The 576716-nt window shown below is 40.6% G+C and overlaps 6 protein-coding genes and 3 long non-coding RNA genes across 33 annotated transcripts in view; 6 read left to right on the top strand and 3 right to left on the bottom strand.

The window, feature by feature from the left end:
- TEX35 (testis expressed 35) overlaps nt 1-3980 on the bottom strand; it is a 10067-nt gene extending 6087 nt beyond the window's left edge. For 3 of the 10 annotated variants that reach the window (XR_009347592.1, XR_009347593.1, XM_059146804.1), the window contains exons 1-5: nt 3208-3377; nt 2297-2455; nt 1813-1881; nt 875-931; nt 102-161 (exon numbers count right to left, since the gene is read on the bottom strand). Coding sequence is in view for 8 of the 10 variants with exons in the window: in XM_059146804.1 (XP_059002787.1) it covers nt 102-161; nt 875-931; nt 1813-1881; nt 2297-2455; nt 3208-3246 (384 nt within the window). In the remaining 2 variants the exon portion in view is untranslated. Of the gene's footprint in view, nt 1-101; nt 162-874; nt 932-1812; nt 1882-2296; nt 2456-3207; nt 3378-3856 lie in introns of those variants that run through there. The other 7 variants (XM_059146806.1, XM_059146807.1, XM_059146801.1 and 4 more) reach the window with 5 other exon arrangements.
- Nucleotides 3981-18383: 14403 nt separating this feature from the next.
- CLEC20A (C-type lectin domain containing 20A) lies at nt 18384-33793 on the top strand. The gene is made up of 10 exons (XM_059145388.1): nt 18384-18426; nt 19682-19754; nt 20845-21341; nt 22720-22785; nt 24795-25160; nt 26296-26652; nt 30886-31078; nt 31257-31375; nt 31818-31903; nt 33671-33793. The coding sequence occupies exons 1-10, from the start codon at nt 18384-18386 to the stop codon at nt 33749-33751; spliced, it is 1881 nt and encodes a 626-aa protein (XP_059001371.1). The 3' UTR covers nt 33752-33793.
- Nucleotides 33794-34511: 718 nt separating this feature from the next.
- Nucleotides 34512-408056, bottom strand: RASAL2 (RAS protein activator like 2). 7 transcript variants are annotated; one of them, XM_059145573.1, is made up of 19 exons: nt 407541-408056; nt 239160-239287; nt 222616-222742; nt 138320-138426; nt 104920-105029; nt 75342-75495; nt 73147-73245; nt 72052-72606; nt 69554-69698; nt 64646-64790; nt 63778-64014; nt 61820-62021; nt 59448-59647; nt 57575-58436; nt 49239-49373; nt 47128-47330; nt 45812-45899; nt 42826-42856; nt 34512-40109 (listed from the first exon to the last, which is right to left on the bottom strand). In XM_059145573.1, exons 1-19 carry the CDS (start codon nt 407740-407742, stop codon nt 39967-39969), a joined length of 3873 nt encoding a protein of 1290 aa, XP_059001556.1. In that variant the 5' UTR covers nt 407743-408056; the 3' UTR covers nt 34512-39966. The 7 variants fall into 7 exon arrangements, with proteins under 7 accessions (XP_059001556.1, XP_059001555.1, XP_059001553.1 ...); XM_059145572.1 differs by lacking the exon at nt 407541-408056 and adding an exon at nt 288421-289335 and having other exon boundaries at nt 59448-59626; XM_059145570.1 differs by lacking the exon at nt 407541-408056 and adding an exon at nt 288421-289335.
- LOC131814557 (uncharacterized) lies at nt 389453-399324 on the bottom strand. Its single transcript, XR_009347332.1, has 2 exons — nt 394506-399324; nt 389453-394287 (listed from the first exon to the last, which is right to left on the bottom strand). It is a non-coding gene; the product is annotated as an uncharacterized LOC131814557 (long non-coding RNA).
- Nucleotides 408057-418552: 10496 nt separating the features above from the next.
- LOC131814649 (large ribosomal subunit protein eL34-like) lies at nt 418553-418961 on the top strand. Its single transcript, XM_059145799.1, has one exon. It carries the CDS (start codon nt 418585-418587, stop codon nt 418936-418938), a length of 354 nt encoding a protein of 117 aa, XP_059001782.1. The 5' UTR covers nt 418553-418584; the 3' UTR covers nt 418939-418961.
- A 32865-nt stretch (nt 418962-451826) lies between these two features.
- Nucleotides 451827-478497, top strand: LOC131814728 (quinone oxidoreductase-like protein 2). 9 transcript variants are annotated; one of them, XM_059145964.1, is made up of 10 exons: nt 451827-451951; nt 452030-452138; nt 454405-454501; nt 455814-455872; nt 456414-456479; nt 457150-457259; nt 458604-458691; nt 462326-462507; nt 465198-465426; nt 477235-478497. In XM_059145964.1, exons 1-10 carry the CDS (start codon nt 451902-451904, stop codon nt 477301-477303), a joined length of 1059 nt encoding a protein of 352 aa, XP_059001947.1. In that variant the 5' UTR covers nt 451827-451901; the 3' UTR covers nt 477304-478497. The 9 variants fall into 9 exon arrangements, with proteins under 9 accessions (XP_059001947.1, XP_059001948.1, XP_059001950.1 ...); XM_059145965.1 differs by having other exon boundaries at nt 458604-458685; XM_059145962.1 differs by having other exon boundaries at nt 451856-452138; nt 456414-456447; nt 458604-458687.
- A 6874-nt stretch (nt 478498-485371) lies between these two features.
- LOC131815020 (uncharacterized) lies at nt 485372-495757 on the top strand. Of its 2 annotated transcripts, none has more exons than XR_009347535.1 (3): nt 485372-485512; nt 486125-486305; nt 495242-495757. It is a non-coding gene; the product is annotated as an uncharacterized LOC131815020 (long non-coding RNA). The 2 variants fall into 2 exon arrangements; XR_009347534.1 differs by lacking the exon at nt 495242-495757 and adding an exon at nt 489347-490249.
- Nucleotides 495758-513448: 17691 nt separating this feature from the next.
- On the top strand, nt 513449-554867 carry SEC16B (SEC16 homolog B, endoplasmic reticulum export factor). Its single transcript, XM_059146200.1, is given in 27 exon segments — nt 513449-513597; nt 515771-516124; nt 517836-517948; nt 519543-519633; nt 520377-520485; nt 521812-521956; nt 522476-522627; nt 522993-523054; nt 524558-524693; nt 525147-525381; nt 530826-530919; nt 532749-532830; nt 537888-538005; nt 539204-539315; nt 540837-540942; nt 542591-542731; nt 543882-543995; nt 544950-545022; nt 546332-546619; nt 547423-547490; nt 550702-550854; nt 551033-551128; nt 551449-551551; nt 551678-551757; nt 553048-553146; nt 553799-553832; nt 553835-554867. Coding segments are annotated over 26 exon segments (3294 nt in total). The 5' UTR covers nt 513449-513597; nt 515771-515828; the 3' UTR covers nt 554029-554867.
- A 2761-nt stretch (nt 554868-557628) lies between these two features.
- Nucleotides 557629-563877, top strand: LOC131814742 (uncharacterized). Its single transcript, XR_009347431.1, has 5 exons — nt 557629-557851; nt 558274-558383; nt 558942-559048; nt 562322-562478; nt 563341-563877. It is a non-coding gene; the product is annotated as an uncharacterized LOC131814742 (long non-coding RNA).
- The last annotated feature ends 12839 nt before the right edge of the window (nt 563878-576716 follow it).

Below are 576716 nucleotides of genomic sequence, written 5' to 3' on the forward strand. Positions count from 1 at the left end.
AGAGTTTGGGTCTTCCTACCAGACTCTCAAGTGGCTGCAGGGCAGGCTCGGGCCTCTCCTTCCATCATTTCTAGTATGGACCCAGATCAGTAAATGCTCACCTTCATAATCTCCACGAATTCCTGGAGTTTATCAAAATCCTTGTCCATTACGCCCTTTATCTAACGAAGAAGAAAGGCAAGCACATATTACTCAATGCGGAGTCATCTCTGGGGCATTTAAAAAAAAGCAGGGCAGCAGCTGCTCCTCTCTCTGGAATGAGCTGGATAAAGTTCAGGGAATGGACGTGTCGTGGCCTGTCAAAACCCCTTTCTTCCCAAGGAGTCTACGAAGGGACGAGGGTGCATGTAGCGTGAAGCCGCCGCCGCCCCCCCCCCCCCAAACTCCACCAGCGTGGGCGGGGCTCGGATCTAGCTATTGCAAGGCTTCCCCTGGGGAGCTCAGCCCACAGTTTCCAGTACTCCTCCTTGCTTAAGCACCACCTCTCATCACAAGCGTGCCATAGGTGGTTCCATCCAAGAAGCAACAGGAGAGTTTTGTTGCTTTTTGGAGCAGGCTCAAGGGAGGAGAATGGGACTGGTCCCTGACGGCCCCCGCATTCCAATCAGTCCCTCTCACTCTCACAAAAGTTCTAGCTCCTCAACAATCAATGTGACACCTTAGAGAGTTCTTGGCGTTCACAGCCTGGGTTTAAGCATCAAACAAAAAGAACTAGATCTCCTGAGCTGCACCAAAACACCGGAGGAGATCAGGCTGAGGTAGGCTAGGGCTTTTTCCACGACATTCTGGATTCCCCTCGCTATTCAGAGGTCGGCACGCATTTTCTGGGGTCCTACCCTTTCCCTCTGCGTCCTAGAAAGTCTCATCCTGTTACCTGTTTGATCTCGTCCATTTTTTCCTTGAGCTCTTCCCTCACCTCCCTGAGTTCATTCTGAGGAAATAAAGCAGAGAAGAGAGGAAGGAGTTAAGGCCATGTCCTGGGTGGAAGGAAGATCCTGGGGCGATGCTCATGAGGAGGGACAGAGAGATGCGTCCCGCTACGGGGGAAGGAAAGGATGCTGTTAAGAACATGGGAGAGTGGGACATGGAGACACCATGTGCTTTGGAATAAGATGCCCAGAAGGGTACACCTTCACTTCCATGACCCCCCAAAATGCGCAGCCACCATCTAACCAGTGGGGAGCATCAGGCCACCCAAGTGAAGGGTCAGTCTGCAAAACAAATGACCTATAATCCTCATAAATGACAATGTCCCAAAAAAACAAAGGTTCAAGAGTTGTTCCAGATGGAAGGAAGCTAAAGGAACACATCAAAACAGTTGTTTTTTCTTCTGTTAGGAAAGACCTTAGTGGAACCATTGGTAAAAACAGACTAAGCACTGAATCAATGTTCATGTCCTTTGATATTTTGATCACTGTACTGTGGTTATGTAAGAGATTGTTCTTGTTTTTGTTTTTTGACAGTATACACTAGAATTTGAGAGAAACATGCTTTCGGATGATTCAGGAAGCCTATATTATACGTGTGTGTGTATATATATATATATATATGGGGGGTCATGATCAAATGTCAACATTTGGGAAATCTGAGCAAAGGGTAGACTAGAATTCATGGCACAATTTTTAAAAAATTTTCTGTAAGTCTGAAATTACTTCAAAATACAGCGCTAAAACAAAAAGCAGCAGAGGGAGTGAAGTCACAGGCGCTGGGGTAGAGCCACAGACGCCAGCCGGAGACCCGTCCCGGCCAGAGTCAGCGGGCCCAGGTCTCCACAGCGCCCCGCCAACCCCACCCCTGGGCCGGCACACCTACCCTTAGCTCATGAGTTCCTCCTGCTTTGGTAAACGGCCCTTCTTGTTTCACTCCTTTGTAGTCGTATGTCTGTTGGTGGAAAGCGGAAACACAGAATGTCGGAAATTGCAGGTGTGGGGTGGGCGAGGGAGGAGAGATCTCCTGAGTCTTGGTTCCTCCTTTCGGGCCTGGGCAGGTGGAGGTGAGAGCTGGCTGCCCCCCCACACAAGAGTTCCCGCCACCTTCTCCTCTCACACAAGCTCGTCATGCTCTGCTCTCCTGGCCCCACTCCTGCCTCAGACACTTCTAACGTGCTCCTGCCTCCGCCCACAGCACCCTTCCTCAGTCTTCTTGCTGCACTCAGGGCCCGACCTCCCTATTTTAATTCTCTGTCTAGCAGGTGACAATACTGAGTTTTCCTTATTTATTCCGTATCAGATTGGTCACTAGTGCTAAATTCTGTGAGAGCAGAGAGCTTGTCTCTCTCTCGTGTATTCCCCAGCACCTGGGACAGGTCTTGGCCACCAGGAACAGCGAATGACCCCTGACTCCAAGTCACCTCCCCACGGGTCTCAGGCCTGGCTGCCGGCATGGCCTCAAAAAAGCTTCTTACTTTGGTCGGCTCGGGCTTCAATTCCAGGCACACTGCCTTGTAGCTCTTGCTCTGTGGAGGGAGGAGGTGGGCAGTCTGCCTGTCAGGCATCAGGACTGAGGGGGATCACACCAGCCCTCTCGAGGGGCCCCCTGCCCAGGCCTGCCTGTCCTCCTGCCCCTGATCTCAGGCCCACAGACTACCTCCCACCCAAGGACCCGATTCAAGACAACCGGACCTGGTTACCTTATCTTCCTTTTCTGAGCTCAAACCTACCCAGGCAGCGGGCTGCCCTCTCCCTGCAGAAGCCTGAGCAGGGAAAGCACCTGGAGCTAACTTTATGAAACCGAGTGGGTATCATTTCGGGAGTGTGGGCTTTGGGAGAGACGGACCCCTGGTCTAACCTCAGCTGCTTCCTGACTGGTTGTGCCACCCGGGAGGTCATCTAGTCCCTCTGAGCCCCCATTTCCTCGCCTGCAAATTGGGGGCGCAAATCCCACCATCTAACATGGTGCTTGTGTGCCAAGGACGTGCCCTTCGCTGGGGCCTGGCATGGCCTCGGCTGGGGGAGGGGGATTGGGGGTGACAGGACCATTACTTTGGTCTTTGTTCCAGAAGGAGTCAGCAAAGGCGTCTTTCCTTCCCACCCCCAGGCAGGGATTAGTCCCACCCTCCTTCCCGGCTGAGAGGCCACCTGGAGCTCAGAGCAGAGAAAGAAAAGTGGGGGAATTATCAGAGAGCTCTGTGGACCACCCCCACCATGCCACAGCTCCGTCCCGCGGGAACTCGAGAGGCCCCCATGTCCAGCAGTGTTCCTCCCTTACCAGGCTTGTTTTCTTCAGTTCTGCCTTCTTGGCCGACATGATGGAGGAGGCCAGAGTGTTCTTTAACTTCCCGACCTCCCCACAATGGGCCCCTGTGACCAGGCCACTGTCCTATGCAGATTACAGGCCAAGGCAAGGGCAGGATGACCACCTGTTTGTGTGCGGAACAGCTGAGGTCACAATGCCCAGCTGCCCATGCTAGTGGGCAGTGTCACCACATCTTCGAGCTGATGATGAGGGACAGCGCAGGTTCTGAAGCCACGAGATTGCCCTCCTGCAGCAGGGAGAGGGGCTCTCCTGCAGAGTCCCCCTGCTGAGGGCCTGGCCTCATGTGGCCTCAGCCACAGGCACAGCTCCCCAGGAGCGAGAGATGCTGTCTCCTCCCCCAGCAGGATTTACCCACCAGGAGGTGTCCCCAGACAGCTGGTTCTCCCCTGAGTCTGCACGGAGTTCTGCCGCGACGTCCCCATATGGACAGACCCTTCCTTGGCTCCAGAGCTGTCTTGGGTTCAGACGCGGCCAAGTCCCTCTGGTTCAAGGTCCATGAACCGCGCTAACCTATTGAGCCCACTGGCTTGTGTATCGGGAAATTGGGTCTAAAAGAAATCAGGGTCTCCCTGAAAAACTGCTTTATAAATGACACACATACACTTCTCATCATTTGAGCCGGTGATGACAACCGACCCGCGGCTCCTGGCTTGAGCCTCCTCGCAGCCTGTACCAGTCACGCATCCAAATCCATCAGCAGCGTCGTCAGTGTGTTCTGGAAGGGCCAAGGAATCCACCATCTCGTGTTACTTTGTTCTCCTGTGAGATTTTGCCACGGCACCACCAAACAGCATGGGACACCGGACACTGCTCTGACAGAACGTGGTTACAGGCAAGCCACAGGCTGCTCTGACTAGAAGAATGCCGGCTTTGTCTTTCCCAACCCCCCTTCCTGGCAAAAAAAACCCAGCGGGACAAGGGCAGGGGGCACGAAGCCCACAGACGTCGCGATGGCGTTTGGTGGAAAAGGGGGGTTCCCAACAGAGAGAAAACAGAAGCCGCATGTCTCTTTTCTCTAAACCGGTGTCATTTCAACTTTCTTCTCTTCACAAAGGTCTTGGTTTTTCAGTTTCATGAAGACAATGTTGTCTGGGAGGCTGATGGGGGAGGGGAATTTAATTTTTTTTTTTTTTTTAAAGATTTTATTTATTTATTTGACACAGATCACAAGTAGGCAGAGAGGCAGGCAGAGAGAGAGAGGGGAGAAAGCAGGCTCCCTGCTGAGCAGAGAGCCCGATGCGGGACTCGATCCCAGGACCCTGAGATCATGACCTGAGCCAAATGCAGCGGCTTAACCCACTGAGCCACCCAGGCGCCCGGGGGAGGGGAATTTAAAAATAGCTTTGGGGCCTCTGAGTTTGGCCTCTTGTGATTCCAGAGGTGACCCAGTGTTCCACAGCCCTCGGATGAGGACACTCTTCATAAAGGTGCCCGGGGGGCCTGACAGCCATGGTCTCCAGTCAACCTTGCACTGACACGGTTTAACACAGATGACCTGGATAGTTCGCTCTACAACACCCCGTGACGCACTGGGTGTCTGTGCTCTCGGCTTCCTAGCCCCAGGGAAGCCTCTTGCACACTTTTTAGAGCTTTACCGTGACTGGTTTCTGCACTGTCCTACTTGACTGATTTATAGACACCTCCGAAAGCTCTCCCCTGTGCGGGGGAGATCTCTTTTCTCATCGACACATTGGTTACTGTGCAATTTCTGATCATTTCTATAAATATCATGTCAGACCTTGGCGAGAATCAAAATCCTATTCTATTGTTTCTATGAAAAAATGACATCTATTTTCTATCATGAACTTCTAGTACCTCTATTTCAGGAAAAAAAAATATATTCTGAGGTCACCTGGGAGGCTCAGTCAGTTAAGCATCTGCCTTCGGCTCAGGTCACAATCTCAGGGTCTTGGGATCAAGCCCTGTGTCCAGCTCCCCACTCAGTAGGGAGTCTGCCTGTCCCTCTCTCTCTGCCCCTCCCCTGACTCATGCCCACTTTGTGTCTCGTAAATAAATAAAATCCTTTATATATGTGTGTGTGTGTACACATATATATAAATAATATTCTGAACAGATTGTTGCAAATCTCCAGATAATTCAACACAGCTAATGGTAAGTAAGAAGTCAGAGCACAGTTATTAGGATTGTAGGCTTTTTTTAACCTATGCATTCCCCCCACATGGGGACATGTCTGTCAGGGCCTTCCAGAACCCAGCCTGCTCTGGGAGATAAAGAGCCACCAAGAGTCAGAGGCTCTCCTGCTCCTGCTATGCATGGCTCCTGGGACCTCCTTACATGGCTGGTGTCCCTTTACTCTCTTTGGAGGGAGTCCAGATAGAGGACGGCAATTATACCCCCGCCTATTTTGGCATCCCTTTTAAGAGATTCCCCACGGCTGCTACCCTAGACCCTAAAAGCCTCCCCCAACCTCTGACAGCTCCAAATTCCATCACTGAAGCCATACACCTGAGTGGCCTCTCTGGGTTGGCCTTTTGGGGACTAGGGTTCGCATGGTGTCCATGGAGGATGGCAAAGGGCAGGGTCCTGTGGGCTGGGCCTGGGGGCAGCCTGCACAACGCTGCCTCCCACGTTTTTGGCTAGAATGCAACCCCAAGGCCACACCTAACTGCAAAGGAGGCCAGGGCACGTGGCTGAGCTTCTCCTGGGAACACGAGGAAATAGGTGTAAGCAGCAGGTAGCCAGGCTCTGCGACAGCCCATCTTTCCTGTTTCATTCTAACAAGTCTCCTTGCACCAAAACTTGAGTTAGGGTTCTTCTGGGGTTTTTTTGTGCAAAGGGAGGAAGCTGACAAGATCAAAAGAGAAGGCTACACAGGACACTGGAGCTGGGATTAGCCCTCCCTCCTCTCGTCATCTGAACCGCCAACAGGCTATCTTATCGACACAGAGATTGTAATAATGATCTCGCTCGTCCAAGGTATCATAACCCCAGTCTATTCAGGACCCCCCTGCAGATCTCCCTCCCTCCTGCAGGTGCTGGAATGTGGGTCTGCTCTGAAGCTTCTCTTGCTGTTCTGAGCTCTGTGAGTATCACTGGGGTCCCAGATGACTGCCAGCACCTTCCCTGGGGGATGGGCCCTGCTACTGTCCCCTTGGCTGAGGGTCCATAGCCTGCTACTGATGACTCTCTGTGTCTAATCCCAGGAAGCCACCTGAAAGTGACCCCTGCCTGAAGACACCTATAGCTGGGCTCTACCAACAAACACTGACAACAACTTAGATGGATCTGAAGTTTTCCATCACTTAGAGACACTGGATGCTGGTTAGTCTCCTATGGGGTCAGGCTGGCCATTGCTGTTTTCACACCTGGTTTACTTTCTGTGCTTGCCCATTTTGCCCCCAGGGTCATTAGTACCTCAGAGTTGGGTCCATGTGAAGAATGGTCCAGAAGGTGTGAATCTTCTTCCGTAGGTAGAAGTTTCCGGGCTTGCACCGAGAAAAGGGAATCTCTGACCTCAAGCTGTGGGTAGTGATCAAAGCAAGGAAGCGTGTAGAGCCAAGAGTCACATGGAGAGATCAATGAGTTAGAGAAGGTCAATGAGCTAGGGAGACACTGCGGAGACAGGGAGAAACAGGGAGAGAACCACTCCTGGCACAGGCGGGGCCAGCCTGGAGGGTTCTCCTGGATGGCCAAGTTGCAAGAGAAACCTTAGTTCATTTAAAGACTAAGAACTGGGGCACCTGGGCGGCTCAGTGGGTTAAGCCTCTGCCTTCGGCTCAGGTCATGATCCCAGGGTCCTGGGATCGAGTCCCCCATTGGGCTCTCTGCTCAGCAGGGAGCCTGCTTCCTCCTCTCTCTCTGCCTGCCTGTCTGCCTACTTGTGATCTCTCTCTGTCTCTGTCCAATAAATAAAACCTTAAAAAAAATAAATAAATAAAGACTAAGAACTGGGCAGTTTCCCAGAGTTCTATGCAAGACTGTGGATTTTTTTTTCTTTATTGGCAAGAAGGCACTGGTGGGAAGCTAACCTCTATCCAGCTCCCAGTCCAAGCGTGAGGAAATGCCCGTGCCGAGGCATCTCGTCTGTGGAGCAGGAGGAGCCCGTTCTCTGCTGTGGGCCTGAACACCCCTCCTACAGGCTGAGTGTTTGCCCTTTCACTCAGCCTCCCCATAATCAAAGCAGATAATGTGGGTTCTCTCTGCAACTAACCCCGACTGACAGAGTTGGTCATGCCTTCCTGCTAAGTGCAGGTCGTTGGGAACTCAAACACATGTGGCAGTAACTCCTGGCTGGTGACCCATGGGGACATTACCTGTGAAATGTCGAGTACTTCTATTTGATGACATCCTGTAGATCCTCGAGGTTGGTAATTTTCCTTAGTGACCATGAGAAAAGGGGGTGTGGAAGCAAGTCCTTCATGGTTTTTTATATTGAGGACTTTCCCTTGACTTTTTTTTTTGGCCAAACATCAGATAGTTTTACAGCATCAAGACACCTTGGCTGGCCTTTTCGTCCCAAAAGGCTGACAGCATGTCAAGCTGTATATTGGTTCTGCAGGGAGTGCTTTCTCCAGAAATCTTGTTCAGCTGCTTGGAAAAATTCTGCAGGCAGGCCCATGTCTTCCTACAGAAGAGCCGTCTGTAGCCCCAGCTCCTCTCACTATGGGGTTCTCATGGGCCACGTGACAGATGAACACTCTGGGGCTCTGGGCTCCTACTTGAAGCTGAAGGAGGGAGGCCTTAAGTGACATCATTCCTCTGGGTGGCAAAACTCGTGTGAAAATCATGGCACAGAGGAAGACAATTTGGAAGGAATCAAACACTGAAGCAAGCCATATTCATTTCCCAAGCCCCCTAAAACACAAGTGTTCCTTTATTTTTATCTAATTACTGCTTGAAACAAAGTGGCCCCCTTCCTTCTCCCACCTCCAGAAACCATGACCACAACATCCCATCCAGAGGACCGTGAAGCCTGGGGCGCTCCTGGGTCTGAGCCCCACACGTCACCCACACACTCTGCTCACCCAGGCTCCAGGCCAGGCTGGTTCTGAGCACGCAGTTCTGGCTCACTGCGCAGGGGGCTCCACACTGAGTCCCTGGGCTTTTCAGCTCACGCTCACTGAGCTCTAGCTCCGTGCCAAGCACTCTGCGGGACCCTAGGGGCACATAGATAGCTAAGACATGGTGCTGGCTCCGAGGAACCCTTCAGTGGTGGGGCTGACAGAAGCTTCCGTAGAATTGCACTTACAACATGGTTAGTAGGCCGAGGGGCTGAGGGAGCCCAGAGGAGAGGCCCCGGCCCATTCTTGGAGCTGGTTCTCTGCCACGCTCTTCTGGACCCCATTCCTGGCCTTGTGAGCTTCCCAGCACTCTGGTTCCTCTAGAGCCAGGTTCTTTTCTAAAACCGAGCACAGGACCCACCATGTTACGCACCACACGCCTGGCTTTCCTAACATCAACACCTGCCTGGACCTCTGGAGATGATGGGCTCCCTCTAACCGTGGGGGCACCACCCCGCTGGGGAAGGTCATCAAATAGACATGACACCCATGGACCCGTGAGCTGGGCCCCAGCACTTGCAGGCCCCTAGCCCCTCCCCTGCCCTTGGTACATGGTTTCCACTTGCCTTTCTTGCTCCGAGAAGCCGCTCCAAAGATAGAGCCTTGACATAGTGATGTGGTGTTGAAGACACCTGCAGGCCTATGGAACTAGACCCTGTAAAGGCCTCTTATAAACTCTTCAGATGCAGTGGGCAGGTGCAGGGTCGCTTTCTTCTTGCTGCTGCCCAGGACAGGGCTGGCATGTCCCCTTCGCTTACTGCACCTGCCACCGCCAGCCCCCATGTCTGCCTCCTCTTTCCATCTCTCCCTGCCCCAAGGACAGGGGTTGTTTCGAATCATACCCGAGAAGCTCCCAGGAGGGCCAGAAACCAACACACACCTCCCATGCTGGGCCCTAGATGGTGTTCACTGGTCTCTGGCACATCTCCTTCCAGGCTAGAGAGGGCCTAGCCTGTCCCGGCAGGTGCATCGCATACCAAATCAGCTTTCTCCGCTCCATCTGGCCCAAGTTCACCTCTACCTGGCCTTGTCACTATATCTAGCGGTTTGGACAGGACTTACATCTGCACCGCCCAAACAGGGTAGAAAAAGGTGTCCTCTGAGCTGTGTGGGTCAAGCTCATATTTCACCATGTCAGACCGTGTGCAGGAAACACATTCTCTGGGGTGCTATGGGCTCCTGCCACAGGAAAGAATGGGATATTCATAAGCGGAGCGGCCCTGAGGTTTTTATACATGCGTCTCCCTCAGCTCTCAGGACACAGAGGATTAGAGACTGGAAACCCCGAAGTCCACACGAAGGAGACTTCTCTGTGCTGGTCTGGTGTCCATGAGGTTCCTCTTGCTGATTCTACTTGGTAACCTGACCTGACCTCCTTCCTGCTAGGGCCTGCCAGAAGCAACCCCCCACCCCTCCCGCCACACCACCGCCCCGGACATTCTCTGGACCTTCTATTTTGTCTTCCACCTGGTTACCTGTATTAGAGTGCTCCAGAGAGATAGAATCAATAGGAGACCTGCCTATGGTAGACCCATGCATCTAGCTACCTAGAGATTTTGAGGAACCGGCTCACGTGATCATGGAGGCAGAGAAGTCACACATTGCACTGTCTTCAGGCTGGAGGCCCCGGAGAGCCCACAGCGAAAGTTCCATTCCAAGCACAGGAGACTGACACCCCAGCTGGAAGACAGGCAGGCAGAGAGGAAGATTTCTTTCTTCTTGCCTTTCTTGCTCCCAGAGGCTGCTCTGAGGATAGAGGCTTGAAACAATGATGTGGTGTTGAAAACACCTGCATTGTATATGGGACTAGACCTCAGCCTTCAACAGGGTGGGCTGGGTCGCTCCCTCATTAGGGTGACAATCACGTTTATTCAGTCCAGCAATTCAAATACTAATCTCTTCTGGAAACATCCTCACACATTTCCCCCGCCCCCCAGTAATGTTAAACCAAATATCTGGGGACCCCTGGCCCAATCAAGGTGACCCATAAAATTAACCATCACATGACCTGTCTCTCCTGCCTTCCTGACCCGAATCTTCACCTGGAGAACAGCTCATTATCTGCCTTCACTGGCCTCTGGCTTGGCCTCTGGCTGTTCTGATACCAGAGCCTGCCTTCCTCCCCTTCTCCTTGTTGGAGAGCTTTCTCCCGGGCCACTAGCATGCCCGGTGATATCAAGGCAAAGTCTTCAGGGAGGGCATTGCTCTCTGTCTGCTGAGCTTTGTGGGAAGACCCATTCTATCCAAGCCACACGTCCTCTGCTCACTCACAGTGCTTTGTCCCCTGGAAACCATCTAGGAGGACTTTTGTCCATACCTTCCAATCCCCGATCCTTTCAACACAGAATGCTCTGCTTTTCAGATCCCCCAGCAGCCCTCGGCCACTTCTGCACGGCGACGCTCAGTCTTGGTCCCCTTCTGAGCCTCTTCTTGGACCTGCTCTCAAGAGAGCAAACCCAGCTCCGAACCCCTGCCCAGCCCCTGCGTCCCCTAGGCCTGTGGCACAGCTCGGTCAATGGCAACAGTACAGACCCCCACCACGCACCACTGCGGAAGCCCCCCCCCCCCCCGCCAGGAGCACTGGGCGGTCCCATTGGGGAGGAGGGACTTAGGGCTTAGGGTTCCCCTGAAGAGGTGCCCTGATTTCCCGGCACCCCTGCCAGGGTGCCCCCTCGCATGGTGAACTACAGCCAAGGATTCAGCTACAGAGACCGGGCATCGCTATAGTAAGATAACTCGTGTCTTAACCAAGCACTTGGGAGGGTGGTGTATTTCATCCACGGAACTATCTCAAGAAGTAGGCCTTCGCGTGGTTTCACAGATGAGCAAGCTGTTAGGTTCAGCATAAATCATTTTCTGAAGTCGCAGAGCTGGGTGGGAGAGCCCTGAGCCCAGGCCGCCACTAACCTGCTCCCCAGAGCACCTGGGCCGAGGCGCGGGACCGCTGCAGCCCACCTCGACGTTTGTAAAATTGGGGTTAGAGAGAGAGAGAGAGGAGGATACGTGAGGCCGGCCTGCCTGCAGGAGAGGAGCGCGCACACGGCAGACCTGGGGACTCCGTCCCTTCGGATTCAGTAGCCCCGAGGGGAGGCCTCCATAGCAGCCTGGGGTGGGGAAAGGTCCGCAGGATCACGCAGACCTGGCTGCAAACCCCATGGGCTCTCCATACCAGCTATCAGACCTTGGCTACTTTCTTACACACCCTGAACTTGTTTTCTCTCCAGAGCATGGGGTAATAATAGAGTACCTACCTCCTGGCATTTTAAAATTTTATCTCTTAGAATTAAAGAAGGCAAAGACATGGAGGGTATGGCACCTGCTTCCTGTGACCTGTGGCTGCTCCCCCGTCCTCTCGTTCATGAGGACAACGCCTTTGCCTTCCATCCCTCACACGGTTGCCAGGACCTCTCAGGGCAGGCAGCAGCGCTTTAGCAGGGATATTAGTGGCGCCTCGTTTTTATTTGTAATCGTACCCCTGTCCCCTGTGGCTCTGGACCCAGCCCAGGAGTGGACTGGGGTGAGGGTGGGGGAGATTCAGCAGACAAAGCCATATCCTGGTGCATGGGCTGTGTGCCCCCCAAACTCCTGGAACCCCTCACTGCATAGTTAAAATGAAATAAAACATTGGAAGGAAATCAATAATGAATCTAGGAAGTTAGGGCACCTACTAAGAAGATGAGGTAATTGTTGAAGAAAATGATGTGAAACAGAACAGCCTAAACCAAAAGGCTGACATGCTTACACACGGCGAGATGAAACCAAAAGAATTTAGTAACCCGAGAGATAGCGTGAGCAAAATTGGAGATAATACACATAATAGGTTAAAGAAAAGAAAAAGAGTCAAATTATATAAATATTAACTCAGGAGACATTTATTTTTTTCTAATTATTTTTTATTGTAGTAAAGTACACAAAATCTACCATCTCAACCATTTTTAAATGTACTGTTCAGGGATGTTAGATACACTTAGAACTCTTTTTTCTTATAAAACTGAAGCCCCGTATTCATTAAACAGTAGCACTTCCTTCTCCAGCCCTTGGTAACCCCCATTCTACTTTCCGTATCTATGAATTTGACTGAGTACCTCATTTAAGTGGAATCATACAGTATCTGTCTTCATCTGGCTGACTTATTTCATTTTGCATAATGTCCTCAAAGTTCATCCATGTTGTAGCCTGAATCAGAATGTCCTTCCTTTTATTTTATATTTTATTTTGTTATTTTATTTTATTTTTAAAAGATCTTATTTTTAAGTAATCTCTACACCCAAGAGGGGGTTTGAACTCATGGCCCCAAGATCAGGTGTTACATGCTCTACCCACAGAACCAGCCAGGTGCCCCAGAATGTCCTTCCGTTTAAAGGCTGAAGGGTATTCCAGTGTATGTATATACCACACCCTGCTGTATCCATTCTTCCTTCCATGGACACTGAGTTGCTTCCATGTCTTAGTTACTGCGAATAAACGCTGCTATAAACATAGATGCACAGCTCTCTGAGTCTCTGCTTTTAATGCTTTTTAAAAATAGATTTATATATTTGAGAGAGAGAGACAGCAAGGGAGAGGAGCAGAGGGAGAGAGAAACTCAAGCAGTCTCCCTGCTGAGCGTGCAACATGAGGCTGGGCTCCATCCCAAGACCCCAAGATCATGACCTGAGCTGCAATCAGGAGTCAGAGGGGCAGACGCTCAGCTGACTGAGCCACCCATGTGCCCCACTGCTTTCAATTCTTTGGGTGTTTGCTGACAGTGGGCTTGCTGGATCATATAGTACTTATGTTTTTAATTTCTTGAGGGGCCTCCATACTATTTTCTATGGTAGTGGCACCAATTTGCGTTTCTACCAACAGAGTTCAAGGATTCCCTTTTCTCCAAATCCTCTCCAACACTTGCTATTTTCTGATTTTTTGATAGTAGCCATCCTAATGGATGTATATTGGTATCTCACTACAGTTTTGATTTACATTGCCCTAATGATTAGTGATGTTGAACAGGTTTTTTCATATATTTATTGACTGAAATGTTTACTTTTAAAGGAATAAAGTAGAATTTTTTTTAAAAAGATGATATACTAAAATAGCACTTAAGCAGGGGGCAAATAAATGAAAAATACACTTAGCAGTAGTTTAGAGTCTAAGGATTCCTCTTCCTTGAGGCACAAGGAAAAATATTTCTTCAGGAGGAAACAGGACTATAAGTCCATTACTGCGTGCCGGCCATAGGGGGCGCCCAAGAGCAAAGGATCCTGGTGGTTCTCTCCAAGAGCTCAATGTGTCCAAGGAAGGCTCCTGGGGACTTCCTCAGGTGCCCCACCACTTTCCCCAGGTATGCAGTGATTAGACAGGCTAGGCCCAGCACAACGTTTCTCTTGAGCAGAAATGGCCCCACAGAGCACGATTAACTTCAACATGTCGTGTCCCCATCCATAAAATCACCAACAGTCAATGATTCATTCATTCATTTCTTCAATCCATATGTGTACCAGCTGCCTGTTGCCAGGCCCTGAGACTCAGGTTTGCATCAGAAGATGGTTGGCGTGGATTTGGGTTACAACCGGAATAAATGGTTCATAACAATGAGCTGGAATAAAGCTCAAGAACCTCTCACCCTAGAGCCCCAATTTGTGGTGGAGAATGTGGTCGGTGGTGAGCACGTCCACTTAAGAGATGTCTGTCCCTTTATTAACTGGAATATTGCTTGTGGCTTTACAGGATCAAACAACACAAACCAGGTGCAGCTGGAACTTGGAGCCAAGCAGCCACTGTAGACCACGCTCAGATCAGGCAGCTGAGCGAGCCTTCTCAGAGGACAAACGTGCTGTCTCTGTAACGCTCTCAGCATCAGTCCTAGCCGTCAGCTCAAAACGTATCTCCGTGGGGGAGAGAACAATTTTCCCCTCCACTAAGGAGGAGGAAGCATTGACTAAGCATCATCTATGAGTCTGGGGTTATGCTAAGTGCTTTACATATATGGCAGAATAACATTTTTAGCTATTAACTGTGCTTTTCTTCTAGCCCCCAGGGAAGAAGGACCTCACAGAGGAACAGCTCTGTGGGGCTCAGTGGTGGCCGGGTTGGCAGATGTCAAGTAATCCAGGAAAATGGAGATCTCAGTGGTAAGTGGTGTAGACAGTATAAGACCCAAGCTTTGTTCTTCTCCCACTCTGTGTGTGTGTGTGTGTGGTATGTGTGTGTGCGTGTGTGTCTGTGTTGTGGGAACAGCCCTGAAAATAGACGAGGCTGAATTTCTTCCTTACTTGGTAGGGTGAGAGCTCAGAGTCATAATTAATGTTGCCACGGTAGCAAAGTAACTGGAAGTCTCCTGTGTTTCGGGAGGGGTGGGAATGACACAGCCACTCTGGAAGAGAGTTAGCTGTTTCTTCAGAGCACCCACTTATGGATCTTACCCTGCTACCCAGCAGTCCCACCTCTAGGCACCTACCCCAAAGAAATAAGAACATGATATCCAGACTTTCTCTTTCTCTTCCAGTCCGAGGCTCTTCGGGAGCCAAGTCCAAGAATCACACCACGCACAACCAGTCATGAAAACGGCACAGAAATGGCATCAGAAGACCCTAGTCACAAAGATATGAATCTCTTAAGAGGTAGAACCCAAGTTCCTGGGGAACGTGCGTGTTGCCAAGGTACACAGGAAGAGTTTGAAGAAGACGCAGGCCAACAATACCAAGGCCACGAGTGCATGTGCCGAGGCTACCAAGGCTCTTGTCAAGGCCAAGGGGGTCAAGCCCACGATCCCAAAGAACAGCAGCCACGAGCTCAGTTGATTTGCCTGTATTGCTCACTCCAAGCTGGGGAAGCATGCTCAGGCCGCATTGCCAAGGGTCTCGGGCTCTGCCGGCCAAAGGCCAAGGCCGAGACACAAACCAAGGTGCAGGCTACAGCACCTCCCACAGTGGCCCAGGCCCCCACAAAAGCTCTGGCAGAGAGGGTTCTGCCTGCCAGTGTGATGACAAGGGGACCCACATGACCCCAGGCTTCTGTCGGTGCTATTTGTACCAAGAAACCTGCGGCAGCCCCTGTTGAGAAAGAGAGAGAGACAAACAGACAGACAGACACTACACATATATCCAGACAAGACTTGCTCATGAATGTTCAGAGGCTCTGTGCACAATGACCCCTAACCAGACTGCACACTGCCAACAGGAGATAGAACAGAGACTGCGGTGTGTTCCTACAATGGAACAGCACTGAGCCTGTAAGGAGTGCTGAAGTCTGGGTATGTGTGACCAATGGTCGAGTCTTACCCACACTGTCCTGAGGGCAATTCCAAACAAACGGAGAGCTCAGAGTGCATCTGTAGTAACAGGAAGCAGATGGGGGTGGCCAGAAGCTGGGGTGGGGCAGGGACTGCAGCAAAGGGCTGGGGGCAACATTCTGGGGTGTTGGTAATCAAGAAGTACAGTTTTGTGGCACACTAGAATTTGTGGAATGAGTCAAATCCGCTGCAAAGATCATTTCGTTTAGTCCTCCTAACACCCTGGTAAGCTAGCCGTCATGACCCTCCTGGCCAAGGAATTGACAGCCCTGCCTGGGAACTGTTCAGGAAAAGCGTCCCCAGTCTTCCTGTGTGTCTCTCTCACTCGGATGCCACCGCCACACTCACAACCCTTCTGATACCAGATGTTGGGGGGACGTCCCCCCCAACAGCAATTGTGTGACACCAGCTGCGGGCCCGGCAATCTTAGCTCTGACGCTGTGCACCTGGAGATAGTGTGTGGTCCGTCCCACAGGGTAGGGGCTCTGTCCTGGAAGCCTGCCAACCCCAAACCCCCAACCCCCGCTCCGGATGCCAGCCACAAAGCCAGGTGGTGGTCTGTAGTTCAGAACAACTGGCTATAGGTTGGAGATTCCCATGACCCCTCCTCAGGTTCAGCTAATTTGCGAGGGCCCCTCAGAAAGAGAAACATTGGACTTACTAGATCGCTGGTTTATCACAAAAGGAAGTAACTTGGGAAGAGTCAGATGGAAGAGAGGCGTAGGGCAAGGGCTGGGGAACGGCGGAGCTTCTGTGCCCCTTCTGTGGCCCACCACTCTCCCCAGTCCCCATGGGTTCATCCACCCACCTGGACACTCTCTGTACTCTGGGGATTTTAATGGAGCTGTCACTGCGTAGGCATGACCAGTCATGAACTCTGGCGAGGGGACGGGGCACTCCTGGTGAGCAGCTCCCCATACCATGCAGGAGCCTACCTAGAGTCACCTCAGCAGAACAAAAGCCACTCCTGTCACCCAGGAAGTGACAAGTGTTCTAGAAGCTGTGTGCCAAGAAATGCTAGAGACCAATATACATATTTTTTCCATTATCTGGAATCAAGGCTTAGAGAAACCCACTCGCATTGTTCTTGGCTGGGGCCTTGTGGCCACAAAGCGCACCTCTAACAAGGGCCCTAGACAGTCATTAGCAGCTCGAGATGCAGGAGAACACCTGCCTGCTCTCTAGGGGGCGAAGATCCTGTCCCAGGAATAAAGCAAGTGTGGGCAATGAGGTTCCCACTTTGGGAATGCAGATCTAGTTGGTTTGGGAGAAAAGGTATATACCAACTGTGAAAAAGTGAAGGTTACATAGACTTACACTTAAGGGTTTATCATGTCTGGGCAGAAATGCATTCTTACTTTGGGGAATGGGGTACAAAACTCTGGGGATTTTCATGAACCCCTTTGCTTCCGGTCGCTTGTCCAATCCAACGGTCCATCCCTAGGTCACTTAGGAAGCCTGCTGCTTCCTTGTTTCTCTCTTCCGTTTGCCCTAACCCAAGTCCCGTGAAACCTGGGTCCTGGGAGCAGGGCTGTCATCCTCCCCTCCTCACCAGCACTCCAGGCCTCCTTGGGGGTTGAAGTCTCCTGATTCCTTCCAGCTTCAGGGTCTCTGTCTGTGTACCAGACAGTCCAGGGTAGGAGGGGGAATCCAAAGAGAAAAGCAACAGCACATTCTCCTGAGACAAACCGGAACAGCGGATCTCTACTGAGAGATTCTGCTCTGCTTCCCCAGGGGGTGCCATCTGCGTTCCCCCCGGCAGCCAGGGCTGCCTTGCTGGGCCCTTAAATCACGAGACCTGACGACTCCTGGATGAGTGGCCGAGCTGCCCTGGAGGAGGGTCCCGGCAGGCCTGGCATCATCTAGGCCAGCATCGTCGGGCTTTCCTCTGTCCCCGGAGAGGCCCTGGCACAAAGGCGTCCTGCCACGTGGAGGACACCATCTGAGGCCATCACGGCACAAGAGAATATTGTGACAGAGCACTGGCTCGAAGCATTCATAATTGTTTTCTCTTCCCCTTTGCCCTTTCAGTCAGAGGGGCTGTTTGCGCTTCCCTCTGGGGAGGGTGTGAGGGGCTGGAGAGCAGCAAAGAATCTTCCAGACTCTGGTTTCCAAAGGCTTAGCCCTTAAGGGGATGGAGAGAGCTGGGGCATAAACAGGATGCTGAGAGGGAGGGAGGAAGGGGGAGAGAGAGAGCTCTTCTTGGCTCCCCAGAAAAAATGCCTTGGTCTCTGGTCTGTGCTTAATCGCGGAGGCAGAACCAGACCAGGGTGTGTGTGGGGGCGTGCTCCGATGTCCCTGAAGTAGGGCTTGCTGGGGGCCCGCCGCCTCCACCTTCTGCTTTCCTGTGACCTTGGGCTGCTGTCCTGCCACTGCCCATATACCAGGTAGTCATAAGTGAGTTAGCTCACTTCTCCCAGCCACAAGCTTCCCACGTGTACGCTGGGGATCCGATGGCCACTCCCTGGTGGTGTGGGCACATGGATGAGCAGGAAGGAGGGTCCAGCAAAGCAAGGGCCCTCACGAGGGCTCCTTCTCCCCCCTCCCCTCCCCTCTCTCTGCTCATTGACTACCAGGTCCTGCTGCTGTCCCTATAACCTGCAGGACAGGGATGTTTCCTTCTGGGTGTCCCCCACCCCCACCACAACTGCCCCCAGCACCTCACATAGCAGCTGGCCGGCAGGAGGCACTGAGTAAGTATTTGCTCAGTAAAATCTGTCAGTTTTTGTAGGAAGAGGAGGGGAGTGGAGGGTGAGGTATAAAACCCCAGAAGACCAGGTGTTGCCTCTGCTGGGGAGGAGTCTTCTCCCTTCTGTCTTCCAGGTGCTGCCGCCATGCGGATCCAGGGGAGGTCACTGTCCCTCTGCTGCGCAGCAGGTAAGGCTGCCCTTACCTGTCACGGGGTCCCCAGGGTGAAGGCAGGAGGGCACCCGACTCCGTGCACGCCCACGGCTCTGGTCCCATGAAAGGTAGGGCACCTGTCCTTGGAGGTTCACAGTTAGAGGTTGAAGGGGAGACAAAGTGGAAAGAAAGGCATGTTCTTCAGCTGTCAGCCTCGGCCACCTCCCCCCTGCTTGCCAGCTTGCTCCCCCACACCCTGCCAGCTGGGTTCCTCTCACCCCTTCCAACCCCGCAGACCTGGGCCCAGAACCTAGCACTTACTGTTCTCGTTTGTGTCTTCACGCGGGCAGCTGCTTTCAAAGTGCCTTGTACCTGCTGGTCAGAAATGGACCCTGACCTCCCCGAGCATACCCTGTCATGGGGGAAAGACATTTGACTGGGGGACAGCAAACTGAATATTAGAGAATGTGCCCCATGCAGTGCCGGAGATAAGCAGGGTGACAAGTAGGGAGAGTCCCCGGGAGTGACTGTGCCGATCCGGTGGGTGGGAAGGTTTATTGAACGGGGTGTTTTGGGCTGGGCCTGAGGGGTGAATGAAGGACTGCAGAGAGTAAAGACAGGAAAAGGAGCAGCCTGGGCCCCTCCACGTGGAGCCTGGTGCGTGTGAGGAGAAGATGCCTGAGGTCCACCATGGCCTCCTAGAAAAGCATCCTTGGGACTGAGGGCTTGAGCGGTGCGGTGAACTACTGTACTGGGTGGGGACCATGAGGACTTATTGAGGTGGCCAGGGGTTCAAGCAGAGGGACCTGCTGGCTGTCTGTCACAGAGAGGATGGTGGCTGGGGCAAGGATGGCAGCAGGCGTGGAAGGATGTGGAAAGTTCAAGAAGTTTCCAGATCCAAGGAATGACAGGATTTGCGGTATGACTGGATGCCAGGAATGAGAGATAGGGGAGGGACCCGCGATGACTCCTGGGTGGGAGCTGGGGGTGCTGGTGTGAGCTGGGAAGCCCAGCACAGACCACATCAGAGGGTGGATCTATGTGTGACAGATGGAGAGTGGGACGCAGACCCAGAGCTCAGCGCTAGAGGCTGGAGTCTGAGAGGTAGTGGGACACAGTGTTGACCTCCAGTTTCTCAGACTGAGAGCTGTGACCCACTGGGTCCTAAATCGACTATGGGCCACGGTCAGTGACTTTAAAAAATTAAACAGAATAGGATAAAAAGCATCAAAGTGAATCACACATCATAAGAAAGACTGACATTTTTTCATGTTCCCTTTCTCTGATGCAGGGATCCTCCGACTCTTCTCAGCCACAGGCAGCATCTTGGATTCTGGTGGGTGTCTGGAGATTCACCCAGGGCGGCAAGTGTCCCGTCACCCCTTTCCCTCTCCTTCTGATTGTGCACATGTTGCCCACTGTGTATGCCCAGTTTTTTAGTCTTATTTTCCTCTCTTAGGGCATCTGGTTTGAGGCCGATCCTTTAAGGTCTAGCCACACCCCCCCTACCACCTGGCCCCTCCATCTTTCCACACAGGCAGGGCTTGGCAGGGCAGGGTTGCCCTTGAGCAGCCTTTTCTGGGGGGACCCCACAAGGGCATGGAGTTAGGAAGGAAGGAAGCCAACATGGAGATCTTGGGGCTTGGGGTTGGCTCCCAGGAGAGGTTTGACTTGCCCCTTAGTTCATTCATTCATTCATTCATTCATTTTCAACACAATGGGTCCTTCTGACATGCTGGACACTGTGAATACAATGATGAATAAGGCTCATTCTTTGCACCCAAGTTGCTTGCACCTGGTGATGAAGACAGACAAGCAAAAAGGTCCTTTCCTGAGAGGCTTTTACCAAATTCTGATGCAATCCCAGCAAATTCAGATCCTTGCTGTAGGGTGCGCTGGGACATCAGTGTATTTGGAAAGCTCCTCAGGGGGCTCTAATGTGCAGCCTTAGGGATGAGCCCTGCCTACCACAGGGCCATGCCAGGCTATGATCAAGGGCCAGGACCTGGGAACTCCACCCACAGGCCCTGCATCCCAGCTCCATTCCTTCCCCAGAGGTGGCCTTGCCAAGTCACTTACCTCTCTGTGACTAGGTTTCCTCATTTGTAAAACAGACATAGTGATGCCCATCCTAGGGACTTGGTGGAAGGATTCAATGACATACAGGTGCGCGCCAGGAGTGCTCAGTTAAACGCGGGCTTTGTTATTAAGCACTAACAAAGGTTATTAAGTTATTAAGTTTATTAAAAGTTATTAAACACTGCAGCCAATGAAAGGGGCGCCTCCCCAGGAAGACGCAAGAGCAGAGAGCGGTTAGTTGGGCAAAGGGAAAGAGGAGACCAGAGCATGGGAGACTGAGGGGTTCGGGGAGCAGGGGGTCGGGAATGACCAGTCCTTCCAGGCAAGAGGGCAGCCTGTGCAAAGGCCCAGGGGCAGAGCGGTGTGTGGGTGCAGGGCCCACCGTAAGGGGTGGAGTGGGAAAGAAGAGACTGGGGAGGCTGCCTGCGTGGAGGCTGAAAGCTCTTCGGGGAATCAGGGCTGGGAGGGGGCAGCCGGCTGGGCGTTGACAGCCTCTCCCACCCCAGCCCGGCAGCCTACGAGCAGTGGCAAGAACTTCTCGAGGGTGGAGGTGGAGCTGAGCTGGTCCGAGGCGCTGCGCTATTGCCGGCGGCACCACACGGACCTGGCCGACCTGCAGAGCATGAACAGCGCGCGCAGCGTGGGCTCGCTCTACGCCCTCACCAGCAGCGCGCATGCGTGGATCGGCCTCTTCTTCGACGTGCGCATTCAGGGCCTGAGCTGGTCCAGTGGCTCCGCCTTCACCGCGCCGGTGTGGAGCTCGCTGCCTGTCTTCAAGGAGGGCGTCTGCGCCACCCTGTACTCCATCTCCATCTTCCCCAGCCTGGGGGCCGCCTCGTGCACGGCGCAGAAGCCCTTCATCTGCTACTACGGTGTGTCCCACTCCGAGTCCCATTCTCAGAGCAAGTGGTGGTGGTGGGGGGGGGACAGTCTCGAGTCTTTCACGGGACAACTGACCAGTAGCCTAATCTACCTTTGTAGAGAGTCCTCTCTGCAGCCTGAGTTTCTGTCTCCTCTGTCCCTCATTTCCGAGACTCTGACATCAGAGAAACAGGTGTAAATCAGGGTAGAGAGAAAATAAAATCTGGAATGTTCCCCAAGTCTCCTCCTGCCAATTAGGGACTTGGGAGAAGAGGAAAAAGAAAGGGAGGAAGAAAGGAAAAGCGGGGGGGGGGGGGGGGGTGTCCACTTGCATCTCTGCAGCAGCGAGAGTCGGATTCCATCTCTTCCTCCTCCTCCTCACGGAGCAGGGGGCCCGCTTTCTGTCTCCTGCCGGCAGGGAGAGTGGAGCAGCCACTTTGCTCCTGGGCGGGAGTGGGTGGGAGCCCACACCTTCAGGCCTCCTAGCAGGATATCCAGGGTACTCAACACGCCTCCATCCTGCCTCCTGCTGGCCCCTGATGCTGACCTGTTAGGAAGGTGCTGGGACCCCACAGCAGGGGGATGCTTGGACACCAGAGGGCATTTTTCTGGTCTAAAGTGCCAGTTTTTGCTTTCTCCCCACAAGGGTGAGGTTTGACCTTGGGTTCCCCAAGCTGGCAGAGAGATGTTCAGGGGTGCTGAGTGTGCAGGGGTGGGAGTCCTCTGGAAGAAAGGACTGTGGATGTAGGCTCTCCTCTCCTCTCCCTGTTTTGGGCTCCAGTGAGTCGCATCCTGACTCCACCCACTTCTCCCCTTCTCCCCAAGCCCACCGCCTGGGCCTCTGTTGGGGAGGTAGGGGTGGTCTGCCTTACCCCATAGTCAGTTCTCAACACAGTGTGAGCTCCAAAAAATGCAAATCATGTCACTCTGCATGAACATATTTAGTAGGTTCCCTTAAGCCCTTAGAATCCTATCCATTTTGAGGCCAACCAGGCCCTCTTGACCCTTCTGGCTTCTTCCCCTATCCCTGGCCTTGCCCCCACTGACTGCTTTCTGCTCCTTGGATACTCGCTGGTCCTTCCCACTTAGGGTCTTGGCCTTGGCTCTCCTGGGGGTATTCCTTCCCCCTGCTTTGCAAGGCTGCCTGCTTCTCATATTCTCTTCAAGAGCGAGGATCCTGTTTCCCTTATTTCTGCTCTTTTCCCAGAGCCTAGAATGTAGCTGCCACAAAGTAGGGGCACCCCCTCTCTCTGTGTATGTAGTTCTTGAATACATGTAATAGAAACGGGTGAGCCTGTCTACCCCCCTGCCTTCAGCTTGGTGGCTGTGGAGGGGATCCCCGGCAGCCCTCTCCCTCCCCATAATGTGTGGTCTCTTTCTCTTTTGCAGACCCTGCTGTGGGGCACCGCCTCTTCACAGAGCCTGCTCTTAGCCCAACCACCTCTCCAAAGCCAGGTACACACTGGGGAGCTCTGCCTTCCTCCTGAGTCATCCACATGGAGGTCATGCCGCCTGTGTCCCTTTTGCTTCCCTTGCCTGGCTGAGGGACCCCGGGCTCTGCTGTCCCTGGGCTGAACCCCATAGAGAGAATCAACCCAGGGTTATTATTCAGATTATTATTATTTTTAAAGATTTTATTTATTGATTTGTGGGAGAGAGAGAGCGCGTGCACACGTGCACGAGCTGGGGGAGGGGGTGGGGAGAGGGCAGAGCAGACGACCTTGAGATCATGGATCATGACCTGAGCCGAAGTCAGAGGCTTGATTGATTGAGCCACCCAGGGACACCACATCCCACCCCACCCCAAGTTTTATTTATTTATTTATTTATTTGAGAGAAAGAGTATGCAGATTATTTATTATTGTTTTATAATTCAGACAAGGAGGTGACTTGCTGAAAGGTCTCCGACCAGACAGTGACATCAGTGGCCAAGGCTGTATCCCAGCTCTTGTGATTACCAGCCCCCCTCACCACCACCCTTGCTTCACTGGCTTGGAGGTGGGGGAGAGGGAGCACCTATTCACAGCCCAGGCCCACCCAGCTGGTGAGGGGGACTTCCCTTCTGATTATTACTATCCTAAATTTTTTTTTTTTTTTTTTTTTTTTTTTACTTTCTTCACATCTGGTGTCAAGAATCCATGACAAAGGAAATCTAAACCCTTCCCTCCACCGGCTTTATAGAGGTGGTTTTCTGCATGCTAGGGAATGTGTAGTTGCAGCGTGAAGATGGCCGGGGCTTCCAAGGCTGAATCTCGTCTTGCGTTTAATATGACATGAGTTTGGGCAAATCATCACCCACCCGAGCCCCCCTTTTCCCACCTGTAAGATGAGGTTCACAACATCGACCTCTCAGGATTATAGTGAGGATTTGAGCAGATGACGGACGCCGCAGCACAGCTCAGGGCTGGGGAGCATTGGTTACTTAATAGACAGTAGCTTTAAAAAAATCAGCTTAGATAGGGAAAGTTAGGGAAACCTCAGGCAAATCTTGACGGGCTTAGATGAACAGGTGTGTGTCCGAGGTTTTGGGAGGCCCGATTTGAATCTGAGCATGTGGCTTTGTGTTCTGCAAATAGAGGCGTTTCTTCCAGCGGGGCTCCAGAATCCTTCCCTCAGGATCCCACGCCACATCATTTCCTACCTTCCATTGTTTGGAATCGGATGTTTGGCTGGTGTGCAACAGATGAGACAGGACTGGCAAGCGGCAGGGCAGGTGGGGTTCGTGAGGGGTAGCCCAGGCCAGTGTCAGGCAGAGACCGAGGGTAGAGGCTGTGGGAGGTCGGCAGCCTGCATGCCTGAGCCCCACGGGAAGTCAGGGGCGAGGGGGACGGGCCCACTCTGCCTCCTGTCGTCCCGCGGGTCTTCCCTCACCAGGCTCGTCTTTCTCCCTGACTCTCCTGGCAGGAAGAGTACTCCACACTTTCTCTGTTCTGCCTCAGCCCAGAGCCTCCTGAGAGCCAGCACCAGAGGCTCCTGGGACTCACACATGAGGCTGCCTCTTAGCCAGGATTATCCCCTCTTCCTCATCACGCCCCCACAGAGTTTAACCACCCTTTAATTAAGTGCTAATTATTTGCATGTCCTGTGTGAACCCACTCGTTTCCATGGTTCTCATGTGAGCCTTTAAATCTGTTCAGGTGACATTACTCGCCCCATTGCACAGGTGACAAAACTGAGACTTTGACTTCACTTACAGGGCCTTTCGCTACGAGGAGAGCTCTGCTTCACCCATGCTTTTCCTAATGTCCTTGCTCCCAGCTGCTGCCACGATAACTCCTCCATTCTCCTAACCTGGTGTTTAGTCCTGGAAAATCAGGGGTTTCATCCAACCTCACACCCAGGTGGGGGGTAGTGGGGACGAAGGGCCTGAATTAGACCAGAGTTCTGTCCTGGGGGAGGAGCGAGGCCTGGGCTATCAGAGGTCCAGGTCTCAGGCCTCGGGTGTCCCTGTTCTTCGCCCGCAGCCGTGGTCCAGATTGGCCGACAGACGTTCCTACGGTTTTCCCGGGAGCTGACCTGGCAGGCAGCCCTGCTCTATTGCCGCGGCCACCACACGGACCTGGCCGACCTGCAGCAGGTGACCGACGAGGCTGGCAGGGAGGACTTGAGGTCCATCACTGAGGAGACTGAGGCCTGGATCGGCCTCTACTTCAACCCAGCCTCTGGGGCCCTGAGCTGGTCGAGCGGCCTGGGCGCCAGCGTCCCCACCTGGCTCCAGGTGCCTAAGTTCGGGGCAGGACTGTGTGCGGGGCTCCGCACCTACGCGCGCTACCCCCCCAGAGTGTATGCACTGGCCTGCTCTGCCCTGAAGCCCTTCATCTGCTTCTACGGTGCGTGGCCACCCCTCCCCTGCTGACCCAGGGCTCCCCCGGGGCTGGAATGGGGACGGCGCGTGGGTTTATGGCAGCCGAAGACATTGAGGGTAGACCCAAGGAAGAGCTTCTAGGCCCCGAGAGTAACAGGCACAGGCTTTATTCTAATTTTGAGGGAGTTTTCAAGAATGACATGGACCCTACGGAGTCTCAGGGCTTTCGCCATTAGCAATGGCAATGAGTTTTAGGGCGATGCAGAGGTTAAAACATGGACTTTGGAATCAGGGTCTACCTAGAGTAGACTGGCTCTACCAGAGCTAGACATTTTTCCTCTTTGGGAAATCCATTTAACCAAATGGTGTTGTTGATACGCACCTCTGAGGAGGGCTTCAGAGACTGAATGAGGAGGAGTATAAAGGAAGCTGGTAGAGATGCGGACCCGGAGTGAGCGCCCGCACACGCTCGCCCGCGTCAGTGTTGCACCGGAGGTCACGGGAGCCAGAGGCCCGCCTGCTTATTCTGGATCCCTGTATCGTGTGTCCTCAGCAGCAGGTCGCATTCTGTCTGGCCGTTCCCTTCTCTTTTCGCTCCTCCTCCCTTGCCTTCCTTCCTCTCCTTCCTCCCCCTTTCCCTCCCTTCCTCCCTCCTGTCCAGCCTTCTTAATTTTTGCAATAGCTTTACTGACATACAGTCCACATACCTTAAAAATCACCCCTTTGAAGTGTCTGACTCAGTGGGTTTTAGTAGTTATGGGGGTGCACAAGCTTCACTGCTACCTAATTGTAGGACGTTTGATCACCGCAGCAGGAACTCCTCACCCTCGAGCAATCGCTCCCCTTTCTCCCACACCCCAGCCCCAGCAGCCGCTAATGCACTTCCTGTCTCTGTGGATTTGCCTGTTCTTGGCGGTTTCTTTTCATGTTTCGGATTTAATGAGAACGGCAGTCTTTATGTGTAAAGGAGGAACGATGGTTCCTCTCTGCAGGGCTCCTGTGAGGATTAAAGACCCCAAAAGCCCCTTCTGTGATCAGCCCTCGCAGGTGCACCGAGGTGGCTGAGATGTGGGCTGCTGAGCGACGCCCAGGTGAGGCAGACCTGGGGTGCTGTGTCCCGCGGCAGGCCTGCCCTCACGGCTCTCCCTCCTTCCTTGCAGACCCCTCCATTGGGCACCGGAAGTCCGCCCCTCTCTCTTCAGCCTTTCACGCTTCCTCCTCAGAAGCGACCGTGGAGCCAACACTCAGGCCAAGTACATCCCTGTTTTCTGTTCTCTGCGGGCTCTTTGGACCTGTTCTTGGGTTCCGGGTCACCTGCATGCAGCAGCACGGGGTCGGCCCCATGGGAGCCTCCCAGAAGAGGATTTTCCAGCCCACCTTCCAGCCCTCTGCAGGGCCAGCTGGGTTTGGAGAAGGGGGACTCGGTCTCCTTCAACCTCCCTCCTTGAACTGGGCCACTAACTTGCAGCTCCAGAACGGGGAGGCCCCAGAGAGGCTGTGTGGCCCCGTGCATGGTGGTGAGGGCCAGCCTGGGAGACTGAGGGTCTGATGCTGGGCCGTGCTCCCGAGTCATCAGAGGGGACTTTGAGGTTGGCAACTAGAGAGGGGGCGCAGGAGAGGCGGCTGAGGAATCCCTTGTGATTTCAGGCTCCTCTGGGTGGAGGGAAGATGGGACTCTGTGGGGCGACATGTTCGGAACGACAGTGATTGCACTCCTATGGCCCTTTTAAATTCCGGAAACATCTTCACAGCTATTACCTCATTTTGCTTCCCAAGAGCTCTGAAGCTAAGTAGGGTAATTGAGGGTAAAACAGTTCTCCTGGCTTTGTTCCAGATCCCTCCATCTGAAAAACACTTTATTGTCTTTGCTGAGGACACAGAGAAGATAGGGGACTTGCTCATGGTTGCCCAGAGCTTCATTTATGTTCTGGGGACACAGTAAAATCAGGGACCCCTCTGAAGGACCCCAAGGCCGTGATAGTTAGTGTCGCATGTACAGTCACAGGCATGGTGGGGACATGGGAGGCGAGTGGCCAGTCCCTGTGATGATCTGGCTTTCCTGGAACAGGTGATTCTATACTTGTTTAGGACCACAGGAGGAGTTAGCTCACAAAGGGGAGTGGGTGACTGATTGCAGGTGGGCTAGGTGCTTAAGGCTGAGCGGGGACACCCTGGTCCTGCAGAGGAAACCCCTGAGAGGGTCAAAGGAAATGGTCTTATCCTGAAGGCAACAGCGCCAGGGCTGGGCCAGTGGGCAGATGTGGCTCAGAAACTGGGTGAGATCCTCTCATCTGGTTCCCATCCAAGGTCTAGCCTGGCCCCTGCCTGTCGGCCCCAGACCAAACTGAATGGGCAAGGCCAGGCGTGCAAGAAGCAGAGGGCCGCAGCGGGGCCTGGGGGAGTGGAGGCCGGTGCCGGCTTCCCTACTCTGTGCCGTGTCCGGCTTTGGTCGCTGGATGCCATCTGTCCTTGTCCGTGGCCTGACGAGACCCACCCACCCCCCGCCGCGTCCCCAGCCTTCCCTCCTGCTAAAGGGATGAGCGCCAGGCCCAGCTTCCACAGCATGGCTCCAAGCTCACCCCTGGCCAGCCCCCTGTCACCCCACCAACGGCTCTCCAGCCCCCGGGGAACCACGCCGCCCCGCGCCCTCTCTCCTAGCCCACGCGCCCCGGGAACTCCTAGCCCTGCAAGGAAGGGCCCCGGCCCCTGCAGGTCCTGTTCTCGCCGTTGAGCTGGGCTGGCTGTCGGGTGACCCTCTCTGTCCCAGAGGTGGGGCCCGGGGCGCTCTGGCCTCCGCTTTGAGCCCCACCCCAGTCCACGTGTCCCTGGGGGGAGGGCCCTGTCGCCCAAGGAGGCCCGCGAGTCGTGGCCCGCGCACCGCTCCCCCCTTCATGCCTCAGTTGCCTGCAGAAGGGCACCGCTCTAGCTCAGCCCAGGCATTTGGCCTCACGCCCCCAGCCTCTCCCCCAGGGAGCTCCCTGGGACCAAAGAGAGTGCCTCGAAGCCTTCGGGCTCCTTGAGCACGGGATGCATGCCTCAGAGACAGGTGGAAGCTAGTCAGGGCCTGACACAGGTGTCCGCCCACGTCACTGTGAATTGGGGACCCCACACTGGCCTGGCCCCAGCGCCTGGCTCCTCCTCGGCGGGTGATGGAGCCATAGGCTCTGTACCCAGGCTACAGGCCAGGGGGCTGAGGGCGGGGGCTGTGGCTCCCCTGGCTGCATTCCAGTCCAGTCTCTGGGGGACCCTGTGCTGCCAGAGCCCCTTCTCCAGCTCCTCCTGGCTGGGTAATCATTTAGGGTGCGGGATCTAGGGGAGAAGTCCTCTCTTTTGGCTGTTGGAGTCTGATGGCCGTGGGTTGGAATGTTGACTCTCCTACTTACTCTGTGGCCCGAGGCAAGTTCCCTAACTTTTCAGAAACTCCCTTTTCCTCATTTTTAAAGTCGAGTTAAGAGACCAGGGTCAGGAAGTGTCTTTCAGTACCGGGCATCTGGCAGACCTACAGTTAATGGCAGTTACTACGATCCGGGTCTCAACTCGCTAGTGAAATGTGTAGGGATTCCTGCCATCTCCTGCCCGTGTCCTTACTCAATAGACAGGGCTGGCCTCCTTCTCATTTTATTAATTATAAATGATTGTGAATGATCAGATTATGAATTATTGAGATGGCAGAATCTCACAGGGCGAGAGCTGTTTTATGCCTCTTTGTATCTTTCCCAGGCCTTGAATAGTGATTTACACGCTGGTGGATGATTTACTTCCACAATCACTTCCCAAGGACTGGGTTTGAACAAGACATTGAACTGTAGGTATCAAGATGAGCAGGGCCTGTTCCCTGTTTTTAAGAGAGTTTAGTCTAATCGGGACTAAGAGCGACAACAGTTCACTAAGTGCTGAGCCCAGAGTGTGACCCGAAGGCCCTTGTTCACTCTGCCTGGAAAGGTGGTGGCCGTTGGACCGAAAGTTAACGGAGGATTTCAGGCAGCAAACACTGGCACATTCTTCCTGGCAGAGGGAACAGCACAGGCAAAGGCATGTAGATGTGACAGACAGTGTGTGGTTTGGGGACGACGAGGAGTCTGATGTGACCAGAGTAGAGGCCACGTATTTGGGAAAGGAGAAGCAGAAGAGGGAGAGAGGGGCAGAGTCTGAAGGACATGCCCCCGCAGTCCGTAGAGGCGTCCGAGGCATCTAGCAAGTGAGCGGGAGGCTCAGCGCTGTCGTCCGTAGGAGCCGAGCGGGCGTAATGACGCAGGGCAACGCGTGTGTCAGGGCACACAAGGAAAGAGGCGCGGTTCAGCGTCCTACATGGAGCACACTCATGACCACACTGAGAGGACAACCACCCATGCTTGGGAGAAAAGGCTGGAAGGAAATGTGTGAAAACCTTAATAAATAGTGGTTACAGTGTTTCTTCCGTTCTGTTTCTGGATTTTATACATTTATTCATTTCACTAAAGAAACGGATAGGGCTTTGGGTGGGGAAAGGAGGGGGCATTTGGAGAGGAGAGGCAGGAGTGGCACGTGTGGGTAGGGCTATTGCCCCCTGTGGGACGTGGGACTGAGGCTAGCGGGGTAGACCAGCAGCATGAGGAGGGCTGCGAGGGGATTGGTTTTATCATTTACAAGTGATAGTAATTGAAGAAATACAATCGCAAACACATTTTTTAAAACGGTCAGCTTTGTTCATTGAATCACAGAAATAGAAACTAAAAACAAGATGCATTTTTAAAATAATTTTTTGAGGGGGAGGGGCCACAGGAGAGGGAAAGAAACTCTTAAGCAGGTCCCACGCCCAGCACGGAGCCTGACCTGGGGCTCGATCTCAAGACTGAGATCATGACCTGAGCCAAAATCAAGTCGGGTACTTAAGTGACAGAGCCACACAGGGTGCCCCTTAAAATAATATTTTTACTTACGGGTTTGGCAAAGATTTAAAGGGGTGATAATATGCTGGTGCAAATGCAGGGAAAATCAGTGATCCCAGACCCTGGATGGGAAAGTTGGGTGGTGCTGGCCTTCTGGCAGCGTGTCAGTTCTGGGATGTGCATACCTTTCCACACAGACATCCTGTTTTGGGGACTTTATGAAGAAACAAGATTACAAGTTGCACACATACTCCTCTCAGGGGAGACGAGGTTGCTGAGAGGCCACCGCACTTGGTTTTGGAATATGTTGAGTTTGAAGTGCTACCTCTTTTTTTTTTTTTTTTTAAAGACTTTATTTATTTGAGAGAGAGAGAGAGAGAGAGGGACAGAGGAAGAAGCAGACTTCCTACAGAGCAGGGAGCCTGACGTGGGGCTCGATCCCAGAACCACCTGAGCAGAAGGCAGACGCTTAACAGACTGAGCCACCCAGGTGCCCCACAGTGCTACCTCTTGATGGAAATGTCGGGGGTTCCTGGCTGCCATGGTGGGGTCTCTGTGAAGCTGGCAGCAACATAAGGGCATCAGGCTCTGTGGAGTAGGGCCTACTGAAAGAAAATGTTCGCTACTGGGAAGAAGTCTCATCATATTGCCCAAGCGCCACACACCCTGTGGCAGGGACACCGTGTGGGAACGGTGGGGAAGGGGCTCAAGGGCTGGGCGCACGAGCCTGTGGGAGTGAGTCAGGGTTTGGCCAGGACAGAGCTCCCGCTGACTGGCTGGTTTCTGCAGCAATGGTGTGCGGAGCAGTGGCGGCCCAAGCCTGGCTTGTGGCTCGGGGGCTTTCGCCAGTCTCAGCTCCCCTGCTCCTGGCTGTATTTGCAGTGGCTCTTTTATGTTCCCCTCCTGTAGCTGTGGCCACTGGGGGAACCAGCAGCGATCAGAGAGAGACAGCCATGGCCGCTCAGGCCCAAAGTCTGAGCTCATCTAAGCACCCAGCGTCTGCAGAAACCACCCCGGCACCCGCCCCAGGTAACTGCCTCTGGTTCTCCAGGTCCCACTCTTCACAGGGGAGCCTGTAAATCTGGACAGCCATGCCCTAGCACAGGGCACTTGAGAGCTTTTTATGACAGATGGCATGAAACATTGGGAACAGGAACAAGGCAGAGGGGCTTGGAGTTAGCTCCCTGACTCCTGCCAAAGCCTGGGGAGCAGACTCCCTCACCCCACCTTCTCCTCTTTCTCATCTGCAACAGCGGGACGGTAAGGACTGCCCTGCCCACAGCCCAGGGGTGTCACAAGGCCCCACTGCGATGGTTACGCAAGGGCACTGTGGACTACAGAATGCGGCACGAGGAGGCAGTGGTCCCCGCAGGCGGCTGTCATCCCCATGATGAGTGCAGAGGCGCCCGGCCCAGGGTTGAGCAGCTTGAGAGACTTGGAGAACCTACTTAGAGTTTTCTGGGGTACATCGGGCCTTTAAAATGTGGGTCCGGGGAGAGGGGAGTATTTCCAGTACAGTGTGGAGCATCTACATAAGAGATTTTTTAAAAAAAGAGGGAAAATACAGAAGAGACAGAAGATAACGTCTTGTGGGTGGCCAGGTGGTGGGCCAGGAGGTGGCTCTTTCCTGCCAGCCTCGGGCTGAGCTTTCTGCCCGCAGCTTCTTCTTGCTTCCTTTTTGAAACCTAGAATCACTACTTCGCACCCATGCCATCCACTGGGGGCAGCCCTGGCTGCTAAGAACTTAGTTTCCAAATGGCGACAGGATAATTCTCCGTGAGCCAGAGAGCACTTTTTTTTTTTTTTTTTTTCAGGGAAACTCTTTGGAATCCTGAAAGCAGATTTTACCATCCCAGCTCTGACAGACCCAGAAGATCTGAAAGACCAATTTTTGAGGGAGGTGAGACTTCAGACCACTTCTGATTTTGACCAGTCAGGTGACTTGATGCAAGGCAATACTGTGGGACCCAATATACCTAGAGCAAAAGCTTTGGAAAATTAGCTCATCTGTTCCCACTGCCGTCACTCTGGCTCATGGTGACAGGTTGGTGCATGTGCTGAGATGTTCAGATCTTCTTTACTCTTTTTTCCTAAGCTTTTCTCCTCCCCCCGCCCCCGCCTGCCCCTTGTCAGGAAGCCCTGAATTGAGGTCTTGGCTTTCTACCTATTAGTTGACCTTGGGCAAATAACTTAATCTTTCTGTATTTCAGTGTCCCCATGAATTAGAGCCAGTAAAACCGAACTCCATACCAACCACACCAATATGGTTGGTATTATAAGTGGAATATTCCATACAAAATGCTTAACAAATTGGGACGTAGTAAGTGCTCAATAAACACAAACATTAGCTGTTACTATCAACATTATTAGTTTTCTGAATATACGTTTGTTCAAGGCTCCTCCTATTGCCCTCTGTTCTTTTCAAGGATTATAAGATAGGACATTGTGAAGAGGAAAATTGTTCCCAAATATTGCAACCGAAACCTTAAACTCACGTTTGAATATGGCCGAAGGGCACGTTTTTCAGTTATACCAGATAATGGCCATAGATGACAGAGCTAGAGAGTTCCTTATAGGTTGCCTAACCACGTCATGATGTCACCGACAAGAAAACAGACTGGCTTTGATCTGGTAGCTAACGGCAGTTTATTCACAGGCCAAAGGAATAAATAGCACCAGGCAACTCATTCTAAAACCTCGTGAACTCAAGTGTCTGGAAAGAACAGTAGTGTGTGTGTGCACATGTGCACCAGCCTGCTGGGGACTGGGCAGAAGAACTAGAAAGTTTCCAGTGGATTTTGCTATTGAAAGAAGAACAGATGCGAATGAGGCAATTCAACACCTGATAATTTTTTCAGTAGAAGTTCAAGTAGTAAGACTGCAGTGCTCAAAAGTAGGTTTTCAAAAGTCAAGGACCATTTCTTGGGGGGGTGGGTGGTAGGACCCAAACCAGAAATCATCTTCCTTCTGTTTTAGAGTAAAGCCAATAACGGGAAACTTGGGAGTCAAACAGGGGATTCCATCTTTGTTAGGACGTATCTATTCCCTATTAATGGAGAGAATTTCTACCTCACAGATTTAAAGGATGGAAAGGTGAGGGACAATGTATGTCTGTGTAGGAAGCTAGAGTGTATATTATTAGTTTTAGCAGCATTTTCAATTCTGAACAGAAGGTGAGGAAACACCTGGAGCCAACTTACCCAGTTCTAGCAACAGGGACAGAGAAATATGGGGACAGACACACATAGTGCTCAGGGCTCACTATGGACTAGTGGTTGTTAGCCCCAACTCGTTAGAATCCTCAGGGGACGTGGAAAAAAGAGCTCCATAGGCACCTCCCCCTTCTTTTCTGATTTCAAAGTTCTGTAGTGTTTCTGATAAACAGGATTGAGATGCACTGGTTAAGTCATTTGTTTTAGTCCCCTTTGTCCCCGGGCGTGTGGGGGTATGTGTGGGTGTGTGTGGTGGCGGGGGTCATAGTGTCCCAACCAAACAGATTTATATGCTTTCCCATCAGAGGAGGTGCTGAGGACAAAAAGCGGGCAGCTGGAGGGGGCTAGGAAAAGAAAGGGCAGGCACGGCAGGACATAAAGGGTAGCAGTGGGCCATTTAGGCTGGGAGGTCACAAGATAGCAACTTGACAGTTTCTCTTGTTTTGATGTTTCAGATCCAAGAAGTCTTAAAGCTTACATTAGGCCATGAGCAATTCAGACTGAAATGGGTTGACTGTGAAGTAAACAAAGACTAGCCCATGTCGACTGACCTGGAGTCTGTTCTCGCATAATCTTCTCTGGATTCTGAGGGCAAAATTTTAATTTCATTCCTAGTAGGTCAGACAATACATCTGTCCCAGGCTTTTAGAAATAACTCCAGCTATATGGGGAGGCTAACTGGTAGAATTTAGAACCATATCTCACACACAAGAAGACTACCTAGGAGGAAACAAAAAAACAAAACAAAACAAAAAACCAAAAAACTGGTCTCCCTGGATTTTATAGGATGAAATAGGGAAGCATTTGGGGACAGTAACCTGGAGAATGACAAGCAAACAAGAACAAAAAACTCCAACGAAGCGACAAAAATCCTGAAACAAAGCCCATTAATCTACCTGGGGAATTGGGAGGGGACAGTAGTGGGCCAGGAAGTGAAGTGAGGCCACGCTAGCAAAGGACATGGAGGACACTTTCCTTCCGAGCCACGAGCTACTGAAGAGATGTTAAGTTCTCCAGAATGAGGAGCTCTCTGTGGACCTCATCACAATACATTATTAATGCAAGCTATTTGTCCTACTACGTGTAAATATTTTTTACTTGTCAATTGGGAAATTCTGTGACACATTGTTCTTAATGTTAAACTATAACTTAAGAAAAAAAAATACATGACCTCAGAAGAATGTTCCCTGCATACATTTCCTTTCTGGTTTTTCTCCAAGTGTTCTACTCACCCAGAATACAGGCTAGAAGTAAGGTGGTAATCATGTGAAATACAGTAGCAACTTTAGTCTGAAATGTTTAAAGTTAAAGTTTATTTGTATTCTTTGTAGGAATATCAATAAAAGACCTCAAATGTATCTATATCTGTACATGTACAAGAACCATCAAAAATTATTCACAGAACAAAAATAAATCTTCTTTAGAACAAACCCAGGTAATGAAATGTAGATATGGATCTCATGTATGGAACAATCTAAGTGCTACCAGCACAAAAATATGGCTTTAAAAATAAAATAAAATCTTGGGTTTTGTTTTTCTAAGGTGTATTTCTCTTTCTTGAAATAAAAAATAAATTATTTAGAATTATCATTGTAAAATAGTCGTGTGCATTAACACATTCTTATTAAGGCCCTGGAGATGACAAACAGAATCAAATTTAGAAGGTAAATTCCTCACAAGTGTGACTCGGGTTAGTGTGCTGCTGTCTGCTTGGGTTAATTCTAATGTTACTAGGAAATATCTAAGCACCAGTCAAGATTTAACCTTTACTATTTATTTCCACTTTTCTGCAGGATAGTGGTCATTGAGTCAATAATATTTTAACCTTTTGGCGAACTGGGAACTGAGTTTAGAAATGACATAAATACGATATTTATACATGAACATTTGAAACCCTCCCACGGATGTTGGAAGCCCCTAAAACATCTCTTCGGTGGAAATCTTTCTACAAATACAGATAAATCTGGTTTTAGGTCCCAAATGAAAACATTTCCTAGTAGAACATGAGGGCATTCGAATGAGAAAGAAAGCAGTAGGAAATGCGAATGCAGGCTGAGACAGGGGCAGAACAACCCCTTTGCTCTCCTGTCTTGGCCACATCCTGCGGGCTTGGTTTCTCAAACACCTGAGGATCAACTGACCAGGAACCAAAGCTCCTTCTTTCTGGAAACTGCTCTCAGATCAGTGATATTCAGCTTTCTTTCTATGACCCGCATGGTATCAATGACAATAGTTAGGATTCTTGAGACAATGTCAGACCAAATCAATTTCAAGTCACTTTAACCTATATACATATAACACATATGGTACATTTTAAAGAGGAATGAACCACAGTCGTAACATCTAACAAATGAGAGCACAAAACCTTAAAAGCTCAAGAAAGTCTGGGAATTGCTGTTCTGTAAGACGGATTAACTAACGTTCAGAAAAAGGAAGCCCTAGGAATCGTGTTTTGTGTGGCTGTGCATGTTGCCTTTCCACTTCTCTATTTTAAGATCAGGCAAAGGATATATAAATCCTGTTTCCTTGAACCTTTGGGCTACTGAGAAGGCTGCCGTCCATCAGTCCCCTTTTGGATCATGGAACTTCCTCACGTTCTTTCACTCCTCGTAAGATCTTTATTCCATCTCATGCAAATTTCATCAATTTTGTCCTTTCTTAACTCAAGAGAATTCGTAACTGGGTCATGACAACAAGAGAATGCTTTTAGAACTAATAATAATCACTTGAACATGGAAAGAGATTCTATTTAAAAATTCAACACCCCAACATATCTTGCCTTTAATAGACTAGTAAAATAGGTCTTCCAGTTGACACACTGATAAAAACAAAGTATCCCAAATTCTTGGCCCTCAGGTAATGGGTGGGAAGGCAACAATTGACTGCTGGGCCAAGCAGGTGATTTCACACGTGACTTTTCACACGTGACTTGAGAAGGGGAAGGGGAATGGAGAAGGTCTTTTTGGTTCCACAATCTGTAGGAGAAGGTGGCCCCTGTGGGTACAGCTGACGATAAACTAAGGCTGTGGCCCAGCGATAAGTCTAGTCTGGTGACCAGCCTCGGCTCAAGGTCACATGGGACTTAGGTAATCCGGAAGGAGGTTCCTTCCTCAAGTTCAGCTTTCTTAGGAACTCCGAACTGGAGCTAACCAGAACTCAATCCAGGTGCAAGGCAAAGCAAATATGAATGCAAACTCACTCCATGGTCATAGTCTTGCCCTGGAACATCCCATAAGAACCTGCTCCACACCTGGGACACCTCTGAGGACAGTGTGAGAGTCAGGGGCCGAAAAGAACCACAGCTCCGTGAATAAAGGCTGAGGTCGGCCAAGATCTGGAAAACTTTAAGACCAGCAAATTCTCAAGGTCATACAGCAGTCAAAGACAGAAACTCCTGCTCTTTCACTGTCCAACACCATCACAGGGACAGGTGGCAGCAGACCAGAGAGAGCAACTTGTGACCAACTCGATACCCAGTAAAGACATGGAACAGATACAACAGCACGATGAGCTTATTTTACTACATTCTCCTCATGAATGGGCTGCCCTGGACTCCCGACGGCACCTCCGTGAGTGTGCCTGGGGCATGGTGGGCGCTTGGGTGTCTGTTCTAGTTACCTAGATGTCAACCCCTGTGTTTGGGCTTATGTTGCAGAGGCTTGGAGAACATCAGGACCTGGTGGAAATGTCACTCTTTCTGCTCCTCCGGCTCAGAAAGCCTGTTGCTCCAGTGATATAAAAAAGGAGTACAAAAAGGGCTTTCCTGAACTCCTAAATCCTACCCACACTGTCCTTGTCAACAGCCAAGTCTGGCAGTCAGCTTAGACAAGCACTTCTCAAACACTTCACCTGAACCCCGGATGCCACGGAACTGCGGTCCAGGCTGCAGCCCGCATGGTGATGTGTGCCTGGAGGAGGAGTGTGGCCACAGCGATCTCAGCCCGCCCGCCTCTCCTGGACCATACCCTCCCTCCCCGCAGAACATCCGGATATATTCTTTGGGCTGAAGAAAAGCCAAATTTAGCGATAACTCCATAAAAACTGTCAGCTGTTTGCTCCAGTCTTCCAGACTTAAAAATCTTTCAGAGTAAGTTCTACAGATGGCAGCTTCTCTCAAGAAATTCTCAGAAAAATGTTTGGACAGGAACAGGCTCAAAGGATAATCTAAAACGTAACATCTGGCAACAGATCTGAACTTGTAGCTGACTTCTAATTTGATTTTTTTTTTTAAACTCTTTTCATTCAAGATAGCCTGGTAAGAGAGGGCTGCATCTGAGAGGCTCTCACAATGCCAGCAAGATCTAGGCAGCCATCCAGCCATCACAAGCACATTTATTTTTTTGTGTCTCCCCCAACCCCCACTACACGTAAGCTTATCTGCCTTCTGTAATCCATAACCAACACTTCGAGCTTCCAAACTTCAATGCAAGACATCACCCAAGTTACAGACTTAAGGCCAACCGAGATTGATACCTCTTTTATCAGGCTTTCTGCGACTAGATGAAGGATTTACAGAGCAGATTAAACGTGACTGGAGCGGAGAATAGCTTTAAATGAGGACACCTGTGTTCATACCCCCCAGCCAACACAGGGCACACCTTCAGAATTAGTAAGGTGGGTTTCCTATTAAAGAAGGGGTTTTGACCACAGTGCACCCTAAACTTTGAGGGAGGACTCAAGAATTTGTAAAACAACTACCAGGGGGTCAAGAAATTAACCAAGTGCCAAAATCCGAGGGCAGGAAAACTGTAGATCAGATAAGCTGGATGAGCAGCCCGATTTCCAGCTCTGACTGGCAGAAACGAGATTCGGAAGGGAAATGTTTTAAAAGGTTGTGGGGCGGGGGCCTTTGGGAGGTTGCTGAGATGCAAGGTCCAACACAGAGATCCACCGGGGAGAGGCCAGGGCTCAGGAGATCCGAGCACCAGCCCGGGGCACCGTGAGAAATGTCTTATGTAGAAACACTCACTCTCTGCATAGGGCTCCCTTGGGTCTTTTGTCCCCCCCCCCCTTTTTTTTTTTAAATTTCCTTAAAAGTTTATAATTTAAAATAAACATCCTTAACTTATTTGAGATACGTTGTTGCTTTTTCAGGATAAAGAACTGCTTAGATCTTGCTTAAAGAGATTCAAAACCCTTTTAACATTATATCTGACAGCAGAGAAGGCATGAACTTGTCCTATCTGTGCAGTTATATGTACATATGTGTGAGTATATATGTATATATATTTGTATATATAATGTCTGTTTTAACATGTAACATTCCATACTTCTGATAATCAGGTTTGCATTCAAGATGATACTTCACACCTCTGGAAAAAAGGTAGTAAACTAGCTTCCGTGACTGTTTCTGTCCTACAATAAAGCCAAGGATGACAGTTGGTGAAACAAAGTCATTATTGCCAAATCTACGAAGAGCATGGGAGTAACAACTGAAACGCATGGTCCTTGCACTTTTAGTTTTCTTTGTTTATACACGGAGTCATGACTTTTAAGAGAGCCATACTTTGAATCCGGATTTCCTTTCCAAATTTTAGTGAGGGAATTAGAAGAAGCCATTTCAAAGCTAAAGATTCAGTTAAAATTACCCTGCCCAGAGATTTGCTAGTACAATGGATAAAATCTTTATCCCAAACAAAAATTGTAAGTTACAAATAGAAAAGTTTTTTTTTTTTTTAGTTTTTTTTTTTTAAATAGGAAATATTCAGAGATTCCTGCTATGGTAGGGTTAGCCCTTTTCTGTGTGGAAGAAAGGGTGTTTATTCTGGATGGCTTATGGACAGCATATCTGAACAACCTCTCCAGGGGAGAGTGAACCCTGTTGGTGAAGACTGCTCCCGCTGTGGGGGAGGAAAGGGCAGTGGGTGTGTGAAGATGAAGATGGTATGCAGAGACACAAATATTTATAGTTCTGTAAACTCTAAAGAGGAAAAAGAACACCCTTTATTACAACTGGGGTTAAAAAAAGCCCCCTATCTAAAATGGAAAATTCCCATCTGCTGTAGACAGAAGGAAATAGACATCAACAGGAGTTCGATGGAAACCACTCCTAAAGTCCAGTTTTGATGCAACAGCTCTTATCTGTGTCTTCTGAAACAGTGTATCCCCAAATCGGATTAGCTGTCCATCCAGAACCAGTCTTGGTTGATCAGTGGGATCAATTGTTTTGGTTGGCTCTTGGTATTTGTATGTTCTCCTAAAGGACAAGGGGGCCAGAGTGGGGTTTTAGACTGGCAGATGAATCCCTGAAAAATTCATTCTGACGATGTCCTATTGCACTCCACGTGCTTCTATCCAATAGACACTTGGTCTCTACCTACTGAGCCCGCGGGCTCATCGCTCACTCACCCCTCGTTCCTACTTTTTCCTCCTCTAACAACCGCAGTGCTTTCAACAAGAGGAAAACAATAATAAAAATAGTAATAATTAAAAAGGTATTCTACATTATTCACTTCCTTTTGGTATATTACAGTGGTATTTTCTGTACATGGCCCAGAACTAAGTTCCCTATGTACATAGAGACATGGGGGGAAAGCATCGACCTTGGAAGTCTCAGCCTTATGCCCTGAAAGACAAGGTTTCTTTCTTCATTCGAGAATGTCTCGCCACTCTACTGTTCAGAAGTAGCAACATTCTGTAAACCTGGGGGGTCGGGGAGAGGGCTGGGGCCAGGAGAGCGGGGACATTTCCTTCTGTCTCCTCCCACAGTCTGTGTGTTCACCAAGGCCGTCAGCAGCTGCTGTTTTTGAATTCACCATTCTCCGTGATGGAAAGCTTGGTGGGGTTGGTGGGGGAGAGGCCATTGCGGACCTGCATGCTGTAGCGCTCCTTCACCTGCGTCAGCGCGCTCATCAGTCGGGTGTTGGCCGAATCCAGCGACACGATCCGCTTTTCCTGCAACACACCAATCGGGGCTTTATTGGGGCCACATGCAGGAAACCCCATGGTAATGCTCTGCTGAAGGACTGTTCTAGTGCTTTCTACCAAACAGCAGTACACATGATGCTTCCCAGACAAATGGAACGTCTCTGCCTCTTTCTGCACCCTACTCAGGTTCGGCTTCCCTGAGCTCAGTGGGTCTGTGTTTCTTTTCTCTCTCTTTTTTCCTTGCAGCACAGCAGGACTGGTTATTGATAACCCCCTTGGGACGCGAGGATGATGTGAACGAGACACCAGGTATTACTTCTGACTGTGCAACAGGGGTGTCAAGCTGCCTTATGGGATTAAGTGCTTTGGGTCAAAATTAAAACATAGACATTAGGTGGCAAAGAAAGAAGCACCAGAGGTTTCATTTCACAGAGGAGAAATGCATGTGCTCTATGGGTTCTTGGCCCCTCAAGAGGGCCCATCAGTCATGTTTGAAGAGAAATCACACTGTGCTCAAAATTACAACAATACATTGTGGCAGTTTCTAGTCACCAACAAAGTGAGGATGCAACAGCAAGAGGGGAAAAGCAGCCAGAAGCTCAGACCAAGGGGTCATTTGAATATGGGAAGGGAGATGTGGCCGAAGGGGGGCGCCATGAACATAACACATGGAAACAAACAGAGAACACAAGCTCCTGGACTCATTCCAGCTCAGAGTTACTCCAGGAAAGCTGCCCAATAAGGAGATTGCTTTCATTTTACTTTTGAGTCTCTGGGGGGAAAAATGCTTTAGGACCAATTTTTGGAACCAAACATTGTTGAATATACATGCATGGAAAAAAAAAAAAAACCAAAAACCCAAGAGGAAAAAGGGCCACCCCCCCCCCAACCAAAATATGGCAATCTAAAGGAAAGTAGGCTCATCTAAGTATAAGAAGAAAAAAAATAAATAAGATATTATCAGTATCCCAAAGATTAGGAGAGAAACCCTAATCTTAGTTTCAGCAGGTAGGGAGATCATTCCAGAACCTTTCCAAGATAAAGTTGTCACTTTTCAGAAAAGAGGCTTCTGCTGAGAAGGGTCCATGAAATTAACGAGAAAAAACTTGAGGAACAACCCCCAAAGCCAAAAGGAGCTTTCCTCCCCGGGAGTGTCTGACTTTACCCCAGAAGTGTGGTAAGGTGGGTCACGGCAAGGTGCAGAGAGGACAGGAAGGGCCAAGGGTTGGATGTTGCTCCTTGCTAGCGGGCAGCAGCTCCCCAGGGCCATGTCGGGGTGCTCCCAGCACTGAGCTGCCAGGAGGGAGGACCGCTGCCCTCCACTGCCCTGGGGAATGCTGGAGGCAAAAGCATATGGACAATAGCATCAAGTAATGCTCCCCTTTAATCTCCTACTCTGGGGGTGGGGCAGGGCAGCCGGGCTAGGGGTTTCAAAAGTATGAAAAAAAACCCCATTCCTAGCATTAAAAAAATGTCCTCCTTTTCTCTGATGGAGGTCTTGAGTAGTAAGACACATAAAGTCAGCATTATTAGGTAAGCATTCATCTAGTATAAGATGCTTTTTATTTTGGGAGGGTAGCTCATGTTAGGGGTATGCAAAACTCAATGAAAGATCTGTGAGGCTTAAAAAATATAATTCAAAAAAATCATAGCTAATGGAGTTTATTGGGATAACAAGTCTAGATCTTTAAAAAGCAAGTAGGGGGGCGCCTGGGTGGCTCAGTGGGTTAAGCCTCTGCTTTCAGCTCAGGTCATGATCTCAGGGTCCTGGGATCAAGCCCCGCACCAGGCTCTCTGCTCAGCAGGGAGCCTGCTTCCCCCTCTCTGTCTGCCTGCCTCTCTGCCTACCTGTGATCTTTCTGTCAAATGAATGAATGAAAAAAAAAAATAAAATCTTAAAAAGCAAGTAGGTAAGGACTGGCCAGTGGTCACCAGGAAACAAGAAGTCGGGGGCCAAATACAACATTTCCCCTTCTGGTTAAAAATGGCCTCTGGGGGCACCTGGGTAGCTCAATGGGTTAAGCCTCTGCCTTTGGCTCAGGTCATGATCTCAGGGTTCTGGGATGGAGTCCTGCATCGGGCTCTCTGCTTAGCAGGGGGCCTGCCTCCCCCTCCTCTTCTGCCTGCCTCCCTGTCTACTTGTGATCTCTCTCTCTGTCAAATAAATAAAATCTTAAAAAGAAAAGAAAAAAAAAAAAAAGAATGGTTTCTGAACAGAATAACTGGTAATACCCTGAAATGATTTAAAAAGAAATTTCAGGATTAGGATAAATTAGAAGGCCCCAAATATGAAGGAAAGTAGGACTCTTTAGGTTTACACCCCCAAAGTTTTTTAAGGCATTAGTAAAAAATTATTTGATTCTTAAAGGGTCAAAAAAAGAGGCAAAGAATGATTGCAATTATTTATTTCCTATAAGAGTTCCAGCTGAAGCCAAATAACCCCCGGGCTGAACAGCCAGAAGTTTCAAGTGGACAAATCCCCTTTTGTAATTCCCCCCACTGCCAACGTCTCAAAATAAAATAAAAAGTGAAAGAAAAATAATCAAACAGGGACTTTTGATAGTCAAGTTAGTTGGCAGAAGATGCTCTGACATTTTGATTCCGCCTGGGTTGGAAGGCAAAGCAATCCCCATCCAAAGGGATTTCCAGTGAGGGGAGTGCAGGAGCTGGAATGTGTAGGAGGCCAGTGTCCTGGGCCAGGGCTGGGAACTGCTCAGCTAGAGAACGGACTGGGTTTACTTGCCTGTTTGAATAATCTCATCTCCATTTATGACCTGTAATTTAACACAGTGGAGATGTCACTTGCAACAGTAACTAGGCAGCTGCTTGCTTCTCAGAGGAGGAAGCCCTTCTCTGTTCTCCATCTGAGTCACATGGAGGGATCCTGGGGGGTGAAAGTGGCACAGTCCCTGGTCTGATGCTTCAGAAATGATCCCCTTAGTTCCATCACCAGGATCCCCGTGGTCTACAAGGTCTAAGACAGCTGGTTTTGTCCTGGCCAGTGGAACGCTCACCTCCCTGCAGGGCCAGTTAGAAAGCGGCTGGCCCAGGCCAGGCCTCATGGCATAAACTCCAGGAGAAGGATGGGCTGGCCTCAGCGACAAGCCTTGCCCAGAGGGGAGCAGGGCTGCTGATGCAGATGAAAATCAGTTCACTGGGTGCCAGGCCTTTAGTGCTTTGGGAAATGCTGGGCTCAGCTCGAATATAAGGAAAGCAACCGTATTCACTTCAGAAATATTTTCCACTACCAGTGGCACCAAGGAAGATGGCGGGGACCTAAAAGTATGGGTTACCTCCCTGGGAAGGCTTCACCCCAAACTTGGTGCGTTCTAGTAAATGATGCTGAAGGGCTGCTCTGCTCCATCAGAGACTCATGATGTAAGATTTATCCCGACAGAGGAGAGGGTCTGATATAGAAGGTCATTCATTATAAAAGTTGCCCAAAGATGTTCGAAGTCTTCTGCTATAATAAGACTTTAATGTATCAGTAAGACAACAGCTAGAATTGGAGGTTATTATTATTTTTTAATTTGTTTTAGTGCTTATGATCTGTGCTATATACAGGACCCTGTTTTTCAAAATGTGGTCCAGTGAATTCTCCAAGTATTCTTCAGGGATCCATGGGTGGGCTTACTGCACAGTAATGCCTGTGTTTGACAAAGTGATTTACTATATTTAGCCAACCTCGGTGGGCTTTCATCCATGAGCTGAAAGTGGTCTTTGCTGGTGGTATGCAGTCCGAGCAGTTGGAATGTCATCTATGGAAGGTACCATTGGTTTGACCAAAACAGTCCATGTAATCAAAGCATTTGAAAACCACTGCCTTGAGGTATGGACCCAAAATATCTTGTTTAGCCAGACCACACGTGGACGCTGACTGATGCTCTGAGGATCACAGTTCACCCATCCCTGAACAACAACGCCCTCCTGGTTTGCTGAGAGAAAGTCCTTACTTTCCAGAGCTTTTGAGGCCTGATAGATCCTACTCCCTTCTTGTGTTCACTGTCCACGCCCGAATCCTGTTTCACACCCAGTCATCTTGGCCCCCGATATCAAGACAGGGGACGGGAGTGGGTAGAAATTGTCAGAAGCTCATGAGGATGTGCTGACATGACAGGCAGCCGGAAGAGGGAAATGCTCTGTGCACAGAGCCACGACTGTGACACACCCAAGCTTCCTCTGCTTAAGACTGGCATAGTTTTCGACCAGCTGGAATTATGAAAATGGTCTGTTTTATCTCATCAGAACCAAAATCTCTCCTGGTGTGATTATCAATAGGACTCTCTGTGTATTATTTTGTCACACTGAAAATCCGTAAGTGAAAACTTACTAACATTGGTTTTTCTGACTTAATTGCTTTCTGTATCCAGGTTGTGTCTCTGAAGACTCTGGGATGAATTTTTATAGTATGTGTGGCAGGATGGCCTTGTCTCCACCAACTCTCCCTCACCCACCTTGGGGACACCAGAAAGGTTTAAAAAAAGGAGCAAGTCAGATAATTACAGCAAACCTTTCTTCTGATTCTTATGAGGTCCAAATATCCAGAAACTACGGAGTCCCAAGTATTCTAGGAGCTACGGTGATGAGAGCATCACAGCTCACACTGGCCTACAGGTTGGAGGTGTCTGTGGAATATGGAACCCAGGAAGCCTCCTTCCATGGTTCTGCCTTCAGCTTCCCTCCCAACTCCTTTGAAAGATAAATCCCATTCCCCATTAAACCCTGTCAGGAAACCAGACCGCAGGTGTTAAGTGCATGCTTAATAGTCCCGGGGGCTCTGACATGGATGGTCCCCTATGCAGAGAAGAGGGTAGAACATAAAGTCCCATTTTTATTCCATAGTTTGGGGATATGATAAGGTCTTGAGGGTGACACATGCAAACCCATGTGGGTTGGCTGTTTCCAGAAAGGGGATATATTCGGAGGCTAGAGCAGCCACTATGAAAACCGCACCTGCCTTTTGTTCTTTGTTTCACTCTAAGCAATACAACCATATTTAGCAATGATAAAATGAAACCAAATCAGCAATGTTTCCTGCCTCCTGGATTTGGCTCGCATCACTGATGTGCCCTGTGAGGTGTTCTTGGCAGTCATTGCGCCATTAGTGCTGTGGGTATAAGCTAGAGTGAGCAGAGGCCCAGGTTCTGATTTCATCAAGACTAAGAGGCTCTCTAAGCACAGCGCCGACAAAGGAGGGCAGCCAAGCAAGTCCCAAGCATCACTGCCAAACCCTGCACCAGAAGAATGGCAAGGAAAGGTATCTGCCACAGCCCTGTCTTTCCCCTCCAGTTCCACTCGTATGTGGGGCTCGAGGTCGATGGCACAGTGGACGTGACTAACAAGACCGTGAACATCACAGCCAAGCGATGGTCAGTGGAGGTCACAAGCCAGACACATGCGGTGTGCTTCTCACAGTCACCCCCTTAGAGAACGCCCTCCTTTCCATGAGGAACGAAGGAAACCCCATCATGCAGTAGGTTAAGATTTGTCAAGCAACTGCCCTAAGCACGCTAATACTTTGCTGGGTTAACAGACTTGTCACCAGTCAAAGAAAGGAAAAGTAATGCAGGTCACATAGAAACTCTTTTAATCTTCAAAAGGTAATGCTGAGAACTTTCCAATGACCCATTTTTGCAGTACATGCCTTGGCATTTCCAAAGGGCTGGAAGTCGGGAAATTTAACAGTCATTACAAACAAGTGCTTCCTACTAGATTCAAGGCCTGCTCACCTGTGCGTCAATTATTTTTTGCTTTGCATCAATAACTGCTTGCATCTCAGCGTGATCCTTCTTCAGTTCCTCTTCCACAGCCATCAGCCTAGAACGTGGCAGCAAGGAGACATCGAGAACGTCAAAGAGAGCCAGATGACATAGGGGACAAGACACCCAAACTCAGCAGAGTTCAGATTGCCACTCCTCTCCAACGAGAGGTCCGTAATCATGCTTACTTTCTTCTCTCCCACCTTGAAAGGAGACATCCAAGGCTGACCTCTTGGCCAGTGACCGGATCCCACGCATTTTCATCTCCTCTGGGACAAGGTCCCCAAAATCATTTCCTCCCTCTCCTCTGTCAGATCCACCCCCCTGCCCTGGCAGAGCTTATTTCATCGCAAACTATCAAACCAACCAGAGGCAAACAAACAACCCCTTCTTACTTTCAGGTTCCCTGGTGACAACCTATCTCTTCTCTCCTTGCACAGCTAAGTTTCTCAGAGTGTGCTACACTTAGTCGGCCTACTTTCTCTCTCAGGCACCACCTGCATCTTAACCCATGGACTTTCGACTCCACGAAACAGCTCAAAGACTGCTAATTCCCTCCATGTTTCTGAATCAACAAACCTTTTCTGTCTTCATTTTGTTTGACCCCTCGGTAGCATTTGACAAGAGGGAAGCACAGTGGTTATGCGCCTGGGCTCTGGAGTCTGACTTTCTGGCTTCAAGTCCTGGCTGCCCCACTCAGTGACCTTGGGCAGGTGACTTTATGGATTTAGAGCCCGTTTCTTTATTTGTAAAATGAGATCAATGCCTGCCTCCGAGGTTGGCATTAAACACATCTTCATTAACAGATCAAACCAATTACTATTTGTGAAGTGCTTCACAAAATACTTGGCCCATGGTGGGTGCTGTTTGAGTGTCTGGAACAACTGAGCCCTCCAGTAGACTCTGGACATCTTGGCACTCTCTGTCTCTTAGTTCTCTGGCCCTAAAGATATCCAGTGATGCTGCCCTTCTACGTCTCTAGACTCACGAAGACCTAAGTGACCCCTGGACGTTAAATACTAAGACCTTGCAAGTGAGTCGCTATGTTTCCATTTTTTCTAATTATTATGATGGAAGACTACTTGGGTCTTCAAAAGAAGGCTGGGAAATCTCATATCTAGAAACGTTAAGCGATACGGTCCTGCATCACATCTGTAGGGAGTCCCACAGAGCATATGCAGAACTGAATCGGCTTCGGCTGTTGCGACTTCAGGATTCTCCGGCTCATCCTCCGATCTCCCAGTGCCCCCAGCTGGCCCACACCCCCCACCGGCGGGCGGTCTGACCTGCTGATGATGCTCTTCATCTGGCTGTCCTTCTCCTCCTGCTGCCTGCGCAGGCGCTCCTCGCTGTCCTCCAGCCTGGCCTTGTACTCCAGCAGCAGCTTCTGCATCTGCTGCTCCTGCACCAGCAAGCGGCGTTCATACTCCTCCAGCCGCCGGCTGGACACTCGCAGGCGCTCCTTCAGCTTCGTAATTTCCTGCTCGTACTAGAGCAGAAGAAAGGTATCAAAAACAAGGAGTGGGGGCGGGGGACTCGAGTTACGGTGGTTTTTGAAATCGAGGTGGTTGGATGCTGTCTGAGCTGCCATTCCATGTGCTGCTAATATTCTTAAAAATGACCAGAAAGGGACGCCTGGGTGGGCTCAGTGGGTTAAGCAGCTGCCTTCGGCTCAGGTCATGATCCCAGCGTCCTGGGATCGAGTCCCACATCGGGCTCCTTGCTCAGCGGGGAGCCTGCTTCTCCCTCTGCCTCTGCCTGCCATTCTGTCTGCCTGCGCTCGCTCTCCCCCTCTCTCTCTGATAAATAAATAAAATCTTAAAAAAAAAAAAATAATGACCAGAAACCATACATGGTAAAGGAGCTCTGTCCTCCCTCCCCCTAAAATCACATTTTTAATCTGAACTTGGCATTTTCAATCTATATATTTATGTATCTCTTTCCAAATTAACTACCAGTTGCTACAAACTACATCCAATGTGTATCAAATGTGGGCAGGGGAAAAAAAGATCAAGTACTCAGAAGCCTGTCAAATCATTTAAAGTAAGCCAAAAACCAGTCGTCTACCAGGGAAAAGATTACTGTGTCATCACCTGTACTGGAGGACCTCTGACTCATCCTGGCTCATCAGAATCTCATTCCTTCATTCTATTAGAATCAGCCTTTAGAGAACAAGCAATACTTCTATAATGTTACACTACTAAATTAATAGATAAAATCTGATGGCAAAGTAAGCTATTGCTGCGTTCTCCCCAACTATACAAGTGTAAAATATTCAGGTCACAGGCACTAAGCAAAAGGCCTACATATTCTCCAGGGCTCATGATTACTGCCCTTTTGGCCCCTTTTCATGATGTGGTTCATTGGTTCAATTTGGTACTGTTGGCTGGAACACGTATGTCTGTTTTCTCACTAAAGCTTTATATACATATATATATATAAACTAAAGCTTTATATAATAAATCCTCACTAAAGCTTTCTAGAGTCCCCATTCTTTTTGTACTGACAATGCAGTAGCTGGGGTGTGAGTACATCGGAATGTCACATTTCTAGGTGAGGTGAGAAGCATAAGCTTTCTTGTATATGGTCTATTTAAATTAATGAGTAATTCATGATAAATCTATATGGTGCTTTCCAAAATGCAAACTATTTTCACAGAATATCCCATTTAATTGACAATCAGGCAGTTAGCTTCTGCTTACCCAACATTACGATCCTAAACTACATTCTCTATCCAGAAGGTCAAAGATGACGATTTTCATGACCACTGAAAAAGGCAGACCGCATCAGTAAGCATATTTTAGGATCATGCTGATAAGTAAGCAGGACCAGTTGTGTGGTTGTTAATTAAATGAGAAAATGCCATACATGATGTCAAGCCTCTTATTTGATAATCCTTTTTCTCCATGTCAACTTTTCTTTAAAACAAAACAGAAATATATAATATCTGATTAAAAGTCAACATAGAGCTAGAAGTTCTTTATCCAGTGAAGGGAAAAAGGACAAACAAAACAAAACAAAATAAAATCATTAAACAAGATCTGGAAAGGAAGTCTAGTCCAAGGATAATTCTTGCCTTGGCCCTAAGACTAACCACCAGTCTATAGAAACACTAAATACTCCCCACTCAATAGAAATGAATAGCAGAATGTCTCCAACTCAAGGTAACCTACACGAAAAGAAAATTGATCCTCCCATCCCAGCCGGACAGGCATTTTCTGCGTATTTTCACCCAGAGACACTACTGACTTGTTATCTACAGATGTGTATGTGCTGGATAACATAAGAGATGGAGTTGAAACTGGGGAGGGAAAAAGATCACACTGTTGGCTACGCAACCCTTCTGGTGGCCTATCATTGTGGGGGCAGGAAGCTAACAAAGGCAGGCTAGTTCTACCTTCTCGGCATGCTTGGATTCGTCTTGATTTTGCTCAGTCTCTTCCACATCCTCTTCATACTGCCCATTATTCAGCACCCAGGCTGCTGTCCTCTCTACTGGGGACATTGTGGCAGAGTCCACAGGTGACTGTACCTGCATCAGAAACACGTATTAGCATCTCTCCAAACAGCTCACTAGTTTGGTTTCGCAAATGGAGATATTCTTGGAGGACAAAACTGTGATCTAATAAATTTTCTCAGTTCTAAGCAATATTTTATTAAAGACAGGGCTGGGGGGTGAGGAATGAGAATATCTCCTTGTATAAGAACACACTATTCTGAAGAGAAATGCCTATGCACTACTTCCAGAAAAAGAAAGCCAAGGCCTTAAAATCATTCATTAGTCCAATGGTCCAATTACCAATGAAATTTCAATGATGGTAAGAATGAGAGAAAAGGCCTGACTTGATGGCTGACTGCTCAGCTGAGGAAATGCCTATGTAACCCAGAGATGATCTGGAACCAACAAACTGATTAATGCTAAACAAACCCACAAGATACCCATTTATTCATCAGAAAGCCAAGTCTGCAATCTTCACATTAATCATTTAGACAAAGAGAAAAACAAGTGGTATTGCTAATTTTTACAGAGTGCTGACTTCTTGATGGATGAAGACCACTCAGAAGTCTATATCTTAGACCACACAGTTTCTTGATGAATACAGGAACAAAACAATAGATATTGGATTAGTTTAAGGGATATTTCCATCCAGTTAGGATAGCCAGATAAATTGTCCTTTTCCAATACTGACATACAGAGGGATAAACATTCTGGCCTCAGGTAGCAGCCCTGGGTGCCTGGGTGGCTCAGTCGGTTGAGCGTCTGACTTTAGCTCAGGTCATGATTTCTGAGTCCTGGGATCGAGCCCCACATCAGGCTCTCTGCTCAGTGGGGAGTCTCTTCTCCCTCTGCTCCTCCCCCCACTCGTGCTCTCTCTCTCAAATAAATAAAATCTTTAAAAAAAAAAAAGGCCTGCCACTTAAACTGTCCCTTAATTTCTTCAATACTCTTTTCTTAATCTACTGATTAGGAATATCACCCCCAAAATGACATGACCTATCCCGGTATCTCACAGAGAGTTGTAGTACTGAGTAAGATAATGTACGTGACAGGCCTTTGGAAACTACAGAGCTTGCATGTTACCATATTTATGTTTAGAAAACTTGCATTGGATATTACAATTTATATTAAGCTACTGAACAAGCTTTCAGTAGCAAGAACAAGAACAAGCTTTCTCTACAAATAATGCTAGAGATATAAAACAAATTGTTTTCCTCCAGTGTGCTTGTGAGAGTGAGAGAGAGAGAATGAGGAAGGCTGGGAGGGTGAGAAAGAAGGACAGAATACAGCACTGTATGTGGGTTAGCCTATTTATTTATTTAAAAAGATATTTATTTATTAGACAGAGAGAGAGAGAGAGAGCCCCAGTGCATGCGAGAGTGTGCAAGCAGGGGGAGGGGCACGCAGAGGGAGAGGGAGAAGCTGACTCCCTGCTGAGCAGAGAGCCTGAGGGACAAGGGAAGTGGGGCTTGGTCCCAGGACCCTGGGATCATGACCTGAGCTGAAGGCAGATGCTTCACTAACTGAGCCTCCCAGATGCCCCTGCGTTAGCCTTTTTAGAATTAAAGTAGATTTCTATTTTGAGGACCAACACTGTGTAATCTCATAATTGGAGGGGATTTTCTCTCCCATGCAGAGCTATCTACTTTAAGATTATCTTTATGTCATTCTGAAATAGAATCCAGTTAAACTTTCTATAGATAGCTATTTTAAAAGAAGGTTTTTTTTTTTTTTTGATGACTTTGCAATTTAGGACCAAATAAAAAATACCGGTTGGGAGAAACTCTACAAGATACACATACACAAGTCACAGAAGTATGTGAAGCAGAACCTGTTTTGGCTGATTTGCAGATTACAAATATGTATCAATAAAAAGTGGCATCATGCCGGAGGCACATATAAGCAATTGTTAATGGACTTCTAGAAGTTCCTCCTTTTTTTCCACTGTGTCAAGAAACATGTAGACATGGCTTAAATGTCAAAATCTTCAGTTCTTAAAAGTCTACCTCCATTTCCACTCTGGTATCTAGGTATGTTGTATACTTCACTCATTTGTGTATTGCTTTATTATTTTTGTCATAACCACATCATCACTGATATATTATTTATTATCTCTTTAAAACAACTTTTTCCTGTTACCTGAGTCCTTATGCTAAGTAATAACATCAGTACAATCATAAGTTTGAGGTTATATATATTATATATTTATAAATATATTTTAATATTAATAGTTATAAATTTTCTAATACATGTTAAAATAATTACATGATTAATTAATAAGCATCTTGTATATACTTTATTATTTATTTATTATTTATTTTTGTATATAATTCTGAGTATCAAACTTTAGAAACACTGGTCTATAGGATAGAGTATCATCTACAAAGGAAGGTAATAATTATCCACATCAAAAGTTATTATGAGAAACAAATGAGTCAGCATGTAAAAGCATTTTATAAATGGCAGGATACTTTACGCATCCCCCCCCCATGCCACACACACACACACACACACACACACACACACACACACACACACTTCTTCCCTTACTGGGTTCTAAAAGCAGAGCACAATAAACTGATTCAGCATTGGCAGAGAAAAATAGTTCTATGACAGTTTTAGGTTCTTATTTGATATATGTACACCTGAAAGATAAAAGAATGTGGTTCTGAGTTTTAAAAAATTAATAGAAAGCCAATATTTAAAGGAGACAACCCTTTTAAAATTTTTTTTTTAAAGATTTTATTTATTTATTTGACAGAGAGAGATCACAAGTAGGCAGAGAGGCAGGCAGAGAGAGAGGAGGAAGCAGGCTCCCTGATGAGCAGAGAGCCCAATGCGGGACTCGATCCCAGGACCCTGAGATCATGACCTGAGCGGAAGGCATCGGCTTAACCCACTGAGCCACCCAGGCGCCCCAACCCTTTTTAAATTTTATAATCTTATCATCTTAGCACCTGGGCACAGAAAAGCTGCTTTTTTGTGAAACCAGGATTTTGTATTATTCAGTAGTGGTTTGAGATAAAGCAGATACTAAAACTAATAACTTTACTGTTTGGAATTTATTACTTCAAGTCGGCTAATTCAATAGCTTTTTGCTTTATGTAGTTAACAAGATGCTGTGTGAATTGACTTTCTTTCCCGGTGATTTGTCAGGGGGTAGTTATTTACTGAGTGTCTAAATATGCACTGCACACTAAAGATATTCCTAAGAACACACTGAGGAGAGATCTCAGCCCCTAAAAGCATATTAAAACAGCAATGACGACTCCTTAGCACAATCTAGGCTTTGACTGTTAAGTGAGAAGCTGTAAAAACAAGAGTTGGTTCATTCCACTGGTGATGGTGTTGGCTACCCTATCTTCAGAAGGGCTTACAATGTCCAATGAATTTTAAGAGATTGTGTGATGGAATTGGGCATTTGGGTCTATTCCTATTTTATTGGTTGAATCTGATTTTCCATCACTTCCTAATTTAACAAAGCACTCTGCATGGCATATCGTAGGTGGCCAGTAACTGCTGAAAAAATATTAAGTATTCCTGGTATTCATGGTAAAACCTTTACAACATCATAAAGAACAGAAAAGTAATACTGAACAAATAAAAAATAGAGGTGAGTTTGTTGTTGTTGTTGTTTCTTTATTTAGAAAACTATATACTGCCTCTTCCATACTTTTAAAAATTGGTTTTGTATGTGCTGATCTTATTTCCCACTTAGATCATCAATCCTTGATGCATGGCACCATACTATACAGGTTATTTTTGAATGGTAGCAATGTAATTGCACATTAGATGCTCAATAAAATATTATTCACTTATTAATACTCTGGTTCTTGGGGCGCCTGGGTGGCTCAGTGGGTTAAGCCACAGCCTTCGTCTCGGGTCATGATCTCAGGGTCCTGGGATCGAGTCCCACATCGGGCTCTCTGCTCGGCGGGGAGCCTGCTTCCTCCTCTCTCTCTCTGCTTGCCTCTCTGTCTGCTTGTGATCTCTCTCTCTGTCAAATAAATAAATAAATAAAATCTTAAAAAAAAAATACTCTGGTTCTCTTTAGAATTTATTACTAAAGTATAATATATTACTAAGAGAAAGTGTGTTTTTCCTCTAGTTCTTTGGAAGTACATCTGAGGCTTTTCTTTAATGATTGTTCCACCTCCTTACAAGCTGGAGAAGAGCGCAAAGACCTGTACTCCTGGGGCAACTAATACATTATATGTTAATAATAATAATCAATAAATAAAAAATAAAAAATCATTATCTCAAGTTTTTATCGTTAGTAGTTAATTAGTTATTATTTAGGCATTATTATAGATAGCAAAATTTATTATCTCCAGTTTATAGTCAAAGAGATTGGGAAAAGAAGTTGTTGGCAAGTGTTTCAAATCCCATTTTGCTTAGCTATAGCCTTAGGAAGAGTATTTATACCCATTGGCTTTCAACAGTGGATCATTAAAGAAAAGGAAGGATAAAAAAGACAGAAGGAAAAGCAGTAGGAATTCCTACGAGGGATATTTCTGCTTTGAGTTAAAGCTGTATGGGTTTCTCTGGAAAAAATACTAATGCTTTAGGGCAAAAGGGCTGAGACAGCAGCTTCTCCGATCCTGTCATCAGTCATAGCCTGGCTATGCTGAGGACAATAAAGAACAGGCCAGTTCCCCTTCCTTGCTAGTATTTCCTAGATATACATAAGGCTTGTTGGTCGCAGCTTCTCCCAAGTCTGAAACAGTCCAATTCTCATAATGAAGAGCCCTTCTGCTGTCAACACCAAAGAAAGGGCTGGCTAAAAAGGCAAATCTGGGGTTCCTGAAGAGGCTGGTTAGGAGAGGGCTCGACCCACGCACACGTGAAAGCTGCACCCTTCTAATAGGACTGTCAAATTTGAATTTTTAAGATTATATAACACGCTATATCTGAACACATACACTGTAAATACAGTCTATTGTACACAGATAGTACGTGATGCTTGAAAAAACAAAATGGAGAGGAAAATGAGCGGGGAAAATCCAAATAAAGGCTGAAAAGGGTAAAAAAATTCGAAGGCAGTTTCCTGAAAACAACAACAACAACAAACCAAAAAATAAACAAAAAACAAAAAACCCCCAAACCTCTCTTCTCTGTAGATTGTTTCAACTAGGATTTTATTTCCTTCCTACTCAGTACGTATATGAAGACTGAAGCCAGTAATGCCGCCAACAATGGGCACTCCTTTGTGCTAAGATACAGAAGGAATTTGCATGGGACAAAGCCATCAATAATTACAGACGCCTACAGAACAATCCCCACAAAGAAAACCTCTAGTTTTGGGGAGAGACGAATTCCCCAACACAATTTGCAATTACAATATGTAAAGGAATTTGCCAAAAATGTGCTGATTATATAGAAATTCAAGAGGCTTCATGGGAGTGAGAAAAGCAAGAAACCAGAAGATAAGGAATAAAAAATAACAACATAAGTTTGAAAGAATAAACCATCTGCATAGAAAAAGCCAATGTAGAAAAACCAGAAACTTGAGCAATAAAAATAGTGATTTATGCTGGAACTGATATGAGGTGCCACTACCAGCAAAGGCATAAACAGAGATGAATATTTCAAGCTGTGCTAGGCCATCTCACCGTGTCTGTGCCTCACTTCATGCCAGTGTAATACAGAAATACCCCAATTCATCGATGGCTTGTGGCACAAAACATTTTTAAATTGGTTGTTTGGAGACTGTGTGCATTTCTTGCCTCTAGTCTATCCAGACGGCCTTCTATTCACCCACAGAAACATGTACTGACTGCTTGTGTGATGGGTGCTACATTTTCCTACACCTAAATATTATAAATGACAATCGGTTCCAGATGGTCACACAGAAGGCTATGTAATTTGTAGTATTTATAAACCATGAGTCTGAGTCATGGGCCCTGGGAACTGAGGACTGCGTGGTACAGAAGAACGGGTTAGCATTCCTCTTTTCTGTCCAGGGCTGGGCCCGAGTCAGCTTTTGGAAAAGCAGGTTGGAGGGCCCTTTCCACTGTCCTGTCCCTCTCTGGCAATCTGATATTTTCTCTATTCCTTATCTTTATCCTCAGGGACCCCATGCCAACTTAGCCACCTGCCACCCCCGACCACGCCCCCCCCATGGATGTCTGTCTCCATGTCGTACTCCATCTCGAAAACTTCCTTTCTCCTCTCAATAAACACTTTCTCTGAAAATAGCTGATCTCAACTAGAAGCTAGCATAAACATGTGGAAATGATCATGATAAGGTGTAAATGACTGCCATCTGACAAATTAAGCTTATATGACATAATATGACATACATATGAAAGATATAGATATGCCTAAGCATTTTCTTTCCTTTTTTTTAATTAAAGATTTTATTTATTTGAGAGAGAGAGAGAGAGAGAAAGAGAGAGTATGACAGGGGAAGAAGCAAACTCCCCCATGGAGCTGGGAGCCCAATGCGGGACTCGATCCCGAGGACTCTGGAATCATGACCTGAGCTGAAGGCACTCACTTAACCAACTGAGGCACCCAGGCACTCTGCATAAGCATTTTCATTGTATACAATCTTTTTCCTTTTCTTTAAATGAAAATGTTCATTAAATCGAATGAATTCGGGGAGGGCCAGAGTGGCTCAATGGGTTAAGTGGCCAGCTCTTGGTTTCGGCTCAGGTCATGGTCTCAGGGCCTTCGGACTGAGCCCTGTGTTGCACTCCGGGCTCAGCAGGGAGTTTGCTCAAGAATTCTCCCTTTCCCTCTGCCCCTCCCCCAGGTCATGCTTGCTCTCTCTAAAATAAATTAATAAATCTTAAAAAAAAAATCGAATGAATTGGAGAAATATAAACAAAATAAAAAAGAGAAATTTAAGACTGAAGGGATTTCTCCAGAAAGTTCTCCAGAAAGAATGACTGACTGGAAGATTCTGCCCAGGAAATCGGCTTCGGGAATCAGCTTAAGTTAGTAATGCTTTTCATCTCTCCCTCTACTTCTGCACCCCAGGATTCTGTCAGTGCGCTAATTTTTTTTTTTTTTAAACATTAACTATCAAACTAGGGGCAAGGCCTCTGATCAGAGCAGAATGGAGGCAGAAGCAGCCAAATCATTAAATGCCTACCTATAAAAAACCAAATATATGAAAAAGATACACTGCGGTTTTATTGCAGTCTCCTCTGACCAGTGGTTTTGCTGACAAAAGGACATACCATAGAACTCATTCAATTACAAAGCTTCCTAGTACTTATAAAGTATGATTGGGTTTCAAAAAAAGGTCAGCAAATACAAAGGAGAAAAGTCTTTTTTAGATGAAAGATATTAAATGTATACATATACATGTATTCCTCAGGTTATTAATTTGTTTCCAAAAGCAAAATACATATTGGTGCCTCAGAATGTAATATTGTAGGGAAGCCATGAATAATCAAATTCTTGGCAAGATTTCCTTTGTGTCAAGAAGAAAAGTCTGGAAATCTTAAGACTGGGTGTGACATTTCCAAAAGCAAAACAAGTATTGGTGCCTCAGAATGTAGTAAGTATGGAAGCCATGAATAATCAAATTCTTGGGGAAATTTTTTATGTATCAAGAAGAAAAGTCTGGAAATCTTAAGACGGGGTGTGACTGGGCTTACCCATGCAAATAGAAGGGGTGTGTAAATGGTTAGCATATATATCAATCAGCTATGTTTCTATCTTGCTATCCCTCTCCTTTACCTTGCCTTTGTAGGCGGCGTTCAGTTGTTTATTTTTCTAACCATTTCCAGGAAAAGGCACATGAGACTTGTCATGTCCAGAGGGAGGTGGGGGATGGAGTAGAGAGTGGTTACATTAACTGCTCGGCACAGAAAGCAGAAGTTTGTTCTGGAAACTTAAGGGGGAAAAAAATTAAGGAGGATTAATGTCCGGATTCCCCAAATATATTCTAGTTGATCTGGCCTCTAGGTTTTGTAGTGCATGTGTTCTAATTATTCATTCAACACTGATCTGTTCTCAGTGCAAACCCAGGTAGCAGCTCAGCTACCTGCAGAGAAGGAAAAGCCCTCTGTGTGGTCTCCTGACGGGAATGAGTCAAGCCACGTTCTGCTGCCTCACCTCGCCAGAAGCCTCCCAGACTTTTCATTTCCTCTTTTCATTTCATTTTAAAGTTGCAGAAAATATTTTTTAGTGGAAATCAGATTTCCTAATGATTCATATACAAAGAACCAGGGAGACAGCTGGGCCGGTGGAAGCCAGACCCCTCCAGCCCTCGCCCCTACCTGCTGCGTCTGCTGTCTCTGGATGGCTCTCACTTTGGGAACGGGGCTCTCCCTGGAGGAGGAGGACTGTTGCCGGGACCGGCTCCCGTTCTGCACAGGTTCGGCCACCAGCGCTGCGGACGCCACCGACATGCTCCCCGTGCTCCGTAAGGAAGCGCTGTGTGGCAGGGATGGCGGGGCTTTGGCTCGGGCACCTAACCCAGCCTGGTCCATCTTCCGGATGTGGGCCTGCCCGGTGCTGTTCTGCCGCGGCAGAGCAAGAGGGACGTGCCTGTCTGGCACAGTGTGCCGCCTGGAGAAGTCCTCGCTCTGGGTGCTGCGTTTGGTGAAATCTTCCATGCTGCTATTGCTGGGCCCGCTGAGTTTGAAGTCCTCGCTGTTACTTTGGCTTCTGGAACTGGCAGTGCTTAGATTCTCCAAACTGGAATCCACAGAGGCCTTTGGCATTGCTGGAATTGGGTTATTGAGGTGATAGACAGGGTTCTGGAAGGACAAGGGCTGGAGGCTGCCTGGCTGGTTCAGGGCTGGGTGCAGGGGCCTTCTCACTTGGGGGGCGCTCTGGGGAGTGCTCTGGGCCTCCCGCAGTTGTTTGATGCTGGCCACCTGCGTGATGGAAAGCTGGCTTCCCGTCAGGCGCACAGGCACATCAAGCATGACAGACGCGTGCTCCATCTGAGCAGCGTGAGGGTCCTGGAGGTCCATGAGGGAGATGCTCCGGCCATTAGGAAGGCTGCTTTCCTTTTCATCCTTTTCAGAGTAAGTCATGCTCTGGGAGGACGCCTGCTGAACCAGCAATAATGTCTTCCCTCTGAAATAGCTATCTGTGTTGTCCTGGCTTGGAGATTTGAGTTTATGCAAATCACTGTGGAAAAAGAGGGCCCTTAATTACTCTTGAGGCAAATTCAAAACAGTTTTAAGATTTCTCAACCCAAGGCATAAGAACATTCCTGAAGGCTCACAGGCCTAATGTGGAGACTTATGTTGGTTTCTAAACTCAGATTTCATTGTTATAATTCTTAAAAAATCCAATATTTCAGGGCACCTGGGTGGCTCAGTGGGTTAAAGCCTCTGCCTTCAGCTCAGGTCATGATCTCAGGGTCCTGGGATGAAGCCCTGCATCAGGCTCTCTGCTCAACAGGAAGCTGCTTCCCCCTCTCTCTCTGCCTGCCTCTCTGCCTGCTGGTGATCTCTGTCTGTCAAATAAATGAATAAAATCTTAAAAAAAAAAATGTCCAACATTTGTAGTTTCTCTCCAAAGAAAATAACACTGAATAACACTGTGTACACCACTCCATCATTGTTTTCGATTTGTACCAGAATTCCAGTCATTTCCTACTTAGGGTTTACACCCTCCCGAGCTATTCCTATTAAGAGTTAATTGGTTCTGTCTAAACCTTGAAGAGGAGGGAAGAATGCTGTGTGTACAATCAAAAGGGTCCCTGCTAAAGGTCCGAGTCTCCCCAGTCCAGAAAAGAGAGTCAGTCTAAGCATCAACATTGTATCTACCTATCCAGCTGACACAGTCAAAATGATATTAACAGAGGTTCTCTAGATTTTTGAGTGCTATAATACATGAAAATATAAATGTCATAGAGCCCTTAATCTTCCATTAAGCTGGACCTAGGTTTTTTTTTTTTTTTAATGTTGTTGATTATATTATAACTCTACAATATCATCGTAGAGTCATTCTAGAAAATAAGTATTCTAAATCTTGTGTATTATTATGAAAAACAACTGGATTTATCTCAGGTCACATGATTCTTTCCAATTAATCATGGCTTTCAGGTTTTAAATTCAACAGGTAAGTCAAACAGATTTCTGCCAAATCTTGAAGTATTATCTCTCTCTGAGACAACAGTTTCAAGTCTCATACCTGTCAGTGGGGTCTTCAAATATTTTCTGCAGCCCAGAGGAGAGGCTTCCACTGACATTCGGACTGGAGTTATGCTCAGTGAAGCGCCTCAGTTGCTGTTGTATTGGTGTAGGATTAGTCAGAGACTTAGTAATATCAGCAAGAACTCGAGGGAGAGGTCCCAACTTTGCCACGGTCGCCTGTAGGAAGGAATTTTCACCCTAATTGGATAATAAGCATTGCGACATCCAACAAGGATTGTTTTTGGGACAGCGATGCCCATTGATGGAGGGGTGTAGGTTGGAGGGAAGGGTAGGTGTTTGCATATGGGAGTGGCAGGTTCATAATGCATTGTTATGGAGCAGCAGAACCATGGCGTCGAGATGAATGGAGGCGAAACAAGGTGCAGCAGACATCGAGGAAAGAAAGGAAATAGAAATTAGGATTACGCAAATAAAAATTAAAAGACATGCTCAAAACAACCAAACTATTGCCATTCCAACTAAAATAGGCATGCAAAGCAAACTAAATCTTTGGGAGGCTAGTAGGTCAAGGTCGGGGGTGGGTAGGGGAAGAACCAAACACCTTCTGACCAAAGGACTTCAAGACCAGAGGATTGTCTAGTGTGATGAAACTTCCAAAGAAAAGGCTTCATGTGAGAAAAGAAATGCATGCCAACATACAAGAAGGTGTTGCATTCAGGGGTCCATAGCACTGTAGGGCACGCAGCTGATACTGCCATCCACTATACCATTTACTTTTGGGAACTCAGACCTATTGTCAACTGGGTTTGCGGCCGCATGACAATATATTTTTAAGCAGCAAAATCAGGTAAACTCTCTCTATGGGATATGTCTAAGATTTACTCCTGGTCCCCAGGACCAAACACAGATTAAAAAGGAAAAGGCATGTTGAAATAGCAAAGCCTGTTAAAAAAAGGCCATGACCCTACATCAGCCAGGCCTATTTCACGAGATTACTATTTCCGCATCCCACTGATGCGGTTATTTGACAAAGATTCGCTTTTTAGTATTGGCTTGATCCATCTCAATCATTTTTTTCTTTGGGGAATTCTTATTCTCATGGAGTCTTACGGGACTCAACTCTCAGGCAGCTTTACACGGCTGCCTCTTGGTCTCCTGTGTCTTCTCCACAACTGAGACTCTGACTCTGCTCAGATGGGTAGAGTCGCTGCTCAAACACCACTCAAAGACTAGCCTTTACTTGCTCAACTTTCTTGAGCCATGATTCATATTCAAGGAATTGCCCTCAGCACAGCTGCAACTCAAAGTCTAGCTAGCATTTCTACAAGTGAAGAAGGGGTCCTCAAGAATACAAAACAGTTTACTATTTACAAATGGTAGAACACCGTACCATTTACATTGCCTCAGGAAATTGCTTTTTACTAATAGGTCTTACTCCCCCAATTTTTTTTTTTTTGGTTTCTCCCCCCACTTTACTGGGGGGAGTAACCAAATTAGCAACGTTTAACAACACTGTTAAGGATAATAGGAAAATGGAGGGAAACAAATACATTCTTATCACAAAAAAATAACTTTGTCTTCTGAAGTTATTCTAACATACCACCACACCTATTTATGAAGTACCTGTAGCAAATAAAACATCAATAAATAATTATTGTGATAAACCTAGCTCAAGTCTAAGACTACTTTCCATTACAAACTCTATTTTTTTTTTGAAAAATTCCAGAAGGAAGAAAATGATTGGCATGGTGTATATTTAGTTATTAATATAATATATAATAAAATTCTTATATACTCAGAAAATAAACGATTAATAGTATTTTCTCTTTTTAAAATTCATATCTGTAGAGAAAGAAAACATTTTCAGATCCCATGTAACCCAGTAGTACTAATAGTTATATCGAACCCTCTAACTTGCATAATAAAAAAAAAAGTCTCATGAGTGAAACAAATTAAACATGGGTGAAACAAATTAAACATGATAATCTCAGTATTTTTCTAAGTCCACACTTCTGTTAGAACTATTATACAAGGTTTCATCATCTTATCCTGCTATACATGAATAAATATGCATTTAGCAATGTTTATGTTGGTTTCTAGGCAAGTTTCTAGACATGTTATATATAATGTTCTATACATTATTTATTTATAGAAATATACACCCCATTAATTCAAATAATTACTTAAAATATATGTTAATAATTTCATGGCCTTCTAGAATTTCTTGGTTTGTAGGATACATTATTTACTCAGAATTGGTAACTACTTATTCCCAGACTTCTAGCACAAAAAGGTTGCTTTCAACTAGCAGAAAGCACGAATGCTGTCACTCTGTAGATACCCTTTAGAATTGAGGTACGTTAAAGTTCTCTAACTCCCAGCTCCCATTATGCTTCCAACCTACTTTACCTTATCAAGTTGGGAAACTACTTCCCACAGTAAGGAATGCAAAACTGAAAGCTCTCGGCCCAGATCAATGTAACCATCAAAGCCTGGGGTGTTTGAGATGGTGTCTGGATTAGAGATCTCCAAAAGAAAGCGCTTCATTCCACCCCATTCATGCTCTAAAAAATCATTCATGAACGCCATGTATTCTTCTTTGTTACCAAATCTGAGGTAGAGGGAGAGAAAATGGGAAAGGACATGTTTGAGATGTTTGAGTTGACTTTACACTGAAATTTAAATTATTTTTTTAATTTAATTTTTTAAATTTAAGTTCAATTAGCCAACATAGAGTACCTCATTAGTTTCAGATGTAGTATTCACGATTCATCAGTTGCATATAACACCCAGTGCTCATCTCATCATGTGCCCAGTTTTTTATCTTTATGTTGGGGAGGTATGTGACTAATTTATAATCTTTAAGCGCTAAATGTTAAAATATACTTTCTTAATACTGATGTAAAACTCAAACACTTTGCATAGCTTTCTATTCTCTGTTGGCTAAAGCTAAATCTCTCTTTTTTTGGTTATTTAAAGCTCTCTGTAAATAACCTTCATTTGCCTACCAAATGCTCATTAGTATAAACCTTCAATATTGCTAGCTTCTTCAGAGTCTCCCAAATATATATATACCACTTCTCCAAGACTTTGCTCATGCTATTTATTTTCGCTACAGAAGAACTTCTCTTCTTTGTCTATCTAAAGTCCAGGTATTTTCAGGGCCTTGCTTAAGCCCAGAAAATTTCTTCCAAAATAAACTAGAAATAATTTTTATCAGATTTAACACAAATATGGGTAAATAGGTCTATTTCTGTGTTGGCTCTTAAATAGGGTACACAAAGTTCAAATAGTGCACTTCTAGAAGTCATTACTTATACTAAAAAGTCACTATTTATGCTAGAAAACAATCTGTCTCACTGAAGTTCTAATTTTTTTCTTCAATACACTGCAAATACAGAATCTTGTCCTTTTAGAAACAATGAAAAGCGGCAAGAAAAAGGTGTGAGTGGACACACTCTGTCACCTAAACGTTTCCGCTGTTTATAATTTGAGTGCATTTCCTCCCCAATGGTTTCCTAACTTCCTTTAAAAAAATTTTAAATCTATAGAAAAGCTGAAAGACTATATAACAAACAACCATATGCATTCGTCTATATTAACCAACTGATAACATTGTGCCAAGTTTGCTTTCACTTTCTCTCTCTACACACACTTTTTTTTTTTTGGCTGAACCATTTTAAACTAAGTTGCAGACATAAACTCTAAATACATTAGTGCCCATTTCTCCAGAATAAGGAATAGCTCTTACATAAACCAATGCCATTATCACACTAAAACTTTTAAAAACCATTATCCATAAATCATCTTATATATAGTCCACATTTAATTGTCCCCAAAATGACTTTTATAGATTTTTTTCTAATTCAGATCCACGTAAGATTCGAGCATCCAGTGTTTTTAAATATAGAACAGTCCCTCTCCATCTTTTCAATTTTTCATGACATTGACTTTTTCTGAAGGGCCCAGGTCAATTGTCTTAGATAATGTAAACACTTAGTTTGTCAGATGTTTTATGTACTTGGGTTTTTATTTTAACATATTTCTGGAATAACAGCATATATATTTTCTATTATCCTTTTTCATTTCTGCTCAAGTTAATAGCACTTTTGATTGAGTACAATTATATCTTCATCATTTACCATATTACTGGATATATCTACTGAATGTACATACCACGGGCTATTTAAGCACTCCTTTAAAATGAATTATTAAGCCGTTCCTTCTTTTTTCCTTATTTTTAATACCACCACAATGAAAATCTTGTACAATGAGTAATGAAGCTCCCCACTCCCATCCAAATTTTAGGTGTCATGTATTTTTTAAAACAATGTTTTTAAAAAAGTGCTTCTGGTAGTGACACCTACTTGGCAAAGTTAGCCAGGTTCTGAATGACCTTGGCAATCAGAGTCAGGGTGCGAGATGTGCGGTCATCAGGATACTCCTGCATAAGGTTGAAGAGACTGGGGGACATGATGGCAGGGCACAGGAAACGGAGAAACAATGAGGCACTGATGAGCCGCTCACTGATGTCCTGCTTGCCGCGGGTCAGGCACTGCTGCTTCCATGATGCAAACACTTCTTTCAACTCACGAGGGAAAACACTGGGGAAGGAAAAAGATCAAACCTCTAAATATGAAAGTAGCGTAATGCAAGAAAACACAAGTGATCCCATTCTGGCCCAGCACGCCTCTGCTCTAGAGACAGGCTAAGACGAGAGCTTAGTAGAGAGAATTCTGCCTGATTCATAGCTTACAGTTGGTGGAAAATTGACCAAAGTCCAGATGGAGCCTGTAAACCCAAAGCTACAAAACTCAGGGATTAGTGTAAATTTAGTTTTGCAAAGTGGGAAAATGGCATGAGGCTCCTGACTAAACCATCTGGTTTAACAGAGCATACCATAATCTCTCTAAAGAGTGTTCAGCAAAACTCTTCCAAAATCTCACCAATCGCTGGAGCAATGCAAAGATCATTAACACAACTGTTTAACACTAATAAATATTTTAGAAAGCCACTCAAATACTTTTGGTATTAGGGGAAATACTGTATTTACGCAGGTACTGCTGCTTACAGTAGGGATTTGGATTTTAGAGAGGGGACTCCATCAGGGAAACCTTCCATCTTCCCCCAAGCCCTTCCTTTGGCTGGGAAAGGCTACCGTTAGCACTGCGATGACTTCCGCATGGAGGGCGCTGAGCTCCACGAGCAGGGGCTAACTCGAGGACACCTGCTCACCAGTAGGAGTTGATGATCTTGCAGAAAGCCAGCTCACAGCACATCTTCAGGTTGCTCTGATGGTCTATCAGTTCGCTCGAGGAACACTTGCTGGGATCTACTTCACAGTTCTCATCAGACTCGTACAAAGCTTTGATGAACTCCCCTGTTTGAAGAGAGAAGATGACAAGTAGTACAACTATGAAGAGTTATTCTGTCCTCTTGAACAGAATAAAAGGATTCTGGATTTCTGTTCTTAACGTAGAATGGGAATTTCTTTCCGAGACCTCACATGGAGGGTTCTACCGCTTTAGAACCCAAGGATTACTGCCTCCCATTTGCCATGTTTATTTTCCTCATCCTGGAAGTGGAAAAACTGCAGTAAGTAACATCACCATCATGGTATTTATAAATATAAGAATGATACTACTTTAAACAATGATATGACTTTAAATCTATTCTCTAAAACCATGAATATATTTTATTAGCAGGAACTCATTATTTGTTACAAGGCCCTTCTACCAGGGTGAATAATGTTATTTTAGAAGAAAAAAGAACCCAAGCTTGATTGAACAGCCAACCTAAGTGTTTAGTGCTAAAGCTGGTGCCAAACACAGATTCGAGTAATGGTCTCTAGACTTACTTCTTGTGAAGGGGACAGACCTTCATCAGAGCACAAAATTGTAGCAGAACATTTCTTCATATAATGTTTGTCCAGAGAAATTTAGTTTAGAAGCACTGTTCATATACTCCCTCCTCTGGAGAGATATGCCCATATTCCCTAAAAGAACAAATCCTTACCTTCCCTGTTCATCCTCCACTATTCACTATACCTTAAGTATGTTCTAGTGTTCCATGTCTCACGCTGCAGGGGATTATCTGTTCACATGTCTGTCCCATGGTCACGTCTCTGGGATAAATACCCTTGGGGGTCAGAGGTCAGCTTCAACTCATGCTTGAATTTCCAGCCTATCAAATAGCTCCCGAAGCACTGAAGATGCTCAATATTTACCAAAGATGATTGTATGTATTCTTAGGTTTTTAGAGGTCTTAATGACAGAGGAGTGGATTTTGCAACGATCCCTTCAAATCTGCTTATCTCTCTCAAGGTTCAGCCTAGTTCTTCTCTTTCTTTTTTTAAGATTTTATTTATTGAATTGACAGAGAGATAGCACAAGAAGGAAGAGCAACAGGCAGAGGGAGGGAGAAGCAGGCTCTCCGTGAGCAGGGGGCCCAATGTGGGGCTCGATTCTTGGACTCTGGGATCATGACCTGAGCCAAAGGCAGATGCTTAACTGACTGAGCCACCCCGGTGGCCAAAATGGCAACTTTGAACTAAATTTTCTCTGGAATTCTTCAAGCAGCCTGGAAACAGTATCTATTTTTTTTTTCCCAAAGTGTATGTATATTTCACTAAACTTTAATTATACTGAGTGTTCAGCTGTCCTTATTAATTTTTTGGTTTACTGAGACTTCACTGTGAAGCCTCTTTATAGAATAATTATTATAAAACCTTTCTCAATTGTAGTATTAGAGGCTCCTGCCACAGTAAGTACAGTTTCATATGAAAATAATTGAATTCTTCTCAGGCAACTGAAAATTGTGCAGTTCTTCAGGGTTACTACTTGAAAAATCACATTACTATCTCAAACCATATAAAATCAGTCTGAATTTACACTGGCTCCAAGACACTGTTGGTTGTTTTCAAAATAGCGTTTCTCTCAGAAAAGTAAAATATGGGAGAAGAGACAGCTATTGAGCATCTAGGATATTAAGGCTAACTAGAAATTGGGAAGTTAAGCAGGAAGAAGACAGTAGAATCTCCATCCTGAAGCATCTTACACTTAATTTTGTTTATGCTTTTGGAAGCAGCAGCCATTTTCACTACCCCGGTCTCTGCTCTTGGGTTATAAATATGATAATAGAGATCTATGTGGGGTTATTTGAGTTTCTTCTCATGGTCACTGAATTTTCATGTCTCATTTAGCCCATCAGCTATTTAGTTATTCTCTCTCATATCATAGCACTTGCATCCACTTTTCACTTTGGAAATTATTTATTTGGAAATCTTATGTATTAGTACACTGAATGGCAGAACATAGATTTTGATTTTTAAGAAGTAGTAGTTAGTAAACACATATTTACCCCTACGTCCACAGAATGGAGACTACGATTTGAGATGTTTCATCATTGCCTTTTATAAGGCAATGCAAATCATTAAAGCAAGCCATGAGATAATACTTTATATGACTGTAATAAGCTCTTCAGGTGAGACTATGAACCTCTCTGTAACTTTCCCAATATCAGTGAAAATCCACTTTCACTATTCTTACAAATTCCCATTATATCTTAAACTAAAGCACATGACTTAGAGAAGAGGATATGAAGCTAGGAAGAAGGAAGAGAAAAAATTTACTTCTGCAGAGTAGGGATTAATCACTGCTACAGTGAGTCCACTTCATGTAAACACAGTGGGCCCATTTCTTTGGCAGTCATTCACACCATAGCCCGAACAGCCTGGTTCCTGTCCTCCTGATAGCAGTCCCAGCCGCCACCAGTGCTCTTTACGTTGCCAAATGCAGTAGTTTTTTTCTTTTTAATCTCTGCCTTCCTCAATCTCTGACTTTACCGATGTTTTCGTGTCTTTTGGTGTCTAGGACTATTTTCTTGGTTTCCTTGTTTTCCATGTGTGCATGTGTGCTTTCTCTTTGTGATCACTTCCTGTTCCCCCTCTTCCTTCTGTCTGTATCATAAACCTAGGTGGACTGGAAGATCTGTAGCGTCACTTATCCCTCCACATAGGTAACTAGGTCCAAAATTTCCAAGAGACACCTAGACAGATGTCTTGGAATTTCTCACCTAGAACCCCTGGGATTTCCTATTAGAACTTCAAATTGAATACCTACAAAATGGAAATACTCACTTTTCATCTCTCAAGCCTACTACTTCTGTGTTCTTTATTTCTGCCAAGAATCGCATCATCCTTCTAGTAACTCAAGGTCCAACATCCATTGTGGTATCTGGTCTCCACCGCCTGCTCTGGCCCATTCTCACAAATTGACAAGCTGCCATGTCCCATCAGCTCCACTTCTTTAATATTTCTCAGACCCCCTTTCCTCTTACTCTTGGTGATTCCCATCATTCAGAGGCTCCTGATTTTTGGCCTTCCTTCTTACAATGGCTTCTTAACTGGTCTCTGTTTTCAGTCGCTTTCTTCACCAACACATGTTAATCATTTTGGTAAACTAATTCTGTTGAAAATACCCTGCTCAGGACTTGCAGTGGCTCAGCAGTGATTACTGTAAAATCTGAACTCTTCAGCCTGGCATTCAAGGCTCTCAACAAATTGGTTCTCATTGTTCTTCTAATCTTTGTTGTTGCTATTGACTTGTCTGTTTCATTTCATTTTTCAGCTAATTAATTTTATTTCATACATGTCTGGTTCTCTCATACCTTTATATCTTTTTGTCCCTGTGGTTCTTTCCTTATGCTAATTCCTACTACTTTCCTTGTCCAATATCTGTTTTTATATAACCCTTCTAATTCTTCAAGCCACACACACACAGTTTATACATCTTACACGTGAAATTCCATCAGCTAGAATTAATTCTTTGGAAAAACACAGAATCTCCCTCTCTCCCTTTTTATAGGGATACCCTTACCTTATCTCCCCATTTTATAAACTCCTTGAGAGCAAAAATCGGTCTATTCATTCAACATAACTTACTGTCTACTCTTGACCATCACATGTGACTACTGAGCACTTGAAATGGGGCTAGTGCAAACTGGAATATGTAACAAAAGTGAAACACAAACCAAATTTTAAAGAGTTTGCATGAAAAAAAGTAATGTGCCTCACTAATAATTTTTATACTGATAACCGGCTAAATAATATTTGGATGTACTGGGTTAAGTATAATGTTATTAAAATTAATTTTACCTGTTTCTCTTTACCCTTTTTATACTGTGACCACCCGGGAATTTAAATTACTCACATGTGACTCATATTATGTTTGTGTATGATGGTGCTGCTCTACATTCTGTGGGAAATACTAGGGATATAAAGATAAAAGGAATGACTATGTTCTTCAAGAAACTCAATGTCATGATGTATGTCACCCAGCACAGTGCATTACTCTAGTGGTTTTAATGCCTGAATTTCATGACCAGATCTGGAATTCCAGGTTAGTGCCTAGTCAGCAAGAACTACTGAATGGGGAGCCCCTGGGTGGCTCAGTGGGTGTAAAGCCTCTGCCTTTGGCTCAGGTCATGATGCCAGGGTCCTGGAATCGAGCCCCATATCAGGCTCTCTGCTCAGCGGGGAGCCTGCTTCCCTTCCTCTCTCTCTGCCTGCCTCTCTGCCTACTTGTGATCTCTGTCAAGTAAATAAACAAAAAAAATCTAAAAAAAAACCCCACACCAAACCAACAAACAAACAAACAAAAAACCAAACTACTGACTGGGCAAAATTCTAGCAATCCTGCAGGCAGAAATTGGGAGTTAAGGGAACTCGCAAAAGTTTTTAACTTTTGATACATGATAACAAATGTTAACACTTTCAAGGTTTAGGTAATATATTTATATAGTAACGTAAATCATCAATACTTCGGGGGAAACAGGTACCCTCAGATCTAGTAGTGACATCCACTTACATTGTGTGTCTTAGTGTCAGGAACTTAGGGCCCTGGGGGTAGCTGCATATGTTGATGAGCTTTCTCCTTCTGTACATATTGTAATAAATCAACGTGTAATAAAGCAGTACCACTTGTGAGTACTACTACAGAGAAACTTACAGCTGGAACTCAAACTTTAACACTCTAGTCAGCTAGAATTAAGCAATATGCTGAATTTGAGTTCAATTTGTTTGTCCTATGAGGGTGAAATAACAAAACTGAAAAGCAAAGAAAACAATGTGCTTCTTCTCCATACCCAGTGCGTCGTGAAGATACTGTTGTCCCACCAACTTGAGGTACTCCTCAATAGATTTGGTGGCAATGGTGTTCTCTCTGAAAATCAAGACGTCGTGCTCTCCACAGCGATCCACCTCAGACATCACTAAGTCGGTGAGAAAATCCTGGTGGCAAATGTTCAATCAGGCACAAAGCAAATGAATAAATAATATGCGCTACAAGAAATCGATGAAATATCAGACATCCTGAGAATGCTGCTTTAAGACTAAAGCTGCATGATTCATTTGGAAAAAAAAAACAAAAGTCAATTGGAATAAAAGCTATCACCGGCCCTAGGTTTAAAATTCTGCCAAAGGTTTTCCATCATACTTTTGATAAAGACCATACGTCTATATGCGGCCCACAAGTTCCTCTATTTTCTGGTTTTCGTCCACCTTCCCAGCATCCTTGTATACCCATTGTCTCTATACTCCATTCCAGCCACAAGGCCCTCAAACACCACCAAGCCCCTTCTAACATAGGATGCTGTCTATTAGCCACAAAGTTTCGCAAATGCTGTTCCCAGTTCTGCCTCACTCCTACCGTCGCTCCTGCCCTCACTCTCATGGAGTTAATTCCTCAAATCCTTTGATTCTAGTTTGTACCTCATTTCCTCAGTGAGGCCTTCTCTGAACCAGCATCAGTCAGGTCTCCTATTCCCCACTCTCACAGTCGCATATTTATTTTTTTCTCTGCATTTCTCACTGTAATCACACATTTGTTTCTGTAAGAATTTGACCCCACGAGGCCAAAGACAGTGTCTATTTTTAGTCATTTCTAGATCTTCACTATTAGTTTCTGGTACATATAAGGTGCTCAATATATCAGAGTTATAAACTGGTCCATGCTGTCAACATGGAATTTCTTAAACTTAACACTTGAACTCATCATCTTCTAGGCTAATTATCTATCTATCTATTCATCTATCAATCCCCATCCATCTATATACACATTCACCCAGAAAAAAGGCATAAAGAGAAATAAAGTCCTTAAGAATAGCTTGTTCGTTCCTCAATCATCTTAAAGATTAACTTGATGTAAAAGTCAATGTTTATTGTTATTTAGTTTAAATGTAGTAACATCATATTTGGAGTGTTATATATTTCAGTCTCCAAAACCAAAAACAAAGGAAATATGCTGACTTACTTTTACTTTAAAATTAAGCATTTTGAACAGTAATGGGATTTACTCTGGGGCAGCTCAACAAAGTAAGAGTTACAAATGTAGGAATCACTACTACAACTCATGTACTAAGGAACAGGAGGAAACTTATGGGGGTGATGAATAACATTTTGTGTCTTGACTGTGTGGTTTTCGTGGGTGCATAATATGTCAAAATTCACTGCACTTTCCACTTAAAATGGGTGTATTGTATATAAACTGTTTATTGTATATAAACAATAAAATTGTTTAAAAATATCCTATATATATACATGATATGGATATATATATATATATATATATATATATAATACATATATATCTTGAGCCTTAAGCAATGGAAGAGCAGAATGACCATATCCATACATATTCAAAGATGAAATTCAAACTTCAATGGCACTTCACCCCAAACTCATATGCATTTGTAATACTAAAAAACTCAAAATTATTATCAAAACACTCAACTACAAAAATGATAATCATAGGAAGGCAGTTAGATAAGGGACTATATATTGAGTATACTCATATATTATTATGATTTGTATCAAGAAATCTTAAAAGCACTTGCTTTTATTATTTGGTTCTAAATAAATTATTCTAGCTGTGAACTCTAGATCTAAAATACGATTTTACCATGATCCATTTCATTGACTCTAATGAAGACTCAGCCTAGCGAATACACCGCATAGAGATGGTAATTATCATAGTTTGGGCTGATCAAAGACTATCAGCTGGTTGGTTTTCTTCATATAATTAGCATATTTCTCTTTTTTCCATCTTCCTGAATTTTTACTTCTATCCAGGATGAAATGAGGTTAAGACTATCATGAAACAGCTGCTAATCAAAACCCTTTACATGAAGACTCTTGTTGATGCCTACCATGCTTCTGGAATGCCTCCTTCTGTGACTAGGGAATGGAGTCATCAGATAATCTTAACTTAAAATATAGTGAGGAATATAACCATCATACAGCACACTCTGGAATTAAAGATAATCTTGAATACACTATGGGATTAGCACACCAATTGTACCATTTCTTTGGTCAGAAAATAAAGAGCTAGCCCTGATATCTATGTTTCATGCAAATGGACTTTAAAATAAATATCTGCTGGTTTCTCCATGTTACTTCTTTGTTTTGTAATCCCCAATTCCTGGATATACTACTACTACTAATAGGCTTCCTTCCTAAAAATTTTTTTTTAATCATTAGCAAAGCATTCTTCTCCAATTTAGATCTCTGCATGAACACAGTATATATATACTTCTTCATAAAAGGGAAGAGATGTTGGGTAATGCAGCCCTCCTTTTTCACTTACCTTGGCTCTGCCAGTACTTTGAAGAATGTGCACTAAGGCACAGGCCAACTCCTCTTTATTTCTCACACTGATTACTGGTTCAAGGACAGAACACAGCATGGTGTAGTTGCTGGTGACAAATTCTGCGAATTCCTTGTATTGCTCCATAGGCAGAATGGTGATAGTTTGGAAACGTGATTTAATTCGAATAGAAGGTCCTCCTGTCTTTCCTTTGTTGGGTGTAGGGGTACTCACTGGGTACCATTTTTCTACAAATTGGCGACCAGTCACACTGGCAGTGGGAATGTTGACTAGCCCTACATAATTATTCTTGTCTTTTTTTTTCTTTTTTTCCACATCTTTATAAATGTGAACTGTGATGCTATGAAGAGGTGGAAGGCTGTAGAATTCAAAATGTTCACCCCAGAAAATATTATCTGCTTTGGTCTTGCTGGTTGTACGAGCAAAGAGGGTATCATCAAGGCACAGTTCACAGAAATATTTCTTTTTAGGGGCAAGGTCCTTGGCTTCAATGATCCACAAACGAAGAACATTTTCAGCTCGTCTGCAATTGTCCTATAAGAAAGCAACAAAGTTGAGTTGGAAAGTTGAAGTCCTAGAAAAACAACATTTTAATTTTAAAGTAGGTGATATTGACCATGCACTTTATCAAGGGCAGTCATTAAATAATGAAAGGGATTCTTTCTCTTTGTTCAGGAAAATAGCAAGCTCTAAATAAGAAGATAACAGAATCTTAGCCTCATACAGTCAATTTACTTGGGTTAAAAAAAATATCCTGTAATGTAAGTCCTAAAAGGCCAGCCTAGTGGCAACTGGCCCAGTTTCTGCAAATAAAAGAAGAGATAAGTAGTTAAGAAACTAGTGTTCTAGTCCCACTTCTGTCATGCACCAGCTTCTCACCTGGGCTCGTCATGTAACTTGTGAGTCTTCTTACCCACACGGGTAAAATCACAATAATATCTGCAATAAGATTATTTTGAGTGTAAAATGGCATAACATGTAAGTAAAAATTAAGGTGTGATTGCCGCATTTACCTTCTATCAACTTATTGCTTACAGAGGTGTACATTTTTTAGACACTCAAAGCCACTATTACCTTATTTGGTTGAACTGTCCTACGAAGGTTTTCCATCCACTTATCTCTCTCTGAAGCGGAGTTACAGCTGAAGCATTTACTTCCACTTAAATATGTAACCTTCAACATAAAGATTAGAGATAAGGCAAAGGAAACGGATTTGGGGGCTCTATCTTTGTCATTCTAACCTTGTGAGTTACAAATGTGCTATGAACCCAAATTGTAACGTACAAAACCAAAATGATACCTGGTGGTTCCATGACGTCTCTATTCTACATCTACATCTGCTTTTTTTTTCTCTCATGGAGGGAGCATTCACACTCATTTCCAGGTAGGAGAACAAAAGCCACTGAGAATTCAGGTCAGAACCTAAAACTGGCCTTCAGTTCAGAAAGATCAATATTAAGAACCTTCCAGGCCACATATTCAAATACTTGCGAACAAATATGCTCGATATAACTGAAAATGCAAGGGAACCTCTAAATAGCTTATCAAATTTCTTGGAACTGCCTTCACTATAATATTACAGAAAGGGTATTCTATGAAAGTGAGAAGAGTTAGCAGTACTGAATTAATGTCTTTGGAACCCATTTCTTCTCCACTAGGCAACAAGCTTGTCCATTTCCAGTTATCGATCACTATTATCACTGTCCTTTAAAAATGAACATGCTCTCTATATACTCAGAACCTAACACTGGGCCTGGTATGCAGTCTGTTGAACTGAGGTCCACAAATAGGGGAAAATTCACATGACTTTGGTAAAAAAAAGAACACCAATAAATGGCCTGTCCAAATAGTTTGAATGTGCTCACATATGAATTCAATCCACACTTACAAACTAGTGAATGAGATCAGATTATGCATGCTGTTCAATATGGTAGCTACTAGCCACGTGTGGCTACGTGAACCCCTGAAATGCAGCTAGTCCAAAACGAGATGTATTGTAAATATAAAATACACATCACGTACACATTTTGAATACTTAGCTTAAAAAACAAAAAGGATATAAAAAAATCTCACTGATAATTTTATATTAGTTACATGTTAAAATGATACTTGGGTTTAATAAAATTTTAGATTTTAGATTTCATATTTGGTTAGTTTATATTTCTGTTGGATAGGGTAGATCCATAAGAACAGGAATCAAACACCTTTCAACTTCTACACCATCTATCACAGCATTCATATTAGTCAGTCATTCATATTAGTCACTAAATTCACGCTAGTTAACCAAATCTTAATCTGAACAATTATACATACATACATATATAATTATGTAATATAATATATATGGATCTGTTTACATATGTGTAGTTTTTTTTTATTAAAGATTTTATTTATTTGACAGACAGAGATCACAAGTAGGCAGAGAGGCAGGAAGAGAGAGAGAACGGGAAGCAGGCTCCCTGCTGAGCAGAGAGCCAGACACAGGGCTCAATCCCAGGACCCCGGGATCATGACCTGAGCCGAAGGTAGAGGCTTTAGCCCACTGAGCCACCCAGGCACCCCTATATATGTAGTTTTAAACTTTAAATTACAAAATTGGTCAATTGTGTACATTTAGTTTTAGAGGGAGAAATTACCTCAGAAAAAGTGATGGTCATAATTTATTGGTGAAGAGCAATTTATTCATTAAAGAAATCAGGCACCTGCAATGTGCCAGGGACTGGACTGTGTGCAAGGGATTATAAAAATAAATAAGACAAGGTCTCAGATCTTGAACTGCCGAGGTTGTACTTAGAAAAATTATGGTTTTGGTCAATCTTCTCAAAGAATCATTAAAATTGGGGGCTTAGGTCTTCAGGAGAAAGATAAACAGTGGGTGTTATTTTTATCAAAACTAAAAAATTACTGAACCTAGGAAAAAATAAATGAAAGAATAAAAAATTTAAAAAGGGAAAAGAGCCTATAAAATGAAAATACTAACTTAGTAAATTATTGTTAGACTTGTGACCTCTGCCGAGAATAGAATAAGAACCCATTATTTTGAAAGCAGACTAGGCCAAAAGGAATGAAAAACTATCAATAACTGTAGTGACCAATATAATTAGATTAATAAATTACCAACTTTCTTCCTAAAAGTAGGCAATTTTCAGCAAGTGAAAGTCACTTAAGATGATCAAATCATTGATACCACCCACAGTAAAGAAATCATAAAATTACTGGCTAGAAAATCTGTTTGGTCAACCTCTCTTCCTTCTTTCTATGCTTTTTACCTCAAAGCAGAAGTCTTGCCCAAGGATGCTACTATGGAGTGGTTTCACTGACACAGGCTCTCCTCTGCCAAGATCCAGACATTCCACCGCACTGCAAGGGCTCAGCAAGGACTCATGGGAACGTGACTCTTTTAGTTTAGGCAGACCTCGAGCCCTAAAAGTAGAAGAATATATTTTAGACCGTGTAACTCCTTGGCCAACAAGAAAATGAAGTACTGATGCACTGGAGGTTAACAACAAATGTATAAATTCCCAAGGGAAATGTAAATAAGGGGCAAATTAATAGTTAATCCATGATAATCACAGTAGCCATATTCACATGGCACATATAAACCACATACATATTTGTGTGTGTACACATACACACACTTTTTCAGTACAATATAAAAACACAACTTTACCAGTCTCGAGGGAGTTCAAAAAAACTCTACTACAAACATTGTTTTTATCTTCATTCCCATCTTGAAGATGAAGAAATACATACTATTCAAGGTAGCTTACATATTCTTTTTTCAGGCAAAAGTATTATCAAAAGTTGTTTTCTTTCTTTCTTTTTTTATTGTCATAGCTTGAACCTCTTCTCTCCTTGATGAAATAGTGCTGGGTGAACCCTCATTCTGTTTCTTTCTGTTTTGGCAGAATAAACACATTCACACAAACAGTCAAAGCCAAACTTTTCAGCACAAGACCCTGCCTTTCAAAAGATCTGATTTCCATCTCAATGTGGAATTCTTTTCTGGCGAGCATTTGGTCATATCCATGCTTTACTGTATAAACATGAATAAAGAATAAAATGCCTTGAAGAAACCTCCCACTCTCAAAAAAAATGTTCAAACTCTCATCTAGAAGAACAAATCTTTGTCAACACCATTCAGGCACCCTGACTGATTCTGTTTCTCAGTTGTTTAAAAAAGAATGTTGGGCATGACTCCGGTCATGACAGGAGCTAGTTCCTCGCTGCCCTTCAAGATTGGGAAGTATTAATGAAGTCAAGCGATAAAAAGTAAAATATTCTTGGATCCAGAACTAGATAGCCAACTGGTTTTACTCAATAATTATAGAATTTATTGACTAAAACACCCAGAGTTAAATATATGTGTTTTGAGTAGAAGTACCCACTAGTACAGATAAAAAGAAATGTCTTGTGTAAAGACATTCATTTTTGTAAAACACATTGAATAAAGAGCTTCATTTATTTCCTTGAAACGACTACGTTAACATTAATATCAGAGTGGCTTTCGATTAAATTATAAAGCAGTAAGTTAGAGGAAGCTCGCGCTAAAGGCTGCTCTTTCCCTTTTGTTCCCGTTCTCACATTATTTCATCAAGCTCCAGATAGGAAGAAACATGTTGAGCAGTAAGAATTTGCATCCATTCTTCTTTCCACACACATGAAAAACAACTACCATTTCATGTTTACACTGAAAAACATGTGTTCTGACACTCAGCAGCATTTCTAAGGTCAAAAAGCTACTATGTCTATTTCCTATGGATAATACAAAGCATGTATGAAAGGGACAAATGCCACTGAATGTTCTGTACATAAGAATATAACAAGGTGACATTTCTTTCCTCCTGCTCTCTCGGGTAAGACAATGACATGTTATAAACTGCAAACACAGCCCCGCCAATATCAATAACTAAAGGCTACAAAAAATTTTTACTTCCACATAATTACCATCTAACCTTTCCCAGTATGTTTCATAGGGAGCCAGTGGAGTTAACGGGATACTGTAATGTTTTTGCAAACACGTATCCAACAGTCATTCCAGCCCATTTTTCCCAGGATTTGTCTGGAAAGGAAAAGCCGCTCATGCTTGGGGGATGAGCCTCCCAGTAGGAAAGAAGGAGGCCTATTTGAAATCGAAGCAGGTATGGCAGAGGGCTTGCTTTTATTTGGAAAATTCGCAAGGCAAATATCCTCAAACAGAAATTAATTTGATTTTCAACAAAATAAACGCCTACCTACATGAAGCAATGGTACAGCCACGTGGCGGTGCAGCCCCAAACCATAGCGGAGCCGCATGTCCTGCGTCGGGAGGCACTCTGTGTGCCTCCTCAGAAAGCAACCCTCTGCTTAGCAGCCAAGAGCCAACAGAACAGACTTTCCCTGCTGCCTTTGGGGACTGAGAACATCTTTGGGTAAACGTTTTCCAGGTGTAATTTCAAGTCTCCAACAGAAGTTGAACAGAAACCCAAAAAGGGAACATGAAGTCACCTTCCAAAGAGGCTGCAGAATAGGTAATATTCCTCCCTCTCCTCCTCAGGCTGCAGCCGACCAGCCCCTCAGGTAACACAAACAAGGTGCTGGGCTCTAGGCTGGGCCTGTTGCCATGGCGCTCCGCCTAGAAGGAGAGCAGGGCTGGGAGGCAGCAGGAAGAAGCTGCGGTCTTAAGGACTCGGGAGCGTGCTCTGTGAACGTGACCATTTTAAGACAGGAAGGAAGGAATGGCAACGTCTACTACTCATTTTTAGTAACAGTTTCTCAAAGTCAGAGGCCGTTGGGAAAAAACAGGCAACTCTGTGGGTGGCAGAGCATCTCTTAAATAGAGGAACAAACCTGAGCTTTGGCTCATCTCCTCCATGATTCCCTGCCCCCCACTAGAAGGCATTCACTACATCCTACTTGTGAGAACAATCTTTCTCTCACATCTGTTCTATTTCCTTTGCAGTATTTACCCTAGTTTAATGTTCCCAGGTATTATTTTTTTATTAACTTATCTGGACTACACATTTTTTTTAAAAGAAAGAGATGGATAAAAATCCTTATTTACTGTTTTTACAATGCTGAACAAATTTCATTTTGATGCTTATGTCTAACTTCCAAACGCAGCCATCAACAGATATTACAACCAAGACATCTGGAAATAGAATCCAAAACTTCTCCTAGTTATTGAAATTGCAATGATTAATTTGTAGTTCACAATCTCCTATTGTTCAGCATGTAGGTATGTGTGTGTACACACACTTATACCCTCATACCCATGAACTGAACACCAAAGTCACTAATGTGTCACTTATTTATTACTACTGAATAAATAAGCAAGCCCTTCCTGTATTGGAAAAAATGTCTCTAGGAAGACAGAAGTAATTCTCAGAGAAGCAGGATTACAGTAAACAGGAAGATCAAGCAGCCTGGGAATGGTTTGAGGTGGTGGTGGGGGGAGGTATTATCAGGCAAATGGTTTTATGTAATAGCATTAGTAACTCACATCCCCTCTAAATCATGTTTATCTCCTCCTGTACCTTCATGGGAATTGATTTTTCTTAGCTCTGCTAACTAGAGAGTTTTAAGAACCCTGTATGGCACAACAGCTTACTTCTATAATGTAAAGTAGAAGGTGGATTTACAGAGAGAATAATTGGAGTTTAAGGTCATTTTTCCTAGTCCAGTCTGACGATGGCCTTCATCAAGGAACCTAGCCTTGAAAGTGGACCTTGTGAATCTCTTGACTACTAGCCAGAGTTCTCTTCCCAACTCCTGCATGTCTGCCTCCAAACCCCATCATCCCAAACACTAAGTAAGAATCATTCAGGGCTCCAGTATAATTATTTCTTGGTTTAATTGGGAAACTGCTTTCCAGAAGCAATTTTACTTTCAATTAAGGAACACCGTATTCTTTACATTTTTGTTTTAAGGTCAGCAAACAACCTTGATTGCTATGTAAACTCCAAGGCCTCCAGCAAGGTGATGGGTAAGGGTTAAAAATTTAATTGCTTTGGTGATGAAGATTTACCTGCTGCTTCTGACCTATTTAAGAGATAAACTACAAGAGAAGCCTTCAATTACTCACTACAGTGAATAAGTATTTCATTGCTTTAACCCACATCCCTATCTTAAATCAGTCTTAGAAGACAAAAGTGAAGGGTTGGGGGATGGGGAGCCAATGCACACACCACTGGATACACTGATAGAAAAAAAAAAGAAGCCAAAGAACTCTGATTAGTGTGATGTTAAGTAAAACACAGCTGGATTTTTCTCAGCTTCACCATTCAATTTTTTAAAAAGCCGTATTTCCCCCAAAGTGCTAGTGGTGCTTGGATGTGCTAGCTCAATCTGCCATGTGTTTATCGATTCAGTCCCAAATCATCCAGGAAATTTTTAATTAAAAATGCTTATTGCCACACAAAATCCTGCACTCCAGAGCAGGTGAATTTCTGCTGGGCTTGGCAGTTATGATTCCAGATCGCTTCACTGAATTCTTGAAGAAACAGCTCAGCCGTAAGGTGGGTGCAGAAATGTATGTTCATATACACTAGTATGTATTCCTAAGGCACTTTACCTTGTTTGAGAATTTCCCAGGTAGTAACTAACAAGATTCAGAATCCTAATACTCTACCAGTAAATACGCATAGGGTCCAATAAGTTTTTAAAACTTGCATCTGAGATCTCACTCTGGGAAAAATGTGGCTTTACCTGAACCTTACATTTTATTGTTTATCGACCTGATACATCTTTTGAAAAAGGAGATCTTTCCCTGTGCTATAATTTTAAAGGTTTCCTTCCTTGGATTAAACAACAACAACAACAAAATAAATTAGAACTCATTCACCAGAATTCTACTTGTGGGCTCAGAAGAATGTCCTCCCTGAGGATCCTAGCTGCACTGGTTTATTTGCTGTAGTTAAAGCCAGTCCCTACTGCTTAAATTACTCACTGATTTTTATGTTAGCTTTAAAAAATATACCACACAACCACTGACACAAAAAGCTATTTATAGAAACATGACATATATTGCTGATCTTCCCTCTCCCTACTCTCAGCCTCTAGACAGGATGGTCTAATGAGCCCAACTGCTAACTCAACCCAGCCTGAGTTGTCACTTAAAATGAACAAACTCATGGTAAGGAAATATATCATCATAGACAAAAATGACATTCAACCTATTTTGGTACACATTCATATTTGGTACACATACAGGTATATATGAAGTGAAGGAAGACAAAAAAAAACCAAGATTATAAATATTAAAACATGTTTAGGTGCGCAGAAATCTCAACTAACCTCCAATATGACAGACACTAGGAACAATCTCTTTATAGAAACTGTGCCATACTGTAATATACCTATTGCTTTTTGTCTTTAAGTTGCAAATGGAACTGCCTACTGAATTAAACACAACTATATTGAATTTTTAAAACCCTATAAAACAATGTAAAGAAAAGGGAACCTTCTTATACTGTTAGTAGGAATGCAAACTGGTACAGTCACTCTGGAAAACAGTATGGAGATGCCTCAGAAAGTTAAAAATAGAGCTATCCTATGATCCAGCAATAGCACTATTAGGTATTTGCCCAAAGGACACAAAAATACTGATTTGAAGGGATACAAAGGACACAAAAATACTGATTTGAACATGCACCCCCATTTATAGCATTATCAACAATAGCCAAAATATGGAAAGAGCCCAAATGTCCACCAACTGATAAATGGATAAAGAAGTTGTAGTGTATATACACAATGGGATATTACTCGGCCATAAAAAGAATCTTGCCATTTAACAACAAAGTGGATAGAGCTAGAGAGCATTATGCTAAGTGAAATAGGTCAGAGAAAGACAAATACCATATGATTTCACTCATATATGGAATTTAAGAAATGAAACAGATGAATGTGTGGGGGCAAAAAAAGAGGGAGGCTAACCAAAAAACAGTCTCTTAACTACAGAGAACAAACTGAGGGTTGCTGGAGAGGACATGGGTGGAGGGGGATGGGTGAAACAGGTGAAGGGCATTATGGAGGGCACTTGCTGTGATGAGCAATCCATTACTAAATTCTACACCTGAAACTAATATTTGACTCTGTTAAACTAGTTGGACTTTAAATAAAATGTGAAACAAACAAGCAAAACCAACTAAACCAAACCATACTCACAAACAACTCAACTAACATACTTACTAGTTAAAGAGTGATTGAAAAGACTAACAACTTTACTCTTTCTTCAATTTAGGTTAGACTTTTGGTCTCATAATTGCTATACAATAAGTATCGGTGAGAGAAGTATAAATAAGGAAAAACTGGTGGAATTCAATGACATTTACTTCTTACTCATTTTTTTTTTAAAGATTTTATTTATTTGACAGAGAGAGATCACAAGTGGATAGAGAGGCAAGCAGAGAGAGAGGAGGAAGCAGGCTCCCTGCAGAGCAGAGAGCCCGATGTAGGTGGGACTTGATCCCAGAACCCTGAGATCATGACCTGAGCTGAAGGCAGAGGCTTAACCCACTGAGCCACCCAGGTGCCCCAACTCATTCTTAAACTCTTGACTATTTGCTTTCCCATTACTTTCTCCTTCAGTTGAATATATATGTATGAACTAATGTATCCATCCAACAATTACTTGGTGTACATTATATGTCAGGCACTATACTAGAGGTAGATGCAAGAAATACAATGGTGAAGAAAGGCATAGTCCTTGTACTCACCGCAGTATATCATCTGGTTAGCCATTAAAATAAAATGTGGTAAGATCTATGAAAAAGGATGCAAAAGAGGCTCTATGAGCATTTACCAAGGGCCTTGGATCTTAACTGGGATTCAGAGAAACTTTCTTGGAGGAAAAAATAATGTGAACTTGTGACCTCAACTTAGCTCCATGCAGACCTGGAGGTGTAGTTCTAGAGGGAACTGCTAGCCTGTTGAGAAGGCCTGTAGTGAAAGTATTCAAGTCTGAGGTGTTTAAGGAACTGAAGAGAATTCAGCACTGTGGCTCTGGTGCAGTGTGGGTGAGTACAGGGAAAGAGAGAAGAGGGGTGGGGATCACTGAGGCTTAAGAAACACCATGATGGGACTTGTAGTAATGTGGGTGTTTCAATTTGGAACAAACAAACAAAACAAACAAAACAACAGTGGATGGACATGGAAAGGTTTTGTGTGGTTGAGGGGGAACGACCTGATCAGAAGTGTACCTCAGTAAGAGTACTCTGGCTAAGGTGCGGAGAAAAGAGAGGCACAAAGAGAGGGCAGACAAGAAATGGAACACTTAGAGACTAAGTTCACAGATTATGGCAGTAATGTGAATCAAGATCATGAACAATAGATTAGCAGAAGTGGATGGATTTGAGAGATAATTAGGAGGTAAATAGGTCTTAGGCTTAGCAGCCGGTTAAGCATCGGTCTTCGGCTCAGGTCATGATCCCAGGATCCTGGGATAGAGTCCCGTATCAGGCTCCTTGCTCAGCAGGGAGCCTGCTTCTCCCTCTGCCTCTGCCTCTCTCTCTCTCTTTCTGTCTCTCATGAACAAATAAATAAAATCTTTTTTTTTTTTTTTAAAAAAGGTTAAAAAAAAGAAGAAGAAAGGGACCCCTGGGTGGCTCAGTTGGTTAAGCAGCTGCCTTCGGCTCAGGTCATGATCCCAGCTGGGATCGAGTCCCACATTGGACTCCTTGCTCGGCAGGGAGCCTGCTTCTCCCTCTGCCTCTGCCTGCCATTCTGTCTGCCTGTGCTTGCTCTCTCTCCCTCTCTCTGACAAATAAATAAAATATTAAAAAAAAAAAAAAAAAGAAGAAGAAGGTAAATAGGTCTTAATGATGGAATGTTGGAGGAATCAGGGAGAGAGTAGAGCCGAGGATGAGCTCCTGGGCAGAAAGATGGTGATATCCTTTACAGAGATGGGGAATGAAAGGCAACACGTGTTGAAGTGAGGGTGGAAATGAAATCAAGTTATGTAAAAGATAAGTTCAAGGTTTCTCTGAGTAGATATTTGCTGTAGACTGAATGTTTGTGTCCCCCCTCCCCCCAAATTTATGTTGAAATGTTAAACTCTAAGGTGATGGTTATTTGGAGGTGTGACCTATGGGAAGTGATTACATAATGAGAGTGGAGCCCTCATGAATAAGATTTATACCCTTATAAAATACACCCAGGAGAGATCCACTGCTCATTCTCCCATGTGAGAACACAGTGAAAAGATGGAACTTTTGAATCAAGAAGGTCCAGGCCAGATAACGAATCTGCCTGAGATTTGTTCTTGAACTTCTCTGCCTCTGGAACTATGAGAAATAAATTTCTTTTTATTATAAGCTACCTAGTAGTCTACAGCGTTCTGTTATAGCCCCCCTGACTAGACTAAGACTCTATGACTACTGCAAGACAACATGCAGGTCAAGAAAAAGTCTTAAGAAAATAACCCAAGGAATGCTAGTATCTAAACCTATAGATCTGACAAAAAAAGAAACTGAAGAATTTAAAAGACTGAAGGAAACTTAAAAGATTGGAGTATAAAAGCCCGGAAAGAGAGCCCTCAAGAAGCATGGACTGTCCATTACTGCAGATCAGTATGTTAAAATATTAATAGTAGCCGCTGGATATGTGGACTGAGAGATAATTGAGACTGTGGTAAGAGTAATTTCAGTGAAGCAATGAGGACAAAGATAAGACTGCAGTAGGCAGAGATAATGAATGGGATGTGAGAAACTAGAGACTAACTCATGGAGTCTGACAGTGAAGAGGTGGGAAATAACTAGAGGGAAACATGAGGTGGAAATGGGCTTAAAGGTGCTTTTCCCCCACCAATGAATCACTTTCTTCCCCTTAAACAATGAAGAAATAAACACTCATGGGTAATAAATTCCAAGAGCCTAGAAGGTTGGAAGGTGAAGAATATAAATAAATATAGGTACCTTCCTCAATCTCCTGGAGAAAATACTATTAACAATGCTTGTGACCCTTCTTTTTATTCGCAGATAACCAAATATATACATATACATTGCACACACACACACACACATACAGATTTCTACCATACTTTTTTTCCTTAAGAGTGTATTTTGGACTTCTGTTCATATTGGAACAGATAGAGATGATTCGCCTCTTCTTAATAACCATACAGAATTCCCTTATATGGGCCTAAAGTGGTTTAACCAGTCCCTAAGGACCATCTCAGTCTTTTTTTCTTTTCTTTCTCTTCTGTGATCACCACCCAGTTTCAAAAAGTATCTTAGTATACATATCTTAATGCACATGTGCATGATTTATGGTTTAGATGTGAAACTGCTAGATTGAAGAGATCATATATTTAAAATTTTGATATTGCTAAATTATCCTACATAAAATATGGCATTATAAAAAGAAATATGGCATCAATTTAAACTCCTACAAATGATGCGTGTTTCTATATAGGCTATCACCAAAACTGGATATGGCTGAACTTGAAAAACTTTTGCCAGGATAATTGGTAAAAAACTGTATTTCATTATTGCTTTCTTATGCATTTCTTTATGGGTTTGAGACATTTTAATATAATCATTGCAATCTCAGTTACCTTTTCTGTGAGTTACAAGCTGCTATTTCATGTTCTTAAAACTTTTTTCTAATTGCTGAACTTAACTGATACGTAAATGTTCTTTGCATGTTAATTAGTACTTTTCCTGTCACAGTCATAATTACTTCCCCCAGTTGATGCTTAGAAAGAATTCTTCCATTCCAAGATCATAAGAAATCCAGCTACTGTATTTTCTTTTAGTGCTTTTGTTTTATTTTTTCACCAAATACATTTGGATTTATTAGGGGAGGAGAGACAAAAAGGAGTACAAAAGGGAGTCAGCTTTTTATTTCAGCAAATTATGGAAACATAATGACCACAAACTGACACTTTCATTATCACTGCATTCTAGACTACTCTTGTTAAGAGTTGCTATTTTGAGTATGTTTACATGTATGTCTATATATGTGATTTTTACCTTCCATTTTCCTTTCTTTCTCAATCATTTCCTCAGCAAGCGAGGATCCATATCAACACATGCAACAGAGTATAATGGAAAAGACACTCAACTCGGAGCCAAAAGCAAGTATTTCTGTCACCTCAAACCACTCACTAGCTATATGTGATGTAGGACAAATTCTTTCTGAATCTTAGTTACCTCATTTGTAAAATGTGGATAATGATTTCTCTTCTATCCTTCACACAGTTACTGTGAGAACCAAATGTTATAATGTATGATTTCACAAACATTTCATAAACAACAGCACCATAAAAATGGGGCTAACATTGCAAACATGGGACTTTTTCACAGTGATATGACATGAATTTATTTTATGTAAAGTATTCATTTGGTTGAGATCAAGATAGTTATTCCTCAAAATATTCTTTGTTGTGAGAATATGAAGATAGATGGAATAAATGTACATGAATAACTTTTTCTATTAAGATAAAGCATTCTAATGAATGATTAAATGCTCTCATGACACAACTGGATTGGATTTTAGTTCATAAAACTAGGGGACCCTTAATTGGCCTACAGCAGTAAACACTGATAAGAGAAACTATAATCTATAGCCAGACTGTATTAATTAATAACCTGAAATCCAATAATTTCTGCGATACTGTCATTCTATGCACGTATACCATATTGAAAAATATTCTTCTCCTTTATTATATAGAATTCATTTGCAGTCTTCTGTTTCAGGCCAACAAACATTAAGTTCCTTGATAGGACAGGCATTGTGCGAAAGAATGAGGATACAAAAGCTGTTTGTACTCTTGACAAGCTTCCAATCTGCTGCAGTAAGCAGAAACATGAAAAGATAAATTCAGTAGAAAGTAATAAAGCCTATAAGAGTCCTGTAAGTTTGGCCATTAGTGGGTACATGGGATAGGTGCCTGCTTTAGGATGATGGGTGGGAAGAACAAGGCAAAGAAGTCCAAAGGCATACAATTCCTTATTTGGGTATTGTTGCATGAGTATGAATTAGAATGTTATAAATTATGACAAAGGACGGGGGTATGAATAGGTAGTGGTATCTGGGATAGAGAGGGCAGCAAGATCAAAAGCAAAGAAATACAGAACTCCTATGACAGACTTGTCATAGGAGTGGTAGGAGATAATGCTGAGAGTTAGGTATAGACAGGGCCATGTTGCACTTTGTATGTTTTGCTAAAGACCACAGATTAATAAAGGTATTATATACACATCTGATGATAGTAAAATCGCAGTTTCAATCGAGACATAAGAGAAAACAGATTTGTATACTGAATTCAAGTACCAGACAAACTACAGAACTTACAAAGGAAATGTTCCAGAGCCAGTTCTATTACCTTGAACCTCTTAGAACAAGACTATAAAAAGTGGTCAAAGGGACACCTGGGTGGCTCAGTCAGTTAAGCATCTGCCTTCCGCTCAGGTCCTGCTCGAGCCCCTCACTGGGCTCCCTGCTCAAAGGGAGTCTCCTTTCCATCTCCCTTTGCCCCTCCCCCCAGCGTGTGCGCGCACTCTCTCTCTCTAAAATGAACAAATAAAATCTTAAAAAAAGAAGTGGTCAGAGTATGAAGAAGGGAAAGCATTTTGTGAGAGAGAATTTTTGGAGAAAGCTGTGAGGCTCATCCCCCTGACTCCCACCAGGGAAATGGCTAGATGATGCATACAGGGTGAAGTTCGATTCCATCTGGAAAATCTAGATGATGAGAAATGACTAGATGTTGGTGGCAGAACCTAGGAGGGTTGATGCTTTTAGATTAGCCTACACTCCGAGAGGTTTGTCAGGGCAAAGGATGTGTGGGTATTTCCTGTGGAACAAGAGTACTAGAAGGGCAAAGAGAGCAGAACAACAAGGATTCTTTCCTAGAAATTGTGAAAGGAGTTGCTAGTGAACATCTGAGATAGACATATACCCACTAACCTCAATGAAACCATAGATGAGAGCTCCTTAGAGATGAGACATTTGTGAAGTATTCCCCAACATATCCCATGAGGAAACAGTAAGCTTTAAACATTGGGCAGGCTCAGATAGCATTATGGAGGGCTACGATAGTACTAGAACTTTATCGACTTTTTTCTCCTTTCTGTCTTCTCTTGCCCAGAACCTTCTGGCAACTTCTAAAACCATGATTAGTAAGCTGGAAGGGAAGAGCAGATCTGGAGAGAAATAAGTAGTTTATAATGTTTCCTTCACCAAAGGAAGGCAGGCTCCCTATAAACTGGCTTGGCTGGGCCAAGTTCTTAGTTTTGATATCTTGGACCGAACACCCATACATTCTGAGTCAAGACCTTTTTATTTCAAACAACAAAATATTAAATACATGGATTGGTGACCTAAATATAAAAGCTAAAAATCATAAAAATTCTGGAAGAAAAGATAGGTGAAAATCTCTTGGGACATTAAAAAAAAACAACAACAACAAAAAACACAACACTGTAAACACAGCTGGTGGGGATGTAAAATGGCTACAGATATTCTGGAAAAGAGTTTGGCAGTTTCTTGTATACCTATACCTGTGCCTACCATCCAACAAAGCAACTGCACTCAGTGTGCATTTACACCAGAGAAGTGAAAACTTAAGCATAGGCAACTTTTCTTCATGTGTATTCAAATCTTCTTCAGTGGGTGAGTGATTCACAAACTTTGGTACATCCATACAGTGGAACACTACTCAGTAGTAACAAGGAGCAAACTACTGATAGACGCAACAACTTCGGTGGATTTCAAGGGCATTCTATGCACTGAACTAAGGGCAATCTTAATTGGTTATATGCTATATGATTCCACTTAAATAACAGTCTTGAAATAGGATAACTATAGAGATGGAAAACAAATTAGTGGTTGCTAGAGGACAACGTTGGTTGTGGGGAGGAGGGTAAGACTGAAGGGGCAGAGGGAATTCTTTTCTGGTAATGGAACAATGCTACATCTTGATTGTGGCGGTGATTACAGAAATCTGTATATATAGGATTACATTGCATAGAACTATGCAAAACATGAAAATTGGCGAAAACTGAGTAAAGTCTATAGTCCAATTAATAGTACTGTGCCAAGATCAATGATCTGATTTTGATATTATAGTATAGTTATAAGATATAGCTCTTGGAGGAAGCTGAGGAAGAGGTTTATAAGACTCTACATACTATTTCTATAATTTCTTGTGAAGTTGTACTTTGTACTTTACAATTTCTTGTGAAATTGTACTTTGAATATAAATTAAAAAATTAGTTTTAATTAGGAGAAACTCAAGAAGCTCAGTATATTGTCCCAAAATTCTCCCTACAAATGGAGCACCACACTTTTAGGGATCTCCTGACAATGAACAAGCGGACTGCTTTAAAACCATGCTTTGTCAGTAGGCCTCAGAATTGAGGACATCACTGTGAGGGTTTTTATTTGAGGGATGTGTGAAGGGGTTAAGAAAATTCTATCCCATGTGTTTTTACCTTTACCTCAAGATCGGTAAATTTAAGTAGCATTTCCAGAGCAAGGATGACCACCTGACAGGTAGTCGGAACCTTGGAATGTCTGATAATGTAGTATGACCACTGTTCTTCAGCATTTCCTCATTTTTTCAACTTTTTAAAAATGTATTTGAATGAAAGGTATAAATATCAGTCTTTTCCAGTCCCAACATCCTTCCACATGACATGGCTTTAATTTGAAAATGTTGCCAATATTGATTCTAGGAAATCACTTTACTGGCTTTTATCCGATTAGATGGCTTTGGAACTATGATGACTTTGTGACATCCTATTGATTTTGCCTCTAAAATGTTCCTCCTATCTTGCTTGTCTCTGCCTCTTCATTCCCAGTGTCACTATCCTCCTTACAGCCCTCATTATTTCCGACAATAGCTCTTTGCTAACTGTTTTCCCAAACTTAGTCTCTGCATACCAAATCATTTAAAATTCCATTCCTGGATTAATCTATACATGGCACAATTCTGATTAGGTCATTTCCTTGCTTTAAAGTGTTTAAAGGCTCCCCAATGCCTATTACAATAAAATCCAAACTCCTCAGTGTGACGTTCAAGGACTTCCCTGTATATGGGGTATTAGGTTGAAAATAATTTTCACTCACAATTTTAAAGACATTTCTCCAACGACTTCCAATTTTTAATATTTCTATTGAGAATTACAATGTGATCATTCCACTCATCCTCTGTATGTAACCTATTTTTTCTTTCCAGAAGCTTTTAAGATTTTTTTTTTTTTAAGTTTCAGTGATCTGTTATTTCTTGATGATGTGAATTGGGGTGTGTGTGTGTGTGTGTGTCTATCTGTCTGTCTTGGAGTGGCAGGTCTTTTGTCTTTTTTCATTCACTGTGCTGGGAATTTAATTGTCACTGCAACCTGAACATTTATATTTTCTTGTTTTGAGACATTTTCTTGTATTGTTTCTTTGACAATTTCCTCTCTGAAGTTTTCCTATGTTCTCTTGTCCTAGAATCTTCTGGGTTAATTTTCTCAATTTCTGTTCCACTTTCTGGAAGAGTGACTGGACTTGAGCTTTTATCTTTTTAATTTCTAAGCTCTCTTTCTTAATTCTTTGATGTTCCTTTTCTTGTATCATCTCATTGCTCTTTCATAGATGTACAATCTTATCTTTCAAAAATATTATGCTTTAAAGTTGTCTTTGGCTCTGTGTAGTGTTTCTGTTTCTTCTGTTTTTTTTTTTTTTTTCTCTCTCCCTCTTATTTATTTGTTTTGCTCTCTTTCATGTCAAAGACTTTCCTCCAATATCTGGAGATTCTTGGTTATTTGTTTATATTTAATAGTAAAGCACTAAAAAACACAATGGAAGCTTTGTGCATTGGAATGGGGCTTATAGACTAAGTTTCATTTTAGAGTATTTCCTGGCCAGCTGTTTTGTTTTGTTTTTAATAATTTTAACATTTATATTGAGGTTGAGGTATGATTCACACACCATAAAATCTATCCACTTAAACAGTTTTCAGCATATTCAGATTTGTGCAATTGTCACCACAATCTAATCTTAAAACATTTTCATTGCTCCAAAAAGAAGCCTCATACCAATTAAGTCATTTCTCATATCCCTACCATATATCCCCAGCCTCTGGAAATCATTAATCTACTGTCTCTATAGATTTGCTTATTCTGGACATTTCATAAAGATGGAATCATATAAAATATGGTCTTTTGTGATGGTCTTTTTCACTCAGCATAAAGCTTTCAAGATTTATCCATGTTGTAGCATGTTCTAGTACTTCCTTCCTTTTTATGGCTGAATAATACATCTGGCCTTGAACAACCCAGGTTTGAACTGTGTAGGTCCACGTACTTATAAGTGGATTCTTTTTCAGAAATGCAGTACAGTATTGTAAATATATTTTCTCTTCCTTAGGATTTTCTTAATAACATTTTCTTTTCTCTAGTTAACTGTATAACAAGAACACAGCATATAATACACACACACACACACACACATAAAACATATAAAATATGTGTTGAGTGTTTATGTTACCCATAAGGATGCTGGTCAACAGTGGGCTATTAGCAGTTAGGTTTCTGGGGAGTTAAAAATTATATGTATTTTCGACTGTTGCAGGGATGGGAAGGGTATGGTCAGCACACCTAACCCCAGTGTTGAGAGTTCAAGGGTCAACTGTAAGGCATTGTATGGAAATATCATGTTTTGTATATCCATTCATCACCTGATGGATATATGGGTCATTACCACTTTTTGGCTCTTATGAATAATGTTGCTATGTACATTCATGTACAAGTTTTTGTAGTGACCAACGTTTTCATTTCTCCTGGATATACTTAGGAGTGGAATTACCACAGGGGATTTTAAGAGGCAAACATAAATGTTGTTATCTGTAGGTCTTTCTGTCTGTGTTGCTCAGTTTCTTAAATTTGCTATGTGATAAATGTAAGCCTGACTACTGGCCTTCTAAAGCTGGGTGGAAGCTGACTCACTGCAGAGTTTTGGAGGTGGATGGGTAAATCAACCTCATTTTTTTGCTAGGGACTGCTAATTATCTTTCAAATGTCCATCCCTCTCTCCTTCCTTAAAAATAGATTTTTGCAGGGGCGCCTGGGTGGCTCAGTGGGTTGGGCCTCTACCTTCAGCTCAGGTCGTGATCTCAGGGTCCTGGGATCGAGCCCCACATCAGGCTCTCTGCTCAGCAGGGAGCCTGCTTCCTCCTCTCTGCCTTCCTCTCTCTGCCTGCCTCTCAGCCCACTTGTGATCTCTCTCTGTCAAATAAATAAATAAAACTAAAAAAAAAAAAAAAAAGACTCTTGCATTATTGGAGAAAATGATGAACCCAGGTATAACATTTCCTAGCCTCACTCTGCAGAAAGAGATGGTAATGAAACACAAGAGAAGTCGCTGGATGGAGTTTAAGGGAAATGGCTTTAAAGGGAAAAACATTTAAGTGGAAGACAGGAATCCTTTTATGATGCCTGAAACATGGGTGCTATTGGCTGAAGCTTTAGTAGCTAGACTATGTCCATAAAGATCCTTGAAGACCCTAAGGATGGGAGAGGAAAAAGCCTGCAAAGAGTCCTGGTCCCTTAGCTCTGGACTGCCCATCTTCAGATTTCTTTTAGGTGAGGAAGAAATAATTTTACTTGTTTAAGCCATTACTACTTGGAGTACCAGTTAACTACCAGTCTATCTGAATCCTAAGTGATAGATTTCAGAATTTCATTCTGTAGGCAACTACATCTGATCACCCCCTAATTGTAAGTAATCTGTCATTCAGCTTTCTCCTCCTTTCATCAAAGATGGAGTTCATATTTCTATTTCCTATACTGAGAAATTTTTAAGACAAAAAAAGCAGAAGCTTTTTACCTACCAACTTCAAAACTGGAACTTTACCTTTCCAATCTTATTTCCTACCTTCTGCTTTATACACCATGAACTATTCAGAATTTCTCTTTAAGCTCCATAATTTCCCACAATCTGCTTTTGCTCATTATTTTCATTCTGAGAAAAGCTCTCTCCCTGTATCTGTTTCTAAGTTCAAATGATACCTGTTCTACTCACGGGTCACTGCTTAAAAGGTTGTTTCCTGAATATCCAGCCAGAAGTCATCTCAGCCCACCTGTACCATTCTCTCCTGAACACTGACTTCTTTTGTTGGACTCTCCTGAGCTTGGGGGCCATGTCTTTAGTTCTCTACATTCGTCTGTAGTGCATAGCTTTCTGGTGTGTACCTAACCATCACACATGTATTACTGTATATCAAGAAATTCGGTTTCTAGAAATATTAATTGGCAAAAGCTTGCCTGTACATCACAATTGCATAAAGGAAACTCCAAGTATTACTATAAACTGACCCAAAAAGCAACGACTCATGGAACACTACATCAAAAGTTAATGATGTACTGTATGGTGAATAATTAAAAAAAAAAAAAAAAGAACAAGAAGAAGAAACCACACTGGTAACCTAATTCCACCACAGCATTATAACAGAGTTTACAACCAGTAGATCATTGGTTATATAAACCTGGAGCTGCAAGGGTCTTTCTGATTAGTCAAATCTGTACATTAAAATATCCTATGGTATTCTGCACAGAAAAGCTTACTGATCATATGTAGTAAAACTCACTTAAGCCTGTGTATTTGGGGGCACCTGGGTGGCTCAGTGGTTAAACCTCTGCCTTCGGCTCAGGTCATGATCTCAGGGTCCTGGGATCGAGCCCCACATTAGGCTCTCTGCTCAGCAGGGAGCCTGCTTCCCTTCCTCTCTCTCTGCCTGCCTCTCTGCCTACTTGTGATCTCTGTCAAGTAAATAAATAAAATCTTAAAAACAACAACAACAACAACGATGTGTTTCTGTCATTTTAAAGTAGTAACTCAGACCTCATGAGAAAATTTTACCTTTTTAAAATGCTATGAGTGCAGATAAGTTTTGTGGTTATCAAAATCCTTAAAGAATTCAGCACATCATGACCACTACTGCATTACCCTCTGATACCTCAAGATAGACTCTCTCTTCATCTCGAAGGGGGGAGAGATGAAGTGATTTGCATAGCATCATCATAATGAGAAATTTAATGAAAAACAGTTCTCTAACTTCTTTTGTATTCTGGTCAAATTTGGTGAGGTAAACCACAAAGGAAAAGATTGGCATGTTAGAACTAAATGAAAATCTAACACTTCTATATTTAGTGTTGTACATTCAGTGACATGATTTTAACTTTTTATTATTTATTTATTTATTTATGAGAGTGAGAGTGTGTGTTTATCATGTGTGCAAGTAAAAGGAGGAGCAGAGGCAGAGGGACAAGCAGACTCCTCGATGTACATGTAGCTTAATCTCATGACCTGGAGATCATGACCTGAGCCTAAATCAAGAGTCAGATGCTTAAGTGACTGAGCCACCCAGGTGCCCAGGTACCCCTAGAGACATGATATTTATTTATTTATTTATTTTAAAAGATTTTATTTATTCATTTGACAGAAAGAGACACAGCGAGAGAGGGAACATAAGCAGGGGAAGTGGGCGAGGGAGAAGCAGGCTTTCCGCTGAGCTAGGAGCCTGATGTGGGGCTCGATCCCAGGACCCTGGGATCATGACCTGAGCCGAAGGCAGATGCTTAACTGGTTGAGCAATGTAGGGGTCCAAAAACAAGAGTGAAAAGTGAAAATATGGTCAACTTATTATACATTAGGGAACCACAAATTAAAACAAAAAGTCCATCCCCCTGCATCTTTTTTTTGAGAGGCAATATAGCGTAAAGTTTAAAAATGTAGACTCCACGGGCGCCTGGGTGGCTCAGTGGGTTAAGCCGCTGCCTTCGGCTCAGGTCAGGATCTCAGGGTCCTGGGATTGAGTCCCACATCGGGCTCTCTGCTCAGCGGGGAGCCTGCTTCCCTCTCTCTCTGCCTGCCTCTCCGACTACTTGTGATTTCTCTCTGTCAAATAAATAAAAATAAAAATCTTTAAAAATGTAGACTCCTGACTCACACTTCCTGGATTTGAACCACAGGTCTGCCATTTTCTAACCTTGAACATAATAACAGTTATATGTTCAGAAATGTCCACTACATACCCCAAAGGGGGAAACAATTTACTAATTTCTCTGTGTCTCTGTTTCCTCATCCTCAAAATGAGGTCATTACAGTAACTAACTCATAGGATTTGTTATAATGATTAAAGAGACAGTTTATGTAAAATGCTTAGAACAGTGTCTGGCACACAGTAAATACTACCTAGGTGTTTATTATTACTACTTATTCCATCATATGGATACAATGTAAAATGCTGTTTAAAAGATAAAAGTAATCCATGGGGCACCTGGGTGGCTCAGTCAGTTAAGTCTCCAACTTTTGATCTTAGCTTAGGTCTTGATTACAGGATTGTGGGTTCAAGCCCTGCATCAGACTCCAAGCTCCCCCCCCCCCCATTTAAAAAAAAAAACTAACATAAAGAAATAAATAAATAAAAGTAATCCTACTCTGTTGGTGGAAATAGTAATTACTACAGCTTTTTTGAAGGATAATTTGATAATCCGCATACGCTATATGTAGTAGTTTTACTTCAGAAATCTGACTCAATCACATAAGGACAAAACAGTTATATGTTCAGAAATGTCCACTACATGCCCCAAAGGGGGAAACAATTAAAATATCCATCAACACATAGATGGCAGAGAAGTAGCAGGCTGAGACTGCTTCAGCTAGCCGGAGATCAGCTAGATAGCTTATCTAAAGATTGCAAACACCTGAAAATCCATCGGCAGATAGAAGAGAAGAAGAACAGCAATTCTGGAAACAGAAAAACAACCACTTTCTGAAAGGTAGGACCGGCGGAGAAGTGAATCCAAAGCAACGGGAAGATAGACCCCGGGGGGAGGGGCCGGCTCCCGGCAAGCAGCGGAGCAACCGTGCACAAAATCAGGACTTTTAAAAGTCTGTTCCGCTGAGGGACATCGCTCCAGAGGCTAAACCGGGGCGAAGCCCACGCGGGGTCAGCGTGGCCTCAGGTCCCGCAGGGTCACAGAAGGATCGGGGGTGTCTGAGTGTCGCAGAGCTTGCGGGTATTGGAACGGGAAAGCCGGCTACAGAGACAGAGCCGACAGTAAGCTCGCAGCTCCGTGTTACCTTGAACCGGTCGCAGGCTCGGTGAGCTCGGAGCGCGGCCGGAGGTCAGGCAGACGGGAGTAACTGGGCGCTGTTCTCTGAGGGCGCACTGAGGAGTGCGGCCCTGGGCTCTCGGCTCCTCCGGGCCGGAGACCAGGAGGCCGCCATTTGTATTCCCGTCCTCCGGAACTCTACGGAAAGCGCTCAGGTAACAAAAGCTCCTGAAAGCAAACCCGAGCGGATTACTCACCCCGGCCCCGGGTAAGGGCGGTGTAATTCCGCCTGGGGCAAAGACACTTGAGAATCACTACACCAGGCCCCTCCCCCAGAAGATCAACAAGAAATCCAGCCGAGACCAAGTTCACCTACCAAGGAGTGCGGTTTCAATACCAAGGAGAGCAGCAGAATTAAAGAGGAGGAGAAAGCCAAACACGGAACTCATGGCTTTTTTCCTGTGATTTTTTTTAGTCTTGCAGTTAATTTAATTTTTTCTTTTTCATTTTTTTTTTTTTCTCGCCTTCGGGTAAAATTTTTTTTTTAACTGTTACCTTTTTCTTTTTTAACGATTTTTTACTAGTTTATCTAATATATATATTTTTCTTTTTTACATTTTTCTTAGGTGTTTTCTTTTTTTAAAAATTCTTTTCTTTTCTTTTCTTTTTGTTTTTTTTTTTCTTTCTTCCTTTTTGAACCTCTTTTTATCCCCTTTCTCCCCCCTCACGATTTGGGATCTCTTCTAATTTGGTTAAAGCATATTTTCCTGGGGTTGTTGCCACCCTTTTAGTATTTTACTTGCCCCTTCATTTACTCTTATCTGGACAAAATGACAAGACATAAAAATTCAACACAAAAAAAAGAACAAGAGGCAGTACCGAAGGCTAGGGACCTAATCAATACAGACATCGGTAATATGTCAGATCTAGAGTTCAGAATGACAATTCTCAAGGTTCTAGCCGGGCTCGAAAAAGGCATGGAAGATATTAGAGAAACCCTCTCGAGAGATATAAAAGCCCTTTCTGGAGAAATAAAAGAACTAAAATCTAACCAAGGTGAAATCAAAAAAGCTATTAATGAGGTGCAATCAAAAATGGAGGCTCTAACTGCTAGGATAAATGAGGCAGAAGAAAGAATTAGTGATATAGAAGACCAAATGACAGAGAATAAAGAAGCTGAGCAAAAGAGGGACAAACAGCTACTGGACCACGAGGGGAGAATTCGAGAGATAAGTGACACCATAAGACGAAACAACATTAGAATAATTGGGATTCCAGAAGAAGAAGAAAGAGAGAGGGGAGCAGAAGGTATACTGGAGAGAATTATTGGGGAGAATTTCCCCAATATGGCAAAGGGAACGAGCATCAAAATTCAGGAGGTTCAGAGAACGCCCCTCAAAATCAATAAGAATAGGCCCACACCCCGTCACCTAATAGTAAAATTTACAAGTCTCAATGACAAAGAGAAAATCCTGAAAGCAGCCCGGGAAAAGAAGTCTGTAACATACAATGGAAAAAATATTAGATTGGCAGCTGACTTATCCACAGAGACCTGGCAGGCCAGAAAGAGCTGGCATGATATTTTCAGAGCACTAAACGAGAAAAACATGCAGCCAAGAATACTATATCCAGCTAGGCTATCATTGAAAATAGAAGGAGAGATTAAAAGCTTCCAGGACAAACAACAACTGAAAGAATTTGCAAATACCAAACCAGCTCTACAGGAAATATTGAAAGGGGTCCTCTAAGCAAAGAGAGAGCCTACAAGTGGTAGATCAGAAAGGAACAGAGACCATATACAGTAACAGTCACCTTACAGGCAATACAATGGCACTAAATTCATATCTCTCAATACTTACCCTGAATGTGAATGGGCTAAATGCCCCTGTCAAAAGACACAGGGTATCAGAATGGATTAAAAAACAAAACCCATCTATATGTTGCCTCCAAGAAACACATTTTAAGCCTGAAGACACCTCCAGATTTAAAGTGAGGGGGTGGAAAAGAATTTACCATGCTAATGGACATCAGAAGAAAGCAGGAGTGGCAATCCTTATATCAGATCAATTAGATTTTAAGCCAAAGACTATAATAAGAGATGAGGAAGGACACTATATCATACTCAAAGGGTCTGTCCAACAAGAAGATTTAACAATTTTAAATATCTATGCCCCCAATGTGGGAGCAGCCAACTATATAAACCAATTAATAACAAAATCAAAGAAACACATCAACAATAATACAATAATAGTAGGGGACTTTAACACTCCCCTCACTGAAAGGGACAGGTCATCCAAGCAAAAGATCAGCAAGGAAATAAAGGCCTTAAACGACACACTGGACCAGATGGACATCACAGATATATTCAGAGCATTTCATCCCAAAGCAACAGAATACACATTCTTCTCTAGTGCACATGGAACATTCTCCAGAATAGATCACATCCTCGGTCCTAAATCAGGACTCAACCGGTATCAAAAGATTGGGATCATTCCCTGCATATTTTCAGACCACAATGCTCTAAAGCTAGAACTCAACCACAAAAGGAAGTTTGGAAAGAACCCAAATACATGGAAACTAAACAGTATCCTTCTAAAGAATGAATGGGTCAACCGGGAAATTAAAGAAGAATTGAAAAAAATCATGGAAACAAATGATAATGAAAATACAACGGTTCAAAATCTGTGGGACACAACAAAGGCAGTCCTGAGAGGAAAATATATAGCGGTACAAGCCTTTCTCAAGAAGCAAGAAAGGTCTCAGGTACACAACCTAACCCTACACCTAAAGGAGCTGGAGAAAGAACAAGAAAGAAACCCTAAGCCCAGCAGGAGAAGAGAAATCATAAAGATCAGAGCAGAAATCAATGAAATAGAAACCAAAAAAACAATAGAACAAATCAACGAAACTAGGAGCTGGTTCTTTGAAAGAATTAATAAAATTGATAAACCCCTGGCCCGACTTATCAAAAAGAAAAGAGAAAGGACCCAAATAAATAAAATCATGAATGAAAGAGGAGAGATCACAACTAACACCAAAGAAATACAAACTATTATAAGAACATACTATGAGCAACTCTATGGCAATAAATTTGACAATCTGGAAGAAATGGATGCATTCCTAGAAACATATAAACTACCACAACTGAACCAGGAAGAAATAGAAAGCCTGAACAGACCCACAACCAGTAAGGAGATTGAAACAGTCATTAAAAATCTCCAAACAAACAAAAGCCCAGGGCCAGACGGCTTCCCGGGGGAATTCTACCAAACATTTAAAGAAGAACTAATTCCTATTCTCCTGAAACTGTTCCAAAAAATAGAAATGGAAGGAAAACTTCCAAACTCATTTTATGAAGCCAGCATCACCTTGATCCCCAAACCAGACAAGGATCCCACCAAAAAAGAGAGCTATAGACCGATATCCTTGATGAACACAGATGCGAAAATACTCAACAAAATACTAGCCAATAGGATTCAACAGTACATTAAAAAGATTATTCACCACGACCAAGTGGGATTTATTCCAGGGCTGCAAGGTTGGTTCAACATCCGCAAATCAGTCAATGTGATACAACACATCAATAAAAGAAAGAACAAGAACCATATGATACTCTCAATAGATGCTGAAAAAGCATTTGACAAAGTACAGCATCCCTTCCTGATCAAAACTCTTCAAAGTGTAGGGATAGAGGGCACATACCTCAATATCATCAAAGCCATCTATGAAAAACCCACCGCAAATATCATTCTCAATGGAGAAAAACTGAAAGCTTTTCCGCTAAGGTCAGGAACACGGCAGGGATGTCCATTATCACCACTGCTATTCAACATCGTACTAGAGGTCCTAGCCTCAGCAATCAGACAACAAAAGGAAATTAAAGGCATCCAAATCGGCAAAGAAGAAGTCAAGTTATCACTCTTCGCAGATGATATGATACTATATGTGGAAAACCCAAAAGACTCCACTCCAAAACTGCTAGAACTTATACAGGAATTCAGTAAAGTGTCAGGATATAAAATCAATGCACAGAAATCAGTTGCATTTCTCTACACCAACAGCAAGACAGAAGAAAGAGATATTAAGGAGTCAATCCCATTTACAATTGCATCCAAAACCATAAGATACCTAGGAATAAACCTAACCAAAGAGACACAGAATCTATACTCAGAAAACTATAAAGTACTCATGAAAGAAATTGAGGAAGACACAAAGAAATGGAAAAATGTGCCATGCTCCTGGATTGGAAGAATAAATATTGTGAAAATGTCTATGCTACCTAAAGCAATTTACACATTTAATGCAATTCCTATCAAAGTACCATCCATCTTTTTCAAAGAAATGGAACAAATAATGCTAAAATTTATATGGAACCAGAAAAGACCTCGAATAGCCAAAGGGATATTGAAAAAGAAAGCCAACGTTGGTGGCATCACAATTCCGGACTTCAGGCTCTATTACAAAGCTGTCATCATCAAGACAGCATGGTACTGGCACAAAAACAGACACATAGATCAATGGAACAGAATAGAGAGCCCAGAAATAGACCCTCAAATCTATGGTCAACTAATCTTCGACAAAGCAGGAAAGAATGTCCAATGGAAAAAAGACAGCCTTTTCAATAAATGGTGCTGGGAAAATTGGACAGCCACATGCAGAAAAATGAAATTGGACCATTCCCTTACACCACACACAAAAATAGACTCAAAATGGATGAAGGACCTCAATGTACGAAAGGAATCCATCAAAATCCTTGAGGAGAACACGGGCAGCAACCTCTTCGACCTCTGCCGCAGCAACATCTTCCTAGGAACAACGCAAAAGGCAAGGGAAGCAAGGGAAAAAATGAACTACTGGGATTTCATCAAGATCAAAAGCTTTTGCACAGCAAAGGAAACAGTTAACAAAATCAAAAGACAACTGACAGAATGGGAGAAGATATTTGCAAACGACATATCAGATAAAGGACTAGTGTCCAGAATCTATAAAGAACTTAGCAAACTCAACACCCAAAGAACAAATAATCCAATCAAGAAATGGGCAGAGGACATGAACAGACATTTCTGCAAAGAAGACATCCAGATGGCGAACAGACACATGAAAAAGTGCTCCATATCACTCGGCATCAGGGAAATACAAATCAAAACCACAATGCGATATCACCTCACACCAGTCAGAATGGCTAAAATCAACAAGTCAGGAAATGACAGATGCTGGCGAGGATGCGGAGAAAGGGGAACCCTCCTACACTGTTGGTGGGAATGCAAGCTGGTGCAGCCACTCTGGAAAACCGCATGGAGGTTCCTCAAAATGTTGAAAATAGAACTGCCCTATGACCCAGCAATTGCACTATTGGGTATTTACCCTAAAGATACAAATGTAGTGATCCAAAGGGGCACATGCACCCGAATGTTTATAGCAGCAATGTCCACAATAGCCAAACTATGGAAAGAACCTAGATGTCCATCAACAGATGAATGGATCAAGAAGATGTGGTATATATACACAATGGAATACTATGCAGCCATCAAAAGAAATGAAATCTTGCCATTTGCAACAACATGGATGGAACTAGAGCGTATCATGCTTAGCGAAATAAGTCAAGCAGAGAAAGACAACTATCATATGATCTCCCTGATATGAGGAAGTGGTGATGCAACATGGAGGCTTAAGTGGGTAGAAGAAGAATAAATGAAACAAGATGGGATTGGGAGGGAGACAAACCATAAGTGACTCTTAATCTCACAAAACAAACTGAGGGTTGCCGGGGGGAGGGGTTTTGGGAGAAGGGGTTGGGATTATGGACATTGGGGAGGGCATGTGATTTGGTGAGTGCTGTGAAGTGTGTAAACCTGGTGATTCACAGACCTGTACCCCTGGGGATAAAAATATATGTTTATAAAAAATAAAAAAATTAAAAAAAAAAATATCCATCAACACAGAAGTGAAATATGTTACAAAAAACTATAGCATACTAAGAAGGCAGCTGTTAAAATAATGTGGATTTAGATGTACTGACATAAAAGTTGTCCAAAATATTTATATTAAAAAGTAAATCATAAAGTAGTATGTGTAATATGATCCCATTTAAATGAAAATAAGCAAAACATATATATATATATGTGTGTGTGTGTGTGTGTGTGTGTGCATTTATGTATGGATTTTTAAAAGAGTTGTGAAAATATACAAACTGCTAATAAGGTTATTTATATGGGGAGTCAGGTAGAGTGAAAGAGCACTTCAACTTTTTGATCTGTACTTAGATACTAAAACTTATTTTTTTTAAAGATCTTATTTATTTATTTATTTTTGGGGAGAGAGCGAGAGTGCACATATGCATGTGCATACACACAAGCAAGGAAGTGGCAGAGGGACAGAGAGAGAGAGAGAGAGAAAGAGAGAGAGAGAATCTTGAGCAGATTCCTTGCTGAGTGCAGAGACCAACATGGGGCTCGATCTCATGACCCTGAAATCATGACCTGACCAAAATCAAGAGTTAGATAGTTAACCCACTGAGCTACCAGGCTCAGTACAGGCGCCCCTGTACTGAAACTTTTTAAAACAAAGACACATGTATTTTACTATACAATTTAAAAACTGAAAAAAGGGGTTGCTTACTAGGTTTGCCTATCCTACTAAGAAAATCCTGGTTTCTATGGATTTGATATAAGAATATAAATATTCTGGGATGCCTGGGTGGCTCAGTTGGTTGGACGACTGCCTTCGGCTCAGGTCATGATCCTGGAGTCCCGAGATCGAGTCCCGCATCGGGCTCCCAGCTCCATGGGGTGTCTGCTTCACTCTCTGACCTTCTCTTTGCTTATGCTCTCTCTCACTGTCTCTCTCTCAAATAAATAAATAAAATCTTTTTTTTAAAAAAAAAAGAATATAAATGTTCTGCTACTGAGATTTAGACACTATATACCATTTTGGAAGAAATGGCCTGACTTGGGCAATCAACACATATAACCCAAGAAAACCAGTTTTTGAAAAAGCCTTTGGTCTCACCTACAATGGTACTGATTCAAAGAACTCACTAGATTAACATTTTGTACCTTAGTTCTATTTATCTCCATCTTCAGTTGATCTGAAGGTAAGAGAGCCTATTTTTAAAAAACATAATATATTCAAACTCTAGTGAGTATATCCCTTTACGGAAGAACAAAGTTTTTGAAAAATTTCTGTATAGGAAACTTCTACAATTCAAATGGATTTAAAAAATATAAATACTTGAGATTTACTGGCACCTTTCTATTATGCTGTATTTGAGACACAAAGATACTACCATTGATTGAAGCAGAACTGCATGAAGGCACACACAATGAATTTAGGTCACTGGAAAGGCCAAAAGAGCACTAGCCATATAACAGCAATATAGGAGACTCTGGGAGAACACAATCTCATGGTTAATTCAATCTAAGCATTCCTTTAGGCTACCTAAAGCAAAATGGAAGAGGACGGAGCACACTGAAGTTATGAAAGGGATATTTAGTGCAAGGTTAAAAAAAAAAAAGTACACCTATAAAAAATATTTCCTTGCCCACCCAAACGTACATCTGCTGCAGATTTTAAGAAAGTGGCTACTGAACTGGGAGTGTTTCTGTGGTTGTACAATATCATTGTTCTTAAAAACCATTATTCTGAAAAAGATTTCTCATTCCATTTTATTGAGACCTTTATAAAATGGTGTTAATTCTTAGAATAATGAAAACTGTGGAATAATAGGAATCTAAGGAAGAGATATGAAAAGGAAAAAAAATCAGTTTTTATGATTACCTTAAAACAAAGAGCTATAAAAGAGGTAATTAACAACACAACTACACAGCAAATTGGACAGACTTGCAAATATCACAGAGCACCTCTAAAGTGGTTCAGGGATAAAAATCGCTGATAAAGCAGTATACTGCCTCATCAGGTAAGTATGGGGGGCAAGTTACTTCATCCATTAAAAAAGGAGAGGAATTCTCTGCCTGGCAAATCTACAATCTGCCATTACAGAGACTGTAGTCTGTATTTGTTTGTTTTGTAGATAACTGAAAATAACAGACTTACTGAAAGAAAAAAAAAATCCAGTATAAATAAGAGTATCAAATATGGAAGGCAGACAGAAGTTCCAATCCAAGCTCTACTTCCTACTAGCTCCACAAATAAGTTAAACCATATGATAACTGACTCTCTCTGCTTGACTTATTTCACTCAGCAAAATCTCTTCCAGTCCCGTCCATGTTGCTACAAAAAGTTGGGTATTCATCCTTTCTGATGCAGGCATAATACTCCATAGTGTATATGGACCACATCTTCCTTATCCATTCGTCCGTTGAAGGGCACGTTTCCATAGTTTGGCGACCGTGGCCATTGCTGCTATAAACATTGGGCTACAGATGGCCCTTCTTTTCACGACATCTGTATCTTTGGGGTAAATACCCAGGAGTGCAATTGCAGGGTCATAGGGAAGTTCTATTTTTAATTTCTTGAGGAATCTCCACACTGTTCTCCAAAGAGGCTGCACCAACTTGCATTCCCACCAACAGTGTAAGAGGGTTCCCCTTTCTCCACATCCTCTCCAACACATGTTTTTTCCTGTTTTGTTAATTTTGGCCATTCTAACTGGTGTAAGGTGATATCTCAATGTGGTTTTAATTTGAATCTCCCTGAGGGCTAATGATGATGAACATTTTTTCATGTGTCTGATAGCCATTTGTATGTCTTGATTGGAGAAGTGTCTGTTCATATCTTCTTCCCATTTTTTGATATGTTTGCCTGTTTCGTGTGCATTGAGTTTGAGGAGTTCATTATAGATCCTGGATATCAACCTTTTGTCTGTACTGTCATTTGCAAATATCTTCTCCCATTCCGTGGGTTGCCTCTTTGTTTTTTCGACTGAGCTGTTGTGACCCTGGGGAAGTTTTTCAATTTCTTTTGTCTTAGGTCCTCATCTCTAAAATAAGGGCAATAACTGTATCTAGGGACGTATTATATGAGAGGCAATGTTAAAAATGCTTTATAAATAGTAAGCACTCAGTAAATGTTGGTGATGGTGGTGATGTGTGATAATTTGGCAAGTTTAATTTCCTAAATTTTGAACAATGTGGAGACACCAAGTTCTAGCACACATTCAAAGATTTTAGAAGGTTGTTATCCTTATTAAGCTATGCCTATGAGGGTTACTCAAGCTGATAGTCCTAATAATCAAAATCTTTACATGTCTTCTAGACGGGACTGCAAACCAATACAACTGATTGCATATGCTGTACACAAAAAACAATGGAGCAGTGAACAGCTTGGACTTGAGCCAAACCGCTCAAGACCAAACACCATTTTTGCTATTTACTAAGCCATATGACCTTGGGCAAGATTATTTAATTCTCCCTGTGTCTCATGTTCTTCATCTAGGAAGTGGTGATAATAATATTTATCTTATACGGTTACTATAAAGATTTAATGAGATAATGTACAGAAAGCATCTAGTGCAGTCCTCAAAACACATTTGCTATTGTCATCATCTACAAAAGAAAGACATCTCTGACTACTAAGATTTGATTCTATAGAAACAGCATTTAAATTAGTTCTTACTTTTCAATATTTTAAGATTCTTAAACTGCCTGGGCATTTGAGCCTACACTTTGTACCTTGCCTCAATATAAGTAAGACAAAAAAAAAAAAAAAGTGAATTTAGCATTGGATCTTTCCAATTGTCATTGATGTAAAGTTAGAGATGACCAAAAGTACCTTATCAAAACCCACTGTAGAACTGCTTTCCCTGCTTAAAACAAAAACAAAAAAGAAAAACAAAACTGATTTCCTTTTAAGCAAGTTTACTTCTTACCTGTCATCTGCATTACGAAGGGATGGAAGCCGAAAGCTAGTGTTTCTGTCAAGCTTTGACTGGCTTTTGGTCCTCTTGATGGAGCCTTTCAGGCGCTTGCTGAAGAACCCCTAGAATGAAAAGGCAGAAGGTGATGGGAGAGAAAACCAAAAGAGCAACTTTGCTGTCTCCTTACTCCTCTGCACCACCTCTGAAAAAGGTATTAAGATTTTTATAATGAAGACCAGAACAAGAATCCAGCTTTTCATTTTTTAATTTATAAGTAAAAGTTGCTTGGAATCACTTGGTAATGGGATGAAAAATATTTTTCTTCTAGGATAACTGGGATAATTAAACTTTTGATAATACTTACCTTCTTATTTCTTAAACATTTTCTATAGCAGCTATGGTAGAGAAACCTCTAACATTGTTAATAGATTTTTAAAAAACACAACAGTGTAACAGAAAAACATATTCCTTTCTCTGAAGAAGTTTCAATTGAAAAGGGCATCTAGTAGGTAGTTTTCTGAATTAAATTAAGGGAAGAAAGGAAATGAGAACAGCATGTGCATGAGTGCACTAGAGGAATTTTAAAGGATATACTGATAGTGAAGAGAGAAGCTTTATTCTAAGAGCTGCCCCCCCCCAAAAAAAAACAAAAAACAAACGAAAAACAAACCCAAAAGTAAAAGCAGAAAAAATAAAACTCCACAACCCTCCCCCAAACCTCTCAAAGAACACAAAAAAGAATTATGTAATTAGTATAAGGTAATGTGTTGGCAGTCTCAAAAGTGTGAAAATTTGGTCTACAAATCACCTTGGATATATTACTTGAAACTTAAGTTTTAAATGTAGCTAAATTATCTTGAAATACGTATCACTTATGAAACAACTGAAACATCTAGACTTCAGAACAAAGTAGTTTACAGTTTTTGGCCCCTGCTAGCCTCTTACTACTTCCACTAAACTATCTAGAGCTCCTTCAACATTTCCTAGTCTTAGCACCTGGTAACAATGAGCATCCAATGAAAGTGTGCTGATTAATGAATACAATGCATGCATGAATGATGACAGTCACTGCTTTCAAGTAGCAATCATATTGTTGGCAGATGAAAGGACATCTTACAGAAGTATACCAAACCGTTTTGAGAAAAAGTTCTAATTCAAAGAAAAGTATTTTGATGTTGGGAAAATGACTCTTTCTAATCACCTTGCAAGAAATATTGTTTTATATATATATATAAAAGCTACGTACAATAAACATTTCCATAAGGAAGACAAAGAAATATGTCAAATCTTTTATATTCTTTTAGTTATCACCAAAGCCCACTTGTTTTGGGTGAAGACTGTATTATTCAAGATACACTGGGTTACATTTATCTAGTCATCTCCCCATATTAATAGCACGAAACATGTTCCGCATCTATCTATGAGCCAATCGACTAAGGGAGATGGATGCTTGGCTCTGTGCTACTCTCACACGGGGACTTGGGCTAAGGGAGGCTCCTCCTCTGCTCATCTATAGTTGGTTCAGCAGGAGAAAGGAAATGTGACAAGTTATATCCTAGTTCTTAAACCTTCATGTCACTTCCAGTCTCATTTCATCAGACAAAGTCATGTGACTTTCTGTCACCTGATTTCCACGAGGAAAGGATATACAATGGTATTCTGTATCCAGAAAGAAAACCAGGACTATCTGGTCAACAGTAATGTGGACCACCACAGTGCTTACCCACGCCAAGTATTCTGCCAACACATAGGCATTGCTCCTTTCATTTGAGAATAATGTAAATGAACTTATTTGGACCAGAAGTAAACTATTTAGCTCACTGGAAAAAAATACTTATGTTATTTCTTGTTATTCCTGTAGCCCAAAGAATAAGCATAGAGACTCTTGGAATATACCACATAGACGTAGTTCCCTAGGCTATTTTTATTATAGGTGCATAGAGATTGACTGGAGGGAATAAAACAAGAAAACAAAACTGTTTTTTACAGTACTACATTTCTTTTTTTATTTTGTTTTTTAAATTTATTTTTAAAAGATTTTATTTATTTATTTGACAGACAGAAATCACAAGTAGGCAGAGAGACAGGCAGAGAGAGAGGGAGGAAGCAGGCTCCCGCTGAGCAGAGAGCCTGACTTGGGGCTCGATCCCAGGACCCTGAGATCATGACCTGAGCTGAGGTCAGAGGCTTTAACCCACTGAGCCACCGCCACCCAGTTGCCCCTGTTTTTTAAATTTTTTATTTAAATTCAATTTAGTTAACATATATTGTATTATTAGTTTCAGGAATAGAATTCAGTGATTCATCAGTTGCATACAATAGCCACTGCTAATTACATCACCTGTACTCCTTAATGGCCATCACCCAGTTAGCCCATCCCACTCCCACCTTACCCCACCGCCCCTGCAACCCTCAGTTTGTTCCCTATAGTTAAGAGTTTCTTCTGGTCTCATCAAATACTAGCCAATAGGATTCAACAGTACATTAAAAGTATTATTCACCATGACCAAGTGGGATTTATTCCTGGGCTGTAAGGTTGGTTCAACAACTGCAAATCAATCAGTGAGATACAATACATTAATAAAAGAAAGAACAAGAACCATATGATACTCTCAATAGATGCTGAAAAAACATATGACAAAGTACAGCATCCTTTCTTGATCAAAATGCTTCATAGTGTAGGGATAGAAGGCACATACCTCAATATCATGAAAAGCTGTCTATGAAAAACCCAAAGTGAATACCATTCTTAATGGGGGAAAAACTGAGAGCTTTTCCCCTAAGGTCAGGAACATGGCACTATCACCACTGCTATTCAACATAGTACTAAAAGTCCTAGCCTCAGCAATTAGACAACAAAAAGAAATAAAAGGCATCAGAATAGGCAAAGAAGTCATCAAACTCTCACTCTTTGCAGATAATATGACACTTTATGTGGAAGACCCAAAAGACTCCACTCCAAAACTGCTAGAACTCATACAGGAATTCAGTAAAGTGTTAGGATATAAAATCAATGCAGAGAAATCAATTGCATTTCCATACACTAACAACAAGACAGAAGAAAGAGAAATTAAGGACTGGATCCCATTTACAATTGCACCCAAAACCCTAAGATATCTAGGAATAAATCTAATCAAAGAGGCAAAGAATCTGTACTCAGAAAACTATAGAATACTCATGAAGGAAATTGAGGAAGACCCAAAGAAATGGAAAAATCTTCCTTGCTCATGGATTTCAAGAACAAACATTGTGAAAATGTCTATGCTACCTAGAGCAATCTACACATTTAATGTAATCCTTATCAAAATACCACCAACTTTTTTCAAGGAAATGGAATAAATAATCCTAAAATGTATATGGAACTAGAAAAGACCCCAAATAGCTAGAGGAATGTTGAAAAAGAAAACCAAAGCTGGTGGCATCACAATTCCAAACTTCAAGCTCTATTACAAAGCTGTAATCATCAACACAGTGTGGTACTGGGAGAAAAAAACAGACATACAGATCAATGGAACAGAATAGAGAGCCCAGAAATGGAACCTCAACTCTATGGTCAACTGATCTTCAACAAAGCAAGAAAGAATGTCCAATGGAAAAAAGTCTCTTCAACAAATGGTGTTGGAAAAATTGGACAGTCACATGCAGAAGAATGAAACTGGACCATTTCCTTATACCACTCACAAAAATAGACTCCAAATGGATGAAAGACTCAATGTAAGATAGGCATTCATCAAAATCCTTGAGGACAACATAGGCAACAACCTCTTCAACCTCAGCTGCAGCAATTTCCTCACAGAAACATCACCAAAGGCAAGGGAAGCAAAGGCAAAAATGAACTATATGGACTTCATCGAGATAACAAGCTTTTGTACAGCAAAGGACAGTCAACCAAACCAAAAGACAACGAACAGAATGGGAGAAGATATTTGCAAGTGACATATCAGATGAAGGGCTAGTATCTAAAATCTAGAAAGAATTTACCAAACTCAACACCCAAAGAACAGATAATCCAATCGAGAAATGGGCAGAAGACATGAACAGACATTTCTGCGAAGAAGACATCCAGATGGCCAATAGACACAGGAAAAAGTGCTCAACATCACTCAGCATCAGGGAAATACAAATAAAAAAAAACCACAGTGAGATACCACCTCACACCAGTCAGAATGGCTAAAATAAACAAGTCAGGAAACGGTAGATGTTGGTGAGGATGTGGACAAAGGGGAACCCTCTTAGACTGTTAGACTGTTGGTGGGAATGCAAGCTAGTGTAGCCACTCTGGAAAATAGTATGGAGATGGCTCAAAAAGTTGAAAATAGAGCTACCCTATGACCCAGCAATTGCACTACTGGGTATTTACCCTAAAGATACAAATGTAGTGATCCGAAGGGGCACATGCACCCAAATGTTTATAGCAGCAGTGTCCACAATAGCCAAACTATGGAAAGAACCTAGAAGTCCATCAACAGATGAATGGATAAAGAATGCAGTATGTCTATATATACATACATACGTATATAAAGGCACGCACACACACACACACAAACACAGAGGAATATTATACAACCATAAAAAACCCGAAATCTTGCTGTTTCCAATGATGTGGATGGAACTAGAGGCTATGATGCTAAGCAAAATAAGTCAATCAGAGAAAGACAATTATCATATGATCTCATTAATATGATGAATTTGAGAAACAAGACAAGACACAAGATCATAGGGGAAGGGAGGGAAAATGAAATAGGATGAAACCAGAGAGAGGGACAAACCATAAGAGACTCTTAATCTCAGGAAACAAACTGAGGGTTGCTGGAGGGCAGGGTGGGGAAGGGATGGGGTGGCTGGGTAATAGACATTGCAAAGGGTATGTGTTGTGAATTGTGTAAGACTGATGAATTACAGACCTGTACTCCTGAAGCAAGTAATACATTATATGAAGTAAAAAAAATAAATAAAATTATAAATCTTAAAAAAGAGAGAGTCTCTTCTGGTTTGCTTGCCTCTCTGCTTTTATCTTATTTTTCCTTCCTTTCTTAAATTATGCATGTCAGTGAAATCATATGGTATTTGTCATTCTATGACTTATTTTGCTTAGCATAATACCCTCTAATTCCATCCACATTGTAGTACATTTTTCTTTTTTTAAAGATTTTGTTTGGTAGTAATCTCTATACCCAAAGTAGGGCTACAACTCTGAGATCAAGAGTTGCATGCTCTACCTGAGTCAACCGGGCTCCCCTAAAGTATCCTATTTCTCAGAGACAGGCATTTTTCTGGTCTCCTCTACAATCTTAGTGTTGCTAGGGAAAGTCACTGTCATTTGTTCTCCAAGGCAAAGGCTTTATTTACTACTTATTTTGATTCAATCAGGATGAGTCACCACGTTTGCTCATAAATGTAGTCAGCAAACCAGATCTGTGTTTATGGAATTCTATTTGGACTGTTTATGGTTGGTTCCAAAACCACTGGCCTAAGTATAGATTTGGCCCAAGGATCTGCTCTAATATCATATATAAATATATTTCTAACAAAAATACAGTTAAGCAGTTACCTGGTAATGTACTAGTAGATGTTCACTCCTACAGTACTGTACTTTTTGTGGCACTTACTATATAGTACTTTCTTGTTTTAATCCATTTATTTAATAAATATTTGTTTTATATCTATTTGTTGTAAAGCATTATACCAGATATTGTAAGGGAATCAAAGATAAAACAAACACAAATTCTGCCCCCATGGAGCTTATAGTTTAATATGGGATTTGGAAACTAAATTTAATATATATAACACAATTAGGGAGGTAAGTGTTCCTAATGTCTGGCATATTTAATCACAAAATATGTTTCTTTGAATCTAGCACACCAATGATTTTAAGTCATGCTATGATTTTATGTACACTAAGAAAAAAGCTACCAATTCAACTATAACACAATGCTTCATCACTTAAAATTTTTATTTTGGGGCGCCTGGGTGGCTCAGTGGGTTAAGCCTCTGCCTTCAGCTCAGGTCATGATCTCAGGGTCCTCGGATCGAGTCCCGCCTCGGGCTCTCTGCTCAGTGGAGAGCCTGCTTCCCCCTCTCTCTCTGCCTGCCTCTCTGCCTACTTGTGATTTCTCTCTGTGTGTCAAATAAATAAATAAAATATTTTTAAAAAATAAAATAAAATAAATAAAATTTTTATTTTGTACTAAGAAAGGTTTTAAAAGACTTAGACAGGTTTTGTCATATGTACACATAAATTGTCAAGGTATTCCTAATGCTTCTTTTTTCTGAACAACTTTTTGACTTGGGGTGGTTGTTCATGTATTTCTACAGAATATCATCCTGTATCCTTTCAAGAATGTTGTTGACAGAGTATCTGAAAAGAGTAACTTACAGGGATGTTAAAATATGAAAAATGTGCATCTTAGAATTGATAATATAATATTATTTTAGAGAGGTATATAGGAACTAATATTAGGATTTCAGAAAAAACAAGGCTACATCATCCAGAGAAACAAGGGGAAGTTATACAGAAGTAGAATATGCTAGGTCCCAGTGGGTAGACAAGATTTGGGTTTGAGGTGCTGAGAAGCAAGGGTATTGTATGGAGCACAGCTTGAGAAATGCCATGGAGATGAGAACACAATGAGTATCCATAGAGTAGACTTAGTCTGGCTGGTATATGATTAGAAATAGTGAAAAACAAGGTTGGGAAGGTAGTTTGTCCACCTACTAAAGCAGACTTATTGCTCCTATTGGCCCTTAAACTTTTAAGGGAAGATGTAATGCTTAACATCAACCATAGTATCTAAACTTTAGTGAGCACTCAATGTGTATGTGAAATTATGGTTGTTCTGGGAATACAGATAAGGGAAAATCCAAGACAGCCAAGACTGGTCAGTAATATTTCACAGAGGTAGTAGAATTTAAAACAAAATTGTTCTTATGGTCCTTGATAAAACTGAAACATGGTTTTCACCTGAGAATATTGTTTAGCCTAGGCTATAAAGGTTGGTCTGGCATTATGTCTATTCAGCCAAGTGGTCTCTCATATGTTCACGAAGACCACATAACTGAACAGATAATGCCACTAAAAACTCCCTATCTCCACGCTAGTCTCAGCTTCTGCTATGCCTCTGTCCTGGACCGACTATGCAATGAACCAGCCTTCCAGTGACATTAACCCTGCCAGGAAACCTCAGAATATCAAATATGCCCACTTTCTCACTGCCCCTTCTGAGAAATTCCTTGTGAACAGATCACTACCCTTTGCACCAAGCACTTCTTCTCTGACTATAGCTTATTGGACCAACAGTGGGTAACTGACCTAATAGTCCCTAAAAGACGGGGCCTGGTAAGAGTCCTGCCTGTAGGATATGGTATCACCTGGTAGATACCAAAAATTCTAGGCTGACTCCTGGCCATTCTCTGCTTCATGCTTTACCCTCCGCAGCTCTGAAAGCTTGAAATTCTCTACCTTCTCCATGCATCTCTGCTACTGCTCATATTCCCTCCCTTCTCCCTGGCTAAGTCATCCTTTCAGACTCAGCATGATCTCTTCTGGAGTGTTTTCTGACATGTCCTACAGCTTGCTCTAGATGAGGGGCTTCTATGCTTCTGGGTATTCCAAGTCAACAGAGTTAATCTTACATTTAGCACACTGCATGCCTGCTTAAGCGCCAACAACCTTCCCTCTAAACTCTGAACTCAGGGCAGGGATTAAACAATCTTTGCCTCCCCAGAGTCGGTCTGATATCAGGCAATTTTTAGGGGTTCAAGAAGTGTCTGCAGAATGGAAATAACACGGGCAGTGAAATGAAAAGCCATTGCAGTGTTTTTGATGCAAGTACCAACGTAGAAAGAGCAGGCAACTCTGAATCAGAAAGTGTGTCTTCAAATCCTGGCTCCCAATGTCTCCTATTGAATGACCTTGGACAAGTCACAACTTCCAAGTTTCAGATTTCTTACCTGTAAAATGGTGAATAAAAAATCATCTTCCTAGGGCCATTCCAAAAAATAAGATAACTGAATGGAAAAGTATTTTTAGAATAATGGAAAATGGGTCCCTGTAAGTATGAACTGACTGTGAATTTAGGGGGAGAGACTCCTGAATAGGTGAGGTAGAATCATGATTTTTTTTCCACCTTAGAAACTACAAGATCAGAGGAAGGGAAGGAAACTAGGTATCAGTTCCACGAGTAGCAAAGATTTTGGCTCTTTTGTTCAGTGGTGTATGCCAGTGCCTACAGGGATATTTGGTACATTGTAAGTGCTCAATTAACATTTGCTGACTGAACGAATTTACTGAAGGTTTCCTGGATATGAAGCACTGGCTAGGTGCTTTCCAATATGTAATACTGTGCAACTGATGCAACAACTCCACAAAATAGCTACTCAGCAACTTGTCTTAGGTCACACAGTTAATGGATGAGGAGTCAGGATTTAAACCCAGTATATTGAAAATACTTAAAGTTTCATGTATTTATTGAGCACCTTTTATTGGCCACATACTTGAGGTACTTGAGATGCTGTTAGTGAACAAAACAAACACAAATCTTTGCCTTCATTAGGCTTCATATACTAGTGGAAAGAGACAGACAATAAGAACATAAATTAGTAACAGACAAGTGCTGTAGAAAAACAGAGCCATGTAAAGAGCTAAGAATAGAAAGTGGTCACTATAGATCTTTTGAAGAAAAATGACACGGACTAAAGACTTGAAGGAGGTGAGTTAGCCTGCAGGTGTAAGAAGGGAAAAGCATTCCAGGCAAAGACTTTAAGACAGAAGAAATGCTGATATGTTTCAGAAACAGCCAAGAAGTCAGTGTGGCTGGAGTGAAGAAAGCAATGGGAAGGGTTGTGCTGGTGCCAGTAGTGGGTTGAGTGGGCAGATCCTGCAGGCCATTGCGAGGCCATCTTGCAGGCCTTACCTTTTACTCTGGTTTCTAAGGAAAGCAACAATAAGAGACAAGACCATCCAAAATGGTCACAAGTAAGTATTTGCTTTTTTGAGAGAAGTAACTTCAGCTATGAAAATTAGAAACATATACTGATTTAATATGGTTCGGAGTAAGAATGTGTGTTATGGGAACCATTCATTTTCTTTATCAAGAGTAGATCACTTATCAACAGCTGGGATACACAGACGATGTCTGACTTCCCAGGTCACATGGGCTGCCAAGTGGCAGAGTTCAACTTCAAGCCCAGGCAGCCTGACTCTGGAGCCCTGGTTTTTTTAACCACTACACTATACTGATTCTCCACATTCTCATTCCTCTTCAAAATACTGAGGGAGGAGCGGAGATGTCCTTCAGCAGGTGAATGGATAAAGAAGATGTGGTTCATATATACGATGGAATATTACTCAGCCATCCAAAAGGATGAGTATCTACCATTTACACCAACATGGATGAACTGGAGAGTATTATGCTAAGTGAAATAAGTCAATCAGAGAAAGACAACTATCATGTGGTTCCACTCATGTGGAACATATGGATCACGGGACAGGAGGGGAAACTGAATGGGAAGAAATCAAAAAGGGAGCCAAACCATGATAGAATTTTAACTCTGGGAAATAAACTGAGGGTTGCTGGAGGGGAGGTGGGTTGAGGGATGGGGTAACTGAGTGATGGACATTAAGGAGGGCACATGATGTGAGGAGCACTGAGTGTTATACGCCAAGTAATGAAGCATCAAACACCACATCAAAAATTAATGATGTACTATATGTTGACTAACTGGATTTAAATAAATACAAAATAAAGATATATTCCTGGGGCGCCTGGGTGGCTCAGTGGGTTAAGCCGCTGCCTTCAGCTCAGGTCAGGATCTCAGGGTCCTGGGATCGAGTCCCGCATCTGGCTCTCTGCTCAGCGGGGAGCCTGCTTCCCTCTCTCTCTCTCTGCCTGCCTCTCCGACTACTTGTGATTTCTCTCTGTCAAATAAATAAATAAAAATCTTAAAAAAAAAAAGATATATTCCTACAAAAGGTAAAAAAACAAACAAACAAAATATTCTAGGCACTATGATATAATGCATTTTCTCCAAGTGTGCTGTACTTAATTTCTATATAGCTCTTATTACAGAATTATATACCACAGAAAGAAAGAAATGTACTATGACAATTTGAAAATACGAGGGGGGAAAAAGAAGACAAAATGCCCACCAGTATGACATCTGACTTAGAAAATTTGCCAGTAGGGCTCCTATCTATATAATTAAACTGAAGCAAAATCAAAACCCTACTGAAATTACTTTTATATGTAACTGATTCCATGGTCATTGTGAGAAAAAAATCCAAATACAAAATTTAGAAAGAGATGGATATCAAGAGGAAAATGCTTCTTTCACATCAAGGTATGACATCTATGTCTTATGTGGCTGTGAGGAGTAGAAGATGCTCCTACAAGCTGACTTTAAAATCCAACAGCATCAACGGAAACAAAGGAAAAGACTGCAAATAAACTGATCTCACCCTTCTGACACCAACCTAATCTGAAAACATAGTAAAACCCTCAAAACAAATCCTACCTCATCCAGTCCTCCTTGGAAATACTGTTGCTACAAGCTACAATTCTGAAAAATAGTAGAAAGCTTATCATTTAAACAACTCCATAGTTATAAAGCAAAAATGACTTACTTTAATTAGTTGGTACTCCCTCTTTTCTGCCAAAATAAGGCTTAAATTTAGCAACTGCCAGTGAAAAGAAAAGCCTAATGTTGCCTTTCTCTGGAGCTTGGCAAATGTTAAGAGAATGATAAAAGTTGCTCACCACCTACAAAGTAGAGTAACCCCCGAAGACTGAACTTGGCTATCAGGGCATGATTGGTAACTGAAATAAAACGGCTGCTATGCAACCGCTCTCAGAAGCCTCCAGGATGGTAATGAGCGCCACTGACTTGCTCGCATCCTTGGGTTGCCGCCGGTCCCTTAAGACATGGAGAAGTGGAGACAGAGAAACATATCACCTTTCGCAAAAAAAAACAAGGAAGGTGTGCAACACAAGCCCGTTTCCATCCTGTATGAGACTTGTCTTATAGTGGCCACACCAGGGATTAGGGAGATCTGCATGATTTAACCAATTTTAAGAGCATTTCCTTAAAATAGTACACGACTGACAGTACAAAAAGCTACCTTGTCAACTAGAAAGGACCCAGGTGAGAACTGTTCTCATTCTGGCTTTTAAAAGTTTTTGTTTAATTAGTAAACTAATTTCTGTGTATTTGTGTATTTTAGCAATTCATAGAATTTCGGATTGCAATTACCCAAGAAGGGTGATGTCCTACATAAATTATTCCCTTCCTTACTCATTTAATAGATCTTAGGAGCTCACAGATGTTCTAAAAAATGTTCACTAGAATCCAGCTGTAGACAATTAACAAGGACGAAGGAAAAGGAAGAGTAACTGAAAATGTTAAACTCTACTTTCCAGTCACCATATTTTACTTCCTTAGTTTATTTTCCAGTTATCAAAAGTCCAAATACAAGGGAAACACTAGGTAGCAAGGATAACAACAAAACAAATCATTGCAAAGTGCTTTTAGTTAACAAGCAGTTTCAGTGTGAGTAATTTCCCCCCTAGTGGGGATTTGTGTTTGTTTTTGTTTTTTGCAAATTAAAGCATCAAAGGAGATGGGGGAAAGGTCCTATAATAAATTACAATTGTTTTTCTAGCCCAGAACTGATGAATCAGAATCTCTGGGTGTGGAGCATAGTGATCTGCATTTTTGACAATCATCCAATGACTCTCTTTTATTAAACAAAGTAAAACATGTATTATGAAACTTCAAAACATACAAAAGCACATACATTAATACATTAACCACATATCCATTAATCAGATCTAATCCACATCAACATTTTGATACACTATTAGATATTAAAATACAAAAGTAAAATATGTATATATTACAATATACAGAGACATGTTAATAAATTTATTTTAATATGGTATAAAATATTGATATATTAAGATTTGTTGTGGGGTGCAAACATCTTTTCTATCCCTAAGAATCTTCTTTGTCGGGGAGGAGTCAAGATGGCGGAGAAGTAGCAAGCTGAGACTGCTTCAGCTAGCCGGAGATCAGCTAGATAGCTTATCTAAAGATTGCAAACATCTGAAAATCCATCGGCAGATCGAAGAGAAGAAGAACAGCAATTCTGGAAACAGAAAAACAACCACTTTCTGAAAGGTAGGACCGGCGGAGAAGTGAATCCAAAGCGACGGGAAGATAGACCCCGGGGGGAGGGGCCGGCTCGCGGCAAGCAGCGGAGCAACCGTGCACAAAATCAGGACTTTTAAAAGTCTGTTCCGCTGAGGGACATCGCTCCAGAGGCTAAACCGGGGCGAAGCCCACGCGGGGTCAGCGTGGCCTCAGGTCCCGCAGGGTCACAGAAGGATCGGGGGTGTCTGAGTGTCGCAGAGCTTGCGGGTATTGGAACGGGAAAGCCGGCTACAGAGACAGAGCCGACAGTAAGCTCGCAGCTCCGTGTTACCTTGAACCGGTCGCAGGCTCGGTGAGCTCGGAGCGCGGCCGGAGGTCAGGCAGACGGGAGTAACTGGGCGCTGTTCTCTGAGGGCGCACTGAGGAGTGGGGCCCTGGGCTCTCGGCTCCTCCGGGCCGGAGACCAGGAGGCCGCCATTTGTATTCCCGTCCTCCGGAACTCTACGGAAAGCGCTCAGGTAACAAAAGCTCCTGAAAGCAAACCGGAGCGGATTACTCACCCCGGCCCCGGGTAAGGGCGGTATAATTCCGCCTGGGGCAAAGACACTTGAGAATCACTACACCAGGCCCCTCCCCCAGAAGATCAACAAGAAATCCAGCCGAGACCAAGTTCACCTACCAAGGAGTGCGGTTTCAATACCAAGGAGAGCAGCAGAATTCCAGAGGAGGAGAAAGCCAAACACGGAACTCATGGCTTTTTTCCTGGGATTTTTTTTAGTCTTGCAGTTAATTTGATTTTTTCTTTTTCATTTTTTTTTTTTTTTCTCGCCTTCGGGTAAAATTTTTTTTTTTTTTAACTGTTACCTTTTTCTTTTTTAACGATTTTTTACTAGTTTATCTAATATATATATTTTTCTTTTTTACATTTTTCTTAGGTGTTTTCTTTTTTTTAAAATTCTTTTCTTTTCTTTTCTTTTTTTTTTTCTTTTCTTTTTGTTTTTTTTTTTCTTTTCTTTCTTCCTTTTTGAACCTCTTTTTATCCCCTTTCTCCCCACTCACGATTTTGGATCTCTTCTAATTTGGTTAAAGCATATTTTCCTGGGGTTGTTGCCACCCTTTTAGTATTTTACTTGCCCCTTCATTTACTCTTATCTGGACAAAATGACAAGACATAAAAATTCAACACAAAAAAAAGAACAAGAGGCAGTACCGAAGGCTAGGGACCTAATCAATACAGACATCGGTAATATGTCAGATCTAGAGTTCAGAATGACAATTCTCAAGGTTCTAGCCGGGCTCGAAAAAGGCATGGAAGATATTAGAGAAACCCTCTCGAGAGATATAAAAGCCCTTTCTGGAGAAATAAAAGAACTAAAATCTAACCAAGGTGAAATCAAAAAAGCTATTAATGAGGTGCAATCAAAAATGGAGGCTCTAACTGCTAGGATAAATGAGGCAGAAGAAAGAATTAGTGATATAGAAGACCAAATGACAGAGAATAAAGAAGCTGAGCAAAAGAGGGACAAACAGCTACTGGACCACGAGGGGAGAATTCGAGAGATAAGTGACACCATAAGACGAAACAACATTAGAATAATTGGGATTCCAGAAGAAGAAGAAAGAGAGAGGGGAGCAGAAGGTATACTGGAGAGAATTATTGGGGAGAATTTCCCCAATATGGCAAAGGGAACGAGCATCAAAATTCAGGAGGTTCAGAGAACGCCCCTCAAAATCAATAAGAATAGGCCCACACCCCGTCACCTAATAGTAAAATTTACAAGTCTCAATGACAAAGAGAAAATCCTGAAAGCAGCCCGGGAAAAGAAGTCTGTAACATACAATGGAAAAAATATTAGATTGGCAGCTGACTTATCCACAGAGACCTGGCAGGCCAGAAAGAGCTGGCATGATATTTTCAGAGCACTAAACGAGAAAAACATGCAGCCAAGAATACTATATCCAGCTAGGCTATCATTGAAAATAGAAGGAGAGATTAAAAGCTTCCAGGACAAACAACAACTGAAAGAATTTGCAAATACCAAACCAGCTCTACAGGAAATATTGAAAGGGGTCCTCTAAGCAAAGAGAGAGCCTACAAGTGGTAGATCAGAAAGGAACAGAGACCATATACAGTAACAGTCACCTTACAGGCAATACAATGGCACTAAATTCATATCTCTCAATACTTACCCTGAATGTGAATGGGCTAAATGCCCCTGTCAAAAGACACAGGGTATCAGAATGGATTAAAAAACAAAACCCATCTATATGTTGCCTCCAAGAAACACATTTTAAGCCCGAAGACACCTCCAGATTTAAAGTGAGGGGGTGGAAAAGAATTTACCATGCTAATGGACATCAGAAGAAAGCAGGAGTGGCAATCCTTATATCAGATCAATTAGATTTTAAGCCAAAGACTATAATAAGAGATGAGGAAGGACACTATATCATACTCAAAGGGTCTGTCCAACAAGAAGATTTAACAATTTTAAATATCTATGCCCCCAATGTGGGAGCAGCCAACTATATAAACCAATTAATAACAAAATCAAAGAAACACATCAACAATAATACAATAATAGTAGGGGACTTTAACACTCCCCTCACTGAAAGGGACAGGTCATCCAAGCAAAAGATCAGCAAGGAAATAAAGGCCTTAAACGACACACTGGACCAGATGGACATCACAGATATATTCAGAGCATTTCATCCCAAAGCAACAGAATACACATTCTTCTCTAGTGCACATGGAACATTCTCCAGAATAGATCACATCCTCGGTCCTAAATCAGGACTCAACCGGTATCAAAAGATTGGGATCATTCCCTGCATATTTTCAGACCACAATGCTCTAAAGCTAGAACTCAACCACAAAAGGAAGTTTGGAAAGAACCCAAATACATGGAAACTAAACAGTATCCTTCTAAAGAATGAATGGGTCAACCGGGAAATTAAAGAAGAATTGAAAAAAATCATGGAAACAAATGATAATGAAAATACAACGGTTCAAAATCTGTGGGACACAACAAAGGCAGTCCTGAGAGGAAAATATATAGCGGTACAAGCCTTTCTCAAGAAGCAAGAAAGGTCTCAGGTACACAACCTAACCCTACACCTAAAGGAGCTGGAGAAAGAACAAGAAAGAAACCCTAAGCCCAGCAGGAGAAGAGAAATCATAAAGATCAGAGCAGAAATCAATGAAATAGAAACCAAAAAAACAATAGAACAAATCAACGAAACTAGGAGCTGGTTCTTTGAAAGAATTAATAAAATTGATAAACCCCTGGCCCGACTTATCAAAAAGAAAAGAGAAAGGACCCAAATAAATAAAATCATGAATGAAAGAGGAGAGATCACAACTAACACCAAAGAAATACAAACTATTATAAGAACATACTATGAGCAACTCTATGGCAATAAATTTGACAATCTGGAAGAAATGGATGCATTCCTAGAAACATATAAACTACCACAACTGAACCAGGAAGAAATAGAAAGCCTGAACAGACCCACAACCAGTAAGGAGATTGAAACAGTCATTAAAAATCTCCAAACAAACAAAAGCCCAGGGCCAGACGGCTTCCCGGGGGAATTCTACCAAACATTTAAAGAAGAACTAATTCCTATTCTCCTGAAACTGTTCCAAAAAATAGAAATGGAAGGAAAACTTCCAAACTCATTTTATGAAGCCAGCATCACCTTGATCCCCAAACCAGACAAGGATCCCACCAAAAAAGAGAGCTATAGACCGATATCCTTGATGAACACAGATGCGAAAATACTCAACAAAATACTAGCCAATAGGATTCAACAGTACATTAAAAAGATTATTCACCACGACCAAGTGGGATTTATTCCAGGGCTGCAAGGTTGGTTCAACATCCGCAAATCAGTCAATGTGATACAACACATCAATAAAAGAAAGAACAAGAACCATATGATACTCTCAATAGATGCTGAAAAAGCATTTGACAAAGTACAGCATCCCTTCCTGATCAAAACTCTTCAAAGTGTAGGGATAGAGGGCACATACCTCAATATCATCAAAGCCATCTATGAAAAACCCACCGCAAATATCATTCTCAATGGAGAAAAACTGAAAGCTTTTCCGCTAAGGTCAGGAACACGGCAGGGATGTCCATTATCACCACTGCTATTCAACATCGTACTAGAGGTCCTAGCCTCAGCAATCAGACAACAAAAGGAAATTAAAGGCATCCAAATCGGCAAAGAAGAAGTCAAATTATCACTCTTCGCAGATGATATGATACTATATGTGGAAAACCCAAAAGACTCCACTCCAAAACTGCTAGAACTTATACAGGAATTCAGTAAAGTGTCAGGATATAAAATCAATGCACAGAAATCAGTTGCATTTCTCTACACCAACAGCAAGACAGAAGAAAGAGATATTAAGGAGTCAATCCCATTTACAATTGCATCCAAAACCATAAGATACCTAGGAATAAACCTAACCAAAGAGACACAGAATCTATACTCAGAAAACTATAAAGTACTCATGAAAGAAATTGAGGAAGACACAAAGAAATGGAAAAATGTGCCATGCTCCTGGATTGGAAGAATAAATATTGTGAAAATGTCTATGCTACCTAAAGCAATTTACACATTTAATGCAATTCCTATCAAAGTACCATCCATCTTTTTCAAAGAAATGGAACAAATAATGCTAAAATTTATATGGAACCAGAAAAGACCTCGAATAGCCAAAGGGATATTGAAAAAGAAAGCCAACGTTGGTGGCATCACAATTCCGGACTTCAGGCTCTATTACAAAGCTGTCATCATCAAGACAGCATGGTACTGGCACAAAAACAGACACATAGATCAATGGAACAGAATAGAGAGCCCAGAAATAGACCCTCAAATCTATGGTCAACTAATCTTCGACAAAGCAGGAAAGAATGTCCAATGGAAAAAAGACAGCCTTTTCAATAAATGGTGCTGGGAAAATTGGACAGCCACATGCAGAAAAATGAAATTGGACCATTCCCTTACACCACACACAAAAATAGACTCAAAATGGATGAAGGACCTCAATGTACGAAAGGAATCCATCAAAATCCTTGAGGAGAACACGGGCAGCAACCTCTTCGACCTCTGCCGCAGCAACATCTTCCTAGGAACAACGCAAAAGGCAAGGGAAGCAAGGGAAAAAATGAACTACTGGGATTTCATCAAGATCAAAAGCTTTTGCACAGCAAAGGAAACAGTTAACAAAATCAAAAGACAACTGACAGAATGGGAGAAGATATTTGCAAACGACATATCAGATAAAGGACTAGTGTCCAGAATCTATAAAGAACTTAGCAAACTCAACACCCAAAGAACAAATAATCCAATCAAGAAATGGGCAGAGGACATGAACAGACATTTCTGCAAAGAAGACATCCAGATGGCGAACAGACACATGAAAAAGTGCTCCATACCACTCGGCATCAGGGAAATACAAATCAAAACCACAATGCGATATCACCTCACACCAGTCAGAATGGCTAAAATCAACAAGTCAGGAAATGACAGATGCTGGCGAGGATGCGGAGAAAGGGGAACCCTCCTACACTGTTGGTGGGAATGCAAGCTGGTGCAGCCACTCTGGAAAACCGCATGGAGGTTCCTCAAAATGTTGAAAATAGAACTGCCCTATGACCCAGCAATTGCACTATTGGGTATTTACCCTAAAGATACAAATGTAGTGATCCAAAGGAGCACATGCACCCGAATGTTTATAGCAGCAATGTCCACAATAGCCAAACTATGGAAAGAACCTAGATGTCCATCAACAGATGAATGGATCAAGAAGATGTGGTATATATACACAATGGAATACTATGCAGCCATCAAAAGAAATGAAATCTTGCCATTTGCAACAACATGGATGGAACTAGAGCGTATCATGCTTAGCGAAATAAGTCAAGCAGAGAAAGACAACTATCATATGATCTCCCTGATATGAGGAAGTGGTGATGCAACATGGAGGCTTAAGTGGGTAGGAGAAGAATCATTGAAACAAGATGGGATTGGGAGGGAGACAAACCATAAGTGACTCTTAATCTCACAAAACAAACTGAGGGTTGCCGAGGGGAGGGGGTTTGGGAGAAGGGGTTGGGATTATGGACATTGGGGAGGGTATGTGATTTGGTGAGTGCTGTGAAGTGTGTAAACCTGGTGATTCACAGACCTGTACCCCTGGGGATAAAAATATATGTTTATAAAAAATTAAAAAAGTATTAAAAAAAAAAAAAAAAAGAATCTTCTTTGTTTTAAGAGATTCATTTTCATTTGACAGAACACTGTTACATCAGATTTCTCTGGATTATTACCTTCCTGTTAAATTTTCTCAAACCTTTTACTTCCAACTTTATATGTTTTAAATGTACCTTTTTGGAAAAAAAAAAAACCATTAGGTCTATTGAGGTATAATTTACAAAAGGAAACTTCACTATATTTAGGTGTATAGTTTGTTGAGTTTTAACAAATCTATATACAAGTGCAACTTGAGAAGGGAAGGAATCCTGATGTTTTTTCCTTTCTATGTAAAATAGTTTTAGATTTACAGAAAACGTGGAAAAACAAGAGAGTTTTCTCTTACCCAACTTCCCGAAATGTTAACATTTTACATAACCATAGTAAAATTATGAAAATGAAAAAATGAACATAGGGTAGCATACCAACAAATTATAGACCCAATTCTAACCGTCACCAGTTTTCCCGCCGTATTCATTTTCTATTGTCACTGTAATAAACTGTCACAACATGGTGGCTTAAACAGTACAAATCTATTATCTTACAGTTCTATATGTCAGAAGTCCAACACAGGTCTCACCTGGCTAACATCATTGTGTCTGCAGGGCTATATTCTTTTCTGAAGGCCCTAGGAGATAATCTGTTTCCTGGCCTCCAGAGGCCACCCAGGCTCTTTGGTTTATGGTCCCCTTCCTCCCATCTTCAAGGCCAGTAATGTTGTATCTTTCTGAAAGGTTCTGTTTTTAAGGCTGCAATTAAAATGAACCCATCTAGACAATCTAGGGTACTCTTTTCACTTCAAGGTCTTTAGCCTTAATCCCATCTGTAAAAATTTCTCTTGCTATGTAAAATAACATATTCACTGATTCTGTGTATTAGGATGTGGACATCGTGGGGGCCATTATTCTACCTTCCTTCCACATATAGTCTATGTAAGTACTTTCTAACAAGTGGGCCATTTAGGTTCCCATCATTCTGTAATCATAAACAATGTTGCAAAGAATACCTTGCACATCTGTATTTTCATACTGATGGATGTGTACCTTCAGGGTAGACTGCTAGAAGTGAGATTGCTGGGTAAAAGGGTAGGCACATTGGTAGCTTTGTCAAAATCCCCTCCAGAAGGGTTGCACTAGTTTGTATTCCCATCAGCAATGTGTGAGAGTGTTTCCCATGATCTCACCAACTAATTTACTGTCATACTGCATAGTTTTTGCTAGCCTAAAAGATAAAATAGTATCAAAATATTGTTCTAATTTGCATTTCTCTGATTATAAGTGAGTTTGAATATTCTTTTTATATGTGCAGGACTGGGAATTACTGTTCATACTTTTTTCTCCCAGTTTTTCTATCGGGTTCTGGTCATTTGTCCCTCAATTTTTTTTTTTTAAGATTTTTATTTATTTGACAGAGAGAGGGAGAGAGAGATCACCAGTAGGCAGAGAGGCAGGCAGAGAGGGTGGGGAAGCAGCCTCCCCGCTGAGCAGAGAGCTCGATGCGGGGCTCGATCGAGCTCGATGCGGGGCTCGATCTCAACACCCTGGGATCATAACCTGAGCCAAAGGCAGAGGCTTAAGCTACTGAGCTACCCAGGCACCCCTGTCTCTCAATTTTTAATAGTTCTTTATATGTTGTGAATGTTTTCTCTCAGCTGGTTATCTTTTAACTTTGTTTTATGATGTCTTTTTGCTAAAAAATCTTTTTTAAAAAAAGATTTATTTTAGAGAGAGAGAGAGCGTGCATGCTCATACTGGGGCAGTGGTAGGGGGAGAGAGAATCCCAAGCTGACTACGCCCCGAGCATGAGCCCAGCGTGGGGCTGATCCCACAACCCCAAAGCAAACTGAGTCAGATGTGCAACTGACCGAGTCACCCAGCCACCCTATCACACAATTTTTAAAACCGTTTTTGCCTTTGGCTTTTCCATAACCACTACCAAAAGTTTTTTCCTACATTAAGGTTATCAATCTTTCCTACTGCACTTGCATGGTTTATTCATTTCATTTTATTTTCCATTTAGATCCTTAATCCATTTGGAGTTTATGCTTATGTGAGGCGTGACATACATCTCTAATTTTACCTTTTTTCCCAAATGACCACTCATTTGTCCCTACACTATTTCTTTCAAATGCCAACTCCTCAGGAAGCCATTCCTGATTTCTCTAATAGGAGTTATAGTCTCTTGCCTCTGATTATCTAAGCTCTTTTGTTTATATTACTGGTTTCCTCTGTCTTGACCAATAATTAGTTCTGTTCCCATGCTATATCCCCTACTAAGCCTTAACTCCTATTTTATATCTCCTATGAGTCTTAACTCCTGAAGTCAAACATTATTGAGCTCATATTTGTTATTTCTTCAATGCTTAGCATATAGTGGGTTACTTAATACATACTTGCAGAATGCTAATGATTAATCTGAATTATTAAGAAAAGCCCAATACACTCAAGAAAGTAGTGAAAATATCTAATACATTTAAAGAAAAAAAAACTCCTTGAAATTACTAAAATTAAGCTTAGTCTGTGTTTAAAGAGGAAAAGTTTAGTAACTAGAATATTCACTTCTGTAGACCACTTCAGTTCCTGCTAATGAGATGTTATGTTGATTTTCTTATGACTGGCAGAGACTGCTGATCTTAAGTTCACAGAGTGTGAATATAAGAAAAAATGGCTTTAAGGAATAAAATAATGAGAAATGATGGGTCAAAACTAAGAAAGAGAACATTGTCCCAAAGTGAGGTCTATTAGTCTATTGGACAGTCTCCCAGAGGTTATCATGGAAGCCTGAAAAAGCATCAGATAATAGAATGTGAGAGATACTTTCTCATTGTCAGGGGAGATGGACTAGATGAATTTAATTGAAGTTTTCCATCTCTCATTTCTAGGACTCTAAGAATAAAACCATCACAGATGGAGGGGAGCTTTGGAGCCTAGTAGTTATTTAAAAAAAATAAAATTCTTACTGCCTCTGATGAAACAAAATGCACTTGCACTTGAAACTCATATTATGGAAGTGGCAGTAAACAAAAGATACACATAAAACAATAAAATTATTCTTTACTAATGTCCATCAGGATGGCTTTTTAAAAATATATAGAATAAAATGGGGAAGGGAAGGAGAAACGCATCATGGACAGAATTTTATTAGGCATATTTATATAACTTCTAGAGGCTATTTCCTAACTGTATTGTTTCTAATGCTGCAAATATTTTTTTCATTATAAATTCATTATAAATTAACATATTGATCCTAAGTATATAGTACTTTTTTTTTCCCCTGCAAACTTCCAAGGATCTTCAAATACTGTGTAGTATTTCATTAGCATAAGAAAGGCATCATAGGCCTTAGAGTAGGTCAAACAACTTGCTCTTGGTCACACATGTGAGACACTAACTGAACACACATTAAACAAATATATCTTACCACTCCTTCGCCTGTTTTTGGTACAAGTTCCTAAGCACTAATAATATAACATCCAATACTCTGGCAGAATTCAAAGGTCGGTAACACAGGCCCTAGATCATATGGTCAGAAGAGTGTAGAGACTTTCAACTGATGAAAAAGATACGAGTCCAGGTAGCTAAGGACAGACCATCAGGTTTGGATCTTCACTTCTGCTGGTGCTATTATCTTTTCTTCATTTAACTTTTAAAAAAAGTTGAGAGCAGACCATATTTCTAAGCATCCAATTATTTCTTGAGTAAGAAGACAACTAAGATAGTCTCTATGAGTTACTCTATCATTAATCTCACAGGACTTCCATAGAAAGAAAATTATTCCTTCTATTCACTACATTCCTCCCTTAATCCTTCACCAAACAGATTAATATACACCCTTAAAAAAATTTCACAACGTTGATTAATTTTAAACCATCAACTAATGATGGCGATGTTATGGCTTAAGAGGTTAATGTCTTTGCAATGGGTGTACCTTAGAAATCACGAGTTACCTATACATTAAGTGAGTTTTCAAAAACAGTTTAGAAAAAAGAAAAAGTCAGTCTTGGAATTCTGAGATCAACAAGATATAGTCCTGATCTTCTAGAAGAGTGTTTCTGAGTTGTCTTGACTATGTCTCAAATGAGTAAAATACTGTTGGTATGCATTCCTAAAGTTGTTTACTTACAAAATACAAGAATGTTCTAATGTGTGATTATAAAACATTCAATAACATAAAAATTTAAAGAGTGAAATTTTAAAAATCAAATATTTATTATTTTCTTTCTGCAACTCAGATGGATGCTATAGAGTACCCTCTGAGATATATACATCCTATGCTGGAGACTATCACCATGCAACCAGGCAAATAATGACTCTACAATAAGTACTATCACCAACAAATGTATATTCTTGTGGAAGGACAGGGAAGGTCAAGGCTAATGTCACCTAAACACTGGAGCTGAATTTTAAAGGATGGAGAATACTTTTAGGAAGCATAGAAGGTAGTCTTTTTAGGCAGAAACTACAAAGAAAGCTGAGGAAACTTGTTTAGGGAACTTTTAAATTTGGGGAAAATGGAGCACTGAGATGGAGAACCCTCTAAGTTTGGTGGTTGAGAGATCTGGGGGTGGGGATGGAGATATTGGGTATTAGGAAATGAAACTGGAAGGCCAGCCAAAAACTTGACAATGAAAAGTTCTCTGTGCCAAATGAACTTTGGTTTTTATCATCCTATAAAACACAAGTCCAATTCAAAAGCTTTCAGCAGGTGACTGATGCTTTTTGATGGAAAAGCTAGGTCTGTCTGGAAATATTTAAATGTGGGGAAGCAGGAAAGGAAAGAGGAAATTTGGTCATGTCCATGGGCATGGGAACATAGAGAACTACTAAGCAAGGGAGAGTTAAGTAATGATCAGATGATCAAGGTTAGAGCAGCAGTGAGATGGCTAGAGTGGGGACAGAGATGCTGGAGGTCAGGAGATGAGTTAAAGTCTCTACTATACGAGATGGAACTGGCTACATATTTTGAGGAGCTCAGTGCAAAACACAAGGGTCCTTGTTTGAAAAGCAGGAACTCAGGGCCATTAAAAGTACTAAAACCAAAACCTTTCCTTTCTTAAGCCGTCTCTCTCTCCATCTGCTCTGGTGTTTTTCATTTGCTATTTTATGTCATGCTCCCTCAGGCACCAGGGCAAGTGCAGACCTTCACAGGTGCCCAGGGCCCCTGCCCATGATTCAGTATGTGGGTGGCCCACTGGATGCCAGGTTGCCCTTCCCGAGCCAATAAACCCAAGTGCCATGCCCAGGCGCAGGGTAGGGAAGTTGAGCCAGGCTTCTTCCCTTCCCACAGCTGTCTCTGCAACTCACTAGGTATCTGGCTTGGGGATGGGCAAAAGGCTTGCTCCAACTGAGCTGTGGCCAGACACCAGTGAAGCTGACAAGCAGGAGCAAGGACAGTCCTGCCAAGTGCTGCCTTGCGGTGCCACAGAGCATGCAGGCTAACCCCATCTTTTTTATGTGTGTAATAAAGGCCCATGCCAGGGTCAAAGAGTGACAGCTAGGGCTGAGTAAGGCAGATGGGAGGGGTTGGTTGGGGTTCCAGGGTTTGGGAGGTAGGCAGTATAGAATCCATCCCAGGGAGGCAACAGAGGTGGTGCCAGGCCTTGGCTCCAAGTCCCAGCACATGCTCCACTGTCCCCTTAGACCATACTTACAGAACATAAATCCAAAGATGGAGCAATAAGAATCTTAGGATGGAAACCACAGAACATTGAACTCCATGCGCAGGGCCTGAGTGCAGGTTCTGTGCACTGGCCTGACGCTCATGAAGCAGGTCCTGGTGCTGGTTCAGGAGAAGAATGTTCTAACAGACAGGGATAATTGAAGTAAGTGGCAGTGGGGCTGGGAAACAGCTGGATGGATGAATTTGGAGAGAGGAGAAGAGAAGAAGATCTGGTAACCGAACTTGGGAGGAAAGAAAATACTATGGTTCTGGGAACTGAGGAAATTTGTTGTACTACAGAGTCAGGAATTCAGGGGGGAAAGATTTTGAGGAAAAACTTAAGTGAATACAGTTTGGGGCCAGAACTAAGTGTTAGTTGAACCCAGAGGACTGTTTGGAAGAAGATTCTCCAATAAAACATCACTTTCTATTTCCTCTTTTGTTGATCATTAATTTCATTACCATACAAAAAGTCAAGGAAAGGTCCTTCTAATATGAAGATCTCAGCATCAACCCATTAAACAAGCCCACATCTAAAACATCATACAAGGCTTTAGAGGTTTCAAAGGTGGACTAGATACAAAATGAAAAAAGTCAAGAAGTTTATTTAATAGACATGAATTTGTGGAAGACATTATAATATAAAGTATACTAGACAAGATACGAATAGCTCAAGATGTAAAAATTTGCAAAAATTAAAAAATATTCATATATGTATATGACTGCCATAATTTTTTTCTTTTAAAACCAAATGTCATGCTTCCTATTTCGATATCTAGTAAAAATGCATGAAGCTACACAAGCTTCCTTGTAGCAGGCAAAATTATGATAGTTTGCATAAAAATGCAAATATCTAAAGTATCACTAATGAGCACTTAAAAAAAACTTGTAGAAAATAAGTAGCCAATATATAACGAAATGCATTTTATTGTCCTTTTCCTCCCCAAAATAGATTTCATTTAATTCAATATATCTAAAATATTATCACTTCAACTTGTACTCAATATTAAGAAGTACTCAGACACTGTTTATGCTTTTTTTTCTCATTTTCTTAACAGCTTTATTAAAATAAAATTCAGAGACCACCAAACTCACTCTTAAAGTGTACACTTCAGTGGTTACTGTCTATTCAGAAAGGTGTGAAACTGTCACTACTTTCAGAATATTTTCATCACTCCTCAAAGATATCCCATATCAATCAGTAGTCGTTCTCTCTTCAACCCCTGGCAACCATTAATGTCGTTTCTCTCTCTATGGGTTTGCCTATTTCGTACATTTCACATAAATAGGATCCTATAATATGTGGCCTGTTGTGTCTGGCTTTATTCATTTGGTGTCACGTTTCCTAGGTTCTTCCATGTTGTACCGTGTGTCAGCTTTTCAGTCCTTCCTATGGGTGAACCGTGGAGCGAACACGTTTTGTACATCCATCCTTCTTCAGTGGATGGACATTGGGTTGTGTCCACTTTTTGGCTGGTACAGATAATGCTGCTAGGAACAATCATTTCAAGATTTTGTATAAACACGTTTTCAATTTTCTTGTATATATACCTAAAGGTAGAATTGCTAGGTCATATGGTAACTCTGTGTTTAATTTTTCGAGGAATTGTCATGCTGTTTACAAAGTGGCTGCACCATTTTAAATTCCCTTCAGCAAAACAGTAGGGTTCCAATTTTTCCATATACTTGTCAACAATTATTACATTCTCTCTTTTTGATTACAGTCATCCTAGTATGTATGAAGTGGTATCTCACTGTGGTTTTGATCTGCATTTCCCCAATGGCCAGTGATGTTGACCACCTTTTCATGTGCATATTAGCCATTTGTACATCTTCTCTGGAGAAATATCTATTCAAATTCTTTTGGAACATTTTCTCCTAATAGCTATAAAAGTCTGACAAACAAATTTGTAGTGATATTAAAATCAAATGATAACCTGGGAATGAAGTTCTTTTAAAATGAAATTAATAGGTGCTTAATATAAAACATAACTTTAAAAATCCAGTGGAATGGTCCTGGCATAGGTTATAGAATTAATGGGCCTGAGCGTAGGAAGGCCCTCAGTGTTATTATGTATCAGCCCTGGTCATACCCTGCTGAGTACAGGTATAGCTGAGAAGTACAAAAATACCTTCTTGTACAGCTAACACCAGCAAAATTGAGAAGTTGGCAAGGTTTCACTTCTCTATCTAGCTTCTTAAGTTCGGTGAAAGAGGAAAGCATCTAATATTAGTTGTACTTAGAGGTTAACTACATGTTACTTTAAGTGGACATTAGCCCTTGAAAACATTTATTTCTAATTGAAATGAAAGGTGTTAAGCCTCCACTCCCCCATTAAAGCAGAAGAAAAATATCTTTGCTTTGAGGAAGAGGGGTTTATAGTATACTCTCCATAAGAACGAGCTATAAGTGAGTTCATCTCATTCTCTCTCTCACAGAGCCCTCTTGTCCTAGGCAGGATTCATTGGTATCATCATTAGATAGCACTGCTGCAAACCTGTTTTATGAAAAACCATAGGTTGAGGACAGCTTCCATCATTCTTTTGATTCTTTCAAGTTGAGAATCTTGGCAATATTCCCTGCCATGCATGTTCCCTTTTCTCTGGGTATTTGCTATCTCCTTTCTATCTCCCTTAAGGGGGCATACCTGACCTTATTCATTTTTTCTCTGCTTCAAATTTTATATTTTCTAGGATATTTATTATTAAAAAATTAAAAGTTATACCCCTTCTGATTAAAAAATTTAAAGGTATAATTAATATTTATATCTTCAGACTCTACTTTTTCTTTACTGAGAATCTTGTTTTTTATATTATTTTTACCTCTGGTAGTCCTATTTTGATAGACATATAATATTAATATATCCATATACTGTATATTCACATATACATGAATATAAATACACTCTCTATTAAAAAGAGGTACCACTGCAGGGGGATCCTACTTTGGATTTTAACTCCACACAGATGGACAGTAAAGAGAGGAGAAGTTGGGTATAGAATCTTTAAATAGCAGAGAACAGAACTTTTGAGTGTCCACGAGTGCAGCTGCAATGAGGAATACAGAAGTTGAAATGGTATATAGCACCTTGGCTGCTATGATTTCAAACTGATTATTTCACCCCTAAGACAGAGATTCTCAGAGGTCACTATGCCACAATAAAGCATTCAGTAAATTTAGACTCGTCATCTGAACGGACGGTGTCCAACACTTGGAAGGACAACTAATATACAAAGCAGCATTTGTGGGCAATAACAGGCCACTGAAAAAAATGTCACTTACTAGTTTCTTATGCCAGACTTGAAGGTACAGAAGAAAGCACTGATGTCTGCCGGGAAGGCATGGACTCAAAGGGGTTCCTAATATATTAACCAATCATTTGGACAAATAGTTCTCAACCATGGGTATATGTCAGAATCACCCGGGAAGGTTTCAAAAAACATAAAATACAGGGTTCTAGTTCAGACATTTTGGCTGAACTAGTCTGAGGTGGAGCCCAGACATTAGTTTTGCTCGTTTGTTGTTTTTGGAGATGTTCCTTAGGGGATATTTAGGTAGGGCCAGCGTTGAAAACTACTGGTTTTGACAACGAACGCTATTTGACCTTTATCAAGTGGGCATGAAGCTTTGTCTCTTTGTTTAACTTGGAAAAACAAAATTTTATTGAAGATCTTACTGATTTTACTTATTCTATTCAAGACAGAGACCAATACCAACTGAGCCTCACATCTCAAAACTTAAGAAAGAATGTAACATTTCTTTTTACACAAGAATTTGACTTAGTCCATATTTATTCTTCCGAGGCTTTACTTCTCTAAAAACTATATAAAGTTTTCATCTTTTGACAGTCTTTTATATCTACTCTATCTGATTGGGAATGCTCAGGTGTCACAGTGACAGGAACAAGAAGGGTTACAAAGGAGTAGTCAGCTACTGCCTTAGCTCAACTATGCTTTCTGGTTGTCTTGGCATATATTTTAGTGCCTGAATTCTTTTAGAGCCAAACTCAAAAGCTAATACAAACGAAGCAGCTGCGACTGCATTGTGTTACATTTACATGGAAGGCCAACTCAGACCATTGTGTTATGGAAATGAGAACACTAAGCCAAACACCTGGCCCGGAACACAAGCAGCTTTCTTTTAGCCAAAGCTAAATTGATGGCATCGTCTAAGGAGAAATGATATAAATATCATAAATATCAATAGTCACTTTATAAATAGAATATTAAAGAAAGAAGCCTGTTCCAAAAACTCAAGCAATATGAAACAAATATATACAATTACAAGGCATTGATCATTTTCCCTTTCTGAATTAAATTTAAGTACCTGGATAACTTTTATTAGTTTACTCCTTTCTTTCTAATCACCCCTGTAATATCATTTCAATATAGTTTTAACAATGGGTAAGACATGCAATGGATGTTTTACTTAAAGGAAAACACAAATATGACAACTGTAAAAAGTCTAGCAAGATGCTAAAGAAAAAAATGAAAAACAGCATCTTTAAAAGAGGCAACAACTATTCAAATGACAAATGGTTCTTGAAGAAGCTAATAGTCAAAACTCAGATCTGCAAAATCATTTGTGAACTTATACATATGTATGGCACCTAAAAGGCTCAAAGAAATATCCACAGAAACAAATCATTAAATAAAGAATTCTATCTAGTTTCACTCCCCAATATAAGTAGGCACAGTATACACTATACACATAAAACACCATAGCCCTGAATTCCAAATACATATTAAAATTTCTCTTGGTTGAAGAAAAAAATGTAACTATTCTGCACAGGTATACTCATTTACTCCAAATGATTGCTTAGTGATGATTAAATGGTTTAGCAATCCATTCGACTGAGATCTCATCAGTAATACCAAGAGAGTAAATCACTTGATTCTGGTCATTCAATAATTCATGCATATCTTATTCATTAAACAATTATTTGCCGAGTGCTTACTGTGTACAAAGTACTGTGTTAGGCACTGAGGTAGCTACAAAGATGAGAGGAGATATTTATTGTCTAATGAGGGACACAACCCACAAACAATTGCAACTGGAATTAAGGTAAAGGAATACAGAATGAACAGAAGAAACAGAAAAACTACCCTGCAGATCTCTGCTTTTCCTTACGGCTATGATTAGATAAAAGTACAAATACACTGAGACATTCTTAAAAACCAAGACCTTGCCTTACCACATGAGTTCCCTCTTAACGCTTATTTTTATTTTTAAATGTATTGACTCTGCTGTCTACCACTGGCATAAAGATGGCTTAGACTAAGTAAGAAATACACATGAATACACTGTTGTACTGATTATCCATTTAAGTTTTTTAAAAATATACATTTTGGGAGATGAGATATACAAAGGTTTCGGACTTCCCAGCTTTGGGTTCACTGCTCTAAGTTCTTCCTTGGTTCCTTCCTGCCACATCCAGCAGTCAGCAGGATATAAGCGACTCTTCCCCCTCTGTTTCTCAAGCTAACCTTGACTCTAGAGCTACCAGCAGGCTCAGCTGATAGCCTGGGGTGGGTGCTGGGCTGGGCCTCGGCTGAATGGCAGGCAGTCCCTGACCTCTCACCCTGAGTTGGGATACTGATAGCAAGCGAGAAAGAGTCACTTGGGGAAAAGTTAAGTAAGTTACCAAAACTTCACAGTATTTCTACAAATGGAGGAGGGAGAAGGCCCTTTTGGAGAGTCCATGACAAGCTCCTTTTTGGTTTAGTTTCTAAACCAAGATAAATGTTTCAAAAAACCAGTCTCTAATGTTTGCCAAATTTAGTTAAGCTTGACAAACAAACAAGAAAGTTAATACAGTCTTGCCCCAACCTACCTCGCCATCCTCCTCTCTGGCCATTTTTGCTACGTGCTTTTTGGCTCATGCCTCACTGAGCCCTTTTTATGTTTGCTGGGTGCCTCAGTCACTTCATGAAGTGTGTCCTTCTAAAATGCTAGTGTCTCAGCCTGCACTAGTCTTCTTCCAGTCAAGTATTTTCACGCAGCTTTTGAAACAGCTCAAATACTGGCTCCCCAGCAAAGCCTCAGCTTACACAATGCATTGTTAAAAATCTGTGTCACCACGCTTATCTACCTCCATATGAATCTGGTCACTTTTCTGTCTCTTGCTCCTAGACTAGAAAGGCTCTGGGAGTGGAAAATTCTGTTGTGTTCATTTTTGTTACCCCAGGACCTAGTGCCAACAGAGTGTCAATAATTGGTGGATCACTAATATTTTGCCCAGAGTAAGCACTCAGTAAGTATGTCACTGTCAGTAATTTTAGTCAAGGCTTGCTAAAAACTATTCATCTGCTCTTTGGTATTTGCCTGCAAATGGAGCTGGGAAGAACAGGCCCTTTGGAGAGTCCACTGGGTAATTAGTGAACCTGCTGTCCACCACGGTAAAGACACCTGAATCCTAGAACCACAAGAACTTGTGCTTAAATCTCACTTCTGCTCCTTCAGAAAGTTAACATGGATCATTTCCATGGAAACAATCATGTTAGTAACATGAGATACTGTGTAATAAACTTAGTTAAGTATCTCCCAGTTTGGTTCCTTTTTGTATTGCTTTCCCATATTCAGAGACTCTGTTGTGATATTAACTACAAAAATATTTTGTGTTGACATGAAAACTAGACATAATTCTTATTGGCATTACATTTAAGTCACATTAGCTACTGGTATTATATGGAAATTTAAAACATACAGTGTATTTCCACAGACATCCAAGTACTGCAGTGCCTCATCTAGCCAGCAATATTTTGGTTTCTTTTAAAAGAATATCAATTATTTATCTAGCATTATCATGGAATAAGGTATTTCACAAACCAGATTTTTCTGGATAACAAGTTTTATAAGCACCACATATCTTCAAGGTTTAAAATATTCTCAATGGGTATGATCACACAATATTATACAGTTACACTTAAAAAAAAAAAAAAAAGCCCAGCACAAGAAATATCATTTCACTGCTTAATGATTGAGGATCATCATTATCAATGTCAATTATTGCACTCTGCACCATCCATCCTGTAATACAATGGTACTCTTAAGGATTACTGATAAATATTGGGCTATTTGCCTTTATCCTAAGTGGATTCAGATTGTTTTTAGGACTCCTTACCTCTCATTTTCTCTGCCTCCTCCCTCAGCTCACTGTCATCTTTTGAAAAATTACAGTTAGTGTGTTCTGATGGTTATTTTTCAAATAATTATCTAGATAAGGACTGGTTAAGTTCTCCTAGAGAGCTAAGTGCATGCACTTATTGACTGCAGTTCGCCAGTTGGAGGCCCCTCTTTCCTTCAATATTCCTAAATCCATGAGGTGGCTGAGATTGTCAAAATAATAACAACTGAGAAAATGGTCTGTAAGTAGTGCTAGCGGTCATGTATATGCATCATTGGTTTATTACTTTTACTAAAGAATAATTCGTTTGATTATTAAGGTAAACCTTAAATTAGCTATCAACTGTTTAAATATAAGTAAAAACTATTGTTCTTAATTTAAATTTTAAAAGCCCAGTCATGAACTTCAGATTCAATATAAGTACTTGAATGTACTATATTATAGAGGGGGATCTTTCTTCAGTTACTGACTTTAAAAAAAAATTATATTTATTCTAGCATAATGGCATCAATATTTCAACTTCTAACTCAATCCTTTTTGCCACTTTGCATAGATAGGCAGTTTCACTATATTTGATTTCTGTTTCATTAGGAAAATAAGAAGGGGAAGGAAGAGAGGGGAAAAAAAAGTCTTTTTCATTCATTAGTTAAAAAAAACCAACCAAACATTTAAGTGGGAAGCCACATCTATGGAACAGAGAAACTCAGCAAAACGGATGAAATCTGTTATTTTATAATTTCTGTCATAATTAGGTTAGAATATTAATCTAGTCTTGTTTCTGATCTTTAAAAATGAGAGAACTGGTAAACATTTGAAAGGTGTCATGGTAACAGGTATCCACGAACTCTACAAGGCACTGAGATATAAGAAAAGCAAATCTTGCTCTTCAAGGTTAACCCAAAATAAAACATTCATTTTGGTTAACTTACAAATGAATGCCAGTTTATATAGCTCAAAATATCAGTTCAACTTAAAAAGTCATCCAGGGGCACCTGGGTGGCTCAATGGGTTAAAGCTTCTGCCTTCGGCTCGGGTCATAATCCCAGGGTCCCAGGATCGAGCTCTGTGTCCGGCTCTCTGCTCAGCAGGGAGCCTGCTTCCTCCTCTCTGTCTGCTTGCCTCTCTGTCTACTTGTGATCTCTGTCTGCCAAATAAATGAATAAAATCTTAAAAAAAAATTGGTTATCTATTAAAAAAGTAAATAAAATAAAAAGTCATACAACTAAAAAAAAAAGAAGTATTGGAACATATAAATAAAGAATACAACATATTAACTTAACTGAATTAAAACAAAATAATCTTTTTTTTCCCCAATAGAAAAGTCTACTTCTATTCTATACTGATTTCTATTGTACCTACAATAATGACCAACTTCATGGCAGTAATACTTTTCAAGTTTTAAAATAATAAATTTTAATAAAATGATTTAATTAGACAGTCTGATTTCTTATTCAATAAACAAAGAAAACCGGTGGATTAAAATCTGGGTTATCCAGAGTTATATATCAAAAAGGTCCAAACCAGAACTGTAACTGGTGGTCAGCTGACCTGATCACTTACAGCCTTCCAAGCTCAGCATTCAGGATTTAATACCGATTCTTCGTACTGCCTCATCACTGTAAGGAATATTTTAAACTGGGTTATTTCTTCCAGGGCATTTCTTAAGCACTTAGATGGTCATCTAGAAGATGGCTTGAGGGGAGTACAGGCCAAATTCTCAGGATTAGAACTCACAATTGTCTAATATGATAATCTGCTCTGCAACTTTAGGAGTCCCATCATTCACTGTTTATGCTCCAGCTCAAGAAAAATAACACAAAAAAACAAAAAACTCCTTCCACTTGAAAAAAATAAATTCCAGTAGCATCTTTATAGAACAGTGATAGGTTTTCACTAGTAACTTGATAAAAGGGCATCCTGCAAAGATTTGCACTCTATAGTTCAGAGGATTTTGAATTTAACATATTTTGTTATATATTTTGGAAATTTCCCACAAATAAAAATAATTATTCCCTAAAATCTAATAAGCCTCCTGCTGAAAGTAGTGGACGTTAACCACTGTTTATCTATCTATGTAGGTTAATAACTCTGTCCTTTAACTTCAGTATTCTAAGGAAATTCTTGAGTAAAATGGTTTGATTCCCTAGTAACTGTCTCTAACTCTAAGAAGAAAGGAGAGAAAAGTAAAATATCTTTTAGAGAAGAGGAGCACTTACTGGTACTTTGAAGGGTGAGGTATTTACAGTGTCCATGGAGTTGGGTTTCTCTGATGTACTGGTCCCTGAGATACTCCGTCTGCGGGGGGACCTTTCTGCTGGCACCTCTGGAAAAGAAGAAAGAAATGTCATGAATAAACCAAAATTTAGGATCTTTGACTACATTGTACAATTAGTGAGGTTTTCTCCTCCCACACACACACAAAAAAAAATTAGTTTGCTTTAAAGGTACATTACATTCTATTTCCACACGATTTATCTCTTTATCTCTGTGGTATTCGAACTCTCAAGGCACTAGGGAATCCTGGCCACACTTAAGAAATCTGTTTTACCATGACAGATTATATCTGTGCACATATAAAAAGTAATTTTTTTCTGTGCACTTTTTAATATCTATAAATTCACTTAGTATTGTTTTCTTACAGTGTATGAATCTATTTCCTTATTTGTCAGCAATATAGGAGTTAATAGAATCCAAAAACATTTTTGATATTCTTGGGAACAAAATAACAGTTTTGTGTTGCGTATGATTTGATGGTGTCTGCACAAAGGTCAAAGTTCAGTTCTGTGCAGCTAGGATGATTCACCAGCCTGCAGCCAAAGGGCCACGAGAGGACTGAAAGCTGCTGCTAGGATAAAATAACATATATGCCTATGCAGATATAAAAATAGATCAGCATCTCCTTGTGCTGGCAAGATGACCTTACTAAAATCTTACTCTGGAATCCTAAATCTGTTCAAATTGACCTAACAAGCTTCGGATTTTGCAGATGAGGTGATATTTTCTCATTTAATTACTATACACTATATTCAGGTTACATTTAAACAATTTCTTCATAAAGTGATAAAAATATATGCATATATACATATGCACATACACACACACACACAGATGATAGATATATACATATTATACCTTTATCACAACTGCTTCCCATCTCCACTTCAACTGACAGACATATAGGAATCCAGCTTCTCAGATAACATTAGATAATCTCAACATGGACAAGGAAAAAAAACACATCCTAAAAAAAGTATTCTGTATTATCTTCCAGATCTTAAAAAATAAGGAGTAAATCGTGACTCCGGAGACTGACATTTTGATTCCTGCTGTTCTCCCTTTAAAAGATAGTTTAAACTTCCATTTCTGGCCTCCTGGCCCCTGGGATCCGTGCTACTTCCACTTAAGAGAAAGCGTTTTTTCTCTCGCTCCCTCCCTGTGTCTTGCTCTTTCCCCTCCCTCGCTACAGCTTGCAGAGAGCAAGCGAGAAAGAAACACACAGGACTGCAGCTATTCAATCAATCGTTCCGACTGCACATCCTCATTAGTTACTTTCAGGCTATTAACAGACGCCCAACCACTGCCTCCCCTCAGTTACAGAAAATTTCACTGTATTACACTAATCTGCAGCAAGATAAAACATTTACTGAAATTTATATTCAGCTAGTGCCAAAAGGACACCATTTTACACAGACCTAGTAAGGTACACAAATCAATCCCTCCCATGAAAATCCAATCGGAAGTGCTTACCCTATTACTATCTTTGCACACTGGACACTGATTTCCTTTCCATGACTAAACATATCTTCTGTGTGACATCTTGACCCGTAAAACATAAGCCAAATTGCAACATTCCTAATGACTGAGAGGTTGCCAACATAGCGTCTTATATGCCTGCAGTACAAGAAAGTCCCATGCTATCACTGTTATAAAATTACAACCAGTAACTGAAAGTCTCTCAACTTCTCTCTAAACCATCAGTGGTTAAATGAGCCTTAATGTACAAAGTCATTTTCAGAATCAGACACACACGACTTCTAAAAAAATGGCAGTATAATTAGCTAAAATTCACGGCAATGGCACAAAGCACCAAATTTAAACAAATCAGTTTTGCAAAGCACACGGAACAACAAGACCTTCAGACTTCAGGAACGTGACTTTAAAGAGTGATTATCCAAGTTAGGCATTTCTGCTGTATGGGGGGCTGGCTGGTGGGGAAAGGGGATGGTAAAGATAAAAGAAAATTTCATCCTTCCTCTGAAAATGACCTATAATTAGAAGATACATGAGATTGAACATTATAACATATTTTAATATCTGAATAACTGATGGAGAAACCAAACTAGGAGAAAATAAGTTCCATTAGCAAGAATAAAATGATCCAGTAAACAGTTTTCCTTAATTCACAATGTTCTGGATAAGGGAAAAGACGGAAACTTATTTCCTCATTTTCTTTCAAATATCTAATTTTAGTTTTCAGGCATCTGAACTCACTAAATAAATATATTTCCAGGCTTTTAACAATGTGAAATTACATTGGCTAAAATGAGCAGCCACATTTTAAACTCTTAACAAATATGTTATTTGTTGTACTTCTCTTTATCTTTTAGAGGCTCTTTCTGCATCATGAAAAAAAAAAATCACAGCTCTGGCATAGCTTAAAGAATACCACTGGGCTCAAAAAGGAGAAATTAAATTTTTCTTGAAGTTTGAACAGTTGCCACTAAGAGGGCAAAGCGGAAATAAGCTAACTAACTATTGATGAGAGGTCCACACTTCCTTTCTCAGCCCCCACAACAATGCAACTTAACTGAGAATGCACAAAAGGCCTTTGAATACCCAAGTTCTTTCATTTTCAGAAGATTCAGGACTATTTCTAAGCCGAGAAAAGAATATATACCCCAACCACCAATGGCCACGTAGAACCAGGTAGCAGCCTCAGCAAGGACCAAATTAACAGCTAGCTGGATTAGCCACAGGGAAGCCTGCATATGAAACTGGTCCAGTTACCTTTAACTTGAAATCGTCAAGCAGAAAGGAAAGCTGCTACTATGCTCTTAAAGCCACATTTCTGCTGAGTTGGAAGGAAAATCTATACTGGTTCTAGTAGACCAAAATTAGACAGCTCTCTCCCTTGCCCCCTCTCATTCTACATAGACCACATTATTTTCATCCGCTATAAAAATTATTGTTCTGTTCATGATCATATTTAATCACAGTCATTTTTAAGTGGGTTCTCTCTCTAAGACTGAGACAGAGACCTTATAATATTGTTCCAGTAAAGGTCTGAAACTGTTTTGTTCACTTTCTCATCCTCTAAAAATATTTTTCATCTTCAGATTGAAAGGCAAAAAAAAAAAAAAGTTATGAAATATAAAAGCTTGGTTAAGTTTTAAATTTATTTCTTCATTTCCTGTGCCATTGGGTATGAACCAAGATGAAGTGACCACTTCTCTTAATAAGAGATAACCTGCAATACAGCTCCACATGAGACATAAATTGAACAAAGAGAACATGTGGATGCTTTTCTTAGCAGCTCTACCCATGATCTGTGTGATCCGGTGTAAGCCATCTCACCTTTTCTGCTCTGGTCTTCATTAATAAACTGGATTATTCAGACCAACCAGAGATGAAGCCAAGATGAATGAGTTTATATGCTTTGGTGCAAAATTAGCTCTTCAGAAGAAAGGGGCTCTCTAAATCGAAAGTCTGGTATCATAACATCATTTATTCTACACAATACCTATTTTCTTCCCTGTTCACGTGCCTTCTTTGGAAAGTGTGGCAAACAAATCAACAGTTGGAGCTTCATAGGGGCAAAGGCACTTTCGGTGGAGGACATGCTTGTTCAACAGACAGAAGTCAACCTCTGCCTTTAGAACCTAGTCGTTGTGTTGTTCATGGCCTTAATTCACTTATTAGGAAGTAAATGTCAAAAATCATCTGAAGGAGCGCAAACAAGTAGTACAGTGTAAGGGAGATGGAGAGGTGTAGCAAATTCATTACAGTAATTATAGTGAATGGGTAGTCGTGTTGAAGAGAGATGTGGAAGTCATCCTGCAGGTTTAGTAGGGAAGAACACTACAGGCAGAGGGAAGCCAATATGAAGCTTCTAGGGTGAAGGGCAGCACGGAGGCCAGTTGCACCGTGGTTAATAGGGACAAAGAGTAGAAGAAAGTCTACTCTGAGCAGGTGTGCTCAGGCCAGGTAGGCTGTGTAGGCCTATGTGTAAAGACTTGAGCTTTCTACTCTGAAGTGAAAAACGGCCTGGTCAAACAGATTTCACCAAAAGGTACAAATCACATGGAAACCTTATGGCGATATACTTACTGGCACTTTCTAAATTATTTTCTTTCCAGGGCTTTGAAAAATTACTGAAATAATTCTGGAATATTACTATGTTTGGGAAGAGAGTAAAGGTTAATGTTTATCGGGTTAACTGAGGGTTAGGTTCCAAAAGCCTCTGAAAGTATCTTAGATGAGAAAAGTATCTGTTGTCCTTATGGCCAAATATCCATAAGCATCAACTGCATTTTGTTATGCCTCGATAATGGGTCCCTGATGAAGGGAGTGAGACTGATACAAAGCGAAGGTCAAGCAAAGCTTTATTTCGCGCCAAGCATCAAGAATCTAACCGAACGTTCAGGGACGCACCTTTTACACAAAAGAGGGTGACCCTTCTCTGTTTCACAGTCTAGCTTTTAAGGGCAAAGGCCATGCGGTGGGGCCTGGCCACCCACAGGTGACCAGTAAGATTGTAACACACACAGGAAACTCCATAGTGATGCTAGGTGACCAACTGAGTTACAATTTACTCTAGTAGACATTTGACCCAGCCTATTACACCTTGATTAGGATTGGCGCCAAAAAGAGTTCCCAAAGGGTGGGGGCCCCTACTCCTTGGTGGCTAGGGAGACAGTATGCAACCCCCTACTGTTCGGATGTCTCCACCTGGCCTGACCCACCCTTGGGTCTGGGCTTTGTTACCTGAAGCTGGTTTCCGGGACTTGTTTTTAAGTGAATCCCCTGGGGGAAGGGAAGCAGGGACAGTTTAACTTTAATGAAAGCCTCTTGCTAAATAGGTCCTTACACATTTATTTTTGTTCAATCACATTTAGCCAAAGTTCGTATACCATCACATCATATATATATATACATACACACACACACACACACACACAAACATAAATAACATAAATTAACATAAATAAATAACATAAATATATATATTAACATAAATCAGATATCATGAATTCTGATAATGTTTGCCACTCTTAGGATGAGTTACCATTGTTAAGAAATGATTCAAAATACTTTCTCTAAAGAGAGATACTCTAAGTTATTTAGGGGTGCCTGGGTGGCTCAGTTCGTTGAGTGGCTGCCTTCATCTCAGGTCATGATCTGGGGGTCCTGGGATTGAGCCCCGCATCAGGCTTGCAGCTTGATGGAGAGCCTGCTTTTCCCTCTCCCACCACCTGCTGCTCTGCCTACTTGTGCTTCTCTAGCTCTTGGTCAAACAAATAAATAAAATCTTTTTTAAAAAGTATTTAGGCACCTCTTTGAGGCAGAATTATTTTTATGATAAATTTAGCTAATATTGAGTTTGTTTTGTGCTAAGTGCTGGATCTGGACGCTATCTTTCCTTATCCTTGGGGCAGCGCTTAACAATTATTACTCTGTTAGATGAGCATCGGGGCCAAATTTAAAAGAAGAAAATAATACTTACCAATGTGAAAGTAATTTCAGAAAATTCAACACAAAAGATGATCAAAATGTAGAAAGACATTTATGTGAAAAGTTTTAATGTAATGTAATGTAGAAAGTTTTAATTTGGTGGACAATGATGTACATGTGCTGCTGAAGTGAGCACAAGTGGACAATGATGTAAGGAACCCAAATATCCTTCTTATAGCAAAATTCTCTAGTTATGAGAGATCAGGAAACCATTATCTGCTCAAAGGTGCAGTCAGTGTGGCATGCACAGTATGCCTCAATACTTCCCATGAATGGCAACCCAAGTCAATTCCTAGTAATTTTGTGTATGGAATCATAAAACATGAATGAATGTGAATGCTCTGTCAATTACAATTATTCACAGGCCCCTTTAGTACTTTTGGTATTGTATTTAGGCAACAAAAGGGGAATTCTTCAGCTCACTTCAAAAACCTTTTTAAAAATCAATAACATTCCAACAAAGTATGACAGAAAACTGAATACACAGCAAAATCTGTTCATGCACCCATTCATGTCATTGATATTTCAGGGTGTTGCTGTGAATGAGCCCAATTCACTATCATCTATTTCCCTTTATATTGTGTAAATGACAACAATATATAAGATTGGCTATGTCGTGGCTCAAGTTATTAATGAATAAAATAAGCAAATAATGTTATTTATTTCAGCTGTGAATTCTGAATTAGGAGGACTCCTTTCCACGGGAGCAGAGAAGATGTTTAAGCAACAGAATGGGAAGGAAGGAGTAGCATCAGGCAATGGGTTTGTATGGATTCAATAAAGAAGGACCTCAAAAACAAATGGCAAAAGGTGAAAGAGAAAAGGCTTCATGAAAATGGGATTGCGTGCTTTGTTGATGGACTCCTAAAGGTAATGAGACCTTAAAAGATTTGGGGAGAGAACAATTTTGTAAAGGAAAAGTGACATGAACAAAGAGAAGAAAATTACACACTGCATTTATAAAGCTGCCAACACCACAGCACCGGGGCGTTTTATAGACTTCATCCACCTGCTTTTCTGTAGGACATTTGCTGCTGTATCCCATTTTTATAGCTTTAAAGCCCGTGTACTGACAGTCACTACCATTCAGCTGCTCTGAAATACAAATGCCCAGAGCCACTTTAATTCATCCAATTTGTATCACTTAGGCTGCAGCACCTCATTCAAACAAACAGACCTTTCAAGTTTGCATGCCCTCCACACTTACTTCAATCTGAACAAATCGGTGCTTAGTACACAAATGGGGTGAATTCTTAGTAAGTAAAGCCATTCAGTCTCCCCACCTTTTCTTTACTTCAGCAACGTTATTATCTATTATTGTTATTATTTTAAAACTTTCTTCTTATTAATGTAATAGGAGGAAGGATTTCTCTCTGGTCAAGGAGCCTGGACACCCGCAGGTATTCCATTTCTCTACATGATGATACTGGATAGGATAGCAGAGAAGAGTTTCAGTGCAAGTAACAGTCTCAACCAGAAAGGCTAAGAAAACAGCGCAGGGATGTTTACATGGTAGTTAAAGTTTCAAATACAAAGTCTATCTCTGGTTCTTAGTGATATCCACCAGGGATCTTAATAATTATGATAAAAACAAAATAACAACCCCCCCCCCCCAAAAAATAACAAGGATAACCTGCTACACTAAAACCACCATTTACGATTCCTTATTACATGCTAAGTGTTTTTTTACAAGTTACCTCTTCCATCATCAGAACAGTTCTCTGGAACAGGGACTATCACCTCCTTTTACAGATAAGGAAAGAAAAGAGGTTCTATTACTCTGCCCATGTTTGCAAAGCTGGTCAAGGGCAGAATCAGGACTGAAACTCAAACAGTCTGGATCTAGAGTCTGTACTTTTTAATTACCATGCATGCTATCCTGCTCTCCAAGTGTTTTGTATTATGGGCTGTAACGGAGAAGAAATAAGATAAATAATCATGGAATCTCCAATTTTCCTCTTCCTAAAAATAACTCCAAAGAATTCTAACAATATGCACATGATTCTTCATACTTTAAAGAGAATTAAATCACTTACTGTGTTGAGGACCTAGTAACATACAGAACTGCTAAAACTAATATGACACTGTATGTTAATTATTCTTAAATTTTAAAAAAGTGTGTTATCATGTTATATTCCACTTAACCAGTGATTGGCCAGCCTTGCTGTGGAGCTTTCAATCAAACACAGATGCCTAGTTCAGACCCACTGAATCACAACCTTTGGGGGAGGGGAGGGTATGGCCTAGGTATAAACATTTATAAAAAACCTCTCTAGGTAAATCTGGTATGTCCTTCTTCCTTCCTTCCTTCCCTCCTTCCTTCCTTCCATCTTTCTTTCCTTCTCTTTCTTTTCTTTTTTTCTTTCTTTCTAAAAGATTTACTTATTTATTTATTTGACAGACATCACAAGTAGGCAGAGAGGCAGGTAGAGAGAAAGGAGGAAGCAGGCTCCCTGCTGAGCAGAGAGCCCCATGCGGGGCTCGATCCCAGGACCCTGGGACCATGCGGGGCTCGATCCCAGGACCCTGGGACCATGACCCCAGCAGAAGGCAGAGGCTTCAACCCACTGAGCCACCCAGGCACCCCTTCTTTTTTTATTTAAAAACAAACAAACTTTTTTTATTTATTTTTTTTTTTTAAACTTGGCCCCACGGATGCGTGGGTGGCTGTCTTGATTTTGGCTCAGGTCATGATCTTGGGTGGGGGCCCTTAAGTCCGGTTCTGTGTTTAACTCAGAGTCAGGTTCTCTCTCCTCTGCCCCTTGCCCTCACACTCTTCCTCTCTCAAATAAGTAACATCTTAAAAAATAAATAAATAAACTAGGCTCCATACCCAGTGTGGGGCTTGAACTCATGACCCTGGGATCAAGAGTTGGATGTTCTATTGACTGAGACAGCCAACTGCCCCTGCATTCCTTTTTTTTTTTTTAATTGAGATGTTAAAGACATATAGAATGATACTGGTTTTAGATGTACAACATAATTTAATATTCATATACTTGTGAGATGATTACCACAATAACTCTAGTTAACATTTGTCACTATACATGTACAAATTAAAAAAAAAAGACAGAATTAAATTATATTCTTTGAGGGATAATTGATTGAAAAAAACAAGTCAGAGAAAACTCTCAATCCTGGAACACTGATGCTAATAACAACGTTCTAGTCAAGAAACAAAGAAACAAAAAAACAAGAAACAAAGGAAATGGGCTAAGGAGAGTGAGGTGTTTTAATGCAATGGTGAAAAAATATGAACAAAATCAGAAACAACCCATAAAAAATATCTACTACTGATTCCGTCAATTAAAAAGCCCTCCAAAAAATAACCTGCCTCAGGGAGAGGGATGATAGAGCACAGAGGATCTTTAGGGCAGTGAAAAAACTCTGTATAATACTATAATGAGGGATGCATGTCATTACACATTTGTCCAAGCCCAGAGGATGTACAATATCAAAAATAAACCCTAATATAAACTATGGACTTGGGGTAATTATGATGTGTAAATACAGATTCATCAACTGTAACAAATGTACTACTATGGCAGAGAATACTGGTAATGGGGAGGCTGTGCATAGGTGGGGAAAAGGGCATATGGGAACTCATTGTACCTTCCTCTTAATATTGTTGTAAACCTAAAACTGTTAAAAAAAAAAATGGGCATTAAATGAAACAAAACTCTGTCTTTCTATCCTCCTAAAGTAATCTTCAATACACCTAAGTGAAGAGATAACTACTTAGTTCAATTCTATGAGACACAAATAGATAAATAGCATTAAGGTCTTAGGTTTTACAAAGAATAATCTTTAAATAAAGAACAGTATTCAACATAAGATGACATTTTTGAAGATTTCAACCCAGTTATTTGTAAGGCTCTCTTAATCTCACAGCTTCATTTGGTGAATAAGATTTACATTCAACTCAGGAAGGCATTATGTCTTCTAAGTTTACAGAGATGTAAGAACTTTCAACTTTTCTATAACCAACTTAACATGTTCTTTTACTTAGTATGTTTTATATATAATTGTAGGTAAAATCTCTGATTTATGCATACCATGATTTCAGTATTCATCTTTAAAATCTTAAAAAAAAATTGGTCTTTGATTATGCCAGGGTCTTTTAAGACAAGTTTGTGGAAAACAAACAAAACAGAGGATCATAGGGGAAGAGAGGGGAAAAAAAGAGAAATCAGAGAGGGAGACAAACCATAAGAGACTCTTAACTATAGGAAACAAACCGAGTGTTGATGGTGGGGGGATGGGGTAACTGGGTGATGGGCATTAAAGAGGGCACGTGACGTATTGAGCACTGGGTGTTATATGCAACTATGAATCATGGAACTCTACCACTGAAACTAGTAATATGCTACATGTTATTAACTGAATTAAAATAAAAGAAAAATTTAAAAAGACTAGTTTGCGGTTTATTCCAAAACAGACATTAATAAAAAGTATTGAAAACACAAATATTTGGCCTCTAATATAAAGATGAGCACTCACTCTTATACTGAGGACCAAATATATCATATAGCACTGTACAAAAACAACAAATATTTACATTGGACATCACTTCGTAGTAAAGGTATCAGAAGAAGGAGAATCCTGCGATGTTGATTTGTACTCCTTATGCCACCAACACTGCCAAGTCTCATTTCAAAATGCCTTTGGCTTCATTTTGTCCCCTTTATTTACACTACTATCTATCACCCTAGTCCTAGACTTTTTATCTTCTCACACAGATCATGGCAGGACTGTCCTAACTGATCTCACTGGCTCCTGTCTTTTCCTGCTGAAAGCTATCTTGCTTGCCATTACCAGATTAGTTTCCCTAAAACATTACTTTCTTGATGTAATTCCTTCCTAGAGGTCTTTAGACAGTCAGGCACTGGAAAAAACCACCTGGCCCCACCTTTCATAGTCACGCTTTTCTGTCAACACTCTCCAACAAATTGCCTTGGACAGATGATCTTTGATCTCAAACTGGCCATATTCATTCCCCTGCATTTGTGTTTGCTAATGGTTTTCACCTATCTGCCAAATCTTAGGGGACCTTCATTATCAGTGTCAGTTCATCTACTTCCATAAAACCAGCACTAATTGTTGACATTTCTTTGATTTCTTTAAAGATTTTATTTTTTATTTGACAGAGAGAGAGAAAACACAATCAGGGGGAGCAGCAGGCAGAGGGAGAGGGAGACACAGGCTCTCCAAAAGCAGGGAGCCTGGTGCCGGGCTTGATCCCAGGACCCTGGGATAGTGACCTGAGCTGAAAGCAGATGCTTAACTCTCTGAGCCACCCACGCGCCCCTCAGCTTGATTTTCTTAAAATTTTTATTTGAACATCCTGCTCAGAAAAAATTCTGAAAGAAATTTTTTCTTTTTCTAAGGAAATTCCCTAAATGAAGGATGTAAGACTTAAACACAAAGGGAACCATGACCACCTGTGGGACGCAATAGGGATTTAACTGTCATACTTAAGGGTTAGCATGACTCTTAGGATTTTTTGCTTCTTTTTCAGTTTCAATATCAGAAAGTTAATTTGTTCATTTCTCATGAAAAACTGAATTGCCATTGATTGGAAATAGTAATGCAAGTGTAATCCAGCATTCATTCTTTTTCAGAAGTCAAGCCTCATGAGAAATCAAACCACAACAGATGACGGATTTTAAGATACTGATTCAGTCTCTTTCCCGGTTATCAGTTATAAGCCTACTTACATTTTCTGTTTCCTCCATAGCAGGTTTAATAATTTACACCTTTCTTTAAAATATCCACTTTCTCAGCGTGACTGGGTGGCTCAGAAAATTAAATGTCCAACTCTTGACTTTGGCTCAGGTCAAAATCAAGAGTTGTGTGGGGCTCTGTATTGGGTGTGGAGCCTACTTAAGATTCTTTCTCTCCCTCTTCCCACCCAAATAAGATGTCCATTTTCTCTAAATTTTCCAAATATCATAAAGTTGTTTATGAGAGTCCTATTTTTCAAGACTCTGATTTTCTATAATTATGTCCCCTTTTCATTTCTAACATGTTCCTTTGTGCTTTCTTTTTTGTCTTGATCAAATCTTGACAGTTTTATCTATATTCATTGAATTTTCTAATAAAACTACTCTTGGCTTTTTTATTTAAGATTTTATTTATTTATTTGTGTGTGTGAGAGAGAGAGACAGAGCACAAGAAAGCAGAGTGGCAGGCAGAGGCAGAGAGAGAAGCAGGCTCCCCGCTGAGCAAGGAGCCTGATGTGGGACTCGATCCCAGGATCCTGGGATCATGATCTGAGCCAAAGGCAGCGACTTAACCAACTGAGCCACCCAGGCGTCCCCAAAACTATTGGCTTTATTGGTTCTATTACATTTATTTTTGTCTTCCATTTCATTATCATCTGCTATTATCTTCACTATTTCTCTCCCTAAACTTTCTTTGGAGATATATATGTTTTAACTTGTTGAGATAAATGCTTAATTAGCTCATTAATTTTCAGCTTTTCTCCCTTTCAGTACAAAAGGTTAAGGCTGTTAGATTTTACTTAATAACTATTTCACAATATCCTACAGGTTTTGATATGTACTGTTTTCAGGATGTTCAGTTCTATTTTATAATTTTTATTATTACTTCTTCTTTGACTAAAGAGTTATAGATAAGCAACTTTAAAAGTTTCTAAAAGTAAAGGTGTGTGGTTTTTTTGTTGTTGTTAAGATTTTAATTATTTATTTGTTAGACAGAGAGAGAGCACAAAGCAGGGGAAGCAGCAGGCTCCCCACTGAGCAAGGAGCCTGATGTAGGACTCGATCCCAGGATCCTAGGATCAAGACTGGAGCCAAAGGCAGATGTTTAACTGACTGAGCCACCCAGGTGTCCCAGGAAAGGTTTGTAATGTAAATTTTTGTTACTAATTTCTAACTTAGTTCAACTATGATCAAGAGATGTGTTCTGTATGATACAAAGGCTTTAAAATTTATAGAGATTTGTTTATGTCCACAGTCTATGGACTGTTTTCATGCAGATCCCATATGTGTATGAGAAGACTATATAATTGCTGGAATCAGGATTCAATACATGTCCATTAACTCAAGCTTATTGTGTTTTTTATGTCTTCTATAGCTTTACTAATTATTGTGGATAGAATTGTAGATTTATCAATTTCTCCTTATACTTCTGTCAACTTTTGCCTTATAAATTTTGAGACTTTGTTACTGGATGCATGTAAGATTGTAGTATCTTTCTAGGAATTTCTACATTTTATCATTAAGTGACCTCCTTTACTCCTAGTAATGGTTTTTGTCATAAAGTCCCATTTTATCTTGATTTCATATCATTGCTAGCATTCTTTAATTTGCCAAAGAAATCTTTTTCCAAACCTTTTACTTTTAACCCTCTGGGTCCTTATGTCTTTCTCATTCGCAACATTAAAAAGGAAATTGAGTCTGGCTATCTTTACCTTTTAACATTTTAAACATTGTGTTCTCTGATATAGTTGGATTTTATTTCTACCATCTTAGTGTGTTTTCTACTCACTTTTTCAAATGCTTTTTTTTCCTGATTTTCTGTCTGCTCAGATTGATCAAGTTTTAAAAATTCATTTTCTCCTCTACTGCTTTTGAAATCATGTACTCTATTTCTATTCTTTTAATAGCTGTCCTTAACATTTTAACATATATATTTAGAGTCTAATGTTAATCTTGATTTCTATCCTTCTCTTCAATAATTCAATGATCTTAAGAAACTTCAGTTTGAATTACCCCCTTCCTACCTAACACATATCTTGTTGTCTACTATTTTAGTTTTATCTTATCAGAAATGTGATTATAAATTCCCAGGGGATTTTTATCCTCTTTCCTCCCTGACCAGTAGGCTAGTCTAATACAAGGAAGATTTTTCAGTGACCAGATTTTTTTTTCTTATTTTCAGTTATCAAGGGACCCAGTCCTATGAGGAACAATAGGGTGAAGATTTTGGTCCTTTTTTTTTTTTAAGTTTTATTTTTTTTTAAGCAATAAAAAACACCCAATGTGGGGCTCAAAATCAGAATGCCAAGATCAAGAGTCACATGCTCCTGCGACTGGGGCAGTAAGGTACCCCAAGGATTTCCATTCTAATTCCTCACTTTGTTTGGAGTCTAGGCTCATTTCCTATCTTGTAGCTATTAAAACTTAACTCTCTAGGGGTGCCTGGGTGACTCAGTCAGTTAAGAGTCTGCCTTCCGTTCAGGTCATGATTCCATAGTTGTGGGGAAAAGTTCCACGTCAGGCTCCTTGCTGAGCAAGGAGCCTGCTTCCCCCTCTGCCCATTCCCCAGCTTGTGCTCTCTCTCTCTCTCTCTCTGACAAATAAATAAATGAAATCCTAAAACACACACATAAACAAACAAAAACCCCAAACTTAACATTCTGGAATTCTAATACTGGCAAATGCCCTCAGGACAATTTTACTACCTAGATATTTAGCTTTATTTTTTTCTCTTCCAGGGGACTTCTTTTCTTTCCCAAGAAGAGAGGTCAATCATGTAGTTTAAAATGTTTGTTTCAGGGGGCCTGGGTGGCTCAGTTGGTTGAGCAACTGCCTTCAGCTCAGGTCATGATCCTGGAGTTCTGGATTGGAGTCCCACATCAGGCTCCCTGCTTAGCCTCTTACTGAGGCTCCCTCTTACCTTCCCCCCTCATGCTTGCTCTCTTCAAATAAACAAATAAAACCTTCATTAAAAATGTGGCTTAAAAAAATAAAATGTTTGTTTCATTAATATGGTATTTCTAGTTGTTTCTGTGTTATTTTTCAGGATATCTGCCATTTTATCAGAAATGAGAGTTTTAATTTTTGAATATACTTTCCCCTTGAGGTTAGGCATAATTTTAGGAATCAGATAATAGTTACCAATACCAAATAATTAACTGTAGCCAGCAGAGTCATTTAGAAACTTAACGATGTTTAAGTTTTGCCAAAATTATATTCTCTTATAGAACTATTCTATCAAATAACTTCACTTAATGAAAAAAAAATCCCTTAAATTCAGTTTAGAAAATGTGACGTAGTATAAAATTTTTGAGAATTTTCCTTCTTATTCTAGAATTTGGAAAACACAATTAAAACCTACTAAAATAACTGCAAATGCTACCCATGTACCTTCAGTGGTGCCTGCAGATATGAGCATAGAGAACAGTGTAGGAAAGGAGGGAAAAAGGTAGCTCTGATAGAATAACTGGGGTAACTGTTGAAAATGGCTGAATCTCAAGCTTCTAGGTATCTGAAGAGCATCCATTCATTTGAAAATTAAATATTTAGGGGCGCCTGGGTGGCTCAGTGGTTTGGGCTGCTGCCTTCGGCTCGGGTCATGATCTCAGGGTCCTGGGATCGAGCCCCGCATCGGGCTCTCTGCTCCGCAGGAAGCCTGCTCCCCCCCCCCTCTCTGCCTGCCTCTCTGCCTACTTGTGATCTCTGTCTGTCAAATAAATAAATAAAATCTTTAAAAAAAAAAAAAAAAGAAAAAAAAGAAAGAAAATTAAATATTTACTAAGAACCTCTTCAGTGCTATTCCGGAAGATGCCAAGATATTAAGTGAAGATCCCTACCATGGAGAAACAGGGGAGTACTAAGTGGACACACAACTAACTGCAATGCAAGACTGGGTAAGTTACGAATGCCTGGGTGGCTCAATGGGTTAAGCATCTGTCTTCAGCTTGGGTCATGATCCCAGAGTCCTGGGATAGAGCTGTGCATTGGGCTCCCTGCTCAGTGGAGAGCCTGCTTCTATCCTGCTTCTCCCTCTCCCTCTGCCTGCTGCTCCCTCTGCTTGTGTGTGCGTGCGCTCTCTGTCAAATAAATAAATTTAAAATAAAATCTTAAAAAAAAAAAAAGATTGGTTAAGTTAAGTTAAATGCCATAGATTAACACAATAGTAGTTATCTCCCCCATCCTCCCTACTTTCCACTGCTAAATCTCTACAAGCATCTTTGATTCCCGTATGAGTTTCTCCTTTCAAAAGGTTAACCCTGTCCCCTTACTCCCACGCTCTCTCAAACTCATAAAGGATTTTTTGCTCTCAGTTATTCTAATAGGTTCAATATCTTGCTCTCTTCTATACCAAAAATATGTACAAGTCTCCCCAATTTTTAAAAAGGCACTTTTCCTGTTTATTAGTCACAGATGTCTCCAGGTACATGTGTAACCTGTGGCTTTCACTGTCTCACCATCTGCTGTCTTTCTTAATATTATAAAATACGACTTCTCTTCCTTCAACTCTAATGAATGAAAAAGAACTGATAATTTCAGAAGTTATCACATGTCTCCTAATTACCAAATCCAGTGGCCTTTCCTGACTTCCTTTTGTTCTTTGTAATCACTGACATTGTTGACCTTTTTCTACCTTAGCACTTGCTTTCCTCCTACCATTTTGATCATTCCCTCTGTATCTCCTCTTCTTCTCTACCCCACCCCACCACATTCCCCCAGACTGGTATTCTTCAAGGTTCAGTCCCTCACCTATGTTTATTTATGTTATTTATTTATGACAGTTTATTTATGTTATTTATTTATGACAGTTTCTCTATAGTAGATCACTTACAGATACTTAGAGCTTCAACTACCTTTCTTCTCTAGATGGCTCCCAAATGTTGCTCTCTATCTGTGACTTCATTTTCAATCATTAGAGCTACATATCTATACAAATATATACTAGTCACCTCAAACTCAATGTATATAAATAGAACTCATCTTTTGTTCCTCAAAACTGGCTCCCCTCCCAACTTCTTTATTTCTGTTAATAGTGACCACCATCCTCCCAAATTCAAAAAATCCTTGATTTATTTTCTTCTCCATTCCTCCAATCTGTCAGCAATTCCGTTGATAGATCTTTTGTAATCTCTCCATCTTTTCATCTCAAGTTATTCATATCAGTTGCACAAATACTCCTCTGTACCTAGAATGTAATGGGTGCTGAAAAGGCAGGGGATTGAGCCCCTGTTATAGAGGCATTCACAATCTAGTTTTAACAACAAATAAGCAAACCACTAATAATACTGTAGGGAGTGAAGTGTTAAAATAGAGGCACTTAGACCACATCTGGACTTCTCTGATAGCTTTCAAACAGGCTTAACTGCTTCTGGTCTAGTCCCCCTATTGAGACACTTTCACATGTCCTCCTAATAAATTACTTTGGTCCACTTTTTCTTACTCAATAATCTTTAATTCTTCCCAATTGCTTTCTGGATAAAATTGTTACTTATCAGATAGTCAGGAAGGGTTGTACCCAGTGAGCCTCCAAATAGGCTTCAAGTATTGTCTCTCATCACTTCTTTTTTTTTTTTTTTTAAAGATTTTTATTTATTTATTTGTCAGAGAGAGAGCGAGCGAGAGCGAGCACAGGCAGACAGAGTGGAAGGCAGAGTCAGAGGGAGAAGCAGGCTCCCTGCGGAGCAAGGAGCCCGATGTGGGACTCGATCCCAGGACGCTGGGATCATGACCTGAGCCGAAGGCAGCTGCTTAACCAACTGAGCCACCCAGGCGTCCCTCTCTCATCACTTCTTTACACGAACTTCCCATTCCTTTCAAATCAGCTTGTTCATTAGACATGAACATAATTTAATATTCCTCATGACACTCTTTCCATACAGAAATCTTATTTCTATAAAAATCCACTCTATCTTTTAAGATTCAGACAAAATCCTATCTGTGTAAAGGAATTTTCAGTGTTCCTAATTGAAAATGATGTCCCCATACTTCAAATTCCCAAGGCAATTTTTGCCTAGATAAATCATTTCACAATCAGGCACTGCTTTATTTTCTTTTCTCTGTTCTTGTTTTGAATTATCATTAAATCTTTCTCTCTTAATTGTGCATAGTTTGTGTTTTCTCCCCAACCAAACTCTACATTTCTCACAAGCAGCTTTATCTTCTACTTCCTTGTATGCAGCCACAGTACTTAGCACGGTGTTTTGTTCATGAGGAAGATCTGAAACAGGGCCAGGGCGATGGAGAGTGCAGTTTAGATGAAGGGACACTGCCAATAGAAGAGATAGCATGTGGGAAGGTAGCAAAGGGCAATGTTTGTGTAAGAGATAGAAAATTAATCCATAGTGGGACGAAGGGGCCCTTCATCCCTTCCCAAAGGTACCAGAATGTCAAATAGAAGGGCTAGAATAAGTTCCAGAGTAAGGTGTTTTGACTTCATCTGGTAGATGAGGATGGAGCCATGGAGGGCTTTTGAATAGAGTAATGCACAGCACACTTTTACGAAGTTTCATCAAATCAGCATTGCACTAAATCAACAGGAAGACCTGAACATCAGTTAAGTGGCTATTCAGAAGTGAAGTAGTAAAAGCCTAACCAACACAAAGAGCCTTCCTCTCATCTCCTCTCCTAGAAATATTTCCTTAGGGAAATAGAACATAATTTGATATGTTCTTTGACACAACAACTCTTTTGGTTTCATTCATCCTCGAGTCACCATAAAGTAGATTCAGGTTTCTTATTTTCTCTTGGTATCTTCACTGGGAAGAGCATGTTGTAATTAACAGTAACTATATCAGCACATGATGTCATAAGAGCTTTGCTTAGTCCACACAATATTATAAACTGTATCTGAGACAGTTTTCCTCCTAGTTCTTCTGGAAGAACTTAGTAAATTCCTGTTTATCCGCAGATGGAGGCGTTTGCCGGTCAGGAGAGAGATTCAATCCCCCAAATAAGACTTGCTGACTTCTGGGTTCAGCACTACCATGGCAGAACAGGGGATCCAGAGCTGTCTACTCTCCCAGCAACTAAACCTGTTGTGGCCCTTGAAGAGAATCACTACTGTCTTATCTGCGTTTTATCTATTATGAATGTTAAGGTTTCCTTCCATTAGTGGATAATCTGTAGGAATTTGAAATTTTCTTCTAAGCACGTTCTAAATAACACCCTTTGTCCTTACCACCTCTATTTGTTATTAAAGAGGAATTCGTTAACTCTCATAAACAGAGGACAGGAGTGGGGACGGGAGGGGGCATAAACTGTAGTTACATTTTACTTGCCCAACTCTATGTATTTGATCAAATTCTTTTTAGATGTGGGGGGTAATGGCCAAGAAAAGAAATAAATTAAAGTTGAGAATAGATAATTAGAATACAGATAAATATCACGCAAGAGCAAGGGAAAGATGTTTCAGGACTCTACCTTCCTTTCCCATGATGCAATAGGGTTTAAGTGGTTGGTTTTACTTGGGGATATCTGTATTCACTTTTCCTCACTGACATTTCTCTATGCATTTGGAGGGGAGCGGAATGGGAAGCAGGTAGAAGAGGTTAGGCTTCAGAGAAATGAGAATTTACGAGGTACACGTATTTCTTAAAGTCACCCAAATATCCAAGATAAGTGAGGCTATAATAAACAAATTAAGATTAGAATTAATATAAAAATATATATATACCTGAGTCTTTATAGAACTAGAAAAGATCTTATTAGGATGACCCTTTCCATCTAAACTGCACAAAAAAAGAAATCATGTAGAGAATGTTAAGATTGACAACATAATTGAATTAAATAAAACAAAACAGAAACTTATGTTCAATATAATAAAAAATTTTTTTAAAGACAGATATCTTTTTAAATAGCAGAAGACTATTCTTAGGTTATAGCTAAAACTCATGAGGAATAAATTAGAAGACCATAAATTTTACTCACTTATAAGAAAGGTATATCTGTATTTAGTGAAAATATATATTATAAGATAAATCAAATTTATTTAAAAAAGTCAAGATAATTATTAAGCTAACTAAAACATTCACAAATAGGATTTGTGCATCAATTACATTGATGACACAACTGATTTATAACCTAACTTTTTAATGAATTTATTATATCAATATTTCCATGATCAATAATTGCTTCACTCAGAAATTGGAAGTCTAAGTAACTGCTGGTCCGTGTGTCCTATGTTATATATTCAGAAGAAACCTTGATAATGAACATTACAAATATTTCACACCTTGCATAAAAGCTACTTCTCAATCCATATGTTGGCTTTTCTTGCACACAAAGCCCACTGGCACTCTTACAAGGAAAGCCTCATAATCACTGTACGAAGAGGTATAGTAAAACAATAATACCTTTTGGCTGGTAGAAGTTATCTAAATACCACAAACAGCTGACCAGATGACAGTAAGCTTTGCACAGAGCTAGAACTCTTTGTTAAAGCAAAGCAAACTGTCTCTTATTTCTCATAGGGAATGTTGGTGACACTCTTTCTATAGACATAAACAAACCTTGAAAAGCAAACAACTTAAACACATCCTCTTAATTCCTCTACCCCCTTTTAAAAATATAAAAGTGGATTTTAGAAAATCTGGGGTCTTACTCCCCAAAGTCAGAGAAGTTCAGACAACAAACGGTTAAAAGAACAAGCGGAGCCCTACCGTACCCAGAAATGACAGAAGGCTCTTCTCCTCTTCGGTGCTACTATCCAACCACTCGGCCACATCACCGGGGGAAAGGAGACTCATTCTCCAGCCAGAAAACTTTTCCATACAGAGCACAATTACTGAATGATGGAGTGGGAAAAGAAAGATACAAAGACTAAATTCTTGGGGATCCAATACTTAAATTGCTGGCTAGGCGGTAATGATGAAAGAACAAATGTGATCCTCCCTCCACTCTGAATTCTGTCTCTGTGACATCAATCTAACACAACGGGGGGAGGGGGAAGGAAACAGAGGGTTAAAAGAGGGTGACAGAAGAGAAGGGAAGGGAGATTTGTTCTTCTGTCTCTTAGTGTTAAGCTTTAGCCAGAAAGAGAAGCCAGGATAAAATTGAATAATGATTTGTGTTTCATGACAGGAGAAAGCAAAGGAAAATAAAAAATAAGGATACTCAAAGAAAAAGAAACAGGTTCCTACACTGAAGCAGCTTAGATAACCAGACAGCACAATAGCTAATCAGTTAAGTAAAGCATATCATCAAACAAAAACAAAGGCAAAAGAACAAATTCAGCATTTTGTTTTGTTCCGAGAAGAAAGGTTTTCAAATTTCCTTTCAGTCAACCGGAGAGAACTGCAGCCCCCTAACCCCTTCCTCCTTTAGCTATTTCAACAGCATCTCAGCCCCCTTTGCGAAGATTTTCTGTGAGCAAAGGCAGGTTGATAAATCTGTGAATAGGAAGCTCTCATCCCTCCTTTCTTCTTCTCCTCCTCCGTTCCTCCCCCCACCTCGCATGGCGACGGCATTGATCGACAATAATGGAATCTGTAACTGACTGCCAACAGCAACATTAAGGATATTACAAGTCCACTTCATAAGAATTCGAGACGGTGGTCGGAACTTGGGGGGCAACTCTGGGCTTCTAGTCAATAGCTCTGTCTTTCTTATCGAGAAAGAAAAGGGAGGGGTGGGGAGAGGGAGAGAAAGGGAGGGAGGGAAACTAGGAAAGAAGGCTGAAATCTGAAAGAAGTCAGAGAAGTGAGCTTGTTGGGCTGAAGGTTCAGAGATCCACCAACATAAGGAATGACTGTCCTTCAACTCCTGTCACTTACACTGTCATAGTGAAGGAGTCAAATACAGATAGATTTTTCAACATGATTTACATTACACACTTACATGCTTGGATTTAAGATTATTTCACAGGCTTACACCTCATTAATAGGCAGAGAAATATCAAGCAGTAGAGGTATTTTCAGAGACCCATAAATCACTAATATCCCTTTTCTCTGTTGATTGATTAGGTTTGCTATGAGAAAAAAAAAACACTCCTAAAAAGCTAAGAGTTTTCCCCTGCGTTAGCAACACATTAGCTCTGTTCTCAATAATCTACTTTCTTCCTATTCTAGCAGTCTGCCTCCAGTGAAAGAATTCTCACTGCTTAAGAGTTACCACCTCAAAATACCCTGAATCTAGACCCCCCTCTCCTTGTTGATTTCATTGTTCTTTATGTGGACTCCAATTAACTCTGACTTTAAGTTTCCTTAAAGATCCTTTAGGATCTTGTTTTATATTAGCCTTTATAATCCCAGTGGCTAGAGCAGAGCCCGACACTTACAAAATGTTCACTTAATATTGACTGAAGTTTTGTCTAGATGTTCTAAAAGTTTTAAGAGCTTCAACACTGGCAGGAAATATCAGCCTAAATATTTTTAGATCTCTTTTTAAAATTAATCACTTTAACAGACAGTAACTTAAAAGTAGTTATAGCAATATTATCAATTGATTGAGATGACAGAAAGTGTAAAAAAATAAAAAGGTATTATGAATTCATGTTTAAAAAAATCCATACTTTATTATTCAAAATAATTATAGAAAATTGAAAAATGGTGACAGATATATATAAAATATTTTATCAAAATCCACCATCTATGCTTGCTTAGTATCTAAACATGAATTGATAATCCCTTTGTAAGAACCTTATGACACAACAGTATCTCTGGAGCTCCCAGGTTGAGACCACTGGCCTAGAGCATCAAGTTCAGACTTCTTGGTGTGATGTGGCTCCTGCTTCTTTCCTGATAGCAGCTCCTCCTGACTCTCCTTGGCATAGCTAGACTGTGTTATCCAACTCATGTCCACGTCCTTGTATGTTCTACAAGAAAGTAATCTATACAATTCATTTGTTTTGTTCATTGGTGTATTCCCACTGTCTACAGCATTATCTGGCACACAGTAGATGCTCAAAAATTTCGTTGATTGACTGGTAAGGTATCATTCTTTCTATCATGTACACCTGACAATATTAAACTGATCCACTGAGACTCAGCACAAATATTACCTCTCCAGGTTTTCCCTGATACTTTAAGGCAGAGTGAATAGCTTTCTTATCCACACTTTGTTATTGCTCCTATTATTATCATTATTGAAATTATTTGTTTACATAGTGATTTTTTCCAAAAACTGCTCTACTAATCTAAAACAATTGTTTTAATGCCCAGCTCACAGTGGATGATTAACAAATGTTTATTAAATGATTAGTGAAAGCGAGACTGTGATTTTATATAGGTAAGTACTAAAGAATTCCATATATTCCTGATGTAAGGATCCACGCCATTAGTTTCCAAATCAACAGCCAAAAATGAAAGCTGGGAAGTGAAAAAATAAATCTTTTATCTTCTGTATTTTACTAAAGAAAAGGCAGTATAGGCAGAAAGATATCATCAAAATAATCTGGTACTAGAATGCTGATTTCTCTAAACAGAGTTAGCAAATGAGGCACCCCAAGAAAAAGCTCTGGATTGAAATTTGTCGTAAAAGTCATCACACTGTTTTTCCTTGTTTACAACCAGAACACAACATGAATTAATCCTCCTTATGTAAAATTTTCCTTTTAAAAATAAAGCAATAAAACTTACCTGAACATGTAAACATTCTAGAGTAGGCTCTACATTTTGCTAAAAAATGAGTCAAGGGCACTGTAATACTGTGAGTAGGACAGTTAGAAATAATGATTGACTACAGTCATTTCAACAAATGACCAAATCCCATACATTTTGGTGGGTAATCATGTTTCTCATGCGTAGTAAGTACTTATTATTGACATTTGTTGATTTTATTTTTATTCATCACTTCCCTAAAATATTGATAAGTAACTGGAAAATGTTTGGTGACTGAGCATTTCTATTTGACATCCTTAACATTTCCTTGCATACATGTGTATGTGTAATGTATGTGTGGGTGCTTGACACTTATTGGGCTGCAACGTTTTTTAGGCACTTCAGTGAGTGCTTTATATAATATATCTCATTTAAAATTCTTAAACAACCAAGTGGGATAGGTATTATTGTCCTTTTGCAAATGAGAAAACCAAAGATCAAAAAACTTGTTTTAGGTAACAGATAGTGATGGAAATGAAATGTGAATTGTTTAGATACAGATACTATTCTGTATCCTACAAGGGCTGATATAGGCAGAGGACAGCAGTTTTTCTGTAGAGGGTCAGCTAGTAAATATTTTAGGCTTTGTGGGCCATATGGTTTCTGTCACAACTATTTTAATTCCCCCCACTACAGCATGAAAACAGTCATAGACAACATATAAATGAATGGGCATGGTTATAATCTAATACAACCTTATTAAATGAATGAATGAATAAATGAAAGCAAGCAGCTGTGGGCCACAGTTTACTGATTCCTGATTTAGGCCCACACTGTCAATACAGTCAACATTTTTTGAATATTTAATGTATTTGTGGACCCCAGCCAGGCCTTCATGATTAAGAAATAAACTATTATTTGCCTGGATCAAATAAAGTCTTCATTTTAAGGACCGTATAATTGTCTTTACTATTTTATTTTTAAGACACTAAAAAAATAAATAAATAAATAAAAATTACTTCTTTCTTCCCACTTTCTTAGTTTCATAGTCTTAGAGGAAACTTAAATTTCAGTTGCAAAAAGCGTGTAAAAAAATGTAGCCTCCAGTGTGCCTGGGTAGCTCACTCATTAAGCATTTGCCTTGGGCTCAGGTCATGATCCCAGGGTCCTGGGATCAAGCCCTGCATCAGGCTTCCTGATGGGTGGGAACCCTGCTTCTCCTCTCCCACTCCCCCACTTGTGTTCCTTCTCTTGCTGTGTCTCTCTCTGTCAAATAAATAAGTAAAATCTTAAAGAAAAACTGTAGACTCCTCTTCAATTACTTATATTCCTGATTTTTGTGCACTAATTTGACAACATTAGTGACAGTATGTGCCAAACACTATTGTAAGCCCTGGGATGCAGTTTTGGATAAAAGACACAATCTCTGCCCTTATGGAGCTTATATTCTTGGGGGAAGAGAAAATAATACATGAGATTCAAAAGTAAAATATATCTTGTGTTAGGGTGAACAGCGCCAAGGATAAGAATAAAGTAAGGAAGGGGTATAGGTGGAGAGCATTACAATTTTAGAGGGTAGTTAGGGAAGGCTTCTCTGAGCGCTAACTTTGGAGTAAAGGGTGACTAGGCTTGTGGGAAGAGGGGAAAAAAAGAGTTAAAAAGGCCTGGTAGCCATAAGAGTCAGATCATCACTGCAGGTAAACTGGATTGACTAAGGTACAAAAAAGGAGATGAGGTCTGTGAAGCAATAGGAAGCCAGATCATGTAAAGCGGTAAGGTCTTTGGCTCTTATCCTTAATTAGATAGGAAGACTTTGAGGCAGAAGTGCTTTGTTCGGCTTACTTTTTTTTTTTTTTTTACATGAGCTTTATTGAAGTATAACTCCCATATCATAAAATTCATCCTTTTAAAGTAGTTGAAAATATGTTCACAAAGTTATATGAACATCACTGCAATTTAATTCCAGAACATTTTCATCACCTTAGAAAGAAACCTTGTGCCTATTAGCACTCGCTCTCCCTTCATTGCAACTGCTAAGTCCATAGCAACTACTAATTTAAGTTTTTAGATCATGAAATTTTTATGAATTTATGAATTTTATGAATCTTCCTGTTCTAGATGTTTCACATACATGAAATCATATGTGGCCTTTTGTACCTGATTTAATTTTGTTTTATCTATGTTGTAGCATTTATCAATACTTCATTCTTTTTAATGGCCAACTAGTATTCCATGGATGGGATATTTGGGTTATTTTCACTTTGCAGTATTACAATGTAGGCATACCTCAGATATATTCTGGGTTTGGCTCCAGACCACTGCAAAAAAATGAGTATCCCAATAAAGGAAGCCAAATTAGTTTTTGGGTTTCCCATTGCAATAAAAGTTATGTTTACAGTATACCTTCGTCTATTAAGTGTGCAATAGCGTTACATCTTTAAAAAAATGTCTATACCTTAAATTTTAAAATACTTTATGCTAAGCGATGCAAAGCATCCTCTGGGCTTTCAGTATATTGTAATCTTTTGCTCGTAGGTCTTGCCTCAGTGTTGATTGCTGCTGACTGACTGGGGTGGTGGTTGCTGAAGGTTGCAGTGGCTGTGCCAATTTCTTTAATAGGACAACACTGAAACTTACTACATTGATAGACTCTTTCATGTCAATTTCTCTGTAATATGATGTTGTTTGATAGCATTTTATCCATAGTAGAACTTCTCTGGAAATTGGAGTCAACCCTCTCAAATCCCGCCACTGCTCTATCAACAAGTTTAGGTAATATTCTAAATCCGTTGTTGTCATTTCAACAATCTTCACCGCATCTTTAGTGGGAGGTTTTGTCTTAAGCGAAAGCTGTGGCTGGTTTGATCTTCTATATAGATACCTCAAACTTTCTTCATATTTGCAATAAGGCTGTTTCACTGTCTTATCATTTGTTCACTGGAGTAGCACTTTTAATTTCCTTCAAGAACTTTTCCTTTGCATTCCTAACTTGGCTAACTTTGGTGCAAGGGGCCTAGCTTTTGGCCTATCTAGGCTTTCAACATGCCTTCCTCAGTAAGCTTACCAATTTCTAGCTTTTGATTTAAATTAAGAGGCATATGACTCTTCCTTTTACTTGAACACTATGAGGTCATTGCAGGGTTATTAACTGGCCTAATTTGAATATTGCTGTCTCTCAGGGAATAGGGAGGCCCAGGGAGAAGGTGAGAGGGAAGAAATGGTGGGTCAGTGGTACAGTGAGAACACACAAAACATTATGTTTGCTATCGTATATGGGTCTGATTTGTGGTGCCCCAAAACAATGACTATATTAACATCAGAGATCACTGATTACCGATCAGTACAACAAACGTAATAATAATGAAAAGGTTTGAAATATTCCAAGAGTTACCAAAACGTGTCAAGAGACAGGAAGCAAGCAAAGGCTATCAGAAAATGACACCAACATACATGCTTAATGCAGGGATTGCCATAAACTTTCAATCTGTTAAAATACACAGCATCTGAAAATTATAACAAGTAAGGAGTGATAAAACAAGGTATCCCTGTAATGCTGCTATAAACATTCCTGTACAAGTTTTTGTACGCAATCCTTATACTTTAAGAGGATATCCAAATAAGATGTATTATATAATCTGCTTTTTCTGTACCAAGACTTTTTAAAAAAATGTTACAGCAGAAGAAAGTTATTTCCAATTTTATAAGTACCAGTTTTGTTTCTAATTCATCTGGGATTTCTAACCTACTGGAAGAAACCAAAACTACTGACTCAGGCTCTTTATTCCTGTTCTATTATTCTTGCACACAAGGAAAGATTAATACTAGAAACTCAGGAATGAATGGCCTGTAACATATGACAATAGATCTTTTCTTAGATTGACAATGAATACTGGTAAAGTTGATGGATTTTGGGGGGTAATTTTATATTTTGATATGGTTTCAAACTTTCAAAAATGGTAAAGAAGAGTACAGGAAACATCTATAAACGTTTCATCCAGATTCCTCAGCTCTTTACGTTTTGCTACCTGTGCTTAAATAGTCTCTGTGTATATTTTTATTATATATATGCAACTTTTCCAAACCATTTGAGAAAGTTGGAGATATTATGCCCTTTCCCAAAAACAGCTTTAGTCTGTATTTTCTAAAACAAAGGACATTCTCTTATATAACACAGAACAATTATCGAAACAAGGAAATTTAATACTGATGTTGGTTGATTTTTTTTTTTTTAAAGATTTTATTTATTTATTTGTCAGAGAGAGAGGGAGATAGAGTGAGCACAGGCAGACAGAATGGCCGGCAGAGGGAGAAGCAGGCTCCCTGTGGAGCAAGGAGCCCAATGTGGGACTCGATCCCAGGACGCTGGGATCATGACCTGAGCCGAAGGCAGCTGCTTAACCAACTGAGCCACCCAGGCGTCCCTGTTGGTTGATATTTTAAGGATAAAATTAAATATTCCTCTATGTGCAAAATCTACTATATGAATTCTATTTCAGTATCATATCAAGTCCTTTATTTGAAAAAAAATTTGTCTTCAAAGAACAGTGACTAAAACACTACAAGTATTGAATGCAGGTATGATTCAAAGGAATAGTCCATATCACATTAAAATAATGTCTATCAAATTTTTGAATGATTACTACTAAACTTATTAGTATTCAATATACTATTGTGATAAAGGATTGAAAATAAGAATAACTAGTTTTCAAGAAGTGCAACCAAAGTATAAGTAATGTGATCAATTGCATTTCCATCTTGATATTCCTTTGGATATGTCCAACCCTTTGCCCCAAAAAAGTTTAAAGTAAATGCCAAACTATGGCTTTGTCTTATATTTTGGTGAGGAAAATATTTCACTGAAATAGAAATAGAGTTAAATCCTGTGAAATTTATAGTTTAACACTTAAACTATAGTTTAACATTTATAATATGAACTATATATCAATAAATGCAGTCACACATTGTTTTGCTTTGCCATGTTACCTTACATGATTAGAAGTGAAGAAACTATTAAAGCTAAGGTGCATTATCTCTCATTCAGATTTAGGAAGCAATACATCTGATACGTGAAGCCACTGAATAAGGTTATTATTATTAGAAGCATTCCTTTTTCTTTTTTTTTAAAGATTTTATTTATTTATTTGACAGAGAGAGAGATCACAAGTAGGCGGGGGTGGGGGGAAGCAGGCTCCCTGATGAGCAGAGAGCCTGATGCGGGGCTCAATCCCAGGACCCTGAGATCATGACCTGAGCTGAAGGCAGAGGATTAGTCCACTGAGCCACCAGGTGCCCCGAGGCATTCCTATCATATGACTATTCAAAACATATAAGAGAAGGTACTTTGATGTCCTCTACTGAAAAGGGTTATCAAAATGTAAAGTAAAAAAAAAAAAAAAAGGTAAGGTAGTAGCACTATTATAAAACAGATGCTCAAAAGTAATGTGTCAATCAAAGACTAATGACAATCCTGTTCAGGGAAGTTAATGACTATCTATAATTAAAGATAATCAGATTCTTCAAACACTAAAGCTATTCTTTCCAGGGAAAAAATGTAAATAAATTGACAATTGTAGTTAATGAACAGGTAATTCCTTCGCAGAAAGTAGGTAATGTAGAACTATTATTTTTTAAAAGATTTTATTTATCTTAGAGAGAGAGCACACGTGTGCACACGATAGTAAAAGTGGGGTGGTGGGTGTCTGAATTGGGGCTCTATCCCAGATTATGGGATAGAGCCCCAATGGGATTATGACCTGAGCCAAGGCAGAGTTTAACCTACTAAGCCACCATGCACACCAATGAATAAGTATTCTTTAAAGAATTATTTTTCCAGGAAAACTTCCAAACTCATTTTATGAGGCCAGCATCACCTTGATCCCAAAACCAGACAAGGATCCCACCAAAAAAGAGAGCTATAGACCGATATCCTTGATGAACACAGATGCGAAAATACTCAACAAAATACTAGCCAATAGGATTCAACAGTACATTAAAAGGATTATTCACCACGACCAAGTGGGATTTATTCCAGGGCTGCAAGGTTGGTTCAACATCCGCAAATCAGTCAATGTGATACAACACATCAATAAAAGAAAGAACAAGAACCATATGATACTCTCAATAGATGCTGAAAAAGCATTTGACAAAGTACAGCATCCCTTCCTGATCAAAACTCTTCAAAGTGTAGGGATAGAGGGCACATACCTCAATATCATCAAAGCCATCTATGAAAAACCCACCGCAAATATCATTCTCAATGGAGAAAAACTGAAAGCTTTTCCGCTAAGGTCAGGAACACGGCAGGGATGTCCATTATCACCACTGCTATTCAACATCGTACTAGAGGTCCTAGCCTCAGCAATCAGACAACAAAAGGAAATTAAAGGCATCCAAATCGGCAAAGAAGAAGTCAAGTTATCACTCTTCGCAGATGATATGATACTATATGTGGAAAACCCAAAAGACTCCACTCCAAAACTGCTAGAACTTATACAGGAATTCAGTAAAGTGTCAGGATATAAAATCAATGCACAGAAATCAGTTGCATTTCTCTACACCAACAGCAAGACAGAAGAAAGAGATATTAAAGAGTCAATCCCATTTACAATTGCATCCAAAACCATAAGATACCTAGGAATAAACCTAACCAAAGAGACACAGAATCTATACTCAGAAAACTATAAAGTACTCATGAAAGAAATTGAGGAAGACACAAAGAAATGGAAAAATGTGCCATGCTCCTGGATTGGAAGAATAAATATTGTGAAAATGTCTATGCTACCTAAAGCAATTTACACATTTAATGCAATTCCTATCAAAGTACCATCCATCTTTTTCAAAGAAATGGAACAAATAATGCTAAAATTTATATGGAACCAGAAAAGACCTCGAATAGCCAAAGGGATATTGAAAAAGAAAGCCAACGTTGGTGGCATCACAATTCCGGACTTCAGGCTCTATTACAAAGCTGTCATCATCAAGACAGCATGGTACTGGCACAAAAACAGACACATAGATCAATGGAACAGAATAGAGAGCCCAGAAATAGACCCTCAAATCTATGGTCAACTAATCTTCGACAAAGCAGGAAAGAATGTCCAATGGAAAAAAGACAGCCTTTTCAATAAATGGTGCTGGGAAAATTGGACAGCCACATGCAGAAAAATGAAATTGGACCATTTCCTTACACCACACACAAAAATAGACTCAAAATGGATGAAGGACCTCAATGTACGAAAGGAATCCATCAAAATCCTTGAGGAGAACACGGGCAGCAACCTCTTCGACCTCTGCCGCAGCAACATCTTCCTAGGAACAACGCAAAAGGCAAGGGAAGCAAGGGAAAAAATGAACTATTGGGATTTCATCAAGATCAAAAGCTTTTGCACAGCAAAGGAAACAGTTAACAAAATCAAAAGACAACTGACAGAATGGGAGAAGATATTTGCAAACGACATATCAGATAAAGGACTAGTGTCCAGAATCTATAAAGAACTTAGCAAACTCAACACCCAAAGAACAAATAATCCAATCAAGAAATGGGCAGAGGACATGAACAGACATTTCTGCAAAGAAGACATCCAGATGGCGAACAGACACATGAAAAAGTGCTCCATATCACTCGGCATCAGGGAAATACAAATCAAAACCACAATGAGATATCACCTCACACCAGTCAGAATGGCTAAAATCAACAAGTCAGGAAATGACAGATGCTGGCGAGGATGCGGAGAAAGGGGAACCCTCCTACACTGTTGGTGGGAATGCAAGCTGGTGCAGCCACTCTGGAAAACAGCATGGAGGTTCCTCAAAATGTTGAAAATAGAACTGCCCTATGACCCAGCAATTGCACTATTGGGTATTTACCCTAAAGATACAAATGTAGTGATCCAAAGGGGCACATGCACCCGAATGTTTATAGCAGCAATGTCCACAATAGCCAAACTATGGAAAGAACCTAGATGTCCATCAACAGATGAATGGATCAAGAAGATGTGGTATATATACACAATGGAATACTATGCAGCCATCAAAAGAAATGAAATCTTGCCATTTGCAACAACATGGATGGAACTAGAGCGTATCATGCTTAGCGAAATAAGTCAAGCAGAGAAAGACAACTATCATATGATCTCCCTGATATGAGGAAGTGGTGATGCAACATGGAGGCTTAAGTGGGTAGAAGAAGAATAAATGAAACAAGATGGGATTGGGAGGGAGAGAAACCATAAGTGACTCTTAATCTCACAAAACAAACTGAGGGTTGCCGAGGGGAGGGGGTTTGGGAGAAGGGGTTGGGATTATGGACATTGGGGAGGGCATGTGATTTGGTGAGTGCTGTGAAGTGTGTAAACCTGGTGATTCACAGACCTGTACCCCTGGGGATAAAAATATATGTTTATAAAAAATAAAAAAATTATAAAAAAAAAATCAGTGAATCATAAGCAATGTGAATTAGATCTCAATAAAGCTGTTATATTGCAAACAACCAAAAAAAAAAAAAAAAAGAATTATTTTTCCTAAAATAAAGTTAAACTTTACAACTAATTATTTAGCACTGAACACAGTATCAAGCAACTGTAGCTCCTGAATATTTACTGAGTGAGTGGGCAGACATATGCATACACCTACGCATATAAGATTATGACTATGACCTAAGTACACTGAAAGACATTAGGGTACTATCTCCTCCAATCTGTCCCTATAACCAGCAATAATTTGAACACTAGAAGAATAAAAGATCAAATGTATTATGCACTGACAGTGTACTAGGTAATACAGTAAGTGCTTCACATGTTTAATCCTGTTTACTACATAGAATTAGCCTGGAGAGAAAACAAAGGTTTAGAAAAACAACAAAGTCAAACAGCCAGTAGGGGGTTGGGATGGGGTTTCTTCTATTTCAGAGCTGAAATTCTTAATGATACTCTATATTTAAGTTTCTTTCTATGAAATTTTTAGATATTTTGAAAGAGGTTTGAAGGGTAAAGGCAGTCACTAAGTGGAAAGTAAAATTGTTTTATTTGCTCAATGATCTAAGATACTGCACAAATTGGTTAAACAAACTGTGTAGAAATCCAAAGGTGCCTACAAAATCAGGAGCTAGGACACCCCCCACCACACACATACACCGTCTCTAATGTGAAGGTATGAAAAGATCAGCTTGAATCTTCATTCCTTTCCACCAGTAGATGATTCCGATAGCCTGATTGCTTTTTTAAATATCTCTTAACAAAAGGATTTCACTGAACACTAGTGCAATGCTTGGCATACAGTAAGTGCTCATTATTTGTCAAATAAATAAATAAATGAAAATATTTTCTCATGTCTGTTCAGGATATTTGACGTAGTTGGACCTGATGGGCATTTTAATGAGGCTGTTTGATGCTATGCTTGACAAATTTACTATTGCTAATTTTACAATGGAAACTGTGTCAATTTGAAACCCATCATTTTAAGTAATGTCTTTAAAGTTAGAAAATGTAACAATTTGGAGGAGAAAATAAGTTGGTTTTATAAGAAAACTGAACTTTGGACATGTGGTACCTGACAGAAGTTAATGAGTACTAATAATATGGAGAATGTATATGGTATTACAGAAATGTTTTTGGTAACTCGAAAGAAAAAAATCAAGTGCTTTCCACCTATCTTTTATATTAAAAACCATAACTATCAAAAACTTTCAATACACTTATTTTTACCTACATTGTTAAAATACCATATATAAATGTGCCCAGAAAACATCTCTGACTGAAAAAAAAATAAACACTACCATCAACTCGTCAATTTATTTTTGGTTAGTATTTTTTTCTTTTTGAAGATTTATTTGTTTATGTGTGTGAGAGAGAGGAGGGGGAGAAGCAAAGGTAGAGAGAGAATCCTAATGAGAGGCTTGATCCCAAAACCCAGAGATCACAACCTGAGCTGAAGTCAAGAGTCAGCTGTTCATCCAGCTGAGCGACCCAGGCCCCTTGGTTGGTAGTTGAACGTACTGCAAATCTGAGCTTTAATATAAGATTAAATTGGAACAAAACAGTTGAATCAATAGATAAATAAAACATGCTATTAAATGAGTTTAAATGACAGAACTTCTACAATATTATCTACCTGGGAAGTTTATTCACACAAAAATGGAATATATAAAATATGGGGGATAGAAAGATGAATCAGAAAAAGACTTATTCTCAATAAGCCCAGGGCCAGTACTTCTCTGATGGTTTAACTTTATCAATAAAAAATGACACACGTCTAGGATATGTAAATTTCTTTCTAAGTTATATGCATGGGTTCCAACTATGTTGTAAATACTAGTGAAGAGTAGTTTTTCTTATTTTTGGATAAAAAAGTAAAGGAATAAAACCTCTTTTATTTTCTTCTCACCCACAATGGGCTGCCTTCTGCTTTATGCTGGGATGCACCCACTTTGGAGAGTGAGCAAATATGGCATTTAAGTGGCCTTAGCAGATATCCTGGAATGATGACCACTTTCTTCCTTCATAACTGAAGTACAACCTTGGAATTCTTCTAAACCACAGTTCTCTGTCAGTTACTACTGAGCTATCCGAGTCAGCATACAAACTGAAACAAATTTGCCAACTGTAGTCCCTATCAATTTAACACTTAGCAGAAGCAAACAGGAGGTCCACTGTTTAATTCACATTCATGGAAGCTTTTAAATATACTGGACTTATTTTCTGGACACCTACTTATTGACAAAGCCATTTAAAAATGCTCTATTTACTGAGGGATGCCCTTAGCCCTATCAGCTGTTGCCAAATTTGAATACCTATCCAGATTAAAGGGGAAAAAGTGTCCTTAATATTTTTCTCATTTAAACTAACCTGATCCCTAATCAAGAGCACATTAAAAGAAAAAAGTATATGTACAATTTATAAAGGTAATGGACTACTTCATCACTTGAAGCGATTTTATAATTGTCTGGACACTCTACTCACTACAGTAGATTTGTGCACAGACAGACAAGATTCTTCCCCTCCCTTTCTTCCAAAAAGAAAGTTGAGAAAGATATTTCTTATTGCCTCCCAATTTTAATAAACTCAAAGTGCAGTAAGTATCCTCACATTTCAAGGAACGTGGAAAGTAATTGGGGTCAGATTCTACCTTCAGCCTTCCAGGAGAAGATGCTCTCTGCTACCTCAAGTTCTCAGTCTTTAGAAGCAGGGGAAGGAGGATTCGAAGATTACCTTTCAAAAAGTTAGTGCTGTTCTAGAAAGGAGTACTTTTCCTATCTATCCTTCCCCCACAACCTAATAAAGAAGCACCGAAGAATCAATGATGAAGACTGGGGGTGTCTCACTGGTCATTCATTTCAGGTTAGAAAGCCTAGGAAATGCATTAACTGGAGAAAGGTGAGGGAGAGGAGGAGGAGAATGATAGGGTGAATTGTGTCTCCCCAAAACTCATATGCTGAACTCATCCCCAGGACCTTAGAATGTGATGTTACTTGCACATAGGGCATTGCAATTGTGATTGGTTAAGAAGAGGTCATTAGAGTGAAACCTAACCCAGTATTACTGGTGTCCTTACAAGTCTGGACAGAGAAGCACTCACACAGGGAGAATATCATGTGAAGATGAAGGCAGAGATTAGGGTGACGCTTCAGCAAGCCAAGGAATGTCAAAGATGGCCAGCAAATCACTGGAAGCTATGCCTGAGGCCTGGAACAGATTCTCGGTCACATACCTCAGAAGGAAGCAACACTGTGGATACCTTGATCTTGGATGTCCAGTCTCCAGAAGTGTGAGACATTAAACTTCCATTGTTTAAGCTACCTAGATTAGTACTTTGTACAGCAACCATAGCAAATTAATACACTGAACAAGATACAGCAGAGGAGCAGACTAGAGCCTTGGGATCATATGCCCAACTTAATAAAAAACCAGTGTCTCTTTTCTTCAGTCCTCTTGCCGAGCTCTAATACCAGATGAATTAGAATCAGAAAAGGAAGGGAGGAGGTGGAAGGAGTGAAAAACCAGCTGGGCATCTCCCACTCCAAGTTGGGGTGGTGGCAGGGGAGTTAATTTGGATACGAGATAGAATTTTAAATTGAAGTAGACTCAATGGACTGTTTCATTACTGAAAGTAACCAAAAATAACCACTGGCTCCCCATGGTATTATTAGATAGCAGCTTTCTAGCAGTGATAGCACAGTTGGGGGCAAGGACTTGGGAAAACAAAACCACCCCACTTCCCCTCCTCTTGGCTTCACTCAAAGCAGAGTCAGGGGTTGTAGGGCCTGAAGGTGGTTCAATTTGTGGGGCTCTCTTTAAGAAAAATTAGACCAAATACAAACACAAATCTCTCTTTTCCTGTTTTCTTTCCTCCATGAAGGTCCCCCTGTGCTGATAAGATCTGGAGGCCTGGGGCAGCAGAGGCTGCCATAAGACAGAGAAAAGTTTACTTCAACAACAGTAAAGTAGTCAAAGCTTCATCAAGTCCTACTGTCATTTATAACAGTCAATCACAGTTCATCTACAGATACCATCATTTGGCTATGGTGTCCAACCTATGGTGTTAAGTCACTGTCTTGTGTTCCTTATATGGCTCCTTAGGTTTCAGCAGTGGTGCATTTAGTCAGCATGAAAAGAGACCCCAGGGTTTTTCTGCAGGTAATAAAACTTTAAATTCTGGGAAATTCATTAGTGATGTTTTATAAAATACAACTGGATAAGCAGTATAAAAGGATAAGCATAAGGTCAGTATGCTGGATAACAAAATACTTAAATATTCTAATGTTTTTAGAGAATACTGAAAAGGATAATGTTTATATTATCAATTACCTGCTGGATTTAAGTTTCTTGCCTTTACATCTGTGACTTGGAGGAAGTGAATAAACATCTTAATACAATATTATCATGACAGATTAAAAGATAAAAACCCAATGATCATAACAAGAGATGCTTAAAAGGCAAATGATAATGTCCAGTATCCCTTCTGATAAGTAATCTTAGAACATTTTAAATAGATGGAAACTTTCTTTCTTATTTATTTATTTATTTATTTATTTGACAGACAGAGATCACAAGTAGGCAGAGAGGCAGGCAGAGAGAGAGGAGGAAGCAGGCTCCCTGCTGAGCAGAGAGCCCGATGTGGGGCTCGATCCCAGGACCCTGGGAACATGACCTGAGCCGAAGGCAGAGGCCTTAAACTCCACTGAGCCACCCAGGCGCCCCTGGAAACTTTCTTAACTTTATAAAGGATATGAACAAGAAACCAAGAACAATATTATATACAAATTTAAAACACTAAAAATATTTTTATTAATGGTAGGAGCAAAATAAAGATAAACATTATCACTGATTTTTCAACAGGATGTGGGTCCACCAACATTTGTTTTATGTTACTGGTAAGAGGTTCTAGTCAATGTGGTTAGATAAGATAAGCAATATACAGATATCTGATATAAGGATATCTGAAAGAAGGGATACAGATATCTGAAAGAAGAAAACAAATGATAAATGTCTGCATAAAATATCTTCCTAAGTGAGGATGGCTGTAAGGGACAAGAGAATCAATCGAAAAACAACAGAAAGTTTTAATAAGATAATTAAAATAAAGAAAAACATACAGAAATAGTTTCCCTATATGTAATCAATTACCAATTAGAAAAATTAGTGAGGAAAAAAAGATCTATTAAAAAACAATAAAATTGGGCGCCTGGGTGGCTCAGTGGGTTAAGCCGCTGCCTTCGGCTCAGGTCATGATCTCAGGGTCCTGGGATCGAGTCCTGCATCGGGCTCTCTGCTCAGCAGGGAGCCTGCTTCTCTCTCTCTCTCTCTCTCTCTCTCTCTCTCCTGCCTCTCCATCTACTTGTGATTTCTCTCTGTCAAATGAATAAATAAAAAATCTTAAAAAAATAAAAACAAAACAATAAAACTATAAGCCTAATAAGAAAAATTTAAGAAAAATGCAGAAAAAAAATATGACTCCAAATATATGACAGAGTGCTGTGAGATCCATGGAAAAAAAGATGGGCTATTTAATAAATATAGCAAGAAAAGGTCATCAATACATAAAAAAAGTATAAAAGTATATAAAAATCAATTCTTGGTAAATTGAGGACTTCAATGTCAAGAAGAAACATTTTAAACTCCTGTTTTTAAAAAGATTTTATTTATTTATTTAACAAAGATAGAGGGCAGAAATAGGCAGAGCAGCAGGTAGAGGGAGAGGGAGGGGGAGGGGGAAGCAGGCTCCCCACTGATCAAGGATCCTGAAGAGGGGCCTGATCCCAGGACCCTGGCATCATGACCCTGAGCCAAAGGCAGACACTTAACTGAGCCACCTAGGCGCCCCCAAAATTTTAAACTACTAATAAAAAATATCTTGAGACCTTGGATAGAAAATGATTTTGTAACTAAAAAAAATAAGAAATACTAACTATAAAATATTGATAGGTTTATCTATATAAAATTATAAACTTCTGTTCATCCAATGACCTTTAAAAGGAAAGTAAAAGACTAGTTACAAATTGAGAATATGAGGGTGTCGGGCTGGCTCAGCTGGAAGAGCATGTGACTCTTCATCTCAGGGTCATGACTTTAAGCCCCATGTAGGGTGTAGAGATTTTAAAAATAAATAAATAAACTTTAAAAAATTGAAAATATATTCAAAATGTAACATGTTAAAGGATTATTATCAAGAACATATGAAGAATGTAGTGGGAAGAAAACTAAAAATCATGAAGCCTCTATTTTTGGCCAAGATCATCCATTAATTTGGAGACTACCTTGATTAAACCTTAATGGTTCTTTTATAACAGGAAAACTTTTAAATAAACATCTTTATGATGCAGAAAAAGAACATATGAAGAGCTCCTATATATTAATAGACACAGCACAATTCAGTAGAAAAATGGGCAAGAGATAAAAATAATTTCACAGAAGCACTGACATATATAGCTACAGACTTCTATGAAAAAATGTTCAGTATCACTGGTAATCAGATTATGCACATCAACTGTTTTCATTACATAACAAAAAGCTGAAATTCTGACAATACTAAATATTGGGCAGAACATGGATTCCTCAAAGTTTCATATAAATTGTTGGTGGGAAAACAGCTTGGCATTATTTACTAAAGTTGATCATTTAGGACCCCCTAAGACCTAGAAATTCCACTCCAAGAAATATAGCAAAGAGGAACTCCTGTAAGTGGATAAAAGAAAATGTGTTGAAGAATGTTCACAGTGGCACTGATACTAATAGCAAAATTCTGTTAACAAACCAGATACCATTCAGTGATAGACTGAACCCCAATATCAAACTCAATCGAAACTCTGAATTCTTTTAGTATATTCAAACAATGTAAAAATCACACAGTACCCAAATAAATGAACTATAGCAACAATATGGTAAAATATTAGTAATACACTATTTAAATGAAAAAGTCCCAAAAGAATATGAATATATATATATATTTGCCCCTCATATTAAGCTAAAAACAACTAGAACTTAGAAATGTATAGGAAAGCTTATTCCTCCTCCAAGTAATTTACATGTTCACTGAAATTATAGTTGAAATGTCAATACACGTTTTTCTTTTTTTGGCTAGGAGTGGGGGACAACTTGATTTTATAGTTCACATGGAAAAATAAATGCATGAGTTAAAAAGCCAAACACATTTTGAAAGGAAGAACTAGTTAAAGGAAATTTGCTAAATCAGTAAGAGAAACACATTAAAATCTACAGTCATTGAAATATCATGATAATAATGCAGGAATAGAACAATAGACCATTGGAACAGAAAAATAATCCAGAGAAAAACATGTAGACATTTAGCTCGTAATAAAGAATACCTTTCAAATCAGTGTGGAAAGAATAGACTATTCTGTATAAGGTGTTGCGACAACTGACTATACAGTGGAAAAAAATCTTGTTTCACAAAGCCAAAAATAAATTCCAGATAAAGACCTTATCTTAAATTAAGAAAGGCTTTTCTAAGCATCTCACAAAAGCCAGAAATTACAATGGAAAAGAAAGACAGACTGAAAATCATAAAAATTAAAAGCTTCAAATAGCAAAAAAGACATCCTGAATTAATTTGTAAGGCTATTTTATAGTGTCTACCAAAATAGGAAATGCAAACTACCTTTGATTCTGTTTCTAAGAACCAGTCCTACAGAAATATCAGCACAATGAACGAAGACCATATGTACAAAATGTTTAACACAAAGTTGGTAATAGCAAAAACTAAAAACACTAAGTGTTCAAAAGGAAGGAAACAGATAAATCTACAATGAAATAATATGCAGCCCTGAAAAATCTATAGATGTAATGAAATGAATTGAGGTCTTCAATATATTCTCTTCTTTTATAATACAATGTCTGACAGAAATGAGCATACAACATAACTATGGAGTTTAATGAGTTATAATACTACCAAAGCAAAAATGAGAACATTGCCAATAACTCATAATATCCTATTATCCCAAATATCCTTTCCTGATTTCAATCCATTTCCTTCCACCTTGCAGATAATGACAACCCTGACTTCTATGGTAAATATTCTTTGCTTCTATCTTAAAATAGATTTAAATAGTTTTTAAAAGTTCTAAAATATAAAAACTATTTAAAAATAGTTTTAAAACCCACATGTGTATCCCTCAATACATACTTTTATTTTCTCTTGAATTTTACATAAATGGTATAAAAAATCAACATATGTATTTTTGCATTTGGTTTCTTTTACTCAAGATTATGTTTTTAAGATTTGATAATGTTGTATGTCACTATAGTTTCTTCATTTTCATTCCTGTATTCTACTGCATGATTATCTCACCTTTTTTTTAAAAAAGATCTTATTTATTTGAAAGAGTACACAAGCATGGGTGAGGGGCAGCTGGGAGGGTAGACAAGGGCAGAGGGAGAGGGTGAGAGAGTCTTAAGCAGACTGCATGCTAAGCACGAACTTTCTCTGTGGATAAGATCTTAATCACAGATTCAATTTCTATAATAGCTATAGGAGTCTGGGGGTATTCTACTACTTTTTAAAAAAATTATTTTATTTTTTTTTTTTTTTAATAAAGATTTTATTTATTTATTTGACAGAGAGAAATCACAAGTAGACGGAGAGGCAGGCAGAGAGAGAGAGAGAGAGGGAAGCAGGCTCCCTGCTGAGCAGAGAGCCCGATGTGGGACTCGATCCCAGGACCCCGAGATCATGACCTGAGCCGAAGGCAGCGGCCTAACCCACTGAGCCACCCAGGCGCCCCTAAAAAAATTATTTGAGAGTGAGTGAGAGTGTGAGCATGAGGGGGATGAGAAGGAGAAGGGACTTGTAGACCCTCAGGGAGCCAGGACCCTGGGATCATGACCAGAGCTGAAGGGCAGATACTTAAGTGACTGAGCCACCCGGGTGCCTCGGTGTTCTGCCACTTCTTATATCAGTTTCAGTAAGTTGTATTTCCCTACAAGTTTTACTATCTCAACTGATTTTAAAATTCATGTTCATAAAGTTGTTCATAATATCTTGTAAATACTTTTACTGTATGCAATAGCAATGTACCCTTTTCCATTCTTGATGATAATTGTATTTTTCTTGATCAGTTTGCCAGGTTTGTCAATTTTACGCCTCTTCAGTTAACTGTTGATTTTCTCTACTGCATGTTTGATTTCATTCCTATTCTTACCCTTCTTTTCTAACTTCTGGTTTTTTTGTTTTTGTTTTTGTTTTTACTGTCGTGCTATTTTTCTAACTTCAAGTTCTACTCTAGCTGAATCATACAAGTTTTGACACCTAATATTTTTATCATCATTCAGTTAAAAATATTTTCTAACTTCCATTATGACTCTTTGTTGAACCCTGCATTATTAGAAGTGGTTTTTTTAATGCTTTTAGGAAGACAGATTAAAAATATATATATTTATTCCACTTAGTTGCTTTCAATGGATTATTCAGAAACCCTTCCCCACCCTTACCAAAACAAAGAGCGTACAGTAGATTCTGCAGTGAAAAACGCAAATTGAACTACATGTACTGTTTGATTCTACTGACAACAAAACCCAGAAAAAAATATCTATACTCATGTGTTACTCTCTCTCACACACACACACACACACATGCAGAATCTGGAAAGATAAATATTAATTGTTAATTGTAGTTACACATGCAGAAAATAACAATTCCTGGAGTGTAAGGGAAGGAAGAGCTTTTATACCTGGGCTTGGTTTAAATTTTTTACAAGCAGCAGCTATTATTATTATTTTTTTAATTAAGATTCAATTTAGGGGCGCCTGGGTGGCTTAGTAGGTTAAGCCTCTGCCTTCGGTTCAGGTCATGATCTCAGGGTCCTGGGATCGAGCCCCGCATCAGGCTCTCTGCTCAGCGGGGAGCCTGCTTCCTCCTCTCTCTGCCTGCCTCTCTGCCTGCTTGTGATCTCTGTCTGTCAAATAAATAAATAAAATCTTTAAAAAAAAAAAAAGCCTTTAAAAAAAAAAAAAAAAAAAAAAAGATTCAATTTAAAATAGACCCAAATAAAAAATTCTACTATTGTAATAGATTATAAAATTATATATAATCAGGGTAGCAATGAACTTGATCCTTTATTCAATTAATTTCTTTGGCCTTCAAATACAATTCATTTGAACTCAGGAAACACAAATTTATCTTACTTATGATGTCTCACAAACAAGACCCTAAGACTCCTAGTTTTTGAGTCAAAACCTATATATCTGTTCTTTCTATGTCACGCAGATTCCATTTACTACCACATTCTCTTTTTACCTCCCTTAAAGAATAGGGTAAATATTTGGTGGCTGTTTTATACAAGCTCTGTATTTCTGTTCTTCGTGCTGAACCATCTCAATGTCTTTAAGTTTTCTTCAGAGTCTTATTTTCTAGGTTTTCCATCACAAAACAACCAAAATTTCTTAGATACAGTACACAGAAAAGACCACAATACTCTAATAGGGGCTGTAACTAAAACAAAGTTACTTAACATCTCTTAAATATTTAATGCTTATATTATGCATGAGGGTATCCCCACTGTTTTCTTAACCATAATACGGCATTACATATTAGCTTATCTACTATGACCCTTAAATATTTGCATATGGTTTAATATTTCTACCTTTATTTATATAGAATTTTTCACTAGAAATTCTATTATCTGTATCTTTGTTTTTCCTCAGTGCTTCTAAGAGATACTTTCCAGGACTTAAAACTATACATTGAGACTGTGGACAGCTATTTCTGTTGCTGAGTATTTAAGACAGCAACATACCAAGCATATTCAGAATTCAAAAAGTAATTGGCTTATTAGTTCATAATCTAATAGCAAATAAATAAAAGTAAATATTTAGAAAGATGAGTGACACAACTTGTCAAGAATTATGAGGCATTAAATGAAAGGCATTTGTAAAGGTCTGTAACTGGAGGGCAGAATGGAAAATGGGCAGGAAACGATCATGATGTTGAAAATATGTAACATCTTTATAGGCCTAGTGGACTTCTTAAGAGTACTGATCTTTCTTTAACAGCAAAATAATTTGAGAAAAGGGGGACCTGGGTGGCTCAGTTGGTTAAGTGTCTGCCTTCGGCTCAGGTCATGATCCCAGGGTCCTGGGACTGAGCCCCGCATCAGGCTCCCTGCTCAATGGGGAGTCTGCTTCTCTCTCTGACCCTACTCATGCTCTCTCTCTCTCTCTCGCTCTCTCAAACAAATAAATAAAATCTTTAAAAAAAAAATAATTTGAGAATCAGTAGGCCTTCAACTTTTTAATTCATTTTTTTTTTAAAATTCAGGACTGTCATTAGTTGATGATGAATAGGAGGTGGGTCACATGTTCACCAACAGTTAATTTGGCATTAGCACAGTTAAACACTTGTATTTTCTATTATTTTATTTTAAATGGGTGACAAATTGAATACAAAAACGTTGATATCACAAAAAAGCATGGGTTTCATGAAACAAATATAATTTAATTGAAATAAAGACAAGAACTGGGCTTTTAAAAAGATTTTATTTATTTGACAGAGAGAGAGAGAGCGAAGAAAAGCAGGAGAGTGGCTGGCAGAGGAAGAGGGAGAAGCAGGGAGCAGCAGGGAGCCATATGTCGGGCTCAATCCCAGGATGCTGGGATCATGACCTGAGGTAAAGGCAGATGCCTAACCGACTGAGCCACTCAGGCACCCCAAAGATGAGAACTATTAACCATGCTAGAATTGGAGTATCATTAACGTCAATGGAATAGTTTGCATTCAATTGTGAGGGAAGCAAAAAACACAATTAAGAATCTTGTACAGGGCCGCCTGGGTGGCTCAGTGGGTTAAGCCTCTGCCTTCGGCTCAGGTCATGATCTCAGGGTCCTGGGATGGAGTCCCGCACCGGGCTATCTGCTCAGCGAGGAACCTGCTTCCCCCCCACCCCCCACTCTGCCTGCTTCTCTGCCTACTTGTGATCTCTCTGTCAAATAAATAAATAAAATCTTAAAAAAAAAAAAAAAAGAAGAAGAAGAAACTTGTACAAAGGCTTGGTGCTTCTAGGATCTCTTATGGCTAGCCATACTTGATTAGGTTACATTATATGGCAAAGATAATGGTATAGTCATTCTCATGATTATGCAATGTTCTATTGGACTCCATCACTGCAGACTAGAGTAAAATTCTCTCACTGGCTTTGAAGAAGTAAGCTGCCATATTTTGAGAGTGTCAATGAGGCCTATAAATGGTTTTTAGAAGATACCAAGCAAGAAAAAAGGGATCACAGTCCTACAACTGCAAGAGAACTCTGAGCTCTAGATGAGAATGCAGTATGGCTGATATCTTGGATTTGACCTTGTGATACTCTGACGAAACAACCAGCTACACTCTGCCTGGAATTCAGATCTGCAGGAACTGTGAGACAATAAACGTGTGCTGTTGTGAGTCATTAAGCCTGTGGTCCTTTGTTACATAGTGATTGAAAACAATTAATGAGGTATACTAACATGAAAATACTGAGTTTGAGTAAAACAGCAGAGATATGAGGATCTAGTGGAGAAGACTGTTTATAAATGAATCCAGAAATAGAACTAAACACTTGCATTTTAATAGTATAGAACTGGAAGGATAGGATGGAGGGGTACAGTTTATCTGAGAAGAAAGACATGTTCAAGAGTACATCATGTTTGCATTTTTGCAAAGAAAAAGAAGGAAATTACATTTATTATTAAGTACCTTCCATTTATTGTGTTGGATACTTCCACATTTCAGTGGTAAAAAAGCTGTTTTAATGTGTTTTCTTTTTCTTCTAATATTATAAGTAATCATGTGTCCTTTAAAACAACAAAAATATGTCTTTAAAGCAAAATGATTATTAAAGCCAAGAGTATGGAAAACCCTTGTTAAATCTGTACCATAAACTTGCTAATGACTATGCAAAAAAAATTAATGTGCTTGGCCTGAGTACACATTTATCTTTATATATAATACAGTCATATAAAACAGATGACTACTATAAGAAATTTTCAAATCATTTTTAAAGATTTCGTTCATTTATTTATTTGACAGAGAGACAGAAAGAGAGAGAGCACAAGCAGGCAGAGCAGCAGGCAGAGGGAGAGAGAGAAGCAGGCTCCCCACTAAGCAGGGAGCCCAATGTGGGGCTCAATCCCAGGACTCTGGGATCTTGACCTGAGCCAAAGGCAGGCACCTAACCAACTGAGCCACCCAGGTGCCTCAAAATTTATTTGTTTTCAATTTAAGTGTAGTTGACATCTATTATTATATTAGTTTCAGATGTATAACACAGTGATTTGACAATCCTATGCATTATAAAATGCTCAACCATGGTAGGTACAGTTACTACCTGTTACCACACAAAGTTATTACAATATTATTGACTATATTCCCTATGCTGTACTTTTCACCCTCATGACTTATTTATTTTATGACTGGAAATTTGTACCTCTTAATCCCCTTCACCTATTTTTGCCTTTGCCCCAACCCTCCTCTCTGATAACCAAGTCTGTTTCTTGTAGTCTGTTTCTTGTCGTGTTGTTTTATAGATTCTATAAGTGAATCATATATTTCATATATTATTGCTCTCTCCATTTGTATTCTTTCACTTAGCATAATACCCCTTAAGTGAATGGCAACATTTCATTCTTTCTTATGATGGTGTAATATTCTATTTTACATATATACACCACATCTCCTTTATCCATTCATCTATGGATGGACACTTAAATTGCTTCCCTATCTTGGCTATTATAAACAATGCTGCAATAAAAACAGAGGTATTATATATATCCTTTTAATATAGTGTTTTCATTTTCTTTGGGTAAATACCCTGAAGCAGAACTACTGGATCGTATGGTATTTCTATTTTTATTCCTTTGAGGAAACTCCATACTCTTTTTCTATGACAGCTGTACCAATTTATATTCCCACCAACAGTCATGGAATTCTACCCTTTTCTCCACATTCTCATCAAGACATTATTTCTTGGTTTTTTATATTAGCCATTGTTAACTGGTGTGAAGTACTGTTTCACTGTGGTTATGATTTGCATTCCCCCTGATGACTAGTCATTCTGGGCATCTTTTCATGTGCCTATCTTTTTTTTAAAAAAAGTCTATTCAGGTCCTCTATTCAGATTTAAATTGGATTATTTGTTTTTATGGTGTTGAGTTGTGTAAGTTCTTTATATATTTTGAATACTAAACCCTTATCACATGTTTCATTTGTAAATATCTTCTCTCAGATTTCCTTTTTGTATTTTTTTAAAGATTTTTTAAGTGACCTCTATGCCCAACAGAGGGTTCGCTTAACAATTCTGAGATCAAGAGTTGCATGCTCTACTGACTGAACCAGCCAGGCGCCCCTCCTTTTAATATTATTGATGGTTTCCTTTGCTGTGTAAAAGGTTTTCAGTTTGATAGAATCCCAACTATGTATCTTTTCTTTTGTTTCCCTTGCCTCAAGAGGCAGATCCACAAAAGTACTGCTAAGACTGCTGCTGCAAAGTTTACTCTTATGTTTTCTTTTAGGATTTTTATGGCTTCAGGTCATTTAGGTCTTAGATCCATTTTGATTTTATTTTTGTATAAGGTATAAGAAAGTGGTCCAGTTTCATGCTTTTGCAGGTAGCTTTTGCAGGTAGTTTTCCCACATCATTCATTATGGGAGTGTGATACCTTCAGTTTTGTTGTTCTTTCTCCAGATTGCTGTGGTTTATTCAAGGATTGTTTTTGTTCTGTGAAAAACACTATTGGTATTCGGGTAGGAATTGCATTGAATCTATAGGTTGGTTTGGGTAATATGGACATTTTTATAATACTAATTCTTCCAATCTATGAACGTAGGCTATCCTTCCATTTGTTTCTGTCATTTCAATTTCTTTCATCAATGTCTGATAGTTTTCAGTACAGGTTTTGCACCTACTTGGTTAGATTTATGCCTGGGTTTTTTATTCTTTACAATGCAGTTGTAAATGGAACTGTCTCTTAATCTCTCTTTCTCCTAGGCTATTAGTGTATAGAAATGACACATATTTCTGTATATTAATTTTGTATCCTGTAATTTTACTGAATTCATTTATTACTTCTAATAGTTTTTGTTTGTTTGTTTTGTTTTGTTTTTTGGCGGAATCTTAGGGTTTTCTACAGCATCATGTCATGTGCAAATAGTGGCAGTTTTACTTCTTTCTTACCAATCTGGCTGTCTTTTACTTCTGTTTCTTGTCTGCTTGCTGTGGGTAGGAGGACTTCCACTATATTCAATATAAAGAGGAGATAGTGGACATCCTTGTCTTAATCCTGATCTCAGAGTAAAAGCGTTCAACTTTTCACCATTAAGTATAATGTCGGCTGTGGGTTTGTCACAGATGGTCTTTATTATGCTGATGTACGTTTCCTCTAAACCCACTTTGTTGACAGTTTTTACCGTGAACAGATGTTGAATTTTGTCAAATGTGTTTTCTCTGTCTACTGAAATACCATATGACGTTTATTGTCCATTTTGTTAATGTAGTATATCGTGTTGATTGTACTTGTGGTTACTGAATGATCCCTGAATCCCTGCAATGAACCCCACTTGATCCTGGTGAGCGATCCTTTTACTTATTTTTTTTTTAAGATTTTCTTTATTTACTTGACAGAGGGAGAGAGACAGTGAGAGAAGGAACACAAGAAGGGGGAGTGGGAGCCAGGCTTGATCCCAAGACCCTGAGATCATGATCAGAGCCGAAGGCAGATCCTTAATGAATGAGCCACCCAGGTACCCTGTGAATGATCCTTTTAATGTATTGCTGAATTTGGTTTGTTAATATTTTGTTGAAGATTTTTTCATCTGTGCTCATCAGGGATACTAGGCTGCAATATTTTGTAATGTTTTTGTCTGGCTTTGGTATCGGGGTAATGCTGGCCTTGTGAATGAATCTGGAAGCCTTTCTTCCTCTTTTATTTTTTTAATAGTTTGAGAAGGATAAATAGTAAACTCTTTTTTAGATGTTTTGTAGAATTCACCTGTGAAGCCATCTGATTCTGGACTTTTGTTTGTTAGAAATTTTTTGATTACTGATTCAATTTTATTCTTACAGATTTTCCATTTCTTCCTGACTCAGTCTGGGGAAATTATATGTTTCTAGGAATTTATCCATTTCTTCTAGGTTATCCTATTTGTTGGCATATAATTCTTGATAATAGTCTCTTCTAATCATTTGTATTTGTGTGTTATCTGTTGTAATTCGTCCTCTTTCATCTGTTATTTTATTTACTTGAGTCTGCTCTTTTTTCTTGAGGATTCTGGCTAAAGGTTTATCAATTTTGTTTTTCTTTTCAAAGAAAAAAGTGATCTCTACTACTCTGAAACTCTTAGTTTCGTAGTCTTTTCTAATTTTTTTAGTTTCTATTTCATTTATTTCTGAACTTTATTATTTTCTTCCTTCTACTAACTTGAACTTTGTCTTTTTCTAGTTCCTTTAGGTGTAAGGTTAGATTATTTGAGTTCTTTCTATTATCTTGAGGTAGCCTACAAATTTCCCTCTAAGAACTATTTTTTCTACATGCCGAAGTTTTTGAACTGTTGTGTTTTCATTTTCATTTGTCTACATTTATTTATTTACTTATTTTTAAATTTCTTCTTTGACTTCCTTGTTGACCTACTGGTTATTTGTTTAGCCTGAGCATGTTATTTCCCCCCACCCCCCAATTTTTTCCTTCTAATTGATTCCTAGTTTTATAACATTGTGGTCAGAGAATAGGCTTGACATTATTTCAATCTTCTTAAGTTTATTGAGATTTGTTTTGTGACCTAACATGTGATCCATCCTGGAGAATGTTCTATGTGCACTTGAGAAGCATGTGTACTCTATTATTTTTGGATGGAATGATTTGTATATATCCGTTAAGTCCATCTGGTCCAATGTGTTGTTCAAAGCCACTGTTTCCTTACTGATTTTCTGTTTGGGTGATCCATCCATTTATGTAAGTGGGGTGAAATCCCCTACTATTACTGTATTACTCTCAATTTGTCCCTTTATATCTGTTAATATTTGCTTCATGTATTTATGTGCTCTAGTGTTGAGTGCATAGATATTTACAATTGTTACATCCTCTTTCTGGATTGATCCCTTCACTTTTAGTCTGTGCCATTAAGTTTGAGGCTAGTGTCCTGTGGGCAGGATATAAAGATGTCTTTATTCCCCCTTAAATCCATTCAGCTATGATATGTCTTTTAATTGGAGCATTTAGTCCATTTACATCTAAAGCAATTATTGATAGGTATGTACTTACTGCCACTTTGTTCATTGTTTTCTGGTTGTTTTTGTAGCTCTTCTTTGGTCCTATCATCTCTTGGCCTCTTCTCTTGTGATTTGATGGCTTTCTTAGTATTATGTTTGGATTCCACTCTATTTTTTGTGTATCTAAGTTTTTGATTTGTGATTACCATGAGGTTCATATGTGTAACATCTTTTGTGTATATGTAACATCTTTTGTGTATATACAGAAGTCTGTTAAGTTGATGATTGCTTAAGTTTGAACACATTAAAGCACCACATTTTTACTTCTCCCCTCCACATTTTATGCATACTATATTGTATATTTTTTGTTTTGTGTTTCCCTTGACTAATTTTAGTATATATTATTGATTTTAGTACTTTCGTCTTTTAACATTTTAACCTTCATATTAGCTTTTTAAGTCTTATCTACTTACTACCCTTACTGTAAATTTGGTTTTACCAGTGAAATCTTTTCCGTTGATCATTTTCTTATTTCTAATTATAGACCTTTGTTTTTTCCTTCAAGAAGTCCTTTTCACGGTTCTTGTAAGGCCAGTTTAGTGGTGATGATCCTTTAGCTTTTGTTTGTCTGGGAAACTCACTATCTCTCATTTAATTCTGAATAATAACCTTGCTGGGCAGCATATTCCTGGTTGGTAGCCACTTTTTTTCTGTCCTACAAAGTTATTGTTGAAAAACCAGGTGATAGCCTTATGGGCTTGTATGTAACCATTTGCTTTCCTCTTGTTGCCCTAAAGATTCTCTTGTGCATAATTACTTGCTTTTATCTTGCTGTTTTTAAAATTCTCTCTTTAATTTTCAACATTTTCATCATATTTATATTGGCTTGAACCTCCTTGGGTTCATCTTTTTTGGGGCTCTCTGTGCTTCCTGGACCAGGATGTCTCTTTCCTTTCCCAGATTAGGGAAGTTTCCAGCTGTAATTCTTTCAAGTAAGTTTTCTGGCCCACTTTCTCTCTCTTTTCTCCTTCTGGGAGGAAATACTATAATGTAAATGTTTGTATGTTTGATTCTGTCTCCCAGGGGACCTATAACCAATCTTCATTTTTTTTTTAAAGATTTTATTTATTTATTTGACAGAGAGAGAGAGAGATCACAAGTAGGCAGAGAGGCAGGCAGAGAGAGAGGGGGAAGCAGGCTCCCTGCTGAGCAGAAAGCCCGATATAGGATCAATCCCAGGACCCTGAGATCATGACCTGAGCTGAAGGCAGAGGCTTAACCCATTGAGCCACCCAGGTGCCCCCCAATCTTCATTTTTTAAAATTCTTTTTTGTTGCTGTTGTGCAGCTTGGGTGAACTCCACTACCCTGACTTCCATACTGCTAATCTGTTCTTCTGCATCCTCTAATCTGTGGCAGATTCAAGTTTATTTTTCATTTCAGTTATTTTATTCTGCAGCTCTGATTAGTTATTTTTAAATATTTCTCTCTCTCTTTGATGAAGTTCTGAGCTTATCCATTCTTCCCTCAATTTCAATAAGAATCTTTATGGCCATTACTTTGAACACCTTATTAGATAAACTGCTTACCTCTGTTTTCTTTAGTTATTTTTCTGAGATTTTGTCTTTTTCTTTCCTTTGGAACATATTCCTCTGTCTCTTTATTTTAGTTGATTCTCTGTGTTTGTTTCTATGTGTTACATAGATCAGCTATGTCTCCTGGTCTTAAAACCAGTGGCCTTATATAGAAGGCATCTGCCTCATGACCATCAGAACTAGGAATTCCAGGGGTGTCCCTTGTGTCAGCTGCCTGAGCCCTCCTGTTGTGATTGAGCTGGGAGAGCTGTGGGTGTGCTGGATCTTCAGCCAGCTGCACATGTTGCAGGTGTGCTAGTGGGTGAGACTGGCCACCACCCCCACTCTGTAGGAGTAGCATTGGAGGGACACCAGTTCTGGCTGAGGCTGTCCACTGGATGTGGTGGAGAGGTAATCACTTTGGGGAGGACACTGGTCCCAGCTGAGGCTGCCTGCTAGGTGTGGTAGGGTTGGAGTCACTTTTGAGGGGCATCTGCCAGGGCAGGCAGGTTAGGTGGGGCAGGTACATAGGGGAATGCCAGAGCGGGGTGAGTGATGCTAGCAAAGTAGAAGAGTGTCAGAACTGACTCCTGCCAGCATCCAGCCAGGATAACAGGGAGCAAGAAAAATGGTGCCCAAGCAGCATTTCTATTCCTGGAGAAAGTTCCGATTGATCCCTTACCTCCAGCACATGTCCTAAAATTCGTCAGTAAACCTTCATGTATAACCCAGGTGATTTTTCCAACTGCCACCTCTGTGTTGGGTCTTGAACCAGGTGATATAATGTGCTGGCCCTTTAAGAGTGGAGTCTCAGTTTCCTAGAGCCCTCTGCCTCTTCCGGAGTTAAACTCCACTAATATTCAAAGGCAAACACTGTGGGAGCTCATCTTCTTGGTGCAGATTCTCAGGGTTGGGGGTGTTCAATATGGGGCTTGATCCCCTCACTTTCCAGGGAGGATATTCTATGCCTGGGATATCCCCTCAGCTTGTGGGTCACTGTGCCAGGGATTTGACTGTGTTTCCTCTCCTCCTACTATTCCCAACATGGCTCTTCTTTATTCTATAGCTGTGGAAGAGCTGTTCTGCTAGTTTTCAGGTCATTTTCAGAGTGAGTTACTTTATATGTAGTTGTAGCCTTGATGTGTCCATGGGAGGAAGTGAGCTCAAGATCCTCCTACTCTACTATCCTCCCCCTTCCTTATTATAAAATATTTTTTAATTGAGGCATGACATATGAAAATTAGTGTTTTATATTATACACTCAGAGCTTGCAAAAAAAAAAAAAAACAACCTACGATTTACATAGTGCAATTTCATTTTGAAGATGTACATGCAAGTCTGGTCTCTCAGATACCTTCACCATCCAATCCTTTAAATGACCCAAAATGTAAAGTCCTTTACTGTACACACAGACGACTTTCAATATGAAAATGAACACAGTATCATTCCTCATCCCCTATATAAACAAAAAGGACTTTCAAAGAATATCAACATCTTAGAAGTTTGCTTAGTTTGAAGGTTTTGTTTTTTGGATTTTTAAAAATCAAGATGGAGAAATTACAGCAATATCTCTTCCCAAACGTTTTGCTAAAGTATAAGATTCACTCAGAAAAGTGTATAAATAATGAGAATACAGATTAATAAATTTTCTCAAATGTAACTCATCCCAATAACAAGCATTGGGGTTAAACAAAATGGGACAAAACAGAACAGAACATTGTCAGCAACCAAATACCTCCTTTATATATACCCTTTTCTAGTCCTTACGCCATACAGATAATCACCATCCTGACTTCTATCACCTCTGATGAGTTTCAACTATATATAAATGGAACCACACAGTGTATATATTCTTTTGAGACTAACTTTTCAGGCTCAACATATATTTGTGAGATTTATTCTGTTGCATGAAGCAGTAGTTTGTTCTCTGACAATGCTCTAGAGAGTTCCATTGCATAAGCAAACAATTCTATTCATTCTACTGCTGATGAACATATGGGTAGTTTCTGATTTTTTAGCTGTTTCAAATGGGGCTATTATGAACCTTTTTGTACAGGTTTTTTGGTGAGCCTATTTACGCATTCTGTTGGCACATAAATAAGTCTGGAATTGCTGGGTCATGAAGCATTGTTTGGCATAATTAGATATTGTCAAATAGTGCTCCAAAATAGTTATAAAATTAATACTTATAATCGGCAATATATAAAAATTCCTTTTGTTCTAGATTCTTTTCAACATTTCATATTTTCTATTTTCCTTATTTTAGATACTCTGAGGCGATGGAATCCCATTTTGGTTTAAATTTGTGTTTCCCTGATAACTAAAATAACTGAGTACCTTTCTGTATTCTGAATGGCCACCTGGTTCGGTTTTTTTTTGTAAAATGGGAATTCAAGTCTTACTTTTTTCTCATTGATGTGTAGGAGTTTGTTATATATAATGAATGGATAATAAAATTTTAAAATTTCTCTTTTCAAACAAAACAAATGAATAAGCAAATGAAAAGCAGAATCAGACTATAAATACAGGGAACAAACTGATGGTTACCAGAGCTGAGGGGAGAAGAGAGTATGGGAAAAATGGGTGAAGGAGAGTGGGAGATGCAGGCTTCCAGTTTGGAATGAATAAGTCACAGAAATAAAAGATACAGTATAGGGAATATAGTCAATGATACTGTTCTAGGTTGACAGACGGTAGTTACACTGTGGTGAGCATAGTATCACACACAGAGAAGTTGAATCACTATGTTGTATACCTGAAACTAAAATATTGTATGTCAACTATACTCAAATAAAAAAATAATAAAATAAAATTTTCTCTTTTCAGATTGCCAGAGAAAAATATAACATAAGCAACACCTGGATTAAACCTGAAGAACCTCAAAACAGTTTCTATTCTCCTGTAACCTGGGCTTGACAGGAGAAAAGAGAAATAAAAAGTCTATCTTTAAATATTTAATTCAAGAACTAAACAAAATGAAAATGGGTTTATAATTTCTGACACTGGAAGAAACCTAGTAGGAAACTGTCATAAATTACTGTACTATGTAGCAATAAAATAGTCATACCCTTGAAGTTCACTATTTTTTGCTAATTAAAATTTCATTGTCAAATACATTTTGCAGTTTGCTCACAGCAACATATGTTTCTGAAAATAAAACAACAACTAATAAATAATTGGTTGGGTTTTCCTTTAAAAGGACCAGAAAAAGGCCTGGGTTCTGATTTTTTTTTTTTTTTTAAGATTTTATTTATTTATTTGACACAGAGAGAGAGGGGGAGAGCATAAGTAGGCAGAGTGGCAGGCAGAGGGAGAGGGAGAAGCAGACTCTTGCTGAGCAGGGAGCCTGACATGGGGCTCTATCCCAGGACCCTGAGATCATGACCTGAGCCGAAGGCAGTCACTTAACTGATCAAGCCACCCAGGTACCGCTGGGCTCCGATTTTAAATACCTTTCCATTTAAAAACAAAATTGGGGCACCTGGGTGGCTCAGTCAGTTAAGTGTCCAACTCTTGATTTCAGCTCAGGTCATGATCTTAAGGGTTGTGAAACTGAGCCCCATGTCGGGGTCTGCACTAGGTGTGGAGTCTGCTTAGGATTCCTCCCTCTCTCTTCTTTTGCCCCTCCCCCTACTTGTACTCTCTCTCTCCAAAGTAAAAAATAAACAAATAACATCTTTAAAAAAATAAAAAAACAGAACACCCACCCTACCCCACCCACAAAAAACAAAACAAAACAAAACAAAACCTGAAATAAAGTCCTGTCAGCATGGGTTTACCTAAACAGTTCTACTGAGGCACAAGGGACAAACAAATCTAGGTCCATTAGGCTGCTGCTTTTCTCTTTACAATAAATTCCCTTTGCATAGCACATTTTGGTTTTGTATTGGCTAAAAAGTGTTTCTAAAGGAAATTTGTTTTCATTCCTGTTATGACAGCATGTCATGTTTGACACCATGTTTTTAGTTTTGTTAATAAAAATGGTTGACACCAAGTCCAAACAAAAAAAAAAACCTACTTTTTGAAAATTTACCTTTAAAGGTTGATCATCAATAAATTTAAATACTGAGTGCTGCATTTGTAAGGGAAGGAAATGAATAAAAATAAAATTACTAAAAATGTATTTCAAAATTTTAGCAATATATAACTATAAATAAAATATAACTATGTAAATATTTACAATCAAAATAATGGTACTGGTGAAATAGAGTGACATTTATTGTTTCAGGAAACTACTGTGCTATTTCACTGAACTTCATTCAAGTGGAGAAAAAATGCTTCAAGGAAAATCTTATGGTATATGTAAGCAAATTCCACAGAAGATAAAATAAAGACTTTAATTCATTAAATATCTTCTTAAATTTCAGCTGTGTAATGGTGACTCACAAAAATCAAACCAACTCGGGTACCTGGGTGGCTCAGATGGTTAAGCGACTGTTTGGCTCAGGTCATGATCCTGGAGTCCCAGGATAGAGTTCCGCATCGGGCTCCCAGCTTCATAGAGAGTCTGCTTCTCCCTCTCACCTTCTCCCCTCTCATGCTCTCTCTCTCTCTCAAATATATAAATAAAATCTTAAAAAAAAATATCAGACCAAGTACTATGTGATGCTATTCCTCTAACCACACGCAGAAAACAATCTATTACCTTTTCTTTGATGATTATTTCTCAAACTTTGAGAAAATGCTAATAAGAAATATTGTATAATCATACTGGGCTAACTCTAAGAAATGAGCTCTTTAAAACAAGCTCTTGGTATACAAGCAATGATTATCATTCCCTGTTAAGAGACTTATCGTATCTTGTCCTGTTCTCTGACTGAACAAACCCATATCTTTCTATATATTCACGCAGTCTTATTGTTTTTTTCTGGCTCTTCTTGTACTCACTTTGACACATCATTCCTTTTCTTAAAAAGAGGGGGAGGATAAATTATTTTATATTGTATGCGTTTCTGGAAAAAGGAATTATTTAAGTAGAGACCCAAACATCTTATTTTCTCCTATCTGACCCAACAGATGAGAAATCAAATCAACTATATACCACCCATTTGAAGTATAATTTAACAAAAAAGTTTCAAACCAGAATATTAAAAAGTAGAAGAATATCCAGTTTTTCTAGTCTTCATATTAACTAAGGTATTGTCTGTAAATCATTAACTATGTAACAGTGCTGTTAAAAAATTTTTCAAAGGCACTCCACAGTCTTTGGAATTAGATGCAAGACACCAGAGTTAGCAACCTGTCCAACAGGTTGGCTGTCCTATGTGACACCTGATCCTTGAATGACACTTGCTAGATCCTGGCAGCTTAAGTTCCTTACGCTGGAAAGCCTGACATAAGAAAGAGCAAGCAGAACCAGATAGCTTTTTCTTCAAAGAATAGCACTGCACATAAATAACTTTCCAACTCGCTGCTTCAGCAATTCATTTATTCCCCAAATACTGTAAACCTGAGAATGACAGAAATATGGAGTCTCCAGAGACTCAAATTATTGATAAGAACTCCTCACTGGCTCCTTCTTTAGTGTTTAACTTTGTAATGGTAAAGTCTGAGTAGGGGCATGGAGGACACCAGAAAAGATAAAGACCATCTGAATTTTAATGACTGATTCAGTAAGTTTCTCCTACTTGTCAAGTATGTACAAAGAAAGTATTATCACTGGCAATGCTTAAGGCTTCCAAACACAAGCTGAGATCATACCCATAATTAAATGTGGAATCTGGTAGACTGAATCCCAATAAGCACTTAAAAAAAAAAAAAAAGAAGGGGGGAAGGAGAAGAAAGAGGAGGATGGGGGACGGGGGAGGAGGAAAAGAAGAGGAAGAAGAAGGAGAAGAAGAAGAAGAAGGGGAGGAGGAGGAGGGAGAAGAAAAGGAAGAAGAAGAAAAAGAAAAGACAACTATAAGAAGTCATATTGCTGAGTCATGACTTTTTTTAAAAGATTTTATTTATTTATTTGACAGACAGAGACCACAAGTAGGCAGAGAGGCAGGGGGTGGGGGGAAGCAGGTTCCCTGCTGAGCAGAGAGCCCGATGCGGGGCTCAATCCCAGGACCCTGAGATCATGACCTGAGCCGAAGACAGAGGCTTAACCCACTGAGCCACCCAGGTGCCCCATGACTCATTTTTTTAAAAAATAATTGTTCACTAGTAAACAACAGAACATAATCATTTTTTCCCCTCTCTTCACTAAGAACTAGATATTTGAAGGAAGTTTATGCAACTCAAGTATAAGAAGCTGTTGAAATTTATTTCACAACAATCACCTACTCCTTTACTAAAACCTGGTATACAGGGAACTAAAAACAGGAACCGACACGAACAACCATTAGAGAGCATGAAAGAACAGAAGAGAACAGAAAGAACAAAGCCAGACTGTAACACTTTTTTTCACTAGAGGCCAGTGAAGGTCAAGAATGAAGCAGAAGGGGAAATACATCCATCTTGTACACATAAAAGGATTCCCAGAGTTCTGAGTGAATAATCAGGTAACTTTTACAAGTAAAGAATTACTTTGACAACTCAGAACATTTTAGATGTCCAGCCTCAAGCCCTTGCTCTTGGTCTGTGTTTTATCTTTGCTTTTGTTTGAAAAGATTTCATTCTTACGGTTTTAATGGGATACAAAACACAAAATTATATCTAAGAGGTAGAAAGAAACTGAAGCAAAAAAGGAGAAATAGCAACTCCTTTGAAAGAGACAAAAGTTTTAATCAACTATACAGCCAACCTTTTATTAGACAAATGCCACTGTTATATTACAGAGCTCTTTACCTTTTTTGAAAATTTAGTATAAAAACTGTATGTCTAAGGAGAGAGAGAGTATATATATTTCATGAAAAAAAAACATTTTAAAGAAATTAATATCAAGGAAAAACCAAGAAGATAGAAAAGGGGTCTGCCTCAAGAAAACACTGGTCAAAGAGAATTCTTTCATACCCACATGAGAGTTTCTTTTCTTATACCACTCATTTCACTCCGCCCCTTCTATTCCCATTTAAATATTGTCTTCAGTCACACAATTGCTTATTATTGCTTTGCTTGAACACAGCATAAACCTGCATAATCTTATAACTGTGTTCTGGAGAGGAAAAGTAATATGTGTTTCCTTCTAATACTTTCTCTCTCTAAGGCATGGTAGTGAGTTTCATAAGGGTTAGTTTGGTTAATAAAATAGCTTCTTTCAAGTTAAGTTAGTAATATATCAGCACTACATTAATGACCAATGACTGTTTCTGATGTAGAGAAATACACTCAAGCCAAATGTCCATCCTAGTATCTATCTGTCTATCCACCTATCACACACACACACATAACATTACACAAACACACACACACACACCATGGCAGTCCCTCACATGCTCCATGAAGGATAAAAGACAAGAGAAAGATCTAAGCTGTGTGTATTACAACATGAATACTGCTAACTGGATAAGAGCATTATGTCCTCATTCTCACAGTCATCAAGTCCTCTTATAAACAGTGTGCATGGACTCTGCACGAAGACAAACAGTCTCTTGTTTCCTGCTGGGTGGAGAATGCACTTTGTAATTTGGTTTCCGATAGCCAAGAGCAGTAATGAAACTATTCCTTACAACTTACTGCTCATCCTACACAGACTTGTAAATCACCACACAGGCTCTGTCGAAAACTGGAATGAGCAGGTCAAGCTTTAACACAATAGGGCCACGTCCCTTCACTGTGCTTATAGCCACATCGAGCTAACTTGTTCCCAGGAGCTGTAAAGAGCCATGACAGATTCTTTTGACAGTGGCTATCTCTACTATTTAGCTCCCTAGAATAGTGTGGCCTCTCTCAACCCCACAATGGTCTGCACGAAAATGGAAAAGGCAGCAACCTTTTTTAGGGACTAAATGAAAATGTATGAAGACAGATGTCCTCTGTCTGTGGTGGCTCTTGAGCTCCTCCACTGAAGTTATTCTCTCACACAATTTGAGAGGGAGTAACAGAGGACCCTTATGAATGGAGGAGAAACAGAGCTGGACCTTGGATAAGGAAGCAAGTGGTCCAAATGGATGGATAATTTTAAAACGTTCTCTCACATTGAAAAATAAACACAGAGAAGGCACTGAATATGGGATGATTTTTTGCTACCCGTAAATAGATACAAATCACAAAATTAGAGAAAAGCTGACTAAAAGTATACAGAAGATTGCTAAGTCCTAAAGTCTTCAAGAGAAATTAAAGTCAATTTGAAAGAATTTTAATTTCATATACAAATATTCAGAATATGCCACAGCTATGTAATTGTTTATATAAAAGCAGAATGCAAACTATAGGCATTTTCCTTAATTGAAAGCCATTTTTTCTTTCTGATACTTAGTTACATATTTTTGGTTTTGATCAAGAGTGCAGTATTAATATAGATTTGATAACATCCAGTCACCAGTATCTCTTTCCCATAAGATCTTAATCTAGGTTTATAATGCATTTGATCTATTTATGTCATAACTCATGCTACTTGAGGCCAACAGATATGGTATAGAGAAAACATAAACCCTAAAAGTATCTGGTACCATGAAAACAACAGTAAACTGAAAATGAGGACATGTAGATTCTCATTTTAATTCTGTTTCTGTGTGATCTTGAGCAAGCCCTAGATCCCCTAGTCCTCAAGGTTCTCATTGAAAATGGACAGACTGGCCTATAGATGATCTCTAAAATCTCGTTCAGATTTCATTTTCAAGGAGCTAATTGGTTAAAGTCCCTAACTTGTCATCTATTGGCAAAGGATATTAAAAGTCTACCTTGGGCAGAAAAAACAGGCCAAGTTCTCATCTGAATGCAGTACTGTTGTGTACAGATCCAACCTGTTGAACTTTCCGAATGACACAGATTTATTTATGTGCTTCTAAGACTCAAGCAAGGGTATTAAATTCTTATTGATGGTCAATATATTTTGTCTCCCTAAAAGAGAAATGAGCTGTATCCATTCCCAGTCATCGTAATATTTCATAGAGAATTTTGGGGAAGATCCAGAATAAGAATCCACTTCAAATTATTAAAAGAACAAGTAAATGCTGCATTGTTAATATTTTGCTATGATCGTTGCTCTTTTAATGTATCTGGCCCTTCTTAGGCTGGATTTTTGTACTGGAATGCTGAGAGCTTCCACACAATATTCCTGTGAACTGACAGGAACAAAAACAAACCTACTTCTTTAAAGCCAATAATCACAAAGGTTAGCAGTCACTGTAGTTGTGTAATAAAAATAAACCTCCACATTCCCTTTAAGTATATACAAACGTAATTTCAGACTCAGACAGACTCGAGGAACTCTTACCTGGGGTCTGCATTCTGCGAAGTTTCTGGGTGTTGCTAACATGATCCTTCCGGCATGCCAGTCAGAAACTCAAAACACTCGTATACCATCCTCGCCCGAGCTCGCTCTGGCTGGCGCTCACGCTCTCTCTTTTTTGCTCTCGCTCTGTGCCTCAGACAGTTTGGAATGCAGAAAAGCCAGAGCCAACGCCAGTCAACTCAAGCCTTTTTTTCTTTTCCCCAGTTCTTTTGCTACAGAGCATTAAACAATAGGCACCCTTCCTTCCTCACTGCGCCTCTCCAGCACAGCACTGGATGCAGGCAACTTACTTTAGGGGAAGCAATGGATTTACCAAGCTAGAAAATTCATTTCTTTCTGTCCCAAGAGGCAGTAGGATGGATGTGTGCATCTCTGCATTTTAAGAGGAGACTTCTTTTTTTCCTTAAAAGCAGTGTATTTCAAAATCTGTCATATTTTAGAAAAAGGAAAAATAATACAAATTTCAGAGATTATTTTTGAATGTTATTATACTGAATCAAACATAAACTTTTTGAAGTACAAAAATCAGGTGAATATCTTACAACTAGTGTGGTCTTTAAAGAAGTATATATCTGCTAATATACCTATTAATATATTAAATTCACCCCATAGATCACTTTATTACAATAGGATAGTTCAAACTGGGAAAAGAAAAATTTTACATCCCCAAATCCTTCATTCAGCACTTAAGCTAGAACTTCATTTTAAAAATAAAGAAAAAAATTAATTTTATAAACTGGTTCTTAATTCTTACGTCAACTAGATATGATGAAATTATAGATAATACCACAGTTCTGTTATCATTTCAACTTGCTTTAAAATCAGACATATTTCTAGGGAAATCAGACATATTTCCAGGGTTCTCCCCTTACATTCCAAGAAAGGAAGACAAGTTAACGACGTAATCTTCATTACTGGTATGATGACCGGGCACATTATGCGGCGGCTCAGTTGCTGAGGTAGCATGTCACGATTGATCAATTAAAAAATTCAGTTTGAACCACGGAGCAGATCCCACCTGCCACTCCAGACAGAGGAACAGGACAGGCAAGAGAAGAACATAAGATCAAGCTTTTATCTACCATTTAACAAACAGCTCATGGGAAGACATATACTCTATCTAGCTATATTTATGTATATATTTTATATGTAATCTATCTCTCACACACTATCTAGATATACATACATACACATAGATATGCACATATACATATACATAAGGTGTGTGTGTGTGTGTGTGTGTGTGAACATATGTATAGTCTTTTTTTCCTTTTTTCTCCCTTTAAAGTCTCCTTAAACACCATCTGATTTGATTTTGATTATCTAGTCTCACCTTCCTTGAAAATCATTAATGTTTTAACATTGCACTTTCCTCTGCCTTTACTTTTGGTTTCTTATTTCTACTTCAAAAGAACTACTCCTTTAAACCCTAATGCTACTCAGGTAAGAAACACAGAGAAAGAAAGGCAGAAACAAAACTTGTACAGAGGGGCACCTGGGTGGCTCAGTGGGTTGAAGCCTCTGCTTTTGGCTCAGGTCATGATCCCAGGGTCCTGGGATCAAGCCCCACATTGGGCTCTCTGTAGCCTGCTTCTCTCCTCTCTCTCTGTCTACTTGTGAGCTCTCTCTGTCAAATAAATAAATAAAATTTTAAAAAAAATAAACTTGTACAGAAAGGAACAAACTATGGGTCTGACTAGGAGGACTTTCAGACCACAGATCCCACCTTGCTCTATACGAAACAATAACCAACAACCACTATGCTCTTCTCCCCAAAGGTAACACAGCTTTATCAGTACTAAATGTCATTTATAATCGACCTTATAATTGTGCAAAGCACACTGAAATTATTTTTACTTGTTATTTCTAAGAAATAGATCACGATTCTCATAATTCAACCCAAGAGTTAGAACTTTATTTTTACTTGTTATTTTACTTGTTATTTCTAAGAAATAGATCATGATTCTCATAATTCAACCCAAGAGTTAGAACTAAGGACAGTGAGTCTAAGTTATAAGGCAGAGATTTTAGGTCAAGAACAGCAAGCGAGTCCTTGGAAATGGCTTTCTGCAAGGGCTTCCTGCTGTAACAGACAATGGTTCCCTAGTTCTTCCCACACAAGTGACTGTCCATTTGCTGAATACACTGCAGTGCTGTAGGTCTCACACTATGCTACTGAGCTACGCTACTGTTCTGATGAGAAAACGGAGTAACAGCAATCTTTTCCCAAATGACAGAAAAGGTTCACATATACAATTTTCTCAAGTGTGAGTTTTTCTTCTTAAATATATTTTAAAATGTTAGAATCTGTTACTGTTAATTAACCTTAAAGAAGTCTAGAATGGTTCCAAACTCAGATCAAAAATGACATTTTCAGAAGGTTATATATATGAAGGTTAATTATAACAATGGTTTACTGTGCTCTGCAAAAAGCACTGTTACCTATTTGGAGTTCTGATACCTGATTAAATCTGAGAACCACTGTTAACAACAGGAAAGAGTTTTTCTTAAACCCAAATATGATGTTGCTCTGTTATTCAAAACTCTTCAAAGAGGCTTATATACCATATTTTATTTTTACACTAAATCTTTTTTTGCAATCTTTTATGCATTACTATTTTTAATTCCCTGTTTTATGCCTTCCAGCCTTGGTGCTGCTGCTTTTGTCTGGAAGTCCCTTCGTTACCTGGTCCACTCTAATTTCTCCTTCAAAACCCAGATTTAAAATTATTTTCTTTACCTTATTTCCTACCAGAGTTGATCACATTCACCTCTGCACTCATTTTTATACCCTGTACTATTTTTTCTCTTCAGAGCCCTCACCATTACCTAACATTATATCACTTAGTGGCGTTTAATGTCCTTTTCCCCATCAGAATGTGAGGTAGATGAGGGTGGGGGCAGTGGGGAAACAAAGTGGGGCGTGGAGCGGAGGCTTTGTCTTATTTTCAGTTTATCCACAGAGTTTTGAACGATGCCTGGCATCAGCAGATACTTAGTAAATGATAGACAGATGGAGAGATGGATGAAAGAATATATTTAACTTATCAAACCTTTCCTAAGTATCGAGTTAGGAATACTTTGGGGTATCTTGAGGACAGGGAGCACAGCACATGTATTTTCTGATGCCAGAGTCCAGCGCCGTATATGTCACACGTGGTGAAGCAAGAACGTAAAGGAATACATCTCAGGCTTATATTGTTTCAAGTAACTAATTGAAGGCAAAAGAATTATACACCAAGGGAAGGTAGTTATTTCATCATTTACCCAATTAGGACCTACCTGGACCGGGTGGAGTCCCAATCCGAGAAAGCCTGTTGGGAGTCATTTCCCCCTTCTATGAAACCACATCCATGTGTTATGCTACTGTGGAAGGGAAATGCAGCTTCTAAAGTAGAGACTGAAGAGTAATAAAATCTTAATCTCCTACAACACTACCGAGTTCTCCAAGAGGCTAGAGAAGCATGAGTAAGTAAATATTTCACCCTTTAGCCTCCGCTCAAGTTAGACACTGGCTCAAATTCATGTCCATGAAGGAGATTTGAGCTGATATATTGGATCTCACAACTAGAGCACTCAATTCAGTATCCAGTATGTTCATTTTGGATATATCAGGCCACTTAAGCCATTTTATGTCTGCAAACAATCGCTATGTTTATAATGATTTGGTTTCACCATTTCTTCTCTGTACAGAGAATTGGGTAGGGTTGTCTTAATTAATCCATCTTATGTAACCATGATCCAACATCATATTTAATAAATAGTGTGTTAGGTTGAACTACATGAAAATGTCATTTTTCGTTAGCCAGTAATAAACAAATGATCAAAAGAATATTTAAAAAGAATATTTAAAAAGAATATTTAAAAAGATTCAAAGACTGAATGAAGTATTGGATTAGGTGATTTTCAAGACCTCTTCCAGTTTTAGAATTCTATCATATTATAATTCAAACATAAATGAAAGAATCACTCATTTTCAATGCTTGGTCACCTTGACAAACTGTGGTCCTCCCATTACACACTAACACAGCACTGTGTTCTTGTCCTTGCTTGAACTTATCACAACTACAGTTCAGTTGTTCATATGCTGGACGTCTAGCTGTTCCCGTCTTGGTGCCTACAAACCCCACGGCGGCAGGGACCATAGCTGCTTTGTTCACGGATGTATCAGTGCAAAGTATGGCATCAGAGTAAATATTTCATAAATATTTGTTGAATAAACAAATAAATGGACTCTTGAAGACTATATGTGAGTTTTCAAAATCAGTATCGACAAATACTGTTTTCTTTTTTTTAAAGACTGTATTTATTCATTCATGAGGGACAGAGAAAGGTGGGGCAGAGGTAGAGGGAAAAGCAGGCTCTCCGCTGAGCAGACTCAGTCCCAGGACCCTGGGATCATGACCCGAGCAGAAGGCAGATGCTTAAACGAGTGAGCCCCCAGGTGCCCAATAATGCTTTTTTTCTAAAAGGCTAGGATAATATTTTTCCAGTTATGAATCGACTAAGTAGTACACTTTTAAAATTTTAATGAATAAAGATAGCATATTTTCCCCCTACCCCTTACAAAAGGAATTATGAAATTCTGACTTTGGTACAGTTATAGAAGTCAGTGTGAGAACCATTTAGATACCCTAACTGCATAATTTTCCACAAATGCCTGATATTCTAAAAATCAACACAAAAAATAAGCTAACTGCATATAATTAAAAGTGACAAGCACATCAGTTTTACTTCTTACCAAACAAATTAACAAATAAATAAATTTAAAAACCCTATTAATACCTATCTTCTCCTCTTCCAAGCACAAACAAATCTCAGTAGCAGGTAGGCTGAGGTATACACCAGCCTGCCTATGTGCTTCCCCTTTTGAACAAGTGATCAGAAACACAGCTGCTTCTAACCATAAACACAATTTCTATTAAGGTCTCCCTATAAACCAGATTGGCATCCTGATACTGTGGTCTTCCCATGGCATTCTTTTTAGAGTTCATATTAGAAAAGGATATCATTGTCTATAATTGGAATAACAAAGACTAAAGTCATCCATTTTTTCAGAAATGCTTCTGAAGTTCTCATTTTTTAAGTTTATTTGTATATGATGGGACAACAACAAGCACATATATATATACACTTCTGATTTTTTAAAAAAAGCATTAAAAAGACTTGAAGATCTGTTCATCGTAGGGTCTAGCTAAGTACTTATAAGTGTTTAGAAAAGGCACATGCCAAGAAATGACAATTATGAAAGCCAAGCAATAGTTCCCAAAGTTCTGGCTAAGCAATTACCTTGCTCTTCCAGCTACAAGAATTTAGTACACGGCATTTCCTTACCTGAAATGGCAACTGGCAGAGAGGAAGCATTACAGGGAGCAGGAAAAATCAAAGATCAGTCAACTCCCAATACTCAGGTGTTCATATGAAAAGGACCATATTTCAAAGAAAAATAAGCCAAACTTAAGTGGAAAAATACAAGCAAATCTTTTCTTAGTTCTATTTCATTATGTGAGAAAGATTGTGCTACAGGTACAAAAGCAACACTTCTATTTTTATGGAGGAAAATCAGAAAGAAACAACAAAAAGCAACTAAAAGCATTCGTGAATAGGGTTGGATATTAATGGATAATATCTCTGAATGTGCTCAGAGAGCCAAGGACAAGCCCGTGATATTGTCTCTCTTCATTTAAAAAGAGAGCTTCAATTGCACTTTAATAAAGCCTTCAAAAATTCATTTTCCTCAGTGGCTTCAAAACCTATAGGCAATTATCTGTTAGGTTTGATGACTTCCTCTCAAACTACTCTGCTGTCACAACTGAGGCACTTCTGGTCCACCTTTCCCATACGCTGCACATGCTGTCACCATAAAATAAGTGATTAGGCGTTTATTTTTACCTTAGTTTTAAAGAAAATTCACAACTATGGGCTACTATTTCCATAAAATCCACTTGGAAAAAGCATAGATGTTGCAGCACAGTCATCTTTAGCATCCCCCAACACAACAGCACACAAACACATATACACATGCTACACAATTCAAAATACTACTGCATACCTCAGTTTCATTCAATTTCATTTTCACTCAATTTCCATTATTCTCTTACAACTAACTAAAGCAAGCTAAAATCTAGTAGAACTCCAAGAGATAAGTCATGAAACATCCAAAAAAAAAAAAAAAAAAAAAAAAAGGAGGGGGGGATTAGAAAGTTCTAACAGCAGTTTCCTAGGAAAAAGAGTTCCAAAGCAGACAACCTAAGAAGTAAATGCTGTTGTTTTGTCCATGTTACATAAGGGGAATGGAAACACAGACAGGTTTGAGTGACTATCGTGCCCAAGGTCATGAAGTTGTTAGTAGAGCCAGAATCCATATTTCAGTTGGCTCTGGAGTGCTTGCTCTTAACCACTATGGTATACTAAATTAAACTACTTTTCCAAACTTACCCTAAGCGAGATTTGGGGGTTATTATATTTCCTCTTCACAGTTTTCTGTATTTTTCCAAAATTTTCTATATTATTATTAATTTTGTAAAAGAGCTTATGTATTACTCTAGATTAATCACCCCCTGTGGCTCTTTTCTTCACTATGTATGAATCCAGATATCATGAAACATATGTCTATTAGAACAATAGAACTGAATTTCATTTCACTTATGCTGTTTCATTTCAGCAACTGGACGCAGCTCTATTCTCCACAATCTTAGAAGAGCTTCTGACTTGAGAATGATAATTTCGAGTGATCATCTGTGAATATTTTCTGAACATCTGGGCCCTAGGCTGTAGGGGATAGAAGAGAGAAGAGAGCACTAAGGAAAGGGAAAGGGAGATACTCTCAGTCACTTGGCCCCAGACCGTGTGTTCTCAGGAAAAATCCAATCAATCTTGAAATCCAAGAGAATGAGGGGCCCTTTTTCTCACTTCTATGGTTATTCTTTTTTCCTTATTACAAAAAAAAAAAAAAAGTTCTGTAAGAAATGAATTAGATACTCTTCCAGAAAGGGCATATCAAATAGAGTAAAAGGCGCCAGAATTATCGTACGTAATATGTAATCTGATCATGATCAATTCCAAAACAGTGATCCTACAAAAATCCACAAAGCAGTTCAGCAACACTGCATGCAAGAATTCACCATTTGCTTTGAAACAAGCCAAATTTTTCTGTCTATCATAAGGGATAACATATTTTCTCTTGGCAATAAAATATGATATCTAAATTTATTACTGTTGAAGCTAAAGACAAAAAAAAAATCACTACCAATAAAAACCTTGGAAATCCTCTACGAGATTTGTTTCAGTGATAGCAGCAATGAATTCCAATAAAAACAAAGAACTTGGGTTTCAGCACATTCAAGAATCAGGCGTATGTGGCCATGCTATTCTTTAACCTACTTTCAATAGAGGTTACTATTAACAGATAAATTTGACACAGGATACAGTAAATTTAGAGAGCAAATGGCTTTGGTTTTTGAACTAATTTAAAATCAATGTATTTAACCTGCTGGTGTTAAAATATCATATTGACAGGCTATAACAATAAGTGAAAAATTGCTATATTTTACAGAAACCTAATATTTGAATGATATTTTATGGGTGACAAAAATTGAGATATAAAAAAGAGATTAATATATTTGCTAAGGAAACAGTCATTGGTGACTAAGGGCAGAACCACACTCTCACTATTACATCTCTCAGGAGACCATCACAGAGAAATAAGAACGGGGATAGCTACGCATGGGAATTGGAGACATCCCTTTACCCCTCATGTCAGGAAATAAATACAACAGTTTCCATGTCACTGGCAAAAGAAATTGAACCACAATATTGATTTTAAAAATATGGTATTTTCCTTACAGAAGTTCTAGGCTTGAATTTATAAAACTTGATTATTATAGACCACCCTTTATTCTGTAACATCAGTTGTTGCATAATTAATATTATCCCCTATAAACCTTCAAAATTTCGTATACAACTTTTATGATGCACATTTTAAAATCTACAACACGCCCATACATGTAAACATGAAATTTAAAAGAATATGATGAATTGGGGAATGATGAAAATATATTTTACTTTCTTATTCAGTGTTTAATTGTACTCGATATTCATTGAGGACTGTTAGTGCCAAACATGCTTGTTTGGTTGGTTTTCGTAAATAAGTTCTTTAAATGCTGCATGAAGTTTCACAGAGAGAATTCATTCATCACTGGCTGCTCCTTCAGCTAGCACCTGACTGCCACCCTGAGACTTCCCTTCACCAGTATTCTGGGGATTCTCTTTTGTCTTCTTCTCACCTTTCTCAATTTACCCCTTCTACTACTTGACAGATAATTCAGCTTGGAATACAATTTCGGGTTAGAAATAACATGCACTTGGAAGTTTATGGGATTCATACCCTTATAAGAGAGACCCCAGAGAACCCCCTGAGCCATCTCCCTGCTGGGTGAGGATACGAGAAGTCGGTGGTCTGCAACCCACAAGAGAGCCCTGAGCAGATACCATGCCTTGGACCTGCCAGCCTCCAGAACTGTGAAAAATAAATGCTTGCTGTTTAGGCCAGCCAGTCCATCCATGGTAGGCTGCTACAGCAGCCCAAACCAAGACAAGTCCTATACCTGAAGGTATTAGGTAGGCATAGATACAACAGAGCAGTTTTAAATTTATTGCTAATCCTTGGAAAAGCTTATGAAAATAAAAGTGTAATTCTGATTTTAACTGAAGCAACACATTTAGTTGTAAAAGCTCATCTTTCACTTATAACCCTATGTTATATCACTGACATCAAGCCTTATTAGAGGAGGCCAAATTTTCTCCTCACTCACAGTGTACCTGCAGTTGCTTTTTTGGGAGGCTTATCTAGAACTTTTTAGCTTGTGGTGGACTCCAAGGTTATTTTTATCTAATTGTTATGTGCATGGCCAATGATATTCTGATGTTTTAAATACACTTTTCTGTCTCCATTTCCTTTCAGTCACAGTCAATGAATTACTTCAATGGCTTTCTCCCCAGTTCATCGGGCTTACTTACTTACTTACTTCTCTACAATTCCTACTTTTGAAAATTAATTATAAAAAGATTTGTTTAAATATGGTTTTGACTCTTTGATGGCACTACTCTGATTAAAGTAAGAAGGAAAAAATCAAAAGGCCTTTAAGGGAAAAAATGAACTGAGATTAATAATCATTCTTTATTACCAGCTCTCTTTCTTTCTAATTCAGTCTTTTACTTCCTTCCTATCTTACGAATGCAACTTCTTTTTACTCTTTTCTACCTTGAATTTTTCCTGTTACCCTCTACTCTCTAGAGTTAGAAAAAATATGTCAAACACAGACAAAATACAAATTTTTTAAAAGCAGATAGAAAAAAATGAAATAGATGGAAATTTCCTGTTGTACTACGTGAAATATCAATTAAAATGGGGAAGAGTTAACATTCAAATTTCTGAAGAGGAAAGACAATGGGCTGTAGATTTCAGAGAAAAGTAAGTAATCAAATCAATTCAGTAAACACAACACCTTAATGAGAAACCCGGGAGCTTCTCTTGTTAAGTGTGGTTACTGTAGAAATCAGATAACAGGTGGGTGTCAGGGTCTTAACAAAACATTCTTCATCCCTGGAGGCAGCTCCAGTCTGTTTTGGACACAAACCCAATGAGATTTTCCTCCAATCTGATTCATAAATCCTTGTTTGAAATATAAACTAAAATGGCTTCGGTAAACAGCTTAGTCAATCCTGGACTACCAAAAATGGGGGAGGGGGGGAGAAGGTAAGAAGAGGGCACAAGTGAGAGACCAACTGAAGTAAGCAATGTTTAGTTAATTTTGCTCAAAGTATCTGAATCATATATTTTTCTTTTGGAAAAGGTTCCATGGCAGCCAAGGGCCTGGATTAAATCCCCCAAATAAATCTTGAGATGTATTATAAACAACTCCATCCCCATCTTTCTACCTCTATTATGGAAGAGAATGCTGAATTATGACTACACTTTAGAAGAAAGGAATTTGCCCAATTGTGTAAGCAAAAGTAGAAAAAAACAAACGAGGAAAGTCATGAGATACAGAAGCAGGATGTTTCCTAACATGTCGCACGTCAAATTTCTTTATTGAGTTGACTTAAACCCATCCAAGCAAACTGAGAAATATAATTCCTACTCTATTACGTCACTGGTTCCATGATTTTGTAAGAATCAGAGAGAAGTGAGGTTTGTCTCAAATCAAAATTTATGTTGTTTGTCCTGCATTCTTCTTTCAAATCAAAATAAAAATCTCATTTGATAAGGAAGCTGAGGCACAGTTAATAATGACGAGAAATGGAATCCGAATCCAGGTTGGGGCAACTTCAAAGCTTGTACCGTTTCCAGTGCCCCACAAGTGCCTCTGATAAAGGCAGTCCTTCCAGAAAGAACAGAGAGTTCTACTCACAAGAATGAATTTTCTTTCTTAAAGTAATTAACCCTCTGTCTGTGAATTAGCTGCTAAATCTGCTCATGATTTTGATATGCTTATTAATCACTTAAAAACCAAACTCCAACAACAGCACGCGTACATGCTATCAAGCTCAAATGTGGCGAAAGAAAAGGTCATTTTCTTTCATTAAAGGAATTAATTTTCTATTACCGTTCTGTATAGAAACATGAACATCTCAAACACAAGCTGTGTACTACTAATAAAACCTTAAAAAGAAGCACAGATACCTTGTGCACTAGTAAAACCAATGATGTCAACAAGCGGCACAGAGGAAGAGTTTACATCAGACATTAGCAAACAGGCACCCCAGGATGCTGTGACCTGCTAGCTTGGACCTTGCAGTTACCAGCGTCGCTCTCACCAGAACCAAGTTGCAGCCGCAACTGTTTAGAGTTCTTGTTGCGTGCTCGCTTCGGCAGCACATATACTAGAGTTCTTGCTGCACAATGGTATTTAGTAAGTCTCTAAGTGAATTAATAAAATATTTCTCTGGAGTGGATGTGGTTATCCCTACAGGAAAAAGAAGAACTTTCCACATCTAAAATGAAGCAGCAGCAGTCCTGTCGGCTAAGAGGTTCCAAGCTAGTAAAGAAGATAGGTACCAACAATTTGCTACAAACATCAAAGACATACATTCAGTATTAGAGGGACAAAAAGAGTGGTTGATTTCTCAGATGGAAATAAATGCTGGTGAATTCTGATTAGTGGAATGAAGAAAAAGACTGCCAAAGCCCAGGACACATGGGATTATCATACATGCCCCCAACACTGAAGAAATACTAAAAAGTAATTTTCCCAATATTGGGGGGGGGGTGGGGAAGAAATAATATCTTAACATAAGGTTAACTTTAGACAGTAATCCAGATTCATAAAGTGGTTGTTTGAAATACAATAGCTATGCGACAACCCTAGTTCATATTTTATTTATTTAGTTTTTGTATAGGTCACTGGCAAATCTGTAATCTGAAGTGGGAAGCTGGGACCATTTTAAGAGCTGGAAGAGGATTATTTTGTTAGCCTAATATGACTTATTAGGCTCATCACTAATACTACTTGGAAAACTGTGAAATGAAACAAAATAAAATTACTTATAAGTAATTTTTCTTACTAATGGTCTCTGAATTCTCATTATCCAATGTTACAAGAAACATAATAAAAAAAAATCCTAACTAAGGTAAAAAACTGCATTCTCCAACCTTATATGAGGAAAAGATTTCTACAGGAAATCTATACAGAATTAATTCTTCTGTATTTTACTATCGTGGTCTTTGGGTTTTGAATTTGTGAGAAGAAATATAAACAAAAATGATACATTAAATCATAAGCACAGCATTTATGATCCCCAGAATACCTGTTCCCCAGCATTATTTCAGTTAGGTCTTATTTAACGTAGAGGTAAAGAGAAGAAAACATCCTTTCTAATATTCCTGAAAAATCCAGTAGAGTTCCTTTTATAATCTATTACATTATAATCATCTAACATAAAAATGTCAAAAGAGTTTCTAGTCTTCTTTAGTCAGAGTCAATATCTCTTCTTTACTGCAGATAAATAAAAACTAAGCTGTTTTAATGGTCAACTAAATGTCCTGCTACAAATTTGTGACTGGAGAGTGAGATGAAACCCAGCTAATTTTAAAGCAGTGTATTTTAGTAATGCCAAGCTCACTGGCTGGTATCAATATAACATACCTTTCCAGTTAATTGTCTAAGATTGGAATTCATTGTTTTCCCTGTGTTTGAAATTCAACTTAAAGAACTGAACTGTTCCTTTCAGGATAGGTAGGTTTCTTCTTTCCCTTTTTCTCTTTCTTCATCTTTATTAAAGATATGAGTATTTCTATCATTGTTACTACTTATGAATACTAACCCATTCACTTGATTAAAAGTTAAAAGGTTAGGGGCACCTGGGTGGTCAGTGGGTTAAAGCCTCTGCCTTCCGCTAGGGTCATGACCCCAGGGTCATGAGATAGAGCCCTACATTGGGTTCTCTGCTCAGCAGGGAGCCTGCTTCCTCCTCTCTCGCTGCCTGCTTCTCTGCCTACTAGTAATCTCTGTCTGTCAAATAAATAAATAAACTCTTAAAAGTTAAAAGGTTAAAAAGAGTATGATAATGACGAGTTTGTCTCCTTCACATTCTGACCCACTGGGTCCCCAGTTTTCTCCTCAGAAGCAACCACTGCTAAAGCTTCTTCTGTATAGTTCTAGGGTTGCACACACACACACACACACATACACACACACACACACAAATATATACTCATACACAGTTATATGCATATGGCATATTTTTACCCAAATCATAGTACAATATACATGCATTTCTGACTTGCTCCCTGCCCCCAACTCCTTAATAATGTATCTCGGAAGTTGTTTCAAATTACTACACACACAGAGCTACTTTTTTCTTGATAGGGGCATGCCTCGTAGTCCATCATGCAGACTTAACATGAGTCATTTAAATAATCTCCTACGGATGGCTATTTCGGTTGGGTCTGCTCTTGTGTTATTATAAACAAAACTATTACTTTCACAAGACTTGCTAATATACATGGCAATCCCTAGCCCTCCTCTTCTAACACTGTTCCTTCCCCAGGAACAGCTACTTCTATCTCTTTTAGCCAGTTCTTTTGGTAGTTACCATCAAATCTTAAATAATATGGTTGTATTGATAGTTACAATTTTTCCCATTTTAGACATCGTTTTTTGACTTTCCTCTAAGGAAGATAAGAATTTGTTTCTTTCCTCTATTACTACCCTAGAAGGTGCACAGACACTTCCTACCCTCTCACAGTCCCTATTTAGTTCCATAGTAATTTTGGTAAGGATAAGCAATATTGTGACTACATGTGCTATGCAGAGTGTAGTCACACCGTGAATCCTACATAGGATACGTAGGATATAGGATACAGGATACAGGATACAGGAGGAGAGATCCTGAAGGCAGACTGCCCAGGGTTCAAATCCTATCTTTGTCATTTGTTAGCTGCCTAGGTATTTAGACAAGTTACTTAACCACGATATGCCAGTCTCCTTACCTATAAATCAGTACCTTGTAGATTTACAAAGATTAAAAATTTAGTATATACAAAGTGCCTAATATGTAAAAAGTGCTACACAACCATTCTCTATGTCCTGAACTACATTTTTGTTTTTCCTGTAGTTGTTGCCTGATTATTATTCATTTGTTTAAATTTCTATATGCTTATTGTTAATTCAATCCCAAATTTGCTTTAGTCCTATTTTTGTTGTTTAAATTCACACCATTATATCAATTTTGTCTTCTTGGAGAAGTCTTTTCTATAGCCTTCTGACTACTGTAATCTGAACTGGCTGTCTCGTTTTACAGCTGGTATTGTTGTTTATTTTTTTTTTTTTTTTTAAAGATTTTATTTATTTGTCAGAGAGAGCAAGCGAGAGCGAGCACAGGCAGACAGAGTGGAAGGCAGAGTCAGACGGAGAAGCAGGCTCCCTGCGGAGCAAGGAGCCCGATATGGGACTCGATCCCAGGACGCTGGGATCATGACCTGAGCCGAAGGCAGCTGCTTAACCAACTGAGCCACCCAGGCGCCCCGGTATTGTTGTTTATTTAACTCAGCTCTCACTATAGTGTTTTCCTAAGGGGGTCCCTTTGTCTTCTCCCTTGTGTTGGATCTCTTATTCCACATCCTACTCACTCCTGGTGAAGAACAGATTCCATTAGCTTTAGGAGAAATGATGTGTAGGAGGTAATTTTTTGTTTAAATCTTGTATGCCTGAAAATGTCTATTTTATTCTCATGTGTGAATAATGGCTTATAGCTAAACATAGAATTCTAAGTTGGAAGTTATTTTCCTTCAGAAATTTGAGGACACTCTTCATTGTTTCCTAGCTTCTGATGTTGCTGAAAGGAAGTCTTAGGCCATTCTGATTTCTGATCCTTAGAATATAATCTGTTTGTTCTTTCTTTGGAATTTTGTAAGACTGTCTCTATGTCGAGATGCCTGGGTAGCTCAATTGGTTAAGCATCTGCCTTTGGCTCAGGTCATGATTCCAGGGTCCTGGAACTGAGTTCCACATCGGGCTCCTTGCTCAGGAGGGAGCCTGCTTCTCCCTCTGCCTGCCGCTCTCCCTGCTTGTGCTCTCTCTCTCTCTCTCTCTTTCTCTTTCTGAAAAATAAATCATTTAAAATATTTAATTTTTTAAAAAGGAAAAGAAAAAAAGACTGTTTCTATGTCACTAACAACAAATTAAAATTGAAATTTCCCCAAAAAATGTGACTTGCCATAGGAAGCTCTTTCAATCTGGAAACCCTCATCTTCACTTATGGGAAATTTTCTTGAATTACTTTGCTAATGATTTCCTTTCCTTGTTTTTCTTTTTCTGGAAGTCATTGTTTTCATGTGGGACTTCCTAGACTAGCACTCTAATTATTTTATCTTTTTTCCCCTCTACTTTCTGGGATATTTCCTTATTTTCATCTTTTAATCCTTCTATTGAGTTTTATTTGTTACAATTTTTTTTCAATACACGGAAGCTCTTGGGCTTTGTATCACATTCAGTTCTAATCTCATGTATGTAGTGTTTTATCTGTCTGATAGTGATGCTTTTTCTTTACATTTTCTATTCCCTGCCTGTCTCTGTTCCTCCAAGTTTCTTTTTTCCTTTTGTTTGTTTTGATTTTTCTCTTTCATGTTGGAGGCTTTTATTCAGATGTCTATTAGTGTTGGGAATGTCCCTATCGTGAGATCTTTCCTCTTAGGATGGTTAAAATCCCCAAACACTACTCTTCCAGTCTTTTGCCTGAAGGGTAGGGGCAAGCGAGGAAAGACAGATGGAGGGGGTCTCATCATTCTGTCTGCAGATACTCACTTAATTTCCTTGTATTTGGAAAGTGTTCTGTACTCTCAGTTTTGCCTGGTAGGCCCCAGCCCGGAGACTCTTAGGTTCCCGCCCTGACTCTCCCCAGGGTGGGGCGGAATTAATCTGCAGTCTTAGAATAGAGGCAGGGGTGGGAGTAATTGCTCAGTGGAATGGGGAAGAGGAGACCTAGGGATCTCTTCCATTTGTTCCTGATACCAGCAATTCCTGAACTATTTAAAGATTCTGTAGTGAAAATCAGGTTTGTTCTTAGCTTTCTTCATTGCCAGACTAAGATTTGGCTTTCTCAAGTCAGCTAGGTTATTTACCACATTCCGTTCGCTTTTCAGCTTTCAATTTATTGTTGTTATTATTTCATCTGGTTGCTCTCTTCCCTCTCATTGGCCTTACCCTTCAAGCACCATGTCTTTAAAAGAAAATCCCTTTACTATATAGTTATCATGGAGTTTCTGGAAGGAATACAATTAGATGCTTATGTTCAAACCACCTTTTTCTTCCCAGAAGTACAAAGTCATTCTTTTTTTTTTTTTTTAAAGATTTTATTTATTTATTTGACAGAGATCACAAGTAGGCAGAGAGGCAGGCAGAGAGAGAAGGGGAAGCAGGCTCCCTGCTGAGCAGGGAGCCCGACATGAGGCTTGACTCCAGGACACTGGGATCATGACCTGAGCCGAAGGCAAAGGCTTTAACCCACTGAGCCACCCAGGCGCCCCATCCAAAGTCATTCTTGAGTGCTCACGCCACTCAGTCCTCCTCCCCACTCAATTCTCCAAACACCACTCTAGTGTGCTATGATTAATACTGCATTAGGGCTAGTCCTAAGAGGCTGCTCGCCTGGGCATCACATGGTAAGAGGATTCTACTCAAGCACTCTTGGGCATGGATCCCCTTATAGCTTGAAGGTACAGGCTGGGTTGTATTGAGTTGCATGTACATGAGGCGTCTCACGATGTGGGACCAAATTTGAAAATTCTAGCCTGGAATCTGTTACAAAATATATAGTCAAGGTGGAGGCACACAACCTATTTTATTTTGGTGTGTTTAAAAAAAAAAGTTTGTTAGAGACTAACTTAAATATTAAGACATCAGATACAGCTTTGTAATAAACCTAGCAAGCAGCTGGTCCACAACTCTCTTCGCCTGGTCTTCTGCCTTTACAACAACCCTGACAATAGCCTATACAAATGACCTACACAAATCAGAAAAGGAATCTCTCACTTAGGAACTTTACTGCCATCTTCTGGAAATTTTATGAAATAACTACAAATCAATGCCCTGAGCCTCCCCCCCCCCACCCCCCCGTCCTTGGGCAATTCCAAGTAGCAGTGCGTTGGAACCACCTTCAAAGAAGTGAATAAATCTCTGCTGTACCAGAATGAGGATGGGGAAGAGGATAAAAGAACAAACTGGGAACCCAAACTTGCATTTACAAATCGAAAGGAACTGTGATCTGGCACCCTGACTTAAAATGAGAACTGATGTCCTCAGAGAAAAAACTGTTCTACTCATCTAAATCCAGCTCATCAGAGTAAAATAAAAATTTGGCTTTAGTAGGTTAGCTTGAGAACTGAAGAACTAGTTTTTATTTTATTCCTACTAGTTTTGAGTTCTAAATAACTTCCAAAAGAAATCTAGGAACGTGTGAAAAAGTTAACTGACAGTGTGGAATTCAGTTGGCTAACAAACGCAAGCTACCTCTTTCCAGTGGACAAACCTGATTAAATCAGGTTGGCAGGCAAGTCGGTTCTGTTACGATGCTTGTACTGAAAATGTGAACGTTACGCCACAGCTGACATAACAGGGCACAACCTGTGATTATGTGAATTTGTTTGTTTATGCATGATTTTGTCTGTGAGAAACACTAGGTGAACAAAGAACAGTGTGCCCACCTGAAACAAGCCACAGAGGAACACACAAAATGCTCGGACACGTCATACTTCAAACCCCTACCAGCTACCGCACTTCACCATGTGTGCCACAAACCACGCTCTCCCACAGCAATGTTCTATTCAGGTGACAAAACCCCTCTCCCCAACACTTCATATCAACTTATAAATTATTCTGATGCTGGGCGCCTGGGTGGCTCAGTGGGTTAAGCCACTGCCTTGGGCTCAGGTCATGATCTCAGGGTCCTGGGATCAAGTCCTGCATCAGGCTCTCTGCTCAGCAGGGAGCCTGCTTCCCTCTCACTCTGCCTGCCTCTCTGCCTACTTGTGATCTCTGTCAAATAAATAAATAAAATCTTTTTAAAAAAATTTATTCTGATGCCTACTGCCACAAGTAAATTTCTCAGGTTTTTTTCAAGGTAAAGTACTATATTTATTCTAGTATTTATATATTTTGCAACCACTTAACACATGTAAAAATGTGCTACTATTTTTATCTAGTTTCCATTCTTTTTAATGTGTCATTGACCAAGTTTTTTAGTACAGTGCCTCTGATCCCCTTCTTCCCTAAGCCCTGTGATTTTTATTGTGCAATTTTGCATAGTGTTGTGATTTTTAGAAATACATATGCCACATTATAGAACTCACTGTATGTGGCTATTTTAACCTAGAGTCAAGCCCATTCTTTGAGGATATTATCATCAGCATTACCTGCATATCTTAGAGAATTTTACAGACTTCAAATAATTAACATATACTGGTTCATGGTTTTTAAGAGAACTCAAAACTACCTAACCAAAAGCTTCCAGGGACATATTCCAGGGTCTTCCATCTTAACTATTCATGGTATTTTTTTGATAATTCTTGAATTCATTTGACCTTTCCTCAAAAATGTATATATCACTGAAATCTAGAAATTATAGAGTGTAAGTATAAAGGCTAGATATTATGCAGCTATCTAAGCATGAGCTTACTTACTAAATGTTGGTGATAGTCCTAGTTTATTAAGACATTTAAAAAAAACAAGGGCTGCCATTATCCACTGAACTCTAACATTCTGAGCTAAAAATATCAGGCTACTGATTCTTTTTCATAACTGTTTTGGTCATTTAAATATGTATTACCCTAAATTGCAAGCTCTGCCTATACAAAGTTCTATATAGATAAATATACATTATAAATCCATTATATATTATGTCATATTATATATCATATACATATATTTATAAAAGTTTAGTATTAGTCCATTTATATTTATATTAGCCAATTTATATTACCCTAAAGCACAAGACCTGTTCTATTGGTTTTATATATATATATTATATAATATTATATTATGCATATTATATATATATTATATAATATTATATTATGCATATTATATATATATATGTTTAATATTAGCTAATCTAAATATTGAGTACTATACACAGGAATTATTTATTGGCATTTTTAATTCTATTATTTGAAGGATTAAATGGAAGGATATATTTTTATATTAAATCTTTATTATTCACATGTCCCCTTCTTTCAATATTATTATTACCACCCTATTATTTATCCATTACCACCCTATATATTTACAGATGCTATATATTTCTAGCACCTTGAAAATATCTCAAAAATTATCTAGATACTCCTAATAATGTCTTGGGAATAAAAAGAGGCTCATCATTTGTTTATACATAAAGTTAGAACTGAGGCTACTTTAACAGAGAAAGAAGATCAGAGTTAAAGCTAAGGTTTGAATAATCAGTATCCTCTAATAATTTTGATTAAAAGAGTTACATTTAATAATAATTTTATAATCAGCTTAGGGAGGATATTCTGCTTTAATATTAATTTTCTTCAAAGTTGCCTCAGCTTTTTATCACTTAGGTTAAAAAACTGAGCAATCCATGGGGAGCCTGGGTGACTCACTGGGTTAAGCCTCCGCCTTCGGCTCAGGTCATGATCTCAGGGTCCTGGGATCGAGTCCCACATCAGGCTCTCTGTTCAGGTGGGAGTCTGCTTCCCTTCCTCTCTCTCTCTGCCTGCCTCTCCGCCTACTTGTGATTTCTGGCTGTCAAATAAATAAATAAAATCTTAAAACAAACAAACAAAAAAACAATGAAACAACAACAACAAAAAAAAACCTTAGCAATCCATAGGTACGGGGTTGGCTTTTCCTCAATGTTTTTCCAATTTGGTCCCTTTTTTGATGGTATTTTAAAATTTTGGGCTTCTTCATTTACATAAACATAAGAATTGTGGACAGCTAACTTTGCCTCTAAAAGGCTTGAAATATTCTCTCCTAGGGTTTGCTAGTGTATATCAAAGGCATACTATGTTAGATTATAATTTTTGCATATTTATCAAATGCTTCTGGGTTTTGAGGAGTCCATAATATGGAAGCATATATACTTATCACAGACACAGTTTTTTAAAAATCTAGTGATTTTGTAAGAAAGACCATTGGGGAAACTTTATGATTTTATCATAATATAATAAAACAGAGACATGAGACTCTGCAGTTTTGAGGTACCAGATGTCTGGCTTTGAATTTGCCAGTTCAATTCGAACCTTCTGTCTGAGAATTGAGAAAGCACGGAGTTATGGGTGTTTGGCATTTTCTAAGTAATCCAGCTTTTTGGTTATGTTTAATGTTTACATTATGCTTATCACATTTATGATGTTACCTGCAACTAAGTATTCTTGCTCATTTCAGGCTCGAACTTAGTTTTGCCCATCTAAGCCATGAGAGCGTGAACCTTCCTGTTATGTCAGAGAAATGCTGTAAACAGAACGGACAGTGCCCAGCTCACCTGTGTGCTATCCACCAGCCAGCCATAGACAATATATGGTAGTAGATATGGTTTCCTCCATCAATGTACACTTTACAAAAATGCTGCCCATTGCTCCGCTTTCCCCCTTCCCCTATCTCCCAGTGTTGTTTGAAGGTATTTGATGGTTTTCTTTTCTTTATGATTTCATTCATTCATTTTAGGAAAAGAGAGGAAGAGTGTGAGCAGGGGGAAGGGCAGAGGAAGAGAGAGAATCTCAAGCAGGCTTCCTGCTAAGTGTGGAGCCTGATGCGGGCCTCGATCCCAGGACCCTGCGATCATGACCTAAGCCAAAGGCAGATGCTTAACCAGCTAAGCCAGATAGGCCTTTTTTTTTTTTTTTTTTTAAAGCTGAATTCATGTAGGTTACATTTACATTGAAAATTAAACTTTACTAGTTCTAGTTCACGTGGTCAACTTAGATATCTCCCAATATTGTTAGTATGCAAAGACCCTAATATCTGAAGAAATAATTTCCTTTTGAAAATTATGCTAATCATTCTTTGCATGGTTTGAATTTGAAAAATCTTTGATGAACAAATTAAAATCTGGTATTGTCACCAGGGTTAAGTAGTTTTTTCCAGGTTTTCAAAGTCGAGAGGAGTGCTCTAGAGATGATGTTCATATGCCTTAAGAAAACATCTCATTTTCAGTGGGGAAGAATTTGGTATATCAAAATCTGTGTCAAATGCCAGTTTATACGTAAATTTTAGTACCACTCCCCACTCGGCTGCCTCATACCCCATAAACACTTCTTTTCCCTGTTTCTGACATTTATTAGGTACTCATCAGTATAAATTTGCCCATGTTAAACAATGTCTAAGGCACAAATATATGCCTTTCCATCTTTTTACATTCCAAAGTTCTCTAACCAGTTTGAAATCTCTGATGTACAGTTACATTGGCAGCCACTATAAAAGTTCTTCCCAGATCTTTTACTGTCCAAGAGCTCCTTTCTGTTTTAAATCCTCTGAAGTAGAGTAAAAGGGACATGTTTTTCATGAGTGGGCATTTCTCCATAGATGACTGTCTCATACCTGAAAACAAAGTGTGTTCTATGATTTTACATCTGCAAAACCAGATCAGTGTTTGGGGTTCCTCTACAGAAGAAGACCAAAGAGAATCCAGAGCTTGCAAAGTACAAAAACCACGCCAAGACCAGAAGGGTTGCCCCATACACACTTGATGCAACTGTCTTATTTGGAAACAAAATTCTGGATTTTTGTTCTCATTGCTAGTGCTTCTTCATCTTCTTAACCTCTATATGTCATTCCAGGACTTCATCTTCTACCTACACACATTTCCCTGGTGATTTCATTTAACCTCATGGCTTTGAATACCATCTCTTTGCTAAAGGTCTACAACTGCTATCTCCAGTCTGTACTTCTCTCTTGATTTCTACTTGGGTGTCTAATAAGACTGTCAAACTCAGTATGTCCAAAATTGAGCTCCTGGTCAATCCCATTTTCAAATGTGCTCTTCCTAGTCCATCCCATTTAAGAAAAAAATCACAATTTCATTCCCCTAGCTGCTCTATCAAAATTTTTCACTCTTCTACTTCTTACGTCCCACATCCAATCCAACAAGGACATTCTGTTGGTTCTACCTTCAAATCCAGAATCTGGCCACTTCTCAGCCCTTCCACTACAACCACTGCAGCCCAAGTGCTAGCATCTCTTGTGTAGATTATTGCCGCGGCATCTGAACCGGTCTCTGAATTCTCATTCTTGCATTCTTACTCATACTAGAGAAGCCAGTGGCTCCCCATCTCACAGAGTAGAAGCCAAAGCCATTATGATGACCTCCAACACCATCATGATCTGCTTGCCAAAGAGCTCAGTGATGTCATGATCTACTACTCTCCCCGTTATTCATTCCATGCCAGCATCACTGCACATTCTTCTTCTGTTCCTGTAATACCTCAAGCATATTCCTACATTATACTAGCTGTTTCTTTTGGTGGAACACCTCACCTTCAAGTAGCCACATGACTTACTCATTATTTTACCAGATTTTTACTCAAATGTCACTTAACAAAAGGCATTCCTTGGTCACCTTAGCTAAAATTACACTTCCTTCACACTTCTTATCCCCATTCCCTATTTTGTTTATTTCTTTGTACTCATCACCACCTAGCATAGCATAAATTCCACTTACTACCCTTGCTTATTATTGTCTGTTATTCCTCAACAGAATGTAAGCTCCACAAAGGGACAGATCTGTGTCTATTTTTTTCACTGTTTTATCTTGAGTGCCTAGAACAGCATCTGGCACATAGTTGTCACCCAATAACTATTTGCTGCATAAATGAAAGGGTTTTTAAAAAACAAAAAATAGGGAGGCCTGGGTGGCTCAGTTGGTTAAGCGGCTGCCTTTGGCTCAGGTCATGATCCCAGTGACCTGGGATCAAGTCCCACATCCGGCTCCTTGCTCGGCAGGGAGGCTGCTTCTCCCTCTGCCTTTGCCTGCCACTCTGTCTGCCTGTGCTCACTCGCTCTCTCTCCCTCTCTCTGACAAATAAATAAATAAAATCTTGAAAAAAAAATAAAAGCCACACAATATGCCACAATAACAACACATACTCTAATTAGTCATCAATAATCTATCTTCCTAAATACCTAAGAATCTTCCAAAGGCAGAGATTTTATCTTACATCCCTTTTCATTCTTAGGGATTGGGATAGAATGTTATATATAATAGAATGTTACATATACTCAGCTAAATACTTGAAGCAGAAAATTTTGCCTAAAGACAAATCCCTAGGAGACAAAGGTAGAACAGAATTATCTAATTCAACATTAGACTGGCATGTAAGGAAGGATGGCTCTAAAAGTAGTCTTTTCCCCTCTGATACTTATGAGCCATAGCTTCCCGTGCTAATTTAGGACATCCACTCTGAAAATGATCATGGACATCATGAATCTGGATGGCTACCGCACTTGTAGTCAAGGACAGAGGTACAAGGTTGGCTCTGGACTAGACAACTTGGCCACTCATTTTAGTTTATCTCTGGGACCAGCATCTGGAATGGTGGAGATTTTTAAAGAATCACTATATAGTTCTCTCTTCTATAAAACTGTTATAAATCTTCAGACTATGATTATACTTCCTCAAAAGTAAGTGACTTTTGTGGGCCAAAGCTCAAACAGTCAAAGGTCCCTGGAGAAGTGGCAAAGAGAGTCATCAACCTAACATTACAAGTAATGACAGCAAAAGAGGTGAAAGAAGGTGACTCTTAGCCAGTACAAGCCACACAGAGCCTATATATGAAATACAAATGGGCTACAAAATGGTTACGCCCAGACAAGTTTGCAATGTAATTTAGGCTCACACCTAAACTGGTCTGAACACATGTTAAGGAAGTACAGTGGAAATAAGATGAGAGGAAATCTTGATTTTCCCAAGAATGAATCCTTGGAGAAAAGTGTTTGTTCACCTAATTTCTAGAAAAGTACAATCGTTACAGGATAAGAAAATAATAATAAATAATGGATTCAGGTTCTGACCAAGAGTTCTGAGTTCCATTTAGAGAATGAAAAGAAATGAAGAAAAAGGCAAAACAACAACAACCCAACAAAACAAACAAAAAATCCCCAAAACAAACAAACAAAAAACCCCAACCCCAAAAACCAAACTCCGATTTTCTTTCTTTTCTTTTTTTTAAAGATTTTATTTATTTATTTGACAGAGAGAGATCACAAGTAGATGGAGAGGCAGGCAGAGAGAGAGAGAGGGAAGCAGCCTCCCTGCTGAGCAGAGAGCCCGATGCAGGACTCGATCCCAGGACCCTGAGATCATGACCTGAGCCGAAGGCAGCGGCTTAACCCACTGAGCCACCCAGGCACCCCAGATTTTCTTTTTTTTTTAAATGGCAGGATTTCCCTTGTTTTTAAAGATTTTGTTTATTTATTTATTTGACAGACAGAGATCACAAGTAGGCAGAGAGGCAGGCAGAGAGATTGACGGGGAAGCAGGCTCTCCACCGAGCAGAGAGCCTGATGCAGGGCTCAATCCCAGGACCCTGGGATCATGACCTGAGCCGAAGGCAGAGGCTTTAACCCAGTGAGCCACCAAACTCTGATTTTCAAAAATACAACCAAACTCACAGAGTAATCCATATTAAACAACATAGAGACAATAAATGATTCCATATTATCTACCTATCAAATGTCCAAGACTTAATGTCTAGGTTCACCAAGCAAATGAGAATACAACAATGCAAAGCACCAAAGCACTCCCTACTTTTCATATTCTTTTATCATATTTAATCTTAATTATGCTTCTTTAAAATTACCTGACGTAATAATCTAAATATCCACTGGTAAGCACACAAATCATCAAGCAGCACAGAAAAAATGTTGTTTTGATATTGACGTTAATTCCTTTGGTATATAACAACTGAAGTTTTTTTGTTTTTTTTCTCCCCCACCCCATTTCTCCCTTCTGTCACCCACTCCAACCATGAATATAACTTACGTGGGACATGTAAAATTAGCTCAGCTAAATTAGCCTGATCCAACATTACATAAAGCAGCATCAGTAGCTGTGTGAACAGGACACAAACTACTTAATACCAAGTTTCAACACAACACTGGCTCCCCAATGACCCTCAGTGCTTCAACAAGATCGCTTAATCTTCTTTCAAAATTTAAAGCCAAGGAAAAACTCAGAAATAACACTTGACCTAGGAAGGGAAAGCAAAGGTACTAGCACCCAGATAAATTTTCTCTCTGTAAAATAACTTTGTCTCCACCTGATTGTAAAGAACAGAACTTTCTAATGACTACTAACTGCACGTTAACATACTATAGTTCAACATTCTTACTTAAAAGGAAAAACAGGATGTTTTGTGTTATCTTAACCCTTAATAAGAAGTCCATAAATTAACAGATAAAAGCTAGGAATTTTTTCCTTTTATTAGCTTACCCAGTTTGGTGGCGCCCTCTGGTGGGTACTCAGGAAACTGGCCCTCGGAAGGGACACTGACGGTTCTCCTCAGGCATCGCCCTTTGGTGGAATCTGTCTGCTGCTCCTGTCCTCCCTCCACAGGTATCTAGAGAACCAAAAGAAAAGGAGATGAAACTTGCCATAACTACCTTCTGACTGAATAATATTTTTAGTTAATAAAGACAGGAGTGTGTAATCATTAGAGCATAGTAGACAAAGCGTAGGACTCAAGTAGTAATAATGGTAAGATATTACCAACCCTTTGTCAGGAAGTATTTCTTTAAAAAGAAACCTGAAAGATCTGGAAAGGTGAGTATGTAAATTAGCTTACCTGAAGTACATACAAGTCATATCCAGGTGTGTACCTGCTTTGGGAGCTCTGAAAACAAAACACCCACACAAATAAAAGATTCTTTTATATCAGAAACTAGTTTGCAAGCTCCAATTCTGGCCACTGCTCAAGAAGGTAAATGGAAATCAAAGCCAACCAGATAGACTTAGCTGCAAAACTCAATTTAAGGAAGGTTTTGTTACATAAAAGGAGTAAAATCACCCAAATTCTCTTCAATTTTATAATTAAGCATTTGGAGATAGTGAATAAAACACATTTCAGTGGAAACTTGTATAGCTACTTAGATAAAAAGGCGTATTTTCTTCTAAAAGTGAGATTAGTTTTTAAAATCCTAAAAAATTTTTTGCTGGCATAATTTCAGGAACAGATCAAGTGTTGTTTGTATATATGAGCTAAGAATTATGAATGGAGCAAAAGCTCCCTAATACCAATAACTATCTTAAAACTTACTCCCAGATTATAATTGTAAAATAATGCAATGACCCTAAATTCCTTTGGGAGGGGTAAAAGATTATGCTAAAAGATTAAATCATTTTAGTTTCATGGGAGAGGGCAAAGATTTTTCACAAAGATATTTTACCAGAATTAACAACAGTATTGGTAACATCTTAAATCATTTGGCAAAATGAGTCAGTAATTAAATATGGTTCCCAATTTCTTCTGGCTCCAATATTGAAATTTCAACAAATTTCAATAATAATGATTAGCACTGAGTTCTTACTTTGCTCAAGGCTAAGGAATTTATGTGTGTGACATTATGAGCAAGTCGTTTTTATTATCATCCCCTTTTTACAGGTGAGGAATAATTTATTTCTCCAAATGATTACAGTGGACACATAGAGGATGGACATCAACTAATCCAGAAAAATTGGGATAGATATAGTCTTAACAGTAATATGGCTCCTGCCTTGCCTCAGTAGCCCTACCCCTACAACTGGGGTCATGGGTATGATAGGAAGGGAAACCCTCTGTGTTATGGAGAATCTGAAGGGCAAAGTCCTAATATCTTCATAGAAACCGAAAGTTTGCACACTCTTTATAGGACCAAAAAAAAGCGGTAACTATGGCTACCGCTTGCACATTTAGAAACCACAAGGCAGAATGAAGAAAGGTAAAATTCTAAAAAAGAAGGGGAGACCAAATAATAGCATCAAAAAGACATGAACTCTTCCAAAAGTACTCCAAAATATAAGACTTTACGAACAGGGATGCTGGCTGGGGTGGCTCAGTTGGTTAAGCTGCTGCCTTTGGCTCAGATCATGAGCCCAGAGTCCTGGGAGTGGGTCCTGCATTGGGCTCCTTGCTCAGCAGGGAGTCTGCTTCTCTCTCTGCCTCTGCCTGCCACTCTGCCTGCTTGTGCGCTCTCTTTCTCTCTCTGACAAATAAATAAATAAAAATTTTTTAAAAAGACTTTATGAACAGTAAGCTAAATCATCCATCCATCTTCAGGAGAGAAATTACACTATCTCTACTTGAGTAATTAAAAGAGTAGTACCAAGAGTTTAGATAACTCCTGCCTAGTTAAGAAAGACAAAAATATATTCTCGACCCACCTTCAAAGTGGGATAGAATGGGAATAAATGTTGGAAAGAAATAGTTTGAATCTTTGAACAAACAGATGAACCTAAATAAACATGGCCATTTTTGCTATAGCTCTATAAATGCCTATTATCTGAAATAAAGAAGGCCTAAGCCACACAGGGAAAAAAACAAAAAAGAACTCAGTGGTTATTTTTTATATTTTAGGAAGGAATGACCCATAATGATCTTTTCTGTGGAAATGTATAGTAACTGTATCCAGAAAAAAGAAATAAACATCTTAAACTATCCCTATGCTTTGTCTCTAACATTATTTAAGGAAGAGAAAAATAAAATATACCAAACTCCGTATTTGGGCCTAAAATTCACTCACACAACTATTTTGTCAATGTTTTAATGTAGATTCTTTGCCTCTCATTCTTGAAACTTAAAATATGATCAGTTTTATTCAAAGTATCACTCTTACAGGTTAGGGCATTTAACCTCTGACTCAGGATATGAGAGAGAACAGTGTTGACTTTTACTTTAAACCTGCATTTCTTAAGAATATTTTACTTTTACAACACTATTGATTGATTCTTACCTAAAATATTTTTTTAAAGCCTATTGATCTACTCTTTGAAAATTAGAGGGATCATATTCCAAGGATCTTCAAATGAACTAAGCTGGAGTTCACAAATCTTAGAACACAGCCAGAAGAATCCATTTTAGAAAGTCAACTTTAGAAAAGCAATTTTGATCTTTCTGATTGCCCTAATTCAGTTTACTAGTTCACATTTGCTTGTTTATACTGAATAAGTCCTTAAATATTACTATCTTCCTGGTTTTAAAACACAAGAGGAATTTTTCTTTTCTTCTTCTTCTTTTGCTTTTGTTTTTTTTAATCTCTTTGCCTTTATACTATACTTCTGAATGCTCTTTTTCCTCAGGGGAGCAGGGAGGTTGGGTCAAGTGCTCTAATTAATTCCATTTTAAAGATTTATTTATTTATTTGAGAAGAGAGAGAGAATGTTGGTGGGTGGTGGTGGGGGGTAATCTGAAGCAGACTCAATGCTGAGCCCAACACAGGACTAGATCCCAAGACCACAAGATCATGACCTGAGTCAAAAAGCAAGAGTCAGATGCTTAGCTGACTGAGCCCCCCAGGGACCTCTTAATTCATTCCATTTTAGATGAGGAAAGAACGTAGTAGGGAGTAAATGGCTTCTCAGGCTTTTAAGATTTGTTAATAACAAAGTCCAACTGAATCTCTGACTCCTGGTCCTCTTTGTTAGTTCGAAACCATCCATGGCAATGAAGAGCAATACGGCGCAAATAAATCAGGCTACTTAGAAAACATTATATGTATAATATACATCTCTACATTGTCTGCAAAATCCCCCTTCGTTTTGTTTAGAATTATATCGGAATCATTTTTATTTTATTTCAATCTGAGTACATACACATTACACAGATAGTCAAGTACAGGAAACCAAGATCATACTAACAGCAAAAGAAAGCAGTCCTGGGGCACGTGCCTGGCGCAGTTGGTAGGTAGAACATGAGGCTTGAGATAGTGAGTTCAAGCCCCATGCTGGGTGTGGAGCCTACTTAAAAAAAGGAAAGAAAGCAGTTCCTAAAGAATGCTTTAAAAATGTTGGTGTCAAACAGACAAACAAATAAATAAAATAAATAAAATAAAAATGTTGGTGTCTATCCTTAGACAGGCTTTTTAATTTAAAAAGGGGGGGGGGGGCGCCTGGGTGGCTCAGTGGGTTAAGCCTCTGCCTTCAGCTCAGGTCATGATCCCAGGGTCCTGGGATCGAGTCCCACATCAGGCTCTCTGCTCAGCGGGGAGCTTGCTTCCCCCTTTCTCTCTGCTTGCCTCTCTGCCTACTTGTGATCTCTGTCTGTCAAATAAATAAATAAAATCTTTAAAAAAAAAAAAAAAAGTACTTCCTCAGCTTTCTTATCTCCTTAAATAGTGGTTCTCAAAGCAAGTGGCTAATCTAGGCCCCAGCACCAGCATCAGCATCACCCGGGAAATTGTTAGAAATACACATCCTCAGGGCCTACCCACAACCTATTGAATCAGAAATCCTGCGGGGGGGGCGGGGGGGTACAGCCCAGAAACGCATGTTTTAACATGCCTGCAATTGATTCATGTGCTTACTAGGGCTGAGAATCACTGCCCTGAGGTGTTCTTTCCTTCCTATCCTGGCTAAGCTTCTCCAAGTATCATCCATGACAGAGGTTCTCAACCTTGGCTGCAAATTATAATCACCTAATGGAGCTGTAAAAACACTGATGCCTAGACCACTCCTAAACATGTTGAGTTCAGGGGCTGGAGTGAAGCCTGGGTACTGAAATTTTTAAAACTTCCCAGGTCACTCTAACGTGCAAGGAAAGCTGGGAACCATGGACCTACTCTCAGTCCCTCTAGCACCAATTATTCATTTATTAATCCTTGACCACCAGTACTAAGTGGTGTGGAGGGATAAATGTGGAGACATAAATAAAATCACTTAGCTTTACTAACTCCCCCAACTTCTACATGTCTGAGGCATGATCTTTCTTGGTCTCTCAAGCTGCATGACTAGGGTGGTAAGGCTTTAAAGAGGTCTCTCACTGGAGTCAGGTCTCTGTCATTGTTCAGGACAACCACTCGAATCTCCACTTTCTTCTCAAGACTTCAGTCATTCTCTGAAATACCTAAGTAGTCTTGCCCGGAGCATGTGTAGTCCGGCCCTTGGCCAAAGACTTGCCAGTATCTTCTTTTCCAGCAGATTCTAGCACTTTCACCTATAGAATTCTGCTCTCTGCCTCCTCAGCACTATGCTTGGACTTCAGGCAGAGGAGCACAGTTGGAAAATGGTACATAGCAGTAAGCGAATGCAATGGAGATGACCACTGTCTTTGGCTGTGTATTGTCCAATGCTTGAAAACATATTATATAAATATATATAATCTCTAGTTTTATGGATTTGGTTGTGTTTTTTTGTTATTGTTTGTTTGGTTTTTTTGTTTGTTTGTTTGTTTTTTTTAACAATGGGAGGGCTATTCTTGTACCAGTTAGTCCATCATGGCTGGTGCCCAAACCTCTTACTATCTCTTACCCAAACTACTAATACATCTTTTTATTGATGATGTTCTGCCCCCTTAAATCTAACCTTTACATTGTCATCAGAGTTTTTCCAAAATGCAAATCTGCAAATGCAAATCTGATCACGTCATTGTTCTCCTTCACCTCCAGCTGTGGTTTTCCAAGGCATGATGGTATGTTTGTATGTATGAAGTATGTGACAGCAGGGAGCTATCTCTCTGCTTCAACCAGAGCATAATTCTGAGTTTATCTGCTATATAGGGCTTCTGCATAAGCTTTTCCACAAGGAAAACGTTCTTCTGAAAGTGTTTAAAACTATCTTACAGAGTAAGTGCAAACTCCCTAATACAGTATACCAGGTTTTCCACAATCTGGCCACTGTCTGAGTGTCCAGCTTCATTCAGATTTTACATCAAACATTTCCCTAATATATTCTCTATTTTGTAGTTCAGTGCTTTGCTTAGTTGGTTCTCTCAGCCTGAAATATCTTTCCTCACTCTCTTTTGTTATCTATACCTGCCAAGCAAACTTTTATTCATCTTAACGCTTAGGACAGGCATTACCTCTTCCAGAAATCTTCCCTTTCCACTAATTTCCTAAGGGAAGGTTAAGGTACACCTCCTTGAGGTTCCTCCAATAATCGATCTTTATCTGTCACTACATGTATTACACTGAATTATAATTATTCATTTGTATAACTAATCCCATATAAGTCAATAGCTTGTACCTTACCAGTCAATCCCCAAACCTTAAAATAGCTCCAATCCACAAAGGCATGAATGAAAATTTAATAGTTAGAGATGGGGGCCATGTTAGGCAAAGGAAAAAACCCAACATAAACCAAGAAGTTGTAAACCTACGACTTTTGTTTTCTTTTGGTACCGGAGTAGGCCAATTTAACTAGAGCCTCTGTAAGTGTGGTAGAACATAGAACACCAAAATACATTATGATTGTACTGAGAAGGTTTTAATACCAGGTCATACATAATTCAGGAAGCACTGGGAAACTGTTCCAGTTTTTCGATCAGAGGAATGGTTATCTCTTCATTGGTCTGACTCCTTCCTATCTCTCCCTTTTTCAAGACATTCTACAGATTAATATTCATAACACATAACTTTGATCAAATCTCTTCCTTTCTTAAGCTCCCCTTGGTAATGTCCCATTGCCAATAGCATCTTAATGACACAGATTACAGTCCTTTAGAATAAATGAATTTATTAATAGAATTTTATTCTACTAAGTTTATGTTATTTATCAAATTTAAAAATATTTATCTTATTTTCACAACTAAGTTTGCTATAGGGGTAGGAACTGTGTTTTATTCTTTGTAACTCCTAACTATGTATCTCCTGAATAATCTGAAAGTGGATCTGAAGGAAATATGCCATGAGTAATTTACCCTGGGATAAATAATAGTTGATTTCTGGCTGTTTGCACAAAGCCTAAATGCTATTTTCATCAATATATTTCTTTCCAAAAGCAATAAAAATATTCTAAGATATTCTGAAATTGCATTATTACTACCTTGCTTATACACTACCATCCAGCTTTCAAAATTCCAAATACAGAAAGTAGAGTCTGAATGGAGAAAAACGGAGCCATATTAATCCTTCCTAATGGCTTATTATTGCCAAAAGAAAGAAACACAAATTCAGCTTTCTTTTTGTATTTTTATGCTGGCTGTACCCTGAAGGGGTTCATGATTGTCCTCTCTGCCACTTTCCTCCACTCCTTAATCTCTCGTTTACTTGGTTTTATCTCTTGCAAGCAAAATGGAATTCAAATGGCCTCCTACACCCTCTTTGAACTGGGTTGGTGCCAAGCCAGCTGGGGCCTTTGCTGGCATCCGGACAGGGAAGTATATTTCATAACACATAAGCAATGTCTATTTGGCACAATTTGCATGAAGCAATTTACTGAACCAATGAGTCATTTCTCAAGGTGATACTCCTGGCAGACTTCTCTTTCAGCATTCTGCCCAGACCTACCCTTCTGTTATATTCTCAAATTGGTAAGTGGTGTATTTAACACTCTTCCCATGTATATCCCCCAAGCAGACTTGTTCCCATTTCTGACAGGAAACATGCAGAGTTAAGAGGGAGCACTAAAAGATCCCACACACCGAATACATGAGTGATACTAGACTAATATAATCCTCCCACATTCCAGCAGTGCCTGGCTAAGGCTTCAGTTTAAATCCTTACAGAACCTCTTAATTATCTTTTGAACACAGCAATAAACACCCTGGTGATTAGTTGATTAAGGTTTAAAACAGCATTTTTAGGTGGTTTCAGCAGGAAATTCCTTAAATTCCATGTTTCAATGAACTCTAAATTTTCAATGCAAAATTCCAAAGGTAAGTGTCACACTCTTCATGATAATGTGGGTGAAAGGTAGAAAAGTGACAGCGTACTCTGATCCTTCCACAAAAAAAAGTAGGTTTCTAATCTTTATCTGTAATGAAATTAACACTATATTAAGTTTATCATTCAAAGAGCAGGTATTGCAATGGCTTTACATTTTCTTATTGGAGAGACATAATCCAGTTTTTCCAACTTAATGGCAGAACATACGTGTCTCAGGGTATTAAACTGTCTCTTTATCTGCTTTGTACCCTCATCATCCCTTCATCATCCCTTACCAGGTCTGCTGCAATAGTCTTAACTCATGTACGTCCTTCTAATCCCTTTCACTCAATTTTCCACATGATCAACAGAGTTACGTTCCTAAGAAGCAAATCTGATGATATTATTGCCCTGGTCTAAATCATTTCCAGAATAACATTCAAATTCTTTAGCATGGGCTTCAAGGCACTTTATTATTTGGTTCTTGCCAGCTATTGGCTATTTTTTTTCCTCTTGCAAACTTTATTCCAAAAATTCTGAATCTTTTGCAGTTTGCCAAAGAAATATGTTTCTTGACTTTGTATCCTTATACATACTTCGAATATCCTTCCCTACTTTTCTCCAGCTGAGCTTCTATTTGTCCCTGAAGACATGGCTCAATCATAAATTTCTCTGTAAGATCTTTCTTGGCATTCTTCATTTCACATCACAACCCACCCAGGCAATATGTCAGTTAATCTTTCCCTTATGCTTATAATTTTGGAAAAAAAAGTATTGAAGTGAAATTCACTTAACCTAAAATTAGCCATTTTAAAATGAATAATTCAGAAACATTTAGTACATTGACAATGTTGTACAGCTATCACCTTTGTCAAGTTCCAAATGATTATAGCTTTGAATTTACCTCAATGTGTCCCCAAATAGACTACATCTTTGTAACCATAATACTACACACAAAATAGGTGCTCAATAAATAAAAATGAATCAAATATTCAACAATGGAAAAGCACCTTATAGATTATTTTTCTCCTTTTTTATTATCTAGTTTTAGAAAAAATATGGAATTAAGCCTCATGTTCTGGGAAGATTTATAACATAAAAGGGAAAGAGAGAAAAAGGTTCATCTCTAAAATTTATTAAGGAAATGGATATTTAGAATCAACACTTATAATTTGCCTTTTAAAAACTCTATTGGACAAATATTTATTGAGAATTTACTTAAGTGTCAGGAACTGTTCTAAGCACTGAGGAATACAACAATGAACAAAACAGACAAAATTCCTGCCTTAAAGCTTACGTTCTCGTAGGGACAGGACAATAGGACAATAGGACAATAAACCTAATAAGTTATTATAAGGCATTTCAGAAAGTGGTAAATGCTATAGGGGAAAAAAATCAGAGACAAGTAATTAAACCAAAGTTTTAGGTGGAGATATGATGAGGGGTTGCAACTTTAAACAGGTTGGTCAGGGTGGGCCTTATTGAACAGGTGAGCAGGTGTAAGCAGAGTTGAAGGAGGTGAGAAAGTGGATTCATACAAATATTTGAGGGAAAAGGCAAGGTGAAGGCCTTGAGGCAGGAACATGCTGATGAGCAGAGAGAGCCAATTATCATATGATTTCACTTACTTGTGAAGCGTATGGAATAACATGGAGGACACTGGGAAAAGGAGAGGAGAAGGGAATTGGGGGAAATCAGAGGGGGAGATGATCCGTGAGATACTGTGGACTCTGAGAAACAAACTGAGGGTTTTAGAGGGGATGGGGGTGGGGGGTGGGGGAGGAGAGCTTGGTGGTGGGTATTAAGGAGGGCACATATTACATGGAGCACTTGGGTGTGGTACATAAACAGTGAATCTTGGAACACGGAAAAGATAAAATAAGGTTAAAAAAAAAAGAATCCTAACAATGCCAGAATGGTTCAGATAGTGAGTTGGGGAAGTTTCTAGCCTTCAAAACTTGCAAGAATGGAGTTATCATGAAAAGAGATGGGAATGGCTTCTGGCAGGTTTGGGAGGGGAAATTAGGAGTCCAGTGTGAGACATGTTGGAGATGACTACTATTTCTCCAAGTAAGGGTGTGATGGGAGAGGGATATATAGGTCTAGGGAAGAGAGAGGCATAGGCCTGAGATGTAAAACTAGGAATCACAGCACTAGAGGGTATTAAAAGTCCCAAGACTGCATGAGAGTATAAAGAAGTGAGGCCCAAGGACTAAACTCTGCATCACTCCCCTGTTAGGATTTAAAGAGAAGAGAAATCTGCAAAGATGACTCAGAAGGAAGGATGACTCCAGAGAGGCAGGAGGAACACTAAGAGTGGATGAGGTCCTAGAAGGCAAGAGAAGAAAGTGGTTCTAGAAGGAAGGAGCAATCAACTGTATTAAATGACACTGGCAGATTAAGAGGATGAGCATGGAGAACTGACCCCTGAATTTAGTGAGATGGAGGTCGCCAGTGAGCTTAACAAGAACAATTCTGACAGAGTGGTCTCATGTATAAGAGAGAATGGGAGGAGAGGAATTAGAGACAATGGGTTTCAAAATTTTCAAGAATCTTTACTCTTGAGGGAAGCAGAGAAAGAGGTGGAAATTGGAGATAGGAGTAAGATTAATCCAGGCTTATTTCTTCATCTAAGATGGGAAAAATATAGCATGCTGATGGGGAGTGATCAAGTAGAGAGCAAAAAAACTGAAGACATAAAAGAAGCAGGGAAGAATGGCTAGTAATCCACCCTTGACTAGGCGAGAAGTAATGGAATGTGCACATGTGGAGGGGTTGACCGCTGGACTGTAGACAGATCAGCTATAGTTAGAAGAGACAAATCAGGGTCTAGCAAAATGCTTGCTGGCTGATGTGTAGGCATGGTAAGTGGTAGTGATATATGCAGAAGTCCTCGTCTGGGTGCTTGAATTTTCTCAGTGAACTATGCGGCTAAGTAACCAGCTATAAGAGGGTGGTGGAGAAAGCATTAGAATAGAGGAGATGTGAAAAAGAAGTCATTTTATAATTTTTTAAAAGATCTTATTTCTTTATTTGAAAAAGAGTGAGAGACAGAGAGAGTGCACACACAGAAGGAGAGAGAGAAACAGTCTCCCTGCAGAACAGAGAGCCTAATCCCGAAATTATGACTTGAGCAGAAGGCAGAGGCTTAACTGACCGAGCCACCCATGGGCCCTGAGAAAAAAATCATTTTAGAAATCATTTCGGATTGTGCTACTCAAAGTGTGGTCCAAGGTCTTGCGTAAACTGTAAATAGTAAAGTGTTGCTGTCTGCAATAAATAACTTAATAGCATAGAAATTGAGAAAAAGTGTGCCTTACATGATCAATGGGTTTGTTTCACTGTACAGCACACTTTCCATGAACATGTACATTTTTCATAATTTTATTTCTTCTTTTCCTACGTTATGGTTATATTTATTGAGTCATAATTTCATTTTGGTTAAGTCTAATTAAAAATTGTGACTTGGTGTATTTATATCTTTTTAAAATTTCGGTTTACTTAACTATTCATTTTATTGGATTTTGTTCACAGTCAGGTGGAGAAAACACTTTACCACCCATAGATTGAGAAGCACTAGTTCAGGAGAGCTGGACAATAATTAAGCTAGGGAAATGTTTTGTGATTGCCAAGGAGCATGAGCAGCTCACATGAGGTTTGCAGCCATTAGTTTAAAGACCGTCAACATGATGGATCTTCTGCAGACACATTATGCTGCATGGAAGCAGGGCAGGACAGACAAGGGGCAGGATGCAACTGAGCTACTGTGCTGCCAAGTGAGCATGATAATGCATGAGAAGGGCAAGGAAATACTATGGAAGGGAGCAATCAGAATGGTTGACATGGAATTCGGGCTGGGTGAAGAGGGAAGAGGAGATATCAGAGGTCTAAGGAGGCACTAAAGGTTACAGCATTGACAGACCATGGGTCTCAAAAGGACTGAAGGATTGTTGGAATACGGGATGAGCTACAAAGGCAGAAGGTGATGATCAGAGTGTAAAACTCATGCAATTGAAAATATGAAGAAGTTGTAGCAATGAAGTGGGGCAGAGGAAAAGATTCTTGGAGGAGAGAGGTCACCGATCTCAGACCCACTGTGTTGGAAGAAGTGTCTCTGCAGATTTTGGAATCATCACAAAGTAAGGCCAAAGTAGTGTTGAAACTAATGATAATGAGCCAGGAGCTCAAGTCAACAAAAACTGAGAAGGAATGGCTGGGGCCTGGAAGATAACTCTAAGAGGAGATGCAGCATTTGGACTTCTTAGGGAGGGCAGGAAGCAGTCGTGGAAGAGGAAGAACACCTACTACAAGCAGCGTGGAATGAGCGCTGCAGGCGAAAAACAGCCATTGCTTGACAGGACCTCACAGAAGATGGTGTTCTCAAGGAAAACAAAGGTTCTCTTGCAACCAGCAAGTTAAGGGATGCCTACAAAGAACAGCTAGAAGAAACAGCTGGTTTTGCTGATGATGGACTGTGAGTTGGGTATAGTGATAGGATTTTAAGAGGTGGCAAAAGACGAATAGAAGGCAGGGACAGAAAAGAGGATTTACAGAGCCATATACAGAATGTGGGAGAATTCCATGGTCGGAGTGTGGGGGTTCCCCAGCAGTCCAGGGCTACTGAGGATGCCTGGCACAAAAACAAAGTACGCAAGATACGGTTTTAGAAAGATATCCCTCTCATGGGCAGTGATTTTATGAGACAAAGGAGGGCCCAGGCCTGGAATACTCAATTATCAGTAATCTTTCATCTTGGTTCTAAATATGGCACGTTTCTTGACCTTATGCTCTCTCTCCTAATGCTACTTAATTTCTTATAGTACAAAACTGAATAAAAGGTAGGTAAGGGCAGAAAGTTAGCAAATGATCTATTCATATTACTCATTAACAGCTTTGCTGACAAAGCAGGTTGGTAAAAATGAACATTTTCAATTATCTGTTTATTCAAATTGAATAACTAGAAATCGTCTATACTACTATTCACTCTACCAATTTTTACTATGTATTAATATAAACACAGCAACATGTACTAGACTATCCCCAGAAAATGCTGACCTTTATTATATTACATTATTTTAATGAAATAAAACTTAATAATATTAAAATACTAGAAAAGAGTCATGGGTAGGGAGATGGTAACAAAATAAAGGCAGATTTTTCAATGGCTGGAGAAAAAGAATAAGCATCACAGCATCCCAGCTGGGTCCTCAAAAGTAAGAACTGCCTATTAAAATAAAAGAAACAAATTATTTTGTCATTATGATCTTCGCTTTACTATATTAAAGACGGCTGAGTAAGAGAAGGAATGGAAAAGAACAGGGACAGAGAGGAAGGAGAAGAAAAAAGGGAGCTAGGGACCCACAGCTGAGAGCTGAGGAATGTATTTCTTGTTCACCACTCCCCCTGAACTCACTTCTCAGGAAGGATGACTTACTAAACTGAGAGTTTACCTACAGCTTTTTAGGTATTTACCTCTCTTTTTGGCAAGTAATTTTTGTCTTTTTTTGAGCCAGACCTTTACTTCCCCTTTCCTCCCATCAATCCCTCTTCTTTATCAAGATCATCTTCATTCATTTTTTTATGTTATGGAGGTGGGGAGTAAAGCAGGGTTATGGACCAACCAAACCAGAATGATACCACCTCTCTGTTAAATCACCAATAAGCAAGTGAGTTATCTGGGTGTGGAAGGACTTACATACTGTCACAGTTTGAGTAAAGTAGTAAACAGTATATGAGAAATTCAAGGGATTTTTTTCATTTAGAAGGACAGAAAATTTACCTAGAACTTGATGCCTGTGCTAATTACATCATCAGCCTCTCCAGATGTACTCACTGCCTTTCTCTCCCTTGCTGTGTATTTCAGAAAGCAAACCGCACAAAACACATTAAGAGCAATCTTTTTCCCTCTTGCCTCAAGTTAGATTTGGCTAGTAGGTAACAACTGGCAAGAAATCAGAAGGCAGGAAAAGAGCTGGAGTGTTGCTTCTCCTTTGCTTCCTCCCTGCCGGCCATCTTTGTTTGTGTAGAAGCTGTGTTCTTTTGTGCAGCACCACAGCGACTGCCAAACAGCCCTCTCATGCAACCCTTTCTCTGGTTTCCAGAAGCACTGCTCCCTTCCTTGGTCCTCAAAGTCTAGGGTGAAAATCAGCTTTCTGCTGTCACTAGTTCATGGCACTTAACACTCTTTGGTGGGTCCCTTATGCTGCCCATGTCTCTGTCAATAGTGCCCTCATTAAACCTCTTTCAATTAATCCCTGAAAGTGCCATTTATTACACTGACTACTGTCAGCTACACTGACATCGTGTCTGACAATGCTTCCGAGAAACTTTTGGAGCCAGGTCTACCAATCCAATTTCTTTTCATTTCAAATCGCTCAACTCAATATCTATTTCACTGTTCCTCAGTGAAACTCCAACACTATCTTGTTGAACTTCCTCCTCCATGACAACTGGCTATTATGACACGAGCAACCCTTTAGACTTACTTAGACATTTCCGGTTCCGTTCCATACCACCACAACAAAGCGAGTCAAATGGATTTTTTGGTTTCCCAGTGCACATAAAAGTTACATTTACATTATACTGTAGTTTATTAAATGTGTAATAGCAGTACGTCTAAAAAAAACCATGCATATACCTTAATTTTAAAATACTTTATTACCAAATAATGCTAGCCATCATCTGAGCTTTCGGGGAGTCATAAACTTTTTTGCTGTTGGAGAGTCTTGCCTCGATATTGGTGACTAATGAATGATCAGGGTGGTCGTTTGCTGAAGGATGGGGTGCTGTGACAATTTCTTAAAATAAGGCGACAATGAAATTTGCCACAGCATTAGACTCTTCCTTTTTTGAACAATTTCTGTCTCATTCAATGCTGTAATAGCATTTTACCCAAAGAAGTGGAACTTCTTTTAAAACTGGGGTCAGTCCTTTCAAGCCCTGCTATTGCTTTCTCAACTAGGTTTATATAATATTCTAAATACTATGTAGTTATTTCAACAGTCTTCATGGCATCTTCGCCAGAAGATTCCTTCTCAAGAAACCACTTTCTTGGAGCACCTGGGTGGCTCAGTGGGTTAAAGCCTCTGTCTTTGGCTCAGGTCATGATTTCAGGGTCCTGGGATTGAACCCCATATCAGGCTCTCTGCTCAACGGGGAGCCTGTCTCCTTCTCTCTGCCTGCCTATCTGCCTGCTTGTAATCTCTCTCACTCTGTCAAATAAATAAAATTAAAAAGAAAAAGAAAGAAAGACCACTTTCTTTGCTCATCCCCATGAAGGAACTCCTCATCCATTCAAGTTTTACTGTGGGATTGCAACAATCCAGTCCCATCTTCACGCTCCACTTCCAAGTCTAGTTCTCTTCTTATTTCAATGACAGCCACAGTTACTCACTCCTCTGAAGTCTTGAATACCTCACAGTCCTATCCGTGAGAGTTTGCATCAACTTCGTCCCCAAACTCCTGTTAATATGGATATTCTGACCTGTTCCCATCCAGGAGTCACAAGCATGCTTACTGGCATCTAGAATGGTGAATCCTTTCCAGAAGGCTTTCCATTTACTTTGCACAGATCCATCAGAGGAATGAATCACTGTCTGTGGCAGCTATGGTTTTAGGAAATGTATTTCTTATAGAATAAGACATGAAGGTCAAAACTACTCAGTGACCCACGAGCTGTGGAATGGGCATTGCATTAATGAAAACAGGCATGGAAACAACATGAATCTTGCTCTACGTACCCATCGGGGCTCTTGGGGGACCAGGTGCATTGTCAAGGAGCAGTCATATTTTGAAAGGATCTTTTTTCCTAAGCAGGAGATCTCAACAGTGGGATTAAAATATTTGGGGAACTGTGTAGTAAACAGATGTGCTGTCATCTGGGTTTTATTGTTCTGTTTCTAGAGCACAGGCAGAGTAGATTTAGGATGACTCTTCTGGGCCCTGGGGTTTTGGGGAATGAGCACTGGCTGCAGCTTCAAGTCACCAGCTGCAGGAGCCCCTGACAAGAGAGTCAGCTTGTCCTTGGAAGCTTTGAAGCCAGGGTTGACTTGTCCTCTCTAGCTATGTAAGTGCTAGGAGGCATCTTTGTCCAATAGGAGACTGTTCTGTCTATCCTGAAAATCTGCTGTGTCGTGTAGCCACCTTCAGGAATGATCTTAGCTAGATCTGCTGGAGGACTTGCTACCGCTTCTGCATCAGGTCCTGCTGCTTCACCTTGTACTTTCATATACTAGCGGTGACTTCTTTCCTTCCTTAAACCTCAAGAACCAACCTCTGCTGGCTTCCAGTTTTCTTCTGTACCTTCCTTACCTCTCTCTCTCTCAGCCTTCACAGAGAGAACCTTGCTCGGGAATAGGCTCTGGCCGAAGGAAATGTTGTGGCTGGTTCGAGCCTTTCCAGACCACTGAAACTTGCTCTGTCTCAGTAAGAAAGCTGTTTCACTTTCTTAATCACTCTTGTGTTCACTGGAGTAGCACTTTTAATTTCCTTCAAGAACTTCTCTTTTGCAATCATCAGGTGGTTTGGTGCAAGTGGCCTAGCTTTTGGCCTCACTTGGCATTCAATATGCCTTCCTCACTAAGCTTAATCATTTCTAGCTTTTCACTTAAAGTGAGAGATATTAGAGTCCCCCTTCCACTTGAACACTTAGAGGCCATGGTAGGGTTATTAATTGGCCTATTTCAATATTGTTGTGTTTCAGGGATCTCAGAGTAGCCAGAGAAGAGAGTGAGAGATGGGAGCAGCCATTGGTGGAGCCATCAGAACACACACATTTATCACTTAAACCCACCATTTTAGATGGGTATGGTTCACAGTGCCTCAAAATGATTATAACAGTAACATCAAAGATCACTGATCATAGATCACCATAACAAATACAACAATAATGAAAAAGCCTGAAGCAATAATTACCAAAATGGGACACAGAGACATGAAATGAACATACGCTACGGAGATATGGCGCCAACAGACTTGCTCAACACAGGCTTGCCACAAACCCACAAATTGCTAAAATGTGATATCTGCCAAGTCCAATAAAGTGAAGGTCAATAGAAGAAGGTATGCCTGTATTTATAATCTATCATTCACACAGCCTCCATTCTCCATTTCTATAAATGTCACATATCAAAATGCACATAAAAACTAGATTTCAGGAATCTGGTCAGAAAGAGAAGTAGCTTTCCTCAGTAATATCCATCTCACCTCCTTCTCCTTGTTGAGCAACACCAACTGGCTGTCTGTGAGGATGCAATACTTCCGCTCCCATGTTGTCGTCTCTGTGTAGGGTGACTGGCCACAAGACAGACGATGGGTGGGTGGCCCCTTGACATCTGAGTGACAAATATGAAAAACAAAAGTGAGAAACCAGTATCATGCTTACTCAGTAGACTAGTAGTTCAAATGTAAGATTCTTCAAAATTGAATTAAATAACGAGTTTTAAATATGAACCTAAATGCTAAGTTGAAAACTTAACTCCCTCTGAAGAAAATAAACTGTTATAAACAGAGGGGGAAATTGGCGCTTTAGTCTGAAGAAAAAAGGGCTGAAACACTAGAAAGAATTGTTAGCACAAACTTGACACAGTAATCACCACTGCACAAGTACTAAAACAATGGGAGGTTGCTCCACAGCTAAACTAACATCATTCAAATAAAGAGGTGGGGATGACTCAGAGACAAGAACAAAAGACAGAGTCTTTCGTCTTCGGGAAGAAGGCGACGTTACACATACACTTTGAGAGTACTGCTGACCCCAGACAGAGAATGAAGTTATTATCAACCAGTGTCTTCAAAATGGCTTTACCTCTAGTCACGTGTAAAAATTAAAAATATCGAAACTATAGCATCATATTACCACTAGAGGCCAGTAAGATCTTAAAAACCCAGAGAGCAATTTCCTCTAGGAAAGATCTAAACATATTACCATCAGGTCTCTTAGAGGTGGAGATGCACATCAGAGTTAAAGGTCTGGCTGGCTCTTCTCAAACATCTCATTTTCCTACTAAATACCAAGTGGTTACTCTCACTTTGTTACTTTAATTTTTTTTTAAATGAACTGTTCATTCATTTGGGCTGCTGCAAAACTTGCAACACATCTTAATCAAAACTACACATTGGATCCACTAAATAAGCCTTTTATAACAGTTGAATATTAAAAGTTCTTCAGCCATGAAGGACTAATTCCTGTCAGGAATATACTGAAGAGATAATTTTAAAGACGTTATTTATTACTATGTAGTTACTACGCCAGAGGAGCATCTCAAACTGGAGAAATCAGAAAACAACCTACGATGACAGCAGGAGAGTTGTAAATCATAAATAAGCATATTTTATCTATTACATGAGTGTTTTCATTACTATTACTTTCTACAAGACTTTTTTATCACAAGACAATATAGGCCTTGCTGGTCCTGGCTTGGAGGAAATACAAATATTGTCCTAGATATTTTATGCTATAATCCCCGAAATATGCAAAGCTACAGCTGGAATTCTGTCGGAAATAAGCAAGTTGGTAACTAGGGCACTTAGGGGTAGGTCTCTCCTTTTGCATTGCCTCGTGTGACCACTCTTTTCTTCAGCGCTCCTTCCTTTGCTCTCTAAACATCTATCTAACCCTGCTGTTCTGCATATTTAGGGGAACTTATCAACTACCCTACAAATAACTTGGTCCCAGAACCCGTGTTCCTGGTGCTTGGCTGGACGTGCTACCAAATTTTAGTTCACTGCTTTCCTTTCCCCGCCGCCCCCACTGTCCGGGGTCTGTTTTCTCTTCACTGCGTACCGCAGCATAACTATAGCTTCTCCAGCACACAAACTCTCTTCCCTGCCCTCAACTCTCCCCTTGTATTCCAATAGAGCATCTAAAATTATTTTTATGTTTTCCTTAAGACTTCAGAATGTCCTAGAATTATCACAAAAAGCTTGAAAGGAGATGAGATTCTTCATCCTTTTTGACACATAGAAAAGATTCTTGCCTGTGCTTAAAAGCCATGTCAAAGCTGATTTTCTTCACATGATTTGGACAAACAAATGGATTAGATTTTTACCACAATGCAGGCCTATTTTTAGAGTCAAATACCAACTCCACTTCAACGGAGAGGGATGCACCTACTTTATGTGGAAATGTGGTGGTTTTGTGGCCTAGACAAGTTTTGATTCAAATGACTAACCTGCTTACGTAAGTTAGCCATGGGTGACCTAAGCTGCCCACTGTAATTTAATTTGAACAGTAATCTTAGGATCTATACTAAGCAAGAAGACACTAATAGGCTCTGTCAATAAAATTAGAACACAGGATACTACATTTATAGCATAACTCAGATTTGCTGACCAAATAGAAATCTATATCAGCACTGAATTTAAGAAAGCCTAAATTCCCTTCCCTGTGTCATCCTGAGTAATTCTCCTAAAATCTCACTGTTTCATGTTCTCCCTTCCTCCAACCTCGGCTTTGTTGTTGGTTTCTTTGTGGTATTGGGAAACAACACAATGTCTCACACAGCATTTTGGGTCCCCAAACTATTCCTCCCCAGTGCTAAAGGTAGAATGAAGTAGGGAGTAATACCACTGTATTTAAAAAAAAAAAAAAAAAAAAAAAAAAGTTCTGTCTAAATGATGAGACTGGTTAGCCATATTATAAATTTTATAGTTTCACATTTATTATCTACTACCCACTTTTTGATCACTTTGTAAGAATGTACCCCAAGGAAGAAAACAAGAGAGAAATTAGAATAAGTGATTTTGGGGGGTTATTTTAAGCACTTCTAGATTAAGGTTTAAAAGACATTCTAAATAACAAGATAAAGTAAGATTCTAAAATACCCTATAGATTTAATCCATTCATTCTATCATGTCCTTGTTTCCATGTTTACATGAATTAACAGTATACTTGTAAAGCTTAGATATTAAGATTATATTATCACAGGACAGGCTCACCTTATCAATACTATCCATCAGTCAGTCAATCAATCAATCAATATCAATCTCTTTCTCTCTTTCTCCCTCCTTCCTACCCCCTACCTCCTCCCTCTCCCTCTCAGCTCTAGTAACATACTTCGAACTTCTGACTTCCAATTATATTTAGTGTCTAAAGTTCATTAGAGAAAAGGATAACAGAATTAAAATGAGAATCGTAATTGCAAAACTGAAAAAAAATTCACTTTCCATTGTCCCAGCCCTGTAAAGGGCATTGGATGCTGGCTTTATTACAAAAATTGAATAATTTTAGAAACATTAAAAAGCATCAGAGGTGGGTACCTGAGTGGCTCAGTCGATTAAGTGTCTGCCTTCAGCTCAGGACATGATCCCAGGGTTCTGGGATCAAGTCCTGAGTCAGGTTCCCTGCTCAATGAGGAGCCTGCTTCTCCTTCTCTCTCTATCCTAACCCCTGCTCAGAGTCTTTCTCCTATTCTCTCTCAAATAAATAAATAAAATCTTAAAAAAAAAAAAATCATAAGTTACTCATTGGATCCCTTTGAAAAGCACTTCTCTAAGACTGACTATTATCATGGAAACTAGTAATTCTCAAATTCTTTTGGTCTTAGGATCTCTTTAAACTTAAAATTATTGGGGTACCTGGATGGCTCAGTGGGTTAAAGTCTCTCCCTTCGGCTCAGGTCATGATTTCAGGGTCCTGGGATGGAGCCCCGCATCAGGCTCTCTGCTCAGCAGGGAGCCTGCTTCCTCCTCTCTCTCTCTCTCTCTGCCTGCCTCTCTGCCTACTTGTGATCTCTGTCAAATAAATTAATAAAATCTTAAAAAAAAATTTTTTTTAAATAAGCTCTTAAAATTATTAAGGACTTCAAAGAGTTTTTATTTGTATGGGCCATATTTATCAATATTTACCATACCAGAAGTTAAAACTGAGAAATATTTAAAATATTTAGTCATTTCATGGTAATAAAAACAAACCTATTATATATTAATACAAATAACATATTTTAAATTAAATATAAATATTTTCCAAAACAAACAAAAATAAGTGAGAGGAGTGATGCTGTTTTAAGTTTTGCAAATCACTTCTTTGATGTCTGGCTGAAGAGAAGACAGCTGGGCCCTTATATTCGTTTCAGCATTTCATCTATTGCTTCATGTTGTTTTTGGCTGAAGTATGTGAAGAAACTCTGGACTGACACAGGTATGTTGGAAGGGAAGAGTATTTTAATAGCATTTTTAGATAATTGTGGATCATCTTTTTTAATACTATACAAAAGCCTGACAAGAGGATACTTCTTAAAAAGTGAGTAAAATATGGAATCGGACCCCACAGCAATGACCTTTTCATGTTACCTTAAAAATCATTGCTGTACCTTACCTTTGTATGGATTTTTTATTTTTTTACCCATATGCATGAGGTTTTAACACCAGACACTGATCATTTCCAAAACACTGCTTTAGTTTTGCAGATTTTCCAAATTATGGCACTTTTCATTATTTAATATAAAAAAATCACATTCATTAATCTTCAGAAAAGTCTTAACCTTCTCACAGAAGTCTTCACTGGGAAGCTATCAAGCATTTTTTGTTTTGAATTTTATCATTAGCAATAAATACTGTTGGGTTTTTTCCTCTTACAGGAGCGGTTTATGTCTTTCTTTTTCCAGAAAATGTCTGCCAAATAACCACAACTGAAGAACTATAGTTTGTCTTTCTGTTGTTGTTTGAAGTAAAAGTGGTGTTCCATGAAAACAAGCAGCAAGTTCAGCCTGCAGCTCAATTTGCACAAAACGCTTTCTGCTGTGATAACCGTCATACTTCAGTATACAGCTCATGGGCATGTCATCAGACAGAATGTTAAAAAGACGTGAGCTCTAGGGTTGAGAGTTAATAAAATTAAGTACTTTCTCTGAGTTCTCAAGGGTTTTCTGAAAATTAGCTGTTTTCCCCTCCTGTATGTGGCAGAGGAGAATGCAATGACCACTGTCAGTCTGGAGCCATGGCCATGATTCCTACTACTGCCTTGGTGGTTTTACTCATAATTGCTTTTCCATCACCAGTGCAAAAGTCCATACAGTTTCGTTTTTTATTAAAGGCAAGTGTATTGTGAAAATAGTTTTAACCTAACAGATCAGGGGGATCCTTGGGGTCTAGGATTCCACAGACCATACTTTAAAAACCACTGCTTAGGGTGCCTGGGTAGCTCAGTTGGTTAAGCGACTGCCTTCAGCTCAGGTCATGATCCTAGAGTCCTGGGATGGAATCCTGTATCAGGCTCCCTGCTCCATGGGGAGGAGTCTGCTTCTCCCTCGGACCTTCTCCTCCCTCATGCTCTCACTCACTCTCTCTCAAATAAATAAATAAAATCTTATAAATAAATAAATAAATAAATAAATAAGTAAATAAAAAATAAAAACCACAGCTTAGACACAGGAAGCCAATGAGGATGCTAAGGAAATCTGGCAAGAGCTTGCTAAGATGAAGTAAGCAGGAGAAAATCAGAGGCCTTCTCTAATGGATGGGAGGCTAATGTAATGGCCTGCCATGGAATAATTAGGGTCATAGACAGGTGACAGTGAAATAGAAAGAAAGGGATCATGTGAGCCTAATTTTGAAATAGGAACTTGGCAGAGAAGAATGCAACAAAGTTCTTCTAAACAGGAATACAGAAAACCTAAAGGGAAACTTTTGAATTTGAAATGAATTAGAAGGATTCACTGTAATCCTTTATATCCAAATCACCTCAAAACAGCATTCAAAATACCAGATTACTTAGTCTATCTGTCAATTAAAAGGCAAACCCTGGGCCTCCTCAAGTACTAATATAAATTAGTAACTACCTGGCAAAGAAACAACAGCAACAATTTTTTTGTGTATAACCCTTCCTCATAACCCTTCTTCGTAACCAGAGAAGGGCGCATCATGGCCCGTCACATCCTTTGACAAAGATGAGGAACCAAAATGGTATGACAGAGCTGGGAATTCTACTAGGTATAATCCATAACTTGTCTCACTGTAACTTTTCTTTTAGAGGGTAAGCATTTTCTTATCTCTTCCAGACTTAGAAAGCATCTCAAAAGATTTACAGTAGGAAAGAAATAAAGGGATCTGATTAGAAGCAGAAATGGGATAAGGAGAGTGGAAAGAACAAGTCCATGACCCAAATAGAGAATCTCAAAGAAAAAAGAGCTGTGAGAAATTTTACTTCTGTATCATACAGCTCCTTAGAAGTTCATCTAAGTTGATTTTGGAATCACATCATTTACTAGCCACGTGATCTTTTAAAATTCGAGCATTATTCTGGGCACCTGTGTGGCTCAGTCATTGAGCATCTGCCTTCGGCTCAGGTCATGATCCCAGGGGTCCTGAGATCCAGCCCCGCATTGAGCCCCGCATCAGGCTCCCTGCTCAGCCAGAAACCTGCTTCTCCCTCTCCCACTGCCTGTGTTCCCTCTCTTGCTGTGTCTCTCTGTCAAATAAATAAAATCTAAATAAATAGATAAATAATTTCCAACATTACAAATTAAATGCAATTGGTAAAATCCTAAACCTATCTACTGCCATCCAAAGCAAGCTTTACAGAGTATTCTACAGAGAGACTCTTTCAACTAATGCATACCCCAATGTTTCATTTAATCTCAATAGCCTTTCATTGATTCTTAGTGACAAATTAAAAAAGAAAAAAACAAAACAAAGCTTTGGGAAATCTATCTATACAGGCAAGATTTTAATGTATTAAAAGAGAAGCATGTAGTTGTTATAAACTGCATAGCTCTGAACTACTTAGAAAGATCTATATTTTCATGTGTGTGTGTGTGTGTGTGTGTGTTTATTTCCACGCCAGAGCCAACTCAGTGTATTAATGCAAGTTCTTCCCAACATTCAAATTTCAATTATCAGACTTGTTTTCATTCTGAATTTGGTTAAAATTCAAAGTGAAAATATAAACATTACTTTATAAAAGTCTTGCAACTGGAATGACCACCTTCTTACAGAAGTAAAAATACATCTAAGTAACTTTACAACAGACCTATGCTACTCAAACTAGCTAAGAATATGTCAGTTTCCCGAACTACACAAAGCACTGTTTTTCTCTTCACCAAAATGTTAAAAACAGTTTTAACAGAAGTTCAAGTTTAAATATCATTTATATTCATAGGCCAACTAACAAACTGTATTTATAAAGATAGTTCTTTATTTTTCTAATAAAGAATAAAATCCTTGCCCTGCCATACAGCTATCAAAATATGGTCTATTCTTGGCTATCTTCTATGGGCAATTTCTGCTGCAACAGAAATGTTAGAGTTGCCACATGAAGGCAATTCTTCATCATAATGTCCGAAACTGTAACATGCTGCTTAGCATCAGTCCCTGACGTTAGATACATGGCCAAATAATTTTATAAACAAGTCAATGCTGTCTGCTCAATACTTGGTGTGGCTGCCATCAATTACATCAATATATTTCAAGTCACTCTCTTTCATTCTTACAGTATTGAAAGGAGAGACAAAACCAACCAGGACATTAAAATAAAGTTTAATTTTCTTTATTTTATCCTCTCCCTATATTTCTACCCTCCATATCCTGTCAAAATGTCAGAAAATACCTATTTTCAAAATAAGCAAACAAAAGTCTTCTTAAAATAACTACCCAAACATGAAAATTATTGGCTATGAACTCTGCTTTGTCCTGACACACAATGAGCCCTCGGGCTGGCAAATAACATTTCAGTGCCTATAAACTGATGGCCCAAGTAGATTTAAATATGGTCACACTTACCTTGGTGAATAATAAGAATACTAAGTAATAAATGATTCAGTTTGTTTAAGATATAAAAATCATTACTAGGTCAGAAATGTTTGCCTTTATGGAAAATACATTTTAGTCTTTATCATAAATTCACTAGGAGACCATAACTATTTGTTGAAATGAATTTATATTGTGTCTTTTATGCTTAGCCAGGCACATATGTTTCCTTCTTAACTATGGAGGCTTAATTGCCTTGCTACTTGATCACTGGTGGCTCATCACTAAATCCCCTCGGTTGCCCATTACCCTTTTTAAGATAAAGGGAGGGCAGGTAGGAGACATCACATGACACTTCTTTCTGGTGAGTGATTTCCTTTAGGCTAAAATTTGCAAAGGGTCCCTTTGCTCCCTGCCTCTCAGTCTCAGCAGCACCTGGGCCTAAGCCTGGGACTTGACATCAGCTCTACCAATTACCTGATAACAATGTAATATATTCCTTGAGAGTCTGACCTTTATAGTAGACAATCAGATTTTTGATAAAGGTAACACTTCGTTTTTTAGAAGAACTGATTTTAATTGGATGCTATTATCTAACTATTTTAAAGAAGGTGACCAGAATGGGAAACAATTGCTATGACGGTTCCACCTTTCTTCTCCCTTCCACATCACTAGTATGGTTTGCACTGCACCTGGTCCCATGTGCCGTGCAAGAGCAGACAGAGCAGATGACATGGTTTTCTGCTGCTTTTCAGACATGCATTAGAAGGACTAAGTCTCATAATTCCCACACAGGGCCAAATACTGCTTAAGCAGCTCCATGGCTTGGATAACTGAATGGAATGTTGTGAATGAGGCCACATTCAGGTGACAGATGACGGTCAATCACAGCTTGTATTTCAACCCCAACAGGACCACTTACATCTACAGTTACTCTCACCTAAACAGGAAAATACAAATTACTCAAAATAATTCACTTATATACTAATCCTTAGAAGGGAAAAAAAAAGTCTACATGCAAGTTTTTCTTAAACAGCCAAGTATTGTGCAAATTTAAGAAAAGTCTAAGAAAATACTAATCTGTCCCCTAAAACATAACCATGATCTTACAGAAATGGTCAAAACTCAAGATCATTTCTGCGTCTCATATTGCTGCTACTGGTAGAAAAATGGACTATATTAAGAATCAATCTCAAACACCATGTAATACTCATTTCTTCTGTTATATTTAGTACCTCTTCCTATATTAATATACCCCCACGCTTGCCTCTTTTTGAATTGAATCTCATCACTTTCCTTTAGGGGCAGCTGCTCTCGGGAAAGAATTAGAGCTTTAAAAGGAATGTGATTCTTAGTGGAGAAGGAAAAAAAGAGTAAATAGTTTACCACTATTGAGAGATCAGTTTCTGAGGTTTTAGCAATTGGTTATACAGCCAATACTGTAACAGAATCTCTCTATCCAAAGGAGCAAAAGAAGGCTGGTTTTATTTTAAAAATATAACCTATCAAGAGTTTGGCAGCATTAAAAAATTTTAATAGCTCTACCTCTTTCCACAGTATCAACTGAGCTAGAATTCGAGAGCTAAATATGCATCTCTTCTGAATTGTAACCTGTCTGAGTCACAAATCACTGAGCTTACAGTGAAAACTATCAAGGAGATAATATAGGCTTCTCTAAAGAATCCTATCAATCACTCACTGCTAAGTCGACAACCCAATTCAGTCAGCTCAGTCCTGACACAACTTAGCTGACTTACATAAGAAGTGAAAATCCTTTCTTTTTATCAAAAACCACTGACCTCAAATTGGGAGGAGGGAACAAATACCTACAACATGAGACTATAAAGCAGTAAAAGGAAGTATTTACCATTTTCTCTTCAATACCTCCAATACAAATAGAACTGACACCCTTCTTATCCAAACCTAATCCATGCCTGCAAATGTGCTGCATGGCAAATTTTCATGTAACAGGAGATTATATTCTGATTTTAAGTGAAAAAAGAATAATCTAGTTCAAGCTCATCTAAAACTCCCAATTAACTTACTTCCCCAAATATTAAGTATTCTTAATACTTCATATATATAATATTCCAATTGTATATATCTATATCTTTATATATCTATATATAATATTCCAATTGTATGTATCTATATAATATTCCAATTGTATATATCTATATATCTAATGTATATATCTATATATATCCAATTGTATATATCTATATGCACCAAAACTTCTAAATTAAAAATAAACAAGCAAAATCATTAATACTTCATGAACTTTTTAGTGGGTATGTTTATGCACAATATACAGTATCAGATACAAATTACATTTTCCTCTTATATTGCTAACACGTACTGTAAGGTAAATAAGTATTCAGTTAAGATGCATAGTGAATGCAAATGGCACAACAAAATAAAATTAACAAGGCTTTCTAAAACTAACACCACTTCCATAATTTTATCATTTCTCAAAAATAGGTAAGAATCACAAGCGTACACACACAGTACACGGGGACATATGCACAGCAAAGCTTATGTCTTTTGTCTTTCTTTGGTCTCTCATTAGCCTTTATCATCTCCATCATTTCTCCTACTGTAAGAGGTTTACTAATCCTCCTTGGCTCACCTACTTTTCACAGGCTTTTCCATTATCTTAAAAGATATTTCGATTGCATGAAACCTTTAAACAACATGATCACGAAATACAATCCTGTTGGGAAAACAACTGATACAGGATGGTAGCCTACTCCACTTTCTCTTACCCAGATTCACGTGCAACTTAATGTTTTTGGCCAGAACACACATGCGAGTTTCTTTTAATGGCAGTTCAATTTGGACAGTCAGTTTTAGGTTAAAAATCTCCAAGTCATTGTAGCAAATATTTGGATGATGAGAGTTCACCTATCAAGAGATACTTCCACATTACAGACAGTAAGGAGAAAAAAAATGGATAGAGGGAAGCAACTGAGATAAGTGTCAAGTAGAGATAAAAACAAAGCTCTACACAAAAAGAAATGCATGGAAGAGAGAGATCCTTTGGGAAACAAATTAGAGTTGAAAGAGATGTTAAAGACTAGTAAAGCACACTCCTTCAGTTCATAGATCAATAAAACAAGGCTCAGAGAAAGAGAATTACTTCCGCAAAGTGATGCACCTAGCAGTTACCTTATAATTTAGTTCTTCTGATATGTGATCTAGAATTTTTTCCAGCATATCAGTAAAGCTTCTTCCCGCTTTATGTTTTGTTTTTAATTCAGTGAGTATTTATTGTGCACACAGTACTGTACATGAGCCTGGGAAAATAACAGCGAGCAGGACAGACCCCGTCACTGAACTCATAGAGCTTTAATTTAGTAGAGGGGTCAAATACTGTACAATTAGAATATAGTTAATCTAAACAATTATGATAAACACTATAAGAAGCAGCAGAGGATGTTGTGAGAGCATATAATAAAGGCAATGGACAAAAAAAAAAAAAAAGCAATGGACTTAAGTCTGTAGCATTATAGCAAATAGGAAGATGGTCAGTGGAGAGGGGAATGTAAGCACTAGCATTTCAGGGGAATAAAATCACAGGCCCAGAAAACTTTGAGGGACAAAGTGGTTCTGCTCACTCCTCAGACACCTAAAAAGGAGGGCTCTCTGGCTACTGCACAGGGCACAGGGAGTAAGGGCATAAGAGCAGGAGCTAGCAGGCTGGTGAGATAGTCTGGGCCAAGGTCATGCAGAGAGATCTTGGAACCAGGGTAAGGATGTTTGTTGGTCTGGAATCTAGGAAGGAAAGGAAGCCCCTGAAGATTTTTTTTTTTTTTTTAAGGGACCCTGAAGAATTTTAAACAGAAGAGTGACACTACTGATGCATACATTTGTCAAGAGCTAAATGGGGTTTTCATTTACTGAGAGTAGGAATTCTGGAAGAAGACCAAGTTTGAAAAGTAGCTAATGAATTTAGTTTGGGTCCAATTAGGACAAAAACAAACAAACAAACAAACAAAAACAAAACAAAAAAAAAAAAAAACAAGTTAAAGCTATATCTCTATCCAGGTCCAAAACCTTTAATCCTGGCCTACAAAAAAACCTGGAATTGCTTCAAGGAGGCCACAAATGCCTTATTCTAATTTCATTTCAAGAAATATATGGCAGCTCCTAAGGTTAAAATGTAAGACTGAACATACATAATTTCATTTCTTCTCAAAACCCCACTAAAACTAAAGGTAAGTTTATATTTATAGGCAGAGAAAGAGCTAAAACTCCATCTACATGGAAAAAAACAGAAATAGGGAAAAATTAAATAAAATTTTAGAAGCTATAAAGAATATATTCAAGTGTTAACTGACTTACCAGGCCTGAGAAAATTGAAACCTAGTCCATGAGTGAGGAAAGCTAAGATCCAACCCAATTTATATCAGAGTATCTTCAAAAAGTTTATGGATAGGCTAGTACTAGGTATCGTTCAATGGGGAGGAGGGATCATCTAAAATGAGACCTGGGTAAGCTGATTTAAGAATCAGCCAGTGTCCCAAGATCTTCTCTCCAATTAATTCTACAGGGAACTGCCACTCCCAACCACCCAGGTAAGAGAATGAAGGTTTGCTCTCTTGGAAGGATGAAATCAAGGATGAACTAAAGGATGACCATTATGGTTGAGAAGAGCATAAAAAAAGCAAAAAAAAGCTAAGAAGTGCTTCCCACAAAATTCTCTTTACACCACCTCTCCCTTCCTCCAACTGACTCATAAAACTGGCAGATAGCCTTTTGATCTCCAGGTGGCAATTAGAAGAACATTCTGTGGGTATCATATCTGTTCAAGAGAAAGAACCAAAGAGGATTCTCCCAACAAATAGCCCATTTAGATCACCTTACAGAAAAGCCTTCAGTAGCCAAGCCCCAACTCTATACTCAGATCTTCCAGGCAAATTTCTCACTTCCCATTTTATCTGGGGTAAAGATACCAGAGATCAAAGAAAAGTCTCTACCATGAGGAAAAAAAGAGATCAAAACAAAAAGAAAAAGGCAATTTGAAGGAGACACAAATGATACCAGGAGAAGAAATACAACCAACAATCATTATCCTCAAGGGGTATGAGAAAAAATGATGTCCATTAAACAAAAACAGGATGCTTTTTATAAAAAGCAACAATTATAGAATGAAAAAGAGCTTTCTACATATTAAAAACATCATATCAGAAATGAAAACAAACTTAACAGTAGAGTTAGAAGATAAAGTTCAGAAAATATCCGGGGCAGGGGTGGCGGAGACAGAGATGGAAAAGAAAAAGGAAAAGATACTTGAGAAATTAATCCAGGAGATGCAATATAAAAATGTTAGAAAAAAACATATCCACCGAAGTATATCGCTAAGAAAAACCAGTTTACACGCAAAAGCTCAAGAATAAGAATGGATCCGGACTTCCCAAATGCGTCCAAGGAATTTGGAAGACAATGGAATAATGCCTTTAAAATTCTGAAAGAAAATTATTTCCAACCTAAATTATTCATTTAGCTGAACAACCAAGTGCGTGAATAAAATAAAAATGTTTTTGATATTCAAGGCCTCAAATTATGGGGAGTATCCTAGTATGCATGGGTTGCCATAACAAAGTACCTTAGAACTGGGTGGCTTAAGCAACAGATATTTATTTTCCCATAGGTCTGGAGGCTGAGAAATCCAGGATCAAATGCAAGGTAATTTGGTTCCTGGTGAGAGCTCTCTTCTGGACTTGCAGATGGCTGCCTTCTTGCTGTGTCCCCACATGACAGAGAGAAAGAGGTATCTCTTCCTCTTCTTATAAAGGCACCAGTTCTATCAGATTAGGGCACTACCATAATGACACCATCTAATCTTTATCACCTCCTTACAGTCCTATCTCTAAGATACAGCTACATAAAGTAATTGGGGGGAAGAGAGAAAAAAACCTTTAAATCCATAACAGGGAATAAACCAAGAAAACAGCACACCATATTTTTACAACAGCTATTCCAAGCTCAGGAGAGAATCAAAGAGTATTTCAAAATGATCACAGAGAAATAGGAGGCTGATAACTATGCACCAAATACAAGCAATCCTGACCGGAACAGTGTGAACAAAGAGACTGGCATGCTGAAGACATCATACCACGCTTTTTGCTACTGTACCATTTTTTAAAATACTGGAGCATGTGCTTGAATGAAAGGAGGAGGTAAATAAAAAGAGAGAAAGCTTTAAGATCCAGGAAATAGAGCTTCTGTTCATATATATATATATATATATATATATATATATATATATATATAAATTATAGTAAGACAGTTGGGATGATTCCATTTGAAAGCTAACTCATCAACCACCATAACAAAAATCAATAAAAATCTCAAGAATTGATGAATTAAAAAGGCAGCAGTATATTAATGTTATTTAAGATGAAGGAGGTATGTAAATGCCAGAATAAAAAATTAAAAGAGCCAAAGTTCTTGCCTCAGAAAAGGGAGGACAGGTTGAGGAAAACCCATGTATTCTGTTAAGAAAAAGGCAGACGATACAATCAAACAATAGGCAAAAGACTTGAACAGTCACTTCATAAAAAAGAATATGCATGGCTGGATGGCATCTGCCTTTCGCTCAGGTCATGATCTCAGGGTGCTGGGATGAAGAGAGCTGTGTAAGCAGAGAGCCTGCTTCGCCATCTCCCTGAGTCCCGCTTATGCTCTCTCGTTCTTGCACTCTCTCAAATGGATAAATAAAATCTTAAAAAAAAATCCAAATGTCCACTTAACATATAACTATCCGGCATTTCTACTCCTAGATATATACCCAATAGAAATAAGGACATATTTTCACCAGAAGACATGTGTAAGACTGCACACAGTGACACTATTCATAATAATCAAAACTAGAAACAATCTGAAATGCCCACCAATAGATGGGGAGGTGAACTGCAGGAGACAGAAAGCACTACAACCACATGGAACAACGTGGAGGAAATTGCAAATATAGTATCAATCCAAGGAAGTCAGGCAAAAGATGTATAATTATGCTTATATAAAGTTCAAAAGTAAGTAAAATGCATCTACAATATTAAAGTCAGCCACATAGTTACCCTCCAGAGGCAGAGGGACTGGGAAAGGGCATCGGGGGACGTATGGGATGCCATCAATGTTCCTTTCTTCAGCAAGACGAAAGTTACTCAAGGATGTTGCCTTTATGCAAACTCATCAAGCCATATATGAAGCTATGGGATTTGTGCACTTTACTCTGTGTACATTAGATTTCAATAAAAATAATCCGTTTTAAAGTAACCTCTTCATCCAACGGGGGGCTTGACCTCACGACCCCGAGATCAAGAGTCACATGCTCCACCGACCGAGCCAGTCAGATGCCCCAATAAAAATTAAACTTTAAAATTCCAGTTCTACCATTTTTAAGTTGTGTGATCTTGGATAAATCACACAACCTAAGCAAACTTCAATTTCTTCATCTTTAAAAAAAAAGGATGACAAAACACCTACTCTCAGGGATTTCTGTGAGGTTCAAATGAAATAATGCACATCAAATACTTAACAAAGTGCCTCACATATGCTAAGCACACAACTGTGGTATTATGATTAACCATGTGGGCACTGAAAGGAGGAAGAAAATCATTGTGTAGTCTCATTTTGAATGAGTTTGACTTATATGAAACAACAGTTTACCTGTGTAGTCAGATGACTAGATTCAAATCTGCCACTTACTATTCCCATGATCTGGGCAAATGATTTAACCTGAGACTCCACTTTCTCAGTTACAAAAGGGAATAAGGTCATGATCTTGTGTGTGTGTGTGTGTGTGTGTGTGCGCGCACGCACATGTGCATGCACAGAAAAAAACTTTAAAGTTAGACTAAAAGTGAAAGACAGTTCCAAACAGAGTGTTTGAAACTATTTAAGTCTGTCTATATTTTCATGTGTGCATATGTGTAGGTGTGAATGCATGAGTTATTTAAAAATAAGAAGATAAGTAGTGGAGGAAAACTCTAAAGAAGTTACAAGTGTTTGTCTCTATGGAACAGAAACCAGCCGAGGCACTGGGTAAGAGAATATAACTGTTCTTTTTCATTTCATTTCTCCTAGTACACACTTGTAATTATGTGCATTTATTACTATGACTTAAGAGCACATTTTAAAAAAAATATTTTATCTATTTATTTGACAGAGAGAAATCACAAGTAGGCAGAGAGGCAGGCAGAGAGAGAGAGAGGAAAGCAGGCTCTCTGCTGAGCAGAGAGCCCCATGCGGGACTCGATCCCAGGACCCTGGGATCACGACCTGAGCCCAAGGCAGCGGCTTAACCCACTGAGCCACCCAGGCGCCCCAAGAGCACATTTTTAAAAAGATTTTTATTTATTCATTTGACAGAGAGATAGACAGCGAGAGGGAACACAAGCAGGGGGAGTAGGAGAGGGAGAAGCAGGCTTCCCAATGAGCAGGGAGCCTGATGCAGGGCTTGATGGCAGGACCCTGGGATCATGACCTGAGCCAAAGGCAGACGCTTAACCATTGAGCCACCCAGACTCCCCTTAAGATTACATTTTAAAGTGACATTCACTTTAAAAATATACAGCTAAGTCCTACCAAATGAGAAAATGGTTAAAGGGAAGCTCCAAACTAAGTTGATCAATATCAAGTTCATGGACAAAGAAGAAAACAAAGTTTAAAGCACTTCAGCACATTCATAAGTTAATTTCTCTATCACGATACATAGCGTGGGTGGCAGAGAAGTGCTAACTTTGAGTCCACAGATGCTTAACTTCCTCTATTATTAGTTAGAGAACCACCTGTTACTAGGGAACCACCTATTTTTAACCAGTTCAAGTCTACTTAAAAACCCTAGGAATAAGAAAAGAAATGCTGGCTATAAGGCTTGTTTGTTTTATAAATATCTAAGTAGCATTTGGAACATCAGGTTGAAACTTACACTACTCATATGACTCTCTAAGGTTTTAATTTCCCCATAAGATAAGTAATACAGTACTTGAATATGCAGGAAGGTGATACTAACTCAGGGCCCTGGTACATAGTGACCTCTGCTAGGATTCTGATAGAGAGCTGCTTAGTATAACCCCATCCTGATTTAAGCACGTACAAACTGTTTGTAAAGATCTCTTAGAGGCTACCCAAGTACAGGAATTTGGCAGAGTAAGACTCAGAGTCACAGCAGGACCCATGTCCCAACTTAGGTTATTTGATTGAGTTAACACACTAGAAATTTCTCAATTTCTGGCACACAGGGAAGTGCTCAGTAAATGTCCGTTCTCACTATTATCATTGCTTCAGAGAGGCATCATGATAAGAACACAGAATATGGAGTCAGACTGCCTGAAAAGGAATGGCTGCTCTATTGCTTACCAGCTGTGGGGCTGTAGTCAAGACACTTAACCTCCTGGGGCCCCAGCTTCCTCATCTTTAAAATGGGAACATTATGGTCTCTACCTCACAGGGATTTGGTAAGGATTACATGAGAAATGTCCAGCATTTAGAACAGGGACTGGCATATATTAAGCCTGCAATAAATGCTAGCTCTTATTATTCTTTGTATTTGCCACATCTGAAACAATGGGTTAGTTTCTTATTCCAACTCAAAACTACTGATGCTAAAAATGTAATAAAACGTCAGAGGGAAAAAGTCCATTTTAAACTATGAATGATCTTCAGAATTGTATGATGTAGGTAAACAAATCATTCCTTGAAAATATTCTGGGGGGGGGGGGGACTACACAGGTATGCTCTCTAATAAGAGGAAACTTCCATTGGAAAGGGTCTGGTATACCACTGTGCCATGAATCCACATATTCTTCTTCTTTTTTTTTTTTTTAAGATTTTATTTTTATTTATTTGACAGATAGAGATCACAAGTAGGCAGAGAGGCAGGCAGAGAGAGAAGAGGAAGCAGGCCCCCTGCCGAGCAGAAGGCCCAATGCGGGGCTCGATCCCAGAACCCTGGGATCATGACCCGAGCCAAAGGCAGATGCTTTAACCCACTGAGCCACCCAGGTGCCCCGAATCCACACATTCTTGACATAAACTTTAACAAACGAAGTCAACAAACCTATGCCTTTTGACCACAGAAACAAGAAGTGAATATAAGGGTAGAGATACAGTCTTTTATTTAAGCTGTTTGGGCAATTTCATGTACATCATTTAGGTCAGTCTACTAATCACTTCACATATTATTTTTAAAAAGAGAGGGAGAAAGGGAAGAGAAGAAATAAGAAAATAATCTCTCTAATGGCACTGTTTTAATCTAACCAATTAGTTCAAATACTCCCGGGTCTCTAAGCCTCTTAAAACTGCACAGCTGATGGCTAAACTTGAGAAGAGCAATTAATCCTCATCTGTTTTTCTACAATTTCAATTAGTATGAAAATGTGTATATACTTCTCAAGTGCAATTACAAGAATGCAAAACAATGAGAAGTGTGGTGGGTGATACGTTTTGTTTTGTTTAAAACAAAGTTGAATTCAAACTCAAAAGATGAAGCAATAGAGAGTAAGGTTGTCACTGTTTCTTAAAATTAAAACCTCAGAGAAATATCTCTCTCTCTCTCTCTCTCTGCCACCTTTCCTCTCTGTCTCCCTCTCTCTCTCTCACACACACACAAACACACACACACACTTAAGCCTCAACTCCTATGGGTATTCAGGTGCTTTTCCGAAATTGTCAGAACTCCTCTGTAGGTCCACAAACAAGAGCTCCATTGTGTGGATCTGTAAATTGTATGACATCATTGAAACACAAGCACCAATTGGTATCACAAACAGTTTGTGTTGCCAAGGATACCAGGAACTTTAAATACCCTGCAGTTGTACAAAGCCCAGGAGCATGACCTTCCAAACAATACCGGGAGCCTGCCCACTTTCTGTTTAGTCACTGTTTCCAACAGAGAAAGGACATCAATTTTGCCCCAATAATTCCTCCAGATAATATACTCAGGAATGTTCCTCAATCATTCAATTATTCATTTTTATATTCTCAACATAATGACAGCAAAAAAGAGGATTAAGAATTTACATAGGCCTATTAATGGCGAGACTCTCAAAAGCCCAGGCTGGAGTCCTTTAATGAAACTTAACATTAGAGATTTTTAAAATGCAATGCACATGAACACTTCCATGTAAGCCCTACAGTATTGTTCCTCTGTGTTATGGAGTGCCCTTTCAGTAACACAGAAAATAACTTTTCCTTGTGTGCCTTTCCTGGAAAAGTTAGTTTCTCTTACTTAATATTAGCTTTGAACTAACATATGAGTTTAGTATGTAAACCTGCTTATTCTAGCTAGAGTAACTTCTACAACACAGAAACACAGACTAAGTGTGAGGTGTTATGATTAACTGTATCACTGTTAAGAGACGAACACGTTTATAATCCTTTATAAAAGTCTTTTAAAAGGTGGTACTTAGGGTCAAGTTGTTACAAAAGGCCTGTGGCTAGCTTTTCTCTAATATCTCTCTATCCAAAGTTAGACCTATTTATATTATCTTTACATCAACTTTATTCGTGGCGTGTTTTAGATTAATTACATGTGCCATTGAGATTTTAGACAGTTTCAGAGTTCTTATTTTTCTGTTGAGAAGATAAGTATTTTACACCATTATTTCTCAAAATGCAATCTGCAAACAGATAAGGAAAAGAGAAAGAACTCACAGGAACTGCCATTAGAGAGTCCCACGAGTGTTTGATGATGCTGGCGGTAGTGGGGAGCACAGGGCTTACTGAATGGAAAGCCACACCTTGTGGCTTCTCTCTTTCTATCACCTCACATTCAAATTATTACAATGCCAGGATTATAGGGCAGAGAAAGAGTATCTCTATTTAGCCATTTTTGTATATTTTTGAATACCATTTTTATTACAAATTCATTTGCGGAAAGGCTGTATTAGATGCTTACTTATTTTATTTCAAGTTACTAAGTACTGAGTATATTTTAAGGAGCTTACATATTGCTTGAAACTTTTGAGAAATACGTATTACATTGTTTTAACCCTTAGAAAAATCAGAATCTCAGTGAAGATAAAAATGAGTTACAATGTTGTACAAAATTGTTTAATAAACAGTAATGTAAAGAACTAAACAGTGAATGCGAAGAGTCAACTACAAGCCCCTTGTAATATAGAAGAGAGATACAAAATGTTAAGGCATTTTTGTTTGGTTTGGTTTTATTTTAGATAGTCAGTGTAGGCCTTATATAAGTTCCTAAGAGATTCCAAAAGTAACAAATATTACATTGTTATGAGTGTCCATATGAAACAAAATTAAGTATGCTTTGTTATAAGCAAAGTATGTTTAATCTTATCTTATGATTGTGGTCTATTGTATAAAAAAACACACCTGCATATAAATGTTAGCTTGGTAAAGACACAGGCCCTGACAAAATTCAACTTAGTGAATTAGAAGGCACACACCCATGATCTGCTTCTGCGTCCTAATTGCTGCCAGTGAGAATTATATTTTAAACTTTCATTTAAATTGTACTACTGCTTCACTAAATTTAATAGATATTTTCTCTACTCTTCCTCATTGTCATAGAACACTTAAAAAAAAAAAAAACCAACAATAGGGGCGCCTGGGTGGCTCATTGGTTAATCCTCTGTCTTCAGCTCTGGTCATGATCCTGGTGTCCTGGGATTGAGCCCCAGTGGAGTCTCCCATCATCAGGCTCCCTGCTCAGCGGGGAGCCCGCTTCTCCTTCTCCCTCTGCCTACAGCTTCCCCTGCTTGTGCATGCTATGTCAATATAAATATATTCTTTTTAAAAAAATTAAAATTAAAAAGACCAACAAGAAAAACTAAGTGGAAGCATCTCATCTTTTTGTAGAATTTCAAAATTTCATCAATTAAAAACCAGTTTAATGTACGGGGCACCTGGGTGGCTCAGTGGGTTAAAGACTCTGCTTTCAGCTCAGGACATGATACCAGGGTCCTGGGATCGAACCCCACATCGGGCTCTCTGCTCAGCAGGGAGCCTGCTTCCCTCTCCCTCTCTGCCTACTTGTGATCTCTGTCTGTCAAATAAATAAAATCTTTTTCAGAAGTTGTTTTTTAAAAAAAGTTTAGTGTAAATGACAATGCTTTCACAGTGTCAAATCTGGTCAAAAGGAAATACAGTAAAAGCAGATGGAGGGAAAAAATGAAGTTTGGAACAGCTAAGAAGCTATTCAAACTACTGTAATTCCATACTTCCCATTATACTCAAGGGGAGAGAAGAAGAGTGGGAAAAACACTCTGCAGCCTGATTTAACAGGACAAATGGAAGAAGTCTTGTCCCTTGAAGCACAGGGCACAAACAAATGCAGGATATTACTTCTAGAGGTTAGGCAGATTGACTCTTTCCCTATTGGGCAAAGATGCCTCCTAGCATTTATACAGCCAGAGAGGACAAGTCAACCCTGGGCTTCAAAGCTTCCAAGGACAAGCTGACTCTCTTGTCAGGGGCTCCTCCAGCTGGTGACTTGAAGCTGCAGCCAGTGCTCATTCCCCATTCCCAAAACCCCAGGGCCCAGAAGAGTCATCCTAAAACTACTCTGCCGATGCTCTAGAAACAGAACAACAAAGCCCAGATGACAGCACATCTGTTTACTACACGGTTTCCCAAATATTTTAATCCCACTGTTGAGATCTCCTGCTCAGGAAAAAAGATCCTTTCAAAATATGACTGCTCCTTGACAATGCACCTGGTCCCCCAAGAGCCCCGATGGGCACGTAGAGCAAGATTCATGCTGTTTTCACTAATGCGATGCCCATTCTGCAGCCCGTGGGTCACCGAGTAGTTTTGACCTTCAAATCTTATTCTTTAAGAAATACATTTCCTAAGACCATAGCTGCCACAGACAGTGATTCATTCCTCTGATGGATCTGTGCAAAGTAAATGGAAAGCCTTCTGGAAAGGATTCACCATTCTAGATGCCGGTAAGCATGCTTGTGACTCCTGGATGGGAACAGGACAAAATATCCATATTAACAGGAGTTTGGGGACAAAGTTGATGCAAACTCTCACGGATAGGACTCTGAGGGATTCATGACTTCAGAGGAGGAAGTAACTGTGGCTGTCATTGAAGTAAGAAGAGAACTAGACTTGGAAGTGGAGCCTGAAGATGGGACTGGATTGTTGCAATCCCACAGTAAAACTTGAATGGATGAGGAGTTCCTTCTTGGGGATGAGCAAAGAAAGTGGTTTCTTGAGAAAGAATCTACTCCTGGTGAAGATGCCGTGAAGACTGTTGAAATGACGACATAGGAATTTAGAATATTATATAAACCTAGTTGATAAAGCAGTAGCAGGGCTTGAAAGGACTGGCCCCAATTTTTAAAAAAGTTCTACTGTGGGTAAAATGCTATCACAGCATTGAATGCGACAGAAATTGTTCAAGAAAGGAAGAGTCTAATGCTGTGGCAAATTTCACTGTTGTCTTATTTTAAAGAAATTGCCACAGCACCCCATCCTTCAGCAAATGACCACCCTGATCAGTCATCAGCCACCAATATTGAGGCAAGACCCTCCACCAACAAAAAGATTATGACTCCCTTAAAGCTCAGATGATGGCTAGCATTATTTGGTAATAAAGTATTTTAAAAATAAGGTATGTACATAATTTTTTAGACAATGTTATTGCACATTTAACAGCCCACAGGATAACATAAACATGACTTTTATACGCACTAGGAAACCAAAAAATTTACTTGACTTGCTTTATTCTGGTGATCCCACAAAACCACCAAGATACATCTATACTTGCATACCTTAAGAAGTATATTTTAAAATCACACATATAAATGTAAACCCATTGGTCAATCTTTTGATGTAGAGCCAAGGATTCCCTTTTGTTATGAATATGATGATTTATAGCTCTGCATGGTATTTTTGCATAAGCTACACCCACTACAATCCAACTATTATTTCCAATTATTGTTTTATTTTTTGAAAACTGCTGAAATAACTGCAGCACAGAGTCCTCATGGAGTTTTTCCTTTTTAGAGTTGATTCTCCAGACTAAGAGCAATTATTCATAATTGAGCCCTCCCAAATTTTACATTTTAACTTACTGGAATCAAGTTTTTATATCTGTATTTCATTAATTCATAAATCATTAAAAATCATGTAGTCACAACCAGAGCAAACTGGCAGGTCTGGAAGCAACCATCACTGATTTTGCTAAGCTTCCAACTTCAGTGAAGGGTACAGAAGTGAATGGGCTTGTTGGAGAACAGCACTCCAGCCCCAAATGTAAGTGCACTCTGAGCAACAGTCAGAAGGTATCATAGAAGGGCACCTGGGTGGCTCAGTGGGTTAAGCCTCTACCTTCGGCTTGGGTCATGATCCCAGGATCCTGGGATCGAGCTCCACATCTGGCTCTCTGCTCCCTTCTCTCTCTCTCTACCTGCCTCTCTGCCTACTTGTGATCTCTGTCAAATAAACAAATAAAATCTTAAAAAAAAAAAAAAAGAAAGAAAGAAAGAAAGAAAAAAATGGGGAACTTTGTGAAACTAATCATAGCAGTTAATACAGCAAGTCTCTCATAAAATACTTCAGATATTTCAATGAAGTTACTCATTTAGGATATACAAAGACTCTTCAGTTATTGAAATACAATAATGTAAAATAGTTTTACTTGTAAGTGAATTTTTTTCTCCTTTTGAAGATTCGAAAAAAAGAACTGTGTGAATCACTCATTTAATTGATTTTAAAAGCTGATAGCAAAAGTCATAATGTTAAATATAATGAAAACTTTAAATGAATATATTGTGACTTGATCATAATTCAATCACCTTAATAAAAAACAAGATGAAGAAAAAGTACCATTACATTTCTCCTTTCTCCAAAACTGGGGAGGAAAGAAAAGCAAACTTTTTTATTATACCCATTTTCTAAAGAACAGCTGTCTTTTATATATCTTTCTTTGGTTTGCTATCCTATCATCTTTCATATTCACGTTTAAATTTCAACCTGACAAATGATGTTTTTTTGGTCACTATTTAATACAGCTTGGTTTCTACTGAGCAAAAGTCTTAATGGGAACTCTAAAAATTTAACAGAAGATTGTAGGGGAAGATAAAACTGGAAACATGTACAGACAAGACAAAAGACACCAAATGTTCTTGGATCTCTTAAGTGTGCTAAAACAACTATTATCAAATTTATTTTTAAAATAATAGAACATATATTATATGATGGCAAAACAAACCTCACAATTTAAGCAATTTGTAAGATCACTAAGTCTAAAATAGAAGATATTTTTCTTTAGTAACTCAAACTGCTAAAGCTGTTTATGACTGTATTCTATACTTTAAAGTCTAAAAAGCAATATGCTGATTATAAAACAAACACTATCTGTGACATCAAAACGTGTAATTTACAGACATTTCTTTTATAACAGCTTTGTTGAAACAATTCAAACAATAAAATCCACCCATTTAAAGTATACAATCCAATGGTTTATAATATGTTCAAAGATCTGTGCAATTATGGCCCTTGTTGGGTTTTTGGAACATTTCCATCACCTCAGAATGGAGTTTTTTCTTTCTTTAAAGATTTTATTTGTGCATTTGACAAAGAGTGAGAAAGAGAGCGAGAGCACGTGAGTGCACAAGGAGGGGGAGAGGCAGAGAAAGAGAAAAAAGGAGGCTCCCCACTGAGGGGGGAACCTGATGTGGGACTCAACCCAGACCCTGGGATTATGACCTGAGCCAAAGGCAAATGCTTAAGCAACTGAGCCACCCAGCGGCACCTACCTCAGAAAAGAGTTTTAACATTCTTTAGCTATCACTCTCAATATCATCCCCCTCAGTCATAAGAAACAACTAACCTACATTCTGTCTTCATATATTTCCTTATTCTGAATATTTGATATGATTGGAATCATACAATCTGTGGGCTTTCATTCTGTATAATATTTTTAAAAATCAATCATGTTATAACATTCTTAAGTACATCATTGTATGGATATACAACTTTGAGTTCCCCATGCATCGGTTAATACATGCTTAAGTTATTTCAAACTTTTTGCTTCTAGGAATAACACAACTATAAACAAGTGCGTACAAGCTTTTTTACATTGACCCATGTTTTCGTTTATCTTCAGTAATTATCTAGAAGTGCAACTGCTGAGTTATATGATTATTCTATGGTTAATGAACTCCCAGGTCACTTTGCAAAACACCTGTACCATTTTACATTTCTTCTGGCAAAGTATGAAGGTTCCAATTTCTCTATATCTTCATCAATATTTATTATTACCTGAGTTCTTTTCTAATCCAGCCATTCTAATATGTATGAAGTGGTATCTCATTGTGGAAATTTTTTTCACTTTAATGAATTATAATTGACAAAACTGTAAAATATTTAAAGTGTTCAACATGATGATTTAATACATGTGTCATAGTGAAAGAATTCCACTGAGTTAACATATCTAACACCTCATTTATTTACCCTTTTTTATGAGAACACTTGAATTTTCTTAGAAAATTTTGATTTTGCAATATAGTATTATGAACCATAGTTACCACAGTTACCACATTATACACAGTGGATCCTCAGACCTTATTCATATTATAACTGAAAGTTAAGGGCAACCCTCTCGAGTCTTCTCCCTCCTTGGGAGCTTTGTACTATCACTTTGCTATCACTCAATAAACCTTGCTTTGCTGCTCCCTTGCCCACCGAAAAAATAATAATAATAATTACACACACACACACACACACACATATATTTATTTCTTTATTCATTCACCTGTAGTAGGTATTTATGTTGTTCCCATACCCCAATATTAAAATAAAAGCTGCAATGGATATGGGAGTACATTTGAATACTTACCCAAAAGTGGAATTGCTAAAACATATGGTAGTTCTATTTTTAAATTCTTCAGGAACCTCCACACTGTTCTCCATTGTGGCTGTACAAGTTTCTATTTCCACAGACAGTATAAAAGGTTCTCTTCTATCTACATCCTTAGCAACATTTGCTATCACTTGCCTTTTTGATACTAGCCATCATAACAGGAGTGAGGTGATTATCTCATTTTAGTTTTGATTTATATCTCTCTGAATATTAGTGATATTTAACACCTTTTCATACAACTCTTGGCCATTTGTATGTCTTCTGTGAAAAAATGTCTATTCAAACCCTTTGATCATTTTTTAGCTGGATTTTTTTTTTTTTTTTTTTTTTGGTGCTGTGGAATTGTAGGAGTTCCTTGTATATTCTGGATATCAATCTCCTATTAGAGATATCATTTGCAAGTGTTTCCTTCCACTCCATAACCTGCCTTTACACTATATTGATGGTTTCCTTTGCTGAGGCATTTTAGTTTGATGTAGTCCCACTTTTTAATTATTCCATTTGTTGCCTTTGATTTTGGTGTCAAATCCAAAAAAAAAAAAAAAATCAGGACACATGTCAAGGAGATGGCCCTCTATGTTTTTCTACTGAAAGTTTTACAGTTTCAAGTCTTATATTCAAACCTTAACCAATTTCAAGTTGATTTTTACATACAGTATTAAGACAGGGATTCAGTTTCACTATTTTATATGTGAGGACCAGTTACCCCAACACCATTTATTGAAGAAGCTATCCTTTCACCCATTATATATTCTTGGTTCCTTAGTCAAAAATTAAATGACCATACATGAATGGGTTTGTTTCTGGGTTTGCTAATTTGTTCCAATGATATGTGGTTCTGTTTTTATGAGGCTTTCCCATATAGTTTGAAATCAGAAAGTGTGACTATTCCAGCTTTGTCAGTCTTTCAAAGATCATTTAGGATACATGGAGTCGTTTGGGGTTCCATTTGAATTTTAGGACTGTTTTCCTATTTGTATGGAAAATGCATTGGAAGTTTGATAGGGAATGCACTGAATTTGTGGGTGACTTTGGATGATTTGGACACTTTAACAATATTAATTCTTTGGATACAGAACACAAAATACATTCAATCTATTTGTGCCTTCTTCAACTTCTATCATCAATGTCTTTTATTTTCCAGTGTATAGATCTTTCATCTCCTTGGTTAAATCTATTCCTAAGTATCTTTCTTTTTGATGCTATTATAGATTAGACTGTTTTCTTAATATCTCTTTCCAATAGTTCACTGTTAGCATATAAAAATGCAACTGATTTTTAAATACCTATTTATATCCCGGAACATTACTGAATTTGTTTATTGATTCTAGCGGGTTTTTGATGAAGTCTTCAAGGTGCCATCTGCAAGGGCAATTTTACTTCTTCCTTTCCAATTTGGATACCTTTTTTTTTTCTTGCCTAATTGCTCTAAGATTTCCAGGACTATGTTGAATAACAGTAATAAAGTTGGGCTTCCTTGTTTTCCTCCTGATCTCAGAGGAAAATAATTTGGCTTTTCACCATTGAGTAGGTTAGCTTCAGGACTCTCATATATAGGTTTTATTATGTTGAGGCACAATGGTTCTCTACCTACGCTCTTGAGAGTTTTTATCATGTAAGAGTACTGAATATTGTCAATAATTTTCCTGCATCTATTGAGATAATCATATGATTTTAATCTTTCATTTTATTAATGTGATGAACAACATTTATAGATGTGGGCCTGTTGAACTATCCTTGTATCCCAGGAATAAATTCCACTTGATCATAATTATGAACCTTTCAATATATTATTAAATTGTATTTGATGACATTTTGTTGAGGATTCTCTTACCTATGTTCATCAGGGATATCAGCCTGTAATATTTTCTTCTGGCATTCTTGTTCAGTTTTGAACAAGCTACTATATAGCTGTAGGTCAAATGGGATTTCTATTCTGGTCCTTTGATATATGTTCTATTTTTATGCCAGGGCCATACTATCTTGATCACTACAGCTTTGTAACATAACTAGTAGTCTGGAATTGTGATATCTCCAGCATTGCTTTTCTTGTTCAAGATTGCTTTGGCTATTCAGGGTCTTTTGTGGTTCCATACAAATTTTAGAGTTTTTGTTCTAGGTCTGTGAAAAATGCTGGTGTTGATATTTTGAAAGGGATTGCATTAAATGTGTAGATTGCTTTGGGTATTTTAATAATATTTGTTTTAATAATATTAAATATTTTAATAATATTTGTTCTTCAGGGTGCCTGCTTCTCTTCTTCTCCCTCTGACCCTCCCCTTGCTTGCACTCTCTGCCTTTCTAAAATCAACCAATCATTCAATCTTTAAAATAGAGAAAGTTTTATATTTTTATTCCTAATCTAAAAGCCCCCCCCCTTTTTAAAAGATTATATTTATTTGAGAGAGAGAGAGAGGGAATGTGAACAGGAGGGTGGGAGGATCAGGGGTGGGTGTAAAGGGAGAAGCAGCCTCCCTGATGACCAGGAGTTTGAGGCATGGGATCCCAGGACCCCCTGGGATGATGACCTGAGTCAAACAGAGACACTTAACCCACTGAGTCACCCAGGAGCCCTGAATTCCTTTGTTTCTTTCCATTGTCTAACTGTCCTGGACTGTCTTAGATTTCCTGTAAAATGTCAAGTAAAGATGAAGAAACACTGGATTAAGAGTCATGCGGAGAAAGGGGAACCCTCTTATACTATTGGTGGGAATGCAAGTTGGTGCAAGCCAATTTGGAAAACAGTGTGGAGATTCCTCAAAAAATTAAAATTAGAGCTACCCAATAACCCTGCAATTGCACTACTGGGTATTTACCCTAAAGATACAGATGTAGTGAAAAGAAGGGCCATATGTACCCCCAATGTCCATAGCAACAATATTCACACTCGCCAAACTGTGGAAAAAACCAAGATGCCCTTCAATAGACAAATGGATAAAGAAGATGTGGTCCATATATACAATGGAATATTCCTCAGCCATCAGAAAAGATGAATACCCAACTTTTGTATCAACATGGGCAGGACTGGAGGAGATTATGCCAAGTGAAATAAGTCAAGCAGAGAAAGTCCATTATCATATGGTTCCACTCACTTGTGGAGTATAAGGAAAAACATGGGGGGCATTAGGAGAAGGAAAGAAAAAGTGAGTTGGGGGAAATCGGAGGGGGAGATGAAGCATGAGAGACGGTCGACTCTGAGAAACAAACTGAGGGTTTTAGAGGGAAGGGCAGTGAGGGGATGGGTGACCCTGGTGGTGGGTATTAAGGAGGGCATATATTGCCTGGAGCACTAGGTGTGGCGCATAAACAATAAATCTGGGAACACTGAAAAAAATAAAATAAAATTAAGATGTTAAAAAAAAAGACTCATATTATTATAGGGATAGAGAGATCTGAAGACACAGAAAAGACACACAAAGAAGGCGTCCATTTGATGATGGAGAAAGAGACTGTAGTGATGAAGCTAAAAGCTAATCATGAATTATGCCAATGAACACCTAAGCTAGGATAAAGTCTTGGAAGAGATTCACCCTCAAAGCTTTCAAAAGGAACCAACAGTCGTCATGCCCAGATTTCAGAATTCTGGCCTCCTGAACTGTGTGTGAGAAAATAAATAAATTTCTGTTGTTTAAGTCCCTTGGGAGGGTGCCTAGGTGGCTCAGTGGGTTCAGCCTCTGCCTTCGGCTCAGGTCATGGTCCTGGGATCGAGTTCTGCATTGGGCTCTCTGCTCAGCAGGGAGCCTGCTTCCCCCACCTCTCTCTCTCTGCCTGCCTCTCTGCCAACTTGTGATCTCTCTCTCTCTCTATGTCAAATAAATAAATAAAATCTTAAAAAAAAAAAAAAGTCACGTGGTTTGTGGTAATTTGTTACATTAGCCCTAGGAAATTAGTACAGAGGCTAAGATAGTCAATTGGAACCAGCATGGTGGTAGAAAAAATTTTAAAAAGGTCATAATAAATAAATATTTAAAGAAACAAACAAGAAAAAAAAAAGACTTGATGAATTAGATTTGGTGACAGAAATGGAAAATGAGGTATTAAAGAAGAACCCTCAGATTATAGATTAATAAAATGGATGGCAGACTGTGATGGCATCTGATCCATTTCGAAATTTTACAATAAACTTTTTGCCTTTAATTTCTATCTATAAATTCCTTCTTGAGTTTTCTGGGCCAAAGTCTGTATTCTAATCTTAATAACTAATAGACTATTCATTTATCATCTTTGGTAGCATTTCAGAGATATGTAACTAAAGCAAAAAGATACAAAGGGACTAACTGCCAATCCCAAAATATCCCAAAAAGTACACTTAAATAAAAATTATCTTTATTTTTCTAATCCTCATGCAACTATAAACATTAAAATATAGCATTTACATTTTATTTAAATGTCATTGTTCATATTGCCCTATCACTGGGATAAGTTATTCCTATCCTAACATTCTCTTTCATGTATAAATCAATAGAAAAATCTCAGAGTAAGTAAATTATTTGAATACTCATGACCTATACTTGGATTTTTATTATTCCAATTTTACATTTAAAATACATTTCATAAGTTTAATTTTCCAGTTAATTTTATTTTCAAATCTTAAATTTCTGTCAATTCCTCAGAATTACTTTTTTTCCTTAAAGATTTTATTTATTGGACAGAGAGAGAGAGAGATCACAAGCACGCAGAGGAGGTAGGGGAAGCAGGCTCCCTGCTGAGCAGAGAGCCCGAGGCGGAGCTAGATTCCAGGCACCCCCAGAATTTTTTTTTTTAAGATTTTATTTATTTATTTAACAGAGATCACAAGTAGGCAGAGAGGCAGGCAGAGAGAGAGGAGGAAGCAGGCTCCCTGCTGAGTAGAGAGCCCAATGTGGGGCTCCAGTCCAGGATCCCGGGATCATGACCTGAGCTGAAGTCAGAGGCTTTAACCCACTGAGCCACCCAGGTGCCCCCAAAATTACTTTTGTAATAAAAATTATTCAAACTAAATCACAATCTCAAAGTGAATTATGGGGAAATTATCTAAAGAAAAACCCACCTAAGATAGTTTTTTAGATTACACAAGTTTTCAAGTATTTATTCTCTTGAATAATTATTTCCTTTATTAAAAAATATATATATATAAATTAGCATCGATTCTGGGGCACTTGGGTGGCTCAGTTGGTTAACATCCGACTCTCGATTTTGGCTCATGATCTCAGGGTCGTGAGACAGAGCCCCATGTTGGGTTCTGGAGTCACTTTCATCCTTTTCTGTTTAAAAGAAATCAAAACTATATCTTAATTAAAGCTAAGTAGAAAAATAAGAAATTATTCAGTTAATATCTAGAACTTATATAGTGATTTTTATAAAGATTTCTCATATAATGCGACAACAAGGATCTACAGTTTTTAAATGAAGAAAACACAAAAGGAAATGTTTTAACAGAAGTATCAATACTCCCACATTGTACATATATAGTAGCTTTGGATTACTAGTTAAGCTGATTAAAAACTATACATATTTAATGAGCAAGTTAAATTTTATCAATGCAGATAAAGCTATCAAGTTATGTAGCACCTTTCTCCTACAGATCTCAAAGCATTTTCAAAAATTTTCTTTACCATCTTCCATGAAGTGAGCAGATGGCAAGACTCTTCTAGCTTTAGATGGCAAAACTTAGACACAAAAAGGTTAAGCCGTTTCCCAGACAGTCCAAGAGAATCAGGAGACAGAAATAGAACCCCATACTGACTCTTAATCTCCCATTAAAACTACCAGACCTCACTTTTAACCCTTGTCTTTTCTGATCCTAGAATTTTACAAAATAACAACAGTAAGGACACCAAGAAACCTGGTGTTTACTAAGTGCTAGCCACTGACTGTATGAAGGACTTTGCATGCATAATCTCCTTTAAGCCATACAACAGCCCTGCGGTATTATCACTACTCCCATATCACACATAGAGAGGATTTCAGTAAACTGATCACAGTCACACTGTTAATAAATAGTAAACTCAGGGTAGAAGAATAAATGAAACAAGATGGGATTGGGAGGGAGACAAACCCTAAGTGTCTCTTAATCTCACAAAACAAAGAGTTGCTGGGGGGAGAGGGGTGGGGAGAATGGGGGTGGGGTTACGAACATTGGGGAGGGTATGTGCTTTGGTGAGTGCTGTGAAGTATGTAAACCTGGCGATTCACAGACCTGTACCCTGGGGATAAAAATATATTATATGTTTATTAAAAAATTAAAAATTAAAAAAAAATAGTAAACTCAGGATTTGAACCAAAGAGGTTTGACTCTATAATCCACAATCATGTTACATCTGAACTACCCCCAGCAGTCAAAAGATTTGCAGTCTCATCAAACTAGATTTTGTACTTATTTGCAATTTGGTCTAGGTAGATAATCACTTGTCTCAGATTACACATGTTGTCCCTAAGTAATTGTTAGTGGTGCCCTTTTCAAATATCATATGTCTCTCTGTTTAGATTATAAATTATAAAGTCAGCTTAATATTAAGCATGTGTTTTATCTTGTCTTTATTTTACTGACTTTAGTTTGATTAGAGGATATCCAAGTTTTTTTTTAAATTCTAAAATAATATAACAACTTAAAAACCATTAAGACATAGGTATCTAGGAGGGTTTTTACTTATATAAATATTCACTGTGGTTCTCAAAGTTATAAATTTTCATACAGAAATTGAAGTTATCAAACACAAAAATGCTCAGGTCATGACCCCAGGGTTCTGGGATCGAGCCCCGCATCAGGCTCTCTGCTCAGCGGGGAGCCTGCTTCCTCCTCTCTCTCTCTACCTGCCTCTCTGCCTACTTGTGATCTCTGTCAAATAAATAAATAAAATCTTAAAAAAAAAATTAATCCCCATTTGAACCCATTGTTGATCATTGCTGAATACTGAAGAGTGCAAAATAACTGAACAACTAAATTGTTAGTCTTCCAAAGGAGAAAGAATTTCAAAAAGCTAGTGAGATCTATGTTGGGAAAGAGCTCAGATCCCATGTAAAAGCTATGGTAAGTAAGAATATAGAAGAGCTATATCATTTAACAACTGCAGAAAATTTATATGGATGATGGCAACATAGTCTTTCTGAAGAAAATACGAGAAACGATTAAGAAAGAGTCTTGGGCCAGACAACACGGTGTAGACTCAATTCTTCCTACTACTTCCTAATAATTGTCACTATAAACTTTGAAATTTCAAAAGGTAGCCATAGAACTCTGAAAATAGAGGGGCACTTCGGAGGCTTAGTCAGTTAAGCATCTGCCTTTGGCTCAAGTCAGGTCATGATCCCAGGGTCCTGGCTTCAAGGGCCACATCAGGCTCCTTGCTCAGCAGGGAGCCTGTATCTCCCTCTGCTCCTCCCCCTGCTTGTGTGCTTGCTCTCTCTCTGCCAAATAAAATTTAAAAATCTTTAAAAAAAAAATTCTGAAAATGGAAATAAGTCTGACATGCTGAGGGCCCTAGGACTGGACAAACACAATGGCAGGGCATCTCATAACCCTTCTTCAAGAGAAGGTGACCCAGGCCTTGCCCCAAACTTAGCAACAGAAAGTAGCCTACAAAGGCTCATTCCTTTTGACATTAGGTAAGCCTACCAGCACTGGGGAGGGCATACTGATAGGGAGAGCAAACTGAGCAGTCAAGAGAAACACTCCCCAGTGAGACCCAGTAGGTAGCTAAGTGGGGCACTGGAGAAAATGTCCCACTACAACATAAGACCAGTCTGGTAACTGTTCTCTGTCTCCTATAGGCAGTGGAATCCTGCCTCAGCAGCCCCAGCCTGGGAAGCCTCTCTGTCTCCATCGGCTGGAGACAATTTTCTCCCTCCTAGGGAGGGAGAAAAGGCAAAGATGGCTTATTCTGGGGAAGCTCTTTTCAGTCCCTCACCTAACACCAGCAGGGTCTATGAGGAAGCCCAGATAAACTAAGGAGACCAAACAGTATTGCAATGGATCATACCCTTTAACAGAAACCTTATAGCTGCATGCTAACCTATATAGGTGACGGCCTGCCAAAATAAAAGATTTTTTGAAGTTTTTAAAAATTTTTTAATAAAATAAAAGATTTAATAGGACCCAGAGTTTCCTAATAGCTAAATATTCAAGATTCAATAAAAAAAATTCTATATTATACCAGAAAACAGGAATATTACAACTTGAATGTGACAATCAACTGAGATGAATCAGATGTTTAAATTGAGAAGGAATTCAAAGAAGTCATCATAAAGTGCTTCACGGTCAACAGGAAATTCTCTTGGAACAAATTAAGAAATCACAACAAAGAAATAGAAGTTACAAAAAGGAACCATAAATAAATTATAGTACTGAAAATAAAATAACACTGATAAAAAGCTCACTGGAACAGCAGAACAGTAGAATGGTGATGACAGAAGAAAGATTTGGCAAACTTGAGGGCAGATCAACAGAATTTACTAAATATGAACTATACAATAAAACAGACTGAAAAAAATAATAGATTTCAGAAGAACAAAGACCTGCAGGACAATATTAAAAGATCAATCATCCATATGACTGGAGGCCCAGGAGAGAAGAAACAGAATAGGAATAAAAGGGTATTTGAAAAAATCATGGCTGAAGTCCTCCCAGAAGGGTTAGCAAAAGACATAAGCTTATCCATCAAGGAGCTGAGCAAACATAGACAGACAGACCCAAAGAAATCCAAGGTAAGACATATCATAATTAAACTTCTGAGAATCAACAACAAATACATCTTGAAAGCAAACAGAGAGATAGTACCTATTGGGGAAACCAATTCAAATTCCAAAGGATTTCTCATCTGAAACCACCAAGGCCTGACAGAAGTGAGACATTTTTCAAGTACTGAAAGAAAAAAAAAAAAAAAAAACCTGTCAACTGCAAATTCTGTACCTGGTGAAATTATCCTTCAGAAATGAAGGGGGAATAAAAATATTCTCAGACAAAGGAAAGCTAAAACCATTTTTTACTAACAGATGTACCCTTAGAGAATGACAAAGGGGAGTTCTTCTAACAGAAAAAAAAATGACAAAAAGAAGAATTTTAGAGAATCATGAAAGAAGAAAAACATCATGGAAAAAGCAGAAATAAGAGGACATAGTCTATCCTTCTCATGAGTCTTATAAATATTTTTTGATTAAAGCAAAAATTACAATACCATCTTATACTCAAGACAATGATATTTTAAAGCAGGAAGGGTAAAGGACCTAGATGGAAGAAAAGATTTCCATACTTCACTCAAAGTGGTAAAATGTTGAAACCAATAAAGTGTGATGTCACATATGAATATTGTAACAGCTCTTGAGCAATCACTAAGAAAACTATATAAATACACTCAAAACCACTGTGAACAAATCAAGAAACAGACCTATTGTTGAAATAAGTCAGTTCTCAATCTTGGTGCTCTGGAGAGTGCTCCCTGAGTGAGTGACCCACCAAATTGAGGAGTGAGTTCAAGGTAAACACATAGCAAGAAAACACAGAATTTTCATTTGGAAAGAACTTTACAGACTAAGCAGTCCAACTACAGCCTCTCCATATACTTCTCTGCAAATGCATATGTGTTTAGGGAGGGAGGCAAAATCCATCTGTATTATTGTCACCTGCATTTAACAGTTAGTCAAATGAAGAGTAAGTAAATTCACCCAAGATACTGCATTGATATTGGTAGGTTGCTTGCCACCCTTTGATCACCCTTTGATGCCACCTTTTGATCACTTTCCCATTGTAATCTTTGGTCTATCTCTGAGAGAGAAAAGGAAGGTATTCAGTAAAATTACTGAATCTTACCCATGGTCAAGGCTCAACTTATTCTAGTTAAGCTAAAGATAGAAGAATAGAGATTGTAGATTGGAAGAAGATATCAAACTCACAGGGTCTCCCATTTCTCATTTCTAAATCTAAAGCTGCCTTAAAGGAGAAAGGGCTTCCTTCAGGAAATATATTTATCCCCACATTCAGATTGTTTCTCCCCATAAAATAAACTTATTCCTTTCTCCACAATGTACACTTTATCACATATGAAAGGGTCTAAAAACTACAAAGAACCCCCCAAATATGCAGTTCTTTTGTTATTTTATAACACAGCTTGGAGATCGTTTGACACCTATAGAGAGCATTTCATCCTTTAATATAGTTACTCAGCACTCTTCATTTTACCCCAAGTGCTGACACAATTTACGTTAATAATATTCATTTAGGATATATACATACTAAAAATATAGAACTCCACAAGGAAGCATAATTATCAAAATCTAAATATTCAGATACATTCATAACTTCATCCTATTTCATTTTTTATAAACTATTATTCTTTCCCCCAGAAATCTACCTGGTGCTTTCTCTCTTACACTTTTATTTTTTAAACTGTGTTGTTAAATTAAAACAATGCCACAAAAGAATATAGCACAGGGGTCTACTTTTCCAAGTAGTGAAAAGGGTACAAATTTTAAAAAAGAGAAAGAACAGATTCTTCTAAAGATTTTGTTATATATACACATAATCACACACACATAAATATAGTAATAAAATAACTGCACAGAGAAAGTACAATGGGAAGAAGGATGTCATACTGCAATCACACACTTTTGTTCAGAAAAAAAACATTACAAATAAAATTCCACTTCTAGATCTTGATTTTAATAATGAGTGCGTAGTTGCAATTGCAGTTATAAACCAAATTTTGTTTGAAATAAAAAAATTCCATAAATTACCACTTCACACTTTCTCAAGATAAATTCTCCAACATCCACTACCTCCTCCTCCTGCCATATACACACATATACATTATTTAGTATGAATTTCTGGCAACTGCTTTAAATTATTTATTTTAAGTGGTATTTTCCCAATACTATTTACTCTTGGATAAAAGGTCCTTTTGCATCTAATATTTAAAGTAATCTAATGCTGACAAAGAAAACTGACTAAAAATAACAAAAATGGTCCTATTAATAGGGTTTCAATGAACATTCCTCATTATTTAAAAAAAAATGTAATGAATACTAGGCTTCAGAAGACATGGGATTCAGAAAAACATATTAAGTTCCTTTTGGCTGAACAAAATGATACATTTAGAATTCAGTAGAGGACAGGAACAGGAAAGCATTATTCAAAGGAATACAATTTCAAGTTAGAGACTAATAGCAATATCTGAAGCATAACTGTCAATCCAATAAATAGTAAAGACGAGAGAGGATTAATAACCCAGCAAACAATCATGATTTCTACTAGCAACCAACCCCTGTTCACTGTGGACAACAGGTATTCATAAAACACTCTTTGAAAAGCCATGTCCTACATGTTGGGAGGAGCACTAAATGTGTATGTAAGTAAGGAATCACTAAATGCAACATGTGAAACTAGTCTTACACTGTATGCACTGTGTGTTAACTAGAATTTGAATAAAAACTTGGAAGAAGAAGAAGGAAAAAAAAAAAGCTATGCCCTAAAGTTAATTCATGGGCTAAAAAGCAACTCAACAAGTTACTTTTAAATATAAAATAATCAAATCTATAAATCAGGATTCATTTAAATACTTTATATTTTATTATAGGCATAGCCAGTTACCAAAATGTTAAGAAATATTTTAAAATTTTTAAATTGAAAATAACTTTTTAAAATGCCATCACTCTGCTTTTAATAAACGAGAAAGGGACCTTTATTACCTTATTTTCAAGGCAGAACACCTCCATCCAACTCAAGGACCAGTAGTATTACAAGAAGGCTTATTGTTTAAAACTCCTGGTTTAGGATGCTATCAAGAGGATGGAGGTGAATAAAACATTAATACTAGAATACTAATGCCTCGTCTTCACACATTAGAATCATCACACAATCTTAAAAATGTTCCTTACTCTTAAGATTCTGGCCAGTTCTACTGTGAAATGGAAGAGTTCCATAAGGTAAGAGTTTTCAGTAGTCCCTTAGATAGAGAGCAAATACTTTCTAAATACTTTGAATACTAAATACTGTCTAAATACTTTGAATAAAAAATATTCATTATAAGATGCTTAAAATACCATCACTACTACTTGGGAATGTTAATCATGCCTTTCTCAAAGAAAGTTTGAAGAATGGAATCACTAAATAACCACCATTGGTGATTATTATTTTAATTTACTGTCAGCAATTTGCTGTATATTATTCTGCCAGTGGTATAAAATCATCACTAGTATGTACTGTACATCTATAGTAGATAAAACACTGTATTAAACGTATACCAGACATGGGCTACGCCTCCTTTAAAAAAAAAAAAAAAAGCTCAGATCTGGGAATAAACCCACAAATGCTGACAGCAATTCATATGTTCTAACCACCAGATACCACTTTTCTTCAGAACAACAAACCACACACATAGCATTCAAAATACCCTTTATTTTGGCCAAGGTTGTGGTTATATACTGTGCTTAGTTAAAATTGTTTTAGTTAAAGCCTCAAACTATTTTGACATTTTAGTGGCAGTATCTTTAAAAAAATGGACCAAACACAGGATTTGTTTTGTAAAAGCAAGAGAGTAAATAATCATCTTCAAATCTATATATTGGAAACCAAGAGACATACTAAAGATAATTCAATGAGAAAATCCACATGAGAATCACAGGAAAAAATGCCTGTGGTTTACTGACTCAAGCTCCGTCACTAAGAACCTGTATACTCATATGGATAAGGTTTCATAATCATAGATTCAGAGTCATTACTCATCTTACTCTTCTCTTTGCTTCCTCACAAAGATATACCAGCCCTGAGCGTGAGAAATTGACTAAAAACTGCCTCAGGCAGATAAAAATATGACAATCATCTTGGCAATGAAGACAAACCTCCATGTTCATTAATCAAGCTACCAGTGGGAAACACTATATCATAATGAACTAAAAACACAGGTGTGGGAAATTGTTAATTATTCAAAGTATTCCAATGAAGACTAAAATCTTGTATTTTACACATTTAATAAATGAACACACAGATATGAAACACAAATCAAATAGCAAGACTGTAACATATTTAGAAAACAAATGAAAAACTGAATATAATTAAAAAGTCTCAAAACACCACATCCTTATTTTGGATGCAGGATAGATCCTTTACAAAATACAAGGGTAAATACTCAAGAGAAATGAAACATAGGTCCATGTAAAAACTTGTTTATGAATGTTCATAGCAGTATAATTCATAACAGCCAAAAAAGTAAAATAAGCCCATGTCTACCAACTGATGAGGGTATATGTAAACAAAATGTGCTATATCCATATAATAGAATATTATTTGGCCATAAAAGGAAATGCAGTACAGGGGCGCCTGGGTGGCTCAGGCATTAAGTGTCTGCCTTCAGCTCAGGTCATGGTCCAAGGGTCCTGGGATCGAGCCCCACATGGGGCTCCCTGCTCAATGATGGGAAGCCTGTTTCTCCCTCTCCTACTACTCCTGCTTGTGTTCCCTCTCTCACTGTGTCTCTGTCAAATAAATAAGTAAAATATTATTTTTAAAAAAAAGGAAATACAGTACTGACAGATGCTATAAAATTGGGTGAACCCTGAAAACATTATACTAGTAAGAGGCCACACACAAAAGCCCACATATTATAGGATTCTATTATATGAAATCTACAGGCACATCTATAGAGACAGAAAGTACATTAGTGGTTACCTATGGTCAGGGAAGGGCACTGGGCAATTGGAAAGTGACTGCTAATAAATACAGTTTCTTTTTCATGTTATAAAATTTATTGCAGTGTGGTTATACAACTCTTTGAATATACTAAACACAATTAAATTGTATACAAGTGAAAACACCATGATTCCACATAAACGAGATACTGAGAGTAGTAAAATTCTTAGAGACAGAAAGTACACTGGTTACCAGGGGCTGGGGAGAGAGAAGAAAGGGGTGTTACTGTTAATGGGAACAGAATTTCAGTTAGGGAAGATGAAAGACTCAGAGATGAATGGTAGTGATGGTTGTACAGAAATGTGAATGTACTTAATTCTACTGAAACTCTACACTTGAAAAGATTGAAATGGTAAATTTTATGGTATGTATATGTTACCACAACTTGAAAGTTGAGTTGTATACTTTGAATAAATTGTATGGTATGTAAATTATATCTCAATAAAGCTGTTAAATAAAAATAAATAAGGTGAGTGTATAAAAGGATGAATAGTAAGCCTGCCGCCACAATGGGTAAACTCCTGATCTATAATCATAAAAGTTGAGTGCCTCTGCTGATAGACTCTGGTTAGCCTCAAATAAGATGGCCAGATGTGCCAAGGTCAGGGTGCTAAGCCTTGACACTCACTAATCCCACACCCCCTGCCTGAGTGATTTCATCCACTCCTGTGGCTTCACCATCCATATGCTCATGATTCCCAAATGTAAACCTTCATATGGAAACTGATCTCTGCTGCTGAGCTGCTGCCCCATTATTTCTTAGTGCTCAATTGGCAGATGCTCCCAGGTTCTTGAAAATGTCTCAGACATCATATGCTCAGAAGGCCACAAAAATGGAGAGGTAAAAACAGCGGCCTGAAGTCAGAAGAAACCTGGGACCCACCACTTAACTAGCTGGGCAGTCTTAGAGATGTAATGGAACCTTTTTGATTCTCTAATTCGTTACTTTTAAAAGGAGAATTCTTCCAACTACGTCACAAGATTATTCAGAGGAATAAATCAGATAAATGCATATAATAAATCAGATAAATCAGATACTCAGGTTGAAAGACCAAGCATATAGAAATTACTAAACATGTATCCACTGCCTCCACCTTTGAACATGCTCTATTTCTTTATTCTCAAATTTAGTTAAAAATGTCACCATGTTCTAAATCTATGAACTTTGTTATTATTAATCCCTATTTGCCTACTGCATTATTGTAGAAATTCTGTCTACCTCAGAAATGCCATTTTACTGGAATTTCTACCATCATTTATTGAAACTTAATTTAGGCTTCTATTATGTCTTGAACTCTGACACAATTTAATTGTATCATCATCAGTCCATCATCCATGCTAACATGAAGTTGTTCTACAAAATAATGAGACTTAGCTTCTACTTTAAGAATCTGTTACCTTTGAAATCCAAAAGCCTTGGCTTGACATTCAGCATAGAACTCTTCCAACACTAACTTACTTTCCTTTGTAGTTCCATTTACTCACATGCCCACTCTTTATGTTTTTCACTTTGTGAACTTCTCACCATTCCCTGATGTACTCCTGACACTCACATTGTTCCCGGTGAAGAATACTCCTAATTCCTTTCCTTAACTTGGGAGATTTTTATTAATCCAAACCTATTTCAAATGACATGTTGTCAGAGATTGCGTTATCTTTTACATATCTGCCTCCTCGCCATGTTGTATACGAGGAGAACATGGATGATGCGCTACATTCATTCTGTGTCACCCTTAGTTGCTGGTGATGAAGGGGGAAAAGGGGGGCGTCAACACTAAAGATCCAGATCCAGTTACATTAAGAAATTTTTGCTCTAAGGTAAATACCAGAGATAACTACTGTTTGGTATAAACCACACCATTAGATTCAGCCAGTGAAATAAATTATTAATGATAATATTTAAAACCAAAACTGAATCCTGTTTTGTTATTATTGTTTTGTTTTTTGCTTCTTAAGACTACTAGAAAACCAAGGAACTATTCATTTTTAAAGGCCTAAAGAGTAAAAAAATGACCCAGTTGCAACATACATCAAAAAATATTTCTTGGATGACAAGGCAAGTTTTAGAATGGTTAATCAAAAATTCTACTAGTTTTTAGCCTTAGGCCCTAACATTATAATTTCTCTGATTTTGGAAACTGAGATTAATAGCAAATTCTAACACTGAGAGACAGGTACAAATTTATGGCATCATGTGAACCACCAGACTACTTGCCTATGAAGAAATAAATTCTATCCTAGGTTATAGGTGGCTCAGCACTCAAGATTATTAGGAATAGTCTAGAAAAACTACTCTATCACTGATGTCACCATTAACTACCATAGACCACACTTAACCTATGTATCTTAGAGAGTATGCACCTAGTATCTCAGCAAAGAATGTCTTCTGATTATCTCAGGGTTTGGTAATGAAAGGCTCAACAACTCAAATTTCCAGAAATTCAGCATTTTGAAAAGAGATACTGGCAGCCAGAACATGGGATAACAGCTAAATAATCTTTTTTAGGAAATGGACTAGGATATTTCAGATAATTACGTAATCTAAGAAATTTTATTACGTAGGATACTGGGCTCTCTCTTATACATTTATTTCTCTTATACATTTATTATGACTTGATGAATGTAACTTAAATAACTTTATTTTAGCAAAAAAAAAAAAAAAAAAGTCGCGCTGGCCAGTTATTTGTTAAGGAAAGTCTTCACACATAAAGCACATATTTTTTCCATTTTATTTGTCAGATTGCTCAGAAATTGCAAAACCACATGGAAAGAGTGAAATCTGATCATTTAAGAATTAGACAAAAAGAAAAAGAAAATTTTACTTTTAAGAATATCTCCATTGGGGGGGCGCCTGGGTAGCTCAGTGGGTTAAAGCCTCTCCCTTTGGCTCAGGTCATGATCCTGGGATCCTGGAATTGAGCCCCACATCAGGCTCTCTGCTCAGCAGGAAGCCTGCTTCCCCTCCTCTCTCTCTGGCACCTCTCTGCCTACTTGTGATCTCTACCAAATAAATAAATAAAATCTTTAAAAAAAAAAAAAAAAGAACATCTTCATTGCAACCTTTGGTACAAATTCAATGAGGGAAGTAAACTAAAAATAAAAGTAAGGTTTTTTTTTTTTATCAATTATGCCTAATAAGTAGCTGAATTTTTATGTTAGTTGGATTTACTGGATTTACTTAAGTATGAAGCAAAAATAATTACTCATTTTCTTAACACTGGAAGGTAATTTTACTTAGTACATATTAATAAACTAAAAATCCAGGTGAAAATAATTTTAAAATGAAACAAGCAGAAAAAGTTATCAATAATAGTGACTGCAAAAACTTAAGTCATTTTGAAGTAAAACTGTTAAATTAATAAAAACACCATAAATGAATTCACTAGAGATAATTTCTTTTCTTTTTTTCCTAGTAAGCTCTAAACCTAGCGCAGAGCCTAACATGGGGTCTGAACTTACTACCCTATGATCAAGACCTGAGCTGAGATCAAGAGCCAGAGGTTCAACTGACTGAACTATCCAGGTGCCCCCACTACAGATAATTTCTAAAGCGTTATTTATATTCTAAAATTTAGAAGAGGATTACATTTTATTCAAAGGGTTAAAAAAGCAATACACAATTTTGACCTCAAAATCACTTGATAATAGGATCCAAAAAATATTACTGTGTAATCTGAGTTACAGGTGATTTACCAAAACAAAATTAAACAAAAAAATGATCTTAACAAAAAGTGCTAGCACACCTCAGTAAAAAACACCTTAAAATAATCGCCCACCATACATAGGTTATCCCAGACATTTCAATGATAGTAAAATAATAGGAAAAAGAATGATTTTTTAAAAACATCTCAATATATGCCAATTTAATACAACTCAGTATTCAACTTTGAACGATACTCTAAAATATCAAATACGAAACTTCTTAATGTGAGAAGTATATTTAAATCTAGAGTCAAAATCCTATTTCCTGTAATACTGGTTATTAACTCTAAAGATTTAAATAATAATAGGTGTTACCAGCGGTATGTTGCTAAAAATTTAACAGCTACCGCTTCTGAAACACTACCACCCACAACCATCACCACCTTTTGATTTGCAACATTTCTGAGGTATTAATAGCCCTACCATGGTTAATTTGAAGGTATCAATGCAATGTCACTACATGGTAATTGAGAACAGATACCCATTAATAGACTGACTTCTGCAAGCTGGCTCCAGTACATCACTGGGCATTAACTTCCATTGAACTGACAAGCACTGGGCTATAGACTTTACATAGCCTATTCCATTTAATCCTCACAATAAACTACAAAGTATGTATTACTTCCTCTTCCAAAAGAAGAAATGGAGGCTCTGAGAGACAAAGTAATTTGCCCAAGGTCACATTAAGAATGAGTGGCAAAGCCAGAATCTAAAAATATTTTTAATTGCTTTAATTATCGTTCTTCATTCCCACCCATAGTTTTTATGGGTCTGATTTTTAAATGAACTAACTCATTCATTTGTCTACTTATTTGTAGTACTACAGTAATGGCAATATTTTTTTGATAAGAAAAGTGAGATCATGACCTGAGCCAATATTTTTTATTGATATTTATTGTAGTACTATAATTGATGACATATACAAAGAGTTTGAAACAGGTTTTCATGTCTCCAAAGACTGTTTTTCTTTCCCCTAAAATATTCTGCTTCTAAAATAAGGAATATCAGATAAATAATCAGTAATAAACTAGAGCTCAGTATAAAAATCAACATACTATATTATCATCTTTAAAATTAACTATAAAGTATGCATTAAAAACAGAGCTCAATCACAAGTATAAAATACATGGTGGTTTATTTTTCTTTTATTAAAAACATTTTCAAAATTCTGATGGAAAAGTTAAAGAAGTCATAAACAAATGGAAGTGTACATACACACATACAGCTCTTCGGTGGGAACTCAACATGTTGTAAAAAATATTGCAATAGTTCTTCTACTAACTAAACAGTTAGTAAATAAAAAGCTAAAATAAAGTACTCAGAACTGAGAACACATTTAGTGAATATCACTTAGACAAAACTGGTTATCTTAAGAAATTATTTATAGGGGTGTTTGGCTGGCTCAGTTGATAAGAGTATGCAACTCCTGATCTTGTGGTTGTTAGATCGAATTCCACATTGGGTGCAGATAAATAAAATCTTAAAAAAAAAAAAAGAAGGAAGAAAGAAAGAAATGACTGGGCCATCTGGTGGGTCAGTCCAACCTGACCTGATTTCAGCTTAAGTCATTATCTCTGCGTCATGAGATCAAGCCCCACTTCGGGCTTCATGCTCAATGGGGAATCTGCTTGAGATTTTTCTCTCTCCCTCCCTACCTCCCTACCTGCTCTCTTGTGCTCTCTCTCTCAAATAAACAAATACATCTTTAAAGAAAGAAAGAAAGAAAGAGAGAGAGACAGACAGACAGACAGAGAGAAATGATTCATAAATGTAAAATTAAGATTGAAACATTTCTTAGGGCCAGCTCTATTTTTTTTATTATTAAAAAAGAGGAAGAGTCAGAATTTAACCTCAGATCTAACTCCAAAATAAGGACTAAGCAGTATATTATAATCATAAACCTGCTTGGTACCTGAAAATAAAATTAGAAATTTTAATTACTTAATTAAAATTAAAATCGTTAGTTACTAAGGATTGTGTATGGTTTTAATGGTCTTCCTTATATTTTTCTCTGAAAAAATTTATACGATGATTTTTTATTTTTATAATTGGAGAAAAGTTTATTTGATTTTATGAGGGAGGAAATGTTATTGCTTACAGAAATGGAAAAATCTGTGAAATAAGAGAAATTCCATTGTGTTATGGACACTGGAGACGGTATGTGCTATGGTGAGTGCTGTGAAATGTGTAATCCTGATGATTCACAGACCTGTACCCCTGGGGCAAATAATACATTATAAGTTAATAAAAATAATTTTTTAAAAAAGAGAAATTCCAGGAACAATTTTTAAACAGAGATTCCCAGAATATCTTAAACATATGCTGAAGTCATGTAGAAAAGAATAATTTGGTACATATTAATATACAAAATGCAAATATTAATACTGTAATACAAATAGCTAATTAACAGCAAATATTAATAGCTAATATCCTAGCTAGGTAGGTGTTACACTAAATCACTGAAATGCAGTGATTCTTTTTTTTTTTTAAGATTTTATTTATTTATCAGAGACAGAACACGCACAAGCAGGGGGAGAGGCAGGCAGAAGGAGAAGTAGCCTACCCATTGAGCAAGGCACCCACTGCAAGACTTGATCCCAGGACTCTGGGATTGTGACCTGAGCCAAAGGCAGATGCTTAACAGACTGAGCCACCCAGACATACCTGAAGTACAGTGATTCTTATGAGAAATGGCAGAAAGGAACATATTTCTCTGTATTTTGCAGACACCTCTTTTAATTTATAATAAAGAGTAAAGAGCAGGTCCAATTATAGAGATCTGAGGTACTATATAAGTTCTTATACTAATTAATCCTCAGCACTATTTATGAATGCACATCTTATGAACTTACAGTACTTTTGTTTTTTCTAATTTGGTTGATTTCCTAGAATAAATGAGGAAGCTGCTAGTTACTTAATAAAATAATGTGCTATATTCCCAGCACTTAAGAACACTGTCTTAGGACTCAATGTTACAGTTGTTGAATTAATGTATAAAGTCCCTTCCAATAAGATTTTTAATGAAAAATCTGTTAAAAAATTGAATGAGCATATTAAAACAAAGTTATCTAGAAAGAAAAATAGTCTTCTAATTCCCAAGTTAGGGGTCTTTAAAAACATAAAACTGGGAAGACAATATTCTTACTACTAGGACATTACAAATAATGTCAGTTTAACCAGACATAAACTATAATCAGAAATAGAGAACTACATGGGGTATATTTAATTTCCTTTCCTACTTTCTTTTTTTAAGCTTTCATTCCTATCTCTACCTACTGAAAGAGGAAGAAAAATAATTTAGGAATGAAATTACCTCCCAGTAACTTAGAGTTTACATTCCATGCATGTTTACAGTTACATAGTATTTTCTACCGTTTCACATAGCTAGTAAGTGGCAACTAGTAGGCCCTATGATATTTTGTTGATCTGATATGCTGCCATGGGTTTATGGTTACTCCTCTCTTACTGGTGTTTCAATTTACTTCCACTATTGAAATCATGTTGACTTAGTGTTTAGACATTGGCCCAAAGCAGTTGGAATTACTTTCAACTATAAAAAGTACAAGTTATATTTTTTATACTGTATCATTTGACCTACATATTCTCTGACCTACATCAGATAAATTAATATATATTACACAACTGGAAGGTTGAATGTGGAATAGTAGTGAAGCCTTTGAGCTTCTCCCTCTTAAACTGGTTAGAGACCCTGAGCATGATATATTTCACTGCTTTAAGAATGAGGGTAATTGGATGCCTGGGTGGCTCAGTGGGTTAAGCCGCTGCCTTCGGCTCAGGTCATGATCTCAGGGTCCTGGGATCGAGTCCCGCATCGGGCTCTCTGTTCAGCAGGGGCCTGCTTCTTTCCCTTCCCCTCTCTCTGCCTGCCTCTCTGCCTGCTGTGATCTCTCTCTGTCATCTGTCAAATAAATAAATCAAATCTTTAAAAAAAAAAAAAAAAGAATGAGGGTAATTATGGTCAGCTATGGAACAAGAAATCTGTTCATGCTCAGAACATATACAATGCTCAGAACAAGGTTGGATACACAGAATTTAAGACTAGAACATTGCAATTTACTTACATTTTTTACCTATAACACCCATCAGGTATTCTACCCGCCTTTTTTTTTAACTCTATCAGTTTAAGTTCATTTTCCTAACAGAAACAAGACCTAATATATATATATAGAACAAATGCTATGTGTCAAACACTGTTTTACACACTTTAAATACATACAACATTACCTAATGCCTCTTGCATCCACAGTTCATATTGAGGAAAAAAAGTAACAAACACTCATAGGTTTCAAATTAAGAAATATGTTGATTTTCTTAACACAGTCTTTAAGACATCTACGGTTTAATATTCCATAACTTGCTATAATACTATAATAGCAACCCTAATGAGAACACTTTATATTCACATGGCATCTGTGAATAGATGTTATGTAAACTATAATGTACATAATATTTTCAAATTTTGTCTATCATTTGAGAGAAAGGCATTACTATTCCGCAAAGTGTAAAGAGAGATTCAGAGGTGAAACTTCGCAGATGATAACTGGCATAAATGGAAGTAGAATTCAGGTCTCCTGGGCCAACTGTATCCTTCTCTTGTGGGGAATGAGAAATGCAGGAAGATTCACACCTGCAGAAGGTTAGAAAAGCATGGACATGGACTCTCTGCTGAGTATGACCTACTGCCCACAGAGAAAAGGAGATCTCCGGACAAGAACAAGCTCCAGTCTTTGTATTAAATAGCACATTTCAGTCTTAAGAGCTTGAATCTTCACTGGTGAAGCACTTAGAGGATATCATAGTATTTGTTTAATTAAAATTGTTGATCTGACTGGAAAGACTACTTTGTACTGTTATTTAATTACTGACTTGAAATCCCTCCTAATAGCACCTTAAACTTTTATGCTTCCACATGTATAATTATTCTATGATTATAAGTGATAAAGAATATTAGGAAATATATTAAGAATGTAATAAATGCAGAATATTTTGTATCTCCTTAAGTAAACCATAAATGTATAAAAAGTAGGGACATAATCTTTGAGCACATCACACATACTAGGCAGTCAATAGCTTGGCAAATTTACTAGAAACTGAAAATTAACTACAAAAGCCCAAAATCTTTATGAACACCAAAAAACCAACAACAACAACAAAAATACCCCACCCAAACCTCCAAAATCCTATAGCTTTCTTTTATCAAATGCATACACATTAACTGTTGAGAGGCACCGATCCTAAGAATTTATTTCAAAATTTTAATTTCCTTTGATACTCCTTGATATCATCCTATCATCACCTGCCAGGGAAGCACACATACTGGCATCCAAGGAAATCCAACAACCTAGTCTTCCAAAAACTCAACAGAATGTTAATACAGGCACATCAATAAGATTTTACTCTTGGTAATTACTTATAAATGAAGGGTAAGAAGAAAAAAGATAAGCTTAATAGTATCTTTAAAACTCACTAAGCAAAAGAAAATCTAGGGAGGACAAGGCTCAGGAGGAATACTGAATTTGGAAAACTCTTTAATTTTTTACTGGTATGTCACCATTTAGCATTCTTCATCTTCATTTTAAAAGAAACTAAGCTGTACTCCAACAACAAAATCCTTCAACAACTCCCATAATTTTCTAAAGAGTTTAACTTTCATGATGTGGTCAACCTTACAGTAAAGATTCGCTCAAGTATTCTAATAGCAAGAGCTGGATGCAGATATTATCAGAGTTTCAGTGCTGAGGTTTCCAAAAACAACAAACAAACAAACAAACATGGGTCATAAAGCAGAACTGAAATAGTTCAGCAGATAAGGTCAATCATTTCCAAGGCAATCACATAAAACTTTAAGAGTTATTATTTTGGATTTAACAATGCTAAAATCAATATAAAATATTTTTAAATTTAAAGAAGTCCTAAATGATATTTTTTTAAAAAAGTAATGATTCTTTTGCTGAAATGAATCAAATACAAGCTTCTATGTTGTCATCTGAACAAATTCAAGATTTGCATCTCGCTTCCATATTCAAATTGTGTATTTTTATGACAGAAGCAAATCAAATTCCAACCAGTTAAAAGCTACCAATACAATTCTGCTCTAAATAGTTCTCTCTTATAATATTTGTTAGTTTTTATGAAAAGATAATAATAGAAATTCTGTTTAATTCTCAAATTTCTCATGAGGAAAGTATTTGATTATTTCTCCTCCAAATCTCACTTAACTTACAAAAGTTTATCAATGGAGATAAAAAAGGGTTAAAAAAACAAAGCAAAACAAAACAAAACACTTTTATACAGGCTCCAAAGTAGAATTCAAGAGTTTAACATATGAAAAAAAAAAAATCCTTAATTTAACCAAATCTATTCATTACTATTATTTACTATTATTCATTGAAAAAGGATTTCTGAAGTCAGGTTTATCACTTGTTAAAAATTCAAATTAAATAAATTTGTTTTATAATGAACAAACAGAATGGTTTATCTTATTATAAAGCACAATTAAAATTTCAATACTAATTAAAATTGAGCCATCCCTTCTTTCTCCCCTTATCACAATATACCTTCTCTTACTGGCTCATTGGTTGATTCTCCTTTTAGACTCAGCATCCTGGAGAAGCCATTGGAAAGAGTAGAGAAAATGCCACGGATGAAATATCCCTGTTGCTCAGATTCCTCTGATGTCCCTGAAGTCGGCCACGGTCTAACAAATCTGATATTGCAGCGGGGTTCTGGCTCTGAAATAGATCTGGTGAACGGAACCCGAAGTGACCGGGTGTTGACCAGGTTCAGCTTCTCTGTTGATGTTCCAAAGACCTCATTAGCAGAGGAAGAAGCCTTATTGCCAACCATCTTTGGCAGGACCTTTTGTTGAGGTTCATCCAAGTCTTTTTTATTAGTCTCCAACCTCTCCCTTTTGCTCCCTTTCCACCTATAGCTGGGATGTGTTTGCCACCGATAAGCACCCAGTGGCTTTCCTAGACTGGAAGCAGCATGTTCATTTTTCTTCTTCTTGCTTTTCACTGGACCACGCCAAGGATAGCTCTTTAAGCTTGCTCCTATCTCTGAATTTGCATCAGCAGGTTCTGACAAAGATCTTCGATAGCTTGGAGGACAAGGTGATGTCTGTCGCTTAAAGATGCTCATCTTCCACGACTCCATTTTTTAACAACTTCTCTAAAACGTTAAGTTTCCTCTACTCTGCAGTCTTTGCAGTCGAACCACACTTGTCCGTGCAGTCCAAAATATTCAACTGCTTAAGCAGCTTTCTTTGTGTGGCTTTGAACCACAGCAGATGTTGCTGCTTAAGAGCTGGTGTCATGTTATTACCCCATTTTCCCAGATCTCTGAAATTTCAGCAGCACCCAAAAATTTCTTGCCTGAAGCAAATAATCTTCAGAGTGCAGCAAAAGTAAAGATTTCCAGATCATCTCGCTTCCTGCTGTAGGTTTCATCTCTGTACTAAGTTTTCAGGAAATGATTTTAAAGAAAAAGAAGTGAAATAAAAGCAACAAAAACCCACAAACACCTCTATGGGCCAATAGCAGTTAAGTGTTCACCACGCAAATGACAGTGGGTTAAAAACAGATTGTGAAAGTACTCAAGCTGACATCCACAACTGACGGAAGAAAGAAAACTTGCCTAAAAGTCTGCCCTAGAGGTGACAATTCTTCAGAATAGTTTCTAAAGTCTGTATTTCAGAATTTAATTTCAAGAAAATCACTGCTATTTATACCACAACTTCTCTCAAAATTAATACTGTTTTTCAACCAATAGGTAAAGTCATATACTCTTTTGTTCAAGTAGGCACTGCAAGGAGGAGGAAAAATAAGCTAAAGAATGCCAAAATTTAAAGCCATTTTAAAAATAACATATACTAGGGAGAATTCTAAAAGCATAAATGGACAGAAAAGAGACCAGGGACAGAGGGTATTTGCTATGAACTACAGCAAAGGAAAATCAAAGTCTTGGGGCAATATCTTGTGGGAACTGGAACACAGGAACATACATATTTAGATGATTTCTAGAAGGGGAAAGTTTGCTTTGTAAATCTAGTTGGAACAAGTTGTCTGGAAATATATTCCCTATCTGTTTAGACAAAGAAATTCCTTTACTCTTCTTTGTGCTGCTTACAACTTAAAAAAAAAAGAGCTGACTATTCAAAATTCTGTTAAAGCAAGTACCTTATAGTGAACCAAGATCATGAATGCCAAGTTTTTGGCTGGTTAATTTTTTTTTTTTTCAAATGTCTGCTCATAAACTCCTAAAAACAGGGGTTTCAAATGGAAAGCCTGACAGACTTTAGGCCGCCAATAAAAGAGATATAACATGGTAATCAAATCACTTTGCAAGTTGCAGAAAAAAATAATTTAAGCTGGAAAATTAAAAACGTATTCATGTAGTTGCAGAACACGTACAATGAAAAACCGTCCTCAAACTAAGTCTCTTTACTATAGAAATTGGACAGTTAGTACCTTATCTATTCTTTCAAACATATTAAAATGTTCTAGTTATTTCCATTATCATAAGGCAATAATCCATTTTTTTCTTTATATAGGCTCAAAATTTATTATGTCTATATTAAAGAAATGTTGAAGTACTTGGTGTTCCCAAAAACATAACATATCAAAGTAGAGTGTCTTACAGTCATAAAACTTTCTCGTTTAAAAAAAAAAAAGGCAAAACAAACAAAACCCAGAAATCTGACTTTGCACAGAGAAAAACAATAAACATTAAGCTCTAATCTCTATTAATGGTGCATCACACTATCTACAAAAATTAATCTGTGATGAAAATAAACCTAAATGTAACATGTAAAACTGTAAAGCTTAAAAAATAAGCCAAAGGAGAATATATTAGCAAACTGAGGGTAGATGAAGATTTCTTAGAACACAAAAGAGCAATAACTGACATAGGAAAATAGGAATAAATATAAATGCACAAAAATCAAAAGCTTCTGCTCAGTACAAGATATATTAAGAAATCCATAAGCAATTCATAAAATGAGAGAAAATATTTACAATACTCACAATTTGTACCACAACATATAAAGAACTTCAACTAATTAGTAAAAAAAGAAACCTAATATTTAAAAATAGTCAAAAAGAGTTGGACAAAACCTTCACAAAGAAAGCTATATGGTCAATAAGCATATGAAAAAGTACCTAATCTCATTAGTAATTAGAGAAATACAAATTAAAGCTACAATGAGATATCGCTAACATGCAATAGCCCTTTAAAGGGCTAAGAACGCAGGTGTTGGTGAAGATGTGGAGCAACCAGAAAACTCATAACTAGCAATAGGAACATAAAATGGTTCAGTTAGTATGAGAAATTGACATTTTCTTTACAAAGATAAACCTAGGGGCACCTGGGTGGCTCAGTGGGTTGAACCACTGCCTTCAGCTCAGGTCATGATCCCAGGGTCCTGGGATCAAGCCCCGCATCGGGCGCTCTGCTCAGCAGGGAGCCTGCTTCCCTCTCTCTCTCTGCCTGCCTCTCTTTCTGCCTATTTGTGATCTCTGTCAAATAAATAAATAAAATCTTTTAAAATAAATAAATAAATAAACCTACATCTAGCCTGTGACCCTGCAGTTCCACTCATAGGCATTTACTCAAGAGAAATGAAAATACACATACTTGTACTTCAATGTTCACAGCAGCTTTATTTAGAAGAGCCATAAACTAGAAACAACCCAAATGCCCATCACAGTAGAATGGATAAAGAACTTGCAGTATTTTCATACAGTGATGTACTACTCAGCCAGAAAAGAATGAACTATTAACAACAACAACAAAACAATGCGGATGAATATTCCAGATACTATGACACCAAAAGAAACTGGACACACAAGAGTAAATACTGTATGATTCCATTTCTATAGAGTTCTAAAACAGGATAAACTAATGTATAATGGAGGGGAAAAAAAGCAGTTGTCAGTGGTGGAGGACACTATTAGCAGAAAAAGGGCACCAGGAAGCCTTCTGGGGTGATGAAAACTTTCTAAGTCAAGACATAGATAGGAATATGGGTTTATGTAATTATAAAAGCCCATTCAAGTAGTCACTTAAGGTTTATGCATTTTGGGGACACCTTGGTGGCTCAGTTGTTTAAGCATCTGACTCTTGGTTTTTGGCTGAGGTCATGATCTCAGGGTTGTGAGATGGAGCCCACACTGGGCTCCGTGCTCAGTGTGGAGTGCGCTTGAGATTCTCTCCCTCCCTCCGCCTCTGCCCTTCCTCCCGCTTGTGGCTATGCATGCTCTGTTCCCCTGACAAAATAAATTATTTTTTAAAATATTTATGCATTTTTCCATAATTAAATTTTACCTTAAAAACTGTAAGCAATACTGAACTTGGTAGTTAGTAGGTTTGTTACCCAGCATTACAAGTATCGATTCTGAATCCACTCTCTGTGTATTTTAAGCTTGAGGAAAGGAGTAAACACATCGAAGAGAATAAATGGATGGATGAATGAATGAATACATACATACACACTAATACTAGAACCAATACTATGTGCCTCCTGATATGTTGAACTGTGAAGGATACATATTTGTATATTATTCTGTAAAAATACACAACCTAAATTTAATCTAATCACAAGAAATATCAGATAACCTCAAATTAAAGATGTGCAGAATAACTATCTTTGCTTCAAAAATGTCAAGGTGAAGAAAAAGAAAAGTTATGGAACTGTCAATTCAAAGGGGACTAAAAAGAGGTTATTAAAGCAATGCATGATTTTGGGTTAGATCCTGAACTGGGGGGAAAAAACAAGCTATAAAGGACATTATTGGTACAACTGACAAAACTAAAATACGGATTATGGATTAAATAACAGAATCATATCAACAGTAAATTTCCTTATTTTGATTATTTTTTTAAGATTGCAAAAGAGAATGTTCTTATTCTTAGGAAATTCATACAGAAGTATTTAGGGATATATGGGATTGATGTTTCTTTCTTTTTTTTTTTTTTTTTAAGATTTTATTTATTTATTTATTTGACAGAGAGAGATCACAATTAGGCAGAGAGAGAGAGGAGGAAGCAGGCTCCCCACTAAGGAGAGAGCCCCATGCGGGGCTCGATCCCAGAATCCTGGGATCATGACCTGAGCCGAAGGCAGAGGCTTTAACCCTCTGAGCCACCCAGGCGCCCCGGGATTGATGTTTCTAACTTACTCTCAAATTACTCAAGAAAAAAGTATACATAGGAAAGTAGTAAAATAAGATAAAGCAAATAGGGCAAAATGTACACAATTATTGAATATAAGTAAAGGGTATATGGGAATTTCTTGAATTTTAGCAAATTTTCTATAGGTTTGAAATTACATCAAAATAAAATATTGAAGAAGTAAAATTCTTAATTCTTTACTTCGTTTGGGTCTATAATACAGACAGAGATCATTTCAGAGTATCTTTTGACTAATATAAAGAAATATCTAGATACACAGGTTTCTTGGGAGAAGGAGGTTAATCAAGATCACCCCCTATTAAAATATCTCAATGGAAAATTAAGACTATAATTTTGAGGGGTGCCTGGGTCACTCAGCTGGCTATGTGTCTGCTGAAGCTCAGGTCATGATCCTGGGGTCCTGGAATCAAGCCCCACACAGTTTCAGGGTCCCTGTTCAGCTGGGAGTCTGCTTCTCCCTCTGACCCTCCCCACCCCGATTAGTGTACTCTTTCTCCCTCTCTCCCTCCCCCCACTCCTCTCTCTCGCATAAATAAAAAAATATGTTTTTAAAAAAAAAAAAGAGAGACCATAATTTTGAGAAAAGTTGCAAAGTAGGAGAACTTGAGCCCTGTAATCAACATTGTGAAATTCAGACTCAATGTTAAATGAAAAAATTCTTTTATACACTAAAGGTAAGGTAAAAATAAGTATTATAGTTTCCTTTTTTTTTAAAAGATTTTATTTGTTTATTTGACAGAGAGAGAGATATCAAGAGAGGGAACATAAGCATGGGTAGTGGGAAAGAAGCCAGCTTCCCACTGAGCAGCGAGTCTGACCCTGGGATCATGACCTGAGCCCAAGGCAGATACTTAACAACGGAGCTACCCACATGCTAATTATCATAGTTTCTAACCTCATCAACTCAATTCTTTTGAGGAAGTACCACAAATCTTCTTATCATAAATTTCCTTATTAAGGAAGATGGAACTGGAAACACTAAATAACAGAGAAAAAATTCAAGAGAAATCAGAAAGCAAAAGAGCTACAGACAAGGAAGTGACAGTCTCTAAGAATAGCTAAAGGAAAAGATTCATCTCCTAGCTGCTGAAGTTTAAGTCAAGTGCTTCAATCATTTTACCGTTACGAAGAATATTTATGTTAGTTATTTCTCCAAGTTTTATCTTTTATCTGAATTTAAGACAATAACTTACCACTCTACATTTTCTGAATTTTTCCAAATATATATAATGAATTCATGAATTTTTAAGAAAATAATCACAGGATTTATGGTTTCATGAAATTAGAAACAATGACAGTTGTACCACTGAATTACCACATTCACTATAAATCCCACTGTAAAAACTGGCTGCGGATTAAAGTGTCAGTACAAGAACATTTCAACCTCAAGTTTTAATCAACTACTTTAAAATTTTCACAATAATAATAGGTAATATTTATTTTTTTTAAGGTTTTTATTTATTTATTTATTTGACAGAGAGATCACAAGTAGGCAGAGAGACAGGCAGAGAGAGAGGGGGAAGCAGGCTCCCCATCAAGCAAACAGCCTGACGCAGGACTTGATCCCAGGACCTCGAGACCACGACCCAAGCCAAAGGCAGAGACTCAACCCACTAAGCCACGCAGGCGCCCAATAATAGGTAATATTTGAAGCACAACTTTAGGAATTATTCTGGCTACTATGTCAAAAGAAACATGTGAGTTCTATAAATAAAATGCAAGTATTTACATCTGCATAGAGTAATATTTCAGATTGTAATTGAGCACCTACCACATATCAGGCTCTCTATTAGGACTATAGGAACAAAAAGAGCACTGGGTGTTAGAGGCAACTGATGAATCATCGAACATGACATCTTTTTTTCTTTTAAGATTTTTTATTTATGTTTTTGACAGAGAGAGACACAGTGAGAAAAGGAACACAGCAAGGGAAGTGGGAGAGGGAGAAGAGGCTTCCCACAAAGCAGGGAGCCTGATACTCGATCCCAGGATCCTGGGATCATGACCTGAGCTGAAGGCAGACACTTTTTTAACAACTGAGCCACACAGGCATCCCTAAATACTACATCTGAAATTAATGATGCCATTAATAATGTTATGCTAGCTAACAGACTTTAAATTTTTAAAAATTAAAGTAAATTAAAAAAAAAAAGAAGAACAGGGCAGATGCTGTCCCTGTCCTCTTGGAACTGCCTATTGATCAAGAAATGCTTACATTAGGAAGGGAAAATTATATAAGGTGTTTGAGAGGTATGCAGCAAGAGGATTTTTACCAAGTCTAAGGCTTAAAGATAGAAGCCACTTCTGAGATTCTCTTGAACTTGAGTTTCTACTGTTATAGTCAATTCTAGTAACACATGACATGCATTCTGAAAAATCACCACACTATACAAAATTGCACAATAAAACTACAGGGCTTATGGGGAAGACGGGGTTGGGAAGCCACACTCAGGAACCACAACAATGACACATAAGAAGGACAGGAAGCTAATACAAACTACAGACCATTTTATACACGTTAAATTGTTAATGAACACCTATGTGCTAAAATAAAAACGTCAGGTTTGAAAAAACTTTAAATTGCCTGTGGAAGTGGGCATCAGAAGGGTTGAGGCTTCTCCTTTTTCGGGATGTAGTGGTAGGAAGGTAATCTGAAATCTGAAAGAGAGCCCACTAGCCTGGGTGGATGGATGTGGCTCATAACACAGTGGAGAACCAGGGTAGCTGCTAGCTGGTTGACAGGTATGCTTTCTGAGTATTTCCTATGTGATACAGTTTAAGTGGATACAGTTTTCTGCGTTCAGCTAGTGTTTCTCAGACAAATGGCATAAACCAACACAAAATGCACGCAATGCTCAAATTGTTCCTTAATATCAGCACATGGTACAAGTTTTGGTTTTGAAAACAAGCATAAGAGAACCGACTGTATTTCATCTCTCCTTCCATATACAACTGACCACTGAACCACCGCACAGGTCCACTTATACGTAAGGTTTTATATATATATATATATAAATACAGTAAAGGACTGTAATTGTATATTCTCTTCCTTGTGATTTTAATAACATTTTTTCTAGCTTTTTTTTTATTATAAGAATACAGTATGTAACACATACACAAAATATGTTATCAGTAAGGCTTCTGGTCAACAGCAGGCTATTAGTAGTTAAGTTTAAAATTATTATTAAGTAAAAAATTATTATTAAAATTATTAACTCAAAAATTATACATATATTTTTGACTACACAGGGGTCAGTGTCCTTAACCCCTGCATTGTTCAAAGGTCAACTGTAAAAAGGAGGTAAAAATCTACAGGAGATGTTACCAGTGGAAAGTACAATAGCACCAGAGGATAAATGGCTTTTTTTTTTTTTTAACTTAAGTATAAATAACACACAGTGTTATATTAGTTTCAGGTCTATAATAACTCATCAATTCTATACATTACTCGGTACTCATCACAGTAAGTATACTCTTAATCTCCTTTATCTATTTCATGACCCCCTGAAAACTGTTCTCTGTATTTGAGAGTCTGGTTTTGTCTCTTTTTTTGGTTCATTCATTTCTTAAATTCCACATTTAAGTGCAATTGTAAGGTATTTATCTTTCTCTGATGGACCCTCTAGGTCCATCTATGTTGTTGCACGTTGACAATTTCTCATTCTTTCTTATGACTGAGTAGTATTTCTTTATATATATATATTTATATATATTATAATTATATTATTTATAATAATCAAGATTTGGAAGCAACCCTAGCATCCATTGATAGATGAATGGATAAAGAGCTTATATATATATATATATATATATATATATATATATATATATAATATATATATATACACACATATATATGTATTATAATATATATTATAGATATATCTATAATATCATATAGACATGATAGATGAATGGATCCTTGGGTTGCTTCCAAATCTTGGCTATTGTAAATAATGCTATAATAAACATAAAAGTGCTTATATCTTTTCAAATTAGTATTTTCTTTATCTAGATACTCGGTAGTGAATTACTGGATCATATGTTATTTCTGTTTTTAACCTTTTGAGAAACCTCCATACTGTTTTCCATACTGGCTGCCCCAATTGGCTTCCCCACTAACAGTGCACAAGGGTTCCTTTCTCTCCACATCCTCATCAACACTCATTACTTCTTATGTTTTTGAGTTTAACCATTCTGATAGGTATAAGGTGATATCTCATTTCCCTGATGACGGGTGGTGTTGAGCATCTTTTCATGTGTCTTTTGGTCAGCTGCATTTCTTCTCTGTAAAAATGTCTGTTCAGGTCCTATGCCCATTTTTAATAGGCTTATTTGTTGGTTAAAAAAAAAAAAGGATTATTTGTGGGTTTGGGGTTGAGCTGTATAAATTCTTTATACATTTTAGATATTAACCCCATAGTGGATATTTATGATTTTCAAATATCTTCTCCCATTCAGTAGGTTGCCTTGTCGTTTTGTTAATGGTTCCTTTGCTGTGCAAAAGCTTTTTATTTTGGAGTAGTCTCAATAGTTTATTTTTGCTTTTGTTTCCCTTGCCTGAGAAGACATTTCTAGAAAGATGTTAAGGCTGACGTCCAAAAGATTAGTGCCTGTGCTATTGCTTCATCTGTCACATTTTGGTCTTTAATCCATTTTGAGTTTATTTTTGTGTTTGATGTAAGAAAGTGGTCCAATTTCATTCTTTTGCATGTTGTTGTCCAGTCTTCCCAGTACCACTTGTTAAAGAGACAGTCTTTTCCTCTCATATTCTTATCTCCTTTGTTGCTATTTTTTTAAGCCATTTTCCTTTTTAACAATAAAATCTATTGATTTTCATCTCTATAATAATTTCTGTAATATATGTAATTTTACAATGAGCATGTATATTTTTCTCCTTTTGAAAGCATAAAACTTATTTATATATATACTATATATATATTATAGTAATATATATACAGAAAATCTACAAACAGCAAAAATAAAAGCCTTAAAATTAACCCTGAGAATTTGAATTAGAGAACAGGGAAGTAGAAAAGTCATCAGAGATTCACTTAACCAACTCTTTCACATAATCAGACAAGGCCAGATCAAAGAGATTTGTCCATAATTACTTAGTTAACGGCAAAACAAACAACAAACAAACAAAACCATGTGTATCCCAATTCTCAGTTCAGGATTCTATAACCTCCTTAAATTAACATTTTTCCAAATTAAGCTTCCCAAGAACACAGTTGAAAATTTTAGACTTAAAGACCCTAAGTGTGACATTAAATCCAGTTACTCTAGTGTTATTTAAATGCTAAAATTCTTTCTTTTTTAAAGTTTAAAATAGGCTATACTTTTCTCATTAAAATGTCCTTTCAGATTTACTTCATTCAACTAAGGGAAGCAAGCAGCAATGAAAAGGCAAAACTTGAGCTTTCTCAGTGTACAGTAATCTGCCAACACTTCCTATCTTAAGATACACCTTTTCTACACTGAAATTCTATTCTAAATATCCCACATGTCCTTTGGGAATAGAAGACATGACATATGCTACAATTAACAAAGAGTTCTGGAATTCTATTACTAGAACAAGAAAATACATACCTTCTTGGACCCATTCATGAAAAACTTTAAAAATAGGAGCCATTTCTATTAACTAGAAGAAGACATCTTTCAAAAATATAAAGTCTTTGTTTATACAAAGCTAACTAATTAATAACAAAACATCCCTTTCCTACCTCCTATCAATGGAGCACATCTGCTTCCCGAAGAAACACTTCCTGTGGCAAAAAACTACCTCCCTTCTAAGTAGCAGAAATCAAAGACACACCTGACACGTACGCAACTGCTTCTTGTTGAAGAGACAAAGATACATCTAGAAAGGCCAAATGAAGATTATTTTTAACAGACAAGTGTTGGAATCAATGATCTTTTAAAATAAGGAAGCATTTTCAAATAAAAACAAAAACAATGATAATTCCTAATGCCATTATTAAAAGTCTTTTTTAAAAAAATAATAAATAATAACTCTTGTTTCCCCTAACCTCTCTAATCACGTCTTCTCTATCAAGTTGAAATCCTGGGAGTTTTTCAAACCTGGGTCCTTAGCACCCACTCCCCAAATTCTCACCATGCACATCATCATTCCCAGTTACCGTTGTCAACTTACACCTCCAGTTCAGAACTTGTCTCCACTGAGCAACATTTTCATATATTCAATTTGACATTTTGTGCTGAGTTCAAATTCAAAATGTATAAAACCAGGGGCACCTGGGTGGCTCAGTGGGTTAAAGCCTCTACCTTCAGCTCAGGTCATGATCCCAGGGTCCTGGGATCAAGCCCCGCATCCGGCTCTCTGCTCAGCAGGGAGCCTGCTTCCTCCTCTCTCTCTCTGCCTGCCTCTCTGCCTACTTGTGATCTCTATCTATCAAAAAAATAAATAAAATCTTTTTTTAAAAAAATGTATAAAACCTAATCCCGTGGTCTTTTCTTTAAAATCTGGTCTTATTCCAGTGCTCCTTATCCTAATAAAGGGCACCATATCCATTCAGCTGTTCAAGCCCTGAACCTCAGTCATCCCCTTCTCTTACCATTCAATATGCAGTCCATGAGTCTTGTTGAGTTTCCTTCCTATGTATTATTTAATCTATCAACTTCTCGCCATTTCCCCTAAATTAAACTACTATTACTTCTTTTTTAAGATTTTATTTATTTATTTGACAGACAGAGATCACAAGTAGGCACAGAAGCAGGCAGAGAGAGAGGAGGAAGCAGGCTCCCTGCTGACCAGAGTCCAATGGGCTCAATCCCAAGACCCTGGGACTATGACCCAAGCCAAAGGCAGGGGCTTTAACGCACTGAGCCACCCAAGCATCCCACTACTATTACTTCTTACCTGGATTACAACAGCCTCCCAAATTCATCTACCTATTTCTACTATGGCCCTATGTAAACCATTATTCTTGCTATAGTTTGAAGAATCTTTTCAAAAAAAAAATTTATGGCATCCTGTTTAAAACCTTCCAAATGGTTTCCCACTACTCTTACAAAAAGCTGCACAAAACAAGCCAATACTCCTTAACATACCCTGGTCCCTAGCTACTTCACCGCTTTAGCTTCCCTCTTAAAGACAAACTTAAATCCTTTCAGTCCTTCATACTAGCCACTTTGCTTCCCACCACTGGAATCTTGCTCACATTGCTCCCCCTGTATATGGAAGGACCTTCCTCCCCTCATCCACTGCCTACTCATGCTTCTGATTGCAATTCAAGTGTTGCCTCCTGGAAGAGGCCTGTCTTGATGCCTCCCTAAGTCAAATCTCCCTATTACAGCCCTTCACAGCCTCATGCATCTATTATAACTTCGTTTGTATTTGGACATTTCTTTGTGAGATTATTAATCAATGCCTGTCTTACCCACAAGGCTATAATCTCCATGCCTGTTTTTATTATCCATAGTGATCCCCACTGTTTGGCAATGATGGGCACTCAATAAATATTTATCAAATTAATAATATCTGAGAAAGATCTAGAATAAAAGTACCTAACTTCAGAATAATAGCACTTACTTAACATTATCTCTGATACCATAAAGATCACATCAAAATATATACTGGGGGGAGAGTGGGGCAGAGTAGGGAGAGAAAACAGTCCTAATACTCTGCAGGAAGTTGTTTTCCTTGAACCAAGCAGCTATTTGTTTCTTCAAGGATATGGACAGTGAGAAGTATTAAAGGAGGAAAATAAGAATAATGCAAAATGGGAAAAGGACAAGAAAGAGGCATGAAATAATGTTCTAATTGTTAAGAATTTTTGTTCCAAAAATACATATTTAGTTAATGCAGAAACTATTATCTTAAGTCACACGTATATGTGAGGCAAAATAGGTTGTTAGTTATAAGGAAACAAAGAGTAGATCATCTCAGGCCACATCAGTCTAAGTAAAGAAGTGGTGTATCAAGTACCTGTGTTAAGAGAAAAAAAAGAAAAAATTTAAAGAAACTAAGAAAGGTTAAAGAATTTTCAAATAGTATTAAGTTTTATGAAGCATAATGCAATAAAATCATGTCCTCAGCGTTTCAGGACAGTACCGATTATTTAATTTTCATTCTTCACAAGAAAAAGGAGTTATACAAATTATAAACAAAAGTACTTTATTTTATTGTTGTAAGACTTTCCAGTAAATAAATTTTTAATCAGAAAAAAAGATAGAAAAGAGGATTTGTGGCATTTATTGTGGTCTTTAACATTCACCTAATACAGGCTCCGTGTTTATCCTAAGAACCATATTCAAAGGGCATTACAGAGCTGGCAGGTGGAATTAAAATGCAACAACAGATTATCAGTCAATGTTTGTGAAGGACAATCAATAAAGGTAATTACCACATGAATCTACACTGATTTATGTCATGGCAGAATAATCTGGAATTGTAGGGATGGATTCCGTCAAAAGTGATCCAGATTTAAATATATTTTTTTCACTGCTTCCTGTTTAGCTACAGAAATCTGATCCTACTAAGAGCCTTTATTCCTTTAAAAAATAATTTCCCTGATTCTCAAGTTGTGACTCAGTCTGACCATGTCTATTTGCCTTCTGCCAGGATCAGCTTCTCTGTGGGAACTGGAAATGTACGCATACCCAAGGAGTGATGCAAGAGCTGAACTTTCCCCAAGGGCAGTGCCAGCATCCTAGGACTTCAGACTTCTGTACTTCTTCCTCTCCTGAACCACCTTCTAGGAGATGGAATGCAAAAGAAATCGTGCAGCCTCAGAGGAAAGTGCTGAAAATTATACATTCATTTGCCTATTTAGTCATACTTTCAAGGGAAAAGACTAGGCCTCTACATTACTTCCCACTTTCATCCCGTTAGATTCATTTTTAGCTTTGGAAGCCTGTCCATTTATTGACTTAAGCTTAAGCTAGGTAAATATGATCTATCAATCTATTCCTCTATCTCTGAAGTACTGGTTTTATTATTTAAAGAAAATTTTAGATCCACTTCATTATAGATCTGTCATCCTCTAACGGCTGTTCTAAATTTATCCCAGACTGACCCGGAAGAGACAAAACTATGAAATGCTTTTAATTTTAAAGTAGTTAATATGTTTTTTAAATTTCTTCTTCCTTCATTCTTCTATTGCACTAATGCATTCTCCTTTGTATTTCAGTTTAATGTATTTCTGACGTATTCACAAGACTTTCAAGCTCAAGGTACCTATAGAGTACAGAGTAGGCTGTGTCAAATTTGCACTGAAATAAATTAAAGGAGTATGATAGGATACCAGACTTTTACAGTTGGCCAAGGAGAAGAAAAAAAGAAACATAGCACAAAGTTACCTTAAAACTCTTGGGGCACTAGCTTTCAGCCCATTCCCCATCCTGACATCTATCTCCTCTGCCAAAAATTACTCAAACCACTGTTGCTGGCAAGTTAGCTTAAGTGGTTGGAATTTTTATTTGCACCCATGTACTTTTTCTCTCCCAATCTGTGTTATACAGTTAAGAAATGTGTGTGCATTCATTTGTCTTTCAATCAAGGGTTCTTTTCTTAAGAACTTAATTCACATAAGTTTAACCTTTGAGACTAAGAAACTGGTCCCTCTTCTTTCCACAAAATGAAGTTTTCCTTCATCTAGTATATGTTAATAATTAGAGCCTTGGCATTTTGCTGCAATTTATTCATTCATTTCTCATCTCATTCAGTAAGCTGACTGTTTTCATATTGTCTGTTATATGCCACAAACCACGATAGGTCCCCCAGCTCTTAACAACTGTTTTTACAATTTAAGTGAAATAAATAAATTAAAATGATAACTGATACGATGAAGGCCTCTGTGGATGAAGTGAAAGCACAGAGGATGGATTACCCAAGTCAGCTTGAGGAAATCAAAGGACATCTTGCAGAGAAGGTAATATTTCAATTGTGAGTAGGCAGGAATTTACACTCAGTGAAGGCAAAGATGTAAACAGTAGAAAAGGAAATCTTATTTCAAATAATTTCTATTTGAAATCAGCACTGCTAAAAGCTTGAATCTCAGACCTCTGGTAGTCCACAAACTGTGTGCCATGAGGCTGAGTCAAGATGAATACAAAAATAGAGAATAAGTGTTTAGAAATCTTCACAGAAATGTAACAGAACAATTTTCTGTCTGTTGAATCCAATAAAAAAGCTATTTTTTTATTTCATCTCTCTAGTTATTAATTTTTATTGTATTTTGCTAAAGTTTTAGTTCCCAACAGACTGAAAATCTTTAAAAACAGATAGTTTGAGTAGTGCAGTTACTAAAATGCATCTAATTCTGACTCTAACTCTCATATTGTTCCCTGTTTTAAGCTTCTTTTTGGATCTCCAAGGAACTCTGAGAGGCTTATCCCCTGACTTCAGGAAGAACTTTATATATCAATTAGATGATCCATTTTAATTAAAGGATCAAGCTAACAATTCAGCAATGCTGACCAAACTCCTTGAAATTTTACTAGAGGGAGGAACAGCTGGTTCACATACTTTGGTACATGTTATCACAAGTAGAAGCAACTAGATGTGGTAGAATATTTTTCTACTTAATTTTTCTAATACTTGAAGCCATTAATCCTTCCCACTCTTTTATGAAATAGGCCTTTGCACATCCTTGGAATCATGTTCCTTTAAAGCACACAAGTACACATAGAAATAAGACATGTTTGATTCAGATATAAACTCAAATAGGGACGGTCTTTACTATCTAAAAGCGTATGCTCTAAAATAAAAAATTCGGGCGCCTGGGTAGCTCAGTGGATTAAAGCCTCTGCCTTCGGCTCAGGTCATGATGGTCCTGAGATTGAGTCCCACATCGTGCTCTCTGCTCGGCAGGGAGCCTGCTTCCTTCTCTATCTCTCTCTGCCTGCCTCTCTGCTGACTTGTGATCTCTCTGTCAAATAAATAAATAAAATCTTTTTTTAAAAAATAAATAAATAAAATGGAAAACTCACAGTGAATGCCTATTCCTGCTATAAATGGGGTCTCCCCCCTCCCCAGGGGTTGAAACCCAAAGTTTAATATGCACAGGTTCATATACCAAAGACACATAAACTCAGAAGTAAAAACTCAAGTTAAATCTTTCACCAAAATCATTACATCATATAAGTCTTTGTTCTTTACTTTGCAAAACAGTTCAGTCTAGCTGATGATGGCTTCTCTTCTGTCAATCTTATCAGTAGCCACTTTTTTCTTAGATTTCAATGACTCAGGATTTAATTTATAAAATATCAAAAGGTTTGATAGGGTACAAACACATAAGGGAGCACTTAATGAACATATTTAGGTAACCTCAGAAGTATGAAATCACACACATATTTAAGATACTACTATTTAGGGCTTTATATATTTTGTTACCTTTTTTCCTCTAATTATTCATTGTATTATTTTGGTTTTACAAAATTCTGGATGTTTACAAGTACCTTCAATTATTTTGGTACCTATTTTTAGTTATTAGAAAATACAGATGCACATACAGAAAAGCCAACCTAGTCTATACTGAGATGAAAAATAAAAGAAACATAAGTTAGACTTAATTCTTTGCTATCTATCCATCAAAGAATAGGAAATACAGGGACACCTGAGTGGCTCAGTTGAGCCTCTGCCTTTGGGTAAGGTCGGGATTCCAAATTCCTGGGATTGAATCCTGCATTGGGGGGGGGGGGGGGTCCTTGCTCAGCAGGGAACCTGCTTCTACCTCTGCCTGCCACACCCTCTGCTTGTTCTCTCTCTCTCTGACAAATAAATAAATAAAATCTTTTAAAAATAAAATATGATATAATAGATAAAATCTTTAAAAAATAGGAAACACAGTCGGTAGCGAGGTTTTTCAAATTCATTTTAGATGTAATCATTTTTTGTGCTTGTTAGGGTGTGTTCTGGGGACAACTGTCCAGTGACCTGAATGACATTTAGCAGCATCCCTGGCCTCTATCCACAAGATACCAGAAACACACGCTTCACCACCCTAGTCATGACCATAAAAAATGCTTTCATAACATGGTTAAGCACCATTGTTTAATAATATAGAAAAATCATTTTGAACTTTTTTTCCCAACACATAACATTAGTAAAAAAAAAAAAATTCTGAGCATACATCTCTATCCAAATATATTTACTTCTAAGTTATATATATGGACTATGTACTAATGTTATATACATTGTAAAATATAAATACATTTAAACAGAAGGAGATTAAAAAAATTATCATGGAAGTGCTAATAAATTTAGAACCTGAACCCCAGAGGATTATCTTGTGTACCCCGAGGGATGTACATACCACACTAAAGACAGTGGTATTGATTATAGTCACAGAGAGAAGAATTGTTTCTTTTACTGGATTAGTTACTGACTATAACATATTCATGCCATTTATAAACTGAATACAACTCTAATATAAAGTATAAAGGGATATTTTGACCTTTGTTGAAAAGTGGAAATTCTAAAGTTTCTATGAAAGTATGTTAATTAAATTTTGGATATTGTAAAGAAGCATGACCTTGAGAACAAATGACTCAGGATGAATTCTCTGGTTGACTATGATCTTTCCTTCTTCTTTCTGGCTCAAAAAATGACAGGTAGATGCCTGTATTCATACCAGTTCCCACAAAGTTCCACAACCCTATTTTCAGACTAAGTCCACTACTAGACCAGTGATTAGTTATTTTTATCCTCACATGAAAATTAATTTTTATTAAAAACATTTTGGAAATATATACCAAGGAATGTAAGAACTATAATTATGGCTATTGCTGAAAGTCCGTTACTTATGCCATAATAGTGTAACCACATAACAGTGGTTTCAGAAAATATAATGAATTGTTCACTTAGAGGAACTCATAGTTGACACTGATGTACTTAATATCTGTGTAACTGCTCCAAATATTACAAAGATAATACAAATCAGTATTTAGGGCACATGGGTGTCTCAGTCAGTTGAACATTGGGCTCTTAATTTCAGCTCAGGTCATGATATCAGGGTCCTAGAATTGAGCCTCATGTAGGGCTGGATGACAATAAGATAAATGCCTTTATCTTAGATGCTTGTAAGTACCATGTGGGTCTTAATTTTATAATGCGTGCCAATGAATGTGGTGCCACATTATTAAGCAAACTTACTGTTCCCATCTAGGAAACAGTGAATGAAAACAAAAGAAACAGATAAGGGAGAGCACACAACTTGGGGTGGGGGTGCAGGTAGTAATAAATTTGAGAAATTAGGTACTTTTCCCGACACCTGCAGTTCATCAAGAACAATATAATTTAGTTCACCATTAGGCTAATACACAGATATTTATAAATACTAAGTATGATTTACCTCCTATTAAATAGTAATACTCAGTCTATAAATGTTTGAATTAAAAGTAGAATCAGAAAGTAAGTTAAAGGATTTTACTATTGCAAGGTTTTATTTAAACATGCTTTGTGGTAAGAAATATTTTAAATAATGTGTGAAGTCAAATTACTTTAGTGGTAGACTTTTGGGTGACATAATTAATATTCTGCTAAAAATGAAACTGTAGTCATTCATTTCCTGCCATGAACAAGTAACTGATACGGAGCTTGCCATCCTGTTGTAAATAACTAGAAAGCCAGACAAAACATTTGACACAAGTTTTGAGACATTACAAAACAGGAAGGACAGGACTAGGATCCCCAATACAAGGAAAACATATCAGATAAATCTTATGATAATCCTGGATTTCAAGCCAGAGTCACCTTCTGAGTATTGGCACAGAGAGGAACACTGGCAGAACACAATGGTCTCACTGAATATGAGGAGATAGAAGTAAAAGTTCAGGGAGGCTGAGGCTGATGGGATTTGCAGTGTAACGTACTAGAGGAAAAGGAAATTACACAAAGAGATCCAGAAATCTGCATGGTGATCTGACTGAGTTACTGGCTGTATAATTAAGCTGCATGTGTGTAGGATTAAACTTCATGTCTACTAGCAAAGAAAGCTGCTCAACAGCTATAAGCTGGAAAATCTTCACAGCTCACTCAGGACTGGAGGATATTTGAAATCCCTCAAACAAAAGAAGAAACCTTGTTTAATACCCAAACCATTTGCACATATTTTCTTTGCCTTTTTTTGTTAATTTTTTATTTTTTATGAACATATATTTTTATCCCCAGGGGTACAGGTCTGTGAATCACCAGGTTTACACACTTCACAGCACTCACCAAAGCACACACCCTCCCCAATGTCCATAATCCGACCCCTTCTCCCAACCCCCTCCCCCCACCAACCCTCAGTTTGTTTTGTGAGATTAAGAGTCACTTATGGTTTGTCTCCCTCCCAATTCCATCTTGTTTCATTGATTCTTCTTCTACCCACTTAAGCCCCCATGCTGCATCAACACTTCCTCATATCAAGGAGATCATATGATAGTTGTCTTTCTCTGCTTGACTTATTTCGCTAAGCATGATACGCTCTAGTTCCATCCATGTTGTCGCAAATGGCAAGATTTCATTTCTTTTGATGGCTGCATAGTATTCCATTGTGTATATATACCACATCTTCTTGATCCATTCATCTGTTGATGGACATCTAGGTTCTTTCCATAGTTTGGCTATTGTGGACATTACTGCTATAAACATTTGGGTGCACGGGTCCCTTTGGATCACTACGTTTGTATCTTTAGGGTAAATATCGAGTAGTGCAATTGCTGGGTCATAGGGCAGTTCTATTTTCAACATTTTGAGGAACCTCCATGCTGTTTTCCAGAGTGGCTGCACCAGCTTGCATTCCCACCAACAGTGTAGGAGGGTTCCCCTTTCTCCGCATCCTCGCCAGCATCTGTCATTTCCTGACTTGTTGATTTTAGCCATTCTGACTGGTGTGAGGTGATATCTCATTGTGGTTTTGATTTGTATTTCCCTGATGCCGAGTGATATGGAGCACTTTTTCATGTGTCTGTTCGCCATCTGGATGTCTTCTTTGCAGAAATGTCTGTTCATGTCCTCTGCCCCTTTCTTGATTGGATTATTTGTTCTTTGGGTGTTGAGTTTGCTAAGTTCTTTATAGATTTTGGACACTAGTCCTTTATCTGATATGTCGTTTGCAAATATCTTCTCCCATTCTGTCAGTTGTCTTTTGATTTTGTTAACTGTTTCCTTTGCTGTGCAAAAGCTTTTGATCTTGATGAAATCCCAATAGTTCATTTTTGCCCTGGCTTCCCTTGCCTTTGGCGATGTTCCTAGGAAGATGTTGCTGCAGCTGAGGTCGAAGAGGTTGCTGCCTGTGTTCTCCTCAAGGATTTTGATGGATTCCTTTCGCACTTTGAGGTTCTTCATCCATTTTGAGTCTATTTTCGTGTGTGGTGTAAGGAAATGGTCCAATTTCATTTTTCTGCATGTGGCTGTCCAATTTTCCCAGCACCATTTATTGAAGAGGCTGTCTTTTTTCCATTGGACATTCTTTCCTGCTTTGTCGAAGATTAGTTGACCATAGAGTTGAGGGTCTATTTCTGGGCTCTCTATTCTGTTCCATTGATCTATGTGTCTGTTTTTGTGCCAGTACCATGCTGTCTTGATGATGACAGCTTTGTAATAGAGCTTGAAGTCGGGAATTGTGATGCCACCAACTTTGGCTTTCTTTTTCAATATCCCTTTGGCTATTCGAGGTCTTTTCTGGTTCCATATAAATTTTAGAATTATTTGTTCCATTTCTTTGAAAAAGATGGATGGTACTTTGATAGGAATTGCATTAAATGTGTAGAATGCTTTAGGTAGCATAGACATTTTCACAATATTTATTCTTCCAATCCAGGAGCATGGAACATTCTTCTATTTCTTTGTGTCTTCCTCAATTTCTTTCATGAGTACTTTATAGTTTTCTGAGTATACATTCTGTGCCTCTTTGGTTAGGTTTATTCCTAGGTATCTTATGGTTTGGGGTGCAATTGTAAATGGGATGGACTCCTTAATTTCTCTTTCTTCTGTCTTGTTGTTGGTGTAGAGAAATGCAACTGATTTCTGTGCATTGATTTTATATCCTGACACTTTACTGAATTCCTGTACAAGTTCTAGCAGTTTTGGAGTGGAGTCTTTTGGGTTTTCCACATATAGTATCATATCATCTGCGAAGAGTGATAGTTTGACTTCTTTGCTGATTTGGATGCCTTTAATTTCCTTTTGTTGTCTGATTGCTGAGGCTAGGACCTCTAGTATTATGTTGAATAGCAGTGGTGATAATGGACATCCCTGCCATATTCCTGACCTTAGCGGAAAAGCTTTCAGTTTTTCTCCATTGAAAATTATATTTGTGGTGGGTTTTTCATAGATGGCTTTGATGATATTGAGGTATGTGCCCTCTATCCCTACACTTTGAAGAGTTTTGATCAGGATGGGATGGATTTGCACATATTTTCAAAAGGTAAGACATCGGTAGTAAAAGTAAATTAGCCCAATAAAAACAGACTTTTTTTTTTTTAAGATTATTATTATTATTTTTTTTTTTGACAGAGAGAGAAAACACAAGCAGGGGAAGGGGACGCAGAGGGAGAAACAGGCTTCCCACTGAGCAAGGAGCCAGATGCCAGACTTGATCATGACCTGATCCAAAGGCAGCTGCCTAACCGACTGAGCCACCCAGGTGTCCCGAAAAAGGCTATTCTAGAGCCACCCATATATAGCTTTAAATCAAGCCTCAAAATTAACAGCTGATTCTCAAGAAATGTAAACTCAATCATAATTAAAGACAACAAAAAGCAAAAAAAAAAAAAAAAAAAAATCAACAATGTAAAATTCACAATGTCCAATATCCATTCAAAAGTGACAATCCATAATATGAAGAAAGAAAATGTGAAATAAAAACAGTAGGAAAGGGGCGCCTGGGTGGCTCAGTGGATTAAGCCGCTGCCTTCGGCTCAGGTCATGATCTCAGTGTCCTGGGATCAAGCCCCGCATCGGGCCCTCTGCTCAGCAGGGAGCCTGCTTCCCCCTCTGTCTCTGCCTGCCTCTCTGCCTACTTGTGATCTCTCTCTCTGTCAAATAAAATAAATAAAATCTTAAAAAAAAAAGTAGGAAAATTAATCAGTAGATAATATGCTAGAAATGAAAGAGATGATAAATTGAACAGCCAAAGACTATAAAAAGTTATTATAAGTGTTTAAAGATTTAAAAGGAAGATAGAATAACAAAGAGAGAAATAGAATTAAAGAATTAAAGAATTAAATGGAATTTATGGAACTGAAAAATACGTATCTGAAATGAAAATTTTATGTAATGGACAGAAGAACAGATTCATTTCATTAAAGAAAATATCAGTGAACATGAAGACAGAACAATTCAAAAATATACAAATTAAAAGACAGAAGTTGAGTAGGGAGACTGAAAATAATGAACAGCAGTCTGTGGAACCATATCAAGCAATTCCTGAAGGACAGAATAAAAAGAGAGGGAACAGAAATAAAGTTGAAGAAATAGGCTGAAATTTCTTTTCTAAATTTTTAACTAAAAATCCATAAAAACAACAACAAATCCCAGGCAGGATAAACCCAAGGAAACCACACCAGGACACATAATAATTAAACTGCTAAAAAACAGTTATGAAGAGAAAAATAATAAAATCAGCCAGAGTTGGGGGACATAATAGGAAGAGGAACAAATATGAGAATGACTGTTAATTACTCTTCAGAAAGAATCAAGCTTTAAGATGATGGAACAACATTTTATGCAAAAAAACAAAAAACTGTTATTCCAAATTCTATGTTTAGCAAAAAACCTATTCAAAAACGAAGGGGAAAAAAAACCAGACATTTGTGGAAAAAAACAAATGCTGACTGAATTCACTGTAACTAGACCCCACTTGGGCCTAAAAGAAGCAGAGAAAAGCAAAATTTGAACAGAAATCAATGGAACTGAGAACAGGAAAAAAAAAAAAAAATGGAAAAAACAATCAACAAAACCAAAACCTAGTCTTTTGAAAGGAGAAACAAAAACAATAAATCTCTTTTCAGGATAACCAAAAGTGAAACAAAAGACGCAAATTATTAATGTCAGGAAAAAAGACGTCATAACTGCTGATCACATGAACATTACATGGGTAACAAATGAACATTACAAACAGCACTTTGCCCACAAAAATGATAACAAATGAAACATTTCTTGAAAGACATAACTTACCAAAACTGACACAAAACACAATAGATAATCTTAATAGCCTATGATATAAATGAAATTGAATAAATAATTAAGAATTTTCCAAAAACAGGAAACCAGGCCCAGATGGTTTCAATGTTGAATTCTACCAAAAACGCAAGGAACAAGTAATGCTAAATCTCCATAATCTCGTTAATAAAACAGAAGCAGAGAAACCAACTTCTAACTTGTTCGACCAAGCCAGCATTATACCAATTCCAAAATCAGAGACAGTACCAGAATGAAAAAAACAACCTCTCATAAACCCAGACAATAAAAATCTTCAACAAAATATTAGCAAGTCAAATCCAGCAATGTATAAAAACAACTGTACACCATAAGGAAATGGGATTCCAGACATGCAAAATTAGTTCAACATCTGAAAATTATTTAATGAAACCTACCATATAAACTGGATAGAGAAGAAAATCATATAATTTTATCATCTGAGGACAAAAAAATGATTTGGAAAAAATATCCAATACTCATTCATGAATTAAAAACAAATCATCAGCAATTTACTCAACTTCAGAAAGAACATCTACATAAAAATGTATAGCTAATATTTTATCTTAGGTGAAAAACGGACACTTTCTCCCTAAAATGGCAAATAAGGCAAGGATGTGCTTCCTCTCCACTCAACATCCTACTATTAAGTTTTAGTATTCAACATCCTACTATTCAACATCCTATTTAACATCCTACTATTAAGTTTTAACTAGTGCACTAAGAAAATAAATAAAAGCCATCTAGATTGGAAAGACAGAAATAAAAATGCCTTTATTTACAGATGACATGAATGTCTGTGGAAAAAAATGCAAAATCCACACAAAAACACTGGAACCAATATGCAGGTATAGCAAGATCACAGGATAAAGTCAATTGTTTCCCCCCTTATATCAATAACAAACAACTGAAATTGGAAATTTCTTTAAAATACTATTTACAATGGCATCTCCCCTCCACCTAAAAAAGAGAAGAAATACGTAGGTATAAATCTAACAAAATATGTACAGAATCTATATGTAGAAACTACAACATATTGATGAAAGAAATCAAAAAGCTAAATAAATGGAAAGATATTCCATGTTAATGAACTGGAAGACTCATTATTAGAAAAGTGTTAATTCTCCAAACTTGATCTATATACTCAATCCAATTCCAGTAAAATTCCTAGCAAGTTACTTTGTGGATACTAACAAACTATTTCTAAAGTTTGTATGAAATGGAAAAAAGATTAAGAATACCCAACATGATACTGTAAAGAGAACAAAGATAGAGGATCGCATTGCCAGATCTTAAGATTTACTATAAAGCTACAGAAATCAAGACAGTATGTTACCGGCAAAAGAACAGATAAATATATCAATAGAACAGAACAGAAAGTCTGGAAAAAGACCCATGCATATATAGTTAACGATTTCTGATAAAAGCCAAAAAGGCAATTCAGTGGAGAAAGTACAGTCTTTCAACAAATGGTGTTAGAACACTGGATGTCTATATGTAAAACGATGAACTTCGACACTTAGTCTAACATCTTTCATCAAAATTAATTAAAAATGCAAATGCAAAACAATAAAACTTCTGCAAGAAAACATAAGAATTCTACATGACCTGTTTCAATGAGGGAAAAAAAAACTGTTAAATAGGACTTTATTAAAAATTGCTTTGCAAAAGACACTGCTAACAAAAAAGAGAAACCAGAAACTTTGGAGAAAGTATTTATAGAACACATATCTGATAAAAAGACTTGTACTCAAAATACACAAACAACCTTTAAAACCCAACAGTAAGAAAATAACCCACTTAAATGGGCAAAGAATTGGAAAAGAAACCTCACCAAAGAAAATATATAAATATTAAATATGTATATGAAAAGATGGTCAACATCTTCAGTTGAAGAAATTCAAATGAGAACAACAATAAGATATCACTATACACCTATTAGAATAATTAAAATCCAAAAAACTGATAATATCAATTGTTGGTGAGGATGCAGAACAACAAGAACTATCATTCACTGCTGGGAAGAATGCAAAACTGTACAAATGCTATGAAATGCACTTTGGCAATTTTTTACAAGGCTAAACATAATCGTACATAGTTGCACAACCCAAAAGTCATCCCCCTAGGTCTTTGCAAAAACTATTTAAACACTTATGTCCATACAAAAACCTGCACATGAATGTTCTTAGAAGCCCTATGTATAATCACCAAAAACTAGAAACAACCACAAGTCCTTCAATAGATAGCATCTATTCAACAAAAGAAAGTAATGCCACATAAAGAAAGCAAGCCACATAAAGACATGAATTATAAATGTACCTCAAGTGAAATAAAAGTGTACACTAAGTAAACAAAACCAGTTTGAGAATTCTACATAATCTATTATGTCAATTTTATGACATTCTGGAAAACAAAACTACAGTGATGGTAAACAGATCAATAGTTGTCTGAAAATTGAGACAACAGGAATGTTGAATAGCTGAAATACAGTAAAGTTTTTTTTAAGTGGTACTCTGCTGTATAATACTGTAATGGTCATTACACAACACTATACATTTGTTAAAACCCATAAAAGTATACAGCATAAATGGCACATCTTAAGGCTACATATTAAAAACAAACCATTTGGGCAGGTGGGGGATCCCAGGATTAAACACAGAATGTAATAAAACAACCTATGTCCAAAATGAATGTGTGAAAGAAACAATCTCACTAAAGGAAGCTGGGGAGGGGACAAATGTAACTCTAAGTAACTCTGGAAATTAGTGGAGTCTGCAACACTAAAAGTAATTACATATACACACCATACTTCAGCAGATAAAGCTGCTTTCCACGGGGATCTAGATTAACAATTCTGAGATCTCTATACATGTATACTGGAACTGAACAAGTAAACAGCCATCAGATTGTGGGAGCAAGGTTTCTCAGAGTTGGAGTGGGAGTTGACAGACAAGCCATGGAAGGAAGGCAGATTGATGTATGCAGTAATAATGAAGCTGGAGACATCAGCATAAACCCATGTTTCTCATAAGTTTATATAGATACACACAGTTACATCTAAAATGTGTATATGCATTTGTCCACTGAGAGGGTCTAGAAGCAACAGGGCCCCAGTATAAATAAGCACACACAGTGCCCAAATCTTGAGTTCTAATACCATACTCCAAAAAAAGGAATGGGACTCTTCGGAGAAATGGCTAACTCTAGGACACAAGTACAAAATATATTAGATGGGTCTGGAGCATCTTGTAGTGCCAGAAAGTAAAGAAAGTACTCAAAAAAAAGAACAATGATGAGGTAAGTCAAAAGGACAAGAGCAAACTGAAAGAGCTCTCCATGGCCAAAGTTAGAAAAATGTGAAGAACAAAAAATATAAAGTACTACTGAATTATAACCCAAATACAAAATAAATATCCATGAATTTATAGTGATATAAATAAATAAATGAGGGGGGATGGGCAAGTAGAAAATAACAAATCTCCTACACACCACAATTTCAAATAATTATATAGATGCTGCATCTTCAAGGAGATAGACCATAACTCATCATTCCTTAAGTGTACTGAAAAGGGGACTTCTTTCCAACGGTGTAGATAATAAAAGGATAAAAGTAATTACAGTGGAGAAATTTAAACAATACCTCAGTCAGGTGATCAAGGTCAACACCAAAAGTGTTACATCATTTTCTTAAACCTAAGACCTGAAACAGTAACTGAACTAGATGAAAAAACTGCAAAAGAAACTTCTTGACATTGGTCAGGGATATAACATCAAAAGCACAAGCAACAAAAGCAGAAGTATTGACAAACAGGATTATAACAGACTAAGAAGCTTTCACCCAGCAAAGAAACAATAAAGTGAAAAGGCAGCCTATACATGGGAGAAAATATTTGCTAATCATATCTCCTAAGGTATTAATATCCAAAATGCATAAGGGACTCCAACAACTCAGTAGCAGAAAACAAAATAAGTGGATATAGAAAACAGGCAAAGGCCCTGAATGTACATTTCTCAAAAGAACACATACAAAAGGCCAACAGATATATAAAAGGGTGTTCAATACAACAAATTATCAGGGGAATAAAAATCAAAACCACAATGGGATATTACCTATCCCTGTTAAAAAGGCCATTATCAAAAAGATAAGAGATAACAAGTGTTGATGAGAATGTAGAAAAAACGGAACCCTCATGAACAGATGGTGGGCATGTAAATTGGCACAACCATATGGAAAACAGAATGGAGATTCCTCAAAAAATGAAAAATAGAACTACCATATGATCCAGCAATCTCACCTCTGGGTATATATCAAAAGGAAATGAAATCTGGATCATGAAGAGATATCTGCACCCCCATGTTCATGGCAACATTATTCACAATAGCCAAGATATGGAAACAACCTAAATGTCGGTGATAAATGGAAAAAGAAAATGTGAGACACAGACACACACACACACACACACACACACAGGAATATTATCCAACCTTAGAAGAGAATGAAATCCTACAATTTGCAACTTGGACAAACTTGGAAGATATTATATGTTAAAAAAAAAAAAGACACAGAAAGTCAAATATTGAATGATTTCTCTTATATGCGGAATTTAAAATAGTCAAATTCATAGAAACACAAAGTAGAATGATAGTTGCCAAGGATCAAGGATTGGGGGAAATGAGATACTGGTCAACAAGTGTAAAGGTTCAGTTATACAAGAAGAATAAACTCTGGAGATCAACTGTATAGTATAGTAACTATGGTTAAAAATACTGTTCTCTGGAGCAGCTGGCTGACTCAATCAGAAAAGCATGCAACTCTTGATCTCAGGGTTGTGGGCCTGAGCCCCACATTGGGTATTGAGATTACTAAAAGAAATAAACTTTAAAAAAAATCCTGTTTTCTATATCTGAAATTTGCTAAGAAGGTAGATCTCAAATGTTCTCAACACACACACACACAGGTAACTATGTGAGGTGGTAGATACACTAATTAGTTTGGTTTCACAATGTATACTATATCAAAATATCAAGTTGTTTCCAGCTGGGTAGAACACCATGCCCCTACGCACTCCACGGCAGCCCACCAAAGCTAGCTGAGACACCCAACCAAAGGATATCTCTCGAATGCATGGCTCCAGTGGCCAAGGCAAACTAAGTTTCTGGGCCCTGCTGGTCTGAAAAACTTGGAGAGAAAGTTCTTGGCATGCTACTATCCTCAAGGCATTGCAGACAGCACCAAAATACACACCTAGCATTCCTGTACAAAAGGCCTATTTACTTAACTTGGAGCTTCAGCTTGAGGAGCAAGCTTAAGGTATACCACACACTTACAAGCTACAGAAGTCTTTTCATGGAACACGGTCCAGGGATACCATCTTTGAGCTCTCACATGGCCTTTCTACAGTTCATTGGTACCTCACAGATAGATGCTCATACACTTGTTTCGAGCCTCCAGTTTTTAAACTGTCACTGAGACCCCTCCAGACTGTATGGTCTAGAGGCCAGAAGGGTCCATGACTGCAATCCCACAGGACTGTAAGTATTTGCATACTTTAAAAGCTGCTGCCTAGAGGTCTAGTTTCCAATCAACATGAAACTAGGTGCTGAGATCCTTCCCTCTGGAACAAGTCTTGGCACACCCTCAATAACTGGGACCTATCAAGAGAACTTTCTACTCAAGGCCACTCATGCAAGACAGGGAGATAACTGTTTCTTTCCTACCACACAGAAACAAATACAGAGACTCAAGCAAAATGAGGAGACAGAAGAATACGTCCCAAGATAAAACCTCAGGGGGAAAAAAAGTTAATGAAACTGAAATAAGTAATTTACCTGATAAAGAATTTTAAGTAACAGACATAAAGATGATCACTGAACTCGGGAGAAAAATGAATGAACACAGCAAGAGCTTCAACAAAGAAACAGAAAATAGAAAGTACCAAACAGAAATCTCAGAACTGAAGAATAAACTAAAATATACACTGGAGAGTTTACACCAGATTAAATGATGCAGAAGAAAAAAATCAGTGAGATAGAAGACAGGGCAGTGGAACTCACCCAAAAAGAACAGGTAAAAAAGAAAAGAAGACAGTTTAACAGACCTATGAGGTAACATTAGGTGGAACAGCATTTGTACTATAGGGATCCCAGAAAAGGAAGAGGAAAAAGGCAGAAAACTTATTTGAAGCAATAATGGGTGAAAACTTCCCTAACTTGGGAAAGGAAGCAGACATCAAAATCCTCAAAGCCCTTGGGCTACCTGGGTGGCTCAGTTGGTGAGGTTTCTGTCTTCAGCTCAGGTTATGATCCCAAGACACTGTGATCAAGCCCTGCATGGGGCTCTCTGCTCAGTGGGGAGTCTGCCTCTTGCCCTCCATCTGCCTCTCCCCCAGAGCTCATGTTCTCTCTCAAGTAAATAAAATCTTAAAAACAAAAACAAAATCAAAAAATCCTCAAATCCCAGAAAGTTCCAAAAAAGATGAACCCAAAGAGACCCAGACAAAGAAACACTGTAATAAAAATGTCAAAACTAAGGATAAAAAGAGAATCTTAAAAGTAGAAAGAGAAAAACATCCTGCTGCATACAAGAAAATTCCCATAAAACTATCAGCAGATTTCTTAGCAGAAAATTTGCAGGCCAGAAAGGAGTGACATGATATATTCAAAGAGCTAAAAGGGGGGGGGGGGGGGGGAATCCCACCAAGAATACTTTACCTGCCAAAGTTATCATGAAGAAATAAATAAAATTTTAAAGACTCTACTCAGATAATTAAGAAAAAATATACAAATTACCAATATTACAAATGAAATGGGAACATTACTACAGACTATACTCTAAAAAAATAAGGAAATATTATGAATAACACTAGGTTATTAAATCCAACAACCTAAAAAGGAATGTGTATCTGTTTCATATCTGATATAAAAATTAGCCAACAGAATTTCAGTGGTTTCTTTTCTCCAGTTTCAATTGGTATCTCTGGTTATGAGCTATGGTTATTTGTAATACAGTAAACTACGCTTATTTTTTATAAAAGTCCCTGTTCATGATTATTTTCATATTTTTCTATGCACAAACATTTTTGATACTTCTAGTTGTAAAACCAATTAAAAGTTGTGTTTAGGGTAGCAATGGATCCCTCTTTTCCTTTTCTTCCAATGTCATGTTTTTGATACCAATTTTGCAAAAGTGAAAAAAGGAAAGATTTTTAAAATTAACAATGTGCTGTCTTTCTTGTTGAGCATTACTGGTACTTGGCTCAACTTAGACTCTATATGCTTCATGAAAGAAGCTAAGATAACTCAGACCATTTCAGTAAAATATATGGCTTTTTTGTGATTGGTTAGAAACACATGTAAAGACTTTAAAAGAGAGAGAGAGAGACTCTTAGGGGAAAACTTTTTATCTGGCACCTTCTACACCTCAAAGCTACATATAATAATAGGATTTTACTGTAGGTAGAACACCCAGATTAATAAATATTTCATAGTCAGTCTGAAAAATTCAAGTGAATGGACACTTATTTTAGATGAGCTTTGAAGTTTTCTCTCTCCTTGTTATTTATAACAATAAGCAATTTTGTAAGGGCTGAATGCACGACAGCATATTTGGCTTTCTTTTTCGTCACCAGAAAATTGTGGTTATTTTCTGTGTCATACGAAAAAGAGATTTTTACTTATTATCCACATTAGCTACTTTGTTGGTCTGTTTTTGTAGGTGGTCACTGGTTGAAGCTGGTGTGACTAAGAGTGGCAAGAATAGATCATCAGGGACAGGAAGGGGGTTTTCAAAACACAACCCCACTTAAGACGTGGTAGCCATTATCATCAGTTCTGTGTGCTGTCTTTTCAGAGTGACAAAACCACAGTAGAGTGCTGCCTATTTTGATAAAACCTGAGTTACCACTTTAGCAAGACATATTTTTCTTCCCCCAGCTCCAACATGGTGTGCATTGGATGCTCTCAGTTTTCAACCTTAAAGTTCCTTTCTTCCTCCTTCCCTTACCCTCCCTTTTCTCCCACTCCACACTCCCCCACCTCTTCCAGCTTTTTCTGTACTCCTCAAAATAAAAGGACAATACTCTCCTATTTTTTATCCAGAAAGGAAAAAGAGTATTGTAGAAAGAACACAGTGTTTAGAAGTGGACTAACCTGAGTGTGAATTTTGTCTTTTTCAAAGCAAAGTTACTTTGTTCGGAAGGGTCTCAGAAAGTGGTATGCTAGAGCTGGCTCATACTACTGGAGAGCCAACTTTCCCCCAGTCCCCTCCACTGACTCCATTTTAAATCAGTTGGCAGCTTGATCGGAGCATTTATATCACAGAATGGAGCAAATGCTACAAATCAGAAAAAAAAAAAAAATTTTTTTTTAACCCAAGGAGCCAGTCGTTAAATATTCACCAACACATCATGAGCTCAGTTTCCAAATTTCTCAAACAGGACTAATGTCAACCCTGCAAATCTGTTGTAAAAATTTCAAATAATTTAAATCAAACATCTAGCAAAATGCCAGATACATAAAAGACACTTAGTATGTGATAGATATCAGTATTGTTACGGTATTACAAATAGAGTCTGGCTATATGAAACCTCTATAAGCCATGAGATCAATAATGTAAAAAGTATATTAAGGCAGCTTAATTTGATCTTATTAGGGTTGTTGGGTCCTTTAGAATCTATACATGAGAAAATTAGCACAGTATCCCATATAAGAGCCCACATAATTGTTAATGAGAACAATTTATTTTGCATTTTTTCCTTTTTCCATGTTCCCTTTTAATTATTATGTCCTCTGCCCAAGTTGTCAGCCACCACTAAAAATCATATGAATGCAACTTTTTGAGTACTGACATGGAAAGATTCAGAAAACCATAAGACCTGTGAAGAAGTACCACGAACGGTAAAATCATAAAGAGAGGCAATTCAGTGACCATAATTAAGCATCTAAGGAACTCTTAGGTGACCACCTGTTCACCATTTCTTCTGACAGCTGAACCAATATTTTGGTTTCAATAGGGAAAAGAGAAAGTTAGATTTAGGCAAAACAATCTCAAAAATTATTCTTATGTTCTAGAGCTTTTTCTCTCTCATTCAAAGTTTATGAAGAGAGAGAGAGAGAGTGTCTGTGTACGTCTGTATGTCTGTATATTATCCTAAATGAGGAGAGCAAGAGAAGTATTACCAATAATCTTGGACTGTAACCTCTACTTCTGGGACTTGTGTTCGAGGCTTTCACAAACTCATTTTAATGAAGGCTTCAGAAATTTGAGCAAAATTGTTTGCCTATAATTTATGCATAATGAAATGACTTGCAATAATGCCTCCAAAGTGTCTCAGAGTAAAAAATGTTCATGAATCTGTTTAGAAAGATGCCATTTTCCCTCCCTTTGCTAAATAATGATTTCAATGGTATTTTACTTTAGCTCTTAAAAGAGATACGAGCTCTTCATTTCTGATTATCACTGCACTGCAAACATCACACAAGTAAAATAAATTATTAAAATAATTTGTCACTTTTACATTCTTTAAGTGGCCAGTACCCACATTTCTCACTCAGTCCTATATGTCCTCTGATGTTGATTTATTACTTGTATTGAAGTTAAATTTTTTTATTATAATCTAATGCCTAAACGTTTGCCCTAGTGCGTTAAGCCCTCAAATTCCTTTTTTTTAATCACTGACATGAGTCTTAAGATCACTAATGCTCTTAAAGCCAAAAATCAATTTAATAAGCAATACTGAACACAAAATTTGAATACTGTAATCACAAGAGAAATAACAGAGACCTTCAATATGAGATTTTAAGTTTTAGCTATGAATAGTTTGAAACTTTATGGAAATAATGAATATCAAAACTGGGTATGTTTTTCTGGTCTAAAACATAACTGAAGTATGCATTAATTCCAGAAAGTATTTACAAAATATTTTAGAATTAATCATGTCCTGTCATTTAAATTAGTTATTTAGACTACAGCTGTAGGCCTATTCCCTGCCTACCTCTCTGGAATCATCTTACATCACTCCTCTGGTTTACCCTCCATGCCCAATGTTATTTGCCTTTTTTTTTTTTTTTTAAGATTTTATTTATTTATTTGAGAGAGAGCAAAAGCGAGAGAGATCACAGAAGAAGAGGGAGAGGCAGACTCCTGGCTGAGCGGACAGTCCAATGTAAAACTCAATCCCAGGACCCTGGGATCATGACCTGAGCCAAAGAGCCACGCACGTGCCCCCATTATTTGCTTTCTTAAATTTTTCTAATACACTATTCTTTATTCCATGGGGTCCTTTCTCATGCTGTTCCTTCAGAATTGAATGCTCTCCCAGTGCCACCCTCCACTCTAAAGCCCAATTCAAGTATCACTTTCTCAGAGAAGGTTTCCCTATTTCTCAGTGAAGGGCATGTTCCTTTCCCTGACAGAAATCACCACTTTATGTTTATATATTCATTGTCTGTGTAATTAAAATTTAGGTTACACAACAGCAGAGGCCTTGTCTATTCCTGTTCACCATTATAACCTCAAGATTTAACAGAGTCTCTGGCATGCGGTAGGTAATGACTGACTGAATGAATAAATGGTATACACAAATTACTACAAAATTAGCTTTAAGATATATGCAACATGAGATATAATTCAAAATTACAGCATAAGTACAGAATCCCAAATAACACTGATGTGGGTAAAGTATTTTGAAAACTTAAGCTCATTTAAAAAACAAAAAGTCTCAGGAAGCATCACACCCTGTATTCAAGACACTATTCTATCAACTACTTAGGTTACCCACTGTTCCTTTAAAAACTGAAGGAGATAGTAAGATGAAGGAGATAGAAAATATATTAAATTGATTTTTGGCTTTAAGAGCATTAGTGATCTTTCTATCTGGAGATAGAAAATTTAGACTGACTTCTGTATAAAGGTCTACACTGATAGAATCCTCCAAACACATCTTTAAAATTGCAGCTAATCTGCAGAGTTTCATATCACTGTTTAATGACAATTTAATTAAAATTCTGAGGAGTTGGTACCGGCTACCTAAAGCACACATGAAGAAAGATCCTGTTTGAATCTAGGCTCAGGGAGGATAAAGCTATGAGGGAGAACTAATGAAGTATCGGCCAGCAGGGCAGAAGCCCCAGAGAGCAGTGGCATCTGTATAATGTATTTGCTCATCCTGGTTAAATAGAATAATATATTTTATTTATGAGAGATATAAAAATGTGAGAGCATTTTGTGAATCACATTAAAATGTATTTGTGTGAATGTATAACTGGACTAAATGCCAGTAGGGGAAAATAGCATATATGAAAGGACAGTGGGATAAAGGTAGAAAGGTGGTGTATCGAGAGGTTATTAGCTACCTATATTACTGACTGTCTAGACAAAACAATGGATTAAGAGGCAAAGAGGCCTAAACCACATAATTAGCTCTGACAAGTTTCTTAGACTTGGATAGTTTTTAGACACTAAATTTTTGACCCTAAAAAATATCACCTCACTTTCTATGCCATATGCAATAGGTTTTGACACAGTAAGTTTTTAAACACTTGAACTAAGTGGGAAAAAAAAATCTAATATATAATGTTCATCACCATCGTTGTGTTGTTTGAAAGTGAAAATTCAGAAATGATATCACATTACATTCTCACCGTCTTTAAAACAGAAGAAAACTACTAATGGAGCATAATTACTTTCTAACAAGGATCAAAGGCAGTAATGGCCTAGCAAAATACACTGCATTAATTAAATAATTTAGTTATAATTAAATAAGTATAGTTATTATTATTCATGTGTAATTTATTTCAAAAGACTGCCAATACTAAGGGGCCTCACTGTGCTCAGTCAGTGAAGCATGTGACTCTTGATTGCATGGTTGGTCATGAGTTCGAGCCCCACACTGGTTATAGAGATTAGTTTAAAAAAATTTTAAGGGGACGCCTGGGTGGCTCAGTGGGTTAAAGCCTCTGCCTTCGGCTCAGGTCATGATCCCAGGGTCCTGGGTTTGAGCCCCGCATCAGGCTCTCTGCTTGGCAGGGAGCCTGCTTCCTTTCCTCTCTCTCTGCCTGTCTCTCTGCCTACTTGTGATCTCTGTCAAATAAATAAATAAAATTTTTTAAAAATAAAAATAAAAAAATTTTAAGAATGCCAATACTTATTATAAATATAAAATATAATAAAAATAAGGTAAAATAAATATATTTAGCTGGTAAAAAGGAGATACACTCATGCATTCACACACACACACACACACACACACACACATATGTGCTCATGTACGCATAGAATATTTCTGGATGGCTATAATGGCAATAGAGGACAGCTCCAGGATATAGACCTAAGAAAGGGAGGATCCAGAGTAGGAAGTGGATTTCCTTATTATCATATACCCTAATAGGTATCAAAATGCTTTCCAGACTCATATATGACTTTTCCCCAGAAAAAGCTTATAAAAATTTTCAAAGTTAAATGGATGGGATTAAATGGGAATAATTAATCATTCCTATACTTATTCAAAGGAAAAAAATATATGTTCAAATCATGGAAGTGAAAGGGATCTAAGATCATTCTCTTAAATTTTATTAAGTAGAAAACTGAAACAATTAAGGAAATTTTGTTCTCCCAAAGTTAACAGTCAGGTCTGTGATGTTAGATTTTAAAATCTTGAACCCCTTATTCTCGATAATATGATTCTCACTATCTCAGTTATCTTCATTAGAGGCATGTCAAAGCCTCCAAAGACAAAAAAATTTTTCCTTGAAGTTTCCTGGGACACTAGGTAAGCAATATACAACAATCAGGATTTAACAGTAATTTTTACTGATTTGAAAACAGGCAACTCAGAAACTGAAATCTGGCAAGGATGATTATTTTTTAAAGCGAACTCAGGAAGCAGCTGAATTTAGCTCAAGAAGGAACTAGCTGCTGCCTGCAATTGTCCTTGGAAGGTAAATGCCAAAGTCAAAGGGTTTATGTATGAACTCTTTACACTGCTTAAATCTAGAGGCAGGAGCAGGAAACTAATTAGCATCTCATTTATTATGTGTTTAGGCCTTCTTAACTGACCTAATTATAACTCATCTCAAAGCAATCTAATCATTTAGGGAATTTAGTCTAGAAACAGTTCACTTTCATCTAACCTATGGAATTCACAACTCAGGTGCCATCCTGAAAAGAGAAGTCCCTACTAACTCTTCTTCACTTGAAACTCATCCTCACTTGAAAGCCCATGTACTTATGTTAGGGCACCATTCAGATTACATGTATTAGGAAAGGATGGCTTATGTCTCAGCAAAAATTGACAAATACTTTTAGAATTTTCCAGCTTCAGACAGTGGAAACTCTATCATCAAGCAAACATTAATTTTAGATAGTGAATAAAAAGAAAGATGAAGAATATTAGAAGAATCCTAAAATTAACCACCAAATTATTAGGACATAGAAAGATAGAGACAGGTTATTGTTAGGATAGAGAAAGACAGACACAGACTGGAGGAGATACTCTATGACCCAAATTAAGCATTTAAAGAGAAGTGTAGGGGTGCCTGGGTGGCTCAGTTGTTAAGTGTCTGCCTTTGGCTCAGGTCATAATCCCAGGGTCCTAGGATTGAGCCCTATATCAGGCTCCCTGTTCGGTGGGAAGCCTGATTCTCCCTCTCCCAGTCCCCCTGCTTGTGTTCCTTCTCTCACTGTGTCTTTCTCTGTCAAATAAATAAAATCTTAAAAGTAAATAAATAAATAAAGGTCTAAGAATATTGCTGACCTTCTCCCAGAAGAGAAAAAATTATATATACTAATTTTTTTTCGTATCACCCTTGTTTATTAAGAGACATTATTTATTTATTAAGGGACATTCAAGATTTTTCTTGAAGCTTCCTGGAATCATTAACAAGCAAAAGGAAGAGGCTGTATCAACTAAGTAATACTTGTCCCAATGCACTAACTCTCTTAAAAGTAATTTCCATAGGCTATGAACTGTGGGCACCCACATGGAAATAATTAGAAAAACAAAAGGTATTTTTAAATTATCTTTTAAATGTTAGACTTGATTGCACTATAAAATACTTTTTTTAAAAAAAAATCTTTGATATCCTGGAAAGCTGTACACAGTAATTAAAATTCCTCTCCTGGAATGTGGCAGGATAAAGACTCAGTGACAGACAATATGTTAGCTTTTCTTCTGAGTTTTAATGCCATGGTTTCAAGAGAGCTCAATTTTCAAAAACGGATTTCCTCAAGTACAGCATTTTAATTCCCACTTCTTCTGGTCAAAAAGGAAAGTAGTGGTGAGTATAAGGCTACCCTATGCTTGGTCAACTTCAGAGAGTTAAACTGTGTTCCAAGGTTCAAAGAAAGAGAATAGATTGCTTCCACATTTGTTAGGCTCCACCATGACCTCAGAGACTCCTTTAAAGATTTACTTAAAACTATGGACCATCTGCCCCAAAAGAAAATACACACAAATTGTGTAATTTCAGAAAGTACCCAAACTCCAGGTTAGGACACTTTGCCCTAAAAAAGAATAGCAGATTTATACACTTAGAGCCAACACACATGCTATATTTCAGTGTAATGATGACTTTTTATATTTCACTTATTCTGTGTATCTTATAGTAAAGATCACTATTTCCAGAAGCAGGAATACCAAGAATTGCCTGCAAATGCCTTACTAGAGATATATTAGACTGTTAGAACTATTTTCTCATTGATCATTCCCTTACGGCAGTGGTTCAAAAAAGGGGGCTATGCACCCCAAGGAGGCGCTGTGGAAGTTTGCAAAGGTATTTTTGGTTACCACAGTAACCAAGGTTGCCACTAAGGGACATATATGTTAGACACCTTAGAATACATGGATATACCCATACAGTGAAGGATGTCCTATCAGACATTCATGTGTTAAACTAATTCATAATTACCTAAGCCTAAAACTTAAATGTTACACACATAAACCAAAGGCAATTTTGCAAAATTTTAAAATAGACTGAATTTCTAAGAATGCAATTACCAAAAAAATAGATAAAGATTGTATTTTGTTTTGTTTAGAACTTCAACATTGTAGTTCACCTTTCTGGAAAATCATGTGCAAGTGGCAACAATACCTGTGATATTTTAACTACCAATAAAACATGCCTCTACCAATCTGCATTTGAGAATGCCACAATCGTGATGATTCTATGTATAGATGCAAGCATCTGAGTATTTTATCATGTCTTCTTGCACAGTCATGCTTGAGCATTTACATCTCAAAGTACATATTATTCTAAATTATTTTCCTTATTATTCCTCATTTGTATTACTTAAGGCATTATAACTACTTTTAACTTACATGTGAGGTAAATCTATAAATGTATACTATTTAAATATATATTTAATTTATACCTATACACACAGAGGGGTGTGTGTGTGTGTGTGAATTCTGTCTTAAGATAAGGAGAATATCATAAAAGATTTGCTGTAAAAATTGACCATGAGTCTGATAGGGTTGAAAAACACTAATCTAGGAATTGCAATACTAAATTTAAATGGAAAGCCTGCCAAACTTCTTTTTGAACAGCATTTAATATTGTTACATGGTAGTGCATAGGATTAATTTATAGGGTTTTTGTTGTTCTTGTTGTTTTTAGGGAGAGAGCACGAGTGGGCCATGGATGGAAGGGGAGAGGAGGAGAGAGAGAATCTTAAGCAGGGTCCACAATCAGCACAGAGCAAGCCTGAGGCAAGGCTCAATCTCATGATCCTGAGATCAAGGCCTGAGCCTAAATCAAGAATCATATATTTAGGGGCACTTGGGTGGTTCAGTCATTAAGTGGCTGCCTTCAGCTCAGGTCCTGATCCTGGGATCCTGGGATCCTGGGATCGAGCCCCTCATCAGGCTCCCTGCTTTAGCAGGAGCCTGCTTCTCCCTCTTCTACTCCCCCTGCTCGTATTCCCTCTCTCACTCTCTCTCTGTCAAATACATAAATAAAATCTTAAAAAAAAAAAAAAAAAAAAAAAAAAAGATCGAATGCTTAACCAACTGAGCCACCCAAGCACCCCTGTCGGGTGTTTGTTACCTCTCCCATTACGATAGAGGTTAGAGTTATAGTCAGCTTCTCTTCGTTCCCAATTATTTCTACAAGTTACCTAGGCCATAGTCAGAAGTGGCATTCTTTTCAACTTAACCCTTGGAACTCTCTTACCAGGGCCAAGTTATAGGTATAATTGACGTTGGGAAATTGGATGGAAAAATTAGATTAAAATGGCATAAAATGTAGTGGTACAAGATCACACCATTTGTGGATCAGATCATTGATGTGTGAATACACAGAGACCCCTTAAGCTACATCGTCCTTGCACCTCTGCTCAGTGAGGACCATTCATTCAAGGGTGCTTGGAATTGAATTCAACTTTTATATAATTTGGGAGAAACTGACATCTTTACTATATTGAGTCTTCTAACCCATGAACAGAACATGTCTCTCCATTATTTTACATGCACTCTGATTAGATTTACCATCATTTTCCAGTTTACAGCATCCATGGCCTGCAAATATTCTGTTAAATGTGCACCCAAGTATTTCAAATTAATTAATTAATTAATTAATTAAATGGCATAAAGGACTTGCAAATATTTGAAAGAGACATCTCTTTCATCTCCTATCAATTTCTCATTGACAACTTCTCCAAACAGGGAATAGTCAATAATAGTTTCAAATTTAGTTAGGCCTTGCTTAAGTTTGAAAAAGATTGTCATAAATGAATGGAAGGAAGAAAAGAATGGAAAAGGGAGGAAAGAAAGGGAAAAAGAAAAAGACTGTTGCTTGTGTTGGTAAGGCAAATCTATAAAATAGAACATGACAAAGACTATGCAAGAACATATAAAATGTATATATACCTATAAACTTAATTATTCAAAAACTGTTAAGCATAATAAATCCTTTTTAAAAGCACTGAATAACAGAACCAAGAGAGCAAAATTATGGACATGGTTACTCATACTCCCATAAGAGACCATGAAAACAAAAAGCAATTAACACTTACTGCTTCTAGGACTTCACTCTTCCATCTCCTCTCCCCATTAGGCTAAAACTTCATAAAACATCTCCAAGTGGAGATTCTGATTCTGAATAGCATATGTTTTTATTAAAATAGCTATATTAAGTACTAAGTAAAGAACTTTTTACCACAGAAAATGTTCATAACCTTTTCTCTCTAGTAAGATCTCATCCACACGGACCACAGGTACAATATTGCCTGAGTGGACAAAACACCATTTTCAAATAGTCAATCCTGCTTCCTTCGAAACTGTTCACTGCTCAGATTCAAGTTTGAATTACCCAGGCCAATATTTTAGGCAAGCTACTCAGGTATCAATGATTATTTTCATTCTGTAGAGAAAGTTGCTCAGATAAAACAAGAGTTTTACAGGTTATAAATGTTTCCTTAGCCTTTACCTTGTGGACAGAAAATCAGTTACTGATTAAACTGCCTGAGCTCCATGGTAATGATGCTTCTCAACACAAAACCAATACCAATGTGAAAGTTAAGAGTGAACAGGAACACCATGCTCATAGATCAGATTACTTTAAAAGGCCTATGTTTCGGGACGCCTGGGTGGCTCAGTGGGTTAAGCCGCTGCCTTCGGCTCAGGTCATGATTCCAGGGTCCTGGGATCGAGTCCCACATCGGGTTCTCTGCTCAGCAGGGGGCCTGCTTCCCTTCCTCTCTCTCTGCCTACTTGTGATTTCTCTCTGTCAAATAAATAAATAAAATCTTTAAAAAAATAAAAAAATAAAAAAATAAAAGGCCTATGTTTCATTTCATGTCTTTTCAACTCATATCTTCAGGATTAGAAATTGCATGTGCCAGCCATATAATACTCAAGATAAAAATACCCCCATACTCTAAGAAACTACTGGTGTAGAGTGGTGTATAAATTTACTGACTGCTGATTAAGTAATAATTATTATTAATTTATTAAGGAAATAAAGACAATTAAAATTATGCGGAACAAGAGTATGTGTCAAGAAATTGAGCCAAAATGAATCCACTTGCCCCCAGAGTAGCCAAGATAAAGTGTCATAGAAAGTAAATTAGAAATAATGAACACTTAAATCAACAAAACTGAAAAAAGAGCTGACAATTTTAAACAGAAAAACACTCAGGCTCAGGCTGGTATGTATGTATGTACATACGTATGTGCATGCATGTATGTGTGTGTTTAATTGTAAACAAATGCTGATGCATGAATAATTAACATCTGAAACCTGAAAACCTGCAAAAAAGCTAAATATAAACCAGAATTCCTGAATAAAAAAGATATATGAAAAGAGCATGAAATATGAATCAGTAACATGTCTTTCCAAGAAAAAAGGCAACACAATCAGCTTCAAATATGAACACAGAAGGACCAACTCTAAGGAAAAGAACCCCAAAGAACTCCCCTTGAAAAGTATGCTGTAAACCAGGAGAGAACATTTTAAATAGCTGCACATGTCAATGAATATTAAAAATATTTTAATCCTCCTAAGAAGTGTGTTTCTAATTAGACACTCCCTTTTCTGATTATGTATTTTATTGCAATGGCAGAATTAACTATGACTTAGCTCTTCCCACAATAGCAGCTGTTAGATTTAACTTAGCAGCTTCCTCTTTTATGTTCCTACCAAAACATGTGTATACTATATATGTACACTTAACATAACTTCTTCTAGGGAAAGACCACAGAATGTCTCTATCTCAACTTAACCTGTTACTGAGGCAACTTACTGTATTTTTTTTCTCTTTTAAAATAGAGAGAGGAAATCCTTTAGTCTACTTCATAAATGTTTAGTTCTCTGGTCAACATTTTATTCCCTATAAAATGCAGGCCAAGAATCTACTTCCAAATGTCTTGGAATCTTTCTTAGCAACTAAGTAACAGAGAATATTGCCTATATTCAATTTTGTTCAGAAAGGAGGAGCAGTTTAAGCAAGAAAAAACAAATCTAAAATATTAGGTGAGGAGGACGGTGAAGGAAAAGTCACACATTAAGTATTTTTAAGAGTGGAAATAAATGTATTCATAATCACTTAGCCAAACTGCTAATCTATTTTAAACCTTCCATTCTTCCATGACGTGTATTTCTTTAAAATATAAAGTGGAATGTTAAGAAGCCAGCACTCTGGCAAGCATAAACCCTCTAGTAATTTTTACAAGTTGCTTTTTGGAAAGGCCCACCCACCTAACTCCATCCCCATTTTGAAACTGTTCTGTCCCATAATTAAATACTATAGCCTTCATTTTAAAGGTTGAAAGCAGTTAACTGCAACTGCTCTCTACATTCAGAACTCAACATATGGCTGCAAACCCTAAAAGGCTAATTTCAGTAATAAATAGAATGGTTGGGAAAAGGCACAAACTTGAGAATTATAGAAAGAAATATTCAATTAATGGCTGTGACATTAGAAGGACCAATAAGCCTTCTGCCTATCTCTTGGATTGTGCTCCCTCTAAGGGTAAAAGATAAAGATCAGGTCTTAGACCCATTCAGTAGTTAGCATCCTCATTAAATACCAGAAAAGGAAGGCAGTTAGTGTCAACTGTAATGATTTAAAGAAACACCTTCCACAAGTGAAGTCATCCAAGTATATGAACCTACTAAAAAAGTCAAGCAAGCCCTTATCTAAAAGACACATAAAAATAAATGGACACTTCACCAAAATAAAATCTTTTTTTTTAAAGATTTTATTTATTTATTTATTTGACAGAGAGAGATTACAAGTAGGCAGAGAGAGAGAGAGAGAGAGGAGGAAGCAGGCTCCCCGCTGAGCAGAGAGCCCGATGCGGGACTCGATCCCAGGACCCTGAGATCATGACCTGAGCCGAAGGCAGCGGCTTAAGCCACTGAGCCACCCAAGCGCCCCCAAAATAAAATCTCTTAATAAGAACTGTCACCAGGGCGCCTGGGTGGCTCAGTGGGTTAAGCCGCTGCATTCGGCTCAGGTCATGATCTCAGGGTCCTGGGATCGGGTCCCGCATCAGGCTCTCTGCTCAGTGGGGAGCCTGCTTCCTCCTCTCTCTCTGCCTGCCTCTCTGCCTACTTGTGATCTCTCTCTGTCAAATAAATAAATAAAATCTTTAAAAAAAAAAAAAAAAAAGAACTGTCACCAAAGATCCCTTGGGGATTTTCTAAACTATAAACAGAACTTGCCAATCATAAAGGGAAGAAAAAGCAACCATTACAAGTTAAGAAGACTTAAAGATATCCAAATGTACAGGATAGGTATTGGATTTTTTTTTTAAGTACTCAATGACTAAGGAAAAAAGAGGTAGTCATAAAAATGTCAAAAAATTGATCAATGGCACATTTTTAAAGGGCACGTAGGCAACTCTATGCATTCATGTTGCAAATAATTTTGAGGTTAAAGAATATATATTCTATTGATCTATTATTGCCCTAATAAAAGATGAAAACTAAGGATAGTTTCATTGATTTATCTTCATTGTCTTAGAATTCTTAAAAAATTTTTTAAGGATTTTATTTATTTGACAGAGAGAAAGACAACAAGAGACGAACACAGCAAGGGAACAGGAGAGAGAGAAGCAGACTTCCCACTGAGCAGGCAGCCCGATACAGGGCTCAATCCCAGATCCTTGGTATCAGGACCTGAGCCGAAGGCAGTCACTTAATGGCTGAGCCACCCAGGTGCCCTAGAATTCTTAAATACTAAAAGAAAAATAGTTTTATAGTTATAGTTAAAAGAATAAATTACAGAGCCACAATTAACTTTGACATTATCATACATGTTCAAAAAATGTATTTAAGGACTTTGGTTTCCATATATGAGCTGTACAACACTTGACAAACTCTAAGACTCCACACATTAAAGAGGGGTAGTAAGAATGACTAGAAATGACCTTAAAAATAAAAGAATCAGGGGCACCTGGGTGGCTCAGTGGGTTAAGCCTCTGCTTTCAGCTCAGGTCAGGATATCAGGGTCCAGGGATAGAGCCCCGCATCAGGCTCTCTGCTCAGCAGGGACCTGCTTCCCCCCCCCCAAACCCCGCCTTCTGCCTGCCTCTCTGCCTCCTTGTGATCTGTGTCAAATAAATAAATAAAATCTTTGTAAAAATAATAAATAAAAATATAAAAGAATCACCATAGGGGCACCTGGTTGGCTCAGCTGGTTAAGTGTCTGCATTTGGCTCAAGTCATGATCCTGGGGTCCTGGGAATGAGCCCTACACCAGGCTCCCTGCTCAGTGGGAGCAGGGCAGGGATGGAGGGGCTGGGGGGGGGGGGTCTGCTACTACCCCTCCTTCTGCCTCCTACCCCCTCTCATGCTTTATCTTTCTCTTTCAAATAAAAACTTAAAAAAAAAAAAAAAGACCATAAAATGTGACCTGCTACCTACTTCTCATGGGATGGTACAGATAGCCTCATGGACTGCTGTGAGGTTGAACATAAGTTTGTAGGCAAAAAGGCAGGAATACAGAGCCCAACATATTCAACCAGCCTCCAGAGTTAGCAGTACTATTGCTGAGACCCCACAGGCCACATTAAAGTTAAAGCATACCACAGTCCCAAATTTTAAAATGAGACATAAAAGTGGGAGTAGAGAATATCACACTCAAAACAGGAACACCCTCTCATAGACCAGCAGTGAAAGCTTCTGATTACAAATCGGGCTTTAAAGGAAATAGGCCCTAGAAATTGAGCTGAAGGTATGAAAAGAAAGAGACTTCTGGTAATGATGTTTCTGATCAATTTTCTCCTCAAGGGTACATCTATATCTAATAGATTTTGCTAGTAATAAGACAGTCTATGTTCTGGTCTGAAATTATTTTTTGGTTTGTCACAGGATCTAAAATGAGACTAAATTGTGTGCTATCTCTGATCTCCATTTTAATAAATGTTTATTATCAGGAAACAAACTCAACTGCAGAGAACAAACTGATGGTTACCAGAAGGGAGGGGGGTGGGGTAATGGGTGATGGGGATTAAGGAGGGCACTTGTCAAGATGAGCACTGGGTCATGGATGAAATTGTTAAATCACTATATTGCACACCTGAAACTAATAAAATACTATATGTTAACTAAAGAGAGAAAATAAAAACAAAATTATACTTTTTAAAAATGTGTTTGTTAAAACTGTAGAGAGTACTTAAGTTTAAAAATACACAGGACTAGGGGCGCCTGGCTGACTCAGTTGGGAGAGCATGTGACTCTTGATCTCGGGGTTTTGAGTCTGAGCCTGAGGCTGGGTGCACAGATTACTTAAAAAAATAAAATCTTTGAAAAAAAATGAAAAATAAAAATGCACAGGATTTTAGGAAAACCAGAACATATGCAGGTGGGTGCTTAAGGAATTTTCTGCCCATTTTACCAAAAGCAGGGTGCCATCTGCTTGTGCCATGAATCAAGCTAACCCTCAGCAGTCTCCAAAGTTGACAGGAAAATCTGGTTGTTTAGTTAACATTGAAAACACACTTTAAATCCAAGATGAACTGTTGTTTTTTAAACTGATCTTAGACATAGTTAAAAACTTGTTTTCCCCTTTAAAAGTAGCTGTTTTTCTATCCTTTCTTCACACAACTGCTTTTCTTTAAAAAAAAAAAAAAAAAAAAAAAAGGTTATGAAGACCACTGATTTCAAGAGTACTCTTCAAGTTGGGGCCACCTTGGGTGGCTCAGTCGTTAAGCGTCTGCCTTCAGCACAGGTCATGATCCCAGGGTCCTGGGTTTGAGCCCGACATCACGCTCCCTGCTAGGTGGGAAGCCTGCTTACCCTTCTCCCAATCCCTCTGCTTGTGTTCCCTCTCTGTTTCTCTTCAAGTAACTAAAAATCTATTGATTCACCATCTGAAAAATTAGCTCATCCTTTTATATTGGCAATTATTTCTATCCTTGAGAGTACAAATATCAACAAAGAAGAAAAAAAGCAGAGCTACATTATTATGATCGACAACATTCAAGTGGAAAATATAAATCTTCATTCTCTCATCCTGTTATTGCTTTATCTAATTGAAACTTCAAGTCTTCTGGGGAGGGGTAAAGGCCACTGTTATAGTGTCATTGTATATAAATAGCATAAAACACACATTTTAAATTAGTGTGCACATTATTAAAAGCCTAAAGAAAACATTCTTACCAGATATGGAGGAGAGGGGATTCCACACTATATTGATTAGGAAAGTTTGTGGTTTGATTATCTGAATGACAAATAGAAATACCTTCCTCAAAACAGAAGCTAAAAAGACCTGTAATAAAACACTGTAAAAATCTATGTAAAAGACTAAAAATCTAATTTAAACTAAGAAGTGACTCTATAGGGGTGCCACTCTATAGGGGTGGCTCAGTGGGTTAAGCCTCTGCCTTCGGCTCAGGTCATGATCCCAGGGTCCTGGGATCTAGCCCCACATCGGGCTCTCTGCTCGGCGGAAAACCTGCTTCACTTCCTGTCTCTCTTTCTGGGTGCCTCTCTGCCTACTTGTGATCTCTGTCTATCAAATAAATAAATAAAATCTTAATTAAAAAAAAAAAAAGAAGTGACTCTATACACTGATTTTTTAAAAATTCTGTTTCCTCTGTGAATAAATATACTAATAATGAGGTCATCTACCTCTATATCTTTTAAGACTGCATAGAATTTTGGCCATATTTGCATCATATTACATACCTATCGATTTTAATTCCATGAGAATATCTGTCATCTCGTGAAAAACTTTCACCTTAAAACTGTTATTTGGATAACATGCTTAGAATTTGTTGAAGTGCATTAATTTAAAACTCCACAACATGATCACATTGGTATTGTCACACAGCTATTATTTTCACACATTGAAATTGATCACAGCACATGAGCCATGAAAAAAGATTCCTCCTAAGTCCAATGTTTCTAGCACCTTTAGGAAATAAGGTTTTCTTGCCTTACTTTCAGGAAGCTGAAAAGAGATGAATTTGGCTTTGCTGAGATCAAGGCATAGTTAAGGGAAACCAGGTTTGTTGGCCTCTGCAATGGAGATATTACCATGGGTCTGGTAGCCTGTGTGTGTGAGTCTGCATGTATGCGCAGACATGTAAAAAGAGAAGGGAAAAGTGTGAATACAGTTCCATTCTCATATTCATTTATAACTAAGTCTTTAAAGGGCACAAGGCCAAGCAGTAGGTTGATGTTTGCCGTTATTAAGATACTAGAAAGCAAGGCAGGAGAAGAACTCAGCTTCTTCGTTAGGAAGGTCTACTTTTTCATAAGGTCCCTTTCAGTTCTAAAAAATAAAACACTCAAGGAACATCAATTACTAGGAACATAAAGATGAATATAACATAGTTCTCGCTCTAAAGTTAACCTGATGAAAAACTTAATCACCATGTTCACTACTCCTAAATAATTTTATGCATACATACACACTCACACAAATATATATGAAATATTCAAAGCACAAAAGCATGTGTCTGAATAAACTTAAAACTTTGGCCTCATGAAATAGGAAAAATAATTGAAAATTGACGATATTATCACTCCACAAAAATAATCTCTTTACCACAGAACTATCCAAGAACAAGCTTTTAATATCACACTTAATAAGCAGCCATCCAGGGCGCCTGGGTGGCTCAGTGGGTTAAGCCACTGCCTTCGGCTCAGGTCATGATCTCAGGGTCCTGGGATTGAGTCCCACATTGGGCTCTCTGCTCAGCAGGGGCCTGTTTCCCTTCCTCTCTCTCTGCCTGCCTCTCTGCTTACTTGTGATCTCTCTCTGTCAAATAAATAAATAAAATTCTTAAAAAAAAAAAAAACACAGGCAAATAAGCAGCCATCCATATTTTGTTCCCTTTAAAAAAGAAAAAAAAATCCTGCACTCATAGAAGAAAATGACATCAACAAATTGAATGATATTTATTTTTAGGAAATTATTTAGAATAACTAGGGGAATACGGTTTAAATACCACATATACCCCCCCAAAATGCTTAATATATCAAGAAATATTGTATTTATATACACACACACACACACAATATATATATATATATATATATATAATACAATATATCAAGAAATAGGGGGTGCCTGGATGGCTCAGTTGGTTAAGCATCTGCCTTTGGTTTGGGTCATTATCCCAGGGTCTTGGAATGAGTTCCACATCAGGCTCCTTGCTCCACAGGGAGCCTGCTTTTCCCTCTGCATACCCACCCACACCCCACCCACATGAATAAATAAAATCTTAAAAAAGGAAAGGAAAGAAAACAGAAATAAACCCATACCTTTATAAACAAATGATTCTGACATGGGTGCCAAGACTGCTCAATGTGGAAAGAACAGTCTCCAAAAAAAGGTGTTAGAATAACAGGATATCCACATACAAAAGTATGAAGATAGACATTATACGTCACATCATACACAAATTTGGTTCAAATTCGATCTTTATAGATCCTGGATACTGGTTCCTTATCAATATACTGATACGATTTGAAAATATTTTTGTTTCCTTAATGTCTTTTGACTATTAAACTTTTTTTTTTTAAAGATTTTATTTATTTAACAGACAGAGATCACAAGTAGGCGGAGAGGCAGACAGAGAGAGAGAGAGAGGAGGAAGCAGGTTCCCTGCTGAGCAGAGAGCCTGATGTGGGGCTGGATCCCAGGACCCTGGGATCATGACCTAAGCCGAAGGCAGAGGCTTTAACCCACTGAGCCACCCAGGCGCCCAACTACTAAACTTTTAGAAGGATTAATTCTGTGAAACACTGGATTAGACAATAGTTTCTCTGATACAACACCAAAAGCACAAAAATAGGTAAAAATAAACATGACTTTATCAAAATTTAAAGGTTTTGTGCTTCAAGACATCATCAATAAAAGGAAAAGATAACCTGAGAATAGGAGAAAATATTTTCAAATCATATATGTGATAAGGTCTACTATTCAGAATATATAAAAAAATTCTTACAAATCAAGTCAATTAAGAATTGGACAAAGGAAAAAAAAAAAGAAAAGAAAAGAACTGGGCAAAGGATTTGAATAGACATTTCTCCAAAGAAGTTATACAATGTCCTATAAGCAAGCAGCAAGATATTCAGCATCATTAGTCACAAAGGAAATACAAATCAAAACCATAGAAAGGTGCCACTTCATACCTACTACAATAGGTATAATTAAAAAGGTAGACAGTAACAACTACTGACAGGATGTGGAAAACTGGAATCTTCATTCACTCCTGGTGAGAAGGTAAAATGGTATGTTTTGTCATTTCCCCCCAAAAATTAAGCATAAAGTTAGCACATGACCCAGAGATTCCACTCCTCGGCATATACCCAGAAAACTGAAAACATGTCAACAACAAAATTGTTCATGAATGTGCATATCCGCATTATTCATAATAGTCAAACTGTGTAAACAACCCAGATGTCCATCAGCTGGTAAATATAATACATTCATACAATGGAATATAATTCAGTCATAAAATGGGATGAAGTACTGATATGCACTACAGAAATAACATGGATAAACCTTGAAAGCTTTATGTTGAGTGAAAATAAGCCAATCACAAAAGTCTAAATATATGTTTCCATATATATGAAATATATTCAGTAGTCAACTCTATAAAGACAGAAAGTGAATCAGTGGTTGCTAGAGACTAGGGGGAAGAGAAAATGGGTAGTGACTATTAATGCATTGTGGGTTTTCTCTTTGAGGTGATGAATGTTCTGGATTAGATACTAGTAATGTTCACACCCAAGTTACTGTGCAATACTAAAAACCACCTAACTGTACATTTTTAGAAGGTAAATTTTATGGTATGTGAGTCATATCTCAACTTTTTAAATTATTTGAGAGCAAAAAATAATGTCTCTGAGATCTTCATGGATGAAAAGAGAAAGTAAAAACAAAATAAAACTGCAAAACAGACACTTGGGGGAACCCTCACCTGTGCTAACAAAAGAGAAAAAGAGGCCAGAGAAGCAATCACAGAGTATGCAGAACTTATTATAATCCAAAGGAACACACAGTCAGCAGTGTCAAATTCTTCTGGGAATCATTTTGAGTGATGAATATGCTTATTAATACAATGAGTCTCACCAATTTAAGTTCTCTCTCTTCAAGGAGAAGCCTGGTTATTACCCTAACCTTCTTCTCTAGTTGGGGCCAATTCTGCACATCATCTTCTTTCAAAATGTTCCATTAAGTCAGGCTTTTCACTGTCTGACCTTTTCTTCATTAGATGGGATTAGTAAATGTTTATCCAATAAGCATAATATAAATGGAATTCTTTTATTACCATTCTGGTTCTGATCTCATTTCTTGAATTTAGTTATTAAAAGAAAATCTACCCTCTTGACTAGCTTATAAAGTACTCATTTTATTACTTTATTGTTTTAAGTTATTCTCTTTCTTTTTTCCTCTGCAAAAGTTCTACTGTAGCTTTCAATTACACAGAACAATTTTCCCAGAGAATGACTGGAAATTTAAAAGTTTTAATCATTTTGATTCTTACTTTGGACATACTCATCCAAAATGGCATTTTATGGGGGATTAAGGAGTACATTTATGATGAGCACCGGGTATTGTATGGAAGTGTTCAGTCACTATATTGTACACCTGAAACTAACACTCACGGTATGTTAACTAGCTAGAATTTATTTTTTTTTTTAAGATTTATTTATTTGACAGAGACAGAGATCATAAGTAGCAGAGAGGCAGAGAGAGGGAGGGGGAAGCAGGCTCCTAACTGAGCAGAGAGCCCGATGTGGGGCTCGATCCTAGGACTCTGGGATCATGACCAGCGCCGAAGGCAGACGCTTAACCGACTGAGCCACCCAGGCGCCCCAACTAGCTGGAATTTAAATAAAAACTTTAAAAAATGGTCTTTTATGGAATATATGCAGAAAGGCAAAAAAAATCAAAGATTTTCTTATTTTTCAACAACTAATAAGTGAGAGCATTTTAGAAAAAGAACAAGTGCATAGATAAATCAGTTTATTTGGAGCCACTTTCCTTGCATCACACTTTGTTCTGTTTGATTTTATTTTCCAGGGCATCTGAAAACTACTAGGCTGTAAGCAGTCCATCTGGTCACCCAAGACAAAGTCTTGGCACTACTCTGAAATAAGATATGCTTGGTCTACCCTCCAGTATTATGTGACTGGCCTAGTTAGGGGATGTCTACACATGAGAGTCAGAGAGACATCATCAATATGGATGCGATGGTGTCATCATGTCATGAGTAATGTTTCCTGTAGCAATGATATGCAAACTGAATTAGAAAGATTAAAATATGAATGATAAAGAAGAAAAGAAAAAAAGTCAACATATCTAGTGTAATACCAATTTGCACAATTTAGTTTGAAACACCAAACAGCACAGGCTTAAACCTTCACTCTTTTAAAACTATATTTTAGATTCCCAAACTAATTTTTAAATTAAGTCTTCTGTTTCTGTATTCCAATTTTCAAGTTATATTTTACCTTATTGGTTCCAGTATAATTAAGACTTTTTAAAGACTATGTTTTGCCAATATAGAGCTCATAAAGTATTATTCCCTAGTCTGAATTTAAGCCTCAGAATCCAGAAGTCACCAAGAAACACTTCAACTAACGATACTTTTTAAAACTTGCATGTGGTCCCATGCCTTATGACCTCAGAAATATTAGAATGATGTTGATACCTACTAAAAGAAGCATCAAGTAAATTTTAAGGGAAAAATTCACTTACATACTTGCACAAAGAGCAACTTGAGGACTTGAATTATAAGGGGAAAATGTGTGGAGGATGAAAGTAACAGGTACTATCAATATTTTGAGAAAGTTGCCATGATACCAAGGTTCTCCTATTAACTCTGTTACAGTAAAAATCAGTTCCATTTATGGAGTACCTAAGAGGTGCTAGACGTTACATGTAAATTGTTTCATTTAATCCTTAAAAACACCACCATTTCCCCGCTTTACAAATGAGGTAAATAAAACTTGGTAACTTTGTCCAAGGAATACACAAGGTAGGAAACAGAGCAGGGCTTTGAATCCAAGTTGGTCTAATTCCAAAACCTATTCCTTCACTAGGCTATAATGTTCTACCTTCTGTTCTACAGGAGGGTTGCAAACCCAATGCCAACAGAAGTCCGTCAACTAAACTAAAGTGTATGCAGTGAGTTTAAAAAAAAAATTAAAATGAAGAGTAAGGTGGTTTTCCAACCAAGCATATATCTGCCTATCTAATCTGGTACACATTGTACAAGCATAACAAAGCAGCCAAATAAAATATGTCCACGGGCCACTAATATGCTGGACCCAGGTTTAAAAAAAAAAAAATCATCATTAGAGAATCACCAGAAAATAAAAAGTAATCCTAATAGGAAAGCATTTTGAAAAAATTAGTGATTTTCATATTAGATGTATAGGACTGAAACCAGTCATTATGGAACAAGTAGACTCCTTTACTCCTGACTCTTATATAAAACCTAGCAGCAATAATAAACTTTGTAGTAAAGCATCATTTAATATTGGTAGTCCTCTTTTATATACAGCATTTCCAAAGATAAATTTGAAGGCTGAAAGCATACAAATCTAAAAATAGACGTACATGTTGTAATGGTGGTCGTGTGTTCTTACAGTACCAAACATAATCAAATCCCCAGTTAAGGCTTTAAGGGTACTACCTATTTCCTGAACATCGCTCATCCCCCAAACCACCAACCCAAGGAGCAGCAGATAACCCTCACTGGCAACTCAACCCTCTGTTCCCTCTAGGAATTTGAACCAGTTATTTCTCTTTCCTACAAGGCTATAGTCCTTCCACTGACCAACCCTCACTCCCCACAAGAGCAAAAACTGGGTGGTAAAATGGAAGAGTAACAGAAAGGAAAAGGCAGGACATAGGGGAATCCCAGGCCGATGGGCACCACTATAAGCAAACAAATTCCAAACCACGGCTGTGTGGTGATCCAGAGAAGCCCCTAGGCTATCTAGGAAAACTGAGAGGTTCCCTTCATGAGGCAGGACACAGTGAAAATATTCAGACCACAGTCAGCCCAATTAACTAAGCTAAAAAAAATAATGTCAATGATCTGGGGCAAGAAATACCATAATGCAAAAGTCTCAGGAAACAGAATATAGAAGATTCAATCCCACATGCAGGAGCTCAGGATGTCAATATAAGCTCAGAGTGTTTATGAAAGTCAAGAACCACAAATACATACTATCATTTTACACATATACAAAGGAGGCTACCATAATATAATACCCATATATTAAGAACAGTAGGTATTTATGAACAGATATTTAGGCTAAGTAGAATTGCTGATTTACGGATGAAATACTACACTGATAGGGCCATTCATGAAATGACACTGCCAAGTATCTGGCATATAATCATATTTTCAACCTGTTCTAACATTACATTTTATTTTACTTAGTATTATCCACCTATACATCACCGTACCAGGTTTTTAACACTGACCTTTTTAAAGAATCATATATATCAGAAAGTCTAATAATGTTTGATCCTCTCAGCTCATTTTCTCTTCTCTATCCATTCAACAGGCTCTGTTAAATGCCTTCCATCTAAATATCCATCACTTATTCTTCTACACAAAATTATTGAGCAGCTCTAAAGAAGTCTAATACTTTAGCTAACACTACTAATTTAGCCACTCTAATTTTATGTATATTTCTTTCAAATAAAAAATTATGTATCTAAGCACAGCTGATGTTATAACAACAAAAAAAATCATACATACCCTCTAACCCACCCACAACTATTATAAGTACCAAAATTTCTCACTAATACTCATATCATATTCTAAATTTATTGTTTACAAAGAAGCCACTAAATGAACATATTACTCATATGATTCTAGAACTAATTGATATAACCAGAAAGGCAAGAGGGTAGAAATCACAATTAATACTTACCTAGAGATGAGTGATTTTTATAATGTACAAAATGAAAATTAAAGGTCAATGAGGGAAAATTCTCAAAATAAATAAAAATTGAAAATACTATTGTTCTTAAATCAATAGCTTAATTTCTTTTCATTTATGTACGTGCTTTCAGCAGCAAATAGTGAATAATTTGGTGGCTCCATTCCAGCATTTAATCTGCCTCAAATAAAATCATTTGTGAGCTTCTAGTTAAAAATTTGGGGGCTGCAAGTTTCTATTACAAGTAGTAATTACAAGCTCCCAGCTGGGAAGTAAATATTACCTGAACAGAACTTCTTAAAATGTTCTTTACAATTAAATACCTAGTAATCATTCAACAAGGCCAGAAATTTAAGGTTTATGGTGGGAAAAACAACCAAACACTACTTTACAACAGGTTTCTGGAAACTATGAACTCAACTGCCAGTTCACTAATTACCGGAAAGGAAAAAGGATGTTGGTTCCAAGAATCTCTGCAACAATTTAGATAGAGATGTAACAGGACCTAAATAAGTTGCTCCTTGCATAGAACAGGGGTACAATATTCTCAACAAAGTCCTGTAGGTTACACCCACAGTCTGTTGAAAGATAGTCATCGGTAGGAAAGCCATTCACCGGGGCTTAAGTAGAACTGATAGAGGAAGTCTGATATATTCAGCATTTTCTCTAAAAAAGAAAAACTTAGGCTGGCAAGATGACAGGGAACCAGCAAGATCTGTCTCCCGTGTTACAAAAGATGTAGGAGGCTGCTTGAGAACTGACTAAAAAAAATGCCCTGGAAGACAGTAACAGATTTTTTAAAAAGTAACATGTAAATTATAACAATAGGATATCACCACCACACTTCCAATCCTTTTTTTTTTTTCCTGCTTTATCACCTATTTAATGATAGGGGAGGGGGAGACTTCCTTAAAATTTTAAAAATAAAGGGTAAGTTTAGTAGAGGAAATATATATAAATTATAATTAAGAAATTTGTTGGAAGACAATACATATAACCTGATGATCATGACTCAGAATTGCGCAGTTTACATCGGAATGGCATGAATGCTCTGAAATAGCCTACTGATCTCTGGACCAATTGAAGAACATGAGAACAAGGACCTGTTTGCTGGTACTATATGGAGATTATCTGTCTAAATGCTAGTTTACAGATCTGGACTTCAGTGTAGAAAACTGAATTAATGATAGAACCAAAGTGAATGACTATTTCTTTTACCTATAATAAGTCAACCAGGCTCAAAATCTGAAAATTCCTTTTCCTTTCTTTTATGCTTTATAATTACTTAAAACTAATAAAACTTCTCTCAAAATGTTTATCTAATCAGCATACAATCAAAATATCCCCCTCAAATATTGATCAATTATGTGGCAGGTTTAACTTGTGTCCACAAATTCTCTGACAGACTTCCTTCCAGGAGGTGGAGCTTGATTCTCCTCTCCTTGAATGTGGGCTTGACTTGTGAGTTGCTTCTACTGAACGGACTACTGAAAGAGAAAAAAGCAACTTTGGAGAAACATGGCATCCATTCCCTTATCAAGGGATCAAAGTTAACATCACCAATAGTAAGTCATGTTGATACCATGTCCCCTTGATATGACACAATGAGAAGGGTTCTTCAGACATCTGTGGTATTCTTCCCCAAAATACATAAGCCTAATCTAATCATGAGAAGACATCAATCCAACCCAAACTGACAGACATTCTACAAAATATCCAAGTACTCCTCAAAAGTATCAAAGTCAGGAAAAACAAAGCCTGAGAAAGCATTATACATTAGGAGAGACCAAGGAGATATGACAATGAAATGCAACATGATTTCCTGGATTGGATCTAGGAACAGAAAAAAGTATTCGTGGGAAAACTGGTGAGATCAGAATAGTCTACTGTTCAGTTAATAGAACTGTACTGATGTTAATTTCTTCATTTTGATCTATAGTTATGTAAGATGTTAACACTAGGAGAAGCTAGGAAAAAGAAATATGGGAACTCTGTACTATTTTTATAACTCTTATATAAATCTAAAATTATTTCAATATAAGGGTTATTTTTCTTCAATTTCTTAACCATATCGTCCCTTAACTTTACAGAGCTGCCACTCTAACTCACAGACCCTATCTATCACAGAGATTTTCCAGATTCTCATGTCTTTAGGATACCCCTCTCTGATTTATCTGACACGTACTGAACGATCGTGTCTGATTTATCTGACATGTACTGAAGGATCAATCTTAACCATTTCTATCATCTCCTACTCAAAAACCACAGGTTTTCTTACCCAAACTGTAAATGGTCCTCAGTGTGTCAGTATTATTTATCACCAAGCTCATCACTAAAGGGCATCTGCAAAATAGCTACACATTGCTTACCTAACCTTACATCTATACTGGAGATACTTTTTTTAAAAAAAGATTTTTTTTTTAAGATGTTATTCATTTATTTGACAGAGATCACAAGTAGGCAGAGAGAGAGGAGGAAGCAGGCTCCCCGCTAAGCAGAGAGCCCAATGCGGGGCTCTATTCCAGGACCCTGAGATCATGACCTCAGCGGAAGGCAGAGGCTTTAACCCACGGAGCCACCCAGGTGCCCCAAGATTTTATTTATTTATATGAGAGAGAGAGAGCACAGAAGCACAGGCCTGGGGGTTGGGGTGGAGTAGAGGGAGAGAAGCAGACTCCTCCCTGAACAGGGAGCCTGAAAACATGGGGCCCGATCTCAGGACCCTGAGATCAAGACCTGAGTTGAAGTCAGATCCTTAACCTACTAGCCACCAGGTGCCCCAGAGATACTTATTTATCTTTTATCATATACCAATGGCATTTAAAAAACTTTTAATTCAGAAATAATACTGGGCAATAAATGGGGGATTTAAGAGACAAAAGTATGGATTTTGCTTTTAGAAGGTTTTTCTTAAGTACATGATGGTTTTGTATTTTATATTTTTATCTTATTTCCCATCACTTCAGTGAACTTTTTTAGTAATTTTGCTAGGTTTCCTTCAAATGATATTTTAGTTTTCTAAATATTTAATAATATCTTCTATAACAAAACACAATTTTCTATTTCCCAGTATTTACATATCTACTTCTGACAATGGTTAAGAATCTAAATTAGTTCTCTTTTCACATGAAAATACTCATTAATTCAGATGCCTGGCTGGCTCAGTCAGTAAAGCATACAACTCTTGATCTCAGGATTGTGATTTCAAGCCCCATGTTGGGCACAGAGATTACTTAAAAATAAAATCTTTAAAAAAAAAAAAAAGTACTGATTAATTCTCAATAATTACAAATGATGATATTATAAAATGACACAGTAAACACACAGCTTGACCTAGAAGGGAACAAATGGTAACGGAATTTCCAAATCTTATCATCACACTCTAAGAAGAGTCCCGAAAACATTCTTCCCTTTGCCAAAAAGCTTTTTTCAGTCCATTTTATTAATGGACAAATAATTCTCTAATTAACTTTAAAAATATTTTAACTACATCCAGTAAGTTATTTCATGGATATTGATGCTGATTCTAAATTTTATATAGAATGACAAAAAAGCAGAACGAGTCAACATGATACTGAAGCAGAAAAATAAAGCTGCAGTACTGAAGTTGCCTGACTTCAAGATTCACTATAAGCTACAACAATCACGGTAGTGTGACACTGCAAAAATGACAAATAGTCAATAGAATAGAATTAGAAAGTGCAGAAATAGACCCAAATAAATATAGTCAACTAAAAAAAGTAGATAGATATAGTCAACAGATTTTTGACAAAGGAGCAAAGGCAATAAAATGGAAAAAAAAAAAAAAAAGATAGTCTCTTCAACAAAAGACGCTGGAACAACTGGACATCCACAAGCAAAAATTAATCTAGACACAGACCTTACATCCTTCACAAAAATTAACTCAATAGATAACAGACCTAAATGTAAAACACAAAACTATAAAACTCCTAGAAGATCACATAAGAGAAAATATAGATGACCTTGAATATGGTGATGCCTTTTTAGGCACAACACCAAAGACACTATGTTTGAAGGAAATAATTCATAATCTGGATTTCATCAAAATTAAAAACTTCTGCTTTGTGAATGACAACTACTAAAGGAAAAGATAAGCCACAGACTAAGAGAAAATATTTGCAAAAAAAATATCTGATAAAGCACTGTTATCTGAAACATACAAAGAGCTCTTTAAAATTCAACAATAGGAAAACCTGAGGAACAAAAAAAGAAAGGGCCTGGGTACCTGGGTGGCTCAGTGGGTCAAGCATCTGGCTCTTGATTTCAGCTCAGATCAGGATCTCAGGATTGTGGGTGGGATTAGGTCCTGCGTCAGGCTCCATGCTCAGCAGGGAGTCTGCCTTGAGGATTCTCTTCCTTTCCCTCTGTTCCTCTCCCAGCTCACACTTTCTCAAATAAATAAATAAGATTCTTATTTATTTCAGAGAACACGTGCACAAGCAGGGGGAGCAGCAGGGAGAGGAAGAACCAGGCTTCCAGCAGAGTGGGACGCCTCATGTGGGACTAGATCCCAGGACCCTGGGATTATGTCATGAGCCAAAGGCAGATGCTTAACTGACTGAGCCACCCTGGCAACCTAAGAAATCTTCTAAGAAATCTTTTTTAAAGGGGCAAAAGAACGTAAAAGACGCCTCACCAAAGAAGGGATACAGATGGTAAACAGGCATGTGAAAAGATGCCCCATATTATACGTCATCAGGGAAATGCAAATTAAAACAAAGAGATAACTACTACACACCTATTAGAATAGCCAAAATCTGAACTCCAACAACACCAAATGCTGGCAAGGATGGGGAGTCACAGGAACTATCACACCTTGCTGGTGAGAATGCAAAATGGTACAGCCACTTTGGAAGACAGTTTGGTTCTTTCTTACAAAACTAAACATACTCTGACTATTAAGCCAGCAACTGCACTCCTTGGCATTTTGCCCTCAAGAGCTGAAAAGTCATGTTCACACAAAAAAACTTCTAGGGGCTTAGCAGCTTAATTCACAATAGCCAGAACTTGAGTATCCAAGACGTCATTCTGCAGGTGAATGGATAAATAACGTGTGGTACATTCAGACAATATAATATTATTCAGCACTAAAAAGAAATGAACCATCAACCCATGAAAAGACATGGAAGAACCTTAAATGCATATTACTAAGGAAAGAAGCCAAGCTGAAATGGCTCTATACTATGTAATTCCAACTACATGACATTCGGGAAAAGATAAAATTATGGAGACAGTAAAAAGAGCAGTGGTTGAAGTAGAGGAGAGGGATGAATAGGCACATCACAGAATTTTTAGGGCAGTGAAAATACTCAGTAAGATACTATAACAAAGGATTTATACCATTACATAGTTCTCCAAACCCATAGAATGTGCACCACCAAAAGTGAATGTTAAGGTAGACTGTACACTTTGAGCAATCATGAAGTGTCAATGTAGATTCATCCTTGGTAAAAATGAACCCATTCTGGTTGAGGGATGTTGATAATGGGGGAGGCTCAGCATGTATGGGGGCAGGTGGTGTATGAGAAATCTCTGCACCTCCCTCTCAATTTTTTGTCAACTTAAAACCACTCTTTAAAGAAGTCTTGGGGCACCTGGGTGGCTCAGTCATTAAGCATCTGCCTTTGGCTCAGGTCAAGAACCCAGGGTTCTGGGATCGGGCCACATTCCTGCTCAGCAGGAAGCCTGCTTCTCCCTCTCCCACTCCTCCTGCTTGTGTTCCCTCTCTTGTTGTCTCTCTCTGTCAAATGAATAAATAAATAAATAAATAAATAGTCTTAAAAAGGGGCACCTGGGTGGCTCAGTCAGCTAAGCATCTGCCTTCAGCTCAGGTCATGATCCCAGAGTCCTGAAATGGAGCCCCACAACAGGCTCCTTGCTCAGCAGGGAATCTGTTTCCTCCTTTCCCTCTCCCTATACCTGCTCATGCTTGCTCTTTCTGTCTCAAATAACATTTTTTTAAATAAAAAATAAATAAGTAAAATGAACTTATAGAGTAAATGACCTCCCAATTCCTTCTAGCTCTAACTTTTTATAATCCTCAGTAACAGGGACCATTAAGGTAAATGTGAAGGGATTCTGGGAAGATGGTGACGAAGGCTGCATATTTTGAATTTCTTTAAAATCCCCCATTAAAACAGAACAACTAGGATACCTAAGTCATAATTTACAAACAATATTTATAACAAAACTACATAACAAAGTATTCCTGTGAACCTCAAAATAGAAGCAAACAAGGAAATGACACCAACAACTATAAGACATGTCTAATCAAAGTTTCTGTCAACACAAACTGACCTTAAAGTACATTGGCACATACTTTCACAAATATGCAAGAACCCAGGGAATACTGTTCCCCTGAGTCCTTTCCGAAAACATACTATAAAATGGCAACGTTGAGTGAAAATTTCTGAAATGATGGAAATGTTCTCTTTCTATGCAGTCCAATATTGTAACTTACCAGCTACATGTGACTATTAAGCACTTGAAATGTGGCTAGTATACTATGGAACTAAATTTTTATCTTATTTTTATTAATTTAAATAGCTATGTGGTCAGTTTTTAATGGTACAGCTATAAAATGAGGATTAGACAACTTAAAGTACTAGTGTGTCATAAGAACAGGCAAAGTATCCCAGATAATAAATGAAGATATGACAGAATCAAAATGAATGAATGAATGAATGAATGATGGCTCTACCAATGGTTGATAACATCCCCAAAAGAGAGACCATAATACACTATATTCCTCCTGACGGAACCATACAGTAACTTAAAAAGTGGTCTTACGGGGCGCCTGGGTGGCTCAGTCAGTTAAAGCCTCTGCCTTCGGCTAGGGTCGTGATTCCCAGGGTCCTGGGATCGAGCCCTGCATTGGGCTCTCTGCTCCGCAGGAAACCTGCTTCCCCCTCTTTCTCTACCTGCCTCTCTGACTACTGGTGATCTCTGTCTGTCAAATAAATAAATAAATAAATAATCTTTTTATAAAAAAACCTTGTATACAAAAGATCACAGCAGCATTATTCTTTTGTCTTTTTTCCCCAGTCTTACTGAGATATAATTGGCACAACTGTACAATATAAGTAATGATTTGATATAAGCTTATACTGCTAAATGATTACCATAATACGTTAACATCAGTAACCTCATATAGTTATAAAATTCATTTCTTATGATGAGAATTTTTAAAATTTACTCTCTCAGCAACTTCCAAACATACAATATTTGGTAACTATAGTCACCAATGCTGCACATGACATTCCAGAACTTATTTATCTTACTAGTTAAAGTTTTACCTTTGGACCACCTTTACCCACTTCCACTCCCAACCCCGCCCCCACCCCACTTCTGGAAACCACCCAACTGTTCTCTTATGTTCAGTTTATTTTTTATTCCATATAAAAGTGAGATCATACAATATCTTTCTCTGCCAACTTTATTTCACTTAGCATAATGCCCTCAAGGCCCATGCATTCATGTTGTCACAAATATCAGGATTTCCTTCTTTTTTTATTACTGAATAATTATTTCCACAGTATGTATAATATATATATATATATATATATATATATATATATATATATATATCACATTAGGTTGTTTCCATATCTTGGCTATTGTCAATAATGCTGCAATGAACATGTAGATAGAGATAATTTTGGAGACAATGATTTCTTTTCTTTTGGATATATACCCAGAAGTGAGATTGCTGGATCATATGGTAGTTCCATTTCTTATTTTTTGAGGAACGTCCTCCATACTGTTTTCCACACTGGCCACACCAATTTGCATGCCCACCAATAGTGCATAAGGATTCTCTTTTCTCCACATCCTTCCCAGTACCTGTCTTTTTGATGATAACAGCCATTTTTTAAAAGATTTTATTTATTTATTTGACAGAGAAACAGAGACAGCAAGAGAAGGAATACAAGCAGGGGGAGAGGGAGAGGGAGAAGGAGGCTTCCCACTGAGCAGGGAGCAGGATGCGGGGCTTGATCCCAGGACTCTGAGACCATGATCTAAGCCGAAGGCAGACGCCTCAGGACTGAGCCACCCAGTCACCCCAATAACAGCCATTTAACAAGTGTGAGGTGGTATCTCATTGTTATTTTGGTTTGCATTTCTCTGATGATTAGTTATGTCAAGCCCTTTTTCAAGTACCTATTGGCCATTCCAATGTCTTCTTTGGAAAATGTCTATTTGGTTCCTCTGCTCATTTTTTTAAACAGTTTGTTTTTGCTATTGAGTTATATTAAGCAACAATGCTTTTTTTTTTCAGATTTTTAAAATTATTTTATTTATTGACCATTTTCTAATTATAAAAGAGAACTGTACCCAAACTCATCCCTATGCCAAACTGCGATGGACTCAAAAGCTTCTAACTGTACCCACCACCCTCCTTTATTCATAACTCACCAATTTGGGGGTGGGAGGGGAGGAATATATTCACTCATTGATATGTGATCCCTAACCTTATTTAAAACTGAATTAACTTGAAGGCCCAATGGAGGGAAATGGGATTCTGCAAACCAGGAACCAACATTGACTCTGCTGAGCAGAATTATTCTTATTAGTCAAAAAAGTATATCAATACTTTGGCTGAATGGCCAAACAAAATGCGGTATATCCATGTAATGGAATACTATTGAGCAACAAAAAAGAATTACTAAGACATGTGCTACAAATGGATGAACCTCAAAAACATGCTCAGTGAAAGATACAAATGAATATATATTTTATAATTCTATTTAAATGAAAGGTCCAAAAAAAAGGCCAATCTATTAAGACAGAGAGAAGTAGATCAGTGGTCACTGAGGGCTCAGGCAGAAATAAGGAGTCATTATAAATGGGTACAAGGTTTCTTTTCAGGGTGATGAAAATGTTCTATAATCAGATTGTTATACTAGCTGCATAACTAAATATACATTCACTGAATTGTTCACTTAAAATCAGTGTACTCTACAGTATGTATATTATGCCTCAATGGAGCTATTTTTAGAAAAAAGTCTTGCAAAAAATACCTAAATAAAATGAAGTCTATGGTTCTACCTACAAACATAAAGAAAGAGCAGGTACAAGATGACATGTTAATAACACAACAGAGACACAGGAAGCAAAACCTACACTATGGTAAACTGTAAAGGAAAATCAATTGTTTCTTCAAAGAAACAGTGCAAAGGGGAGGATAGGGGAGGAGCTTCTATACCTTTTCCAGGCACACCACCCTCCTAGCACCTCCACGTGTTTATAAGTTCAGCCAATTCCACTGTTCAAGAGCTCCTGAAGTGGATGGAACTAAAACTTCCCACTTTCTAATCACTCTGGTGACCAGCCCCATCCAGAGGCCAACCTGGGGCCCCATCCTAAGTCACCTCTGTGAAATCTCAGGTGATTTTAAAAGGAGCTTATCATAAATAACAAAAGACACTCCTAAGACTCAGGAAACTCCAGGGGTCCTAGAAGCTCTGCCAGGAAAAGGGGACACTGATTCACCTATAAAACAGATAATGTAAAATGGCCTTTTATTCAGCCCCGACAACTCTAAAAAGCAGGCAAAGAAAAAACACTAACTAAAATATAATCTTCAAAAAGCACCATCACAGTGCCTGGCACAGACGTGCCTGGGTGCCTTAGTCAGTTAAGCCTCTGACTCTTGATCTCAGCTCAGGTCATAATCTCAGGGTCTTGAGATCAAGTCCCACATAGGGTTCTTTCTCCCTTTCCCTTGCACCCTCCCTGACTCCCTCAGCTCTCTTAAGAAAGAAAGAAAGGCAGGCAGGCACCATCACAATCTAGGCATGGCTTTACACATAAACTTCATGTTTTGAAACCTGAATACAAAACCTACATTAAAAAAAAAAATCAGAAAGCTACAGACCTTTATAAATGTTGAGCTAATTCAAAACCATGTCTGCGGGGTGCCTGGGTGGCTCAGTGGGTTAAAGCCTCTGCCTTCCTTTGGCTCAGGTCATGATCCCAGGGTCCTGGGATGGAGCCCCGAATTCAGGCTCTCTGTTCAGCAGGGAGTCTGCTTTCCTTCCTCTCTCTCTGCCTGCCTCTCTGCCCACTTGTGATCTCTGTCAAATAAATAAATAAAATCTTTAAAAAAAAAAAAAAACATGTTCACCACACTACTATAGAAAGAGTCCTGGAACTTCCTTCCGCAGGAGACAGGGATTACTGCACTGGCTTTTCTTACATGAGCATTGGTCAAAAGTATTTATCTTCTCTGGATCTGAATTTCCTTCTTTGAAATATATTTTTTAAAAAAAAGAAAAGAAAAGAAACCAACACAAAAGATGAATTCACAATGCTTATCTGTTTGGGGTTGTGGTAGTTTCCAAATCCAGTCCATAACAGCTATTTCTAGTCAAATTATTTCCATTAGCTAATGAGGGAGGATACCCAATGGTCAGAGAAGAGATAATGAAGTATCAGAGTGATCTCATTTGCATGTTAAATGCAATTTATTCTAAGTGCAACAGAAAATCGTTCAGACTGCATTATTTGATGAAATCTGTCTTCCATTTAGGAAGGTGGTGGAAGGAAAGATAATGGGAAAAGCATTTAACTAGAATACAGGACAATTTTGATTCCAGACAAAGAAAGAAGAGCCATCCTTTAAACTGACTAGGTTGGGGCGCCTGTATGGCTCAGAGGGTTAAGTGTCTGACTTGGGCTCAGATGAAACCCAAGCTCCTGGGACTGAGCCCCAAATCAGGTTCTCTGCTCAGCGAGGAGTCTGCTTCTCCTTCTCCCTCTGCTGCTCCCCCAGCCTGTGTTCTCACTCTCTCTCTCAAATAAATAGTCTTTAAAAATAAATAAAGTGACTACATTGTTCCAATGTGGCTCACAGAGAGAACATGAAATCTCTCTCTCCAAGTGCATATACAAAGTTTGGCAAAGGTAAATTAATGAATAAAGTATGGGAAAAGGCAAAGGTCACAAACTCTATAAGCAAAGAACAGAAAATTAAGAACTGAGGAATAGAAGAAGAGGTTGATATGGTTGAAGAGGCAGTAACAGGAATACTGAGGTAAAGGAGAAAACATGAATTAAAATCACAACAGTTTTAGAATTTCTTATATTGACAGTATGTACAACCAGAAATAAAAATAATCTACCTTACAACACATGTTACTTAATCAGATTTTGGCATGCTCTTTAAGAGGTTAAAACTCCTACAAGCACCTAGTATGTTCCCTTGTATAAAGCAAATACTCAAAAAATATTAATGCTTCCTATCTCATTCTCAGAAGAAATCTCTGAAAAGCTTCTTATGTACCTAGCATATAAATTAATGAATATTTTACACTGGTTTAAATCATTCACAGGGCAGAATCCTTCTTAATGAAATGATTTTAATCATCTATATTTAAAAGAAAGGGAAGGATTAAAAAGAAAAAATGAGGAGGGAGGTTAGAGAGAGAGAGAGCAAGAACTTAAGCAAGTAGTTGAGAACTGGTTTTTTCCCCTGGATCAGAGAAAGAGAAGTGAAGTGGAAAATTACAGTAAAAGAAAATGTAATTTGCAAAATTACAAAGACAATTTCTAAGATTATCTAAATAAACCCACATATTTACACGTTGATATTCATGTAAGTATAGAGTAACAGCTTTAGGTGGCCATGAACAGCTCCCCAAATTTCTAAAGTCTAAGCTAGTTAACAGTAAACAATGAAATAGATGGACCCTTTTTAAAAAATGAGTTAAAAAAAAAAAACTGAACACTTTAGTGACTTCAGTGTAGATGCTCATGATAAGCAAAAAACTCATCATTTTGGGTAAGGCGGAACAATGAAATCCACATCACTTCAAGAATAAAGCTGCTCAATAAGGTGAACTCTCTGGATGTACATATGCATACAACCTAGTTCTTTCTAGACTGCATACAGACCACCAGGGAATAGTATCTTGCCTTGTATAAGCTCATTTATTTGCCAAAAAGAATCTGTGAGCTCATATATAATTTTAATGGTTTGTTCATGTGTACTTTCCCATTTTATTGCTCATATAAACTAATGTAAGGAGACTTGAATGGAAAGTAAAGATAAAGACAATTAAAATAATCAATCCAAATATAAAAGTTCAAAATAAAATGAGCTGTTGACATAAATATCTACTTTTGCATACTCAATTTAAAGGAAGATTTAATTACAGCTGTAATCTGCAACTTTATAAATAATCCAAGTTGTATGAAATCAATGAACCAATCTTAAAACAGTGGAAATAGCCAAAGGCTACTGCTGGAAGGAAGCATTTTATGCTATTAAATAATTTTGGCACTCATGCCAAGCCTTTATATAGACATCTCCACCCACAGATTAGCCTGACAGACACCATGCTGAGACTAGTTTGGTGTGGGAAAGGTTACTGCCATCCATCACTGTGAAAATTAATAGCTTTATAATAGTTGAAGAAATAAAGGTATGGCACAGCAACCTTGCAGCAAATATAATTTGCTACCAAAAAAGCGTAGGCAAAATCCATTCACAACATTCTCTTCCCATGGCCACCTACAAGTTAATTCATTATTCAAATGCCAAAGACAGCAGCAGGCACACATATTCAGCCAATAAGTCACCATTATAAAAACTGCATAAACATTTCCAGCTCAATCATCTAAGAATAATAGAATGAGACAGGAACATGTTTCCCAAGTATCTCAGCAATAAAACTTGCAACAGCTTTGAAAACAACATGATTACAGGCAAAAATGGGCCCAGCTAATCTTTTTTTAGTGTCTCATGGAATAATGTATATATCCCTAGTTTTCTCTCATTTTCTTTTTGAACATCAGAAAACAAAGAATTCAATCTCACGAGAATTGGTAAGCATTAAAAAGCTAAATAAAGCTTGCAAGGCTACATCTTTATCAATTTGCAAAGGATGATTTCAGAATCCCATTGAGGACTCCAAGGCTTAAGCACGGGGAGTAAAATTAGTCTTCTCTATAGTGAAAAATCAAAGTATAATGTTTCTTATTTCCCAGAAGTATCTTTTTAAAGCCCTCTCAGTACAAGTCCATGGCAACTGTCCATGTTCTTTCCAATAAGGAATTCATCAGAAAGGTCTTGCTAATAGATGACTGAAATTAACTACATATTGGAAATAATCAACTAAATTTTCAAGAGCTACCTACTGTATCTCAATAGAAACAAAAACTATTCTTTTCCTCATTTCAATAGAGAATGCTACTTTCCTACCCAACATGGGTTCTCTCCTCCTTCCTTAATAATGGGGACCCCATAAGCTTGTCAAATCACTATGCTGTACACCTGAAACCAAGGTAACATTGTGTGTCAACTATACTCAAATTTTTTTTTAAATAATGGAACCCCAATTTATTTAGGGTATCAAAGCACCTAGTTCAGTTTCCCAGTTTCCATTATAGATAGATGTGCCCATGTACCTAAGTTCTGGCTAAAGAGACCAAGTGGAAATGATGTGTGTGACTTCTTGGTAAGGTTGCTTTTTGTAATTGACTCAACTGAAAGATGGGTCTTCGGGCTCTTCCCCCTTCCTTTCTGTCGCTATCTGAAATGCTGACACAATGGCTAAACTGCAGCCACAGCGGGCCATAAGGTCACCTGAAGGATGTTTCTTAGAAGACAAAAAAAATTTAGCTATTAAAATAGTTGATGGCCCTCCAGAAGGCCACAGTACATGAACAAATGCACATTATATCTATGACATTAAAATTTCACAATGGAATCTGAAAGGCTTCCTGAGATTTTTCTTTTTCAGTCCAACATATGAGAAGCTCAGAAATTCATAAGTGCCAAAAATTACATGCAAATAAGACATCCTTCGATAGGTGAATGTGTAAACAAATTATATCCAGGCAGTGGAACATTATTCAGCAATAAAAAGAAATAAGCTGTATCAAGCCACTAAAGGCCATGGAGGAACCCTAACTGCATATTGCTCAGTGAAAGAAGCCAGTCTGAAAAAGCTACATATGTATGATTTCAACCACACAATACTCTGAAAAAAGGTAAGATTATAAAAAAATATCAGGGGGAGAGGAGATGGGAGGAGGGATGAAGAGGTTGAACACTGGGCATTGTTAGGTTGGCGAAACTATTCTGTATAACAGAATGGTGCATACATGACATTACTTATCTGCCAAAACCCATAGAACTATACACCACCAGTGAAACCTAACTTAAATTTGGGTTAATAATAATGTATCAGTAACTGAGGGTTGCTGGAGGGGAGGGGAGTGGGAAGGATAGGGTGGCTAGGTGATGGGGACACTGGGGAGGGTATGTGCTATGGATAGCGCAGTGAATTAAGATTGATGATTCACAGACCTATACCCCTGAAACAAATAATTCATTATACGTTAATAAAATAAATAGTAATAATAATAATGTATCAATATTGGCTCATCAATTGTAATAAATGCACCACACCACACTTATGACAGAAATAGTACATGTTTTTCAGGGTGGAGGGTAAACAAGAACTCTTTATACTTTCTGCACAATTTTTCTATACACCTAAAACTGCTCTAAAAAAGGGCAGGGGATAGCAAGTGGGGGTGGCAGGAAGTGGGGAAGTTAATGAAGGGAACAAAGGGCTAAGCAGTACTGATCTAGTCTGAAGAAAGGCTCCAGCTATTTAAGTTTCAAACTTTAATTAGCTTTCAGAAGTTTCAGAATAATGCAGAACTGGGTTCAAATCCCGAAATTACAAATAAGGTGACCAGCTCTTTAACTTCTTTCAGTATTGTACAATGCAGGTAAAATACCAAATAGGGTATATTTTTAAAAGTGTTATGTATAGCAAAGTAAATATATGTGCACATATAAAGTGCTTACACTTTGACCCAGAGGAGCTCAGTAAAAGGTACTCTTCTATTTTTTTATCATAAACACCAAAATCTAGTATTTCATTCCCATAAAAGGTAATAAAGCATCTTGACTATTTTAACACTACTTCAATTTACCACACCCGGAAAAAAATCCACATTATTTAAAAAAAAAAAATCCTGTGGTACCTGGGTGGCTCAGTTGTTGATCATCTGCCTTTGGCTCAGGTCATGATCCTAGGGTCCTGGGATAGAGCCCCACATCAGGCTCCCTGCTCCATGGGAAGCCTGCTTCTCCCTCTCTCCCTCTCCCTACCTGTGTTCTCTTTCTCGCTGTGCTTCTGTCAGGTGAATAAATAAAATCTTAAAAACAAACAAACAAACAAAACTGGGACACCTGGCTGGTTCAGTCCGAAGAGCACGCAACTCTTGATTTCAGGGTTGTGAGCTCGAGCTCAACACTGAGTGTAGTGATTACTAAAAATAAATAAATAAATAAATAAACAAACTTTAAAAAAATAAAAATAAAAAATTTAAAGACAATTTTAAAACTTAGGACAATTGATAACTTTATATAATTATAATATGACATGGCTCACATGATTTAGTGAATAGTACAGTACTATATCAAAAAAAAAAATAACTTCTCTATATTTTTCCCCCCAATCACAGGCAACTTTCCTACTTAATAAAAACTAAAGAAAATTTTGTTTATAGCTCTGTGCCAAACTGATAATTAGAATGAAGAATGAACAACAGTAAACAGTTACTTTTAAAAATTCAAAAGCTCTTGTTATCACTCTGGATTTCTATTTTTTTTTTTTTAAAGATTTTATTTATTTATTTGTCATAGAGAGAGAAGCGAGAGCAAGCACAGGCAGACAGAGTGGCAGGCAGGGGCAGAGGGAGAAGCAGGCTCCCCGCCAAGCAAGGAGCCCGATTCGGGACTCGATCCCAGGACGCTGGGATCATGACCTGAGCCAAAGGCAGCCGCTTAACAAACTGAGCCACCCAGGCGTCCCTGGATTTCTATTTTTATGTCAGATGTGATATATATATCAAGAAAGAGGCCAATAAATATGCTTACAGAGATAATCAGAAAATGACTAATAATAATCTACTAGACTTAACCTGGATCATCTAAAAATTGCAATTTGGACAAAAATTTTAATATTCAATTTTTCAAAAACATGGTCCTCTATAGAAAAATGTTCTCTTAATTCCTTCAGAAAACAAAAGAAATCTAAATAGAAAATGTGTACCACTAAAGACTGACAAACTTCCAAAAAGCTAGACTCCACTAAATATTTTCTTAAAATCTGCTCCCTAACATCAGTACCAGAAAAACAAATAACAGAAACTTACATTTCTTGTATGAAGTATGATCATAAAATCTTTGGTTTATTATTAACACTTTTATTACTTTTTTTTTTTAAGATGTTATTTATTTATTTATTTATTTATTTATTTGAAAGAGAGAGAGAGCACGAGCAAGGGGAGGGGCAGAGGTAGAGGGAGCAGACTCACCACTGAGCAGGGAGCCCAATGTGGGACTTGATCCCAGGACCCCGGTATCATAACCCCAGCAGAAGGCAGATACTTAACTGACTGAGCCACCCAGACACCCTGCTTCAATCACTTTCATTTACCTCTTCTACCCAATAATATTCTCTCCTTTGAATCGATGATATATCTACAACACTAAGAAATTTTCTTTTTCAAAATGTCCAATGGAAAATACTTATTTTAGAGCACCTATAATATGGAGTAAAAATGCTTGCAGTTCAGAATCAAAGGAAATAGATCATTTCCACTCCATTTTAGAAATGAAGGAGCTGAGAAATAAAAAGGTTATGCTACTTGCTCAAGGTTTTATGGCTCTTAGGCATAATCTTATAATCACTATCCACTCTAAAAAAAAGACCAACACAATGATGTCTATGATGCATTACAAAGAGCACATGCACAATAAAATCAGTTCAATTCATGATGCTACTCTAAAAAAGTATTTTGTAAAAATCTACATTTGAGAAATAACTACATGAGGCATAAAAGAACCACCATTCACATAGTCATATGCAAGAGTATATATCTCTCGCCTGACAGTATCAGGGAACTTGAGGGGAATTAGCTCATGACTTCAGAATGATTATTAATTATTATGCTCCTGTTTTTATAAAGGTGGCCAAAAGATGTTTAGATTCCAAACAAATTTCTCCCTGTGAAGTCAAATGCAGACATTACCATTTTTCTATTCCTACAATAATAAGAATACTTAACTGACGTATCTAAAAATATTTAAACTTAATTTTAACTTTGTCACCTATGTGGAAAATTTGTGAAAAATAGAAGAGTGACGGGAAATTTAGACTAACCAGCTCTAGGAGCCAATAAGTAAATTTTCTCTCAATCGAATCCTGCCAATGACTTTATTCTCCAGGGCTTCATTTGGGAACTTTTTTTTTTTTTTTTTTTTTAAGATTTACTTATTTATTTTTGGGAGAGAGAGAGAGAAAGCATAGGTGCCCATGTCGGGAGAGGATCAGAGGGAAAGGGAGGATCCCAAGCAGACTCCCCCTGACCAGGGAGTTAGACATGGGGCTTGGATCTCACAACACTGAAATCATGACCTCAGCCTAAATCAAGAGTTGGTCACCTAACTGACTGAGCCACCCAGGCACCCCTTCGTTTTGGAAATTACTTAAAGGACATAACAAGTAAATAAAATGCAGGATACTAATCTGATATTGGTTTGGACAAATTTTGGGGGCTAACTGGCTCATCAGAGAAGATGAAAATTTGCTGAACTATAGAGGAAATCAAGCTGGAGGAAAAAAGCAAGTTAACATTAACTGTGCATAAAATGGCAAGCTCTAAATGGTGGGAATTAACTTTTGCTTGGCTAAAAATTTCAATAAAATATAATTTATGTATTTTATAATTTTCAACAACATACCTGGACTGCTTCTGTAACAATAATTTTTAAGAAAGGGAACAGAAGGGGAAAAGACACAGAAGAGAAGGTAAGAGGGAAGGAGAAAAAAAGAAAGAAGGACAAGGACACCAGGGTGGCTCAGTCAGTTAAGAAACTGACTCTTGATCAAGTCATGACCTCAGGGTCTTGAGATGTAAAACCCATCCTTAGGCTCTGTGCTCAGTGGAGAATCTGCCTGAGATTCTCTCTCCCCCTCTGCCCCTCCCCACACTCATGCCCACGCTTTCTCCCACTAAAATAAATAAATCCTTAAAGAAAAAATAAAACAAGGATAGAAGAGGAGAGGACGGGGAAGGAAAAAGAAGAAGGGAAGGGAAGTTAATAAGGAAGGAAAAGGGGAAAATAAGGAAGAAAGAACAGATACAGTTTCAGAATTAGACCTGGCCTAGGTTCAATTCTTGACTGTACTATTTAAGAGATGTGTAACAGTGGTCAAGTTACTTAACCCCTTCAAACTTCAGTTTGTAGAGAATATCATCTGTGTTATAAAAACATTTATAAGAATTCAGTGAGATAATGAGGTACGTAATATACACTATCTAAAACACTAAGAATTCATTAAGTAACAGTCATCTTCATCCTCTTCTTTCTCCATAGCTAACAGAAAGTAGGAAAATATACCCGGGCTCCTCTCCTAAATGCTTCTCTAAAGTGCAGAGTGGGAGAGAATTAAGAACATCTCCATTTCCACAAAGTCTCTGGCAATCCACAGGAGCCGAAATGGTAAATAAAAATGGTTAATAAAAATGGATTAACTCTAGACTCACTATATATTTTTATATTAGTTTAAAAAGTCAGTATTTGGTATTGGTTTAATCAAATCATCCAAGTCACCAGTCATGATGTTGGGCCATAGATCATTTCACAAAATCCTTAACTCTGCTATTGACTATTTGAAATTCAAAATAGTTGACTTTATTTGAAATTGTCAGTGTCTAGGGTTCACTCTCTTTTGAAAAGCTCTTCCTTGTCAGTATAAGGTTTATTATTATGGGTAATAAAATTCCCATACTTTTAACATGATTTAAAAGTTAACAGAGGTGGGGCGCCTGGGTGGCTCAGTGGGTTAAGCCGCTGCCTTCAGCTCAGGTCATGATCTCAGAGTCCTGGGATCGAGTCCCGCATCGGGCTCTCTGCTCAGCAGAGAGCCTGCTTTCCTCTCTCTCTCTGCCTGCCTCTCCATCTACTTGTGATTTCTCTCTGTCAAATAAATAAATAAAATCTTTAAAAAAAAAAAAAAGTTAACAGAGGTCCATAAATTAACCCCCAATAAGTTTCCCTACTTTTATCCCAGATGACAGATGCAAAGCAACAGAATGCTGTTAGCATGAATAGAAAAAGGGAGATTGGAGTGTAGGTGCCTTAAAAGTATTCCAGAAAATCTGCTTAGCCAACAGTAAAAACTCCAGAGAAAAACAACAGAGGGAGACAGCAGAACTCACTTCAAATGTTCAGTTCCTAACTTCCTTAAAAATGCAGTAACTGGAAGAAAGAGGACAGAGGGAAAAAGAACTTTAATTCTCAAGGCAGAAACAGAACAGAGAGGGGAGGTTCTAGCTCCATTTCTGTAGTTATTTTAAAGTTCCTTAAAGTTTTTAAAGGATTGGGTGCCTGGGTGGCTCAGTGGGTTAAAACCTCTGCCTTCTGCTCAAGTCATGATCCCAGAGTCCTGGGATCGAGCCCCTGCTTCCCTTCCTCTCTCTCTGCCTGTCTCTCTGCCTACCTGTGATCTCTGTCTGTCAAATAAATAAATAAAAAGTCTTAAAAAAAAAAAAAAAAAGTTTTTAAAGGATCACAGACTTACACAGATCTCCTCTATAAACATTTATTCACCGGATTTTGAAAGAAGAAAAAAATTCTTGAAACCAAGTAAACATTAGATTCTCAAATTCTGAATAATAAAAGAAAAATTAATCCTCTTCTATTGGGATTAACTGCAGCCTGCTGTCTCAAAATTTGGGAAATCAGTGTTAGGGCCCCAGTAGATGTAAACTCTCCAATGGTTTCCACTAAACTCAGAATTAAATACAAAAACATGCTTACCACAAAAACCTCAAAGGGCCTTCAGATCTGGCTCCTACCTACCTCTGCAATCTCATTCCCACTACATGCAGGCACAAAGCTTTGATTAGTTATTAAAACTGTCAAGCTTGTCTTCAGCTATAGCTTTGCACATTATTCCCACTGCCTGGATAGGACTGGATCTTTAGGTCTTAGTTTAAGTACATCTCCTCAAAGAAACCTTTCCTAACTGCCTTATCTTTTCATCATTTCAGGGACAGGAGTAAAATTAAGGTAACTAACTGAGTATCTAAGAAACAATGGGCAAGCTTTCATCTGATTTCCATTTAATCTTCACAATAAACCTCAGAGATAGGTATTATTCTTATATTAGGAGGAAAACAGATACAGAGACTAAATAGCTGGTCCAAGATCACACAGGTAATATATAACAAAGATTCAAGCCCAAAGTAGTCAAATCCCAAACCCACAATCTTTCTGCAGCACAATATTGCTTCTCTGTTTAAACAGAAACAATTTTACTAGGAGGAAATGCTTAATTAAATACAAAGCTACAAAAAGGCCTACAGTTTATATAAAGATCTATAAACTGACAGTCTGGATAATTAACTCTGTATTTGGAACCCTCATTTGGCATCTGTATTTCTTTTATATTACCAGTTACCTAACTAGCATCATTAAAGGAACAACAGCTATTTCTCCTAAGACTCAAAGATTTTCATAAGATATATTTAAAATGCAGCTATTTTTCTTCTGTACTTTATATATTTAGTATAATAGGTAACTAAAGTAGTTGAATTACAGAATTTCTGAGTTTACTCCAAGAAGAGCAGGTAATACATACTCAAAAATGGCAACTGTTTGTTTTGGTTTTCTTAATGAAGAGGCAAGATTTTTAACATTCTCCAATTAAGGTTAATAAATTAGAACAATACTGAGGCAAAGCTAATTTGAAAAAGCAATGCCCAAGTACTCTGGAAATATATATTTTATCTTGGTTTCTTGCTGTTTATATACATGCCTAATTTTCTTAAACAGGGCTATAAAATTATAGAAGGCAAGGTCTTTAACCTACACATAACCATAATACCTTGTGATGGAAGGACTCAAAATATTTTTTTAAGATTTATTTATTTATCTGGGCACCTGGGTGGCTCAGTGGGTTAAAGCCTTTGCCTTCAGCTCAGGTCATGATCTCAGGGTACTGGGATCGAGCCCCACATCAGGCTCTCTGCTCGGCAACCTCCTCTCTCTGCCTGCCTCTCTGCCTACTTGTGATCTCTGTCTGTCAAATAAATAAATAAAATCTTTTTTTAAAAAAAAAGATGTATTTATTTATCTGAGACAAAGAGCATGCACATGAGTGGGGTGAGGATGAGGGGCAGAGGGAGAGAACCCCAAGCACATTCCCTGCTTAGCATGAAGCCCAATGTGGGGCTTGATCCCATGACCCAGAGACCATGACCTGAGCTGAAACCAAAAGTTGGAAGCTTAACCAACCCCCTCAAAATATTTTTAAGATGTCAATTATTAGAAAAATAAATCAATTTTCTTTTATATCTCTTGTGTTAGCTTTTTTTTTAAAGGATTTTATTTATTTATTTGACAGAGAAAGAGACAGTGAAAGAGGGAACACAAGCAGGGAGAGTGAGAGAAGGAGAAGCAAGCTTCCCACAGAGTAGGGAGCCCAATGCAGGGCTCCATCCCAGGACCCTGGGATCATGACCTGAGCCAAAGGCAGACACTTAACGACTGAGCCAACCAGGCACCCCACCCCTGTGTTAGTTTTTAAACATGTCCACAAATTCTTTAGTGTTCCTCCCATTAGAATATGAACCCTAATTTCCCTCCCCTTAAGGGTGGGTTGAATAGTGACTTCCTTCTAAGGAAAAGACTACCACAGAAATGATTGTATCTGATTTCCAAGACTAGGTCATAAAAAAGCCGCTCATGTCTCCCTGTTTTGGATTATTCAGAGTAAACTAGCAGCCACATCCTGAGAACACTCGAACAGCTGATAGAGAGGTCCACATGGCTAGGGACTAAGACTTCCAGCCAATAGTCAGAAAGGACATAAAGCCTCCTAACAACAGTCATCTGAGTGAGCCATTTTCTGGCCCCAAACAAGCCTTCATATGACCTGGGCAATAGGTCAAGTGTCAATAGACACTCTGAGCCAGAACAACCGCACTTATTGGGTCCTCAATTTCTGGCCCACAAACATGTATGAGATAGATAATAAATGGTCACTGTTGTTTTAAACCGCTAAGTTTGATGGGGGGAGGTCATTTGTTATACAGTGATAGATAAAGAATTAAGAAATCTCAATTATGAAATTCCTCACATTGTTTCTCATTAACATCTGCCTCAACCTTTATTCCTTCCTAACACTCATCAGCATCTTGGGGATCAAGGTAGTTACTTATTCAGAAAAGGCCCTGCCACATGATCCTGTCACACCTCTCCCTGATTTGGCAATCACTGATCAGAACATAATTATCTGAAAATAGAATATCCCTTAGATTGAGTAAAGTAAGTAAAATAAGAGTTTCCCACAGAGTAGGAGTAAAGTAAGAGATTGAGTAAAGTAAGTAAAATAAGAGTTTCTGCCAGACTTAGAACCTGGGCTCTACTTGGACTTCCTAACTGGGATGACTTAGCTAACCTCAAGGGGATTCTTCCTGCTTTCTCTTTCCTGTGATCCTATGAACAAGCTTTCACAGCAGGCCAAGAGCTTCACCTAGAATGTTTATGGAACCTCTAACAGACTAAGGTGCCTAATTTCACATAAGACAAATTTTCCAAGTTTTGTTAGATAGTAAGGTACAGAACAACTTAAATTACTACCCCTCTCACCAACAATGCCTTACTCTGTTTAAAAAAAAAAGAAAAGAAAAAGAAAAAAATAACACAAAACAAAAAAACCCACAAAACAATAGGAAGCATTTTCTGGTGGCACTTTTTTAAAATGAAGAGAAGCAAATAATCTCCTCTTACACATGCTGTGGCATTGTGACAGGACAGACATTCAAGTCTGTCCTACCATTCATAAGTTGCTGGTTTACTCATGGCTGATAATCATGGAAAGGCAGAAGATAGGTGTGTACTGTCATGCCATTTAGAATCACCTGGGCTCATTCTTCAGGCAAGGTCCCTAAGGAGCTGGAAGTAAGGAGAGCAAGGGAGGGATGCAGGAAAGGCAGGATGGCAGGAGACAAGGCACTGACCTCTAACACACACCAAATCATACTCTTACTTACGTCATGGATTTCATTTCCGTGTCCCAGTCGTTCTTATAAAGGTATCATTTAAATTTCCAAATTGCAAGAGGTGAATGAAACCAACATTAAAGATGTACAAATCACAAACATACCCCCCAACCTCCGAACCTCAAGTAAAATCCATCCCGCTGTTCAAATTCTATCTCCAAATTAAAAACCCAGACACATCTCCCCAACTTGAAACAAGTATCGTGCATCAGTTCATTCCCAGACCTTAGTTCTATTTGCCAGAGCTTGTGATTATCAAGTTTCTTGTGTGTCCATTCAATTAGAAATTATTTATTTTTCAAATGCTTGTATTCTATTTCCTTCTGAAGGAAGGAGCTATGCTTTATATTTATCTGTATCCCACCCAGCACGCTGCATATAGTAGAAAATAAATATTGCGGATTTAACTGTGACTTACAAAGTACCTGCTGTTCATTTATTTCTAGAACTAACAATTCCAATAAACAAACTTTGCTTGTTTACATACATTTCATGTAACTTGAATAAATCTACAAAAATCATGTCACAGCACCAACAAGATAAACAGAACAAAAAATGTAAGATACGTGTTTAAATACTGTAATGAAGTATTTGATCCTTCTAGGAAAAAAATCTTAATTGTCCTATATGACATCTTATAGTAATTTATGTTATCATTCATAACCTAATCACTTTCCTGTTGGAAACGCTAACAAGATTGCACATCTGATCTTCAAGCCTACCGAAGATTATAAAAATATGAAGAGGGAAGAAAACAGATACGCTATACTGATAGTAAGTCTTTTCCCCACTGTGTAGATTTTTATTAAATCACTCTGACAAACATTGAGCGTTTAGACGCCAACATTCATAGGTGGCATCCAATTGTTTAAAATGACCCAGTGGATTGTTCAGTGTATTAGGTAGAATATAAATCTGGCTACTGACACAGAGACTTCGGGTGGCTTAATCAAGATAGAGATGTGTCTCTCTCATTCCTAAAAGTCCTTATGTAAATGGTCCAGGGCTGGTGTGGCAGCATCATGGTGTTGGGAAAAAACAGGTTCCAAGAAGTCTTGTTTCTGAGTACTTGATCCAGCCATAGTAGCGAGTTTTGTGGGGGTTTTTAAAGCCTCAAAATGAGGAAAGAATAACTGGAAGAGGAGATATAAAGGCTCAGAAAAAGAGTGGCCAAATCAAGATTTTTAAAAAGGGATGAACAGCCTAACCATGTCAAAACCCACGAAGGACACCATAGTAGCATGCAATTGTTGATTTTTATAAAGATGTCAAAGTAATGAAGCATAGTGATTAAGAATTCAAGCTATGCGGTCAGATTACCCAAAATTCACAGTAACATTCTGCCACTCACAATTCATGTGACCTTCAGCAGATTAAAATTGTTTTACTTCCCTGGGGATAACTTACCTAATCCTTAGTCAAAAGATACAAATACCTAATTTGTGAGCTGATGAGGAAATAAGATAATTGATACAAAATGTTCAACTTAATGTCTCATTTCTGGAAAAACCACCACCTTAACAGTTATAAAAAGAATATTAAATTAAATATTTGCATATGCTAAGAGGTCAAGAAAATGAATTTGAACATTCCCACCAAAAAGCTCGTTGTTAAAACTCTTGACACTTCTAAGTTATACTCTTATTATCTGCAGATTTAATTATACAAGTTCATCTAATAACCTAACAAAATCAAATTTCAAATATTATTTTTTAAGAATAAAGAAGAAGGAAGAAAGGAAGAAGATAAAAGGAACAAACATTTATATGACAAGAAAAGCAAAGTCAGAAGACCAAGAATAGGGGCGCCTGGGTGGCTCAGTGGGTTAAGCCGCTGCCTTCGGCTCAGGTCATGATCTCAGGGTCCTGGGATAAAGTCCCGCATCGGGCTCTCTGCTCAGCGGGGAGCCTGCTTCCTCCTCTCTCTCTCTGCCTGCCTCTTTGCCTATTTGTGATCTCTCTCTGTCAAATAAATAAATAAAATCTTTAAAAAAAAAAAAAAAGAAGAAGAAGAAGACCAAGAATAATATTTATTTATATCTGCCCAATAAGGTAAAGAAAAACATCTTTAGCCTTGGGGATTTTCCCCAAAGGTAACATTCTAAGACTGGAACCAAATCAGATATAGTAGATATGACATAAGCCTCTTTGAATATTTCCCATATGATAAACTATTCAGATTGACAACACTGTAGTCAAGACAGGATTCATCATCTGACTTAAACAAAATACAAAAATTAAAAATGGATTCTCTCACACAGAGGTGATATGCTTAAGGTTAAGAGGATTATTTTAGGAAACAAAAGATCCTTTTTCACATACTAAAAGAATAGGTGCTGCCCAGGAGCATATTAGCATAAAACAGAAAATTAAGCATTTCTCTTTCTACTTTCATCCTCTGAAAACTGTATAAGTTGGCTTGAGATTCTTTCTTTTCTACCCCTGCCTCTGCCCTTCTCCCTGCTCGTTCTCTCCCTCAAAATAAGTAAAATAAAAATTAAATAAATAAATAAAAATAAAGAAAATAAAGAAAAAGGTTGGGGGGTAGGGGGCGCCTTGGTGGCTCAGATGGTTAGGCAACTGCCTTTGGTTCCGGTCATGGTCTCTCCAGATCCTGGGATCAAGCCCCATGTAGGATGTCCAGCTCAGCAGGGAGTGTGCTTCTCCCTCTCCCTCTGCATCTCCCTGTTTATGCTCTCTCTCAAATGAATAAATAAAATAAAAAAAAAAAGGCTACAGACTGTGAGAAAATATTTTAAACTGACATGTCTTTATAATGATCTTGCATTCTAAAAATATATCAGGAATTTATACAACTCAATAAGACAAACAACCCATTTTAAAAATGAGCCAAAGATATGAACTAACATTTCACTTAAAAAGATATAGCAATGTAGGGGCACCTGGGTGGCTCAGTTAAGTGTCTGACTCCCGGTTTCCACACAGATCCTGATCGCGCGGCTGTGAGATGGAGCCCTGTGACTGGCTCTGTGCTTAGTGCTGAGTCTCCTTAGGGTTCTATCTCCCTCTCACTCACTCTCACTCTTCCTCTCTCTAAAAATAAAGTCTTAAAAAAAAAAAAGATACAGCCGCATAATAAGCTCAATATCATCAGTAACCAGGAAAATGCAAAATAAAATCACAATGAAGTAGGTACATTCCTGACCCACTAGGATGGCTACTTAAAACATACATACAAATCAATATTGGGGGAAGATGTGGAGAAATGGGAAGTCTCATATATTGCTAGTGGAAAGGTAGAATGGCACAGTTGCTACAGAAAACACTTTGGCATTTCTGAAAAGGTTAAACATGGAGTTACCACATGCCCTATCCCTTCCACTCCTATATATACCCAAGAGAACTGAAAATATAATAACACAAAAACTTACACATAAATGTTCACCACAGTATTATTCAGAATAGCCAAAAAGTAGAAACACAAATGTCCATCAATTAACAGATGGATAAACTAAGTGGTATATCTATACAACAGATGATTATTCAGCCATAAAAAGAAATGAGGTATAGATTCATGGCTACAACATAGATGAATTTTGAAAACATGGTGAAAGAAACCAACCACATATTATATGATCCCATTCATATGAAATGTCCAGAAAAGGCAAAATTAGACAGTCAGAAGGTAGATGAATGGTTGTCTACAACTGGAATGGGAATTAAGTGCAAACGGTGATGGAAATGTTTTAAATTGAAGTGATAGTTGCACAACCTATAAGTTTACTAAAAATCAATTTTATAGAAAGTAAATTACACCTCAATAAAGCTGTTCAATGACAAGAAAAGACATATCAAAAAAGGTACAGAGAATTATGTTCTAAATCACATAAAATGATTCTCTTTGTATTATAATGTTACCAGTTTGAGATACTGAGGACCTCAATCTTCACAAGCTACCAGGTAGATTTCTATTATTATCTCCATATCACAGACAGGGAAACAGGGAGATTAAATAACTTGTTATTCAGTTAATCAACTACAGAATGAGGATTGGAACTGTAGTTTAGCTGTCTTCAAATAACAAAAATTGACAGGTCTTTCATTTTGTTTATAATGCAATGGCATTCCCTATATAGATCAATTTCTTTAATTCTGAGGTTTTCGAAAGGAAAGAAATTCTTTAGATCACTGAGGAGAGGATGAATACCTAGCTACTATTATAGAAAGTAACTTCATCAGGGTCAGTAGGCCTGAATGATAAACCTTGTGTAAAAATGAAGGAACTGAACTAGACTATCTCTGAAGACCCTTTCAATTTTGTTCAACAAAATGAAAAGTCTTCCAAAGAAAATAGAGGCATTTTTACCACTGGTTTTCTAGAGCTTTAGTAATTTTGCCACTAGAACAACCATTTGCTCCCTCCTAATTTTTTTATAAGCTTTAATGAGTAGGGTGAAGGCCTTGCTCTCTATCTGGCCCTATTTTCCACTAGTCATTCAAGTCACTCATTGCAAACTTCTATTCTTTTCTTTTCCTTTCTTTCTTTCTTTCTTCTTTTTTTTTTTTTTTTTTAAGTAAACTCTCCCACAACGTAGGTCTCAAACTCAAAATCCCAAGATCAAGATTACAGATCTACTGACTGAGCCAGCCAGGAGCACCACAAATTTCTATTCTTCAGAAACAAAGTAACAATGACAAAATTAAATTTGAGTTATGTGTAACTGTCCTGATCAGAAACTGAAGGAGAAATATGTCTATGGGCTAGGAAAGTACATGCATGAAAAGTCTAGATTCTACACTAAGTATTAAGGAAAAAAAACAAACATACTAATCATCTTCCATACAAAGATCACCACTGTAGGAATATATCTCCAGCCTAAAACTCACAAACTTACAAAATATAATGTTCATTCCATTTCATCTATAAGTCTTGAGTTTCATTGCTAGCAGGTATGTATCTCAATTTAAGTTCCAAAAAGATGTGTTCTTCCCAAATAATCTATCCTTGAAATTTTAAAAATCAGAGAAGCATTATCAATGACACAAAGGAATGTTGTATCATTTTTACTTACTATTTAGGGGATGGAAAAAGTTAATGCTGCTCTTGCTATTCCCACAGGAAAAGGGGGACTACCACTTCCTTGTGCTTATAAATGCTTCCATTTCAGAACAGAAAGCATATTTTCATGCTGCCTATTTTTTAAGAGGCTGTATATCTCACTAAAATTTAAGAAAAACTCAAAGCCAAGAGAAAACACTGAACTTAAACACACATAAATATACTATCATATAAGTACATTATAACAGTGATTGTGAGAATGAAATTGCTTTTAAAACATGAATCATCTTGGTATGTTTCTATCTTTAAACCACTGTGTCTTCCTATCTGTGACACATTCTGGAAATAATAAAATTAATCCAAGAAGAGGGGGCTCAATCCATAATCTGTGAGCCAATATGACTGAGGGGAAAAGAAGTTATAAAATGAAGACCAAAGAATGAAAAGCAGTTTTAATCTTGTAGCCGCTCCAAGTGGATGTTCGGTTCCCTTGTACTGAAGGCCAGGCCTCAATCAACCCACTGAGTCAGGTTTACTCAGACAGTCATGAGGAAGCAGACTGCATAGGACAGCATGCTCTGTAACGCATGACACACCGTTTCTGAGCACAGACCTGAAGCATTAAAACAATGTTAACAAAAGTCATTTATGGGATTGAATGAATGCAACTGTTCCCTTTTCTTCCATCTCTCCACCATCTCCCCTGGGTTATAAAAAAAAACAAAAAAACTTTCAAGGGGTAATGAAAGTACAAATTCCTTAAAAAGGCAGCTAAGTTATAAAATATATATACTCCTAAAGCTCTCCTACAGTTTTATTTAAATAAATTAAAAACAAGGGCACCTGGGTGGCTCAGTCGGTTAAGCGTCTGACTTCGGCTCAGGTCATGATCCCAGGGTCCTGGGATGGAGCCCCAAGTCAGCTCTACACTCGGCAGGGAGTTGGCTTGTCCTTCTCCCTCTTCCTCTACTCCTCCCCCTGCTCCTGCTTACTCTCTCTCTCTCTCTCAAACGAATAAATTTTTTAAAAAATATAAATACACTAAAAATGAGAGAATTTTAATAAATTATTCAACATAACTGTAGAGACATGGCTAAATTCTTTTAAAATGAATAAGAAACACTGGGATGCCTGGGTGATTCAGTCAGTTAAGCAACTGGCTCTTGATCTCAGCTCAGGTCTTAATCTCAGGGTGGTGAGTACAAGCCCCATGTGAAGCCTCGTTAAAATAAAATAAAACAAAACAAAAAACATACTGCCTAAAAGAATGGTGTTTCTGTAATCCTACTTGTTCAGAGTGCACACGCACAGTGCATAGCCCAACCGAGCTGCTCGATGCTATTCCGCAACAACACTGCCAGAGTCCAGAATTCTACCTCTCTACCGCTATGCCTAATCTAGTCAACTAAATTGCACCCATCTTCCTACTTACAACATTTATTTACAGTTTACAGCCTTGAAATATACATATATTTGCATGAGTTTGAAACTTGTCACCTCCACTAGACTGTAGGTTATTTGAAGGCGGGACGATGTCTTCTCCTTTCTAGTGTAGCAGTTTAAGAGCACAAGCTCAGGAGCCATACTGCCTGGACTCATTTCCAACCCCCACCATTTGCTTTATGACCCTGACGAAGATATTTACTATCCCAAAGCCTCACCTTTCTCATCTGCAAAATGAGGATAACTGCATATGGTTGTTGTAAAAATTACATGAGTTATAAATTCTGAATGTCTACAACAGTGTCTTGCACACAGTATACACTACAAAATATTAGTTATTATAATTACCTGTATCCTCTACAATACCTAGCACCAAGCCCTGCTCCTTTAGTAGGTGTTCAAGTATCTGCCAATTGGCTACAAAATGTACATATCAGCATTTCTCTCATCACCACCATGTAGTTGATGAATAATGAAGTCTCTACTGCTCAAGAACACCTTCTTGGGGTATGTGGCAGGCTCAGGTGGTGGAGTGTGCGATTCCTGATCTCAGGGTTGTCAGTCTGGGTCCTACGTTAGGTGTAGAGATTACTTAAAATCTTAAAAAAAGAATCTTCTTTAATTCTTCAAAATGTTTTTCTCAATCTAAAATGTAGCATCCTTACTTTCTAATATAGCGCTAGAGTATTTTTCTTACATAGCTTTTAATAGCAAACTACTATAACAGAAAATGTTAAGTATGTTGTTATATTTTTGCTGTAGTAGGGAGATTACACTTGACCCAATATAATATCTTTGTGGCTCCAACTCACAAGACAATAAAGTTCCTAAGAACTTAAACTCCTGGGATGTTTGCAAAGAATGAGTATTCACAGCAAAACTTTGCACTAGAGGTGGGAGAGATGTGAGAAAAATCACTTGTTTAGTAATAGAACTAGAATCACAGCTTTTGAAAACTAGTGAGTAAGATATACTCCCAGTGAAGAGGATGCAGATATATGTATGCTGGGAGAGTTTGAGGAGGAGGAATTGGAAAATAACCACTGAAGCACAGAACAGATTCTTCAGTTGTTTGCTCTGCATCTGTTCAACAGTCTCAGCTCCTAAGTAGGAGAGAGCAGGAAACCTAGGACAATCCAATTTTAAGCTCGTTAAAATATCACATATATTATCAGAATACGAGAAACTTCATATATATTCTTGTAAAAAATAGTTTAAGTTCTTAATCTCAAAAGCAAAACAAAACAACACTTGCAGACATTTATCAAAACAGAAAACTTGTGGTATTAAAACGACAATGAGATACCACTTTACACCCAGTAGAAGGCTATTATCAAAAGAACAGAAATATCAAGAATAGGCAAGGTTGTGGAGAAACCAGAACCTCTGTGCATTGTTGGTAAGAATGTAAAATGGTGGAAAACATTAGGAAGGTTCCTCAAAAAATTAAACACACAATTAAGATATGATTCAGCAATTCCACTTCTGGGTAGATAGATATCCAGATGAACTAAATGCAAAGACTCAAACAGATATATGTACACCAATGTCCACATAAGCAAAAGTCAAAATGTAGAAGCAACCCAAGTGTCCATCCATTGACAGATGAATGGGGGGGGGGGGGGACAAATGTAGTCTCTCCATACACTGGAATATTATCCCATTTTAAAAAGGAAGGACATTTTGACATGTGCTTCATACAATAAGGAAGAACCTTGAAGACATTATGCTAAGTGAAATAAGTCAGCCCACAAAAGGACAAATATGTATGACTCCGTTTGTAAGAGGTACCTAGATTAGTCAAAGTCAGCATAGAAAGTAGAATTGCGGTTGCCAGCACTGGTGAGAGGAAGAACAAGGAATTACTGTTTAATGAGTAAAGGGTTTGTTTAAAAAGATGAAAGAGTAAAGGCAACTGGGTGGCTCAGTAGGTTAAGCATCTGCCTTCAGCTTAGGTCACGATCTCTAGATCCTACGATAAAGTCCTGCGGTGGGAATCCCTGCTCAGCAGGGAGTCTGCTTCTCCCTCTCTTTCTCTGTCCACCCCTTCCCCACTGCTCATTCTCTCTCTCTCAAATAAATTTTTTTTAAAAAAAGAAGATGAAAAAGTTCTGTAGAAGTATGCTGGTGATGGTTGCACAATTATGTGAATATACTTAATGCCACTGAACTGTATACCTAAAAATGGTTAAAATGATAAATTTTATGTTACATATACTTTACAATTTATTTTATTTTACTATAATCAACTTAAACATTTCTGCTTCCATAATAAGTACTTTTATTCTTTTTTTTTTTTTTTAAAGATTTTATTTATTTATTTGACAGAGAGAAATCACAAGTAGATGGAGAGGCAGGCAGAGAGAGAGAGAGGGAGGCAGGCTCTCTGCTGAGCAGAGAGCCCGATGCGGGACTCGATCCCAGGACTCTGAGATCATGACCTGAGCTGAAGGCAGCGGCTTAACCCACTGAGCCACCCAGGCGCCCATAAGTACTTTTATTCTTAATAAGTATCCAATATATAAGAAAACTGGCCACCTAATTTTATACTACTTTGTTCATATAAAACAGAATTTTTCTAAAAATCATGTTTCTTGTTTGGACCTCCAAATTTGCATTTTTCTTTTTCTTTTTTGTTTTACTCTTTTGTCTTTTTAAGAAGGCTCCACATCCAATGTCGACCCCAATGCAGGACATGAACTCACAATCCTGAGATTAAGACCTGAGGTGAAATCAAGAATTGGATACTTACTGACATGGATGGAACTGGAGGGAATTACACTAAGTGAAATGAGTCAAGCAGAGAAAGACAATTATCATACATTTTCACTCATATGTGGAACATAAGGAATAGCACAGAGGACAAAAGGGAAGGAGGGGAAAATGAAGGGGGTGGGAATCGGAGGGAGACAAACCATGAGAGACTCTGGAGTCTGGGAAACAAACTGAGGCCTTCAGAAGGGAGGTTTCAGGGGGCATGGGGGAGCCAGATTATGGGTATTAAGGAGGGCATATGTTGTGATAAGCACACAACTAATGAATCATGGAACACTACCTCAAAAACTAATGATATACTGTATGATAGCTAATTGAAAAACATACACACAAAGAATTGGATGTTTAGTCAACTGAACCATCCAGGTGCCCTAAGAGGGCAATTCAAAAAGAGAGGCTGGGGGGCCTGAGTGGTGCAGTCAGTAAGCATCTGACTATTGATTTCGTCGTTAGCTCTGGTCGGGTTCTCAGGGGTGGGACTTAGCCTCTAGTCATGCTCCCTCAGCAGGAAATCTGCTTCTCTCCCTCTCCCTTTGGCTCTCCCCTAGCTTGCACTTGCTCTCTCTCTCTCAAATAAATTCAACCTTAAAAAAAAGAGAGAAAGAGAGAGGATCTTGTCTTATGCAGCACACATCTAATAGGCTATCATACATAAAAGAGAAACGACCCATTTTATTAAAGATTTTGCTGAAACTATTGAAAGAAAACATATGTTTAATCAAAATGTCTGCAAAATAAACACCCTAATGAAAGAGTAACCTAACAATAATATCATGACAATCTACCCAGTACTCAATTTTTAGCCTCTTGTCCACTGACCTCTTAGGTGCAGAGAATATGGTCTATAAATCAAATCATATTTTAAACATTTGTTTCATTAAGGCAGGGTTTCTCAACCTAGGCACTACTAGGTCTGATATTTGGGGGAGGACAATTCCCTGTCATAGGAGCTGTCCTGGGCACTGTACAATGTGTAGCAAGGCTCTGATCTCCCCCATTAGATACCAGTGGCTCCCCTCCCTCCATCCCAGATATGACAACCAAAAAAGTCTCTAGACATGCCCAAATGTCCCTTGAGTGGGGCAATATTAACTCAGCTTAAGAACCATTGCTCTAAGAGCACCTGGGTGGCTCAGTCGTTAAGCGTCTGCCTTCGGCTCAGGTCACAATCCCAGGGTCCTGGGATGGAACTCCATATGGGGCTCCCTGCTCAGTGGGGAACCTGCTTCTCCCTCTCCCTCTGCTGCTCCCCCTGCCTGTGTGTTCCCTCTGTCGCTCTCTATCAAATAAATAAATAAAAATCTTAAAAAAAAAAAAAATTGCTCTAAGGCCTGAACAACCTTGACAGCATTGCAGACTTTCTTTTCTACTAGTAATTTAATAAATATTAACTACTTTCCTTCCTCTGATTTTCAAATTTCATAACCAAAACCCTTGAGCACCCAGGAAGTGCTTCAGGAGCACCCATGGATATAACTTTCATTTTTTCTGGGGTTCTGGGTATTTTCCTTGAGGGGGGTGAGAGAAAACTGAAAATCCTGACAAAAACACATCATAATGCCAAATTTCATATAGCACTGTATGAAAAACCTCAAATTTTCCCCCTCCTTTCTCTTTTTATATTTTAAATCAAGGCCAGTTTTGGAAAAGCAGACAGGTGGAAGAACACTGGGAATGAGAGGGTGCATAGCAAAGGGAGGACCAGAAGGCAAGTTGAATGTGCAGCTTACTTGTACCTCTTCAGCCCAACAGGAACTGAAATGTAGTCTTTAGAAGACTTTCAGTACTTTCTACCCTGCTTAAACAAACATCAGATGTTCCAAGCTCTGAATTGTAAAAGGTGAAGTCCAAGTTACATCCTCAGGAGAAACCAATAAATTAATGTTGAAATTATATGTTAACGTTGTTTGAAACCACTAAAAAGCCGTTTGATTCCTTTTCTCCCCCAGGTGATAAAATTCTTTTCCAGTTTTATTGAGAAATAATTAACATTTATCACTATATAAGGTGTACAGCATATTTGGTTCTTAAAATTAAAATATTCTTATTCTTCCCTGTCTTCAAAGATCTCCTAATTCAACCATTTTAAACAGGAAAGCAATATGTATAAAATATTGAATCCTCTGTGAAAATAAGTCTTCAGGGGTGCCTGGGTTGGCTCAGTGGGTTAAACCTCTGCCTTAGGCTCAGGTCACGGTCTCAGAGTCCTGGGATCTGGCCCTGTATTGGGCTTTCTGCTCAGTGAGGAGCCTGCTTCCCCTCTCTCTCTCTGCCTGCCTCTCTGCCTACTTGCACTTGCTCTCTGTCAAATAAATAAGTCTTTGGGGAAAAAAAAAAAAAAAAGCCTTCAAATTTTAATGTGTAACCAAATTACCTGGGTGCTTGTTAAAATACACACCTTAGCTACAGCTCCTGCAGATTTTGATTTAGTGGGAGATAGGGGTATGAAGGGTCCAGTGATCTGCATTTTAAAAAGCATTCCCAGTAATTGTTATATAGATGGTCTAAAAAACTTTTTTTTTTTAAGATTTTATTTATTTATTTGACAGAGAGAGAGAGATCACAAGTAGGCAGAGAGACAGGCAGAAAGAGGGGAAGCAGGCTCCCTGCCGAACAGAGAGCCCAATGCAGGGCTCGCTCGATCCCAGGACCCCGAGATCATGACCTGAGCCGAAGACAGAGGCTTAACCCGCTGAGCCACCCAGGAGCCCCTAAAAAACTCATTTTTAGTAACACTAGTTGACATGTTGAATTTGGCACCAATGTTATATGTTATAAAATACTAGCATTCTCTATCCATAGACTATATTATATTTGGTATTTATCACCACTAGCTCTGGTCAACTCAACTAAGATCTAAAAATAAAAATAAAATTTGAATACAATGCAATTAAATGGTCTAGAATAATGTGTAAGGAAAGAAACAGAAAGTAAGCACTAACAGATTCATTTTATGATCAAGAGCTAGACTATAAAATCTGGTAAATCTGTATCATTAATTCTTCCCTCATGTAAAAACTACACTTATCCCACCTATAATTTTATATAAAATATGCCAAAGAAATAAATAAAATTTTACTGGTTATAAAAGTCCTAACTCTCCAATAATGGTTTTTCATGCACCACAAATATACCTGCCTCTAACAAATAGTACAGTCACTTCATAAATCAGTCATTTCGATTCATTTTGTTCCGATATAAACATTAAGATGACATGTTAGGACGTAAACAGAAAAATGACTTCTCGGGTCTTTTTTGACATCCGATCATTTTTACTGCATTCCAACTACAGTGTTCATTCCTGAGGACCTGAAAATACTATTTAAGCAAATGGCCATGTCAATTTCATGTTCTCCATTTTTTACTTAAGCACAGTTAATGTCATATTTTGCCTTCCAAAATACTCAATTTTTTCAACTCCAATGTCAGTTTTAGAAAACTGATGAGCGGTCCCATACTTATCTATTTTTCCTTATACCAGACAAAAATAGGATTGCTGATGAAGCATACTAACGTTTTCACACTTCACCTAACATTCCAAACCCATTCAGTTCAACATTTCAGTAGTCTCAAGCTGGTGGCACATTTAGTCATAATTTTTTTCAGCAGTAGCAACAGGAATCAGCTCCATAGACTCCATGCTCTTTACGAAAACTCAGGGTACTCTTTGTTTTCAGGACAGAATACCCCATTTTTAAAAAATGAGGCAGTCCTAGAGCCAGGCTTAGCTTTTAAAGAGCATCTATCTCCAAAACTTCCAAAGAAACCCAGAAATGAAAAACAGTATCAGGAAGACTAAAACCAAAAATGAGGTAAGGTTAATGAAAAATGCTAATAATAAAGGAGAAGGGCTGGGTTGTTTGGTTTTTTGGGTTTTTTTTGTTTGTTTTTTAATTTGTTTGTTTTTAACCTATGTACAGAGAAACATGAACAAAGGAGAGAAAGGTTTAGGGTTTGGGAGGAAAAAGTATAATGACAACAAATGACAAACAGCAAAATTACTTGTTTTCTATTAGCAGAAAGCAGATCCAACACTGCATTGGGGTCTCTAACTATGAGCAAAGTCACAACCTGTTTTAGACCCAGTTCCATTACCTATAACTCTATTTATTTCACAAAATTATTATGAGGAACATGAAAGGAAATGTCTATCAAACATGTCCAAGAGCTATGCAGATATAAATTTTTAATCCTTTCATAAACAAAATATATTTAAGAAAAAAACATTAAGAGGAAATTGGGAAAAGATTAAAAATGTATTCACAAAATTTCAGAAGGTGATCATATATGAAGAAAATACCATATCAATTTTCAAAAAGCAATTACGGATAAGTCTTAGGAACTAGAACCAAGTGAGTCTGTTAATACTCACCTGGAAAAACTTGAAAATGTATTATGGAACAGGTGATTTGTGAAAACTTGGGGAAAAGGAGGTTGGTGGGATCCTGCTTTGATTTTCTCTAACACATTGAAAGAACTTGAAAGAATCATATTGTCATATTCCAAATCTTTTTATTTTTATTCATTTATTTGAGAGAGAGAGAGAGAGAGAAGGAGAGAATAAGCAGGGCACCAGAGGGAGGGAAGGAGCAGTGGCAAAGACAGAGGGAAAAGCAGGCTCCCTGCTGAGCAGGGAGCATGATGTGGGACTAGATCCCAGGACGCTGGATCATGACCTTAGCTGAGGGCAAATAATTAACCACTTAACCAACTGAGCCACCCAAGCTCTCTGTCATATTCCAAATCTTAACTGGACTTTATTTACAAGATTTTGCTATTTCCTTCACTGAGGTATATTTTATTTTTAAACATAAGTAAATCTATTTTAAAATGCAGGCTTATTAGTTACTTGGAAGACACGTTTAAGGACTTTTTAACTAACAAATGAAAACATCATACAATACTTAACCAGAATGAGTTAGGGTTGAGTTCATCTCAGAAACTAAACCTGACTGAGATATTAGACCATAAAGCTACACAGGTCAAATCATCAAAAAGATTATGATTTGGGGCACCTGGGTGGCTCAGTGGGTTAACTCTCTGCCTTCGGCACAGGTCATGATTTCAGGTTCCTGGGATAGAGCCCCACATCGGGCTCTCTGCTCAGCAGGGAGCCTGCCTGCCTCTCTGTCTACTTGTGACCTCTCTCTCTCTCTCTGTCATATAAATAAATAAAATCTTTTAAAAAAAAAAAGATTATGATTTAAACAGTATCCGTTACTTTCTCAAAGACTTTCAGTTAACTCTACTAAAGAAAGTAAAAAAGAATATTTTGATCTTTAAAAACACAAAATAGGGATGCCTGGGTAGCTCAGTTGGTTAAGCGTCTGCCTTTGGCTCAGGTCATGATCCCAGAGTCCTGGGATTGAATCCCACATCGTGCTCCTTGCTTGGCAGGTAACCTGCTTCTCCCTCAGCCTGCCATTCCACCTGCTTGTGCTCTCTCTGACAAATAAGTAAAATCTTAAAAAAAAAAAAAAATTAAAACACCAAATATTCTCCTTCCAAGGTCTTCAAAAGTATCCTTCAATATGTGGCATGGCTCCACAAAATGAGAACAACAATACTTATTTGACCTCTAACAGGACTGCTATGAGATCAGATTGAGACATTATGTATGAATATGTTATTAAGCTCTATACCAATACTGGGCATTATATTAGCCTATGCTTAGATCAACTGAAGACTGATGATTAAACCGATAATTACAAAAACAACCTGTTAAGAAACTTTGAGCAAATGTATCCATATTTTTAAAAACTATTCTTATTGGGGTGCCTGGGTGGCTCAGTGGGTTAAGCCTATGCCTTCGGCTCAGGTCATGATCCCAGAATCCTGGGATCGAGCCCCACATCGGGCTCTCTGCTCCGCAGGGAGCCTGCTTCCCCCTCTCTCTCTGCCTGCCTCTCTGCCTACTTGTGATCTCTGTCCGTCAAATAAATAAATAAAATCTCAAAAAATAATAATAATAAAAACAAAAACTATTCTTATTTAACTGAAGTACTTATTAAAAAAGTAAAGTTTAATAATGGTTAATGATCTAAATAATGGGCTCATAGAAGACCTTTCTAGCATTATATTACTCAATGAATTCTTGTATGTTGATATCCTAATGTACAGAAGACTTTTAATTTACTGATATCATACTCCCTCATGGAACCCACACCTTCTTCATAAAGCCATAGTATATGCTCATTCAAGAAAGAATTACTGTTAGTTATGAAACTATCAAAATGAACAACTCTCCTTTGCAATAAGTAGTTTTCAATACAGTAAGGAAACATACATAAATAAGTAGAATACAACTTAGATGATGAAAAGTTCCATAACAGAAATATAATGAAAGTTTAACAGAAGTTCAAAGAAGGCAAAGGTTATTTCTAGCTATATAGGGGAAGGTTGATAAAGAAATGTCAGGAGGGGGGTGCCTGGGTGGCTCAGTGGGTTAAAGCCTCTGCCTTTGGCTCAGGTCACGATCCCAGAATCCTGGGATCGAGCCCCGCATCGGGCTCTCTGCTCAGTGGGGAGCCTGCTTCCTCCTCTCTCTCTGCCTACTTGTGATCTCTGTCAAATAAATAAATAAAATCTTTAAAAAAAAAAAAAGAAAAAGAAAATAAGAAATGTCAGGACGGGTGCCTGGGTGGCTCAGTGGGTTAAAGCCTCTGCCTTCTGCTCCGGTCATGATCCCTGGGTCCTGGGATTGAGCCCCACATCAGCCTCTCTGCTCCGCGGGGAGCCTGCTTCCTCCTCTCTCGCTCTGCCCACTTCTGATCTCTCTCTCTCTCTCTCTGTCAAATAAATAAATTAAATATTTAAAAAAAAAAAAAAGAAATCATATTTGTGTTGGGTCCTAAAGAATAAGTAGGATTTGGAAACATCCCTAAATAAAATACGTATTTCTCTGAAAGAAAAAAATGCTTCCAGTTCATTAGGGGAAAAAACCTGTATCTTAGTAAATAGTACTAATATCCATTCAGTTTTTCTTCACCATTGACACATCTCCCCATCTCTCCCTGTATTAAGTGTCCCATATCTAATCCTTCGCCAAATCTTATTCATTTTAACCTCCTAAGTATCTCCCAAGTCTGTCCACTTCTTTCTTCTCCACTAGCCCATTATCTCCCTAGCCCAAATTACCATCATCTCTTGCCCAAAATAAAATAACCTTCTGACTGGTGTCTCTGCAGCACACCAATCTATATTCTACATTTCAACAATAGTGATTTTTCCTTAAGCTAAAAGAACAGGCATTATCTTCTAGACCCAGATCCTTGACAGATGATCACTTCTCTAGCCTCATCTTATACCACATGCCCTCTCACTAACTGCGATCCAGCCAGTCTGGTCTTTATTCAGTTTCTCAAACTTATCAGGCTCACTAACACCAGGACCTTTGCACATTCAATCCTCTTCCTAGAATTTCACCCACTCCTGCCTAATACCTTTCACCTAGTTAACTCCCACTCACCCTTTAGATCTCAGTCACTTCCTCAAGAAAGTCTTCTCTATTCTGCCAAACTGAATTAGATCATTTAGTTATATAAACTTAGGACAGATACCATGTACTTTCATATACAGTATTTGTTAGATTGTAATTATTTATTTACTTTTTGTTTGATTAATAATTACCTTCCTGGGGCGCCTGGGTGGCTCAGTGGGTTAAGCCGCTGCCTTTGGCTCAGGTCATGATCTCAGAGTCCTGGGATCGAGTCCCAGATCAGGCTCTCTGCTCAGCGGGGAGCCTGCTTCCTCCTCTCTCTCTCTCTCTGCCTGCCTCTCTGCCTACTTGTGATCTCTCTCTGTCAAATAAATAAATAAAATCTTTAAAAAAAAAAAATTTGCCTTCCTGGGGACACCTCGGTGGCTCAGTTGGTTAAGCCGCTGCCTTCGGCTCAGGTCATGATCCCAGGGTCCTGGGATCGAGTTCCGCATCAGGCTCCTTGCTCAGTGGGGAGCCTGCTTCTCTCTCTGCCTCTGCCTGCCACTCTGCCTGCTTGTGTTCTCTTTCTCTCTCTCTCTCTGACAAATAAATAAATAAATAAAATCTTTTTTTTTTTAAATAAAAAATAAAAATTACCTCCCTGACTAAACTATAAATAATCACTACTAGGACAGGGTCCATAAATTATTTTGCCTTAGGGGGTGCCTGAGTGGCACGGCTGGTTAAGCTTCTGACTCTTGGTTTTGGCTCAGATTGTGATCTCAGGGTTGTGAGATCAAGTCCCCGGTCAGGCTCCAAGCTTAGCAGGGAGTCTGTTTAAGATTCTCTTCTCCATCTGCCCTTCCCCATGTGCTCCCGTGTGCGTATGCATGATTGCTCTCAATCCCTCTCTTAAATAAACCTTCAAAAAATAATAATTTTGCCTTAGGTTAGACCTGCCAACAAACATATTTGTTTCTAAGTCAATTTGTTTTCTTTTCAGTCAAAATATCTACAGTGAACCAACAAATATAGACACTATATATATATATATAGAGAGAGAGAGAGACACAGTTCCCCACACCCTTGCTTACCATTATATATTTAGCAAAAATTGCTGTTTTTAAAACCCAATAGTTAGCATGATATAGTAGCCAGTTAGTTACTTGCTAATAAGAAGCTTAGGAAGTTTAGTCTAAACCTAGAAAAATTTACTTTGCTTGCCAAAAATCAGTACCTTCAAAGAAGAGAAGAAAACATTTCAGAGATTTATTATGGTCAAATAAGCATTCCCAACTTCCACTCCACCGTTTACAGGAAGAGATATGCTGTGAAATTTGTAGTCAGGGCTTATGCCATTAATAGTTTGTGGTATATTTGGAGGAATTTAAGGTAGCATACGAAGATTTTTTGTTATATTGAACTAAAAAGCTATGTAAGTGACAGGAAAGAGATGTGGTGACCTTCTTGGAGCACTGACTTTGAATAAGTAAAAGGCACTAAAGAAACCCAACTTGTCAGAGCTCAGGATCATACATACCCGAAGATGTGCAAACACCAGATTTGAAATTGCAGAAAGAAAAGAATACTATTAATTTGCCCTCAGATGCGTTGTTATTCAGGCCCAAATCAGATATAGAAGGATGTCTGCTATCAGCCAAACCAGATTAATAAGGACTAGATTTGCCCTTCTGCCTGAAGCAACTAAAATTATTATTTTCTTATATTATCTCTCTTTAAAAGATAAAACAAAAACAGTATCTTATTGGGGACTTTATAAGTAGAGTAAATTGTATGACAACAATAGCACAAAGGCCAGAAAGTGAGAAATTGAGGAGTATAATGTTATAAACTTCTCACGTATACACAAAATAGTATAATATCACTTGAAGGTAAACTGTTATAAGCTAAAATAAGTACACTATAAAGTAATCACTGAAGTTATACAAAAAAGATAGAAGAATTACAAAAAATACACAATTAATACAAAAAGCATTAAGAGTAAAAAGAGCAAAAAGAACAGAGTACAAATAAAAAATTAACAGTAGGATAGTAGATTTAAAATAAACCATTCAATTTAAACCCAACCAACCACAATAAATATAAATAACCACATTGAATATAGTCTAAATACCCCAGCTGCAAGACTAGATAAAAGATCAAGACCCAAATTTATGCTGCCTATAGGAGACTTTAAATATAAATAATCAAGTGGGCTAAAGTAAAAGGATGGAAAAAAAATATCCCATATTAACATAAATCTCAAGAAAGTGAGAGTGGCTACATTATTAAGATAAAACAGATTCCAGAACAAAATATATCACCAGAAATACAGGAACATTTTATAACAATAAAGTATATAACATTATGTCTTTATCAGGAGGATAAAAGAGACCTAAATACCAATGCTCCTAACAAAGCTTCAATATATGACATAAGATGTGGTAGAACTGCAGGAAAAAATGGATAAAACCACAATTACAGTCAAAGAGTTCAACAAATGTCTCTCATTTACTACTAGAAAATGAGAAAAAATATAGATTTGCACAATACTAGTCAACTAGACATAACAGATGTTAATAAAACACTTCATGGCAGCAAAATACATATTTAAGTGTGTACTACATTCTGGGCCATAAAACAAGTCTCAGCAAATTTAAAAGGATTCAAATCATATAAAATATATTGTTGCCCACAAATCAGAAAACAGTAATAAAAAGATATCTGGAAAACCCTCAAATATCTGAAAATTATAAAACATATTTCTGCATAGTTCATGGGTCAAAAACAATTTTGCAGTCAAATGCTCTACCACTGAGCTATACCCCCTCAAAAACAATTTTGAAAGAGAAATGAGAAATTAATTTGAACTGAATGAAAATGAAAACACAACATATTTGTGGGATGCAACTAATACAGTAGTTAGAGGGACATGTATAGCAAGAAAATGCCTTTACTAGAAAAGAAGAAAGGTCTCGAAACATGGCCTCAGCTTCTACACTAACTAACTAGCAAAGGAATAACAAATTAAACCCAAAGTACAGAGAAGAAGAGAAAAAATAAAGACCAGAACAGAAATCAGTGAAATTAAAAAGAAAAGAAATTTTAAAAAAGGCAATGAGGGGTGCCTGAATAGCTCAGTGGGTTAAAGCCTCTGCCTTCGGCTCAGATCATGATCCCAGGGTCCTGGGATTGAGCCCCGCATCGGGGTCTCTGCTCAGCAGGCTCTCTGTCTTCTCTCTGCCTGCCTCTCTGCCTACTTGTGATCTCTGTCAAATAAATAAATAAAATCTTTAAAAAATAAAAATAAAAAGGCAATGAAACCAAAAGGTGATTCTCAGATCAATAAAATTGATAAACCTAAACCAGACTAAGGGGGAATAAAATAGGTAAGACACAAATTTACAATATCAGGGATGAGAGAAGTAACATTGTCAAAGATTCTATAGATATTAAAATGATAAGGAAATACTATAAGCAATTTTATGCTGACACGTTTGAAAACTGAGACAAAACTGACACAAGCCTACAAGACACAAACAATAAAAATTCATTAAGAAGAAATGAGTAACATATATGGCACATAAATGGCCTTATATCTACTCAAGAAATTGGATTTGAAGTGAAAAATCTTCCCATAAAGAGAAGTCCAAGTCCAGATGGCTCCTCTGATGAATTGTACCAAATGTAAGAGGAATATTACCAATTCCATATAAACTCTTGCAGAAAATTAAATCTGAAAAAAATACCTTACAATGCATACTATGATTTCAGCACATTCTGAAACCAAAGCCAGATATATCAAAAGAAAACCACAAACCAATATTTTCCATAAATGTAGATAATTTAACATAATTTTAGCAAATCAAAGAAACCAAGTAACACGTAAAAAGCGTAAGACTTGACCAAGGAAGGTTTAAGCCAGAATGGCAAACTGGTTTCAAAAGTCAATGTAATTAGGGGCACCTGGGTGGTTCAGTCAGTTAAACATCTGCCTTTGACTCAGGTCATGGTCCCAGGTCCTGGGTTTGAGCCCCTTGTTGGGTGCAGGAATCCTGCTTCTCCCTCTCCCTCTCCCTCTGCTCCCCACCTCCATGCTCTCTATCTCAGATAAAAATAAAATATTTTAAATAAAAATCAATGTAATTAATATTAAAAGATGAAAAGAGAAATATATATATGATCATCTCGACAGATAAAATGCATTTCACCAAAAAATTCAACATCCATTCCTGATTTAAAAAAACAAAAAACAACCCTCTCAAGAAACTAGGGATAGAAGAAAATGTCTTCAAAAATTGATAAAGGGCATCTACGGAAAAGCAATAACAACAAAAAAAAGCTATCACACTTAAATAGTAAAAGACTGAAATTTTTCTTTTATTCTTTTTTTTTTTTAAAGTAAGTTCTATGCCTAATGTGGGGCTTGAACTCATGACATAGAGATCAAGAATCACATGCTCTACCAACTGAGCCAGCAAGGAGTCCTTGAAAATATTTCTCCTAAAATAGGAAAGGATGTCTGCTCCTATCCCTTCTATTAAGTATCATCCTGGAATTTCAAGCCAATGTAATCAGGCAAGAAAAAATAGTAAAAGGCATCCTGATTGGAAAAGAAGTAAAACTGTCTTTATATGCAGACAACATATATGATTCTATATTCAGAAAAGCCAAATTAATCTACAAAAGAATCCCACTAGAAATAGCAAATGAGTTTATTATCGAGCCTGTAGCCTATACGATGAAATGCAAAAATATATTCTTTACACTAGCTGGAAATAATTGAATTAAAAGTTTTTAAATCATACAATCTATAATATCAAAATTATGAAATAGGGGTAAATCTAACAAAAAATATGCAAGACTGTATACTGAAAACTTTGTAGCGAGAAATTAACAACGAAATAGAGATGTACTGAACTGAGAGACTTAATATTATTAAGATATTAATCCCCCGGCAGACTGAATCTAAAATTTATACGGGCGTGCAAAATGACCTACACTAGCCAAAATAACTTCTTTTTTCTCTTTTCTTCTTTGAAGATTTTAAAGATTTTTATTTATTTGGCAGAGAGAGACATTGAGAGAGAGAACACAAGCAGGGCAAGTGGGAGAGGGGAAAGGAGGCTTCCCGCTGAGCAGGGAGCCCAATCTGGGACTCCATCTCAGGACTCTGAGATTATGACCAGAGCGAAAGGCAAATGCTTAACGACTGAGCCACCCAGGGGCCCTTCTTCTTTTAAGATTTTATGTATTTGTTTACTAGAGAGAGAGAGAGAGAGAGAGAGAGGGAGAGCATGCATATGAGCAGGAGTGGGAGGAAGTTGTAGAAGGGTAGGGAGAGAGATTAATTACAACCCTGAGATCCCAACCTGAGCTGGAAATGACAGCCAGACATTTAACTGACAGAGCCATTCAGGCACCCTGGCCAAAATAACTTTAATTTTTTTTTTAAGATTTTATTTATTTATTTGACAGAGAAAGATCACAAGTAGGCAAAGAGGCAGGAGGGGGTAGGGGTGGGGGTGGAGCAGGCCCCCTGCTGAGCAGAGAGCGGAGGCGGGACTCGATCCCAGAACCTTGAGATCATGACCTGAACTGAAGGCAGAGGCTTAAACCACTGAGTCACCTAGGCACCACCAAAGTAACTTTTAAAAAGAAAAACAGGGGCACCTGGGTGACTCAGTGGGTTAAAGCCTCTGCCTTTGGTTCAAGTCATGATACCAGGGTCCTGGGATCCAAGCCCCACCTCCGGCTCTCTGCTCAGCAGGGAGCCTGCTTCCCTTCCTCTCTCTGCCTGCCTCTCTGCCTACTTGTGATCTCTGTCTGTCAAATAAATAAATAAAATCTTAAAAAAAAAAATGGACACTCGACTTAAAAAATAAAAAGAAAGAAAGAAAAGAAAAACAAAGTTAGAGATTTATACCTAACCTTAAAACTATAGTAATCTGGGGTCGGGAGGAATTATAGTAATCACCCGGGTGGTTGTCAAGTAAGCCACCTGGGTGGCTCAGTTGGTTAAGCAACTGCCTTAGGTGCAAGTCATGATCCCAGAGTCCTGGGATCGATTCCCTAATCAGGCTCCTTGCTCAGTACAGGGTCTGCTTCTCCCTCTGCCCCTCCCTCCCAACCCCCTACTCATGCTCACTCAATCTCTCTCTCTCACAAAAATAAATAAAATATTTTAAAAATTACAGTAATCAAAATAGTATGCTTGTGAATCAATACAGATAACAGAAAAGAATATAACGCAGTCCAGATATAGACCCATTTATATATTTGATTTTCAACAACGATGCAAAGGCATTTGAGTATAGAACAGTCTTTTCAAAAAATGGTGCTAGAACATTAAATATACATTTCTTTAAAGATTTTATTTATTTATTTATTTGACAGAGAGAGAGATTACAAGTAGGCAGAGAGGCAGGCAGAGAGAGGGGGGAAGCAGGCTCCCTCCTGAGCAGAGAGCCTGATGCAGGACTCGATCCCAGGACCCTGAGATTATGACCTGAGCCCAAGGCAGAGGCTTAACCCACATAGCCACCCAGATGCCCCTAAATACACATATTTTTTTTCAAGAATTCCAATATTTTGCATCATACTCACTGAAAAAATAAAAAGAAATCATAGACCTCAAATTATAGAAGTTTTAGAAGAAAACATAAGAGAAAATCTTAGTGATCTTTGCCTACACAAAGATTTTTTTTCTTTTGTTTTCTTTTCAGTAACTCTACACCCAACGTGGGCCTCAAACTTATGACCCTGAGATAAAGATTTCTGAAATAAAACATCAAAAGCACAACCTATAAAAGGAAAAAAAAAATCAACATCATCAAAATTAAGAACTTCTATTCCTTGAAGACACTATTAAGAATATGATAAGGCAAGTCACAGACTGGGGAAAAACAAGAATAAATCACATACCTGATTAATGATTTATATCCAGAATATATAAAGAATTCATATAATTCAATCAGACAAACCCAATTTAAAAACAAAAAGATGTGATTGGACATTTCATTAAAATAAAATGAAAGTCTGATTAGCACATGAAAAGATCATCAGTCATCAAAAAAAGTAAGTCATCAACAAAAATGCAAGTTAAAATCACAATTGGTATCACTACACACTTCTCAGAATGGCTAAAATTGAAAGAACTGACCATACCAAGTGTTGGTGAGGTAGTGATACTGGAACTGCCATACCTAGTAAAATGGTACAAGGGTTTAGGGAAATAGTTTAGTAGTTCCTTGGAATGTTAAACATATACCTACCATAGGACCCAGTCATTCCACTCTTGGGTATTTGCCCAAGAAAAAGAAAAGCATACGTCTATACAAAGACTGGTACACAAATGTTCACAGAAGCTTTGTCATAGTCAAAAATATAGCAACAACCCAAACATTCATTAAAAGATGAACTGAGGGGCACCTGGGTGGCTGAGTGGGTTGGAGCCTTTGCCTTCAGCTCAGGTCATGATCTCAGGGTCCTGGGATCAAGCCCCGCATCGGGCTCTCTGTTCAGCAGGGAGCCTGCTTCCCCCTCTCTCTCTGTCTGCCTCTCTGCCTACTTGTGATCACTCTCTGTCAAATAAATAAATAAAAAAAAAGAAGTATATGAACTCAGGGCACCTGGATGGCTCAGTAGGTTAAGCATCTGCCTTCAGCCCAGGTCATGATCCCAGGGTCCTGGGATGGAGCCCTGTGACAGGGCTCCCTGATCGGCTTTTCCTTCACCCTCTACTCTTCCCCGCCCCCATTCATGTTCTCTCTCTCCCAAATAAATAAATAAATCTTTAAAATAAAAGAAAGATGTATGAACTGATCAGAACTCAAGACTATACCTCATTTCCCCAGCTACATTGTCTGTAGCTCAAAAAAATCACAGATTTTGAAAAATTATAATCTATTAGTAGGAAAGAAGTTAAATTTCAGAACCAATTCACACACCTTAACTATGGTATAAATCATCCTTTAATTTTCTGAATCCTTGAAATACAAACTTCAGGATAGGTTTAAATTATAAAGCATATGTACCACAAGGATAGCCAGGTTCAAGAGGAACTAAGAGGAAAGCAGGAAAGACCCATCAAGAGGCCACTGTTGGGTGCCAGGGTAGCTCAGTGGGTTGAACCTCTGCCTTCATCTCAGATCATGATCTCAGGGTCCTGGGATCAAGTCCCACATCGAGCTCTCTGCTCAGCAGCTTCCCCCGCCCCATCTCTCTCTCTGCCTGCCTCTCTGTCTACTTGTGATCTCTGTCAAATAAATAAATAAAATCTTAAAAAAAAAAAAAAACTTTAAAAAATAATAGTAAATAAATAAATAAAGAGGCCACTGTTCCAGGGCTTTTAGAGAAGAAGATGTGAATTCTATAAATATCCTAAAATATCTGCTATCTGGCCAAACTCTGATCAATGTTTGGCCTTACCTGGCTCTATGAAAGTGGATCCTCTTTTTAGAATTATTAATATTGAAGTGGAGAGCCATCTGAAATGTAAATCCTGGAATAAATAAAGCTGCATCCCAGATGAATAACTCAAGGTTCTAAAGATGGTGTGGTCTCTTAGATTTCGGTATTCTCGGGGGCACCTGGGTGGCTCAGGTTATGTGGGATCAAGCCCTGCACTGGGCTCCCTGTTGAGCAGGAAGCCTGCTTCCCACTCTCCCACTCTCCCTGCTTGTGTTCCCTCTCTCCGTGTGTCTCCTTCTATCAAATAAATAAATAAAAATAAAATCTTTTTTAAAAATTTCAGTATTCTCAGTGGCTTGGTCAAAAAAACAACAGGACTAGAAAGGCATGCTTTCATTAAAAAAAAAAAAACACATTTCCTATTTATTATTACTGCTAAAAATACATAAATTTCAGATAGCTAGGAGACTTAACCTTTTTAAATATAGAAATATCATAGGGTGCCTGGATGGTTCAGCTAGTTAAGCATTCAACTCCTGATTTCAGCTCAGGTCATGATCTCAGAGTCGTGAAATCAATGCCCCCATTGGGCTCCACGCTAAGCACAGAGCTTGCTAAGGATTCTCTCTCTTCCCTCTGCTCCTGCTCCCTCCCCACCATGGGCTCTCTTTCTCAAAAAAAAAAAAAAAAAAAAAGAAAAGAAAAGAAAGAAATATCACACTATTCACCCACATAGTTTTCTCAAGTTGTATACAGTTAATAAAACTTGGACAATGCTACAAAGATACTCAGTAACATCATAACATCCAAAGCATATCCAGCAGATCAAATGTCATTAGTTTACAGTTATGGTGATATATAAAACATATACGTAAACTACGAGTTCAAGGTTCAAATGAACAAACATCACACTTTATGCCTTTTATAATAACAGTTTGAATTTTTTATAGGTAAGAAGCCAAATTATATAGTAGTTAAGAACATAACTCAAGAGGGAACTGCTTGGGGACGCCTTGGTGGCTCAGTTGGTTGGACAACTGCCTTCGGCTCAGGTCATGATCCTGGAATCCTGGGATTGAGTCCCACATCGGGCTCCCAGCTCCACAGGGAGTCTGCTTCTCTCTCTGACCTTCTCCTCACTCATGCTCTCTCACTGTCTCTCTCTCAAATAAATAAATAAATCTTTAAAAAAAAAAAAAAGAGGGAACTGCTTGGATTCAAATCCTCCATCAGCCACTTATTTGCTATACACCATGAGCAAGTTCCTTTACAACTCCATGCCTCTGATTCCTCATCAACAAAATGAGGGTAATAAAAGTATTTAATTCATAGGGAATTCATGAAGATTAAATAAATTCACAGGCATAAAGCACCCAGAACTGTGCCTGGCTCATAATAAGCACCCAGTAAGTTTTACTTTGTCATTACTGCTGTTGTTATAATTCAGCTCATGATTGGCACTGTTTACTAGAGTTAAGATTAATATATAGGATAACTAATGCTATCACAGACAATTTAAAAAATATGAATATATCTACTAAGAAGTAATATAAAACAAGGACTTGAAAAGACAGTTTTCCAAATAAAATCTAAAAATGGTCAATAAACACATGAAAAGATACTCAACATCACTTTTCATTAGGGAAATGAAAATCAAAACCACAATTAGATATTTCACACCTAGTAAGATGGCTATAATAAAAAAGGATGGAAAATAACAGTAAAAAAGTGTGAGCAAGAATGTGGAGACACTGGAACCCTTGTGCATTACTAGCAGGAATATAAAATGGTACAGATACTGTGGAAAAGTTTGGCTGTTCTCAAAAAGTTAAAGAGAACTACCACAAGATCCAACAATTCTACTCTTACGTTTATATCCAAAAGAACTGAAAGCAAGTTCTCAATGAGATATTTGCACACCAGTGTTCACATAAGCATTATTCACAATAACCAAAAGGTGGAAATAAACCAGTATCCACGTGATGAATAAACAAAATGTTGTATACACTTATAATGGAATGTTATTTGGCCATTAAAAGAATGAAATTTTTGATATAAACTATAAGGATGATACATGTTACCTTAAAGACATTATGTTTAGTGAAATAATCCAGATACAGAACAACAAATAGTGTATCATTCTACTTGTATGAAGTACCTAGAAGTGACCAATTAACAGAGACAGGAAGTAAAATAGAGGTTACCAGGAACCAGTGGGAGGGGGAAAAGGACAGTTATTGTTTACCAGGTAAAGAGTGTTGGGAATAACAAAAAAATTTTGAGTATAGATAGTGCTGGGGATTACACAACATCGTGACTGTATTTTTAAAAATAACTTTTATAAGATTTTGTTTTTAAGTAATCTCTATATCCAATGTGGGGTTCAAACTTACAACCCCAAGATCAAGAGTCCCATGCACCATGGCCTAAACCAGCCAGATGCCCCAGGACTGTATTTGAACTGCACACTCACGAATTGTTAAAATGAAATTTAGTGCGTATATTTTAATACACACACACAAAGAATCTGTTGGTTATCCTACTGAGCATTTTCACTTTTATTGCTGCAGTTCACCAATGAAAAGCTCAATATCCATTCTTTTTTTTTTTTCTTTTTTTAAGATTTCATTTATTCGGGGCGCCTGGGTGGCTCAGTGGGTTAAGCCACTGCCTTCGGCTCAGGTCATGATCTCAGGATCCTGGGATCGAGTCCCGCATCGGGCTCTCTGCTCATCGGGGAGCCTGCTTCCTCCTCTCTTTCTTTTTTTTTTTAATCTTTAAATTAAAAAAAAAAAAAAGATTTCATTTATTCATTTGACAGACAGAGATCACAAGTAGGCAGAGAGGCAGGCAGAGAGAGAGAGGAAGGGAAGCAGGCTCCCTGCCAAGCAGAAAGCCAGACGCGGGGCTCAATCCCAGCACCCTGTGATCATTACCTCAGCCGAAGGCAGAGGCCTTAACCCACTGAGTCATCCATGCGCCCCTCGATATCCATTCTTAACTACGTAACTCTGAAAGAGGCAGAGAAGCATAAGACCTACTGTTAAATTCTAAAACAACTTAGAAAAGAATTAAAATGCTACTTTAAACAACTTGTGATACATTTTAACACAAATATATTAAATTGGAAACAGTAACTATGAACTTAGATAATAAAGATAAAGTAATCTTTCAAAAAAAAAAAAAAGTTATTGGATTGGAATTCAGATTCTGGCCTTACCCAGATTCTAATCTTACTTCACCAAGAATCTTTAAAGCAGGGGCACCTGGGTGACTCAATGGGTTAAAGCCTCTGCCTTCTCCTCAGGTCACGTCGTTCTGGGATCGAGCTCCACAGGCTCTCTCTGCTCAGTGGGGAGCCTGCTTCCTCCTCTCTCTCACTCTGCCTGCCTCTCTACCTACTTGAGATCTATGTCTGTCAAATATATAAATAAAATCTTAAAAAAAAAAAAATCTTTAAAGCATTAATTTTTTCATGATTACCTCCCCCCCAAAATAAAGACTTAACCATCTTTCATAAATTTGTTGAAAGAGAAAAAAGCAGGGCATTTGGGATTGCAGGGGAAAAGAATTTTATGAAAACAATTTTAGGGGCGCCTGGGTGGCTCAGTGGGTTAAAGCCTCTGCCTTCAGCTCAAATCATGATCCTAGGGTCCTGGGATGGAGCCCCACATCAGGCTCTCTGCTCAGAAGGAAGCCTGCTTCCTCCTCTCTCTCTCTCTCTGCCTGCTTCTCTGCCTACTTCTGATCTCTGTCAAATAAATAAATAAAATCTTTAAAAAAAAAACATAATTTTATACAATATGTTTACAAGTAAATGGAATAACATTACTTTATATAAGACAAACATCACTGTTAGTTAAGTTTCAGAAAAAGAAAGATGACTGGCCAACAAATAGAACATAGTAATATCTCTTGAAGGTGACCCTCTGGCCTATCAAGGTCTATACCAAAAACACAACCTAAAGTGCAAGTAACTAAGTAACTAAATAAAAAATTTCCTCTTAAGACTTCTGACTTCTGGGACGCCTGGGTGGCTCAGTTGGTTAAGCAGCTGCCTTCGGCTCAGGTCATGATCCCAGCCTCCTGGGATCGAGTCCCACATCCGGCTCCTTGCTCGGCAGGGAGCCTGCTTCTCCCTCTGCCTCTGCCTGCCATTCTGTCTGCCTGTGCTTTATCTCTGATAAATAAATAAAATCTTTAAAAAAAAAAAAAAAAAAAAAAAAGACTTCTGACTTCTACAAAACAGCAAGAAATATGGCCCTATCAAATCTTCTGTATTACCCTTCTATTTTAATAGGAATCACCACAGATGATGCTGTTCTTTCTTTCTTTCTTTTAAAGATTTTATTTATTTATTTGACAGACAGAAATCACAAGTAGGCAGAGAGGCAGGTAGAGAGAAAGGAAGGGAAGCAGGCTCCCCGATGAGCAGAGAGCCCGACGAGGGGCTCGATCCCAGGAACCTGGGATCATGACCTGGGCCAAAGGCAGAGGCTTAACCCACTGAGCCACCCAGGTGCCCCGATGCTGTTCTTTCTTAACTGTGTTATCAAGGTAGATTTAAAAAGTAGGCATATAAATCTTCATTTCTATAAAAAGGAAAACCATGGTTTTTTGGTTTTTTTCTTTTGAAAACCATTAAGTTTTTATGAAGCCAGAAAATACTATAGAGTCTTTTCTTAGATATCAAAACATGTCTTTTATTAGTAGCAATTGTCTTGGCCATCTTTTTCAAGGTCTGTTTGTTGCTACAACCTAATCAATCACCAACCACCTGGGCAAAACTAGCACATTCTAAAATAGGAACATGCATTTGAAAGGTCTTGGGTTTTCTCATTCAGAAGCATTCCTGAAATTTACAAATATAAAGACTCAGTGGGTTAAGCCTCTGCCTTCGACTCCCGTCACAGTTCTCTGGGTCTTGGGATCTAGCCCCAAGCCCTGTACTGGGCTCTCTGCTAGGCGTGGAGCCTGCTTCTCCTCCCTCTCTGCCTCTCTACCTACTTGGGATCTCTCTCTCTCTCTCTGTCAAATAAATAAATAAAGTCTTTAAAAAAAATTGTATGGGGCGCCTGGGTGGCTCAGTGGGTTAAAGCCTCTGCCTTTGGCTCAGGTCATGATCCCAGGATCCTGTCGGGCTCCCTGCTCTGCGGGAAGCCTGCTTCTCCCTCTCCCACTTCTCTGCTTGTATTCCCTCTCTCACTGTGTCTCTCTCCATCAAATAAATAAATAAAACCTTTAATTAAAAAAAAAAAAGAATTCTGGAAAAGGCAAAACTATGGCGACAGTAAAAATATCAGTGGTTGCCATGGGGTAGGGGGTAGGGATATGGAGAGATGACTAAACAGAGCACAGAGGATAAAGAGCAGTGAAGATTCTGTAGGGGGGCACCTGGCAACTCAGCAGATGGAGCATGCAACTCTTGATCTCAGGGTTGTGAGCTTGAGCCCCATGTTGGTATAGAGATCACTTAAAAAATAAAAGCAAAAGAAAGGAAGGAAGGAAGGGAAAGGAAAGAAAGGGAGGAAGAAAGGAAGGTAGACTGATTCTGTATGATACTAAAAGAGTGGATACATGCCACTCATTTGTCCAAATCCACAGAATATATACACCAAGTTCACTAATATGAACTATAGACTTTGTGTGATAATGATGTATTAATATGGGCTCATCAACTGTAACAAATGTGCCACTCTGGTCAGAGATGTTGATATTTGGGGAGGTTATGTCGAGACAAGGAATGTAAGGTAAATCTCCATACTGTCCTCTCAATTCTGCTAAGAATCTAAATCTGCTCAAAAAAAAGTCCTTAAAAAAAAAAAAACTTTGGTTAATTGGTTAATTAATGGTCTATATAAACTATGATTTTCCAGAGTCTACTCCATTTTCCAACCTTTTTTTTTTTTCAGTTAATTTTATCGTTAATGTTAGTTCTTGTTGCCATTCCTTGAATTAGGCTTTGACATAATAAACCTCCCTAGAATATACCTATATTAAACCCATGCTAAAACGTCAGTCCTTAACTCAGTACTATGTAAGACATATACCTTAGTCATTCATCCAGCTAAAACTAAGTGAAATAATATATTCAAACCATGTTCAAAAGAATTTTCATGAATGTCACTTCCTTCTTAACACTCTGAGAAACAAAGAAAAGAAGGAGGACATCAACAGCTGAGATGAAAGCCAGCAACTATGTTCTTAGAGTATTTGAACCATTATGTGTCTATGTCAGGTTATTTCAGTTGGAGCCTAACATAGTATATATAAAGCCCCGATCATGGATTTGACCCTTAGCAGACCAACTGCTCTGACTCTATACTCATGCTCTTCCCTCCTTCATTTGGAAATATAGCATTAATGAAAAGGAATACCACTGGGGAAAAAACTCCATTTTTTGAAGCAGTATTATTACCATTAGAATTCTGAGGGCTTTTAATACATGCTAAAACAATGCTTGAGGCACTACATGACATCTATGTAAACATACTTCAATATGTTAAAAGTAGCAATACAGAAGTAGAATTTAAATTATAAGCCATAGGGGTGCCTGGGTGGCTCAGTGGGTTAAGCCGCTGCCTTCGGCTCAGGTCATGATCTCAGGGTCCTGGGATAAAGTCCCGCATCGGGCTCTCTGCTCAGCAGGGAGCCTGCTTCCCTCTCTCTCTCTCTGCCTGCCTCTCCATCTACTTGTGAAGACTCTCTGTCAAATAAATAAATAAAATATTTTTTAAAAATTAAAATTAAATAAAATAAATAAATTATAAGCCATAATTTCATATATTAGTGGTAGGAATTGCTTTCCAGGAAGGTCACACCAATTTGGCACTAAGTCTCGGGCCTTTAAAAACATACCCTTCTAGGAATTCAGCCTAAGGAAACAGTCAGAAATTCAATTTAAAGACTTGTACACAAAGACAATGAGTAGACTATAAAATCTGGGAAAATGTTAACATCTAAAATAGGATAATGATTAAATAAGTTATGTTAAATTATACTCATTAACAAATAATACTTTCATATTATAAAAGCCTAGTAATAAAACAGTGTGATACTGACACATCAGTACAGACAGACCAATAGAGTAGAAAATCTTGAAAGAAACTAAAATACAAATGGTAGTCTATCAAAGGATAGACTTTTTTTTTTTTTTTTAATTCATTTGACAGAAAGAGATCACAAGTAGGCAGAGGCAGGCAGAGAGAGAGAAGGGGGAAAGCAGGCTTCCCACTGAGCAGAGAGAGCCTGATGCGGGACTTGATCCCAGGACCCTGAGATCATGACCCAAGCCAAAGGCAGAGGATTAACCCACTGAGCCACCCAGGTATCACTAGCAAAGGATAGAGAAGTCATCTTAAACCAGTGGACAAAAGATGGGTTACTCAATAAATGGTGTTAGGACAACTGGAAAGCCATTTTTTTTTTTAAATGAAATTGTATCTATATCTCATACCTTATAGCAGGATGAATTCCAAATGTATCAAAGATTTAAGTGTAAAAAATGAAAACAAAGAAGTACTTCATAAACCATGAAGAATTATTTTATAACCTCAGAAGAGGATGGGCCATACTAACTTTAACATAAAAACAAAAAGCCATAGAAGACAAGGAGGATACATTCAACTGCATGAAAATAATTTTCTTATAGAGAGGGAAAGAAAAGACAAATGAAAATACTGGCAATTCATCACAGATAAAAGCCTCCTTATTTAATAAGGAGTTCCTACACATCACTAGGAAAAAGATTCAACAACCCAATAAAAATGGGCAGAAGATATATATAATCCACAGAAAAGGATACATTTATTTATTTATTTATTTTTAAGATTTTATTTATTTATTTGACAGAGAGAGATCACAAGTAGGCAGAGAGGCAGGCAGAGAGAGAGAGGAGGAAACAGGCTCCCTGCTGAGCAGAGAGCCCGATGCGGGACTCGATCCCAGGACCCTGAGATCATGACCTGAGCCGAAGGCAGCGGCTTAACCCACTGAGCCACCCAGGCGCCCGAAAAGGATACATTTAAATGGCTCTGTAAGATAGTCAATGTAAGAGAAATGAAAAATTAAACTAAGTCTATTTTTATCAATTAGATTTTCATATTCAAAAATTCTTGATAATTCCCTATGTGTAGAGAGATAATTCCCTATGATAATTCCCTATGCACTCTCATACATTGTTGGCGAAACATAGTTACAACCTACAACAAGAGCAATTTGGGAATATCTTTCAAAGCTACAAGTACACATATCTTTGACCTATCGATTCTAGGAATTTTTCTTACAAAAACATTCATACACAAGCAAAATGGCTTATATTCAAGATTATTCACTGCATTATCACTTGTACCAGCAAAACTTGGGGACTGGTTAAATAAATTATGATTCATTCAGGCATTATGCAGCCACAAAAAGAATGAGGAACTGCTTTACAAACTGACAGGAAACTATGTCAAAAATATATTAATAAGTGCACAGAGAGGGGATGTGAGGCAGGAATAACACAAGGCAGATAAATTCCTATAATGGGTTATCATTTACGTAAAAAAGGAGAAAAAAGCAATACATACAGTAAAAAATATGATAATATCAACTCAGATTAAAGCAATTAACAACTGGCTCCAGACCCCCAGAACTCCCAGACAACTTCAAGGGCCTGCTCCAGTTCATTGATTAACCTCGAAAAAAACATGACCTTGCATTTTTGAGAACAAAATTTCTTGGACCCCACTCTTCGTGGACGTTTTGTTTTTTTTTTTTTTTTTTTTTTTTGAGATTTCATTTGTTTATTTGACAGAGAGAGAGACAGTGAGAGAGGAATACAAGCAAGGGGAATGGAAAAGGGAGAAGCAGGCTTCCCGCAGAGCAGGGAGCCTGATGCAAGCAGGGAGCCTGATGTGGGACTACAACAGGACCCTGGGATTATGACCTGAGCCAAGGCAGAAGCTTAAGGACTGAGCCACCCAGGTGCCCCCACACCCCGTCCCCGTAGAGTTTTTACATATCCATCTACTTATCTGTTTCTCTGGGCAGGGAATAGGTATGGGAGGATACTTAAGAATTTCAAACATTGGGGCACCTGGGTGGCTCAGTGGGTTAAGCCGCTGCCTTCGGCTCAGGTCATGATCTCAGGGTCCTGGGATCGAGTCCCGCATCGGGCTCTCTGCTCAGCGGGGAGCCTGCTTCCTCCTCTCTCTCTGCCTGCCTCTCTGCCTACTTGTGATCTCTCTCTGTCAAATAAATAAATAAAATCTTTAAAAAAAAAAAAAAAAAAAAAAAGAATTTCAAACATTTATTGATTGTGTGGAGTGAACAATAATTGCCTGCCAGATGGTAAGTAAGGAGTATGCAGGAGGAGAGAGGCCTTCATCTTTTGAATACTGAATGATGGAAATGTTTATGTGTATTTTTAATTAGTGCTTACTTCGGCAGCACATATATATTTTTCTAATTAAATTTAAAAACAAAAATATATTTGAAAAAGTTTTAAACATTTTTAAAAACCTAAGAAAATACAGTTAGAAACAAAACAGGATTTAAAGTATATGCAATATGACAGCAAATACATACAAAAAAGTACATTTTGGGGGACGCCTGGGAGGCTCAGTTGGTTAAGCCTCTGCCTTCAGCTCGGGGCATGATCTCAGGGCCCTGGGATCTAGCACCACATTGGGCTCTCTGCTCAGCAGGGAGCCTGCTTCCCCTCTCTCTCAGCCTGCCTCTCTGCCTACTTGTGATTTCTTGCTCTGTCAAATAAATGAATAAAATCTTAAAAAAAAAAAAAGTACATTTTTGCACAGAAAAGACAAGGATAAAATACAACAAAATATTTTTAAAAAATAGTTATCTCTGAGAGGTGTAATTACAGGTCACTTTAATTTTCTTTGGATTTTCCTATAATTCAAATTCTTTACATTAAGCACTACCATATTCATGAGAAAAAAGGTATTAATTTTTTAATGGTATGACTCAAAGAAGTCAGAAATTAGAATACAAGGCAGAAACTTACTAGGTATTATCCGGGTTTTTAAGCATCATAAATAAAATCAAGTTTCCTTAAAACATTATTTCCAATCATAGAATAAAGAATTTATGGATAAAAAATTTAGAGATGAAAAATATCTAACCTGTCCTCTGCTCTACTTCTTAAAAATCACACTATGAGATTATTCTCATCCTCCTTCCTGGATGTTTTGTCCATTTTTGTTTTCTGTTACCTAGGTAATGGTACTTCCAGCATTTCCCTTAAAGACTGTGAAACTAACAATCTGGTATTTCTCACTGTCATGTTCTCCTGACCTTCAGCTTTGAAAGGCCATCTCCCTAAGGGAAAGCAATAAGATCTAGAAGCTAAAACAGGAGGCTGAGGAATCTGAGGTTAGAATTCTAATCCTGACAAACTGTGGAATTTGTCTCCAATTTGGGAACAAACTAAACTTCCTGATCCAGTTTCCTTAATGAGGTAACTTAAAGGATTGTTTTGAAAATATTTAGGACTATCAACTTTAAAGTTTTTAACTTTCTACACTATTCTTTTGAATTTTGTTTTCTTGCCTTATGTCAAATATTTTCCTATGTAAATTTTTGCTCTCCCGAACAGTATCTGCAAGTATTACCAATCTTTTAGACTTGGGAGTTGAGTAAGGGGTACTTTTAGAAAGCCCACTAAAAAAATGACACAATGGGAACAGAACTTAAGCAATGCTGAAGACAATTTATGGAGGCATAAGAATGCAATCAGGATCTACATTGGACTCTTTAGAGCAAAGACAACTCAGGCAACTAATGAATGTAACTAACACTTGGTGGGAAGGCAGAACTCAAACTCCTAACATCCAAACCTACTATAGAGATAAGGAAGATGATAACCTTTGTGTTACAGCCCAGCAAATGAAGTTTTGTCATGCCTTGAAGCGTTCAATTTTTATTTCTTTTGTTTACAGTAGACCCACTGACAGACACTACTGTACTACCTTGACCTCAGCATATCTTCTTCTCTACCTCTTGCACATCAGGTACTTCCTGATGGCTGCCTTCTCATTAGAAAATAAGCTACATTAAATTTGTAAAGGGTTCTCTACCTACAGGTCTTGCAAAGCACTTGATAGCCTTTGGGAAGAAAGAGGTTTTTACAAACATCAGAGGGCAATTATCCCTCTGCCAAGAGAGGGTGAAGCAATTTCAATAGTGCCCTCAGCACACTTCAAACTCCTCCTCCTGGTTAACAAGACCAAACACCTCTCTTGTTACTTAAAAGTTATTACAATAGGGAGGGACTAGGGAGCAGACAACTGAATTTTTTCTGGATTAACTCAGGCATTAGTTGAATGCTTTTTTGTGGCTCACCTACTTTAAAAGGTGATCAAATCACTCTGTGCTACTGAAAAGAGCAACTGCAAAGAACAATTACATAAACCCTCTGGTTCAACTTATCTCATCCTTCTTTCTAATGAAAGAAAGCATTAGAAACCACTGCCTTGCCACCACTTCCTTAGTAATCTCAGTAAAACCTACTTGCTTGGTCATGTGAATTCCTTTTTTTTCCCTAGCAAATCAAAGAAATTTATTTCATTCAAAATAATGAGACACAATTGTACATCATATTTTTTAAAGTACATGAACTGAATTTTATATGATGTAGAAAAGATAAAGACACTCCTGGTAAGTGAACTATTCTCAAACAGGTGCATTCTAGAACTTTGCATTATTTATGTCAGAAAATTTGTACATATCCTCAATTCCATACCATAATTCCTAAATCCGAAAAGGTCTGAAAACACTTTCTTGGGGCACGTGGGTGGCTCAGTGGGTTAAAGCTTCTGCCTTCAGCTCAAGTCATGATCCCAGGCTTCTCTGCTCAGCAGGGAGCCTGCTTCCCCCCACCCCCTCTGCCTGCCTCTCTGCCTATTTGTGATCTGTCTGTCAAATAAAATCTTCCAAAAAAAAAAAAAAAAACTTTCTTCATAACTTGTTTAGCAGTAAAATGTGACCTTCACTGACATAACACTATTTATAGTGTTATACCATATGTAGTGTGGAATTTTACTTAACCATAGGAATATTAATATGATTGATTCCTGGATGTTTTTCCAGGCCCCACTAAGGGGGTTATGTCACTGTATATATATCATTTTTCTACAATCAAAAAAAATTTAAATTCTGAAATACTCTAGTCTTAATGATTATGGAAAAGAGATTATAATTGTATAGTTCTATTCTTCAAAGATACTTTCATTCCTTGAAAATGAAATAGCATAGCAACAAACAAACATGACAGAGGGTACAAAAATACTAAGATATGATAAAGGAAATTGTCGATATCTCTAACACTAACAGAACACAAAATTTAAATGAGATATACAAACTTTCTCTCAAAGGAAAAAAGGGGGGGCTATATGAAATTAATGTAATTTAAAATAAACAGTATATTCCTAGGCATTCTTGATAATTCTCTCTTGTTTCAGTGAACAACTGTCTATGCCTAATATACATAAAATATATTGGGAATTAACATATCAGCCTTCAAAGCTAATGTCATATCCTAAGTACTGAACTCAAGAATTGTTAAAATATTAATAGTCATTATAGAAGTTCAATTAATAGTATTTGAGGAAATTAAAACACTTAAGTTAACATGAACTTAACGTGTTTTGGGATGTACTTGGTACACATTCACTGATATTCTTAAAGCAATCAGCTAGAGCAGACAAAACTTGGTTGAACAATTTCATTCACCACACACTAACACACAAAAAGAGTCAAGCATGGAGTTCATATTTAAGATATGTAAGAATGAGTGATTCACTGAGAATATTCAAAGTTAATTATGTTAAGAACATTCCTTATAAGGCCAGTGAATTGGTGATATCTAATTCATACTGGACCAAAACAAAACAACTTTCTGGACTTGTTACTGGTTACAATGTTTTAGGTAAATATAAAGACATATTCTCTAAAAATGCAATGAAACATATCTTATTCTTTGTCCTAATTCATGAAACATAAGCAAAACTATTTACTACAAACATGGAAAACTGTTCCCCATCAACTCATATCGAGTTCATGAGAAATTCTTACCAAATTCTCATTGTCACATTTCCAGAATTATATGGTATATGATGCAGTATGATTAATTCTTTCTCTGTTCTGCTTACTGAAATAGTACCAGCCTTTAGAAAATTTCCAGCAGATCCCTATCAGTCAATAAACAATAAGCTATATACTAGCTTAATGGTAAGCAATAATGCTGATGTTATTTATTTTATTAAGTGAATATTTTAGATAAGTCCTATTTACACTATTAAAATCAAAACCATATGATTTCTTGCTGAGAACTTTAGTGTGATAACTATTTCCTCTTCTATCTATCTGAGGGTACATCTGTGCATACACTTGTAGACCTGTTGTGCTGATGGGTGCAAAGCTCCAATGCAGTCGCCACCAGAGACCTGTATCTTCAATTTCTCCCAGTGTCCTGCACTCGCCATCCATTCATGGTAAAGTAGTTAATTTTAATGTTCTCATTGTTTACCAGAAAGCACAGACAGTGAGGCTGGCTTTGCCGCTCCCGTTTCCTTTTGCTAGGCGGCTGTGCTTTTTCAGCCAATTGACTTTGCTTTGAGGCTATAAATATCTGAAAAATGTTCTGCATTTGATGCTCTTGGATTCTGCATCCATATTTAGCTGTTTGTGGCATGCCTTTGTTTAAGCTACTCTGCCACCCATACAATCAGTCAGGTTGAGATCTGGATGGTCAAAGGACACATGGCTCAACATTCAACAGACACTATGAGCAAGGTACCAATCTGCTAGACACGGTGACAATGAAGGGGATGGCAAGACAGGAATACAAAGACAAACAAGACAGACTTCCTGGTATCAAACATTTTATAGTCTTGACAGGGCATGGGCACGGCTTATTATAAAACTGTAATAAAACAAATGAAGCATTTTACAACTAAAAGAAAATTAAGCATAGGGCAGCATATTTTCTCCTTAGCTATGTCTCAAAGATAGGCATTTGTGTTTTAAATATACATCTAACTATTATAAAGCTCTGACAAATTCCAGAAAAAGTTTTCCAATCCTGGCAATACACAGAACTCTGAATATATGTATTATCAACAAAATAATCAATAACAAGCTCAAAACAGGGCCTAGTCTTCGAATTTCGTGAGGCAACTAATAAAATATTATTTCCCAAAGTTTCTGTTAAGGCATTCAGGTTGAGGGGAGGGGTTGTTACTGACATTTGTTTGCAAGTTGATTTCAAACATAAGTATATGGTAGAGGATGTGAATCATGGCCAGAAGCCAGGAGCACTTAATACAGCTCCTTACTTTGTACCCTTTTAAATCCACATGCCTATTTCAGGCTAGTAGTTAAAACTGAATAAGCTTTACCTGAGCAAGATCCCCATTTCCCCCACCTTCCTATCTTGTCAAAACATTCCAAACAAATATACATCTGCCCTTAACATTCCTGCTTTCACAACTAAGTTCACTGACCTTTTGATAAAAGTGCTCCCCAGAAGCCCCTGACAATCATGATTTAAACTCATTAAGGGCTTGCCTATCCCCAAGAGTCAGCCTGGAATTGGTAGGCCAAGTTATAGGTGAAATAATAGGGCAGGCCACAGAATCAGACAACTCCACAGTTAAAATGGACCACAGATACCAATTAGTCCAGATTCTCCATTTATGTAGAAACCTAGCGCCACAGAGTTAAAATTACTTAGCCAAAGTTAGGCAACTAATTTGTGGCAAAGAGAGAATGAAAACCCCGGTTCTCAATTCCCAGTTGTATACTCTAGGTTCCCAGTTTCTGAATTTCTTTTAAAAACATTAGACTACACTCATAAAAGTTGGCTTAAATTGTGCAGAAGAACCTAAACATTCCAAAACAATCAGAAATTGAACACACAAAACAAACAATAAGGAAAAAAAATGAACTAGTGTTTTCCAAACTGATTTTCTATATTCAATTATTTTTACTTCAAAGCTTTTCAAAGAATTATGCAATAGGCAACTTAAAAACTAGCTAAGGACACATAAAAGTCAAGAATCATTCAGATAGCTTTGGAATTTTTACATCAAACTGAAGACAACAAAGTAGTATCCAGGATGAGCTTCCTTAGAGGAAGGAAAGTAGCAGAACTAAACAGTAAATAAAAACAACATCTGGTTATTGATAGGGAAGACAAAAAAGTTACAATGCACTGGAAAGTCTGCAACTTGACACTGAAACACACCGTCCGTATGAGTAGAGAATATATGTATGTATACTTACCCATACAGACTTAAGAATATCCACATTTTTTTTGTGTGTATATACACACATCCCCCTCCCACAAATCTACCCCTAAAAATGGACAACAAAAACATGCACATATTTTTATGGGTTTCAAGCAAAAACAATAATTTATGCTAGGTCTGGATTACACAGACAAAACAGTTTTGGACACTGAAATACCAAATTATCATATATTCTTGCAATAACATAGCCCTATCTCTAACTGTATGTAAAAAACAATGTGCCAAAGAAGTACGTAAGGATAAAGAGGAGGATACGATGGGGAAATGTAACTACAGTATACTCTAATTCAAGCTTATTTGCAGGTTCTCATCAACCTTTCCTATAAGCTATCAGATAAGTGGGACCAGCAGGTGGATGGAAAATCAGGCACTAAAGTTTTTAATTTGCTGAGAATGAATTGGGTGACCTTGCATCATCTCCACAACTTCTTTGCTTTAATTCTTTCGGGTACTTAGAATAACATAAAAAACCATATATAAACATCAAGCAAAATATAAAGTGGTACATATATAAATCCTTAAGAACTCGTTATAAAACCTATAGGATTTTTAGAACTGAAAGAGCCATTAAGAGATTATTTAATCCAGGGACGCCTGGGTGGCTCAGCTGGTTAAGCGGCTGCCTTCGGCTCAGGTCATGATCCTAGCGTCCTGGGATCGAGTCCCACATCGGGCTCCTTGCTCAGCCGGGAGCCTGCTTCTCCCTCTGCCTCTGCCTACCACTCTGTCTGCTTGTGCTCACTCTCGCTCCTCTCTCTCTGACAAATAAATAAATAAGAGATTATTTAATCCAATTCATTCATTTTACAGATGAAGAATCAGAGGTTAAAAAAAAAAAAGTGATCCCAAATCACATAGCCACTTTACTGTCAGAACCAAGACAAAACCTCAAATCTGTGGATTCCTTGTTCTGTGATCTTTCTGATAGTGATGGACTTGAAATGAACTATCTATCTATAGAGATATAATTTCTAAATCTTGATGACTCCTGAATAGTAAAAAGATACCCTCTTCTGAAGGATGAAGAAAAAAAGCATAATGTACGTGATCACTACAGGCTTAGATTGCACATGACTGGAGGATAACATCTTAACCTTGTCTTTGATCCCAGGTGCTTCAAATCTGCCCTCTTATATTCAGCCACATCACTAACGTCTTGTGTTCACGTGAGCTAAGTGATAAACATCTTGACGTTTTAATATTTTGCAAAGCCACAGCTCAGTCCTGAATTCCAGGCTATAAATCCTTGGGCTATGAGTTTTCCAAACCAGCATGGGTTTAATGCTGCCACAAGGCTCACCCTAATAGAATCTCATCATTCAGTTTTAATTAAAGAGGTGGTTACTAGGAATGCAGAAAGTGAAAGTTTTAGTGTGTTCATCACTTTTAACTTGCTGAGTAGCAACCCAGACCCTTTACAAAGAGAACCAGAAACAATAGTGCAATCTGACACAATCCACACCCCTTGCTAAGTGGTTGCCTTTGGGGGAATGAGGTTCAGAAAGAGGTTATAGATTAGTCTGTTCCCACCAAATAAATATTTTTTGTTATTCTATTTTATTTTATTATCTTATCCACTGCTAAGCTATTTCATAGTATCTTGGGTTTCCAGCCTTGCCTCACTCAAGAAAAAGAAAAGAAACTCTGTTCGCTGAATTTCATGGCGTGTTCCATCAGACCTCCTTGAAATTGGTTGACAGTTCCCTCGAAGTTAGCACCTGATTATGAAGTCTGCATGGCTCAACTCTGCCTTAAACTTCCTGCAGGTGTTTGAAAAGGTCCAAAGACCGTGACATCTCTCGGCTCAAGCGCTAGTCTGGAGAAACTTGTCAGAAACGCACGCCAGAACAAAAAGCTATGTGGGAAACTGACCCAGGAAGGATGGGGACTGAGAACAGGACTTGAGACTAGGAATGAATTTCAGCCAGAGCAAAAACACCAGCCTCTAGGATGGCCTGTGGTCCTTACCGTACACCCGCACCCAGCTCTGTTGCTGGCACACGGACTCCAGAAGGATCCGATCCAACATGCCACCAGCCACGGCCCCACCGACTGGGACAACTGCTTCAAGCTCCTCCGGGGGTAGCGGCGAGTCAGACTCCAGTCCTGGGAACATCTCCGGCCAGGACAGCGCCTCCGCGGCTCCTCCGGACGACGGGGAGAGCTCCATGGTGCCCCGGAGGGACAAGGCGGCGGTGGGGCCGGCGCGCAAGTCCGCGCCCTGCCTCCGGGAAGGGGAGGAGGAGACCGCAGCGGCGGGGGCAAGGACCGGAGCGGCAGCCGGCACCAACGCGGCTCACCTCCTTCCCCGCCGCCCCCTGCCCGCGGCTCGGGCGCTGCAGCCCACCTGCAGCCGGCGGGCGGGACCCAGGCCGGGAGGCGGATCCAGCGTGGCCCCGGCCGGGGGTGGGTCCGGGCTCAGGTGTGGGTCCCTCCCGGGAGGGGACGTGGAAGGACCCGGGAGGGGCGGCTCACCCGCCTGCCCCCGCGGAGCCGCCTTCCTCAACCCCCACCGGCGTCTCTAGCGGCCAGACCCGGCGGGAGCTTGGAGCCGGGGATGGAGTGGGGCCGGGCAGGGCAGGGCTGGGGGCGTCGCCGCCAGGGGCCGCCCCCTCTGACCGGCTCCCGCCGCCGCCGCCGTCGCCTCAAAGCTTCGGAGTGTCCGCTCCCTCAGGGAAGGGGGGCGGTGGCCCCGGGTTCACGCCCGCCAGTCCTCGGCCCCCACCCCAGGAATGAGCCGGCCCGCCCCCCTAACTCTCAGGCCACGGCTCCCGCCGCGGCTCGGGCTCCGGCTCCGGCTCCGCCACCGATCCCACAAGCCCGGCAGCCGCGGCGGCGGCAGGCGGCATCCCAGGGTGATAGGCCGGAGCAATCGAGGGCCGAGGGCTGGGCCGCGTGTGCAATCGAGTAACGAAGCGGAGGAGGAACTGCCACCAAAGGCAGGAAAAATCGGACACCGAATTATTCATCTGGCCAGTCCCGCCTACTTTCTAAAGACCCTCTACCGGACCGCCCAGTAGCGCGCGTTACGGGTCTCCCGAGCTGCAGCAAAAGCGGGGACGGCGTGGGGAGGCGGGGAGGAGAAGGGGTGCGGGAAATTTGAAAAGAAAGGAAAAGAGCTTCCCTTCCCCTCTTTCCACCTCTTTCCCTTCCTGCAGTTATTTATGTATTTGGACCGACATTTCGTTCTTACTGGAGGAAGAGATTAGAGAGGCTGCTTTATTTTACAGTTGCCCAAAGGGAAACGCCTCCTTCCTTCCCAGAGGAGAGAGACTTGGCAGCGGGATCTGGATTGTGGGATCTGCGCTTTGCGCCTGTCCGCGCCGAGGCTGGACTTGTCATCGGTTTAGAATAGCATGGTTACGAAGTGTGGTGTGGATGGATAGACGGGCCTCGCGAGCACAAGAAATGCTCAAAAGCCCAGTATTAACCAAACATGTTTCTCTTTCTTTTGCCTTTGATCTTTGTGCAATTATGTTGGCTTTTTTTCCTCTAATGATATCACAAGCGTTTTATTTTTGGTCTGTTTGGAGACTGTCTCCCTTGACCTTGGTTTTGATTTTTCTGCCCACCCAAAGCGGTATTCGCTAGTTCAGGTTAAAAAGATTGCTGGCAAAGTAGTGATAATTTTTAAACCGAAAAGTAACAACTTAAACAGTGCCTCGCACGTAGTAGGTCTCCAACAATGTTTCTTGAACATGCTGCTTGAAATGGAGGAGTTCCACAAGTATATGGTGCTTTTGGATTAGTACATGGGGGGCATCCCCCCACCCATTTCTTCCTACTTTGCACAGAGACTGGTCTACAAGGGAATGCTTTTGTTTTCTGGTCCTGTGATATCCTGGTATGTTGTTTGGGCTTATCAAGAACTATAAGGATGCATTTTGTAATTTTCTCCAAACTGTTTAGGGAAATAGTATTTCAAAGCAGGAAGTGACCTTCAAGATAATCTCATTCTGCCTTTTGTTTAATGGTTGAGGAAACTGAGAAACATCCATGTTACCTGACAAATCAACTATCAGTACAGGTAGGTCTGCAGTATCTCAATGATGATGCCTATTTCAACTTTGTTCCTCAAGAACCTTTTGTAACTGAGCTTGTTGATGCATGGTTTGGTGATGCATTGAAGTGATCATTTCCGGTATCTAAAACCCTGATTTCTTACTATCTGACTCCATAGTCAGACTTCCAAATCTAAATCATATTGTTCAGTGCTGGAGTGGAATGGGAAGGTATCGAAGCTAGGAGATTTTAGGGCCCGGCACTAAACAGAGCTATCAAATTTTTATTTATACTAAACTACTGCTGAAGTCATGGTAACAGAAGTCAGAGAGCAGGTGGATAATGGGCATCAGGTGTACAATTTGAGCACTCTTTATTAGTCAATATGTAAGGAATTTATTTAGCCAAGTAATTATCTCAAAGCAGCATTAGGAGTGGTGTATGAAACATTCACAGGTTTTTTTTTTTTTTTTTCTCAAGCTTATTCTCTTGTGGCATCATTCATTGTTGAGCTAAAGAAAAAGCTCTCAATAATCCTACTTTCTTCATCTAGACTCTCCAAATCCCCAGTCCCTGCTTCACCTCCCTGTCCTGCCCCCAGACTAGCTGCAGTGATTATCTAATTGCTTAAGTAATAATATGTCTGGAATTTATCTGATGTTTATAACTTAAAGAGAAAATAGTTCACAACCTGAACAATAGTTCTCTGAGATTAGCAGAACCAGTTTTTCTTTTTTTTTAAGATTTTATTTTTTATTTATTTGACAGGGATGACAAGTAGGCAGAGAGGCAGGCAGAGAGAGGAAGAAGCAGGCTCCCTGCTGAGCAGAGAGCCCAAAGCGGGGCTTGATCCCAGGACCCTGGGATCCTGACCTGAGCTGAAGGTAGAGGCTTTAACACACTGAGCCACCCAGGTGCCCCAGAACCGGTATTTTTTAAATCACCATTGAGCCAATGAAAAAAATTGAAGCATAGAATTCTATCAAGCAACCTACCTATAGTCAAATAGTAGACAGATTAAAACCCTAGTCTCCTAAACTTTTAATTCATTGATGGATCTGAATTCCTTAAGGTTTTTGTCTGCCCCACCACCACACTGAGTGAGTAGAGCTGTCCTAATAGTATGGGGCCAAAAGCAAATATTCCATAGTTTTTACAAATTATTATCACTTAAGGGATGCCTGGGTGGCTCAGTCCGTTAAGTGTCTGCCTTGATCTCTGGGTCCTGGGATGGAGCCCTGTATTGGGTTCTCTGCTCAGCAGGGCATCTGCTGTTCCCTCTCTCTGGGCTCCTCACCCCTGCTTGTGCTCTCTCACTCTCTCTCTCTCAAATAAATAAATAATCTTAAAAAACAAATTATTGTCACTTAAAGAAAATATTGGAGAAAAAACAAACAAAAGTGACAAGCCAATCGGCATTGCAGGAAAGCAGTTACTCCTACTACGATTTATACCAGTGGTATCTCCCTGGTGTAATCCCAGATCTTAATGTGAACATAAATCCTTGGCTGATAAAGTCTTAGTTTACATTGTAGTTTGCAAACAGGCCTTTGTGTGTGAACTACAATAGAGCTAAAGTCTCATTTCCCAGCCTGCCCTACCCCCTCCTCCTTTTCCTCCCTCTAGAATTTCAGACACTAAGCTCTCAGAGGTCATCTCCGTATTTATTGTCATTGGAACTCAATTCCAAGAATCAAATCGAAGCCCCAGGACAAATGGGAACTAAAATTGGGGAACTGTGGAGGAGAAAAAACTAATAAATTCCCCCAAGTAATAGGCTGAAAAACAAAGGTTGGGGTTTTCAAAAGAAAGAAAGAGGCCTTGGGTTCAGAGTGCATATTACCAATCCAGGTTTCCTGTTCTTATCCTAAAGTAGAGTACACCTATGAAAGCTTTCATAAACTGAAATGATATAAAGCAAAGAAGCACTTACTGGTGATTAAATGGAAAATTTTTTGAGCATTCCCAGACCCAAAAAATAACCTCTCAGGCTTTTCTGATACTCAGGACCTATCTTGCTAAAGGATGCACAAAATAAATCAAGATAACCTCACAGACTGTTCAAAACTATGGTGGCTCCACGCTGAGATGCTTAATGTAGTTCCAGGGGAAGGAGCTTGGGGGCACCACTCTTTGGTCAGGGCACACACTGCCTGTATCTGGGCTTACTGCAAATGCTGAACGTTATTTTTGCTTTTCTCCTTTTTTCATACAGTGAAAATCCTTATCAGATTTCCTTAGATCAGTGCAAACAGGTACTAATGTATGTCTTTCATAAAAGCAAAAGAGCAGGGCGCCTGGGTGGCTCAGTGGGTTAAGCTGCTGCCTTTGGCTCAGGTCATGATCTCAGGGTCCTGGGATCGAGTCCCACATCAGGCTCTCTGCTCAGCAGGGAGCCTGCTTCCTCTTCTCTCTCTGCCTGCCTCTCTGCCTATTTGTGATCTCTGTCTATCATATAAATAAATAAAATCTTAAAAAAAATAAATAAAAGCGAAATAGCATAATGAGAATTTTCTATGCATTCGAAAGATGCCCGTATTAAGGAGAGACAAGGATTTGGAACCTTGGCTCTCACAAACTGAGGACCAGGTGTGCATCCAGATTCTCCTCTTTTCACCTGTCAGAAAACACACATTCCCTCATCACAAATGTTCTTAACTATTTTCTTATAGCCGGTCCCTTTTAGGCTCTCTAGACACGACTCCGAAGCTGCTAATCCCCAAGCAGTAATGCAACATTTAAAGTGTGGCTCGGGGGCGCCTGGGTGGCTCAGTGGGTTAAAGCCTCTGCCTTTGGCTCAGGTCATGATCCCAGGGTCCTGGGATTGAGCCCCGAATTAGGCTCTCTGCTGGGCGGGGAGCCTGCGTCCCTTCCTCTCTCTCTGCCTGCCTCTCTGCCTGCTTGTGATCTGTCAAATGAATAAATAAAATCTTTAAAAAAATAAAAAAAATAAAGTGTGATTCGCCAGCAGCTCCCTTCCTATAATTTCTTTCCCGTTGGCCACGACGATGCAGCACTCCCGATTGCACTATAGCACTGACCATGCCCAGTTCATCATAAGGGAAGAATTTAGACATTTCTCGAGATTCTGTTGTCCATCTTCATTTTGCTCCTGCCTCCATCTCCAATTCTATGGTCATCTATTCACTTCTGCGGTTTCAACTCTCACTTGGATAGTGTTAACTTTAAGATCTCCATCCCTAGCCCCAGCCCCTGGACTGAGAACCAGTCAGGAGTCTGTAAATGCTGAACACCTCCAGTAAGATATGCTTCTGTACTTCAGACTCAGCACACGGGAAAGTGAACGCCCTCCCCCTGTCCTAGACCCAAACACCCTTCCTTTCATGAATTTCCTTTCTATATTCAGTGCAACTGGTAGGTTCTACCTCAGACTTGGCTTGAACGTGGAGTTACATTTCAGTCTTCTCCTCCACCGTAGCATAAATCCAACCAACCCCTGCTTTCTGCTCCTAGTGACACCATTCTAGCTCCGGCCAGGTTAACTTTCACCGTGCTAAAAGCAGTAACTTTTTAGTTGTCCTCCTTCCCCTGAGGCCTTTCTACCTCCAGTTTATCCTACACTCTGCAGTAAGTGAATTATCCTAAAGCACAGTTCAGACCTGGTCACATCCAAGCTCAAAAACAGCTCCCTGGGCACCTGGGTGGCTCAGTGGGTTAAAGCCTCTGCCTTCAGCTCAGGTCATGATCTCAGGGTCCCGGGATTGAATCCCGCACCGGGCTCTCTGCTCAGCAGGGAGCCTGCTTCTCTCTCTCTCTCTCTCTCTCTCTCTCTCTCTGCCTGCCTCTCCGTCTACTTGTGATCTCTCTCTGTCAAATAAATAAATAAAACCTTAAAAAAAAAACAACACTCCCTGCTACCTATTAAATAAAATCGTATGTTCTACCAAGATTAAAAGGGCCTACCAAAGATGGTCCCAAGCCACCATCGCTACCTGCTCCATTGCCTGTGTCCAGTCACCCCAATGGCCTACGATGCCCCCAAATACATCCGGCACTTTCTTTGCTCCTTGCCTCTCCTTGTTTCTGATATCAGGAATGTCCTTCCCTCCATCTCTGCCTGCTAAAAACTTGCCAAACTTCAAGCTCCCCTTCCCCCGCTCCTCAGGTTAATGCCAATGTCCTCTTCCAGCAAGTCATTTCCTATCCTCCAAACTGGCAATGATCTCTGCCCCCTCTGAGTTCCCATAGTATTTGTTCTTATCTGTCTGCTGGAACCACTCATGGATATATTATGGTACAATCCTCCGTGTAACTCTAATATCTGCTGTTAGGTCATAAGCATCTAGAGGGCAGAGGGCTTGCATTATTCATGTTCATCCTCCACGGTGTCTTTCACATATCAACCCCTCAATGAAACCAGAAGCCAGGAAGCAAGAAATTAAACTGAAAAAAGAAAACCTGACTGGGTTCATAAATGTTTGGGGCTACAAAAAAAAAAAATCAATTCAGTGATCCCAGACATGCAACCCCCACTCTCCCCTGCCCCACCCATTAAAAAAACGAGAGAGAGAAACACACTCTCGAAAAAACGAGAGAGAGAGACCCAGGAAAATGACATGAGTTGCCCAAGGTCACCCAATGAGTAACAGAGGAAGGATGGGAATCCCAATGCATCAACCCCATCCACAGATTGCTTGCTTCCTGCTTGTTTTTGTCCTCTAAATGGATTATTTTCTTGTTGATAAAGGTTTCTTCAGTAAAGTAATTTTATTCTTTTACATATTATTTAAGCTTAAAGCATTTGTGCCACATTCCTGGCCCCACATATAATTTTAGCAAAATTATACTTTTTTTTTTTTTTTTTTAAACCAAAGGACCAAACAGAGACATCAGAAAAACATCTGGTCTGATTCATCAGGGTAGCAGCAACATTTCTATTTATACACGAGCACAGCCCTATCTTTGTAGCTCTCAGCTGTTCCTCATTGCTCAGTACGTTCCCCTTTTCAACCTTGTCTGTCCCTCATCAAGAGAGCATCCTGCATCCCCAGTCTTAAACAAAATCTAATGCAATAAAGGAGAATACATTCCCTATTCTCTAGCAGAGGTCTGAATTTCAAAGGAACCGTTCCTTTACTTTCTCAGTCTCTTTGTTCCAGAGCATAGGACAGCCAGCCTCAAGTGGCTGGGTGGCTGCCATTCATTTCACTGCATTCCGGGTACAAAGAAGTTGGATTAAAAAACCAAGATAGGGCATGAATCAAATTTGGAAGCAGGTCAGGCAGAGAGTATTCTAAATGGGGAAACTGAGGTTGATGTAAAGAGGAGCATAAGTGCTCCATAAGGAGCACTGACTCTCCTCCAGCAACATTTGAGAGTGGTATAAATGAGAAAATGTTGATTGTAGGTCTTCATCAGTACAAGAAAAGCTTAGGAATCTTCCTGGGTTTTGTGAGTGCTTTTTTGTGCCGGACCCATGTCCCCTAAAAGAAGGTCTCTATTTGAACCAACCAATAATGATATCATTTGGGAAAGCATTGGAACACACCAGAGACAAGCAGACCTCCACCAGTCATTTCTTCTTGCCAAAATAATGACCTCACCTCAGCATTCAACTTCAGGAATGCAAAAAGAATAAAAACGCTCAGATGGAACCACAAGGGCGCCTGACATCAGTGTCTAATTAAAACCTTTAGAGGACCTAAAGACTGAAAATAATAAGGTGCCCACCTCACTCCATGTAATTAAAAACATTTTTTTTTTTTGCCACGTATCAGAAAGAACAACAAAGTTCTGATTTTTTTCAGTGATGACCACTACAGAACTTGTTTTAGAAATGGCAAACATCAAACTCTTAAAAATGTTGTATGCGCTTCTGTGAGCTCCTACTTCTGCCAGTGTTCTAAACACATCTTTTGAGCAATCCAGCTCTGTCTGGAATACACAGTACCAACCATCTATTAACTAACACAATCTATGAAGGGGATAATCTTTAGCAAATTAATTTCTGTGTTTTTCTAGTAACTATAGAAACACCAACTTACTTCACCCTAGCCAAATAAAATGATCACTTCCTTAGCTTTGTGGTTCTAAAGAGTCCTCAAAAGATGAAAAAAAAAAAGCCAAATGATTCTAGAGGAGAGATTTTTAGAGGACTTGCAACAAGACTATTCATTCATTAGCCGTGTCTTCTGCACTATGTCTCTGCATTCAAAATGGCAGCAACAAACCTAGTTAGGACAAAGTGTCTTTTCAAGTTTGCAACTCAGCAAAGGGACCATTTCTCCATTTCATGAGAATTTAAATCCATCGATCTCCTTGTCTTATTCCTTGACTCTTAGTCCCAAGTGCTGGCTGGTGCCCATCTGAAATACTCACACCAGTCTCTTGCATTCTCTTGCATCCAGTCCTACAGCATCAACTCCGGATCATTCCCACAATCTGCCTTCTGCTCCTCCTTCTCAAACAGCTGAGAAAAATGCTACTCTAGACTCTTATGCTGCTACAGATTCAAGGTCAACGGGGCCCCTCAGAGACTCCGTCATTCCCTTAGCTTGTCTTTGGTCAGTTACCTCTCCCGTTCCATTCAGTAAATCCACCCGGTAATCTTTGTCCCTCTCCGCCAGACCTAAGTCAACTCCCAGTTCTCATTCCCAACAAATGTTTCTGCCTCCTCTTTTAAGGAGAAAAATGGAGGCCATTAAGCAAGACCTCCTTCAAAATCCCATCCCTCCATCTTCTGCTTCAGCTATAAGGATCAGCGGTCCCTCATCTTCTTCAAAAGCCGAACCCTCTCACCGATTTCAGGGCCGAAGCAATTCATTTCCCCCTTTTTTTTTCTTTTTTGTCTTTCAACCACACTTTTTCAACATTGGCTCCTTTCCTCAAGTTAACGTGTTAACCTCTCCTTCTAATCAAAAAGTTCCCCACCACTGAAGTGCACCAAACTCTGCAACTTTCTTTGAAATGTAACCAAAAAATAAGATGGGTTGATGGATGGATAGATGGATAGATCCATGATAAACCAAATATGGCAAAAATCCTCTCTGTAGAACATTGGTGGTGAATACATGAATGTTCACTGTACAATTCTTTCAACTTATCTGTATGTTTAAAAATTTGTCATAATAGGGGCGCCTGGGTGGCTCAGTGGATTAAAGCCTCTGCCTTTGGCTCAGATCATGATCCCAGCATCCTGGGATTGAGCCTCGAGTCAGGCTCTCTGCCCTGCGGGGAGTTGGCTCCCCCCTCTCCGCCTGCCTCTCTGCCTACTTGTGATCTCTGTCAAATAAATAAACAAAATCTTTAAAAAAATTGTTTTCATAATAAAAACGTTTGGGGGGGCACTCCCAACTCAGCAACCTCCTCAAGTCACCGCCAAATCTTCTTACTTTTTGCCTCTGAACTTTTTGAAAATGTAGATTGTACTCACTGTCTCCACTACTTCTTCACCTCCCACTTACTGTTTTTAATTCAGATCTTTAAAAAGGATATAGAATGTTGTAAATATAATGAAGTCTTCTTTATATCCCACCCAATCCCTTTCTCTCCTGGGTACCAATAATACATCACGATTGTTCTAATGTTGGTATGTATCTCTCCCATGCATGTACGCACATGAGTATTAGCAAATCCTTTAATGAGTTCTTCTACTTTTATTTTTTAAGATTTTATTTACTTATTTGGGACGCCTGGGTGGCTCAGTTGGTTAAGCAGCAGCCTTTGGCTCAGGTCATGATCCCAGCATCCTGGGATCGAGTCCCACATCGTGCTCCTTGCTCCGCAGGGAGCCTGCTTCTCCCTCTGACTCTGCCTGCCACTCTGTGTGCCTATGCTCACTCTCGCTCTCTCTCTCTGACAAATAAATAAAATCTTAAAAAAAAAAAAGATTTTATTTACTTATTTGACAGAGAAAGAGAGAGCACAAGCAGGGGGAGAGGGGCCCCGTTGACCTTGAATCTGTAGCAGCATAAGAGTCTAGAGTAGCATTTTTCTCAGCTGTTTGAGAAGGAGGAGCAGAAGGCAGATTGTGGGAATGATCCGGAGTTGATGCTGTAGGACTGGATGCAAGAGAATGCAAACAGGCTCCCTGCAGAGCAGAGGAAGCTCGATATGGGACTTGATCCCAGGACCCCGGGATCATGACCTGAGCCGAAGGCAGTGGCTTAACCAACTGAGCCACTCAGGCGCCCAGAGTTTTTCTATTAATGTTTGACTTGTCTTCATGAAATTGTCCTATGCATAATATATCCTGGAATTTCTTTTTGAATTCAGTATTGTGCTTTTAAGATTTATCTGTTACTGCTCACAGATCTAGTTCACACATTTTAACTGCTGTGTAGTTTTGCATTATATAAATAGTCCACTACTAATTTCCACATTCCACTATGGATGGTTGTTTCCAATTTTATGGTTGCAAGCAATAAAACAGTGACCATCCCTAAAGCAATTTTCCTGTGCCTCTGTGTAAGTGATCCTCTAAATATATGTCCAGAAATCGAATTACTATTAGTAGGGTACACACTTATTCCATGCTACAAAATATTGGCAAATTGTTTTCCATGATTGTTGTGCCGATCTACTGTCCCATCAGCAGGGTATGAGAGTTTCTTCACATCCTTACCAATATTACACATTATCAGATTTTTTAATTTAGCCATTCTCATATATATGAAAAGCAATCCATTTTACATTTTGCATTTTCCTCTGGAGAGGTTAGGCATCTTTTCATATGCTCTTGGCAATTTGCGTTTCACCTCTATGAATTGCCTATTCATATTCCTTGATGATTTTTTTCTATTGAAGTTTTGTCTTTTTCTTACTTATTTTTTGAAGTTCTCTCTCCATATTTGCTGTGCCCTAATTTTTTTTTCTGTTATTTGAATTGCAAATATTTTCTGACCTTCTCTTTTAACATTGTGTATGGTATTCTTTCTAAAATAGAAATTTTAATTTTAATCTATCATCTTTTTTGTTTATGGTGTAAGTTTTCAGGTGTTAAGAAAAGCCTTCCCTAATCTTCCGGGGACGGCTTCCGTAGGCATTCAGAATGGTCCAGCGTTTGACCTACCGTCGTAGGCTGTCCTACAATACAGCCTCTAATAAAATTAGGCTGTCCCGAACCCCAGGTAATAGAATCGTTTACCTTTATACCAAGAAGGTTGGGAAAGCACCAAAATCTGCATGTGGCGTTTGCCCAGGCCGACTTCTAGGAGTTCATGCTGTGAGGCCTAAAGTACTTATGAGGTTGTCTAAAACGAAAAAACATGTCAGCAGGGCCTACGGTGGTTCCATGTGTGCCAGGTGTGTTTGTGACAGGGTCAAGCATGCTTTCCTTATCGAGGAGAAGAAAATCGTTCTGGAAGTGTTGAAGGCACAAACACAGAGTCAGAAAGCAAAATAAAAAAAATGAAGCTGTTTTGAGTAATAAAAAAATCAAAAGGCAAAAAAAAAAAAAAAAAGAAAAAAGAAAAAGAAAAAGAAAGCCTTCTCTAGGGGCCCCTGGGTGGCTCAGTGGGTTAAAGTCTCTGCCTTTGGCTCAAGTCATGATCCCAGGGTCCTGGGATCGAGCCCCACATCGGGCTCTCTGCTCAGCAGGGAGCCTGCTTCCTCCTTTCTGCCTGCCTCTCTTGTGATCTCTGTCTGTCAAATAAATAAAAATCTTAAAAAAAAAAAAAAAAGAAAGAAAAAAAGAAAGCCTTCCCTACTTGGAAGTAATGAATATATTTTCCTCTACTCTTTTCTGTAAGCTTTATTATTCTGCCTTTCACACTGAAATCTTTATTCCACTTGATATTTATTTATGTGTACAGTGAGAAAGATCTAATTTTTCCTTGTATGAATAGCCAGTGGACCCAGGAGCATTTAGTGAAGAGTCCAGCTTGTCCCCTGTCTTTGCACTTTCACTTCTGTCATATACCAAGTTCTCTCACATGTGTTGCTCTCTGTCCTGTTTAATTGGTCCAATTAGTCCATTTATCTCTTTAGCTTTAGTATCACATTTTGTTAATTTCTACCTCTTCTTTTTCTTTTTCAAAATTGCCTTGCCTATTCTTAGCATGAAGTCTTCCACGTGCATTTTATTTTTTTAAAGATCTTAGAGTGCCTGGCTGCCCCAGTAGGTTAAGCATCTTGAGTTGGGCTCAGGTCATTATCTATGAGTCATGGGATGGAGCCCCGCGTGGGCCTCCTGGCTCAGCGGGGAATCCGATTCTCCCTTTCTCTCTGTGCTCTCTCTCGCTCTCGCCCTCTCTCAAGTAAATAAATAAAATCTTAAAAGATAAATAAATAAAGATTTTATTTTTACGTAATCTCTACACCCAGTGTGGAGCTTGAATCTACAACCTCAAGGTCAAGGGTCGCAAGCTTTGCAGGACAGAGCCAGCCAGGCACCCATTCCATGTGCATTTTAGAATCAACTGGTCAAATTCCAGAAATTACCCTGTCAGTATTCTGACAGCCAACTTAACAAAATTCTCCTACATTAAAGAGAATTGCTTCTGTGTGATATTGAATTTTCTCTTCAAGGACATGGTATATCTCTCCTATTTTATACCCATCAAGAAAGTTATCGTTTTTTCCTCGGTGGTCCAAAGATGCATCCTCAGTGTTTCAACTTTCACCAATACACAGACAAATTCTCATGCCGTGCCTCCCTCTCAGCTCTGTCGCCTCAGTTCTTGTTTATTCTGGCTCATTCTGGCTCATTCTGGCTGCCCCCCCTTCCCGCTACTGCGACTTGGCATATTTGCAAGAGAACTCTTCATCTTCTCCATTCAACTGGTTTCTCCTCCTGTAGACACCCTCTTAGTTCATGACCTTGTTATCCGTATTTCATCCGAGAGGGAATTCTTTGATAGTCTCTCTCTTTCATTTCTCAAATCCAGTCATTCACCATGCCTTTACTGTTTACCTTCCTAAACATGGCTTGATGTATGTTCCTGCCTCTCTATCTCCACTATCCATGCCTCAGATAGGGCTCTCCTCATCTTTTTTTTTTTTTTTTTTTTTTTTTTTTAAGAGAGATTCTATTTATTCATTTGACACAGAGAGAAAGAGAGTGGGTGTGTAAGCATGCACAAATCGGGGGAAGGGGCAGAGGGAGAAGCAGATTCCCCGCTGAGCAGGGAGCCGGATGTCTGGACTGAGAAGAAGACAGACACTTAATCTACTGAGCCACCCAGGCACCCCTGGTCTACTCTTTTTACATACCATTCAGAGCCCACCATTGTCTAGGCCTCACCTTTTTCTCTAGCTTCATTTCCTCCAGCAACCCAAAACTGCTTGGAGTTTCCTGTATAGCCTATGTATTTTTTTTTCTTTATGCCTTTGCCAATGGTGTCCTTTCTAGAAGATAGATCTCCACTTCATTTACCTCGCCTACTCCAACCTCAAACCTAATTTCCCTCCCCATCTCTACCTGACTGACTCTTCACATCTTTGGAGATCCAGCTCAGCTGTCAGAATGCCATCCCTACCCCTGACTCCTCTGGCAGGCTTCACTAGGTGTCTCTCTTCAGTGATCTCATAAATGCTCTGATTATTACTATGCCTTGCGCTTACCATACTGCATTGTAATTATTGGTTTATATATCCCCACAGGACTGTCAACTCATCAATAGAAGTATTTGGGTTTTATTCATATTTAAAGTTCAACAACTTGGGCGCCTAGGTGGCTCAGTGGGTTAAAGCCTCTGCCTTCAGTTCAGGTCATGATACCGGAGTTCTGGGGTTGAGCCCCACATCTGGCTCTCTGCTTAGCAGGGAGTCTGCTTCCCTTCCTCTCTCTCTGCCTGCCTCTCTGCCTACTTGTGATCTCTGGCAAACAAATAAATAAAATCTTTAAAAAAATAAAGTTCCAGAACCTAGTAGAGTATCTGGCACATAAATATTTGTTGAGTTCAATGAATAAATGATGTAGTTGAATTGAATATGCTCTTTATAGAAACTTTTTGGTTTCCTATGTATTATTGCTTAAAACTCAGATTTCATCAGACTTCTCCCACCACATAGAGCTCACAAATTTAGTTTTTTTGCTCTGGCTAACCAATTCTAGGAAAAAAAAAAAAAAAGTGACCTATCAGTGTGGCTAACATTGGTCTAGGTTGGAGTATGGAACCATAGGGGAAAATAGAAACAAATATAGCAAGATAGGATGAAGAAAGAAGAGTCCCCAAATTGGAACACACAATACCTATCATCCATAATGAGGATTTCCACTAATACTGTGGTAAGCCGGATGAATATTTATGAGCTGAATCACATAGTTAAGGGCTCCTGACTTGTTGGTTATGTGATATCACTTTGAGGTTTACATAAACTTATCTGGAAACCCCATCCCATGTCTTAGGGAAAAAACAAGGTTCTCCTTGAACTCCCTGCAGCTTTTCTGAGCTCTCCGTTCTCTCGGTAACCTCAGGGTTTGATTTCTGGCTTCTGTAGAATGTCCGATCTTCACTCTGCATCTTGCAGCTGTTCCTTTATGTTCATTTGGCTCTGACCCAGGGGTGGGCTGTGGCCTCTCTTCCTAAATTTCCTACCTCAAATTCATGAGAGGCAGCTGTGTGCATTAGAATCCTCCTGGAGGTTCAAAGATAGTGTGTGCCATAATAGGGGGCTACTTGGCAAATATGCAACACTCCTAAGTAGCCGATTTAAAACTGAAAACTTGATTTCCTTGCCGTATTTCCACCAACCCAAAGTTAAGCCTCCTGACACTTTGCTCACTCTTCTTTCCCCATGCTTCTTCCTCACTTACTTTTTCTCTTTTCTTCCTGTATTTTCCAGTTTTTTAAAAGATTTTATTTACTTATTTGAAAGAGGGAGAGGGAGAGAGAGCCTGAGCAGGGAGGAGAGAGAGGGGCAGGCTCCACACGAGCAGAGAACCTGACGTGGAGCTTGATCCCAGGACCCCAAGATCATGACCTGAGCTGAAGGCAGAGGCTTAACCCACTGAGCCACCCAGGTGCCTGCCCCCACCCGTATTCCCCAATTTTTTATGTGGAAGGATTTTGTGATCTTTTTGTTGTTTCTTTCCAACCCATACAGAGCCTCTACTTTCATTCCTTAGGGACCTCTCAAGATATTATTTTAAACAAAGACAATTCCTTATCTAAAGAAAACTCTTGTGCCTATTTGTAAATATCTTCTCATTCCTCAACTACATTTCTATGTAAAGTGAGTATGTGTTTATGTGTCAGGTAACTAAAAATTCAATATTGTTCCTTCTCTTCCATGTGATTATTTCTTTCCAACTAAATATTTTATGAAACCTTATGTAGGGGTATCTAGGTGGCTCAGTCAGTTAAGTATCTGCGTTTGGCTTAGTCCGTGATCCTGGGGTCCTGGGATTGAGCCCTGTATCAGGAAGCCCACTCTCTCTCTGCAGCTCCCCTTGCTTGTGCTTTCCTGCTCTCTCCCTCTCTCTCAAATAAATAAATAAAATCTTAAAACACACACACACACACACACCCCTATGTAAAAGAACTCCTTTAGTTATTGCTGATGATTGGTGACTGAACCATGCGGTACCAATAAACACATATAGTTACCATCCTGGTGTTCAGGTTGGTACAAACTAAGCTGTAGTCTTTTTTTTTTTTTTAAGATTTTATTTATTTATTTGACAGAGAGAGATCACAAGAAGGCTGAAAGGCAGGCAGAGAGAGAGAGGCGGAAGCAGGCTCCCCGCTGAGCAGAGAGCCTGATGCCGGGCTCGATTCCAAGACCCTAGGATCATGACCTGAGTCGAAGGCAGAGGCTTTAACCCACTGAGTCACCCAGGCGCCCCTAAGCTGTAGTCTTTACAGAATTATTTAGTAACTGGAGCTTAAAACAGTCTTAATTTAATGCCTTTAAATAAACATTCTTCATATTTGGTAGATGTATATACAGCCAATCTGAATGGGGTGTTTCTGAGCAAGAGCAAATATTGACAGTTCCTAAATTTCTGGAATCCCAATGAAATTTTCTCTTTTAGAAAGACTTGAATTCATTCTTTCCACCAAATATTTGTCAAGAGCCTACTGAGGGTCAGGCACTGTGATAAACCCTGGGAGCTGAGTGGAGAAGGAAAGGGTTCAACTTCCTGCTCCCACGGAGCTTATATTCAAGCAGAGGACATGGTCAGGAGGAAGGAAATAGATAATTATACAGTGTTGTAAGTTCTATGAAGAAAGACATCATGGTGAGTTGATGGAGAACAGGGGAAAGAAAGGTACTCCCAGTAGGGTTGTTTGGGAAGTCCTCTCTAAGCCTTGATCTGTTATCTGAGATCTAAGTGATAAGAACAAGACAAAAAGAAAGGAGGAACATTGTTCAGAGGCTATTGCAATAGTCCTGGTAAGAGATGATGGTGGCTTAGATTAGGATCATGGCAGTGCAGGAAAAGGAAGGCAAATAGCCCAGATATATTTTGGAGGTAGAACTACAGACCTACCTCAACTTATAATAGAGCTATGTCCCCATGAACCTATTTTAAATTGAATATATCATAGGTAGAGGGGCGCCTTCGTGGCTCAGTGGGATAAAGTCTCTGCCTTCAGCTCAGATCATGATTCCAGGGTCCTGGGATTGAGCCCCACATCTGGCTCTCTGCTCAGCGGGGAGCAGAGCAGTGCCTGCCTCTCTGCCCACTTGTGATCTCTCACTCTGTCAAATAAATAAATAAAATATTTTAAAAATAAATAAATAAGTAATTTTTTTTTTTACAGATTTTATTTATTTATTTGACAGAGAGAGATCACAAGTAGGCAGAGAGGCAGGCAGAGAGAGAAAGGAGGAAGCAGACTCCCTGCTGAGCAGAGAGCCCGACGCGGGACTCGATCCCAGGACCCTGAGATCATGACCTGAGCCGAAGGCAGCGGCTTAACCCACTGAGCCACCCAGGCGCCCAATAAATAAAATTTTTAAAAAGATAATAAAATATCTTAATTAGAAATTGGGATAACCCACCAAACATCATAGCTTAGCCTAGCCTATCATAAATGTGCTCAAAACACCTACCTTAACCTACAGTTGGACAAATCACTAAACACAGTCTATCTTATAATAAAGTGTTGACTATTTATGTCACTTATTGAATACTGTACTGAAAGTGAAAAACAGAATAGATGAATGGGTACAGAATGGCTGTAATGGTTTTAAGCGTATTGGTTGTTGACCCTCACAATCGCGTGGCTGAGGGGGAGCTGCCACGCTCTGCCACTGACCAGTATCATGAGAGTTTAGTACCACTTATCACTATTCTGGGAGAAGATCAAAACTCAAAATCCACAAAGTATGGTTCCTACCGAATGCACGCCACTGTTACACCATTGTAAATTTGAAAAATCCCAAGTTGAACCATCATAAGTTGGGGACTATCTATTTAGTAGTATTTGCTGATGAGTCTTATGTATTTATGTATATTTATATATATTTAAAAATGATATTATATATTATACTTATATAAATATATGCATATATAAATACATAGAGAGAGAGAGAGAGAAAAAAAAAATCAGGGATAACTTCTGTGTTTGTGGTTTGGACAGCTACATAGTTCATTTGACACCAAGATGGAGAAGACTAGAAGAACAGACTTGGGCAGGAAAACCTAGGTTCCATTTTGGACCTATAAAATTGAGATGCCTCTTAGACATTCACATAAGGATATTGGATATATGAATCTGGAATCCTGGGAAAGGTTAGGGCTGGAAATATATATTTGGAGCAATCAGCACAAGGATGCTATTTAAAGTCACAGAACTGAATATGCTCTCCTAGGGAGAGAGTTATTCTTAGAGAAGAGAGCCCAGGACTGAGCACTGAGGCACTCCAGCATTTAGAGGTCAGACAGAGAAATGGAAGACAGAAAACGATGAGAAGGAGCAGCCAGCGAGGCAAGATAAAGCCAATAGAGTATGATAACTCAAAGGTCAAGGAAGAGGTGTGATAATTAAGGATAGAGCCATGCTTACTCTATATAACAAACCCAGTGCAACATTCTGCCCAATCTATAAGCTTTCTGAGCCTGAAGAGACAGGTCATGAATGCTTTCTAATATCGAACCTTCCACGGGGTGCCTAGCTGGCTCACTGAGTAGAGCATGTGATCAATCTTGGGGTTGTGAGTTCAAGTCCCATGTTGGGTAGAGAGATTACTTTAAAAATAAAATATTAAAACAACAACAACAAACCTTCCAGGAAAGGTTTTGTGACCTAATTGGGGTCTGAAGGGGCACGAGTTCAGGGCATTTGCCTGTGGTATGGGTCTTCAGGCCTGTGGCTGCTGCAGTAAACAGCAAGCAAGTGACTCCAATCTGCCTTCAGTTCATGTTGGCACAAATTTTTTGGCTGATTCTTCGTAGATAATTCCAAAAGATTTTTGTGATGAGAACAAAGTGTAAAGGCGTGATTATAAAATTAGTATGGGAGTTTTTTCACAATTTCCATGGTAAAAGCGGGATCATTTTTGTTCATTTGTGCCCAATTCTTTTTCACAGAAGGCACTAGAACACTAGGAATAAAAAGCGATGGCCCCTTTGTCTTCCAGTCCCTTGCGGTGAAGTCCAGCTCCCAACTGAAAGTGGGAGCATCAATGGAAAGAAACAACTTTTCATCTTATCTTACCATAAACAGCACTGACATTCTAGAAAGCATTCCTTTGATGACGAGTCCTGCGCCAATGTAGGATACAGCCATTTTGATACAGGCTGTTTTGTTACAGTCAATTTGCTGACACACAGCTTTGACACAGTCATTTTGATGCCAAGAACATCTTGATGTGGCTGCCTTGAAGTGGCTGTTTTGATATGGGAACATTTTGACTCTGCCTAAAAACAAACCAGTAAACTTTTCACTCAGAAAACATGATTACCAAGTAATGCTCATTGACTGATCTCTTCCCCCATTTCCCTGAGCTCCATCTCTTCCCCCCATGGGAGAAGCCAGACTGCAGACGTCGACAGTGGAAAGCTTGAGAGGAAAAAAAATCATCACGAGGGAGGGAGAAGGCTGAAACAGTGCACCCAGCTCAATAATACAACCTGAAGAAAGAGAAAGATAATTTTGTGAACCCATCCTGACTCAGCCTTTTGGAAACAGTCAGTGCATCTCCACAGCACTGAAAATGGTAGAGAGCACCCCAATCTTCTCCCAAGAGGTTGTAAGAGCTATGCCGTGACCAGGCATCTTTCTTTCTCTTTCTTTTCTTTCTTTCTTTCCTTCTTTCTCTCTTTCTTCCTTTCTTTCTTTCCTTTCCTTTTTAAACAGGAGAAAACCAAACAAATTTAATAACGTGTATGTCCTATATACATGGGAGATACCTAGGAAAACAAAACAATTTTACTCAGGCATTTCTTGGACAAGACATATGTCATTGAATGAAGAGTAGTACCATTGAGCAGGGTGGTTAAGAAGAACCATGACCCTGAACACTCAAACAGGAGGCAGCAACCCCAGGCTGCCAAGTAACTGATATGGGCCTAGAAGAAGCAGATGGTTGGGTTGATCCAGGGGTGATATTTTGTTATTTAGGTGTAACTAGACAATAGAGAAGAGAAAGCAAAATGCCTTGGCTCCTTGTCCCATTGGTATTATCAGGGGTCTATTATCAAGTGTCCTATTAGCTGAATGGAAGCTATAAATTGACTTCCTCTAGGCAAATTCTTTTTCTAAGAATTCTCTTGAAGCAATAATAGAACTGAAATACTTACTCTGGGAAACTAGTTAAATCACTAATATGATTAATGGTATAATTTCTCCGGTACTAGGTGTTCATAACATTTCAGCTTGTGAAATAAAATACTAAATATTTTCCAAAGATGAATCTCTGTCTATTTCTGCCACCATTATTCCTTTGAAGACTTAAAATGTTATTTAATTGATCTGAAGGTGTACATGGAGGATACCTCATGATGTACAGTGTGAAAACCTATACAGAGCATATGAAATGTTTCCTGGAAATATAAATTTCCCCTCTCCCAAAACCCACCTCTTATTTCAAGCATTTCCCATTTTGTTTTAGTTCCAATCCCTTCCAAACCCTCTGATTTCAATTTGGGTCAGCAGATATGAATTAAAGACTACCATGTGCCAGTCATTTTGCTTGGCACTACAGGGAACAAAAATATAAATATGAATAAGAAATAGCCTATGCTCTCAGGGAATATATTGGGGGAGTTAAGCTTGACTACAAACAAAATACAAAACAAATAGTGTTATCACTAGGCACTGTTATCCTTTTAAATATCATCTGATAAATTTTGGATGCCCTAAGCTGGCATAATCAAAATGATTTGGGACCACATGACTGGAGCAATTAAACCCTACTGGGAGAAAGAAAGAGAGAATGGCATTTAACTAAGATTGTCTCCTCTGTGATAAGCACTGTGTGAAGTGTTTTACATATCTTATCTCACTGAATTCTCCCAACAGTCCCATTTTCTAAAGAGGAAACAAGGCTCAGCAACCTGAAGTACCTTGCCCAAGGTCGCACAGCTCAGATTTGGTGGGGAGGTCAACTTCCAACCTGGCAAACTCCCTACTCATTTCAGACCCCTCAAGGAAGGCAGCAGGACGGGTTACAGTTGAAGCAAGAGAATTGGAAGCTCTTGACACTAGTGGTTGAAAGAGTGACGTGGGGTTATTAAAGCCACAGAAGATAAAACATGGGAATCACTGCCAATTTAGATCCACCACTGAGCAATTCAGTGGGGACATGGATCAAAATGACTATGTGGTAAATACAACTTTTTATAAGCTTTGTTGGGTTGTCAATGAGAGTAACAAAAGAAGTAAGAAAAACATAACTTTTACCTTTTAGAATGTAGAATACACCAATCCATCAGCTTCTTGAATCTAGACGGTATCTTTTCTTCCATTGAGAAAATTAATAATAATGACCAACAGTTATTGAATCCTTACTAACGCTGGGCTCTGTGCTGAATATACAGAATAGAAGCTGAGATCATGAATTTAGAAGCAGGTTGATAGGTTTCAAATCTTGGTTTCACTTAACTTTTCTGGATGTTAATCCCCTCATCTGAAAGGCAAGTCTACTTCAATAGGGTCTGATAAAAATACTCACCTGGTAAAATTAGCTATTATTATGAAGTTAGAGTAGGCTGGGCTTTTAAAAATTAATTTATTTATGAAAGAGAGAGAGAGAGAAAGAGAGCATGAGCAGGAGGGGCAGAAGGAGAGGGAGAGAGAATCCCAAGCAGAGTTCATGCTGAACATGGAACCCCACATGGGGATCAATCCCACGACCCTGAGACCACAACCCAAGCTGAAACCAAGAGTTGGTTGCTCAACCAACAGTACCACCCAGGTATCCCCAAGTTAGAGTATGTTTAACTACAATCCCAGTTTCCTCCCATTTATCCGTGGATAAATCCAGGCTTCCTTATTGGGGCTCACTGCAAGATGGGGGTCATGTACACAGGGTAAGCAGGAGCAAGTGAAGTCACAGAGCATCGTGGCCATTACTTCTGCTGGAAAGTCCTGTGTGATGAGGGGAAGTCTGCTGTTAAAGAGAAGTCCCCAAATGATGCCAAGAGGAAGTTGAACAGGCAGAGCCATAGATGCAGAACAAAACTCCAGGAAAGCCAGGGTAGTCTACTCCCACTCAGGTCTGGCTGCTCCAGAAAACCCCTCACTGTGTCTCTGATAGCCAGGCTCCACAATAACCCCTAATGATCCTCATCTAGTAGTCATGTTCTTGTACAGTCCCTTCCCACATTGTACCAGGGACATAATACAGCAGAAGAATAGGACAGAAGTGATGATATGACACAACCAAGATTAAGTAATAAAAGATCCTGTGACTTCTGTCTTGGTTTCTCTCCTCTTCTCTCTTTCAGATTCCTTACTCAGGGGAAGCCAGTTGCCATGTCTTGAGTACCTACATGGAGAGATGCACATGCTGAGAAACGGGCTTTGTGCTAACAGCTAACAGTAAGTGAACTTGGGAGTAGATTCTCTTGCTCTGTTCAAGTCTTCAGATGACGGCAGCCCAACCAGTGGCTTCAGTGCAATCTCCTGAGAGACCTTAGCCAAAAATCACTCAGCTAAGCCACTCTAGGTTCCTGATACTCAGAAACTATGAAATAACTGTTTGCTTCCTTCAACTGCAAATTTTGGGGCAACTTTTACAGAGCATAGATCTTTAGTAGAGGGTCCTCTTTGCTGAGTTAGCCCTCATTCCTGTAGCCTCGGTTCTATTAAGTCTGGACCTCTTTCCAGTGACAACCTTCCCCCTTCCCCTACATCCTTCTTTCTCAGCTCCTTTTCCTTCTGTCTGTGAAAGAGGAAATCTTTTCTACTCCTCGGAAAAAATCACTTGCCCCACAGACAATCTTTCTCTTGCTTCAGAAGTATTGCCTAGAGTAATCTTATTAATGGGTTAAGGGATTTCCAAATTAGGAAAACACCACTTTTCTCCTTTTTTCCTCTCTGGTCCTCCTCACCTCATGCCCCCAGCTCTACTTCATGGAATTGATCACAAGGAACAGTTCCAAGAAGGAAATGTTAATAACTTAAAAGTTAATAAATACCAATATATTATCCCATCAAATATATTATTTCCCTTAACAACCCTATGAGGTAAGTTTCCTTATCAGCCTCATTTCACTGACAAGAGATTGTCTTGCTTTAGGGCACATGGCTGATAGCCTAATTAGCCTAATCAGGATTGAACCCCAAGTCTGATTGATTCCCGAGTCTGTGCTTTTAACTATCAGGCAAGATCACTTCTTTATATCATTTATTCTAATGTTATGATATTAAAATCTAATGAAAAGTTAAGATTTGTGGAATCTACATATCCACTATAAACACAACACTTAAAATGAATCATTAATGAATATTAATTCTAAGAAATATTTATTTGTTCCAAGTCCAGTCAAGTAGCTGACATGTCTACTCATGTTTCAAATTTATTTGTGGAATAGGATAAGGTACTTCCCAGTCAAGGTCCTGGGTCTCATTCAAAGGAGGGACTTTGGCTAAAAGTGTATATCACAGTTGAGGAGGCTTTCCAAATTTACTCCAGACCCAGTTGGGACCCCTGTAACATGTTCGCTTCCCTTCTGCAAAGCAGCTCTCTCACATGTCCTCTGCTCTCTGCAAATCTGCCACCATTCCTCCCACCTACACGAGTCACTTCCTCTTCATTTCCAGCAAATGACTCAACATCTGCTGATAGGGGAATGTACAGACTGTCCAATGACAACCAACTCAACTTCCCACCACCATTTCTGAACTCTGGCCCCCCACCAGGCATATCCCATCCTTCTGGGTACAACCCAGGGTTTGGATTCCAAATCCTCCCACTTCCTCAGGAATCTTGCAGTATTGATTGCTCTCTCCCTCTTCATTTTTGCCTTCCCTTCACCTATTAAATCCATTCATCAGTATTGAAATGCTCAAGTCTCTGCTTAATGAATAAAAACGAAAACCCCAAATACCCTCCTGTGGACCCTGCCCATTTTTCCTCTTCCTCTTCTCAGCCACAAGTCTTAAGGAATTGTCTACACTGGGTGTCATGACTTTGTTACCTCCCATTCTTCACTGCACCACATCTTGGTTTATACCATCAACACTTCTTTCAGTGCTGACACTAAGGACACCAATGACCTCCTAACTGCAAAATCCTAGGGACACTGCTCATTCCATTCATTTCTTCACCTCTCAGTATTTGACACTAGTGTTCATTACCTCTTGAGCTGTTCTCTTTACTCAGATGGATTTTCTTTTTACCTCTCTGGCTGTACTTTCTTCCTCTGCCACTGCCTGTCCCTTTTCCTTGGGTTTCCATACTGGAGCCTCTACCTTTCTCAATCTACACATTTGCCCTGGGTGGCCCCATTCTCTCCCTTGGCTTTAATTATTGTCTATTTTCTGTGACTCTGAAGTTTATAATTCTGGCCTAGATCTCCCTTCAGAGCTTCATATTTAAATACATATCAATCTGTTTTCCAAACATTTCCACTGAGATGATCTATGGGCACTTCATGCTCTTTAAATTCACCTGCTTCAAACTCATCTGCTTTTCCCTCCCAACCTGTTTTTCCTGCTGGGTTCCTTGTGCCAGCAAATGGTCCTACTATTCAACCAGTTGCCTAAGGCAGAAATGTGGGTGTCATTCTCAAGTTCTTCCTTATTTGTATCCCATTTCCAATCAAGTCTGACAATTACACCTTTAAATATCTCTGGAATCCACTCACTTATTTCCATTTCCAAGCCCCTGCCTCCTCTGACCAGGATGAATGCAAGCATCTCCTGATAGGTCTGTCTGCCTCCAATCTTGTGTTTCTCTAATCTATTCTCCATCCTGCAGCCAAGTGTGATCTCTCTAAAGTGCAAATCCTTCAAGATAAAACCCTAACTTCTTGGCATCGAATGATGGCCTTTTGTGACCTGGCCATCCATCACCAACTCTCCTGTCTTCTCTGTCTCCCACACTCTTGTATCTGGCCTTGATGAACTGAACTGATACTGGGTCTTCTGTTAGAACTCTGTCCTTGATCTCAATCTAACTCCTCTCTGGGACATCTCTCCTTCAATAACATTTACGTCTGCATGTTTTTGTTAATGTGGAGTAGGTTGAAGTACTTTCCAGGCATGGTTTTCAGTCTCTTACAAAGCGGGGAATTTGGTTAAAAATGTATGTCATAGGGGTTGCCTTGCTGGCTCAGTTGTTGAGCATCTGCCTTCAGCTCAGGTTGTGATCCAAGGGTCCTGGGATGGAGCCCCACATTGGACTCCATGCTCAGTGGGGAGTCTGCTTCTCCCTCTTCTGCTCCCCCTGCTTATATCCCCTCTCTAATCTCTTCCTCTGTCAAATACATAGATAAAATCTTAAAAAAAAAAAAAAGTGTGTCATAGTCCTAGGTAGCATGAATCAATAGATCAAATACTCTGATTTCTTATACTTCCCTCAATCATAGTACATTTGTCTGTTTTCTCTCTTTAGACTCAAGTCACTTGAGACCATGTCAATCAAGAACAATGGTTAAGAATTCAGGCTTTCAAGCAAGAGTGCTTGGATACCAATTTAGACTCTGCAACATTCTAGTTCTATGACGTTAGACTGATAAGGAAAATCTGTGTTCTAAGATGGCTGAGTAAGCCAGCAGGGGAATCCCAGTCCCTATGCCAGGGCCCTTACGAGTTCTTCCCGCCCTGCTTGCCATGTGCATGCCAAAAATGCCACGTATACAGAGGAAGAAGTGTATAAATTACGCCCTTGCTTGTGCTCAGGGCTCAGACCTTTGGAAATCGCTCTTCTCTGAGCCCACTGGTGTTGAATAAACCTCTTATCCTCCAAGATCTCCGAGCTGCTTGGTTCTTCCATTGGGTGATCCAGTCCAGGTTTTGTAACAAGACAAATGCTAACTTGTGCCTCAATTTTGCCATCTGCAAAGTGGAGGTCTTAACAGTATCTATCTTATGGAACTGTTGTAAAGACTGAATGAGAAAAGCTACTAAAATATTACAAATGGTGACTGGCACATAGTAATCCCTCAAAAAAGGAGGCTGTTAATACTCTTGAAGGCAGGTACTATATCACTGATCTCTACAGAAATACTAAACATGTATGAAATGACTACATGAAGGAAATATTTGTATCTAAACTTGTCACCAAAGTTCTTAAGATTAACCCAAAAGTGAATATTAAATACATTAAGCACTATGCATAAAAATTACACCAATATGGTTGCTGGTCTCTTGGAGCTTTTTGGAAATGAGGTCATTCTATTTCTACTCAAGCACTCAGGGAATTATACTCCCTTGAGAAGGGATGTTGGACTTGAACAGGACACCTCAAGGTTCCTGAAGGCGGCATGACTGACTCTGAGGTAATGTCTTCTTTACATAAATGTGACTGTTAAAAGCAAGGAAACATGAAGGTAACTGTTTTAACTTGTTTGCCGGTAACTTAAGGCTCCTGGGCACTGTGTTCTCTCAGTGTCACAGACACCTGTAATCTCCCTCATCCTGCTCAAGAAGAGGGCTGTGTTCTGCGGGTGTCTTTCCTTTGAGTCATAGAAGCAGGCTTTAGTTCTCAAGCTTCACAAGCTTGTGTGCTTTAGAAGTCAATCTTTATTTTTATTTATTTACTTTTAAACGATTTTATTTATTTATGTGAGAGAGAGAGAGAGCACTAGCAGGAGGCAGTGGGGGAATTACAGTGGGGCAGCAGGAGAGGGAGAAGCAAACTCCCCATTAAGCAGAGAGCCCGAGGCAGGACTCCATTCCAGGACCCTGAGATCATGACCTGAAAGGAAGGCAGCTGCTTAACCGACTGAGCCACCCAGGCGCTCCTAGAAGTCCATTTATATTTATTTATTTATTATTTTATTATTTTTTAAATAAACATATAATGTATTTTTAGCCCCAGGAGTACATGTCTGTGAATCACCAGGTTTACACACTAGAAGTCCATTTTTAAAAAGTAGTGCCACCAGATGCTTAGTTCAGACAGGGGTGAGACAGAAACAGAATAAAATTGTTAAGTAGGATGGGTTTGTTTCCCTGAAAAATAGTCTAGTGGGGAACTGAAGTGAACTAAGAGAAGTTTCAGAGTAAGAGAAAGCTGGACCAGATATATGTGGGCACCAACCTGCCAAATATACGTACATGTGTAAATAAATAGGCATCCCACTCATAACTGCTTGCCTTCCTCATTGGCCCTCCTGCCTCTTCTAGGGATAGATAGACAGTGACACAGTATTTCTGTCTTCACAAAGAAAAGCTAGCATCTAGGGAAATGGCCTTGATAGACTGAACTATAAATACACTATTAATCAGAGCAATTTGCTCTTGAATTGTGCCCCCTTTCTCAATATCCCAAAGCAACTCTAGGTGAGAGGCAAAAAAGCACGATCACTAGCCACTTAATGAGTGTGCAAGGAAAGGTCAAATATGCCAGCACAGTGGGGAAATTACCTGAGTCCTGTCTCCAGAGGAAGTTATTTCCCAGGATCGGCTACATCTGAATAGATCCCACAGGCAGTGCCCCTTTGCCAAACGGCCTTCGTGTCCTAGAGCAAGGTAGGAAGGAAAACAAGGTTCGGAGATTAAGCCACACACAACGAGTCACCTTTGCTCTCTGCAAGAGTGATTGGCACAGCGCTTACAAATGGCTGTCCTCCAGAATGTCTGGGGCCAGGAGACAAGCTAAGCATCAGTACCAGACTATCGGCATTAATGGGAAAACAAAGTAGCAATTCCCAATCAGAGTCTATTGGCAATAAGAACAACACATTACATTCCTTTGTTTTATACTCTCATTGGACGTGAGCATTGTTTTTCAGGGCAAATGAGTGCTCCGTGTCAGCTGAGGAAGAGCAGTACTCGGCATGTCCCACACAATAAACGTCATCAAAGGCACATTCTCCTCAGTGAAAAGAATATTTTCAGCGTGAAGGTTGAACACTGAAAGGGGAGCCCCTTATTCCTCGTTGCATAAGAAAGCGCCTCTCTGGCCAATTTAGCTGCTGTTTTACAAGTCAAAAGGTGGCCTTTCAACTGCCAGCCCTTGTCCCTCCACGTGAGACTAAGAATTGAGCTGCTCTCTCTCCGCCTCTAGTGACCTGCTGGGTAATAAAGGTTTGTGCAGTCTTTTTGTTTCTTTCTTTTCTTTCTTTTCTTTCTTTCTTTCTTTCTTTTCTTTTTTTTTTTTACTTTTTCCTTTTCCTTTTTTTTTTTTTTTTTTGGTTTTTCAGTCAGAGTTAAGCTGACAGTCTTCCTGATGGTGGGGAGGGCAAGGGCAAGTTAAAATCCACCTCCAGCTCTGCGGGGAATGAAGACTCTGAGGCTCATTCTTGTCAGCAGGTGTAAGTCAGCCATACAGGGAGCAGCAAAATTGAGTAAGTAGGCGCCATTTTGTCTTCCATGTTCCCACCCCTACCACACAGAAATAAATAGTTTGAGAAAATGATCCAGGATGGCTGGGAGTCAGGCTGAATAGAAGGTCCCTGTTGAATGCTGCTTCATTATGCAACTTTCCCTTTCATTGAGGGATTCCAAATCTCGGTGGAACCGATTATGACGAGGAAAGGCTGACAGCCCTGGGAACCAGCAAAGCTGCCCTTTGATTTGTTGCTTTGAGGCCCAGTTTTATCATGGAATTGTTAGTTGAGTGCAAGCATGTGAACTTGGCCTGCCTGCATCTCTAGTTTTTAAATCTAGAGACTGGGATCCGTAACCTTTACCATAAATGTTTATAAATAGTTGCCTGAGGGGACAGTTATCAACATGCCCCTTTTTCATCACCCCCTAAACCTCCCCGGAGAGAGTCATTTTGTCTTTGGGTTTATTTTACACCCAAGGCTTACCTTGCCATCTCTCCTCTCTCCTGGTCACTACAGGAGGCGCGGTGCTTGGCTTTCTGTTTATATAGCCCCCACGAGGTGAGCATGAAAAGAACCTACTCAGGACAGGTTTTCTGTCCTCAGAAACTCAGGACCAATTTTCTAGCAAGAGAGATTGGAATTGAACCTTGTAGCTTTATCCCATATCATTTATCATTTCTGTGTGCTTAAGCTTTAACTGTTTTGTAAACTCTATGTAGTTCATTCTGAATACCTTTCAAAGGAGGATCTGGGGGTGTCTGGGTGGCTCAGTGGGTTGGGCCTCTGCCTTCAGCTTGGGTCATGATCTCCGGGTCCTGGAATCGAGCCCCGCATCAGGCTCTCTGCTCCGCAGGGAGCCAGCTTCCCTTCCTCTCTGCTTGTGATCTCTGTCTGTCAAATAAAACAGATTTATTCCTTAAAATAAAATAAAAGGAAGATCTGGGGTACCTAGTTCATCCCAGAGAGTGAGAGAGTTGTCTATTAAACCCTTCCACTTGTTTCGTTATGAGGTTCTGAATTTTAGACACAGAACGGCACCCAATATTATTTTACGATTCTGTGATTCTCAAAGTTGGTGTCAAATTCATAGTTTTGGGCCCCACTCCAAATCTGCTAATGGAGAATCTCTGGGGTTCTTGGGCAAGTGTAACTGGCAAAGTTGCCACCTTGTAATTGTTATGAGCACACTTGGATGAGAAGCACAGAAAACGTTACTTAGACCAAATGGGCCCCGGCTGACCTCGGTGCAGCCTTCCCTCTCTCAGGTAATGCTTATTTCCTTCCAACTACTCAGGCCAAAGGCCTCCACATTGTCCCTGACTTAACTTTTATTCTCTCATCCCACATTAGATCTATTAGCAAATCTTGTCGGTTCGGTCTACTTTCAAAATATACCCAGAGAGAGGCGCCTGGGTGGCTCAGTGGTTTAAAGCCTCTACCTTCAGCTCAGATCATGGTTCCAGGGTCCTGGGATCAAGCCCCACATCAGGTTCTCTGCTCAACAGGGAGCTTGCTTCTTTCTTTCTATCTTCCTGCCTCTCTGCCTACTTGTGATCTATGTCTGTCAAATAAATAAATAAAATCTTAAAAAAATATATACCCAGAGAAAAAATAATTTAAAAATATATGTATATACCCAGAGAGAAATTATAAATTTAGGGTTCATCACTTTTGCTGATAATCTAATACAGTCTTTTATTTTTACATAGCAGCCAGGGTGATTCCGTTAAAATTTAAATCTAATCATGTCATTCGTTGTTTCAAAAACCTCCTGTGGCTCACTCCTCCTTTCATTCAGACTTCAAGGCAAAATCCTTAGGTTGGCATTCGGGGCTCTTCAGACCCAGAACCTGCCACCTGTCTTCTCTCTCTTCCCATACTCTCCTACTTTAGCCACTTTGACCTCCTTGCTGCTCTAGGCATGGTCTCACCTCAGGTCCTTTGCTCTGGCTCTCCTCTCTTCCAGAAAAGCTGTCTTCTGTAGGCATCCTCATGGCTAACTCCATCACCTACCTTAAGCTGTCGAACAGTCACCTTCTCAATGACCACCTCCTGACTACCTAGACCATTCTATCATACCCCACTTCCTCTACCCCCACTCTCCCGAGTGCTCTTTACTCTGATCTACTTTTTCTTTTTTCCCAAAGCACTTATTACCTTTTAATATATTACACAGTCTATTTATTGTATTTTGTTTATTATCTCCCCTAGCTAGAATAGAAATAAGCCCCACAAGGGCAGGAATCAGTGTTAAGTTCCCTGATATATCCCAAGCACTCAGAACACTACCTAGCACATAGTAAATGCTTAATAAATTTTTGTAGCATTTAATGAATGAAGATTCTCAAATCCTGAGAGAGCAAACCAGGAACGTGCTCTACCTTGCAGAATGCTGCCTCAACAAAGTTAGGTCCTAATTGTATTTGCCACTGTGGGGACAAGCCGAGCTTATACAATATTTGAAGAACTTTTCAGTGCAGGGTACTGTACCTTAAATTATGCTACTCCTGGTTTTCAAATTAGGAACTCAGTGTTGTTGAACTACTTCTATACTGACAACCAACAGGTAAATCAAAAACTTGCTAGAGTTAACTATCCTTCAATTAAAAACATTTTTTTTTTTAAAAAACAGCTGCTAGAAATTTCACTTTAGCTTCAGGCCTGCATGTTATTACATGAGAAATGGGGTGAAAGAGAAGATGACATTCGTCCTGTGACCTCCAAGTCCTACCAGGTGGGTAGGGGTCAAAAGTCAGACTGTTGGAGGGTCCTTCTCTAAATGATGGTAACAGAAGCTCAAGTGATTGCAAAGAAAAAAAAAGTGAGATCTCACTTCTCATATCTATTCTTATTTTATTGAGCTGTATCACAATACACGCCCCCCCAGACGGTTAACCCCGAGGGGCAGAGACATCAAGAATGCCCCAGCAGCAGCCAAAGTCAGCCTCACTGGCTCAGTGGAAGCTCCATCTCTAGAACCTCCCCCATCCCAGGACAATGAGTGCACCACGTTTCCCAGAGAACAAAAGCTCCCCACCCCTCACCGGAAAAGCTCTTCCAGGAGATAACTCACTGGGGAAGCGCCAGGCACACAACAGGGAGAGGAGAACATACAGGCTGTTCTGAGCTCTGCAAAGAGACACAAACTGGATTCTCTAGGGAGGCGCAGAGGTTAGTGGCACATTCTATTTCCACGTGACAAGCTGACAAGCGTGTGCTTCCACACCCTGAGGTGGCCAGCTTCAGAGGGCCCTTTCCTTCCTCTCCCCCTCAACCACTGGCTGGGGTTAGGAGTCTTGCAGGGGTGGGCAAAATAAATCGGGATAATCCTTAGAACTGAGCATCTGCAGGAGCAGTAGGGAAGGAACAGGGAGTTTATTTCAGGTGACAGACATTGAGCGGCCCCTATTTTTTCCTGAGACTATAATAATATTTCTGGAATGGGGATGCTTGAATCATATGTCTCTTCATATCACTGTGTGGGAAGTCTCGATTATGAGCCCAACAACTGAAGAGAGGGGGTGCTTGTGGGACTTGGTGGGGGGCCATGCTGTGAGTTTAGAAGCTGGGGGCAGGAGAGGAGCCAGGTGCCTGCAGAGAGGGCAGTGAAAGAGGAAGGTCCGCCTCCCCTGAGCCTGGCAGGGGAAGCAAAAGCATGGGGCTGAAGGTCTTTTCTCTACAACCTTGTTTCCCGCCCCATTGAATGTGTTGTTTGAAAAATACAGAGAAGAAAAAAAAAAATCTTGTTGAAGTGCCTCTTCCTGAGTAAGTCCACCATCAGGAAAGGAAAATCCAAATGCTCAAATATTCTATTTTTGTGCCCAAGGCTCTGGGCCCTGAACACAGACCCTTCCTTACTCTGAAGGAAAGGAAACTGGGCATGAGGCCTGCTGTCTCCACGGAGGCCGGAATTGAGGAACTGTGTTACTCGAAGGCCTGCTCTCCGCAAGGCCTCCATTTTAGGAAATGAGGAGAGGGCGCAGGATGCCTGGGACATGCCCCGAGGGTGGAGTTAGTAGGAAAGGAAAGTGCCTCTCTGGTGATTCTCTAGGCAAACAATCCTGGAGCTAGACTTTAATTGGAAAGTTCAATCAGCTGCATTAGATTCTGCTTCTTGTGGCCCTGTGGGGTGACTGCCTTCACCTGTCTCTGGGCTACCAGGTAGATAAGGAAGGGAGGCCTGATGAAGAGGCCTACGGTTTGATGTGTGGGCCAAGTGAAAGTACTAAGTCAGTAATAAGAGCAATAAAACAGCAGAGACCCAGGTAGATAAGGTCTCACTTTATATAGTTCCCATCAATTTTGTGTATCGATTCCCAGGTTTGTTGTTTTCCCTGTGGATTGCCTTGAACCAGTTTGGTGGTGGTGTTTAGGGCGTCCCACCTAGTGGGCTGAACCCATAGGAATTGGGGTTCAGCCCACTCCTTCTCTCTGTCCAGGGAGGGCTCCCCACCCCCCACTTCATCAGAGATCGCCTTTTTTGGGGACCCTCGTGTGCGCCAGAAGGACCATCCAGTTGGTAACCATCACATCTCTTAGGCTATTTCTGCCTCCTCTGTTATCTGGCCTGTGAGGCTGACCTTAAAAAGAGACCTCTGGGGCAAATGGGAGGCTGAGTGGGTTAAGCCTCCGCCTTCGTCTCAGGTCGTGATCTCAGGGCCCTGGGATCGGGTCCCACGTAGGGCTCTCTGCTCAGCAGGAGTCTGCTTCCCTCTCTCTCTCTGTCTGCCTCTCTGCCTACTTGTGATCTCCCTGTCTGTCAAATAAATAAATAAAATCTTTAAAAAAAAAAAAAAAGAATTAAAAAAAAAGAGAGAGACCTCTGTGTTTAAAGGGTTTTCCTGGGAAGCTGGTGATTTTTTTTTTTTTAAGATTTTATTTATTTATTTGACAGACAGAGATCACAAGTAGGCAGAGAGGCAGGCAGAGAGAGAGGAGGAAGCAGGCTCCCTGCTGAGCAGAGAGCCTGATGTGGGACTCGATCCCAAGACCCTGAGATCATGACCTGAGCCGAAGGCATCGGCTTAGCCCACTGAGCCACCCAGGTGCCCCGGGAAGCTGGTGATTGAGCATAGAGGAAGGAAACAAGAAATTGCCAATTAAAGAAAGAGGCGGATGCCTCTTTATTTATTACATATTTATTACTATGCTGAGTTAGCCTTGACCCATGCCGGCACACAGGCAGAGCCCCCTAAAAGGCAGACCTGCTCCCAGCACTAACCCAGCTCACAACCCTTCCATGACTCCCCAGTGCCCTTAGGGTGAACCTGGATGCCCCCAAGAGGATTTAGATGACTCTGCGTGAGCTGGCCCCTGCTTGCCCTGTGTCCCCCAGCCCCCTTGCCCAGCACCCCACCAGTTCCACTGAATTTCTTTCAGTTCCTCAAATGTGGTCTGCTTCTCCTCTTCCCCCATGTATGAACACGCCTCTTCTTGCTGCTCCTAACTCATCCTTATGTTGTCCTGTCGAAAATTTCTACCCTGGGGAGTGTCCCTCGCATGCCCCCCCACCCCCACCAGTTCTGGATTAGGTTTCTCTAGGGGCTTAGCGCAGACCTCTGATTTAACCTATCACTTACACACTACTTTGTAATTACGTGTGTGTTTGTCTGTCTCTCCTAAAGGCTTGTAAACACCCGAGGGCAGCAGTGAGGCGTCTGTCTTGCCCACCGCTGTCTTCCCAGTGTGTGGCCAGCGCCTGACACGCAGTGGTGCCCCCGAGTGTTTGTTGCCCCCGTGGGCGTGATGCCCCCGTGGGCGTGATGCCTGTCTGACAACAGAAGGCCCAGCAGTCCTTCCCCATGTTTGCATTTGCCGTGTTTATTTGAGTTGAATCCCTGCTGAGACACAAGGGAGGGCCCCGAATTAGAAGCCCATGTTGCTGTTGGGCTACCCTGACCTAACTTTTTCCTTCCCTCTCCAGTCCCACCTTCTCCATGATGCCTCCCCAAGGATCCTTGGTCTTCCCAAGTCATCCCAGCCAGCTTAGGGTCCCTTATGGAGCTCCCGGTTTGTGTCTATACTGGCACCAGTCTCAGAGTTAATAATTGGGTATAGTTTTTATTAATTTGAAAATTGTGGCCTCCTGGGTGGCTCAGTGGGTTAAAGCCTCTGCCTTCAGCTGAGGTCATGATCTCATGACCTCATGAGAGGTTAAAATTAAATAAATAAAATTTTTAAAAAGGAAAATTAATATTAATTATAAATATTTTATTTTATTTTATTTTTATAAAGATTTTTATTTATTTATTTGACAGAGAGAGATCACAAGCAGGCAGAGAGGCAGGCAGAGAGAGGAGGAAGCAGGCTCCCTGCTGAGCAGAGGGCCCCATGCGGGGCTCTATCCCAGGACCCTGAGATCATGACCCGAGCCGAAGGCAGCAGCTTAACCACCTGAGCCACCCAGGCGCCCCAATTATAAATATTTTAAAGTGAGTTTGTATTTATGCCTTATCTCTCCCCCATTTTTCTTGAGAGCAGGAAGAATGTCTGCTTTTATCAATCCTTTCCTTAATCCCTCAGGTTGGGGTAATTTGTAAATATTTAATGAGTAAATAGGATGACTCGAAGTCTCATTTTTTTTTTTTTTTTTCATAACTTGCGTGTGTTACAGCCCCGCAGGGGAAGTGTTCCTTTGATGTTTTTGGTGATGTGGCAACTGGACGGGATTTCGTAAAGGAAACTCTGTTTCCAGGATCGGCTGGGAAATTGTAGCCCAGAACTATGTGCAGGAGCAGAGAGCCCACAGCCTAGGAGAAATGTTGTTCCAGGGTGCCCTCTAGTGATCCAAAGCATCGCTAGGTCAGAAAGCCAGCTGGGGCCAGAGGCTCTTGAGCTGCAACAGGAAGGAGAATCATGGTGGGAGCTGCTAAAACTAGAGATGCCAGGATACCGCGCCAGGGGGGAGACCAATCCTTTAAATCTGCATCTTCAGGGACTGGATGCACGGTCTTCAGATCACACTGTGAAATACCAACTAGGTGATGCCCATCAGAGAAAGGGTTCCAGGTATGTAGTCTGAGGATACCTGATGTCCTTCCTCTGCTTGTAGGGATGGATCACAGTCTCCTTGCTCACAGCTCAAGTGTAGAACTCAGTGAGAAAGGGAGACACAGAGGAAGCCTAGGTCTCTGGTATCAAGTAGTCTGGGACACACAAGAGCAGGAAGCAGCATTTTTAGCCAGACCACTGAGCAAATGTTTTAGAAAGGATCGTCTTACTGTGTCTTGATGTCTATTCTCTCATCGAATGGAGGGAAGTCCCTCTTCTCTTTCTGTGTCCTTCCTGGCAATGGGCACCTGGTTTCTATTGAGCACACATCCCACGGCCAACACTATGTCAGACTGTTCCCACGTATCATCTGTGGAAGTCCCTGGAATTGTCACAAGGGAGGCATCCCTTATGCTATATAGGCAGAGAGAAGGATTGCCGACAACTGGCTCAAGCATAGGCAACGGCTAGAATTTGCTATTGTGTGTTCTGCACTTAACGTCCTGTTAAGCAAACGTGTTGGAAAGATAAAGCAACCACCCCATCCTTTCCTCTATCGTAAAAAGAGCTAATTCCTGCTCAGAAACCCAGTAGACAATTTTTTAAAAAATTGTATCTCTGAATCCTCATCGGTAGTTCCTCCCACTCAATAATTTCCCCGTTGAAGGCTGCTGCTTTAATTAGGGACTGTTCGCACATTAAAATGTTTGTTGAACCTTGAAAGGTGATAAATTACTCTGATTTGCAGTCTAATACTCAAGTCTAATTATTTTATGTGCGTTTTCATGTACTAATAGCACCTAATGAATTCAGTTAAATGGTAAAACTGCATTTACTGAGTGCCCACTATGTGTCTGGGCACTGTGATGGGCTGCGGAAATCTAGAGGAGGTGAGGCTGAGTACCGACCCCACCGGGCTCAGAGCTTAGAGGGACATGACCTCTGATGCAGCGTAATGAGTACCCTACTGGAAACGTGAGCCCAGGGCTCAGATAGCTCATGATAACTTTGTTTCTCCATGGGAACCAGCTGACAGAGAAATGCTATCACAGATCCCCTCTAATATTCTAATAATTGATGAAACATTAGTGTTTTTCATGAGGGGTTGGGTACAACCATGCCATTCATTTTCAAATTATCTGGGACAAAAGTTATCAAATCTCTCTTCTCACAAATAACAATGTTTTCTTTCACACCCCCACCCCCATTATTATATCTTTAAAACAAAACATGAGGGGCTGGCCTGATGCCATCTGATTTCAGTCCTGCTCATTTGTTTGTCTGAAAAACTTTAAGCAGAGGCTCACCGAGCCCTTAATGAGAAAGCTCATTAAAAAGCCGTCTGAAAGGGGGAAACAAATTACATGCACGACACAGTCCCCTCTTTCCTCCTCATTTCCTCCTCCCCCTCCCAGGGTTAGAAATGACAAGGCGAAGTGAGTCATCAGGTCAAAACAAAGCGCCGCGCAATGGGCCTGTCTTTACCTTGTTGCTTTGATGCCATTTATCTTGCTTCACTGCAGCACTAAAATGTTGCCCAGACAGCAGGAGGGCCTCTTGCATGTAATGGTGGCCTTGGTAAAGCCTTTGATTGTGTGTATTTGGGTGGAACTTGAGCTTGTAATTGGCGAGGCCCACATTGTCTGATTTCCAAGCCTCTCCCTAGAAAGCTTGTTTATTCCTGGTAAAGGGGGAAGTTTCCTTCCTTCCAGGCACGTCTGTGACTACCTGCTGAAGGTTTCCTCAGGAGGATTATGTCAAGGGGTCTTATTCAGGGCTGGCCCGGCTGCAGGGTCCTTCCCTAGCCTTCTCAAATCAGGAATTTTTTGAGCAAGGATAGACTCCCTGCCTCCTGGCTTGTAAGGAAGTGAGGGCTGTAACTGTCCACTGGGAGGGAGAAATGGGAGGTGGGTTTTTTTTTCTTCCTTCTTGTCCTATCCTGGAGTTTTAAAAGGAAGGCCGCAAACACCAAATAATTCTTCCACACCTGGTAGCAAGGCACTGTTTGTGGGGAAAAGGAAATCCTTCCTGCTACCTTCTCTGTTGATTTCTATAATTTGCTGGGGTTGAAGCACTTACAACGAAATACTTGCAACATGGCTCTTTCCTGTGCCGAGGTGGAGAGACTGACTCCTTTAAAGTCAGAAGACGAGGGTCCATCCCATACTCGCTGTTTGGCTCTTTTTAATTTTTTATTATCTTTTTCTTTTTTTTTAAGTAGGCTCCATACCCAACTTGGGGATTGAACTCACCAGCCTGAGATCAGGAGTGGCATGCGGTACCGACTGAACCAGCCAGGTGTCGCCCCCGCCCCCACTCAGCTGTTTGACTTTTGAGAATTTTTTAAACACCTCTAAACCAAAGTGTCTATCATGTGCCTGTGCCAGGCACCAAGAATGCAAAAGTGGAGAAGTCACTGACTCCATCCTGAACCTGTTTGTAAGCTCCCGGGGGAATACACACCCATGAACGGTCCCAACACAATGCCATGTATGCTTTACTGGAGCTACAGAAGGGTGGCCAAGAAGACTAGAGATGGGGACTGGACGCCTGTGTTCCAGAGGTGGGGGAGGAGAGCAAGAAAGTGAGAGGTGGGGACGCTGTGGTGAGGGAGGTCTCCCAGATCCGAAGCTAGAGCAGGATTTTGAAGATGAAAAAAGAGAGAGATGGAGAGAGAGAGACAGACAGACAGAAGGGTGGTAGTTAGAACCCTTGGTAGAAAGGGTAGAAAGGATGGAAAGTCCTCTGTCACAGGACATATCACCGGCAAGAGTGAGAAAGAGTGGGTTAAGTGGGAGGGAACGGGAGAGACTGGCTCCAAATGCTTCTGGGGGTTCATGATAATGGAGACTGATTGGCCTTCATCGGACTGATGGGACATCGGTGGTGACTGTGGCAAGAACAACTTGAGGGCACTTACTGGAGATCCCAGAGGAGAGTGAACGGAAGGGAGAGCAAGGGAGCTGCCTTCTTTGCCGGCTTGGAGATGAGTAGAGTGTTGGCTGGAGAGGGATAAGGGATGCAGGAAGGTCTTGGTTGGTTTCATCTGTAGTTGAAACTTGGGTGTGATTCTCTACCCCAGGGCAGGAGGCTGTGGAGAGGGAAGAGTTAAATTAAAGGCGAGAGATGGGATTAAATAGGGTTAATTCCTACCTTGTAGTCCTAAGGATTAAATGAGATCCCGCTAGGCCAACCCTTTCTGTAAAGAGATATACACAAGTGAAATATGATTGTCCTTCTATTGAAATAAAACCTCCAAAGCCGTACAAGGCTGCTGAGTTTGGAGAATCTCCCTTATCTCCCTTATCACTTGGCGGCTCTGATAGGGCAGTCACCCTCTCTATAGCCTTTTTGTGTGTATGCTGCTTTCCGCTTTCCTCTTGCCACCACTTTAGACCCAGAGCCCAAGAAAGAATGGAGCCCTCCTTGACATTTCTTCCTGCCAACAGCACAGCTCGCCACTTCCCCTGGATCACAACAGGAAGCTGGGGGCTGATAAGTGAGAAGCATTAAAGGAGGGGCATGAGCCTTCTTATTGTTAGGAGGTGGGGCTCCCGTCCAGACCTCTTGGAAACTTGGTTTGTCAGTCCATCAGCTTTTCATCAGATAACCGTGGAGCCACCTGGGGGTATCTGGGCTCTGAAGTGGACAGTCCCCTCAAGGACACCAGAACCTCCTTTTCCTTCTTCATGGATGGACTGCAAGTCCTATTAGGGCAGAGATTTTTGTCTGTTATGCTCCCTCTTGTATGCTCAGTGACTAGAACAAGGTCTGCACATGGATGGCATCTAATAAGTATGTGTAAAGTGAATGAATTCACCCATTCATTCATCCTTGCATTGACTCAGTCAAAATGAGTAGGTCCTGTGAGCCAACCCACCAAGCCCATCCTAGATAAAAAGATAAGTGACACTTGCTCCCATTTAAAAAAAGGTATATTCTGTGCCAGGCCCTTGACCTACTATAGTTCATATAATGACCATCACTTCACAAATGGGGACACTGAGACTCAGAAAGAAGCCTCTTGGGTGAGGAATATGGCCGGGAAGTGGTGAAGTTGGAATTCCTGACTGCATCACTCCCAAACCTATGCCCTCTCTGCCCTCTACCTGCTTCTCCGGCCTCGTCTCTCAACATTCTCCAGCTCAAAAACCATCCTTTTAGCTCTAGCTGACCACTTAAAATTTCTTGAATGTGCCACATTCTCTCTCCTGCACTCCTTTGCCTGGGACTCACTTAGCTCCTTCTGTCTGCCGAATTCTCCCTCCTCTTTCCTCTGGGAGGCTCTCTTGAAATGACACTCTCCAGCTGGGGTAGGTTGACCTCCCCCGGTGCTGTCCCAGTCCCCTTTGCAGCCCTCTGTCACAGGACATATCACTGGCATCTTTGATGCCTAATTAAATGTGCCTGGCTCCATCAGATGGTGAGAGGTTCAAGGGCAGGGACTGTCTTCGTAGAAGGGGCTGCCATTTAGATTGTGCTGCCCTGTATTCTGTTCCCTTGCTAAATTCTCAACCACCGCCTGAGCTGGGTATTACTATGCTTGTCTTCCATATGAGGATATAGAAACCCAGAGAGTGCATGCTCCCAGTAAGTAAGGAGCTAAATCTGGAATCATCATACACAGGTACATGAGATTTCAAGGCCCCAATTCTTTTCACTTAGCTGTACTAGCCTCAGAACCATCCATGATGCTCACAGCTCAGCTGCTGGGATAGAAAGACAGATGAATACTACCTGAACCATGAGATTAGCAAACGAATACAGGTTTATACAAAGTTCTCTGGGGAAAACATATGGAAGGGAAGAATTTGTTCTCTCTGGGGGAGGAGGGGTTGGAAAAGCTGCAAAAAGTTGCCAGCATGCTTGGGAACCTGTAAACTTGTTCCATAATTATGATTTAAGGTGGAAAATGGATCCCTGCATCAAAGACTGGTGATAAGTTTTGGGGGCGACAACAGCCTATGTCTAGGCCACCACTGGTTCCAAATCGTCCCATTGGGGTGCCAGGAATTTTGCCCAAATGCCTGCTGGTACCTGCTGAAGTGATGGCTGGTAAGCAGGCAACCAGGTCAGCACATTGTTTCATTAAAATCGTGTGTGTGTGTCAAAACTACTTCATATAATCACAGGTGTAATCTCACATGCAATATTTTAAATTTAAATGAAATCGATAAATTTTCAAGCTTCTGGCTACACGGAATAGGGTAGTAACTCCTAATTCTGTGTTCTCCTGCTCCTGACTCTCAACTACTCGCATCCCCTGGAGGCTGCTGTCTCTGTATGCCCTCCTTCAGGGAATTCCTCTCTTTTCTAGGCTAGAATGACTGTAAAATTCCTATAAAATAAAGCTGAAGCCCACAAGCAAAGCATAGTTTTAAAATGTATCATACAAAAGCTTCTTTGTCTGCTCTGGAGGGGGCTGTGAGGGGAGGCACAGTAGGTGGCTGGGTACCCGGATACTGATGTCATTGCCCAGCATCAGGCTTCAGGAGGCTTCTTGATGGCTCCATTTCCTAACCTTGTGGCCTTGGGCAAGTTACTTACTTCACCTCCTTAGACCTACATTCCTGATCCATTAGGAAATTATAGTATATCAATAGCATATCAATAATAGTATATCATTATACTATTGATACATTGATATTGATATACTTTTGATGATACTATTGATAATAGTATATCAATAGCAGGACAATGGTGAGGACTCATGAAATAATGCAAAAGTACCTAGTGGTTGGTTTGTTACATTACCAATAAGTATTAGCTGTAATGATAATAACTATTACTCTTACCGACGGCAGGATGAACCAATTTGGGTGACAGTGATTCGCAATCTATGAAGTGGTATGAAAATGCAATATATTATTATGATGGTGTCGAGTATTGACTGAATGCTAAAGAGCTTGGTAGAAAGAGAAGCAAGCAGGAAATCAGGAAAGACAGATTTTTTTTTCTTTTTTAAAAGATTTTATTTATTTATTTGAGAGAGAGAAAGAGCGCTTGAGTGGGGCCAGGGGAAGGGCAGAGGGAGAGGGAGAGGGAGAAGCAGATTCCCTGATAAGCAGGGAGCCTGATTCCAGGACCCTGAGATCATGATCTGAGCTAAAGGCAGATGCTTAACCGACTGAGTCACTCAGGCACCCCAGGAGAGCCAGATCCCAATGTTACTCTTGCCACTAACCCCACACTGTGACCTCAGACTAGTCCCTCCCAGAGCCTCAGATTTCTGGCTTGTAAATGAAGCAGTTTGATTAGATTATCTTCAAGTCAATCCCTGCTCTGAAATTCTGTGATTCCATGAATGTTGGAGCAAATAAGTGACATAGCACAGCTTATAGAGCTCTTGGAATAGAGTGGAAGGTCCATATGTACCATGCGTGTCAAGGGCCAAAGTCCCTCTCTGAGGCTGATAAAAGTTAACCCCAACTGCAACAGTCAGAAAGAGCCATCTGGGGGAATTCAGTGAAAAGGCAAAGTACTCCACTAACACCTCTGGAATCTTGGAGGACATCCCCGTGGCAGAAAGTAATAATTTATATCTATAATGACAATACTAAAGTAGGCAGATGAAGGGTCAGATTATACCTAGCAGCTGCATATTTAGGCAGGGAAGTGAGTCCAAGACTCTTAAAATGTTTTGGTTTTGTGCCTTGGGATAGTAATTTGTGGGAGCTCCTCCACTCAGCTCACAGGGCTCCTTGCTTTCTGCATTGGCAATGTACCAAGCACCTGCTCTGGGCTGACATAGACATGATGGTGAGCTCGGGCCACTGAGACACGGTCTCTGTTTTCGAGGAGCTGAGAAAGCATTGGATAAAGCATTCTAACTGTGGGGGAAACTTTTACCTTTTCAGCATAGTCCTGTACAGGGTTAATATTGTTTGTATATTGTTTATCCATTGGTTCTGGACCAGAAGGAAGAGTCATCTGTTACACTTTTACTTCCTAGGGAGCCCCTCAAACTGGTCTGCAGAGTAGTTCTGGATTCTTTCCTTTTCTTCTCAGAGGCTGATCCATTCAGATATGGCTGCTTGGTCTCATTCTTCCCCAGGGCTCCAATTTTGTTCTTCCTGGCCACTCTTCCCCCTTACCCTCAATTAAAACAAAATAGCCAGAAATGATAACAAATGGTGGCAGCTCTTCATGGATAGGCTAAATATTTCTTTTGCTACTATAGCAACTACCATTGAATGCCTTGTCACTTACCTTTGAAGCTCTTTGGAAATGTGCAAGTTATTTTGCATATAAATGCTTAAAAACACCTCTTTTAGTTTAGATACCTTAATCTCCCTCCAAGATTCTTCTTAAAGGGACTTTTACTATTTTCTTTGGATACCATTAGACGTGGAAAATGCCGCATTGATAGATTTCCCCAAAACTCACTGATTTTCTATTCCCTGAGAATGACAAGGATATTATGAAAACCACAATAGAAAAAATTTCCATAAAAATACTAAATCAAAAATAGAAACTTGATGCTTAAAGATACTTCCAATTATCTGGAAATTTGATACTAGATAATTGAGTGCTCATTTAACAATTCGTAAGATAAACATGTATTAAATGCCTAAAAGTGTTGCATGCGCAAAGCACTTTAAACATAAAGGAGATTAAGAAATGGTTGTTACTCTCAAGGAGTTCAATTGAAAATTGTTTGCCTTATATCTTGTATAGATACCTAATATTTTACAATACATTTTCCATACATAACAACTCATTTCGTCCTCACACTTCATTTGTTTCACACTTCATTAACTTGAGATTTCTTGTTGCTTATTGTTATTGGCAACCAGAATATTCATTTTGATTCCTGGCTTGATTTTCTGTGCCTAATCACTAAAAGTTCCCAAACCAGTTCATTGGAAACAAACTTTTTTTTGTCTTCTCACTTTCTAGTTCATGTTCCTCTTATGCCCGAGTTCTCTCCTGAGGGGGTGGAGGGCTAAAATGACTTTTCAGATTCTCTGGCCGTGACCTTTACTAAGCACCTGTGGTGGGGGCCTGCTTGTTGGATTCCTCTCTTACCTCAGCTTCTAGGCTATAATCTCAGAGGTTCATCACTCCTTCATGCTATTTTCCTTTCATTCCACCCGTGATCATTCCTTCTAGGTCATTTGCTATCTTGGACTATTTTCCACCAAAAAATTGAAAGAATTTAGGAATTCGGGAATTGTGTTGTCCGACCCTTTCACTTTACAGAGGAGGAAGCTGGGGCCCACAGCCATCAGTTGTAATTCCAAAGCCACACAGATAGGTGGTAGAGCTCAGCTGGAACTTCAGAGGCTATGCTCTTTGACCAGATGTCTTTTAAGGACATTGAGGGTGCCTGGGTGGCTCAGTGGGTTAAACCTCTGCTTTCAGCTCAGGTCATAATCTCAGGGTCCTTGGATCGAGGCCCACTTCAGGCTCTCTGCTCAGCAGGGAGCCTGCTTCCCTCTCTCTCTCTGCCTGCCTCTCTGCCTACTTGTGATCTCTCTCTCTGTCAAATAAATAGATAAAATCTTAAAAAAAAAAAAAAAAGACGTTGAGATGTGTTTAAAAGCCAGCTGTCAAATGAAATATTCTTCCCAGAATTATCTGCTTCTCTTATCTTGCTAATATATAAACATTTGGTTACTGATGCAACAGAAATCTACCCAGTTTTATAATATTTCGCAGATTGTATTGTTATGTTTTTCCAGAGTATACCTGTTCACCAAGCAATTAAGTAGTCATTGAGTCAATTATTGAGTGTTTAATATGTGCCAGGCATAATAGAGGCATCAAGAATATAAAAACCACCAGCTTTGGGCCTGCTTTTAACTGAAAGTATTCTTTGGATCTGAATACTAAAATCATTCAACGGTGGATTACTAGTAACTGTATAACTTAAGCGTAAATAGTCCCGCAAGTGTGAGAAAATTAGTAACAAGAATTGAACTCCAGCAAGGAACATTGAGGCCTTTACCTGTGCATTTAGGATTTCTCAGTGCGGAGAACCCAAGAACCGCTATTTACATGTCATCACGTGTTTTTTTTTTTTTTTTTAAAAGATTTTTATTTATTTAACAGACAGAGATTACAAGTAGGCAGAGAGAGAGAGAGGAGACAGCAGGGTCCCTGCCGAGCAGAGAGTCCGATGTGGGGCTCGATCCCAGGACTCTGGGATCATGACCTGAGCGGAAGGCAGAGGCTTTAACCCACTGAGCCACCCAGGCGCCCCATCACGTGTGGTTTCTAAGTTTCCCAAATTTGCTAGTAAAATACCAACGGAGTTTAATCTCCGCGGATCTATTCCTTTTGTTTTCTTTTCTCTCCATCGAGCTCCAGCACCCAGAGGCCGGGCCCAAGGGGCTCAGACCCCAGGGCAGCACGGTGCCCTGAGGGTGGGGTGACCCGGGCCGCAGCCCGCCCGGGTCGGGTCGCGGCCCCGGGCGTTCCCCACCCCCCCCACCCCCACTCTTCCGCGGTCCCAGGGGCCGGGGCGGGGCCGGCGCCGCGTTCCGCGCTTCCTGCCCCCTCGGGCCACCCCTCGCGCTGCTCTACTCCGGGCCATGGCGGTAGTGGCTCGAGGTCCGTGGCTGCCTCGGGCGTGGCTCTGCAGGTGGGGCCTCGACTCTCCCCTGAGCCCCAAAAGGCAGCCGGGGTTCCCCCGTAACCCACCGCTTGCTCTGTGTTACAGGAGGGCGGGGCCGGGCTGCGGCCGCCACTACCGCGCCGCGCTCTGCGCCGAGCTGAAGCAGCCCTTGGCTATTGAGGAGGTCGCCTCCCGCCCTGTCAGGCCTCATGAGGTAGGGTGGTGACGGGCCTATTCCCGGGAACCCCCCGACGCTCCCTTTCACTCTTCCCCTCGGCCGCCACACACCCACCGCGGGCTTCGGTCCTGCATGGAGTTCCCAAGTGCTCGGCTAGGGGGCGACCGGGAGCCTGGAGCGCAACTCCCGCGCTGGGGCCGGAAGGGCCCTTTCGGGGTTCACAAAAAGGCCACCAGAGCTGAGGGAAGATTGCTCCCCCAAACTCAGATGTAGGCCTCTTGAGGAAGGCCCCAGAGCTGTCGCCTTAGAAACCGACAATTCTGCTTTGCACAACGACTTTGCATAACCCCTTGCAGGTTCTTAGTTTAATACACAGAAATGGACCCCGTCCTTGGCTTCCCCTTCAGTGTCAGCATTTAATGATCTGTCCTCCCTCCTCCCCCAGACCAGTCCGGTAACGTCTGTCCTATAGTTCTGAGTACGGGCCTTGTGCTCTCCTCTGGTGCAGTGCCCTGATTTGGGGTGAGATTAGTTTAGGATTGTGGGCATTTCCAGTGAAATATAGAAGTCACTCTGGCCCTGCCCGGTGACCTCCCTGGTGACACAATGTCATCTCGAATGGAGAATGAGAACCTCTGACAAGGTGAAGCAAGTAGTGAGCCTCAGCGTTGGGGACCCCTGGTGAGAGAAGGCTTGTGGCTGCAGTCCTGATGTGTCAACTTCACTAGGGGGGGTCCCTGCTGCGAAGTGGATTATTTGAATGAGCATGTGATGGCAGCGGTCGGCTTCCTGGGATTCATGTGCTGAAAGACATTTATTCTTGAATCATCCTTGAATCTAAGGTGGAGAGGCTTGAGGCCCTACATGCACCATACATGTCAACCACTGGTGCGTCATGCATGCGGTGTGCGCAGCCTGAAGGTGGGCTCCTTAGTTCTGTTCTTCACCCAAACTCTGCCTCCTAAGGAATTAGCTCATGGGTGTTGGGTCTCTGTGAGTTTATTTGCCATCAACTCCTCATACTGTAGAATAGGGCCTGGCACATGGCAGACGCTCAAAACATCGTTGAATGGATGCATTTTGTCCCTAGAAATGTCTTCTCACCAACATGGCTTCCTCTGTCCTAAATGAGAAATGTCAGTGATTCTCTCAGCCTTCATTTTCTCCTTTTTCTCGGTCCTGTTCTCAGCCTGTCAGCATCACCTGGGGCTTGCTAAAACAGATTGCTGGACTCTGTCCCCGGAGTGTCTGATTCCCTAGGTCGGGGTGAGGCCCAAGAATTTGAATGTTTCAGTAAGTTCCCAGGTGACACTGAAGCTGCTGGTTTGGGAACCAGATTTTGAGAACCACTGGCTTACGGAGTGAAAAAGTGCTGGTTACACTGATGCAGGCCTGCCTCTGCTCTAGCATGGGCGTGAAGCATAGAAGCTGGGGATCTACAATTGGCCTCCACAGTGATTATTGATCCTCAGAACAGCTGGTCATGTTACCCTTCTGCTTAAAATCCTTTAATGGCTTCCCACTGTTCCTACTGTGAAGACCCAGAGCCTCAGTAAAGACTGCACATCCTTGGATAGTGTGGTCCCTGCTCTGTAGCCCCATCTCTTTCTCCTCTTTGCGCTCTACACTCACTGGTTTTTCTTTTGTTCCCATCACAGGGCCTTTGCACATGCCATCATGTTTGGTTGTGTTAGCTGTTCTTAGTTCAAGTATTCCTTTCTCAGAGATTTTTTTCCTGACTTCAACAAAAGGTTAAATCATCCTATTACGCATTTTCACAGCACCATATAGTTCTCTCTTTAACATTTTGTGTAGGAGTTGTAATTTAACACATAAATTATCACAATTACTTGGCTGATGTCTGTCTTCTCCCATCCAAGTACTAACCAGGCCCAACCATGCTTAGCTTTTGAGATCAGACTAGATGGAGTACATTCAGGTGGGAAGGCTGTATACAGATATCAGATATCTACCATAGTCTTAGCTTTGTAAAGGCAAGAACCTTGTGTATTTTGTCTCATCATTGCACTCGGGCACTTAATTCAGTACATGGCTTATAGCAGACATTCAGGAAATATTTTGATGCAACTGAATGAACTTTGTCTCCATAGCCATGCACCACTCTGCTTTGCTGCTATCACCTCCACCCCATACCACTTGCCTTTTTTATCTTAAGATCCCGCTGAACAGGGAGCCCAGCACAGGGCTTCATCCAATGACCCTGGGACCATGACCTGAGCTGAAGGCAGATGCCTAACCGACTGAGCCTCCCAGACACCTCCTGCTGCTGTTTCCTTTGCAGGTCAGAGTAGATGTCCATTTCTGTGGAGTTAATTTTGCTGACATTTTGGTCTGCCATGGTCAGTATCAGGAAAAGCCCCAACTTCCCTTCATACCTGGTGAGTATGGAGGGGCCAAGTGACTGCTCGGGAAAGAAGCAACAGAGTTTTCAGAACCGTGTGCTACTCAGGTGTAACGCTTGGCGCTGCTTGCCTCTCTGCTGTGATGCTTCATATATGTCAGTCAGCCTCACTCCTGATGAGAAGCACAAGATTGGGAGCCCCTTGACTGTTTCACCCCTAGTTTTATCCCCCATCTTAACATTGCACCTGGTTGGTAGTAGATGCTCAATAAAGACATTAACAATGCATAAATGAACAAATGAATTTTTATATATCATGGAGTCCTCATTGGCCCTCGTCATTTCCCTTTATTCCTTGTGAGTGCCTCAATATTGGTTTTTCACTGAGGGAGCACAGACATCTGTTTGCAGCTAAAACTCTCAGTTCTCACAAACACATTCCCAAAGAAACCTAATATCAGAGGATCAGAAAAAAGAAAAGAGTTTATACATTTCTAGCAGTCACTGTCTGATTGTAATTATGCCCAATCTGATTACATTTAGATCCTGAAAATGTGGACAAATGACTGCCTTTTGTTGTTGAAATTTAATTAAGGAGAAAGAAGTGTAGCTTATTATGTATGTAGTATGTGTATATTTTATACAGACGTGTACTATTAAGGATACAGTGATTGCAAAATGGTTGCTCTGTTTTGGCCTTGGGGTGTTTGGTTGTGTCTCAGCGTTTGGAATCATTTTCCTCTGTTTGTATTATTTGCTGACATGCTGGATGGGGCAGGGGATGTCAGAATCAATTGAGTTACTCCTCTGGCAGCTCCAGTGGCAAATGTATGATCATTAAATTCAGAAATTTTGGAGGTGGAAGAGGAAAGAACAGACAACATCAGTTTATCCAAATTGAGCCAAGTACTGTATGAATAAATATAGTTCATGTTCTTGAGGGCCTCCTAGTCCTCAGAAACAGATCAATGCATATGGTGAACATTGTAATCAGAGTGCTGTAAGGACCCCAAGGGCCCAGTGAAGCAGGATCAGAAGTACTCGTGTACCTGTGTGATGCTTGGTGTTTTTTCCCATTCTTGAAATTTTCATTTGTCAGTTGGTAAGAATGGGACTGCTGTCGCTTTTCAGGTTCTGATCATGAAATCTTAAGTTCACTTTCCTGTGCTTTGGATGCAGTGTTCTTCCCCGAGTGGGGAGGGGTGTGTTGGGTATGGGGGAGGGGTGGGGAGGGCACTTAAGCCCTCTCAGCTCTAGAAAATGGATAGGATGGCCTGTTGGTCAGGCTTTTCTCATCTCTGTGGTGCTGGGCTTTATAGATAACCTAGTGTTTAAACAATTTGTTTTAGGAATGGAGTTTTCTGGGACTGTACTGGAGATAGGCACCGATGTCAGCATAGTGAAAGAGGTGAGTGAGGTAAAATCGAGGGAATTGATGTATGTGTAGCCATGAGAAATGTGCTAACCTCATTTGTAGCCAAAGGGTCTTGCTTCTCTTGGCCTTTGCCAGCGGACACCAGAGGGAAACCGAGATGAAGGCGGAAGAAACTAATTCTGAATTGGAGGAAGGAAGCCAGTGGAAGTTCCTGGCTTCGTAAAACCTTTTATTTCTAAAGAAGACGGCACCTCAGTCTCTAGTTACTGAGAGGATAGAACATTCTCAAGTTTCAGCCTCTTGTGAGAAAAATTCCGGGATTCTAATTTATTTCAACTTTTTCCTCAATCTGTCCTGTCCAAACTGTGCTCATATTGTCTTGGCACCCTCATGGGGGTATTGAGAAGATGGTTGAATTATTTACTAAACATTAACTCTGAATAGATAATTAAGGCCAACCTGCAACTTACAGGGTCAGAAAGAAAGATTTTCTTTCTTTCTTTGATTAATTTGGAAAGCAGTAAATGGCAAGGCAATGTATTTGAAGAAGACCTTAATGGTATTTTCTCTTCAGGGAGATCGAGTTATTGGCGTGAGTGGCTTTAATGGTATGGCTGAAGAATGTGTCATTGACCAAAAGGTATCCCTAGCTCTCAATATGTCTGCTTGGAGATCTTTTTTTCCTCTTTTCTTTCCTTTAGCCTCCACCTAGCTCTCATTCCTTGTTACCCCCCCCCCCCCCTTTTTTGTATTTGTTTCTGAGCCAAGTACTTCTTTCTTTCAAATGCTAAAGACCTTTAATGTATCTGAGTGACAACCCTTGCACAGAGCTTTGTGTGAACACTGAGATGAAGAAGGGCATTTTTCCCCCTGGAGCAACTGGCTGGCTGTCCGATTGGACCATGGGTAGTTTTGGTAGAAAAACTGGTCCGGGGCAATGAGCTAGATATAATAGGTTTCTCCCCCACATCAAGCTTGTGAAAGAGGTGGTCCTGGGACTGGGGCCAGCCCGGGTGGTGGGGTAGGCGTGTACAGGATGTGAATGGCGGCCCCTAGTGGTGAAGAGCACCCCCCCCACAGCTTTATGGAGGTAAAACGGACAGAGGTAAAACGGACAGAGAACCGTCCAATTCTTGGATTTGAATTCCATCACAGCTTGCTTGGTTTTGACTTCTCTTGGGTTTTAGCTCCTGACAGGCTTGGTTCCTTCACAGATCAATCCACTCAACCAAATCACAATGTTTACTGAGCAGCCTTTGTGGGCAAGTACACGTGCTTAATCCCTAAGTGACTGTTACCTCTTTTCACAGATGCTGTGGCAGATTCCAGAAAGGGCCCCCCTCCGAGAAGCTGCTGCCCTACCTGTATCTTATGGCACTGCTATTTTGGCCTTGGAGCATCGGGCACGCACTCGACCAGGGTGAGAGTCTCTATAGACAACCCAGGGCTAATGTCTCTTTCTGAGATCAGAAGTGACCAGTAAGACCTTGCCCCTTCCTCTCCCTTCTCTAACCTTTGGCTCTTGTTCAGTTGGTGTGAGGAAAGGCCAAAGGAAGGTAGTGACCTGAGATGGGGGACCAGTGTCTTAGATGGAATGACAGACTGTGAACTTGGCCAGTATGAATTTGGCGAAATAGCTGTTTCAAATCTGGCCACTCTGGAGATCACCTCCTAGAAAACCTTACATTTTCTTTTGTTGTTGTTTTTTAAAAAATGCTTTATTTAATTTATCTGAGAAAGAATGCACCTGAACAGAGGGAGAGACAGGCAGAGGGAGAGGGAGAATCAGGCTCCCCGATGATCAGGGAGACCGGCATGGGGCTCAATCCCAGAAACTTTAAGGCAGACGCTTGATCAACTGAGCCATCACCCTGAAAACCTCACTTAAAAAAAAAAAAGATAGTATCTATTCCTTTGAGAGAGAGAGAGAGAGAAAGCATGAGAGGAGGGAGGGTCAGAGGGAGAAGCCGACTCCCTGCTGAGCAGAGAGCCCTGTGACTGGATCCTGGGACTCCAGGATCAGGACCTGAGCCAAAAGCAGACGCTTAACCAACTGAGCCAACCAGACGCCCCAAACCTTACACTTTAGAGAGCTGGTTTATGTAAACTTGTTTCAGTCTGGTTTTAATGGAGTCCTGTGGTGTTTGTTTCTGTGAGGCGTGGTTGGGTGTGCCTAACTGGGATATTTCAAACTCAAAGATGCAGAAGTTTCCCCATTTTACCTGCAATATATGCCTCTTGCCCTTTTCAGGGCAAGAATTGCTCCAGAGAGGTGCCTTTAGGTGAGCGGGGGCCATGAGTCTCTTCCATGAGGAAGAGATGTCTCCTAGAGAGAAGAAGGAATATTTTTTCCTGGGAAATCTTCAGCTGGGCCCAATTTGCACTGATCAAGCAGCCACATACGTAAGCCAGCCCCAAAGCCTAAAGAACGGGGGTCTGTGAAGAGCTGAATGAAATGGCCTTTAAGTTCTCTTCTTGCTTTTTTTGTTTTTTTTTTAATTTGACAGAGAGAGATCCCAAGTAGGCAGAGAGGCAGGCAGAGAGAGAGAGAGAGAGAGAGAGAAGGAAGCAGGCTCCCTGCAGAGCAGAGAGCCCAGTATGGGGCTCGATCCCAGGACCCCGGGATCATGACCTGAGCGGAAGGCAGAAGCTTTAACCCAGAGCCACCCAGGCGCCTCTCTCTTCTTGCTTTTAAATGTTCACGAAATCATATGATTGGATGATGTTGGAAGGTTTCTGAAGTAATGTTCATCTTTCTCTGCAGAGAAACTGTTTTAGTGACGGCAGCAGCTGGAGCCACAGGCCTGGCGGTGATAGATGTGGCAACCAACGTTCTTCAGGCTCAGGTGTTTGTATGTTGGGGTCTCTGTTTAAAAAAAAAAAAAAAATCATACCTCCAGTTTCCAGACATAGAATGTGTTCATTTGTTCGCTCATTAATGTCATGGGCAAGGCCCTGGGGATATAAAGTCACCCAGAGGAGGGTCTGGCCTTCTATTTGCCTGCAGACTGGTGAGGGGACATGGGAGTAGCTCCCTCATCTGTCCTGTTACTGGAACCTGGCAAGAGCCGACTTGCTTCTTGGCCTCTGCAGATTCTGTTCCTTCTACCTGTAAAGCTCTTCTGAACTGTCTCCCTCTGCACTTCAGGTCTAAACACAGATGTCACTTCTTTAGGGAAGTATTCTTTGTTCCTCAGGAGAGTTAATCTCTCTTCCCACCCCTCTCCCCCAGCTGTTTGTAGACGGTGTGCTCATCTCCTGTACTTCTCTTTCATGGTACACACCTCAGTGTGTGGTTAATCCTTTCCTTGAGTCATGATGGGATTACGGTCTCCCTCCTGCTTGACTGGAATCCCCCTGAAGGCCGGGACAGTGTCTGTTTGGCTTATTACTGTAGTCCCAGCAGCTGGCACGGTGCCTAGACCATAGTAAGCACTCAGTAACTATTTCCTGAATGAAAGAATAAAGGAAAGAAAGACCCAAATCTCTTCAGGGGCCTCACTCTGAGACTGTGGGTGTCAGATAAGGAGGGTTTCTTGAAGACCGTAGGCATTTAAAGTGACTTCGGAAAGACTGGTCGCAGTTGAATAGAGGAAGAAGGGAGGTGAAGGCCGTTTCAGTGCCGGAGGACATGTCCAAAGATAGAGACAAGGGGCATCCCAGGATTCATTCAGGGAGTTGGCAAGTAGCATCTGTGGAGCAAAGGATTTGGGCGGTGGGGAGTGGTGGAAGATAACTTTAGGGAGGTAGGCAGAGACACGATCATGAGGCACTGAAGAATTTGAATCCTTGTTGGAAGCTCTCAGGAGCCACTAAGAACTTTAAACTGGGAAGAACCGTGATCATATTTGCATTTTGCCAAGTTCATTCTGGTAGCAGTGGGGGTGCGAGATGGGGCAAAGTCAGGGACAGTCTGGAGGAAGTAGAGCAGCCTCTCGTTGCCGTCCAAGCGGGCGGTGGTGATAGTTGAGCCAGGGCACCGGAAATGAATCAAGAGAGACTAGAGTAGAAGAAAATAGAGTTTGATCCTCATCCAGTTGAAGGAACAAGGACTTTGAAATGACTCTGACTTAGGTTCAGATTCCAACACTGCCTCCAGCTTAATTGCTTCAGTTTCCTCACGGGTAAAATAAAGCTTTCCTCATACGGGGTTGTTGTGGGGATATTGAAATTACACGTGCAGTACGCCTGCTAGAGGGCATGGCATGTTGGTAAGAATCTCTTAAAAAGGGAACCTGTTATTATTAGACATTGAGTGGGAAGGAGCAAACTAGGTTAACTTGTGGATTTGCCATTTATTGCAGTTGAGAAGACAGGAGGGAATGGTGAGCTCAGTTTTGGAAGCATTAAGTGTGAGGTTTCTGGGATGCTGGCAGTTGGGATATCCAGAAGGCGCCGAGATACCCAGGTTTGGAGATAATTGGATTGTTCTGGAATTTCTTCAGGTGGCGTCTCTCCTTGCTCTCGTCACTTCTCTTTGGGAAGGACATGTGAGTTCTGAGAGCAGTCTTAGCTACCAGGAGGCTCTCCATGGAACATGAACACGTTTCGTGTCAAAGTCAGGCTCTTAGCACCTCTCAGTGGGGAGACCAAAATTAGCCTCCTTGTCTAGAACCACTGATTATTTACCATTTCTAGGAAGATAAAATTGCACTATTTGTTTTGATTAGTGGTAGTAGGTTAAGTGAGAGAAAAATTCACTTCAACTCAGATACTAAAGTTAATTCAAGCTCTGTATTCTTCAGTAGCCATAATGGTTCTCAGCAAAAGCAAACAACAACAAAATAATAAACACAACTTTAAAATGTCATCATGCCACCTACTTGGAACAGGTTATTTTGAGAACAACCTGTATTTACAGCATTTCATATTGCTTTCAAAGTGACTCCACACCAATTATCTTACCCCTGCTGCTAACAAACCCCTGGAGGTGGGTAAAGTGTTTATTATCCCTACTTCACAGATGAAGAAAGTGAGGCACCAGGGGAGACAGGGGCTTGTGGCTGGTCTCGCTGGCATCCTTGTGAGAATAGAGATTGGCGTCAACTACCTGACCCTAGGCTGGTGTCTGCTCTCTGTGGCGCTGTGTGAAGGTACTTGAGGGTAGCTCTCAGGTTCAAATAGTTATGGGTGAGTTTGAAGTCTTCTAAGGGCACTGATGATCTTGTGTGTTTGGATGCAAATTCCGAATGTCACCTTGGGGCCAAACTGCCCTGGTTAGTGTGTGCTATCCAGGGGTAGGGCACCAGTAGGCAGTGCTTACATGTTGGAAGCATTTCTGGAGACCCAAACCCCAGACTTCCTCACAGTATGGCCCATGGCCATCTTTGCCAGGCGGTAAGATGGTTTTCTTCCAGGCTGATGGAGTGGAAATGCATGGGCTTTGGAGTCAAGCAGCGGTACCACCTGCTACCATGCTAAGCCTGAGTTAATTACTTAACCTCTAGGTCTGTGTCTCCATCTATAGAATGGATGTCATTATACTTCCCCTGTAATGTTCTTATGAGGTTTAAATAGAATAAACGATGGTGTATGTGTAACAATAGATTCAATGTATCTAACATTTTGTTTTCCAAGGGCCCTTTGCACAGTATTCCATTGGTCTTTTAAAACAAAATTCTTTTAAAACAAATTTTCTATTATGGATGAGGTAACTGAAGCTTAGGAAAGCTGGTGGGCATCGTAGAGGTTAAAAGCATGAACTCTGGAGATGGACAACCTGGGCTTGATCCCACTTCTGCTCCCATTAGCTTTGTGACCTTGAGCAAGTTACTTAAAACTTCTTCTGCTTCAGTTTTTCATCTCTAAAGTGGGGATGCTCACTGTGTGTGTATCATTGGGCTATTAGGAGGATTAAGTGAGTTATGAATATATGTAAAGCATTTAGAAGAGAAGCTGGCACATAGTAATATCTAAGTATTAGTTCTTACTAAGTCATTTGTCTTAGGTAACACTGCTCGTTAGTAGCAGAGTCATGATTTGAACTCAGGTCCTTCCAACGTCAGCATCTTCCTACTGAATCATGTTTTACCCTCTGAGAAGCTTTTCGAGATCGCGATCTAGACTGGCTACCTCTCGTTTGCACTTCTGCAACCCTCATACCCCCCACCTTCACACTGCTGTACTTTGCTATCTTGACTCTAAGCTTGGGTATCCTCACAACTTCACTCACAGTAAGTGCTCGGAAAATGATGGTTTCAGCCCTATTTGGAGAAGACTTTCTGAGTGTCTCCTGAGTCATCTTCTAGCTAGACTCATTGGGGTTCCAGGATTCCTGGAAATGTGGACCCCATGGCCAGCCGGTGTGGGGGGCTAGTGTGCTGGTGCTGAGTGTTGGCCCTGATGTGTGGGGTTGAGGCTGATGTGAGGGCAGCAAGGTCACATTGGTTTCCTTGGTTGGTACCCTTTGGTGGGACGCTGGGTGGGTAGGGTGAGCCCCTCTTCTACATATTCTGGATCATCAGAAACTTTGCGTTCTCTGTGCAGGTGATAGCTGCAACTGGAAGTGACAAGAAGTGCAAGCTGGCATTGCAGAAAGGCGCACAGTCCACTGTGAACTATAGTCAGGGCAGCCTGAAGGAGGCAGTGAGGAAGCTGGTGGGCAGTGCAGGGGTGAATGTGGCCATCGACACTGTGGGAGGAGATGTCTTTCTGGAGGCGCTCCGCAGGTGCGTGTGGTGGTCTTTCTAGAAGGGGGCTGGACCTGGGGATCTGCTGAAACTTTCCAGACCTGTCTTCCTTCTGGCCTTACATTTTTGCTGCTCACTTTTCCTGTAGGTTTCGGCATCAACGAGAACAGCTGAGTGGGAGTGTGAAAAGGAATAGAAGCAGAGGGAAAATCAGGAAATGCTTAAATATAGAAAAACAAGATATCCAACTGGAAAATATCCAGAAAATGACTGCAGACTCTCTAGCTGGCAATATTGAATGCTTTAGAAATTATGCATGTGTTAAATTCAGCTATGCTGGCCCCGATTAACTACTTTATATACGTAGTGTGGGTAATTCTTTGGATCATCATTCAGATGTTAGAATAACCTGGTCCCTAGTTCACCATGCGCCAAAGCACAGACTCTTTTGATCTTACTGGTTTCAGAAGCAGCCAGCGAGTTTTAATGGGACTGTTGTATTCACACCGGTTCTCACTCTGTTTTTAACCAGGATCTCTGGAGTGTTCCATTAATACTGGTTTTATTTCTCCTGTCATCCTGGCAAGTACAATTTTTTAATTTATCTCAGTTTAAAGCTGAAGAAACAAAAGTAGACAGAACAGTGTACCCACCCAAGGGTCCCAGTTGCTTTTCTGGCCCCTGAGCATACCTGCACCGTGCTGGGTGGTACTGTGCTCAGGGAAGCCAAGGAAGGAGGATGTTGACTCCGCGGAGAGCCAGGACAGAGAGCTGCTAACTCTCATGCCCCTCTTGCCTTTTGGGTAATGGGTAACCAATTATCACAAGTGTTACCACAAGTGCTTCTCATTTCCCTCTAAAGAAGAAAAGCAAAAAGTGAAAGCCAAACAGAGATACACATATTCTATATAAAGATGTTTACAAATTTTTAAAAAATATTTTTATTTATTTATTTATTTATTTGCTAGAGCACAATCAGGGGGAGCAGTAGGCAGAGGGAGAGGGAGAAGTAGACTCCCCACTGAGCAGGGAGCCTGATGCGGGCCTGGATCAGCGCACGACCCTGGAATCATGACCTGAGCCAAAGGCAAATTCTTAACTTACTGACCCCCACACCCCCACTCCCAGTGCCCTGCTTATACCTTATTTTTATGTTTTCCTACTGAAGAATCCGAAGTGTTACAGGATGCTTCGCTCCTGCCTGTTTGTCAGGTCACGAGGAATTCTCAGCTGGGGGTTTAATGCATGTTGCTTTTTTTTTTTTTTTTTTTTTAAAGTTATGATAAAGGGTGCCTGGGTGGCTCAGTGGGTTAAGCGTCTGTCTTCAGCTCTGGTCATGATCTCAGGGTCCTGGGATCAAGCCCCAAAATTTGGCTCTCTGCTTGGCGGGGAGCCTGCTTCCCTCTCTCTCTCTGCCTGTTTCTCTGCCTACTTGTGATCTCTCATCAAATAAATAAATGAAATATTTTAAAAAAAGATTAAAAAAAGTTATGGTGGGGCGCCTGGGTGGCTCAGTGGGTTAAGCCGCTGCCTTCGGCTCAGGTCATGATCTCAGGGTCCTGGGATCGAGCCCCACATCGGGCTCTCTGCTCAGCAGGGAGCCTGCTTTCCTCTCTCTCTCTTTCTCTGCCTGCCTCTCTGCCTACTTGTGATCTCTGTCTGTCAAATAAATAAATAAAATCTTTAAAAAAAAAAAAAGTTATGGTAAAAATATATGTAACTTAATACTTACCATTTTAAACATTTGTAAGTATAAAATTCAGGGGCATTAAGTATGCTCACAATGTTGTGTCCCCATCCCCAGCAAAGACTCTATTACCTGTTAAATAGTAACTGCCCTCCTCCACCCCCACCTACCCTAATGTCTGCTTTTTATCTCTGTGAGTTAATGTAGATTGCTTTTTCTCATTCTACACATTTTATTGTGGTTGAAAAAATACATAATGTCAAATTTGCAATATTAACCACTTTTTACATTAACCATCTTTAAGTATGTAGTTCCGTAGCGTAAAGTATATTTACATTGTTGTGGCATAGATGTCTATCACTTTTTCACCTGGCAAATCTAAAATTAAACCCATTGAACCCATTAAACATCAATTCCTGTTTCTCCCTTCACCTAACCCCTGGTAAGCGCCATTTTACTTTCTGTTTCTATGAATCTGACTACTTTAGATATTTCATGTAGGTAGAATCATACAGTATTTGTCTTTTTGTGACTCGCTTATTTCATTTAGCGTAATGTCCTCAAGGTTCATCCATGTCATAGCATGTGACAGCACTTCCTTCCTGTTTAATGAACAATATTCTTTTGTATGTAGAGAAGACATTTTGTTTATCCGTCTGTCGGCTGATGGCCATTTGGGTTGCTTCTCGCTCTTGGCTACAGTAGATAGGGCTGCTGTGAACGCAGGAGTGCCGCTCTCTCTCCAAGACCCTGTTTTCAGGGATTTTGGCTATAGACCTAGAGTGGCATTGCCAGATTAAACAGTAGTTCTAGTTTTAATTTTCTAAGAAACCTCCATACTGTTTTCCAGTTGCACCATTATACAGTCCCATGAAGAGAACATGAGGGTTCCAGTTTCTCCATATCTTCACTAATACTTGTTATGTTCTACTGTGGTGGTTGTTTTTTATAGTAGCCATTCCAGTGAGTGTGAATATTTATATGTTGCTTTTTTTTTTTTTTTTTTTAAATAATTTCTTTTCTTTGTCCTTTCTGCCCCCAGCCTGGCGTGGGAAGGCAGGATCGTGGTGGTGGGTTTTGCTGGAGGAAACATTGCTTCTGTGCCAGCCAACCTTCTGCTCTTGAAGAATATCTCAGCCATGGGGCTGTACTGGGGCCGATACAAAGAGCAGAGCTTTCCCGTCTTCTCCAGAACCCTGTCCTCGGCTCTTCAGTATTGCCAACAAGGGCGCATCCAGCCACACATCGGAGCAGTTTTTAAATTGGAGGAGGTGAGATGCTCTTGAAGGAGGTGATGTGGCCAAACACCAGGACATAATCAGTGTCAAATGACTGGGTAGTTTCTCTCTGGCTTCCATGAATCCTCCTTTTATGGAATGAAAAGGTACAAAGGCAGTGCAGAATAATGGGGTCTCACAGGCCGTGAGGGGTTGGGATTTCACCAGGTCTTCTGAGTCGTATGGGGGTCACCTCAGGCCTAGGGAGCCACCTGGGAGGCTGAATTTGCCCAGACCAGGGAGGAGCTGGATTCTGAGGGCTCTCCCTGCGTCACTTGTTTCTTAAGTAGAGGGAAGTGATGGTACTTTAGAAAATCATTTACCCGCGTTAATATGAACTGTGAACTCTGTAACACACAGTCTAAGAAGGAAGTATTTAACTTGACCTTTGATTTTAGAAAACAGACGCTTTCAAGTCCAACCAGATGATCTAAGCTGAAGTTCTGTGAACAAAACACTAAATTACACCCCGCATCCTAGGACTGTAATTCATCCATTAGTCACTGTGGTTAATTTTGTGGGCTATTCACTCCCTTTTTTCATTCCCCCTCAGTCCCATCAATGCGGCTTAAACTTCCTCCAAAGTGTAATTGTGTGCATGCATATGCAATATAGTTGTAAATGTCAATCTGTTAGGCATTCACTGTGAAGTCCTTTTCTTTTCCTTTTTTTGGTTTAATTTGTGTTAATGTTTAAAAACCTGTTTTGGTGACTCCCATCAGCATCGATGGGGGGGGACATTTTGTTCATATGCAGATTACTGCCGCCCCCCCCCCCCTGTCCACGCCAGACTTTGTTGCCCACCAGCCTTCCATTTTGATATTTGATGGGGGATATTCTTCTCGAATATGGTTTACTTTTTTCCTCTTTTTTTTCATATGTCAGTCCGGAGGGTTGCATCGGGTGATAAAAAGAGAACCTGTCTGGCCTTCAGAAAACTGGTCGGATACTTCCGACTACTTCCGGCTCTGCCTTCTCCCGTTGCAGCTGGGTGAAAGTCTCCTGTCCTTTCCAACCTGCCATCTCCATGTTTTCCTACAGGGAGGCCCCAGCCAGGATGTAGGCAGGTAGGGGGAGGCCTGAGCAGCCTGGGCTCTGGGACCCCCTCCACAGCGGGGGGGTCTGAGTAGCTGCACATTTTTACCTTTGCATTCATCTTTTTCTTTTGTGAAGAGGTTTGTGGCTTAAAAACTTAAAGACCACCAGATTCAAGAATTTCTGAGTCCCATTCCGTCTTGTGGCTTTTATCATGTGTCTAGTGAGCTGCGATTTGCGTTACACACGGCTCACCTACACCTGTTGAAAGAGGATGAGGACAATCAGGACAGGCGTGCAACGCTGGCTCGTCTAAACCGCCTCTTCTCCCCCACTGACCTGTCCCAGGTGCTGCTCAGGCAGGAGAGAAAGCCAGATTGGGATTATTGTTTTATTTATTTTTAAATTTTTTATTTTTTAAAAAGATTTTATTTATTTATTTGTCAGAGAGAAAGAGAGAGAGCGAGCGCACAAGCAGAGGGAGTAGCAGGCTCCCCACCGAGCAGGGAGCCTGATGCGGGACTCGATCCCAGGACTCTGGGATTATGACCTGAGCTGAAGGCAGACACTTAACTGACTGAGCCCCCCAGGCATCCCTGAATTATTGCTTTAATCACTCACGTTAAAGTTCTCTCTTCTCTTAAACATGAATGAACTATAATTACTAACCTCCTGTCAGCTTCCATTTGTTCTGCTCCTTTCCAATGTGGGCTCTGCAGACGGGGTTAATCTGATTCTTCCCATTCTGCTGACCTTCCTGCTATCCCTGGGCCCTCTGATGGGGCCATTCTCCCTAACCATTTCATCTCATTCACACCCCCTCCACTTACGATTTCTTCTCTCTCTCTCTTTTTCCCGTATGTCAACTATTTAAAGGAATAGGAATAGAAGTGGCAGTTCTCATGTCTTAGGTGCGTGCTGTAGGTCAAGAATGGTGCTAAGCACTTGACATGCATTTTCTCTTTTCCTCTTCATAATGCTCCCTTGAGCTATGAACCATTTTTTTTTTAAGATTTTTATTTATTTATTTGACAGAGATCACAAGTAGGCAGAGAGGCAGGCAGAGAGCTAGGAAGGGAAGCAGGCTCCTTGCTGAGCAGAGAGCCCGATGCAGGGCTCGATCCCAGGACCTGGGATCATGACCTGAGCCAAAGGCAGAGGCTTTAACCCACTGAGCCACCCAGGTGCCCCTGAACCGTTAACACATTTTACAGAAGAAGAAATCAAGACTACCCAGTATTATGTAGTAAGTAGCAGAGCTGGAATCCAGTCCAGGTTGTTCTGACACCAGAATTGAGCTCCTTACGTCTGTGTTGGACTCTCCCCTCAAATAAGCCAGGAAATTGCTTCTTAGACACCTTCTTTTCGAGTATAAAGTTTGTCCATCCATCAGAGAATTATCTATGTAAAAGAGCTGCCTTACAGTTCAAACTGCCAGAAGTCTTGAACTTTCCCAGGCACAACCAGATTCTCTCTCTCTCTCTCTCTATATATATATATATATATATTTTTTTTTTTAAGTGAAGATGATTAAATGAATGTATATAGTTAATTTCACTCAACCCATTAATATTTTTCATGTAAATCTGTTAACGTATGAGAAAAAATTATCAGAACTTGCCTGGACTCTGAAAATGACTGTGCATATATATATACACAAATATATACATACAATAACCACGGATACCAGTGCTTCCTAGCTTTCTTTTCTCCTGAACATATGGGCTTATAGATTTGACCTTGATAGTTGATGTTAATGACTATATATATATACTTTGTTCCCTAGCCTGTCTGATAGACACGAGATATGAGCTCCCGAAGCACTCTGTGCATTTTCTTTGTCTGCTTGTGATAGTTCAATGCCTGTCATTCCCATAGATTATAAACTTTATGTGAACAGGGGCCATGCATCTCCTTGTCTCCAGCTCCTGGCAGGTACTCGTGTATGTGTGGAATGGCTGACTGAGAGTAGAAGATGATCGTTCAGACCTCCTGAGTGCAGATCCTGGCCCTACCACTTAACTGGCTATGGGCAGATCGCTCACGTCTGTATGCTTGAGTTTCCTCATCTGTAATGGGGGCGGTTATGTACTCTGCCTACTAAGGTCGTTGTGAAGATTAAATAAGATAACACATGTAAAAGCACTTAGCAGACACTTACTATTTGTGTAAAGGAACATACCGGGCCGTTATAAATATACAGAGTTGAGATTTTTCAGGTCCCGTGAACCATAACACATTTGCATAGAACATTTCATGGGCAGGATTAGAGAGACAGTCTTTAGATTTTGAATTTTAATTAGAATTTATTATTTTCTGAAGTGTTGTATCCGTGCCCTGATGGACGGGCCATACATGAGCCCCGTGATCTGTCCAGGGGATGGTCTTATGCAGAGGCGCCAAGTCTGCTTTCTGTAGAGAGATGCTCACACATGTCTCATCCAGACATAGGACTTACACCTCAGAGATCTGAACTCGATTGTCATCTAAAAGTCAGGTGAGGTCACCACATGAATAAATTTGATAGAGAGAAATTGTTTACTTGAAGTTTCCTGGGTATATCTGTGGAATATTCTTAAAAATTAAATTACTGTCTGTGGCACCTGGGTGGCTCAGTGGGTTAAGCCTCTGCCTTCGGCTCAGGTCATGATCCCAGGGTCCTGGGATCGAGCCCTGCATGGGGTTCTCTGCTCAGCAGGGAGCCTGCTTCCTCCTTTCTCTGCCTGCTTCTCTGCCTACTTGTGATCTCTCTCTGTCCAATAAATAAATAAATAAATAATCTTAAAAAAAATTAAATTACTGTCTAAGTTTCGGGAAGGTAGGTACTAATTTGTGTTCACTCCTTCAGATCCAGTTCATGGGGCTCTCCATATCTGCCAGTGACATCCGCCCCAGGCCCTGGCCCCTTGTCACCTTTCTCTAATGATGGTTCACACCACTGATCCCTGCCGTCATACAGTCAGACTCTGTCCCCAGGGCCCATCTCCTAATACTTGTGGTCACATGCTCTCCCTGGTGGGAGGGCTGATTCTTGGCAGGGCCTCCACTGTGCTCTTCCTCGTGGGAGCTGCTGTGGCCCTGGTGAGCAGTTCTGAGCCTAAGGACCTATTGAAGCGCTCTGGCTTCCCCAGAAACTGGATGCGGGGGTCTGGGTAATGCAACCAAGAAGTTGGTGGGGAGTTTACCCCAAGGAAGAAGGATTTGACAAATGAAAAACGAGACAAATTGCTGTCTTTGCTCCTCCTGATGGAGTATGTCAACAAGCAGCGGGCTCTATAAGGCCCTTCTGGAGAGGTCCCCCGGAGCCATGTCTGGTTCTGGATCAGTAACACACACCTCCTTCCTTGATTCTCTTCACCTTTTCCCTCACCCTTGCTTCCCTTGGATTGCAGTGAAGCCTTAAGGCATACTTTTTTTCCCCCCCAAACATTTATTTGTTTGAGAAAGAAAGAGAAAGGGAGAGAGAGAATCCCAGGGAGAGTCCCTGCTAAGCACAGAGCCCGACCTGGGGCTTGATCCCGCAACCGTGATGTCATGACTTGAGCTGAAATTCAGAGTCAGATGCTTAACCTACTGGGCCACCCCCGTGCCTCTAGGGTGTATACTTTGACTAGGCTTTATTTTCAAGGAACCCAGGCTGACACTTAGTTTTGAAGATTTCTTTATATTGGGGTTTTATAATACGTGACTTGACTTTTTTTTAAGTTAGGTTTATTGAGCTTTTATCTACATTTAGTAAAATTCACTCCAAGCTTTGACAAACACATAAAGTCATGTAACCACCCCACTGCAATCAAGATATAGAATGTTTCCATCACTCTGAAAGGGGCCCTTGTGCCCCTTGTCACCAATCCCTGTTTCCTAGCCCACAGCCCCTAGCAACAACTGGTCTGTTTTCTCTCCTCAAAGTTTCACCTTTTCCAGACTGTCATATAAATGGACTCATACACGAGTGGTCTTTAAGGTCTAGCTTCTTTCAAACCTTGCGTAATTCTTCTGAGGCTTATACATGTCTCTCCCCCCCCCCCCACTATTTTATTTATTAGAGGGGCTCTTGGATAGCTCAGTCTTTAAGTGTCTGCCTTCTGCTCAGGTCATGATCCCAGGGTCCTATTGAGCCCCCATTGGGCTCCCTGCTTGGTGGGAATTCTGCTTCTCCCTCTCCTCCCCCTGCTTTTGTTCCCTCTCTCGTTCCCTTCTCTCTTGTTTTTCTCTATCAAATAAATAAATAAATAAAATCTTAAAATTTTTATTTATTAGAGAGAGAAAGAGAGCAAGCATGAGGGGAGGAGAGGGAGAGGGAGAAACAGACTCGCTGAGCAGGGAGCCCCACATGGGGCGCAATCTGAGGACCTCAGGATCATGACCTGAGCTGAAGGCAGACACCTCTCTGACCGAGCCACCCTGGCACCCCACCCATGGTTTTGCATATGTCAGTAATTTGTTCTTTTTTTTTTTTTTTTTTTTAACTGCGGAAGAGTGTTTCATTGTGTGGGCGTTCCACAACTTGTTTTTTCATTTATCAATTAATAATTTGATTATTTTTAGTTTTTGGTGATTACATACAAACTTGTATAAACATTCACATTCAAGTGTTCTACAGACTTTTTTTTAAAATTTTAGGACCAGGATTTCTGCATCATGTGCTAACCATATGTTTAACTTCTAATAAGTTTGCATAGACGTATAGTGGGCTTTATTTACAGAGCAGGTTTATTCCTCCCAGTCTCCAGTGGTCCCTAGTTAACATCATTAGATAAGAATGTCTGTTTATTTTATTTTATTTTTTTTTTTAAGATTTTCTTTATTTATTTGACAGATCACAAGTAGGCAGAGAGGCAGGCAGGGTGGGGGGGGGGGAGCAGGCTCCCTGCTGAGCAGAGAGCCCGATGCAGGGCTCAGTTCCAGGACCCTGAGATCATGACCCAAGCCGAAGGCAGAGGCTCAACCCACTGAACCACTCAGGTGCCCCAAGAATGTCGGTTTAAAGGAGTTCTATGCAGAATCATACAAATGCCAGTTATCGATGCTTCTCAGGAAGAGGCACCCTTGACTGTGTCCGCTGCTCTCTCTTCTTGCCTTGCTACAAGTGTTTCCCATGCCTCTCTACAACCCAGGTTTTGAAGACACGGCCACTGTTACTGCATTCCTACCAAAGCCCATATGTAGCATCTGGGTTTTCTATTTCTTGGCATATTCTGGGTGAGACACTGGTGCTCCAGCATGCATTTTCTTTTTGTACGCTGGGGATTTTGTTTGTAATGATTTGCTACTATTTAACGTTTAATGAACTACCAAGTGAGTTTCAGGATGATGGTTTTATTTTTTCATCCCCACCAACAGTATTGTTGGGCACCTGCCAGAATTTCATACTGTCAGGTGGTTTTCCTTCATTTTAGCCCTTCCAGTAGGTATCTGGTGGTTTCGGATTGTGGGTTTAATTTGCATTTCTCTCTGGAATAATGATCTCAAGTATCTTTTCATATGCTTATTTGTCAGCTGTGTCTCTTTTTTGGTAAAATGCATTGACTGATTTCTCAAAGAAGATTCATATCAACTTGTAATCAGAGCAATGACATGATAAATATAATTCAGCTGGGACTGCGTATCACTAACTAAACATTTTTCCCTTTAAAAACAAGCCCACTGAGTCCGGGTGTAGTCATTCATTCATGAGTTCATTTGATTCATCAGCTTTCATGGGGTACATTCTGTATGCCAGTCAACAAAAACTAAGACTTAAGGAATTTGTTTTGTCGGGAAGCTCTCAGGACAGGGTTATGATAGGGGGAAGGGATGGTTTCTAAGGAGGCGTGAGTCAGCGTCATGTATTTTGGGAGCTATAGCTTACTCCGCTGAGTCCTGCTTGATAAGCTAATTAAAAATTCCAGCAGCGGAACCCAGAACAAAAGCAATATCCTCACCCTGCCCCCAGATTCTGGGTTGCATATCCCCAGAGACAAATTTAATTATGGCTTCACCCGAGTGGGGAGGGTTCTGGGAACAGCCTGTGGGTCTCTCTGGGGATGGGTCTGGAGCAGCCTCCCTCTCCCGGGAGAATGCAGAAGGAGTAAAATGTCCCCAGGCATCTGAATTAGCTGTCAAAAACTCCGGTCTAGGGCCCTGCAGTTCCCTTCTTAGTTTCTCACTCAGAGCCTTATCACACTTACTAAACATTCAGTTCTTTTGGTTTTTTTCCCCAAAGATTTCATCTATTCATTTGACAGAGACCACAGCAGGCAGAGAGAGAGGGGAAAAGCAGGCCCCCTGCCGAGCAGAGAGCCCCATGAGAGCCCAGGACCCTGGGATCATGACCTGAGCCGAAGGCAGAGGCTTTAACCCACTGAGCCACCCAGGCAAAAAAACTTATGCTTTCCCCCATTGTTATCTTTCAGAGAAGTGAGGTAAATGTGTGCTGCATTTTTATAAATATTTATATGCAAAATGATTAAAAAGAAGCTCTAGCATTGAAAGGGACAACTTTCTTTTTATGTCAAGATTTACTTGTTAGGAGATTGCTCATTTCTCTAGGATGCCAGGTAAAAGAAGTATCATTCTCTCGAGTCATGCTTGCTTTCCCGAGTATTTTCTGTCGTAGGGCTGTGACAGATCTCTGGAAACAAGGGGCTTCGAACTGACAGGAAGAGATGCAGCTGTGAGTCACCTGAGCTGTGCCTCCGAGTGAGGGGATTGATGGTGATCGACAGGGCAGGGATGCGTATTTCAAAACATGTATCTTAGACCTCTACCCCCTCCTTTGAGTAGGTCTAAATTTGCTTGGACTGGAAAGGTCTCTGTAAGGCACAAAGAACCGCAAGGCAGAGGTTTTTGAAAACCGGGATTTTGTGCTGCAGAGAATCTATTTGTTTGACTGATTGATGGGTTTCTCTGCTTATTTTTATTTAATTACTTTTTTCTATGCTTTGGGGGAAGGATTTCAAGGGGGAAGGGCTGGTTATCCATATTTCTTATTTCAGCACACATTTGCATTGTTGGACCATCCTTTGTTTCTTCCTCAGTGTATTTCTGGAGTCCGTATTTCCCGATTCTCGTTATCCTCGCTGCCCACTACCGTCCTTCCCTCTTTCTCCTCTCGTCAGACTCACTCTCTGTAGTGCGTTTGGTACATGTCCTTGGATTTATATGTCCTTGTAAAACATACATTTTTTTGTATGCTCATTTCTTTTCTTTTCTTTTTTTTTTTTTTTTTTAAGATTTTATTTATTTGACAGAGAGAGAGAAATCCCAAGTAGGCAGAGAGGCAGGCAGAGAGAGAGAGGGGAGGAAGCAGGCTCCCTGCGGAGCAGAGAGCCCCATGCGGGGCTCGATCCCAGGACCCTGGGATCATGACCTGAGCCCAAGGCAGAAGCTTTAACCCACTGAGCCACCCAGGTGCCCCTATGCTCGTTTATTTTCAAGTTACACAAATAAATAACAACAGAGGGTTGTGCTGTAGGCCTTATTCTATTTCTTCATTTCTCACTCAGTGCTGTCTTTTTGAGACCCACCTCTGTTGCTGGTGCTGTTTCCAGTTCATTGCTTCCCACTGTTGCCAAGGGGGCCGTGGTGTGCCCCTGCCGTGGTTTATACCTCTGCTTCCCAGTGATGCACGCTGGGGTTGACCTGTTTCCCTGCCACCGTAATAGGCACTAGCGTCTACAGTCTCACCGTTGGGACTTGTGCAAAGTTGCTTTGGGAGTATTTTCCCGGAGGTAAGGTTGTCGGGTCACACGATGTATGCATACTTAATTTGACAGCCAAGTGCTCTCCAGGATGACTTGATCAGTTTATGGCCCCTGCCAGCAGTGCCAGGGTACGTGCCAATTCTTTTTTCACCACCCTGTTGCTACATAGCATTGTTCTACTTTCTGATTTTTGCCAAACCAATAGGCATTAAGTGGCATGTTATTATTTTAATTTGCATTTCCCTGATTTCTAATCAATGTAAGCTTCTCGTTATAGATTTGGTAAACATTCGAGTTTAGCAATTTAAACCCTTCATGCAGTTTTCTGCAGGGCTTCCTGCCTCTTTCTTATTCATTTGCAAAAGTTCCTTGTGTAATCTGTCATTTGCAGATTTTAATGTGTGTATGGATCACCTGGGGATCTTGTTAAGATGCAGATTATGATTCACTGAAGGTGGAAGGGGGCTCAAGATTGTGATTTCCTTTTTTTTTTTTTTGCTAGAGATTTTCTTTATTTATTTGACAGACAGAGATCACAAGTAGGCAGAGAGGCAGGCAGAGAGAGAGGAGGAAGCAGGTGCCCCACTGAGCAGAGAGCCCGATGTGCGGCTCGATCCCAGGAACCTGAGACCACGACCTGAGCTGAAGGCAGATGCTTAACCCACTGAGCCATCCAGGTGCCCCAACATTGTGGATTTCTAATAAGCTCCCAGATAATGCAGAAACCTCTGGTCCTTGAACCACCCTGTGAGTAGCAAGGTTCTGGACGTTAGTTTGAGACTTTGGAAAACTCTGTCCTTCCGAATTTGTCATTTCTCTATCACCCTTGTCTCGATTTAATGTAATCAAACACATTGATATTTTGCCTTGTGGGTTAGTGCTATTTGGGACATGTTTAAAAAGTTCTTTTTCCTATCTGGGCCACAGTGATCTTCTCTATTTTTCTCTACTAACTTTTTTCCTATTTTTAAAGATTTATTTATTTGAAAGAGAGAGAGCACTCATGAGCAGGGGGAGGGGCAGAACGAGAGCGAGAGAGAAAATCTCAAGCAGACTCTCAACTGAGCATGGACCCCAATGCGGGGCTCGATTCCAGGACCTGTTCGTGACCTGAGCTGAAATCAAGAGTTGGCTGCTTCACCGAGTAAGCCACCCAGGGGCTCCTCTCCACTAACATTATACTTGTATTTTACACTTAAGGATTTACTCCATCTTAAGGTACCTCTGTATTAGATATAAATTAGGTAACCAATTTTTATTTTTCCCCTTTTAGTAAGCTAGTTATCCTGGACCAAATAGTTAATTGTTTCTCCATTTATTTGTCGTGCTACCTTCAAGTTCCCAGATACACTCTGCTTTCTCTTCTGTTTCTTCAGTTCAGATTTCTGTTCCTATAATAATATCATATTGTTTTTTATCTTTATAGCTTTGAAGTATGTTTTAATATCTGGAAGTGTCACTCTTCCACCTTAGTTTTTAAAATTTGATTTAGTATTTTTGTGAATCTTTATCCTTTTAGGTAAATTTTGTGTTTTTTTTTTTAAAAAAAGATTATTTATTTGAGAGAAAGAGAAATAGCGAGAGAGAGAGAGCACACAAGCAGGGGATGGGGAGGGGAGAGGAGGAAGCAGACTCCCCGCCAAGCAAGGAGCCCAGTGTGGGGCTCCATCCCAGGACCCTGGGATCTTGACCTGAGCCAAAGGCAGACGCTTAACCCACTGAGCCACCCAGGCGCCCCTGCATTGGCTTTTTAGATTAATTTGGGGACGTATTGATATTTTTATAATGTCTTATTTCATAAACAGGGTCGTATTACCATTTATTCAGATCCTTCATGTTTTAAAGTAGATTTTAAAGTTTTTCTCCATAAAGTCTTGTGGATCATTCTTAGTTATGCTAATTATAGTACTTTACTGTTTCTGTTGCCTTTGAGAAGACAATTTTATTTTTATTTTTATTTTATTTCTGTTACATTTCCTAGCAGGGAGCCCGATGTGGGACTCAATCCCGGGACCCTGGGATCATGACCTGAGCTGAAGGCAGATGCTTAACCGACTGAGCCACCCAGGCGTCCCTTATTGTTGAGTTTTAAGACTTCTTTGTATATTTTAGATACAAGTTCTTTATGAGGCATGCATTTTACAAAGATTTTTCTCCCAGACTGTGGCTTGTCTTCTCATTCTCCTGAGGGTTTTTTGCAGAGCAGAAGTTTGTAATTTTATGATGTCCAACTTACCAGTTTTTTTCTTTTATGGATCATGCTTTGGTTCTCACTGCCAGATCCAACGTGATGTGGACTTTTTTTTCTATTTTCTTCTGAAACTTTTATAGCTTTGCCTTTTACATATAGGTGTAAGATTCATTTTGAGTTAATTTTTGTGAAAGGTGTAGGGAGAACATCTTGATTCATTTCTTGTGTGTATGGATGTTTAGTAAGTTCTAGCACCATTTCTTGAAAAGGCTGTCCTTTCTCCATTGAATTCCCTTTGCTCTTTTGTTAAGGATCAGTTGCCTGTATTTGGTTGGGTCTGTTTTTGGACTCTAATCTGTTCTATTGATCCGTTTATCTGTTCTTTCACCAGTATCACATTGTCTTGATTACTGTGGCTTCTTCTTTATTTATGTTTTATAACCTTGTACTTCTAGAAAAATAGGATTTGAGATAGATTGCAATTTTGGTTACTCTGGAAACAGGACAATTTTAATAAAAAGATAAAAATTGCATCATATTAAACTATCGATTCTTCTGGCAGGGGCTATATTCTTTCAAAAACTAGAACACACAGAAGTATTACCATAGAGTATGGACAGCCCTGAGGACTTTTTACCTGGTATCATTTATCTGACAACATTGAAAACCATACTTGAGACAGAAATATTCCAAGATTGGGTTATTCTTAAATATTATGTTTCCCCTTTGAGTTTGTGGTGATTAATTATTTAGTTAGTATTGCATAGTCAGCTCTATATAGTTCATTGGAGGCAGTCTTAATATTTGAACTATTTTAAGACTCAAACTACCAGCCACTATTTGTTGAAATATGCAAATGTGACCACATTTTTTTTTTTTTTAATTTTTTAGGTCAATGATGCCTTCCTTCATGTGATACAGCGCAAATCCACGGGCAAGGTGCTTATCTCCCTTAAATAAATCCTCACCTCAGGAGTCAACTCAGCACGTCCAAATCCAAACTCATCATCTCTCCAAAAAACCTCATTTCCTTCCTGTGCTTCTAAGTGTTACCACTTTCCTTATTAATTTGCATTCAAAATCTTTGAGGGTCGCCTTTGATTCTGTTTTCTTATTCCACTTAATTAGTGTGACATATGCTTTATTGCCCTAACTTGGATGTCTTTGGGAGTGAAAGAATGCTATTAGTAGTTAAACCAGGAAGGCAGATGTGCCAAGCAAAGTGGGATGTATGGTCATCCTGTTCAGAAAGCATCAGTGCCCTGGTTCTGTTGTCCCCACCTCTAAGATAGCTCTGACCTCTGTATCCTCTTTCCATTCTGCCTAATTATGTCTCATCTGCTAATTTCAGTAACTTCCTCACTGGCTTTCCCACCTTTAAACTCCCCCCACGCCTCCATCCTTTTGATACACTGTTCCCATGGTGACCTTTCCAAAGTACAGCTATGTCTTTGTTTTTACTCAAAACCTGCAATGGCTTCCCATTGTCTACCTGGCGGAGTTCAGACTCTTCGAGCTAGCATTCTTTAATGTCCTTGATTTCGCCCCGCTCTGCTTTATGTTACATCCCTCTGGCCCCTCCGTCTGCACTTACATTTCCTGCCAACCCTCCTGTGCTCTGCTCCAACAGTTTCCTCTACTCCCTTACCTCTGTCAAACATAAGCCCTCCTGACCTCCAGGACTGACCTCTGCCATGAATGAGGCTGTCACCTCAGGAGGGTGGTCATTTCTTCCTTTCCACCTTCCTGTAGCTTTCCCCCCAGGATTTGTCACATTCTGCCTTGCACCCAAGAGAACAGCTGGTCTAGTAGCATGAACACAGCATTTCACATCTAAGATGTGGGTTTGAATCCCAGTCTTGCCACTTTGGAGGTGGTTACTGAAAGTTCGCAAGACTTCCTTTTCTCACTGTACAGCAGATGTTACAATATCTACCCCGTAATGATGCCATGAGCAATACGTGCAGTGACTGGGCAAAGTTCCTGGTGCATGGTGAGCTATCAGTGGATGCTGTCTCCTTTACTTCTTTCTTTCCTCCGTTCCCAATGTTCCTCGAGAGCAGGTACCATGTCTGAATCACCTTGGTACTCTCACAATTCCTAGCACCCTGAGTCACCCTTATTAAATACTCAATAAATGGAATTGATTTTGAATTATCTGCAAGTCTAAATTGTGGGAATAAGTAAGTAAGTAAGTAAGAATACATCACCTTGGTAACCATCCAAATGTCCATCAGCAGGTAAGTGGGTGCACAGAATATGGTAACACCCAAACCATAGATTGTTATCCGGTCTGAAAAAGAAAGGATGTTCTGACACACGCTACAACAGAGGTGAACCTTGAAGACACTATGCTAAGTGACATAAGCCAGTCACAAAAGGACAAAGACGGTATGATTCCACTCATAGGAGATACTGAGATGACTCAAAGAGATAGAAAGTAGAATGGTGGTTGCCAGGGACTGGGAGAGGACACAATGGGGAGTTATTGTTTAGTGAGAACAGAGGTTCAGTTTGGGAAGATGAAAAAATTTTTGAGATGGATGGTGGTGACGGTTGCGTGAGTATGGATATGCTTAATGTCACTGAACTGTCCATTTAAAAATGGTTAAGGAGGCGCCTGGGTGGCTCAGTGGGTTAAAGCCTCTCCCTTCGGCTCAGGTCATGAGCCCAGGGTCCTGGGATCGAGCCCCACATCGGGCTCCCTGCTCAGTGGGGAGCCTGCTTCCTCCTCTCTCTCTGCCTGCCTCTCTGACTACTTGTGATCTCTATCTGTCAAATAAATAAATAAAATCTTTTAAAAAAATGGTTAAAATCATAGTTTTTTAAAAAATATTTTATTTATTTATTTGACAGAGAAAGATCACAGGGAAAGAGGCAGGCAGAGAGAAATGGGGAAGGAGGCTCCCCACTGAATAGAGAGCCAGATGCAGGGCTCAATCCCAGGACCCTGAGATCATGACTTGAGTTGAAGGCAGAAGCTCAACCCACTGAGCCACCCAGGTGCCCCCAAATCATCATTTAAAAAAAAAAAGATTTTATTTATTTGAGAGATTGAGTATAAGCTGGGGAGAGGAGCAAGGCAGAGGGAGAAGCGGACCCCCACTGAGCAGGGAGCCCAACGCAGGGCTCGATCCCAGAACCCTGAGATCATGTCCCGAGCCAGAGGCAGATGCTCAACTGACTGAGCCACCCAGGTGGTCCTAAGATGGTCATTTTCTATGTTACATATACTTTATCACAATAAAAAAATGTTTTAAAAAACACAACGTATTACCCTCACATCTAAGTGAATCCGTTCAGAGAAGAGAACAGAGAGTGTGAGGAGAGTGCCCTGCTCAGGCTGACGGAAGCTCCAGTCTCTGCCCACAGTCTCTGGTCTGTGGGGTGAAGTCCTCTACATTTCTCGGTGCTAAACTCTTTTCTCTCCTCCTCCTGCTCCATGAATGATAATTCCCCCAAAGGAGAGTGGTGGGGTGGTGCGGAAACAGACAGCGGACACCACAGGGCTGGGTGTACTTTTTTATTCTGGATGAGGTCTTCTTCCAGTGAATGTGGGAAGAGGTTTGTTTGCTGATAAGCACCTCAGGCCGTTTAGAAACAACTCTCTTCTCAGGATCTCCTCACCAAAAAAGCTTTGGGAAAAAACAGAATTGTAAAATAGGAAGTGATCATTTGGGGAAAGGATTTGAAAGCAAGAAAGTAGCAGAAGGAGGGGGAGGGGAAACCACCCTTGCATCTGTTGTGGGCCCACGTCTTGCTTCTGTGAAGTTGCACCTCTTACGTGCCTTCTGGTAGCTGCCTGCCCTGAGTTTCCATTTAATGGTATGCCTCTCCTTACCTGCTTCCCCCCAACCTTATTTCTTCTTAAAATGAACTATTTTATATTTAAATGAAAGTTCGTTTTCAAAAACATCAAGACACCAACTCTGAGTCTAATTTAAAAATTTCCTGACACCCTGTGGGATAATTGAAGACGAGCTGGACAGATCCCAGGAGAGAAGAGAGAGGAATCAGGGTCGGGAAAGGTACACAGGCCCAGCTGGGAGCTACCTTTCCCTCTGTTCAGAGCTGATCACTAGGTGTCCCTGGCCATAAAGATCGATTGTCCTCAGCTCACTAATGTCAAAATGACTTAGACTGAAAGAGGCAGTCATTAAGGAGAGCGAATTTCTTCGTGTTTAACAAGTATTGGTTAGAACCCCTAATGACCTGCTTTCTGCTTGCCGTGTTCCTGCTTCATTGGAATGATTTGATTTGAAAAGCATTCGACTCCTATTTTAGTCACCGTTTGGTTGTTCCACCATCTGAGCCATTAGTCTGGAAAAAGAATCAGTGCGGCTCCAAGAGACAGCATTTATTCCATATTCACAGACCTTTCCCAGCTCTTCCTCACAGGCTGGCTGCTGGAGAAATCACGCCTACACACCTACCTCTTCCTTGTCACTAACCGTGGGTCTGTCCACCTGCACACACTTCTCCCAGGAACCCAAGGGAGGTTTTGTGCTGTTAGCTGTGGGGTCATCTTGTCCACACATCGCTAGTGTATCTGTCCCTGCTCCTTCCACAATCTGTGTGACTTTAGGAAGCTAGCTTGTCTCTTGGCACTGTGGTAAAGACCATGGAAGATTTATCTATTATTCAGCAAGCGAAGAGAAATAAAGGTGTCTTTGCATAAGCACTTGTATTCAACAACAACAACAAAATGAACCTTAGAAACATTGACGCTATAATTTCTTTCACTTATTTTCTTTCTCAGATCATTTAAGTGAATCGAAGAGCAGTGATTTTTCAAAATATTTATTGTTTATAAGTCATGTGAAGGGAAGACCCAAATTAAGCAACCAAATTCTGGCATGTCTAATTATCTCTTCCTTTGGCATCTTTGTCACAGGCTATGCTAGACTGAAGCTCCAAGCTACGGGTGTGCTGGCTTCTGGAACTGTGCTATTGTTGAGGAACCCCTTACAAAGTGATTGTTATTATTATTTTTATTTTTTGCTGTGTTTAGAAACCATTTCCTAAACTTCAGGGAATTTAAGTGAAAGAAATTATAGCGTCAATGTTTCTAAGGTTCATTTTTTTGTTGTTGTTGAATACAAGTGCTTATGCAAAGACACCTTTATTTCTCTTTGCTTGCTGAATAATAGATAAATCTTTTAAATTATTTTTAAAAATGGTATTGTTAAAATCATTACAATAATACCACATGGCCATAGAAAAAAGTCAAAGCAGCAAGAGATTTATGAGTAGAAATTGTTCTCCTATTTTTCTGTAACCTGTCTTACTCCCATTCTCCAGCAAAACCCGGGTCAGCAGTTTGTTGCTGGTGTTGTCGGCCCTTTAAACACATACACACAGGGATGTCTGGGTGGCTCAGTGGGTTAAGCCGCTGCCTTTGGTTCAGGTCATGATCCCAGCGTCCTGGGATCGAGTCCCACATCGGGCTCCTTGCTTGGCAGGGAGCCTGCTTCTCCCTCTGCCTCTGCCTGCCATTCTGTCCGCCTGTGCTCGCTCTCTCTCCCTCTCTCTCTGACAAATAAATAAATAAAATATTTTTAAAAAATTAAAAAAAAACCACATACACACATATAGATGCACAAAGAGGGGTTTTTTTGTTTGTTTTAAGATTTATTTATTTACTAGAGAGCGAGCGAGCACATAGGGTGTGGCGGGGCAGAGGGAGAGGGAATCTGAAGCAGACTCCACGCTGAGTGTGGAGCCTGACATAGGACTCAATCTCATGACCCTGAGATCACGACCTAAGCTGAAACCAAGAGTTGGAGGCTTTTTTTAAAAAAATATTTTATTTATTTATTTGTCAGAGAGAGACACAGCAAGAGAGGGAACACAAGCAGGGGGAGTGGGAGAGGGAGAAGCAGGCTTCCCCCTGAGTAGGGAGCCCAACATGGGGCTTGATCCCAGGACCCTGGGATCATGACCTGAGCTAAAGGCAGACGCTAACGACTCAGCCACCCAGGTGCCCCAAAAGTTGGATGCTTAATCAACTTCACCACCCAGGCACCCCCACAGGTCTTTTTTTTTTTTGCGATAAAGATAGGATGTAAAAAATAACTGATCATAGTTTGCGTACTGTTGTGTGATGTACAGCTTTTAATCAATACTATGTCATGAACATCACTCCATATTAGTAAATGTAGATGTCTCATTCTTGTTAACAGCTGCTTATTAGGGTTCCATAATGTGTATGTGTATCATAGGCAACCACTTCCTTATTAGTGGGCTTATTCATTTATTCACCTTGATGTAATAAACAGGGCTGTGCCTCCATGTGCCAAGCTCAGCGCTGTGCAGGGAATATACGATGGAGAGCAGAAGTTTATAAATCTAGGGGAGACAGACATTAATTAAAATCACAAAACCATGTCAAATGAGTGCCCTGCAAAATATAATGGGGGAAGGTAACTCAGGGAAGTCAAGAGAGGTTTCCATGAGGAAAGACCCTTCAAACTCTGAAGATGGAGGCTTCTGGAACATTTAATTCTAGGAATTTAGGGAGGCAGGAAGAAAGGGAAGAATGTTCTAGGGCCCCGTGGCAAATGAACGCATGTGTGAGAAGGGCTAGAAGAAGAGGAGGGTGGCTGGAGTGGGTACAATGCAACCAGGTGTTTGAGACGAGGCTGCAGGCAGGCCCGGATGAGGCGGGAATCTGTGGGCCAGTTATGGGTTTGTGCCCTTACCTTGAAAGAATGTGATGCCATTATGTGCTCTAAGCAGGGGTGGTGGGGCGCCTGGGTGGCTCAGTGGGTTGAGCCTCTGCCTTCGGCTCAGGTCATGGTCTCAGGGTCCTGGGATCGAGCCCCGCGTCAGGCTCTCCTCAGCAGGGAACCTGCTTCCTCTCCACCCCGCCGCCTGCCTCTCTGCCTACTTGTAATCTCTGTCAAATAAATAAATAAAATCTTAAAAAAAAAATAAGCAGGGGTGGGGTTGGGGTAGCATGCCCAACATGAACCTTCTTAGCTGTGGTGACGAGAGAGTGTTGGAGAGGAGTAGACCAGTTAGGAATGCATAGAAGTCAAATGGGAGAGGAGGGTATCTGGGACTAAGGAGCTGATGTTGGGGAAGGAGCGAAATGGACACAACAGAGGGCTCTGCAGGAGCTCTGGATACAAACAGGGTTGGTAGAGGGGAGAGGGAGGGAAATGTCAAGATGATTCCTAGCTACCTGGAGAGTATTTGAGAGGAGGAACATCCGAAGAGAATTGGGTTTTGGCAGTGGCAGGGGATATGATGGGTCAGAAGATGAGTTTTTGTACATATTGAGACATCTAGAGGTCAACTATGCAGTTTTATGTATTTGTCCAGAGTTCGGAAGAGAGGTGTGGCCTTGAGATGAAAATCTGGGTGTCATGTGAATGGAGAGTACTATTGGTGCTGTGATAAGATTGTAGAGACAGCATGGAGAGACAGGGGAAGAGGGTCTAGACCAACTATAAATATCCTTCCTTTCAATAGGACTGTAGAGTATTTTGTGACTGTACTGTGGACCACTGAAAGAGACTTGGAGAGGGATGGTTTGGTGCTTCAACAGAAATCCCAAGAGGTTATCAGGAAGGCTGTATTGTATTGCGCAGTGGAAAAGGCACCATTTTCTCAATGGAGGACCAGCCACTCAGGCTCTACTTCCAGCTGTTTGACCTTGGGCTAGATTCATGTTTTCAATTTACTCATGTAAAAAATGAAGGTCATAATATGTGTTTTCTACCTTGCATGGTTCATGTGATGGTCAAATGAGATCATATATGAGAAAATAAATTGTCATTTTCATGATAGGTTATGAGGCAGTCTACTATCAGTGTGTTCAAATTCAATTCAGAGTTGAAGCAGAATGTATCTTTTTTCAGCATACGTTGGGCTGACATGGAGCAAAGGAATGGTTTGATTTTTAAAAATGTCTCTCAAATATCTCCACACTATTTTAGCTGAAGTCATTGTGCTCTTTTACACAGAGAAATGGACAAAATGGGTGCCCGATGATCTGATGTACCTCAAAGACATACAGAAACAGACAAGGTCTAGAGAAGGACACCGAAATTGATCCAGAGAGTAGAGAGGGTTCTTTTGTGAGAAATGATAAAAGAATTAGGGCTCTTCATTCTGGAAAGACACAGGCCGAGAGGGGAATATGATTGAAATTTATAAAATAATGAAAATCATAGGATAAAAATATGAACTTATTAAATCCCAGAGCTAGGGACAACTTTATCACTTTAAAGAAATAGTTTTAGGGCAAAGTAAAAATAGCACATCTTTACATAGGAATAGTCCACATATTACTATTGCTATTACTATTTGCTAGGACCAAAACCAAATATTATAAGAGAAAGGTGTGTATTTCTGAAGGATAGTTTCATAGGAGATTATAAAATAAAATTAAAACAATTTGGGGGGCGCCTGGGTGGCTCAGTTGGTTAAGCATCTGCCTTTGGCTCAGGTCATGATCCTTGGATCCTGGGATCAAGCCCTGCACTGGTCTTCCTGCTCAGTGGGGAGCTGCTTCTCCCTCTCCCGCTGCCCCTTTCCCAACCCCATCTTGCTCTCTCTCTCAAAAAATAAGTAAAAGCTTAACAAAAACCCAATTTGGTAAATCTCCCTGATCTTGGAGGATGGCACCATAGAGAGTGACCATGAAGCTTCCCTGTTCCCATCTGGCATCCTTGACCAGATCAAGATTCCTGAGCGGATATGCCAGAGAACACTGAGCACAGGATTAGAGCTAAGTGGGCCTGGCTGCTAGTGTTACCTCTCTGACCCTAGGGAGTCACTTTTTTTTTTTTTTAATATCTCAATTTCCTAATCTCCAAAAAGAAAATAAAAAGGTCATATCAGCATTAAATGCTGTCTAATTACTGTGAGAGAGTCCACGGAAGGGATGTCTGTGGAAGTGTTTTGTAGTTGATAAACATATCCGTATGAGCGTGAGAATTTCCACTTTTATTGTTGGATTTCCAATTCTATTTCCTTCAGGTGGGTTGACCTTCACCTTGTCCATCCTGATCGTGGCCTCGTTAGGGGGCAGTGTTTCCCAGCACAGGAAAGAAGGAGAACATTGGGGGCAGGAACAATCCTCGTCCTCAAGGGAGGTGGAGAGAATGTAGATCTCTCTTCTTTCACCCCTTGCCCTTCCTGTGAAGGTGGAGAAATAAAGGTAAGGAGAACTTGAAGCATCTCTCTTTCTCTTTGGTTGTTTTGGGTAGTAAGATGTCACCTAAAAAGTGGGGTGTTCCTGGCTGGCTCAGTTTGTTGGGCATGCAGCTCAAGATCTTACAAGATCTTGGTCTTGTAAGTTTGAGCCTCACGTTGGGTGTAGAGATTTCTTTAAAAAAATGAAAATTTTTTTCAAAGAATTCACCTATTTGACAGAAAGAGACAGAGAGAGAGGGAGAGAGAGCGAGCAAGCGCACAAGCAGGTAGAGCCGCAGAAGGAGAAGGAGGCTCTCCATTGAGCAGAGACCTGATAGAGGGCTCGATCCCAGGACCTCAATATTATGACCTGAGCCGAAGGCAGGTGCTTAACCAACTGAGCCACCCAGACACAGCCCCGGACAATGAAACCTTAAAAAACAAACAAACAAACAAACAAACAAACAAAACCCTCAGATGTTCTAGACTTCAAGGGTTCTTGCAGATCTTAGGAAAGCTAAAAAATGCGAGTACAGGGCTGGATGAGAAAAACCATGGGCACTGGTTCCTTAATGGCATCTATAGTTCAGAATTTAAGGGAAAGAGAAAGATAATGATTCTGAAATTTCCTGTCAAGATGGCCACTGCAGGTCACTCTGCCGGAAAGTTTGATGGAGATCTGGAGGGAGAGAACGTGTCCTGCCTGGAGGGTCCTCTGAATCTCCTGTGTATCCCTAAGGAATCCGACTTTGGCAGGGGAGATCCAGGAACAGCAGGAAGAGAGAACTGACAACAAAAAACTTCTTATTTCCTCCATAGTAAGTATGGAAGCTTTGCGTGGCTTCTGCACTGCACGCACCGGACCACCTCCCCTGACCTCATTTCCCATGGGGTATAGTGGGAGGAGAAAACAGGCCCCGAGCCCAGACAGCCCTCAATTTGAATTTTGGTCTCAGTGCTAATTAGCTGTGTGGGCTCAGCTTCCAGTCCCTAAAATGGTAAGGAACCCCTTACCCTTGAGTTGCAGTGAGGTCAGATGAGGTTATAATTGTGAAGCACTTAGCATAGTGCCTGTCACATCATGGGCCCTAAATAAATACCAGCCTTTGTCGTGACCCATCAGTACCCTCTACTCTAAGGAGATGGATGGCTAAATAATGAGCTCTGGAGTGCGGGGTCCAGGATGGGCTTTGCTCACTGTGTGTCTGTGGCATATGTACACAGCGCCTGAAGAAATGAATTTCTCTGCACTGAGCCCCTCTTATTCCCTTTATGTGTGAGTTCTATCCATTCAGTGTCGGATTTAGCTTTCCTCCGGGAAGCCAGCTCATACTGATCTTTCTCTCCTGGGAACTCCCATAGCACGCAGTTCAGCCCTTAGAGAGCCATGGATTTGCATAGTTGTCCCTTTGCATCATATATGTTAGTCTTAACCTTCAATGACGTTCAGCATTTAGTGAACATTGGCTACGATCTGGGCCTTGGGTTACAGACACAACCCTAGAGGAAGTTCCTTCGTTTCAGGACCTGTTTTCGGATACTTTCCCTCCTGCATGGGACCCAGCGTAGCAAAGTGCCCATCTTGCTGTTCTTATGTGCTGCTTTGGACACACAACACGGGGGGATGCTTTGTAGGAACCTCTCCCTTTGAGGTCCTGGGAGACACATGTTCTGGCACTAATGTCATCTTCATTCCTGGATATCTTTGAGTTGATGGGAAAGCTGTGCAGGGGGTTTGTTTTGCAGCTTGTCTCTAAAGACATAAAGCAATACTCAGAATATTTTTTTCTCGTAAGAGCATCAGTCACAGGTCAGCTGGTGCCACTCTCACATGACCCAGGGCACTTGCTTAAAAGATTCCTCTTCCTTTCTTTTTTGTTCTGAAATATGCAAAAAAAAAAAAACAACAAAAAAAAAACAAAACAAAACCCAGTGGTGGAAGCTGGATGAGGCCCACCTCACTCTCTTTGTCCATCACTTTTCGGAGGAGGGAATTAAGGACAAGGTCTTTGAAGGCAGGTCTGGAGACGTGGTAGCAGCATCTGCATGTCTCCTGCCTTTGGTTTCTGCTCCTGTCTCAGGTTTACTTTCTGATGTGGATTCCAGGCCACCTTTCTCAGTTCTGATGGAGCCGGGAACCACTGTGACCCACCAGGGACCCCTCCCTGCAGCTTGCAAGTCAGGGTCAATCACCTAGCTGTTCCCATTGAACAGCTCCCTTTTGACTTGAGCTTGTAAAATATCTAATATATTATATTTTTTTCATTTTTATCCTCTCCTTTTCTTTAAAGGTTATTTTAAAGTTAAAAATAACCATAAGGAGACCTTGTGATCCTCTTCTCACTGACCCAGATATTTTAAGTGCTGGAGAACTGACAGCAGCTCCTCATCTGGGAGTAGGCTGGCTTTCAGGAGCCAATTAGCTAAATGTAATAATCAAATATTAATCCTATTTCCCACACATAAAACATTCTCCTTGTTTTTCCTTGCCAATCTAAACCCTCCCCTCCTTTCAATGCATCGTACAAAAAGCCATAGACGAGGATAAAAGGCTTGGATTCCGTCTCTAACTTGGAGACCTGCAACTGTCTGACCTTGGGCAAGTCACTTTATATGTGCGGACCTTGGTCTCTTCTCCTGGAAAACTGAGGTGCTAACTGTCTCACAGAGTGAAGGTTGAAGGCTTTGGGTCTAGTCCAGTGCCTGGCATCCACAAAACAGGTTCCAAGGAAATACTTACAAACTTCAGAAAGCCCGATTTGAGTAATGCTGAGATCATTAATCGCTCCTCTTCGGGATTTCTGTATTCCTGAGTCTAGCTACACCACACAGTTTAACAGTTAACTTGACCTTGTTTTTCATCTGTGGCTGTAGCGTTTCCACATGCTCAAATGGTGGATAGCTTCCTTTGCAGGATGGTGCCACGCATTTTATTTTTCTCGTGTCAATGTTGCAAAAAAAGGCACTTAATCCTTGATAATTGATTGAGAGAGTACATCACCCATCTTACTAAATTTGGGTTCTGTAGCACAACAGAGGTTCTTTTCTGTCTTCATCTCTCTAATTTCACTGCCTGATGCTAATGGTGAGATCATAGGAAATCTGTTAGGCTTTCATTATCTTGTCAATTTTAGCTTTTCATCAAATATGTGCTATTCATCTGTTCAGGATACTGCTGACCTGCCGTGAACATGTAGTTTTTTCGAATTGCTTATCCACTACAAGGATGGGTTTTCCACTCGATTGGCTTTGTTTTTTCACTTAGGCAGGGCTGAGGACAGCCCACCAAGCCACATGTGTTCCCGTGAGACCTCCAGCTTTTCCTGCCCTGGAACTGGGGTTTCTAAAGCAGGTCTACAGTTGCCCTCTTCTGTGGTGACAGGCTCTCAGGGGAATTAGAAATTTATTTTTTTATATGCAAGAGAGAGCGAGAGAGAGAGCTCAAGCAAGCAGGGGAGGGGCAGAAGGAGAGAGAGAGAGACTCCTCAAGCAGATTCCCTGCTGGGCATGGAGCCTGGCTCTGACTCCATCCCAGGACCTGACCTGAAATCACGAGCTGGCCGCTTAACTGACTGAGCCACCCCAGCACCCTCTCAGTGGATTTAATAGCCACCCCAAGAGCCTGTATTCTTTGGGTAAGAACAGTAGCTCAGCTGTCATATCACCTCCACGAATGGCCCCATGAATGGCTGTGGGTTCAATTGTGTCCCCCTAGCAAAAAACACATGTTGAAATCCTAGCCCTTAGTTCCCATGGCTGTGACTTTATTTGGAGCTAGGCTCTTTGTAATCATAATCAAGTTAAGAGGAGGTCACACTGGATTAGCATAGCCCTAACCCAATGACTGTTACCCTTATAGGTAGAGAGAGATTTGGACACAGAGCAGGACCGTCATGTGAAGACAGGCACAGAAACTGGAGTGATGCAGCCATGCATCAAAGGATGCCAGGGGCTGACGGGAGCTACTAGAACCTAGGCAATGGCCAGGAACGATCCTCTCCTGCCGCCCCTGGAGTCTTCAGAGGGAGCATGGCTCTACCAACACTTTGATTTCGGACTCAGCCTTCACACCTATAAGAAAATAAATTCCTATTCTTTTAAGCCACCAAATTTGTGATCATTTGTTACAGTAGCCTTAGGAAACTAATACACTGCCCAAGAGTCTAAATATAATATAAAAAGGGAGGCTTTAATTAAAATCAATTACCCATCTTCCCCTAAAGGGGGAATGATGCTACTAAAGCCATCATGCCTTGTGATTACCCTTGTGATTCCCTTAGTCCAACACTCCTGGGCCTCCTTCCTCACACAGCTCTGTACATATTCTTATTTGACTCTACCTCCCACCCTCTGACCCCCCACCCCCTCCCACTGTGTCCTCAGCCTCTTCTCTGAATGTCCCTCTCACCGTTCTGCTCGGACTCACTCCTGAGGATATGGAGATACCCCTCATTGGGGCCCGATGGTGGGGCAGGGGTCGGCTTTGCTCTTCATGGCCACTCCTGGGCCATCGTTCCTCCCTGGCCCTTCCTAACCAGCTCTGAGGGATTGGCCATCCAACCCCCATAAACCTCCCATGCTGGACCGGCCACCAAACCGCGGTCACTCCTCCCGTGCAGTGCAGAGTCCCGCCAAGTCACGTCCATGCTCTTCACCACTCCTCTCCTCCCTCGTGCTGGTGGTCTGCTCAGACCAGTCAGCCCCAGCCCTGGCTGCCCTTTAAAATTATTTGGGAAACTTCTAAAAAACCTCAGGCACTCCCACCCCCACGTCTGAACCAGTTGAGCCAGAATTAGAAGATCGGAGGCCTGGGTATGTTTTAGGAGCTCCCCAGGTCATTCTAGTCTGTGGCCAGGTTTAGGACAACGGGCGTGGGTGATCACTATGCCTTCGCAGCCAGCTAGTCTTACAGTAACACTGTGTTCCTTGCTAGTAGGACTTGTATTACTACTAATACTTACGGATTTCTGCCCCCCCCCACCGTCCGCTACCTGCTCACTTCCGGCTCACTCCCTCTGGAACCCTGCTCCAGCCATTGTGTGGTCTCACTTGTCCACCAGCCATCCCTATACTTGCCACTTTCATCACGGCCCTCAGGCCTTGCTTTTCACCTCACCCGCCTGAGGCCATGCAGCAGGCTCAACTCCCTTGCCTCTCTCCCCTCTGCTGCCTTTATCTGGCAAACCCCCCCCCCCCCCCATAACACTCTACTCACCTACTCATGTCTGCATCCAAGCACCAAATCTCCAAATGTGGCTGCATAAAAATACACAGCCAGCTTACTGGTCTTAGTTTTATGAACTCAGGGCTCAAGCAGATTCTTCGTGCTGCCTGGCAACGCTGTCTCATTTCCCCAGTTCATTTGCTTCCCCCTTATTCAAGAGGCTCTTCTACACCTTCTCTCTCCATACCAGCTCCCTCCAGGATCCAACCTTCTCACTCCTCCGTGAGGCCGACCTTGTTCCCGTCCCAAGATATTTGCAGTTATAGTTCACTCTACCTTCCACACTTTCCCCCAGATCTTGCCATAGAACACCCCCCCTTGATTTATCTCACCTTCTCAGGGAAGCATTCCCTGACTCTTCTACCTAAAATAAGCCTCCCCCCTCGACCCTGACACTCCATCCTCTGACTCGTTCTTATTTTCTTTATAGTACTTACCATCACCTGATATGATGTGATGATGTGGTATGATGTGATGGATTTATTTTTGTTTGCTTATCTGTCTCCCTCATAAGCATACAGGCTAAATTTATGAAGCCAGTTCCCTTTTTTTCTTTCTTTCTTTCTTTTTTTTAAAATATTTTATTTTTCAGGGGCGCCTGGGTGGCTCAGTGGGTTAAAGCCTCTGCCTTCAGCTGAGGTCATGATCCCAGGGTCCTGGGATCGAGCCCCACATTGGGCTCTCTGCTCGGTGGGGAGCCTGCTTCCTCCTCTCTCTCTGCCTGCTTCTCTGCCTACTTGTGATCTCTGTTTGTCAAATAAATAAATAAAATCTTAAAAAAAATGATTTTATTTTTGAGTAATCTTTGTTATGGGACTCGAACTCATAACCCCAAGATCAAGAGTCACATGTTCTACCAATTCAGCCAGCCAGATGCCCCCAAAGGCAGTTCCCTTCTCATCTGCTTGGTTCATGTCTAGATCCCTGATGCCAGGTCCAGTGCCTGGCACACAGTAAGCTCTTAGTGAATGAAGGAGTGAAAGTATGAACACAGGAATGGGTCTATGTTGTGTATTTTTGAACTGCTGACTTGGGAGGCTGTGAAGACAGTAATGAATACATGTCCTGAATCCAAAGTCTGGTTCCACCTGGGCTAGCTGGGCGGGGTGACATAGAGTGCATTACTCAGTCTCTCTGAGCTTCCATTTTCTCATTTGTAAAGAGGGGAGGATCTTCTCAGTTGGTGAATATGTGGAGACACAGGGAGACTGGCCTGTGGAGAGAGGGCATGGAATAATAATAATAATAATAATAACTAATATTATTAAGTTACAGTTATAAACCAGAGACTGTAGCACTTTCCTAAGTGCTTTATACATAATGATTCAATTGCAGTTGACTCTTGAATAACATGGGTTTGAACTGCCTGAGTTCACTTAAATGTGGATTTTTTTTTAAAAAAAGATTTTATTTATTTATTTGACAGAGATCACAAGTAGTCAGAGAGGCAGGCAGAGAGAGGAGGAAGCAGGCTCCCTGCTGAGCAGAGAGCCCGACATGGGGCTTGATCCCAGGACCCTGAGATCATGACCTGAGCTGAAGGCAGAGGCTTTAACCCACTGAGCCACCCAGGCACCCCTATATGTGGCTTTTAGGATAAATACAGTACAGTGCTCTAAATGTATTTTCCTTAGGATTTTCTTTTCCTAGCTGAATTCGTTGTAAGAATATGTATCATAACACGTATAATGTACAAAATATGTGTTAATTGACTATTGTCGCTGAGGCTTCTGGTGGTGGCAGGCTATTAGTAGTTGAGTTTTGGGGGAGTCAGAAGTTATTCATGGATTTTTGACTGCACAGGGGGCTGGGGAATGGATACCCCAACCCCTGTGTTCCTCAAGGATCAATTGTACTCTTCACAACAACCCCTGAAGTAGTTACTATCAAGCCCATTTTACAGATACAGAAACTGAGGTCCAGGGAAGGGATATTCAGTGATTTACCTGACATCAGTGGATCTAGAGTGTGGCAAAGTCGGGACACCAGCCTGGTCATGTGGTTTTGGAGCCTGTGCATATAACCTTTGCTATATACTGTCTCTGCTCAAAATCTTTTGACATAATCTCTCCTGGGGAGTTCAAAATGTTTTCCTATCACTTGACAGTCTTGTGGTGGGCAAACATAAGATTTTGGGGCTGCTGTATATAAGTAGTTTAGTTTAAGGGATGGAGCTTAGAGTTCTTTCAAGTAGAAACATTTGTATTTGTTTTCTGCCATGAATTTTGGTTTTAGCAAAGTCAAAGTCAATACTTCCAATCTGCTGCTGATATTTGAAAGAATGTGTCTACAAGACCCAAAAGGTATGTATTTGGGACCTAACTGTAGTTGCATTCTTCCACTTTTTATTCTTTTGTTTTAGTTACATACAGACTGGTCTGTAACTTCCCCAATTTACCCAAGATGAGGAAAACACAGGTTTATGAATATATAGATGTATGCTTTTTGCACATTTTCCTATTGTGTCTTTTTTAAGTCAGGAAAATGAGACTGCAAGACTGTCTTCAGATCAGAGTCACAAGTCTGTGTCACTTAAGGTCCAATATCATCAATGACAGCCTGAAAGGTGGAAGTATTCTCAAGGAAGAGAGCTCATAATTTGAATATTCTTTCCTAGCTCTCTCAGCATTGATTTCTTTTCTCACCCCCTTCAAAATTACCTTTGCTTCTCTCCCTCTCCTGATCTCTTCTCACACTTACTACTGACATTCCCCATTTGGCACTTATTTACATTCTGATTTTCATGGGTCTCTCTATGTAGCCTTCATTTCTTTTCTTTTCTTTTTTAAAAAAGATTTTATTTATTTATTTGATAGAGAGAGATCACAAGTAGGCAGAGAGGCAGGCAGAGAGAGAGGAAGGGAAGCAGGCTCCCCGCTGAGCAGAGAGCCCGATGCAGGGCTCGATCCCAGGACCCTGAGACCATGACTTGAGCCGAAGGCAGAGGCTTTAACCCACTGAGCTACTCAGGCACCCCAAGTAGCCTTCATTTCTTATAGTTGAATGACTACTATCAAGGTAAAAGACAGTACACTAATTGTAAGACAAGGTGGCAAATGTAGTTCATATTTAATATTCTTTGCAGAAATCTAAGGAGGTGCTCTTTGTGCACAAAGCAAGAATATGGTAATTAGGAGTGTCTTCTCTAGTTATGACAAGTCACATTAGGCAAGATCTATGCTTAATATCTACAGCACATTGTTGTGAAATGGTCTGGGAGAACCAGAACCCTAAGTTCTACTTGTGTGATCTTGGACAGGTTATTTAACCTTTCTGAATCTCCATTTCTATTTAAAATGATAAGTGGAAATAAAAAAATCCCTTTAGGATTAAAAACATTTAACTATTGTGGATTATTTTTAAATTTTTATTTATTTATTTTTAAAAGATTTTATTTGTTTATTTGACAGACAGAGAGGACAAGTAGGCAGAGGCTGGCAGAGAGAGAGGGGGAAGCAGGCTCCCCGCTGAGCAGAGAACCCCATGCAGGGCTCTATCCCAGGATGCTGGAATCATGACCTGAGTTGAAGGCAGAGGCTTTAACCCATTGAGCCACCCAGGCACCCCATATTGTGGATTATTTTCGTAGTTGAAAGTGAAAGGACATTTCTTTTTATTTTTTAAATTTTTTAAAAAAGATTTTATTTACTTATTTGAGAGAGAGAATGAGAGAGAAAGAGCATGAGATGGGGGATGGTCAGGGGGAGAAGCAGACTCCCCACTGAGCAAGGAGCCTGATGTGGGACTCAATCCCAGGACTCCAGGATCATGGCCTGAACTGAAGGCAGTCACTTATCCACCTGAGCCATTCAGGGGCCCAGGACATTTCTTTAAAAAAAAATTTTTTTTTTTTAGTGTATTTTGACAGAGAGAGATCCCAAGTAGGTAGACAGGCAGGCAGGCAGAGAGAGAGAGGGAAGCAGGCTCCCCCCTGAGCAGAGAGCCTGATGTGGAGCTCAATCCCAGGACCCTGAGACCATGACCTGAGCTGAAGGCAGAGGCTTTAACCCACTGAGCCACCTGGGTGCCCCAGACATTTCTTTTTAAAAAAGTTGTTTTTAAGACAGTTCTGTAAGTCAGAAATTTTACCTAAATCAGTCCTTTTCCTCATTTAAGTTTAAAATCAGGAGCTTCGGAGTGCTTGGGTGGCTCAGTTTTTAAACATCTGCCTTCGGCTCAGGTCATGATCCCAGGGTGCTGGGATTAAGTGTGGCATCAGGCTCTCTGCTCAGCTGGAAGCCTGCTTCCCCCGCTTGTGTTCCCTCTCTTGCTGTGTCTCTCTCGGTCAAATAAATAAATAAAATCTTAAAAAAAATATATGATTAGGAGCTTCCCCATTTCTAGGGTAATGAATAAATACCACCAATATATGCTGTCTGATTCATACACATGTCTACTTGCTACACAGCCTTTACAGTGATGGGACAACTTGAATTTTCTATGATTGCCCCAGTTAAGAAAAACTCTTTGTTGTTGTTTACATAATTAAGATAATTTTTAAAAAGATTTTTATTTATCTTTTTTTTCAAGATTCCATTCATCTACTTGACAGATGGAGATCACAAGCAGGCAGAGAAGCAGGCCCAGAGAGAAGAGGAAGCAGGCTCCCTGCTGAGCAGAGAGCCCGATGTGGGGCTCCATCTGAGGACCCTGGGGATCATGACCTGAGTCAAAGGCAGAGGCTTTTAACCCATTGAGCCACCCAGGCACCCCTAAAAGATTTTTATTTATCTGTTTGAAAGAGAGACAGTGAGATAGAGCATGAGAGGGGAGAAGGTCAGAGGGAGAAGCAGACTCCACGTGGAACTGGGAGCCTGATGCAGGACTCAATTCCGGGACTCCAGGATCATGAGACCTGAGCCAAAGGCAGTTGCTTAACCAACTGAGCCGCCCAAGCACCATAATTAAGATAATTTAATGTCTAAGTGTATTCATGTATCTTGCTTTATTTTAATTCAGAAAATGGGGCCAGTGAATACCTAGTGAACTCATCCATGTTTTAATTATGTAAAATGTGTGGGTTACTTGGTCACTGATCAATAAACATCTGTTTCCCAATCTCTGACTCTGGTTTTGTTTTGTTTTGTTTTAGATTTTTATTTATTTATTTGACAGAGAGAGAGAAAGCAAGAGAGGGAACACAAGCAGGGGGAGTGGGAAAGGGAGAAGCAGGCTTCCCGCTGAGCAGAAAGCCTGATGCAGGGCTCAATCCCAGGACCCTGAGCTGAAGACAGATGCCTCATGATTGACTGAGCCACCCAGGAGCCTCCCAATCTCTGACTCTGTTACTGAGATGTAGGGATCAGTTGGTGAATTCCAACTTCTTTCTTTTTCTCAATCAGCATGTTCCTAAATGGTTTCTGGCCACCGCTGCAGGCGTCATCACAGTATGGAGGACAGCACTCTCCGTGACACTGCTGCGCGCGCTGTGGGCACGTCCCTCTGCACCCACACCATGAAGGGGGGAAGAAGGGACCACCCCTGACATCACCCTGAAGGAGAGGAGAGCCGTGTGAGGTCTGGGCTGAAAGTGTTTTACATTTCTTTTTGGCATGGCTTGTCTGCTCCAGGGAAGCACGAGAACATTTTTAGAATTCTTGAATGTTTTGGGGACACAGGAAAAAAAACCCCACCCAAATCTATTCAAGATTCAGCAGAGGGGCTGAATAGTTCAGCCCTGTAGCAGTTCAGGCAAGATACCACTTGTAATTTTTACACAATAAAAATAGCTTTGTTGTTTCTTCTGATTATATAAATAAAAGTCTTATCTTGAGAAAATTGAAGTATTGGGTGCCTGGGTGGCTCAGTCAGTTAAATATCGGCCTTCAGCTCAGGTGGTGATCTCAGGGTCCTGGGATGGAGCCTCAGCAGGGAGCCTGTTTCTCCCTCTCCGTCTGCCCCTCCCCTTGCTTATGCATTCTGTCTCTCTCTCTCACAGAAATAAAATCTTTAAAAAATTGATATATAAAATGATAGAGAATAAATCAAAGTCAGATGGCATTCCAACTTCTGAAAACATTCTAATTAACACTTTTGTAAACTTAACATGTACTTCTCTTTAAGCACACACATCATTCTCATATAGATAATTTTACAGGGGTGATGTGATAAATGCTGCTAATTGTGAAGCCTTTAACAAAGTTACTTGTACCCTTACCATTGCCCTTGCACATTAATCTTCCTCAAACAAAGGAAGTATTTAAACTGCCCGGGATATATCTTTTATATACTTTTGTCTATGTAGACACATGAATCCTCATATAATTATATATATGCATAAGGGATAATATAGTCCTTTTCACTCAAAAGATTTCATAACAACCCCCAAATGAGATAATATGATATACTCTTTTTTGGGGTGGGGGGCTTGGTATATATGCCACAGAAACTCCTCCAAGTGAACTGCTACAACTCTAATTTATTATTTGTTACTAGATATCCTAATATGTCATGACATGAGTATCTCATAATCTATTCAACCGTTTCCCTATTCATGAGCATTCACTTTCTCATTTTTTGGAAATGAAATTCCCCTTTTTTTAAATGAAATTTATTTCACTCCAACCTCATGATTTTTTATTTTTTTAGTTACTTATTTTTTTTTTAAAAAGATTGTATTTATTTGAGAGAGAGATGGGGGAGAGAGCACAGAGGGAGTAGGAGAGAGAGAAGCAGACTCCCCACTGAGCGGGGAGCACGATTCAGGACTTGATTCCAGGACCCTGAGATCATGACCTGAGCTGAAGGTGGAGGCTTAAGGGAATGAGCCACCCAGGGACCCCCACCAAGCTCATGGTTTTTTTTAATGAACTAAAATCCATAATACTGATTCAAAGTCTCTAAATTTTACTCTTTCTAATTTCTAATCCTGACTTTTTGGGTCAGTTGTTAACTTGCTGTCATCATTGTTTAGAAAGTCAACCCGCTATTTAGTCACACCAAGAGGTATGTGTGGTTTCTGTCTCTCTTCCCAGGTAGTGGCCTCTTTAACTCTGACCTTCTCAGCATGGCGGTCTGATCATGTTTCCAGCCTCAGGATCCACACAGAGAATCATTCCGTTGGGAAACTGCTGCTCAAGCAGAAAGGTTCTGGGCGGCTGACGTGGCATCCCAGTTCAGAGAGCTGGCCGGCCAGCTCTAACAGCAGGCTGTCATGATGGGATAGAGCAGCAGCAGCCGCAGCCCCGGGAGCTCCTGATCTAGGGGCAAGAGATGTAAGTACTTATTTTCACCATTAACCAAAGCAAACTCAAACTGAAGAATGCAGAGAGGGAATCCAATTCCCACCAGAGACTCTTCTAACAGATTCATTTGAGAAGCATTTGGTCTCCACCAGAGCAGAAGCCATCGGGCTGACACATGGTTTTCAGCCAAATGAAGAACCTCTCAGGGTCTTGTTCTACAAAACAAACTTCAACTGTAGCTAAAGCCTCTTTCGAGTCCCTCAAAGTGCCTGCATGCTGCCACAGGGGCTGTTCCGCCGTGGGATGGCACGTGTTGCTAATGTGCCAAAAGAACATTAGTGGGATTTCAACTTACCTAACCATTTTAGGCAGGTTTGATTTTGGGAAGATGGGAGGAGCCTCGCAGTTACAGCATCTCGGGGAGAGGAGAGAGCCTGTTAAATATTTTAAGGAGGATTCAGGTTGGTGAAAGCTGACCTGGAGGCAACATGGAAACTTCTGTGTTCTCAGGCTGTGACTTGGGGTGTGGCGTCTGCCAACCCGATGACAAGTGAAACCTTGATGAGGATCCTTTAGCAAGGGGGGGCTCTAGGGCCGCTCTTCCTGAGGATTCCACCCTGGAAGGCATGAGCAGAGACTCTGGTGTTTTCCGAGGTCATAAACCATGTGTTTATGGGTTGGTGATTTCTCTTTCTTTCTGTTGAAACCTTTTACTCTGATGTTTAGCTCTGCATGAAACTTCACGAGTGACCAGTAGCGGTCCGCCCTGAGTGTAGTGAACTAACAGATATATTTGCTTGTCACCTCTATTCTGGGGATATCTAAGTGAACAATATGGAAGAGGTTCCTGGCCCTGTGGAGTTTGCTGCCCAGCAGGAGAAAGAGATGTTATGACAGGGTGAATTAACAGTGGATGGAGAGTCAGGAGACCTGGAATCAGGTCCTGGCCTTGATCCCAGTGAACCAGACGGCACTCTTGGCTTTGATTTATTGCTATAAAATAAATGGGTTGGAAGGGATGGCCTCTTCAGTAATTGATTCCTCACCTAGTGTGAGTTTTTCCCTTGCTGAGCAGATTTTCACACAGCCTTGAATTTGCTTCACATCCAATTTGGGAAGGGGGTACGGTGGTGGCAAGGGTAGGATGGGGGGGGCGGCCTTCTTTATGAAGCCTACCTCATGTATCACCAACCAGACTTCATCAGATCATAATTTTCTGTAACAGAAACTTAAAGGACAATATCATATTGGTAGGAGGGAAGGTTGCTTCCAAGAAAGAAATCTTAAAGGTAGCAGTTGCATACAGATGAATCTTAAAGATCTGAGTTTCTATTTTCAAGTGGTTATTGATTGGAACAAGTACCTTTCCAGCTGCTGCTGATTTTTGAGGGGAAAAGATACAAAAGTCTGACACCAGGGAAAATGAAAATTGCTTGAAATAGGTGTGACTCACAGGCTACAGCTTAAAAGAAATTAAACTGAGTAAAAAATAAGCCAGGCTGTGGTTTCAGTTAGAACAGAAAATACCATAAAAAAAAAAAAAAGAAGAAGAAAGAAAAAATAAAAATATCCATCTTGGTGACTGAACAGAACAGCATCAGTGTTCAGAAACTTATCACCATCAGCTCAGTCATTTTTGGCTTTGAACACTGTGGGAGTTCCACTGACATGTTTTAATAGAATGATAGATCAAATAAATTCTTTTAATATAACTAGCATGCATAATTCTTTTTCCCATCAGCCTTGCTTAGACTGGCTCGCAAAATTATCCACATGGGCATTCATACATGAATTCATACACCCTTGCTGCCCTCTCGCTTCTCAGTGGCATAAATGTACTTCCTGACCCCTGAGTAATCCCTTCTTTTGGACTACACACTCCATACCCATTGGCCTCCTGGTGATACCATATCTGTCAGACATTCTTCTATAATTGGCTTTCTCTAATTTTTCTTCTCTAATTGGGTTTCCACCATAGTGCCTCCCATTTTATACCAACCAACCAACAAAACTACCAACCAACCAACAAACCAACCAACCGGTCAACCAATGAAAACCCCTCATGGTTTCTCCTTGCTGTCCTATCCCTTTTCAGACCATTCCACCAATCCTATGGAATCCAGGGGATAATTTCAAGTTCTTGTAGAACTTGATCTCTTACTATATTTTTTTCTCTTTACCTCTTCTTCTTTCTTGACACACTTTCCTTCCTTGACTTTCTTTCTTTCTTTTTTTTTTTTTTTTCTGAGACTTTATTTAAATTCAGTTAGTTAATGTATAGTGTAGTATGGGTTTAGGAGTAGAATTTAGTGATTCATCACTTACGTAAAAATCACAAAACATGGGCTTAATTCCCATCACCCATTTAACCCACCCCCCACCCACCTCCCCTCCAGCAACCCTCAGTTTGTTCTCTAGAGTTTCATTCGAGTCTTATAGTTTGCCTCCCTCTCTTTTTAAAAAAAATTTTTTTTTAAGATTTTATTTGTTTATTTGACAGACAGAGAGCACAAGTAGGCAGAGAGGCAGACAGAGAGAGAGAGAGGAGGAAACAGGCTCCCCACCGAAGCAGAGAGGCCAATGTGGTGCTTGATCCCAGGACTCTGGGATCACGACCTGAGCCGAAGGCAGAGGCTTAACCCCCTGAGCCACCCAGGCGCCCTCCCTCTCTGTTTTTATCTTATTTTATTTTTCCTTCCCTTCTATTAAATTTACCTGTTTTGTTTCTTAAATTCCTCCCTCCTTGACTTTCTTTCTTTTTTTTTTTTTTTTTAAAGATTTTATTTATTTATTTATTTGTCAGAGAGAGAAAAAGAGAGAGGGCATGCAAGCACAGGCAGACAGAATGGCAGGCAGAGGCAGAGGGAGAAGCAGGCTCCCTGCCAGGCAAGGAGCCCGATGCGGGACTCAATCCCAGGACGCTGGGATCATGACCTGAGCCGAAGGCAGCCGCCCAACTAACTGAGCCACCCAGGCGCCCCCTCCTTGACTTTCTTGTTGCTGTTCTAACTTAGGCCTTCTTAGTCCACATGGACTTGTCTTTCTCTGCCTTTTAGCTTAAGCTATTTTTTTTTTTTAATCTCTAAGTCTGTGCTCTTCCTTGACAATCTCATCCACATCTATGATTTTAATGAAGACTTGTGTGCTGAAAACACCTAAATCAAAGCACATACGAATCTTCAGGAAAGAAGCAACATATAAACAAATAAAGGGCACCCACCACACATGTGAGTTCCGGCAGACTTCTCTCAGGAGCTCCCGACTCCTTCCCTGCCCGAAACAACTCTGGTGCATTGTCCTGCAGGCAACTCAACCTACTGTGGCCACCCGAACTTTTCTTTCCACACAAAACCTGCTCTTCCAGTAAAAGACAGTTCAGTCTTTTACTTTTAGGGACATGACCAGGCCAGGGCTGTGTAAATTCAATTACCCTCTAAATCTCGTGTATTCTGGTTCCTTGTTCTCTCTTGGATCTGATGCCCGCCCCCTGCTCACATTTGCCTTTCCGCCAGAACTTTAGTTTGGCTTGCGTTGACTTTAACAAGGGAGATGTTGGCAACTGCCTTTTAAGCCTCACCCTGCCTTCAGTCTGGCACTCCCCAAACCATTCTCTACATGGTGACTTGTATAATTTTTAAAAATGCTCTTCATGTATTTAGCAAAAATTCCAGATCGTCATGATTCATTCCCAGCTTCTCTAGATGGACTCCTTTCTCGCATTTCCCAGGATGGGCAGTACTCTCTAGTCTGATTGAATATGGTGGGTCACCAGAGGCTGCCCAGCTGAACATCCTCTCCATGCATTTGTACTTACTGATTCCTCTTCTGGAACCATCCCTATGCCCCAATTCACCCTGGTTCCTGCTAATTATCCAACAAGGTTCCGTGAGTTTTTCTACCTCAGGAAGCCTTTCCTGAGTTAGCTGTCCTTTCCAGATGATATATTAATTTTTGTATCAATTATCACATTTTTAAATTAATTTTTTATTTTTTATAAACATATAATATATTTTTATCCCCAGGGGTACAGGTCTGTGAATCGCCAGGTTTACACACTTCACAGCACTCACCATAGCACATACCCTCCCCAATGTCCGTAACCCCACCCCCCTTCTCCCAACCCCACTCCTCCCCGGCAACCCTCAGTTTGTTTTGTGAGATTAAGTCACTTAATCTCCCTCCCAATCCCATCTTGTTTCATTGATTCTTCTCCTAGCCCCTTAATCCCCCATGTTGCATCTCCACTTCCTCATATCAGGGAGATCATATGATAGTTGTCTTTCTCTGATTGACTTATTTCGCTAAGCATGATACCTTCTGGTTCTATCCTCATTGTCGCAAATGGCAAGATCTCATTTCTTTTGATGGCTGCATAGTATTCCATTGTGTATATATACCACATCTTCTTTATCCTGTTGATGGACATCTAGGTGCTTTCCATACAATTATCACATTTTATTAAAGTGATTAATTTACTTTATTTGCCTTTTGAGTTGGGGGTGAAGAGCTAAGAAACAGAATTATGTCTTATTTCTGTATTCCTAATGCCTACAACTGCATGAGGTATGTAATTGTTATTCAATAACAGCTATTGAATGAATGAGTCGTGGACAGATGGCTGCCTGGAGCTCCACGTTGATATTCTGTTATTTTAGTCAACTCGCTGGGGGGGAACACACTTCTTTCTCAGTAGCCCAAATGTAAGTTCAGAGACGATACTTCTTGGACATTTCCCTGGGCACATGCTAACTTCTGAATTAATCACTTTGGCCAAGGAGCTGTGAGACTTTTACTGTCCAGGTAGGAATTTTGTGTCGATTCTTAGAGAGAGGGAGGGTCAGTCCTATACGTGCTGTATAAACTGAGAGGGGGCAGGGAAGTTGAGAGGAGCATAGGACAATGGGGAGGCGGACATAGCAATGTTGGCCGTCGTGTGTACAAACAACGTAGGAATTGGGGAGAGCTGGGGCTACATGCTGCCCCACGTGGCTGGCTGAGGCAGCTGGGACAATCTCTTCAGTCTAAGCTTTTTCTTTTATTCATTTAATTTTATTGTTTCAGTGTTCCATTGTTTCATTGTTTATGCACCACACCCAGTGCTCCATGCAATCCGTGCCCTCCTTAATACCCACCACCAGGCTCACCCAACCTCCCACCTTCCTCCCCTCCAAACCCTCAGTTTGTTTCTCAGAGTCCACAGTCTCTCATGGTTCGTCTCGCCCTCCGATTTACCCCAATTCACTTTTCCTTTCCTTTTCCTAATGTCCTCCGTGTCCTTATGCTCTACAAGTAACTGAAACCACATGATAACTGACTCTCTCTGCTTGACTTATTTCAGTCTCAGCTCTTACCACTGCTGTCTTAGTCTGTGGAGCTGCTGTGACATATTCCACGGGCTGGCTAGATTATTAACAATGGAAAATTACTCCTCACAATTTTGGAGACTGGGAAGTCTAAGTTGAGGGCGCTGGCTCATTTGGAGTCTGGTGAGGTCTGCTTCCTGATTCACAGATAACCTGTGTCCTTGTGTCTCTGTGCGCAGCATGTCCTCACTTGGCGGAAGTGTTGATGGAGGGCACTGGGGCTCCTTTTACTAGAGTACTAATCCCGTTCCAGAGAGTTCTATCCCATGACCTAATCACCTCAAAGGCTCCATCTCCTAATACCATCACATGGGGATTAGATTTCAACATACAAACTGGTGGGGGGACGCAGACACAGTCTCCAGCAACTTCTTTTTGTACCTGAGGCTTTAACTACACTTCACATAAAACTCACTGATGATATGCTGAATACACAGGCCCTCCCTTATCTCTGAGCCTTTAACCTAGACAGCCTTTGATGGGGGAACACGTTCTCTCTTGCTCTCCTTCCCCTCTTTCTAGACTAATGTACTCAGTTTCTCTCTCATTTCTTGGTTATTAAATAGAAGCAGGGACATTTTGGGGATCCTTTTGCTTTATCAGAGTAAATATGGAGAGGTTCAGCTTCCGTGGGAGAAAATATTTTTATTACAACAAATAATGAATTAATATTTGTCTAACATATTATTTGTTGAATGATAGAAATAATCTTTTTTTTTTTTTCACTTTAGGAGTAAGGCTATATACCCCCATCGGTTTCACTTAATGACATAATTCATTCACTAAATGACATTTGGATCAGCACCAGGTCGTGATGGCATAGTGTCCATATCATACAAAGTATTGCATCTTCAGTGAGAAAGGAAATATCCTCAGGAAGCTGGTGCAGAAACATCGCAGAAGCGATGTTGGGAAAGGCAGTAAGTAGTCACTCACCATGCCAGGAAACTCTAACATTCATTTATGGGATCCTCCCAGAAAATAATGAACTTTGGCCATCTCCCTTATGATACCTGCAGACACCTATGCTTAGAAAAGAAACTTCTCCATCATCTTGACATGCCCTTTGATGTCCTCCAGAAACTGAAGTTTGAACTTTGTTTCTTGGCATCGTAAGTGTCTCCTATGAAAGTTGCCCTGATGTGCTCAGTTCAGCATTAGAACAGCACTCCTGGGCTTCTTTGCTGTATCTGCAGTCATTTATCCAAACTGAGAGAGCAGGGATGTGAGTACCGCTGAAATAACGTGTGTACTGACACTCTGTACAGGCATAGGCTCTTTCTGTCCACGGAACAGTGGGCAGAGGAAGAGAACCAGCAAAATGTTATGCACATTTATTGACTAACAAATGGGACAAGGAGAAAATACAGAAATTAACCTTTGAGTTCTCATTTTTATGATTATATATCTATATGTATATCTTGGGTTGAATGAACCTATTTACACTGACTGATAGTTTGAAGATTGTAATCATTGTATTCTCATGGAATAGCTTTCTAAATAATTGCTTTTTTTTTTTTTTTTTGCATTAAGTGTGTCACATGGTTATTTCTAATCGGTATGCTTTTCTGAACAAAGCTTTGACTAGAAGTCCTGTGGCTGATTTTTCCTTCACTTGATGACATACTGACACCGTGTGAGTTGGGGTAAATCTCTTACCCTTTCTTGTCTTGCTTTTATTGTCCTCAAATTGACAAACTCTCTACTGATGCTACTGGGTAATGAAAACAATGGGCCAAGGATGGGCATGGATAGGGAAGAGAAGCTATGAATGTCATGGATAATTATGAGACAGAGGGCAGAATAAAAACGGAAACCAATAACCTCAGATTAGATTCTAAGCCAATAATAAGGAACAGCTAGAATAAAAACTAGATATGAACTGCAGTGATGAATGCTCAGTTAGAACAGATACACTGAGCAGCCCAGAAGCTAAGTCTACTGCCAGGCTCTTTTAAATAGCAACATTGACAATAAGCATTTGTCCAACACTTGCTGTGTGTAGGTGCTGTGCTGAGATTATCCTAGGTCATGCATGCATTTATTCATCAACTATTAATCGAGCACCTATGACATACCATGAGCAGTACATTATCTCATTTATCCTACAACAACTTTTTTTAAAAAGATTTTATTTATTTATTTGACAGAGAGAGATCACAAGTAGGCAGAGAGGCAGGCGGAGAGAGAGGGGGAAGCAGACTCCCTGCTGAGCAGAGAGCCTGCTTCGGGGCTCGATCCCAGGACCCTGAAATCATGACCTGAGCCAAAGGCAGCAACTTACCCCACTGAGCCACCAAGGTGCCCCTATCCTACAATAACTTTGTGAAGATTGTTGTACTGTTATTTTAAGATCATTTAGCAGACGAGGACACTTAGCAACTGAGAGCTTAAGTAACTGGCTTGAAGTCCCCCAGCTAGTCCTGGAGGTTCTGGGACACCAATCCAACTCTGATCGCCAAGCCTGAGCTCGTAACTGCTGTTCTGCACCACACTCGTGAGCTTTGCACACACCTTTAACAGAATATAGGAACCTAGAAGAGGAAAGGCAAAGAGTTTTTGAAAACCCACTTCCCCATTTAACAGGCACCTTGATGTCTGTCTGTGTATCACTTCGGTTCACCCATATTATAGCCCTGTGGGGGGACTTTCTAGATTTCATTTTAAAGATGAGGAAACTAGGTCTCCTAGATATTGAGTGATCTCTGCTCACCCCCCCCCCCCATCCCTCCCCTCACCCTCTGAGACACATGGCTGGGAAATGCCATAATTAAGATGAAATCCAAAAGTCAACTATTTTCTTTCCCCTGGGCCTTTGCTGCTCAAAATGATTGAGGGAAGGACATTTTATAAGGAAATATCAATGGGATGGGGAGGAGAAGGCTGCTGATGGCCATGATGGCTGCTTTCCCTTGTTCAAAGGGTTTAACCAGACTCTGAGTCACGTGTGTGTGTTAGACATCAGGAAGGGCATCTTGACTCTAAAATACTGGGGTGTGTTTCCATAAGGAGCCTGAGGACCCACCTTCACTGGAGAGCCAACACTTCCTGCCCCAGGTAAACCAAGAGAGTGTCACTGGGCTCCTGGGTCCCTATAGTGTCTTATGCAGCAGAGAATCTGAATCCAGCAGGAGAACTTGGAACACTAGGGTCTGCAATGCCACAAGCTGAATGTGAGTGAGGACTTGGCCTGAGTCTCCTTGGCTTAGATCCTGCTTCACCCGCAGGGGCAGGCGCTTGCTAGAGAGTCTTTCCAGCTCATTGGTTAGGTGTCTGAATGTCTGTTCTTGTTCAGAATGAGTCTCTTAAACATTTCCAGCAAATGGCAGGAGTGATCTGGGGGGTGCAAGGTACATGCGTGTGACTGTGTAAGTGTGTGTGTGTGTGTGTGTGTGTCTATTTGTCACATTCCAGGTGTGAAATTTCTTTGAAGTCTCATGCTTCATAGTAAAAATTAATGCAGATTTGAATTGCATTCCTTAATACTCAATAATATGATATTTGTATTTGTTTAAAATTAAAATACATTTTTAAATTGCTTATACATTAAAACTGGTGCCTATCCTGCGGCGTCCTACACACCCTTCCTCGGGTTGCAGGTGCTCTGTTGTGAGAAGTACTGGCTGTGCTTTGTTGAAGTTTCTAATTCTGGTGATCTGATTTTAATCCATTCTTCTCATCTTAGGTAGTATTTGACATAATTTCCCTTGATCTCCTGGCTTCGTGGGGGGAGGGGGAGCACTGGACTAAGAACCTGTGCGATTCCCAGCAGTGATGGATCCTCAACTAATCCCTTCCTGATGACTTGTGTAGAACCATTCCTAGGCACTTTATAGCATTTCTGCAGAACTAATAGTTAACATTTATTGAGCATTTACTATATGACAAACACTTGGAAAGTGTTAATCTCATTAGACCCTTATAATAACACTGTGAGGTCACTTCTGTTATTGTCCTCGTCTTACAGATGATGACAAGGAGACACAGAACGACTTGCCACATTCACCAGCCAGTGCATCGTGAAGCGGGGAGCGGAGATTCACTCCCAGACAGGCTTATTCTGGGGCCTCCGGAATAAGGTGTCCTGCTCCTCTGGGGAATTTGTGTCCTATTAGCCTCGCTGACTCGGAGAACACTCTGAGGTGACAGCGCTTTATGTAGTGGCTGTGTGAGTCACCACCACCCGTTGGCCCTTGAGGTGAGGTCAGAAGTCACAGCGGCATCTGTCTGCCACCCACTCATCCTGGTTTGGGGGCATCGATAAAATGGGGACTGGTCAAGTGAGGGCAAGGTGGGCCACGTCTGCCAGTCCAGGGCTGCTAGGGAAGACTGGAGCCATTCTCTTTCTTGAGTGATGTACTTCGTGGCTCTTGGCAGCAGAGAGGGATATGGGGGTGGGCAGGGAGGGCAGCTTTGTAGGCAGTCAGGCAGGTGACATTTCAAGGAGTGTGCCTACACAGTGCTCCTTGGTCCTGGAGGAAATCTGTTTTGTGCCCAAACCTCCACTTCTAAGAGCCACAGCCCTAGGATTGGCAGGTGGCTGATGGGGCCTGGGCCAGGCTAATCATCGCTGGCCCTCAGACCGTGTTTTCCTGGCTCACATTCTTCCTGATAACTGGAGCTGCTGACTGGCACATGGGTTCGGCTCCTTGCCTGACACCCAGTGTACCTGGAGGACAGGGGCAAAGCCTTGGCGGCCAATGACCAGCTGAGTCCACAAGTCCCCAGTCTCCAAGGCTGGCTCTGAGTGGGGGCTTTGCTGGAGTAAAGAGTCTGCTCTGCCTGAAACCTTCACCTCTTGACTCATTCTTAGAGTCACAGGTAGGAGATGCTTGCTGACTAAAAGAGCCTTCACATCTCAGATGTGGCTAGAAATGCAGGTATGGACATTATCCATTCATGCCTACTGTGACAACGAAGTGCTTTGTGTTTTTAAAATTGTGATTTAATGTCCTTTCCCCTCCATCATCCCATTGTAGCATCTTTCTCTCTCTCTCTTTTTTTTTTTTTTTAAGATTTTATTTATTTACTTCACAGAGAGAGAGAGAGAGAGAGATCACAAGCAGGCAGGCAGAGAGAGGGGGGAAGCAGGCTCCCTGCTGAGCAGAGAGCCTGATGCCGGGCCTGATCCCGGGGGTCTGATCCCAAGGGCCTGATCTGAGATCATGACCTGAGCCGAAGGCAGAGACTTAACCCACTGAGCCACCCAGGCGCCCCTGGAGTGTGACTCTTAAGTATACATAGGGACCTCTGTTCTACAAGGTGTGCAGATAATTTGCATCTGTTTCTGTCTCGTCTCCACATGCCATCCTTTAACCGCTCTCTGGTCAGTCCCCTGAACTTACTGCCTCAACATTCTCTTTCCCTTTCTCTAGAAACTATTTAGTCTTAAAATTTAGTCCTATGCTCAGGGTATGAAAACCACTGGGTAGAATCAGATGGTCAGGCTGTTGCTGCTGTCAGTGCGAGGTGTCCACTCACTTATAAATAAAAACTTTGCTGAGCCTGTGTCGTATGTCAGGCACCGTGCTGGGCACCGCGGGCAGGTGTAGCATGGAACGAAGCACAGCTGGGCAGGGTGCCCGTGGAGCTTCGAGTTCATTTAGGTGTCCAGTAATAGCTGCATTTCCAACCTGCTTGTTCCTCTGAGCATGCGTTCCTGTGCACTCCCACCTTCCACGCAGGCAGAAGCAAACCCTTAGAATCAAGTCCCATACCAAATGCTCCCTGATCTCCAGCCAGTGGAACTTGGGAGGCTATTCCATGGAGAATTCTCCATAGCTGGTGCCCATCCGTGCTCATCTCTACCTCCCTCTCCCTTTCTAAAGGGAGAGGTGTCCTTCCTCTTAGCTGGGTTCCCTTTTTGTTTCTATACTCCAGATCCCATCTATCCAGCCTCTTTGGGGATTTACTCCTTCAATATCTGTGTTTCTATTCTGAATCTCCATGGGAATCACCATGGGATTCCCTTTCGTCTTGTCCACACTAGCCTGGTTTTGCCAAGCTGAGTGTCCTGTAGCAACCCTAGCGATTGTCCCTGTTCTTCTAGACAGAGGGGGTTTCCTGGCAGTCTCCTTTTCCTTACTTTCCGTTCTCTGCGCAAGTGACTTCTGTGCTGAATTCCTCACTCCCTTGGCCATCGTTCCATTGAGATGGTTCCGGTTATGATCATCAAATCTCCTTGTTGTCAAATCCACTGATGTGGAGAACACTTCCCGCTGGTTGCCTGTCTCAACATTTCCCTGAAGGTCGGCGTGGTTGACCACTCTCCCGTTTTGGAGCCATCACCTGCCCTGGCTCCTGGAACACCATCCACCCCCGGCTCTCTGCCTACCTTCCTGGCCCCTCCCTCTTCTCCTTCATGGGCTCCCCTTCAGTACCCAGCTCTTACATGTCAGTGTTCCTCAGAGCTCCTTTCTAGGACCTGTCTTCTAATTCCCAGCACTGTTCAGGCAACACTACCCATGCCCGTGGCTTCAATCACCCTGGCTCCCTCCTCAGACCTCTGTCTTGAGCTCCAGACTCTCAGCTTCGGCTATTTCTTAACCACTCTTACCACTGCCCACAGGTCCCTTGGTTAGCAAGTGCAACACAGAAGGTGCCATCTCCCCCACCAAACTGTCTCCTCTCCCGAGATTATTATCCCCCCAAAAGGCAGCGTGGTCCCCTCTCAACAGCCTGGAAACTTGGAATTGTCCTTCATTTCTCTTTTTTCATTTTCTACATTTAACAGAGTATCATTTCATGTTGATTCTGTTTTATAAGCAAAAATACATACATATATATGTGTGTGTGTATATGCTTCTTATTTAAACATATACATAGTCTGTGTCTATATATTTTGTTTCTCCCCACTGCTGCCCCACTGGACTGAAAGCTTCTACAGGGAGGGATTATATGTTATTTATCTTTATCTCCTATGCCTGTGACAATGCTGAGCATATAGTCGATGTTTAATAAACATTTATTTAGTGAATGAATGACTTCTGGAATCTTCTTTCCAGAAATGTGGACTGAACATTTAACCAATCTTGGACACTCTGAGGTGTTCCTATCCCTTTTAGCATAATTGTTGCCCATGAGAGCATAATTGTTGCTGACATGATCACAACACATTTGGATCAAGTATTGATTAAAAATAATGTTAGTTGATTTTTTTCTTTAAAAATAACATGTTTATAGGGCACCTGGGTGACTTGGTGGGTTAAGCCGCTGCCTTCAGCTCGGGTCGTGATCTCAGGGTCCTGGACTCGAGTCCTGCATCAGGCTCTCTGCTCGACGGGGAGCCTGCTTCCCTCTCTCTCTCTCTGCCTGCCTCTCCGTCTACTTGTGATTTCTCTCTGTCAAATAAATAAATAAAATCTTAAAAAAAATAAATAAAAATAACATGTTTATTATAGAAGAGTTAGGAAAGATGGATAAGGAAGAAGAGAAAAATCCTCCACCATCCCATGATCCAGACAAATAATTACTGTTAACCTGTTGGAGAAGGCCTCTCAGTCTGTTTTCTAAAATTTTACTTTTAGTAAAGGAATGGGGTCAAGCTTGGGGTGCGTCTCCACTGCTGGGCTGTCTTTCCCTTGCAAGAGTAGGCAGTCACTAAATCGTAGCGCTCACGTATTCCTGGCCAGCCTGACCTGGAGCCAGGTGGGTGTTCACATCTATCAGCACTAGTCCTGTGGGGAGAGAGTAACAACATTACTAGCTGCGATGATACTCTTGTTAGACAGGTGTCGGACCAGGATAGTTGCTCCTATGTGAAGCAAGAATTTTGTCAGTGGCCTGGCATTTGGAAAGGGGAAGAGAGACTGAGAAAGGAAATTCACATCAATTAACCAGAGGCCTGGGCTCCAATTCCAGTGGAGAGTTGGAATGGAGAGCAGGAATTGGGCATGAGGACAGGACACCTAGAGAAGGGGATAATGTGAAGACTGTAGCTATTCTAGCATTTGGAAGACTATGGGATCATGCAAGGGCATTGCCACTAGGATTTGGGGTGACAGGACTAATTTTAGCCCACCTCCTGGTGGGGACAAACTGCTATTGTACTATCTAGCTGTGCAGATTTGGTTAGAAACCAGGAGGAATTGAGCTGCTAGTTTGAAAGATTTAGTAACTGTAGGTACGTGGGGCTAGGAAAGGCAGAGGTTGATAAATTCCAAACCTTTGAAGCGGTGAGATCCCACCACGATCTATTTCATTCCATGACCCATATACTGTTGTCTGCCATATGTCGATATAGAATAATTAAAGCTAATTAAAATTAATTTTGGTTGGTGAGTATTTGAAGAGTTTCATAATAACACTTGAGATGATTAGAGATGCTTTGGGATTCACAAAAGGAACATTTGGAATAATTGGGCTAGATCTTTAAACCAGAGATGTGCAATGGAAGCTAGTAACAGAATGATAATTCTGTCGTTAAAAGAACACTGAATCAGGAAGGAGGACTTCGGGGTCATCCTTAGTATGCTGTTTAACTTTCCCTCTGAAATCAACAGCCACCACCTTTCTTTGTAGTATTTGGGAGTTTCTGTGTAAATCCTCCCACCATGATGGATTGCAGGTATCAGTGGTTAACTACTGAATGTTCCTGAATGTTCCTAAGAACATTCCGGAATGTTCTTAATTCAGCTCTTGGAAGCTGGGTGCAATGTAACTTCAGGTTACCACTGCAATCCTGACCGAGCTTCCAGTTAGCTTTGTGGTCTTGGGTAAGTCACTTCACTTCTCAGGAACTTAGTTTTATCATCAACCAAGTGAAGTCACTAGAATAATCTCAAAGTCCCTTTCAGAGTTAACATTCCAGTAATGTTGCGAGCTGGTGCTCAGGACAGGACTAGCGTCGTGTCATTAGCCAAAGGAGTTATATCAGATTTTCAGGAATATTACCGTGATGTACTGGAAACATAATTGGATACATGGGTCTATGTCATAATCAGCCCTCTTTTGATTCCTGGAGCTAATGTGTGTGTCCTTCTCTAGTACCCCTTCTCAGGAGGATTAAAAATGGCAGAACAGCCAATGGCTTACCCGTGGGGGGTTTCTCACCTGTGATCAGAGATGCTATACCCAGCTGCCAGGCTGGCAGTCAGCTGAAGTCAGCCAAAGCTAGGAGTCAGCTGAAGGTCTGAGACAAAATCTTATAGCTTAGGTACATTACCTTCTCTGACCATGAGACCCACCAAGGTGGTTTTCCCCGGACTAGTAGTAACATGAGAGGTTAACTTTCTCCTGCTTCATAGTTCTGTGTCTCAAGTCCTGCCACATAATAAGCCCTCAGTAAGTGTTTGTTGAAAGAAAGAGTAAGTGATTTGGGCCTTTTTAGAGCAAATTCTGAATTCTATTTCCCTCCAGCTTTATTGAGATAGTTGAAATATAACATGATGCAAGCTTAAGGTATCTAACACGACGATGTGTTAAATTTTAAAACAGTGATTCAAAATCGGACATAAGCTTCTCTATGTTTGCCTGAAGAAATGCATTTTTAAAATGCAAACAATGATTTTCTTTTTGTAATAGAAAACTTCTCAATGCCTTTAGTTCAATATCAGGCATTCATTTTGCCTTCTACCTGCCGCCACAACCAGAACCCAACAGAAAGAAACAATAATGAGAAAACCCTGAACCAGACATACCAGGTGATTACTACACACCAGTGAGGGCTCTGCCGCCCTCCTTAAAAGATTTTATTTATTTAAGAGAGAGTGAGAGAGAGGTCATGGGGGGAGGGGCAGAGAGCAAAGCAGACTTCCTGCTGAGCAGTGAGCATGATGCGGGGCTCAATCCCAGGACCCTCAGACCAAGACCTGGGCCAAAGGCAGATGTTTAACCTACTGAGTCACCCAGGGCCCCCTTCCCCTTATCCGTCATCGAGAGAGGAGGAAACAGCCTCAGAGGATGAGCGTTAGAGCCCGAAGCGGCAGAGCCCTGAGTCAACACCCCAGAGGTGGTGCGCTTCTCCTGGCCAGGCTGCCTCAGGCTTTCTGCATTTCCTCTCCATGCTGTCTCTGTTCATTGTTTGCTCTGGGACTTGGATGCAAGTGACATGGGCTCAGCCCCAGCCTCCCACAGGGTTCTGAGCAAATGCGCCCAGGCAGCCCTGTTCCCAACCAACCGACCAACCAAGGTAGTGGGGCTGGACTTTACCCTCGTGAATCAACTCTATGCAGGCTGGCGGTTGCAACAGACACCTGACAGGCTGGAGATCTGAAGGCCAGGTGAGTCTTGGTAGATGTGGCACCTGGACTTTGACATTCCCCAAGAGGAGAGAGACACTCTTGGGCCTGGAGAGTGCTGAAGGAAGCGGCACTGGAGGAATGGGGAAGCCATCGAGCAGGTGCGTGGGGACGCTAGCTCCTTTGCTCTCTTTGTCTCGACTGTGCTGTACTATCGGATTAGGAAAGGCAATTTCACCCTTGCTGGGGCCAGGGAGGGTCACTTACAGGAATGCAAAAGTGTGGCTTGTCAATGTAGATTTGAGGTCTCCACTTTGAGAATCGTGGGTGCTTTTCATTTGGGGTCCTTAACGATAACCTGAGGTCTAACCTATGGGAGTTGATATGTCAGCGATTGATATGCAGTGATTTCTGCAATGAGATGGGGTATTGGTCCTCTGCGACCGAAGAAGGGCTATCTAGTGAAAAAATCCGGGGACAAGGCGAAAAAGGCTTCCTTCTTGTTGAGCTTACTTTTGTCCAAGTGGTATTAAATTCCATGGAAAGGCCCATGTACCCTTTCACTGTGTTGGAGAATTTGGCTTTTGCTGGGATTTGCTGGAAAAGGCTTGCATGGCACCTGGCTGGTTTCAAGGGAGGGGGCTGACACAGGAAGGAAGGTATGAGTTTTTCTGAGCTCTAACTGGTCTTGAGGTAGAAGGCACTTCTCTTCTCTATGTTCTGTTCGCAGCTCTTGGCTCATAGCTGTGGACCCTGGGTTTACAGCATTCAAGTCCAGTGAAATCTTGATTTCAACATATACCCTTTGACCTTATGTTCTGATACAATGTTTTTATGTTAGGTTGGGAGTTTCAGGAGTGGGAGTGAGTTAACTGTATTTGATCGGAATCTTTCAGCCTTAAACAGTTCCCACGAGAGAAAAAAACATGGGGTCTGACTGAGCTAATGTATTCTCCTGATGTAGGAGAATCCCCAAGTCACCAGTAAGGGCTAATGCGTGCTTTCTCTTTGAGACAGCTGCAGGCAGGTGCTCCTCTGTGATACAGGGGCAGAGGAACTTGGAGGACAACGTCTTCAGAGCTATTTCTCATCTTGAAAAATAAGTGGGGAAAATTAATTTGACGCTGGAAGACTTCCAGATTTAAAAATTTCCAGCTAGGTGAAGTGGTAAACCTGGCAATTCACAGACCTATACCCCTGTGGCTAATAATACATTATATGTTAATAAAAAATAAAAAATTTAATAAAAAAAAGTTCCCAGCTGGGAATATGACGGAGACATGGCTGTCTAGTTGGTCTTTAGAACAATCCCAAACTTGACTCTCTTGGAGGAGAGACAACCATGCCACATTACAAAGCCTTGTTCTTCTAAGTGGTTAAGGATTCAGAAAAGAGGTCTCTTAAGGTCAATTTAAGCAGCTTCTTTTTGTTTGGGAAATGTCTTCATCCATTCGTACTGCCCTAGTTTATCTCTTGTAACACCAACTACTGTTAAAACGAACAATTACCGTGTATCAGGCAGTGTGCTGGGCACTTTGCATAAGTTATCAGTGACTCTGACAATATTCCTGCAAAGCTACCCATTCTGTTTCTCAAGGAAATTGAGGGTTGAGAAAATTAACTGGTGAATAAGTGGCAGACTTAGGGTTTAAACTCTGGCTTAGCTCTCAGCTCACCTATTTCTCTGATAGCCGAGGGCTTCCACAGTAATTGTTGAAGGAATCATTGCTGATGGGATAAATGAACAAACATGTATTTAATTGGAATACTTTGCTAGTGTTTTGGAGCTTTATCTCTGCCTGTTCTCTGCCTCCCCTGCCTCCCACATCTATTGTTGCTCCAAAGACACTTTTTAGTTTTTAATGCAACATCAACATAATTGTCTAGCCTGTTATTTATTTATTTATTAAAGATTTAATTTATTTATTTGACAGACAGAGATCACAAGCAGGCAGAGAGGCAGGCAGAGAGAGAGGAGGAAGCAGATTCCCTGCTGAGCAGAGAGCCCGATGGAGGGCTCGATTCCAGGACCTTGGGATCATGACCTGAGCCGCGGAAAGCAGAGGGTTTAACCCACTGAGCCACCCATGCGCCCCTAGCCTGTTATTTATTTCGTGTATCTGCTTGACCTTTTTTCCAGACATGTCTATGTGTTTTGTTTTAGATAAAAGATTTTGAAAAAAAAAAAAAAAAAGAAAGAAACAAAGAAAAAAGAAAAGAAAAAGATTTTGAGGACCATAGGTGCTTTTTTTTTTGCAAAACCTAATCAGTCATCATGTTTGGATATAAACCTAAATGGTGATTGTTTTGTTTTGTTTTGTTTTTGGTCTGCAGGAAGAAGAAATAACTATACAACTGACTAAAAATACGAGGGAAATTCTGAGGGTCAAGGATGGAGTTTTGGGCTCCCCAGTGGCCACCACAGCCACGGGGGAGGCCCACAGCTCCAGCAAAGGATCCAGACCGAGGGCTTCAGAGAGAGGGAATTCATCGGGCCGTTCCTCACTCTTGGCACAATGGAGAGAGGTACCATCAGCGACAAGACACCCATAGGAGCCCCGCATCACAGCAGGACCCCAGGACAGACCACCAGCAGCCTCGTTATGCATCCAGGCCTGGGGAAAGGCCTTGGCCTGTGTCCGGGGCTGACTATTATGAAGTTGTTTATCCCGGCCAGTTGTATTCAAGGTATGGCTCTGGAGCTTGGAATTCACCCAACTCCTAAGTGCTTCTGAATAGATCGTTCCTTTCCTTCTTCCTTTTCCTTTTATTTCTGCTCTTTTTCTTCTAGTTCCTTCTCTACCCGATTACACGGACTTCCCTAAACACGTTCCTCTCCCAACCTGGAGTTCGGTGACTGTAAACAGTATTTCCCTCCTTGTTGTCCCCTCATGGGGCTTCTTAAAGAGGTGATGGCAGTGTGACTGGGGGCTGGGGCCAGGGCAGGGGGTAGAAAGAACGGCGGATTCAAGGCAGAAGATGACTCCCTCTTGCTCTGGGATTGCAAAAGGTAATATTTGTAGATTTCGGAAAAGTCTGTCCTAGAAATTCCTATAAAAAGTTCTTAGCGTTGTGAGCGTTGACACCACCAGCACCAAGAAGAGACACAGTTCCTACAACAGAACTTAGGGTGTGATAGACCCCTGGAACAAATATGTGTTGGATGAATACATGGGAACGTTTTAGAAAATGAAATCAACCTCAGAGAAAGCGGGTCTAAGGCTGCAGCCTCCAAGTTCAGAACAAAGAAATCTCAGTGAAGTAATCATAGGAGAATCTGTTCCTGAATTTTTTTTTTAAAGATTTTATTTATTTATTTGACAGATAGAGGCAGGCAGAGAGAGAGGAGGAAGCAGGCTCCCGCTGAACAGAGAGCCCGACTCGGGGCTTGATCCCAGGACCCTGAGATCATGACCTGAGCTGAAGGCAGAGGCTCAACCCACTGTGCCACCCAGGTGCCCCCTGTTCCTGAATTCTAATTGATAGCAGAGGATTTAATATTTTATGGAATATTAGAAGCCATCTATGTTTCACTTCGGCTTTTTCCAAGTGAGGCGATATTCACCTGCCTACAGATTTAAGGTTGAAATTGTGACAGTTACTATAAAGCATTTGCTCCTGTGAAATACTAAATAATTATTACTTGATAAAGAGACTAAAACCACAGCATTCCTTTCCCCAATCTTCTTGTACTGAATTCTCAAAGGAAGGGATGTTAAGGGTAGAGGCAATAAAGGCGATCAGATTTAAGACAGTCCAACATGACTTCTTCATCTCATTTCCATCTGTACGTAACGTGCATGGGAATTACAGTGGCATATTGGACACCTACACAGTCATCTGAGGAAGGGGTATTCTAAGATAATATCATGACAGGGTAGGGACGCCTGGGTGGCTCAGTTGGTTGAACATCTGACTCCTGATTTTGGCTCAAGTCATGATCTTGGAGCTGTGAGATCAAGCCCTGCATTGGGTTCCATGTTCAGTGTAGAGTCTGCTTGTCCGTCTCCCTCTGCTCTTCCCCCTACTTGCTCACTCTATCTCTCAAACAAACAAACAAACAAACAAATAAAATCTTTTAAAAAATCAGGGCAGGGTTTTCTAACATAACATCGTCACTTCGTTGGGTGTATTTGAGGAGAAGGAGGAGTCATGGGGAAGGAAAATGAGACGTTTGGCTATGGTTTTGCTATAAAAAGCCCAGCCTCGTTCTGAAACAAAGGCCCTACTCCTGCTCTGATTCTGGATCTTCTGTTTATAGGCTCTAGAATTAACTTGGTTTTAAAGCAGTTCTAGACTGAGGTCACAGTTCTGTCCTGTGAAGTTGTCAAGTCCTCCACCGGTTTCTCTCTTTACCACACTCGCCCTTGACCAGCTGGCCTTCTTTGTGGTGTTTTAGGCCAGGCATCGAGGATCCGTATCGGAGCTATCATTCTCCAGCCCTAAGGGAAGAATATGCTTATGGAAATTATTACTATCATGGACACCCGCAGCAGCTGCTGGAAGAAAGAGGTATGCAAGAATCTTCAAGGGGCCCACGGGGCGACACAGCTGATCCGGTAGACGGGGCCTGCTCAGAGCCCACCTTGGCCAGCTGAAGTGGAGTCCCTGTCCTCACTCACTTCTTTCTTGGTTGCAGAGGCCACAGCAGGTCACAGCAAAGACATTCCTGCTGGATGTCTTGAGGAGAAGAGACAGAAAGGAGTCATTTTTCTTTGTACGTGGTGGTGATAGTACTGGACCTACCATCACGTTAATGGGATTATAGCCAGTTTCCACTTCATCCACATTTTTTCTTCTACTCCTTATAGCCAAGTTTATAGTCTCTAACCAAGTAACAGTGAAGTCAATTCTCTCGTCTTTTTAATTTAAATTCAATTAACCAATATAGTACATCACTAGATTCAGAGGTAGTGCTCAGTAATTCATCAGCTGCATATAACACCCAGTGCCCGTGACATCATGTGCCCTCCTTAATGCCCATCACCCAGTTACCTCATCTCCCCTCGCACCTCCCCTTCCAAAAGCCTCAGTTTTTTCCCCAGAGTCAAGAGCCTCTCAGGGTTTGTCTCCCTCTCTGATTTTATCACATTCAGTTTTCCCTCCTTTCCCCTATGGTCCTCTGCTCTATTTCTTATGTTCCACATATGAGCAAAACCATATGATGATTGTCTTTCTCTGCTTGACTTATTTCACTTAACATAATCCCCTCCAGTCCCAGCCACGTCAATGTAAATGGTGGGTATCCATCCTTTCTGATGGCTAATATTCTATTGTATACACGAACCACATCTTCTTTATCTATTCATCTGTTGAAGGACATCTCAGCTTCCTCCACAGTGTGGCTGTGGTGGACACTGCTACTGTGAACACTGGGGTGCAGGTGCCCCTTTGTTTCACGACATCTGTAACTTTGGGGTAAATACCCAGCAGTGCAATTGCTGGGTCAGACAGTAGCTCTATTTTTAACTAGGGAAATCAGGTTGTTTTTTTTTTTTTTTTTTCCTAATTTGATAGGGATCACAAGTAGGCAGGAAGGAAGGCAGAGTGAGAGGGAGAAGCAGGCTCCCCGCTGAGCAGAGAGCCCGATGTGGGGCTCGATCCCAGGACCTTGAGATCATGACCTGAGCCGAAGGCAGAGAGGCTTAACCCACTGAGACATCCAGGTCCTCCGGCAAATCAGTTAACAATGAAGTTGTCCAGTGTGCGGTTGGGCTGTGATGAGTCCCATCGTCACCGACCTTGAGGGTGGCCAATGTGCACCAACAGGAATTTATTCCTGTCACTGATAGTAAGGTTCTAGGGATGTGCTCTTGGCAGTTTCTGACCTGCCAGCCCAGGGAAACCTGTTTGCACACAGAATGCGCATCCACACGATCCCTGTGCTCTGACAGTTGTATGGAGCCCAGCTCATTGATTCAGGGCGGACTGAGGGGCGTGCCGTTGTGCTCCTTCGTCAGCTCTCACTTCCCAATTGTATCCAATTTGGCAAATACATTTTCATAGCCGCAGTGTTCCAATAACGGAGCTCCACAGCTTGCGGTCTCCCTGAACTTTTAGGAGCAGGAAGTGACCTGTCTTCATTTTGTTTTCTCTGAGGGTGCAGTGCCAAGGCAAGAGAGTCCTTATATCTGGCAGGAAGACCACCGAGATCAGAAGTACCTGACTGAGCAGCATCATGACAGCCGGAATAGTCTGTAAGTATGAAAGGAAAGGCCAGCTCAGCCCGGTGCGGCCGAACTCAGGCTTGGTTAGGCGGGTCTTACGGCCTCCGGTGCTGGTCTCCATCTCCAGAACCCTGTCTGCTTCTGTCCCGACCACTGGGATGTGGAGCAGCCCAGGCCAGCTTTCAGTGGAGCCTTGACTTTGACGGACAGCATCCAAACTTGTGGTCATCTGAGCCCTGGTGAGGTTACTTGAGGTTCACCCTACAGGAGGGCCTTAATTCTATGTTGGCCTCAGAGCAGAGGGGGTCTTGTGGAAGTTTCCAGAATTGGGTTGAGGCTGAGGCTGGGGCATTTCTCTTCTGTGCACTCCAGTGCCCCAAGGATGGGATGTCCCCTGGGCTCTGGTGAGCAGAAAGGAGCCTTTTGCACAAGCACCTGCCTGGATGCCAGGAGGCCTGGTCCCTTTACCTCACCAACCTAGCAGCTCTGATTTAAGTCAGTCCTGGATGTCTGGCTATAGGGACCAACCCTCCTCCGTGGGGGTTGGGGTGGCTTCTAGTAGCTGCACTGTGGAACCCAGGAGCTCCTGTTTTTCTCATATTAGTAGATGGGGGGGGGGCAGGGAATAAAGGGAGCAACACTTTTTTCCCTGTGGCACTCAGGCCAGCCTGACGCTGCCCATGCTTCGTAGCCCAGCAGCGTCCGTGGAGAGCAGCTCAGTTTTGCTGGCTAATCCAGGACCCCCCTTACCTGCTGCTGTCATTTTGCTGCAGATCCAAGGGTCAGAACACTTATAAAGACAGCGCTGCTTCTAACACTGGACAGGAGTGGCCTGGGGACCTAGTTCCGGAGAGTCTGCTACCTGGAACCCAGAAGGATAAGGTAGTCTGAAGTGACTTGGGGGCTGTGGGCTGTGGCAGTCACAACCGACACTGCGGCAGTGGCAGGGCAGGGCCGTTGGGATGGGATGTCTAGCAGCCAGCCCTCCGAGGGGTCCCACTCTCCCCTCTCTGCAGAGCCTCCCCTCAGACCTCCACCTTCTCCCACCTCCCTGTTTCAATCTTAAGGGTCTGGGCCCTGATCTGGCCCTTTTGCATTTTTCTCAAATTGATTGGATCAGGAAGTGTCACCCAAGTCGCTCCAAGTTGTGGGGCATGAGGAGAGGCTGTCACCAGTAACCCCAGGGGACAGGCATTTTGGTTTACCCAGGAAGTGGGACATTGCTAGAATCTTTTAATTCTAAGATACTGCAGAGACAGGATCTTGATTTTTGACAGTCATATTAATTTTGTTTTCATGATGCAATCTGTCTGCTTTTTTTTTTTTTTAAAAAGATTTTATGTATTTATTTGAAATAGAGAGAGAAGAGAGAGCACAAGCAGGGGTAGGGGCAGAGGCAGAGGGAGAAGATCTGGGATTGTGACCTGCACCAAAGGCAGATGCTTAACTGACTGAGCCACCCAAGAGCCCTGAGAGCTGTCTGTGTTTCGAGAACATTTTCATCTGTATACCTAACAATAGGGCTGGGCACACACCATGCAGTATATGCCTACAAGAACGGCACACACATGTAAGCACAACCTTTTACAGTGAGCAAAGAGCTTTCCTATCTATTGTTTATCCTCCCAGGATAAAATTCCATGAATTTCTTGTACACCTGTATCCCCAGGGAAAGCACAGAACCTAGAGCATAGTAGGTGCTCATTCAACAGTTGGTGAATGAATGCATGAAGAAGTACTGGAACTCTATCTACACAGGGCAGATGTGATTATATTACAGATGAGGGTGCTGAGCTCAGACAGCCCATATCCTTCATCCAAGGTCACAGCTGGTGTTGACAAAGCTGGGGTTTGAAGATCTATTTATTTTACTTTTAAGCCATGTCTACACCCACTGTGAGGATCACAACCTTAAGATCGAGAGTTGCATGATCTACTGACTGAGCCAGCCAGGAGCCCTGACAAAGCTGGGATTTGAATTCAGGTCCCCTGGCCTCAAGGTCTACACTCTTTCCACGAGGCCATCATTCATTTTTTTCACAAACACCTTCAATTAAATGAGCACTTCTTTTCCTTGCGACACATCCACATTTGAGGTATTCCTTTGAAAGTTTCGATTTTGTTGCTTTGGAGGAACACACAGGAGGGCCATCTCTCTGAAAGTGCTGCTCATTCTTCCCATGTGTTTTGATTATCTGTAACTTCCAGCCACTCCTGGCCGACGAGTCCAACCTTCTGCAGCAGTATGAGTCCGGGCTCAGCTCCAGCGCCTACGAGCTCAGCCAGTACATGGGTGATGCCCCAGAGCTGTACGAGCCCAGAGCGCCGGCACCTTGGAGTCCAGATCAGGCCGGTGAGTACTGAACCATCGAAGGAGCTGGTGAAGTCTGGGGAGAAGAGGGCTGGGTGGCAACCTCGGGGGAAGTCACCCTCCCTCCATCCTTCCGAGAGTGGCTCCCTGCCTCATCTACACGTGGCGGTCTCCTGGGCAGACAGGCCATTCCGGCTCCATTTCTCACCTTTTCTCTTGTACTGGAGGTTGCATCAGAGTGGATTCTTGGAAGGGAACACTGCTCCTAGCAGGGTCAGGCGGGGAGAGGCAGCACTGGAGATACCAGCCTCTTGCCATGATGGGGTGCCTGGGCCCCATGCTTTCCCATGTGGACCAAACCAATGGATCTCCACCTTGAATTCTGACATATTCTGAGAGGCTTAATTCTGACTTGGAGCACACTCCTTCTAATGACGCCACCTGCCCAGAGTCTTATCTTGGCCCAGGTGGGATCTAGATAGAAACACAGCCGCCGTGTCCTGCAGTCAGGACAAGCAGTCGCAGCAATGCTAACAGGGTGTGCCTGTGTCTGTTGGGCAGATGCTGTCTCGGCGCCTGGTCCCAAGGATCCCATGAAGTTCTACATCCCCCATGTGCCTGTGAGTTTTGGGCCAGGAGGCCAGCTGGTGTGTGTGGGTCCCACTTCTCCCAGAGATGGACAAACGGCCCTTGTAGAACTGCACAGCATGGAGGTGAGAGACATTCTGTGTCCCAGGAAGCTGGCAAGCTGCCTTCTGGCTTCCTTTGCCTGAGTCTGGGCATCTCAGGGAATGGGGAGCTTTTGGGGGAACGGGGCCATGTACTGGTGAATGGGGGAGTGTCTTGGGAAGGAAAGGGTGGGGATCTTCTTTCAGAGAAGTGATGCTAGATTACGTTTCTCCTGAAATGGTGTTGGCTCCCTTTTAGCAACTGGAGGACTCCCTTTTGTCCTCCTGTGTCCTCCACAAGGCTCTAAGCCACATCATAGGACCATAACCATGGGTTCTGTTATTGGATTTGGTGACAGGGGCTTTGGGTGGACGTAGTCTCAAATGCTAAATCTGATTTTTCGATCCAGGTTATTCTTAATTACTCTGAGGAACAAGAAGAGCTGAGGACTTTCTCAGGACCTCTGATCAGGTAAATATCTTAAAAGCTGCCAGGGGAGGGCTTTGAACCTACAAAATCTGCCTGCCCAGCTCCGCATTTAGGGGATTTGTTCTTGGCTTCCTTGAAAGAAAATGTCTGTCCCCCATGGAGTAGAATACTCTGTGCCACAAGATAGAAATGAATGTAGCCTGAGCCATTTTGACAAGCAATTTGATAGTTGAAGGGCAGAGAGAAGAATTAGGATTAAAAATCTGAAAACAGTTCTGTTTTGGAGGAGCTATATGGTAGGAGGTTTTACCATTCTGAGTCCTTAATAGGTACTGGTAGAAAAGTGGAGCACAGCCTGGGAAATCCTAGTGGTTCAGAGTGGGAAAAAAATTCTTGCCTTTTTCTGGAGGGAGAAATAGCCTGGTGCCGGTTGAGTTTCTGGACAGCGTGCAAGTCTGCCCTCTGCAGGATTGAGCTAGAACTGCTTCTGAGTTCCTACTCCTGTTTCTGGTCAATATTTAGGACACTCTGCTGTGAAGAGAGTCCTGGCAGGAGTCTGAGGACCCCGCTCCTGGGTCCCTGAATCCTACTAACTAGAGGTCCCATGGCAGACACGTCAGTTAGTCCTCTCTGAGTTTTAGTTTGCTGTTTGGGAAATGACGGAACACCGCTGTGTCAGCTTTAAGTGTAAGGAAGTCCTGTCTATGTCATCACTACCATATAAACTTATTCTTAACCTGAAGCTTCTGCTGCCAAGAAAAGCCCATACTTTTTTTTTTTTTTTCAAGAGTTTGCTTATTCACTTGAGAGAGCGAGAGAGGGGGGGGGAGCACAAGCCAGGCTGGGGTTCTGGCGAGACGCAGAGGGAGAAGCAGACTCCCCACTGAGCAGGGAGCCCAAAGCAGGGCTTGAGCCCAGGACCTTGAGATCATGACCTAAGACGAAGGCTGACGCTTAACCCGTTGAGCTTTCTTGGGTGCCCCAAGCGCATAGTATTTTGACAGGTCCTTCAAGTAAAAGTGAGCGTTGAGTCTACTTCTTGAGCACAGGTTGTGGGGTAGAGCACTGCGCTGGTTGTGGGAGCCTAGGGGGCTGGTCCCAATGTGATTGATTTTATTGAATGACCTTGACCAAACAATATTGCCCATTTATTGATTACTTAGTATACGATAAAAAATTTGCTAATTCCTTTTGTATGGAAGTAGTTTTTTTTCTCATTATCCCTATTTTCAGCGAAAAGGCAGAGTTTCAGACAGGATAAGAACCTTGTATAAGCTGAGAAGTGGCAGGCTGGATTTAAATGCAGGGTTGTCTGACTCCAAAGTGTGCTCTCTTGCCTGCTGTCCCATGCTGTCCCTGGGCCTCAGTTTGTTCATCTGTGAAATGGAGAGAATCTCTGTGGAGCGGCCCCCCAGCCCTGGGTTATGAGGCTTCTCTCTCAGTGCCCCCGCTCTGCTGGCATCCTCACAATGCAGCGGGAAGCTTGTGGTCCTGGGCGGAGACAGAGTCTGCCTCTCACTCTTTTCTCCCTGAATCTCTCCATAGGGAAGATGTACACAAGGTAGACATCATGACATTTTGCCAGCAGAAAGCAGCTCAGAGCCTAAAATCCGAGACACAGAGGAGCAGAGACTCGGCTCTACTGTGGCAATTATTGGTTCTCCTTTGCCGGCAGAACGGGGTAAAGTCTGATCGCCCTGAACGGTGGGCAGGTGCGGGCTGGATTACAGTGGAAATCTCTCTGGGATAGAGATGACTTTTCGCATGATTGTGAAACATAATATTAAAGAAGCGACGAATGGGGCTAAGGGAAAAAATTGCTCAGATGTCCGCCCCGTTGGCTAATGATAATCTTTTCCCTGCCCTCCTCCATGGGCCTGGGGTCATCATACAGTTCTTGGGTTATACCTGTAAGAGTGTGCATAGTTCTGGTAGGGTCTGTGGCTCCCGCCAGGCAGAAAATACCTGAGAGTGTATGAGAGTGAAGCTGAAGTTTGAAATACAACCATCCAAGAAAGGAGAGTCTCGTGTTTGCTTGGACACCTCCTCATGGAGAAGGCAGGGGCTCTGGTGCTGGGGCTGCAAACATGAGGACAATAGGATTCTCCCTCAGGATGACCCTCTTACCTTGCAGTCCATGGTGGGGTCCGACATTGCGGAGCTGCTGATGCAAGACTGCAAGAAGCTGGAGAAGTACAAGAGGCAGCCGCCGGTGGCCAACCTCATCAGCCTGACCGATGAGGACTGGCCGGTGCTGAGCTCAGGGACCCCAAACCTGCTCACCGGGGAGATTCCCCCCAGCGTGGAGACACCTGCACAGATCGTAGAGAAATTCACTAAACTGCTCTACTATGGAAGGAAGAAGGCAAGTGTGCTGCACCCTCCATGCTGCACCCACTCCCAGTTATTTGAGGGATAGATACTCTTTTATAGCACTTAAGACATTCAGAAGGCACAAAGAAAAAACTGTATAGTCTTATCACTAAGAGAAAGCACCTGTTGGGACACCTGGGGGCTCAGTTGGTTAAGCATCTGACTTCAGCTCAGGTCATGATCTCAAGGTCCTGGGATCGAGCCCCGAGTCGAGTCCCTCATTGGGCTCCACGCTCACTAGAGAGTCTGCTTGTCCTTCTGTCCCTCCTCCCACTCCTGCTCTCCCTGTCTCTCAAATAAATAAATAAATTTTTAAAAAAGATTTTATTTATTTATTTGACAGAGAGAGAAAGCACACAAGCAGGGGGAGCAGCAGAGGGAGAAAGAGAAGCAGGCTCTCCGCTTTAAAAAAAAAAAGATAACATCTGTTAACATCTTGATATATTTACTTCTAGCATTTTTCTATGCATGCATAGGAAAAATAAAATTAAATTACATATACAATTTTTTCACATAAGATTATATGGTGTAATACTCCCATGGCATTTTTATGGTATAATACTCCCATGGTACATTTTTAAAATGTACCATTTAAAAAATGGACCCTGTTCCACTATATGAATATATAATGTTTTATTTATCTAATTCACTGTTTGAATATATAAGCTACCTACAGTGCTGTCGCCTATTATAAATTACACAATTTGAATGTCTTGTTATATAAATCTTTGGCTCATCTTCTTACTTTTTCAAGGATAAATTCCTAGAATGGAATTATGGGTTACAGTATGTGCACTTCTGTATTTATTTATTTATTTACTGCACTTTTAGAAGGTTCTTCACATCTACCCTAAATTAGTTTCCAGAAAGTTTGTTTACAAATGATGTCCCCACTAGCTATATCTACTGTGTACCTACCAATATTGAGTACTTTATTTATTTATTCATTCATTTATTTGTTTTAAAGATTTTGTTTATTTATTTGATACAGAGAGAGAGAGCACCAGCAGGGAGAACAGCAGAGGGAGACGGAGAAGGAGGCTTCCTGCCGAGTAGGGAGCCCGATGTGGGACTCAATCCCAGGACACTGGGATCATGACCCAAGCCAAAGGCAGAGGTTTAACCATCTGAGCCAGTCAGGTGCCCGCCAATAATGAATTCTTTAATTCAACAGATGAAGTGATGTTTTGATATGTAAATTAGACAATTTTAATCTTTGTATTATTTATTCAAAAATTTTTAACCAAGGTATTTGACAAAATTGTAGGATATTTAAAGTGTATGTGATGGTTTGATATACAAATATCACAAGTACATTGTGAAAGGATCCTTTCCATGAGTTAATTAATAATATTCGTCACCACATATTTACCTATTTTTAAATTTACTTTCCTATTTTTTTGCCTCATTTAATTTTGAAATTGAACTCACATTTTACAAAAATCTTTTTTAAAAAAGATTTATTTATTGGTCAGAGAAAGAAAGAGACAGACAGTGAGAGAGGGAACATAAGCAGCGGGAGTGGGAGAGGGACAAGCAGGCTTCCTGCTGAACAAGGAGTCTTAATCCCAGGACCCTGGGATCAGACACTTAACCGACTGAGCCACCTGTCCCTCACATTTTACAAAAGTGTTAAAGGAAATGTAAATAATGGAATGTATGATTGAAATCAACTTGAACCAATAGGATTCAAAACTCAAGGATAACAGGGGCTATAGTGCAGAAAATGATCCTCCCGTCCTCTTGGCCGCAGAAATGCTGTCTTGAAATATCCAAAGGTATTTTTTGCATATATAATTATTTTCTCCATTTTTAATAGCTTACTGTTTACCATTTCTCCTCCTCCTCCTCCATCTTCTTCTTCTTCTTCTTCTTTTTTTAAGATTTTAAGTAATCTCTACACCCAACATGGGGTTCAAATTCACAACCCCAAGTTCAAGAATTGAAAGCTCTACAGCCAGGCACCCTCTAACTACCATTTCTTCACCCTTTTTCCATTCAACAAAATATCTTGGTAAACACTCTATATTGGGATTGGCAATAATATTCTGTAAAAGGACAGTGTGTGTGTGTGTGTATGTGTGTGTGTATAAAATTTTATTGATTTAAATAATCTCTACACCCAATGTGGTGCTCGAACTCATGATCCTGAGTTCAAGAGTCAGATCATCTTTGAACTGAGCCAGCCAGGTGCCCCAGACAATAAATGTATGAGATTTTCCAGACCAGTTGCTCCTGCTCAATTCTGCTATTGTCAAGTAAAAGCAGCCACAGACAATATGTAAAAGAATGAGTGTGGCCGTGTTTTATGTATGGACATAGAAATTGGAATTATATATAATTTTCACGTGTAATGAAGTATTACTCGTTTTTTAATTTTTTCCTCAATCATTTAAAAATGTGAAAAGTTATCCCTAGTTTGTGGGCTATACCAAAATAGACAGTGGGCTGAATTTGGCCTCCATGCCACATTTTCCTGACTCCTGCTCCTTTTAACCTACAAATACCATCTTCATTATTTTTTATGGCTGCATATATTTCTAAAGATAAATTATAATTAATTTAACTAAACCCTGATAGATTGACATGTAGGTGATTTAACTGTCTTTTGCTGTTACAAATAATGCTGCAGTAACAACGAAAGTCATTTTGCCATGTGGGAGGATATATATATGATTTCAAGAATAGTTCCCGAAAATGGAAGTGTTGAGTCAAAGGGTATATGGCTTGAAATTTTGAGAAATAGTGACAAATTGCCTTTTTAGAGGTTGTGCCAATTAACAGCAATACGTAAGTGCCCGTTTCCCCACTCTCACCAACTCAGTGTGTTTCTAAGCTTTTAATATCTACCAATCTGAGAGGTGAAAAATGTATATTAAGTCAGTGTAGTTATTTTCATTTCTCTTATCATAAGTGAAGTCTAATATCTTTAAGTCTGTGAATTTTTTTGTCATGGAATTTCTGCATTTTTTTAAAAGATTTTATTTATTTATTTGAGGGAGAATGAGTGAGAGAGAGCATGAGAGAGGAGAAGGTCAGAGGGAGAAGCAGACTCCCCGTGGAGCTGGGAGCCTGATGCGGGACTTGATCCTGGAAGTCCAGGATCATGACCTGAGCCGAAGGCAGTCGTCCAACCAACTGAGCCACCCAGGCGCCTGAATTTCTGCATTTTTCTGATGGATTTTTTATTTCCATTTATTGATTTGTAGGAGCTCTTTATTTTTTTAGGACTTTCTGTACACAATTACTTTTTTGGGGTGATATTTCAAAAGGCTTTCCTACTTCAAAATTAAGTTATGAAAATAAAGTTCAAGTACTTTTGTGACTTTACCTTTACATTTGAATTTTTAATCTCTGTTTATTTGTGTATGAGGCTATATTTTATTTATTTTTAAAATATTTTATTATTTATTTGAGAGAGAGCACAAGTGGGAGAAGGGGCAGAGAGAGAGGAAGAGGGACAAGCAGACTCCCCACTGAGGGAAGAGTCAGATGTGGGGCTTGATCCCAGAACCTTGAGATCATGGCTTGAGTTGAACTCAGGCACTTAACCCACTGAACCATCCAGGTGCCCCAAAGATGTTAAGTGAGCACAAGGCATGATACTCAGTGAAAATCAGTGGGATCATATACCTGCCATCCCCTGTTCATTATATAGTAGGGACCTGCAATTTCACCAGGGATATATTTATTGAGTAAATATTTATTAAGCAGTCACTACTTCTAAGGCATTGAAACCAGTGGGGGATACAGAGATAGATCTGTAATAATCTCTTTCCTTAAGAAAGATTCAGTAATGACTGTAATAAAAACAATAACAAAAGTGAATATTTTAAAAATGTTTTCTATGTACCAACACTTATTTAACATGTTACATGAATTGCCTCATTTATCTTCATAGAAACCCTGTAGGTTAGGTTCTATTCTTGTTTCATGTACTTGCAAATGAGAAAAGTTACTGAGTCATAGAGCCAGCGTTTAGATCTAGACAGCCTGATGTCTGACCTTGGACTTCTAACCATCCACCACACCACCTGTCACACCTGGACCCAAAGGTGAGCAGGGGATAGGAGGATTATTTGGGAGTTCAGAATGGCTCATGAGGAGCTAGAGTCCCAGATATCTTTTATATCTTTATGGATATTTGACTGGTGTCTCCTCTCTGACACTGTGTGAGATTAATATCCTCAGTATAATTTCTCAATTTCTTCACTTACTCTTTGATGCAAGTTTTTGAGCAAAGTGGTGATTCCCAACCAATTGCTAGTAATTCCCTTTAAAAAATACTGTTGTGAAATAGTTAAACATATGAAAAGAGTAACTCAAGGTCATTTTTCCCTGTCGTAGATGTGAGACTGAATTTCCCAATGGTGGTGGTTTAAATTTGCGCTCTCTCTTCAAAGGAGATAGTGTGGGAGATGTTGGGATTTGCACCTGGAGCTCGAGTTACCTCATTAGTGACTTCCTGTCCAAAAATCACATTATTTTTGAGTACTAAGGAAATGATTAATACCAGTCAAAACCTCAAGTAGAAATTAAGCTCTTACTAAATAATTCTGAAAATTGAATGAAAAGATGTGTGTGAGCGTGTCTTTGTGTGTGTTAAAATTTACAGCTTCTAACCGATCTCCCCAGGTTATTTGTGTCATTCATTCGGCATACGGAGTTGATGGTTAACAAACAGTTGGTAGGTAACAAGCAATTAGTTATAATGCTAGGCGGCGTGGGTTAACCGCTATGCATACTGGCTTAAACACAGTAGCAGCTTCTCTCTAGTCCTATGGGAATCCCGGGAGGTGAACAGAACAGCGGGGCATCCCTCCTCCACGGAGCAGTTCAAGGACTCAGCCTGAGCATCTTTCTTCCAGGCAGCCTGATGGGGAAAGCGCAGGGAGGCTTGGTCAAGGGGCTTCTAGAAGCAGGTGTGGAAGCGGCACACATCACTTCTATTCCCATTCGCAGCCTGGAACTCAGCCACTTCTAGGTGCAAGGGAGGCAGGAAATTCCGTGCAGGAAGGGGAGCACGGGTTTTGGTGGGGAACCAGCAGTCTCCACCACGGCTGCAAAAAACAAACGGTTCCTCTAACGTGTCCTCACAAATATCAACTTGCTCCCTGTATTTTGAGGCTCAGTCCTTGGGGTGAGGTGCTTAGGTTCCTAAAAGCATTGCGTGATGTCTGCTTAAGAGATAAGGCTAACTGGAAACTGTGTCTGAGGGGCAGCTAATAGCCTAATGGGTTTGAGAAAGTGAAGGCTCGGGAAGGGACATCTTAGAAATACGTGCCAGTTAGAGCTCCTTTGTTGCCCTTGCAGATGAGGCTCTGAGTCTTCCCGGGAACCCAGCCAATATGGCTCAGGTACCCAAACGCCATCCCGTGTTGTGGGTAGAGGAAGGTAAGAAGGGCCGCATTGAAAGCAATGTGTGCTTGTCTTCAGGAAGCCTTGGAGTGGGCCATGAAGAACCACCTGTGGGGCCACGCTTTGTTCCTGTCCAGCAAGATGGACCCAAGGACCTACAGCTGGGTCATGAGCGGGTGAGTGAGCTGGACACTGGCCAAGGAGACCAATGGAGCAGAGAAACCTCCCCCCACAATGGGTGGGGTGGGGGCTGAGAAAAGCAGGATGCCCTGGGAAGCCCCCCCACACACTAAGCATCTTTCCAATTTCTCTTCTCTGACCCGGATGTAGGAAATGGCTTCTCTAGATTCTTATAACCTAGACCTGGACACATTCTTTCTACCTGCTTGGTAAATAAACATTTTAGTAATATTTCTCAGGGTGTGTTCCAAGAATTACGTAGGTTTCTACAATCTGGTAGTTCTATTTGGGAGGAGCTATTTTAGATAGTTCCATCAATGAGGGTATAGGGGGCCAATTATGGTTAACTGACAGGTGCTTAGACCCAAGAGTTAGGAGCTGCCTACTGCTTAGTCTTGCAGTGGGGAATGTGGGCGCTGAGAGGAAGGTTGGGATATGGGGGAGCAGTAGGAACAGTAGGAACATATTATACGACTGGGGATTGGATGCCGTAGTCTTCATCTCGGGCAGGGGGAGATGACAAGATCCAAGGGCTGTGTTTAGTCAAAGCTCATGCCAGCACACTGAGACAAAGAGGAATGCCCAAACCAGGACAAGATAAGATGGGAGGCTGACTACATGGCCAGGAGTTTGGAGTAAGTGGGAGTTAGTGGAGGAGCTGCGGGCCAGGGTGCTGGAGAAGGAAGGGTTTCTGAGTAAGCCCCTCGGGCTGCAGCCAGATCCGTGGGAGGGCAGGGACAGACGTGTGGCGGGGGTGGGGAGGGCTGGGGATCCCCTCCCCCAAGGGGCAGGCTTGGATCCGTTCCCTCAAAATGTTCCTCTTCCTGTGTTGGTAGAAGCTGTGAAACTGTGAACCTCACAGCTTAAGTCAAGTTTAAATTGGCCATAAATTGGCTGTTAGGCCGTTGGCTGAGAAGATCGCACCTGCCTTCACGGCTGTCACACTACCCTCTCCATCCGCGGATTGGCTTTTCCACCCTAACCCTCAGTCCCGGCAGGGACCAGGAACGCCTCTGTGCACTTGGTTGTGCGCAGGGCGGGTAAGGAGCCCTGGAGTTTTCCTATAATAGGTGCTCCGAGCTCGTGTTCTGAGGGATGATTCTCCTTTGGGTTTTGGAAATGAACATCCCACAACCCCACGTTACAGCATACATCTCTGCTACAGATTTTTGCCTTGGGCCATTGATTTTTGATGGGACCCAGTGAATTGTGAAGAATATCTCTTACTGAGTATGCTTAAAACTCCGATCGGCTATAGAGCTTATTATATCCTTGTTAAGCATATCCCACGGTTTGTCATCAGCAGGATCGTTTCTGGTCCCTGTTCTACGCTTCTTTGGTTACTGGAAATGGCTATTTAGTGCTTGTGCATGAAAGAAGTCAGCCCGCAGTGCTGGGAGCGGGGCACGAGGGGGCCGCTTCCAGGGAGGGGGAATCGAGGGGGCCCAGTGGGTGGAGGGGCCCACGGAGAGCAGGTTTGGGTTGACTGCTGGGGCTCCCCAGGCACCCGTGAAACGTGGGGGGCATTCTTTCCATGACAAAGAAAACCTAGAGAAATGGTTACTTAAGAGTTAGGGGGTCGGGCCAAAGTGTAGGATGTGTCCCCCAACAGGGTGTTCTGTGTGGGGGGTGGGGCAGAAAGAAGATCCTGCCAAGCCCCCCAAAAGTAGGAGTGGCAGAAGCACAGCTGAGCGACCAAGAGAAATTCATGTCCCAAAAGAAGCTGCTGAAATCAAATAGAAAAATAGGGGAGCTGTTGCCCCGCTGGCAATGGGTAAGAGGCTCTCTTGTCGTAGTTGTCCCTAACGGTCGCCTCTCTCTGCAGCTTCACCAGCACGCTGGCCGCCAACGACCCACTGCAGACCCTCTTCCAGTTCATGTCCGGGAGGATCCCACAAGCAGCCACGGTACTCCTTGCGATGGGACTCCTCAGTACCCCCAGCATCGTAGGGGCTTAGGGGGTGGGGACAGCTCCGGAACGGAGGTGATGACTTTAATGATTTTTATTTTTAATTTTTTTTGGGGGGGAAGACAGAGGGAGAGGGAGGAAGGGGTGGGGAGGGAGAGAGAAAAATCTCAGGCAGACTCCCGGCTGATTACAGAGCCGGACTTGGGACTCAATCCCAGAACCCTGAGATCACGACCTGACCCAAATGGAGAATCAGACTCTCAACCCACTGAGCCACCCGGGTGCCCCAAGAGGGACTGACTTCAAAGACTAAACATAAATAATAATTGTGTGTTAATCACCTACTGTGCGCTTGGCCCTGTGCTGAGCACTTGGCTTCATATTATCTCAATACACAGAGGTAGGAATTATTATTATTATTTTTTAAGATTTTATTTATTTATTTGACAGACAGAGATTACAAGTAGGCAGAGAAGAGGGCAGAGAGAGAGTGGAGGAAGCAGGCTCCCTGCTGAGCAGAGAGCCCAACGTGGGGCTCCATCCCAGGAACCCTGAGACCATGACCAGAGCCGAAGGCAAGGGCTTAACCCACTGAGCCACCCAGGCACCCCAGAGGCAGGAATTATTGTCCCCATTTTGCAGATGTGGAAACTGAGATGCAAAGATATAAAATGACCCGCGATCACAGAGCTTGGAGAAATGGAGCCAGGATTGGCTCAGATCTGTCTGATCCAAAGACCTTGCCCCTTTCCCACAGCACAGCCGCCTGCATTGTGTGCATGGATAGCGAGAGAGCACACTGTTCCCAGGCTCCCCATCACGAGGCTGCCCTTCTTTCCCTCTGCTGCACAGTGAGCCTGCAAGGCTGGATATATTCCATCTCACACATTGTCTAGAGTTGGATAGAACTCAGGAGAAGTCCGAGGCCAGCTTGATGTTTTCCCCATTAAGAGAGACTTGATCTTTTTGCCCCAGAGTATCCTTCTTTATCCTTGAAGTCAGTAACTTTACTGGGATCTATCTTGATGTTGACTGGCTGGGTTAGTTTCTTTTTTTTTTTCTTTTCTTGGTACACAGCATGCTTTTTTTTTTTTTTTCTTTTTTAAGATTTTTATTTATTTACTTGGCACAGAGAAAGAGATGCAAGAAAGGGAATACAAGCAGGGGGAGTGGGAGAAGGAGAAGCAGGCTTCTTGCTGAGCAGGGAGCCCAGTGCAAGGCACAATGCCAGGACCCTGGGGATCATGACCTGAGCTGAAGGCAGATGCTTAACGACTGAGCCACCCAGTGCCCCGACAGCATGCTCTCTTAATATCTGCGTTTATATTTTGCAGTTCAGGAAAGTTTTCTTGAATTATATTCTTCAATATTAGTTTTGTTCCGTTAGTTTGGTTTTCTTTCAGGAATTCCACGTATGCATAATTTTGTATATATATAAATATATACATATACATATACACATGCAGATTATATGTATATCATTTTCTCTTTAATTAAAACAGTTTTTTGTTTTCTTCCTTCCCTCCTTCCTCCCTCCTCCTCCTCCTCCCCCTCCCCTCCCCTCCTCCTCCTCCTCCTCCTCATCCTCCCCCTCCCCTCCTCCTCCTCCTCCTCATCCTCCCCCTCCCCTCCTCCCCCTCCCCTCCTCCCCCTCCTTCTCCTCCCCCTCCCCTCCTCCCCCTCCTTCTCCTCCGTCCCTCCCTCCTCTCATTTCCATCCTGTGTGTCCCTTACTGTGCTCTCATCACTGTCTCTTCATTTTTGTGCTCTTGACATTTTTGTCTTGATTTCTTTGATTTTTCTTCCAGTTCTTCCCTGAGCTCTGAAGGTCGTATTTACCTCCTCCTCTTGTCTGCTGTCTCTTTCTCGAGTTCTTATAACTTAGCGTTAGGCCCTTGCTTCATAAGAAATTGTTTCATTATTTTACTTAAATTTTATTTAAGTTCAGGATGAAATGTTTGCTGACACCTCTTTGTTCCATTGTAACATTTTTCTATTTTCCAAAAATAGTTGGAAGGTAGAAGGTCTTTCTACCTTCCATCTATTTTTTCATGTTACTTCCCTCCTTTTATCTTTATAGTGAATTTTACAGATTCCGTGTTTGATCCTTGACAGGAATCAAGTCTTCCCTGGGCCAACTGTTTAGGATAGGTGTGTGCTGGGGAGGGGCCAGTGCCACACTGCAGGCCTACTGGCCTTTCCTGCATATCTGGAGTGTTCTGTGGGTATCTGTGCAGCCTTGGCTTCTCCCCAGCCAGCAGAAGTGGCTGTGGGATCCTGCCCTTCTGGAGTTCTCTTTCTGCTTCCTCCTGAACTCTTCTCTGTTCACTCTCTACTACTTTTGGCAGCTTTTTCTTGTATTCCAAGGTGTGGGTTTTTGCTGACACCTAAGTTTTCATGAAAACGGACTTCACACTTTGCTTTTTGGTTCTTCTTCTTCTTCTTTTTTTTTTTTTTTAAAGATTTTATTTATTTATTTGACAGACAGAGATCACAAGTAGGCAGAGAGGCAGGCAGAGAGAGAGGAGGAAGCAGGCTCCCTGCTGAGCAGAGAGCCCGATGCGGGGCTCGATCCCAGGACCCCAGGATCATGGCCTGAGCTGAAGGCAGAGGCCTTAACCTACTGAACCACCCAGGCGCCCCTTTTTTGTTCTTCTTATTGCTTGGGGACAAGTCCTGGAAAAGGAAAGAGAAACGATGACTTTCCTGCCCCATTGTTAAGCCCACTGGCTTATGGGAACATGGAGTGCTCACGGGTCTACGGAACAGCTGTGTGCTGCTGTGAAATTGCATCATGTTGTAAAGCAGGAAATGATGTCATCAGCGTACAGTCCATTGGGTCTCCCTGCAATGGGAGAGTTAGCTAAATGTTCCCTGCTTTTAGGTGAGAAAACCGAGAAGCCAGGGGTGATGTGCCAATGTGGATTTTGATCATAGTGTTTGCGTTTCTTCGCATCGTGGCATTCCAGTAAAAGGCTAGTCTTTAGTTACTTGGAATGAATGGGAAAAACATGGCAACCAGAAAACCTAGATGAGGGCTTCTACAACAGGCTTAACCAGAGTCTGCTCCTTCCTGCTCTCTGAACTTGGCCTTCTTACCTAATCTCAGAATGTCAGGCTTTCCTCTTTGTGGGCATTTTGATGCCTCACCAATAGAGTTATTGTGAAAATTACAGGACAGAGAATATCGGAACCCATATCAACGGCCATGCTTGACCCATTGAAGTTAGTTAGGTGTTCGCTCTCTCTTCAGTGCTCTTTCTCTCCACAGATCCGCTTTACAGTGAGTTTTTTTTTTTTTTTTTTTTTTTTAAATCACCTGGGGAAGAGACAGAAGAATGACTTCTAAGTGTTTGTTCTTTTCAGCAAGGATTTTTCTTTTGCTTGTTCCTTTCATTCCAGCAAGAAAAGCCTGGCTGATGTGGAGATAATAATAGGACCCAATGCCTGTGATTGCTCACAGGAGAAATGCCCAGCACTGGGTATGGTCCACCGGCAGGGTGCAGTGAGTGAGGGCTGCCACTCCTGTGATTTGTCTTCGTCTCCCTCATTCACACCGCATCCCCTCCATAAACAAAGAGTAACCATAAAATGCACTTGGATAAAGCATCTTTTGTTCCTTGGGATAATTACAAAGACCAAATAATTGTGAATTTTTCTAACCTCCAAATCTGAGCTGTTACTAGTGTCCATCTTCCACTCCACCTGCTCTGTGTAACAGACTGGGAGATGGACTGGTCTGAAAATCACCTCTTTCCTTTTGCTGGGCTTCCGTCTGTGTGTGTGTGTGTGTGTGTGTGTGTGTGTGTATTTGTACTATGTGTCATTTATAATGAGCAAACGAAGGGCAAAGCATTATGCTATGTGCTTGACCTGGCTATCTTATTTTCTTATCAGCACTACCCGGTTAGGTAGAAATGATGATCTCCACTCAAGAGATGAGGAAAAAAGGTTTTGAGAAACTTGCTCAAGGTCACAAAGTGAGTAGGAAGCAGCCTGTGTGGCTCAGAAGGTTGAGCTGTGGATGGTTGATTTTGGATCAGGTCCTGATCTCAGGATTGTGAGATGGAGCCCTGTGTGAGGCTCTGTGGTCAGCAGGGTGTCTGCTTGGAATTCTCTCTCTCTCCCTCTCTCCTTTTCCCTCTGCCCACCCCACTGTGCTCCTCTAAAATAAATAAAGCTTAAAAAAAAAAAAAAGGAAGCAGGACTCCATTTGAATCCAGGAACCAAATTTTTTCTGTGACATCATGTTGTTGCTTTATTGATGTTTCCTGTCCTGAAATCCCTCTTCATTCTGGAGAAGGGAGGCCCACACCCGACCCTTTGTGTGGGGTATTTTCCCTTTCCCCGCTCTGTGTGCACCCTACTGCCCCCTTGTGGAGCTCTGCTGCTCCTGCATTGTCCCCGGAAGGAGGGGGCACAGCCCTCAGCCAGGAGCAAGATGAGTGGAGACTGGGTGGTGGGCTGGGACACGTGGCCTGCTTTCCTTGTCCTTCGAGGGGCAATAGGAATTCAACTTCTAGGGTTGTTGTGAAGGTTAACTGAGGTGATGCGTGTGAAAGGCCTTTGTAAAACCAGAAAACACTAGCCATGTGGTAAGGTATTAAGGACCTAGGGTCCCCCTGACTTCTAACCGGCTAATGTGGATTCTTCATGAGTCAAGGATGTTTGGTCTTCCTTCTCCCACTGAAACATCAGGGTTTGTTTTGTTTTGTTTTATTTTCCGGATGTTGTCCCTTCTTGTTCGGATTGGGCAGGGGTGGGGGCACCAGGAAGAAATTGAAAATCAGGAAGTGATCAGTAGTGTCATTTTATTTACCTACCTCCCCATATTCCCATGTATATATGTATGTGCACGTGTCTGTCTGCTACCCATCCTTCTAGGAGCCTTGCTTTTTTAAAAGGAGATATCTAAATCAATGAAGGACAGTGCTATAGTCCGGTATAAGCCGCATTCCCCGAACTCCAAACTAGGAGATGGACAGCTTTCTTCTCCTACACTCTGGCTAGCGCTACGTGAGTCAGTAAATCTCCCACTTCGTCTGCTGCCTTTCAGTGCTGTGCGGACAAGCAGTGGGGAGACTGGAGGCCTCACTTGGCTGTGATTCTGTCGAATCAGGGCGGGGACCCGGAGCTGCTTCAGCGAGCCATTATCACCATGGGGGACACCCTGGGTAAGACGAAGCCAGCCCTCCCGCCCTCTTCTCCTCTAGGGCATCTCTAGGCCATCTGTAAACATCTGTCTGCAGGCTCTTGGGTGCTGTGCAGGGCCCGATCTGAGCCTCAGGCTCTCCTTTGACCCAGGAGCCTCTGTGTCTGGGGGAAAGAACCTCCAGGGTAAGGAGTGTCAATCTTGACTCCATTTCCCAGAATTTCCGCTGCAAGCCAGTACAGTCCAGACCCCGAGATTCAGGGCTGTGCTGCTGGAGAAGGCAACTCTCAGCAGTTGGCTTTCTATCCCTGGTCAGACTTCCCTGAAGACAGAGTTAACTCTGGGGACCCTCGCCTCCTGTTACGGTTAGTCGTACAGTGACCCAGCTCAGCCGGAGAGCAAACTCTATCTTTGCCCGAACTACCCTGGGTAATTGTGTGTCGTCTGCACTTGTATTTATTTATAAGGCCAGTGAACCTGGCCTTATAAATACTCAGGGGCGACTGGATGTTCCAGCTCAGTGGTTCTCAAATTTGGTCAAGGGGCAGAACATCTAGGAATCATGATAGTCTTTGTAAACTTTGTGGCAAAACACTCTGTTAAACTGAAAAGAGCCGGGAGGAGCAGCTGGTTGGCTGTTCACACTCAGAAGGGCAAGCATTTGTTTAGTCATTTCTGGGTGTCAGGCACTGTGCTGGGTACTTTACTACTTGAATTAATTCAGTTTTGAGGTAATGGGAAATGTATGGGAGAGCATTCTGGAAGTGGGAACAAGCTGGTAATTATCGTGAATTTTATGAGCCCTGGGAAAAGTTTCCTATTGTTCGACTTCAGCAGGAGGAGCATTAGTGCCCCAAGAAGTCTAATTGAAAAACAGCAGCTCCCCACAGCCCGTGTCTTTGCTCAGGTGTACGCATCTGCTCCCTTTTCACCTTCAGGAAGGACTAAAATGCTTAGCAAATTCCTAATCACAAATTCAGGAGGGGAATAAGCGCTAGAGGCCTCTTTTGGCCAAAGAGAGCTGAAACGGAATTATGTCAAAGCCAAGAATGCGTGGTTTGGGGCGTGACTCCTGACCTGAGCTGTTGTCCCCTTCACCCCTGTGAGGACGCTCCCCTCTGAGCCCCAAGCCCCCTGTCATCTCTCTCCCATCACGCCCAGCAAGTGGGTCCCCACACAGCCGGGCTCTGTGACTGGGGCTTGCTCTCCTCCTCCTGCAGCAGGGAAGGGGCTGGTGGAGGCCGCTCACTTCTGCTACCTCATGGCTCACGTGCCCTTTGGCCACTACACCGTGAAGACTGACCATCTGGCCTTGCTTGGCAGTAGCCACAGGTATGTGATGCTCTGGGGGAAGGAAGCAGGAAGCACCTTTTCCAGGGGATTGTTTGAGCCCTCGCTGGGTTTCATGGCCCCCTTTTCCATTTTCCTGTGTGAATTTCACCTACTGCTGCTCCTTTCCTCTGGGGGTCTTTTCTTCAAGGGGCTGGGCAGGGAGGTGCCCAGTGGGTGCTGCATCACACCAACCGGGGGCCTCAGGCTCCCCCAAACTGCGTTTGTGTTCCTTTGGGGTGTATTGTGCCCCTCTGACCACTGGGTGGCACCCTGGTTCCATGAGCAGAGGTCACCTCGGCTGACTCGTTAGTGCCATCAGGGAGAGGGCGGCTTGGGGCTCCGTGCTAGGCAGCCCTGGGCCTGGCTCAGAGTCAGCCCTGGGCAGAACTGGAAGCTGGAAGAAGTTTATGCTTATTCCTTACATCCTTACACTGACTTGGTGCACAAGCTACTCAAAGTCCCCCGTTACTTATTTTATTTTATTATTTTCTATATTTTATTTTTGTTTTTTATTTTACACAGTCATTTTATTTGCACCGTTTCCTTTAATCATTACCGACTTTAATCATTACCTATAAATAAGGTATATTTTTAGTCTTCACTTGGTAGAGGAGGGAAACCAAGGCACAGAGAGGTTAAATAACTTATCCAAGGTTAACACAGCGGGTGTGGAGTCACGCTGGACCTGGAGCAGAGCCCGGACTGACCACTGTTGTGCCAGGCGGCCTACCGTTGCGGAAACATACAGTCTCGTGGGTGGCTCTCTTTGGCCGTGGTCTCTGATGGCCTCTGATTGGCTTGTCACATCCCGTCTGTGCCAAATGCGGCAAGAAGTGTGTAGGGGTTCATTCGTCTCCCTCCTGTGTTTTTGTCGCACGAGGGCGTTTCTGAAGATAGCTGGGAGGCCATGGGTTCCAATACCACGACAAGATGTAGGGGCTTGTGGAAGGGTCTGGAAGCCCCTTGGATCTCCTTCGTTCAGCCTGCTTCCTCCTTGGCTGAAAGAACACCAGTATAGGGACTGTCTTTTGATTTTGGGCTCAGCTGTCCTCCCCATCCTCATCCACGCCTTCCTGTCTTGGGGCCCCACATCACTCCCTCTTTCTTCTGTTCACACCAGAAGTGGCCTCGCACAGCTGTGCGTTCTAGACCTTCAGGGCACAGGACTCGCTCCCAGCATGTTTAAGAGGAGCACCTAGCGCCCCGAAGGGAGATGGAGAGCAGCTTGCCTTAGGGGACCCTCCAGCAAAGAAGGTGGGGAACCCCTCCTTTTCTGCAGCTTTGCTCCCCAGCACCTCTGGTGCAGGGCTCTGTTCTGTTCCATCCCCAGCCTCAAGAAGGTGGAACGAGAGGAGGCCGAACGTTCCCTCCAGAGGCCCAGAGCGTCTTTCCTGTCTCGGAGCCGTGCTGGAGATCCAGCCAGGCAGAAGCTCCTCCACGAATGGTGTTTGTCTGCTAGGATTGGAAAGCCTCCCCTCCCTTCCCTCCTCAATTTCCTTTATTATTATTCTCTGGTTTTAGTCAAGAGTTTTTGAAATTTGCAACGACCGAGGCTATCCAGAGGACGGAAATCTTCGAGTACTGTCAGACGCTGGGCCGCCCCAGATCCTTCATCCCTTCTTTCCAGGTAACCGAGCACACGGTCGGCCGCCGTCTGAGCGGCCGATGACCGCCGGCAGCGGGATCTCCAGCTTTGCTATTTGGCATAGTGTAGCCCTGGCTAAGTCATCGACAGCACTTTTCCTCCTTAGGTTGAGTGTGGGAAGAGTTAGGATGTCGTCCTAGGTCTCCTTAAGGTCTGTATTCTAAGATACGAAAGCAACACACGGCAGCGGCCCCTCTGGAAATCAGCTGGTGTCCCAGGGCCCCCACTCCTCATCCTTGCTTGGCAGAACCTTCTCTTGTGCTCTCCCCAGACAGCTCTCCCTTCTCCTCTGGCCCTTGGCCGTCCTGCCAGAGGTGGGAGTAGGGGGGCCCAGCCCAGGCACGGCCCGGGCTGCTCCCTCCATCTGACCTGCTCCTGCCATCTCTTTTGGACCCCTGTCTTTGAGCTTGGAAAGCTCCTCCCAGCTGTAACCCCAGTGCTCCCCTGCTCTTCTTTCTCTTGGGGCTTTGGCTGTGCAAGTGGCGTGCACGCTGTGGGTTCGCCTCTTTTCTCTTAACTTCTCTGCTGGATGCCCTGTTGTCACCTCACATTCATCAAGACTCCTTCAGTGCCTGTCCCCAGAGTGCACCTGGACACACACACACACAGCACAACACGAAGCACAAATCCAAACCTTGAAAACAAGTGAATTCGTTAGAGGAAGGAAGTGACCCCGTTAGTGTCTTCTTTCAGAGATTTACCAGACTCTCCTTCCCCGACAAAGCTGTGTCGGGCCAGCTCCTTCGAGAATAGTCCTTTCATCTCTCTCCCTTCTTGGGTCATCCCCTTGCAATCTCCTGTGGGCTGAACGTAAGGGGACTAGCTGGTTTTAGTGTGTGTGCTCTAGGTGCTGGTTTTAGTGTGTGTGCTCTAGGTGCGGGCACAGCGCCTTTGTGTCTCAGAGTGTTATGTCTCATCCCCTGAGGTGGGCATGATGACCCCCTTTCCCAAGAGAGGAAACTGACGTTCAGAGGACTTACGTGCTCTTGGCTCCCACCCCTTGGGTACCGTTTGTTCTAAGACCTTTGCATGGATTATCTAATCTTTACAACATCCAAGGGGTGAATAGTATTATTATCCCCGTATTATGGTGAGGAAACTGAGGCACAGGGGGGTGGAGTAACCAACCCAAGGTGGCACGCCCAGTGTGGAGCTGAAATTTGACCTTGGATTTGTCTGATTCCCAAACCCTAACGTTCCATCCTGCTCTGCTCCTCATGCTTCTGTGAATACCAGCCTGCTCTGTGTCAGAGTCTTTTCTTTTTCCTTTCTGTGTCCCTCCTGGTGCCTGGTCCTCTGCCCCACCTACACCAGGCTTTCCAGGTGGGAGGGTTTCCTGATAAGAAGTAAGTGGCCTGGTGCTTTTTGATGGTGACTCAGTCTACGGACACTGAGCTGGTGGTGACTCCTGTCTCTCTCTCCACGACGCAGGACCGGCAGGCTGGATTGGAAATTGTGCCCATACCCAAATAGAATGTCCTAAATGGGCAGGAGGCCCTCCTTGAGACTTGGATGCCAGAGTTAGTGGAAGCTGGCAGTCAGCTGCCTTCCAGGAAGTCTTATCTACATTCCTCTCCTTCTGTGCCTGCCTGGATGGACTCGTGGTCACTGGCTCTGTTCCTCTTCACAGGTGTATAAGCTCCTTTATGCTTCCCGGCTGGCAGATTACGGCCTTGCGTCCCAGGCCTTGCATTACTGCGAAGCCATCGGCACGGCCCTCCTTAGCCAGGAAGACAGCAATCACCCTGTGCTATTAGGGGAACTCATCAAGGTGAGGTTCTCAAAGGGTTCTCTGTAGGTGTTTTATCTTTGGCGTTCAGAGAAAGCTGTTGTGAAGAACTTCGATTCTGCATCCCATCTCCTTTGAACATGCTGGAAAATTGGAGCCCATGGCTGTCTTTGACCCCGTATGCATGCCCAGGTGCGATAAGCCCAGTCCTGACACCTCACAAAGAAACAGGCAGAGGGTGGAGGGTGCTGGCATCGGGAGGTGGGAAGCCAGGCGTGTGCTCTGCCAGAAACTTAGTCTTGCAACTGGTTTTCTGGGACAGTGAAACTGCACGTTGAGATGAACCGTTCTAATTATAGACGCTGGACTTGGAAAATATATTTTAGTGATTAAAACGGGAAATGATCCTTATTAAAATGCTTTTAAATGCATGGAATATTTTATCACATGTGGGATATGTTAAAAAAAGAAAACAAAAACAAATCAACTTAGTTCCTAGGGAAGAAAATAATCAGGCCAATAGTTGTTCCAATTAACGGAAGAAAAATCCATTAGCTGGAGAGGACGGCAACCCACTGTCAACTTTTGCTTTGCTTTATGTGAAGCCCGAGTGTTGGCTCCTATAGCGAGAGACCCACCTCAGGTGCCTAGCTCCCTGCCCCTGGTGTCTGCCAACAGGCTGGCGGTTATGGCGAGCTCAGGGACCAGGAGTGGGGAAGGTGGGAAGTTTGGGGCTTCTGAATCTTGCAAGACATAGTAGTCCCTTGACCAGCAGCATGAGCGTTATTGGGAAGCTGGTCAGACATGCAGAATCTCAGGCCCCACCCAGAATTCTGGAATCAGAATTAGCATTTTGGCAACAGTCCAGGCGGTTGCCCAGAGCACCGAAGTTTGAAGTTCGGGAAGCCTCGAAGAGCACACCCCCTTGCACGGGTGCAGAGCTGAGTAACACTTTCTTCTTATGTCTTATGGAGGATCTAACACCCAGATGGGTTAATTGTTTATTATGCTGCAATTTCGGAAAGGTACCTGCTGAATTTGCTACCTCTCAATTATTCTTTGTAATCTAATTTGCAAGGGAGCGAAGGCGGTCTTTCTCCTATTCCCTTACTGCCTCGTTCCCCATTGTGTTTCTATTTCTCCTTTCCTGTCTCTTATGTCCACCCCTGACCCGGCTGGAAACCTGGCACAGCTAGCAGAGAGACTGAAGCTGTCCGATCCCTTGGTTGTAGAGAGACGCCGTGGAGACAGGGACCCGGAGCCAGCCTGGCTGGTGCCCCTTCGCAGGCGGCACGAGGAGCTGCTGGTGAGTGAGGCTGGGGCCGGGCCAGGCGTTGAGACCTGTTTCTCCCTTTGCTCCCCTAGCACCGAGTAGGCAGGCACTGACCTTGGCAAATCCCTGACCCCGTGGAGGGCCATGAAGTCTCCCAGCTCCCACGAGGCCCAAGTGGACCCAAGCAGGGGCGGTGCTCAGCTTCCTAGCTGCTGCCTGTCTCTCTCTGGTGGAAATATTTTCCTGTGTCTGCCTGTGAGACCTGGGGCCCTCTTGCCGATCGCCCTTGCCACCCTTCTCTGCAGTCCTAGAAGATACATTTTATGACCATTAAAGCTTTCATCTCTCTGTTAGGAACAGCGGATCATAGTGGACCCGTGTCACTTTCATGTAATGTAGGGCAATTGCTTAAAAGATTTCCAGGCCTTTCCTTTTTGTTCTGACAAGTGCAAAAGCTGCTGGCAGTAATTGTAACATAATTGGAACGGGGCTGCCTCCCTTCTCTTCCTTCCACTGTTTTGGAAGACGGGACAGGGTAGATTTTTCAAGGCACACGCGGCTCTGACTCCCTTCATGTGTTGCACACAAGGGACCCTGGCCCCGACGGTTAGTCCCTTCCTTGGGGAGACAGTGGATGTCTTGTGCCTCTCCTGCCAGCCCTTGGCATTCAGGCGAGGTTCCCCTACCTTGCCACTCCGTCTGAAATTTCTTTTTGACTTAATTGCTATTTTTTAGAATTTTAATTTATTTTTAAAGATTTAATTTACTTATTTGAGAGAAAGAGAATGGGGTGAGGGGCAGAAGCTGGCTCCTTGATGAGTGGGGGACATGTGGCTCGATCCTAGGACCCTGATATTATGACCCAGGCTAAGGCAGAGGCTTAACCCACTGAGCCACCCAGGTGCCCCAACTCAATTTTTAAACTGTTGTTCCCTGTTCTTGCTTTTGTTTGTGTGGCTTAAGAAGATTTTTACTTTTTTTCACTAGCACAAGGTAGCAGCAGACAGTGGGGATCTCCATTCTGCTCACTCAGATGCTGCAGGAGCCAGAGGAACACCAGGTATCCACGCCAAGGGCCCAAGTGTGCGAGGGCTGACCCTCAGCGCCTGATCATACGAGAGGTGGAACTTGGGAAACACTTGCCTTGCCCTTCCTGGAGCACTGCCTTGCCAGTGTAAGCCTGACGCATCGGTCTAGGCACCTTCTTCCCACCACTCCAGGTGGCCATGGGCATCCCACATTGCTCAGTTCCCGCGTTGTGAGAGTTTCTGCCCTCCATTCAGGTTTTAATACTCATTAGTCTGTGTCGTGATCTCATGGTTTCACCAGCCTTTTATAGCTTCTCCCCAGAGAGGAAGCCAGAGATGATGGGTTGTCCGTACTTCTGTGGATGTTGGGGACACAGGGAGATCTTTTTGAGCTATCCGTTTTGGGTTTGAGCATTCAAAGGCTACACACATGTGACGTACCTTCCATCAACACATCTCTCCTTTCCCCTCAGGCTGCCTCTGGGTGCTGGGTTGGGCGGGAAGTATTTCCCCCAGTTGGTTCTGTGCCCTTTCCTCCACAGTGGGGTCAGGACAGGGCTTCATCTCTGATTCTAGCCGTTTCCCACCCTTTAGCACACCCTTTACGGATAAGCAGGGGGAAGGCAAGGCACGCCGGCTTTGGTTGCTGTGTCTGGGCTTTGCCATTGTGTCATGGGACCTGTGAAGGTCAAGGACTGGAGGGGAGTCAGGCTGGGTGTTTCCGAATGCCGCTTCTGCCAGGAAACAGCCGTGTCTCTTTTCACCCAGTTGAGCATGGGGGTCATCAGCCCCACCAGCACCATGACCTTGGACCCATCACAGCACACGTCCACACGGCGGTCCATCTCATCGGCAAAATGGTGGAGCCGGAAGGAAGACCACCACACTCATTTCCAGGGCCGATGCTCTGATTCTTTAAAAGCAGAGCCATCATGTCTGTGGTCTCATTTGTATTTTAACCATCAACTGCCCATGTTTCAAACACCCAAGTCCATGAGGAAATCATTAAAGGGGAAAGTTTATCCAAAATAAAACAGTATGGCATGAAGTAAAGTGGTAACTTCTATCCTCCCAGTGAACTAAAGCACTCGTTTAAGGCTCAGGGATCGTACATGGCGGTGAGGGAAATCATTTTGTCGACTCCAAGTCATAAGCAGTGAGAGGTGTGACAACCACTGCTGGGTTGGGCCTGTCATCGACGTTAACGGCAGCCACCTCCAGCGCCCTGTCTCTGTGACTTCTTTCCAAGGAGGATGTGGGCAGGAATGGTCCTGGTGTGGTCGGTCCATTCTGATGCTATATTTCAGTTCTCAGCTCTTCCTCTTTGCTCTATGTCCTTAGAAAGCACTTTCTACCATGATCTCTCGGGACGTCAGAGCAACTCAGGAACCCTTGGTGCTGGCCCAGCCTTGTGGCCAACCCTGGAGCAGATGGGCCCGGGCCAGCCCAGCCCTCAGCAGCCGGCCTTTCCCCACCAGCTCAGCTCCCACCCAGCAGGAGGAAGTCTGGGGCAGATGGGGGGCCCAGTGCCTCTTTACTCAGTTCCTGGGACTGGTGGCAGCCTGGCACTGACAGGAACTCCTGGAGGAGGAGCCTGGGAGGAAACCCAGCTGTTCCACCCACCCCTTGGTAAGACCTGGGGGAGAAGTTTTGAAGCGGAGGAAGTGGGAGAGGGAGGAGGTGGTGGGATCAGAGCCCATAAAGCCCTGAATGGTGGGTGTACATCTGACTGAGGACCCACTACTATGGGGCAGCCTTGGGATTGATACTTTGCATGCCTCTGGTGGGGGTGGGGCACTCTGCTTCCTTCCTTTGCAGTCTGCCTCTTCGCTGGGGCAAGCAGAACGAGGCCAAGCCCAGTACCTCCTGCCCTCCGCTTGGATGCATAGTTTCTAGGAGAGAGGCTGCAGGGTGGAGGAAGGAGGGAAGTGCCATCTGTGCCTCAAGCTCTGTCATCTTGCACCCAAGAGCTTACTGTTGGGGTTTGCTAGCACAGACCTACTCTTCCGTCCTGCTCCCAAGGGTGGCAGTGATGGGAGACAGGGGTGGAGTGTGCTGAGCAGTGCTAAGTGACACCGGGGGAGAGCTGATCACCAAACGGCAGGATTAGATCTTTGACCTGCGAAGATATTGTCCTGTCCTAGACAGGAGGCTCAGGAGGATCCCTGTGATCCAACTGCACGTGGCCCTGGTTTCTGGGATTCCTAAGGAACGGCTCGGTTCAGAGCAGAGTTCAGGTGACCAGCATGCCTTGGGGTGGCTGGAACGGAGAGGGTTTTGTATGTGGATTTCACACTTACCGTGGCTCACTTGGGGCCATGGGCTTGGACCTGCAGCTGGTAGAAAAGCAGACCGTGTCCCATTCCTTCTTCAGGTTAGATGGGAAAAGCACAAGTTCAAATCACAATGTTTGTTTGTGTTTTGTGCCATAGGAGAGAGCACCGTGTCTCAAGGAAGTTTCCAGCATCCCGACGGTCAAAAGGTTGTTTCCGAGCCTCAGGTGAGAGGGCACAGCACAGCAGATGCTGAGGTCTACACTAATGTTTCAGGTGGTTTCCAGTGGCCCAGATTTCTCAGCCACGTGCAAACTCCTTCCCCTGCCTGGCACCCTCTCTCCTTTCCACACTCTAGTGTGTGTTCTTGTTTCTTTCTATCCCTAATCCTAGGGGTAGGAAGGAGGGCCACATTCTTGTTTATGTTCAGTCCACCAACCCGTGTCCATGGGGCGAGGGGTGGCAGGGCTGAGTTTCGTTCTGGCCTCAGAGATCTCTCACACCCTCTCCTCACCTGCTGCACCAAAGGCTCACCACGTCTTGCCCAATCCTGGGGGACCCTTGGTGCTTATTTCTTTTTTGTAATTTTTTTTTAGAAGTTTTTATTTATTTATTTGACAGACAGAGATCACAAGTAGGCAGAGAGGCAGGCAGAGAGAGAGAGAGAGTGAGAGGAGGAAGCAGGCTCCCTGTTGAGCAGAGAGCCCGATGTGGGGCTCGATCCCAGGACCCTGGGATCATGACCTGTGCCAAAGGCAGAGGCTTTAACCCACTGAGCCACACAGGTGCCCCTGTAAATTTCTTTACCTCACTTTTTCCCCAAGAAAAATCTATGGCAGCTGGGTCCTTTCTCCTCAGTTAGGCTGGAAGGTCTTGGAGGTGGCCCTCCCCACCTGGCCGTGCTAGCTGGCTGTCCCAAGAACACACCCCTCCCCCAACAATGGGTATTTGAGTTGTTCTTCAGCTTTGCTTGGCTGGACGGTTTCACTGTATAAATCTGATCACATAAATAGTGGTTACGTCATATAAATGTCTCATGTAGTGATGGAGCTGCAGGACTTAAAAAACTTTTATGCTTTCCTTATTTTTTTTTCTGACTGAAAAAATAGTCCATTATTGTTATAGAAAATTCGAAAAATAAAGAAAAAGTATCATAAATTATCAACCAAATATCACTCCTGTGTTTCTAAATGTGTATATAAATAAAATTTTATTTCCCATTTGTTATTTAATACTATAAAATGAGGTTTTCTATGTCATTCATAAGTGATTTTTATTTTTATTATTTTATTGTCATTTATTTTTAAAATTTATTTTATTATTTGAGAGAGAGAGCACACGAGCTTGAGTGGGGTGGGGGAGGAGTAGAGGAAGAAGGAGAAGCAGAGTCCCCGCGAAGCAGGGAGCCCAATGTGGGACTCAATCCCAGGACTCAGGGATCACAACCCGAGCCGAGGCAGACACTTAACCGACTGGGTCACCCAGGTGCCCCTATTTTATTTTTTAAAAAATTTTAAAAATTAATTATTTTATTTTAGTTTTAAAGATTTGTTTATTTGAGAGAGAGAACATGAGCGAGCTTACAGGGTGGGGGAGGGGCAAAGAGAACCTTAAGCAGACTTCCTGCTCAGTGTGGAGCTGCGCATGGGGCTCTTTCTCACCGATGTGAGATCACCACCTGAGCAGAAGCCAGAGACAGATGCCTCATCAACTGAGCCACTCAGGTGCCCCCATTAATGATTTTCAATATTTGTATGATAAAGTCCATTGTGTGAAAGCACCATCATCTGTTCATTCATTCATTCATTCATTCATTCCCTCATTCATTCATTCACAGATCCCAAGCTCCCCTGTGACTGTGCTGGGGGTACACAGGGAACTTACCCTCCTGTGTTTCTGTTTAGTGGAGGTGACTTAACAACTGTGTGCATGAGGGATTTTACTCTAGATGGAGTGGCCGGGGTAGGGGGGCCCTCTGGGGAGGTCTTGAGCAGAAGTCAGAATAGGGGGGGGCAGATAAAAGTCAGGTAAGTATCTGGGGAACCAGCGTTCAAGGCAGAGGGAATAGCGAGAACACAGGCCCTGAAACTTGGCTGATTTGGTGCCATGAAGAAAGAACAAGGGACCTACTGTGGGTAGAAACTGGGGAGCAGTGGGCTGAGAATTGAGGCCAGAGCAATAGGGCCTGGATCACACAGGGCTCTGGGGGCCATGGCAAGGGGCACTAGGTTTCGCACATTGCTAAATATTTCATGAGTGTCTCTCTTCCTTTTCTCTCTTTCCTCCTCTCTCTGAGTTCCCTTCCCTTCCCCTCACGTATAAAATACAGTGGTGGACATTCTAGTGACAGATGTGCAAGCCTTGTCTATTTCTTGAATTACTCGACAGGGAGAAATGCCCAGAAGGAAAGTCAGACTGCTGGGGCTTGAATCCTTGCTCTGCCAACTACTAGCTGTGTGGCCTTAGACAAGTTGCCTAATCCTTCTGTGTCTTCGTTTCCTCGTATGTAAAATGGGATGATAATAGCCTACCTCACAGGACACTTTAGAGGATTAAACAAATCACCGTATGAAAGTGCTTAGTGTTTACTACCTAGTAAATGCTGTACCCACAATAAGAATTGAAGATTTTTCTAGATTTGCCAAACTATTTTCCAAAAGTGTACCAATTATGCTTTTTGGAATATGAAATGTGACTATAACAAAAAAGGACAAATATTGTGTGATTCTGCTTATATGAGGTACCTAGGAGAGGCAAATTCATGAACAAAAAAATTAGAGGTGACTAGGGGCTTGGGGGGAGGGGAAAATGGGGCATTAGTGTCTACAGGGCACAGAGTTTCTGCTGAGGTTAATGAAATGTTTTGGAAATGGATTATTAGCGGTGGTTATACAACATTGTGAAGTTACTGATGCTACTGAATTGTACACTTAAAAATGGTTAAATTGGAGAATTTTATGCCATGCACACAAATATAAGGGCCCACGGGTCCATGGGCACATGCTTTCCTCTGCTGCATTTGTTCACAGTTGGTCTTGAGCAAGTCTGCTAGTGAGTGAGGGTCGGTCTCTGTCCTTCTGGGTGTGTGGGTACCTGTGGGGTGTGTCCTGTCCCTCTTCCTCTCCACTGGTGCACTTCCACATGCTCTGTTCCAGGCCTCGGACTAGTTCTGGAACTCTGATGTTGGGAGGGGTGAGCACAGCAACCGGAAGCCTAGAGAGGATTAGGGGATAGCAGGAGGGTGGGGTTGGGCTCTGACCTTGTCCTGTGGCCTCCCGCAAATCATTTCTCCTAGCTAAGCCCGATTTCCTCATCAGTAACCTGTAGGCCTGTAAGGCTGTTCCATGGATTTACCAAGTGGGGTTGCTGAGGGAGAACAGGCAATTTGCCCTCACGTGTCAAGTGCCATAAAAATGTTTGTTCTTATGTTAATTCCAGGTGCCAGCGATTCCCAGATCACGAAATAATTCTGTGAGTTCCACTGTTTCAGTCAAGGAGGATGAGGAGTCGTCCTGGGATGAGGCAGATGATAAACCTTCCCAAAGTCCGGCACAGAAAGAAAAGCCAGGAGACACGAAAGAGAACACGAAGGTGGAGGGTCTTGTTCCGTGGCCACCGTCACCTTCCCAAATGGTGGTGGGGGGCAGGTTTGCAAACCCGGGCTTTGGCTGGGCCTCCGACTCCCCACCAGCATACTGGGGTGGGCCTGTCTCCTAATCGGTGGGAGAAGCACACCTGTAGCTCCTATGTTTCCTCCTTTCCCTTCCAGAGCTCAGGGTTTGGCTGGTTCAGCTGGTTTCGCTCGAAGCCCACCAACAACGCATCCCTCTCCGGGGAAGACTCATCAGACAGTCCTGACTCTGAGGTAAGTGTGAGGGCCTAAGGGCAAGGACCCTTCCTCTCCCGTGGACCCACTGGAGGAAGTTTCCTCAGAACCTCTAAGGCCTGTAGTTGGCAGCTGGTAATGGGCAAAGGCCAATCGGGTCTTAACAATTAGGATGAAGAATATTCACTTTAGGGTGCCAGTAGTTGTTTGATTCTAGAGCAGAGGAGTGGCACAGAGTTTGGGGGTGGCAAGTAGAGTTTTGGGGTGAGCAGCAGGTCACAGGTCGAGGCCGCTATTGTGGGCATGAATTTGTTAACAACCAGTACCCCCAACACTGCCTATCTTTCTCCACGATGCAGGAGACCTCCAGAGCATCTTCTCTGCCTGAGGCTGGCCCTGGCTTCACACTGACCTCTCTCCCAGAGCCCCAGTCTCTGCCGGGCACCTTATCTGGAGCCACAGGTACCGCCAACCTCCTGTCCTTTGGGTCTGTGGGCTCTCTGCTTCTCAGGCCTTGAGGGTACCTTCTGGGTGTGGGGCCTCCTCAGCCCTGAGCAGGGGAAATAGCTCTGACTCATTGCTTTCTAGGTGAGGGCGAAGTCCAAGGATCGGTGTCCAGTGGCGGAACCTCCGAGGGTACTGGGACTGGAGGCCTGTCTGGGCCTGAGGTGAGCAGCCGATAGGTTGAAGCTTCGGGCCCCGCCAGACGCCTGTATGTGCGAGGACTGAACATTCAGTGTGGGCTGGAGGTGCCATCCCGTGAGGGCAGAAAGCTTCTATTGTAGTCTGCTAGGGCCACCATGACAAAATGTCACAGAACGCAGCTCACACAAAGTGATTTCCTCACAGCTCTGGAGGCTGCAAGTCTGAGGCAGGGTGTTGGCAGTGTTGGTTTCTCCTGAGGCCTCTTTCCTTGGCTCGTAGATGGCCATGGTTTTCACGTGGTCTTCCTCTGTGTGCATCTGTGTCCTCACTTCGCCTTCTTATAAGGACACCAGTCTTACTGACTTAGGACCTGCCCTAATGACCTCCATCTTACATTAACTACCTCTCTGTTTTTTAAATTTTTTTAATGATTTTATTTATTTGACAGAGATCACAAGTAGGCAGGGAGTCAGGCAGAGAGAGAGAGGACAAGTAGACTCCCCACTGAGCAGAGAGCCCGATGTGGAGCTCGATCCCAGGACCCCGGGATCATGACCTGAGCCGAAGGCAGAGGCTTTAACCCACTGAGCCACCCAGGCACCCCTGTTTTTCTAATTTTTAAGATTTTCTTTTTAAGTAATCTTTGCACTCAACATGGGACTTGAACTTACAACCCTGAGATCAAGAGTCACATGCTCAAGTGATTGAGCCAGCCAGGCACCTGCTTAATCACTTTTTGAAAGACACTCCCTCCAAATGCATTCTGAAATACTGGGGGTTAGAATTTCCACACAGGACGTTTCAAGGGGACAAGATGTAGCCCATAATGACTTCCTTAGGTGAAGTCTAGAGCACGGCCTCTTGCCCTTGCCTGGAGTTTGTTGGTGACCTTGGCAAGGGCTGTAAAAAGTTCTTGATGAATCATCCACGCGGTATGGATGGCTTTCATGCCGATTGCTGGGAAAACATTTTTATTTTCTTGTGGTTGGGTTAGCGCACACTTGTAGTGTTAAAACACTACTTTCAGAGAATATGATATTCATTTTTATGATGCTATCAAGATAATTGACTGTGGCTTTTTCTTCTCACGTGCTCCAGGTACAGCTGCCCCCAAGCCTCTGCATTTGTCACCCCAGACCCAGGGGTTGGCCGTGCCCACTTGAATCATGTTTGTTTGCTTGAATTCCCCGAGGTCTATCAAGAAACCCTTTTCATCTGCAGCTCTTGACCAAAGCGGACACTCAAGGGAAACCCTTGATGTTCTGGAAGCAGAAGCAGTGACTGATAGGATTTTCTGTTATTTTCCATCACAGGCTGTTCCCTCTGAGCTTTACTTCAACCCTGGTGTTCTGCTTCCCCCAACCCCCTTGAGAGGGAGTGTTCCTCTCTACAACCCATCTCAGGTCCCTCAGGTAAGGGAGTCCTGAGGGAGAGGGCATAGGAGCACAGATTTTGGATGAAGGCAATTCAGGTTTATAATCCTAGTTTGCCATTTACTATGTGTGGGTTCTTGCGCAATGACTTACCCTCTGTAAGACTCAGTTTCTGTATCTGTAAAGGGGGGTTACTAGTAGCCACCTCGCAGGGCAGGTGTGAGGGTTAAATGGGAGCATGTGTGTGAAGGGCCTCACGCACGGAAAGGGCTCGGTCAAGGTCAAGTGTCACTATATTAATACCACTCTTGACCTTTCACAGGTCTTGAGACTTTGAGAGATACATGGTGCTGGCACCCGTGGTGTGGCGATACCATCACTCCAGCCTGGGGCTGGGAGATCACTGCAGACTTTTGAGAGAAACTAAATTCCCTGATCTTCAGTGACTTGGGGCCAGACCGATTGCTCTAATGTACCCATTTGGCCTTCCCTCTTTATAAAACTGAATTTCTTTTGCATATTTAAGAGGTGCAGGTGTTGGGTGAAAGTAGATAATTAGAAGATCACCGCAGGAAGCCACATGGAGCTTGAGTGTTCTAGACTCAGGATGCCCTAGCTTAGTCCGACCAGCCAGCCCTGCATGGAGGCCTGCCTGGGGCTTTAATCTTGTACAACCTTTGTTCTTTCCCAGCTCTCTACGACTACTAGTCTCAACCGACCGAATCGCCTGGCTCAGCGCCGCTATCCAACCCAGCCATGTTGAGAATGGCCACCTGTCCCAGGCTGGTCTCCTTGCTCGATTTCCAGCCCCTCTACCCTATTGGGGCCCCCAAGAGGCTCGTCCTGGCCTATTGCCTCCACTGGGACAGGCCGTTCCAGAACACAGCTCAGTCCAGTCTCTTCACATTAGCTTTGGAATGATGGCTAAGTACCACGTCGGATGGAGAAGCTGGGTAGAACAGCAGCCTGGAGGTAGCAGAGTGCCAGGGCGGAAGCACTCGGATGGTGGCTTCAGATCTTCAGAAGCACCCCTTGGCTGGAATCAAGACGAACCCACCGGGCTCTGCGGCAGGAAATTATTTGGGGGAGATGCCCAGAGCGATATTCGTGACTAACATTGACGCATTCCTCAGTCTTAGTTATAGACCGATTCACAGCTCTAGTTAGCAAAGTTTATATACTGAAACTTGATTACTGCTTCCCGGCAGAAGTCCCTCCTCCGTGACATTTCAGCAGTTTCCCTCTTGGTCCTAGTTTTGTGCACATTTTTATGTGCCTCAGATTAATTATATTTCTCTCACTTTCTTAGCTGGTCCTATTTTTTCACATTCTGGCATCTGGCTATCAAGTTAGATTGCTGTAGGCATCATATTGTCATGGTAACTACCGAACCTAATGATGCAGACGGATGGAACATCAGTGTCATAACTGATAGGAAATGTCTCTGAACACCCACCCCTTCCCTAAGAGGGGAGAATGAGTGCCTGGTACTGTCAATACGGCCCTTCCCACCTCAGGCCTTTGCAAATGGGTGTTGGGAGGGTCACTGGAGCCGGAGGGAGGAGGGGGACATCTTGGAAATTTCCAGTTCTCTTTTCAAGCCCAAAATAGGGACGACTCTTGCTGTTTGTCAGATTTGCTGAAAATTGCTCCTCGCAAAGACTGGTTTTTCTATGTGTAATTGTACATACAGGTTTCGTACTCTAATGTACCACAGTTCCGATGTTGAGAGTGATTAAACCAGATAATTTTATAGCAAATGCTTGTTTCTGGCTGATTTTTGCAGAGGGAGAGAGCACACGGAGCACACTCTTCCCCTGAAGTGTTTCTAATAATGGTTTCATTGTGTGATAAGGAGCCTATAGCTGGGAAGAGCCCTTTGTTAACAAAGAATCTGGGGACTGATTCTCTTAACTTCCGAGTCTACTCTAATGTTATTTTTTCAATTTAGGAAAAAAGCGCCTCTGATTCAAATCGGTCACTCCATTAACTGAATATTGCATTTTCTGTTCCCCCCAAAGTTTATTCATCTCCCAGATTAAATTAGGAAATGTGTGCATAAATTTTTTTTTTTTTTTTGGACGGAGAGGGCCCCGGTAAATGCCGTTGCCTTACTTCGCCTAAAAGACCCTGCTCCTTTGGTTTGGTACGCTGACACCCAGTGGTGGTACTGTGGCAGCTGTGGGTTTCAGAGGAACCAGTTTCAACTTGATCTCAGCACATCCATGGTTCACCCACATCAGGCTCTCTGCTCAGCAGGGAGTCTGCTTCTCCTTCTCACTTTTCCTCTGTGCTCTCACTCTCTCAAATAAGTAAATAAAATATTCTTAAACATTATTAGCAGACAATCTAATAAGTTCAATCCAGACTGTCCCACTGCCTACCAAATCAAACTCTGGATCTTTCATTCACAATACAGGTAATGGAACAGTAATTTAGAACTACTTCATGGGGCCCCTGGGTGGTTCAGTCGGTTGAGCACCCGACTGGATTTCGGCTCAGGTCATGAGCTCAAGGTTGAGCCCTACATCAGGCTCCACAATCAGTGGGGAGTCTGCCTGAGGTTCTCTTCCTTTGCTCCTTCCCCTGCTTGTGTGTGCATACAAATGCTCTCTCAAATAAATAAGTCTTTAAAAACAACAAAAACAACAACAACAACAAACCCTACTACTCGATCGGTGTCTTTATTACTAAGCTAGTTTCTTTTTCTGCATCCTCTCTGCCACCAATGCTAGGTCACATGGCTTAGTGCTCCTGGGAACACTAGCAGAAGGAAAGGCCCAAGAAGCTCTTGAGGAGAGTACCAGAGAGGAAGGCAAAAACATCAGATGCCTGTGTACTCACTTCTTCTTCCCATTGGGATAATTCCTGGAGAATCCGGTGGCTGAAGTGTCCCCAGAGCCAGTGCTGAGCTAAGTTACCTTCTAGGCAGAGGGCTACATGGCAGTGAACATTTCTGGGGGAAGTCAGGGGGCTTTACGCACTAGAGAGGGACGAGGTCGTGTTATTTATGCCAATTCACGATGGACAGCTGGTGCTCTGCAAGGTCAGAGTGCATCCATTAATCTGCGCGTGATGGCTTCAAACAAGTCCCTGTTTATTGGGCAGGAAAGAGCCCTCAGCTGGGTCCGGCAGGGTCTGATGACCCGAGTCACTCCGAGTTCTCAGTTGGTTAACAGCTTTTTTAAATTAGGGCGATGGTGGGGAGTTTGCTCAAGGTCCTGATCCTTTTGCAACTTTGGCTGGTTCGAAGCCGTTGTGAAAGCAAGCGCAGCCGAGGAAGCTTGGTTTCCTTCTTTAGGATTCAAAAGCCTTGGAGAGCAGAGCAGCTGGAGATGGGGAGTCTAAGAGCACAGGGCTTGGGGCCCTTTCCTCATCCGTAGCTGGGGGATGGCTTCCAGCCTGTCAGAGAAGCTGGCTTGGGCCTGGCCACTGTCTGCTGTGGCTTGAGAGCCCAAGCAGCTTGGCCTTGGGGCTGTCTGTGGCCCGAGGCGGAGCTATAGGCTCCCTTCCCTCTGGTGTATGTGGACGCCTGCAGGGAATGATGGCACAGGGTCCCTCAAGGCCCCCATGGCAGCCAGCAGGGCAGGGCCAGACCAGCCATCTGCCCCGCATCCCAGGTAGGCCTCCTTTCCCATCGCCAGGAGCCATTTCGGGAAGCGAGACAGAGCTGAATTCTCTAAGGGAAGGCTTTACTGAGAGACCCTGCTTGAAAGAGAAGAGCCTGAGACGTTATCAGTGGGCAAGCTCCTTTTCTTCCCTCTTCAATGGGGTGTGAGCTTGGAGGAAGAGTAACTTACAGGGAACAAAGAAGCTACATTTTCCTTAAACTGGGTGGTGATGTGCAAACGAGATCCTGCAATATACATATGATTTAATATTTATTTGACAACATTTACACTTAATGTTTAGTAATTTGGAAGAGAACAAACCATTAAATTCCATTTATGTGTCTTTATCACATATCACCATTCCAGGCTTCTGTCTAATCCCCTTACACGGCTGTAAAACTGCAAACCCGCAGGGCTTCCCCCGTCACCTGGGCGTCCATCCCTTTCAGCCTTAACTCAAGCTTTAGGTTGCTCGGGATCAAAGCCTCTGCAAGCTTTTCTTCCTCCTCACCACCCCCCTCCCCTGAAATCTTTTTATTTTTTCTCTCTTCCCCTGGGCAACCAAGACAAGAGCAAGAGGCTGCATCCATCTCTTCACTAAAATCAGAATATTTTCTTCCCAAGAGGAAATATGCAAAAACAGTCTTCTGCTTGCAAAGAACAATAGGTGTGTAATTTGGGGTCTGTGCACTCACAGGAGTTTCTCTGAGACTCCCTCCCCACCCCTCCTAGAGAGTGGAATGGAAGGGACTTTTCCCCTCTTCTGTTTGCCATCCTGAGCTGGAAATTGCAAACATCATGATCTGCACACCATAGGAGGCAGGCACTCACCTGAGGTTGCCCCTGAACATGGCCCCCACATGAGCTGCTGGCTCCCACATGAGCGCCTGAGCCACGCACCATCCTCTCAGGGTCCTCCAGAAATGGTTTCTTAATGAGATGTGAAGTTATTTTGAATGAGAATTAACAGCATATTAAGATGCTTTATTACAATCTCACTAAGTAGAGGAATCTGCTTTCCATACTTTCTTCCTTTCTGTATGAATCTCCAGGTAATAGCTCTTCACTGGAACTAGGTCAACAGCAGCATCACCGGACTGACCCGTACAAACTGCTTGTTACTTGACCGTGAGGTGCGTTCCTGGTATTTATCCACCTTTGAGCCGATTAAGGATCCAATTTTTTAAAGAATCTCAAGAGGGGGATTCCACGGCTGCTCTGGAGGCAACCTAGACTTTCACACCCTCGAACATTAGGAAGCAATTCCTAAAACTTTATACCCAAATCACTCATGTAGCTCTTTAAGTCTCTCAGCTGGCCCTCAGCAGAGATGGGGAACAGCTGCTTACCACCACCTGTGCCCAGAGCTCTCTCACATTCTGGAAGGCCATTAAATCCCGTCTCAGCTTATGAAATGAAGGTTCACGAAATGGGGCTTTCTTGACTAGAATCAGGGATGAAATGACCTAAATGCTTGGCAGTTTCTGGTAGTTTCAGTGGTCGGACATCCTGAATTCAATAATAGTAATAATACGGAATGTTTACTTTGTGTCAGGTACTGTGCAATGCATTCCGTGAGCCGGCTGGTATTATTGTAACATATTAGACATGGGGACTCTGGAAACTCCAGGGAGACTGAGCAGTTTGTCCGAAGGCACACAGCTGGTAAGGAGGGAGCTGGGGTCAGAATCCAGGGAGTCTGAATCAAATGTTCAGAGTCTGGGCATTTAGCCACATTGGTCCTGGACATACATACATTTATTTGTTCCATTATTCATCAAATATTAATTGAATGATACTTCAGGCACTGTACTTCTTTCCCAACAAGATTTTTAAAAAAGACTTTATTATTAGAGAGAGAACAAGCTGGGAAAAGGGCAGAGGGAGAAGGAGAAGCAGACTCCCTGCTGAGCAGGGAGCTTGACTTGGGGCTGGGGCTCCATCCCAGAATCCTGGGATCATCACCTGAGCTGAAGGCACATGCTTAACCAACTGAGTCACCCAGGTGCCTCCCAAAGAGATAGTTTTGACACTTCAAACTACTCATACGCTACCTACCGAAGGAGACAGACCTATAGACAGAAATTGCTACCTAATGTGAGAACTTTTAGATTTAAAAACACGTTCAAAGAACTTAGTACCTTATACCCCTTAATAACAAAGGGGTTTCATCTATTTATATAACTTGGTGGCTAATATGTAACAATGTATCTCCTCATCTAGGCTACACCCCTGCCTTGGATTTCCTCTTCAGGACTCCTGTTTGCTCCCAGGAGATTGGGAAGATACTATCTAGATACCCACAAGAGTCCCACTGGCTAGAAAACGAGGTAACAGATCCTATGTCAATAAATCCAGACATTTGGATAGAACATTTTAGGTCATTTCTTATATTCTTGAAAACTGGGTTCTTGGAAATTAAACATCTTGACTTTTAAAATTTGTCTCTGAGTTCCAAGAGCCCATTTGGGAATGTAAAAGATGATCACTGACTGTTTTTTGACTTCATTTTTCACTGTTCTTGTGTTCCACAATCGTGATTTAGGATCACAAGGAGACCTCATTGTCCTGGAGGAGAAATAATTTGAGTTTTGGGCTTCCAGAGTACATTGCCATTTCTTTGGCTATTTAAATAAATACCCATGAATTAAAGAACAAAGCAGGGCCTCCCAGTCACGACTTTATAATGTGATTTTTCAGCTTCTTCTCTGCAGATGGCAACAACCCTCCAGCCCACATGTGGTGTTAGCCATTCCTATAACACACGTCTGTTAATATCTTGAGTTAGGATCCAGCCGGACATACTTTGTGTAACGGGTATATTGCCTACAAATTGCAGATAGGCTGACATTTTCTAAGCCGGTGTTTAAATACACTAGAGTAGTTTGTAATTTACAGGTAGTTGATGTTAAGCCCCTGAAAATAAAGAATTATTTGCAAAGGAAACAACCACTCTCGATTTAACACGCTGTAGTGGCTGACTTTGTAGTCTCTGGGAAGGCATTATAGCAAGAGTAAGAAGACTTTGAGTTCTAGGCTCATATTCCACCAGCAAACCTGGCTACTTGAAGTAAGTTAATTGAATTTCTCAATATCCCCAAACTCCTTGGTCAAAACCTCCGATTCGTCCATTTAACCAACATTTATTTAGGACCTCCTATAGGGTGGGGATAAATGAAAGTCAAGTACTAGCTCCCAAAGCACACAGATGAGTTGGGAGGTTGTCCCCGAGAATATCCCACGATAGTTGTTGTCCCACGTGCTGTTGATGTGTTGCACCCTGATTCTACCTCCCAGGAAGGAGGTGATAGGGAAGGTTCTGGAACAGGAAATTTAATCCACGAAAAGACCCTGGCCCAAAGAGGTTGATCAATTTTCTTTTCTTTTTTTTTTTTTTTAAGATTTTATTTATTTGACAGAGAGATTACAAGTAGGCAGAGAGGCAGGCAGAGAGAGAGAGGAGGAAGCAGGCTCCCCGCCGAGCAGAGAGCCCGACGTGGGACTCAATCCCAGGACCCTGAGATCATGACCCGAGCCGAAGGCAGCGGCTTAATCCACTGAGCCACCCAGGCGCCGGATCAATTTTCTTAAATCCCTTTAAAGTTCAGATTTCCAGGCTAATGAGCTTTTCCTTTCAATACGAAAATATAATTTAAAAGGTAAAGCTTTTTTAAAAAAAATTATTGCATTGGGGCTGTGTTTGTAGTAATAAAAACATCAATAATAATAGGATTTTTGCTATGCATTGATACAAGAGTGTAAGTTTATATGTGTTTTTCTTTAAATTCTCAATATACAATAAAGTGGGTATTTTGTAGAAATGAAGCACAGAGTTCCAATAACTTGTGTAACATTGCACAGCCAGTGATGGGGCTGGGCAAGCATCACCCTTGGTGTCTCTTCTTTAATCTTTAAAACAACTCAGAGAGATGGGTTTATTAACCTCCCTTCCCGGAAGAGGAAATAGAGGCACAGAAAGTTTAGTAACTTCCTCAAGATCACACAGTACTTGGAGGAACTGGGATTTGACTCAGTGCCATCTGGTCCCGGAGGCAAGGCCCTTACCTCTTGTTCCCTTAGTTTAAGGTGGTTGTGCCTGTTTTGCAAAGCTCAGCGGGACCACCTGAACCATGTTCCCAGTCTCAGCCAGGGTGAATCTCAGTTCCCCCGTTTCCCATCTGCAGCTGTGGGACATTACTCATTATCTTGTGTGTTTATGCACATGTCTATTTTCTCCATTAGGCGTGTGACTTCTCAGGGACAAGTCGATGTAACTTACTCATCTTTCGATTTCCAGTACCTTGCGTAATGCCTAGGCCTAATAAGGGCTCAAAATTCAAAATAGAGCTGAGTGAATAATTTCCTATCATGAGAAACTCAAAACTGCTTGTAAGAAAATATCCCCAAATGACCTCTGGCCTAGGGGTTGTTGCTATGTGGAGGCATCTTATTGTTAGAATTTGATCCATTCCTGCATCTTTAGAAGCTGAGCTAGGTCCTGGTATATAGTAAATGTAAAAAAAAAAAAAAAAAAAAATCTCCGAATGAATGAATGGCTTTGTAAAGGAGGCCAGAGGCACAAATGAGAGCTTTTTGCATTGCAGCTTCTGAGAAGCTGTCCATGGGAAAGATGATAGATGTTTGGAAGAAAGATCCCAGCGCCCTCTGCAGACCCCCAGGCAAGCAGCCTTTATGGCAGCTGATGGAAGGGAGGTACCCCCCCACCTCGCTTGAGGTCAAGTCGAGAGATGTCCTGCATTTACAACTCCTCATTCGACCCTCAGGGGTGCGTAATTTTGGCAGAAGCATTTCTTGGTTTTAAAAGGTACTTCACCCCCTTTACAACCTGTGTAATTGCTGTTGGAATGCTTTGCCCCGGTAGTGTCTTAATTAGGTCAGATTTTATACCAGGGGCTTTAACTTAATCCTCTTGCATCTGCAATTCTAAGGTCCCCTAATCTTGGCATTGCCAGGAAACATTCACATTTTCTAGACGTGGGACACGCCGACCCAGAGCCTGCTTTTGTACTCTTCCAGGGGGTGCGGGGTGCAGATGGGGTCCAGGAGAGCTAGGTGAAAGATGTAGGTGCCGAGAGACTCATCTCTAGTCTTCTGAAAAGAAAATCCCATTTCTAAGTTACTCTGCTCCAAGCACTGCTTGGATATTGCTTGGATAATTGTAGGATCCAAGGCTTTTTGCGCTTAGTTAAATTATATACTTTTGCACTCCGTGCATTAAAAAAAAAAAAAGCCACCTTTTTATTATCTGCCTTTAACCAAGCAGAACATGCCCCTAGAGTTACATCTTTCCTCTCCCCACCATGCCACCCGCTAATGAGAAGTGAGCCGTTTGCCAAGAAAACAAACACAATATAAAAATCACACAAATACATAATCCCCAACCCAGAAGGAAAAGAGCAGCTACCAGTTGGCAGTTTAATATTTATCCAGGAAAGAAGGTCTCCCAACAGGCTGTAATTCCTCGGTGGGAAGTGGGAGGCAGGGGGAGGTCAGTGATGAAAATCACCTGCACAGGGCTGGTCTAAATAGGGACACGGTGGAAATCAATTCAGCGAGCTCAGTTTTGCTATCCCGTGTTCCAGGTGCAGTAAGGAGGCACCCGAGAAGACCATCAATCTGTCATGTAAAAGGGGAGACGTGGTGGGGGAGAAAGGAGGTAATTGGAATTGAGCTTCACTTGGGACTCTTTCTCCAGCGGGAAGTGTAGCTGGAGAAATACAGAGCAGAGCCATCCCAAAGGTAAGGTAAATTGGGGCTTGTGCCCTGACCTTGGGGAGCAGTGTGGTGAGAAATGAAAATCTGCTCTGGCCATAACATTTCAGATAAGCCTCTTTGCCAACTCCAGGTCCGATCCTGGGTTGGGATAAAATTTCCCTCTTCCCGTCTGCAGAATGCACTTCTTGTGGCCTCAGTTGACTCGGGGCTCACGCTGATTTATATATAACTTGCACCTAATTCCTTAATCAAATGCTCTCGGGGCGAATAGAAACTCCGTTATTAGAAATTGTGCAATGCATGAAAGCTAGTCAATCTTCCATTTTATTGATAAATTGGAATTTTAAAACAACTATGCCTGTCGATATGACAGCTCTTTCTAAGAAAGAGGCAGTTAACAGAGCCATGTAAATCAGAAGTGTCCTGAAACTGTGTGGTTGGGGAGACATGATAGGGCAAAATGTCTGCCAATAAAGAGGAGTATTGCAGCAAATTACCCAGTTTATACATGCAGGCAAAGCTTCGTTTCTCATGCCATGTTTGAGAGCCAATAAAGCTTGCAAATGCGATGGGAGCCACTATTTCTGCCTCTGTGCAGCTGTTTATCAGCAGCTTTTTAACACATTTTCACATATTAATGAGGTGGCATAGCGGTTCCAGAATTAGAACAGTGGGATGTATCATTGTCTGCCTTATCTGAAGATATGCCTGCTGTCAGCGGCGTTACCGGGTGTGCACAATGGAAATGGAGTGTTGGTGGGTGCTGCACGTGCACACTTCCCCACACCCCAAACCCCTCATCTCTGACTCTGCCCAGAGAGACACAGGTGCCGCAATGGGCTGTGTTGCTGCATTAAGCAACTTTGTCTCTCTTGTTTCGTGACAGGTGTATTGTACGGCTGGAAGATTCTTCTCTGCTTCCCCATTTGCTGAAATAGACCCTGGATGGTCTATTCAGGAGGTGCTCCATAACTGTGGAATGGATGAAAGTGTGTGTTCCCCAAGTGTACTTCAAGAAAGGAAAGAAAAAAAATGTCCCCTCAGTGACCACCCTCTTTAGGCACAGTCTACCTGTCACTGTGGCTTCAAGGAGCAACAAAGGAAGATGGCCCTACTGGCCTTGAATTTGCATACAAATGGCCAAGCCACAAATGAGATCTTTGAAAGCTGTCAGGGACCTAAGGAGTGTTTAAGGCAGAGATTCCCAGAAACGGGGCTGCAGGTGTGGCCAGAGCATTGCAAAGTTTTCACTAGCCTTCAGTGAAATGGGAAAAACAGGCACAAAGGAGTGCGTTTTCATAGAGCTCCATGCATTTTCTGTTAGATTTCTGAGATTGAGTCCTTCTACATCATTTGACAATGAAATGCCATTTCTTTTATAAAGTTATGGTAACAGACAATAGCATTAAAGGAAAAAAATACCTTTACTTTCCTAAACAAAACGTTCCTGAGTCCCTCTTTTTTTTTTTTTTTTTTTGGTTGGTTGAGGGGAGGGGAACTTGAATTGCTCTGTGAAATCCCCAAGTCTGAAACCATTGGTTTAACTCATCTCTATCCCTTTGAAAAAAAAAAATCCACTGAAATCACCTAGCGGCCTTAAGGGAGACGCTGGACTACTTAAAATATTGGCTCATTTCAGCAAATGATAGGACAAGTCAAGTACTAGAGTCTCTCTCTTTCTCTCTCTCTGTCTTTTGTCTCTTTGGAGCAGGGATCCAGGCTGGGTCACATGGATCTTGTAGAAATGCCATCACTAAGCTATAGGAGATTTCTTTTTTTTTTTTTTTTTTTTTTTTTTTTTTAAGATTTTTTATTTATTTATTTGACAGAGAGAAATCACAAGCAGTCGGAGAGGCAGGCAGAGAGAGAGGGAAGCAGGCTCCTGGCTGAGCAGAGAGCCCGATGCGGGACTCGATCCCAGGACCCTGAGATCATGACCTGAGCTGAAGGCAGCGGCTTAACCCACTGAGCCACCCAGGCGTCCCTATAGGAGATTTCTTAAATCTGGGTCACTCACCATAACAGAGGAACATAGAGGCTGGTGTACTAATGCCTAATGCATCCTTTTCTGCTGTAGACGTAGCCACGGCTTTATCTTTCCATGGGTCGGATATGCTCCCCCACTGTGCAAATGCAGAGCCCCAAACTGAGCTGTGCGGACTCTAGTTGATGTGAACTGTGGGAAAAGAAAGCTTTGCACAGACCTCTTCACTGCCAATGTCTCCCTTTTCCGAATTCCCACAGCTCTCACAGTTTACGCTGGACAGCCTAACCCTGGGTTTTTATGCTGTCGCCTGTTATGTGTTTTTTGTTCTTATCTCTCCTAAAGACTAGGAACCACACAACTGATAACTGAGAAACTTCTCCCCCCCACCCCTTTTCTGAAAACACAATCTCCTCTGGGGGTTGTTGGCCGCTCATGGTTCTCCACATGATGGAGAGATGTGAGTTGCTGTTGACCCGGTTTCCAGCCCTGGCTCTGTGACTGATGGATGGCACTGGACGAGTGAGGGCTGAATCTCATAGACCCCAGATCCCTGTCGCTAAGAGGGAATGACAGGACTGACTTGCTTCGCTGAGAGAAGTGTCATATGCATTAACGGGCTAATGATGCTAATGCTCTTTGAGAATACAAATGTGAAACATTATCATTATGGTTAATGCTAGTCTTCAGTTTTTAAATTTTTTTCCTCAAAGGGGAGACGCAGAAAGATTATTTAAAGAAATAGTGAATAGAAGGCTGCAGTTTGTGCTTAATTCATGACTGACTTTGATCAGAACGGCATAAGCCGTGGGAATGCCGTCTTGCAGTCCGGAAGGTAATTATTTCTACTTCGGGGCATGAAGTCTTCTCTTTCTCCTCCTCCCATCAGGGAAAAAAGGAAAGAGAGAAAAAGCTAGGAAAGCGAATGCTCTTAAAAAAAAAAAAAAGATGATTTCTCTATGTCAGGTCTGGCAATTGTGTTTGCTAAAGTTCCTGCTACAAAAGAGGCCCAGCTGAGTGGACAAGGGACTGGCACGGAGCTGGGCTCCGCCTCTGCCATCTTGCCGTGAAAGGAGCCGGAAGCAGGAGAGGGTACAACGATTTTTTTTTTTAAATATTTTATTTATTTGACAGAGAGAGATCACAGTAGACAGAGGGGCAGGCAGAGAGAGAGGAGGAAGCAGGCTCCCCGCTGAGCAGAGAGCCCGATGCGGGACTCGATCCCAGGACCCTGAGATCATGACCTGAGCCGAAGGCAGCGGCTTAACCCACTGAGCCACCCAGGCGCCCCACGAATTTGTTTTTTTTAAAGCCCCTTTCGTTTCTAAGAATTTTAAGAGTGAAAGGAGATCCAGTAACCCCTGTCCAGTGTCCTTTCCACCTGTGACAGACACTTGCGGTTCCAGGTTATATGGGCTTCGTCTTGCTGTTGTTAAGAAATGACCACAAACTTGGTCGTTCAAATCAACAACAAATGGATTCACAGTTCTGGAGGCCAGAAGCCTGGTAAGTGTTAGGGAGCTAAAAAATGGTGTTAGCATGGTCAGTTCCTTCTGGAGGTTCTAGGGAGACTCTGTTCCTTGCCTCTTCCAGCTTCTGGGGCCTGCCTGCATTCCTTGGCTTATGGTCACACCCCTCCAGCCTCAGCTGTCATTATTACATGACCTTCCCCTTTTCTCTAGAAGGTCTCTCTCTCTCTGTCTCTTCCTTCAAGAAGTCTTTGACTACATTGGCCTCACCTGGATAATTTTGAATAATTTCCCATCTCAAGATCCCAGCCAAGAATGTGGCAAGTGTAAGGGTCCTGAGGTAGAATGTGTTTGGTGTGTAACAGTCAAGAAGCCAGTATGATTGGAAGGGGTGAGTGCAAGGGGAAGAGGCAGTAGGAAAAGAGCTCAGAGAAGGGGCAAGGGCAGGTCATGTAGGATGTCTTTGACCTCTATTCCAAACAAGAGGGAAACTCCTGATGTTTTGAGCAGAGGAGTGACTGGGATGATATGACCTCCATTTTCCAAGGATTACTCTGGTTGCTGGGTGAAGACTAGACACCAGGTGGGAGACAGGATGTTCTTGCCACGATCCAGGTAAGAAATCATGGCAGTAGGACCAAGGTGTTAGCTGTGGAGATGGTTGTGGGAAGTGGTAGAATTCTGGATATATTTTCAGGGTCAAGCTATTAGAATTTGCTGATGGGTTGGCTATAGGGTGTGAGAGAAACAGAGAAGTAAAACCTAGGTTTTGGGGTCTAACAGGAAGATGAGGAAGACCACAGGAAGAGCAGGTGTGGGGAAAAGATCAGAGTTTGGTTTGGACGTATTAGGCCTGAGATGTGTATGGGAATTACAAGCGGGGATGTGCCAAGTCCATGCAGCTGGATTTGCTAGTCCCAAGTTCAAGAGAGAAGTAGGTGAAGGTCTTCAGAGAATAAATACTCAACCTAGAATGTCTGCTTATTTGTCAAAGGACATAGACCATGTCCTTTAATATGATATTTAAGGTCTTTTTTTTTTTTAAATAAGATTTTATTTATTTATTTGACAGACCGATTTCACAAGTAGGCAGAGAGACAGGCAGAGAGAGGAGGAAGCAGGCTCCCCACTGAGCAGAGATCCCTATGCGGGACTCGATCCCAGGACCCTGGAATCATGACCTGAGCCAAAGGCAGAGGCTTTAACCCACTGAGCCACCCAGGAGCCCCTCATTTAAGGTCTTCTACGTCCTGGTTTCAGCTTCATCTCTCATTGAGCTTTTCCTACATTCAATGCTTCCATCACTAATATTCTCCAAACCCTATGCCTTTCATGCTTCAGAGTCCCCACTCGTGTTGTTCCCTTGATCTGGAATGTGCTTCCCTCCCTTGCCTATGAAATCCTGTTAATCCTAATTGCTTCTTCTGATCGCTGTCGTTGAAGTCCATCATGCCCTCTGCTGTGTTATCCAGTAGACCATGTGTTCTCTGCCTACTTACACCTGGCTGTTTGCATTTAAGTCTGTATCCCCTCTGGATTTTAAGTTCCTTGATGGTAGAGAAGGACCATGGCTCATTGATCCTTATATCACTAAGATGTCTCCAAGATGGAGGTGTAGACATGGCAGGTTTCATAATTCTGAAAACCAGAATTCTCAATCAGTCCCTCTTTACCACTACTGGTTTTGAGGCAGATCTGCATGGAGGACATGGCCAGAGGGTAGCACACTATCGATAACTATACATGAGGAACTCATGGCCAGGGGAGCTAGCTTTACCACATATGAGTCACAGTGTCTTCTTTGCCTCCTGTAGAGCTCAAAAACTCGGCTAAAATCTAGCTTCCTAGGTTCCTTTCTCTGAGGCCCACCTCCAAGTCTTGACTACGCTCTGTGAAGGTAGAGGGACAGGACAACTGAATCTAACAGAGCGAAGGTCTAGGGAAATATGGCCTAGAGCAGAGCTGTTCTAAGTCATGCCCCTGGGAGAGTTGGGAGAAGGGAGTTGGTAGGAAGCTAGAGGCTTAACTCCTCACACTTAGCAGGATAAGAGGACACAATCTGGAAATAAAATCAGGGATTAAATGAGGATGCAAGAGCATCTAACTTCTTGTTCACTGCACAGGATACCCCATGGTACGGGGTGTATGGAGCTGTGTCCCGTGTCTGCAGACTGAACTGCAGTGGGCAGAGCCCTGTCCCACCACCAGGTGGAACCTGCCATTGCATCTAACCCTGATTTTCCCCCCTGGCAGGTGCTGAATACGTGTTCATTGGCTCTGCTGAATTAGATAAATCCTCAGGAACACACCCATGTTCCCAATGGAAAGACAAGTTACTCTGTCAACAGCAGCAAGTGACAGAAAAATCTAAGAGTCATTCCCTGGGATCCTAATAGAAGATACAGTATAATGGAGCAGGTAGGAGTGAAGGCTCTGGAACTCTGCGATCTTGGATAAGTTAACCTTCTGGGGCCTCAGTTTCCTCATCCATAAATGGGAGTAATAATATTTCACACATCGTAGAATTTTTTTGCATTAAATGAGTTAATACTTCTAAATACTTACAAGAGTGCTGGGCATGTAGGTGATGTTGGATACCCTCTAGCTCTTTTATGAAGGTGAGTCAGTAACAGAATGGCCGAGAGTAGCTACATCAGAGGACCTCTCTAGGTCTTTGTTCAGAAAGGTTTGGAATTTCCAAGGAAGAAAGATATAGACTTTCTCACATTGTCAATGTCTTTAACCTGACTATTTCTCACCACCACGTGGCCCATTTCTTGGCAGTGTGAATGACCCTTCTCATCCAGAGGGACCATCTTACTGGAGTTGGTTATGGGGCTGTTATGTGGGCAGCTGCTTTTTGGCATGACCCCAAGTGAAATGTTTGAGCTGGCTCTTTCCTTGGGCTCAGAAGTCACCTAGCTAATGTGAACTTTGATGGTCCTGGGAGGCTCAGCTAGAATCTGTGGCTTGTTTCACCCCGAGCAGGTGGTCTAGGACCAAGAGTGCAGGGGCCGGCAGCCATGGTTGCTAGAAGGCTTGCAAGGTCTGGAAACGTTCCTGTCAGTTTGTGTGTGGGGGTCAAAGGGCTTTGCTAGGAAGCTTTGAAGCAATATTTTCCTCCCTGCTTTTCTGGCTTTCGTTGTTCAGGATTTCATTTTTGTCTGGGTGGTTTGAGGGTCTCTTGCTCTGCAGCATTCTGCTCTTCCTCCGTCCTGTTAACACTTGTCTGGCCAGTTGGAACTCTGACAGGGGAGCCCTACATGCCTTTCTGATGGTGTCCTTTTAATTATTTTATTTGCCTTTATAAATCACATCCCCCCACCCCCATTTCTGAGAAGATCATTCGTTGTACGAGGCAGCTGGAAGGGGCAGAGGGACTATTAGGTAAATAAAGATTTTTGTCTTGATACCTGATTAATTCAACCTCCCCTCTCCCCATATTCCAGTGTCAATAACTCCTGCCACTTTCTGAATTCCAAGAGGGGATTTACTTTTGGAATCAGAAAAAAAAAAAAATCAATGCCTAAAGCCTTCTTTTTTGAACCCGATTTTGGTAGCTCAATTATAATCTTTTATTTCCATGATATGTTTTACATAAAACATATATTCATTCAAATATTGACTTAGTGTGCTGGTTCAATCATTGAAGGGGGATATAAGATCTATATTTCCATCGCTACTCCCACAGATATAACACAGATCCTAATCTAATCGGGAAGACACAATACAGGCTGACGTGGGGGATCAGAGTGAAGAACACACCAGGAAATGGTGTCCTAGGACCTCAGGACTTTTGCTCAGTTTGGAATAAACGAATCTTTTCCTTCTCCCGGGGTGGAAAGAATTCTGATGTCATTGATATATGAAGACTTATTTCTCCTTCCTAGTATACTCATTCAGAGTGGGGAGCCCAGATTTAAACCTGTCCCATGGCATCATTGGTCATGGTCCATGAGCCCTTTGGGGTGTACTCTGCCACTCCCTGTGGGGTCCTGTGACTTCTTTTCAGACAGGTCGCTCAGTCTGAGGCAGATGGAGAGTCCACTCCTCCTGCTCCTGCTGTGTGCCCTTGGGTGAGTTACTCAGCTTTCGGGAACCCCAGTTTCATTGTATGCAAAGCAGAGAGCGCAGTACCTTCCTTATGATATAAAAATTAAAATGAGACACCTGTATCCTACATGGGACATAGAAAATGAGCAGTTAATGTAAATTCTCTCTGTTCTTATATCAAGATTTTCTTTTTCTTTCTTTCTTCTTCTTCTTCTTTTTTTTTTTGGTTTTCTTTTCTCTTTTAGCCGGGGTGAATGTCAATTAGTTTTTCCAGGTTCGAGGCACATCTGAGATTAATATCAGCCAGAACTTGAACATGGTTGCCAAATTGTAAGCTCCTTATGCTGACACGTGGACCACATGAAGGGACTTTTCTCAGTGCTAGGTGATGCTAATTGCCATCTGATCTGAAGCCAGAGTTGCTTTCCTTTGTTTAATAATTTATATCTTCTCTGAGAACACTGAGCTAAAGTTTAAAATTACAGAAGGGGACGATTTATCTAAATGCCAACAAAGCTAAACTGCAGTAAAATCACCCCAACCCCCCTCTGTGGGCTGCCACTCACTCACCACCCGGAACACCAGGTGGTATTTGAGGGAGTGCACACATGAGTCAGTAAGAGAGTTGAGCTCCTGAGATGTTTGGTTGTCGGTCAAGGCTTGCTCTGTGGGAATCACCAGCTCATGCTGGTGCAGAAGCCTGGCAGGGCTCGAGGAAACAAGCACAGGACAGCATCATGGCCCATGACCTGTGAGTTCCCGCCCTGTCATTTCCATTTATTCTCATATCAGGCATTTACTGAGTACCTACTACGTGGCGAGTCCTCTGCTGGGCATCCTCATGAGGCTGGAGATTGGTACTCTCCCCCTGTTCATAGTCAGGGTGCAGGATGTCTACACAGGTGGCCAATGACCCCGTTCCTCCCCCTCTCCATCCGTGCTCCGAAGTAGTGACAGCGCAACCACCTCCTCCAGTGTCGTCTTTGTGGTATTTTGGTAGAGTGAGCGAATCAGATTGGAAGGACATGAAAAAGCATTTAAAGCAATTGCAATGTGCCAGGTCTGGTACTGGGCACCATCTACATACATGTTTCAGAGTGTCCCTTCCTCCTTGGATCGAGAAACCCGGTTTCACTCCACAAACATGCATTAGTTAATAAAGGGCCGCTGCTCTTGGGTTGTGCTTCGACCTTTGTGGAAAACTTGGCACCGTAAACTGACCTTGACCACTTAGATGCTTGACCTCTTCATTTGACTAAGACTGTAGCAGCTGTTCCTAGGGCATCACCAGTTTGAGCACAGTGAAAATGACCCCATCTTTGCACATTCTGTTCCCTCTCTCTGGAAGGCTGTTCCCCAACATCCTCATGGCTGGCATCCTTCCTTCCTTGGCTGACTGCAAGATCCCCCGCTGAGGCAGATCTCCCCTGGGCACTCCTGCTCCCTGAATTCTTGCCATTCAGTTGTTCTCCAGAGAACAGGTCCTCATCTAAGACAACAAAGTTCACCTATTTATTTTGTGTGTTCTTTCGTCTTCCCCATAAAAGGCAAGCTTCACAAGGCCCAGGGTCTAGAGACATCTGCTCCTGCTGTAGTCTCAGGACCCAGAAAGACAGCTGGCCCAGAGCACATAATCAAGAATTGTCTGTTGAATGAGTTAACCTCGATGGTATGAGGGAAGCAATGACTCTGTGCTGCCGGAGGTCTTCCCTCGCATGGCGGGATTAGGGAATGGACCATTCATTCACTGATGCATTCATTCCCTAGGTATTTATTGTGTCCAGCATGGTGCTGGGTTTTGGGGCAGCAGATACAGTGAGACGTAGTTTCTGCTTCCAGAGAATTCAGTCCACCGAGGGAAAAGGACACATAAATAATACACACAATAATGGCCATGATAGCTCACCCCTCGGGGAGTGAACTGTGCGCCTGCTGCCCTCATAAGCATGTTCATGTACGCAGTAGTAACTCTTCAAACTCTTTAACAAAATGAGGGATTGCTCTTTGGCTCATTTCACAGATGAGGAAATAGAGGCACGAAGAGACTGGGAGCACAGCATGGGGAGTGTTCTGAGGTGACAGCAGGTCCCATGGTAAGTGGGTATTCCTGGCATGGGGAGGTGCAGATTTGAGAGACCTGGGTGTCGTCCTCACTCTGCTGCCTGTCTCCATTGACCTGCTCTTTTGGTTTCCGGACACCTTAACCCTCCCGCACTCCCATTCCTGCTGCTGTGAACCTGGTCTCTCCTCTAAGCTCAGCAAATGCTCTCATCCTGACCCTGGTGACCGCCAGCCCTTTGGATCCTGGGTCCGAGGCCCATCCAGGGCTCTAAAGCAGGCACGATGGCTCAGCTCAGATGTCCCAGTTCCCCACGCTGTGTTTGCAAAAGTTGTGACCTTAGACTCATGTGACACTTAGACACATACCTGCATTGGGTCCCGGCATCCTCTGTGAGAGGGGAGAGACCGTGACCAGCCCACATTCCACGACTGCTCACTTTGCAGGGACCCGCAAAGGTCTGCAGTCACTGAAAGGGTCTGCTGGGAGTTTTCAAAATGAGAAAAGTTGAACACCTTCCACCTCCTCACCTTGTCTGCTTTGCCCTCACTCTCTTCTGGGTCTTGGGCGACCACCCTTTGTGCTTCAGAACTCTGGGAGGTCACTTGTCTTCCTCACCTAATGATGTGTTATAGAAAACAAGCTCCCATTACTTGCAGAAGTGTGACAGGAACATGAATATTAATAACTCCCATGGGTTTCCTACAAACATCCATCACCACGGCTTAGAAGGCTTGTTCTGACTCGCCTGGCATGGGGGTAACTGCGCAGCAGAACAATGATAAAGCATTCATGAACCCAGCTTAGACAGAGTTCTTTCTGGGACTTTGAACTCCAGCGCTCCTGCGGGGCTCAGGGGCAGAATGTGGTCTCCTCCACCTGGGTTCTGGCATGGAGATGTTTGACTTCCATCAGGGACAGTAACCGGCAGATGTGCCAGGATCCAGGGGAGACGGAGCGGGGGTCTTTTCTTTATCAGAAAGAAAGTTCTCCTTGTCGACAGCATCTTGGTGAGCAGGTGCATTTGATCTCATCTGAACCGGGTCAGGTTGGAGTGATGCTAAAGTCTGGAGCTGGAGAGTCTGGCACAGATTCTTAGAACTGTAGAACTCAGAGACCATCATTTTGGGTAAACTGAGGCCATGTAAGCAAGAATAAAGGCAGAAGCAGGACCAGGAGTAGAAAATCTGGAGGTTACCATTTTCCTTGGAGAATCCTAGGACTTGTCACTGTCATCTGTGACATAAGGGTGACACAAGGGTGTCAATAAATGACACCCTTGACATTTATTCCAAGTTTCCACTGAAATCTTTACATGGCTTCTCAGTAAAAGTCCTTTTCTCTGGGAAATATCCAATTACAGGGCATTTTCTCCTCCATGGGTCTCTGGATCCCTCTTGAGGTTCTCCCGGCACTGACCTGGGCTGTAACAGAGCTCATGGGATCCCCATCTCAGGCAGTCTTATTTTTGGAAGACGTGGTCCCAGGATCTGGAGGGAATTTCTGAAAGGATTGTAGAATGGCTACAGTATCAGGACATTGGGGACCCTGAGGTTGAGGAACATGATGGATCCATTTCTTGAGTTCTGTTGCCCCGGAAACCCCATGTGGTCTTTGGAGATTGAGCTCCTGTTTTGATGGCTGTTCAAGAACATTGCAGCTTGGGCCCCCTAGTTGAAAATCCACTGTTAGAATGTATTTGAATGTGTGTTGTGTGTGCCTTTTTAAAAAAATGTAGGACTTAAAAACTCATATCTCTAACTCACAAAAATAAAATAAAAAAAATCTTTGGGCTTTTTCAAGAAAACTATCTTCTTAGGTAATTTCGATGTGATCAAGGCAGCATCTGTTTTTCTGACCTTTAGGTCACTCATCAAATCTATGATATTAATGAAAAAATGCTCATTTTCTTGGGCAGAAGCATGCAAAATCTCTCTGCTATACAATTAACAGTGATGGGGAAATCTGCTATTTCTTCCAGCTGTCAGATTTTCCTATAGTTGGAATTTCAACCTCTTGAGCCAGATGAGACTGTACAGATGAATCATCGAAACATTAATGGTTTTAGACTTCATTGCAGGAGGCCACCCCCCATCCCCGCAGAGTTTGGACCTAGGTCACACTGGGTCATAGCCATTTCTGCCTACCCGTGTTTACTTGGGACACAGCTTGGTGTCATGGTGGAAGGAGTGAAAGAGTTGGAACCAAAAGATCTATAATGTGAATCCTGGCCCTGAAATTTGCTAGCTGTGTGATTCTCTTTTCTGAGCCTGAGTTTTCCCATCTGTAAAAGGAACATATAGTAACAATGGCTCTGTACTTTATAGAATTGTCCTGAGGATAATAGGAAACCTTTGCATTGCTAAAGGTTGTTGTTTTGCTGGATATTGTGTAGAAATTGAGTTAGTCAAAATTTTTCTCAGGATATCCAAGAACATTCTTTGAACCACCCATAAAAATGGTTACAGGGTATATGCAATTAAAGCTGATTATATGGGAAGGGTACTTTTCTGGTCAAAAGGGGAAAAAATTGCCACAGTGATCATAGCAGATAACATTGGCTCTGTTCTCTCCTCACTCTTTCTCCTTCGTGAAAGAACCCTGATTTTGTTTATACATACACCCTCCTTCATCATAACCACATGTTTCTAGGGAGGTGGGCTTTCAGAAGAAGCAGATCTTGCTTGGTCTCAGCTAGTGATTTCCAAAATTTAATGTGGACCAGAATCTCCTGGAGGGCTTTTTGAAACACCAATCGCTGGGCTCTGCTCCCAGACTTTCTGATTTCGAAGATCTGGATGGGGTCAGAGAATTTGCATCCCGTGATACTCTACTGCTGGACTGAAGACCAGGCTCTGAGCTGTACTGTCGAAGTCAGTCATAGTGGTCCCATTCTCCATGCCAGTCACTGGTCAGGTACGGGTGCTTGACTCAGTGCTAACCAATGAGATGTGAGTCGTCGGCTGGGATCTTATGGGAGAGGTGTCCCCACTCCTCCAATGTAACCCAGGGAAGAGCTGGCTTCCTTTTACCTCTGGACCCTGTTTCCAGCTGGAGCACCGGGGACCACTGCAGAGATAGAGGACTATGAAGGAAGTAACCCTAAGGACAAAGGGGACATCCCAAGAATGACTAAACAAGAAAGATGAAGAGCATCCAAGTCCTTAATAATGTCATTGGGTTGCCAAAATCACTGGAGCTGTACATCTCTTATTTGCTGAGACACTTTGAGTTGGAGATCTCTGTTACTTTCAGTCAAAGGGAACTTAATGGATAAAGTGACAGTGTTACAGTTTCTCTCCCCTCATGGGGACATCAGGGTAGGTTACGTGACAAGAGTGCTGAACCTTATTTGAGGTGATGGGAGATACCTGGTGCTAGCAACTATAGTCAGCCAGACGCCATGCATCTAGGTCAAGGTCTAATGGGAGGAGAGTCAGGATGGGAACGATTTTAGGGAGGGGTGAAGGCCGTGGGAGCAAAGGGCTCACAAGCTGGGAGATGTGACCATATTGGAGTAGGTTAGGAGCATAGGATGGATGGAGGGTGTGCTGGGTACCTTAAGAGCCCCCAACTCTTGAGGAGCTTGTGATCTGAGCAGGTCATGTTGGGTGGGAAGGGGAGCCCAGGGTTGGAAAGAATAGCCAAAGAGAGGCGGGCTGGGGGGATCAGAATCGGAAAACGGAAAATAAAAACATGGTGAGGGGCCTTCAGTTCTTGTGTCTCCAAATGATACATTCTTTTCTGCCGTTTTCACATTGGTAACATTTTGTCCATTAAAAGACAGTGTGGGGTCCTGAAGTGGACCTTTATCCAGAGGCGTGTATGCGATCCGAGGCAGCCAGTGATTTCACAAGAGTTATTAAGAATTCTCCTCTCTTCAGTCTCTAGGACTTGTAAATGTGTCCCTCTGTCACCAGAAGGCTTGATCTGAATCCTTCTGGTGTTTGTCCCATTTCCTTCCTCTTACTCTCCTGGGTGTGTTCAGTGGGTCTGTACCTGCCACCCCTTCCCTGGAAGCATTACCCACCATGGGTCCGCCCTGCCCCTCTGCCCACCGCCAGGCCCAGGTTGGGGGGATCCCTGTTCTCAGCATTGGTGATGAGGGAACGAAAAGACAAGAGACTGTTCTCAGGACGGTCAGGCTAGGATGGCCCCGTCCAACAGGGCACAACACAAGCCACGAATGTAATTGTAGGATTCCTAGTAATGCCATTAAAAACAGTAAAATGGAAAAGGGATTTTAATTTTAATGATATATTTTATTTATCCCAGTAGTTCTCAACCAGGGAAGATTTCTCCCTCCAGGGGGCATTTACGAATATCTAGCAATGTCATCAGGCAGTTTGTGGTTGTCACACTGGGAGGGCTTCTGATGGCCTCTAGTGGGTAAAAGCCCAGGATGCAGCTAAGCCTTCCCTGAGGCACAGGGAAGTTGCCCCTGCAACAAAAGATGATGTGACCCCAAATGTCATTACTGCCAAGGTTGAGAAACCCTGATCTAGCTGGATATATCTAAAATGTTTCATTTTACTCTATCATCAAATCAAAAAAAAATCATAAATCTGTTATTTTGCGTATTTTAAAGTTCTAAGTTCTAAAATCTAGTGTGCATTTTATGCTTATAACACATCTCCATTTAGGGCAGTCATGTTTCTTTTCTTTATTTTTTCTTTTAAAGATTTTATTTATTTATT

This window comes from Mustela lutreola, chromosome 14 (assembly GCF_030435805.1).
Source record: "Mustela lutreola isolate mMusLut2 chromosome 14, mMusLut2.pri, whole genome shotgun sequence".
In the NCBI taxonomy this organism is placed as follows: domain Eukaryota; kingdom Metazoa; phylum Chordata; class Mammalia; order Carnivora; family Mustelidae; genus Mustela; species Mustela lutreola.

What these genes read in the sequence shown, in the direction of transcription:
- CLEC20A (XM_059145388.1), top strand. Translation starts at nt 18,384, where the DNA reads ATGCGGATCCAGGGGAGGTCACTGTCCCTCTGCTGCGCAGCAG. An exon ending in GCCCTTCATCTGCTACTACG is followed by an intron (nt 21,342 to 22,719) that starts GTGTGTCCCACT and finishes TCTCTTTTGCAG; the next exon opens with ACCCTGCTGTGGGGCACCGC. An exon ending in GCCCTTCATCTGCTTCTACG is followed by an intron (nt 25,161 to 26,295) that starts GTGCGTGGCCAC and finishes CCTTCCTTGCAG; the next exon opens with ACCCCTCCATTGGGCACCGG.
- RASAL2 (XM_059145570.1), bottom strand. Translation starts at nt 289,018, where the DNA reads ATGGAGTCGTGGAAGATGAGCATCTTTAAGCGACAGACATCACCTTGT. An exon ending in GGACAGTTCAACCAAATAAG is followed by an intron (nt 72,607 to 73,146) that starts GTAATAGTGGCT and finishes GCTTTCTTATAG; the next exon opens with GACAATTGCAGACGAGCTGA. An exon ending in GTATCTTCACGACGCACTGG is followed by an intron (nt 64,791 to 69,553) that starts GTATGGAGAAGA and finishes CTCTTCAAACAG; the next exon opens with GGGAGTTCATCAAAGCTTTG.
- LOC131814649 (XM_059145799.1), top strand. Translation starts at nt 418,585, where the DNA reads ATGGTCCAGCGTTTGACCTACCGTCGTAGGCTGTCCTACAATACAGCC.
- LOC131814728 (XM_059145959.1), top strand. Translation starts at nt 451,902, where the DNA reads ATGGCGGTAGTGGCTCGAGGTCCGTGGCTGCCTCGGGCGTGGCTCTGC. An exon ending in TTTCTGGAGGCGCTCCGCAG is followed by an intron (nt 462,508 to 465,197) that starts GTGCGTGTGGTG and finishes TTCTGCCCCCAG; the next exon opens with CCTGGCGTGGGAAGGCAGGA. An exon ending in CAGTTTTTAAATTGGAGGAG is followed by an intron (nt 465,427 to 477,234) that starts GTGAGATGCTCT and finishes TTAATTTTTTAG; the next exon opens with GTCAATGATGCCTTCCTTCA.